At 34.7% G+C, this 576,716-nt stretch overlaps 1 protein-coding gene and 1 pseudogene across 1 annotated transcript; one reads left to right on the top strand and one right to left on the bottom strand.

Moving 5' to 3' along the window:
* The first annotated feature begins 124,233 nt into the window (after nt 1–124,233).
* Nucleotides 124,234–125,271, top strand: LOC137765963 (malate dehydrogenase, mitochondrial pseudogene; annotated as a pseudogene).
* Nucleotides 125,272–327,345: 202,074 nt separating this feature from the next.
* NCAM2 (neural cell adhesion molecule 2) lies at nt 327,346–559,842 on the bottom strand. Its single transcript, XM_068545688.1, is given in 19 exon segments — nt 327,346–327,457; nt 329,475–329,594; nt 337,202–337,406; nt 364,906–365,086; nt 375,336–375,457; nt 377,716–377,835; nt 413,469–413,642; nt 429,038–429,134; nt 433,541–433,728; nt 457,934–458,084; nt 490,156–490,301; nt 493,233–493,393; nt 498,637–498,754; nt 532,600–532,737; nt 539,146–539,289; nt 541,223–541,429; nt 545,179–545,253; nt 554,490–554,539; nt 559,760–559,842. Coding segments are annotated over 19 exon segments (2,592 nt in total).
* Nucleotides 559,843–576,716: the final 16,874 nt, after the last annotated feature.

Here is a 576,716-nt window from a genome sequence, read left to right as displayed (position 1 = left end):
AAATACTGTGTGATTAAACTTGTGAAATGTGATTTTTTGGAATTTTTCTCTTAATACAAAATTGAAATATAAGATCATAAATTCCCTTAGTAGGGAATTAATGATGAATACCCTTAGACCACAGATAAAAACTATTTTTAGTGCTCTGATCTCCTTGGCTGCAGGTCCATGAGACAAAACTTACCTTAAGTTGGGAACTGAGCTTGGAATTGATGCAAAATTGTATCCATTAATATTAATATTGCATCAATCAATATTAATACTAACATTAAATCTATAATAGCCTATTAAAAAGCCTGGTTATTTCAGTCAAAGCAATCTTGAGGGAAAAAAAATGAAGCTGGAGGAATCAGACTTCCTGACTTCAGACTACACTACAAAGCCACAGTAATCAAGACAGTATGGTACTGGCCGAAAAACAGAAATATAGATCAATGGAACAGGATAGAAACCCCAGAGATAAACCCACACACCTATGGTCAACCAATCTATGACAAAGGAGGCAAGGATATACAATGGAGAAAAGACAGTCTCTTCAATAAGTGGTGCTGGGAAAACTGGACAGCTACATGTAAAAGAATGAAGTTAGAACACTCCCTAACAACATACACAAAAATAAACTCAAAATGGATTAAAGGCCTAAATGTAAGACCAGACACTATAAAACTCTTAGAGGAAAACATAGGAAGAACACTCTTTGACATAAATCACAGCAAGATCTTTTTTGACCCACTTCCTAGAGTAATGGAAATAAAAACAAAAACAAACAAATGGGTCCTAATGAAACTTCAAAGCTTTTGCACAGCAAAGGAAACCATAAACAAGACGAAGAGACAACCCTCAGAATGGGAGAAAATATTTGCAAATGAATCAATGGACAAAGGATTAATCTCCAAAATATATAAACAGCTCACACAGCTCAATATTAAAAAAACAAACAACGCAATCCAAAAATGGGCAGAAGACCTAAATCGACATTTCTCCAAAGAAGACATACAGATGGCCAAGAGGCACATGAAAATATGCTCAACATCACTAATCATTAGAGAAATGCAAATCAATACTACAATGAGGTATCACCTCACACCAGTCAGAATGGCCATCATCAGAAAATCTAGAAATAACAGATGCTGGAGAGGGTGTGGAGAAAAGGTAACCCTCTTGCACTGTTGGTGGGAATGTAAATTGATACAGCCACTATGGAGAACAGTATGGAGGTTCCTTAAAATACTAAAAATACTGGCTTCCCTGGTGGCACAGTGGTTGAGAATCTGCCTGCCAATGCAGGGGACACGGGTTCGAGCCCTGGTCTGGGAAGATCCCACATGCCGCGGAGCAACTGGGCCCGTGAGCCACAACTACTGAGCCTGCGCGTCTGGAGCCTGTGCTCCTCAACAAGAGAGGCCACGACAGTGAGAGACCCGTGCGCCGCAATGAAGAGTGGCCCCTACTCGCCGCAACTAGAGAAAGCCCTCGCACAGAAATGAAGACCCAACACAGCCAAAAATAAATAAATAAATTAATAAATTAATTAATTTAAAAAAATACTAAAAATAGAATTACCATATGACCCAGCAATTCCACTACTGGGCATCTACCCAGAGAAAACCATAATTCAAAAAGACACATGTACCCCCAATGTTCATTGCAGCACTATTTACAATAGCCAGGTCATGGAAGCAACCTAAATGCGCATCGACAGATGAATGGATAAAGAAGATGTGGTACATATATACAATTGACTATTACTCAGCCATAAAGAGGCATGAAATTGGGTCATTTGTAGAGACGTGGATGGACCTGGATACTGTCATACAAAGTGAAGTAAGTCAGAAAGAGAAAAACAAATACCATATATTAACGTATACATGTGGAAACTAGAAAAATGGTACAGATGAACCAGTTTGCAAGGCAGAAATAGAGACACAGATGTAGGGAACAAACATATGGACACCAAGAGGGGAAAACGAGGCTGGGAGGGTGGTGCTGGGATGAATTGGGAGATTGGGATTGACATATATACACTAATATGTATAAAATAGATAACGAATAAGAACCTGCTGTATAAAGATAAATACATAAATTAAATTAAATTAAATTAAAAAAATAAAAGAAAGCCTGGTTATTTCATCAAGTGTATTTGCTATTGATACTTAAAATTTTTATATTTAAAAAAAATCGGTAACTTGGAAAGTGTTTTATTCAGTGAGGTTATAAAAACCTAAAAGTGTGGAAGATTCTATACTATAGGGAAAACTAGAGTGCTCCGTATTTTATAATGCAGTATAAAAGATTTTAATAGAATAATAAAGCTATAGTTTTACAAACCAACACTAATGGTTGTGGTAAAAAAGATATCTACATGACTCAGAAATACTGTAACTTTTACTTTATATTAAGTTAGTGAATATCAATGAGGAAATGTAATCCCTTACCATTTACTAAAATACATTACATTTATAATTTGAAATAAATGATACATTTCTGCTCTACTAGCGTTAAACAAGATGTTTAGCCAAAAAAAAAAGGAAATTGGAGGAAAAATGTGAATGTCATACCACCAGTATTTTTACACTGTATTATTTTTGATTTATAACATATTAAAAGAGCTATGAAATTTTTTTTATTGTGTACTTTCACAGCTATCTTGATTTTATCAGGAGATATGACAACATCTAATGATTTTGATCTCTTCTACCTGAGAGTAGAAATATACAAGAAACAGTTTCACAATAGCCATTTTAAACTACTGTATTTATAAAAGAGACAGTTATTTTATAATTTAGTGCTAATAAATTTTCACTACAATTTCTTTAATTTCTATTTGTACTTACTGAAAATTTAACTCTTAAAGAAAAAATAATGAACTAAACGATTTATTTAAACTTGCAGTCTACTTGTTTATTTGAGGTTGGTATGCTTTTTACTAATTTTTACATGCATAAGAAAACTCTCTTTTCTTTCCCTTGATAAAATTATTTTAGAATTTTCTCTGTTTTGTTATTTATTTATTTGTTTTTCTCCTGATGAGAGGTGACCCTATGTAGAGGAAAGGGCATGGGACTTGGGGACAGGAAACTTGAATTAATAAACTCAAAGTTTATCACTAAGTAGCTGCATGGCTTTATGTAAATCTTGTAAACAAATAGGAAAACCCAGGATCTTTCTGAATATTAAATGAGACAAGAGAGTAGTAGTTTATAAAATTCAAAGATGTTACAAAATTTTTTATTATTAAATTCAGGAAGAAATATGATTACTTGTTTTAGGGTTATGAAAAAAGCTAATTAAAATACCTTAATATTAACAATTAACTTAAATTCCCAACCATCTACACTAAGTACTGTCAGTGCTTTGACATATTAGCCAATTAGATTTTGGTCTTTTAGCACTACTCAACTAAGAACTCTGCTATATTTATGAAGGATGATTTTTGGTGATTATTTCTTATACTTGTAAAATTATTGCCATCCAGTGTCAGTGTTGAGACCAATAGACCCAAATCTTTATATTAATTTGCAGTCTAGTTGCAGAGGTTGGCAAACTTTCTGCTAAAGGCCAGAGTAAATATCTTAGGTTGAAAAGAATGCTCATCATATATGCAAAGATAGTAAATATCTTTGCTCTCATATAGTTTCTGTCACATAGTCTTCTTAATATTTATGTGTTTATTTGCTTAGTTATTTTTTACAACTGTTTAAAATGTAATGAAACAAAACAACTTTAGTGCAAGGGCAGTCAAAAGGCATGAGAGCTGGATTTGGTCCAGGGGTCATAGTTTACCAATCCCTGGTCTGGTAGAGTGAATGCCATCTGAAGCTTCAGTACCTTAAATTCACAGGAGAGAAGTTGCATTATACTTAAGTAAGGTTGACCTGCTTATCCGTGGGCAAACTATCATTTAAATGACCAGTCTAATCCACTTCTCTGGATGCACACTTATTTTAAAAAATTGTTCCTTACTTTTTTAACTTGAAAATTATGTTTGATATAAAACATTTCAAGAGCTAGTGAAGGTGAAGTCAAATTAATGTTTATTGTCGAAAGCACCTAATGATAGGTTTCATAAGGCAATGAGCTAAGATTTGTATAAGAATCAATTACCACCTTGGATATATACAAAAATGTTTTCTCATTTCAATTTCAAGTACTTTTATCAATATTGTCCTGACAGAAGGCATGTATCCTATTTCTGCATGCACATGGAAAAGAACTAAAATGATGCCATGCAGTGTCACCAAATAGAAAAATAGCAGAAGTTGGAGAACACATTGTGAAATCCAGATTATATTTGAATTTAACTGCCCATAGATGCTAATTTTCAACTACATCCCAGATGGTGGTAAGATTAATAAAATCTTTCATGTGTATTTTAGAACATCAAAGAAGCCATCTGGCTATCGACTGTCACCTTAATTTTTAGTGTCTCTATTGTGAATTTTACAGTCCAGTGTACCATTTTAATGCCAGGGAATGTTTTATCATCCATATTTAATTATTAAGTACTTAAAAGCATTGGCATTTTGAAACAAGATATGATAAGACTGATTAAGATCATGCCCATACATGCCAAATAGTGTGTTGGAAAATTCTTTGCAGTTCAAGCCAAAAGACTATTGACCTGAAATAGGCAGGTATCTTAGTTGGAAGTATTATGTAATTTGCATTATATCTGAGTGTGACAATTCCCCAATTCACTGTGTGCATATAGACTCAGTTATAATATACTGTTAAGTTGCTTTCATAAAAATACATGAGCAATAATTGTTGTGTGGAAAGTATAATAGATATACTCAGGGCCAACAACTGAGAAAATTTCCTGACTTGAATACATGTTTGTTATTGGAGGGTAAATTAGAGATAATGAAGAATTCATCTGATGCTATTACTATGCTCAAAAAATTAAGAATGCTATATGTTTTGGCTACTAATGAAAATGTAAAGTGTGTCTTCTGCTGTAGCTTAGGATTCCTATTTTTATTCTAGAAGTGAGGAAAATATTTAAAAAGAGCATCTGCCCCACATAAACACAAGGTAAAATGTATAATTCTTTAATCAATATCTAGAAAGAGAATCATCAGTTTGGAATTTTATGGGCCCATTTTTAATTTCCATTTTGTTTATATAAAAACACAGTTCTTCTTGTGGTTTTTAGTGTTTGCAAAAAAAACACTGATGAATTTACTGATTTTGTAGATGCAAAAGAGCAATGTCTGTTTTACCATTTAGAGCCTAATAAAATCTACTTTTAGTCAGAGAAGGGCATGCTGTCAGTGCTTTGTAGGATTTACAAGAGGGAAGCAGTACAAGATGAGACACTGATGATGAGCTGGAGAGCACAAAGCCAGGATCTATTTTTGCTAATGTACAAAAAATTCCTATAGTCTCTGTAAGGTCCACAATGGGTCTCTGTAGATTACCCAGTAGTAAAGGTGAGTGCTGGAGCAAGCTGGAATAGAAACAGTAGTGAAACCATCAGTACTATTAAGTAGCACTTACACTGATTTGCAATTTCCTTTTTTCAGCCCAGCCAAGTGAATAGTTCCTTAAGGTCTGGGGTGTTGTCTTATTTGTCCCTGTTTTCCCCACACTTAACACCATGCTGGGTACTCTTCTAAAAGCTTAAGAATATTTGGTGAACTGAATCGACCTAAGAAGCTATAACCCACATGCGGCAGGAGTTGTGTACTATCAGAGACTCGAGGCCTTATCAAGAGATAGAGCCAATGCAGAGGAAATAATCAGACCAGAGCTCCACCACAATTTATAGCAGAATAAGGAAAAAAAGACTCATAGTTGTGGTGTCAGATTTGGGGACAGAAGCAGCACTGTTGACATTAGGTGACCCAGAGATGTGGTAACAGCAAAGGGTGTGGAACTAGAACAAGATCCAGTGGAAATGGTGGCATTTACAGCTGCCCCAGGAAAAAAATAAGAGAATAAAAATGACTACCAGAAGTGGCCACATCACAGTGAAGAATTAGACTGCAGTAGATAATAGGAAGGTTGACTCTAAGAATCCATTACTCAAGATTGGGTTGGAAGCTTCCCTAAAAGTTATAAACAGGAGGAAATGGAGCAGAACTGGAATAAAACTGCATCAGGATAAAAAATGATTAGAACACTGTACAAAGACCCAAGATCACCTCACTTTAGCCCAATTAAATCAGTAGGCAAGGCGAAGAGAGAATATCACAGAACATTTTCCCTCCCAAGAGAGAAGGCTGAACCCCGGAAAAGAATAGACATTGCCCGTTATTAAGGCCAGGAACTGGGAAAACTTTCTGACTCAAATTCATTTTATTACTTTGATGCTGAAGTATAAATGTCAACATGAGACCTGGAAATGCAGAAATATAGTCAGAGATTAAACCAGAATATATAAAATTATTTTCTAGAAATATATATACCCCCAGAATATGAGAATAAATGAAGAAATGTCATTGTATTTCTTCCTACATATTACAGATATTCAGTTTTCTCAGCTACATGATGCCAATTAGGCTTTCATAAAAAATACAGGTAATTACAAATTCAGTATTTTACTTGTCCTATGAATGATACTCAAATACTTTGTTTATTCACGTGTGACTTGACTGTGGCAAAAGTTAAATCAGAGACTATCCTTTCCCACTCTCTCAATCCATGCCTCAGCCACTTACCTCTGCTACAAAGGTGGAGATTCAGGTAGTACAACGTAACTTAATAACATCCCAAGTAAAATATAATTAGGACCATACAGCTGCTGTAGGAAAACAAATTTGCACTATGCTTTTCAAATTAAAATAAAAATTATTTTTAAAAAATACTCATAAAACATCTAAAAGAACATTTATGTGACAGCACTGATTTAATTAAAAGTGATGGAAAATAACTTGATTCTATTTCTCTATATTTATGACTTTGCCCACATTATTTTTGTTTCCTTAACATTTTTAAGAGCTAAAAACTGTATGTAACAATAATGTCAAAGTCAGTATTAGCTTAAAGTTTTAATCAGTAAGCCGTAGTTTGTGTTGTGCATTTGTGTGCATACACACCATCTAAAAATCTAGCTGAAAAAGAGAATGATGCAAATGATTAGGAAGCAATGTTGTGAAGGAGTCATGTCAATCAGTTAATAATAGAGATTGAATAGGCATAGTATTTTGAGGCTAGAGTATGAATAAAATACAAGTAAGTTTTCCTGTTTTCAAAGATGAAGTCTATTGTCTTCCTCATTGGGAGTCTTGGTCCCCTCCTCCTGCCACGATTACTGCTACAACAGCTGCAGTTCATTAACATCAGTTGCGTTGGGTGCTTCCTATCGATATCGTCCTGATTCTGTTCCCACCATGTTACAGAGCAAATTCTATACACCAGAGAATGTTTGCTAGAAGCAGTTTGTGGTTTTCTGTCTCAACCTTTTTTTATAATCGCTGGCTCCCTTCGATACACCTTTTGTTGCTGGGGGAAGGAACTTTTAAAAATATCTGTACACAAATATACAACTAACAAATATTTTGAAAGCTGGAAGTAACATTTCCATGTTGTGGTGGTAGCTGTTACATACCACAATGAAGCATTTAAGAATGTGATGGAGTAGACAGCTGGCAGACCATTAAAGTTCTTAAGAGGTTAGTGCATATTACATGGGGCTTCACAGAGAAGGTATAGATATTTATTTATAAGGAGATATTTACTGTGAATTGACTTTTAAGTGGGGGAATAAACTGATTAACTTGTATAAAGAGATCAACAAGTATTTCCCTAGATAAAAGTTAATTTTCCCAATGCCTTCTCAGTTTGAGGACATCTCAAGTCCAGGAGTATAGTTTTTCCTCCTTTCATAGAGTTCAGCTGTCTATTTTATATATAAACTATAACTTAAGGCATATACAACTCAGTAAATAATTAAATTATATCCATTTACAACCTCTTTCTTATGTCCTGCTCCCCTAAAAAAGTGTTCTGTGTTGATGAAGCAAAATGTTTGGATGGCTATTTTTTTCTTCTCCAGTGTAGACATACCCTAAGTCCCCAATATATTAAGATCCTTTGCCTAGACCATTAGATGAAGCATTAGGAGGTAAGTTATAGGTCTACTATGGTCTGACAAATGTAAGCAAAGGAAGAAAGATGTGGAAATGTGGTCTTAAAGGTTGAATATGTGTCACATTTCATCACAGGGAAGAATATGCTGAGAGGTCAAAACTGTAATGAGTCAATGGCCTCATTCAGAGTATCCTTCAATATAATTGGAATGTCTATGTAATCTACATTTGTCCTTTTTGCTATTTTTATTTTTGCATATTAAAAGTATAGATCATATTGAAGATATTATTTACCAAATTCTCTGAAATTAAATATTTTTTAAATTAAATAAAATTAAATATTGAGTGAGGAATCAGAAGTCCTAAATACAATGCCTTCAGTCATTTAACACATACAAAATTTTACTGAATTACATTTCTGAAATTCACACACACACGTATCTGTATTTATTTATCTTCATTTCTATATATGCTTACTAAACCTTGAACATTCCCATTTTTCTCTGGAGAAAGGAAAGATCTACTAAGTAGAGTAGTAGAATAATTGCTATAGGGACAAGATGAGAGAGAGACAAATAATTGGCGTTCTTCATTTTCAATGTAGTATTAATCTTAGGATAGAGGAAAGTGTTCAGCCTTTTAAAATACTTCCATACTTGTATTGTTTGTGACCACTTCCTCCTCAAAATCATCTCCTCTTATCTCAAGCCACTCTTCCAGTCCGCAACTCCAGTAACTGCCACACCATCATACATGCAGCAGTTTAGTAATGTTTTTACATAATTTCAAGACTATTCATTGTGATCCTCATTGTCTCAACCTCAAGGTATTTTTCTAACAAAGGAAGCAGTCTTTAGGGCCAGCAGATACAGTAACTATATCTGTACCCAGCTATATAAGCATGAACGATTCTGAACCATTAACAAACATTGGGAGTTTTCTCTGCCAAGTAAATATGTCAAAAGGTCCCATGTTCATCAACCCATGCTGGGTTCAGTAATGTGCTGGTAGAATGGTGTTTGAAAAAAGAATCAAAAACTCCCATTTGTAATATTTGCCAATTTCCCTCATGTCAGTAATCCCACCATGGCTAACTTATCAATGGACATCAAAGGGCTTGCAAAGTTCTTGAACATTGAATAATTAGCTCTGGTGATCCAGTGCGAGCTAGAACCAGGACACCCATGGCTGGGTTAAGTTCAGAGAATACTGAGGGTCTGCTTATGAGGCAATTAATTTCAGGAGGAAAAACAAATAGATTCCAATATCTTTTGCTCAAAGAATTTACAGATGATCCTAATTTCTGCATAAAATTAAAGCAAGGACCTGAATTATTACTATTTCACATCTTTGATAGAAAAATTCTAAGTATCAAGACCATAAAATGGCAGAAAGAGGGATATCAAGATCATAAACATTTTTGTCATGCCATGAAGCTTAGGCAAACAGTGACAACAATAGCTGCTGATCATTTAGAATGCACCAAATAAAAATCAACATTCCTACAATGTCTCCTTGTTCAATCCATTGTGGGGCCCCAGAAACAATTATAAATATGAGAAAAAATGTGCCCTAGAATAGCTTATTCCACGCTCATTCTCTCTGGGTTGTTTTGTTTTGTTTGTTAACAAAGAAATCTACCATCCTGTGAAGCTCTCTGTTAGAAATTTTTTTTTTCCTTGTGATGAGTATACATTTGGGGAGGGAACCTAAGTATACTTATTTTATTTACTACCTAAGAATAAATGCTCATTCTTTGTTATTTTTAAGAAGAACAAAGTTGAAGGTGTCATGCTCCCTGATTTCAAACTATATTATAAATCTATAGTATTTAAAGCAATATGACATTGGCATAAAAACAAACACATAGATCAATGGAACATAATAGAGAGCCCAGAAATAAACCCATGCATATATATTCAATTAATTTATGGCAAACGTGCCAAGAATATACAATGGGGAAAGGACAGTCTCTGCAATAAACGGTGTTGGGAAAACTGAAGAGCCATATGCAAAAGAATGAAGCTCGACCACTATCTTACACTATACGCAAAAATAAACTCAAAATGTATTAAAGACTTGAATGTAGACCTGAAACAATAAAACTCTTGGAAGAAAACACAGGCAGTAACCTCCTTGACATAGGTTTCAGTAATGATTTTTTGAATCTGACACCAAAAGCAAAAGGAACAGAAGCAAAAATAAGTAAGTGGGACTACATCATACTAAAAAGCTTTTTCATAGCAAAGGAAGTCATCAACAAACAAAAAGGCAACCTAGTGAATGGGAGAAAATATTTGCACGTCATGTATCTGGTAAGGAGCTAATATCCAAAATATACAAAGAACTCATACAACTCAACAGCAAAAAAATCCAATTAAAAAACGGGCAGAGATCAGAACAATCATTTTTCCAAAGAAGACATATAAATGGCCAACAGATACATGAAAAGATGCTCAACTTCATTAATCATCAGGGAGATGCAAATCAAAACCATAAGATAACACCTTACACCTGTGAGAATAACTATTATCAAAAAGATAAGAAATACACAAGTTATGGTGAGCACACGGGGAAACCTTGCGCAGTGTTGGTGGGAATCTAAATTTGTGCAACTACTATAGAAAACAATATGGATTTTCCCAAGAAATTTAAAATAGAACTACCATATGATCCAGCAATTCTACATTTATTAAAAAAAAAAACAAAAAACCCAAAACACTAACTTGAAAATATGTATGCAGTCCCATGTTTACTACAGCATTATTTACAATAGTCGTGATATCAAAACAACCTAAGTGTCCATTGAAGGATGAATAGATAAAGAAATTGTGTATATATATGTGCGATGGAATATTATTCAGCCATAAAAGAAGAATAAAATCTTGCCATTTGTGACAAGGATGGACCTCTAGGGCACTGTGCTAAGAGAAATAACTCAGAGTAAAACAAATACCATACGATCTCTTTTATATGTGGAATCTAAAAAAAAAAAAAAAAAATCCGAGTTCATAGATACAGAGAACAGATTGCTGGTTACTGGGGCAGCAGGGGGAGAAATAGGTGAAAGCGTATAAGTTTATATTTTAAAAAAAGGAAGGCGTGCAAGATGGCATATGTTGTATGTTACATTTTGTAAGAAAGAAGCAAAAATCGACAATAAACATATGTTACACTATTGTGATATATAATAAGAAACATTTATATTTGGTTTTTGTCCCCTGTCCCCTACACAAGGCTCTTAAAACCCTTGTAAATTCCTAAGCGATAGAGCACTAGGGACATCTTCTGTTTCAATGAGGTGACTCTGGGTGGGCTCCTAGAAGACTTCTAGACGGGGGCTGGTCATAAGAAAGACCAAGCCATGATTAGAAGCATGGAATTTTCAACTCCCCTCCAACTTCTCTAGAGAGAAAAGAGGGGCTAGAAATGGAGTTAATAACTGGTCATAAAAAAAATAATAAATATATATGAGTGAATACATTTATGACTAACTGACTCATAAAATCATGCATGTGGATGAGGGACAGGTTCAGGGGAGCCAGGAAAGAATCTTACATGTCTGAGCCCAGGGATCCTCAAAGAAATAATGGTTGGATCCCCATTTATTACAGTTCTTTCTTTGCACTCTCAAAAATAATACTTAGGTTTCATTCACTAGAGATTAATTGATAATCTTCTCCATTAAAAATCATACCAATTTCTAGATACTATTGTCCAGAGGTGAAAGAGACTGGCACATGACCCTGAAGTGCATCCTCTTAGGGTATTTGGTAGAATTTTGAACTAAAACTAATTTCCAATGGTAGTTTATTAAGTCAGGAATCATTTGAAGACCAACATGTTTCCTAAGTCCTGGAATGTTAGAGGTAAAGAAGCTGTCATTCTTCATTTTTTGCATCGCTGAAAATCAGGGGTTCTTTATTTATTTATTGCAATTAAAAGATTAAAGAATGAATTCTCTTTGTTTTTAAAACTTAGAGTGAAAAAAGTTGCTTTCTTTGATTAGGCCCATGTAGTATATGGGGAAATCTAAACATCAATATGACATGGATTGCTGTAAGTTTTTGTCAGATATAACTTAAATCATCTTTTATATATGTCATATGTCAATTTATATATTCCAAAGTGATATTGAGGCTCTATAATAATCTCATGTGTAATTTAGTTTGGCCTTGTATGATTATTTACAATCATTACTATGTTATTTCTAAAATAATTTGCAATATTTTAGATAAGAATAAGAATATCTTAACAGAGCCTTCTAGGAAGTTGTTATTTACAAAATGGAAAAGGAGTAAGTAAACATGATTTTGAAGTCTATAATTGTTTTCATTTGTTATGCATTTCTAAGGTAAACTGAATTATCACTGATTTGTCAGATGTATTATGCAATTTAGGAAGACAAAATACATATCATCAGGGAAATGTATTTATCACAATTAAATTAGACTGTCTCTCATTGTCTTAATAAAGCATTAACTAGAATCAATGATTGAAAATATCTATGGAAAATATGTAACAATGTACACAGAATTGTCTTTCAGCCAAATTACTATATTATGTTGTATTACTTTTGTTTTAGCTAATTTTGTGGTTTTCTTATTGTTATAGCTTTCTAGACAGGGAAATCGCGTATTGTTAAGATTTATAAACACAGGGTAGAATTTCTGTGTTGTACAGTACAAGTACCATTTGTCATACCTTTTGGTGGTCCAAAAGGTTTAGACATGCTTCCTAGGTTGGTGAAACTAACCGTATTGAGAGTCTATCCCTCTGCAAGGTAGAAACTCATCTAACAAGGCTTTCTATCAGGATGTATTTTACTATGTGACATGAGTCCCAACAATCAGAAATCTAGCTTGAGCCTTATATTCATTAAATTAGAGACACCAAGAAATGGCAGCTCCCATCCGTTCCTCTTCAGGGTCAGTGGAAGCAGAGCTTCCAAAGGCAACATGCTATGTCCAGTGTCTGTGCCAAAAACCGAGCTCCTCTGCCCAGCAGCAGCAAAAGTGATGCATTCGAAAAACAGCTCTGCCATATGGTTTGAGCATAAACTCTGGTTGTATGAACTCCAAAAATTATTCTACAGCCCTTTCTGAGATATCAAATATTATTGAATACATTTCTGTCCTCTCTAAACCAGGTTTTGGTTGTTGTTTATTTTTTTTAATTAACCATAAGTGAAATAAGTGTTTAAATAGATTTACAACAGTGTTTTTCAAAACTGATGGCTCATGATATCAGTTTATTAGGTCATGGCTAAGATTTATTTTTAACGAACTTGAACAGAAATACCAGAGTCAAACATATGTAATAATATTACAGCTTCATGAAACATTTGTTTCATGCATGCCTGTATATGTATAATATACATACATGTATGTATATGGATGCATGGGAATACATACATATATTAATATATGCATGTATGTGTGTATATATATACACACACAGATCCATTATATATGTCCTGGATCTCAAGTAAAACATTTTTTACTGAACTTGAAGGGGAAAAATGGCCACAGGTTAAATGTATTTTGGATGAGTTCTTTGAATTGTATGGAAACTTTTTAAAGAAAATTTGAAATGAAGTAGTATAATAATTGGTATATACTAATTAATCACCACATGAAGCCTTCATACCTCCACTCCCCCACCCCCCAACCAATATCTTGCTACACCTAAATTGTAGAACAAAACAAAGCATTCTCAGCAAATTCTTTAAAAGAAAATAAAACACCAACCCCCATATCCAAATAATTCAGTTCTGCCTCTTGTTCTAATGACTTTTCCCCTTCCCAGTAGTACCTAAAAATATGTAGTTTTGCTCATTCTAGAAACACGGTTTCATACTCTGGCATGATCTTGGCTTTTATTTTATCTCAGAGATAGAAAGCTTTTAGAATTCTCTCTCACAATGATAAGAAACTATTGTGCACCCTTATATAAAAAATATCAAGAGATTCCTTCAGTGAAAAGGTCATATCCAGCTTGAGTTATTTCACTTTATGAAATTCAATAGTTTATTTCCTTTGTTGGGTTTGTGATTCTTTTCTGTTTGTTAAAAATCTCTTGACAACCATGAATACATGACAATATTTCTGGGCAGACAAAGTGCCAGGGATTTTCATATCTAGAAAAGATGTTGTCCGGTGGGATGTGAACACAAGTTAAGAGCACCAAAATAACAACAGCAACCACTGAAGAAAAAAACAAAAAACAAAAAACAGATTAAACCTCCAACTCATTCAGTCCGAACGGAACTTGTATGATTGAAAATAATTATTTTTTACACGTTAATTTGGGTTTTAGACCAAGAGGTAATTATGAGATGGAAGTGCATTTGCAATGAGGGAAATCCATATTGTCGATTTTGACTTCTTGGGGTGATTTTATTTACTGAAAGGAAGAAACAACTAGCTTAGAAAAATAAAATATTTGAAAATGAAATGTGTTTTATTTATTTCCTCCCCATTCCTGTCATGCTTCACTGGGGGAGTATTTTCTCTGCCCCATTGATTTTGGATTTGGTCAAATAACTTGATTTGCTCAATGGAATGTGGACATACATGACATAAGTCACATTCTAATTAGAGCTGTAAATTCACGTGAGTGGTTCAGGTCTGTTCCCCCTCCCCCGCCCCTTTCCCTTCAGGCTTCTGCCATCAATCAGAATAGTGTTCTCAGTGTAGAAGTACTCCTTCATCCTGGGTCCTAGAAAGAGAAGACACAAAAATCTTGGCCCAGCCCTACACAGTCCAGCTGCAGATTAAGCATTTCTCCCACTAAATATGAGTAAGAATATAATGAAATCTACTGAGTTTCCAAGGTTGTTTATTGTTTGATCAAAAGCTTATTAATATAGAATGTAGAGCAGTGCAGGTGTTCTTAGATGTTTGTCTTGTCTGCAAAAGAAAATTTTAAAAATGTAATTCACAAGAAAGAAATCAAAGAAAAAACACAAAAATTTTAAAACGTCTTAGACAATTGGGAGCAGCTGCTGAACTGGTGTTGTGGTGCATGTAAAATAAAATACCTCTACATTTCTAGAAATGTAGAGGCACTTGTGATCCAGATAAAGAAAAATGGTAAGGAGAGAATCTGGAACGTGAATTTTGCTTTTAAGGGTTTTTTTTTCACCCACAAAAATGGCATGATTGCCCTAACTAGCACCTTGATTTTAACCATTTATGCTGTCAATAAAGGACATAGGGTAAGCAGTTTAATCTGTTACCTGAAACAACTAAATAACTGTAAAAATTTAGAGTCTCCTCTTCCTAAACTGTTAAATTGGAGAAATACTATCTGTCTTTTAGAATTTCTTATAGTCTAGGATCAAATGAGAAAACGTACATGGAATAAGGTTGTATTAGAACATTTATGATCGCTGTTCTCTGATCCGGTTATAGCCCAGAAAAGTAATATTTGGTGGAGAGCATTTGAGGTGCTGAATTATTCCCAGACTTCTAGACGCATATATCTAACACCTTACTTGATACCTGTAGATATACACACAATCAGAATCTTAAACAGCACATGTTCTCCACAACTCCTACCCAGCTAGCCCACTACTGCAGTCTGTAACATATCAACTACTGTGAACTCCATTATTCCATTTGCTGAAGCCGCAGACCTTGGTGTCATCCTTGACCCCCCTCTTTCTCACACGTGTCTAGTTTTCGGTGAATCAGGTTGACTTTACCTTCAAAACATTTCCCAGTGTTAACAACTGCTCATCAATTCCATCATCACCATCCTGGTACAAGTCACATTACCTCTCACCAGGATTATGACAAGGGTCTGATAACTGGTCTCCCTATTCCAGCCCTTGCCCTCTTTAGAGTAGTCTCAACACAGCAATCATAGTCACCATATTAAAGCATAAACAGGGTCATTTCCATCCTTTGCTCAAAACACTCCAGGAGCCTCCTGTCTCATTCAGTGTTAAAATCCAAAAGTCTTTCTTACAGCCTACAAAGCCTACTACGGACATAGGTACATCTCCGCCCTCACCACTTTACTTCTCTCCACCTTCCTAACCCACCACATTCCACTCCGTTGACACTGGCTTCTACAAGATTCCCTGAACATCCAAGGATGTTCTCATTTCAGGGCACTTTGAACATGCTAATCATTCTGTCTGAAAGATCTTCTCCCACGTCACCCAGACTCATCCTCTCTCCTTGTTAGGTCAAAAGTAGTCACAAATAGTCAAAAATAATGCTCTCAGGGTGGAGGCCTGCCCTGGACACCCCTATATAAAATTTCAACTCCACCCACCTATGCAAATATACTTCATATCATCTTTCCTGCTTATTTCCCTTCCTCAGCACTTATCATCATGTAGCACACTATATATTTAATTTTTAGTTTTGTCCTTTCTAGGCTCAAAGAGGGCAGAATTTGATTTCTCTTTTGTTTCCTGATATATTCCCAGTGCCCATAGTTATCAGGCACACAATAAAATGAACCTATGTAGCACTTGCCAAGAAATGAGAAAAACTAGTGTTGTCACCCTTACCCTATCATGACAGTAAAAATAAATAAGGAACAAAAGACTTAAGGAGAGTGAGGATGGCTTTGGGGGAGAGGCTCTATCAGTGAGTTGTATCAGAAAGAATCTTGGTAGAAAGGACATTGTAAACACCCAGCCTTTGGAAAAAAAATAGTTCCTTATCCAGAGGTTATTAGCTGGAATTTCGGGGGATGAGAGATCTAAGAAAGCCACAAAATGGTCTACTAGAGAAAGAACCAGCAGTAATTACCCGCCAAGCCAACCCCAGATCCTACATGGCTTGCCATGTAAAAATTTATAATTTCTTCTAATGTTCATGAACTCAACACTCAGAGAGCTGGGAACACTGGTAAATGTGTGTGTGTGTGTGTGTTTTTGGGAGGGTGGGGGAGGGCTAGTATATCTAAGATGGAGGTCATTTCCCCATCCCTAAGCTAAAGCAATAGCTAGAGGTGGGAAATGATCTAAAATCTCTGACTCACAGCAGGTGCTTAGTTCTATTTCTGGGAGAGTTGTTAATACCAGTGAGAGCGTAGATTCTCTGCCAAAAGGAGAGGCACAAAAAATATGTACTACAGTTGAGAAAAAACATATCAGCATTAGCTACCTAGAGTATGAGAGAGGTTTAATGGAGAAAGAGAGAATATTGTCACTGATAAACTAGATAGGAAGAGAGGAGTCTGGGTTTCAGGGGAGAGGAATGTGGATTAAGTGTACTGGACTGGTTTTGTAAAGAGTACAGGCACAGAAGGAAGAAAAATGTGTTTGTGGTGGACTGAGAGCTCTGATGCATTTGCTCTGAATTTCTGGCAACTATGTTCAAATGCCTCATAAATTGGAAACCTAAGTGCCTGTAGTTGTCATATGTGAAATTAAAAAAAAAAGTAAATCAGTGTTAAATTCACAACTCCAACAATGTTAGTGGTGCTGGTAAAAATAGTCTAAGTTGATTTATAAGGTGATATGTGTGCTGAGGCTGGCTAGCTGTTATATGCAACTCGTGTCAGAATTTTGATATGTAAAAATTATGATTTAATCTCAATTTCATTATCAATAGCACTAAAATGTTTTTTTTTTCTTAAATGACAGGGTTTATCTTAAATTTTTTTGCTTATAAAACTAGCCTCTGAATTGAAGCAATAAAAGGAGTCTCTGAATATCATTAGCCCATACTTAGGAACCAAAGTTAATGGTCATTTGTGATCATTCACAAAATAATGTCACTGATCAAGAATATTTTCTTTTTATGCTCTTATGTAGCAATAGACGCCAAAGTGTAACTAATCTCTGTAAGTTTACCCAGGAAACATGTACCAGTTTTCTATAAAGAGAAAGAATAATCTCTAGCTTAGTATATGAGAAAAATAAGTATGCTAATTAGAAATAAATTAAATCTCCTAGTTTCATATTTCCATTAAAAATCCTACAATACTATCCCATTCTAAAATGTTAATAATTGGAAAACCCATCTTGCAGAACAACAGAAATAAGAGCTAGTTTCCTAACTTTATGAAGGTTGCCTTAAATAAATTATTAATGTACCTTGAAATAGTTTGGACACCTTTACATGTTTATAGTAAAATGCCCTTTTGTATTCTTACTTATCCCTATGGGTTGTTAAGCACATATTGTACACAAACAATCTTGATAAAAATTTTAATATAAACTTATATTGTGTGCTAGTCATTGAACAGAAAGGTGGCTACTTTAGTCATGTCCCATAATAATGATTTTATCTACATCAGGGAAGAAGCCTTGAAAGCCTAAGTTATTTTACCTGCAGAAAATTGCACTCATATCTATATATTAATAATAAAAAGTAGAAACTAAAATTTGAATGTGCAAATATAACTCCCAGAATTATAATAGAATTAAACATGAAGACATTATGTTCATGCATATTTAACATTAAGCTCTAGGTATGTCCTGTATCCTCAATTCTGCTGGCATATTTGCATACTAAATTCTTCTTAGAACTTGTTCACAAAGACATCACAGGATGTGCTACAGCAGTTGCTGTATCACAACAAATCATATTACCATAGAACACCTTGACAGAGTATTACTGACATTCTAAATTTCTTTTGATTTGCATCTTTGATTAGGACCTTGGTGGGTCTTATTCTTCAGCAACTAAACCAGGTTGGTCCTCAATACAGACCATAGCATGCCATGATGGGGATTGTTCAGATCCTCTCTGCAGTTGTATCTCTGAGGAATACACATAAATTGTCATGATTACACTGAGGGCATTGAGTTATTTTCTGTGCCCAACTCTTGTTGGTTTGCATGACAGCAGGCGACGAAGCTCAGCTGTGAGTCCTGACTCCCAAGCAGAAAGCACATTTCTTTGGTGATTGCCGAATCTGACAAGTATTTTCATTTAAAAGAAAAAACAACAACAACACAATGGATTTCCTTCTACAACTAGTTTTGGGAGCCAGTAGAGGCAACAACACAATTGCAATCTTTCTACATCCTCCACAAATTAACCATGCTTAAGTTGATCCATTCATGCTTATATAATGGAATTGTACATCCTTTGGGAATTGCATTATTGAACTCATTTCTAACAATCTAAATACTATCTTAAAATGTTGAATGCTGTTTATCTATTATAAAGATAGTGCACATGCAGTTTGTTGGAATTTTTGAAGAGAATATGCTGACTTGATTTAGTTGGTTAAAAGTAAGTTTAACAAATTCTCAGAAACTGCTGCTGCTGATACTAGTTATGTTTGAGTTTTAACGTATGAGACATATCTTTGGGACTGAAGAGAACTAAGTTTTGCAGAATTGCTTAGTTTCAAAATAAGATTTTGAAGTTTTTGAAATAGTCTTCATGTCAGTATTAAGCCATGGAATTTTATTGAATGAAGAAGGTGCAAACGTGCCCAGATTTTGAAATACTAAAAAGTTTATTATGTATCTATCATGGCTTCTCAAAAAACTAATGACACTTGGAAGTGATAGTCTTTCAATTTAAAAACCTTGGTCATCACCTTTAAATATGCTGATACAACATGTCTAGTGTACTGTCCAGTAATCTGAATTGATCACAGTTTAGAAACTCCAATGGGGATTATACTCTAGAACTTTCTATATCTCCCTTAATTTAATAGAAAATAGAAAACACATTTATTTTACATTAAAAATTTTAAAAAAATAAACAGGAAATTATAATCCTACTAGGCATGCCCAGGATAGGCATCAATTGGTATTTATTCTCTCACATGTTTTTATCAGAATACTTTTGGCTGCAAGCAACAGAAAACCCTACTTTTCTGGTTTAAAACGTAAGAAATAAATTATCCTCCTGTAAAAAAAGAGGCTGGAGACAGAAGGCTCCAGAATTATAAATTTAGCTGCTAAATTATTTCATTAAGGACCAACGGACCTTTAAAAGTCTGTGCTGCCACCCTTAGCATGTTGGCTTGTTTACAGTCTAGTTCTTCACAAGACCAAAGGAAACCTACAGCGGTTCCAGCCAATACACCCAGAAACGAAAAAGGCCAGCGAATGTGAAGGGAAGATTTTTTCTTTAAAGATGATAGAAACCAATCCTAGAGGTTCCTGGGAAACGGGCTTTTTAAAATCTAATTGGCTAGAATTGCTTCACAAGCCAATGCCTAAACCCATCGTTGGAAATAAGAATGGGGTCTGAATGTCTGGTTCAAACTGATCAAGTATGAAACCTGGAGCTGGAGAGGGGTGACTATTTTTGAGTTGGCAAGGGATGAACACAAAAATTTGATTCAGCCAGAAAAGAAGTAAATATCTATTGGTCAGGCAGCCACAAGTTTCCACTACTGGTTATTAAGCTTTTCTTCAAATATTTCTTAAAAATTGTATCGTTTTTCACCTGGATCCTTTGAAGCATTAATAAACCAACTGTCCGTTTTGTTTTGCTTGGGTTTTTGAATGTCTAAGGCAAATATGCTTACAGTGTGAGTAGAATTCCTGTATTCAGTTGGAATATTTTTGTAATATCATCATTTGCAAAGTCTAATTTGAGGGATTTTAGATGCTCCTTAAGAGGAAACCTTGAATTTGTCCTAAGAGTATGTAATGTAAGTCCAGCATGTACTTTTTTTTTTTGGCATCACTGTTCATTGTGCTGGGAGAGGGGAAGATAACTGATGAAAGCACGAATGATGAATTACATAAGATAAAGTAATAAGGCTTTCTACTTCTCATATAAGGTTTCTTCGTCCCACTAGATCCCCCATATGTCAGTATTTTCTTTATGCTGTCGATCTCAAAGGATATAAAACACTAGTTAATCACATTGCTTTTTATCACCCCCTAATGGATCAGCATGCATTTCACACTGTACTAGGCCAGCATGATAGGAATATGTAATCAAGGAACTTTCGGATGTTATGCTTTCTCAGCTGGTACCTATGATTGATGCTGCAGTTGCTAACACGGAATTCATGCTTGCGCCTATCAACATAAGGCAATTGGAACAGAAAGCTTAAGTAATATTATAGTGATAAATAAGCCTACCATCTAAGAGCCACACCTTTCTTTAAAATCCATTCTTAGTTTAACACACATTGTTAGGCCACATTTATTATGAGGCTTAGCATGGTACACTAAGATTCCTTTCCCTTAAAATGTACACATGGCCCAAGATGATATTAAGTCTGTGTATTCAGATTGACTAAGATTCAATCAAGAACACTTTGAATTAATTTTATCAGTTAGGAATAGCTTTTGGGCAAGAGATGCAATGAGCTCCAAAATTATGGTTTAAACAAATTAATTTTTTTTCCTTTATAAGAGCATTAAAAAAAAAAAACCTGGGACTGTTGCTGTGGTTCTAACGTGTTTTCAAAGCAAACCCGCCCCTTCTGACATCATTTGTTTCCATGCTTTTGGTATGCCCATTTTTATATTTGCAAGATGGCTGCCAGAGCTCCAGCCATTAAGCTGGTATTTCCTGAAGTAAGAAGGCAAAACACAAATGAGGTTCATGTTGAATTAACCCTTTAAAGGGTTCCCAGCAACTTTTCCTTTATCACATTTATAAAAACTGTTATTACCCGACAACAAGAGCTGCAAAGGACGTCGGAGAAAGTTTTGGGAGGAGGAGGGAGAAACTTATTAAAGCCACAACTGAAGTAAGTTCTACACTTAGAGGAGAGAATGGATATTGGGGAAAACCTATCTGTTTTGTCCCATTTATCAGAATGAGAGAAGGCTGCTCTTATCAAGTTGCTAAACTATTCAAAAAGGAAAGAATTACTTAGACAGATGATATAAAGGTCGCAATCAAGTAGATTTTTGCTGGGGTGCTGATAACATTATAGCCAGAAAAGGGCAAACGAGCATAAAACATATTCTAACCTCTCCACTTTAGGTTCACTAGAATCTCATATAGTTCCACAGTTTTAGCTATTTTTTTCAGTACTGATAACTCTCAAATATGCACATCAAATCTTTCTCTCCCTTCATCCGTTATTTTATGTACACAGACACTTAAATACCCCAATGTTGACTAATTCATATCAATATGTCCAAAACTGAATCTGATGCTTTTTCTGATTTCTTGATTTCTATTAATGGCTTCACCATTTTCTCTCAAGCAGAATTAAGACTCTATAGTTAACTTCTATTATGTATTCCCCTTCACTTATCTTATACAATTAGCTCCCAGTCCTATAGAGCACGTGTCCAAAATTTCTTTAAATAACCCTTTTATCTGTCTTTACTGCCATCAACCTCATTCATATCCTGAATTTTTCAAGGGCAAACTGTTTTCCTAGCTTTTTCTCTTTCTTTTCTTCAACATTTTCTGCAACAAATGGACAGACCTTTCAAAATTCTGACGCATTAGTCAGGGTTCTCCAGAAAAAACAGCTAATATTTTATTTATATATAATATCATGCCATCTGCAAGCTGGAGACCCAGGAAAGCCAGTAGTGTGATTCCCCCAGAGTCTGAAGGCCTGAGAACTAGGGGAACAGATGGTGTAAATTCCAGTCCAAGGGCAGGAGAAGATCAATGTTGCAGCCCAATCAGGCAGACATGAAGCAAAAGGGGCAAGTTCCCTTCTCCTCTGCCTTTTGTTCCATTGAGGACCTCAACAGACTGGACAATGCCCACCCACACTGGGGAGGGCGATCTACATTACTGAGTCCACCAGTTCAAATGCTAATCTCATCCTCCAGAAACACCCTTACAGACATACCCCAAAAATCTTTAATCTGGGCACCTTGGCCCAGTCAAGATGATACGTAAAATTAAAAGTAACACCTTGTTACAATCACACTGGTCCCTTAAAGAAAGTCATTCAAGAATCACAGTACCAAATAAAGTAAAAACACCTCGAGATAGGTTTCTAGCCTCTTAATAATATCACCCCAATTCACTTTGCCTGTCTTAATTTTTAACCTCGTGTCATATAATATATTTCAAGTAACAGAGACTGACTACTTATTCACCAAAAAATCCCTTTCTCCTATAGCTGGACTAATACACTCTAATCTTCTCTCTGGGAAACAAGTTTCTAGCTATATCTGTTGACATTTTATTCTTCTTCTATTCAAATTCAAATAAAACTTTCTCCATAATAATTTTTTATTTTTCAGGTGGTTGGAATTATTTTTTTTAGCTTTCTGGACCCTAGTAGCAGTTAATTTTTTACCCCTTTTGTGGCATTTAACTTAGTATCCCTATTATTCAAGAGATTAGATTTAGTTTTATACTCTCTTCTGAATTGTGTAGTTCAGAATACATAATTATTAATAATACTAATTAATAATATGTCTCCTGATATATTAATTGCAGTATAGAAATAGGACTCATTTATTTGCCTACAAAAAATATAGCCGTTTCTGGATTGTGAATCAGGTCTCTGGCATGGTTCATAGGAGCCAGCTTCAATATCAGAGACTAATATTTATCTTCAGACCATAAAAAGATTACCTCTGCTACAACGTGAAGGTAGTCTACATCAATACTATTCCAACTTTAATGTCCATAAGAGTCACTTGGGAATTTAATTTAAAACCCAGATAGATTTTAATTCAGTGAGTCTTTGATAGGGCCCAAGATTCTGCAGTTTTTACAAGCTTCCCATCAATGGTGATCCTGTGAACCCTCTAACCACCACTTTGAATAGCAAGGGCAATGAATAAAGAAACAGTTCAGAAGAAGGACATTTGAAAGATTGTGTGTGTGTGTGTGTGTGTGTGTGTGCGCGCACGTGCATGCATGTGTAGGTGACTAAGTCTACGTGGCTGAAAATGGTACATTAATAAAAATAGTATCTACTTTGTGCTGTTGGCGCAGGTATTGAGTTAGATTATGGTTGAGGAACTGTTTTAGAAACATCATTGTGTTATTCCTTTAACAAATATCAATGTGAAAGTAGCTATACATTTTTCTTTAGAGAATTGAAATTACATATGTTTAAAAATGTAAACTTGGAAGTTGTTGATAAACCATATATATCTTTAATTGTAATCACTTAAGAACAATATTCCACTGTTACTTTTTTTTTAACATCTTTATTGGAGTATATTTGCTTTACAATGGTGTGTTAGTTTCTGCTTTATAACAAAGTGAATCAGCTATACATATACATATATCCCCATATCTCCTCCCTCTTGCGTCTCCCTCCCACCCTCCCTATCCCACCCCTCTAGGTGGTCACAAAGCACTGAGCTGATCTCCCTGTGCTATGCGGCTGCTTCCCACTAGCTACCTATTTTACATTTGGTAGTGTATATATGTCCACTGTTACTTTTAAGACCTAAAGATCTTTCCACTTTGACATTTTGATTCAATATTTTGCATCTGAAGTCCCTACAAAGGTATGATTGAATCAGTTTAGAACTGTGGACTCTAGACACTAAGTTCCTAAAACTATTATAAATTACTCTGAAAGTTTCTATTCTGATGAAGCTTTGGAAAAACTTGGAAAACTCACACTCAATACAGAGTAAGATATTTGTAGCTAAAAAGAGGATTTCCTTATACATGGGAGCATTGTCAGTGTGTCAAACCAGCCAAGCCATTTAACAATTAGCTCCCATAGTTACAAAATGCCAACTAAATCCGGAACCAGGTTCCTATCATCAAACAGTCCAATTGTTTCTACTGATTCATGGCTTAGTCATAGACCAGGTGTTCTGAGCTTTAAATGTGAATTCATTTTCTAAAATTAAATCTGAAAACCTAATGAAAAAGCTGACTGTATTGCAAATGACACATTACATCATGACAACTGCCAGTTCTAACTGTTTCGAACAGAAACTGAGTATTCTCTAACTTGTTTGACATGGATAATGAGAATTTCCTTTAACTCAATTTACTTTTAGTATTTTACAGATGCGTTTCTCAGAAATATAGAGACCATTTCCATAACTAAAAGGCCAATAGCTTTCCTCTGTATAACACTCCATTGCACTGCTTAACCCCGGCATGGATAAGCATTTATCCTACTTAAAAATAAAAATTTCAAAAAACCTCTCCAACATGACAATGAAAACTGCAGTACTTGTTGGTAAAGATGATTTCTGTTTTGCTCTTTCACTAAATTAAATGTTTATTTGTAGCCCAGCATGGTGGCTTTTGTAAACTTTTCAAGGTAAAATGAGCAGTGTACTGTTTATTAGAGTGTTTCTTTTTTAAGATAAATGAATTCAATTGATTGAATTGTGGTAAGCAATTAATTCATCCAAATAAGTAAGAAGTTAATTTGTCCTGTTTTGCATCTCAAAGGAATTTTATGCTTTAAAAAACTATTCCTCTAAAATGTTTTATTTACATTGGTTTTAAATAAATGAAGTCAAATACAACATTGGCTTATTTAACTATGAAATGACGTATTTATTGGTAACTTGATGAATGAGAAAAAAATTATAACCTAGCCCTAAGTTTAAGTTGGTATGTTAATGTTGAGAAAAAGTCCAAAGTAAGGGTTTACAAAATGATTACATATCTCTTCAATAAATGGTGCTGGGAAAACTGGACAGCTACGTGTAGAAGAATGAAATTAGAACACTCACTAACACCATACGCAAAAATAAACTCAATGGATTAAAGACCTAAATGTAAGACCAGACACTGTCAAACTCTAAGAGGAAAACATAGGAAGAACACTCTTTGACATAAATCATAGCAAGATCTTTTTTGATCCACCTCCTATAGTAATGGAAATAAAAAAAATAAATAAACAAATGGGACCTAATGAAACTTCAAAACTTTTGCACAGCAAAGGAAACCATAAACAGGACAAAAAGACAACCCTCAGAATGGGAGAAAGTATTTGCAAATGTATCAACGGACAAAGAATTAATCTCCAAAATATATAAACAGCTCATGCAGCTCAATATTAAAAAAACAAACAACCCAATCCAAAAACGGGCAGAAGACCTAAATAGACATTTCTCCAAAGAAGACATACAGATGGCCAAGAAGCACATGAAAAGAGGCTCAACATGACTAATTATTAGAGAAATGCAAATCAAAACTACAGTGAGGTATCACCTCACACCAGTTAGAATGGGCATCATCAGAAAATCTACAAACAACAAATGCTGGAGAGGGTGTGGAGAAAAGGGAATCCTCTTGCACTCTTGGTGGGAATATAAGTTGATGCAACCACTATGGAAAACAGTATGGAGGTTCCTTAAAAAACTAAAAATAGAATTACCATATGACCCAGCAATCCCACTACTGGGCATATACCCAGAGAAAACCATAATTCAAGAAGACACATGCACCCTAATGTTCATTGAAGCACTATTTACAATAGCCAGGTCATGGAAGCAATCTAAATGCCCATCGACAGATGAATGGATAAAGAAGATGTGGTACATATATACAATGGAGTATTACTCAGCCCTAAAAAGCAACAAAATTGGGTCACTTGTAGAGACATGGATGGAGCTAGAGTCTGTCATACAGAGTGAAGTAAGTCAGAAAGAGAAAAGCAAGTATCGTATATTAACGCATATATGTGGAATCTAGAAAAATGGTACAGATGAACCAGTTTGCAAGGCAGAAATAGAGACACAGATGTAGAGAACAAAATATGGACACCAAGGGGGGAAAGTCGGTGGGGCATGGTGGTGGTGGGATGAATTAGGAGATTGGGATTTACATATATGCAATAATATGTATAAAATAGATAACTAATAAGAACCTGCTGTATAAAAAATAAATTAATTTAAAAAAAAATAAAAATAGAAAAAAATGATTACATATCATTCTTTTATCGTACTTTTGGCGTTCTTAAGAATAATTCACTTATCTAAATTTTTCACTCACACACACACACACACACACAGAGACACATATATATACATACTTGTTCAGTCATTCTCTTCTGAATTTACTAGATGTTTCAAGTAAAACTGTCAATTTACTTCTCCATGTAAATTCCAGAATGTATGTATTAGTAAAAAAAAAAAAGTGATTGATAAAATAAAATATTTTTGACCCTGAAAATTAAAAGTAAAGTATATATTTTAAAGCAACCACATTGATTATAATTTAGCACTCTACAATCAGCAGATATGGTCCTAAAATATTTAACGCTACATCTATAAGATTGGCATTTAATCCCAAATTCTGTTATTACACATACCAAAGGATAGTTTGGCAGCTAGGATAAAATAGTTTTGTTACCTACTTTTATCATCAATATTCTGTAAGTTATGCTGAAAAAATGATTAACTGTGATTTGTTGTGATTATAAGATCTTAACATCAAAGATTACACATTTTGTGTGTATTTGTTGTCATCTGAAACAGCAGGAGGGGTGCTTAAACCTTTCAGGAACTTGCCATTAACCTCATTGGCTCTATAATCTGAGGGCAACAGTGGCTGCTGGTTCAGTGAAGCAATGAATTTAGAAAGTACAATTCAACTCTCTAAACAAGCCTTATTATTTTTAAAATTTTTTATTAGATCTTAGTTTTGGGGTCTCAGCGCCAGTTCACAGTCAAGTACATTATGTTATGAACATACATGTGAAAAAATAGGAAGATTGGGAATCATACAAAATATTATTATAAAAAGTAGCACTCATCATTCTACTTGTCTTTATTCCGATTACTATAAAATTAGTTTAATAAAGAGTAGGTAATTTTTTGAACTCAGAAAAATAATACTTAGCATTTGTACACTTTGAGGTCAACTTACTCCAGGAATAACTGAAATTTTCTTAGGGAACCTGCAGGAAATGAGAACGATAATGGTGCAACAGTGACCCATGAGGACAGTAATTATATCAGCCTGCCTTGAGTAGAGCATTCAGCTCCCACACTATCAATTTGAAAGTTTCCTGACATTGAAATTCACGCTAATGAAAGAATGAGTTTCTATTAAAATTGTAATTCCCAGCAATGAAAACAGTAGCATGGAGAATGACAGGAAAATTAATTCAATTGGAGATAGAATATTTTGAGAATGAAATAATGAAAACACTTCCAAGTTGCCAGATAAAGAATCATATAAACAAATAGCAAAATTTACTAAACACCTATTACGTGCTAGGAATCTTTATGTGATAGAAATAAGGACAAATGAGAGGTTACTGTGCTGTGAGAAGATCTAGGGCAAGAGATTCATTGAAAACATAAGAAAATGAAGGAATTTTGAAGGATAAAGAAGATGAAATCTAATAGATCAAAAATTTTAATCAATTCCTGTCTAAGCTTGGGCTCTTACAGCAGAATACCATATACTGGGTGGCTTAAGTATCAGGTATTTATTTCTCACAGTTGAAGAGGCTGGGAAGTCCAAGATCAAGGTGCCAGAAGATTTGGTTCCTGGTGAGAGCCCTATTCCTGTCTTTCAAATGGCCACCTTCTTACTGTGTCCTCACGGAGAAAAAAACTGTAGTATCTTCCTGTTCCTATAAGGACACAAATCCCATCATGGGGGGCACACCCCTATGACTTCATCAGACCTAATTACCTCCCAAAGGGCCCTCTCCGCATACCATCATATTGGGGGTTAGGGCTTCAACATATGAATTTTGGCAGGGGGACAGGGGGCACAAATATTCAGTCTATAACAGTTTCCTTCATTGTGAAGAGAAAAAAAGTTTGTTGATTTCACACATATCCTAAATTATTGAACTTTGTTGTCTCTCTTAATCTCTATCACCTTTTGAGTAATGGGAACTTCTGTCCTGAACCTCAGAAGCTCAATCAGACTACATCTAAGGATAAAGAGCATGTGTTTTCAAGTCAGAAAAACCCAGTTTAGAATCCTGGTTCTACCTCCAACTAGTTGTATATATTTGGTAAGTTATTAACTGCTTTGAGACCAACTTTCTTCACTGGTAAAATACATACAATAATACTTACTTAGGAGAGGTTTTTTTTTTTTTTAATTTTTATTTATTTATTTATAAATTTATTTATAAATTTATTTATTTATTTATTTATTTATTTTTGGTTGTGGTGGGTCTTCGTTTCTGTGCGAGGGCTTTCTCTAGTTGTGGCAAGTGGGGGACACTTTTCATCGCGGTGCGCGGGCCTCTCACTGTCGTGGCCTCTCTTGTTTTGGAGCACAGGCTCCACACGTGCAGGCTCAGTAGTTGTGGCTCACGGGCCTAGTCGCTCCGCGGCATGTGGAATCTTCCCAGACCAGGGCTCGAAGCCATGTGCCCTGAATTGGCAGGCAGATTCTCAACCACTGCGCCACCAGGGAAGCCCAGGAGAGGTTTTTTGAGGATTAAATTGGAAGGTTCTTGGCCCAAGTTAAAGGCTCAAAAAATGTTGGTCAACAAACAAACAAAAAACAAAATTGACAAATCTTTTTTAAATTTAATGATAAGATGGAGAAGGATAGGTGTTTCTATGGAATGAAATGCTGATCCTACTATGATCAAACAGTATGTGTGTGTGTGTGTATATATATAAATATATATATAAATATATATATATATATATATATATACATATATATATATATATATATATATATATATATATGTATATATGGAAGCAGAAAACGAGTAATCCACTCCAGACCCCATTTCAGAGTGCTGGACCTTGAAGAATCTAGTGGAATTTGTTGAACGTCTTTGAAGAGTATCCATATTCAAGAATGAGTTATTGAATGATTACTTTGTGGCAGACATAATTCTAAGTGCTTTATATGGAGTTTAATTCCACTGTCTTCTTTCACCCTCAGAAAATCCCTTCGTATATTTTTCTTTTTTTTTCTTCATTTTAAAGATGAGGAGATTAAGTCACAGAAGGGTTAATTTACTTGACCAAATTCAAATATCCAGTAGGTAACAAAGTTAAACCTAAACCTTGACAATTTGACACTGGAGTTTGCATGCTAATACAGTTTTCAATACTTCTCAAAATTAAGAGTGAATATTTACAGTGGCATCTCCTATTTTGTTAGTTTGTGAATATTTCTAGAACATTTGGTTATCTTATACTATAAATGTTAAAATATTTCCATAAATGCAGTTTTATTTTTAAAGTTAATCATTTACTTCCTGTGTAGAGAAATTGGCATATTTTCAATTTTAAGCTTTAAAAATCACAATAACTCTCTAGTGACAAATGCAATTTAAAGTTGAAAAAATAATAAGTTCATTTGTCTTTCTGTGTCTGACTTACTTCACTCAGTCCATCCATGTTGCTGCAAATGCCATTATTTTGTTCTTTTTTATGGCTGAGTAATACTCCATTGTATATAGGTACCACATCTTCTTTATCCATTCATCTGTCGATGGGCATTTAGGTTGTTTCCATGTCCTGGCTATTGTAAATAGTGCTGCAATGAACATTGGTGTGCATGTGTCTTTTTGAGTTATGGTTTTCTCTAGGTTTATGCCCAAGAGTGGGATTGCTGGGTCATATTGTAGTTCTATTTTTAGTTTTTTATGGAACCTCCATACTGTTCTCCATAGTGGTTGTATCAATTTATACTCCCACCAACAGTGTAGGAGGGTTCCCTTTTCTCCACACCCTCTCCACCATTTATTGTTTGTACATTTTTTGATGGTGGCCATTCTGACTGGTGGGAGGTGATAGATACTTCATTATAGTTTAGATTTGCATTTCTCTATAATTAGTGATGTTGAGCATCTTTTCACCTGCTTTTTGACCATCTGTATGTCTTCTTTGGAGAGATGTCTATTTAGGTCTTCTGTCCATTTTTTGATTGGCTTTTTTTGATATTGAGCTGCACGAGCTGTTTGTATATTTTGGAGATTAATCCCTTGTGGGTTGCTTCATTTGCAAATATTTTCTCTCATTCTGAGGGTTGTCTTTTTGTTTTGTTTATGGTTTCCTTTGCTGTGCAAAAGCTTTTAAGTTTCATTAGGTCCCATTTGTTTATTTTTGTTTTTATTTTCATTACTCTAGGAGGTGAATCAAAAATGATCTTGCTGTGACTTATGTCAAAGAGTGTTCTGCCTATGTTTTCCTCTAAGAGTTTTATAGTGTCTGGCCTTACATTTAGGTCTTTAATCCATTTTGTGTTTATTTTTATGTATGGTGTTAGGGAGTGTTCTAATTTCGTTCTTTTACATGTAGCTGTCCAGTTTATTTATAACTCATTCACTTTGTGCTACACCTGAAACTGACACAACATTGTAAATCAACTATACTCCAATAAGAGTAAAAAATAAAGTTGAAAAAATAGCATCTCCTTCTATAACAAAACATACCTAATATTTATTGTTAAATTTTCAAATACTTGTAATAAAAATGTAACTTAAAAGTGAATTTTATGATGATGATATACTAATTAAATACTGTGATATAAATTCTATTTTCTGCAATAGTTATAATCCCAAGTAGGTATTCTATGTATATTCAGCTTTATATTCAGTATTAGAAAATAAATTCAGAAGAATTTTTTTTTGAAACCTTCACCTCACCCTCATGTTGAAGCTATCCCAAGACCTATAATACCACTAAAAATAGAAAAGTAAGAATAATGTCTGGGACACCGTCAGATTTTCTATAACCAAAAAGCTTTCAGTTCTCTATAGCTTCAAGATCTCTTTCTGCATTGCAATAAACTGTAAATATGGGGTATTTAAGACTGACATACTAGTTTTATCAGGATTCCTCACTCCATGTATGTTCCCTACCATGTTGGCATCCACTACAAAGTAAGTGTTAATATCTATATCAAGATAATATATAACAAGACCTTCTTCATAATCTTAATTAGAATTTAGGGCTAGTGTTTATATTGGCAATGTGGAAACTAAAATAATATAATTATTTTAAGTCTTTTGTTTGTAAAAGTAATTTTATAATCATAATAGGCCCTGGAAATGTGATAGTAACACAATATATATTGCTATTTTTTATTTTTATAAATTAAAAGTTTGTATTAAAAATATGAGTGTTGTTATAAACTAAATATATAGTAATAATTTTTTTCCTATTTGCATAACATCTTACTACTACCATGAATCTTAACATCCAAACTACTGATTTTTTCTTCATTAACATAGTTAATGCAATTGCTCTTTAAGAAAGATTTTTCTGAGACATGCTTTTTTTCTTTATGTTTAAGAACAGGTTTAATAAACTATCAGTCACTTCCACAATCATGTAATGCATGCGATTTAAAATAATTTTTTAAAATAATGGAATAATGGAAAAAGCACAGGGTTTTGAGAGATACATTATTTTCCTGTGTGTGTTCATCAACAGATTTTGTAACTTCTTTTAGTCTCAGTTCCATCATTTGTAAGACGAGAATTAAGACATACATAAAAAATTCAAATGGCTCTTTATCAAATAACTGCTCCAGGTAAAGTACTTAGTATAGGTTTGAACACTAGTAGGCATCCAATTTACAACTTAATGGATTTGTTCATTCATTCAAAATATATTTATTAAGCAATTACCATGTGCCAGGCACTTCTCTGGGTGGTAGTAACATGCAATAAGAACAAAACAGACAATGCCTGTATTTCACAGTTGTATTTCACGCATTATACATAATTGTATTTCACACATATACATATATGCACTGTAGATAGGAATATCATAAAAATAGAATATCATCTTAGAGGTTTATTTGGAGTATATCTCAATTTCCATTAGAATTTTGTGATGCAATAAATTAAAGTCATCCAAAAATACATGTCATGATATCCATATATTTGTTTGAATTGAATGGCGATGGTTTATCCACAGCCATCACAAGAATGGAACATTCTTTATTACTTAATTCACAGTATTTGTAAAACGAAAACACACCCATTCTGAGGAGAAAATGTGAAGGATTAAGTTAAATTTTCCAAAGGGTGCATATTAATTTTATAAGCAATGCTTTTTAATTATTCCAGCAATAACCACAACAATGAATTTCACATGTGAATTCTTACGCTGTCCCTGAATATAAAGTGCATTTGAGTAAAAATGATTCTAAAAAGGTATTAGAATGATGAGTGTGCAGTGCTCTGTGGTTAAAAATTGAGGACCTGTGGATCACAGTCTTCTTCAAACATGGTTTGACTCATGTAGAAAGTTTACAATTAACTTCCAAAACTTGAATCTCTAGGGACACTAACTCAATATCCAGATGTCAAACATTTTTTTTTAAAAAACTGGAAGATATGATAGCACCTAACATTCATTTCTACCTAGCAACTAGATACTCCTTCCTGGAGTATCTGCTCTCTCTTTAAATAAGTCATAAATTCTCCAGTTTGCATTGCATACCATAGCCTTACATTCTGCCTGCTTTCCTGTTGGAATCTTGTAAAAACTGACAGTAAAGTTTCCTTACTTTACCTATGGAAAAACTTTAGAATTGTAAGAGATAAGTTTGGCTTTATATTTTTCAAAATTGCTCTTGTAAAGTTTTTTTAACTTTTCGGTAACATGACGAAGCACAAATTTGGAGCTTATTCATTCAGTCAAAAAACTTATCCATATTATCAACTAATTCAGATGGATTAATGGTCAGATGATCTCCATTTTGGGTTGTTATTCTTTGAAATTGGAAGACAGGTGGCTTAAGACAGACTGATTCCACCTCATAAGGAAATATAATTGTGCTATGATCTGAATGTTTGTGTTACCCCAAAATTTATATATTAAAATCATAAAATCCAAAGATGATGGTAGTAAGAGGTGAAGCCTTTGGGAGGTGCTTAAGTCATGAGGGTGGAGCCCTTATAAATGGCATTAGTGCCTTATAGAAGAGGCTCCAGAGATGTTTCTAGCCACTTCCACCATATGAGGACACAGAGAGAAAAGAAAAGGTGCCAGTTATGCACTAAGAAGAGTGCTCTCACCAGAACACGACCTGGCTGGCATCTTGATCTTGGACTTCCCAGCCTCCAGAACTGTGAGAAATAAATGTTTGTTATTTATAAGCTACCTGGTCTTTAGTATTTTGTTGTAGCGGCCTGAACTGATTAAGAAACACCACATCAGGGCATTAGTGTAGATATAAAAGATCAAAGAGTTTATGTCTTCATGTAGTTTGCGTTTTGGTGGTAAGACCAAAAATAAATCAGTAAAAAAGATTTACTTCTAATTTAAGATACCAAATATTATTTTAAAAATTAAAGGTAAGAACAGAAAATGATGGGACATGGCGGATATGTATTGTAAAAGGACAAATATAGAAAGTCTGCTCCGATGAACTGTGACATAGAGGAAGGCGAGGGATAAAGCTTGTTGCAGGAGGAAGGGTATCCCAGGCAAAGTTCTCAGGGCAACTTAAGACTATGCAGGTAAACTCCCAATCATGCTACAAAAAATGTGTTATTGTCTTCAGAACCTTCTACACAATGTGACAGAGCATATAACAAAAATCAATGCTGGAAATAATAGCATGTCTAAATCCTGCCTACTTCTCATGCAGAATATGTAGAGTTATTGTAATTATTCAAGGAAAGAACTGGCATAATATTTTAGTTGGACTATTCAGTACCTTAATGCATAAGTTCATGATTTGGAAGATGTCACCCTTTAAAACTGGTTACATCACACTCTGGAATGGACAATAATTGATATTAACCAAACAGGATGGTGGATGGAAAACAGTAAACACTAAAGAGGATAACCCCAAATTATTTCACAATGATCAGATGGTCTCCGTTTTGGGTTGTTATTCTTTGAAATGGGAAGACAGGTGGCTTAAGACAGACTGATTCATCTCATAAGGAAATATGATGGTGCTATGATCTGAATGTTTGTGTTACCCCAAAATGTATATATTAAAATCCAAAGTCACAAATGGAAAGTCTAGATAGCAGGATCATATAGTATGAAATCAAGGCTCTATGTATTCATTGTTTCAATGGATATTAACTGAGTGAATTTCATGTGTAATGGCCCCAAATCTTGGAGGGGATGGAGGAAGAAATGACAGGGATAATGTCCAAGTTTCTGTCTTTGGTAACTTGGAAGTTCCAGTCAGGAAATTCAGGAGAAGGAACAACTTTGGCAAGGTAGGAGGAAACAAGGGGAAGGATGTGTAAACAAACCATTACCAGGCTTTGCTGGATACACTTTTCTTGCTATTAACCTGGTGGAGGGCAGAGACAGCATTCCAGTAAGAGTTTACATGGACTTGAAGATATTTCAGTTGGTGTTTTCTTAATGGTGGATTAAGAGAGGAGAATGTGAACTTCCAAAATATTTTGGGCAGCTATTTGATTTAATATATCAATCAGGCAAATAGGATTCATCCTAGGAGAGGGAGGCCAGATGTGGAGGATGCAACATAATGGCCAGATAACCTCTACAGTCCCTGATGTTGAAGCCTTGAAGTATTTCTTTAATCACCCAAGAGATTATGAGAATTAAAAATTGTATACTTTTTTCCACATTATTTCAAGTCCATTTCAAAGCTCAAAGAAAGTAACATTAAATTGTAATAATTTCTTTGGTGCATTCAGGATTCATGGCCTGAAACACAAATGTGCTATTAATAAATTATTATTTAATAATTTGTAGTGTATTTGTTATGTGATAAGAAAATGGAATACAAAACTACAAAACATGTAGTTTGCCTCCTTATTTTAAAATCAGCCCTCAGGAAATCTGCGGTCATTTATGGAGCATAATATTTCCATCTGCTTCAGCAAAGTAATATAGGATTAGCTATAGAATCTTTGTGTAAAACTGCGTAGTGGAGTGGCCAAATGCAAAATTAGTTAATATGTTAAAATAAAATAGCAGCTGATCTAATTATTCAAATTTTCTTTTGCTTTCCAAACTCAATGTTAAAACAGAGACAGAGAGAAAGAGAAAGAAACCAAAATATGATGTTTGGTCAACTGTAGTGTTATATGCTTGTGGAAGATGTCCACTTTTCTTCATAAAATTGTGTTGTACCTTTTATAAATAATGTGACATAGACAGATGTAATCCTTGATTGAATGCTAAGAAGAGAGACAAGAGTTAGCTGGGCATAACTTCTTAATATTTAATAACTCCACAATCATGAATTTTCAGTCACTGACAACTTCAGCAAACTAAAAAGTCAATTTTATAAATTTTTTATCGTAGTTCTGCCATTTTTTAGATGTAAAAGAATTTGTAATTTTATTTTGTTTCTATGCTCCATTATAATCAAACATATTATTTGTTGAATTTTATTTCAATATTCTGACTTCAAATTAAGTCCACTATTTATCTGAGAAAATAATCTAGCATATAATTATCTGTTTTTCATACATTTTCTGAGAGAACTATATGGCATAAAATTGAAAGCTGACTGTTTACATATATCAATCAATAACCTGTAAGTACCTGATTTACCAGGTTGTTTCTTTCTTCCAATTACTTCTGTAGAAACTTAAAAATAATTGGTATTATATTCTATAGTAATAAATAACAAGCACTACCTTAGTTCTAAATAGATTTAAATTATCCTGAATATTATAGCGTATTATATAATCCTTTTTATGAGTGTTTTATAGGGCTTCAATATTTTCTATGTAAAGTACAGTATAATAATTTTTTTCAAAATAGATTTTTCTCTCTGACACATTCTAAGCAGTCTATTGTTTTTGCAAAGACTGTTAAATTACAGTACTCTGCCTTATTCAGCTTTTCTGAATCTCCTATCTGGGATAAAACCTAGGGTTAATGTATCTGTAACAACATAAAATAAAGTAGAAAAAATTTGCATCTACATGAGTCTCGATATAATACAGTTTCAAATAACACTTGATTGCTAATTGGTAACAGTTCTCAGAACTTCCCCTTTTGAATAATTGATATCTATCCTCGTCTTCTAAAAGTACAGTATACAAGTCTCGTAAATAAAGAAAGAAACGGATATAAATTTATCTGATTTCAAAATGATCTGTCTAATCTTGGAAAGGTACCCGAGCTTAGAAGAATGTTATATTGCTATTGCAAATCTCTTTCCTAGGTTGTCTTCCTATTTTTTTCTGTTTTGAAACATTAACTGGTACCAAGTGAGATATGTTCTCCTTTCTATAAACGAAAATATACTACATCTACATCTTTTTTTTTAACTATGCATGAAATGTTTATTTATTTTTTAAGTTAATTTTTATTGGAGTATAGTTGATTTACAATGTTGTGTTAGTTTCTGTTAGTTAGTACAGCAAAGTGAATCACTCATACGTATACATATATCCACTCTTTTTTAGATTGTTTTCCCATACAGGCCATTACAGAGTACTGAGTAGAGTTCCCTGTGCTATACAGTCAGTCCTTATTACATATCTATTTTATATAAAGCAGTGTGTGTATGTCAGTCCCGATCTTCCAATTTATCCCTCCCACCGTACTCCCTGATAACCATAAGTTTGTTTTCTACATCTGTAATTCTATTTCTGTTTTGTAGATAAGTTCATTTGTATCCTTTTTTTCATCTTATACAAATAATACTTTTTCAATTCTTAGTAATGTTTCATTTTAGAATAGTATTATATTTACAGAAAAGCTTCAAAGAGAGTATAGAGTTCCCCTATATCCTGCACCCCATTTATCTCATTGTTAACATCTTACCTTAATAAGGTACATTAGTCACAACTGATAAACCAATATGAATACATTTTATTAACTAATGTTTATACTTTATTCTACTGTCTTATTTTTTATCTCATGTCCTTTTTCTGACTCTTGGTAGTTTTGAGGAGACCTATGTGGTATTTTGTGGACTGTCCATCGATTTTGTTTTGTCTGATATTTTTCTTACGTTAGACTGGAGTTATGCGTTTGGGGGAGGAAGACCATAAAGGTAAACTGCCATTTTCATCACATAATTTCAAGTATTTATGGTACTAACATGACTTACCACTGATAATGTTAACAGAATTTATTTTCATAATAATTTATAGTTACACGTTATAATAATTTGAAATGTATTTTTACCTGGCACATAATGATTTAAAGGGTAATCTCAGCACACTAAGAAGAGACGCACATCTCAAGGAAAACTAATTTTTCAAGTATCTAAGACTATAATAAAGCAACAAAGTCATTTTACTTACTTAAAATGAAGAGGAAAAGCTTTATAAGTACCAGTATATATGTATATGTGTCATTAACCGGTTCATTCTCTTTATACAGGCTGTGTGGGTAATCAGATCGCATTCAGTAGGTTGTTGGTGACCATAAAAGGAAGAGTAAACAAATTAAATGTTAAAGGGATTTGACACGGGAGAGTTGGATGTACCCTTCTCTGCATTAAGCAGACGCTTTCTAATGAAACTGGAATAACTGAAGTCTCTTGTTTCAAGTCTTCTGGGCAATGTTTGGATAGGTTTTAATCCAATTTTGCTGTATTAATGCAAGATTACAATCCACGTTTCTGTAGCTTACCATTGCCATCATTTATTTCTCACTCACATATCTGTAGGTTGGCTGTGGTGGTTTAGACGTGAGTTGAATTTGGCTCTGATCCTCTTGTTTTTTCATTTCAAAACTCAGGATGTTGGAGCAGTGACACTTGGACTGTGTTCTTCTTATGGTAGAGGGAAGAGGCTCAAGAGACCATGCCAAAGCATGCAAACGTTTTAAATAATTTACTTAGATGTGGGGTGTGTTGTTCTCGTTTACATACCATTGGTCAAAGCAACTTACATTGCCAAGCTCAACATCTATGAGGGGAAAAGTACACTCCTTCCCCACAGGGCATGGGGGTAGTGAATATTTGGTGAAAAGTTATACAATCTACTAGAAATGAATATTCACATTCTTCTATGTTTCTTTTGTCTCTGTCTTCAAAGGCTGCATAATCAAGCATATTATTTTTTTAGTTTTACTTTCTTTTACTCCATGTTAGTGTATCCAACCAGGTCATATCTAATTTTATGCAGGTTTGGGAACCATTTTATTTCTTTAAAAGCATGTTGTATTCATTATGCATCATATAATCTTATTTTCCTCAATTCAGGTTTTGGGGTTGAATGCCTAATTTTATCTCCCAAGAAATAAAAACCTATGGTCATGCCATTACACTTTTAAGATATATATTTATTTCCTCTGTCATATGAAAAGCAATTTCAAAGTAAAGAGTCATATTCAAAAATTATAATGTGAATAAATAAAATATGAAATTTAAGGACCAAAATTCACATTGCATCACACATCTTAAATTATCTATAAGAAAAATAGCTGATCTCATTACCCAGCCTAACTTGTACAACAAAATATCCTAAATTTATGATTATTATAAAGTTGTGCCTATTTTATTGAAATAAGCAGAAAGAGCAATTCAAGAATAATATATAATTCATTGTGAATAAATTAAGTCAGCTTAAAACTAGAAATTCTATGAAAATAGAAAATATATGTACATATATTTATGTATATGTATATACATATATTTATATATTCTATATTAAAAATTCAGTGGGTTGGTTAAAATGCTCATTAAATGAAGCTGAAATGAAAATTAATGACTTGGAAGACCAAGCTAAAATTACGCAAAATGCTGCATAGATACCTAAGGACATGGAAAATTAAAATAAAAATTAAGAAATGTATAATATTGAATGGGAATGTCTAAGATACATAAAGTTGGAGTTCCAGACGTATAACAGATTCAACCTGGTTGGATATGTGGCTGTATCTGCTTCTTTCGACCTCATTAAATGTCAATTTTATCCAAGTCATAACAGCAGCCAAAAAATCCATTGCTACTTTTTTCCCAATCTCTGTTCGGAGTAAGGAACCCATCTCAGACCTTGATTTAAAGGAGTCGTTAAGATCTCACATCACAGGTTCCCCTTTTCATTCCTATTACCCCGAAAAGAGTCTTCATTTTCTCCTTTCTCTGCTTTATTCCTGATTCTAAAGCTAGCAGTCCTGCACACTTAAACCCATAAGTCACTTTGTGTTTATAATCTGTTTGTTTTCAGAAAATATTTTAGAATAAATTGGGTGACAGATTTATTCCAAAATAAAATAATTTGTTTTAAAAAATAAGAAAAATAAAGTCTTTTTCTAGTACAGAAAAGCTGAAAAAAGTTATTATCAGTACATAGACTACAAGAAATGTTAAAGAAAATTTGTCAGACAGAAGGAAGTTGATACCAGATGGAAATATGGATTTACATCCAAGGAAGTTAGAACACTGATATGGTAACTACATGGATAAATATATGAGATTCTTTCTTTTTGTTTAAATCACTTTAAAAGCTAATTGGCTGCTTAAAATAATAATGTATTGTGGCATATGTAACATTCACACACATGCATATGCATATACATACATAAACACGTGTAATATAAAAATATTACATACACATCTAAAAATGGATGGCAGCATTTTTATAAAAACTAGGAAGGAAAAAATAAAGTATTCCATTATTTTATGGTTCTTATAAACTATGCAGAGTGGTATAATATCTCTTGAAACTAGACTGTGATAAGTTAAAGCAATTGCTAAAATAACAAAACAAAGAGATAAAACTAAATAAGCTATTGAGGGGATAAAATGCATATATAACAATACCCAATTAATCAAGAAAAATGCAGAGAAAGAGGAAAAAAGTGAATAAAGAAAAGAAGCAAACACAACATAAATAGTGTGATATAAGATATAAATCTTAATGTATCAATAGCATATTACATTTAATTGTCTAAATATTTCAATTAAAAGGCAGAGATTTTCAGATTGGATTAAAAACAAACTCTAATATATGCTGCTAATGAGAAAAAATACAACTATAAAATTATAAGTATATTAAAAGCAATAGGATTGAAAATGATAAACCACACAAACACTACTCAAAAGGAAGGTGCAGTTACTATATTAATATCAAACAACATTGAATTCAGATCAAAGAATATTACTAGGTATGAGGAAGGTAATCTCAAAATAATAAAAGGGTCAATTCTTCAAAAAGAGATAATAATCCTAAATATATATGCACCTAATAACAGACCTTTAAAGTACATGAAAGTAAAGCAAATGTAGTTCAAGGAGAAATAGAAGAATCCACAAATATAGTTAGAAATTTTAATTCCTCTCGTCCAACAACTGAGAACAAATGGACAAAATCAATGAGGATATAAAAGACCTGAACAACATTACCAACCAACTTGACCTAACTGACAATTATAGAAGATTCCAACCAACAACAGGAACCCACACATTGTTTTTAAGTACACATGAAACATTTATCAAGTTGCGCCATAAATGAAGTCTCAATAAATTGAACAGAATTGTAATCACATGAAGTATTATTTCTGACCACAGTGGCATTAAGTTAAAAGCAAATAATATAAAGATTTATGGAAAATACCCAAAATATATGGGAGAAAAAGAACTCTAAATAACCCATGTATCAAGGAAATCAAAAGTGTTATTGAAAAGTATTTTTGACAGGATGAAATAAAAGCACGTGTATCTGAATTAGTAGGATGCGGTTAAAGCAATTCTAAACAGAAAATTCATGGCAATGAAGAAAAATAATCTTTAATCAGTGCTTTCAGCTTTTGACTTCCAGATACTAGGATAAGAAGAATAAATGAAATCCCAAAAGAAAGCAATAAGAAGGAAATAATAATGATTATAAAAGCAATCAATAAAATAGAAAACACAAACAATGAAGAAATATCTATAAAACAAAACTGGTTCTATGAGAAAACAAATACAATCGATAAATCTCTGGTCAGACTGCTCAGGAAAAAAGAGAGAAGTCACAAATCATCATTATAAGGAATCAGAAAGGTAACCAAACTCTAGATGCTAACAGATGATTAAAGAATATTATGAATAACTTTTCTAATACAGTAAAATTCAGTTCAATATTTTAAATTCCTTGAATGACAAACAGAACCAAATTTCACTGAAGGAGAAATAGTTTTAAAAATAAAATAGACCTGAATAAAGTTGGTTTCATATATCCTGAATATTCTATATCATTTTATTTCCCAGAACATTGTAAAAGCAATAACAGCTGTTACTGATCTAAACTGATTTTGAGTAAGAAGGATGAATTGTCTGGTTAAATCAAATGAAAAGTTATCACATTATAACCTGAAATTAGTGATATCTGAGGAACAACATTTTTGAATGATTTGGATGTGTATCCCAAACTTTAACCAGCGGAAATACAGATATTAAGTCAATGTCTGAATTTTTAAAAATCATAAATGTATTTTAAATACCTATGAAAATTATACTACAAAAACCATAATTTTGAATGGGCCAAATGAGAATGAAAATGGAAATGATTTCATGATATTAACATATTTAACACAAAATTTCAAGATTAACATACCTAAAGGGTGAGAAAAACAGAAGGACAGTTCATAAACCAGAAAAAATACAAATGTCAGGAGTCCATAAATATAGCTGTGGGGGACCTCAAGTTTAAAATATAACTACTACTTGCAAAAAAGCAGAAGACAGGAACAGAATGTCTTGGCTATATTTGGAAGGAAAAAACAAGGAGAGAAGCCATAGGTCTGATGCTTAGAAAAAATGGTCCAGAAACAACTGAAACATAACAAGATAAAGTCCTCAAATGTTATTTTGAGTCCATTTTCTCTGTGATTTGGGTATGAAATTAAAACCAAATTGGTAATAAAAACATTGATTAAGAAAAGAAGTCAAAATATTGAGAAAAAATGTAAGAGAGACCCTAGCTAACTAAATGAGTTTAAGATTCCTGGCTCAAATTACATCTCCATGCACTGAAGGAATGAGTTTAATGAGTTCATTAAATGAATGACAAATACATGTGAGAATGATAGGACGACAAGGAGTTGGTGAAGACGTAAAAATGTAGACTGAATGTTTCAGAGAGGAAGAAGATTAAGTCTAGACTCCAGACTCGATAGCAGAACTCAGCATCAGCTGTTTAATTTGGGGGCACTTAGAAAAAGAAATGACAAAATTCTGGAATGCGATAAAATAAGAAATGTTTGGAAAGGTCATGGATTCAGTTTAATAAGTTACAGTGTATAGAGCGAGGGAGATAATACGTGTACTATTTTCAGTTTTGTTTATACTTCTTTGGAATATTGTGTTAAACTCTTCATGAAACACCTTTAAGAAAAATGCTGACACATTAGAGCAGTTCATCTTGAGAAGTATAAGAATGATGTAGACAATTAAAACCATGAAATTTATGAAGTTGTGGGGTAATGAAAATGTTTCATAAGAAGAGACACTTAAGAGTGACAATTACAGGCACATATTTGAAGGGATGGCATTAGGTCAAGGACTTGGAGGTGTTCTACATAGTTTCATGGAAAACAAAACAAAACTCAGAACCAGAGCAAGAAAACACATTCTAATAATCATCCCACATTCCCTGATCACTGTGGTATAATTTGATTAGAAAATGTGGACACGGAAGTTGGATGACAATTTATTGGACACCTTTTATGAGGGATGCTAGAAATATGGATGCAATAGAACTGCCGACCTTAAGACTTTCTTCCAAATCTGAAGTTATAAGTGCTGGATTGTATGCTCATAGCCACAGCTATTGTGCTAATCTGTGCAACTTTGAGAGACGAAAGTAAAATCTACATGTTTTTACGATTACTTGACATACCATTATAAATATTTTGAACGTTTTATTCTAGCTATGGAGCCATTTATGAACAACTATAGATTATGTCATTTAAAACTGGAAAAAAATCCTTAAAAAATATACTGTAGAGAATACCCTGCATGTCAAGGTGTTGATCCATATGACCCAACAGGTTTTATCTACCTATGATTTCTTCAGCGCTGTAGAAACATACTTGGCACATATAAATATGTAGTGCATCACCCTTAATATCTATTATAGTAATTACATTGCCAAATGCAATACATTCTCTCCCATTTAATCTGTAAATCTCCATAATTAACATCTTATTCATTACAGAAACTATGTCTCATATATCATCCTATCCGCAGGTTTAAGTAGCAAAGTTCCCAAGGGTAATTGCTTCATCTATCTATAAAAGAAAACAGAACATTGCACATCTTCACTTGTAAAACATTTTCTCTCAATAAGTAGAATAACATATTTAATTTCCTTATACATATGTATACATGAAGATGTATAAAATAATATTTTCACTTAGAAAATATTAGCCAATAAATAATTAAATCTAGGATTACAGTTTGATTTCTATAGCCCTTCTGGCCTACTTCAAAGCACGTAATGATATTAGAAAAACTATAAAAAAAGAGAATATTTAAAGGCATAATCTAAATTCAAAACAAATGTCTTTCAGAACCAAACAGAATGTAAGCATAAAGCAATGAGCGGGTTTAAATATGCAGGCCTGCTAGTTTCAGAGCCAGGAAACAAGCAGAGGAAGAAGGAAGCAAGGTCTCTTAGGGGGTAATAGGAATTAAAAGGGTTCCCTGCAATGCAAGACCTGGTAACGCTTTGAAATAAAAATATTAGATTGGTTTCCTACTCTGAATGGAGATGGAAAAAAAGTTATGACAAATCTTCTGTCTGGGATTATGACAGATAAAGTCGGCACTTAAGGAGGTAGAATGAATGAAGCAGGTGCAGCCATTCAGTCAACCGTATCTGATAACTTATGTATAGCTATCACGATGGGGCAGGAACTCTGGAGCAACTATATAAGCCTGTTCTGGTTCCGATTGGGAGAAATATAATTATGATACACAAAATTACATTACAAGAAAAGGTGAGTACACACACTAAAAAAGAGAAAAACAAAACCCAAAATAAATGTAACCCCCACTCAATATGAACTTGCAAACCAAAATTTGGAAATTCAAATTGATGCTAAGAAAGATAGTGAACTGAATCAACTGGAAGATAAGTTTACACTAGATAAAATGAAAATAACAGAGGAAACTGAAAATGACTTTAACATAAATATTTTAGATACCTTTAGGGATGAAAAATGGCAGAGCATCAATAAAAAGAGAAAATTATTAAAAAGGTAGAAACTAAATAAAAATATGTGTTTGGCAAATTAAGTTATTAGATATCCTGAAAATGAGAAAATAGGGTATTTAAATTAAAAAATGAGTGAGTAGAATAAACTATTAGCCACATATAATTAAAAAATAATGTATCAAAAAACAGTTCTGAAGCAAGCACAACACTATAAATCACCCATAGTTCAATGAAAGAAAAAAAAAAAAAAAAAAAAGACAGTTCTGAAGCATCTGCCCAGAGAGCAAAACAATGAAAGAACCTGACCAAAAAATAAATAAATAAAAATAGGTAAGCTGTAGAAACAACAACACATGTCGAATAGGCTTTCCAGAGGATAAAATTAGAAGAACTATCAAAGAAACAGTATGCAAAGACAAAAACAACCTAGAATTTCCTCTGATTTTAAATGTTGTGAAATCTCGGATTGAGAGTATATATTGAATACTGTGAATGATAAATACAAATAAAAATGTACCAAGATGCTTTGCAGTAAAATTGAAGACCATCAACAATAAAGAGAAAAGTCTTAAGAACTGACGGCAAAAAAAAATCTCATCAAAGAAGTGATAATTAGATTGACAGTAAGCTTTTCAATATCAATATATGCCAGAAGTCAGTGGAGAAAAATCTTTAAATTTATGACAAATAAATAACTGCCAACAAAACATTCTCCATCCAAGGGCACTATCATCCATAACTGAGGGCAAAATAAAGTCATTTTTCAAATGTATAACTATGAAGAATGCTCACATACACATAATATCACCTTAAAGTATACTAAAGGATAGATTGTGTCAGATGTGAACCTATATGAAAGGAGTGAGATGCCAAAAGAGGTGAACACACACACAAAAGAAACCCAAAACATATTAATAATTTAACTATTATGTGCAAAAACAATAATCTTGAGCAATGTTCATCATTAAAATATCAGAAATTAATTTCTAGATAGAAACAGTAAGGGCAGTGTGAAAAAAATGCATGTTTTTCTCTTTAAAATTTGCTAAGTTTTTCCCCTTTTATAGCCAAAGGCTAGAGGCACTGATGATAAAAATATTTACTTAAATATGTACGCTACAGGTAACCTCTAAGAGAGTGCAAATGCAACATTTAAATTCCAAACCGTAAGAGGAAAAAATGTTCTGAGTTTGGCATAATATGGTGTGGTGGTAGAGGAACATACAACAGGATAAGAAGATAATGAAGAATTGAAAAATTAAATTAAAAAATCAGCAAGATCGATCCCACCAAATCTGCACAATTAATATGGGCCATAATCAAGCCTTGCTATGCAATTGGTTCATATTTATATTTATCATTTCAAATACTTAGCAATCATCTCAACTCAACCAGTGCCTATATGTATTTTTATAATATATGTGGAATTCTGTGCTCTTGATCTAGGCTCCTTTTCATCTTGGAAAAGTCAACTTTTACCATTTTAAAACAAAATTCTGTATGTAGTTTATTGTCTTAGTATTTACATGTCAGAATACAAAACACTGCTGATAGCGGCTGCCTCTGGAGCAGTGAGCTAGAACAGCAGGCGTGGGGGCAGAGGATAGACGTCTTCCATTTGAATTTCTTACCATGTGGATGTTTCACCTGCTGTGTAGTGTATCTTACCTTTGTTACTTTCGATTCACAGGCCAGCCTTTTCTGCCTTGTCGCCTGCCCCATGGGGCTGACCTCGGTTATGGACATCAGCGGGCTCCCTTGTGCTCTGGGGTTCTAGTTGGGCTCAGTGAATGCAGTGCTCTGACAGGAAGTAGAGAGAGGTCAGGGTATTCATGCCCCTGCCTCCATCCTCTGAAGTTGCTTTGAACTGGCTGTGTATCTTAATTGAATGTCACTGCTTTTCTCAAAGGAGCCTCTGTTGTACAATTCTCTTCTATCCAGTTATTGCCAGGGCTTTTTCTCTTTCTCTACTTTAGGTTGTGACTTGGTGATTGTTCCATTGCTACCAAGCCCAGGTCACTGTACAGTCACTTATGCTTCATCTATATCTGGGTAAATAAACACAACTCTCCTGATTTGACTGGTTCTTACAGAAACCCTGATAGGTACACTGTTCAATAAATGATCATAGTCTTCGTACACTAAATGGAAATACTTTACCCTTTGCTTATAGGAAGATGGAAGCTTAAGGAAATTGTAGAAGATAAGGAGTCATTGTCCTCATTTAAAACCTCTCTCTCTGTAGCTCTTTCAACATCTTAACTATAAAGGACTACTTACAACATAGTATAGTAACATACAGTGGCAGATACCTGTCTTCCTAGCAGCAATTTTTCTCCCCATTCTTTCCTCTTACCAAAAAAAAAAAAAAAAATCTTCCACGAGAGGCTGAAGGTTGTCAAACTTTGTGTTCCCAAACTTCCTGCAGATAGTAGTGGTCAAGCAGCCCAGTTCTCACCAATGAGCTGTGAGAGATTACTATTTAGGGAGAGAAGGATTTGGAGAAAGATTTTCACTTCAATAAATGTGGGTGTCAAAAGAAGAAAAATTTGTCCTCCATTCCTCTCCTTCCTGCTTAGAATGCTGCCATGTTTTGATTTGATCCTTAGAGACACAACACTTGACTTTCAAGTATGAGGGAGGATACATGGGAGGCTGGAATACGAAAACTGAATTCTAAATCAGGTGAAGAATAAGGTAAGAATGTTATAGTCAGTAAGCAAAGAACTTGAAGTAAGGGACACCTTGCTACTGCTTTGTAACACATCATAATCTTTAGAAAAGTGGGAGAAAATTAAAAACAGCACCGGCAACAAAAACCCTCATAGATTTCTTAGGGAGCTGCTGTCAGTTATTTGCTTTAGGTTTCTCATTTGAAAACTGGAGATCATAACTGTATTGAATGTGTTAGTATGTGTAAAGCACTTTTGGCAATGCTTGCAAGTGAGCATTCTACGAGTATTTATTAAATATATACAAATGATGGATGGGAGGTAGAAGAAAGAAGAAGGGAAGAGAGGAAAAGGGGGACAAATGGAGGGAGGGAGGAAAGGGGAGCAAAGAGAGAGAAAGATAACCTTCTTATGCATTTGTTCAAGAGTTTCCAGTCTACGATAAATATCTAGAAACAGAATTAATGGTTCCTAGAATACGCACGTTTAACTCTGCAGATTATTGCCAAACTGCTTTCTAAAGGTTTTCTTTCATTATCTTCTTTATTTTTCTCAACATATACTTAAATAAGTAGTTATGAGGGTTTTCATTGCACTATATTCTTGACAACATTTGTTATTATAGTGCTCTTTATTTTGTTAGATATAAAATAATTTCTCATTGTGGTTTATATCTGCATTTTTCTGCTAAGTATATTTTCATTGTTTTTATTCTATGAAAGGTCTTTTGATGTCTATCTGTTTGAGGGGGTTATCTGTATGTGGGTCCCTCATATATTTTATGTTCTAGGATTTTTTTCAATTTTTAACAAATTTATAACAGTTTGTGACCTTATTTACAACCTTTTAATGTTGTCATTTAATTAACAGACATTTTAATTTTATTATATATTCCAAATTATCAATTTTCTCAATTCTGTTTGTGATTTTTCTTGGCCTTGTTTTAAAGTTACTTTCCTATGGGGAGGTCATGTCATTAATCACCTGTATTTTACTTATAGGTTTTGAGATATTGTTTTTCATGTTTATGTTACTTTCATCTGGAATGGATGTACATGAGACCCAATGAATTCTTTTTCATATTTATAATCAGTTCCATTGCCATTGACAGAAGTGTTTATTCCTCTCCCACTGAAATGACTCTCTCTCGTGTATGGTTTAAAATATACATGGGTCAGTTTCTGAGCTCTTTACTAATTTATTTATATTTCTGAAAAAAACCTATTCCATTACTTTAATTACTTAGGTATTATTTACTAACATCTAAATAAAGTTTAGGCTGAATAAATCCATCATGTACCCCTCAACCTCAAAAATAAAATAGCCATTTATTTTACCAGCAAAATGGGTTTATTCGGGAATAGCAGAGAATTGCAATTTGGAACAGACAAGCTACGGGTAATCATAGGCAAGTTCGAAGAGACAAGGCGAAGGTCAGCTTTTATTAGGTTTTAGGAGAAAACTGGGAGATTTGTTTTGAATAAAAGGTTATAGGAGAAGAACAAGAGGTCGAAGTTGTGGCAGTTTCTCAGTGGCTATAAGCGATGGTTAGTGCATTGGTGCTGGAGACAGGAAGAATCTTCTTTTTTGAAAAGCCGGAGATGAAATTCCCATGTGAAAAATGTTCTCTCTGGTTAACATAATTCTTATCTTTCTTCTTCCCTCTGGTTATGCAGGCACCAACAAGTGGTGCATGTGTGAGAGAACTCCCCTCAGGGCTTCCTGACTCCATTTTAAACGAGGTTTTCTATTTATTTTCACATACTCCTGTTCTAAAAAGTGTCTTGTTCTTTTTTGACTTTTGACCATCGATATAAACTTTTGAAACAATTTTCATTCATATAAATGAATATAAAATTTGGTTGTATGAGATAGTGTTCTAAAAATCTATACTAGCTTGTAAAAGATAAACGTTTATTTTTTTTTTTTCTCACTTAAAATCTCCACTCAGTGGTGGCCCTACTCTATAGTATAGTCAAGGGCTCTGAATTCTAGTTTTCTTTTTTTTGGTTCACCATGAAACAGATGGTACCCTCATCCACATACCCCCAAATGACTCAACAATAAATCCCTATTCCAGATAGAAAGAAGGTGGGGAAGTAAAGTTGAGGGGGTCAAATCCCATTGCTTTAATGAGATAACACTTAAATTGCACTATTTATTTATTTATTTATTTATTTATTTATTTATTTATTTATTTATTTATTTGGAACTTCCATCTTATTGGGATTATAAGAAATGTCATCTTTTTTAAATGGATAATAATATACCCAAAATAAAAAAATCAAGTTTTTTTTTCACTGTGAAAGAACAGAAAAGGGCAGTGGCTTTTTTTTTTTTTTTTTTTTTTTGCTAATTTATTTCTGTGGTTATCCAAATAGCCATGCACTCACTTCTTATTCATAATTCAAACTCTTCCCCTCTCCATCAAGAAAATCCTAAATTAAAATATTAACTAAGTATACATGAAAAATTGATAATGTTCAGCAAGTTCCATTTGTTAAGTAGATAATTTATCCATATTTACATTCATTGTAACTTTTGATATATTAGAGTTTATATTCACCATCTTGTTTGGGCCTTTTAATTTGCCCCATATTTATAATTTTCTTTATCATTTGAGGTACACACAGAGACAAGATACTTTATTTTGGAACTTACTTTTGTCTTTATTTAATTTCACCTGAGGGAAAGGAAAATCCAGAATAAGCTTGAAGTTAATTTCAGTAGAAAAATATAATTTTTAGCACAAAGAGGAAAAAGAATTCTATATATGTGAAACTAGAGCAAGCATTAAAAAAAAAAACTAATTCTAGAGTATGATTTCAAATTACCTGACCGAAAGGCATGGAAGTAATTGTAAATTGCTGAGAAATAGTTTATGCTTGGGCATGTGCCTTAATCATTTTAAAAAAGACAAACAGTTAGTGTATCAAAATATTATTTACTTTTCAATTTGAAGGCAGGAATAAATTATAAAAATTGAATAAGTGGAACCTAGCAAAACCCTGCTGCCCACCCCTCCCCCTCCCCTCCCCCCACCAAGTACAAAACCAAGCAGTTAATGATTAGGACAATAGAGTCACAGACTCAGTGTCTGATGCACATTCCTGAGTTCTTTTATAGATACTATAACTGTCACTATAAGGAAAAAGCTAACTGCATGATGACCAGGCTGTAGCCATGACATAAGTGACTCCAACTTGAGCAGTACTGAATCTATGTCTAGCACAATTCCAAGAACTGGCCTCAAGAGAATGGGATTAACATTATTGCTCATAATAATCTATATCTTTGTGAGCATCAAAATAATTGTATCTTGCTTCACCCATATATGTAAACGGGCAACAAAAATTGTCAGCAAAGAGATACTGCAGATCCATGTTGACATCTTCCACTCAGAATACGGCACCCTACGTCAACATGAAGAAGTTATAGAAGATAGATCTTCACCCCTAATCCCATAGAAATAGAATGATGTTTTGACAAGTGGGGATATGTAAGCCGCTCCTTGCAGGAAACTGCCCTCAGCAGGAAGCCCCTTTCCTTGTCGCTTTAGCAAAGCTATATTGTAACTTTTAAACGAGCCCCGCCCCCCCCCCCCCCCATGCTCTACTCATTTCCTGCCCAAGCACACCTTTCAGATCTTTTAATCACACAATACCTTGCCTAACTTGTCAGTTCTTTCCATAGATGGAAGAAGTAGAAATGAAGTTATTAACAGATGACCAGATCTCTTCCCTAGCTTCCCCTTCAGTAATCTCCCGAACAAACGGTGTGACCAAACTGTGTGAACGAGATAACGACTAGAGGAGATCATGAGGAGTCAACAAGCCTGCACACAGTGCGGGGTGGCGACGACTCTGACCCCCTATCGCAATGATTAACTGAGATTCCTCCTCTATTTTCCTTTAAAACTTTCATGGCCAAGCAATATCTTTGCACGTGGTTTTTGGGTGACGCTGAGTCCCCCATCTCCCCAGATTGCCGCCATTCTGATTAAAGGCAACTTTTCTTTCTATGGACATCTGTGAGTATTGACTGTGTAAGCTGTGAACAGCGGAACCTGATTCATTTGGTAACATAAGTATTACTATAATAGCAACTTCCATTTACGAAGTCCTTACTAGAACAAAAACATATGTCAGAACATTACGTCCATCCCCTTCTTTACTCTTCATCATGACCCTGGGGATATACACTGTTATCTCTATTTTATAGACGAGGACTCTGAAGTCTCCATACATTCAATAAGTTGACAGCATCACAGAAAGTACCCAAGTTATTCTGAAGCATATGGTTTAAATAGCAGAAAAATTGAAGCATATTGGAAAAGGATGAAGTTGAAACTATTTTCCTGGGGCAAAAAGATAAAATGTTTTCAAGTATTTAATACTGATCTGCAGCATAATGCTCTATATCATATAGTACTGAAATATACTATAATTTTAAAAAGCATCTCAACTTTTAAAATTATCTGTAAAATTTCAGAAGATATTAGCTTTATTGACTCATAAATACCCCCCCTCAATCTAGATTCTAGATGTATTCTCCATATCTATTTATCTACCTATTTGCCAAAATTTACTCGGCTTCATCATGGAATCTTCATGCTTTATAATAAGATGAATTGTACAGTTGCATTGGAATGGCATACAAGTTTCTAACACCCTAGTATGGTTTATTTGAACACCATTGCCTCTACCTAACTTGAAGTCAAAGTGCTGTAAAATATAAACAAATACTGACAAAAAAATGAAATAGGCATAATGCTTCAGAGCAAAGAGCAATGCATTTACTCAGAAAATTTTTGAGTTTTCCATTTATTTAGGACCCTTAAGCTTTTGATCTAGACTTTTAACATCTCAAGGCCTCATTTTTTTTTCTACCGTGAGCATGACACTGTCTCCACATTCTTCACAGAATTTTTGCAAAGGTCAAATGAAATCAGGGTAAAATGCTGTAGAAATTGTCAAGTGCTTTACAAAGAAAGGATTAAGGTATTATTGTTAATAAAGTTACCATTTACAGGAATTTCCCATTTATATTCTCCTCTACTGTCTCTCTGATGGAATGTTTTGTCTTAGCCACTTAAATTATGTGCACCGTAGCCTCTGTCATCTTGACTTTTTCTGATGCCGAAATGATAAAACATCCCAGTTCACCTGTTAAAATGCGAGGAAAAATAACCCAATCCACTGATCCTGACTTTATTTCCCAGCTGGTTTCTGTATGAAGATATATCACCTGCCACACTGTCTCCCCAACAGAATTCTTGCTAAAAGTTTTGGGGATTTAAGCATTAATATTAAATATCCTTTCAGTTCCTTGAACCCCAGATGTTCTTTAATTTCTTCACCTCCAATGATTTCACCCTTCAGCCACTGTTCTGTGGTAATGCCCTTGTCTTGTTATTTCCAGCAACTACACCCCTTCCTTAATATCCACTTAAACCATTCCATTCTCCAATCACTACGTCTTACCTTTTCAATCCCATTTTTTATTACTACAGTTCCCACAATATCTTTTTTCCACCTGAACCTCCTTCATTCCACTGACCTACTACTCTTTTTCACCCTCATCTTTATTTACCCTCACTACTTGCTTGGGTTGCTATGACCTATCATCATAATCACTCCTTTGCATGAATTTACAATTCACTTCTCCCTTTCACTTTTCTTTCAACACTTTACTAATTTGGAAAACATCCCAACCTTACTTAAGTCTAACTCTCTACCTGTTCTATGCCTACATCTGAGCAACTCAAAGTGGCTGGAGGAAAGCACACCCCCGTAATGACTGATGTCACTTTTTTTTTTTTAATACAGCAGGTTCTTATTAGTCATCAATTTTATACACATCAGTGTATACATGTCAATCCCAGTTGCCCAATTCATCACACCACCACCCCCAACCCCTGCCACTTTACCCCTTGGTGTCCATACATTTGTTCTCTACATCTGTGTCTCAATTTCTGCCCTGCAAACCGGTTCATCTGTACCATTTTTCTAGGTTCCACGTATATGCGTTAATATACGATATTTGTTTTTCTCTTTCTGACTTACTTCACTCTGTATGACAGTCTCTAGATCCATCCACGTCTCAACAAATGACCCAATTTCGTTCCTTTTTATGGCTGAGTAATATTCCATTGTATATATGTACAACATCTTCTTTATCCATTCGTCTGTCGATGGGCATTTAGGTTGCTTCCATGACCTGGCTATTGTAAATAGTGCTGCAATGAACATTGGGGTGCATGTGTCTTTTTGAATTATGGTTTTCTCTGGGTATATGCCCAGTAGTGGGATTGCTGGGTCATATGGTAATTCTATTTTTAGTTTTTTAAGGAACCTCCATACTGTTCTCCATAGTGGCTGTATCAATTTACATTCCCACCAACACTGCAAGAGGGTTCCCTTTTCTCCACACTCTCTCCAGCATTTGTTGTTTGTAGATTTTCTTATGATGCCCATTCTAACTGGTGTGAGGTGATACCTCATTGTAGTTTTGATTTGCATTTTTCTAATAATTAGTGATGTTGAGCAGCTTTTCATGTGTTTCTTGGCCATCTGTATGTCTTCTTTGGAGAAATGTCTATTTAGGTCTTCTGCCCATTTTTGGATTGGGTTGTTTGTTGTTTTAATATTGAGCTGCATGAGCTGTTTATATATTTTGGAGATTAATCCTTTGTCTGTTGATCGGTTTGCAAATATTTTCTCCCATTCTGAGGGTTGTCTTTTTGTCTTATTTATGGTTTCCTTTGCTGTGCAAAAGCTTTGAAGTTTCATTAGGTCCCATTTGTTTATTTTTGTTTTTATTTCCATTACTCTAGGAGGTGGATCAAAAAAGATCTTGCTGTGATTTATGTCAAAGAGTGTTCTTCCTATGTTTTCCTCTAACAGTTTTATAGTGTCCAGTATTACATTTATGTCTCTAATCCATTTTGAGTTTATTTTTGGGTATGGTGTTAAGAAGTGTTCTAATGTCATTCTTTTACATGTAGCTGTCCAGTTTTCCCAGCACCACTTATTGAAGAGACAGTCTTTTCTCCATTGTATATCCTTGCCTCCTTTGTCATAGATTACTTGACCATAGGTGCGTGGGTTTATCTCCGGGCTTTCTATCTTATTCCATTGATCTATGTTTCTGGTTTTTTGCCAGTACCATATTGTCTTGATTACTGTAGCTTTGTAGTATAGTCTGAAGTCAGGGAGTCTGATTCCTCCAGCTCTCTTTTTTTCCCCTCAAGACTGCTTTGGCTATTGGGGGTCTTTTGTGTCTCCATACAAATTTTAAGATTTTTTGTTCTAGTTCTGTAAAAAATGCCATTGGTAATTTGATAGGGATTGCATTGAATCTGTAGATTGCTTTGGGTAGTATAGTCGTTTTCACAATATTGATTCTTCCAATCCAAGAACACGGTATATCTCTCCATCTTTTGGTATCACCTTTAATTTCTTTCATCAATGTCTTATAGTTTTCTGCATACAGGTCTTTTGTCTCCCTAAGTAGGTTTATTCCTAGGTATTTTATTCGTTTTGTTGCAATGGTAAATGGGAGTGTTTCCTTAATTTCTCTTTCAGATTTTTCATCATTAGTGTATAGGAATGCAAGAGATTTCTGTGCATTAATTTTGTATACTGCAACTTTATCAAATTCATTGATTAACTCTAGTATTTTTCTGGTGGCATATTTAGGTTTCTCTATGTATAGTATCATGTCATCTGCAAACAGTGACAGTTTTACTTCTTCTTTTCCAATTTGTATTCCTTTTATTTCTTTTCTTCCCTGATTGCCATGGCTAAGACTTCCAATACTATGTTGAATAATAGTGGTGAGAGTGGACATCCTTGTCTTGTTCCTGATCTTAGAGGAAATGGTTTCAGTTTTTCACCATTGAGAATGATGTTTGCTGTGGGTTTGTCATATATGGCCTTTATTATGTTGAGGTAGGTTCCCTCAATGCCCACTTTCTGGAGAGTTTTTATCATAAATGGGTGTTGAATTTTGTCAAAAGCTTTTTCTGCATCTATTGAGATGATCATATGGTTTTTATTCTTCAATTTGTATATTGAAGAATCCTTGCATCCCTGGGATAAATCCCACTTGATCATGGTGTATGATCCTTTTAATGTGTTGTTGGATTCTGTTTGCTAGTATTTTGTTGAGGATTTTTGCATCTATATTCATCAGTGATATTGGTCTGTAATTTTCTTTTTTATACTATCTTTGTGTGGTTTTGGTATCAGGGTGATGGTGGCCTCATAGAATGAGTTTGGGAGTGTTCCTTCCTCCACAATTTTTTGGAAGAGTTTGAGAAGGATGGGTGTTAGCTCTTCTCTAAATGTTTGATAGAATTCACCTGTGAAGCCATCTGATCCTGGACTTTTGTCGTTGGAAGATTTTAAATCACAGTTTCAATTTCATTACTTGTGATTGGTCTGTTCATATTTTCTATTTCTTCCTGGTTCAGTCTTGGAAAGTTATACCTTTCTAAAAATTTGTGCATTTCTTCCAGGTTGTCCATTTTATTGGCATAGAGTTGCTTGTAGTAGTCTCTTAGGATGCTTTGTATTTCTGCAGTGTCTGTTGTAACTTCTCCTTTTTCATTTCTAATTTTATTGATTTGAGTCCTCTCCCTCTTTGTCTTGATGAGTCTGGCTAATGGCTTATCAATTTTGTTCATCTTCTCAAAGAACCAGCATTTAGTTTTATTGATCTTTGCTGTTGTTTTCTTTGTTTCTATTTCATTTATTTCTGCTCTGATCTTTATGATTTCTTTCCTTCTGCTAACTTTGGGTTTTGTTTGTTCTTCTTTCTCTAGTTTCTTTAGGTGTAAGGTTAGATTGTTTACTTGAGATTTTTCTTGTTTCTTTAGGTAGGCTTGTATAGCTATAAACTTCCCTCTTAGACCTGCTTTTGCTGCATCCCATAGGTTTTGGGTTGTCGTGTTTTCATTGTCATTTGTCTCTAGGTATTTTTTTGATTTCCTCTTTGATTTCTTCAGTGATCTCTTGGTTATTTAGTAACGTATTGTTTAGCCTCCATGGGTTTGTGTTTTCTACGTTGTTTTCCCTGTAATTCATTTCTAATCTCATAGCGTTGTGGTCGGAAAAGATGCTTGATATGATTTCAATTTTCTTAAATTTACTGAGGCTTGATTTGTGACCCAAGGTGTGATCTATCCTTGAGAATGTTCCGTGCGCACTTGAGAAGAACGTGTAATCTGCTGTTTTTGGATGGAATGTCCTATAAATATCAATTAAATCTATCTGGTCTATTGTGTCGTTTAAAGCTTCTGTTTCCTTATTTATTTTCATTTTGGATGATCTGTCCATTGGTGTAAGTGAGGTGTTAAAGTCCCCCACTATTATTGTGTTACTGTCAATTTCCTCTTTTATAGCTGTTAGCAGTTGCCTTATGTATTGAGGTGCTCCTGTGTTGGGTGCATATATATTTATAATTGTTATATCTTCTTCTTGGATTGATCCCTTGATCATTATGTAGTGTCCTTCTTTCTCTCTTGTAACATTCTTTATTTTAAAGTCTATTTTATCTGATATGAGTATAGCTACTCCAGCTTTCTTTTGATTTCCATTTGCATGGAATATCTTTTTCCATCCCCTCACTTTCAGTCTGTATGTGTCCCTAGGTCTAAAATGGGTCTCTTGTAGACAGCATATAGATGGGTCTTGTTTTTGTATCCATTCAGCAAGCCTGTGTCTCTTGGTTGGAGCATTTAATCCATTCATGTTTAAGGTAATTATCGATATGTATGTTCCTATGACCATTTTCTTAATTGTTTTGGGTTTGTTTTTGTAGGTCCTTTTCTTCTCTTGTGTTTCCCACTTCGAGAAGTTCCTTTAGCATTTGTTGTAGAGCTGGTTTGGTGGTGCTGAATTCTCTTAGCTTTTGCTTGTCTGTAAAGCTTTTGATTCCTCCATCGAATCTGAATGAGATCCTTGCTGGGTAGAGTAATCTTGGTTGTAGGTTCTTCCCTTGCATCACTTTAAGTATATCATGCCACTCCCTTCTGGCTTGTAGAGTTTCTGCTGAGAAATCAGCTGTTAACCTTATGGGAGTTCCCTTGTATGTTATTTGTCGTTTTTCCCTTGCTGGTTTCAGTAATTTTCCTTTGTCTTTAATTTTTGCCAATTTTATTACTATGTGTGTCGGAGTGTTTCTCCTTGGGTTTATCCTGTATGGGACTTACTGCACTTCCTGGACTTGGGTGGCTATTTCCTTTCCCATGTTAGGGAAGTTTTCGAATATAATCCCTTCAAATATTTTCTCTGGTCCTTTCTCTCTCTCTTCTCCTTCTGGGACTCCTATAGTGCGAATGTTGTTGCGTTTAATGTTGTCCCAGAGGTCTCTTAGGCTGTCTTCATTTTTTTTTTCATTCATTTTTATTTACTCTGTTCCACAGCATTGAATTCCACCATTCTGTCTTCCAGGTCACTTATCCGTTCTTCTACCTCAGTTATTCTGCTATTGATGCCTTCTAGTGTATTATTCATTCAGTTATTTTATTGTTCATCTCTGTTTGTTTGTTCTTTAATTCTTTGTTAAACATTTGTTGCATCTTCTCGATCTTTACCTCCATTCTTTTTCTGAGGTCCTGGATCATCTTCACTATCATTGTTCTGAATTCTTTTTCTGGAAGGTTGCCTATCTCCACTTCATTTAGTTGTTTTTCTGGGGTTTTATCTTGTTCCTTCATCTGGTACATAGCCCTCTGCCTTTTAATCTTGTCATCTTGTCTATCTTTCTTTGAATGTGGTTTTTGTTCCACAGGCTGCAGGATTGTAGCTCTTCTTGCTTCTGCTGTCTGCTCTCTGGTCAACACAGTACACATCTTAAACACATGCAATGTTCATGTCGATTATATCTCAATAAACCTACTAGTGTTGGAAGGTCTCTGGCAGAGATGGGGGTGGCTGTGGCTCACCGTGAGGACAAGGACACTGACAGCAGAATTTCTGGGAAGTACTCCTTGGCTTGAGCCTGACGTCACTTTTAACTCATGGCCAGTAACCTCGACTTCCTTCCTGCTCAGCAATCCTACTCAATGTTCCTTGTCTGTTTACTCTCCAGTTCTAATCTCAAGGATTATATCACACCTTCCTCTTTCTTCTCAAACATCATTTTTTTTTTTAAACTGGGAATGTATAATGTATCAAAGGTAAAATATAACACATTTTTATGATCTATCTACCCATCTACCTGCACTCATATTTACATTCTGATTTTCCTCCTGGTTCAAAGTTCTTATCTAACCAGTGCCAAAGGCCAAATCCTACATTTTTGCAATGAAATTATCCCCTTTCAAACTATTTTGTTGCATACTTTCTTTGTAACTTTTGTATTGTGTAAAGTTATTACTAGTTAAGAAAATTAAAGCCAGAATATATTTAAGAATGATTTGGCCACAACTTCCCTATACTATCAACAACCACTTTTTTCTCCCCTCTTTACAGAACTCTTCCAAGACTTTTCTATATTTTGTGTATCCAATTTATCTCCTCCTATTCTCTTTTAAACTCTGTCATGTCAGATAATTCAAGAATTACAGCTAAAGTCCCCAGTGAAATTTAGTTGTTAAAGTAACTGGACAATTATTTGCCTTCATCTTAATTATCAGAAGCAAATGGCACAGCTGATCATTCCTTTATAGACACAGATTCTTTACTTACTATCCAAGACCCAAGCCCTCCTAACTCTCCTCCCACCTCATCTTTCAGTCACTTTTGCTGATTCATTTTCTACATTTAGTAATGCACAGATCGGTCTTCTTTTCCCCAATTATATCACTCTCTCGGTCATTGCATCCAGTTTCATAGCTTTAAAACTCATGTAAATGTTGAAAACGTAATTTTTTTCCTTTGCCTGGATCTCTCATCTAAATATACCTACTCAAAACATTCACTTTTGTGCTTCTGAGTCATCACAACCATAGCATATCTAAATCTGAATTTTTATTTTCACTTTTCCCTGAACTTACTTCTCCTTTAGTCATTCCCATTTTAGTAAGTCACAATTCCATTTTTCCTGATGCTCATACCAAAACCTTGGACTCATCATGAACTCATTTTTTTCTCTTTCATCCCATATTAGTAATGAAAACTAATAATAATTACTATATGATTACACTCTCCTTGCTGGTAAACACATATACACACACATATTAATGATGAACGTTTACAATAACTAAGGTAGGTAATACATTCATTTATTTTTGTACAGATAAGGTTTCACAGTAAGTTTAAGTAGTACCTGGCTATATAACATAAAACTGGCAGTTCTGATTTAAACCAAAGTAGTCTGACTCCAGTGTACATGCTCTTATCTGATATGCTTTCAAAATATAGCCTGACTCCAATTCAATCAGTTTTCAGGGCCTTCACAGTCACTGATTTGCTCTAAAACACTGCTGTCTCTTAACTCTAGTATTGCAGCCTCCTGCTAACTAATTTCCAGACTTTTACTCTTACCCTTTATAGTTCAAATTCAAAATGCTTTGTTTTTTAACATCCACATACTGTCATATGTCTCTTCTTAAATCCTTTCAGTTCTTTCTTACATTTCTCTCTTTCTCAAAAAAAAAAAAAAATTCACAATCCTTAACCTACAGGCATTGCTAGATTTGTCTGCCAGGACCCATTCTTCCCTGTCTGACTTCACACTCTCTCCAGCCTCCAGGCCTCCTTGCCAAGTTCATTCCTGCCTTGGTGTATTTGCATTTGCTGTTCTTGCAGATTGGAATGCCCTTCCCCTAGATACCTGCTTGTCTTGCTCCCTCTCCTCTATCAGGTCTGTTCAGATGCCACCTTACTTGAGAAGCTGTCCCTGATCACCTTGTGGAAAATAATACCAACGTCTCTCCTCATTATTTGACCTTGTTTTCTTCATAGCCAAGTGCTCTCTTATGCCAGGGTGGGTTTTAATCTGGGTTGTGTTTTCTCTTTTTCCATGAGGAAAAAAAAAATTTTGTTTTTATTCCTAGAAGAGTACCAGATATAAGTAGACACTCAACAAATATTTACTGAATAAATTAATAGTCCATGCATGTAGTGAAAATTTTCTAATTTGTCCAGATACCTTTGTAGTTAAGCTAAAGTTTAAGCAAAATTCATGTTGTCCATATTCTTCTTTTAGATGAAAATTGACAACATTAACTTCTTATTTGAGTGATAAAATATTGTCATTCATTACTGAATACTTTGATGTGAAGTTTTCCAAAACTTGTTTGCCATATGCTATCCAAAGAGAAAGGCAGAACAGAATAACCAGTCCACATCCAAGTCTGGAATTAGACAACTTCCTAATTTTCAAAAGCTGATTTACTAGATTTACTGCTTAGACAGTTTGGAAGTCTCTGGACACCATTCCAAAAGCTTGAACTATACCCCTCCTTGGCTATGGTAAATTTGTTCTCTGCATTCCCCAAATTAGTTGTCTCCAAATCGAGGTATATGTATTACTACAGGAAGTGAGCCAGATAATCCTTTGGGATGCAAGACAAAAATATTATAATAAATAACATTTAAACATAAATAAATTAATTCTACTAATATTTAAGATATAGATGAATACTGATCTTCTCCCTCTATCCCAACACCAGTTGGAGGATTGCCACACAGTGATCTAAGATGTTCCTTCAGGGAAGGGTGGGAATTCAACTAGGAGAATGGATTTACAGTGACAAACTTTGTTTTCTCCCCTAACAGGATGCCATGGGTTGTGACGTACCTGTTTCAGGGCAGTAAATTTCTGGATAGCGTTATCTAGTTTTAACAAAACTGTCATAAAATGGACAAGCAGCTGAAAAATATCTCTGCAAGAAACTATGGATTGAAGATATTGATAGTAGTACAAGCACAAGCAAACTAAAAATAGCAGAGTATACATTTTCTTACTTAGCAAAGTACTTACATAAGCTCTTCGTCAACAACTAACAGAATAAAAATAATGCCAGTATAATAAAATTTAAAGGGAAGATGACAAAAGTTAAAAGTCAAAAAACAATTGGAAAAGTGCATTTAATTCTCATCTAAGTATGTGTTACCCCTGGAGATTATGATTGATGACAGTATTAAGCCACCATCATTAGCTAAGCTGTTAAGAACTAAGTGCTGAGAAAAGTATTGATTTTTACTGAGCCATAAATATCAATAATTATTTTGTTGAGAGTTTTCTGTGTCAATAATAAATGATATAAAATATCAAATCATGCAGAATTATTGCATATTTATCATTATTCTATCTTCTAAATATTTTTCTACTTTTTAGTTTATACTTTGTGGATATTTTATAACACATATATGAACATATCAGTATGGCAGTATAATTATATAAACTGTAAATAAATAATATTCATATATTGGGAGTAAATTCAAAAATTTTAATGAGTGGTACATGATTAAAATGGTTTGGTAATAACTGTCTTAGGATATGAATGGCCCATTGTCTACATATTGTATTCATACGAATCTAAAACCACTAATGGAATTTGTTTATACAAGCAATTGGTTAATTTGATAAATATTTAAAATCCATTAATCAGACTGGCACCATGCAGAAAAAGAAAATGTTGCATTAATGCTAAAAGGCCTGTATTCAAAAATGAGAATTTTGATAATATTTTAACTGGTTTTTCTTACAACATATAGTTAAATTAGGCTAATTCATCACACTACATGGACGTGAGCATAGGGTTCCAAATACAATGCGAAGAAGAGGCTTCCAAAAAATAAGAAAATAAAAACAAATAATAAGAATAAAAGAGTGTAGTAGCAGTTAAACAAATTTAAAAGAAAATAACAGTTCTGCATGTATAAATGAACTTATATGGACTTGCAACTCAAAAAGCTTGTTTTCTGTGTAATAAATTGGTATATTTAACATAACAGACTATATAATTGATACTATAATTATTAAATATTTTAAATAAAAATGCTTACATCAATGTGAGTTTTAATTGTTCCTGATTAATACAAAATACAAACATTTGTTATAGGAATGCAATTGTGTATCTAAATTATTAACAATATTGTTCTTTGAATGTACAATATATATTAAACTTGTAATAAATAATAGTGCATATTTTAAAATTTCTGCTCATGCTAATGCTTCATATTTAAGGCTTTCAAATATAAAATTAGTTTATAAACTCAAGAAAATCAGCTCAGTTTTGTATTCTACTTGAAGTTAAATATTTAAAAGTAATTTAAAATGGGTTTTTGAGAAATAATTTATTCTTATACGTTTATTATTTAAAAATCAATGATATGTTAAAAAGAACCAAAGAAATAGCCACAAGGATTCTAAATCATACTGTCACACATTTTAAATTGTATTTGCCCAAAAGACTCCTTAAATTCTCAATTAGAATTAATGTATTTATTGTTATTTTTGATATATTTTAAATGAAAAGAATAAAGTGGAGCTATTGTACTTTAGAAATATCAAACTTTTTAAAATGTCTTGGAAAAATTCTTATACCATGTTAAATATATAATGTTTAAATTACGATTTTAATTCTTTATTTGGAAAACATTGATTTATACTTTATTTGCAAACCGTGATTTTTATTTTGATGTTTGGGGAATGTTGGGAAACTTTAGGGGAAAAAGAATCTTCTGAGCACTTGTGAAATTTTATTAAATCCACTCTATTTTTCTTCTTTAATACAGAAACTAAAAGTAGACCAAAAAAAGAAAAAAGAAAAGAAAAGAAAGAAGGTAACTGCCAATCTCAAAGAAAAATGCTTCAAACAGAGAGACATACACAATAGTTCTATTTCCAACTCCCCAGCTCAATTGGTATTTCAATTAAATATGAGGCAGTCAAGTAGGGTAGTCAAATAAATGTAAGATAATGAAAAGATGAAGTGCTCTTAATATAATCATCTTCAATTTAGTGTGCAGATAATAAAGTGAGCTAACTGATGACAAACCCGAATGCAAAGCAGTCCAGGCATTAATATTTATCATGTTCAAGGGAAGTTCAACAATTGAAGTAACATATAAGTAGGGTGAAATTTTTTAATACCTTAGAGACACAAATTACATTTCTGTAAAAATGTTTGCATTATCTAATAATCAGGAGCAACTATAATTCACATGGTTGTAAGCATTTGACCCTCAGAGGAAACTTAGCAATAAGGAGATGCTGTGCTTTGGGTATTAAGACATAATACTTCCCACATCCAATGTGCCAACTAAATGAGTCAATTTTACCTCCGAAGCATCTGTCTCCATATCCCACCTTTCTTTCCCATCTACAGTATACTGTAGTTACATTTAGGTGAGATTAAGATATCTCAACTTCTTTATTAAAATATCCCCCTTATGCTTAATCTTGTGTTCACACCAGTCACCACTGACACAAACTAAGTTTTATTCCTTAAAAACAAAGATGCTACTGACATTCTCTACTTAAAATAAGAAAAATCACCAATAGCAAGCAAATCAGCATGCCCAAACAAACTTGTGTTAGCTACCTGTTGCCTATCAGATAGACTTATGATTCTGGCTACTTAACGTCTTTCAAAATGTACTACCCAATTTCCCCTGAACGAGCTGTTTAAAATTCATGACACTCGAAGCTGTCTCCTCCCAGAACACCCTATGATCCTGCTACTCTAAACTCTTTAATTGTCACTCCTGGACACATTTGACTTGTTCAATGCACTGAACTTTTACAGATTTAAAGGCTAAAGAAATCTCCAAGAAACAGTTTATTTTTTAATTTTTTTTTTTATACAATCTAAATGCATCTTCATCAAAATATATATTTCTCTTACTATGGGGGATTTAGCTGTGTCCTCATATTTGTTGATACTCCTCCTTCTAGGAGGTGGAGCTTAATTCTCTTCCCAATGACCTTTGATTATTGGACCTTTGCTCCAGTTTGTGCACAGACAACTTTAGAAGCTTATGGACATTTACAGGAAGTTTAGGTATATTTGTAAAAAGACAAATTTAATCAGATCTTGAACTTCCTATAGTGTTCTAAAAATGTCTAACTTGATTTGAGTAAATTCCGTTTTCCTATGTAATTTATAAAAAGCAAAATCATAAAGTGAGCTGTAAAATTACTAGAACATTTACTGAAAACTCTCTTAGTTAATAATATATTTTTAAGGACTGAATTTTGAATTTTTATTTGTAGCAAGATAAAAAAGTAAAGCAATTAACAATTTTTTTCTCCCAAATTTAAATCATACGTTGTAGAGAGGCTATTGACTTTAAAAAAGCATAGTGGAAGAAAGTTACATTATTTTACATTAATTTTCAGAACAAACCTATGAAATTAAGAAACTGTTACAAATTTGTTTAAATCACAGACCCATGAGCACACCTAGTTTCCCTCTCTAACCTCGTAAATAACCAGTCAGCACAGACAGATGTTCATCAATTCAAAAGACAGTCCTGTGGAAACCCACGCAAACTAGTATGCAATATATTAAGCTATATAATAGCTTATTTGTAGTAGATTTTAGAGTGTTTTTTCCCATTTATATATGAAAATAAAATAACAACTGTATTAAAGTCCATTTCCTATTGTTCAGTCATCTGGGGACATGGAAAACTGCATCTCCCTCCTAATTACTCTACGTATGACTCATTTCTATAATCAGATCAACTTTGTCCTTTTCTCTAAGCTAAACAAATCTAATTCATTTAATGTCTATTTGCCAAAGGTTAATTATATTTGCTTCTCTTCTCTGAACATCTCCTGTTCTTCTACTTTTTTTTTTTTTTTTTATATTTTAAAGTTCAGTATCCAAAACTAGATACAATTATAGAAACCTGATTGATGTAGAATAGTGAAAGATTACATCTACTTCTTCCATAATTATTTTATTTAATATTTCTTATTATCTTATTTGATTATTTTTATCATGGTATTTCACTGAAGATTTCACCAATGCCCTCTTAGATGCCCTCTTCAGTAACTCTTTTTTTCCCCTAAATCTTATAGCATTTCCTCCAGAGGTTCTCTTCTTAATTCATTCATATATCAATAATTTTGAGGCTCTGACAGTGCCATCTACTTCTGTATCTATCCTCTCCAATCCATCTATCTTAAACCATCAGATTGGCCATCCTAAAGTAGTATTGCTTCACTACATCTCATGGGAAACTACTTCCTGTTAACTGTCCTATTAACCCTTCTGTCTACTTTGAAGATATTCCTTATTACATCCCTGGACATGAAGTGAGCTGGATATTCCTGACAATTTATCTTATAATACTCTCTTCCTCCTCTGTCATAGTATTTATAATACTCTTTTGTAATTTTCTATTTAAATCTTTGTCTTCCCTGTCCTAATCCAAATTCATTGAGAACATTGACTATGTGATGCACTATTTATCTTGACAGCCTGGTATTTTATACTAGCATAGCACTAAGACTGTCCATACATACTTGTTATCAGAATATGTAATATTCTGATAACAATATTACATATTCTGTAATATGCAAATAATATTGTAAAATAATATATGCAAATAATATTGCAAAATATTGCAATATTGCAATAATATTGTAAATATTGCAATATTGCAATAATATTGTAAAATATTGTAAAATAATATATGCAAATAATATTGTAAAAATATGAAATCAATGTATTTAAATACTTTCATAAATAAAATTTCTCTGCAGCTCATTAGACATGTCTGAATCTAAACTTTTTGTCTATCCTACAAAAAGGACAAGGGTGCATGTTACCTTGGAGGGAGGAGAATAAGACAAAGCAGTAGCTCCTGGGTAAAGAAACTCTAGGTCTAGAAGGGAAGAAATAGGGAGATGAAAGCAGTCAGACCTGAGGTTCCTGAATACTCATCTGGGTTATAACTTCATAGATAAGGGACCATGAAACTACAAAATGCCCCTGAATAAAGGAAATGTTTGAGTCCAGCAGGGCTTTTGTTTATCTTCTCATTAGGGAATCTGGACCAGAGCCCTGTTACTTATACAATTTTAGGAGACGAGAAATAGTGCTTGATTTATTTAGAGCCAGAGAGGTGTTTAAGAGTATTCCTCCTACACCCAAGTCAATTCTTGGGCACTATGGAGGGGTAGTCGAGAGCTAGTAGGTCTGTTGTATTGAGAGAGGATGATGATCCCATGGCAAGGGCTACACTTAAAGAGCCTAGGACAAGTAGTAGGACATGCTGGAGGCCCCAGGGTTCAACAGTACCAGCAAAAGCAGTGGTGGGGATGGGTCCACAAGGAGGGTCCAGCAGGCTCTGACTGTGGCCAAGACACCGATGAGCTTTCACAGCCATAGTTTGCACCATAAATGGCAGAAGGACACCCAATGCTAACGAGTATCAATGTACAATCCAGTAAGGACCCAGAAGACAGGAGAAGGATCTCATACAAAGCTTGGGCTCAAGACCTCATCATGATGTGGACACATAAGCAGTCTTCCACACATCAGGCATACTGAAGAGCAGAAGAATCCCTGGAAGACAGGGCATTTCCCTAAAGGAGACTGTTTCAAAAGTGTTTTTTTTTTAAAAATAGCTTCTTTACTTTTAACTGTAATTTTTCAAAGCTCCCTTGTCCTCAGCAGAAATGGAAACTTTGGAGCCTAATGAAAAGGCTCATAGGAAATAATCCTAATGTATCTTCTAGAATACCTAAGGGATGCTATGAAAAAATTCTACCCAGCAACAGACACATTTCATTTTTATTTATAAACAGACCATTTGCCCCATTGTCACTGGGGTGGATTCATGGGAATTTCTTGCTCCTTCACAAACTCTGAGTAAACATTCTAAAGCTGCATGCGGGGTCAGAGTGCAAAACCTGCCCACAAACTTTATCTCTAATGTATTGGTGCAAGCCTATTATCCAGTTGGCCTTAATACCTATGCCTCCCATCATGGATTGAATTGTATCCTCCCAAAATTTATATATTGAGACCAGACTCCCAATGTGGCTGTATTTGGAGATTGGACTTTTAAGGAGGTAATTAAGGTTAAATAAGATCATAAGGGCAAGTCCCTAATCTGATAGGACTGATGCCCTTATAAAAAGAGCAAGAGACACCAAAACTCTCTTCCCCCTTCTGCACAGAGAAAAGGTCACGTGAGGACACAGGGAGAAGGTGGTGATCTATAAATCAGGAAGAGAGGTCTCACCAGGAACCAAATGTTCCAGCACCTTAATCTTGAACTTCTTGCCTCTAGAACTGTGAGAAAATTAGTTTCTGTTGTTTAAGCCACCCAGCCTGTGGTATTTTGTTACGGCAACCTGAACAGACTAATATATTACTCTAAATAAATTTTCTGTAGTCATATCTATTTCTTCACTGTATTGCATAGTTTCCCATTTTTGTGTATTTATTCGTGAATCACCTCCCTTTTTATTTTTTTCTTCTATTCCCGCTACTACTAATCTTTAATAACTAAGTCAGCTTCTACCTTCTAGGTCCTAGTACTCATTCTTCTCTCTCTATGCTAGGATCTCAGAGCTGCACAATTTAACTCTTAACTGAATCTATATTGCTCATGTTTATTTATTAGACTTTATTCAGCAATTTGACTTTGAATTTCTTGGGAAAGTTGACAACATTTATACTTCTTGAATAAATCCTACTGGAGAACTTTATTCTAAATGAGAAAATTCCAGGAATAAAAGAAAAAAATCCCATAGCAAGAATATCTTATTTTCCCTCATTTCTCAATTATCTCTTTTATCTTTTTCTCTAGAAATTAAAGATCTTTAAAATTCAAAAAAAAAAAAAAAAATCCTACTACCTCACACAGGATGTTTGATTATTGAGTACATTCTTTCAAGCTTATGGTCAATGTGGACCTTCCAGGTCTATTTTATTTCATTTGTAGTCTCATGAGGTTATTTTATTACCATACATTTTAATCCCGTACTAATAATTAATTTCCTTTTAATGAATGTGTTTTTCTTATTGATTTTGTACTACGTATAGTTGTTTAGACTAATCTATGTTTTGGGTTTAATTTTTTGCTTTTTCTTTTGTTTTTTGGCTTTAAGTTTTATTCTGTGACCACATATTCAAAATAGCCATATCTCTTATATCTGAATATTGTCATAACATGTCTAAAATATTGTAGAAAAAGCAAAAGTCATGGAGTCAGAAGACCATTAAATAATGATCCCTTTTTTTCCTCTGAGCTTCTTAGCATTCTCTTAAAAATATGGAAAATCTAGTCTCTACTTAATTATAAAGAAGAACTAAAAAAAAAAAAAATGCTACAATGAGATAACTAATGAGAACCTACTGTATAGCACAAGGAACTCTACTCAGTGCTCTGTGGTGACCTAAGTGGGAAGGAAATCCAAAAAAGAGGGCATATATGTATACGTATAGCAGATTCACTTTGCTGTACAGTAGAAACTAATACAACATTGGAATGCAACTCTACTCCAATTAAAAATTAATTTAAAAAATATGAAAGTGTTTTTAAACCATGAATAACAATAAAAATATGCTATTCTTTGGAAAGATCAGAAATTTTAAAATCATTTAAGTTCCAACTAATTGAGAATACTTTATAAATAATTTAAAACAAAATGCTACATCATATTTTGCATACTATTGCAAATGTCAAAGGTCTGTCAAATTCATTTATCATGTTATTATTTGGTTAAAATATAATTAAACTTTTAAACGCCTAAATTAGCATGGCAACAATATTGATAGTTTTGATACAATTATTCTCAAGTAAATTTGCTATATGGGCCATAACCAGCTTATGGTACTTACATAGGTCTAAATATTCATCATGGTCATCTCTTTGCTGCCACTAAATCTGTGAATTTAATTTTACTGCTTGTCTGTCTTCTTTTGAAATAAAAGGACTGCACTAGGTTTAAAAAAAAGTAAAAGATTTAGATGTTGGATAATGGCATTGAGAGCAAAATCAAGGGGGAAGGGTAAGCTGGGACGAAATGAGAGAGTAATATTGACATATATGCACTACCAAATGTAAAATAGATAGCTAGTGGGAAGCAACCACATAGCACAGGGAGATCAGCTCTGTGCTTTGTGACCACCTAGAGAGGTGGGATAGGGAGGGTGGGAAGGAGACACAAGAGGGAGGTGATATGGGGATATATGTATACATATAGCTGATTCACTTTGTTATAAAGCAGAAACTAACACATTGTAAAGCAAATATACTTCAATATAGATGTTAAAAAAAAAGAATTTACATAATAATATTGCTGTGTTCCAAGGGAAGTTACATTGAATGGTACAAAAAGAGGTAGTGAGGATCCAAGAAAACTACCACTGACTCTGGTTGGGGCATGAAAGAATGTGTATAAACAGATATGCACGAACATGCACAAGTACACACACACGTACATATTTAAGTTTCTTTTTTTCCCTATGAATGATATGTATTCTACTGTCCTCAAAGTGAGGTCTCTGGGAGATCACTTATTCTGCCACGACCCTATCCCAGCTTATAATTGCTATTGCTACCAAAACAATTCTTACCCTAAAATATCTGGTGTCTCAAGCTTGATTTACATATTTCCATTTCATAAGTATCCTCAGATAATCATATCTAAACAAGAGAAACTTTTATTATATAAGATTCATTATATTATGTTGCCTTTTCCTTTTTGTTTTTTATCATCTCTAGAAAGTCTACTTTTCATAACATATTTTTAATCAAAATAAGATATTGCTATGTTGTTCATAGAATACCCCCCAAAAAAACCCCTCATTATTAAAGGCAATTACAAAGTGTAAGTATCATTTCTATCTGGCTATTAAGTCTCTGATCAATATGAAAGTAGCCAGGAAGCATAGGAGGTAATCTATTCACTAATAAACTGTAAATGAAACTTTGTGATTTATTATATTTTTAGAATTTAATGTGCACATAAATATTTCAATTTGCTCATTTCAAACATATTCAGACACATACTAATAGATATTTGGATAACACCAAAGTCATGAAGTCTGAGGTTTTAAAATTGAATTATTATATTAAATAGAAATAACCAGTGATGAAAGGCTATTTTTCTTATAAAGTATCATACTCTCTAGTTTTAATCATCGTTTACTCATACAGATTTTCCCAACACTCTCCACTGTCCCAAATCCTACAAACCAGAATAAAGCATTATTTTGTACCTTTAATTTCTCATTGTACTTTACTTTTATCTCTTTTCTGGCACACCACTCTCTATCTGAATTATACTCATGTGCCCATATACCTATGTTCCGTATTAGATTCTATAAAAAAGGTATTTGAGGATATAATATGTTTATTACCATTTCTTTATTTTTTACAGAATCTGGTACAGTTTCTTACACAAAAGACATATTCAATAATATCTCCTGACCCTGTTACAGTAAATCTGTAACAGGTTGTTAAAGGAAAGTTTCCTAACTTACTTTTTTTTAAAAAATTTTTATTGGAATATAGTTGCTTTACAATGTTGTGTTAGTTTCTACTGTACAGCTAAGTGAATCAGCTATATGTATACATATATTCCCTCTCGATGTTACATTCCAAAGTGGCTTATAAGATATAACTCTAAGCAGACATTTTATGGTAGATGATTGAGAACTAGCTAGAGGATTCACCCATATCTAACATATAAAAGGGTCAGATTTGTCTGTAGAATTTTGTGAGGAAAGTATAATCCAAAAGACCTGCACTAACATTTCAATCTCCAGCAAGGTGGAGAATGCAGGCCACTATCCCAAGTCCTCGGGATGCAGTACCACTTGAAAGCTTACTATGTGTCTCCTGCCATTGAGATGGAGGGAGCTGATGTCTGACCCATGCCTGACAAAGATGAGGGTGAGGACCTGGCCGGAGCAGGGCTGTGTCTGGGAATGAACTGTACTTTTCTCTCAAGCCAGTCAAAGTGGTGTGAATTCCAGTGACCTCTTTAAAAGTTTTCCAGTTTCTGATGAATTCTGCCAGAGTGTGATGTCTTAGGAGTCTATCTTCAGATGCCAAAGTAGAAAGGGGTTTGGGAGTGTGCAGATGAAAGCTGAGCCTGGTCTACATTGAGAGAGTTGAAGCTGAAGGGGCCCTTTATGGGACATGTGATCACAGACCAGAAAAGCCCCAAAACACTCTAAGATGATACCTGTTTGGTAAAACCTTTTGATTTTTCTTTCCCTTCCTCTCTTCTCTCAGACCAGCTCTGAGAAGGACAAAAATCTTTTATTGAAAGGAAAATATCAGATAGAAGAGAGCAGAAAGACCCCTAATCTACTTCTAAAACCGTAGGTTCTCACCTGCAACAGGCCTCAGCAGGAGGTGATGGAGACAATCTAATTGTCTTGTTTTTAAGAGCTTTCTTGAGATATAATTGACATACAATAAACTACACAAATTGAAAGTGTAAAATTTAATAAGCTTGACAGATGCATGCCTCTGTAAGACCATAGCATAATCAAGATAGTGAATATATCATCACCACCCAAAATTTCCTCATGCTACTTTGTAATCCCTTCCTCCTTCTTATCTTCACCCCACCTTGCCATCCCTAAATAACCACTAACCTATTATACTAGAGATTAGTTTGCATTTTCTTGAATTTTATATGAATGAAATCATACAGCATCTATTCTTTTGTGGGGAGGAGAGGTCTGGTCTCTTTAATTCAACAGAATTATTTGGAGGTTCATCCATGGTATTCTTGTATCAATGGTTCGTATCAATGGTTCACTCATTTTTATTGCTAATATTTCATTTTTTAGGTATTCCACAATTTATTCACCTGGTAGTAGACATTTAGATTAATTTTGTCTAGTACAAATATTTCTGCTATGAATAAATGTACATTTTTTTGTAAGGATATATATTTCCTTTTTTTCTCTTGGGTAAATGCCTAGGAGCAGAATGGATGGGTCATACGGTTGGTATATGCTTGACTTTTAAAAAAGAGCAAACTGGCAAACATTTCCCAAAGTGGTTGTATCATTTTCTATTCACACCAGCAGTGATTGAAAGAGTTCAAATAGCTCCGCATCCTCTTCTGTGTTTGACACGATCAGCCTTTTTTAATATTAGCCATTTGAATGGGCATGTCATGGTATCTCATTGTGATTTTAATTTTCCTTTCATTAAAAACTAATGATGTTGAGCATATTTTAATGTGTATATTTGCAATTTACCTAAAACTGAACATTTCAAATTAGAGAAATTAGACAGCTTTTATGACTTTAAATGACTCCAGGTCTGTCTGTTCCTTGATTAAACAACATTCCAGTCATAATTAAATGAACTTTTGTTCAGCTTATTATTTCAATAAACACCTCCTGATTTAGTAACTCAGTAAATCTATAATATCTTGTTTAATCAGTTAAAAGTTGTATAGTTGTTAATGTGGCAGACTGTTAATCAAAGAAAGCTGCTTTTAGGAAACAATAGGATAATTTTTGATTGTTATAGTACTAAGCAAGGCATTCGTGAGAAGTTAAACATATTACCAAAAATAAATGGTGAAACTGCAAGATGATGTGAGGTTCACTGGATGTCTTTTAAATGTCCCAAAACAGGTTTCAGACAACTGCTTCAGACTGGAGGCACCACACTGAATATCACCCAACTAAGAAATGAAAATTAAACATTAAAATCAATAAAATATGACTACAAAGTTGATTTCAAACTCTTCAGTGTGTATTAAACACCAATGTTGTATCTAGTAAGCTATGATACAGTAGAGGCTTCAAACCCATCACATATGTGTTTGAAACAATCTTATAGATGTTCGAATTTTTAAATCTGGGACAAGAAGGAACTTGTGTTACATAATCTTATATTTATTATATTTCATTCTATTAACCAATTATCCATACATTTTCCCCAAACTCCTTGCTAACTTGACTCATAAAATCTCCTATAGTTACTCATTGATTCAATAAAAATTCTTTTCAGTAGTGTTTTTCAAAAATGGGTTGGGGGAGGCGACCCTGACAAGCAGCCACAAGATATTTCCAGTTTGATAAATGCAATTCCTTTGACATTACATTAGACCTTTTGCATTATTAATCTAACGAGGAAGAGGAATATAAGGATGGTGATTTAATATTAACCCTCAAAAGTAAGGCTTCAGCAGCATCTTTGCTGTCAGTCTGTAAGGATGGTTGTAATAAATTGGAAAGAAACATCACTCTAAGAGCTCTCCTCATAATAAACGACAAAAAGGCCACAGACTCAAAGTTTCTTTTTCCAATGTCCACATACTCTGAGAAAGCTTAATTCATTTTCTATATAATTTTTAATCAATTTTTACTTTGAGAAATGGAAATGCTAGAAAAGAAAAATGAATCCCAGTACTTAGAACATTCTCAGAATGTTTTTTTTTTTTGACCTAACATTGTTCAATAAATTTTATTAGCAAAATATTCAAAATTGAATATAAGATGAGTTACTCTTTTCGTGTGGAAATCTGAGAATCATTGTCCTGTAATTGGCTATAACAAGCTGGTACTTCCCCTTTCAATTCCACACTGGAAGATCTATTCTACTATCCCCCACCCCTTTCCATTACTGTTACTCCCTTTTTCAACAGTGAAATACCCTGCTGCAATTGTCCACAATGCATAATCTCATTTGTCAGTCCCAGAATACGTAGAAAGAGGTTTCAAATTTACTAATCCGTACCAATACAGAAATCTTGCTAACTAGATTTCAGAACCTTTTAAAAAATATTTTTGTCTTTATACTGAAGGCATTACAGGCAAAATACAATGGTAATATGTTTACAAGTTACTTGGGTTATTTCTTTGTCCCACCCTTCACTCTGGTTGTGCTATTCATTTGAAATACAGTTAGGTTAATTTGTTTTCCATTTTAACGTTTTTTTTTTCCAGCGTCATTTATTTTATTTTATTGACTATATAAAACCTTAATGTGTATCCAAATGTCAAAACTATACCAAAAGAAGGGAGATCTGAGATGTTTTAGAGCCATCATTCTTAGGTTTTGATTTTTAAAAGTAAATACATATATATTTCCTATTTCCCCTTCTTTCTTATGCAAATGGTAGCATACAATATACAATCTGTTGCTGTTTTTTTTTTCTGACCTAACATTATTAAGTGAAATTATTTCACATTAGTTAATATAGAGCTTCCTCAGTGTTTCTAATAACTGCATAGACTCCAGTGTGTAATTATACCATAGTTTTTTCAGCCAATATCCTATGCTTGTGACTATATTTTCCTCCAGTATCTTGCACTTATAAATAATGCAGCAATAAATAATTTGGTGCATGTGTATTTTCATATAGTTTGAGATATTTTTTCATTCTAAAAATTGAAATTCCTAAATCCATATATTGTTTTAACATATATTAAAACATTATCTTTCTTCAGAGTTATAAAAGCTTATGTTCCTAGCAGCAATGTTTGAATGCTTGTATTTCTGTGAGAGAAAGACAGAGACAGAGAGATTTGTTTCAGAGATTTGACCTTTGCAGTAATTTCAGCAGTTTGACCTTATCCAGAACTGGTTAAGCAGTATTTATAAATCTGTTTTCTTGTGTCCGATGCTGGATCTTGAGGTACACAGGGACAGACAGCAAGGAGGGGAGGATAGATGTCATGTCAGGGTGAGAGCAAGAACCCAAAGCACAAGCTATATAGCCCATGAGGAGAAGCTGAAACCTGTGTCACTTGCCGTTGTCTCTGCCCTCAGTGGCTTGGGTGTTCTACAGAAGCTGGGCTTTGTCACAGAGCTAACACATACCCAACTTAGGAGTTGGTGAAGCCAAAAAAGGAACAAAGGAAAGGTGAAGCCACTGCAGGCCCAGCTGCAGCCTTATATAAAAGAGAGGGGTCAGGCCATCAGCAACAAGGTTGTGAGGGCTACAAAATGGCTGCCGCTTCACAGCCATCCTCGATTCTCTCACAGGAGTCTCTCCTATAACCCACCGTAAACAGAAACATACAGGAAAGGAAATCATATGTATTTCAGCATAGCCATGTTGACACGTCACAAGACGACATAAGGATTCTATACCAGCGTTTTCTATTTTCAAACTGAGTTCTCAAGTTCTGTGCTATGTGATTATGATCAGGAGATGATTAGAGACTTCTTTCCATGACTTTTGGGTGTAAGTATAGTAGAAGCTGCCATGTCCAGGCAATTGAGGAAAATGCATTGCAAAGAAATTATATCTAACCAGAATTAGTAATATCTAGCATGGTACTTAGCACAGTGGCAAAAAGTAAGCACTCAGTTAGTACATGTTAAATGAATGACTAGATTGGGGAAAGTGGAGAAAGGAGAAGAAACAGTCATAATGGATTTGAAAGCAGGGCAAAAGGTGCCAGAAACTTGATGGTCCTGGGGAACCAGAAGAATAGCTGAAAACCAAATATCCTGAAGTCATAGCTAAAAGCCTAGTGAATCAAACTCTGGATATTCACATGGTACTTGTCATCTGATAAATAGATGGTCTTTTTGTTTGTTCATTTTAAACTTCCTTTTATATCTTTACATTTACAGGAATGTTTACAAAATATTCTGTGGATTTAGTGTTTTGGAAATACGCACTTGTCTTTGTTTTCTACATCACTCATTTGCACAGATTTGTAAAATACTTGCATTAGTCAAGAAATTAACTTTCTTCTATTCAGTAAACATTATGAAGCAAGCAACTGTCCTTTAGATCTATTGCTTGAATAGCAAAGAAAAAATATTTTCTGGAGAATTTTGAGTAAATTCTTAAATTTATAATTTTCTTGGCTTATATTTTTTTAGGAAGTTTTTTTTAGAAATGGCCCAAATACCATAGTTTGTCTAGGGAGACTTTCAGTACACATGAAAGCTAGTAATACTTAAAATTTTATTGTTAATATTAGATTACCACAATAGGATAGGAGATATGATCAGAGACCATGAATTGCTCTAACAGAAAATACTATGAAATATCATTTTGACCCGGATTCCTATTTTGATGAAGTGTGCAAACACTCTGTGTTGGAGCAAATTTATTTTAAAAGTCATTGGGATAAGTGATGGATGAAAAGTGCAAATCTATCTTTGTGAGCAATAGAGTTTTAATAGAACTAATCTATATGGTCAAGAGAATAGCAAGTGTCCCAGTAATGGCTCATGCAAGGTGAAAGATGGGAATTAGTTTTTCAAAAAGCATAAAGAAAAAAATGAAAAGTTAGTCATATTTTATCTTAAATACCGTAAAGTATTCTATGCATTAGCCTTTGAAGTTTCCTGTTTTTTCATTGATTATTCAGTGTAATTATAACCATGCATTAAATAAGGTCACCTAGGATATAACTGAATATAGTAAACTTGAATTTAGTTTTGGAGCTTCACTCCAAAATGGAAATGAGTGTGGTTACTTAGAAAAAAAGTTCTCAAACCAGTTAACATATTCCCATTGTTTCCTTTATGACGTCAATTGCCATTAAAGCACTGTGCAAAATTTTACTGCACATCACATAATGGAATAGAAAAGTTCTTGCCATCTAACTTTAAGATGTAGAAGGATTATCATTATAAGTATTTCCAGCATTCTGAATCGTACCATAAACATTTCTCACCAAACGAAACACATAAACCAGTTATCACTGCCAAGTGATATCTTTTATATCTTATATGTTGATTCCACGAGGTGAAATAGTAGCATGATTACTCAAAAACACCCAGAGAACACATCAGCTTTTTGATCCTGTATCTTCATTCGGTGAGAACTAGGACGCTTACTTGAAAGGCTTTCTCACTTCAATTGTCCTTATTCTGGAATACCAAACTCCATGTAGGCCGCCTGTCCAATATTGGGACTTTAATTTTATGTCAGTGATGAAAAGCCATTTCACTCCTTAACTCTTATTATCATGTGGAACGTTTCAGTCTTAAACATTTCAGTCCTGTGGGACTCATGAATGTGAAACTCATTGGCTTTCAGAGCTGGATGGTTTGGGCACCCATATCTCAGGTGAGAACCTTAAAAGTTTGGGCTCTATGTGTGCTGCCCAAACTCTTTATTCTCCAGGGAGAAACTGGGAGTTTGGGGTTCTCTCCTAACTGTAAGACTCTGTACAAGGAGTGGGGTTTATGGCCAGACTGTATCTCAGCCTTTCCTACCTGATTCCATGTGTGTGTGTTTTCTCAGTCATCTGACATGTAGGAGTCATTCAATTAGTTTCTGGATTTCTCTCAGAGAAGATTGATCAATGTGTAGTTGTATATTCAGCAGGTCTGTAGGAAGAGGGAAAATTAGGAGCCTCCTATCCTGCTACCTTGATCCATGCCCAAAACAAAACAAAACAGCACAAAACTTCCCCTCTCTTTTTACATTTTCTTTGGTAGCGCCTTCCCACTCTGATGCTAGATTTGGCTGTGGGACTTGCTAATGCGATAATAACAAATGTGATACAAGTAGAGCTTTCCAATTAATTGCACTTGGCAACTCTCTCTTTTGTGACAATTGGAATCATTTTGACTACTCTATCACATACACGTAAACAAAATCAGACTAGCTTATTGGATGATGCGAAGCATGTGACCAGTATCCCCTGTTACCTTGGGCAATAGCCCACAAATCTACAAACATGTGAGAAAGACCATTCAAGATAAGCCATCCCCCAGCCAACTCTCCAGCTGACTGCAAACACATGGGAAAGCGCAGACCAAAAAAAAACAGCAGACAGACATATCATAGATTTGAGGGAAAAAAAAATATGGTCGTGGTTTTAATCCACTAAATTTGGGGGTGGTTTATTATGAAGCAAAAGCTAACAATTATAGCAGAAAGTCTTTCCCTTACCATCCTAGAATAGTATATCTGATACTCTCTAAAATGTCATCTTGTTTTAAATTATCTTCATAGCTTTTGTAACCATCTGATTTTTTGTTTGTTTCTTTTTTCTCTGCATTTCCTCCACTATATTGTAAGCTCTCAGAGAGCATGATTTGACCTGGCTTTTTCACTCATATCTCCCAGAACCTATAGCAGTTTTTGACAAATACTAAGAATTCAATGAATATTTTTTGAAATAATGAAGAAAGAAAGAAATGAAAAGTGTATTTGTAATCATAACACATTGTCAATACCATTCTTTAATACATTTGCTCATTCTATATGAATTTTCCCAGAAAAAAATTTTGAATCTTTTCCAGATATAATTTAAGGTGTTTGATAAGTATTATTACCTTTATTCTTCTATAGATGAATTCATTTTTGTTTTGAAGCCCAACTTTACCAAGTAGTGATCACTACAGATCTTTTAATTTATGGCATCTTGAGCCTCTGCATTTTGAATAAGACTAAAGAAGACTAAATGAATTTGGGCAGTACAAAGTATTAAAAAGATATATTTACTACCACTCTTTATCTTTCATTGTCCAAGCATCATCTGAGAAGTTCCTTTTTATATCTGATCTTCGGATACAAATCAGTGTCAGTCTCAGAAGCATCCTTCAACTTCTACCATTAAATTCCCTCTCTCTTTTTCTCCCTTTCTCCTTTCTCTCAGAGTTGTGAGGCACTCTAGAACTGCAGAAAATTTGAAAATTCAGCAGGGTTGTCTTGGTCTTTTTACCCTCCCCAGTTTTTTGCGTTTTTTAAAAAAAAGAATTTATTTATTTATTATTTATTTATTTTTGGCTGTGTTGGGTCTTCGTTGCTGCTCATGGGCTTTCTCTAGTTGTGGTGTGTGGGGGTTACTCTTCGTTGTGGTGCGTGGGCTTCTCATTGCAGTGGGTTCTCTTGTTGTGGAGCATGGGCTCTAGGCGCACAGGTTTCAGTAGTTGTGGCACACTGGCTCAGTAGCTGTGGCTCGGGGGCTCTAGAGCACAGGTTCAGTAGTTGTGGCACACGTGCTTAGTTGCTCTGCCGCATGAGAGGTCTTCCCGGACCAGGGCTTGAACCTGTGTCCCCTGCATCGGCAGGCAGACTCTCAACCACTACACCACCAAGGAAGCCCATACCCTCCCCAGTTTTACTTTGCTTTACATAGAAAACTATTTTATACCCTATGTAGTCATGCTGCTAGGATGTGCAGAAAATCTATGAAGTTATCTAAGAACCCACTTTATGGAAACCCAGTAACAATGTCTATCCTCTTCACTTGAGCCATGTTTATGTAAGCAAAATCTCTAGGATCATGCCATTACTTTGGGCATAAGTCTGTCTTGAGATTCAGTTTCCTGTGAGTTTCCCAGTTGCAGTTATTCCCTTCCAGGCTCAGCCTAATGGATAAAGTTCTGCTTAGGGACAAGCTTCTTTGCCAACTCTTCCATTTTTCTTATAACTTTCCCCTTCCTCACTTAGTCCAGGGGTAAGGCAGATTCTCTCTTTTTATCATTCCAATCTTTGTGAATACACATTAATTAGACCCAAATCACCAAATATTCTTATTTTTAATGTATATGTATGCATCACAGATAAAAATCAAGATCAAGCTAAATAACTTTCCTCAACAGACTACTAAGTCTTCAATCAATTCAGCCACTCCAACTATCAGGATAGGCTTATCTTAACAAATTATCCAATCTAACTAAGTCACTCTCAATACCCATGCATCCCAGAAACTTATATTTACATTTATGTGTGTTGGAAATCACAGATACTATCAATGTTTCTCAGAGTACAATACCTGATTCACCTGTAATCATCTGGATGCTATTTAAGAATGCAAACTCCTGATTCACACCCCAGAAATACTTAGTGAGAATCACAAGGATGGAGGAAAAGGGATCTGATTCTTATACACTTTAAAAATGAATGCATTAAAAAATGTACAGTGTACATAAGAGTAAGTCTTTTAAAAATGTTTAAATGATGCAATTAGCCCACTAACAATTACACATGTACTTGAAGTTGTTTATATGTGGTATAAAGAATTCAATTCTATTCTCTCCTTCAAGGTAGACCAATGGCTTGCCCTAACAAAAATGCTATCCAAGTGTCAGGAATGCAATAACCACAGAGTACAGAGATGCAGTGAAGCCTTCCAGACACTTGAACATAATATCATATTGCTATTGTTCTATGGAATTTATAATTTCAGACACCACTAATTACATCTGAATAATTCAGTTCAGCTAATATGGGAGTTCTTATTATTAGCGTACTTGGTTAGTTTCAAGATCCTGACCTTGGCTTACTTCCCTGGACTTCATATTTTAGAAACAGATTTAATTTATAAACTTGTTCTAAACAAATCTGTGTTTGAAGTAACTCCTAAAATAGCTAAACAACTAATTCTTAAAGTAATTTGGTTAATTGATCTGTTGAGATTACCAAATGTTCAATATTTTCCAATGGATTTTTACATAAATTTTGGACAAGCATGGACTTTTTAAAGCATATTACACACTAAAGAATTTTTTTTCATTTTGGTTAATTCATCTGTAATATTTTATGCCTGACTAGTAAAAAAATGTGTTAGTCAAGACATCGTTGAAGAATGGTGATAATCAGAGTACACTACTAATACAATTATTTATGCTTTTTGTAATAATTAAAAACAATTACGTGCATGCAATCATTCAATTCCCTGAATGATTGACATTAAGTATCATTTTATTTCTGGAATTGTCTTAAACACATGTGAAATTCAGACAAAAGTTTTTGAATAAAGTAGACAGAGTAATTATGGAAATACTTGTTGAGCTTGCGATATTAATTATTTAGCCTCTATTACAGTTTATAGTCTAAAGCCAGTCAACACAAGCCATTAGGAAATGGGTTTTGGATTCACACTTCCTTGTTGCAGATTTCAGCCATGTCACAGTGTTAAACTTCTCTAATTGTCAATTCCTAGTACAGATGGTTTGAGGACAGAGTGAGTTATTAGTGAAATGCATAATTAATGCTCACTCAGTGATAGCTATTACTAGGCCCTGGAGGTGTTTTCCTAGTTATATTCTATATATATTCCAAAATAGCTAATATATTTTTTTTAATATGGACACTTCTAGCTCTCCCATTGTGTGTCACACACATATCTGAGCTTTCATTGACTATGTTCCCCTCATTTGATGTAATAAGAAACCAAAATGATGAAGCTGTAAAGATTTTTCGAAGGACAGAAGAGAATCTTACATAAGCCCGTGACACCGAGTTTTTTTAAGGACACAATGACTATTATTGGAAGTAGAAGTATCATTTATAATTATTCAGGTACTTTAAAACATCTCAAAAAAAAAAAAAAAACCCACCTCTGTTTGCATCAGTTTCCATTTTACAAATGAATGCCTTATCAAATAATCAGTATCTTTTATAAGCAGAGACTCTAATCATCACAGCTGTGGCCACAGAGCCAACAGGTACAGTGGGCTACTCTATTACCATATGATGTGCATATTCAGGTGTAAAAAATCCAAAAAGTGAAATTCATCTAGCTCCATTCTGAAGTGATGGTGTGTTATAATAAAGAAGAACATGATAAAGAACTACAGAATCTCAACCATCTTACTAACTACATTAAAGGGAGAGAATTGTAATGTCAGGTAACAAGAGGAAAAATATGATATTCGGCAGTGAATTTGTATAAAATGTAGTAGTATGTATTATCATGTGAATGAGATAGGGTTTTTTTTTTTTTTTTTTTTTTTTTTAAACGAAGAACAGGGCCTCCCTGGTGGCGCAGTGGTTAAAAATCCGCCTGCCAATGCAGGGGACACGGGTTCGAACCCTGGTCCGGGAAAATCCCACATGCCAGAGCAACTAAGCCCGTGTGCCACAACTACTGAAGCCTGCGTGCCTACAGCCCATGCTCCACAACAAGAGAAGCCAGCGCAATGAGAAGCCTGCGCACCGCAACAAAGAGCAGGCCCCGCTCACCGCAACTAGAAGAAAAGCCTGCACAGCGGCAAAGACCCAACACAGCCAAAAATAAGTAAATAAATTTCTAAAGAAAAACCAAACAAAAAAACAAAGAACAATGTAGACTTCTAATTTTGTAACCTGTGACTTAGAGTAAAAGAAATCACATTTTTCATTTTCCTCAGGCTATTCCAACTAACTTCTTCTTCTAATTTACCAGCCAAATTGGTTTCCCAAATTCGAATGTCTGCCTATGCTGACAGAATCTATAGAGTAATGTAATTACCTAATCCATTCATTATATGGGATAAAGATAGTACAGTTAAAATGTCAAATAGAATCAAGGCTATCTGAATGAGAAATACTTTCAATTGTAATTTTTCCTTTCCCAAAAGAGACGTGAAGGTATAATTTCCTGCATGCATGAAATGCTTTATATTAGCTTCTGAAAATAAAAGTCTCAGGAACCATTTCAAAGTACAAAGTACTTCATATTCGTGACTTTGGACAAGTTCTGTAATCTTTCAGGGCCTCTGTTTCCTCATCTCCAAAGTGAGAATTATAAGCCACTGTCCACTCACCATATTATTAATCAAAAGTTTTATGAGTCCAGAAAACAATCAGTTTTTTAAGTAAGGAAAGATGCAGTGGGATTTATCAATTTAATGGGATTGAAGCAATTACAATATTAAATAGATTGACATTGAAAGCTGAAATTTAATTAAAAAGTGTTTTATAGAAAAATGGTAAAAACCGCAACTCAGTAAACTTATATTTTGCCCACATATGCTTGGAGCAACTCTGATTTTGTCTCCTGCAGAAACCATGCATCTCTTGGAAAGCACGTGACCCAGCAGTAAGGAGGTGTCAAAAGGAAGACAACATGTCCAGAGCCCATTATAATTATTCTGTGAAAGTTTTCAATAGCAGTATATCCAGCCAGGATGGAGACTGGGAATGAGAAAGAAAAGTGAATCAACATTTTATCTGCAAAACACATACAAACATACACATACACACACAGAGTAGATGTGACTTTAGTAATCTCAATAGGTCAAAAGTAAAACAGTTTTCTGTAAAACCCATATAATATGGAGAATCTGAAGACGAGAACCTAAATTTTAAGCGACACATAGTATTGATTCTTTCAACAGATATCTTTGAGTGTTTAATATATTAGACACTTGACATATATCTGTGAACAAAACATCAAAGATCCCAGCTCTTGTAAGGATGTACATTCTAGGAAAGGAGGTAGCTAAGAAATAAATAGTAATCACAGTATACAAATTATATGTAATGTTGCAAGCAAATAAGTACTTGGAAAATAGAGAGAGAGAGGAGAGAGAGGAATGAGAGACAGGGAGAGAATGGGTAGATGAAGGGGATTGAAAATATACTTTCTGACCACAATCAGCTGCATGAAGTATAGGCATGGAATAGTCAGGGAGGTAAATTTAATTAGGTTTTTCAAAATGTGTGTGTGAAACCAGAAAGGGAAAGTGCTCTGGGGATGTAGGCAAAGGATGATTATCATGACTGACCATAGGATTAAACTTAGTAAGCAAGACAGAGAAATCATCAAAGCAGAGAATAACAGTTGAAAAAAAGTGTTGTGTAGAATCCTTGAAATATATGTTTTGTAGATCAAGGAATATCTTAAATGAAGGAATAATAGGGGATACATCTGTTCTAAACCTGGATCCTTACATAAAATGAAGCTTGCATATATTGGTAATGTATAACATAATAAAGATTCATGTCTAAAAAGTAAAATTGTTTGTATTTCTATAAAAATAATAAAACAATAGTAAAATAATATAGTACATTACTGAGTATTTTCATTAGGAAAAATAAAATTATTAAAATCATGCCAAATTGAACCCAACACATGAAGTAAACATTTTAGTATTTTATTTGTAATTTGACATTGGTCACTGAGATGACATTGGAAGTTTGCATTTGTTTTTCTTACTTATATTGGCTGGCATTTTGCAGATATGGAAACAAAGGCATGGATAAAGAAATGGCTTGCTGATAGACAGAGGTTCCAGGACTTAGACTCAGAGATTGACCCTTGCTAGTGCTTTCCAGAAAAAAAACCCACAAGTCCTCCCTGATAGATATGTTCAATCTCATCTCTTTGTACCACTGTGTGAGAAGAGCAACAGACATAAGAAAACTTAATTGTGGTGCCTAATGATAGGAGTTCTCCTATGCAGATGACTTAAACTATTATTCATGTTATTGTTTTATGTAACATTATAATTGTATGTAATATTTAAAGACATACCAAAAATAAATAATAGTTAAAAACTTAACAACTTGAGGGAATAAAATTCTGAATATGCTATTGTTTGTTACTTTGGATGAGGAAAGAGGAACTCTCAAATACCTTGAAATTGACTTTTGATTAATTGCATTTTTGCCATAACAAAAAGTGTGATTTTTCTTATAGCAAAGATGTCAATGATTGTTTTCCTAACAGATGCAGTGGTGTCCAGCTTCATGCAATCCTGACACCCTCTCTGAATACAACACAATATATCATTTTTCAATTTCACTATAACAAGAATCCTTCAATGTAATTTTTTCTCTTTGGAATGTGCTAAATAGAGGTGAAACTATTTTGTTTCCTAAACCATAGTGAGTTTGCATTTAAAAGAATAAAGATTAATATTAGACCTTCTGATTGAAATGCAGTTTAACCTTTGTGTATTTTGAAACATACTAAAATCTTCAGCTAAAACTGATATAACTACATATTTTTATTCAGCCAAGCGATTTTAAAAAGAAAAAAGTAGTCTTTTTTAGTGCATTTCAAAAAAATTCTAAAATCATCAATGACAAGGTTAACATCTCAGGGCATTCAATCTGTCTTCTGAATATGCATTGTCAGGCAAGCCCTAGATACCACCAAAATATGTTTCCCTAACAGTAAATCATCATCATGATTGCCATTATTGATCTGTAGAATCAGTAACTGAATCTATCCATGGGATTCAACACCATCTCTCTTCATTTTATATAGTCTCATCCTCCTACCTAAACCCATCAAACTGTCATCTGTGGGTTTACATCATTTTTATTTGAGGGGTCTAGTGAAACGTTGCACTTTTCTTGTTTTCTAAAATACTTCTAAGACCAAACTATCTCATCAGGAAAATTTCATTGTTTCCTGTTAATATCTGTTACCAAGATTGGAGGTTATAATAACTTTTAACGTAAGTATAACCATTAACACTGAACATAGCATGGTATACATAGTGTGCATGTTTATTTTCGTGTCTATACATGTACATATATGAGTGTGTAATGTGATGATAATTTAAATCTATTGGAACATGGGAAATATTATGTATATATCGAATCAATAAAGAATTGGAGAATACTATTTAAATACTGTTACCTATCTCTCCAAAACCATTAAATAGTAATAAAGGAAAGATATTGCATATAAATTATGTAGTTAATACATTTTCCTGGAGTTAAAATAAGATATCGTGGAGTATGAAATCAGGATTTTTCCCTTCCTTCATTTCCAAAGACTTTCAGGGATTCATTAATGGATTTCAATGTGTGCATGGATATCTTGACAATGCATGCAAAAGATTTTATCTATGTGCATCTCTGCTAATTGGTGAGGAAAAAATCAATAGTTTTCAATATCTCAGGAGATATCATGATCTATAAATTATTAAGAGATACAGGATAACTAGAAAACATTTTTAATTTAAAGGATAATTATAAAAATCAATTTGCTGAAAATTAAAACGTGGCATATTTTACTTAGTTTACACTCAAAACCTTGAAAGTAAGCAATGACAATTGGTTTAATATCAAAATGAAACATAAAACACTGCACATCTGTAGCCTAAAGCTCATTGCATGAAATGTGTTAGTAGTGTTCAGAGTAAAACATATAGATATTGCATGTAAAGAAAAAGAAATGTATCTATATCTCTATATCATCTATCTTTCCATCTATCTATCTACACATCTATGTAAAAGTTAGTATAATATATACCCTTTGGCTTATGAGTAACTTTTTATGGTTTTGCCTACATTTTCTCTATTCCATGATTATAAATTACTTTCTATCCTTATAAAAGTATAAATATTGCTGCTACAATACAGTGCATTTGTCAATTATATTTCATAGGTTATGAAACTTTGAATTTTTATTTTATTTATTTATTTATTTACTTTTTAAACATCTTTATTGGAGTATAATTGCTTTACAATAGTGTCTTATTTTCTGCTTTATAACAAAGTGAATAAGATATACATATATCCCCATATCCCATCCCTCTTGCGTCTCCCTCCCACACTCTCTACCCGACCGCTCTACGTGGTCACAAAGCACTGAGCTGATCTCCCTGTGCTATGCAGCTGCTTCCCAGCAGCTATCTATTTTACATTTGTTAGTATATACAAGTACATGCCACTCTCCCACATCATCCCAGCTTACCCTTCCCCCTCCCTGTGTCCTCAAGTCCATTCTCTATCTCAACATCTTTATTCCTGTCCTGCCCCTAGGTTCTTCAAAACCATTTTTTTTTTTTTTTTAGATTCCAAATACATGTGTTAGCATATGGTATTTGTTTTTCTCTTTCTGACTTACTTCACTCTGTATGACAGACTCCAAGTCCATCCACCTCCCTACAAATAACTCAATTTCGTTTCTTTTTATGGCTGAGTAATATTCCATTGTATATATGTGCCACATCTTCTTTATCCATTCATCTTTCAATGGACACTTACGTTGCTTCCATGTCCTGGCTAATGTAAATAGTGCTGCAAGGAATATTGTGGTACATGTCTCTTTTTGAATTATGGTTTTCTCAGGGTATATGCCCAGTAGTGGCATGGCTGGGTCATATGGTAGTTCTATTTTTAGTTTTTAAGGCACCTCCATACTGTTCTCTATAGTGGCTGTATCAGTGTATATTCCCACAACATTGCAATAGGTTTCCCTTGTCTCCACACCCTTTCCAGCATTTATTGTTTGTAGATTTTTTGATGATGGCCATTCTGACCAGTTTGAGGTGATACCTCATTGTAGTTTTGATTTGCATTTCTCTAATGATTAGTGATATTGAGCATCCTTTTGTGTGTTTGTTGGCAATCTGTATATCTTCTTTGGAGAAATGTCTATTTAGGTCTTCCGCCCATTTTTGGATTGGGTTGTTTGTTTATTGATATTGAGCTGCATGAGCTGCTTGTGTATTTTGGAAATTAATCCTTTGTCAGTTGCTTCGTTTGCAAATATTTTCCCTCTTTCTGAGGGTTTTGTTTTTGTCTTGTTTGTGGTTTCCTTTGCTGTGCAAAAGCTTTGAAGTTTCATTAGGTCCCATTTGTTTATTTGTGTTTTTATTTCCATTTCTCTAGGAGAGGGGTCAAAAAGGATATTCCTGTGATTTATGTCGTAGAGAGTTCTGCCTGTGTTTTCCTCTAAGAATTTTATAGTGTCTGGCCTTACATTTAGGTCTTTAATCCATTTTGAGTTTATTTTTATGTATAGTGTTAGGGAGTGTTCTAATTTCGTTCTTTTACATGTAGCTGTCCAGTTTTCCCAGGACCACTTACTGAAGAGGCTGTCTTTTCTCCACTATATATTCTCGCCTCCTTTATCAAAAATAAGGTGACCATATGTGGGTGGGTTTATCTTTGGGCTTTCTATCCTGTTTCATTGATCTATATTTCTGTTTTTGTGCCTGTACCATAGTGTCTTGATTACTGTAGCTTTGTAGTATAGCCTGAAGTCTGGGAGCCTGAATCCTCCAGCTCTGTTTTTCTCAAGATTGCTTTGGCTATTCGGGGTCTTTTGTGTTTCCATACTAACTGTGAAACTTTTTCTTCTAGTTCTGTGAAAAATGCCATTGGTAGTTTGATAGGGATTGCATTGAGTATGTAGAATGCTTTGGGTAGTATAGTCATTTTCAAAATGTTGATTCTTCCAATCCAAGAACAGGGTATATCTCTCCATTTGTTGGTATCATCTTTAATTTCTTTCATCAGTGTCTTATAATTTTCTGCATACAGGTCTTTGTCTCCTTAGGTAGTTTTATTCCTAGGTTTTTTATTCTTTTTGCTGCAATGGTAAATGGGATTGTTTCCTTAATTTCTCTTTCAGATTTTTCATCATCAGTGTATAGGCATGCAAGAGATTTCTGTGCATTAATTTTTTATCCTGCTACTTTACCAAATTCATTGATTAGCTCTAGTAGTTTTCTAGTAGCACCTTTAGGATTCTCTATGTATAGTATCATGTCATCTGCAAACAGTGAAAGCTTTACTTCTTCTTTTAGATTTGGATTCCTTTTATTTCTTTTTCTTCTCTGATTGCTGTGGCTAAAACTTCCAAAACTATGTCGAAAATAGTGGTGAGAGTGGACAACCTTGTCTTGTTCCTGATCTTAGAGGAAATGTTTTAAGTTTTTCACCATTGAGAATGATGTTGGCTGTGGGTTTGTCATATATGGCCTTTATTATGTTGAGGTATGTTCCCTCTATGCCTTCTTTCTGGAGGGTTTTTATCATAAATGGGTGTTGAATTTTGTCAGAAGGTTTTTCTGCATCTACTGAGATGATCATGTGGTTTTTCACCTTCAGTTTGTTAGTATGGTGTATCACATTGATTGATTTGCATATATTGAAGAATCCTTGCATTCTGGGGATAAACCCCACTTGATCATGGTGTATGATCCTTTTAATGTGCTGTTGGATTCTGTTTGTGAGTATTTTGTTGAGGATTTTTGCATCTATGTTCCTCAGTGATATTGGCCTGTAGTTTTCTTTCTTTGTGACATCTTTGTCTGGTTTTGGTATCAGGGTGATGATGGCCTCTTAGAATGAGTTTGGGAGTGTTCCTCCCTCTGCTATATTTTGGAAATGTTTGAGAAGGATAGGTGTTAGCTCTTCTCTAAATGTTTGATAGAATTCGCCTGTGAAGCCATCTGGTCCTGGGCTTTTGTTTGTTGATAGATTTTAATCACGGTTTCAATTTCAGTGCTTGTGATTGGTAGGTTATATTTTCTATTTCTTCCTGGTTCAGTCTCAGAAGGTTGTGCTTTTCTAAGGATTTTTCCATTTCTTCCAGGTTGTCCATTTTATTGTCATATAGTTGCTTGTAGTAATCTCTCATGATCCCATGTATTTCTGCAGTGTCAGTTGTTATTTCTCCTTTTTTATTTCTAATTCTACAGATTTGAGTCTCCTCCCTTTTTCTCTTGATGAGTCTGGCTAATGGTTTTTCAATTTTGTTTATTTTCTCAAAGAACCAGCATTTAGTTTTATTGATCTTTGTTATTGTTTCCTTCATTTCTTCTTCATTTATTTCTGGTCTGATCTTTATAATTTCTTTCCTTCTGCTCACTTTGAGGTTTTTTGTTCTTCTTTCTCTAATTGCTTTAGGTGTAAGGTTAGGTTGTTTATTTGAGATGTTTCTTGTTTCTTGAAGTAGGATTGTGTCGCTATAAACTTCCCTCTTAGAAATGCCTTTGCTGCATCCCATACGTTTTGGGTGGTTGTGTTTTCATTGTCATTTGTTTCTAGGTATTTTTTGATTTTCTCTTTGATTTCTTCAGTGGTCTCTTCTTTTTTAAGTAGTGTATTGTTTAGCCTCCATGTGGTTTTATTTTTTACAGATTTTTTCCTGTAATTGATATCTAGTCTCATAGCATTGTGGTTGGAAAAGATACTTGATACAATTTCAATTTTCTTAAATTTACCAAGGATGGATTTATGACCCAAGATACGATCTATGCTGGAGAATGTTCCATGAGCACTTGAGAAGAAAGTGTATTCTGTTGTTTTGGGATGGAATGTCCTATAAATATCAATTAAGTCCATCTTGTTTAATGTATCATTTAAAGCTTGTGTTTCCTTATTTATTTACATTTTGGATGATCTGTCCATTGGTGAAAGTGGGGTGTTTAAGTCCCCTACTATGATTGTATTACTGTCGAAATCCCCTTTTATGGCTGTTAGCATTTGCCTATGTATTGAGGTGATCCTATGTTGGGTGCATAAATATTTACAATTGTTATATCTTCTTCTTGGATTGATCCTTTCATCATTATGTAGTGTCCTTCTCTGTCTCTTGTAGTAGTATTTATATTAATGTCTATTTTACCTGATATGAGAATTGCTACTCCAGCTTTCTTTTTTTTTCCTTTTGCATGGAATATCTTTTTCCATCCCCTCATTTTCAGTCTGTATGTGTCCCTAGGTCTGAAGTGGGTCTCTTGTAGACAGCATATATATGCATCTTGTGTTTGTATCCATTCAGCCAGTCTGTGTCTTTTGGTTGGAACATTTAATCCATTTATATTTAAGGTAATTATCAATATGTATGTTCCTATTACCGTTTTCCTAATTGTTTTGGGTTTGTTATTGTAGGTCTTTTCCTTCTCTTGTGTTTCCTGCCTAGAGAAATTCCTTTAGCATTTGTTGTAAAGCTGGTTTGGTGGTGCTGAATTCTCTTAGCTTTTGTTTGTCTGTAAAGGTTTTAATTCCTCTGTCGAATCTGAATGAGATCCTTGCTGGGTAGAGTAATCTTGGTTGTAGGTTTTTCCCTTTCATCACTTTAAATATGTCCTGCCACTCCCTTCTGGCTTGCAGAGTTTCTGATGAAAGATCAGCTGTTAACCTTATGGGGATTCCCTTGTATGCTATTTGTTATTTTTCCCTTGTTGCTTTTAGTATTTTTTCTTTGTATTTAATTTTTGACAGTTTGATTAATATGTGTCTTGGCGTGTTTCTCCTTGGGCTTATCCTGTACGGGTATCTCTGCACTTTCTAGAGTTGATTAAATATTTCCTTTCTTGTATTATAGAAGTTTCCAACTATAATCTCTTCAAATATTTTCTCAGTCCCTTTTTTTTTTCTTCGTCTCCTGGGACCCCTATAATTCTAATGTTGGTGCGTTTAATATTGTCCCAGAGGTCTCTGAGACTGTCCTCAATTCTTTTCATTCTTTTTTCTTTATTCTGCTCTGTGGTAGTTATTTCCACTATTTTATCTTCCAGGTCACTTATCCTTTCTTCTGCCTCAGTTATTCTGCTATTGATTCCTTCTGGAGAATTTTTAATTTCATTTATTGTGTTGTTCATCATTGTTTGTTTGCTCTTTAGTTCTTCTAGGTCTTTGTTAAACATCTCTTGCATTTTCTCCATTCTATTTCCAACATTTTGGATCATCTTTACTATCATTACTATGAATTCTTTTTCAGGTAGACTGCCTATTTCCGGTTCATTTGTTTGTTCTGCTGGGTTTTTACCTTGCTCCTTCCTCTGCTGTTTATTTCTCCTTTTGCTTTACTTTCTGTGTTTGGAGTCTCCTTTTCTCAGGCTGTAGGTTCACAGTTCCCGTTGTTTTTGGTGTCTACCCTCAGTAGCTAAAGTCGGTTCAGTGGGTTGTGTAGGCTTCCTGGTGGAGGGAACTACTGCCTATGTTCTGGTGGATGAGGTTGGACCTTTTCTTTCTGGTGGGCAGGACCATGACCAGTGGTGAGTTTTGGGGTGTCTGTGACCTTATTATGACTTTAGGCAGCCTCCCTGCTGATGGGTGGAGTTGTGTTCCTGTCTTTCTAGTTGTTTGTCACAGGGTATTCAGCACTTCCTGGTCATTGAGTGGAGCTGGGTGTTAGTGGTTAGATGGAGATCTCTGGGAGAGCTTTCTCCACTTGATATTATGTGGAGCCAGGAGGTCTCTGGTGGACAAATGTCCTGAACTCAGCTCTCGCACCTCAGAGGCACAGGCCTGACACCCGGCCACAGCACCAAGACCCTGTCAGCCACACAGCTCAGAAGAAAAGGGAGAAAAAAAGTAAGAAAGAAAGAAAAAATAAAATAAAGTTATTAAAATAAAAAATAAAAAATAATTATTAAAAATAAAAACAATTTTAAAGTAATTAAAAAAAAAGAAAGAAGAAAGCAACCAATCCAAAAAACAAATCCACCAATGAAAACAAGCACTAAAAACTATACTAAAATAAATAAATAAATAAAAATAACAACAAAACAAAAGGACAGACAGAACCCTAGGACAAATGGTAAAAGCAAAAGTATGCATAGAGTATCACACGAAGAAGCGTACATGTAAACACTAACAAAAAGAGAAAAAGGAAAAAAATATATATATCTATATATAAAAAAAAAAAGGAGGAAGAGAACAACCAAATCAATAAACAAATCTACCAATGATAATAAACTCTAAATACTAAACTAAGGTAAACATAAAACCAGAAGCCAATTAGATGCAGAAAGCAAACCCCAAGTTTACAGTTGCTCCCAAAGTCCACGGCCTCAATTTGGGGATGATTTGTTGTCTATTCAGGTATTCCACAGATGCAGGGTGCATCAAATTGATTGTGGAGATTTAATCCACTGCTCCCGAAGCTGTTGGGAGAAATTTCCCTTTCTCTTCTTTGTTCGCACAGCCCCTGGGGTTCAGCTTTGGATTTGGCCCCGCCTCTGTGTGTAGGTCGCCTGAGGATGGGGTTAAAGTAGCTGCTGATTAGGGGGCTCTGGCTCACTCAGGCCAGGGGGAAGGAGGGGTATGGAATGCAGGGCGAGCCTAAGGTGGCAGAGGCTGGTGTGACATTGCAACAGCCTGAGATGCGCTGTGTGTTCTCCCAGGGAAATTGTCCCTGGATCACGGGACCCTGGCAGTGATGGGCTGCACAGCCTCCCAGGAGGGGAGGTGTGGATAGTGACCTGTGCTTGCGCCCAGGCTTCTTGGTGTCTACAGCAGCAGCCTTAACGCTTCATGCCCGTCTCTGGTGTCCACACTGATAGCTGCGGCTCATGCCCATCTCTAGAGCTCATTTACACGGTGCTCTGAATCCCCTCTCCTTGCACACCCTGAAACAATGGTCTCTTGCCTCTTAGGCAGGTCCAGACTTTTTCCCGGACTCCCTGCCAGCTAGCCATGGCGCACTAGCCCCTTCAGGCTGTGTTCACGCAGCCAACCCCAGTCCTCTCCCTGGGATCTGACCTCTGAAGCCACAGCCTCAGCTCCCAGCCCCCACCCGCCCTGGCGGGTGAGCAGGCAAGCCTCTCAGTCTGGTGAGTGCTGGTCAGCACCGATCCTCTGTACGGGAATCTCTCTGCTTTGCCCTCTGCACCCGCTTTGCGCTCTCCTCCGTGGCTCCGAAGCTTCCCGCCCCCCGCCACCCCCCCCCATCTCTGCCAGTGAAGGAGCTTCCTAATGTGTGGAAACTTTTCCTCCTTCACAGCTCGCTCCCAGAGGTGCAGGTCCCATCCCTATTCTTTTGTCTCTGTTTTTTCTTTTTTCTTTTGCCCTACCCAGGTATGTGGGGGAGTTTCTTGCCTTTTGGGAAGTCTGAGGTCTTCTGCCAGGGTTCAGTAGGTGTTCTGTAGGAGTTGTTCCACATGTAGATGTATTTCTGATGTATTTGTGGGGAGGAAGGTGATCTCCACGTCTTACTCCTCCGCCATCCTGAAGGTCTCCCCGAAACTTTGAATTTTTAAATCATAGAAGCTGTGTACAATTGAACATACTCTTTATAACAACTATTATAATTATAAGGTAAGAAAATAAACTACAGCTAACTGAAAATAATTATTCCCATTTTTGTTCCATATATTTTTCCCACATCAATGTCTCTGGAGAGACTGATAAACAATTTCTTTTAACTTAATAGAAATGGCAATGTTTGGTCAGAAGGAAAACAAAACCTTTTCTGCTCATGGTCATCTTCATCGCTGTTTCTCAAATCCCTGAGAACCAAAGAGTAAAGTTTTAACTAATCTTTTTTTTTTCAGTCTTTCTTTTGGCAAACACAATCCTTTACACTATGGTAAATTTTCCAGAATTTGTGAAAGCGCTAACAAAACAGTGCTTAAAGAAATTTAGTTATACACACACTGCACCTTCTCGAAGAAAATGCATGTGAAATAGGATATATATATTTATATAAATATAGTTATAAATGCATTCAACAATCATATAAGGAATATACAATGCACTGGATTCTAGGCATCAGAGAGGGAAAATGATAAGTCTATCTTTTATGTCTGTCTTCAAGGAACTCACACTCTGGTGAGTTATATAATGATACTATAACACAATGAGTGCACTGCAGTGATGGAGAGGTTCCCTAGGCAGTATGAGAGCACATCAAGTGATACTTTTCCATACAGGACTAGCAGGGTACTAGAAAACTTTTCCAGGAAAACTGATAGCAATACTACAATGTCAATAGTTGCATACTGACCTTCAACACCACCATCCTGTGAGCTCCTTGGTCACAGTTACATTGTCTTCCATAACTGAATTTAACACGTGATAAATATATAACATGGTGTATATCATATGGCATATAGTACTTAGCAATGTACATTGTATGCACTGGGTTCTTTATGAATACTTGACAGTGAATGTAGCTAAGGAATATACTAACCCACGTTTTATCATTTTTCACCCTAATTAGGCCTAATATGTTTTTTTTAAAAACTGGGCTACACACAAGCATGATTTGAAGGCAGAAATAGAACATCAATGAAAACGTATACATCTCAATATTTTCAGGATTTCTAAAATATTGGCCATTGAATCAGTTCCAGCCATGATGAATTCTGCAGTCATAGGCACAATTCTGTGCACAATAGGCTCTTGCTCTCTTTCTCCCTCCCTCTCTCTCCCCACCCCAATCTCTCTCATTATTCATTTATATACCTATAAATATAGACATACAGAAAGTGATGAGGAAACCAGTAAAAAATATGTATAAATAATACAGTAAGATATAGAAAGTTGAAAGGGATCTCAAGTTAGTTGCTATAATCAGAATATAGCAAATAAACTTTTCACAATAGGTGAGTTTTATGGATTTAAAACATCTCTGAAGATGTAATTAAACATAGTTACTTGTTTTCATGTTTAAACTATCTATTTGAAATCTTTTGTAACAAATATAAATGTGTTTTGCTCCAACAGAATCCCAGTTCATACTTTTTTTTTTAACCAAAAGCATTTACTGAACATATGGTGTTCACATTCTTCACACCAGAGATTTGAAGAGGAATAAGACTGGCCCTAAAGCTGTGGACCCAGAAAAATGCATTCTGTGTGATAGATGTCAGGAATATTCTCAGACGAATGGGTATTTTTTCTGGGCCTTAAATTTTAAATATTTTATCCTAACTTCCCCACTCAAAATTAGTTTCCTAATTAAAAAAAAAAAAAAAAAAAGAGCAACGTGTGCAAGGGCTCATAGGTGTAACAGAACCTGGGACACACGGCTGACAGAAGGAGAGATTGTGAGGGTGGGGGAATGGGGATTTGGGGTGGGGGTGAGGAAACAGACAGGAAAGATTTTTGCACCAGGAATTTAAGGCATTATTCTACAGGCAGGAGGAAACAATTGGAGGGTTTGTGCACAGATTTGTTTTACAAATCTGGGTTCAGTGTCAGTGGTTGACTCAGCACACAAGAGACTGGAAACAATAGGGAATTTTGCAAGGGCTAATGAGAGAGATGCTGGCTGCCCTGATTCAACCTTTCCAGTATCCCACAGTAAAAATGAGAGAAGGCTTGTGTGTCCTCATTCAGTTGTATGCCAAGAGTGGGGTAATGAGAACAGTCTACTTTGGGTAAAGGCAATGAGGGCAATGTGTGTACATTGTAGAGAAAATGAAAACACCAACTGAAAGTCTGTCAGCTTTGTTTTCTCACCGTGATTTAACAATGCTAAACAATATCGGAAACTATCTTTTGTTAGCCTAAGTTCTAAACAATTACTGAGGTTAACATTTAGTTTCAGTAATATATCTGTAAGCTTCATCTTATTACATTTGTATTATTTACCCTTTAATAAACATTAATACAAAGAATTTCTATGTGGAAGTTAATAAGGAGAATTTCTAGTTACACAGACATCCCCCAAAGTTCTGAGACTTAGCTACACAAGCTCATCTTGAGAGTAAGTTTGTAAGAATTCACAATTATTTTACCTTCTTTCAGTGCATTTTGTCTCCAACCTCAAAAGTGTTATGTAATTCTTTTTGCAAGAACTGTATGCAATTTTTCTTTTATCAGTTACCTTTTCCCCCTATGTGAAGCTTTAAATGAGGTTAATCAGAAGCAAAACATATTCACAAACAGCCAGAATCAGCCTTGAAAAATGTACAGTGAAACACTAAGCTTTGAAATCATTCTTTGAAAATCTGGGCATGGAAATAGCAGAGTTGGCCATTCATTATGTAACCACAAAAGTAAGGAAATGGAACCTTCCAAACAAAAGTAGATTCGAATTTCAAAGAAGAATGCCTGGAGAACTGACAAAAGATGCTCATCTTATACTGCCAAAGACTTCCAAAGAGAAATATTTTATTTCCTTGATTACTTTCATCAAGCACTGGATACTCATTATGAATTAATGAATCAGCAATGTCAATGTTTAGCCACTTTTATTAACTTTTTTAGAAGAAAAATAACTTTAGAAGTTTTTAATAAATATACTTGAAATTTATGATGTATTTTTGTATTTTAAGATATTTTAATGGAAAATTTGTTACAGCAGGAAAAGAAAACACTCTAACAGATTCCCAAGTAGGGTTTTTATGAATCTTTACATAACTTATATTTAAGACTTTTCTTAATGATTTGTATATGTTACTTCATATGAAAGAATAATTTGAAAATTAAAATGTTTTTCAAAATTAAAATTAATAAGAAACACACTGACCAATAAAGAGAGAAAATAGATTGACAAATCTGCCTATAATAGCTATTGGACATGAAGAAGATTAATTTTAAAGAAGCCACTGACAAATTTGTGTAAGTTAAGGGTCAAAAACAAAAAAATTGCAATGTTATTTATTAATGCAACAGAGTAATATAAAGGCATATGTTTTTCCTTCGTTACAAAAATTATACTTAATGTAATTAAAAAGTAAAAATCCATTATTTTCTCTTTATTTTATATATGATTTTATTTTTCTGCAATAATTTCATACATATGAAGTTTGATAAAATAAAACTATCTATCCTTTTTCTGGCCATTATTGACACTTGTTTCATTTTATTACTATTCCTGAAAATAGTTGTGTCATGTAGATAAGGTGGATGTTAAAAAATGATTCACTCTGGCTGTCAAATAATTCAGGCATGCCGATGCCTTCATTAGACCTCCAAAAATCTCATTTTAAGTCTAACCTTGTGCCAAACTCTGGGAAAATTTAAATAAAATCTATGAAGAATTCATTGTATAAATCAGATACTAATGATACTAAGGAATTTTGTTAGATATGATAATGGCATTGAGATTATTTAAGAAAATGGTCTTACTTTTTATAGTCACACGATGAGTGAAAAGCTATGAAGGATTGAGATTTGCTTAGAAATACTTCATCATAGAAAGAGAGAATAAAAAAGGAGGGAAGAAGGGAGAAATTGAAAAGAGATGAAACAAGTTTAGAAAAATGTTAATCATTTTTAACCTGAATGATATATATTTAGAGGTTTATTCTATTCTCTCTACCTGTAAAATTAACAGAATTTTTCATAATAAGAGACAGTCAAAGAAAGAGTTCATCTTGATATATGGACTTGGATTGACACATTGTGTCACTATATTTTCTGAGAGAAGCTGACACCCAGTATGACTGAGTAAAAAAAAAAAAAGTTTTACCTTCTTGTACTTGCTTCAAAGACCCGAGGTCTACACCAAAACTGTGTAGCTACCCTTCCAGAAAAGAGATACAGAGATATTTATTTTGTCAGGAGATACAATATTTTGCTCAGTCTCTCTCTCTCTTTCTCTCTCATCAGTGTATCTTATTCTGCCTCCATTCAGAAATTTCACCTTGAATAATAAGCAGATCTGAAAGTGGAAAAAGTACTGTAAGGGTGGTCACAAAAAGTAAAAGATGGAGAGAGCTCTTGTTGTAATGCATAAAGAAAATTATGAATTAGTTTATTCATCAGGTCAGAGATTCAGTGAAATATTCAATGGAAGTAAGCCTAGAATCCAACTCAATGTAGTAATATCCCACCAATGATATAACTAGCCTCAATTGATTACTTTTTATAGATCAAGCTCTCTTCCAGCTGATTTGTGCCTTCCATTTCTATTTCTAGTTCATAAAAAAAAAATTAAGAAATTCCTCACTAATGTAAAGAGAGTAGACTAAAAAAATAAAGTTAGGAAAATGTTTGCAACAAATAAGAAAACATTTGCAAAAGGTGAGGCTATGGATTTGGGAAAAGCAAGTGAAGCGCTTCGTCCATTACCGTGGAAGCATCGGGCACCACAACAAACCCAAAATAGATAATATGTGGAATTAAGGTTGATGAAGTAACTAGTTGTGTCATAAGGGCAAGGGCCATATGAAAGCATGAAAACAAGGTGGTGATGCCGAGCAGGGCCCTGTGGGGCTCCTGGGCATGGAGGTTTTTTTGTCCCCCATTTCTTGTAGGCAAGACTCCAACCTCCATGAAATTCCCTGAGTTCCAAAGGGCAGGTTTGAACTGTTGCTAATCAAGGGAGGAGAAGCCACAAAACCACCTGAGGCAAAATTAAAGGGACCAGAAAAGCTCATCAAGATTAGGAGACCACCTGAGACCCTTCACACACCCTAATCTTGTCAGCAATCCCACCCTTTTGAAACTTTGCAGGAGAAAGAAGAATGCAAGACAGTTACTGCCTTGATCCTTATCACATACCTCTGACCACTACCCCAACTATATAACCTCTCCCTGTTCCGCAGTGAGGGGGGCACAGGTCTTGAGGCACTAGCTTACTGTGTTCCCCCTTTGCCTGGCAAAGAAATAAAGCCACTCTTTCTTTCTCCTCCATAACTCTGTCTCCATATTTCTGTTCGGCATCAGTGCACAGAGAGCCAAGATTTTGGCAACAGTGGGAAAACTTATGTATATATGATAATTCAGGAACTGATCTGTGACTGGAAATGTAGAAGGAATAAGAATAGACCAGTTCAGCAGAGGAGCAGGAAGTCTGGATTCATGAAGAGGCAGATTTCATGGCTGGCTCAGTTATGACCTGGCATGAGATAGATGGAAATTTAGACAATACAAGACTGTTTGCAACACCACCAGCTTGGTCATACAAGATAGCCTTGTTGCACCATGAAGGTAGATTCAGCAAGATTAGTGGATGTAATCAGCTTTATTAGAATTGATCAAAAATAAAGAATAAGATTATATGAATAATTAAAACTAGCAAAAGCCTGAGAGCAAATAATTAAGGGTAGAACCAAGATTTGAGGCAAAAATCAGGTAAGTTCCCAGGCAGTGTCAAGCAAAAATTGAAACTATAAAAGTTATATGGATAGTGAAGACTATTAAAGACTATTGCAATAGGGAAGAGAAAACAAAGCAGTCTGAACTTACCTCCATTCAAAAAAAATTTTAAAAGATTCGTGAGTTTTTAAGATGTGGGGCAAAGGATAGTAGACTGTTCTGTTTGTTAATTGATGTAACCTATGGAAAAGTCAACTTTCTCCTATCTTCAAGGCAGGAAGGAATTTTACAACTTGGAATTAGACTGGAAGGCAGTAGCTCTTTCTTCCTTGATGATTACATTTCAAAAAGATGCCTCCCAGGTCCTTAAGAAAGACAGTCCTTGGTCGCAAAACTGGAAAGATGATTTTTAAAAGATTTACATTTCAAAAGGGTGGAGAAGGAGAAAGAATTTTCAATTACAGGTTTTCTAAAGTAAATGTTCTAAGCAAAGGGAGGTCAAGAGCCTAAAGGCAGGAAGAAGCCTTCTAAGGTTTAGTCAAGCTAAGGGAAATGGGAAGGGTATTTTGGTCTGGAGGCTGTTGTTACAATGGGGAACTGAGGAATGAAATTATCTCAAGTTATTTCTAGATACCTTGGAATATTTTGGAAGTAGACCCTTCTGTACTTTAAAAGAGTCTCAGCTGTTGAGCTCTAATTACCGGAAAAGTAAGGCTTTCTTCATTTGATAAGTTTTTTTTTAAATCAAGGCACATTTCTCTTTTAAGATTTTGGCAGAGGTATCAAATGATCCTTTATCAAGGCCTTCAATAAATCTAGAAACCCAACCATAACTGAAAAGGAATGAAATTGTGGTCAGTAACAGAGGACAGTATTTGAGGTAAAACTCTTTCAGCCTAGTTCCTAGTTCATATTTCCAGTTTGGAATTATCCAGTGAGACTAACTTGTATCATACAAATGAGAGAAGGTAAGGAAAGTATTTGTCCATAAGACAGAATAGATAAGGAAGGACAGTTACTGATAAGCAGCTCTTACCAGAGGCAGATACTAAAATAATGGAAAAAATATCCTAGATCTGAGTCAACCAATATGGGAAAGAAATGATTAATTAAGGAATGATGGGACAATGCTGTCTTAGAAGAAATTCCTAAGTGTCCATCAAATCATTCTTTTCTTCCTGGGTGCAAAGCTAAATTATCCTTGTCTCTCCCCCTATCTTGGAGGAAGGTAAGATGATGTGATCAGGTTATGGCCAGCGGAATGTAGACAAAGATGATGTACCTGTCTTCCAGATCTATTGTTTAAATTTTCTGTCTCTCGCCCTCCTTTTTAGGTCTGGGCAGATGAAGATGATCCAAATATTTTTGAAGGAAGTTTTTGTTTGTTTATATCAGCTACATGTCAGCCACTAAAGGAGTCAATGCCAGTCAAAGTAGACAGGGTTTCTGCTCTCTTGTTTCAAGGAAATTATTGCAGTTCTTTTGCTCTTCTTTATTACATAATCAATGGGAAGTTTTGCTTGTATTACTCTGATATAAAAGAGATATTAGCAAAATATGAATCTACACTCCAAATAGTGGTAACATATAAACAAAAGGGAGATTCTGGAGTTTTATGCAATTGTAGACTCTGAGTCTGAAATTATTTAGTTATTAGGAACGTCTAGAGAATATCCATGAGTAAACTGCAGGTTGTTATTGTATTCCTGAAAGTAAAAGTACAATTCTAAGTGCAAGTCATTTTTCCAGAGAGAGGAGATAGGACTTTCATCATAGTTTCAAAATGTTCATGACTCAAAAGATCAAAAGTCACCATTAGAGTCCAGCTGTATCTTTTTTCAAACAAGGTGTATGAAATTCAGACCAATGAAAGGTCTTAAACAGAGTCACAGAGGTAATTAGTTATAAAATTAAAACCAGAACAATGTTTCCTCATCTATAGCCCTTTATTCTCTTCCATATATTATTTTTAGCATTTTTACTATTCTCTGAAGAGTTCTAGAAACTGTAAAAAATTTCAACTCTAATGATTGAGTTATAGTTATAGGGAGAGGCAAGGGATGCTGCATACTGTTCTGTAAGTTCTTTAAGCTGTTATTTTCTGTTGCTTCCACTGTAAAGATGCTTGGAAACCATGCTAATAAGCATAACCTCTTATATGTTTGAGTATAGTTATTAAATCTGTCTAGGCCTTTCAGACAAGATATTCCCAATTCTTCTACTCTTTCTTTACATATCATATTTTCCATCATTCTTGTATTTGCTCTCTTATGAAAACTCTCCAAGTCTTTTCCATGCATTTTTATGTTGGATAATCACCAATAGAAGATATGGTAAAAACTCTAGTAAAATATTCAATTCATGAAGCATTTTCTATTATTTATTCTCTACCTCTGTAGATATTTCACTTTTGCAATTTCTTCGATCTAAGTTTGAAAAAACATACAAGTATTCATATAACTGAATGCAATACTCCAAAATGTTTTAACACAAGTTTTTGAGATTTTTATGAAATTTCATAGCAGTGCAGTGTAGTTTAAGAGAATAGGCTATGGAGTGTTTTTTAAACTGCTTTGAGAGCCTCTTTCCAACAATTAATTAAATGTGTAACATCGAGTATGTTGTTTTAGTTTTATGAGTCAACAAATTATTCTTACTCTTAAAATGAAGGTATTAATACAGAGATTGAAGATTTTTAAAAAACTAATGTATTAATGAATTAGATATACTGGATTTAAATGTCCTGGAACTCTCTTGAACACTGTACTTCCTCATTAAAACTTAGTGTATCATTTGAAATATATATTAGCATCTTTACTCAAGGTTATTCATTTATACTAAATGAAGGCAAAACACTGGTGTTTAGATTCATTTTATCATTTGTATATATCCTACATTTCCTTTTTCCCTGAATTTCTACAATGTTACTGCTGAATTGCAGAGATAACCTACTTCAGTGATTATCAGTCTTATTTAGCTGTGAAACTCCTGGTTCACAGGGAATACTTGATGACCAAAAGGTAAAATAAATAAAATCAAACCTGCTATCATTTAATCATAGGTTGATAGTTCAGTGTTTCATCCTCTCATTTTACCTTCTCACCCCACTGCTATAACCTTCCAGAGAAATTATTTTAAAAAAGAGTTGTTGGGGATATACCTATTTATAGGAGGACTATATTTGAACTCTCTATATTTTCCTAAGTATAGATTTTATTTTCTACAATATTGTAATATTTTAAAGATATAAAGTGTGTTTGTTCTTGTGTGTGTGTGTGTGGTCAGCAGTGGTGGTACTGTGTGTCCATCTTCAGCCCTAGCATACAGGAATGATAATATAGGTTCCTTCTAAAAAATTATTTTTAGTTCCCACAACTCCTTATTATCCCATTTCCTTTGCCTAATAATTTATCTCTAAGGGATAAGTTTTTTAAAAGTTTGGAAAAGAGAAAGCAAAATGGTTTTCCACACCTGTACTATTGTAAATCCCTTCCCCCACTAGCCTGAGGAACACAGATGAAAAAGAACTAGGACACTAATGTACAGTCAGTGCTTTGTTAAAATAATATATTCACATGTTCCAGGATCTCATTAGCTTGAAGCTCTTTGCTTATTTTATTTTACTTATGTATTTGCTTATTTTCACAAGTTAATTTAAAATATGTTTACTAGTATATTATGAAGAATCCCAATAAATAATTGAAACTACTACTATGGAAATAGATATATTTTGTAGTCTGAAATATGCATATTACATCTTTTTGCAGGAAATTAGAATACTATCCTTTTCTGGATAAAGAATAATAGTCACATAAGTTAATGTCTGAATTACAGTATAATATAGCACAAGGTATCATAATATGTCACAATAACAACACTGGGTACAATGTACCACTGTGCTATAAACTTTGAATTGTTTTATTGATAGCCTGGCACTGTAAGCATGAGTATCTGGTTATAATTTAACATGAACAATATTTCTGCAGGCATTTTAACAGTGGAAATTTTTATTGTTAGTCAAATCTGGGCTTATCCAAGGCAGGTAAATATAAAACAACAAAGACATGTTACTTCACAGTTTAGTGACCAATATATAAAAAACATTTTTTCCCAAATACAAATAGCTTCTGTATTTGTTATGCCCAAAGAGATATAAATATTTTTCAATATTGAATTTAATGAATGCTATGTATTTTACATGTGATTTTTTCACTATTCTGTAAGTACGTTGCTTTTAACAGATTTAACTCTTCATGCTTAAATATATATATATATATGATATATATGTAGAGAGAGAGAGGAAAAATATATATGTATTTTATTGAAATAATTCTGAATTAATAAAGAAAACATATCATGGCTCTTGGAGGCATATATGAGTTTAAACATATTGCTAGTACCTAGCAAGTGCCTGGTACTAAATAGAAACTTATTTAAAAAAGAAAAAACTTTCCTTTTTTATTAATTTTAAGTTTATAATTTACTTTCTACAATCTTCGAAAATAATACTTTTATTTACTGTCAACCCACAAATTGCCAGTGCAGGTCAAAATTCTCCCCCTTATCTTCAAAGTTAAAGCAACCCCTTGTTCTTGGCCAGTCTCTTTCACTTGTCATCTTTAAGCAAATATCTCACAAATTTTAAATTATATCTTATTTTTCTTTCACATCCCAATCTAGTCACAAACATGTATTGTATACATATATCACTCTAAGTACTATGGTGGATATGGAAAACACAGTGTCAACAAGAAGAATACATTTCCTGTCTTCATGGACCTGATACTCTAATGGGGGGAATACAGAATATAAACAAGTATATAAGTAATATAATTTCAGAGATTACTATGTGTTTTGAAAATTACTATGTGTTTCAGAGATTACCATGCGTTTTGAAAAACCACAGCAGAATTATTGGTCAGTGAACAACAAGAGGAAAAGCTACTTGGGTAGGATGTTGAAGGAAGGACTCAGAGGGGTGGCGGTCCCGAAATCTTATCGATAAGCCACATGAAAATCTGGGGCTAAAACCATCCAGGCAAAGAAACAGCAAGCATAATGCCTTGAGACTAGAAACAAGTTTGATTCAGTAAAGGAAAAGAAATTCAACCATCTTTGTTTACATTACAGGATTATTTCCTATTTCTATCCTTGCCATCCTGTATTCAGTTCTCCAAACATCAGTGTTTGTTTAAAAATTTCATCACATACTCCACTTGTCTAGTTAAAGCACTCCAGTAGCTTCTTCTCAAATGCAAAATAAATTCCATTCCAAATGACTTACCTAGCCTGCATAGCCATGTCAGTCTGAATTCTGATTGTCTGCCTGACATCTTCCATCAGTCTTCTCACTCAGCAATAAGCTCCAACCATATTGACTTGATGGCAAAGGTAGAACATTAACACATGCATCAAGGTACTGATTTGCAAGCAGATATTTTTAATCACTAACATGTATCAATAAAGGTGGCAAGAAATGGTAAGATTTGGGATCATTTTATCTGCTACTCTGTAGAGTTGCTATAATAGAGAAAGAAAGATCAAGGATGTGCCCAAGATTCTTGGTCTAAGAAACTAGATAAGAGGCTGAATGTAACGAAATGTACCTGGCAAAACTGAATCTATTATTGGCTCCCAATCTGAAACTTTTTGTCCATTACCAGGAAAGTAATTCATTTGGAGTCTTTGTAGACTCTGTTACCTACATACTTCATATTGGATCAATAATTATATTCAGTTGATTATAAGGTCTTAATATTTTTTGTGTCTGTTTTCCCTACCAGGGTAAGGCATTATCCAAGTTGACATTGCTACCTTATACACATTGACCTTCCAGCTTTTAATCTTCCTCTCCTTGAAATTATATTTCTAAAACATTCTAAAATGCAAGTGCAGGCATGCCTTGTCCTGCATTAAGTCTTTCATAACTTTTTTATCACCTTCAATATCAAATCTAAACTTCATAGTGGGATATATATGTGCCTCCATCTTAAGATTTCCACTCTTACCTCTGACCTATCTTTTACTAGATCCTTTCTAGGACTCCTGCTTCAGCTATTCTAAACTAGTTGTAGACCTTTAAATCTGAATGTTTCATATTTTTTTCTATGTTATTTTTTTCCTTTAATATCCTCTTCCATCATTGGACACTTATTCACATTTGAAGATTCATTTTGAGAGCATTATCATAATGAGATTCACCCACCCCTCATTTATATATCACAGTCTCCTTTGTGAACCCATTCGCCATAGGATACTCTTGTTTCTCTTTAGCTTTTTTGATTGCAAGAAATTGTGGTTAATGGTGACAGAAATGAGTATTACAAGAATACAGATGGTGCAATAAGGAAGAGGTAGTTTTCATGGGGATTTAAATACATGATTCACAGAGAGCCAGGCTTCATGGAGATTAGCTCTATAGCAAGTTCTGGCTTCAAGGTACTGTGGTAAACTTAACGATATGAATTGTTTCTTTTTATTCTCCCTTGCTCTGTATGACGCATTCACATTCTAAAACTCTCTTACTTTCTTTCAATTTGCTCAAAATTTCTCTTTCTCTTCTTGGTAAAGCCCCCATAAATTTAATATGCATAAAACTCAATATGTCCTGCTCCAGTTCCAATTGCTTTTTGTGCAACCAGAAAATCATATTTTTAGTTCAAATCTGGAAAGCTAATCTGAATAATCCAGCTAATTTTGGTATGAACCATGTCACAAAATCTATATGGGTCCCAAAGAAGTTTCTGGATTTCTCTTCATTATTTCTTCTGGGTCTATAAGTACATGGGATAAACCAAGCCTGCCTAGATAAAATGGGCTATAAATCAAACAATTTCCATGATAAGGAAGTATGGATGAAATGAGCACCAATCCAAAATGTGTCATTCTCTAATTATTATTCATGTTTCTATTTACTTGACACACATCAGTTATAAAGATGTTTGCTAAATGTGATCTAACCATCTTACATAACCACCGTAATCATCCTTATAACCACCTCACAAAAAGTCTGATCAGAAACATAACCTGTTACTAAATCCAGAGGTAAGAAAAGAAAGCTTATATAAAGGAACTTTTCAGTTTTAGAATCCAGGATTTCCAAGCTGTGTTCATTAATTTCCTAGTTCAGTCATAACCCCATCCTAATGTTATTTCCTGTGAATCAAATGGAATAAATAGTAAATACAACCACAACTGACCAAACTTAAGTACAGTATTGGGATAATAGCAGAAAAACTGCAATAGCAATTCACATTTATAACAGGAATAAAAAAAGATCAAGGATAACACAATGTGTTAGCTGCTAGTTATATCCATTGCTGCATAAAAACATCACAAAACTTTGTGGACTAAGAGAACAAAAATCATTTATTTTGTACATGTATCTGTAGTTTGGGCAGTGTTTGGGAAAGATTCAGCAGGAAGCTTGTCTTTAATTTAAGAGGTTCAGCTGAAGCAATTCAACTAGAGCTGGAGGATCTACTTTCAAAAGGTAAATTCACATAAGTGGCGATTTAGCACTAGCTATCAGCTGGGACCTCATCTATACTGTCAGCAAATACTCATACAAAGACCCTTTCCGTGGAGTCTCTCTGCTTTTTCAAGAGCGAGCATTGCAAATGACCATGGTAGATGGGCATGGCACGATTATGCAATATACTGAGACAGTCATAAAGAGCCATTCAGTTTCGAGGGGAGAGAATGAATTCTAAGTCGCACTATAGAAAGAACTTATGGAATGCAGATATTGTTGTGCTCATCATTAGAAAACTTAGTCCCCAGCAATGGTTTTGACTACATACCTCACACACCAAAATACATCACTGCAATTTCTGGCTCCCATTCTAAAGCAACCAACAATTTGTTAGTGATAGTGGATTTATAAACTACTTAATCACATGGTAAATAATATTTTCCTTCATTTGGTTCCCCATTTATAGATGGTATGTTTTTTTTTTTTTTAATTTTTTTTTTTAAATTTTATTTGTTTATTTATTTATCGCTGTGTTGGGTGTTCATTTCTGTGCGAGGGCTTTCTCTAATTGCGGCAAGTGGGGGCCACTCTTCATCGCGGTGCGCGGGCCTCTCGCCATCGCGGCCTCTGTTGTTGCGGAGCACAGGCTCCAGACGCGCAGGCTCAGTAATTGTGGCTCACGGGCCTATTTGCTCCGCGGCATGTGGGATCTTCCCAGACCAGGGCTCGAACCCGTGTCCCCTGCATTGGCAGGCAGATTCTCAACCACTGCGCCACCAGGGAAGCCCTAGATGGTATGTTTTATACTCATGCCTAGAAATGGCATGGTGGGAAGAGTCTCAGTTTACTCCTCGTATGAACCACACACAGAATAATGATCACCAAGCTTGGATTATTTTGGTATTCAACTTCTTCCCAAAGTGAGTCACCAAGATTATAGGGTATTCCCCAGTGGTCCTGTGGTTAGGACTCAGCACTGTCACTGCCAGGGCCTGGGTTCAATCCCTGGTCGTGGAACTAAGATCCTGCAAGCCGCGTGGCACGGTGAAACAAAATAAAATTAAATTAAATTAACAAATAAAAAAAAAAAAGACGATAAAGTCTTCCCAGCCCTGTTTACTTGAATAATGGCACCCCTGAGGATCCTCTTGCTTAACAGATTCCCAGGGCAACTAACCCCAGATCACCTGTCACAGTCCTCAAAGTATCCAACGTGCCTCAGGTACTAATAAGAAGTATTGTTCTCTTCCAGTGCAGGGAAACATGGCCCATAATACTTTGTCTAGCCTAATTCGATCTTACTACCTTTCAGAAACTTCACCACTCAAAGTCTTTACATAGTCTTAGTTCACATTTCTTTGCAAGAAATTGTCCTAAGGTAGTAAGTATCATCTTTATAAGCCCATTTTGCATAGACTGTAGGTGATGTAAATTGAATGCTTTCGTGATGCATCAACATCCTGATGGAATCACTATGACCCTAAAGTGGAAGGTCTGGGTCATTTAGCATGAAGCTTGACTAATGAGGCATATGGAGCTGAAAGGATGCAAGGTGGGGATGAGGCAGGAGTAGGCAGCTTCCATTGCAAAAGCATGTGGAGAGCAGTCATAAAGGTTAACATATCCAAAATGACATAATGGAACTTGCAATTGCAATATCAGGTTTCTTATTATATTGCATCTTTTTTGCATTCAGGGTACATGTCTGATTCATACTCTGTGCACTATGGCTGACACACAGTAATACTCTACTAATGTTACATACATTAGTAGAGTATTGTATGCTGTGCACTATGGCTGACACATAGTAATAATCTACTAATGTTATATACATTAATGATAGAATGAAGGAACCAATGGGTTATATTCTTTATTATGGCCACTATGACACTGGGATATTGTAAATAGAGTTCATGCCAACTCTTATTGACAATAATATGAAACCATACTGTATATGGTGAAAAGTCAGACAATTTTCAAGCACTGAGTCAGGCACTTTTCTACACAGTGGAAAAGAAATGATCTATGAAGCAATTTGCTCATTTGTTTAGTTAATCAGTTATTTAAATCTATCCTATTATATATGTTATCAGGAGATATGTGTGCTCTAACCTGCCTACTAAAGAAAATATTTCAAGCTTAATACCTAATCATGAGCCAGACACAATACTTTTAAGTGCTTGCTTATGAATGGATAACATGAATTCTCCTGTGTAAAACACTGAAAGACTAAGGTAGGAACTCAAAAAACTGGTGACAAGTTTTAGAAATATTCTGTTCAACTCAGATACTCTAAACATTTTAATGTGTATTACCTGGCTATCTTAGTTATATATGAAGATGGGGGCACAGAAGAGTGAGAAAGCCATGGTGGGAGAAGCTAATGGAGATAAAATGATATGGATAAGTTGGGAGCGTTTGTTTTGTGTTGTTAGGACCTGAAAGAGGAAATAAAGAAGATCAGAATACAAAGAAACAAATTTTTTTCTGACAACATGATGCACAAAATAGCACTGTTATTTTTCATTAAATAGGGTTCTCTTAGTGGAACAAAAAAAGGGCCACTGAATACAAATTATAACAGAGAAATAATTTGCATTAATGTTTCATATAAAGATTGGAATTATGTCCCAAATTAGGATTTACAGAACTGGATAGTGGACATGAGATGGAAATCCTGACCCACAGCATTATAACTGTAGAAACAACATAGAAGCTATGCCTCTAGGGGAAGGTATGAACAGCTTCAGATTTTCCGTTATAGTTTTGCAGATATTGACCCTCCAGTGAAAGTTCACTTTAGCAACACAATATTTCCTCTGATGCAAAACGCTCATAAGTCTCAGAATCATCTAATTCTGGTCTTAACTACTGTCCATCCCGAAGTCTTGAAAGGACGTTTATCATCTTCTGCGGTGCTTTTCTCATTGTGCAGTGATACATTTTGTTGTAGGTACCACAGCACATGAACTGTTTGCTGCCAGGTGTGCCTGTGAATGTGAACGTTCTACCAAATTTAAGTCATCCCTGGAAAGACTTGGAGAGACGGAAACGCCCTCCTACAGAGAATTTGAGAATAATCCATTAAACTTACTGTAGCAAAAATGCAATGTGTGGGATCATTATATACCTTGCTTTGAATTTTCACGTGTTTAATGCAAATCTGTGATAGTCAACAATTCAACATAGAAATACCTATTTACGTACAAATAAGGTTTCCATTTCAGTGCTTGCAAGCATTGAAAAGATACATATAAATATGCACACACATATATATACGTGTGTGTATATATTTTTGATACAGAAAATCCAGTTTCTCTGTAGCAGGATTTCTGATTTACAGAAACTGTGAGATACTAAATGTTGTTTTAAGACACTAAATTTGTGGTAATTTCTTACGCAGTTCAGAGATGAATACACTCATGCATTCATGTGCCTGCAGCTTCAGTAGAATTTAATAGTCTGCACCATATGAAATCAGCCATGATTTATTTTGTAAAACTTCCATATTTAATAATTATTTAACATTTTAAGGAGAAACATTTAACAAGGAAATTATTTCATTTCTATTTTGTGCCCTGTATCCATTAAAATGAGCAGAAAAGTAGACAGGAGAAAAAAAGCAATTCTCCCCCGACTTACAGTCCTTAAATGCTTTGGTTCTAAAGCAGTGTTGTAACTCAGAATCATCTGTGAAAGTTAGTAAAAAGCTACAAGAATAATTAAAACCAATTCTCAGCTGCTTAATATTTGGGCCGACTGAGTAAGTATCTTCATGTTCTCTATCTTTAGACACACTGGCGAGGGATCAAGTAAGAGTTGGTACCTTTCTTCAAAGGGAAGTCGCCTTTTTTAAGGACTGTGAAGTTAAATCTGATGTACACCCTTAAACAACAGCCACTACTTTAATGGGCTTTTGGTTCCTCAGAGACAGATATGGTCTGACAATCAAGGCTGTTCACAGTAGGAATCCAATTACCTTCCTAACAACGTCGTGCCCTGAATTCCAGATACACTAAAATGTTCAGTTCTCCAAACAGGTGGTGAAATCTAATGTTATTTGGTCTATGATCTGCAGTGCCCTTTCTGCTTTGTCCCTTAGCCAGTTTCTTCCATTCCTTCAAGCATGACTCCCTAGGCCTATGTCAGTGGACACTCCTTTCATGCTGCAATCGTGCTGCAGAATTCATACATCTTTTAGCACCAAGAATGTTACACTGTGATGATTTGCACACATATTTACCTTTTTCATTAGACAACAAGTTTTTGAGCTCAGGGTCAGTGTCTAATTCATCTTTATATGGCCAGTGCTGTAAATATATATGCATAAACACATATATGTGCATATATGTCTATATATATTTATATATATATGTTACATAGTAAATATCTATGTGGTAAGCACTCTATAATTATTGAATCAACAGATTTAAATTTAAAATGTCTTTAAAAAAATAATGAGTCCTTCAGATGAAGCTTTTATTCCATAATAATTTCCATAAATGGGATGGTTATCTTTATCTGTCAATTTGGGTAAGGCTATAGTAACCAGTTTTTTAATCATACTCTAGTCTAGATTTTCTTTTTTTATAAAAGTAGTTGCAGATGCTATTAACATTTACACTCAGCTGACTTAAAGTAAAGCAGATTACCCTCCATAATAGAGGAAGCAATTCTTCCTCAGTACTGCAACACACAAACCTTGTCTGAGTTTCCAGACCACTGGTGTAACCACAGATTTTGTATTTAAGACTGAAACATCAACTGTTACCTGAATTTCTAAGCTGCTAGCTAATACTGCAAATTTCAGATATACCAGCCTCCACAATTGCTTGAGCCAATTGCTTAAAATGAATCTTTCTTTAGATAGATATATAGACGAGAGATAAATAGATAGATAGATAGATATAGAGATAGAGATATATCTCTTAATGGTTCTGTTTCTCTGGAGAACTCTAACAGTAAATAAATTTTTATTGATGATGGCTTAATATTTACCCTGTCTTAAAAATGGTCAACTCAGCAGGAAATATAAAGGTGTCTTCCTAATCACTTATTTTGAATCTTAAATAAGATTTTGAATCATAAATAGGATTTGTCTTTTGAAATATTTAAAAAAAAATTCTCTTGTCAGTGAAAGTAAAGTAAAAATGTCAGATCTATAAAATTTGCCATGGTTAAAAGAGGAAAAGTATACAGTCCAAGGTAAATCTTACTTCTTAACTTTCCTTATGTGTCCATGTTAATGTGTAAATCTAAGCTTTGATTTAGATAGAGGATTAAATGACTTAAAGATGTCATAATGAGATAAACTGCTTTTAAAAAGGTTTTTGATTGATAGATGAGCAGGAATTTTTTAATGCTTTTAAAATGTGTTCTTTGGCAGAATATCTTTATGAAATGAAAAGACGAGAATTATTCCTTTTAGTAGACATACGTCCTGTGGAAATGCTCAGAGCAATAGAGGTTGTGGCATGCAGAGTACTGCACCCCTACCCCCGCCTCTCCAAAAAAGATGTTCACATTCTAATCACAAGAATTTGTTTGTTACTCTCTATGGGAAAACAGATGTTGCAAATGTGATTAAGGTCTTCAAGATGCTTACATTAGCCTGGGCCCAATTTAGTCACATGAATCCTTAAAAATGGAGAACTTTTCCCATCTGTGATCAAAGGGAGATATGACTAGGGGAGAAATGGTCAGAAAAATAAAAGGCACTGGCTTTGAGGATGAAGGAAGTTGGCTAGGAACCAGGGAATGTAGGTGGCCTCTAGAAGCTGGAAAAGATGCGGAAACAGATTCTCTCCAGAGTCTCCAGAACAAAATGAAGTAGGCGCTGACACCTTCATTTTAGGACAATGAGGCCCGTGTCAGACTTCTACAGAAATGCAGGATAATAAATATGTGTTGTTTTAAGCCACCAAGTTTGTGGTAATTTATCACAGCACCATTAGAAAACTATACAGAGGCTTTCAAAATAATTATGATATGGAGACATATCCATAAAGTTTAAATACGGAAGGAAGAAACACAAGGTTAATTTTGAAAGTATTTTTTCCATATTCTGCAACATTGATGGTCCAAATCGGGCAACTATTTGTTACACTGATAGTCTGTCTAGAACTTCCCTTTCTCTCCACAGTTCAAATAAGGCCATCTAGCACTTAAGAAAGTGTTTGGTAAACACCACTGATGGTTTACCACCAGCAGGCCATTGTGAGCGCACCTCAGATGGTTTAGCTCGTGACTGTGCACAGCTGCAACTTCCATATTATTTCCATGAAGTAGACCTCAGTTCAGCTGTAGCCAATTTATTTGCGCAATGGTGCATTATTTGAGGAAAGATAGAAATTTTCGACTTCATAATACTGCCTTCCTTCCTAGCCTACCACGGGCTGAAATTCTTGTCTTTCATGTTTCTAAGAAGTAGCTTTGCAATGGCATTATCTCCAGTGGGCCACAGATGTAATATCCAAGGTGAAATGCTAGCTTAAGGAGGCACAGTGAGTTCATCTAGATGGATAAGTAGCCTGTAGAACTCCAAGAATGATACTGAAGACAGCCAATTTTTCAGAAGTGTATTGGTTTTGTGAAAATAAGATAAAAAGATTTCTTGACTGTAAGTGTTGAATTAATAAACTATGAGTTATTCACTGAAGAACTGTTGTTCTAAGCTGCCCTGTTCCCTAAATAGAGGCAAATGAGTCAAGGAAAGGTAAAGATAAAATGGAGATAATGTCTGTCTTATCTCACAGGGTTATAACAAGGATAAAGTTAGATAAAGATAAAATGTTTAAAATAATATACATATGGAAAAATATGACTTTATTAAAAACAGCAAAGCTACTGAAGAGAAGCAGAGATGAAAGAAAAATCTTATGTCTTTCGTAATGCTAATTTATACAAATTTTGAAAGGATTCAATAATAAAAATAGCTTTAATGCATTTTCTTCTTTAAAAAAACTTTTGGTTCAATCTCAAAAAAATTGAGAGTTCAAAAACAATTCATCGCCACCATGCTCTATGCATTGTTATTCTCTGATGTTCTCTAATGTCCAAGTGTTTTGAACCCAGCACTGTCCATTAAAACAAAATGGGAGACACATATTCAATTTTTAATTTCTAGTATCTGCATTAAAATGCTAAAAAAGGCAAAATTAATATAAATAAGATATTTCAGTTAATCCAATATATCCAAAATATCATTTCAACATGGAATCAATACTAAAATTACTGTTAATGTATTTTCCCTTTTCTTTTTACTATGTCTATAAAATATGGTGTGCAGATCGTATTTTGAACTACCCACATTTCAAGTACCTAATAACCACATGTGGTTAGTGGTTACTATATTAGAAAGAATAGTTCTAAATGCAATGCTTTTACCATCCTTGATTAAAAAAAAAAAAAAAAAAAAAAGCTGGCCGTCCAGTGCAAAGGTTTATCCATTTGATTTCTAAGAAAACAACTTGATATACTCTCATCTAGGGACCATCAATATGTGATGGAGGTATTGGGCAGTTGTGGGCACTGACCCTCCTTCACAGCGGCACAGCTTCAACTAGAGTCAGTCCAGTTTATTCTAATTTGTTATTTTATGTTTCTATATCATTCTTTTTGAACAAACTTTCCTTGATAAAAAAAAAAAACAAAACTCAAATAACAATGCTTTTAGGCAGTGATCACAAAATAGAACCCATACTCAGAAAGAAACACATGGATATCATATACTTTGGGCCTGTACAATATTTTTATGATTATTGTTCACATCAACAGCTACATTTGTGGCTTTTTTTAAAAAAATGACACATTCTTTGCATGCCCACTCCTCAGTCATTCATACACTCCTCTGCATCTAGTACCTTATATTAGCCCTCAATACTTACTTGTGTCACCTATCAAGTTCCTGCAGAAAATGAAATTTTTAATTTGTGCTCTAATTAATTTAATTAGAGGTAGCTTCCAAGACCAGACAACCAGAATATCTGTTCATATAAAGGGAAAGTCTGCAATTAGTTTTTATCCAGGTACTTGAACAACAGTAAACAGTACATCTGGTCAGGAAATCTCAAATTTTATCACAACCAAATACAAATCCCCTTATTAAATAATTCTGATAGCTGTACCAAAGACAGTAATCCAGCTGTATGTATCAGATTTTAAATGAACACTAAATAAAACAACGTTATTTACTATCTAGTATTACTTGATAAACGGAATTGCTAAGATCCAAGAAAAATAATTGTTATACCAACATCATTTCAAGGTAAAAAGGCCGCTATGTAATTGAGACATTGATTAGTAAGGGGAACTATCACTTTTGACCAAGGGAGAGTAACAAAGAAAGGATTTCCTTTCATCTGAAAAAACTAAAAATCAGAATAAAGTAAAAGAAAATGTGTTTTTAAAACCACTGGCCATTGGACAATGAAGGATAACAAAGCATGAGATATGGAAACAACTAGAAGAGCACTGCTGTTGTCCTAAATCACTGCCTTGAGCAGGGCTGGCTTCACAACCATGAAACCGGTGCTGCTGCAGAGTCTGATACTCGGTGCAGTGCCTGCTGTCACTGTCTTGAAATTCTTCATAATATTTGAACAAGGGTTCTTGCACCTTCCTTTTGCAATGGACCTGCAGATTATGTAACGGGTTCAGTCTTAAGACTTTCTGTATCACAGCACAGAATGGGGGAATCCCAGGTGGGAGTTTAATGGATTTCCCATTTTGAGAAGATGGAGCCAAGAGTGCAGGGAAGCAGGGGCACTAGAACTGACAAAGCAGGACACCAGAGAGGAGAGGTACGCACAGATAGAGAACTCCAGAAAATCGCAGATCACCTCATTTGAGTATTCAGCAGACGTATGAAAAAACTGCAGGAAGCTCAGGAAGAAAAACCTGAAAGAATCAGAGGAAATAGTGATTTGATCTCACACCTGTCTGAGAATAATGACAATTCCCACCCCTCAGAGTTGAAACCAACATAATTCATGGGCACTGAATCGAAACCTCAGATAAATTCTGCTCTGGTCCAAGTTAACAAAGTTGAAAAGCAAACCCAAAAAGACCAGACTGTTTTCAAGTAACTTCAATGCATCTTAGAACAAAGCACAATATTAGTTAAAGGAGTATGAAATAAAAATTCAGCTTCCAGGAAAGTAAACTTCACAGTGTCTGGTATTCAATTAAAAATTACCAGGCATACAAAGAGGTAGGACAATTCTCTCCACAATGAAAAGAATGATCTATCAATCAAAACTTACACAGAATTGACACATATGCTATATTAGTAGACAAGGACATTAAAAACAGTTATTATAACTTTATTTCAGATATTCAAGAAACTAGAGGAAAGAATGAAAATTTTTAGAGAGACATGGAAGGTATTAGAAAAGGTACAAATAAAACTTTAAGCATGGAAAACCACAATGTTCAAGATGAAAAATATAGTGGATGGGGTTTTCATCAGGTAGACGCTGCAAAAGAAAATATTAATGAATTTAAAGACATAGCAAAAGAAACATTCTAAAACAAAGCTCTGAGACACAATATAAATAGTAATATATAATAAAGAGATGTTTTACAACTACAAAGAATCAGATATGTATGTAGGTAGAGTTACCAAAGGAAAGGAGAAATAGGAAAAAAAAAAGTTCAATTGTGTTTCACAATGCAAATTGAAGTTCTTACAGGGAAGTGATATAAGTCAATTCTGCTGATAACTGTTGGCCAGAACTGATCACTTAGTCCTACAAGGGGACAATTTAGAGTGTTGTTTCCTAAAGACTGTTAATATTTAGCAAACAAAACAATGACTACCACGCTGGAAACTCTTTGTTATGATGTAGTTAAGTCCAAATTTTCTTAGTGCATCATTTAGGCAGATAGAGAAACATTAGTCACTATAATAAATAAATTCTACAATTTCAGTAACTTAACATGATCAGGGCTATTTTTCTATCCTGTAAATATCTGTAGCAGCTGTTGGTTTCATTTAACTGTTTTCTTCCCCTTGAAAGTTCAGGGATTTAGGCTATTTTCTTTTTGTATTTCTGCATTTGCAAAGGGCTTCAGAGTATTCTTCATCCAAGTTTAAAGAAAAAGAGAGGGTAGAAAAGGCATCCATGCTCCCTAGTTCATTTGGCCTGGAAATAACCCACATCATTTCCAGTTATATTCTAGTGGACGTGGCCTCAACTTAACTGCAGGGGATTGGGAAGTGTAGTTTCCACATTACAGTTTTATAGGGTTTACGCATTTTTGATAGCTATCTTTTTGAAAATCCAAAATGAAAGGAATTATTTCCTGACATACACCAGGATACAACAGTATACTTCCAATTTAAGATTAGACAACCACAAAACAGGAAGTTCAGGAATGGAGCTGGAACATCTTAATAATTTTCCTCCCGATCTTGTCTTCTTTTTAGTGCTTTTCTTTTTTCGACATTTCTTCAGCTTTGACTTCAGACCATCCGTCCCACATGATGAAGAAAGCAGTCTCACAGAGTCCAAGTCTCACATTTGCTAGAACCCCACACCGTAGAAAAAAAATGACTCCTGGTTATTCTTATTTCAAATTACAAAAGCCTTGGGGAAGGGCTCTAACTGGTTTCAGTGGGGTCCGGTACTTAATTCTGGACATACAACTTCACCAAAAGAACAAGGCATATAAGAAGATGAGCGCACTATATTTTTTAATGTGATGCTTAAAAAAACAGGGGTGTTTCCAGAAGTAAGAAAATAATTCATGATTAGAGCAAATAACAGCAAACAGGGACTTTCCATTGGTGATCTCCTCTCCTTTTTAAATGATTTCTCTCACTTAGAAATTCCTAATTTCTACCAGCACCCCACTACCAATCATGCCCAGTTATGCAGTTCAACAGCTGAGAATGTTTTCCTCAAGTTCTCGACTCCAATTTCCTCTTTCTCCTCTGTCATTGCAGGCAGCACAACCACTCCTTAGCAGAGTGAATTGAGGCTATTGTGCATGAACATTCCAGCTCCCTGCTATTTCAGTGAGATTGTATTTATATCTAAATCGTTCATTACCTCCTTTCCTTTAGTTTCAAGAACTATATCTTTTTTAAATTTGAACTTTAGTATCTCCACCTGTATTCTTCATCCTAAAATCTCCAGGTCATTCATTCCACTGTTATTTTCTTATATTTTCAATTTCTTTTTCTCTCTACATTCTTTTTTGGCACAGTCTTATCCACATTACATATCTGTTTCCTACCTAGGAAATGGCACGATTATCTATAATAATGGTGAATACCTAACTGGGCTGGACCTTGGGCTCACCTGGGGATTACAGCTGCCACCAAAGATTCTGAATTAATTGTAAGGGGTGTGAACTGTGTACCGAAAGTCTTAATAGTTGTTCCCAGAAGATTCTAGTAAACAAAAGTTTGAGAACCACTGATTTGTATAATTTCTTAGCCAAAATCTGATTCATCCTGTATTTAGTCTCTAGCTACACTAGTCACATAGAATTAAAAAAAATAAAAACAAAAAAGTCCTGTTACTCTCACTTGTTGACAACCTGTCAAATTTATTCCCTCTGTATATGCACATTACCACCTCTTTACTTGAGGAACTCCTCATTTCTCAGGATTAGTTTATTAATAAAATTAATATTACTAACCTTGATCTGCTTCCTGGTCAGTAAACGCTGCAAACTGTCATCAGACTATTCCTTGTAAATCACAAAGCAGATATTTCACACCTGATCAAAAAACATTTGGAAATTCACAATTGTGATGAGCATGAAGTCCAAATGTTTTAGTTGGATACATAAAACTATGCTTAATCTGGTACTTGCCTAGCTATTCAGTCATCTACTATAACATGCTCCCTCCATCCCATGCTTTACCAACCTGGTCCCTATGCTCTATCTGATTAGTACAAATTCTTGGATTTCAACATTTAGCTGAAACATCAGCTCCTCTATCCAATTATTCTACTTTTCATTGTTTCAACTTTCCACTGCATACTCCAACTCAGGTAGAATTATTATCCTCTGCTTTGATGCCATATATACTTGTTGTCCCTTTGCATAGGATCTATAAGCTTTGTTGCATTATTTGCTTATAGATTTAGTTTCATTCTCTAGATTTTGAGACTCTTAAAGCCAAGGGTCATATATTATTCATCTTTGTATTACACTTTTGTCCACTGAAGTGATCATAACTGGATGAATAGATACGATATATCTTCCAAAATATTAATTCCACTTGAGAAAATATAATAGTGGAAAGTAATGATTTTCTAATGATGAAATTTCAGACAACAGGAAATATTTTGTCAATGATATCCTCAAATCAGATGACAGTCTGCACTTATCTATGTATAAGTAGCACCTACGTTTCATTCAACAAGGCCACGTTATGACTTCATGGGTTCCTTCACACATCTGATCCAGAACAGCTCTTCCCAAAAGTGTGATCCCGGCACCACCAGCATCATTGCCATCATAAAGTCCTTCAGATATTTCTGATGTCCCAAAGCTTGAGAACTACTGTAAAGGTCAGGGGAAGAGCTCATGTTTGTTGCCTGACTTGCTTTTTTCCCTTTATATCATGTATGGTGATTGGGAAAGCAAGCTCTAAATGTGAATTATAGCCAACATGCATCATTTGGGTAGTATAAGGAAGTGGCTTAATCTTTTGAACCTAAATTATCTAATTTATATGATGGGGTAAAACACTGCCTACCTGTAGAGTTGCTGTGAATATTAAATGAGTTAAACCATAGAAAATGTCTACCGTGGTTCATGGAGAAAATGCTTAGCACAATGCTTGCTCAGAAATTTTAGCTGTTTTTTTCCCCCCTTTTGATGCTATTGCTACTATTTCCACTATTACTATTATTGCTATAGTACTACTTTTAATACCATTACTACTATTATGATTAGTTTTACAGTTCTTAAAAAACAGTTGTGGGGAGGGAAGCGTGGGGGCTGGTGGTGCGATGAATTGGGAGATTGGGATTGACATATATACACTAATGTGTATAAAATAGATAACTAATAAGAACCTGCTGTATAAAAAAATAAATTAAATTAAATTAAAAAAATAGTTGTGAAGTGTTATATTTAGTCTCGTATCAGAGAGGTGGAAACAGGCTAGAAGAGATAGATTAATAAGATCACACAGCAATTACAAAGTGAAACCAGGATTAAACGAGTCAGTATGATGAAACCAGAGAACATAATTTTCATAGTAAATGTTATTACTTAAATAATTTGCATTTCAAGTGATGATGAAATACTTTAAGAAATGTTTAGTACATAAGTGAGAAGGAAGTTTGGTCATTTGATAAAAACTATAGATACTGTTAAATAATGCCAGGTTAGTGTCTTTTCAAAGAATAGTAACTCAACATGTCAAAGTGGAAGCACAGTTAAAATATGGCAAGAAATATACAAGCCTTAAAGGCCTATTGCTTGTTTTTTTCTTTTGACATTTGTAGGTATGAATGTCAACGCAAATTCAACTATATAAAAGAAATAACATATTTTTCCCGATGATTCAACTTGATTTCTATTTTGAATGCCCATAGCAATGAGGTTGAAAATTTTAACTCAATCTAGGGTTTTTACCCAGTGCTGAGATTTTGTTGGGTTCACTTAATCCTTGATGTAATATCTCAATAGGGGAATTTTGAGATTTTCTTCATCCCATCTAGTCTTGAGTCATTCATTCATTAGGTCATCACTGAAATATTCCTCTTTCTTATCTGCTGACTTTATTCAGATTCTGTTGTTCTTGCTGTTATTTTCACACCAATCCTAAAGCCACAGGTACATTCTGTGGCTTCTTTGCCACCCTGGGGATGGAAATCCTGGGAAGGTTATTTGTGGCCCTTATGTGATTAATGCTGAAAACTTCCATTCCCAGTTATGGTGGACACAGAATAGCCTAAATGCTTTGGAATGACAGAGAGTGAACTACAGAGAGAACAAGGACAACAACAAAATCAACATTTATCACATGCAAAAAAAATTCAGCCACATTTTTACACACTGCATATTTTCTGTACTATTGCAAGGCTTAAATCGTGTCCTTAAATTCACCTTCAGTCTGCGATCCCCTAAGCCTTTTAGCTTTCCTTCACAAAACAAATGAATAGGTAACCATTCAGCTGATAAGCTAATTCAATTCACTGGAACATGAACTACACACAATTCTAATATCTGTAATATGTTTGGCAACAATGGGAAAAATCTGTATGCACTAGAACAGACGTTAAAATTTTTACCCCGGAGAAAGAAGAGGAGAAACATATGGTATTCACAATGTTAGTGATTAGATTTCAAGAAGAAAAGAAAAGAAACATTAAACATTCCTGCAAATTGGAATCAAATAATATCAATAATGGTTCATACAGTCATGAGGAATTACATGGAAGAAACAGGTTTAAAAAGAAAATGTGAGTTAACATTGGCAAACATATCCCAAATGGCAGAAATAAGTTCAAAATGCCATTAAGTCCAAGTCTCAGCTGTTAGTTCTGAAGAATTGGCTGATGATACAATAATTGGCTTTGGGACCCTACACACACACCAAACATATCCACACATACACACAACCATGCATACATGCTTTATTTTTTGATAGATGATTGTAATAAACTTTAGGTCATAGTTTTAATTATGTAGGCTTATTTATTGCACCAAATAATTCATTCATTCATTTCAAATTTGTCTTAATAATGAAGTTGATATTTTCATCATCTATGTAAATGAAGTGGTAGTTTATCAGATTGAACAAGCTGACTTCATGATCTGAAGCTCAAATATCTAATTCCAGTGTTAAGCTAACTCATAAGACTGCTACTGACGCAGAAAGAAAACAGAGACTTTCACAGTATAGATGCTTAATGAATATTTATTTTTTAATGAATACATTTTTAAATAATGAGGAAAGGATAAAGGGAGAAAACAAGGAACAACAAAAATGAAGGTAGGGAGAGGAGGGAGGGGAAGGCAGGAAGGAAAGCTGGAAAGGAGGGAGGAAAGGAAATAGAGAAAGAAGTAATGAAAAAGAAGAATTTTTAGAAACTTCAGTGATAAATACATAAAACTACTCCTTGATACTGTTCTTACTATTACCATTAGTAAATTCTTCCTTCAACATAAACATAACTTTGTACTGTGGTATCAGTCAATTTTTCACAGTAGAGATGGAGAATCCTGTTTCTTTCCATATTACCATATTCTTCCATGTAGTTTAATCCCAGAAGCTATTTTTAGAAATTCACTTTCCTTTGACACAAATATCAATAGCTCCATATGAACTATTAATACATTTTTCTAAAGCATCCATGATTCTTTTAAGTTTCTGCTTCTACCACCCTATTTAGATTTTTATCTCACCACTTTAATGATTTCCAGGCATTAGACTCTCTCTGTAGACCAACCGAAAAGGCATTTAAAAGCTATCCTAGACTGGTTGCTAGAGAAACGTTCTGATATGCTACAAGTCTTGTGGAAAGATAGTAGGTTGACTTTCTGGGCTGGAAGTCATACTGTTGTTAATGATTTGACTTCCTGGGCCCGTTGCTGCAGATTGTGGGTGAAAGTTCTACTTTTATAGATGGTCTGTGAACTGAAAAAAAAAAAAGCACAATGTGAGAGCTGTGAATTCAGTTTTCTTTGTAGCTTACTGAGGACTGTAGCCCGGGACATAGCCTCTCAGATAGCTCTGAGGGACTGTTCTGAAGAGGTGGTGGGGAAGGAGGTCAGTATATATACGATTTTGGTGATGGGGGTGCTTGCAATCAATTACACATCTCAGTAGAAGGCTGATGCTAGTCATGAGGAGCAAATGTCTCCATTAGTGATTTTACTGCTTTCCTAGGTATAAGGAGATGCAAGAAATTGTGTTCCTAAAATTTTCTCCTGAAAATATCTAACTGAAAGCCTGTTCAGCCAGATTTTCCCAGAGCATCGAGTGCCTCATTCCTGATCTCTGCCCTGAACTCCTTTCAGGCTGTGTTAAAGGTCAGCGACTCTAGTGGCTAGTGACTTCATCCTTGTAGAAACAGAAGGCAAGTGGCATTCTTTAGTCTGCAGGTCTAACCATTGTCCACTTGTATAATCAGTCTCTAATATGGAATATAACACAATCTGGAAAAGTGTGATTTTTTTCCTCATAATTATAACTAGATGAAGCTTCATTGCAAAAAGCATTACAGAGGTGACATGTATTTTCATTGCTTCACATATGTAGGTATCAATACATAAAGTCATCGTGTCTCGTTATTTGTGTGCTAAGTTGAATCACTTGGATATGGTATTGTCCACCAGATTTCTTCATGGCAGAAAATCTTTCACTCTTTGTCATCAATAATTTGTAGAGTGATACTTTGAGATGCTGTAAATATCTTATAAATATCCTGTTCTCCAACAACATTTTACCCAGTCCTTTAGCTTCATTGATGATTATGGCACAAAGGGTGGCAAGATAGTGATCTTTCCGATTATCTCATTCTTTCACTGCATATTAGCTTTCATTGTTAAGTAAAGAAGAGCTTTTTCTTTACCCTCCTTCCTTCTTTGTTAAAACATCATTATGGATCCATGGAAAATTTAGTTATTCGAATTTTTATAATGCATTACCTTCAATCCTTTTCTTTCTTTCTTTCTGTGTTTTTTTTTTTTTTTAAATACACAATCTGTATCAAATTTGGCCCATGGGAACACCTTTTCACTAGGTTCTTGTCCTTTTCACACTTTCACATCAGAATTTGAACACACACTTGCTTCCTAGAACAACATATTACGTGCTTATCTTGTACTGTGTCCCAAATATAGAATCAGCCATTTCTCCAAAGAACATTGGTGCCTTTTACTGAGAACACATTATGACTTTACTTTTAATGCAGAAAAACTGGAATAATATTTTCTACCTTGCTGAAGATATTTGTTAAGAAAAAGTTATATTAAAAATATTAATAATCTTAACATTTAAAATTCTGTAATAACTAAATAATCATGAGCAATATAACATATGCCTCCAAATTACTTAATAATTTTCTAAGCCGCCACGGGTTTATTGAACCACCTTGATCTTTGTACTTACCTTTGCATCCGTAAATACACATGAGTATTATTGGACTACACTGGTAAAATAAAACAGGTAAGAATTACAAGGGACAAAGTTTGTTCGGTCACATGTTTCCTTACCAGGGACTTTCCTTTTGCAATATAGTAGTAAATGAAAATAGAAATATCAAATTTTCTTTCTTTTTTTGGCCCTCGCCGGCTCCTTCCCGCGCTGGTCCGCGCCCCGTGTGCCACCGCCCGGCCTGCGGGCGCCGCTCTCCGCCGCAGCTTCGGCACCTCGGCCCAGAACAGTGCTAAACAGCCGTGCTGGGGGCTTGGAGGAATCCCGCAGCCGCTTTCCCTTCTGCTGAAGAACGGCCCCTTGGTGAGCCGCCCGACCCTCCACGGTATTGCTCATACACCCGGAGTGGCCGCCGATCGGAGCCACATGGAGACCAGAGCGATGGTGAAAGGCCACCTCGGAGCTGAGCAGCTGCCAGACTGCCCGGAGGGCTGCGACGAGGTGGCTATTACCGCGGGAGTCCCAAGAAAAGCAGGCGTGACGCGGGATGACCTGCTCAACACCCACGCCACAATCCTGGCACAGCCCCGAGACCATGATCTGCGTCATTTCAAATCCAGTTAACTCCACCATCCCAATCACAGCGGAAGTTTTCAAGAAACATGGCGTTTACAACCCCAATAACGTCTTTGGGGTGACAACCCTGGACATTGTCCAAGCCAACACTTTTGTTGCAGAACTGAAGGGTGTGGACCGGCTCGAGTCAACGTTCTTGTCACTGGCGGCCATGCTGGGAGGATCATCCCCCTGATCTCAGTGGACTTTCCCCAGGACCTGCTGACTACCCTCACCGGGTGGATCCAGGAGGCCAGCACGGAGGTGGTGAAGGCTAAGGCCGAGCAGACCCTGCTACCCTGTCCACGGCGTGTGCCGGAGTCCGCCGATTTGTCTCCTCCCTCGTGGATGCGATGAACTGAAAGGAAGTTGTCGAATGTTCCTTCGTCAAGTCCCAAGAAACGGACCGTCCGTATTTCTCCACACCGTCGATGCTGGGGGGAAAGGGCATCGAGAAGAATCTAGGCATCGGCAAAATCTCCCCTGTTTGAAGAGAAGATGATTGCTGAGGCCATTTCTGAGCTGAAAGCCTCCATGAAGAAAGGAGAGGAGTTTGTAAAAAACATGAAATGAGAAGGTGGTTAGCGAGCAGTCCGTTTCCTTAACTAATTAAGGCATCATGTCACCGTAAAGCCATTTCAGACACCTTTGTCTTTTCAGTTTGCTTTGATGATGAGTATTGTATTAATAAAACACCCCTTCCAAATCTCGGGTCAGTCTATCAGTGCATCAATAAAAGAAGGCTTTGATTTTCTTTTTCAAGTTCTCCTCCAATTGAAAAAAATTTTTTTTCTTTCAAATTTTTGAGTGTGGGAGAAAAGAAATTCAAGGGAAGAGGAAAAAGTAAAAGTATATGTAAAATTTTTGAACCACTCCAGGCAGAGAAAATAATTGCTAGTAGTCATACTGGGAAGACTTTTGGATTTAATAAGATAAAAATTAGAAGTTTTATATGAAACAAAGATTAGAAAATAATTAGATTAATTTAATTCTCTCATTACTCTGTGTGAGAATGATGCAGGATGACCTAAACAATAGACTTTTTTGTGTTCTAACTGATACATGATAAATGAGATAAAATTTAAATAACACACAACATGTAACAGGCTTGTAAAATAAGAAAAAAGCAGCATGACTTAGAGGAAAGTTTAGAAATCACTTAAAAGTTGAATGATTTATTAAAATAATTTTGCAATTTAAATGTGACCTTTTTATATTTTAGGTCAAACCCATCATATATTTCTAACATACTGAACTATCAATAACTCATGTAATATTGCTCTTAAACACGTAAAAAATTCTGCTACAGCAGTAAATGACTGGGTTGCTATGAAATGATGTTATAATAGTTTCAGTTGGCTTGAAGGAGTTGATGTTATATTTATATTAAAAATAATTATTTATTATGAGAGTTTTCTACATTATTTCCAAGTTTCACATTCCCTTTTAAAAGAAGGACTTTAAAAACATTGAAAATGTTGAGGGCAGTCATCAAAATGGAATTGCCTTTAAAAATTAAATGCATGCATTTGCTTTATATTTTTTAAGTCAACCCTGATTTTACTGGAAAAGTCACTGAAAGTGTTGTATGTATTAAAATATAAAATCAAATGATACAGGTGATCTTCAACTGATGAATAAAGAAAAAATTTGAAGTAAAAATTTCATCTTGACCTGTTTTCATTTCTGTCAGGCACATTTATTGATTTAAGGAACCTCTATTTCTAGCATATACTGAAAATGGATTAGAAGAAGGAACATGGAAATGTGTTAATAATAAGAAGAATTGCATTGCACATTTACTGACACTGTTGTGTTTGACTAACTCATCAATCTTTCTGACAACCCTACAAGAGAGATACCACTACTGGCACCATTTTGTAGAAGGGAGAACTGAAGCACAGGTTAATAAAATAATTCACCTGCAGTCACTTAATCTTGAGTGATGGAGTTAAGGCCCCAAACTAGGCAGTATTACTACACAGTTTCTTGTTCTAAGTCATGAGGTAATAAGCCTTAAAAATAGATTCAGAACAATTTATTTTAAAAAGAGATAAATGCAAGTTATAATGTTGAAATGCCTACACATTATAACATAAAACATTTTGTTTGAAACATACAGAATAAAACTAACTTTCTTTAAATTTAAATGATTTGCCAGAAAATTGAGAAAGAGTTGGAATTGGGAATAGATTCAAATTTATGAATTTAAATCCAGTTTTATTTTTGTAAGAACATAAATCCTACTAATAAAATTATTAGAATTATGACTGATGAAATTAAGGGAGAAAAGGTATTATAATAACAATAAACTCATATATAATGCTTACTGTGTGCTATCCACTTTCCTAAGTATTTTGTATTTTAATACATTTAATCCACAGAGCAACCACATGAGATAAGTTACTATTCACACTTTTGAGATGAAGAAACTAAGGTACAAAAAGAATAAATACACTTCTCAAGGTCACAAAACTGATAACTAGCAAAGCCAGGATTCAAACTCATGAAGTTTAGATCCAGAGTTCTTGCTTTTAAGTCCAAAAAAATGTCCACATTTCAATTTTGTGTCTGGGAGGATTTCTATTAGTAGAAATGAGGAAGGCAGAAACAGCAAATGTTGTTTCATATTTTTCCCCCAAGAAATGGGGGAGATGAGTAAAAGTTTTACATATGCTACGTTTGAGTTGTCAAAAGGTATGCTATACAAATGGAAATACATCTGAAATAAAAAGTAATATGCGGGACTAAGTGCTAGCCCAGAAATCAGAATAGAAATTTGTAATTCAGCTACTGTAGGGTTATTTAAACCAAGAAAGTAGAAATAATAACATTATTAATAATAATAATTGTTATTACAATTATAATATGCACTATAATAATTCATTCTTATATTTAGGTTGTAGTTTGTAGCTGGAGTTATTGTCATATATATCATCTTATTTTTTTAAACATCTTTATTGGAGTATAATTGCTTTACATTGTTGTGTTATTTTCAGCTGTATAACAAAGTGAATCAGCTAATACGTATACATATATCCCCATATCCCCTCCCTCTTGCGTCTCCCTCCCACCCTCCCTATCCCACCCCTATATTATCTTATTTAAACTCATATATTATTTAATTTAATGTCAGAGATTAAGCTCTATATAGAACAGAGAAGAATTTCAAGACAACTCAGGAAGAAGAGTCAGTCAAGGAATAAGAAGTGGCTGTAGAGATGAGAACTGATCCAAATATAAACCAAATTTCAAGAATTTCAGTAGTGAGTGAATGATGAGCTAGCAAAAGTGACAAGATATTCTGTACTTTCAAGAGGTTTTCAGAGAAAGAAAAGAAAGAGAGTTTAAGAGTTGGTCAGGATTAAATGAAAAAATAACTTTTAGCATAGGACAAGCTAGAACATATTTAGAGATGGGGGAAGAGAACAGATGGAGAAAAAGAATTAAAGCACAGAATTGGGGAAAGGATGGTGAATGGATTGTGTTCTTTGTGACATGAACAAATGAGATCAGAAACCCCATCTTTTCATTAGAGATCATGGACAATCTAGTAGATAAGGAAGTTTCAATAGGAATTAAGGGATAAGGAGCTAAAACATTTTGAGCTGGATGGCTGCAGAAAGATAGTCAATAAATTAATATGCTGAGAATAAGGAATGGGAGCAGAGTAGAAGAAAAAAAAATGGCATAGACATGTAAGGAAGTGTATTAAGAGATCAGGAAGAGAAACATTTTCAATGAAGTCTATGGCATCTACTGGTCAGCTTTATGTCTCAAGCACTTTTAGTAAGAATATAGTTCTTAACCACTTCAATCTTTTAAAGTTAAAAAATAAGGCTCATATTTCACTATCATAATACAATTATTTGACATTCCTTTCATTGTTGTGCTAAGTAGGCAGACAATGGTAAAATCTAAGACTGAATGAATTCTCAAATGGGCCAATAAAGGATTTTTGTCATCATAAAATGTTAAACGGAAAAGGATTTTTAATCGTAATTACCATAATCTACATTGGAGCTGAGAGAAGGCAGTAAAGTCTATCACTAAATGATTTATCAGCAATTAATGTTTTAGTGTCCATAGGGATCTTATGGTTACTCTATCAAATACTGAAAGTTGTATGTGTAACAAATTAACTTTTAAAAATCTCATTTAATTTCTCTAACTATTTAAGTTCTATTTATTTTAATCTTTAATTTGTGAAGCTATTTTTTACCTGCTTGAGTGTCCAAAATATGCTACACAGCTCTTGAGGGAAAACAAAGTAAGAAAATCATGAAAAAATGAAAAAAACAACAACTCTGCTCCTTGTAACATATAATATCTTTATGAATTATGGATTCCATGAAAAGTACTAGAAAAATGTAAGCTTGTGATTTTTAAAAATTCTATGGAATGTAGACTTGTTGTGGTGCTTTAGAAAAACACATGTTTCTGGAATCCCCCATGGAGTTCTAGAAACATCTAGACACAAATCATGCACAAGAATCAAAGAGATGAGATGAAGAGGAATATCACCTAAATTTTTTGCGTCAGAATCACAGATGCATTGTCTGTGTGCAATAACATTTATTTCGGTTATTTCTTCAATGTAGGATTATTCTATATACAGGATAGTTATCTTGAGTATGTATGAGAATTCTTTATCAAAATTTTACCTGAGTATTGTCTGAAAAATTATGGTAGCAAACAAGAAAAACCCTTTAAAACCAAAATAAAAATTCATTCTCTAAATATAATATGGCCCTCAAGGACAAAGTTCACTGTAGTCAACTATTATACAGCATGCAGTTTTTATACAATTTCTTATGTCATGGTATAACAAATTACCACGAACTTCATGGCTTAATGCAATACAAATTTATTATCTTACAGTTCTGGAGGCCAGAAGTTTAAAGTCAGTTTCACTGGACTGAAACCAAGATGTCTACCTGGCCAACCTCCCTTTGGAGGAACTAAGGGAGAATTTGTTTCCTCTCCTTTTCCAGCTTGTGGAGTTATATTTCTTGACTCATGGACTCTTCCTCCATCATCAAAGTCAGTGGCATAGCTCCTTTTCTCTCTGACTCTGCTTCCCTCTACTTCCTTCACATGGCTTTCTTCTTCTGTAGTCTGTGTCAAATATCTCTTATATAAGGGTACATGTGATAGCATTTAGATCTTGACTTTATAATACCTGCAAAGTTGTTTTGCCATATGGTAACATTCACAGGTTCCATGGATTAGGGTATGGATATCTTTTGAAGATCCATTATTCAGCTTACCACAGCATATAAGGCATAAAATAATCTGTAACACAGTATCTAATGTGTTTTCCCTTTATCTAATGTATGAAAAGGAAACTGTCAGGAAAACCATTAATAATTAAGAACTTACATACTTAAAGGAGCATATGGTGTCAGAAAATCATGCTTCTACAAATCCTTGGTAAACAAGGCTGAGCTCAAACTCTAAAAGCAGTCACTTTCTTCACCCACAAATCTCCAAGAATGGATAACTGTGAGGACATATCCCAGCCACAGCACTTTTCTGTCAAAAACGCTACCTAGCAAGTGTTTGCCCATGGATGAAAGAGTAGGAATATAAGCAGAATATCATGAGATCAAATGAAAATCAAGAACCAGGTATATCCAAAATGCAGTGAGAATAATATATATTTCTCTCTACCAATTGTCTAGGATTCTTTATATTTTTGTATATATGTATATGTATATATACATAAATACATATATATGTATATGTATGTGTATATATATACAATTATATATATAAACTATAGATAGACAGATAAATAATTGATCATTTTATAAGTATGTGTGACGTGACAGACTGGATCCACTCTACAATTGGTAGAGACAACAATGGCAGAAAACATAAATACTGTTTAAAATATTTTGTTAAAATCACAGATTAGTAAGAGCAGGTGGCATATACTTATCTTTAATTTCAAATGAGAAAGGAAAATTGTGCCTTAGCAAACAGAGACCTAGACATATTTTGACATGGCTTATTGTGGCAAGACAAGTGTGCCAATTCAGATCTTCACAAGTTCTTAATCAAGACATGAGGCTCAGCGTCTATGTGTCACTAATTGGGCTACTACGTGCTGTCATCTTGGTTAGTTAACTCTTCATATATTTATATAATATCTCTTCAACTAGAATTTTCACCCCTGATGGGATAGAGCACAGTTTAGGCATTAGACACAGTCATGCATAGCAATCCATATTCTAAGGAAAATGTTGTTTCCTTTTTGACAGTGGTAAGCCCAGGAGTTCAAAATTCATTGTCGTCTAAAGTCACTCAAGCAAAACTTTTTCATCTATTCTAATGCTTAGTATAGCACCTCAGACATAGCATGTAATCAGGAAAAGTATACAGAATAGAACTCATTAATGTAATTTGTAAAAAAAAAAAAAAAATCTGTACCCAGCTAAATAATTTATTTTCAAGATGAGTACACACACAGAAAAAATAGTGCTTCAACATCAGGAAATGCTTAACCAAATAAGGTGTTGTCACCTTTTTCTGTGGAAAAATAATAAGACTCAGCCATGATTTGAAGAATGTACCCTCCTTATTTTTCATCTATCCTTTATACTCATGACTTGAATTCACAGACATTGCTGAGATGATTTGCCAAGGCTTAAGACAGCTTCTTATAATGAAGGAGGGAAGGTGGATGTTATAGAGACTGTTCTACCTGGGGACTGTTCTATCTGGGCACATGGCCAACCAAAATAAAAGTTATCTTTGTAAGTCTAGTTTTCAGAGAGGTATAGTTTTGAAACTAAATTCAGGGCACTAAGGTATAAGCATGCATAACCTTGGCAACTACTGAAATGAATAAGGAATGAGTCTAACCCAAATCCTTTTTTTTCCTTCCTTTTTGCTGGCTGGAATGAGTACATAATGGTTATAGCTGGAGACGTCATGCTGGACCATGAGAAATCCTTGTGAATGGAGACTCTCACAGGTTGAGTCCCTAAAGCAGACACTGAAATGAAGTGTAACATGCAAGATATATATATTTTTAAATTTATTTATTTATTTTTGGCTGTGTTGGGTCTTCATTTCTGTGCGAGGGCTTTCTCTAGTTGCGGCAAGCGGGGTCCACTCTTCATCGCGGTGCACGGGCCTCTCACTGTCGCGGCCTCTCTTGTTGCGGAGCACAGGCTCCAGACGCGCAGGCTCAGCAATTGTGGCTCACGGGCCTATTTGCTCCGCGGCATGTGGGATCTTCCCAGACCAGGGCTCGAACCCGTGTCCCCTGCATTGGCAGGCAGATTCTCAACCACAGCACCACCAGGGAAGCCCCAAGATATTTATTAATAGTGCCATTTGGGTCATCCACAGTAGAAGTTAGGAGAAGGAAACAGGATTAGACAGAGGGAAATGTTGAACTGAGATGGAGGTCCCACAATAGCCTCCAGAAATCTTATGAGATCTTTGGGCTAGACTTGCCCTTCTAAATAGTCCTATGGCGGGGTAAAGTGGCCAGACCTTTACATTCATGTATTGATCAATCACTGGCTGTGGGTAATGCTGGGAAGGCATAAGACCTTGGGTGAGGAACTTCTTTGCAGCTGAAGTAACCCCTCAGGGGTTGACAACTGTGTGTTCACAGCTCACCAACAGCTGGGAAAACAGATCCTTCAGTGGTGGGCATCTGAAAGTACATCGCGTTGTTCAACACAGTGGCCAAGTCCAGTGAGTAATAAGTAGGGAAATATTGTGAGTTCTGGAACCCTGAGAGAACTTTCCAGATTTGGACTGCCAACCTCTGGACTTTGACATGAGAGAAAACATTCAAACACACTCACCAAACCATCTCCTCCACTAGCATGGCTTTTATTACCATCTTTATGATCTTGTGTCCCAAAATTTACCTCTAATCTAGATCAAGTACCAGTATTATACAGTATATGAACTACTTGGCATTTCCATTTGAAACAATGACTGCATCTTTATTTCAACTTGAGCAAACTAAAATAAATCATCTCCCCACCGAACATATTTTCATTTTGTACTACCAATCTCAGTATATGACACAAAAATCCATGTAGATATTTTTATTTCAAGTCCAAATTTTTAGCTCAGGAAGCATTTTATGAGCTGAGCTTTTTTATATCATCTCACGATACCCCCGTCATTCATTCAAAATTCCCTTTATGAAAAAATTCCCTTCTACAAAGGGGCTATTTTGTCTTAATTCTCTAATCCTTTGTCCACACCATTTTCTCTTTCTATACTTTTATACTCATCTCCGCTCCAATTAACTTTTGGTAATTCAATTGCATTTGTAATTATTTATCTCCAAACAAAGCATCATAATCTGTTTATATTATTGTGTCTCCAGCACCTACAAAATGCCTGGCTCACAGTAGGTCTGTCTTCATACTGAGCAGATGAATGAATGCAAGCATGAATGAAAGAAACCCTTGGTTCCATCTATCCCAGTTTTCTCCCCTTTCCATAGAAGCATGCCGCAGTCCAGTCTTTGCAGGTTATAAATGTAGTGAAATATAAACCTGAAAAATATATTAGGATCAAATAACAAACAATGACAAATATTAGAAAAAGTAAATTGGACTTAATTTGTTAAACAGTGTGGAGTCACAGAAAATTTTTAAGAAGCATTCAGGCAAGAACATGAGTCTTTAAATTCCAGGCTCTAGTTAATTAAAGATAACCAGAATGATCATTTCATTAACTGAATTCTTACTAGAAGTGTATGATCAGTGTTAAACTGTGAATCACTTAATAGAAGGAACTCCGAAATCAAAATGATAGAATATTGACTGTGCTCATTAACTCTTCAGATAACATTAAAGCGCAAGAGGGGGAAAGAAAGTGGCTTAAAACTAAGAGGCTATGATAACGATTTAACGTGACCTCCAAGAGTGTAAAGACACAGAACAAAATGCATTAAAGATGAGATGAGGGAAATATAACTGGAAAGGAAAATAATTTTTAAAATGCAAAAATATAAGATGTGCAAGTGTGGCAGATACATAGCTAAGTGTCATAGTAGATAATAAACTAGCCATGATCAGTGAATCAGCTCCAGGGAAAGCAAATGTAGTGTTGAATTTTAAGTAGCAACAGTATACCCGGAGATGATGCAAATTCTCAAATTATATTCTCAGTGTTTTGTCTGTTTTTTTCTTTCTTTTTTTTTTTACACTTCAATCAAGGAGCTTTGTGGAAAATGTGGGGCAGATATGTAGAAAGGAAATATAAATTGTTAAATTGTCAATTAATAAGTTCAATAAAGGAAGAGTAAATAAGAAGTGACCATACTGAAAAGTGACTAAGAGTTATGTTCTGCAAAGGGTGGTGTCCAGGCCATTTCCACCAAGCTTTATAGTTTGGAAGGGATTAAGAGCTAAGAGTAACATGACAGACTACATATGAGGGATGATTTCCAAATACTTGAAAAAATACCAACATAAGTTGCTATAAAGACAAAAATAAAAATTGATTACAACTTTCTTTGAATGATTTAAGTAAAATTCTACTGAACAGGAAATGATGCATTAAATCTTTTTGAGTTACCCTTATCCATTATAAACATTTTGATATTATCATTCTTAATATTGGTCGGACAAACTGATTAAAAAATATATTGCTCAGTGTATGCATTTATAAATAGAGAAAATGACAGTGCTGTGGAGAAAGAGAGGAGCTAACACTGAGGCAAACATGACACAGTGGAATGAATGCCAGCCTCACAAGTGATCTTGCAAATGGTGATGATGGGTATTACCAGTGATTCACGGGTTCTCTGCTGGGAGCCATGCTGATCACATTCTGTGCTTAGTCACACTGAATTCTCTTAATGATTCCATGGATAGACACAATCATCAATCTCAGTTTTAAAAGGATGAACAGGCTTAACAAGATTAAGCACACTCACGCTCTGGAATATGTACCCTATCTCGTGTTTGCTGGACACTAAAATACATGTTCCTAACCATAAATAATACTGGAGTATCAGTCTCAAGAAAACAGGAGAGTCAGGTTGTTGTTTTTTTTCCTGCATCCCCAATCACATGGTATTTACTTAAATATTTGTTGAACTAATGTTAAAAATGGAAAATTTTGGAAAATAAGTTGAGATAAAATGAAGATGCTAAAGAATCTACTGAGTATAACACACTCCTTCATTGTAAATGGATGGTATATGGACTGAATTGTGCTTCCCTAAAATTCATATGTTGAATCCCTAACCCTCAAGGTGATCGTATTTGGTGACAGGCCCTTTAAGAGATAGCTAAGGTTAAATGAGGTCATAATGTTGAGGCCTGAATCCAATAGAACTAGTGCCCTTTAAAAGAGGCAGAGACATCAGAGATCTTTCTCCACAAGCACACAGGAGGACTCAGCAGGAAGGCGGTCATTTGTGAGCCAAGAAGAGAGTTTTCAGCAGAACCTGAACCTTGGCAGAACAATGATCTTGGACTTCCCAGCCTCTACAACTGAGAAAATTAATTTCTGTTAGTTAAATCACATGGTGGTATTTTGTTATGGCAATCTGAACAGACTAAGACAATAGCTTTACTTTAAAAGGACTGCGCTAAAAATCATATAGTTTATAATGTCAGGTTAATAGGCTGAGAGCTCAAGTACAGACCTTAGCACCATAAAGGATAAAGTCAGAGAACAAAGTGATGAGGATGCCAGCTGTTCCTAAGAAAGTATGACTTTAAAGACATTCACCACTTTGTTATGCACCTGTTAAGAGCCAGACAGGGAGATTTGTTGTTGTTGCCATTATTTTTGAAGATGTTTGCTTGCTTAAATCTGGGATAGGCACACTTCTGAATTACCTCTTTGTGTTTTTATTTTTGATACATTGGCTTCTGCTGATATTAAACAGATCAGATTTTTCAATATTCATGTAATATTTACAATAATTACACATTGGCAGGGAAAAAAGTAGCATAGAGTTAGGACCATGGAATACCTGTTGGGGTGGAAACACTAAGAAAATCTCGTTATAAAAATGTTTTCAGTGTCATGTTTTTAATATTCTCTTTTTTTTTTTTTCATTTCTAATATCACTCAGTCAAGGGCCTTAGGTGAGAGCTAAGCTCATAGTTTTAAGAGACTAACATGACATATTATTTCTCTTTAATTCAATGCTCAGATAGGAAGTTGATTAATACAGAAATTTTTAAAAAGATGAATTGGTTTGTCTTTACTTAAAATCATACAATGACCTAAAAATGGGAAAACACAAATGCACCATAATGTCACTTCCTTGATTAGCCTTTTGAGTTACTCACTTTCAGTTGCAAAAGGTTTAAATGAGAAAACTAAATAAACAAATTGCATTGAATTTCTTTTTTAAAAAGGCACTGAAAGGTTAGGAGTAATTACAGATTAAAAAAATGTGGTAGAGTATTACATAGAGAAAGATTTCTCCAAAATATAAATTTGTTGATATTTAGTTTTCTATTCTAAACTATGATTTGATCTTCTATGTCCCTCATGTATGATTTATTTTCTGAGGAGAAAGATTTTTTAGTAGGATGTGATATCTGATTCAATATTTTTTAAAAATGTTCTTCATCATTTCCTGTAAAAATAAGGTGAGAAAAGGCTGTTAAATCATCAAATTATCATTTGGAATATAGGCCTTAGAATTATATCTACAGCAAAAAGTATCTGATTATGACTTTTAAAAATGTAACTCTAGCTCCTCACAATATATCATTCTAGTTTAATTCTTAATTATTTAGCCATATGGGGAAATGTCACTGTTTTCTGCCTTTAAGTTTTAAGCTTCCCTGAACCTAATTTCCTTATCTATATTTTGAAAAGAAAATTTACAGTCATATGGCAGACAGAACTGACATGTGAAGTTCCCCTTCTGTTCAAACACATAAAAATCTTCATAACAAGAACATTTTAATTCATAACAAAGTTTTCAACACAAAGCAACACTCTAGTTATAATTTCACTCCAGAGTAATAAAACGTGTGCTGTTTAGTCTTCTATATAACATTAATTATTGTTTCAACTTACTTGGTTTAAAATACTTGTGTGTATTCAAAAAGTGAGTACTGGACATGTAAAGACTGAAACATAAATAAAAGTATATTCATTGAAAAACAAAATGCATATTATATTTTCAAAAATGGAGATAAAATTTAACAATTTCATTTTAGCAGGTATTACACAGAGATTCCACAGCTCATCACAAACATGTTAGGGATGTATAAAACCTGAAATTTTTTTTTTTTTAAACATCTTTATTGAAGTATAATTGCTTCACAGTGGTGTGTTAGTTTCTGCTTTATAACAAAGTGAATCAGCTACGCATATACACACGTTCCCATATCTCCTCCCTCCTGCATCTCCCTCCCTCCCACCCTCCCCATCCCACCCCCCCAGGCGGTCACAAAGCACTGAGCTGATCTCCCTGTGCTATGCGGCTGCTTCCCACTAGCTATCTATTTTACATTTGGTAGTGTATATATGTCCATGACACTCTCTCACCCTGTCACATCTCACCCATCCCCCTCCCCATATCCTCAAGTTCATTCTTTAGTAGGTCTGTGTCTTTATTCCCATCTTGCCACTAGGTTCTTCATGACCTTTTTTTTTTTTTTCCTTAGATTCCATATATATGTGTTAGCATACTGTATTTGTTTTTCTCTTTCTGACTTACTTCACTCTGTATGACAGACTCCATCCACCTCATTACAAATACCTCCATTTCATTTCTTTTTATGGCTGAGTAATATTCCATTGTATATATGTGCCACATCTTCTTTATCCATTCATCCGATGATGGACACTTAGGTTTCTTCCATGTCCTGGCTATTGTAAATAGAGCTGCAATGAACATTTTGGTACATGACTCTTTTTGAATTATGGAAAACCTGAAATATTTTTATAGCCCAAGTAAAGTATCTTAGTGTAAATAATTTTAAATAGCATGCTATGCTACACTCATGGGCTAAGCAAGACCATCTTAATTTTTTATTAGCTATGTAGCCTATGCATATTAAGGGCTATTTTGAAAATGTCATTTTCAAAGTGAAAATTTTTTCACTTGTTTAAAACCACAACAGCCAAATTGTTACTTAGAAACTAATCATATTTGTAGCAAATTCCATTTTTGAAATGTGCATCTGCTAGAACCCCTGCAGTTGAGTTTCACTGAAGTTTTTGAACTCTTATGTTGCATTATTCGGGTCTCTGAATCTCAATAAGCTTTTACAGACACATTTTTTTCTGTTTGAGTAGCACTCTCCATCAATGTTAATGAATATTTTTACAATGACAACTTGTAAAGAACTATTCTGTCCATTCAATTAGATGGGACTTTCAGCATCATCTTGAAAAAAAGATGCATCAGCTGTTTCCAACCACTTTAAAATACCAGATATATAACTTCTAGACTACAAAATGAAGTTGGCAGAACTCATATAAAAATGCTCTTGATATTCTCATGCAGGCTTTTCTAAAAGCGGTGTATCAATGGAGAGGGCCCAGATTAAATAAAAAAGGAAATGTTTAAACATTTGAGGAAAAATAAGAAGTAACACTTAGTAAACATGTTTACAGCGAGAATGTGTGGAAAGCACTATTGAGCACATCTGTTTAAAGGCTAAAGAAAGTTTTAGCATAATAACAATGACCTTGAGCAAATACAGGCAAAAATAGATTTAAAATATGTGCTAATACATAGCTTTGGTAAAGTTTTGTACTGCCTTTTCTTTCCAGGAATTTGAGGAATATGAAGAAGAGTTTTAAACATCACTAAATTTGAGAATTTTTCTTGCTAAATTGAGAGGGTTCTGGGAAATAAGTTTATGTAACTGGAAGAAAAAAAATCTGTTAATAGTTCCTGTTGTGTAAGAAAATGCCACTTCTTTGTATTTTTTATAAAAAGGAAAATTTTGTTGGACGTTTTCACTGCTATAATATTAATAAAAATACAGTATTTGAAAAGTAAAAATAATTGAAATGATTCAACATTTACCAAATTAAACTGATGGAAAAAATTAATAGCATAAATATTTTATCACGCTATGTTTCACAAGTCTACCTTCCAAATATTTAAATGTAGTAGCAATATAGCCCAGAAAGTAAAAAATTGAACACATGTAATAGGCAGCTTCTTTCCCTCGATAAATCTAATGACAAGTGAATTATGTTTTCGTGAAAGCAACTGAAGTTTCTCTGTTTCAGAAGATTTCCATCAGAAGAGTGATGGAAAACAAGTGTCTCCCATACCATAAAATTATGGCAACATAAAATACATTGTGAATTCATCCTCTGGACATCAATAAAAAATATATCAAAATGTCTGTGTGTGTTTTATGTTCCTAATTCTGCAAGAAACACATTCAACTATAAACCACCAAAATGTGAACAAGTTTCAATTAAGCATGTCTTATAATTTATGTACATTTCATTATTCAACTGGTGCTCAGATGCAAATTAGACATAGTCAATATATACTTCCCAACTGTCGATATTAAAAGTTAGATCAGACAAAAAGCTGAGAACTTAAGCTTTTGTATATGGTTAGTCCATTTTAGACTTGACGATTCAATCTCCAGTATTCTCAAAGTATTTTTATTCTAAAAACTAAATTGCTTTCTAATTCATCATAGCAGCCTGGTTTCACCAGATATCAAGACAGCACATAATATTGGGCATTAATTTAAGGGCTTACTCCACAAAGCACATTTTAATTATTTTATTAAGTTATTTTTAGATTAAGTGACTATATATTTGCAGTAACTGAAATAAATAGATGATAAAATATTCCTAATCTTTTATCTGTGATTATAAAATCCAAAAACCTCTGAAAGCTGAAAATATTTCCATAACTCAATGGGCAATAATATTTGACCTTCTTTGTATTCACTTAGTAAATTAATAGATTTGAGATTATTTATAGTTATCCCACTGGGTAGAGTATTGATATGTTTCTGTGAATATAACGTTATGCTTGATTACAGACCCTGCCAGGAGTGTTATATACACAGTATATGTGCATATAGCTCTCCAAAATATCTCCAAATTTTAAATTCTAAACATATCTGGTTTCATGATTTTCAGAAAGGAGGCTATAGACATGTATAAATATTTAAGGACATTGATTTCCATATGTTGAAATAGCCTTGCATCCCAGGGATAAATCTCCCTTGGTCATGGTGTATGATCCTTTTAATGAGCTGTTGAATTCAGTGTGCAAGTATCTTATTGAGGATTTTTACACCTATCTTCATCAAGGATATTGGTAGTCTGATCTAATTGTAGTGTCTTCAACTGATGCTGGTGTCAGGGTGAGTCCAACCTCATAAAATGAGTTTGAAGGTTTCCCACTTCTATTTTTGGAAGACTTTAAAAAAAAATGTTATTAATTCTTCCTTGAATGTTGAGTAGAATTCACCAATGAAGCCATAAGCTCATGGACTTTTCTTTGTTGTGGTGCTTCTAATTACTGACAACCTCTTTATTTGGTATTGGTCTCTTCAAGCTTTCCATTTCTTCTTGATTCGGAAAAATGATACACACACACACACCCCACCACCACCACATTGGAATATTATCAGCCTTACAGAAGAAGGAAATCCTACCGTTTGTAACAACATGAATCAACCTGGAAGACATTCTGCTAACTGAAATAAACCAGAGGCAGAAAGACAAACACTGCATGTCCTCACTTACATGTGGAATCTAAAATAGTCAAAGGTATAGAAGCAAAGAGTAGAACGGTAGTTTCTAGGAAACAGGGGGAGGGGAAAATGGGGAAATATTGGTCAAGGGGTACAAAAGTTCAGTTATGCAAATGAAAAAGTTCTAGAGATCAACAGTGTGAGTATAGCTAACAATACTGTGTTACATACTTGAAATTTGTTAAGAGAGTAGATCCTAAGTTTTCTTTCTACAAAAAAAAAAGAATAAATATAATATAATATGTGATGTGATATATTAATTAGCTTGATTGTGATGATTATTTCACAATGTGTATGCTTACCAAATCATCAAGGTGTACACTTTAAATATATACAGTTTTTAATTTTCAATTATACCTCAAAAAGAAACAAAAGTATAAGGATACTTTTCTAGAGTAAGTAAGTAAAGGAGCCTAAAATTTTCTTCATAGTCCTCCATTCTGAGCTCTTTGTACCAAGATCAGTGCTAAGAAGGACCTTCCTGACCTTGGACCTAGAACTCCTACTGTCCTTCCAGGAAGTCATATCTATTTGGATCTCATTGTACCCAGTACTTCACATTTTTGGCAGTCTTATTACCCATATTTGGAACCTGGGATGCCACCAGTGCCCTCTCATATGTAGTGGTAGAAATGTGCTCTTGTACTCTAATTTGTTGGAAGAATGTGTTGCTTTGCATCCATAGTCAGAACTCTCCATAAAATACAGCACCTAATCTGACCACCCTTTCCTGAGCTTGGGTGACTGCAGGAGCCACCAGACTGGTCAAACTTTGTCAACTGTTGTGCCCATACGTTCTCTTCTTAATAGAGCAATTGATAAAAGTCATACCATTCTTTTGCTTAGAATCTTGCAGTGGTTCTCATTTCCACCCAGAGTAAAAAACAAATTCCTTCTGATGACCCAGAGGTGCTTCCTGTCCTGACTCTCCCATTGCTTCTCAGACCTCTTGCCCTCCGACTCACTCTCTCATCCTGTCAGCTCCAGCAACATTGCCCTCTGAAGGGCTGTTTTTCTCACACAGCTTAAGGATTTTGCTGTGATTACCTCTTCTGCCTGAAGTACTGTTCTCCAGGATGTCCACTTGGTGAACTTCCTCACCTCCTTCAATTATTTGCTAAAATGTCACTTTTGTTTTTAAATTTTATTTATTTTTTAAAAATTTATTTATTTTTGGGTGTGTTGTATCTTCGTTGCTGCACGCGGGCTTTCTCTAGTTGCAGAAAGCGGGGGCTACTCTTCGTTGTGGTGCGCAGGCTTCTCATTGTGGTGACTTCTCTTGTTGTGGAGCACGGGCTCTAGGCACGTGGGCTTCAGTAGTTGTAGCACGCAGGCTCAGTAGTTGTGGCTCGCGGGCTCTAGAGCACAGGCCCAGTGGTTGTGGCACACGGGCTTAGTTGCTCCGCGGCATGTGGGATCTTCCCGGACCAGGGCTCGAATCTGTGTCCCCTGCGTTGGCAGGCGGATTCTTAACCACTGCACCACCAGAGAAGCCCAAATGTCACCTTTTAAGTTAAAGCTGTTGACTACCCTTCCCAAATTTCAGCAGTCCCCAAACTCATTCTCTGTACTCCAAATCCCCCTTAATCTTTTCCATTTCTTTTTCCATGGTATGTATAATCATTTGACACATTATATAATTTATTTATTTAATAGTCACATTGATAATAGAAAATTTTATCTGTATGCCAAGTTCATATAATAGTTTTTGTTATAAAATAGACATCGACTAAATATTTGTTTTATGAATAAATGAATGAATGAATGATTAAAATATGGTATGGTCATTATCTTAATTCAGCTGTAAGTTTAGAAAGTGTTGGATTATTGGAAAAAACATTGGATGAAGAATAAGAGATCTAGGGTTCTGTTTATTGTTCAGTTTGTAATTGACTAGCTTTGGACAAGTTACTTAATTTGGGCTTCAGTGATATAATCTGTTACAACAACAACATAAAAGAGGAGATAGGACTACTAAATTTCTTGTTTCCCTTCTCATTTTCCATCCTCTCACTCTATGAGTGTTCCATAATTTCCCATAAAAAAACCTAGAAAAAGGTACAGAACAATCAATTGTACACAACAGATACTTGCAATTCACGGCGTATAGCAGGGACAGAATAAATAGCTGTTGAATAAATGAATGTATGTGTGGATGAAGATTGTTATGTGTGTCATTTTAAATATTCAAATGTTAAGCTTATGAGTATGGAAAGTAATTCTGGGACTACATGGTGATTGGAGAGACACTGCCAACTCTCCCACTGTATCAGCATAGAAAAGAGAGCAACAACAATATAAAAGTCATTGATGAATCACATTCTAGTAAGTGCAGTGAGCAATGATCCTTGCGGGACTGCAGAAAGGACAATTATGGAAGTGTGCCATGCCTGAGAAATTCTTTTTTAGTCTTGCTAGTCTTAAAAATGCATCTATAGTTGGAAATGGATAATGACCTTCAAGAAATAAAAGATGACCTAAGCTTTCACAATCTTGCTCTGATGAGAGTAAGATACTAGTCCAAGTAGATATATTGCCAGCAATTAGCCCACGTGCTATATTTCTGAAAATTTTGCAATTTCTGTCTTTAAAATAGAATGTGACACAGTGGTACATTCAGTTTTACTTTCACTACCAAGCTAAAAAATAATTGAATTCCACATGCCAACAATTCATAACACCCTTGAAAAGTTAGGCAAATGTTATTTTAATCATATTGGTAAATACTTAAAAATTAATTGGCCTTATCTAAGTATTATTATCAGAAATATCTCAATTCGGAATTAGTGGTTTTTTGCTAATATTAATATCGTTGCTATAGGTAAAAACAATCACTAAAGGTAAATTCACTTAAATGTATTAAATCCATTCACAAAGGTGCAATATATTGCATTGAGAAAAATCAGAAAGAACTTTGAAAGCTTCTTTTGTCTCAAATGAGTAATAGATTATATCTGAGTATTGTCCAGAAGTTCAGGGTAAACCAGGAAGGACCATAATCCACAACACACAGCATGGACATAACCGGATTAAGATGGTTCTGTGAACTTTGTCAAAGCAGGAAGAAGGGGAAAAAATCCAAAGTAGCTTGAGGCAATAAAAATGCAGTGGAAATTTGAAACAAAATTTGAGGAAAGCCAAGTCCATAATTTATGATTCAACGTGCTTATTATAGCAGTGGGCTAGAGAATGGTAGGGGATAGAACAATGAAGTCAAAATATCGGAGTTCTAGAGACTCAGAAAGGGCAGCAAGGCAAGCAATTCAGAAATAGACATGGGCGACCTAAGGATAAAATATAAGTGAAGCAGGCAGCTCTTTAATAATTCTGTCATGTGCTGGCATACACGGCAGCCCACGAGACCCATGCAGGTTCACATCCTCCCACCACACAATGGGACAGAAAACCAGTCTAAGTAAAACATCTATCTTCCTTAAAATAATAATGGAAACGTATTCAAAGTTAGGAAACCTGTATTCTAGACTTAAATATGTCTCACATAAAAATATACCACCAAACAAGTAACTTAATAATTCAATCTCTTTTTCTAAACTAAAAAAAAACTGAAACTAGCCTCTTAGATTAAATGTTATTGTAGCCATCAACAGTGTTTTTTATGCGCAAACAGTGATGGATCTGGCTGCCACGTGTTCCAAAACACAATAGACACAAATAGAAATATTTGAATCTCCTCTGTTGAAGTAAGTGGTCAGTTAATGATAATTAACTTGCAGTGTTATTTTCCCAGCCCTCCATACTTTCCAGCACTCTGCTAAAAATCTGTTCTGTCCTGTTGTCCTTCTCAGGCTTTTGAAAAGCAGATTGATTCTTGCCTTTGTTCCTTCCACACCTAGAACATTGCCAGACACCTGGTAGAAACTCAATAAATGTGTGTGGGACTAAACTAAACTTTGACTACTACCCTCAGAATGTCCAACGTCAAAGTCAAAACTGCTTCTGCAAAATATCCCGGCACTCTCTTTATATTTTAAAAAGAGCAAGACTTTAACAAGTCTACATGAGTATTTTTAACTGTGTTTCTCAGTTTGGGTTCCCAAGAATAATGCTTTAAATAATGACTTGAGTGTAAGTAGGTGCTGGAGTAACAGTAGAGTAGCTGTGGAGGGCAGGCAGATTAAGATGGGAAAGGAGGGAAATGACAACAAAGGATGAATGATTAATATTGTTATTGCCATGAGCATCTGGGACTAGAACCCTCTAGAGACCCTCTGAAGAACTGTGTAGAATAGACTTTAGAATTGTCCTGCAAAATATAGGAAGTTGGGACATTTACCCATTGACTCCCATTCTTAATGGACAAAGTTGTTCCCAGTAGTCTTAAAGTCTTTGAACTTCTGTGAGGCATATTCAGAAGGGCTGAGTGACCCAGTTCAGCTTTAGAAAAAGGCATCAGGCAGAAAGACAGAGAAAGGTCACACAGCACTTTTCAGGTGGATCAGTCAACCTACAAGATGTTTCCACCAAGGCTGTGATGAAAATGGAGGTGTGCAGAGGTGACATGATATGGGGCATAAAAAGCGTATGCTGCCATAGGATAACTCATAATATTATATTTTTAAAATATTATAAACCATGTTAATGAAAACATAATCTTAGTAAATTAAATGATCAATAATATATTATAAAAGGCAAATAGACCATTTCTTTAAATGATGGACTTTCAAATGTGCTTCCTATGTTTTCTTTTTTACATAAAGTGTGTTTCATAAGGTATGTAGTACATTTGTTCATTAATTTATTCACTCATTCAACCTATATGTATTGAGGGATAACTACAGTCAGGCACTGTTCCAGGCAAAGAGGAAATATTTAGAAACAAGACAGATAAGGAACTGTCTTCCTTATCTAGGCTTTTATTTGATGGGAAAGGGTGTCCCCGGTCTTATATTGTGCAAAAGCTAAGGAAAGTTGTGTTCTAACCATTAATATAATCTAGTGAATATTTGCAGACTGGCAAGGCTATGTGAAATCCTGTTTTCCTAAATAAAAGTTGATATATGGGGGCTTCCCTGGTGGCGCAGTGGTTGAGAATCTGCCTGCCAATGCAGGGGACACGGGTTCGATCCCTGGTCTGGGAAGATCCCACATGCCACGGAGCAACTGGGCCCGTGAGCCACAATTACTGAACCTGCGCGTCTGGAGCCTGTGCTCCGCAACAAGTGAAGCCGCGGTGGTGAGAGGCCCGCTCACCGCGATGAAGAGTGGTCCCCACTTGCCACAACTAGAGGAAGCCCTCGCACAGAAACGAAGACTCAACACAGTCATAAATAAATAAATAAAAGAACGTGAATTTCTAAAAAAAAAAACAAAAAACAAAAGTTGATATATCTCATGTTAAATTTTTTTTATATTCACCTATAAATAAAGCACGATTGGCCAGATCATGAAATTATATTTCATAGGTTGCAACTCCATTTTATTTTTCACTCTCCTATACAGTACATCAAATTAAATACTTACATGTAACACATCTTATGCCAATGGTTTGAAGGCATTTGAATGAGGGCCCCTTGAATTCCATTTGAATATTAATTGTCCTGGCAATAATAGCATCACCAACTGACTGACACTTGTTCAAAGACAGCTAGGATTAGAGAATTTGTACATTGAGAACTTTGAAAGGGGTTAGATGGAATGAGAGCAGAAAACAGTTCAAGTAATAATGAGATTTGAAATATGATCTGTGAAGCATAACTCCTTAGTTGGATTGACATGTTATTTGTCACGCTTCCTATATAGAGCTAAGTATGCTGTTGCCAGGAAGTAATTTCATGTGCAAGGAACTTAGTATGGGAATTAGACATCATGGAATCTAGGGTGTAGAGGGTCTCTGTCCCTCCAGGTGTGGTAATTATGGGTGAGTCATTTGCTATGCTCCAGTTGCTTCATTAAGCAAGCAAAATTTATGCACTCAAAACAATCTCAAAAGTTTCACAATTAAAACGTTCTCCTGAAATTCCCTCTTTCTATGAATAATTCTTGAAAAAAAAAAAAAAAGACTGGTCAAATCATGGCTTATACTGGTGGGTTTTTGTTGGAGTGTGCAAAAGCTACAAAATCAGTTTTAGTTAGCAACAGATGATATACATTTCAATGCTAAATATATCACTTTATCCTTTGCACAATGCTTATGGATCAAGATTTATATAGAGGTGATATTAGAAATCCTCCTGATATGCACGTCAGAACTGGTCAATCAATGTGGCTTCTAGTAAAATATGTACATTTTTTTTTTCAGGATGAGCAACCATATATCATAACTTAAAAGAATTGGCAAATACAAAAATGATAAAAGCACACTTTTTAAATATTTCTAATGTCTTTTCTTTATAGTTGTGAAGGGAGAAAAACCATATCTAAGTTCATGCGCAGTTTATGTGACAAATAAAACATGTTTTGAAAAATGTCATGAACAGTTTCGTATCTTTTGAGGCTTTGATAATTCTTCACCTTGGAAGAAGTATTTTTACCTTTAATCTCAATAATGGAGTTTTATGGTTCAACGTTTGAGTCACCAAAAGACGGCGCCATTCTTTCACCTACTGTCTTTTAACTCCAAATGTGGAACATTCTTCTATCCTTTGTTTTGTGATATTGGAACTGCCTCTCAGCAAGTCCTTTCCTTTCTTTCTGACTTTCTAATAATTCTCTTAATAGAGGGAACCAGATGGGAAGACAGGAAGGTCAAAAAAGAACATAATCTGTTTTATCTGCAGGCTGTTTCGAACAGGTTCTCCCCACAAATTAATATTCTGCCTGGCAACAGCAGAGCCGCTGTTGGTCCCAGCTCCAGCTTCTTCCAATCTTCGCAGGGCTAACCTCACGTGCTCTCTCTCTCGGCAACGGCCAGGCAGCACCCTCTCTGGAGAGGTCTCAGCCCCATGGTCAAGGGGTCCCTCTCCACTTGTCTAGGTTTCCCTAACCCCAGTTTCCTCTAACCTGATATCCATGTTACCTGAGTCTTCCTGTTTTGCTTTTCCAACCATCTAGCAACCATATAACAAATTACCCTACATTAAATTAGCTCTGTTGAAATACCTACTGTGATATTTTTGTTTTCCTGACTGAGTCTTTACTGATACAAAATATTTTCAATAAAGTGATTTCCTAGAATATTTTGTCTACATCAGTGAGTTTGACAAACCTAAAGAATTTTCAAAAATTAAAAATTAAGATAAGAAGTCATGTCTATTGTTGTGTTGATCCTAAATATTTCTTTAGTTTTATACAACTTAATATAAAACATAACAGACTAAAAATATTATAAGAAATTATAACCAAAAAATTCCAAATATTTTGGTTGTTTTGTTGTATGGCATCTCTGTGGTTGTTGATTGTCAGGTTATTTAAGAAGTTTATTGGTTAGCAGATTACTTATGAACAAGTATACACACACATACACACATAGAGACATGCTTAAATATACTTATAAGAAGGTGATTTTTCTATTGGTTCAAAAAATGATTTGGTTTTAATAATCAAAAGTATGAGTTTATAAGGCTGTTTAATAAAAATAACTCATCCAGCGGCAAACATTTTATCAGTTAAATTTTAGTATTTTAATAGAAGAAAAATACTTATTACTTAGTTTTCAGAAGAGTATAGATTTCAAGCTTCAAAAATAACACAGAAAGTGCTATTATAACACAGGATTTATTTTTCTTTAACGCACACTTAAGTATCTTTTAAGTAAGGCCAAGTAATTTTGAATTCCCAGGTGAAATCTGCAGAATAGTTCATGTTTTTCAACAACCATTATAAGATATTCTATGGAGAAAATGAGGAATTTATGAATCTAGATTGTGCTTTTTACTTTTTAAAATAGGAGAGACTGTTAGCACTTCTGCTGATGGGTAGGGAAGGCAAAGAACTAAAAACAGAGGCCATATCATATATTAATACTGTAACAGGATAGAAAAATGAGCTATTCTAAAATTTTTTGTGAAAACCAAACCAAATCAAATAAACTACTACAATTTAATAGCATTGGACAATCTTTTATCAACCACTTCAGGCAAAGAATTGCAATAGAGATAATATGAATATTTTATAAGTAATTCTTACAGGAACTTCCCTTATGATATATGGAAATTGTGCTGTAATTATAAGGCATATTTGCAACCAAACAACTAGAAATAAATATTATGGGAACAGGTACACATGATTGAATAATCTTAAAACACTATCTTTTTCAAGTGTAATGTAAGGTATACGCTGCATGGAAGAACTCTCTCCAACATTTCTTAAGAAAGCTTTAGTTGAGCAGAATCTTATTGCAAATACATGTGTGTATGTACTGTAGGATGGGCAGTGGATACAGAATACTATAGTTTATGAGCAGGGAACTCATAGAATATGAGTATGAATAGAATGCAGTTGATACTATAAAAGTATATTAAGAGAGAATAAGATATTCAATTTAGCTTCCTCTTAAGTTTTCTGACCTCTGGTTTCAAAATGGAATTTGTTCCATAATGTTTTTTCCATACATATTTAACTTGGTTTTGGTTTTGGAGAAGAATCCATATGCATTAATAACTTAATTCAAAGAACTACAAATATGTTTTAAAAGCAACACATTGATAACTAATGTTTGATTTAGATCAACCATGCCCTTAAAAAAAATTATAGGTAGGATACTAACTGAGCACATTTCCTACCATGTGTCTACAAAATAGCTGGACATTTGGATTTTAAGAAGTGTAATTCACGAAAAAGTATCAACGACAACTTTTCACCGTATCTTGTTGATAACATTTTCAGTTCAATAATTAGGTAAATTTATTGTGTGTCATATTACAGGTGCTCAAAAATAAAAGATGTAAACTAAAAATCTGCCAGTGAATGCTCTTACAGTGTAAGAAAATGAAATAAATTAGAGATGTTGTCATTATTTTTCATTAAATATCAGAGGAGTTTTTTCCCCTAATCATAGAAAATAAGGAATGCTGGGAGATAGAGGAGACACCACACGACAAAAAGGAGGAAAACAAGAGGAAGAGGAGGAGGAGGGTGGGAGAAGAGGGAAGGGAAGGGAGGGAGGAAGTGGAGGAGGAAGGGGAGGAAGAAAAAGAGAAATCTGAATATCATTGCAACCTTTTGCTAACCAACTTTTCAAACTGTCTCTTCCTTTCTACACTTTATGTTTTAAAAGATGCAATATCACTTTATTTAACTTAATATTTGCATACTCTTTAAAAATCTTACATCAGATAGTATGAAAAGTATTTCAATTTTATTATAACACTTTGGTCATAAATCTGGACCTTTAGACTTCTACCCTTTGAGACAATCAGGTTGAAAGCAATGACTATTCCCAGTGTGAATCAAAGATGGAATTTGCATGTGCATTAGGAAAATTATAAAAATGAGAATGTTCATGATTTCAATATTCATAGCACATTTCTAAGGCAATTTATGAAGCAAGGATTGAGAATTTTGGGTTTCTTTTAATCCCCCATCTATGTTCATGGGTAAATCAGATCCACAGAATCTTCAGTAAAATTTATTCTTCTCAATCGAACTCATTCCACCAAATTTTTTCAACAGAATTATTTACATAGGGAATGAGGGCAACATTTAATTTTAAAATAATATTATATGCAATGTAAGAAAAATTTTGATTGCTTGAGGTATTATTTGAACACTGGATTTATGTATTCTTTTAATAAATATTTATTAAATACCTATAATATGCAAGGCATTTTAACAGGTGTTATGAGGGAAAAACTTTTGAAAATGTATGTATAATCCAATGCAAAACTATGTTGCAAAAGAAAGCCTTTTTATATTTACTGTTTTCCTTTTTCATAAAGCTTTCTCTCCCTCCCTTCCTTCCTTCCTTCCTTCCTTTCTTTTCTTTCTTTCTTCATGCCTGTGCTTCAACTGCTACATAATCCACATCAGCACCTGGAAAGTAAATGATTAGACTAGCAGATCTAGTATCTAGTCTCAATTCTGAAAAGGCATTAGCATCCTTAGGGAAGAGAAAGTCAGGTGAACTGATCTATGCCTCCTAGTAAACATGGTAACTGTAGGCTTCCTGCAAAGCACATTACTGTAATGGCATTTACCAAGCATGGTTCTCTGGGAAATGTCATGTAAGCTTGTGACCATCTGAGAACAATGGAGATGGTTTATGACTGAGATGGTTTTTTGTGGTATTATTTATGTGGCCACAGCCATTGCTTGGTAACTTCACATTTTAATTTGTGCCAAAACATACTCAATGTCATTAAAAAGCACTTGGTGAGCTGTGTTTCTGTCCCTGATATCTCCCTGCATTGTCTGTACCTTGTGATTGCTTGTATCCTTGTAATTATTAGAAAAAAATTAAATTTGAGTAAAATCTCTAATTTGTGTGAACCTGATTTCAAATCCGATGCTTTGGATTATTGCATCAACTTTGTATTAGGCAGGGTTCTCCAGAGAAACAGAACAAATAGGAGATATGTATTATTATAGGGAATTGGCTAATGCAGTCATGTACGGAAGCTGACAAGTTCCAAGATCTGCAGTCAGCAAGTTGGAGACCCAGGAGATCCAATGGTACCGTTCCAGTCAGAATGCCAGTGAGGCTCAAGACCCAGTTTGAATTATTGGTTCAGGAAAGAACCAATGTCCCAACTCAATGCAGTCAGGCAGGAGGAGTTCCCTCTTACTTGTTGGAAGGTCAGACTTTTTGTTCTATTAAGCCCTTCAACATATTGGATAAGGCCCACTCACATTGGGGAGGGCTACTTACTCTACCAATTCAAGTGTTAATCTCATCCAGAAACACTCTCACGGACACATCAGAGTAATGTTTGACCAAATATCTGGGCATCTCAGGCCTCAGTCAAGTTGACATATAAAATTAACCATCACACTGAATATTCATTTTTCCTTTTGCTTTTAATCTTGAAAAAATGTACAATTTTTTCTGCACTCTGCTTTTTTATCCAAAAATGACTTAAAGAACTCTCTCACTAAACTGAAACAATGCAGATTTCTTTTTTTCAATGGCTGTATAATTTTCCATGGCGTGTATTTATTTCCATGGTATACATATGCTATATTTTATCTATTTTCCTATTGATGACAAGAACTTTATTTTGTTTTATTTTGCTTTATATCTGTCTAGCTGATTTCTGTGTTGTTTATATTTTTTGTTCTGTGTTATAAGAAAAGTTACCAGATGGTTCAAACTCTCTGGGGGTTTGAAAATCTTATCCCACATATATTTGACTTGAGGACTAGCCAGAGAAGACATTCTTCTAACCAAATAGGAATATATAAATTTATATATATATATATTTATATATATAAAATATCTACATTTATATCTTAAGGAATTTATATTAGGAAGAAATCTTTAAGGTCTTCACACTTTTTAAAGACCTTGAAATTTTGGAAAACCTGAGGCATGTACTCATAGTATTTTAGGATATATTCTTAGTAAATGCCATTAATGCTATAAATATTATTATTATATTCCTAAAGGAGGTAGCTTTAAGCAAAGTAAAACACCATACATAAATTAGTATTTCTCTTTTTTTGCATCATTTTCTTCTTTGGTTTTCAAATTTCCTTTCCATGAAAACAATTCACAATTTTGTTTTCATTTATACTGTTCAAGTTTTTATTTTCTTTATGCCCTTTGTCCATACTCAACACATGGACTCTGAAAATATATGCGAACATTACATTTTAAACAGAATAGAAGATATGGCATGGTCCACGCAAATAATGATGTAGAATTGAATAAATTTTACCATAAACATTTTGTATTCATTACCTGATAAAAATTCATATGTGCAGCATCTTAGATATTTGGTGTTATAAGAAAGCACGTATTTTAGAAGGATATAATACTACCACTGATCCTTGAATATAAGTAAAAATGAACCAAGTGTTAGCATTCTGTGCAGTTGGGACCCTATATTATCCAGGGTTCCACAGAGGAACAGAACCAAAGGATATATGTATGTGTATATATATCCTTAGAGAGAGAGAGATCTACTATAAAAAATTGGTTCATATGATTATAGAGGCTAAGAAGCCCAGTAGTCTGCCTTCTGCAAGCTGGAGACCCAGGAATTCTGGTGGTCTAATTTTGAAAGCCTGAGAGCCAGAGAGCTGATGGTACAGATTCCAGTCAAGGTCTGAAGGCCTGAGAGCCAAGAGCAGGGAGGGCAGGAGACCAACATCCAAGCTCACTCAGGAAGAGAGCAAATTCAACCTTCCTCCGCCTTTTTATTTTGTCCAGGACCTCAATGGATTGGAAGACACCCACCCCCACTGGAGAGGGCAATCTGCTTTTTCAAATGCTAAACACTTGCACAGACACACCCAGAAATAATGTTTAACCAGATATGTGGGCATCCTGTGGCCCAGTCAACTTGACACACAAAATTGGCAGGATGAAAAATTAGAATTCTGTTAAGATAATGAGGAATATCCTGGACAAAATCATCTCAAGGGATAAAAAATCTAGGTAGAATGAAACAGCCCTAACTAAGCCATTGGAAGAAGCAGTCATAGCTTCTGTCCTCGGATTCTTCTCTAAGCCCTGGAGCAAATTTAACTAAATTCAGAAAGAACTGTTTCTCTAAAACTATTCTAAGATATTGAGGCTGAAACAGCAATACATCAGTATATTTTAAGCCAGAATAAATTGTCTAGTCTGTCAAAGGCAGCTGAGATTTCTAGTATGATAAAGACTAAAAAGTACTTTTTGGATTTAGAGACAAGAGTTTATTTTTGACCCTAGCACAAGCCCCTTTAGAATAGAGTGAGTATATAGTGGAAGTGAATGGTGACAGCACATTCCTAAAATTTTGTGGAAAATACAGGAGACATAAGTAGGATTGTATTCTCATGGACATTGAATGGGTACATTGAATACAGAGAAAGCTCTGCTTTGTTTTGTTGTATGTGTGCCTGCTTGTTTTAACAATGGGTGGAAAATGAGCCATGTTAAAGAACAGAGAATTCAATAATAGAAAGAAGGAGGTCAAAGATTTTGGAGAGAAGCAGTTAAGTGGTATGGGGAAGTGCCAAGAAGGAATGTAGGGAAAAAATCCATATCAGGTGTGGAAGGTTTAGCCTTTGTCAAGAACAGATCCTTCTCCATGTGACAGGAGAGAAAAAGAAATGGATGAGCGCAGATGCAGAATTTTTTATAGAATGGGTGGTCGAAATTTGAGGTTGCATCTACATTACGGCTTCAATGTTCTCCGTAAAGTAAGAAATGAGAGAACTTAGAAGAGTTATAGTGTACAGATGAGGAAGGAAGCATGGGTAAGGCTTATAAATTTGAAAAAATAAGGACTAGTTGGCAGATAGTACTTTAAACAAGGACACAACAGGATCTCCTGTGTCGCATGCTCTTCAACACTGTGGCCTTATCACTCATCAAGAATTGAAGTCCTTGTCTCAACCTTCCTGAATCTACTGACTGCTTTCACCAATAAAATGCAGCCCAAATGATTCTGTGCCAGTTCCAGATAGAGCCTTTAACTGGGCTTCAGCTTCCGATTCTTCTTGGAAGCCAGCTCCATAAAAGAATTGCAGCTATCTTGAATGCATTATGTTAGGAGAAGGTAGAGCCATGAGGAGGGGCCATAGGGGATACCATGGAGAGACATAGGGAAAGAAACACCAGAATACAAAATCTGAGTAAGGCACCCACTTTGAATGCCCAGCACACTTAAGCATTCAGACTGCTCCATCCTCAGACATTATCTGTCTACAACCAAAAGAGGCAACTACTTAGCTGAGAAGAGGCAATCCACAGAACTATGAGACATATTAATGATAAATTATTGATTTAAACCACTAAGTTTTGGGGTGGTTTGTTACATAGGAATAGACAATTGGAAAATAATGTAGACTATGTTGTTTCGGCAGGTGCTCAAGTGAACTAACCAGAGAAAAATGGTTGGATATATGAAGCAGTGTTGAATGCCTAAATAAGGCATAATAATAATATAATATAATATAATATAATAATAATACAGAGAAATAGTAATTTATTTTGGTAAACTCTATGTGCAATTGAGTAACTCCAACCAGCAATGGTCAGGAACTAAGTATGAGCACTGAACATGAAGAAAAATACTTGTGATTGATCTTAAGGTTAACATTTAGCCAGGACAGATACAAGAAAATGAAAATCAGTCAAGACAGTAGAAGATCATGAAAAGGAAAGATTTAAATTATTATTTCAACCTAAAATAAATATTTCATTGTCTTTGATTGTTTTTACCATTTTTCCTCAAACCGTTCTGGTGCGCTCAGAGTCTCATCAACATCGTCATAATCATCGTCCTCATCATCACCATCACCCCATCACACCCAAAGATGCTCATTCATTGAATCTGATCACCGTTTCTCTCCGTAAAAATAGTGGGTGGAAAACACTAGGTTTTTCCTTTGGGCTGCTGTGTATAGTTTCTAATCTTTCTCAAATGATTGACATTAATTATAGATCATTATTCTTGGGAGGATATGTCCTTTTCAACAGTTGGATTTGGCACTGGAGTTTCTCTTTATTCCTCCTCAAATTGATGCCTATAATTTAAAATCTATAAAATTATACTGAATCTTGAAATATCAGAAAGGCCCTCCTAAGCAATATTTTTCCCCTAAATAAATTTCTTTTTTTAATGTGTGTGTGTGCTTTTTTTTAAAGAAACACATCTTGTATTATGTTATTTAGAATTATACCTGAAGACTTTATCAGAGATTAGAGAAACAATCTAGAACAAGAAATGAAGTTCCTCTAAGTTTGCTTTTTTTTTTGAGCAGTCTTGAGTACATGAAATTATTGACAGTCTTAAGCAAGCAACTTTACAATGATATGTCACACGTATGTCACACCTACATTTTCACCACACTCCTGAACTGTAAATCACAGTTACAACTGCCAAGAAAAAAGAGCACTTTAAATTTCAATAACTGATTTTCCCTGTTTTCTGTTTTGCTGGCTGCCAGAGTCCTTTTTTATGCCAATGGAAACCAAAATAGAATGAGATTCCTTTACCGTGATTGTGCCAGAGGGAAAGGATGTGAGAAGTTGATATAAATGAAGTTGAAATGTTATTTCTAATTTTATTTACTCTTAGGAAAGAAATTTTCCTAAGAAAATACAAGAATCACACAACAGTAATCATTTTGCATTAACTTTTTAAAATGAATTAAAAATTGAATTGGCCATAAATTCATTCCCTGTGTTCTGCAGCAAAGCACAGGATAATTACCCGATGAAAAAAATTTAATACAGTCATTAAAAGAAGTATGTAGAACCATAGGCTACTACCCACTGGACAAAAAATTTGTGACCCCGCTTTTTCTATTCGGTCATGCAGCCTATGCATAATTTTGCAGTTCAGCCATTCTATTAAGTAGTACAGTCGTGTCCAAGAAAGAATAAAATGTAAGGGAGGCAATTTGTCTTCTGAGGTAGCTTAGTCACTAGAATTTATCCCCCTCCATTTTTTTTTTTTTTTTTAATAATTAATTTATTTATTTTTGGCTGTGTTGGGTCTTCGTTTCTGTGCGAGGGCTTTCTCCAGTTGCGGCAAGCGGGGGCCACTCCTCATCGCGGTGCGCGGGCCTCTCACTGTCGCGGCCTCTTGTTGCGGAGCACAGGCTCCAGACGCGCAGGCTCAGCAATCGTGGCTCACGGGCCCAGTTGCTCCGCGGCATGTGGGATCCTCCCAGACCAGGGCTTGAACCCGTGTCCCCTGCATTAGCAGGCAGATTCCCAACCACTGCGCCACCAGGGAAGCCCCTATCCCCCTCCATTTTATAACCTAGTCCCAACAGATATTCAGCTTTACTTTTATTTACATAAATCAGGATTAGGCAAGTCCACATTTATATTCTCTTTCCATTTACAAATACCTATTAGGTCATCTGTTATTGTGTAACATTTCTCCATAAAAAAAGGACCCCACACATCATTGCTTTGTGATTTCAGTACTACTGTCCATCCTATAAAGACTTTCATTCATAGATGGAAAACAAGAGGTCCACACTGTCTGTGTTGTAGTAAAACCAGAGATGCCTGATATGTCATTCATTTCTGTCTTAGTAAACTAGCTTTGAAAAATTTTAGACAAATAGATAGGCATACACACTGATATCGTTTACCTTTTTTTTTGTTTTTACTATTTTTTTAATAGATCTTTATTGGAGTGTAATTGCTTCACACTACCATGTTAGTTTCTGTTGCACAACAAAGCGAATCAGCCATATGCATACACATGTCCACATATCCCCTCTCTCTTCAGCCTCCCTCCCATCCTCCCTATCACACCCCTCTAGGTCATCGCGAAGCTCGGAGCCAAGCTCCCTGTGCTATGCTGCTGCTTCCCACTAGCCAACTATTATACATTCGGTAGTGTATCATTTTTAAGGTTAACATCTCCTTGGCCAGTGTTTATTCATTAAGACTCTGGTTGCTGTCCATTGAGTGTTATTGAGCTTCTATTTTAATAATAAACTCTGTCTCCTAGGTTTGTGGCATTGCTCAACTAGAGGTTCTCAGTCTCTAACAGTTGAGTACCAGTCTCACCTGCCACCTGTTCTCCATTCCATAATCCAGACACAGAGCAAGGCTGATGGAGACTGTCTCTGTGATTCCTAAAGAGTTTTCCTCTTGCTGCTTAAATGATTTCACCATCACCTAATACAAAACAGCTATTTGAGGATTCCGTTCCCTTCCATTCTTCACAGGAAAGCATCTCCACTCTGTTGGGTAAGCACAGTTCACAAACAGGCAGAATTTTGTTACATGTCAGACTTTTTGTCAGTGACCTGTGCCTCCCACTGAAGTGCCAGACCCAGGGGTAACACTTCTGACACTTTGGGAAAAGTCAAGGTCTTAAAGTCTGAAAGTTGGTTCCAGGGTAGTACTGTCAAAGATCTCAATTTTGTAAGGAATTTGATGTCACATTGGTAAAATAGTCTTTCAAATTCATATATTCCCACCAAACCACAAAAGATATATGAGCCCAGTGTTTTATAGCTACCCCGAGCCTGAGCCTAGAGGGTCAGGGGACTTGCATAGAAGAGATAAATACTAGAATTGGGTGGGATTCAGGCTCAGTCAAGACATTTCCATGCACCTACATGCACAGAGAAGTAGCAAGGGAGAAAAACAGTAACAAAAAATAAGAGAAAGGAGTTAAAATTAATTTTTTAATCTAGATAGACACATAATAAATGATACAGGATTAAATATAAGGTGCTCAGTTTTAGTAAATTCAAGGATTTGCTTTCATATACATTAATTATTTGTGGTAACAGCTTTTAAAAATTCCTTTCTTTGAACAATAAAAGAAATTGATATGACCAAGGCATTTTTCTTTCTAAAATATTAAATATTTAAGCATCATCTTCTAGCATTAGGATATTATAATTGTCACAGTGATTCTCTAAAATATAAGAAAACTTTGCCAGTAAAAGTTCTGATTATGCATAATAACCATCAATCATTCAACATTTAACAAAACTATTTTTTATTGTTCTGAACCTAACCAATTAAATGACAACATTCAGGAAATTATGCTCAGAGAGTATTCTACTTTGAACTTTTGAATTTATTTTTTTTTTTTTTTCATTTCTCTGTAGTACATACTGCTAGCTGAATAAGTAATTTGTTGCTTGTTATTGTTGACTTTCTTGATAGCTTAGATACCTTAACCAGTTATAATCACCTGCATGTTTAAAATCTACCATATTTTTACATTAAAGCTAATTTTTAAAGGGCCCCTGGTAGTATCACTTAGTTTGTCTTCCTATATTATCTCGAACAGCACCATACAGTAGAAACATAATGCAAGTGATATATGTAATTTTTAATTTTCTAGTCGCCATATTAGAAAAAATAAAAGAACAGGGAAAAATTATTCAGTTAGATATTTTACATAAACCAGTATATTCAAAATATTATCATCTCAACATGTAATCAATATAAAATTATAAATGAGATATTTTATATTTTATACTGTATACAAAATTCATTGTATATTTACATCTCAATTTGAATTAGCCACTTTTCAAGTGCTCAGTATTCACATATGACTAGTGGAATCCATACTGGACAGGAAACTCTAGAAAGCAAAGCAGTATCTTTAAATTGCTTCAAACAAATGGATAAAAAGTTCACTTAACAAAACTAAGCACTCAAGCATTCTCACTTCCTCTAAATGTTAACATTGTTTTTAATTTTTAGAGTGGAAAATCTTCCAACCAACTGAAAAGTAGATTTAATAGTATTATAGATCCCTTGTGCTCATCACTCAGCTTCCAGAGTTATCATCTTATGGTGGTATTTCATCTCAATTCATGTTTCATCTTTATCTCCACCCACTCTCACCCTCCATTTTTATTATAAAATGAATTAGAGACATCAAAACATTTCATTCATATCATTACGTATGTATCTCTAAAAGGTAAGTGTTTTAAAAACATAACCATAGTATAATCAATACACCTAAACTATGTGTTGATATAGTAATACTATCCAATATTGAGTGTCAGTGTTTAAATTCCAAACATAAGGGTCAAATTTTTAACAATGCTTTAAAATATTTAAATTGTTTTTATTTTTTTAAGTTTCTTTTCCTCTATGAGACTCTCATTCATTCTCTCTCTTTCTGTCTCTCCCCCTTTTCCCCTTTCTCTCCTTTTCATTCATTTGTGGAATAAACGTTTTTCATATTTTGTGTTGTTTCCATTTTATTTTATTTTTACAATCTTTCTTCCTGTAGCATTTCCCACATTCTGGAATTTGCTGATAGTACTGCTGTGGAGTAATGAAACAGCTTTCTCTGTTCACTGTTTTCCCTGTATATTGGTAGATAAATCTAGATTCAGGTTTGATTTTTTTTTTTGACAAGACTATTTTATAGCATATCTGTATGCTGTCTGGTCTTTTCAACAGGAGATGCATATTTTCCATCAGGCAATGCATATCATCTGCTTGTCTTCTTTTCATGATATCAGCAGCTATTTTTGATTAATGCATAGCTCCGTTGCATCATTGAGGACAGCAAAAAAATTCTAATCCAGATGTTCACTCTTCATGTATTACCTGGAAAATTTCTATAAAAAGAAATTGCCCATCATTTCCTGCTTGATTACCCAGTAGTACATACAATCCCTAAGGGAAAGACTTAAATACTTCTTTCTTCTGACTTTATCAGCTTTCAGCATAATTTTTCCTCAAGCTTAAAAAATGAATGTTTAAAAAATTTAATTAACTTATGGGTATAAATTGCTGGATTTACTTTGTGTGATTCAAAAATATGCCATCTTTGGCTAGTGAAAGCTCTTTCTAAGAGGCTCCTGTGTCTTTCTGACATGATCCTGTCACTGTTCAGAGCTTCCTTGCCATCTGATATTAGGATATTGCAGACTCATCTTGTGTATTATCTTGTCTATAGCTAGAATGAGACATTTTTCCTCTGCATCCAGGATCATTTTTGTGGAAGGCCTATATGGACTAGAGATGCTATTGCTAAGGGATAGCCCTTTGTTTTGAGGTCTTTTTAGTAGAAAGTGCTAGAAACATTTTGTTGTCTGCTTGCTGGTTTTCAAAATAAAGCACAAAATGAGCTCACAGCAATATTTTTAATTTAAAATGCAGATTATGGGATGTTTACTTAACCTGTTTTACCTTACGTTTGCATCTCCTTTACCCCTGCTGAGAGGCTCTTTTATCTAGAACATTGAGAATGAGAAAATTAAAACATTATACGATTACTCAGTTTTTATACCTTACAACAAATATAGCCATCTCCAAAATTAGAATATCACACCACTTCAAATGATATAATTTTTTTAAAAAATTGATTTTTTGTATTTTTTTTGTTCCACTATAAATTTATAGTCAAATTACTGTATTTTAAATTCATTTGGCATAATTTTACCTGCGTGGATATGAACAACTGTGTACATATTTATATTCACTCATTACATTTTACTTTTGATTGTATTATTTTGGATTTTTTAGTGTAATTTTGTTTAATAATTATATGAACTATTTGCATGGCTCTAAAGTAAAATTTACAAGTAAAACCTAAACTAAAATTGATAAAACAAGGACGATTTAAAGGAGCCTAGTTTTTAAGATAAGATAATCCCCTATATCTTATTTCTTCCATTATAAGTAACCTTTATTTTTATTTCATTGACTATTCTTTCATGATTTGTTTATTATAAACAGAGATTTTTGCGTTCTTTGTCCTTCTTAGATAAACTGAACCATACTGTAAATCACTTTATAATAATATATAGACATGAAATGTATGATTTTTTAAATTCAGAAATATTTTAAGAAAAAAACAAAGTTTTTGTCTAAAATGAAGGAATCAGAGACCATCTTTCATATTTTGCATTGCCTATTGTAAACTTTCTGAAATAAGGACCTCACAGATATCCAAAAAGATAAAAACTTTACTGTCTCCTTATGAAGGGTAGCCTACACATTTTTTTAAAATAAATTGTAGGCTTTTTATTGGGATATGCATTTGAACTCAGAGTAGTCTTTCAGAGAAGGGGACAAAGATATGTTACAGTTGGTTGTCACTTAGACGTGGGGAAAATGGCCATTGGGTCTGCTTCATTTTGGAAATTTGAGAATGGTTTCTCAAAACCTCTTATTTCCTTTGAGTTTGAGATACATTTCCCAGTAGGTGGTAAATACCATCTTCAGCAAGATGAAGCTATCTTCTCTAAGTATCTTGTATTCAATTAAGCTCTGCTTTTTAAAATAGTATTTATTAATATGTCTCATTGTAGGGATGATAGATGCAAGTGAGAACATTTTGCTTTAAGTAATGTAAACCAGTTCAGAAGCACTATTAAGTTGTGATTTTGAATTGCTCCAGTCATGGCTAATTACCAAAGAACTAGTTTTAAATTCCTTCCATTTGTCTTCTCTCTTAAATTTAGAAAAGAGAAAAGATTTGATCGCTGGGGTAGTGTGTGATTTGCTCCAATCAGAGAATTCTGTCAGGTGTTTATAACCCTCTGCAATGAAAGTCTACATGTCCAAAATGCCTGGAAACAATTTTCATATCGCCTTAAATACATATCTGGGCATTTTAAGTGTGTTTGCTTTAACCAAATTAATACTAAAAAAAACCCCCAAAAAACAAAAAAAAACCAAACACTGTTAGAATTCATGTAATAACTCATTTGACATCAGATAGATTGATCTTTTGCATATATGCAATATATATGTTTCAAAATCAAACACCCTGCCAACTAGACCACACATTTTTAAAGTAAACACCTAGAAAATCAATTCTCTCTCAATTTTCTACTCTTTTATTTATAGTTTAGTACTCAAAAATGTGAACAAGGACTTATCTTTTAAAGGAAAACCCTCATCAACAGCCTGGAGTATTGCATGCTTGTGATAAGCAAAGGGCACTATAATGTGGGAGTGGAAAATGTTCTGAGAGAGAAATTCAGGACATACAAAATGCAACTTTTCTTTAAATACAGATAATATTGATCTCTAGTGAGTCTTATATCCTCCAACTACAGAGATACACATTTCATTCAGTAAGCCATCTTCACAAAACATTAGCATGTTCAGACAGGGACCAAAAGATGGCGCAGATGATGATGATGATGAATCATGTTTCAGAAAATCCCATGAGCTTATAAGCTGCTTTTCCAACTACTTGATTTTTGGGAATCCAGTTAAAGGAGTGAGGTTAAAGGCAACTGGGAGTCAGGTACAAAAATCAAAGCAATGATTAGCTGAAAGTGCATGCATAGTATGGGCAATTGAACATTGGACAGAGTCTTTGTATTGGACTTCATTGCAAAAAAAAAATATTTACTGATTCTCTCCATATTATAATTTTTAAATTATATGTGACTATTTTCTACCATTTCTATAGATAATTCAGAGCTGAATCTAACTCTTTTTTATATGCACCAGCAAATGATTAATTAAAGAGTTTATGATATACAAGAAAAACATACCTCAGGGCTTAAAGATAATCATAACAAAGGAGATCCATTGAAATTGAGAACAAATGCATGCATCAAATAACTTATTCCTCCCCATTCCCTCTTGTACATTGCCCTTCTAGCAATTAAGCTCCTATCCATTCAGCTCTTGCAGACATTGAATTCTAAATATTGAAGAAACCACATTTCATTGACAAATGCAACGCTTTCATTTTGGCATAAAAGATTTAGTTTATCAGAGATGAAACTTTAATCTGAATTTCCCTTTTAAGGGTATTGCATTTCATTATCTGGAAGCCCTACATATAAATGGGAAAAATAGATTATTTTTTCCAAACTCAGGGTGTTTAGAGATCCCTTCAAAAATGTTAATTTACTTTTTAGATATGGAGATTTGGTTTTTGAATTGATGGACTGTTATTTTAGGGCTAAAAATTGTGTATCAGTCAACCTAATATTCCATTACACGTCTTCAGATGAGTTTCCTTTTTTCTCAGCCATTATTTCCAGATGTGTGGTAAGTGCCCAAATTTCTTTTTATAGGAATTTTACGATGCTTCATCCAAGGAACACAGGAACATTGACAATTGTCTTCACTGTTTCCGCTCCTAGCCTTGTCTATTAAAGCAACTAAGAAATGCACGGAGTTCATTAGTGACCCAACCTGCCTTATCTGCACTGTGTTAAAAGTTCCAAGATAAGTAGAAGATGTAATTTTTAGTTAAATCACTCCATAAAACCTGTGTCTGTATCCCTCTGAATTAAGTGCTCACATAAAATACAACCCTAATTTTTAATTTGCTGTTAGTAGGGAAGGACAGATATTATTATTTTCACTTTACAAATAAGGAAACTCAAGTCCAAGAAGAGTCGTTAAATAATGCTCAAAAAGAAATAATGCTTATCAGATAGAAAAAAGAATATAACTTACAATGTTTGGCTCCGTATCCTGGGTACTTTGAACCACAGTCTCCTTGTACAAGGTGTGAGAACCAGGCTTTGTCAAATGTGAATGCCTTGAAGGATACATGGACGCTTAATTTCTCTTTCCATTTTTACCTCCTAGTACTGAGTATCCTGGGATTAACCCTTAGCTCATTTTTCATGCCTATATACATTCATTCCCTCAGGCACCCACCCCCATAGCAGTGACATCAACAATGGACTTTAAACTTACGATAAACAAATCTGTCCCTCAGTCCTGCCTTCTTGTAAGTCTTTTTTTAATCTCATGTGTCCCACTCTATCAGATGTCTCCTTATAGATCTGCTAATGTCTCAAAAAGTGTTTTTAATTTTTGTTTTTCTTCCCAATTTCCCTACAATGCCCAGTAGTTCTGCTGTTGCCATGAAACCTTTATGATTGTCCTTTTCCCTGAACATCCCAGACATGCTAGTTTCTAGGGCTACAGGCATTGTTAATATCTTCCCACCATTGCCCTCCTATGCTAGCACTTGGGAAAGCATATGAAATATGAAATAGAGACATTTACCACAGTGATAAAATACACACATTAAACGTAACTTTGGAGTGAGCGAGCAGGGGAAACTGTTGTTTGTTCTCACTCCCCCCTGTTGCAGCAGGGGCCCCAATAAAGCCTTGCCTGAATTTCTTGTCTGGCCTCTAGTCAATTTCTATTGATTGGGGAAGGCCAAGAACCCTGGGTGGTAACATATTTTGTGGCGCCCAACATGGGGCACTTGTCCCCATCTGGGGAGAGGATCTGGGCCCCTCCGGGACCACTGAATGCAGCTTCCCTGTGGGTGACACGTGGCCACCTGAACCTCTTGTTTAAGCATCACTGAGTTTGGTAAGTCTGCCTTCCTGGCCCCTGGGAGCCTCAGTACCCTCATTCAGGCAACACTTTTCCCCTTGCCTTTGTCCTTTTTCCCTCACCATTTTCCCTTTTCCCTTTGTCCCTTTCCCTCTCCTGAAATCTCTCTACTTCTCTCTCTGTCCTCTCTTAATTCTGTCCTATTCTTCCAAGAGAGTAGACGTCGGCCAGCCTCAGCCTCACTCCTCTAAGCCTGTGAGACCATGCTCCCTCTGGCTGGTAATGGCTCACCTTGATGGGTGACAAGCAGAGGTGGAAGAGGCTCACCTCACACCGTGCAGACCTTGGTCCAGCAGGCTCTCCTGACTGGAGATTTATGAGAGCGATAGAGGTTCAAACCTCATATCGTGTAGTGGCTGGAAGTCTGATCGTCCCAATATTCTCACCTTTATTTTCCTGCTGCCAAGAGAAGTCTCGCTGGGAACGGGTTGAAGCGGCAGATTTCTTTTTTTATTGGCGGCAGATCTCTATACACTGGTGTACGCGTGGGTGAGAGTCCCACCAGCCTGTTGCAGTCCCACAGATGACGTACAACTGGCTGTTTTCTGGGCTTGATCACCCGGGTGGGCAGTGGACAGGGTGCTCCCCCCTTCATTGGCCCTTTCTGGAACCCCGCAGGTTGGTGCCTGAATAGACACCTGCAGGGGACGGGTTGCAAAAGGCAATCTCTCTCTTTCTCTTTCTCTTTTTCAGTCTTTTCTGTCCGTCCTCCCTTTACCTCTCCCTTGTTCCTCACCCCTACCCTCCCGTTCCCTATATCCTTCTTGAAAACTTCCTGTTTGTGTCTTTAAGTTTTGCGATTGGTTAACTGTTTGTGATGTAGTTTTGTCTGTCCAACTGCTCCAGCAAGTCTCTGCCGACATCGTGGGCCCGGCGGAGCACTAAAACCTTGAAATACTCACAGCCCACATTGCCTGAGACTCCAGCCATGGGTTACTTAATGGGATTTTAAAGAACAAAAAGAAAAGACAGGAGCTTGCATTTTTCCCTCCTCTGCTTTTACAATGTAACTCTTCTGCCTTGGCTCTCAGGAACTACCTGATTCATCTGTAGTCCCCCAGACTGAGGAAGAAAAGGGGGGCCATTTTAAATTCAAGTGGGAAAACTATGAGGTCTCTGGTTCTGTCTTTATGTAAAAATTAACTTGTAAATGAACGGTATTTAATTGGCTTAAAGGAAATTGAGCACTTATACATTCTCAGAAATACAAAGGAGGCTCAGCAGAATATATTTTGGGTTCATGTGATCTGGGAAATATTCACTATTTAATTAGTATCTGCTATTAGAGCTAGCTTAGGCTTGTGGGTTTAATTAATACAGACCTGTCTTCAGAGTTATCAACATTAAGTATAATACTTTTATTGTACCTAGGGTTACTGGAAGTCAGTAAGTACATATTGTTTCTGTTATAAATCCGTCAATAGGGAAGACAACCTGATATGATTAAATTTTTAAGTAAATGTAACTAGGATAAGAACCTTTTGGTAAACTCTAAAGGCATAATTATGTTTAGGAAACATCCATCTAAAACAGCCTCTCCAAATTTTGGTAAATTTGAAATAAAATTAAGTTCAATGATAGGAATTCACTGAATATCCAGGCCATTTCAAATAAGATAAAATATTGGGAACATTAATTGCTAAACAGGTCTAAATTTACCTACTTTTGTCTCCTTGTGAGAGAGAAACTAAAGATGTGTGGTGCCACCTTGAGATGTTCTCTACCAATCTATAGAATGCTAATGTAAAAGACAGTTCATGGTTGCTTAAGGAAAGTAGGATGAGTGTATTCAGAAAAGAAGGTATGAGGAATGGAAATATATTTTGTTGCAAGGAAAACAGTTGATTTTGTCCTAGAGCTGGTTATTTCTGAATGGAAAGGATAAGGGACAAAGTATGGCTACAGAAAGTTATGGAATGTTTGCAGAAGGGGAAAATTGAGAAAAGAATTTTGTATGTGGGCAGGGTCTTCTAAGGTTGGATTAAGTTTAATTAGGTAAATGGATTTTATTAAGAGTAGGCTGATGCAAGACTGGATTTGGTTTCTCTCTCTCACAAGAGAACAAAGTTTTCCTGAAATGCTGCTTTTGATAACAGATCATGTGAGTTTCTGTGCCTTTAAGAGATCTGTATTTACTTTTGAAATCTCTTTTTCACCTTAGCTCAAGGAGTAATTGCTTCACAGCGACCTATGATTCTATCTGACCAGGTGTTTTAAAATTTTTTGAAATTTTTGACAGACTTCCCAAATACATCATGGTTATTCTGGCCCACTGTTGCACCCCAGATAAAAAGGGACGTATACTGAGAAAGGCCAGGAAACATGCAGATGGCCTACTGGCCACCAATTACACCACCAAATTTATCAGGTGGGTGGGGATGCAATCCCAGAACATGCCCCACACTGGGACTATGAAGATCGTGTAGGCCAGGCTAGGATGAGACATTATAATACTTGTCTATCAGAAGGAATGAAAAGGTGTATGGTGAAGCCTGTAAATTATGATAAAGTCCGAGAGGTTACACAGGAAAAAGGTGAAAACCAGCAGTCTTCCCGAGCCGGGTGACAGAGGCATTCAGCAGGTACACCAATACAGACCCCGAGTCCGCAAAAGGGAGCACACTATTGGCCATGAATTTTATCACCCAGGCTACTCCTGATAGCCAGAGAAAATTACAAAAGCTTGAGGCTGGGCCCCAAACCCCATTGTCAACCTTGGTAGAGGAGGCCTTCAAGGTCTATAACAACCGAGACTTAACAGAGGAGGCCAATAAGGATAAGAGGCTAATATAGAAAACGCAGCTTTGGGCTGCTCTGATTCACCCACCACCTCGAGCGGACCCTGGAGGGCCGAGAAAGCTGGACAGACCACTGAGAAGCCGCCTGGGCTCGAACCAGTGTGCCTTTTGTCAGAAACGGGGGTGCTGGAAGGGGGAATGTCCTGAGCACGCTCCTGTGGGACGCCCAAGGGGCAACCCCAACTGGCCCCAGTTCCTCGCGAATCTCTCGGATGAGAGATACCCACACACTGACTGATGGACCTGAGCACCTGCCCGGCTCCAGATCCCACTCGATCCATCCTCATGACTCCAGCGGAGTCTCGGGTCACCCTCGATGTGGCAGGTAGGAGAACTGAATTTCTCGTAGACACTGGAGCCGCTTGCTCTGTTCTGACTTGGCCAACTGGCCCCCTCTCCAACCGTGATGGGAGATGAAGGACGGCCAAAGGTAAGGTGACTTACCTCTCCCCTTGCCTGTGGAATCGAGTCCATTATTATTACTCACTCCTTTTTGTATATGCCAGAATGCCCTGTCCCCCCTCCTCAGGAGAGATTTGCTAAATAAGTTAGGAGCTACTATATTCTTAGAACAGGGTGAAGTCCAAGGAGGTAAAGAATCCGAACAGAGAATGCATCTATTAGTAGCCCCAGATGACCCACCTGTTGGGCATTAAAATTTTCCCCAAGACATCCCCCAAGAAATTACAGAACAGGTAGATCCTGCAGTTTCAGATATGGTGCCAGGAAGGGCAAAATGTGTTCCCCCAATAAAAATAAGGTTAAGGCCTGGGGAGAAATACCCATGGAAGAGACAATATCTTTTAAAGCCTGAGGCCCTGGGGGCAATCCAACCGCTGCTCAGCAGATTCCTAAAACACGGACTCATTAGGCCCTGCCAATTCCCTTGCAATTCCCCGATCCTCCATGTTCAGAGGCCTAACGGGGAGTATCGGTTATTGCAAGACTTACAAGCAGCGAATGAGGCAGTCATCCCTGTTCACACATTGGTGCCAAACCCATACACCCTCCTCATCCAACTGCCAGGGAAATCTCAGTATTTCTTTGTTTTGGACCTCAAAGATGTATTTTTCTGTATTCCACTACATCCAGACTCTCAACACCTTTTTGCCTTTGAATGGAGGGACGCTGACACCCTGGAGGCTACCCTATACACATGGACAATGCTTCCAAAGGGCTTTCGGGACAGCCCCCATCTTTTTCAAAATGCTTTAGCAAGGGAACTGAGGGAACTGAGCCTGGAGAAGGGAACTCTGCTACAATATGTTAATGATTTATTGATAAGTAGTGAGACCAAACAAGATTCAGATCAAAATAGTGTTAGGGTCCTAAATTTTCTGGCAAAAAGGGGATATAAAGTCTCTCCAAACAAGGCTCAGATCTCACAGCAATGGGTTCAGTATTTAGGATTTGTTTTGAACCCAGGGACATGAGCCCTGGCCATAGATCGAAAAACAGCAATTAGTGCATTACCATCTCCAACCACAAAGAGACAACTCCTAGACTTTCTCGGGATGGCTGGGTTCTGTTGTATCTGCATTCCAAGTTATGGCCTTATAGCAAAACCCCTATATGAGGCTCTAAAGGGAGAAGAAAGGGAACCCCATTCAATGGAATAGGGACCACCAAGTGGGCCTTTGAGACTGTAAAGCCTGAATTGAGTAGAGCACCAGCACCGGGCCTTCCAAATTTGGCCAAGCCCTTTACCCTATACATTCACAAGAGTTCAGGGATAGCACTAGGAGTTCTGACCCAAAAGCTGGGACCAGATCAGAGACCAGTGGCTTACATCCCAAAACAACTGGACTCAGTGGCCCTGGGATGGCCAAGCTGCCTGCGGGCGGTAGCAGCCACAGCCTTGTTGGTTAATGAGGCTTCCAAGCTCTCCCTGGGACAACACTTAGATGTGTTAACCCCTCATCAGGTACAATCTGCGCTGGAAGTCAAAGCACAGCATTGGTTGATGGGAGGGGTTAACAAGATATCAGGCCCTTCTAGTGGACACCCCTAACATCACCTTAATGGTGTGCCAAAACCAGAGCCCAGCGACTCTGCTTCCAGCGGTCGAGAGTGGAGACTTAGTGCATCAGTATATAGCGACCATATAACAAACTTGCTCCAGCAGGTCTGATCTTCTAGATGAGCCTCTTAACAGCCCTGAGGTCGAATGGTTTACTGATGAGAACAATTTTGTAGAAATGGGAAACCTAAAGGCGGGTATGCCATAGTTAGTCTAGATGAAGTCACAGAAGCCAATGCTCTGTCACCACAGACATCAGCCCAGAAGGCTGAACTAATTGCAGTAATGAGAGCTTTGCAATTAGGGAAGGATAAGAAATTAAATATTTTTACTGACTCTAGATATGGGTTCCATGTACTGCACGCTCATGCTGCCATTTGGAAAGAAAGAGGAATGTTAACCGCTACAAAAATTTCTCCATAAAACATAAAGATTTGATTCTGGCTCTTTTAGAAGCAGTGCAGCTTCCAACCCAGGTAGCAGTGATCCACTGTAGGGGCCATCAGAGGGATGGATCTTCTGTGACCCAAGGGAACAGCAAAGCTGATCAAATTGCAAAACAGGCAGCTCGACTGCAGGAACCTGAACAAGTTATGGCTCTAGTAAGATGGCCCCCCTGAACTCCTTAGCCTTCCCCAGTATTCCCCACAGGAACAAGAAAATGCTGAGAAATGGGGCTATGAGAAGGGAAGCACAGGCTGGTATAAAAAGGAGGATAAGGTTCTAATACCTGAGGCCCAACAATGGAAACTCACTAAGAGCTTACGTGATGTCACCCACTATGCACTATGGGATGCACTATGGGACTTGATGCAAAAGGCTTTTTCAGGGAACAGGCTTAAAAGAACCGTAAAACAAGCAACACTTGCCTGTGATTTATGTGCCCATAATAACCCACAGACCCATCCAATCCCCCCTTCGTTACTCAGGCCAATTCAACGCCGAAGGACGTATCAGGGGAAGACTGGCAGTTAGATTTCACCCAAATGCCCCCATGGTCAGGATGTAAATATCTTCTGATATTTGTTGATACTTTCACAGGATGGGTTGAAGCCTTCCCCACCCAATCTGAAAAGGCTATGGATGTCTGTAAGTCCCTTTTAAAAGAAGTTAATTCCTTGGTTTGGACTCCCAAAGTCCCTCCAGAGTGATAACGGGCCCTCTTTTATAGCCAAAGTCACACAGGGGCTCACAACAGCCCTACGGATAGACTACAAGCTACACACCTCTTGGCACCCCCAGGCTTCAGGGACAGTAGAGAAAATGAACCATCTAAAGAGAACCTTAGTAAAGCTCTGCCAAGAAACGCATGAACCCTGGACCAGCCGGCTCCCTATTGCATTCCTCAGGGTCTGGGTAGCCCCCAGGGGTGGTCTGAGCCTTAGGCCATTTGAAATGACCTATGGGAGGCCTTTTCTCACTACTGACATTCTACTGGATGAAAAAGGGAACCAGGCCCAGAGATATACTATTAATCTAGGACAAGTTCAGAAGGTAATCCAGGGCTATGCCCACAAGGCACTGCTGGCTCCCACTAAAACTACAGAGGAAGGAACTATTCCTCCACAAATAAACCCTGGGGACCAAGTTCTTCCTAAAACCTGAAAAGAGGGATCCCCCCCAAGACCAACGATTGCCAAGATGGAAGGACCCCTATAAAGCAATTTTAACCACGCCTCCTGCTGTCAAACTACAAGGGATGTCTAGTTGGGTACAATTGTCCAGACTAAAGCTTTTACCTCCAGAAACCCCTCAGGTCGCAACAGAATAACAATACACCTGTGAGCCAGTGGACGATCTGAGATACCTATTCCAAAGACAGGCACCATCAACAGATAAGTAAAATGATGTAGTGGATTGGCTCCTATTTGAAGCCTTAACGGGACTTGGGACCTCCCTTTTTTCCTTGACTGATGTGGTTCTCGACAGTCATCTGGCCCTTGATTACCTTCCGGCAGATCAAGGCAGAGTGGCTTCATAATTTTGACAGGGGCGATATCGTCTCCCTTGTGTGGTCAACAGTTAAGGAAGCCCAGAGTTAACCCTGGTTCCTTCTCTTACTAGGCTCTTTAATGGCTATTGTTGTTCTTCTCCTTTTTAGCCCTTGTTTGTTTAAGATTTTGGTTAAGTTTGTGTCTTTTAGGCTCCAATAGTTTGAAGTAAGTCTCATTTCATCTCTCATTTTGTGGATTTTACTCTTTTAATTAGAATCATTTCTTATCACCATCATTAAATGGACATGTTAAAAAATGCCCAATTCTGATACTAAAGGGACTTTGCAGTCATTAGTCGATTTTGCTTTATTCCAAATTTTATATAACTTTTCTTAACATTATATTCTTTTGACAAATGATACTGTGTTACCATCTTCAATCAATGTTCTTTGTCTTGTGGACACATTTTATCATAACATTAGTCATGTAAGGAGAAAGGAAAAAAAGGAAGACAGGAAGAGAAGAAAGTTCATAAACTCTAGCCATGTAGTTGTTAAGATATGAGACTAGCAGTTCATCAGAGATCTCTCCCCACTCTTAAACAGGAAAATGGTACTTATTCAATTTCTATACAAGCATTACACCCAGTTTAAAGGAAGCTGTAAGAATGTAATAAATGGAACAAAGAGAATCACATGGTTGAGTTGATCTGAGTTTCATGCGGTGTGTCTACAAAATCTGTGAACTAGAATAAAAGAAAAATAAATACACCTCCAAGGACAATAGAGATGAAGAAAGTCCCTACTCAAAGTGATCTTCCCAAGGTCTATAACAGTAGTATCCGAATAACTGGGTTCATTACCACCCTTAGTCCCAGAAAACCTGGGGTGGAGAACAAATTACCTTGTACATCCTCTTTTGTACAATGGGTAAGACTTGCATTATTCATCATCATCAAGGAAGCATAGTAATACACACTGAGTCATTAGAAGCCAACACTCACAAGTGGCACAATGGGTGATGCAGCCCTTTGAGTAATGATGTAACCAGCATTAAATAAATGGTGTCAAGAAACTGTGAGGAAAGAAGATCTATACAGTTTTAATGCAAACACATACTGAAGAGCCATGGCTTTGTATTGTCCTTTTTCAATGGAGATGATATGAAATTAGCCAACAACTACATTTGACAATGAAACACACACACACCGACAGTCCCTATACCAGCATAGGAAAAGACAGTGCCTGGATACTGGAAAAATCTTCACAGGCACTGATTGAATAATAAATACATCAGTGCCTCTTCTCTGTTCATTATTTTAAATCTTCATTGATAAATCACTATAACTCGCATTGGTCATTCATTTTATAATAGATTTTATAGTCAAATTGTTTAGATAGATAGGGCACAGCAAATATTTCCTGGTCCTGTACATCCTGTAGATGATCTTGACCTAGTCATATGTCTGGTCTTCTACACTTATAGACAGTTGGCTCCATAAGGAAAAACATTAAGATAGCAGGTCCAAACTAAAACCATCTCCAGCCCAAAGCTCACTGTTTACATTAAGTTAAATTGACTAATTAAAAACCTATGTCAAATTAATTTTACTATTCCAGGAAATTTCTCACCCAGAGAGGTGAAATTGCAAATTACATTGTTTATTTTAGGAACTTCCACAATATCTTTCTATCCAAACACTAGCCTACTCAAGTTGTCAGGGTAATAGACCTCTTCTCAGAGCAATTGATTGTTGTACTGTTTAAAATTCATTGCAAAGCTCTCGACTCACTCTGAGCACTATAACTGAACTAGTTTTTCACGAATTCTGATTAGGATTCTAATTTGAAAAATCCATCTTAAACCAATCCCAAACTCTTATAAGTATTTCACCTTTGACCTCTCCTTCCCTTATACTATCAAAACTCTACAATAGCAGAATAATAGTATTTCTACTGCAGTAAGAAGTAAACTTGATTTTAGTGATGTCTTTAGAAAATTGGGTGTTGACATACACTCTTGGTTAAAATACTTGAATAAAAGTGTGAATGAATAGATCAGGAAATATTTATCCTCTTTGAAAAAAGACAATTTTAAAACATATAATAATATTTTAAACTATATTTTACAGTATTTTGAGAGACTACCATAAATGAGCTAATGAAGGGTATTTGCATTTTAAAGATAACATTTATAAGAGAGAGGTGTCCTATATGACTTCTGTCTCCATAACCTATATGTAAAATAATACTATTCCGAGGAAAGACGAACTCTAAAAATTTACTGCCAAACAACCATAGAAAAGTCAATCCCAGGCAAAGTATGTATATTAATTTAAAAAAAAAAACTTTTTTTTTTTGCACAATAAGAAAAAATAGATCCCTTTTAATGCATACCAAATAATTTCAAATACTGATTCCTTTTTTTTGAAGCTGTTTTAAGAATTGATCTTAAACTCTTAAGTTCATCTTTCCAGTTTAATATCATGTTAATTAGCATCTTAAAATGTAGAGCTTGCAAAATATCACTTCTTCAATATTAATTTTTCTTCCAGTAGACTTTCTAACTTAAAAAATATTCTAGTACTCCTGTCCCATAGATTTACATGATTTAGTCTGTCAAATGTATGCGAAATGTCTGGTCTCACTTTTGCCCACAGAAAACTGTGTAGTATCCATAATTTTTAGCTTCAGGTTTTGGCATTCAGTGTGGATGTAAGGGGGAATGAGACTTATTCTGTACCCTAAAGAAATTTGTACTCAAATAGTATTCCGGAAAAGTAAACAGGAAATTATAATTTGCTAAGTGTTACAATTAAAACTGATATTTGAAACTAAAAGAGCAACATCTATCCAAGCCTTGGAGATGCAGGGTAGAATCCTCCTGAAAAATGTCTAGAAAACTAGGTATGGCTTGACCATATTGTGTCATATGGGATTTTATGTGGTCGACGACTGCAATGTTTTCTGGCTGCTCAGTAATGAGGGAAAGGCCTCTCATCCAAAATCAACAGAACCTTATGGTATCTGTAACTAAATCATCAAAATATATCTTCAATATTTTTACTTCTTCATTGTCATATTTTGTTTTTTCTTCTTAAAAATTACTGTGACTCACTTTGTTTTCAAACATGTATTTAAATCTCCCAGCTATATACTTTACCTTTATTGACCTTCTCATTAAAAAAAATATATATATATTTTTTTTCAGATGTAGATTTACTTTGTTGCTTCCTTCCTCCTTTCTTTCCAAAATGTACAGTTAAATCACTTTCCAAGTATATGCTATTATGCATTGGAATTTCCTTTACTTTTGTGTGCAAGGACTTTTCCTACAACTTCAAACCTCAAAATAATAATTGGAAATCTGGGACAATTTTGAATTTTCCTCATAACTTCGACGTGTTGTAACTGGTATGATAATCTTCTGCTTCTGCCTGGTGGTCAATACCCCTTAATTCTTCCCTCAGTAGATTTTCATTAAATAACACACTACATACTTCATAACATGTGCTCTCATTTCTTTAAGTTTTATTTCTTTAAGCCCTGGCTATATTAGGGGAATTTTCAGCTTCCTAAATTCCATCAATTCAACATTGGTCTCAAAAAAACTAAAGATATCAGCCTCTGTCAAGATTTAGATGTACAGAATTGGTTTGCCAATCAGATGAACCCACAAGAGACTTCAACTTGGAAAAAAGAAGCACATGTTTAACTTTGAGAAGTGGTAGTGATTGTAAGATTGAGTCCTTTCCTGTATCAGCTTCTGTGACCATGGAAGCTTCCTCTAGAGCTTATGGAGGCAGCAGGAGCTGGAGTGGCTTCCTTAGCAGTCTGTTCGGTATTTAAGGAGGCTTTGTTTCATGCCTGGCTCTCCAGTCCTCTGAGCAGCTCCACAGACTATCAAAAGCAAAAACAAAAACCTCTCTTTCTGTTTAATCAGGGAGAGTTATATCTGTTACCAACAAATTTGATTATTATGACCTCTGAATGGTTAAACCATAAAACCTCTGTGACATAGCAAGCTTATCTCTTAAACCATCCTTGAGCTCAGAGGAGCGTAAGTTGAGAAGCACCAAGAAGTAACCACAAAAGAAAGAATTTCTACCTGATATATTATCAGAATATGTGTATTAGTTACCACTGGCTGAATAACACATTGCCCCAACATTCTGCAGTTAACACAACACATGCTTATCATATTACAGTTTCTGTGGGTCAGCAATCCAGGTATGGCACAGCTGGGCCCTCTGTTTCACAGTCTCCCAGTAGACTGTAATCATGGTACAAGTACAGGTTGTATGGCCTCACCAAAATTCTCAATTCAGGAAGAAACCGTTTACAAGCTCACTCAGTGAACATTCAGTTCCTTTCTTGATGTTGGACTGAGGGCCTCAATTCTTTGTTGGCTCTTGGCCTGAGGCTGCTTGAAGTCCTTGCCACGTAGGTCTGTCTCTCATGGCAGCTTGCTTTATCAATGCATACAAGGTGAGAAAGTAATTTGGAGACTGTACTAGCCATACCGAAGTCACAGTCTTTTGTAAATTAATTTGAAAAGGGACATCTCCTCAACTTTGCTGTGCTCTGTAGGTTAGATGCAATTGTCTCGAAAGGAGGCTATTCCTCAAGGCCCTGGGTATTAGGAACAGGGATCACTGGGACCCTCTGGAAATCTGCCTAACACAATTAGACTTTAATTAAACTACAGGTAATCTTTCTTACGCTCAGCCAAAAAATAGCTGAAAAAGAAAGTCCTTACGTTGACAGCCATGAAAGGTATTGACAGAAAGGTAAAGCAATTCCATTTGTTAAGGCAGTAACACAGCATTCATTTGGGAGAAAATTTAAATTTCAACTATTTGTGTGGATTGTACAATTAGAAATTAACAACCTAAGATGCATAACATGAAATTGTAAAAAAATTGAATCTATGTCATAGGAGAAGGAGAAACATAGTTTATGAAGTGAAAGTTGGAAACTTCAAAAGATATCCACAGACAAACTCTCTGTAATGACTAATAAAGATAAAAAGAATTACTATTTAATTGTGAGATACCATGAATAACATTTGGCTAAAAATAGTTGAGTTGTAAAAATGAGACCAAAAGAAGAAATCTTAGGAAATAAAAGGGAAACCACTATAACCTGGTGAAGGATTTGATCACAACCAGGGAAAAATTTAAGACTGTATGTTATTTAACTTGCAAAGTTTTTTGTAACATTTATAGTAAGCCTGTGATATAGAAAGTATAAATTTTTGACTTCCCAAAATACCATCAGAATAGCCTGTTGATCAACCAAAGCTGAGTTTATTACCTGCTGTATTAAGGGAAAGTGTCCTTCTGACAGAGTTATAGTACTGCTTGGGAAAAGGGAAAATAGGAACAAATACTAGTGTCATCAGTTAACAGGACATATTTCTACCAAGGAAAAAATGTGCAACTCTTACTAAATAATCAAAGGATTGCTAGCTAAAGTTTCTCATTCCTAGGAGAAAAAATAAACTCAGAATTTGAGAAATGGATGAGAGGAAATTAGAACTCAACTCAGTGAAAGTCTTAAATCACTGTTACATTTAGAGAGACTTCTGAGTGAAGTGTTAAGGGACCTCAGATGAGCAAACTATTTTTGAAACGGGAGTGTTGAACAGAAATAGAAAGGGATCTCAGTTCTATCTTGCTAGGATTTCTAGGACTGCTGGCTATAGATCTTCAAAACATCACCAGAGCTGATCATGCAAAATTGAGTTTACAATCCACTGCTGCAAGGCATCCATTTGATAAAGTCTTAGTGGTGTTATTTGTTTTGGGGCAAATAACAATAGATTTTCAGTGTCTGGGGTGGGAATTTAAGGTAGGCCTTTCAACGTGGGCATCTGATTGGAATGAGCAAATTTTACGAAATACTATTTTAAGGATTAGGATACATGAGAGTCTGAAAAATTAGTGAATAAATAAAACGTTGTTTCAAAATTGAATGGTTTTTTTTTTTGAATTTTATTTATTTTTTTATACAGCAGGTTCTTATTAGTCATCAATTTTATACATATCAGTGTATACATGTCAATCCCAATCACCCAATTCATCACACCACCCCCCTCACCTCCCCACGACTTTCCCCCCTTCGTGTCCATACGTTTGTTCTCTACATCTGTGTCTCAATTCCTGCCCCGTAAACTGGTTCATCTATACCATTTTTCTAGGTTCCACATATATGCGTTAATATACGATATTTGTTTTTCTCTTTCTGACTTACTTCACTCTGTATGACAGTCTCTAGATCCATCCACGTTTCAACAAATGACCCAATTTCTTTTCTTTTTATGGCTGAGTAATATTCCATTTATATATGTACCACATCTTCTTTATCCATTCGTTTGTCAATGGGCATTTAGGTTGCTTCCATGACCTAACTATTGTAAATAGTGTTGCAGTGAACAATGGGGTGCATATGCCTTTTTGAATTATGGTTTTCTCTGGGTATATGCCCAGTAGTGGGATTGCTGGATCATACGGTAATTCTACTTTTAGTTTTTAAAGGAACCTCCATACTGTTCTCCATAGTGGCTGTATCAATTTACATTCCCACCAACACTGCAAGAGGGTTCCCTTTTCTCCACACCCTCTCCAATATTTGTTGTCTGTAGCTTTTCTGATGCTGCCCATTCTAACTGGTGTGAGGTGATACTTCGTTGTAGTTTTGATTTGCATTTCTCTAAAAATTAGTGATGTTGAGCAGCTTTTCATGTGCTTCTTGGCCATCTGTATGTCTTCTTTGGAGAAATGTCTATTTAGGTCTTCTGCCCATTTTTGGATTGGGTTGTTTGTTGTTTTAATATTGAGCTGCATGAGCTGTTTATATATTTTGGAGATTAATCCTTTGTCCGATGATTTGTTTGCAAATATTTTCTCCCATTCTGAGGGTTGTCTTTTCGTCTTGTTTATGGTTTCCTTTGCTGTGCAAAATCTTTTAAGTTTCATTAGGTCCCATTTGTTTATTTTTGTTTTTATTTCCATTACTCTATGAGGTGGATCAATAAAGATCTTGCTGTGAATTATGTCAAAGAGTGTTCTTTCTATGTTTTCCTCTAAGAGTTTTATAGTGTCCGGTCTTATATTTAGTTCTCTAATCCATTTTGAGTTTATTTTTGTGTATGGTGTTAGGGAGTGTTCTAATTTCATTCTTTTACATGTAGCTGTCCAGTTTTCCCAGCACCACTTATTGAAGAGGCTCTCTTTTCTCCATTGGATATCCTTGCCTCCTTTGTCATAGATAAGTTGACCATAGGTGCGTTTGTTTATCTCTGAGCTTTCTATCCTGTTCCATTCATCTATATTTCTGTTTTTGTACCAGTACCATATTGTCTTGGTTACTGTAGCTTTATAGTATAGTCTGAAGTCAGGGAGTCTGATTCCTCCAGCTCCGTTTTTTTCCCTCAAGACTGCTTTGACTAGTCGTGGTCTTTTGTATCTCCATACAAACTTTAAGATTTTTTGTTCTAGTTCTATAAAAAATGCCATTGGTAATTTGATAGGGATTGCATTGAATCTGTAGATTGCTTTGGGTAGAACAGTCATTTTCACAGTGTTGATTCTTCCAATCCAAGAACATGGTATATCTCTCCATCTGTTGGTATCATCTTTAATTTCTTTCATCAGTGTCTTACAGTATTCTGCATACAGGTCTTTTGTCTCCCTAGGTAGGTTTATTCCTAGGTATTTTATTCTTTTTCTTGCAGTGGTAAATGGGAGTGTTTCATTAATTTCTCTTTCAGATTTTTCATCATTAGTGTATAAGAATGTAAGACATTTCTGTGCATTAATTTTGTCACCTGCAAGTTTACCAAATTCATTGATTAGCTCTAGTAGTTTTCTGGTGGCATATTTAGGATTCTCTATGTATAGTATTACATCATGTGCAAACAGCGACACTATTACTTCTTTTCCAATTTGTATTCCTTTTATTTCTTCTTCTTCTCTGTTTGCCATGGCTAAGACTTCCATAACTATGTTGAATAATAGTGGCGAGAGTGGACATCCTTGTCTTGTTCCTGATCTTAGAGGAAATGCTTTCACTTTTTCACCATTGAGAATGATGTTTGCTGTGGGTTTGTCATATATGGCCTTTATTATGTTGAGGTAGGTTCCTTCTATGCCCACTTTCTGGAGAGTTTTTATCATAAATCATTGTTGAATTTTGTCAAAAGCTTTTTCTGCATCTATTGAGATGGCCATATGGTTTTTATTCTTCAGTTTGTTAATATGGTGTATCACATTGATTGATTTGCGTATATTGAAGAATCCTTGCATCCCTGGGATAAATCCCACTTGATCATGGTGTATGATCCTTTTAATGTGCTGTTGGATTCTGTTTGCTAGTATTTTGTTGAGGATTTTTGCATCTATAATCATCAGTGATATTGGTCTGTAATTTTCTTTTTTTGTAGTGTCTTTGTCTGGTTTTGGTATCAGGGTGATGGTGGCCTCGTAGAATGAGTTGGGGAGTGTTCCTTCCTCTGCAAATTTTTGGAAGAGTTTGAGAAGGATGGGTGTTAGCTCTTCTCTAAATGTTTGACAGAATTCACCTGTGAAGCCATCTGGTCCTGGACTTTTGTTTGTTGGAAGATTTTTAACCACAGTTTCAATTTCATTACTTGTGATTGGTCTGCTCATATTTTCTATTTCTTCCTGGTTCAGTCTTGGAAGGTTATACATTTCTAAAGATTTGTCCATTTCTTCCAGGTTGTCCATTTTATTGGCATAGAGTTGCTTGTAGTAGTCTCTTAGGGTGCTTTGTATTTCTGCCGTGTATGTTGTTACTTCCCTTTTTTCATTTCTGATTTTATTGATTTGAGTCCTCTCCCTCTTTTTCTTGATGAGTCTGGCTAATGGTTTATCAATTTTGTTTATCTTCTCAAAGAACCAGCTTTTACTTTTATTGTTCTTTGCTATTGTTTTCTTCATTTCTATTTCATTTATTTCTGCTCTGATCTTTATGATTTCTTTCCTTCTACTAACTTTGGGTTTTGTTTGTTCTTCTTTCTCTAGTTCCTTTAGATGTAAGGTTAGATTGTTTATTTGGGATTTCTCCTGTTTCTTGAGGTAGGCTTGTATAGCTATAAACTTCCCTCTTAGAACTGCTTTTGCTGCATCCCATAGGTTTTGGAACATAGTGTTTTCATTGTCATTTGTCTCTAGGTATTTTTTGATTTCCTCTTTGATTTCTTCAGTGATTTCTTAATTAATTAGTAACGTATTGTTTAGCCTCCATGTGTTTGTATTTTTTGCGTTTTTTTCCCTGTAATTCATTTCTAATCTCATAGCGTTGTGGTCAGAAAAGATGCTTGATATGATTTCAGTTTTCTTAAATTTACTGATGCTTGATTTGTGACCCAAGATGTGATCTATCCTTGAGAATGTTCCGTGCGCACTTGAGAAGAAAGTGTAATCTGCTGTTTTTGGATGGAATGTCCTATAAATATCAATTAAATCTATCTGGTCTATTGTGTCATTTAAAGCTTCTTTTTCCTTATTTATTTTCATTTTGGATGATCTGTCCATTGGTGTAAGTGAGGTGTTAAAGTCCTACACTATTATTGTGTTACTGTCGATTTCCTCTTTTATAGCTGTTAGCAGTTGCCTTTTGTATTGAGGTGCTCCTATGTTGGGTTCATATATATTTATAATTGTTATATCTTCTTCTTGGATTGAACCCTTGATCACTGTGTAGTGTCCTTCCTTGTCTCTTGTAACATTCTTTTTTTAAAGTCTATTTTATCTGATATGAGTATTGCTACTCCAGCTTTCTTTTGATTTCCATTGGCATGGGATATCTTTTTCCATACCCTCACTTTCAGTCTGTATGGGTCCCTAGGTCTGAAGTGGGTCTCTTGTAGACAGCATATAGATGGGTCTTGTTTTTGTATCCATTCAGCAAGCCTGTGTCTTTTGGTTGGAGCATTTAATCCATTCACCTTTAAGGTAATTATCCACATGTATGTTCCTATTTTCTTAATTGTTTTGGGTTTGTTTTTGTAGGTCCTTTTTTTCTCTTGTGTTTCCCACTACGAGAAGTTCCTTTAGCATTTGTTTTAGAGCTGGTTTGGTGGTGCTGAATTCTCTTAGCTTTTGCTTGTCTGTAAAGCTTTTGATTTCTCCATCAAATCTGAATGAGAGCCTTGCCGGGTAGAGTAATCTTGGTTGTAGTTTCTTCCCTTTCATCACTTTAAGTATATCATGCCCCTCCCTTCTGGCTTGTAGAGTTTCTGCTGAGAAATCAGCTGTTAACCTTGTGGGAGTTCCCTTGTATGTTATTTGTCATTTTCCCCTTGTTGTTTTTAATAATTTTTCTTTGTCTTTAATTTTTGTCAGTTTGATTACTATGCATCTCAGCATGTTTCTCCTTGGGTTTATCCTGCCTGGAATTCTGCGCTTCCTGGACTTGGGTGGCTATTTCCTTTCCCATGTTAGAGAAGTTTTCCACTATAATCTCTTTAAGTATTTTCTCAGGTCCTTTCTCTTTCTCTTCTCCTTCTGGGACCCCTATACTGCGAATGTTGATGTGTTTAATGTTGCCCCAGAGGTCTCTTAGGCTGTCTTCATTTCTTTTCATTCTTTTTTCTTTATTCTGTTCTGTGACATTGAATTCCACCATTCTGTCTTCCAGGTCACTTATCTGTTCTTCTCCCTCAGTTTTTCTGCTGTTGATTCCTTCTAGTGTATTTTTCATTTCAGTTATTGTACTGTTCATCTCTGTTTGTTCTTTATTTCTTCAAGGTGTTTGTTCTTTAATTCTTCTAGGTCTTTGTCAAACATTTCTTTCGTCTTCTCGATCTTTGCCTCCATTCTTTTTCTGAGGTCCTGGATCATCTTCACTCTCATTATTCTGAATTCTTTTTCTGGAAGATTGCCTCTCTCCACCTCATTTAGTTGTTTATCTGGGGTTTTAGCTTGTTCCTTCATGTGGTACATAGTCCTCTGACTTTTCATTTTGTCTCTCTTTCTGTGAATGTGATTTTTGTTCCACAGGCTGCAGGATTGTAGTTCTTGCTTCTACTGTCTGCCCTCTGGCGGATGAGACTATCTAAGAGGCTTGTGGAATTTTCCTGATGGGAGGGACTGGTGGTGGAGAGAGCTGGGTGCTGCTCTGTTGGGCAGAGCTCAGTTAAATTTTAATCCCTTGTCTGCTGATGGGTGGTGCTGAGTTCCCTCCTGTTGGTTGTTTGACCTGAGGTGACCCAACACTGGAGCCTACAGACCCCTTGGTCAGGCTAGTTGCAGGCTCTGGGAGGGCTCACACTAAGGAGTACTTCCCATAACTTCTGCTACTAGTGTCCTTGTCCCCACAGTGAGCCACAGCCGCCCCCCCGCCTCTATAGGAGACCTTCCAACACTAGCAGGTAGGCCTGGTTCAGTCTCCTTGGGGTCACTGCTCCTTCCGCCTGGGTCCTGATGCACACACTACTTTGTGTGTGCCCTCCAAGAGTGGAGTCTTTGTTTCCCCCAGACCTGTTGAAGTCCTGCCATCAAATCCCACTAGCTTTCAAAATCTGATTCTCTGGGAATTCCTCCTCCTGTTGCCGGACCCCCAGGTTGGGAAGCCTGACGTGGGGCTCAGAACCTTCACGCCAGTGGGTGGACTTCTGTGGTATAAGTGTTCTCCATTTGTGAGTCACCCACCCAGCAGTTATGGGATTTGATTTTATTGTGATTGTGCCACTCCTACCATCTCACTGTGGCTTCTCCTTTGTCTTTGGATGTGGGATATCTTTTTTGGTGAGTTCTAGTGTCTTCTTGTCGATGATTGTTCAGCAGTTAGTTGTGATTCTGGTGCTCTCAAAAGAGAGAGTAAGCGCACATTCTTCTACTCTGCCATCTTGAACCAATCTCCAGACCTAGCTTTAATACTAGAACAAGTAATATATCTAACTAATTTTTTAATTAAATAGTCTTAAATAAGTCATTGCTTTTGAAATAAAAAGCATGTCTTTTCCAGAAAGTTTCTTCATGTGTAAAATGACGCATTTATCTACTTCATTATAAATGTTCCTTCCAGTTCTAATGTCCTCTGATTCTAAACAATAACCAATCAGAGACCAATGAGAGAAAAATACAAAGAGTAGGGAGATTACAAAATAAATTGATAGCATTATGGTCACTAAGTAAAGTTTACATGCAAAAGCAAGGATCCTCAGATTTAAATGTATGCTTTCATTTTTCTCTATAATTGTACAAGATGTATTGGCTATGTCTGCTGATTGCAAATCACACGACAGATAGGAAAAAGAGACAGTCTCTCAGGTGAGGAATCCAACTTAAATTCTCACATATTTTTCCTTAAACTGAGATCTTTGGAAAACTAGAAACAGAATAATTAGGGGTAGTTTATTAAACATGCATATCCCTGGGCTGCACCCAAGATCTATTGAGTTAGAAACTTGTGGCAGATCCCAATAATTGTCACTTTTTGACAGTTGTCAATTGCTCCAGTTATCCTTATAACTGATAACATCTGAGAACCACTTAGAATTAGAATTAGGAAAAATGGTAGCCAGTAATAAGTATGAAATTGAAGTAATGGGTTAATTGCAGAGTTAATTACATTGGTATTAATTTGTTTTTTCATGAACCTGCCATGAGTCCTCTATTCTGCATCTGGATGACCACTGCTTCCAAGTTATAGGAATCTGAATTGTTAACCTTAGAAAGAATGCAGCAGTAATATGATTGGAGTGAACTTAATGGGAGATTTCCATGGTAATAGAGAATTAGATTTTAGGCAATGTTAGCACATCAATGGTAGAGCAGTGTTTCAAGTAGTTCAAAGGGACCACAAATAACCTTCACAAGTTACAATAGCGACAGATTCAAAGCTCTCGAAGACGGTACAATTGTACTGATTTTCTGCCTACTGACTCTGAGGAAACCATGGCTGCTCCACCATATTTTGAGAGAAATATGAGGAAAGGAGGTATTTCCAAATGCTCTACAGTGCCCAATGAAGGTACGATTTACTATCCCCTTAAGTAGGAAGGACACAAGTATAAATGCAAAACGTAAAACTTATAACAGCTTTTGCTCAGCCACCATTAAAGCAAACTGTTCCAAAGGATTTCATGTCAATAAAAACAGTCAACAATTTGAAGAGATACAAGTGAATTAGATAATGGTATTGGGGGTAGGGTGGGATTGAGAAGAACATTCCTGTTACACTATTTCATTGGAGCCATTTACAATTTGTTTTTGGTAGGATCACTTATTTGTTTTGCAAATGCTTCAAATGTCATTCGAAATAGTGACTGTAACTTTAACAAAATCAAAAACTTGAAAATATGATGAAAATGTTGGACTTCTCACAAGCAAAGTGCATATATACAGAAAATTTCCATGACTTCCAGAATCTCTTGGAATCTCATTCATGGATACTGAATTTTTATTTTAGAGGACGTTTCTGAAAAATTGGGTAAAAAAATAACAAATATAAATTGATCTTATAAAGATTTAGCTTTCCAAATTTGGAAAATTAAAAGGTGCTTTATGATTTTTTTAAGTTGTCAATCACAGCACAGCATTGGGTAGGTTGTTCTATATATTAGTCATTTAATTTTATCTGTCAAAATGGAAAATATGTGGGTAGTCACTTGAAAGTTGAAGCAAATTTAAATGAATTAAAGGTTCAAATAAGTAATTTCTGTCATTGGATAAAAAGTTACTTAGGACTAAACCTAACCACTCCATCTATTTTATTGTCTCCAGTCAAAGTTAGCTGGCTATATATCATTGCCATTCTTTTAAAAAAGCTGGCACAGGCATTGGTATGCTGACATTGAAACTAATTTTACAAGATATTTTGAATGAAACTAAGCATGAGACCTGAGGTCTAAAGATATCCTGTTCCTCTTTAATTCTAAGGACAAATCTCTGACAGGTTAATGTTGTAAATCTCTTATAGATACTGTCATGAGTGCCTTCAAATGCCACTCAATGTCCCCAAAATGCTGTCAAGAGAGAAAGATCAATTATGGGTAAACATAAAGGGAAAGTAGCAAGAAAATCAAAATTTTCAAAGAATATGTAATAGTGATTTGAATTTTATAAAATATTAGTCAAAATCCTCAAAGCCAGAATTACTGATAGTTGAGAAGGTCAATTATAAGCTCTAAACCTTTGACAGCAAAATATTAAAAATTAAAATAATAATATAAATTTAAGGAAAATAAAAAATTTATATTAAGCCTACATAAAGACATTTAATGAATAAAAATAATAGTTTGTTGAGCATCTACTGTGTACTAAGCATCTACTGTGTACTAATATTTTATTCAACAAATTTAACCATCCCCAAAATTGGATGAAGATGTGTTCCCATTTTTTCTCATGGTCAAACTAAGGTGCAGCAAAGTTAAGTCAGACTGAGGGTCACATAAGCAGAACGTGTCATGGTCTAGATTCAAAGCCAGGTTTTGCTGGTTTCAAAACTTGTCTTTTCTAATTAAATGGAGATTTAGTAATTGTTCAGATTATGTTATCAATGTTGATAGTAAATTAACCTGGATGGCATTTATATCAGTTAAGCTTTGCTACATCACAGTGCTCACCTTCTCAAAAAATTAGTAACTCAAAACACTTTTCCCCCTTGATCTTGTTGTTTGGCCAGGTGGTTTGCTTGGTCCAGGCTGGGTGGTCTAGGATAGCTTAACTCTCATGTCTGAGGCATCAGCTGGGACTGGGTCACTCAGGCTCTGTCTACATGTGGCCTCTATGCTCTAAAATACTAGCCTGGGCTTGTTCACACAGTGACCAAAGGGTTCCCAAGGAGAAGAGTGGGCAAGTCCCAATGGGCAAACACCTTGCAAGCCTTGGGTTAATTTACCTTTGCTTCCACTAGCCAAAGCAAGTCACATAGTCAAGCCCAGGTCCAAATGGTGAAGAAATAGACTTCATCTCTTGATGAGAAGCGATGCAGATTATTATAGCCTTAAAAAAATTAATCCATATAAGAATTATCTAGTAACTTTTTTTTACCTGCTTTTATAACCAGTAATATGGGAAGATAATCACCAAATCTTCAGTTCTCCCTTGGTCTAGATTCAAAATTTGTTTGTTTGAAATAGAGGAAATCACATATTTAACATCATGAATATCATATTTGGCATATGTTTGGGTTTCATGGTATCTAGCATTTAAATGTTATTTGATACCATAATAATCATGTGGAAAGCAGGAATGATAGAACATTGAACAAAAGACCCATTGAACAAAAGAAAATCTAAGAAATATTGAGTTTTAATTAACTACTTAAAGTCACAGCAATTTTGTAGCCAGTGAGGGATTGGAATCAATGGTTGGTTTTCCTTCCGGTCTGTGCCCAATACAATACTCTGGAAGAAACTGAATTAATCTTATGTCTATTTTTAAAAATTCCTTTAAAAAGATCTGCTCAAAAGCAAAGCAAAACAAAACGAAAACAATTGTGCGTAACTACATATATAATTCTTCCTCATCAACACTAAACCTGTCTTATAATCAAAATGTTAAAAAAGAGTGTTACATTAAAATTCATTACATGCTCAAATTCAAATTTGTTATTAGAAAGGCTTTTTCATTTACCTGTGTTCTGTGATGGTTAATGTGAAAGAGTAACTAGAATTATGACAATATTTCTGTAAAACTGAGTCAGCAATGAAGTTAACAGTTATTTACAAGATAAAAGTAGGCAAAATCCAGAGAACTTTGTTCTTGTCATGTTTTTTGTTACCCACAAACATTTCAATTATTTTATTTCATTTACATATTCAGTGAGTACATATTCTCCCTCCTGAGCTTGTTAAAAGTTGTACCGGTAGGTAGGCTGGATTGAAAGATCACTTAAGTAATATTCCTCAGTGTTGCACTCAAAATCCACTATCAGCCTTTATAAGCAGCAACTACCCCAATTCACCCTGATGCTTTCTTCTGCGTTGGGAAGTGGGAGGAAGAGGGGGGAAATTCTTTCCAAATTCAATATACTGCCCAGGGTATTAAGAGAAGGTTCTTGTTGTCCTTGTCTTCCTGGGATTCTAGGCTTTAAGTGTTCAATGTCAGTCTCAACATGTGGAGTCATGTGTTTCCTATGAGTTTCATCAGCCTCTCAAACACATTGATAATTTTAATTGACAAGACCTCTGTAGAAATGGCTGAAATCACAGAAGTTCTGCAAATTGGGGTTCTTCTGGGGCTCTCACCATGTAAGTTATCCATAGAAAATGTACTTTGGGCTATTTACTTAAAGATTTTATTTAAAGACATATATAATTTACATTTATTTATATAGTACACATTATAAAAACAACTTAAAATAACTTTTAAAGACATGTGCTTCTGCTGAAGGCCAAAGGTGGGTGAGATGGCATTTGAATTTTGATATGCATCCAGATTTTGTATAACATTAGCAGAATAGCTAGTTAATTAAGTAAGTGACACCTTGGCACTACTGCACCTAAGTTCGTGAGTCCATTTCTCACGTGGGTCAATTAGCATCACTCTGTTCTGTCCTCTGATGGCAACACTAATGTCAACCAGACCTTTTATGAATATGTGTCCATTACTCCTCAGAGGCTGCGCCAGATAATACAAATTATTTCATACCCACCATCCATCCTGCAGGGGAAAAAACCTCAAAGCCTGTGATCCACCAACAGAGGGTATTCTACCATATTTTTATGTGTGACACTCATGCTAGATATATTAGCTTAAATATACTGTAGATACAAAGAAGCATAGTTGGTGTTCCACCAATTAATGGAAGTTGAAAGAAGGGAAATATTTATTATGACAAAAAGATTTTATCAAAATGTATCTTTTAATCTAAAATTTATATTAAATATTATATTGAACTTGGGTGAACACACACTGACACACAAAAATGAGGAGTTTATTAAACCTGATTGGGAGGAATTTAGTATTCTGTGAGGTAGATGGATGGCCAAAATTGATCTCTAGTTTAGCAGTGGAATTAAGTCACAGTCTAGATTACCTGATTTAGTCCTTATTTAATATGAGAATAGGAAGGAAAATAAGTTATCTTGAAAGGTATATGTCCTACAATTTGAAGAAACTGCCAACATAAATTAAACGAGATGAATGTATTAAAATCTGTATGTACGTCAATAACATTACAACGTCACCCGACCTTGGAAAATATGTTCACTATTCACATCACTGAGGAATGAACATCAGGTATTCATTGGGAAAATTAAAATGAATCTCACTCTGCTACATTTCCAAGGATGAAGTAGTTTTCTTTAACTATAGAAATGCCAAAAGTTAATCAAATTTGCAAAGCTGAAAATGGCAACACTATAGTAATATTATAGAGATGTTTTTTCCACAGCTAACAGTGGAAGCTTAATTTTCAAACATGTATAGTATGTATGAGTGTAAATCCTCACATTAGATTTGCAAGGAAACTAAAAACGCTGTTGAATGAGCAAGGATTGGGGAGAAGGAAACAATAAATGTGTGAAACACAATACTGGTTAATACCTCAAAATACTATCTTATAACACATGGTGTCTTTTGAGAAGTGATACACACTATGAATCATACTTTAAAATAGATTAACACATTCCACTAGTGATATAAACCAAAAGATAATATTTCACTTTTAAAGTGGTTGAAAATTAATACCTAGGATATGCATTAAATACAGTTTAAAATTTTTTAAGTCACATGTTTCTGTACAAGGGAGAAAAGAAGGGGAGAGAATGAGCATCACATCAGCACAGGTACTTGAATGATTGTGATTTAGGGTTTTTTACAGTGTGCTCACAAACATTCACATCCTTGAGCTAAAAGAATACGTGCCCCAGGATTGCGGACTATTTAAATGAATCATGTGACTTGGTAAAAACAGGCCAGTCATACTTAAAAGTCAGGTAAATAAACAAGATTCACGAGATTAAGATGAATTTATAATATTCTGGATGTACATGTTTGTTTGTGCATTTGCACATGATTCTGACACAAAAAGTCACACAGTATCAAATCTGAGGTCATCAGTGAAAAAAAAAATAGAGAGCCTCATCCAACAATAAACATTCACTTCTTTCACTACTCCTAAACCTTTATTAGTCAACTTTTTAATTCAAGAAAAATTGGTCATATTTGGTGGTCTGTTGAGAGGCAGGACAGATTTATATTAAGGAGAAAACAGAGATTCCAAAGAGAGAGATGAAATACACAGCTTTGAAAGAGTCTTCATTTATTCAACATATATCTATCAAGGTTCCTTTCTACGGCCAGCACTGATTCTGTTACCAAACCCAGGTCTGGCTGCTCGCTGCTCGAAAGCCAGTTCCCTAGAGACAATTGTTGGTAGGAAGGAAAGATTGCTTTATTTCGGAGGCTGGCAACCAGGGGAGAGGGTGGACTCCTGTCTGAGAACCAACTCCCGATGGCTGCTCAGGGGACAGGGGCTTTCAAAGGGGAGTTTCAGGGCTGTAGGCTGAGGGAGGGAAAAGAACAGAATAGTCGGTTCTGACAGTCATTTTGAAATCAGTAATGTGGTGGTCTGATCTGTGTCATCTTGGTTATTTTAAGTACAGTTAATCTTTAGTTCCAGGGTTTGTTCCCATTTCTTTGAGGTCAGTTCTTGGAATTCTGGCAGCTTATGTCATGGCTTCAATCGGTCATCATGTGGTTATCCTCTTCCATCTGGTGGGGCCTTCAGTATCTGCAAAATAGCTCACAGGATATGGCTCAGAATACTATCAATAGCCCTTAAGGAGGACCTAAAGGTCCTCGACTCTGCTTAATGATTAAACTATTATTATTTGTTCTCCTTTGACTGTCTTCACTTATTTCTGCATTTTCTCACTTCTCTGATTAAACTTACTCTTTGGCTAAATTTTTCCACAGACAAAAGGCAGGCTGATGACATGGTGGTGGGATGGGGGCAAGGACCATAGGGTTCTGCTCTGTTTCAATTCTACGTGCTGAATATTATCAGATAATCTCTGCTGTCCTAGAGCTGATTTTCAAGTGGGATGGGCAGACAATAAACACAATCTAAATCAATAAAATATTCGCTGGTGATAGTTTTGTAGAGAATAAAAATAAAATAGCATAGGAGGAAAGGGAATAAAGGAATGGAGAAAAAATGTGCAGTAACTATTTGATATGGGTGTGAGAGAAAGCCTTTTTAATAAGGTAAAACTTGAGCATGGAAAAGGCGTCAATATAGTGTGTGTGCAAGTTCATTCAAGGCAGAGTGGAAAGCAAATGTAAAGATCCTGGGGTAGGAACAAGTTTGGTCTGTTCGCAGAAAAGCAGAGGCCAGCAAGACAGATCAGAGTGGGTAATGGAAAGAGTCAGGGGAGATGAGGCAGGCTGGCATCTGATCTCATGGGACCAAAACAAAAACACAAATGCGGCTCAGGATTTCATGTCTAAATATGTATAAATCAGTCTAACCAATTCCTAAATAAAATACATGCTAACTTTCCATATTGACAAATATACTTTCCCAACAACCAAGAAGGCCATATGAATTTGGAATTCTTGGACTCCTTAGTGTTATCACAGAAATACAGTGACACAGAGAGAGCCTGCTAGGGAGACTAGTTAGGACCTACTGCAATAATCCTCTTGAGATAATGGTGTTACAGGCCTGGGTTTTACTGAAGAATAGTAAGATGTGATAAGATTCTGGATGTGTTTCAAAGGTAGATTAGATAGGATTTGCTGATGGACAAGATACGTGACATGAGATAAAAGAGGGGCCTTAAATGGATGCAAGATTTATAACACAAGGAATTGGAAGAGTAAAGTCCCATCTTTTTTTTTTTTTTTTTTTTTTCAGCAAGGTGGATAGAAGGCTTTTTTGGACACACTAATTTTTACATGCCTCTTAGACATCCAAGTAGATATTGCAAGTAGGCTTCCCGATAAATGAGTCTGCAGCTCAGGGGAGAGTTCAGGGCTAGGATTAAGCACTTGGGAGTGAACAGGTGGTATTTAAAGCTGGTGTACTTACCCTGTGGGCAGGTGGGTGACCTTGGTAGTCAGAGAATGTGGAAGTTCTCTTCCGATCACTCAATTCTCTCAGTGAAATAGAAAGCAAGATCATTTTTAGTGAGTAAGGATGATGAATACGTTTTGGGAAGTTTAAGAAGAGGGTACAAAATATGAAATCATCCAGCAGCATGAAACAGAGAATGGAACAGGGAAATGTAGAATTCCCACATAGCATTAGGCGCTCATTTCTACAAATGCCTGTATCTCCCTGAGAACATAGCCTATCTGTTAACTCCCTTTGTGTACCCACAACATTGGTAGAGTGTCTGGCACATCACATTTACTAAGATTTTATTGAGTAAAATCAAATGAAAATGAATGCTGCACCATTATGACTTATACCTGACCTAATACATAAGCTCTCAATCTCATGTATGCATTTATCACAGGGAAAAAAATCTTTACATTTGATTCCTTGATTCACCACTAATGTTGGGACTTAGATTAAGAGCCCTGGTGTTTGAGGGACTTCCCTGGTGGTCCAGGGGTTAAGACTCTGCACTTCCAATGCAAGGGGTGTGGGTTCAATCCCTGGTCAGGGAACTAAACATGCTGTGCAGTGCAAACAAACAAACAAAAAAGAGCCCTGGTGTTTGACAATGTTACACCCCTTGTCCATGATTTTTGTTATATTTGTTGCTACCCATTCTCAGAGAGGGATTTGCAGGCTTAGAGTAATGGAGGACTATCTTTGCTTTGGATCATCTCCATGGGGTTCAACTGAGGTGATTCTAGAAAAGAAAGCTCAGCAATGTGTCAAGTGTTTCCTTTCAAAAACTTCTTCCTGTGATTGCACGGCTGGTTTTAATCCCTCCAGTCCTTTCTATCACTCTACTTTCTCTTCCCTCTTTAAGATGTGCTTTCTTTCCAAATCTCCTTGAAAATTGAAATGCCCGTCTTCTGCAGACTGTTTCAGTTGAGAGACAGCAAAAAGAATAAAGAGAGGCTCCAACCTTTCTGTCTCCTTTTTTTCAGCTCTTCCCTCATTTCACCTCAAGGACTCATTTTATGGTACCAAGAACCTAACAGCAGCTTGCCTGGGGGTCAGGGTATAATAATTATCCTTTATTTGTACTCCTGTTTTTTTTTTTTTTTCTGAGCACCCCTGGTGATGTTAGCTCATGACCATTGAATCAAATTAAATGGTAATTTTAAATGTCACACTGAACCTTATTTAATGTAGTAATTAAAGTGACTTATAGCTCAATCATTTTTCACTGTTCAATTTAGATACCCTCCCACAGTCTCGCTTTTACTGAATGATTCACACATGGTGGTGTGCTTAGCAGAGAGGAGGACAATATTGAGAAGTATCGTATGAGGTTCTTTTCCTCAGGACATTTACAATGTTAATAGGGAGACAAGAAATGTATGCTTAAGATTTTTTAAACCACTGTCAAATTTCTGTATAATAATAAAGTCCAGACAATTACATTTTTGGTGTAGATGAGTTTAGTTGAAACGGTGTCAGTTAAATGATGTCAAATGATGGAAATGCATTCAAATGGAAAAGTCCTGCAGGCAGCTGAAAATGCAGGACTGATGCTCAGAGAATGGTGAAAATGAGAGATAAAGATGAATTCTTTTATTGCATAGAAGTGGGTGGATTTCAAAGAAGCTCACCTATATAGAGGGAAAAAAACTAGTAGAAGATTGAGATGACCGGACATATTTGAGAACTTTGAGTCAAACCATGAGTTAGAACCTGGCTCTACATTATTTGCCTGTGTGCTATAGTACAAATCACTTGCCTTCTCTGAGACTCCATTTCTTCATTAAGTGGTAAAATGAAACATATATACATTTGTAGTGTATAAAATAGGTGAAAGTTGTCAAGCTATAAAACAAGTATTGACTGCTGACACCATCAAAAGAGTGACAGAATATTCTGTTAATCAAGTAAAGTTTACTGTTCCTGTTATTATAAGAGAGTTTTAACAGAGTCTTTGCAGTGTCTCAGAAGGATATTCATAGGATTTTGGGATCTGAGATAAAGCGGATTATGTCAGGTCTTTCAAAGAGGGAAATTAATTCAGTTTGGGCAAAGATTGTGACATAATAATTTAAGACTAATAGACACAGTGAGATGAGGGTCCTGATAAGTAAAATGTTGTTTAACAAGCAAGATGTTTGGTCTGTTTAGCAATCTATTGTCTGACTGGTGACTTGTTTGTCCAAAGGAGGTAACTGTTTACTTGGGAAAAATAGCTTGTAAGAATTTCCCAAATAAAAGTAAAATTGTTTATTGCTTATATTCATGGATAAAACATTTCTGGACCAAACAGATGTCATGCACCTTGTCTTTAGCTCAGTGAAACTGAGTTTGGATTTCTGACTTCCAGAAATGCAAGATAATATATTTGTGTTGTTGGAAGCCACTACATTCCTGGAAACTTGTTAGAGTAGCCATAGGAATGTAAACAACTTCCAAGCTCTTCATGAGTCAGAGCTGAAGCCAGAAGTCCCAGAGAGAGTTTTATTTCTCTCCATGTTGGGTACACTTGGCTCTTGTAGAGGAAGGAAAGTGTTTGGGACCAGGTAGGAGGATAGGAGGGATGCATTTCTACAAGTGTTTTTCAACTCTGACTGCACATTAGAATTACTCAGAGAACCTAAAACAAATGCAGTAGGCAGACAGAATTTTCAAATTATGCACACAAAATTCTAATCCCTTCGTCAGTCAATCAAATAGTAATCTAGGTACTGCTGTAAAGGGAGGTTAATAGATGAAAGTGAGGTTACTAATTAGCTCACCTTAAAGTAAGGAGATGGTCTTGGATTATCCAAGTGGGTCTGATGTAATCACATGGGCCTTCTGATTCGAAGAGGGAAGTCAGATGTATGTGGAGGTAGAGGCGAGAGAGATGAGGCAGAGGGCAAGTCAGAGACGTTGAGTATGAGAAGGATTTAATTCAGTGTTGTGAACTTTGACAATGAAGTAAATGGGTCACGACCAGGGAATGTGGATGGACTTTAGGATCTGGGAACAGTCCATAGTTTACAGCCTGCAAGGACACAAGGACATCAGTCCTACATCTACAAGGAATTGAATTCTGCCACAACCTGAATGAGCAAGGAATTTGTCCCCAAAGCCTTGAGATAGGAACACTAACCTGCTGCCACCTTGCTTTTGGCCTTGTGAGATCTAACCAGAGGGACCAATCAAGTAACACTGTATCCACACTTCCAATGTATAGAACCCTGAGATAAGAGATTTTTATTGTTTTAAACAACTAAGTTTGTGAATTGTTCTTACATGATCTGAAAGAAAATCAACATTCAGTCTTAGTACATATGTATGGAATATTTGCACAGTATAATATGAATGTATCTTTTTTTATTTTTTGGTAAATGAACACATTGTAGTTTATGTTAAATATGGCTAGTTATTCATTTGTACTCAATTTGTCCTCAAAAAATCATTTTCTATTGAACAACAACATATCATGAAAGCAACTATTTCCAGCTATCCATACCATGTGTTCCCCTCAATAATATCATTCTTTACATTTTCTATTAAAATTTTCTTGCTAGCCTATATTCAAAGAGGCAAAGAATTCCCTTAGCTTCATTGCAGATTTCTCAGGGGAAAAAAATACACACACACACACACAAACACAGATTGTAATGCAGAATTACCTGATATTAATGTATCCTTAGAATGAAAATGACAAATATATTGATTTAAAAGTTTACATGTTTATGTACTGAAATAAAATTCAGAGAAAAAAATCACACATTGGAATAATTAATATGTCAAATTGCTAACGTTGACTGTATAATCTAAATAAAATAAATATTAAAAAGTAAGCACTATAAGAATGCACTGTTAGAATAATTTTTCCATTTAAAAGTGATAATAACTAAGAAAACATTAGAAAGTCAAGTTGTTTTTGCTAAAGCCACCACATAAAACTTTGATCAGAGGAATTATAGTCACCAAAGTTAATACACCAAAGCTTCCTTTTTCTCTGAGCATACATTAACCAATCCTTGCTTTATCATGTTTCAGCTAGATGTCAACAGTCAATAGTATTTTACACCAAAGTCCTTAAGACAGAATATACACGCCAAAAATTGTTATACCTCTTATTAAATAGTAACTTTTTCAAATTTATGTTCTATTGGTATATTTTGTGCTTACTCTTTGAAAAAGAGAAACATGAGGTTAGGACTTATATTTGTCTTTGTGTCATATCCTTCTCCATGTATAAATAAATGATCATTTTGACTAAATTGATTTTTAGCTCAGGGAAATATAAATATAGACTGGATATGAATATCCAGTATTATTTTTACCAAAATCTCCCTCTAGCCTCAATTTAGATTGATTAAATCTTGTCTTTTTAAAAACTACTTCCAAAAATACCTCAAATTTTCTTTTTCTTGAAAGACGTTTTTTATCATACACAAGTACTTTCTGAACAATTCAAGCATTTTTTTTTTTCCCCACCTTAGGGAGAATCATGTAAAGTTAATATCATCTGTTCAAGGTGGTTCACACATCTAACCACTCTCTAAATTTAGTATTTTATATTAAGTTGGATTTCCCATGCGTGTTTCTACAATGACATGTTCAAATGACCTGAAAATATTTGATGTGTTCATTGTGATCAGCTTGGTCAAATTGCAAGACTGAATCTAATATGGATAAACTGGACTTTGTTAACTCTATCCACCAATTTGGTTATTTTAAAAGCAGGGCTTGTGAGATTTGGAAACAAGGAATTATAGAGTCACTCACTGTGGTGTACATATACATAGGGACCCCTAGGTGTTATGCCCTTGAAAAATCCCCTCACCTTGAGTGTGGTGGAGCCTCTGACTTGATTCTGCAAATATAATGCCAATAGAAGGAAGGGATGGTCACTCCTATGACTGTGTAATGTTATATAAGACTCACCCCCTTAGCAGAGTAGAGCCAGACACCCCTAGTCTTGAAGAAGTAAACTGTCATGATGTCTGAGGTCTGTGAGAGGGCCACATGACAGGAAACCATATAGGTGGTCTCTGGGCATGAAAAGTAGCTCCCAGCTGACAGCCAGTGAGAAAAGCAGGATCATACTGGTATATAGTGAAGAGATGAACTCGACCAATAATTACATAAGCTTGGAAGAAGATCCCAAGCCCCACTTGGAAGAGGGATCCCTACCTCCAGAAAGGAATTTAGCCTTATTGAAACCTTGATTGTGGGAGCAATCCTCAGCAGAGGATTCAGCTATGTCCTGCTTGGACCACTGACAAGCAGACACTATGAAATAATATACCCTCACCAACTGTTTGTTATTTTTCACATCAGTTATGTATAATGTGGTGTCTCTATTTTAGTTTGCATTTCTCTATAAGTGAGATTGGACATCTTTTGTGTACTTATAAGGCATTTTAATTGAACTTTGTACTAAGATAACTGTAGATTCAAATGTACTTATTGGACACTTGATGTCCAATATTTATTGTTTCAAGCTAAACATAATAAATATATGTTGCTATTTTTGTTTTACATTTTATTAGTTAATATTAACAAAAGATATGCTTGTTTATTTGGAGAGCAAACACACTGAAAAGAAAAAAAATTAAAAACTGTAATCACATGATACTGAATATGTTATGTTGAGGTTTCTTTTCATAATCACCAGTATTTGGTGACTGTCTTTCCTTGGTAAGTATATATATATATATATATATATATATATATATATATATATATATAATATATACTCTCTCTCTCTATATATAAAATTATATCAAGTTCTCTGGTGGCAAGCAACAGTAACCAAAGTAGGGTACATTAAGCAAACAAACAATCTAAAGTATATGGACTGGCTCTTAGAAGTTACAGAGAAACTAAAGAACCATGTCATATTTAGAACAGAAACTGGGACTGTTCAGTTTTAGAACAGTCCAAGGACAGAGACCTAATGGAGACCAAAGGACAGTCGATTTTAGGTGTCCCTATTGGGATTAATCAGCTCTAACTTAAAAGTGTACATGTTGGGCTTCCTTGGTAGTGCAGTGGTTAAGAATCCGCCTGCCAATGTAGGGGACACGGGTTCGAGCCCTGGTCCGGGAAGATCCCACATGCCACGGAGCAACTAAGCCCGTGTGCCACAACTACTGAGCCTGCACTCTAGAGCCCGTATGCCACAACTACTGAAGCCCATGCACCTAGAGCCTGTGCTCCGCAACAAGAGAAGCCACAGCCTGCGTACTGCAATGAAGAGTAGCCCCCGCTCCCCGCAACTAGAGAAAGCTCAGTGCAGCAACAAAGACCCAACACAGCCAAAAATAAAATAAAAATAAAATTAATTAATTAAAAAAAAATGTGTCCATGTTGCTCCACTCAAGATCTAGAAGAGTGTAGGGTGCCTTGACACTTCCCTTGAGGACCTTGTTCATTTTGTGTGTGGTGACGAAGGGGGTGGTAGTTCACAAAAGCTAATTAGTATGACTACCCAGAAGGAAAAAGGTCAAACTGATGCGGTTCCAGCAGGTACAACAGATGTCCACTACATCTGTAATATTATTTTAATGGCTTGTTAGTATTCCACTTAATAAATTACTTATCATTCACTTTCTTCTGGACATTAAATGCTTTCTATTAATTTCTGTCATTGTATAAAACATTGTGATTATTATATAAGTAGCTAAGGTTTTCTGAGGCATCTCCAATGTGCTGGTTCAATAGAATGTAAATTTTGTTCAGCTAACTGTTTATCAGAAGGTTGATATCAATTTAAACTTCAACCACTAATTCAAAGGACTATCTATTTTCTAAACATTTGAGACATTTGTTTTGTTGTTTTACTTCATTGCTATTGTCTTTGCAGTTCTTGGATCACCAATTAGATTAAAAATTTGGATGTGATAATCATAATGAGTTTTTCTATTATGCATTATCTGGCCTAATCATAGCTCAATTTTTTCACGAGAAAGTTATCTTTTATTTATTGACTTATAAGAGGTCTTTAAATGTTTTGGCTGTTAACTCTTTGTATCTCGTATGCATTGCAATTATTTTTAAGAATTTGTTGTTTCCTGTTTACCATTTCTTACAGTTTATTTCATTATACAGAGGTTTTTATACATGGTGAAACTATTAAGCTTTGCTTTTGTAATTTCTGCCTTTTGTTGTTGCTGCTTAGTATGGTTTCTGGATGAAATAAAGTTGGTCTCTGTTTTGTTTTTAATGATTAATTGGTGTACCTGTGTGATTAATTCACTCTAACATTATTTAGTTGAGATATTATATTCATCAAGTTACATTTTAATGTATATACTTGGTGTTGGTAGTGAAAATTATCAGATAGCTGAAGAAATATAGGATCCAGAATATTCACCTTGGAATTCCCTCTTCTTCCTGAATTGTCAAAAAAAAGGCTTTCCCTTGGTATGTCTTTGTGTTCAGTTGCCCTCCACTGCCATGTTTGCCGCTCCTTTCTACCACCAGGTTGAGATGCAGGAGACACCTGATCATTTATCTCCTCCTTAGCTTCTTGCCTGAAATACGCAGACATTGTCACGTGGTGATGCAATAGGTATTTCAAACTCAAATGTCCCAAATAGAACTCTTGGTTCACTAACAACCCTCTCTCTGCAAAATCACTCCATTCATTCCAAAAATATTTATCAACGAACCATTTCCATAGTTCTCTGCCCAGTTCTCAGAGCCCTAAACTAAACCTGAAATGCTATTTTGAATCACCTCAAAGGCATTTTGATTTTCCTACAGTGATATTTTCATTTTCCAGACTTCCTATTCAAATGGGACCTCAACATTATATAACATGTAATAATAATAAATTAATAGTGTGCACTCCAAATTCAGTCTAACTTATGTAACACCAAACTCTCTGTGTAACATTATTTTAGTATAAAATCTACTTCTCTTAATATTTAAAAGTATACATAAAATTGAATTTTTGTAGGCTGAACACTAAGTGACCAAAATTTTCTTTTTTTCTCTTGTTTTTTATCATATATTTAAAGGCAAAGTAGATCATAAATTTTAAATGACCATAATAGGTATTATTTTGTAATGATTTAGTATGATAGAACTGACTGTATTTTGGCACTTTATTCCCCTAAACTCTTATCTGGATATAGATGTGCTACAAGGAAGTTCTGCAAAATAACATATCTGTTGCCTGCAGCTAAGATACTGAGTTCTTTTAGCAAGGCAAACTGCATTCTGGAACTGATTTATAAAGATTTAAAAGTACTTGAAGCACAACAGTCACAGTCAAACCAACATATGAACTCCTTTGAATGGTATTTACTTTAAAAAATATGGATGTAATAATTTTCATTGTTAAAATATAACAGAAATTCTGACATTTAAATGTTAATGGAGAGTTCGAATACAAAGTTCAGTCACATCAGGCAATCCCTGGTATCACAAAATAAATAATTCAATTTTTAATTTTTTCTTGATATTATAATGTAGTAATAATAGGCAGTATTTTTTTAAAATTTACTCCTGAAAGATAAAGTAGTAAAATTAGGAATTATTAACAAAATAATTTCAATATATTTTCACAGATAAGAAAAAGTATTAGGTTACCAAAATTAATACAAACTATAATTTTCATACATTTTTTTGTGTGAACACAAAGGTATAATGTTTAACTCATAAATCCACATTAATACCACATAACATTTTTTAAAGGTAAATATTGTCTTATTTCTTTCTCTGAACCAATCTGTTATCTACTTTGTCCTAAAGCTTGGGAAATTCATTATGTAGGTCAGGCTTTTCCTGTAGTTAATGGTTGGCTTTGCCTTTGTGATTTCCTATAGTTGTAACAGCAGTGATATTTTTTTCCGGCTACACTCCAGTCTTGATAACAAGAATGGACTTTTTTTTTTCAGTCCTTGAGCATTCTTTTCTTCTTTTACTCTCACATAACACAACAGCACTTGATTCAGAGTGAGAACTGTAACGCAGCAAGTGAACCAGTTTTAGAATCAGAAGGTCTTGATTTATGCCCCGGAACTTTTTACTAAAGAAGTGACCTCTGGTGAAAGGAGTATGGTACAGTGAATTGAGCACGGGCTTTAGAGGCAGCAAGAATGCATTCAAACCCCCGTTATCTCTTTATAGCTGCATAAACTTGGCAGGTTACTTAATCTCTTTGAACCTTGGTTATTTTTCTGCAAAACAGTGATTGATGTTTTATGTACATCATTGCTCTACATCTTAACAAGGAAAACTTTCTAAAAGATGGAGACTCCCAAAAAAAGTTCTCAAAATATGTTAGGTGCTTCTTGTCACTTCCCTCACTCCTGCACTTCAACTGCTCATTTATACATAAACTTTCTCTATGTTTATGTCACTATGCCCAATTGCCCCACTGGCATCCCCTCAAGATTATAACTCCAGTCTTGTCCCCTCTAGCGCAGGTGGTGCTTCTTGAATTCTCATTTCCTAAAAAGGAGACATTTGCATTTCTATCTCTTGTACCCTCTATCATCTTCCCCCAATTAGAGCGCTCATCCTCAGCTGGCTGTGCTCTCATTTCTGTCCCACCAAGTGTCATAAGGTTCATATTCCATACTAAAACCATAGTTATGTTTACTAGACTGTGTCCGTGACGTGAGTCTGAAAAACACATGCCAACAGAAAGTACTCGCTTCTCCTATGACTATGAATATTCCTCAGAGTTGATCAGATAGTGAACAACAATTTTGCTTGTTACATTTTGTATCCATATCCAATGTCATAGCTCCTGTGTCACTCATGGAGAATGTTTATGACACCAAGTTTAATTTATAGCTCAGCTTTTTATACCCCACACATTTCTGTAACCAGTCCTCAAGATCTGCAGAGTACTCAGTCATGTATCACCTACATGAATGCCGCATTTTTACCAAGAAACCTCAGTTTACACAAATTGAGGCATCCAAGGACTTTTCTGCTCTACTCTCCTGGATGTTTCCCTTTTTCTTGTATTCATTATTTCTATTTTCTTTATAAACTATTCAGTCCTCCCTTATGAACCTTTTCTATCCTCATACTGAATCAATTATTTGGTGGGATATAGAAATGTAGGTAAAGTTATTTTTCCAGGGATCTTAAGAGGCTTTGTTCTGCTCTCTTCTATCCTCTGGTGTTACTGATAAAGTACCCGACAGCACTATGATTATTGTCACGATTTACAGGTCTTTGGTTTACTCTCTGTCTTCTGTAAGTTGTTTATCGGTCATTAGGTAGTTGGAAATTTCACACTGTTATGTATTGACTAGGTGCTTTTGTTGTTGTTTCAGTAATTATTTTGAACAATCAATAGGCCATTTCCATCAGAGACATATATCCTTATTCGGCCGTGGGAAAAAAAATCTAATAATGCTTGATAATTTTCTCTCCTCTACTTTCTAATTCTCTGTTTTGGGAAATCTCTTAAGTCTGACATTTAATCTCCTTATTTGATCCCTTATGTCTCTGCTCTTTCATTGTCTATTTCTCATCACTCTCCCCGCCCCCCTTTTTTTTTCTGAATCTAGGAGTTTTTTCTTGGTTTTCTTTTCCATCCCATTTGTTTGTTGTTACTGTTAATTTTAGTGAATTGAAAATGGTTTTTGCTGCTATTGTTCTTTACTTCATGTTGAACAGTGATGTTTTGTTTCATGGATGAAATATCTTCTTCAGTCTTTCTAAGGATAGAATTAAGCTTTTTTTCCCCTAGTTATATTTTGTTCCTCAATTTCTTCTGGTAACACTGAAGTGAAATTTCCCTTCTTCATTCTTTCTAGTTTTTCTTTTTCATGTTCTAAAATATTTATACCTTTTGTTTAACACCTTATATGTTAAATAAGATTATAGAAGGTCTGTTGTTTGTGGCAGGTTAGGTAGGTGGATAGAGAGCTAGACATTCTTCTGAGGGAATTTTATTCTTCTGGAAGATTCAAGTTGGACATAAAGTAGATGGAGATAAATACTCCATTTACAATTTTTCCATTAATTCCTAAGATTTTGGCCTCACTTCTCACAACTGCCATACGTGGTATTTGTTTTCACTTCATACAGAACTTCCCCAGGATTTTATTGGCAGGATTGTCTTCCTCTTCTGAACAGACCTCCCATATCTGAACATATTCAAACTATGGCTTCCTTTTCTCTTTCGTCTTCATTTTCAGTCAACATTCTTCCACCTTCTCTTAATTTCATTTATTTTTTAAAAATCTCTCGTGTTATTCCCTGTGCCATACACTGATTTCATAGCTCTATTTTGCTTATTCCTTTGCTGTCATTTTCATAAATCTTAGGAAAAGAAGATACATGTAAGTGTTCAATGCAATATCCTGACTTAGCTTCTGAGGATTTAGAAATAAATGAAAAAATTGGCTGATGTTTTTCTTTGGGTGCAGAATTCAACAATTTGACACTCTGCAGTGATACTCCCTGAAAGGTGAGGTCCTATCACAACTGCCTGGAAAGCTTGTATAACAGATACATGTCCAACGCCTCCTTGCTTTTGCTATGCCCTCTGAGAGAAGGCAAACCACAATTTCCAGAGAGAGAATTCTAAGCAGCTATTGAATTAAAGCAAATTAAGACTTGTCTGGGAGACTCAAATAACAGTTAAACATGAAAATCACTGAAGACAAAGACTATTTTTATTTTATCTGCTCAACCAAATCTTATCTAAATACAGTTCATGTCCTCCACTGCTTTCTCCAATACTTAGCCTGCTGACACTTTTTCAGAGTTCTAACATCAAACCAAATGGAAGGAGTTACGTTGAAAACGGGGTGTTTAATATTTCTGCTGCCTCCCTTCCAGTGTGCCGCAATCAGAGACCTGTTGAAAGTAAGCCTACTTGCTACTTCCAGCTAAGAACCTTTATAGTTCATCTATCATATGCCCTGCTTCCCTTGCTTCCATTTTGAAATCTATAGCATTTCTTACTTGTGATCATCTTACTACAGGGAGACAGAACCACTTTCAGGATAAGCTTTAATTATTGATATAACCAAGTCATTTAAAATAGACTCTTCTTGTAGTTCAAGTTGGCTTTGCTATTAAGAAACAGATGTCTACAAACCACTTTTTTTATTCCAGAAATATTCCATGAAACCTCTGACTTAACTGTCTGATATCAAACTGGTTGTGAAAGACAGTCCCTCTTCATATGCGTGGAAATTCACAAAAGACCAAGTCAGAAAGGAGCAGCCACGTTAACACTTTAGAAACACTAGAGATTGTTTACACACTTGGAAACAACCAAAGCAGTGATTCTGAAAACCTGGACGGATGTTAAGTTGAAATGCTAAAACTGCATGAGAAGGAAACGGTGCTTCACACCCACCAAGCCATCAGCTGGGTCCCTGCTCCTTTGGCCAAGCCTGCAATGGCCTTGGGTGCTGTTAACCCACCCACTGCAGCCCCCTCCCCTGAGCGGGACCGGCCGAGCCTCCTGTCAAAAAATAAAATAAAAAAGAGGGAGAGGAGAGATCAGATGTATGGACAAGACAAGTATTTGACAAGTTTATCCTGAACTCTGACACTTTGTTTTGATGCTTTCTTTGCTCACCTTGATCATAAGCCCTTTTAAAAACACTACTTTTTAAGGCCCATTTAATTCTCTTTTCTCTGTAGAGCCTCCCTCAATGATTTCAATATGCAAATATCTGTCCTCTGAACTCCTATAATTCTTACTGAGCCGTGAGAGTAAGTTATGTATTTTTGTGTATGTGTCATATTTTTAGAATCATATATGCTTACTCTTCCAAATGGAATGATAGAATCACTAAGGAGAGGACTTTTTCAATGTGTTTTTTTGTAGTTAATATGTGTAATATGGAATGCTAAATACTGAAGACTCCTGGATTCATCAAATCCAAGGCCTGCTTCTCTTCATATCCACAATAATAGTAGTTGCTTGATAAGCTGTAGTTATTATAAACATTGAGAATTCAATCTTAAAACTTTTCTATTTGTTCTTCTGTAAATTTTTTCAATGTTCTAGTTATGTTTATATTCAATACTTCACAGAATGTCAAAAGCCCTGACTATATGGCCAATTAAGATCAATTTAGTGAAAAGTGAAAAAGAATGTGGGCTTTGGCAACTTGCACCGAATAAGGGAAATGCATGGTGAGGCCCAAGTTAAGGTTCGTCCTTGGCCTCCTGTTCATTTCTTTCCATGCCCAGTGCAGGAGAGAACGCAGACTTTTCCAGTCTTCACCTCCAGCTTCTTGACCATTTACACCCAATTCCATATTTGCATCACTATTTCCTCCAAAACAATTCTATTTTCCCAGCTATTTCAAGTTTTTGTATATATTATTTCAGCATCATATAAATGTAAAATAAAATTCACTATCTCACACATTAATTTCCTAGCTTTTGTCTTTTTTTGTTTATTTATTTGAAACAGGGCCATATAACTAAAACCAGAGACATAAAACTTGAATAATATTTTTTAATACTTTAGTTTGTTTTTTTCAAAGAAGATTCTCCACATACTCTTTTGTGAAATATTTAAGCATACACCTAAATGGAAAGAACAACTGTGATTAATAGTACAATAAACTCCCATTTTTGTCAGTTTTGGTTTTTCACTTCTTCTCTCCTCCTGGCCTGTGGACTGTGTATAGTTTTTGATTCTTAAATTCCAACTCTGGCTACCACTAATCCCAGGGTGAGCTGCCACATCCATCAACATTCATAATTTATGCTTGCCTAATTTCCCTACTAATAAAAGCCTAGAGAGATTATCATAGCAGGCTCAGCTTTCCACTTTCCATATCCCATGCTGACAAAAGCGTTTGGTAATTTGCATATTGCCAGTCAAAACAAGGGAGTAGACAGACATACCCTGAAGTAAACCAAGGAAAACTGAGCATGAAAGTAGAGCATACATTACTTGCCTTATACAGCCTGCTAATTTCCATCACTAGTCTCCCTGAACACTACTTTCATGATTATCCATTCTTGTCCATTCCACGTATTCACTGCCAACATGTTTCTACCAGAATATAAATGTTTTGGGATTTCAATCCCCACTTTATTATATTAACATTTTTGCTACCATCCAGTAAGCTTTAGTCAGGCTAGAACTTTCCCCAGACACATAAACACAGGAAATAGCAAGTAGATAGAGTGCTGGCTTTAAATGTATCCTAAGTTCCTTAGGAAGGTGTTGACATTATTTAAAAATTATGTGAAGAATCTTTATCTTTATATAAAATATTTTATAGGATTTCAACAATGGATAAGTAAAATTATCAACAAGATTTTAATTTCAGCTTTATTGGACACTGAAAGCAAGTATGCACTGTGGAAAGCAGATATTTTTACAACTATCCATAACTGTCTGAAAAAAGATTATCTTTTCACAAATTCCATATAATTTCCTTTTATTTTTATGATCTTCTGGACCAAAAAAACATTTATCAGAGTGTGCCAGCACCTTTGTTTCATCTCATTTCTTTTTCAATCCAGCTGCGCTGGCTATATCAGTAGCTACATCAATTGGACAAAACATGGTAATTTTATAAATATGGTGATATTACCAAAAACCTTATACTTTAATACATCATCACTAAATAGACACTTAAACTTCTTAGACAATTAGTAAATGCTTAATAATTCACATATGTTTACATTTTTTTCAGGGAAAAAAATCACACCATCATTAATCTTAATTATGTAAAGATTTAAGCACATCAATTTTAAAAAGTTCAAGTTAAGTCTTTTCAAATACAATTATAAACTCACAGCATTTCTCTCTTACTGGAATGATCTGTAATTTCATAGCAACCATGTTCTGCTCTGTAACTTTTCTCCTTTGAATCACTCAAAGCAAAGTTGGTACAGCAGAAAGGGTTTTGTTTATCTTTATGACATTGTTCTCTCCTGCTTTGGGTCATGTTTAATTTCTTCACACCACTGTTTGAAAAATCAACTTCTGACTTCAAGGGCAGAAGAACAACCCAGAAGGATTCTGTCTGTTTTACAGCTATGTAAGACATGTTTAATATTCAGATTCCTACAAGTTCAAGATGACAATAGAGTATAAAACCCAAGGATTTTTGGTCTTAATAAGAGTGTTGATTTCACAAAATCTTTGTTTTCCTTAATAACATGAAATAGTTGTTAAAATCAGATTTCAATTTTTGTATTAGCTGTGTGTTTCAACAAGATAGAGTTTCCAGACCAAGTTTATCTTTTCGTTTATTCTCTTTCCCCAGAGGCAGCTCCTGAAAAACTGCTCTGCCCTTAGAAGTCAGCCTGCATAATTGGAGACAAGTGGTGTAAGTAATTTGCCCTGCAAAAGTAAAACTAAAAGAGATCATGTTAAACCCTTTTAGTTCCAATTACTAGCTAACACTGCTATTAAATTACAGAGCTCAAGGTTTCTGAAATAAATTTAGAATTATACTTGGTATGCAATACCATTTTTGAAATGTGAAATCTAAATCATTATTCTGTGAAGATGTAGGTTTAGTGATTGAACACGTATATGATCAATTTCTTGCTCTGGGTGACCTTCAACCTTATGAGAACTATGGTATTGGCTCAGATTTCTCCTAGAAATATAGTGTGAGTATTTAGGCCAAAATTAATAATCACCCTAATTTTTAACTTCTCCACAGAGGCATCCGTCTCATCTATGCATGAAACACCTTTTAACTTCAATGGATATTCAAAGATCAGAAAAGATATATGGGTGCGCAAAAAAAAAAGATTACAGGGGATGTAATGGCATGCTGTGTTAATGCAGCGTTCTGCATTAAAAGAACTTTTCTTTTTTCCTTTTCAATAATACCCTGACAGCAGAAGAGAATGGGTTCTGAAGTCAAATGATTGTGATTACTTGATTCATCAACACTAGCCTTTTATATAACTTCCTAAGCATCTTTTTTTTTTTAACATCTTTATTGGAGTATAATTGCTTTACAGTGGTGTGTTAGTTTCTGCTTTAAAACAAAGTGAATCAGCTATACATATACATATATCCCCATATCTCCTTCCTCTTGTGTCTCCCTCCCACCCTCCCTATCCCACCCCTCTAGGTGGTCACAAAGCTCTGAGTTGAGGTGGATGGACCTAGAGTCTGTCATACAGAGTGAAGTAATTCAGAAAGAGAAAAACAAACACTGCATGCTAACACATACATATGGAATCTAAAAACAAAAATGGTTCTGAAGAACCTAGGGGCAGGACAGGAATAAAGACGCAGACGTAGAGAATGGACCTAAGCACCTTTGAACTAAACTGTCAAGGGTAGAGTTAAAACGTAACTCACGTACATCCTGGACAACAGGGTAAGTTTTCAGTATAATTTATGTTTCATTCCTGCTAAACCCTCATTTGATGAATAACAATTGTCGGTTACCAATAAAGCAGTTAATGATTCATTCAAAAATCAGTTGCAGAGTCCTACTGAGTATATGCTTTTGAAGGACATATAAGTACACTCTGATCCTGGACACCAGCAGTCCCTACTGTGTGCCTGGTCTTAAATTAAATATGAACATGACGATCTTTGGCACTGAAGCTCACAGCAAAACAATTGTAAATATTTTGTGATCTAACCATCTCTGGAACAGGATAACAAGTGAACAGCAAGGTGTTCAAGGAAAAACAAACAAAACAACACACTGGCTATCTTTTCACTAGAAACCCTTATCTCACTACTTGTATTAAATATTGTTATGCAGAAAATTTTGTCTTAAAGACTTTGAAGGACAATAAAGTAGCAGTGTATAAAAGATGTCTTCGTTAGTAAAGTAAGTAGATTATATGCTTCAGAGGGCAGAGGATTTGCTTATATATTGCCTGGTATGATACTCAGCAAATGTATGATTGACCATGCTGGTGCAAGAACTAAAATGGAGATGGATGCTTTTGATGAGAAAGGGGTTCTGGCATAGTTCTTTTCTGACTGTGTTTTTAGTATTAGTGAATTTCCACAGTGTCTGTCTCTGGTAGTCTTTTTCACTATCAGACACAATACCTGTATTAAAGGCTTGTAAACTCCTCTTTCCTGTGCGTAGAGCTTCTCACGCATGCGCATAAAGTCCCGAACTTGCAGCCATCATGATTCTACTGACCCACCAACTTTATGCCAACTTGGTAAGATTATGGCTTTTTGGGTATAAGAGAAGCACCCCAATCCTACCTCAACCAAGTGGATACATTTGACTAACCTTCAAGAAAAATATCTAAAGCAATTGTCATTGCTTCAAATAAACAGAGCATTGGGGAATGGGAGGGCGGTTCTCAAGGAATAGATATGGTCATCAATTAGTCTCTATTGTTAGTTTTCTTTTCAAAGAAAATGCATTTTCATCAGGGCTAATTTAAACCTTCAAAAATCTAACATCCTATTGAATCACCACAACATTAAATTCGTGATGAAGGACCTGCTCCCCAGATCTCTTACCCTCTGCTACAAAAACCCCTCTGTCCAATGCCAAGAAAAAGCACATGCCTCATGGAGTGTGTGATGATTAAATAGTGTAAATTAGGTAAAGTTCTTAGCCCAGAGCCCAGTGTATAATAAATGCTAGGTAAATCCTACTTATTGTTAATTATTAGTTCACAATATACTTGAAAATTGAAATTATTCAGATTGCCACTGACGTAGGTGTTTCCTTTAACATGTAATATCATGGCCTGGATTTTTCATGATAAATAGATCACAATTTTAAGATAAATATATGATCGCTAAAGTTGCTCCTTTTCTTTCCAATAACAATAATAAAAATCACAATCCCTTAGATATTTAAAGCACAATGTATACGCAAAGCATCAGAATCTAGTCCCCCAAATCAGTAAGGAAGGCTTCTCTTAACTTTAATTTTAAGAGAAGGTCTTGGACAATGATAATTCACTTACTACCTGCCTCTTTTGAAAGATACCCATTTAAATGGAGACTTAATCTGCCTACAAGTGCAGTACAGGTCATGGGACAGGGAATGTACCTCTTTATGTTAGGAATGGACCTTGGACCTTTGCTTTCATCAGCTCTTTGAAACTATCACTTGGTGCTAAAAAACACAGCTGATGTTTAAAAATTACTCTAGGTGAAAGGCTTTAGGGTGGGCAAGGTGAAAATCAAGAGCTTGTGAATACATTATAGGCTGAAAGAATTTTTGGAAACTATCTCCAAGTATGTATAATGCACAATTTCTAAAATGAATAAAAGTTTATAATAAGCTTTAGATAAGATGTTGAGAAGATGTAAGAAGTGTAGCTACTTTAATCTTAATCAATGCAACTTGTGATGAGGTAATGAAGAGCAGGCAATCAGTCAGATCCCAATCTACCCAAATGAAATCTCAAACAACAACAGATGATATTTTTTTACTTTAGTTTGTGTTAAGAGAAATGGGCAATGTAAGTGCTATGCAGATTTAATGTGCTAATGAAATCAATTCATCAAGTTTTAAATTATGTAGGCAATTAAAATAAGAAACTGTTCTGTACACAAAAGAGACTGTGTCCCCAAGAGAATAACCAGCCTTGATAAAGAACAGCCCTAGCAAATTTTAGATAAGCTTTTTAAAAAATGTTATATATTAGCTGCATTTAAAGACTTCTCTTTTTTTTTTTTAAAGTTCCCCAGTGAATCTGCAGAATTTCTATTTAAAAAGGACCCTAGGAATGGAAATCTGGAAGAAGCAGCCAAGAGATCCATTGAGAAGCTGTTTACTAGCTTACTGTTCCTCAGATCAGTCATCTGGCACCTGGCTTTTGGGTGCTACTGAGTTATGTGGAGACATTCAAGTGTCTATGAGTACCGATAGTTTAAGGGAATTAATCTCCAAAGGAAAGAGTTACATCTTTTATGTTGAATCTTTCCTGAGAGGCTTTGATGGAGCTTTGGGTCCTAATTTTCTACCACATATAATAAACTCCAACTTGTAAAAATAAAAAAACTCTCACCCAGCGCTAAACTTACAGTGCTGATTGTTCCAGAATATCACAAATCTACAAGGCGTCATTAGAGGGATCAATCAAAATATGTTATTGGTTTCGAGAAAATAAAAAATTCTGATGACAAGGTGAAAATAAATTTGAAAGACTAGTGGTTTTCAACTATCTGTTTTCAGCAAACTTGGACTACTTACTTGAATTTGCAAGCTGATAGGTCATTTAAAAAGGATACTTGTTCAAGGATCAGAACAAGACTTTTGCATACATCCTAACAAGAGTTCAAATAATTCAATGGCATTGCTAGAATAACATTCTTATTCCCATCTGCTTACTTGTGTGAGCAAGGTATTTCAATACCTATGTGTATAAAGATGAACTAAAAAATAATAAGAATAGAATTTATGATAAACTTTGTCTCATTATAACAATAAATTATTTAAAGATATTAGATTCAATATAGTAAATTTTGTACATTTTAGTATGTTTCATAAAGAGATTTGTTTTCTGTAAAAATCACTTGAAGTTGTTTATGAAAATATGTACTAAATTTATATTATCAATTAGGTACTAATATTCAATTAGGTACTAATATTTACTATAATAATTTGTAGGTACTAATAATAACTATAATAATATCTTACTCCTGAAAGAATTTTTCAACGTTTAGAGAGACTTATGGCCACAAAATAAATTAAATCAATAAAAATATTATCATAAAATATATCACATTATGAAAAAAGTTAAATTTAAGGAGTTGAATGGAGTTGGTTTGAGGAGAAAAAAGAAAAACATAAAATTTCTGACTCAAATATAAACAATGTTTATATGTATTTATTAATGGATACTAATGGATGTCAAATCATTATAGTATTTTGATCCCATTGAAAATGTTTAGGGAGTGATGTAACAGCTTTATCTTAAAAGGCCAACATCTACTTTATGCTGAAAATTAAACTCTTCATAAATATTAAAACTTATGACAAATAATATAGCTGTCCATCTAGAAGTGTATATGGTGTATATCATTTATATAAATTCTTATGTAAATTATAGTTAGATTAAATATTGATTAGGGGTGGCTTAAGCATGCCTATGGAAATTTGAGGGCTAGGAAGGGATCCAACACTGGAAATGCCCATCTCACCTTTATGAAGCAGATTTTCATTGGCTCAATATCCTTATTTACACTCTATCTTTCAGCAAGTATTTAAAGAAGTCAAAAATTTTATTCATTTTTATGTTACCTTTTAAAAAAATTAATGAGTACCAGGTATTTTTAATGGATTATCACATTTAAGCTCTCAATAGTCCAATGACAGCATTATACTCATTTCTGGTTTAGAGACTGAGAAACTAACATTTAGAATGGGGAAGGGATTTTTCCATGATCAAGTGGAGGAGTTGACATTCAAATCAAAGGACTGACTCTGTCACCATGAATTATGCTCTTATCCTTTAGTCTTTTATGTCTTGTAATTTCTCAATTTCTCAGACAGGGAAATAGAAAAAAATCTACCCTTCTTAATTGAACTGATTTTCTTCTACTTACTAATAATAAATAATAGAATGATCATATAATTAAAAGGCAGAGTTGGCAACCCTTTCATTATGCTACAATAATTTTCCTATAGGTTTAAGGAAAACTATGGTCTAGTTGAAAGTTATGCTCAATTATTTTGTACCTTGGTATATTGGAAAATACTTATTTTCTAAATACAAAGAACATAACTATGTTCTTTTATGATGACTGCAGATTACATATATCTCTAGCAAGTAGAAACAATATAGGAAAAAGACGTAGGGTTAAAAAAAACCAGTGAAACTATACATGTTGAATTTTAAAAAAAATCTATTCTCTTTTTCACTTAAATTTCTCTTAAGAAGAATATTTAAAATAATTATTGGAATTTAGAAATGTTATTAAATTCCTGTGAAATATTTATTACATTGCAAAGATCTTATTTTTCAGAAAATTGTTTTCTGAAGACAAATGCCAATACAATGTGATATGTAACTTCAGTTGCTTAATTTTATCACTTACCCTGTCGATGAATGATGAAAATTTGAATAGAGTTCACATAGACAAGTTTGGAATATTATGAATTGTAACTGCAAAAGACTGATATGTCCTCCCAAAATTCATCTGTTGAAATCCTGACCTCCACTGTGATTGTATTAGGAGTCAAGGTCTGGCAGAGGTAACTAGGTACAAATGGGAGTAATACCCTTATAAAAGGGACTCCAGAGAGCTCTCCCTCACCCTCTTTCCATCATTTGAGGATACAACTGGAAGGTAATAGTCTGCACCCTGCAAGAAGGAGGGCTCTCACCAGAACTTGACCATGCTGGCACCCTGATCTTGGACTTCCAGCCTCCAGAACTATAGGAAGTAAGTGTCTGTTATTTATAAATCCACTCAGTCTACAGTGCTATGTTATAACAACCAGCCAGAACTAACAAGACAGTAACAATATAAAAAGAAAGATTACAAAATGTTTGTGATTTTCAGTCTTTAGCTTAACAATTACCTTGTCATAGAACTGCAGTTTGTTCTCACTTTGTTTTATTAATATGAGATAGTCAAAAAAAAGTTTTTTACAAATGTGTATGTTCAGAGTGCTAATTTGAGCCAAATAACTTACTAAAGATGACTTGGCAATTTTTGAATCTAGAAATCAACTCGCAGTTTCTGACTTACCATTTGTAACTTCAGCTATCATCAGACAAAAAAAAAAAAAAGAGCAATTGATAAATTTTGGTTAGGTTTAACAGTTCATAGTCTGTTAAAGAGAATTATTTCTAGATAATGATCTGTTCAGAAATTGTTTCCAATTTGCCTAAAATCTGGGCTATGAAAACCTGTAAATGAGGCTTCTTAGGTCAATTTGTGAGAGGTTAATTCAAGGTGCCTTTGGAAAAAAACATGGGCATTTGAACATGTGAGTATGGATATTCAAAGAGAAGTCAGTGCTGGAAGTCAGGTGTAGAGGAAGAGAAGGAGACAGTCAATACGGGAAAATTGCTTTGAAATAGTACTTAATTACTAAATTAAGCCAAGCTTTAATAAGAACATAAATAGTTGATGTCCGCATAGAGATGAATGAGACTGGATAAGGGAAGGTGGAGAAGTGGCAGGGAAACCAGAAGAAAAGTGTTGTCATAAAAGCCAAGGGAAAAACGTGTTTCAAGGATTTCAGCAAGGATCAAAATGAGATCCTATCTCCAATGATTGCTAACAATGGTGCTATATGTATATATATGTGTGTATATATATACACACACACACACCCACACCCATATATATATAAATATATATATATATATATATATATATATATATATATATATATATATATACACACACACACACTCTCAAGTGTGTTTGACTTTTAAAAAATGAAAAGATAAAGAGGATGAGAAAGACCAGGGCATATATGAATATCAATTGTAAAGAGCTGGTTAGGACGAATAAGCTGCTGGAGACCTCATGATCACAACTGAAATAAAATAAGTAATTAACAAGCTTTTGGCAGTGTGTCAAATTTCACTTTCTCTATACTTTCTTTCCAGTCCACTTTTTTATTTTAGTTGAAGTTTATGGAATACTTCTGCATATCCTTAAAGTAGGTAGAGCACTCTCCGCCTCCTGTTGTAAGAAGAAAAGGCCATATAAATAGTATTGGTGTGTAAATGCAGATAACCCAAAGCAAATTCAGCAGAAACACAAAGATTGGAAACATTTCTGCTTCATTTTTGTAGAATTGTTGTCAAACGAGGACTGCTCCAAACTTAACTATAATTCAATTTACTTTGTTTTTTTTTTTTTTTAATTTTACAATGGTGCAAAAGCAATATGCATTCAGTAGACACTATACTTCAAATTTTGGATTTTGATCTTTTCCCAGATTAGGATGCTGGACAGCTGCAGGGGCCACAGCTCACACTCAGCCCCGTGATCACGAGGGTGCACAACCAATACACTTACAACCACCATTCCGTACCCAGACAACCATTCTGTTTTTCAATTTCAGTCCAGTATTCAATAAATTACATGAGATACTCAACACTTCATTACAAAATAAGCTTTGTGTTAGATGGTGTTGCCCAACTGTAGGTTAATGTAAGTGTTCTGAGCATGTTTAAGGTAGGCTAGGCTAAGCTATGATGTGGAGTAGGTTAGGTGTATTAATTGCATTTTCAACTAACTGATAATTTTAAATTAGGATGGGTTTGTCGGGACTTACAGATCTTGAGGAAGATCTGTAGTGTTAACACAGGTAAATAACTGAGGTAATTTAAATAAATTCAGTTATTTATGTTAACCACCAATTTTTATCCTTGGTCATTAATCACACACACACACAAACACACACACACACACACATACACACCTACCTGCTTTCCCAACAATAAAATAGTAGAACAATGAAAGTGATACATAAGCACATTATGAACAGGTTTCAGTAATGTCTGACATTTATATTCAAACTTTCATTCTAAATGACTGGTATGTTCTTTATACAATGTATGCATAGCAGGTGTTTCAACCTCTAAAAAAGAAGCTCCACTGAGGTGGAAGTAAGTAATTTTTCTGCTTCAACAACTAGGAATATTTTTCTTTAAGGGGAGAAGAGTAAGTTTTGCAACCAAAATAGAAATGGGGAGGCAAGATATGGTCAGTCTTATCTTAATTATTGACAATGGACCTGAGAGGTTAGCTTTCCAAGGCCTGGGTAGCTTGCAAGAGTCATTTAATCAGTATTTGTCTGTAAAGTTGTTTTTTGTTCGTTTTTTATAAAAAGAGGCTGACTTGAATATGTTGAGGTACATAAATATTTAAAGTTAAATATAAAAAATTCCAGGTGGTTATCTGAATCACTGGCTTATTATCTATATATTAGCCTGTAGTTCTTTTTGCTGCAGCTGTAATTCTTAGAAAAAATCAGAGGTTGGCAAAATAATGTGAAACTTTAAGTTATAACCTTTTAACTGAAATGATTTGGATATTGTAGATGAATTATGATAGATGCATTCAAGTTTGTGAAGGATTAGAGTCAATTAATAATGTATTTTGCATTCAATATGGTATTCTATACACTTAAAACTAAGATTTTTGAATCTTTCAAGAAAAAGACAGAAATGTTACAAGGGTTCAATTGGCTTTACCAGGCAGGTAACTCAGAATCTTTCATTGAAGTAGATAAACAACATGATATTTGGGGTTTATGAATTTAAATATTGCTATATTTACAAGAACCATGGAAACAAGAGAGAGTTTTAAAGCTAATTAATAAAGATTATTTTAAGATTATATATACATTAATGCCATGAATAAGAATAAAATACAGCTTTACTAACAAAAAATCTTGAGTCATTCTTTGTTTCTTTATGGTCCATAAATGTGAACAAATATAAAAGAAAATAGAACAATTAAATCAGTTATTTTGAATCTTAGGATAATAAAAAGTATTAGATGAAGTCAACCTATTTGTCCATCCTTGACTTGAAATGGTAAATCTATACAATAGCTTTTACCCCAAGAATTTCAAATTAGAGTAAGCATCCATGGGGTAATATGTAAATACAGACTATTCTCTTTATCCGTGGCAGTTATGTTTTATGAAATTACTATGAACACCAGTTTGGCAAATACTGCACCTTGTTCCTAGGGAAAATACAGAGTTCAGTTGCTGTGACACTCTGGTCACAACATTTTCATCAACCTTGTACACAACCTTATTTTATGCATGTTTCTGTTTAAAGACACTTTAATACATTATTCAATAATATATTAATATTAATATATTTATATTAATAATAATATTTTATATAGTCTTATTATTAATATATATTATTAATAATATTTAATATATTCATGATATATATTATATATAATATATATTTAATATACTATTTAATATATATGCATGATATATATATTATATATATATAATGAATATATTTTATGTATTCATTAACATTGGACTCAGGGCCAACAGCTGTATATCTCATACCTGAATAAAGCCTATCTAACACATGTATTTTCTCAAGAAGGCACATCACAGTTTTCTTGCACTTAGGAAAATTAGACAGCACTTTAACACTATGCTTGGGGCTGATTTGAAACAGAGAACTCAATGACACAAAAAACAAAAGATGCAGAAAATGTGGCACTAACTAGACCTCAAAAAGGACACTTGTTCACAGCATGAGAAGCCAGCATGTGCCCTTGTTCCATGTCAGCTGGGAAGGTGCATGCTGGACAACTCAGATTTTTTTTTACTGCCCTGGGCATGTCTGTGAATGACTCTGAAAGTGCTGGGAATATGGATTTGGAGGTTACATATGAATTTTAGCAAACAGGCAAATTTGCAAATACAAAATTTATGGATAATGAGGATTGACTGTATCTCTCCCTCTATGCTGTCTGTCCCTGATAATAGAGCTCTAAATGTCACCAAACTTGGGTCTGGTCACCCACTCAGCAGTAAAGCCAACCTACTGACATGAGGTTGTGGTGAAGGAAAGTGCAGTGTTTATTGCAAGGCCAAGCAAGGAGAATAGGCAGCTAGTGCTCAAAAGACCCAGAGTCCTAGATAGATTTCAGGGAAGGGTTTTTAAAGGCAAGGTGAAGGAGAAAGTCACAGGGTGTGTGATCAGCTTGAGCATGACTCTCTGCCTGGTTGTTGGTGAGGTAACAGGGTGATGTCATAGGGGTTAACGTCACCAATCCTCAGGCTCCAGCTGGTCTGGGGGTTATGTGTACGTGGTCAGCATTCGGTTGCTTCTCCCATCTGGTAGGGGTTTTAGTATCTGTAAAACAACTCTGGAATGTATTTCAGACACATGACTGTTATCTATGTCCTTCAGAAAGGATAAAAGAGTCTGTGATTCTACTATATGGCTGATCTATTGTTTAAATTTTTACCAGTTCTCCTGGCCCAAAGGCTATCTTTTGTTACTACCTGTTCACATTCTTCCAATCATTTGTGACTCAGGGGACGCCTGGGAGAGTAAAGCTTTTCTACAAACAAGAGGCAAGCAGAGGACATGGCAGGGGGCGAGGGGGGTGGTCTGTTCTGGGAAGGCCCCATGGAGTCCTGCTCAGTTACACAATGAACTTGGCCAACTAGAATTTATGTAATTGTCAAAAGCACTTGAAAGACTTCAAAATTTTAGAAAGTGAAAAACATACATGTTAAGAGGAAGTTACTGTGAGCTATATTATTAATAAAGACTAAAAACCATTAGCAACTAAAACTAAGCTACACATCTATAAATTTTTCTCCTATTTAAATTAGATATGAGGGTTTTGTTGTTGTTGTTGTTTCTTTCTTTTGTTTTTGTTTTTACTTTTATTAGGGGGCAACAAATGGAAGAATTATGGAAAGATTGACCTAAAACTTGCATTTCTGGCCCATAGCAGGTCTGTAGGTGAAATCAATTATTATTGTATTGAATTGGGGCTGCCATCTCTACCTGACTGATAGTAAACCTATTTGGTAGAGACCATCAGGGAGACTGCAAAAATGCTTTTGAAGCCATTATTGCTCAAGTTTTCCTATTTCAAACTGGCAACAGCTAAAGTCATAATGTGCTGCAGTCCTCTGGTGTGAATGTTTCCTAAGAGCAAGTGCCAATTAACTTACTAAGATACCTGTGTATATTTGTAGGCCACTGATTTTAAAGAGATTCTTAAAGTATAGGCATCATTCTATAATCAGTTTTCAAAGTGATTGATATACCCTTATATGTGACTATAAAGCAAGTCAGGGACATTACTAAAATCTGTTAGTAGAATCTTGGGGACTTGAAAATCATTTCTGAGTTATTTATAATCCTTAATAAAAATTTAGGAAATGCAGGACTCTGGGGATTGTAAGTGGTGAATTTAAGGGGCAAAAATGAGTCCATTTGGGGATAACACTAAATACTAAGAGATGACTGTGAAAGAAAAAAGAACTTTTTAAAAAAATGTTTCAAAGATTCTTTGAAAAAAATATCTTTTCATATTCCAAAGGGAATATGGAATATAAAATTCAGAGATACAGTGGCAGGAACAAAGGAGATGAAAGTGAAAGGGGGAATTTCCAGATAATCAAGGTAGTTTGACCACATGTGGTGATCTCCTCTCCCATTCAGTACTGAAATACAGAAAAGAAGTTTTCAAAAAGTGAAAGTCAATATGTACAAATCCTAATGGGATTTCAACATGTTTTTTGGATGTCAGCTGACTTAAAGAAAGGGAAGGGCCAACTTAAGAGTGAACTGATCCCATCAAAGCCCAAAAAGGTTCAACACTTGTGGGCATCAGGTAGCTTGAAGACAGGATGGAAGACAGGGAGCTTGAAGTTGAGATTGAAAAGAAAAGATGGAGGGCTCTAGAAGGATCAAGAAAGAAAATTGAAATTGAAAAGTTATCTGATATATTGAGCATTTGGAAAATAATATTCCTAAAAAGTGTTTGACAGATTTGATGGAACAGATAAGTGAAACCTATATGATTAGAAAAAATGAATCATAATTATAGGCCTATGTGACTCATTGGAGAATAACGTTGACATATTCTAACAATTTACATAGTCCAAGGATATACTCGCTCATAATTCGATACAAAATTGAAATTCTATCTGAATTTTGGATGAAGGTAAGCGTAAGGATCTATCCTCAAATAACTTGACAGGAGGACAACAGTTATCTGAAACTAATAATTTAAGATGAGACACCAGAAACATATTATTCAGAAATATGGACCTAATATCTGATAAAAGAGTTGAAATATTTGAAAGTATTTTTTACTACTATTAGAAGCCTGGGGTGGAGAGAAACAAAAGCAGAACATATAGAAAAAAACCCATTTTTACTGTAAGCCTATTAACATTTAATTTTTTTTTTTAATGCACTTGAATGTGTTACTTTGCTAAAATAAGTATGAAACAAAAACAATAATGTCAGGAAGGGGATTTGGGCAATTGCCTATAAGTGGTTAATGATATCACTGGTACAATTTTATAGGTCCAGTGTCAGGACAAAAACCCCGTCTTCATATATATAATATGTATATATATATATATCCTCCATTTTAGGCTTCTTTCATTAATTTCAGTTCTGTATTCCATTGTTTGACTGTGAGTGCCCCTAAAGCCATTTACCAACTGCTACCTCTGCTAAATCAAGTCCTTTCCCTTTTGTAAAACTACATCTATTTTTCCGATATGAAGCCTGTATACACCAACTTGGACTTAAAACTTCCCACTATGGATTTTTGCCTTTGCATTTGCCATCTTGAATGTCCTTTTTAATCTTTTTCTCTCAACTGTATCTTAAACAACACTTGGGATTCTGTTCAAATCATTCCAAGAAACCCTCTTGGACCATTTCAGTCCTCAAGTGACTATTCCTCCTGTGTGCATCAGTGCTCTTTGAGTGGCTTGTGTCATACATCCAATTCAAACCGCTTTAAGGATAAAAGGGATTTATCAGCGGACATCCCTGGAGAAGTCCAGTAGTGAAAGAGACTCTAGGCATAGCTGGATGCAGGAATACCTCTCTCAACATTTCAACCCTGCTTTCTTTAGTCTTAACTTTATTCTCATAAGGCTTTTCTTAACTGAGTGGCAACAATGGGCACAAAGACCTCCCTAATTTCCTCCTACCAGCCTATAACCCACACAAAAATAGTTCCATCTACATTGTTCCAGTAAATCAGGAAACAGATTTTCATTGGTGCTGCTTGAGGTAGTGTGGCTAAGGAGAAGGGTATGGTACTTAACCAGGCAGGAGCCACGTACACACCGCTGGACTTGGGGGCTCTTTGTGCTCTTATTTAATCACTGGGTCTGAGGGAGAAAGAGGTACATTCCCAAAGGAAAACTGAACTGAAAAAAACAGATTTCAACCATAGGTCCCTCCTCTAGCCTCCTGTATTTCTGGTCTATAGCATCTGACATTTAGCATTTACCTTATATCACTATAATTACTCTGTATCCACCCACGTATGTTTATGAATACATATGTGTTTTCTCGTCTAGAACAGTAGGCTATATTTTATAGTTATTTTTTATACCTAACAACCAGTCCAGTGATCTGTGCATAATTAGAGTTCAATAAACATTTGTGGGTAATGCAGAATTATAGGGAAGGATGTCTAGTAATTAATCAGTATATGTTATGCCAACTTGTGTGTGAAAGCGTATGATGGGGAGATGTTTAATACATATCACATCCCTCAGTATAAAGATCTGTTCTGAAGAAATGTTATGTACAGAAAGTCTAACCTATTAGGCTGTGGCTCTATTCTCCTAAAGACCAAAAATTGATTTAGTTTGTCAAACTGCATATAAACAGGCAGAAAATAACTCTGACCTTATGCAACCACAGTGCATGGTATTTGTGAAACCAAAAGTTTTAAAGAAACACATCATCTAATAAACTGGAAATGGTGGTGACATTTTATAGCTTAAATGTGAAATGAAAGGGCATTTTATCGACATTCATGATGTTCTAAAAACAAAGGAAATTACATTGTATAAACTACATTAAGTAGCCAACCCGTGTTTCTCCACATTGTTGATTATTCATGAAGCCTCTGGATGGGTCTCAGCTAGCTCATACACTGCCCTGTCCTGCTCATCTCTGCACCCTGCTCAGTGGCCTGCTCTCACTTGGTCACATGAAAGCAGCCAACCTCATCCTCCAGCTTGGCCTGAGCCACCACTGTGGCTTCTGAAGCCTGCTCACAGCTCAGGGTTCTCTGACTCTGGCTTTAGCTGAGACCCAAGTGGCTCCTCATCTCAGGCTTTGCTGTAAGTCAATTGAACTAGGAGTTTGGTGTGGGCTGAAAACTCTTAAATTCTATGGCCTGGTCTCTCCCATTTAAGTCCAAGGGAGGATAGGCCTGCAGGAAACATATCAAAGGACCTGGAGGAGACAGAGATGCAGAAGCTCTCTAGTGTGAGATTGATGATCAAGCTGAGAGATGACTGGGAGAAAGTGGGGAGGGGACTGCTAAAGAATAGGGAGACTGTGAGGCAGCAGAGTAGGACTGGGGCAACCATGCATGAAGTAACCTCATGGCACATGGTGCGCTGCAGATGTTCTCAGAGTGTGGTCTGAGGACCCCTGTTGTTCCAAGACCCTTGCGTTTGCATCTAAGAGGTCAAGTTTATGTATTTTCATAATAATACTAAGATATTATTTGCCTTTTCCATTCTCAATCTCTCAGGAACATGCAATGTATTTTTCTTGAGACTCATGGCATGATGATGTCATCCATTTGAAGGTTAATGGATTGTGAGCTTACATGTCTTGGGTTTTAAAATTTTCTCCATTCAAACATCCAATACAGCAAACATCCAGAGTATAAGCTATATAAACAAAAGCTCTCTGGGTTCCTCAATATGGGCATTTCTAGCTTGTACAGTTCTGATATTCATGAGTTTTCTATGCACACTGTACTGTTCAAAGTGAGAGTTGCTTGTAATTTTTTAAAAAAATTTTATTGGAGTATAGTTGATTTACAATGTTGTGTTAGTTTCAGGTGTACAGCAAAGTGAATCAGTTATACATATACATATATCCAGTCTTTTTAGATTCTTTTCCCATATAGGCCATTACAGAGTATTGAGTAGAGTTCCCTGTGCTATACAGTAAGTCCTTATTAGTCTTCTGTTTTATATACTATTGCAGTGTGTACATGTCAATCCCAATCTCCCAGTTTATCCCTCCCTCCCCTTTACCCCCTGGTAACCTTAAGTTTGTTTTCTACATCTGTAACTCTACTTCTGTTTTGTAGATAAGTTCAGTTGTAAACTTTTTTAGATTCCACATATAAGTGATATCATATGATTATTTGTAATTTTGAAAGTGTAAAGGTGTCCTTAGACAAAGTCTGTACAGAAAAATGGATTTTTGTTCTAGGAGACAGTTTTTACCCTATGACCCTACAGAATTTATTTACTGTCCCTTGTTTCCTGATGTAAAGAGGCCATAAGAATCTCTGTTCAGTCAACCTCATAGACTAATTGTGGATGTTTCTAACCATTAAGATCATAGAAATGAAAAAAAAAACTTAGTAACGGTAAATCTTAATGATACACTACTGCTAATAACAGCTAACATATGGGTACTCCTTATATGACAAGTACTGTTCTTAGCAAATGATGCCTACTAACTTATTTAGTCTTACTTTATGAAATAAATATGATTATTACCCACATTGCACATTTAATGAAAAGTTAAGTAACTTTTAAAACATTAATAAATTTTTTAGAGCAATTTTAGATTCACAGAAAAATTTGGCAGGGAATATAGACAGTTCCTATATACCCACAGTCGAGCCCCAACACAACCTCCCTAACTATCAGCATTTTCCATCCGAGTGGTATATTTTGTACAAAAAAAATAAACTTACACTGGCACATCATCACCCAGTGCCCATAGTTTACATTTGGGTTCACCTTTGGTGCTGTACATTCTAAGGGTTTTGACAGATGTATCAGGACATATACACACCACTGAAGTATCATATAGAATAGTTTCACTACACTAAAAATCCTCCGTTCTGCCTATCCATCCGTCCCTCTCCTCTAGTCCCTATCAAACATTCATCTTTTTGCCTCCTCCATAGCTTTGCCTTTTTAGAATGTCATATAATTGGAATCATACAGTATGTGGCCTTTCCAGACTGGTTCTTTCAGTTAGTAAAATTCATTTAAGTCTCCTCCAAGTCTTTTCATGGCTTGATAGCTCACTTCTTTCCATCACTGCACAAAATTCTGTTGTCTGAATGTACTACAGAGTATCTGTTCACCCACCTACTGAAGGACATCTTGGTTGCTTCCGAGTGTTGACAATTATGAATAAATCTGCTATAAATATCCATGTTTAGGTTTTTATGTGGACATAAGTTTTCCATTCATTTGGGTAGGTAAATACCAAGGAGCTTGATTGCTGGATAATATGGTAAGAGTATACTTAGCTTTGTCAGAAACTGCCAAACCATCTTCCAAAGTAGCCTTACCATTTTGCATTCCCACTAACATTGAATGAAAGTTCTTGTTGTTAAATAACTTTTTAACTTGTTCAATGGCAAAAGCTAATAAGTGGCTGATGCAGGATTTGAATCTAGTAGTAGGTTGACTGACCTCAGAGTTTAAAGAAAAAAAAAAAACAACAAGCAATTTACTATATACACTTTTAACTCCCACTCCCACCCCCACCCCAATACACACACACAAAGGCAAAACTGACTCAAGCTCCAAGCTCACTGATAATTTCAGAAACTACTGCTTTGTCCAGTTGGAATAGACCAGAAAACTCTGTAACTGTATTCCAAGAACAAGATAAGAGATATTGCCTACAAAATGCCACTGAACCAATCCCTGCAGTTTCACACTCAATATATTCACAAATACCTAGGAAATAATATTACAGCTCCAAAACTTCTGCTAATTACATAAAATAAGATTCTTTTTTATGATTTTATTAGTAATTAAGGGGGAACTTGACATAAAGTAACTTAATAAAAGAGCTTCAACAACCTAAAAGTCCTTCGACAGATGGACGGATAAAGAAAATGTGGTATGTATATACAATGGGATATTACTCAGCCATAAAAAAGAATGAAAAAATAGTGTCATTTGTAGTAACACAGATAGACCTAGAGATTATCATACTAAGTGAAGTCAGTCTGACAGAGAAAGACAAATATCATATGATATCACTTATATGTGGAATCTAAAAAAAATTATAGAAATGAACTTATTTTCAAAAGAGAAATAGACTCACAGACATAGAAAACAAACTTATGGTTACAAGAGGGGAAAGGGAAAGAGGAATAAATTAGGAATTTGGGATTAACAGATACACACTAGTACATATAAGGTAGATAAACAACAAAGACCTACTGTATAGCACAGGGAATTATATTCAATATATTGTAATAACCTATAATGGAAAAGAATCTGAAAAAGAATATATATACATGTATATATATTCACATGTATAACTGAATCACTTTGCTGTATACCTGAAACATTGTAAATCAACTCTATTTCAATAAAGAAAAAAGAAATAAATAGCTTCAAATACCTAACATTGATTCATGACTGAATGGAAACAGATTGGAAAGAATGAGAGTGAGTAGAAACACTCAGACTTCCTTTCTTTGGTCTATGAAGTAAGAATTATGCATTTTATGAAGATGCCACAAAGTATTTTTGAAGACATATACCATACAAAAGTATTTTATAAAGGCTTTTCATTCACTTTCATTTTTTTCATTTTGTATTTTTATGCTTTTGACCTGTCAGTAATATATTCCATGACGAGAAAGAACTAAAAAAACGGTTCCTGTCTTCCCTCCTTTCTTCTCTTTCCCAGCATGGAAATATAGATAAATCTTCAAGAGAAAAAGAAAATAAGTGTATGTCTGTTATGAGGTTTAGGGAAACAGTAAATTGCAAAGGTAGCCTCATTGGTGCCCACTTATCAATCACCCTCCACTCCAACACAGAAAAAACACTAAAATTTGAAGAACTCTTTGAAAGCTGACTTAATACAATATGGTTGTTGATGTCTAGTGGCCTTTTCTAGCTTGTGCTGGATGATTGAGCTCTATGCCAGCTGCTCACTCTCTGCAAGAATTGGGAAATAAAAGACAATGCCTCATTCCCAAGATTTCTTTCTCACCCTAGGAAGTTTGCCTGGGTCACGTCTAGTTCACACCTTTCCCCTCAGCATTTATCTTGAACTTTTCATCTTTTAATAAAGCAGTTTTATTATTGGTTGCAAGGAGGTGTTGGTAGAACTTCACGTGTATTCCAATTCCTGCCAAAGTCTCCTTTAGTGATATGCGAGGTGCATGTACAGTGAATGGACAAAGCTAACTAGTGGTTGAATCTCATCATGACCAGCAATAACTTATCACTCTTTTCCCAGAAGTTGTCAGTGGCAGGATAACTAAGACTTCCTTTTTAAGGTGGGGAGTTACAAAATTGCTTACAAACTGTCAAGAATAATTGCAGCAGACAGATTTAAACAAGGAAGGAAGACTTTATTCAAGACTATTGCAGTAGGGGAGAGAGGCTGAACTCAACTCCACTGAAACAAAAGGCAGGAACATTTCTAAGCACTGGCAAAATTAGTGGAAAAGTATTGGCGGGAATTAGGGAACAGGTGGCATCTGTGTTTGCTAACTGTCTCTTATTGGAAGTTAGGCTCCTACTCTCCCACAGAGGCTGAGAGTTAGGGCAACCAATCAGTGAGGTCAGTAAGAAACATGACAAATTATAGCTTAGCTAAATGGGAAATAAGTGTGGGAAATAGAGGCTGGGCAGTCCTGCCATAGAGCATATGGAGAGTAATTCATATACTCTTCATACAAATGTTAATGTTTGATGAAAGTTTGATTTCTGAATTTCCATGTCTCAAGTTCAAGGCAAATTTGTAACTTGCACCAAATATCTGTTAACATTTTCCATTCACCATAGGCAAGTAATGAAATCATGGACCATGAAACAACAACAATAACAAAACAAAAACAAAGACAAAAATTTGCTAGAGAATCACCATCTCTTCAAAAATGAATTAACTATTTAGAGAAGTTATAGCTGACGATGTTTATGTACTACTACTGACTGTGATTTACTTATCATTTTACGAAGCATGAAGTTTTATTTTAACCAAATGCCTATTCTTATAAAGTAAGTCCACTTATATTCAAGTTTTCTTAAACATGTATAAAGAATGAAAGTAGAGTATCCATTTTTAATTGGGTAAATTTATATTTTGTTCTGCAGTGTTATACATTTGAGATGTAGAAATTTATATCATCTAATTTAATTTTAAAATTAAAATAAATGTAAATAAGAAGTAGCATGTCAAATCCTGAGCTGCAAATACTTTATCAAAGAAAGGTACTATATTTGCAAGAATAAGACAATAACTTTGAAAACACGGGGACTGAAATATATACTCATTTTAATATCAGACACAAAAATTTCAGAATATCTCTTTTTAGAAGAATTTGCTCAGAACTTATCCATTACATCAGCAACTTCTGATACAGCTTTTCTTAATTGAAAACATAATGATCTGCAGACAATAGCCATATATCAGTTAGCTTTTTCTGCATAATAAAAAGCCACCTCCAGTGGTTTAAAACAACTATTTTTTTGTTTAGCTTGAGATGCTGCCTTGGGCTGATTTAGCTAATCTCTTTGAGACGTGCTAATACAGTTTCTGTCAGCTGATGAAGTGACTGAGGCTAGATGGTCTATGACAGCCTCACTCACATGTCTGTAGGTTGCCTGTGTCAGCTGGACCAATGAGGTTGATGTGGTCACCTGTCCCACAGCATCCAACAGACTAGCTTGGGCTCATTAAAATGGTCTCTAAAATAATTTTCTGTCTTAATCCATTCAGGCTGCTATAACAAAATATCACAGATAATATGTATTTGAAGAGGGCTTCAAGTATACTTTTTTTAAAAAATGGGAAAGGTAATAGAAAACAAAGTTAAGTACAAATTTGAACAAAGTTCAAATATGCATTTGAAAACAAGGAATGTTTGTAAATACAGGAAAGTTTACATGTGAAAGGGGACCATACATAGATAGATAGATAGATATTAGTATAACATTTATTTTATATTAATATGATGTATTAATTATAAAATATATACTAATAATACAGAATTAATATATATTGGAAAAGGTAGAGTAAATCTTTAGGGAAACAAAGAGGTCATAAGTTTTTCTAGGGAATAAAACAATATTTTAGTTGAGTTTTTTACTCATAATTTATGACATAAATTTCTGTTGATAACTGAATGAATTTTTTTTAATCACAGACACAAAATGCAGAGAAAAAGACAGGGTTAAATAGACTGAGCTAAAAGGGTCTAGATGAACAATGATCTAAAAAATTTTGTACATATGCTGAAAGAAAGATTAATTCACTTTGGGAATTCTCAGTCCAAATATATCTAGAAGATTTGTCATTGTAAATGAAGTAAATCCATTTATAAAATACATATTTCACTTACATATGTATTTAAATATAAAGACAAAATATATTTTTAGGTAATATAAACTATATAAATAAATATATTCATGTATGTATATATACACTGACTTCAGGGAGCAATATATTTTCTAATTCCAAAGAAATCTAACATTTATATCAATTCAGAAATTGATACTAATATTTAAAGCCATCAACATCAATATTTTAGCAAATTAATTTATCATTTTTGTAAATATTTTTAATACTGAGAGGTCTGCCAAAAATGTATGAAGTAGAGGTTTCAACATTAAATGTAGATGAATATCTCAAAGTAACACCAAAATATTTTATTGAAAAATACAGCTATTATTTACATAACACTTGCTATAGGCCGAGTACTATTATAAATTATTTAAAATTAAATTATTTAGTCCTCACAGCAATTCTAGAATTCATTCTCTAATATTACTCATTTACAAAGAAACCAAGACAGAAAGGGTAAGCAACTTACCCAAGGTTACATAGCGAGAAAGTGTCAGTCAAGATTTGAACACAGACAGACTAGGACCACAGTCCACGTTATTACTCACTATTCTAAAATGCTTATCACTGAAAAGAAAATAAATACAATTAAAGTGTTTCACCCCAGAATGAGAAAAAATGAGTTAATGACAACAAACAGGTTTTTGTAATAATGTATCTTATGTTAATTTTGACATATCAGGAATATTTTTCCTTGAAAAGCCAGTAACAATAACCAAAATATAGGAACAATTGCAAAGTACCAGTTTCTCTACCAGATGCTCTCACTACGTGATGTAATGTCATCTCCATCCCACCATCTAGGAAGATGTCATCACTCTCCTGTTTTGAATGAGTGAAATGAGGCTCAGCAGTAGGTAGTAACTTGTCTGTAAGCCATATGTAAATTGCAGGGTCAATATCCTGGGGTACAGGGTGGAAGGGATAATTTAATTAGTCAGTATTGCTCCCACTGGTACAAAGGCCTTCAAAGTCCCTGAAGTCGGCTTTTAGGGGGACTGATGCAATCCACATCATTTTCATCACTCAGAAAACCCAGCCAGTGAGCCCAGGTATGACTGAGGCATTAAGACCCATCGCCACTTTAAAAGGGCAATGGGTATTCCAGGGAAGAGATTTGAGGGATCATCAAAATGCCATACCCTTAGTTAGTAAATCATCAACTTTGATAGTAAACTCTCAACTTTGAAGTGTACCCTTGAATCCACTTTAGATTCTTTTGAATATTTTTCCACATAAAATGTATATTCAAACATTTAGATTCAAATATAAATTGAATGAATACAGGCAAAGTTGAAATACGATTTTGATAACCAAGCTGTTATATAAGCACATTGGAAAAGGACTGCTATGGGTTGTGTTTTTTTAAAAAAATGTGCATTTAGAATATTGATCAGTGACAGCTTGCGAAAATTTCTCCATATTTCTCTGTTCAAACTACGCACCTCTAGACTTCTGACTGAAAGCAATAATGAGAGTTTCCAAGATGTCTGTATTGTGCCTTCTCTATACCCTAGTCTGTTTAATAGTGCTTGACGTGGTTTCAGCACACAAAATTCACGCCTTGCACTTATGTAATGAGATAGTGAGTCTAAAGCTCAATTTGGATGCTGAAAGATGTTTACCAATATTCCAAGACAGTTCATGATGGAATAGTTTGTTGAGAACCTGTTAATGGCCTTGTGTCTGAGCCATTTCTAATTCCAAAATTAAACACCAAGCTCTAATCAAATATTTTTACTCAACTGTACATGAGGTCATAGCAATAGCCTGAAATTGATGTTAAGAAATGTGTCATATTTCTTCAATAAATTTAAAACTACCATAACAATATTTTAGAGTCTGTACATCCCCTAATTATACACTTTACAATCTGCTATATTCCATATTCAAATATAAAGATAAAGGTTATCTGAGATTTAAAATTCTAACACTGACTAGATTGTAAACCTCTTGAAAGCCTGTTGTGTTTTACTTATCTTTTTATATCAAGCACCCAAGAACAATACAGTTTTTAAGCCCCATTCAATTCAGCAGTGTTACTTCCCCATCTCTATGCCCAGAGACAAGTGGACTTTCCTTCTCCTTCAGCCCGCACTTGTACAAGATCAGCTCCACTTTTAATGGTTTCACAGAGGTTGGACTTCTGCATACCTCTTCATTAGGAAAAAAAAAGGATGTGAGTTTCTACCGCTAAAATAAAGGTTTGCAATACAATTTTCTCAAATATAGCATGTCAACTGCTAATTCAGGGAATTGGAAATACAGGAACTTCACCTAATTGGTTTATATCTGTCACCATCTTGAACCAAAACCTCTTGACTCATTCGAACTACAAAACCACAGTCATTACATAATGAAATGAAATGAAATTACAATGGACCTTTGTTCAAAAGTTACTAAGAATTTCAAGATAGTGACAGTCGAACATAAAGTCATGAGCAGAGCCCTCTAAATTTGCACAAGTTGCAAACGCATGAAGCCCACCCACCTTGACCAGAGGAAAAAACTTACGTATTGGTATTTTAAATTATAATTATTGGAAACTGTTTAAAATAGTCTTTTCCCACTTGCATGAATTATAAAAGAGTCTCCGGTAAACAAATAAAATCAGCCGTTCAAGCACAGTTCTTTATTGAGAGTTGTGCCCCTGAAAGTCATGCAGAAAGACATGAACCACATCATGCATCTTGGAGTGCCAGAACAGCACGGTGTTGACAATAAACTTGAAGGAGAATGAGGTCATTTATCAGCCAGCTTTGGCAAATTGCCTCTTTAAAATTCTTAGTTCCTTAACTGCAATAAATATCCATGTTTCCCATCTCTAGAACTGTAAAAAAGAGTTGTAGCCCACTGGAGGTGATTTCTTTGTTAAAAGTAAGGTGACTTGTAGACAGTCCTATCAGGAATAAAACCCCAGCTACTAAAATGAGTAGGATGGCCATTGCTTGTTCCAGAAGGATTACCCTATGTTTTGGAAGCAACTGTGTCAATAGGGACTTTAATTAAACTAAAGTCATTTCTATTCTAGTAGATGTCCAGCTAGAGAGATCATTGTCACAGGAAGATTCTGAATGTGCTTAATAACTGGGAAGGGTGTAAAAAAGCTTTACTTGTGTTTCTGGATAGGTGGTATTAAACACTTATTTTCTTTGTTTTCTTGTAACTAATATAGTAGCTGTAATAAATAAGAAATTATATATATGTACATATATATGGTCTTATAAAATGAATAGAAAATATGATAGACTTAAGTATAGTAGTCTTTCTTAACTGTTATTTTTAAATTAAATCAATGAATACCTGTATGGACTAATATTAAAGTGTAATTATAACTAAGCAGGGACTTCCCTGGCGGTCCAGTGGTTAAGACTCCATGCTTCCATTGCAGGGAGCACGGGTTCCATCCTTGGTCAGGGAACTAAGATCCCACACATGGTGCAGCCAAAAATAATAATAATAATAATAACTAAGCAGAGTTCAAATCATCAAAAATTTTGACTCCCAGATCAGTTTCTATGAGCAGTAAATTAATATTGTGGAACATTGTATTCAATTAACTCACCAATTTTATGCAATTATTATGTTTAAGGCATTTTGCTACTTCCAAGAAGATACAAAACTGCTAAAGTTATGATCTCTGACCTCGAGGAGCTAACACATTATTGGATGAGGAAGGGAATATTAGTGAATAAATGAGGTTTATATCAATGTATATAACTGTTGTAATGCACTTTAATACTGGTACAGGTAATAGCAACTATAGATACCATGTTATGGCAGAGAACATAGGGAAGTGATAAAGAATTCGTCATGAATAGAAGAATCCAGGTAAGTTTCACAACGAATTAGGTGTTGAAAGATGAGAGTTTAGACATAGAAAAAGGAAAGCAAATTCTAAACATAGAGAATAGCTGAGTAAAGGCACAGTTACAAAAGTGTTTGACACATATAGAAATTATATACACAGCTTCAAGGACCAAGGCAGTTTTGCTATAGGTATGTATGGGTTATTACAAGTTGTCTCCTGTTACTCCTTTCTTAATTTCTAACAACAATTGTATGATTCATTCTGTATGAAAAGACATAAAGAAATCTATGGAGAAGGGAAAAACGATAATCAGTTCATAAAATGGCTGGCTCTGGGATGAGCATGTGAATTTCTAATGGAACTTATATAGTTTAAAGTTGAATCTTTCTTTATCAGATGCCCAAGTGGTAAAGGTCATTTAACGTGGAGTAGTTAGCTACAATGATATTTTAAATTATTCATTAATCAAACCATTTAAGATGCTTTAAGATATGTTCTTTGGCCGTTATATGGTTTATAAAAGCTTTCACTCTTGTAAAATCTTATTGTTTCCATTTATTCATTCTCCAGTGCCATTTTAAAACAATATAATGGGACCTCAGGAAGAATTACTTAAGAATTGGTTCCAGAAGTTCAATGCCTCTGGGTAGATAGGGATTTGTTTAATTTGTTTGTCTGTACTTAGTGATCCTAACATGTTGTTTAAGAACTTATGGATAAAGGCTCTAAGATTTAAGATATTTGAAATGCCTAATAAAACTTTTGGACACTAACCAACTTCTAATTATTCAAGTGTGAATTTTGGACTCAAATTTTACACATCCTTAGTAATATCTTCATGATTCAGCTTGTTTGTGCCTTAGAGAGTCAAAATAATTTTAATGCTTATTTATGGTAAGTAAATCTTTTCTGTAAAGGGAATTATTACTTCTTTTTTCTTTTGACTAGTAAAGCCAGTTATGAATGAAGTTCCCTGAGATGGAGGCTTGAATTATAACAACATTGATTCAATGAGGGTGGGAAGAAAAGAGAAATTTAGGATTTTAAGTTGAGCAACTAATGAGAATGTCTTTAAAAGAGATAAGGAAAACTGAAAGGGAAGCAAATTGAAAGTACAGAGAATGAGGTCACAATGGGACACATTGAATTTAAGCTTCTTGGGGACATCAAATTGGAAATACTAAAGAGATACAGTTGAAAAAGATGGTTGATGAATAGTTTTTAAATAAGTATGTGATATGAACAAATGAGTAAATGAATAACTACGGTTTGAGATCTCAGGACAGATTTTACAAACCGCAGTATGAAGATCGTGGTTAAGACTGTGAGGTTAGGTCATCAGGCAGATCATGAAAAGAGAGATGAGAAGACTAACAAAATTGAACCTGAAGAATATCAGCAAATTCTGGTGTGTAAGAGGAATAAGATTCAGCAACTGATCCTGAGAATGAATAGCCAGAAAGGAAGAAGGAGAATCAAAGTAAAGGATGATTCAGAAACCAAGAGGCATCAAATAATACAAAATTACAAAAGCCACTGAGTTTAGCCCTTATAAGATGTATGCTTGATCTCAGCCTTAGAATACTGGAAATAAAAAAAAAAAAACATTTTATTTTGAGGGATATTTATTTATATTCATGTTGTGAAGTTAAAAAAGGATATATCTGCTATGTCATATTGTTTAATTGAAGTTTTTAATGTATTAGGTTTGTCTTAATCATTTCGTGCTCTATCCATGTCTATCTTTTCCCAGCCAAACCTACCCCACTATTCCAGCTGCCTGTGGTCCAAGTCCTGGTCCAAATTTGAGAGCTGACTTATAGCTAAATATGAGCAGAGACTTGGGGAAGTGCTTAAATTTGAGCACCTGTAGGCAACTAGAACTTAGTTTTAAACTCTCCACCACCAATATTTATGTTTCCATAACTTATTAAAGGCCCAGGAAGACTAAGAGAATTGTGTAATTAATGGTTATGGCCCTTAAATATATGCTATGGCTGCTGTCACGATAACTGCCAGGAAAGTTTTGACTAAACATTGAGTCTGTAAATTCAAACAGACAAATCCAATTAGAGGAGGCTCTGGAAAATGTGCTGACAAGGAGATATCTGTACACAATATGGGTTCGAGTCTTCAGTACACCACTTAGGAGTGATGTAGGTCAATTTTGTTGCCAAGCTTAAATTCCCTTATACGTGATAGCAAGGATAATAGTACCTTACCCATCAACTTACACAGTTGCTGAAAAGCAAAATGTATGATGTTGGTTCAGTATACTGGGAACTTCTCTGGTGTGAAAACAGTCTGTTAAATTTTTATCTGTGTACCATGATTATCATAAAAATTTAATATGTTTTTTAAGTGCAAGGTAAATTATTTTCTGTATCACAATGTAGCAAGTTTACCATTTCTAAGCAAAAAAAAAAAAAAAAAAAAAAGTTGAGACAACCCTGGTTAAAAGTTTCTCTTGTAGAGCAAAATGATGGAATATGAAGATCCAAGCCTTGATTCTCCCACAGAAATATCAAAAAAACAACCATAAACTAGCTGTACTAACCTTACAGGATCTCTGGAAAACAGTTAAAGGTCTACAGCAATTAAGCAAATGCTTAATCAAGAAAAAGTCTCCTTCAGAACAGTAGGAAATTTTATATCGTTTTTACTCACCTGGCTTCACAGATATTTGCACACCAATGTTCACAGGAACATTATTTGCAATAGCCAAAAAGTGGAAACAGCCTTAATGCCCATGAACAGATGAATACATAAACCAATGTGGTGTGTACATACAATCAAATATTTAGCCTTAAAAACCAATACAATTCTGATCTATGCTACAACATGGATGTACCTTGAAAATATTATGCTAAGTGAACTAAGTCAGACACAAAATGACAAATATTGTATGATTCTACATATATGAGATACCAAGAATAGTCAAATTCGTAGAGAACAAAAGTACAGTGAGGTTACCAGGGCTGGACGGAGGACGGAATGAGGAGTTCAATGGGAACAAAGTTTTAGTCTTGGATGTTGAAAAATTTCTGGAAGAGGAGAGTGGTGAGGTAAATGCCAAATGTAAACACACTTAATGATACTGAATTGTATACTTAAATTGTGTAAATGGTAAGATTTATGTTACGTATATTTTATCACACAAAAGTCTTTCTAGTCTGCTTTTTCTTTTAAAGTGTTAGTGCTCTCTCATAAAATAGTAGGGGTTAATCTTGTAGACCTATTAACAACCAGAGAGAAAGAAGCCATCAATCATTTTTAATCCACTGAGTAGGTATTAGTTATTTCTCCTGAAAGGAAGTTCAACATTTCTCAATCTATTCTGTTAGAGAAAATAAAAGTGTGGGAGTGTATCAATGTTTTATTTTGTTTTTAACAAAAACGGCCCATGAGTATAGTTTTGGACATAGAAAATATTATTTAGATGTTATTCTTTGGCTTTATAAATTAATATTCATGAAATATCCAAACACAAAAACTTAGTTTATTCTAAATATTTTTAAGTTAACTTAGAAATAATACTCTATTTAGAAATTTGGCATGTTTTAACCTTTAGTGTATTTCCAAATCCTGTATACATTTTCTTAACAATGGAAATTCAATTCTTATTATGACTGCAAATAATAATTGTTTCAAACCAAAGCAAATTATGCTAATTGAAAAGTGTTCAAATATTTTGATGTAATTTTCAAGAGTACAACCATGGCCAAATAGGAACCATGGACCTCATATGATTACATAAAATTAAAAATACATAATTAAGTAGTAACCTGGGAAGCTATTAATGTTTTAAATTTTTTTATTACCCGGGTTGCTCAAAATTCATTTAAACAGATTTTGATGATTAGAACATTCATTTCAACAAACTTGCTTTTGAAAAACTACTTAGAGTGGAAAGTAGTGTTTAAAATATCATGAAACTATTGCCATAAAAGACAGTAGGCAAAATTGACTGAAAATACATTTAGTTTTTAAATGTTAAATTTGTATATATTAGAAAATGGCTTAAACTTATGACAAATTAAAGTACACCAATTTCCTCTGTCAATTAAAAGGTACCATTAAATAAAAGCCCACAAATTGTGAGTATTCTATTTTGACCAATTCATCATTTCAATCAATTTGTTTTCAATCAAATTGTTTTCTACAAACTTAGTTTCCACCAATTCTCCTGGAGCTGGTAGGTGCAGAAGTGGCTAGACATTTTATCAACTAGTGGTGGTGGGATGGTTGGAGCTGAGCTATTTCATATCTCAGAGTTTTTCTTCTTAGTGAGGTAGTCTGTAAGATTATCTGCTATGAGGGGCTAGGAGTGAGGAAAGTGGTTTTAAGGACTTAAAGATTTGAACCCACCTTCATGAAGTTAGGACAGAACTAAAGGAAAGAAAAAAGATAGGATTTTTTCAGCTGGGGTTTGAAACCTTAAACTTATGAGCAGCAGTACACTTAGGTAATATTGTGAATATTTTCACGATTCTTCTATCCTAAATCCATGACCCAAAGTAGTTGGGTTACTTCCTCCTTTCCTCCCTCTTCAGATGATCTTAGGTATAAACAGGTATCTATTTTGTACCATATCGAAAGAACTATGTGGCTTTTCTGGTATTGAATTCCAGGTTGTGTTTCAAACTCAAGTTGGCTCTCTTCCCTCCCCTGCCCTCCCCTTCCCTGTCCCTTCTTCTTCTTCTTCCTTCTTCTTCTCCTTCTCCCTCCTCCTCCTCCTTCTTCTTTTTCCTCTTCTTCTTCTTCTCCTTCTTCTTCTTCTTCTTCTTCTTCTTCTTCTTCTTCTTCTTCTTCTTCTTCTTCTTCTTCTTCTTCTTCTTCTTCTTCTTCTTCTTCTTCTTCTTCTTCTTCTTCTTCTTCTTCTTCTTCTTCTTCTTCTTCTTCTTCTTCTTCTTCTTTTTCCTCTTCTTCTTCTTCTCCTTCTTTTTCTTCTTCTTCTTCTTCTTCTTCTTCTTCTTCTTCTTCTTCTTCTTCTTCTTCTTCTTCTTCTTCTTCTTCTTCTTCTTCTTCTTCCTTCTTCTTCTTCTTCTTCTTCTTCTTCTTCTTCTTCTTCTTCTTCTTCTTCTTCTTCTTCTTCTTCTTCTTCTTCTTCTTCTTCTTCCTCTTCTTCTTCTTCTTCTTCTTCCTCTCCTCCTTCTCCTTCCCCTTCCCCTTCCCCCTTCCCCTTCCCCTTCCCCCTTCCCCTTCCCCTTCTCCTTCCCCTTCCCCTTCTCCTTCTCCTTCCCCTTCCCCTTCCCCTTCTCCTTCCCCTTCCCCTTCTCCTTCTCCTTCTCCTTCTCCTTCCCCTTCCCCTTCCCCCTTCCCCTTCCCCTTCCCCTTCTCCTTCTCCTTCTCCTTCTCCTTCTTCTTCTTCTTCTTCTTCTTCTTCTTCTTCTTCTTCTCCTTCTCCTTCTTCTTCCCCTCCCTTTCCTCCTCCTCCTTCTCTCTCTCTGTCTCTCTCCCACCCTCTCTCTCTCTCACACACACACATATGTATACATTCCTCTACCTGACCCTCCACCATGTTTCCTGTCCAACCCAAGGATAAGTGAAAAGAAGGACCCAAACTATTGATCTCTCTATTTCACTCTAGAAGTAAAGGATTTTATTTCCAATCACTATAGCTAAGTAGACTATGGGTAAGACACAAATTTGGGAAAGTTAGAGTCCAGAATTCTCAGAAGTTATATAGGTTAGGGAAGGGCTCAAGCAGAGGCTGGTATAAACTACAGACTTTGTTCTGAGGTGGTAACTATTCTGTTGATTCTGGGCCATTCCCTGGAGAGTGATGTTTACTGTATTTTTTTTTTTCTTTTGCTTCTGTCCCCTCTATATTTAAACTGTCCCTTCTCTCTTCTGTCCATTCTCCACTTATACAGCTGAAATATTTGCCCCTCACATAAACCCCATTCATTCATCTTGCCATTTTTGATGGAACAACAGATACCTCTTTTTTTTTAATGGTACGTTTAGGCTTCCAATTCATGAGACTTAGGGCTGAAATAAACTCCTACCATTTCCAAAATACCTGTGAATTATGAGTGTCTGAGGAATTAAGGATATTCATTTCTACATCTTGTACCCTCCCAGAACACTCATATCTTTATTTCCCCAAATATTCAGGATACAACTTGTGTCAAGTAATATATGCAGTCAATAAATGCTTAGTTTTTAAATGCATGCTTTTATTTTCTATTAATTCTAGCTACTGTTTCCTGTTATGATGTGTCTGCTGTCCTTTTGAGTTATTCATCAATTCTGGTTCTACTTAAATGTTAAAAGTGCAGATTGCTAAAATTTGCATTTTTAATTCCAAGTCTATGTTTGAGAATGTTTGCCTCCATTTAGGAATATTCCTAAAATCCTTTTAACTTTTTTGGAAGTATGTCTTTCTTAAAATTAAATTTTCATTTAAATTTAAGGTATTCAGAGTATTTCGAGGTAAAAGCAAATTTGTGAACCAATATTTTGATTTTGTGCATTAAAATCTCTGTAGAGGGAAATTCTAGAATAATATCACAATTAGTTGGTTACTGAGTTTGGGGAATTAAGAAGCAAGAAGGTAACCACACTGGAATTATCAGATCAAGAAAACCTCAGACACAACCAGAGTCTCTTGGGAAAATCTTTCCAGGACATATAAACAGACAAATAAGATTACAAGATATCCTTTTACTGCAATTCCACACATTGTCTAGTAGATCTCTAAGGGTTATCTGATTTTATGTGTGTTTTCACTTTTGATTTCCTTTCTATTCATTAGGTTATTTCACAACTCTGTAAGGACAGAAGTTAAATGTGGAAAATGGATAGAAATGAAAATATTTCTTATCCATAGGAAGATGAATTTTTTTTTTTTTTTCTTTTTAGTAGAGATACAATTGACTTTTGCTCAATTATTGCATTTGTGTTTCATTTCCTTATAAGATATGAACCTATTTTACCTCTGTTAGCAAATTTGTTTTGGACTTCTATATATATATAGATGTAAAATATATAAACATATTTATATTATATATATGTTCTTCCTGCTTTGTTCTTTTGTCCAGCTACAGTCTTAACTTATTTTTTCCTTTTATTATAATCATTACCCTTTATTATTTTCTATTGAAAGGTTTATCTTTGAATTTTAAAATTAAAATTGTCATTATTCAGTATTTGATATATTGAATGACTCATTTTCCCATACAGTTGGTTTCCTACAAACATCAAATCTTTTCTTACCCTTTTACAATAGAGTAAAAAGTATCTTTTGTCAAGTTCCGTGTTCTTTTGAACTAGATTCGTTTTTAACAGATTCCTAGAATATATTCATCTCTTGGATATAATGACCTTCATAAAACAGTATTAGGATGGCTAACTGATTAAAGGTCTTCATATTTTGAAGGAAATTACCAGAGATATTCTCAAATATTTTACTAAAAAGAAACACTAGGGAAACTTTTTATTTATTAATAACTTTGGGGAAAATAGTAATATAGAAGATTAGCTAGCCTTACGAGAATCAACATGTAATATTCATATTTTAATATAAAATGTATTTTGAGTGCTTTAATAATGAGCATTGTACTTGATATCACATTTAGTTTGAATTCTAATATAGTCAAAACTCTGAATAGACATGATATTAAAAATAATGTACATAGATGAATAACTCCCAGAAATCCACTGTAGAGCATAATGCCTATAGTTAGCAATATTATATTCTATACCTATAAATTTGCTAAAAGTGTAGATCTTTTTTTTATCTTTTGGCAGTAATACGCGGCTTGTGGGATCTTAATTCCCTGACCAGGGATCAAACCCAGGCCTGGGCAGTGAGAGCACTGAGTCCTAACCACTCAACTGCCAGGGAATTCCCTAAGAGGGTAGATCTTATGTTAAGTGTTTTTTAATAACAACAACAACAAAAATACATAATAAAATAAAATAAGGAGGGCAGGAGGAAACTTTTGTAAGAATATGTTTACAGCATTGATTGTGGTGATAGTTTCACAGGTGTATACTTATCCCCAAACTCATCAAGTTGTATACATTAAATATATGCACCTTTTTGTTTGTCAATCATACCCCAATCAAGTATTTTTTAAAGAAAACTGTTGTACACATAAGTGAATTGTCAGAAAACATTATATTTAAGCCAAGCAAATATAGAAATGTAACAGAGTTTTAAGTGTTCATACTAGTTTGCTGAAAATGAGTGTAATAATAAACATGAACTAGGAACTGAAAAATTTTCCATGGAACTGGTTTCCATGGAAATTTTAGTAATCCATAAACATTTTAGTAATCCATAAACATTTTTCCAGTTTTATTGAGAAATAATCAACACACATCTCTGTATAAATATAAGGCATACAGCATTGATGATTTGATTTACAAATCTTGTGAAATGATTACCACAATAGTTTCTGCTAACATCCATCTTCTCATATAGTTGCAATAAACACAAAAGAAAAAAAAAATTCCTCCTTGTGATGAAAACTCTTAGTACAATCTTTACTCTCTTAACAAATTTCCTATGTATCATACAGTACTGTTCACTATGGTCATCAACCTGTATATTACTACTTTCTTAGTATTTATTAACCTTATAACTAGAAATTCGTACCTTTTGACCACCTTCTTCCAAATCCCCTTCCCCAACCCTCCATCCTTGCTAATCGCAAGTCTGATATTTTTCCTATGAGTTTGTCTGTTTGTTTTAACTTTCACATATAAATGATATCATACACTATGTGTCTTTTTCTCTCTGGCTCATTTCACATAGCATAATGCTTTCAAAGTCTACCTATGTTGTTGCAAATGATAGGATTTCCTCATTTCCTCATTTTTTGTGGCTAAATAATATTCCATTGTATATATACCACAACTTATTTACTCATCAATCCATCAGTGGACACTTAGGTTGTTTCCATGCCTTGGCTATTGTATATATTGCTGCTCTGAACATAGGGGTGCAGAAATCTTTTTGAGTTATTGTTATTGAGTTTTTTTTCCTTTTAATAAATTCCTAGAAGTGGAATTGCTGGATAACATGGTAGTTCTATTTTTAATTTTTTGAGGATCCTTCGTACTATTTTCATAGTGGCTGCAACAATTTACAATCCCATCAACAGTGCACAAGTGTTCCCTTTTCTCCACATCCATGCCAGTATTTATCATCTTTTCTCTTTTTGCTGATGGCCATTCTAGCAGGCATGAGGTGATATTTCATTGTGGTTTTAATTTGCCTTTCACTAGTGATATTGAACATCTTCTCATATACCTGTTGGCTTTACCTCTATTTTCTTTGGAGAAATGTCTATTCAGGTCCTTTGCTCACTTTCTAATTGGGTTATTTTGTTTTTTTGCTATTGAGTTGAATGAGTTCTTCATATATTTGGCTATTAATCCTGTGTCAGATATATTAATCACAAATATGTTTTCCCATTCTGTAAGTTGTCTTTTCACTTTGTTGATGGTTTCTTTGCTGTGCAGAAGCTTTTTAGTTTGATTTGGTCTCACTTGTTTACTTTTGGTTTTGTTGCTTGTGCTTTAGGGTTCATATCCAAAAAATCATTGCCAAGACCCATGTCAAGGAGCTTTATATCTATGTTTTCTTCTGGGAGTTTCATGGTTTCAGGTCTTACATGTAAATCTTTAATTCATTTTGAGTTAATTTTCTTGAGTGGTGTAAGGTGTGGGTCCAGTTTCATTCTTTTACATGTGAATAGCCAATTATCTCAGCACAATTTTTTGAAGAGACTGTCTTTTCTTCATTGAGTATTCTTGGCTCCTTTGTCAAATATTAGGTGAACATATATGCTTGGCTTTATTTCTTAGCTCTCAATTCTGTTCCATTGGTCTAGTTGTCTGTTTTTATGCTAGGGCCATACAGTTTTGATGACTATAGCTTTATAGCATAGCTTGAAAACAGGAAGTGTGTTGCCTCCTGTTCCATTCTTTCTTAGGATTTCCTTGTCTATTAGGGATCTTTTTCAGTTCCATATATATTTTATGTTTCTTTTTCTACTTCTGTAAAAAATGTAATTGGAATCTTGATAAAGATTGCATTGAATCTATAGATGACTTTTAGTAATATGGACATTTTGTCAACATTAATTATTTTAATCCATGAACACTGATACTTTTCCATTTATCTGTGTCTCCAATTTCTTTCATCAATGTCTAATAGTTCTTAGAGTAGATATCTTTCACCTCCTTAGTTAATTTTATTACTAAGTGTTTTATTCTTTTTGATGCTATTTATAAATGGGATCAGTTTTTTTACTTCTTTTCAGGAAATTCATTGTTAGTGTATAGAAACACAACAGATTTTTGTGTGTTAATTTTGTATCCTGTAACTCTACTGAATTCATTGATTAGATCTAACAGTTTTTTGGTTGGTATAAAACATGTCCTCTACAAATAGCGACAAGTTTACATTTCCCCTTCTAATTCTGATAATTTTATTTCTTTTTCTTACCTAATGGCTCCAGCTAGGGCTTCTAATACTTTGTTGAATAGGAGTGGTGAGAGTGGGCACCCTTGTCTTGTTCCTCAATTTTTTCACCACTGAGTTTGATGTTCGCTGTGGGCTTCTTATTTATGGCCTTTATTACGTTGAGAAAGATTCCTTCTATGCCTAATTTGTTATGAGTTTTTATCATGAAAGGATTTTGAATTTTGTGAAATACTTTTTCTACATCTATTGACATAATCATACGATTCTTTTCTCTCATTCTATTAATATAATGTATCACATTGATTGATTTGCAGACATGGAACCATCTTTGCACCCCAGGGATAAATCCCACTTGATTATGATGAATGATCCTTTTAATGTACTGCTGAATTTAGTTTGCCTGTATTTTATTGACAATTTTTTGCATCTATATTCATCAGGGATATTGGCCTGTAGTTTTCTTTTTAGTAGTTTCCTTTTCTGGTTTTAGTTTTAGGATAATGCTAGCCTCATACAATGCATTTGAGAATATTCCCTTCCCTTTGATTTTTTGATCAGTTATTAGAGTTTTATTAGTTTCCTTTGGTGGTGTCATATTTGCCTGATTTTTTGTGATCCTTGAATTCTTATACTGGTATCTGTATTTAAGTCTGCTCCACTTCCAGACTTTACAGGTTTGCTTTGGCAGAGATAGTTCTTTACCAGTCAGCTCAGTTTGGATTTCTGGGTGTGTCTGCAGGTAATGTCCTTGGGCAGGTGAGGTCTGCTATTATGTTCTATTTTAGGATGAGGCAAATATTTGAGCTCCGAATTTGAGGGTGGGGTTGTACCATTGGCTGAGAACAGTTGGACAGGACTGCTGGCTTTGTTCCTTACCCAGGTGAACCACAAAGATGGCTTCTGTGGTTGCCTGGATTCTCTGGTCAAGGTTATAGATAGTCAGGACTGGGTACTCTATTGAGTAGTAGATAGAGCTATGAATTAACTTCCCTGCCCTGGTAGGGTAGCAGGATGGGACCCAGGGTATACCTCATTGTTTGGGGACCCAAGTCAGGCAGGGAGTGCACTGAATTCCCTAGTCAGGTGAGATCAAAACTTTTGTCTACAGATGGGGAAAGCCACAGGTTGTGCTCTCTGTTCAAGTGCCCACTGTTCATGGGTGTTGACTGAGATATGCAGCTTTCTGTGTGCTCTGGTATGTTCCCTGGTTGGACAGGCTAAAGGCTGTATTCAGTGATGAGCTGGGCTATGAACTAGATTTCCTTCCTGGGCACAGAAGGAGAAGCAGCTCTGAAGCTGGTAAAGCTCTTTGTTCATTGTCTTAACTTAAGCTGACCTGCACTTCAAGTTCCTGGACTGAACAGGGTCACTGACTTTGCTCTGAAAATTATCAGTTCTGCCTGCCCAACTCACAGCTTTAGTGCTGGGAGCTGCAGAGCTTCCAGGAGTTGTCCCCAGCCCTTCTGGTCAGATAGGGCTGAAAGACACTCACCATAGCTGGTGGGACCATATCTCAGCTCCCTTGACTGGGTGGGAAGAGGAAAGACTTCTCTGGGATACACTTATTTTCCCAAATATGCTTTTCAGTTGGGAGAGGCCAGGTGATATCCTCAGTTCTTAATTAATCCTCCTCTCTGTGTGTAGCACAGGAACACTCTATGCCAGCACTGGCTTTGCTCCAGGGGGATCAGCCACACATGCCTACCTCTTGGTCTGAGTGGTATTGGGTTACACAGCTTGTAACACAGATGGGGTTAGAAGACACTCTCTACAGCAAGTGAAGCTGTGAAACAGCTCCTTGCCTGGGCATTAGGGCCAGCAAAAACTCGTTTGAGGATCTGAATCAGGCAGATCTGCACCCCACAAAATCCCTTGGTCAGAATGTGCCCTTAACTTGGTTCTGCAGATGAACAAAGCCACTGGATGGGATTTGGGCACTGCAGGTATGAATTTTGTCTGCCAAGATCCCTGTGCTGGGTTGTGGGGTTTTTTTTAACATCTTTATTGGAGTATAATTGCTTTACAGTGGTATGTTATTTTCTGCTTTATAACAAAGTGAATCAGTTATACATATACATATGTTCCCATATTTCTTCCCTCTTGCGTCTCCCTCCCTCCCACCCTCCCTATCCCAACCCTCTAGGTGGTCACAAAGCACCGGGCTGATCTCCCTGTGCTATGCGGCTGCTTCCCACTAGCTATCTATTTTACGTTTGGTAGTGTATATATGTCCATGCCACTCTCTCACTTTGTCCCAGCTTACGCTTTCCCCTCCCCGTATCTGCAAGTCCATTCTCCAGTAGGTCTGTGTTTTTATTCCTGTCTTGCCCCTAGGTTCTTCATGACCTTTTTTATTTTATTTTTTTTGGATTCCATATATATGTGTTAGCATACGGTATTTGTTTTACTCTTTCTGACTTACTTCACTCTGTATGACAGACCCTAGGTCCATCCACCTCACCACAGATAACTCAATTTCGCTTCTTTTTATGGCTGAGTAATATTCCATTGTATATATGGGCCACATCTTCTTGTTTATCCATTTATCTGTTGATGGACACTTAGGTTGCTTCCATGTCCTGGCTATTGTAAATAGAGCTGCAATGAACATTATGGTACATGACTCTTTTAGAATTATGGTCTTGTCAGGGTATATGCCCAGTAGTGGGATTGCTGGGTCGTATGGTAGTTCTATTTTTAGTTTTTTAAGAAACCTCCATAGTGGCTGTATCAATTTACATTCCCACCAACAGTGCAAGAGGGTTCCCTATTCTCGACACCCTCTCCAACATTTATTGTTTGTAGATTTTTTGATGATGGCCATTCTGACTGGTGTGAGGTGACACCTCATTGCAGTTTTGACTTGCATTTCTCTAATGATTAGTGATGTTGAGCATCTTTTCAGGTGTTTGTTGGCAATCTGTATATCTTCTTTGGAGAAAAGTTTATTTAGATCTTCTGTCCATTTTTGGATTGGGTTGTCTGTTTTTGATATTGAGCTGCATGAGCTGCCTGCATATTTTGGAGATAAATCCTTTGCCAGTTGCTTTGTTTACAAATATTTTCTCCCATTCTGAGGGTTGTCTTTTCATGGTGTTTATCATTTCCTTTGCTGTGTAAACGCTTTTAAGTTTCATTAGGTCCCATTTGTCTATTTTTGTTTTTATTTCCATTTCTCTAGGAGGTGGGTCAAAAACGATCTTGCTGTGATTTATGTCACAGAGTGTTCTGCCTATGTTTTTCTCTAAGAGTTTGATAGTGTCTGGCCTTAAATTTAGGTCTTCAATCCGTTTTGAGTTTATTTTTGTGTATGGTATTAAGGAGTGTTCAAATTTCATTCTTTTACATGTAGCTGTCCAGTTTTCCCAGCACCACTTATTGAAGAGGGTGTCTTTTCTCCATTGTATATTCTTGCCTCCTTTATCAAAGATAAGGTAACCATATGTGCGTGGGTTTATCTCTGGGCTTTCTATCCTGTTCCATTGATCTATATTTCTGTTTTTCTGACAGTACCATACTGTCTTGATTACTGTAGCTTTGTAGTATACTCTGAAGTCAGGGAGCCTGATTCCTCCAGCTCCGTTTTTCTTTCTCAAGATTGCTTTGGCTATTCGAGGTCTTTTGTGTTTCCATACAAATTGTGAAATTCTTTGTTCTAGTTCTGTGAAAAATGCCAGTGGTAGTTTGATAAGGATTGCATTGAATCTGTAGATTGCTTTGGGTAGGATAGTCATTTTCACAATGTTGATTCTTCCAATCCAAGAACATGGCACATCTCTCCATCTACTTGTATCATATTTAATTTCTTTCATCAGTGTCTTATAATTTTCTGCATACAGGTCTTATGGCTGAGTAATATTCCATTGTATATATGGGCCACATCTTCTTGTTTATCCATTCATCTGTTGATGGACACTTAGGTTGCTTCCATGTACTGGCTATTGTAAATATAGCTGCAATGAACATTATGGAACATGACTCTTTTTGAATTATGGTTTTCTCAGGGTATATACCCAGTAGTGGGATTTGTCTCCTTAGGTTGGTTTATTCCTAGATTTTTTTATTCTTTTTGTTGCAATGGTAAATGGGAGTGTTTTCTTAATTTCACTTTCAGATTTTTCATCATTAGTGTTTAGGAATGCAAGAGATTTCTGTGCATTACTTTTGTATCTTGCTACTTTACCAAATTCATTGATTAGCTCTAGTAGTTTTCTGGTAGCACCTTCAGGATTCTCTATGTATAATATCATGTCATCTGCAGAAAGTGACAGCTTTACTTCTTCTTTTCCGATTTGGATTCCTTTTATTTCTTTTTCTTCTCTGATTGCTGTGGCTAAAACTTCCAAAAGTATGTTGAATAATAGTGGTGAGAGTGGGCAACCTTGTCTTGTTCCTGATCTTAGTGGAAATGGTTTCAGTTTTTCACCATTGAGGACAATGTTGGCTGTGGGTTTGTCATATATGGCCTTTATTATGTTGAGGAAAGTTCCCTCTATGCCTACTTTCTGCAGGGCTTTTATCATAAATGGGTGTTGAATTTTGTCGAAAGCTTTCTCTGCATCTATTAAGATGATCATATGGTTTTTCTCCTTCAGTTTCTTAATATGGTGTATCACATTGATTGATTTGCATATACTGAAGAATCCTTGCATTCTTGGGATAAACCCCACTTGATCATGGTGTATGATCCTTTTAATGTTCTGCTGGGTTCTGTTTGCTAGTATTTTGTTGAGGATTTTTGCATCTATGTTCATCAGTGATATTGGCCTGTAGTTTTCTTTCCTTGTGACATCTTTGTCTCATTTTGGTATCAGGGTGATCGCCTCGTAGAATGAGTTTGGGAGTGTTCCTCCCTCTGCTATATTTTGGAAGAGTTTGAGAAGGATAGGTGTCAGTTCTTCTCTAAATGTTTGGTAGAATTCGCCTGTGAAGCCATCTGGTCCTGGGCTTTTGTTTGTTGGAAGATTTTTAATCACAGTTTCAATTTCAGTGCTTGTGATTGGTCTGTTCATATTTTCTATTTCTTCCTGTTTCAGTCTCAGAAGGTTGTGCATTTCTAAGAATTTGTCCATTTCTTCCAGGTTGTCCATTTTATTGGCATATAGTTGCTTGTAGTAATCTCTCATGATCCTTTGTATTTCTGCAGAGTCAGTTGTTACTTCTCCTTTTTCATTTCTAATTCTATCGATTTGAATCTTCTCCCTTTTTTTCTTGATGAGTGTGGCTAATGGTTTATCAATTTTGTTTATCTTCTCAAAGAACCAGCTTTTAGTTTTATTGATCTTTGCTATCGTTTCCTTCATTTCTTTTTCATTTATTTCTGATCTGATATTTATGATTTCTTTCCTTCTGATAACTTTGGAGTTTTTTTGTTCTTCTTTCTCTAATTGCTTTAGGTGTAAGGTTAGGTTGTTTATTTGAGATGTTTCTTGTTTCTTAAGGTAGGATTGTATTGCTATAAACTTCCCTCTTAGAACTGCTTTTGCTTCATCCCATAGGTTTTGGGTCATCCTGTTTACACTGTCATTTGTTTCTTGGTATTTTTTGATTTCCTCTTTGATTTCTTCAGTGACCTCTTGGTTATTAAGTAGTGTAATCTTTAGCCTCCATGTGTTTGTATTTTTTATACATTTTTTTCCTGTAATTGATATCTAGTCTCATAGTGTTTTGGTCGGTAAAGATACTTGATACCATTTCAATATTCTTAAATTTACCAAGGTTTGATTTGTGACCCAAGACCTGATCTATACTGGAGGATGTTCCATGAGCACTTGAGAAGAATGTGTATTCTGTTGTTTTTGGATGGAATGTCCTATAAATATCAATTAAGTCCATCTTGTTTATTGTATCATTTAAAGCTTGTGTTTCCTTATTTATTTTCATTTTGGATGATCTGTCCATTGGTGAAAGTGGGGTGTTAAAGTCCCCTAGTATGATTGTGTAACTGTCAATTTCCCCTTTTATGGCTGTTAGCATTTGTCTTATGTATTGAGGTGCTCCTATGTTGGGTGCATAAATATTTACAATTGTTATAACTTTTTCTTGCATTGATCCCTTGATCATTATGCAGTGTCCTTCTTTATCTCTTGTAATAGTCTTTGTTATAGAGTCTATTTTGTCTGATATGAGAATTGCTACTCCAGCTCTCTTTTGATTTCCATTTGCATGGAATATCTTTTTCCATCCCCTCAGTTTCAGTCTGTATGTGCCCCTAGGTCTGAAGTGGGTCTCTTGTAGATAGCATATATACAGGTCTTGTTTTTTATCCATTCAGCCAGTCTATGTGTTTTTGTTGGAGCATTTAATCCATTTACATTTAAGGTAATTATCGATATGTATGTTCCTATCACCATTTTTTAAAATTGTTTTGGGTTTATTATTGTAGGTGTTTTCCTTCTCTTGTGTTTTCTGCCTAGAGAAGTTTCTTTAGCATTTGTTGTAAAGCTGGTTTGGTGGTGCAGAATTCTCTTAGCTTTTGCTTGTCTGTAAAGGTTTTAATTTCTCTGTGAAATCTGAATGAGATCCTTGCTGGGTAGAGTAATCTTGGTTGCACATTTTTCTCCTTCATCACTTTAAATATGTCCTGCCACTCCCTTCTGGCTTGCAGATTTGCTGCTGAAAGATCAGCTGTTAACCTTATGGGGATTCCCTTGTGTGTTATATGTTGTTTTTCCCTTGCTGCCTTTAATATGTTTTCCTTATATTTAATTTTTGACAGTTTGATTAATATGTGTCTTGGCGTGTTTCTCCTTGGGTTTATCCTGTATGGGACTCTCTGTGCTTCCAGGACTTGATTAACTATTTCCTTTCCCATATTAGGGAAGTTTTCAAGTATAATCTCTTCAAATATTTTCTCAGTCCCTTTCTTTTTCTCTTCTTCTTCTGGGACCCCTATAATTCGAATGTTGGTGCGTTTAATGTTGTCCCAAAGGTCTCTGAGACTGTCCTCAATTCTTTTCATTCTTTTTTCTTTATTCTGCTCTGCAGTGGTTACTTCCACTATTTTATCTTCCAGATCACTTATCCGTTCTTCTGCCTCAGTTATTCTGCTATTGATCCCTTCTAGAGAATTTTTAATTTCATTTATTGTGTTGTTCATCATTGTTTGTTTGCTGTTTAGTTCTTCTACGTCCTTGTTAAACGTTTATTGTATTTTCTCCATTCTATTTCCAAGATTTTGGATCATCTTTACTATCATTATTCTGAATTATTTTTCAGGTAGACTGCCTATTTCCTCTTCATTTGTTAGGTCTGGTGGGTTTTTGCCTTGCTCCTTCATCTGCTGTGTGTTTCTCTGTTTTCTCATTTTGCTTAACTTACTGTGTTTGGGGTTTCCTTTTCACTGGCTGCAGGTTCGTAGATCCCATTTTTTTTGGTGTTTGTCCCCAGTGGCTAAGGTTGGTTCAGTGGGTTGTGTAGGCTTCCTGGTGGAGGGGACTAGTACCTGTGTTCTGGTGGATGAGTCTGGATCTTGTCTTTCTGGTGGGCAGATCCACGTCTGCTGGTGTGTTTTGAGATGTCTGTGGCTTTATTATGATTTTAGGCAGCCTCTCTGCTAATAGATGGGGTTGTGTTCCTGTCTTGCTAGTTGTTTGGCATAGGGTGTCCAGCATTATAGCTTGCTTGTTGTTGAGTGGAGCTGGGTCTTGTTGTTGAGATGGAGATCTCTGGGAGATTTTTGCCCTTTGATATTACGTGGCGCTGGGAGGCCTCTTGTGGACCAGTGTCTGGAACTTGGCCCTCCCACCTCAGAGGAACAGCCCTGATGCTTGGCTGGAGCACCAAGAGCTCCACATGGCTCTGAATAAAAGGGAGAAAAAAAAAGAAAGAAAGAAAGAAGAAGATAAAATAAAACAAAATAAAGTAAAATAAAATAAATTTATTAAAATAAAAATAATTATTTAAAAAAAATTTTTAACAATAATAAAAAAAAAGAAAGAAGATAGCAACCAAATCAAAAAACAAATCCACCAATGATAACAAGTGCTAAAAACCATACTAAAAAAAAAAAAAAACCAAAAAAAAAACAAAAAAAAACGGACAGAGAGAACCCTAGGACAAATGGTAAAAACAAAGCTATACAGACAAAATCACACACAGAAGCATACACATACACACTCACAGAAAGAGAAAAAGGGAAAAAAATATATATATATCATTGCTCCCAAAGTCCACCTCCTCAATTTGGGATGATTCGTTGTCTATTCAGGTATTCCACAGATGCAGGGTACATCAAGTTGATTGTGGAGATTTAATTCCCTGCTCCTGAAGCTGTTGGGAGAAATTTCCCTTTCTCTTCTTTGTTCGCACAGCTCCTGGGGTTCAGCTTTGGATTTGGCCCCACCTCTGCATGTAGGTCGCCTGAGGGTGTCTGTTCTTCGCTCAGACAGGATGGGGTTAAAGGAGCAGCTGATTCGGGAGCTCTGGCTCACTCAGGCCGGGGGGAGGGAGGGGTACAGAGGAGGCGGGGCGAGCCTGCGGCGGCAGAGGCCGGCGTGATGTTGCACCAGCCTGAGGCGCGCCGTGCGTTCTCCCGGGGAAGCTGTCCCTGGATCACGGGACGCTGGCAGTGGTGGGCTGCACAGGCTCCCGGGAGGGGCGGTGTGGAGAGTGACCTGTGCTCGCACACAGGCTTCTTGGTGGCGGCAGCAGCAGCCTTAGCATCTCATGCCCGTCTCTGGGGTCCATGCTGATAGCCGCAGCTCGCGCCCCTCTCTGGAGCTCCTTTAAGCGGCGATCTTAATCCCCTCTACTCGTGCACCAGGAAACAAAGAGGTAAGAAAAAGTCTCTTGCCTCTTAGGCAGGTCCAAACTTTTTCCCGGACTCCCTCCTGTCTAGCTGTGGTGCGCTAACCCCTTCCGGCTGTGTTCATGCCGTCAACCCCAGTCCTCTCCCTGGGATCTGACCTCCGAAGCCCGAGCCTCAGCTCCCAGCCCCCGCCCGCCCCGGCGGGTGAGCAGACAAGCCTCTCGGGCTGGTGAGTGCTGGTCGGCACCGATCCTCTGTGCGGGAATCTCTCCGCTTTGCCCTCTGCACCCCTGTTGCTGCGCTCTCCTCCGTGGCTCCGAAGCTTCCTCCCTCCGCCACCAGCAGTCTCCGCCTTCCTAGGAAGGGCCTTCCTAGTGTGTGGAAACCTTTCCTCCTCCACAGCTCCCTCCCACTGGTGCAGGTCCCGTCCCTATTCTTTTGTCTCTGTTTTTCTTTTTCTTTTTTTTGCCCTACCCAGGTACGTGGGGAGTTTCTTGCTTCTTGGGAAGTCTGAGATCTTCTGCCAGCGTTCAGTAGGTGTTCTGTAGGAGTTGTTCCACATGTAGATGTATTTCTGATGTATTTGTGGGGAGGAAGGTGATCTCCACGTCTTACTCTTCCGCCATCTTGAAGCTCCTCCAGCCCTGTGCTGGTTTTTGCAAAACCCTTCCTCTTTCTCCAGCACAGTCAGATTCCTAATGTTTGAGCCCCAAAGATTTCTCTGCAATTTCAGTGGTGTGAGATCAGAGTATGGACTCCGGCAAAGTGACCCACAATGCTGGTGAAGCTGGTTGTCCCCCCTGGGTTCTCTTTTCCCACAGGAGTTCAGGAGGTTTGGGGAGACCTCTCAATGTGGTGCTGTGCTGGTCTGGGGGAAGGACGATGTGGTCAATATGTAGTCACTCTTCTTACCTTCTAATGCAGTCTGTCTTGCTCCCTGAGGTGTAGGGAGTACTTCAGCCTCATCCCCGTGTCTTAGGATTCTCTCAGTGGTGTCTTGTTTTCGAAGAGTTTTTAGTTGTTCTCCTTGTGAGGAGGAACAAAGTCAGGAACAACTTATGTCATCATCTTGGTGATGTCACTAATCTATAAAAATTTGACAGCCTAGCCACAACAACAAAAATATTGAAGAACAAAATATTAAGAACAGAAAAACCTGGGCATTTATATACATGCAGCTTCTTTAAATAATAAAGAAAAGATTTTCAATTGCCCAATATAAGTAGGTGGTTAAAAATATATTGTTTATTCATTTATCTGGTCAACAAATCTCGTTATTAAACCAATAAATGAATAACAGTAAGGTAAGACATAATTTTCATGTCTGTTATTTACTGAAAAATAGTTACCACTTATAACACAAGAACATTACTAAGATTATATGTTATCCCATTGAATGCCATTTCAAAATAATTCTATAGAATTTGTAAGTTCCTAATGACATTAATAATAGAGTGTTCTATTAATAATAGAACATTAATAATTGAAATGATAATGCATTTTATAAGAAGATGAGAATTAAATGTATTTCAAATATGATTTTAGAGACCATGAAATATGGGCCCAGTAACTGGTTTTGAACCACTCTTTTTGACATACAAATCACCAATGAAGATGTGAATTAAGCCTGTAACATGCTGTTAAATTATCAGACCTATTTGAAGTGGGAGGAATAAGAGTCTTTATTTTGAGCCCCTGTTTTCTGCCAGTTCTAGTTATGTTTCTCTGGAGATAATGACAATTTTGTGTCTTTCATGAGCCAGAGACCACTTTAAAATGCGTTTTGAAAAGCCAGTCGGGGACTATGGCCATACAATTGAGTTTGGATTGGAATTACTCAAGTTGGCCTTTCACACTGCCCTTCCTATTCCAATTTACACTCTGCTTAGGCTCTATGGACCTATTGTGTTATGTGCAGAGAAAAGGTGGTAAATTATCTTTTTCACATAATTTTTAAAAATAATAATACCAGATGTATAAATTGGGGTGGAGGGTAAGTTCCTAGGACAATTACTTACAGGAGAGGGATGGTATTCTTTCTTAACTATTTCTTCAAAAGCTTGATGTTCTCCATAAACATAACTATTTCTGAGTTTTATTGTCTTAACTTTTGCTAGCCCAACAAGATTTCAGCCTTAACGTCCAATTCAATGATTCTTCTAATTTTTTATACTCTTGTGATTCTGCAGTGTTAACATTACAGGGCCTTAACCAGTATTTCTGAAATTCAGAAAATTTTAAAAACTAAAATATTTTTAAGAACTCATTAAGAAGTCAAATGACCCAAACTGACATGAATTTTATAGTCTTAATATATTGTGCTTAATGTGAATATTTATATGTTTTGTTTCAAAATAATATATTATCCTAGAACTTGCTAGATCTATAAAATATACCATTTATACATTCTAACAACTTCCTAAAGTCTGAAAAATTCTATATTCGACACACATCTGGTATGAAGAGTTTGGATAAAAGTTTATGGAATTCTAATGGTTATTCCCTTTATACCTCCGTAATTGCTTAAGCTAAAAATTTATCTCTTTCATCTCTTGTATCTTTTACTTCCTTTCTTATTACACTTTCTCTGTGTTTCTCAGTGAAATCCTCTCCTGCATTAACTTTGCTTGTGGTGTCTGCACCCCTTCCGCTATATATGTTAGCTATTGCTGCCTAACTAACACAGACCGCGGGGGAGTAAAGCAGCAATCATTTATCATCATTCACATATCTGCAAGTCAGTTGGGGGCTCAGTAGATTTTACCTGGTCTCTGCTTCTTACTGAGTAGAATGAGAAGGCCCAGATTCTGCCTGCAGTGCATGAGACAACTCAGTTCCCAGATCCTTTATCTTCCTCTGGGAACCAGCAGGTTAGTTTCCTCTGTTCTTTTTATGGTGATGCAGAGATGCAAAAGAGCAAAAATGTACAGATAAGCTAGGGGGATAGAGGAAATGGGTGTAGGAGGGAAACAAGTGTAGAAATGACAGGAGAAAATGACTGGGTCTGATAGATCTTTAAATACTAAATTTCTGCTCCTGTGTTCCTGCCCATGTATCCTTGTATCTCTGAGTGTAGAGGAGTTCTTAATGGCTTAGATGGCCACCTGTTATGGGAATAAGAGTACTGAAAATTAGCACATAAATAAAAACTGAAGAATAAACTACCCTACTTCATTATAACCAATCCCCACTGTTGGAAATAAGGACATAGTGAGATTTTCACCACCTAAATAAATTCTTCCTAATATGACCATTGTAAGGATTACTCGACTGAGTTCTGCCAACCAGAGCAACAGTCAGCTCTACCCACCACCAGTCCCTCCCATCAGGAAAATTCCACAAGCCTCTTAGATAGCCTCACCCCCCCAGAAGGCAGACAGCAGAAGCAAGAAGAACTACAATCCTGCAGCCTGTGGAACAAAAACCACATTCAAAGAAAGATAGACAAGATGAAAAGGCAGAGGGCTATGTACCAGGTGAAGGAACAAGATAACACCCCAGAAAAACAACCAAATGAAGTGGGGATAGGCAACCTTCCAGAAAAAGAATTCAGAATAATGATAGTGAAGATGATCCAGGACCTCAGGAAAACAATGGAGGCAAAGATCAAGAAGATGCAAGAAATGTTTAACAAAGACTTAGAAGAATTAAAGAACAAACAAACAGAGATGAACAATAGAATAACTGAAATGAAAACTACATTAGAAGGAATCAATAGCAGAATAACTGAGGCAGAAGAACGGATAAGTGACCTGGAAGACAGAATGGAAGAATTCAATGCTGCAGAACAGAATAAAGAAAAAAGAATGAAAAGAAATGAACACAGCCTAAGAGACCTCTAGGACAACATTAAACACAACAGCATTCGAATTATAGGGGTCCCAGAAGGAGAAGAGAGAGAGAAAGGACCAGAGAAAATATTTGAAGAGATTATAGTCAAAACTTCCCTAGCATGGGAAAAGAAATAGCCACCCAAATCCAGGAAGCGCAGAATTCCAGGCAGGATAAACCCAAGTAGAAACATGCCAAGACACATAGTAATCAAATTGGCAAAAATTAAAGACAAGTAAATATTATTGAAAGCAGCAAGGGAAAAATGACAAATAACATACAAGGGAACTCCCATAAGGTTAGCAGCAGATTTCTCAGCAGAAACTCTACAAGCCAGAAGTGAGTGGCATGATATACTAAAAGTGATGAAAGGGAAGACCCTACAACCAAGATTACTCTACCCGGCAAGGATCTCATTCAGATTCGATGGAGAAATCAAAAGTTTTATGGACAAGCAAAAGGTAAGGGAATTCAGCACCACCAAACCAGCTCTACAATAAATGCTGAAAGAAATTCTCTAAGTGGGAAACACAAGAGAAGAAAAAGACCTACAAAAACAAACCCAAAACAATTAAGAAAATGGTCATAGGAACATACATATTGATAATTACCTTAAAAGTGAATGGATTAAATGCTCCAACCAAAAGACACAAGCTTGTTGAATGGATACAAAAACAAGATTGATATATACTCTGTCTAAAAGAGACCCACTTTAGACCTAGGGACACATACAGACTGAAAGTGAGGGGATGGAAAAAGATACTCCATGAAAATGGATATCAAAAGAAAGCTGGAGTAGCAATACTCATATCAGATAAAATAGACTTTCAAATAAAGAATGTTACAAGAGACAAGGAAGGACACTACATAATGATCAAGGTATCAATCCAAGAAGAAGATATAACAATTATAAATATATATGCACCCAACATACGAGCACCTCAATACAAAAGGCAACTGCTAACAGCTATAAAAGAGGAAATCGATAGTAACACAATAATAGTGTAGGACTTTAACACCTCACTTACACCAATGGACAGATATTCCAGACAGAAAATTAATAAGGAAACACAAGATTTAAATGACACAATGGAGCAAATACATTTAATTGATATTTATAAGACATTCCATCCAAAAACAGCAGATTACACTTTCTTCTCAAGTGTGCATGGAACATTTTCTGGGATTGATCACATCTCAGGTCACAAATCAAGCCTCAGTAAATTTAAGAAAATTGAAATCATATCAACCATCTTTTCTGATCACAGCACTATGAGATTAGAAATGAATTACAGGGGAAAAAAACGTAAAAAACACAAACATGGAGGCTAAAAATATGCTACTAAATAACCAAGAGATCACTGAAGAAATCAACGAGGAAATCAAAAAATACCTAGAGACAAATGACAATGAAAACACGACGATCTAAAACCTATGGGATACAGCAAAAACAGTTCTAAGAGGGAAGTTAATAGCTATACAAGCCTACCTCAAGAAACAAGAAAAATCTCAAATAAACAATCTAACCTTTCACCTAAAGGAATTAGAGAAAGAACAAACAAAACCCAAAGTTAGCAGAAGGAAAGAAATCATAAAGATCACAGCAGAAATAAATGAAATAGAAAAAAAGCAAACAATCACAAGGATCAACAAAACTAAAAGTTGGTTCTTTGAGAAGATAAACAAAATTGATAAACCATTAGCCAGAGTCATCAAGAAAAAGAGGGAGAGGACTTAAATCAATAAAATTAGAAATGAAAAAGAAGTTACAACACAAAACGAAGAAATACAAAGCATCCTAAGAGACTACTACAAGCAACTCTATGCCAATAAAATGGACAACCTGGAAGAAATGGACAAATTCTCAGAAAGGTATAACCTTCCAATACTGAACAAGGAAGAAAGAGAAAATACGAACAGACCAAACACAAGTAATGAAATTGAAACTGTGATTAAAAATCTTCCAACAAAAGTTCAGGACCAGATGGCTTCACAGGTGAATTCTATCAAAAACTTAGAAAAGAGCTAACAGCCATCCTTCTCAAACTCTTCCAAAAAATTGCAGAAGAAGGAACACTCTCAAACTCATTCTATGAGGCCACCATCACCCTGATACCAAAACCACACAAAGATACTACAAAAAAAGAAAATTACAGACTGATATCACTGATGAATATAGATGCAAAAATCCTCAACAAAATACTAGCAAACAGAATCCAACAACACATTAAAAGGATCATACACCATGATCAAGTGGGATTTATCCCAGGGATGCAAGGATTCTTCAATATATGTAAATCAATCAGTGTGATAAACCATATTAACAAATTGAAGAATAAAACCCATATGATCATCTCAATAGATGCAGAAAAAGCTTTTGACAAAATTCAATACCCATTTATGATGAAAACTCTCAGAAAGTGGGCATAGAGGGAACCTACCTCAACATAATAAAGGCCATATATGACAAACCCACAGCAAACATCATTCTCAATGGTGAAAAACTGAAAGCATTTCCTCTAAGATCAGGAACGAGACAAGGATGTCCACTCTCACCACTATTATTCAACATAGTTCTGGAAGTCCTAGCCACGGCAATCAGAGAAGAAGAAGAAATAAAAGGAATACAAATTGGAAAAGAAGAAGTAAAACTGTCACTGTTTGCAGATGACATGATACTATACATAGAGAAACCTAAAGATGCCACCAGAAAACTACTAGAGCTAATCAATGAATTGAGTCAAGTTTCAGGATACAAAATCAATGTACAGAAATCTCTTGCATTCCTATACACTAATGATGAAAAATCTGAAAGAGAAATTAAGGAAACATTCACATTTACCATTGCAACAAAGCGAATAAAATAACTAGGAATAAACCTACCTAGGGAGACAAAAGACCTGTATACAGAAAATTGAAAGAAATTAAAAATGATACCAACAGATGGAGAGATATACCATGTTCTTGGATTGGAATAATCAATATAGTGAAAAAGACTATACTACCGAAAGCAATCTACAGATTCAATGCAATCCCTATCAAATTATCAATGGCATTTTTTACAGAACTAGAACAAAAAATCTTAAAATTTGTATGGAGATGCAAAAGATCCCGAGTAGCCAAAGCAGTCTTGAGGGAAAAAAACGGAGCTGGAGGATCAGACTCCCTGACTTCAGACTATATTACAAAGCTACAGTAATCAAGACAATATGGTACTGGCACAAAAACAGAAATACAGATCAATGGAACAGGATAGAAAGCCCAGAGACAAACCCACACACATATGGTCACCTTATTTTTGATAAAGCAGGCAAGAATTTACAATGGAGAAAAGACAGCCTCTTTAATAAGTGGTGCTGGGAAACCTAGACAGCTACATGTAAAAGAATGAAATTAGAACATTCCCTAACAGCATACACAAAAATAAACTTAAAATGTATAAAGACCTAAATGTAAAGCCTGAAGCTATAAACGTCTTAGAGGAAAACATAGGCAGAACCCTCTATGACATAAATCACAGCAAGATCCTTTTTGACCCACCTCCTAGAGAAATGGAAATAAAAATAAAAATAAACAAATGGGACCTAATGAAACTTAAAAGCTTTTGCACAGCAAAGGAAACCATAAACAAGACCAAAAGACAACCCTCAGAACAGGAGAAAATATTTGCAAATGAAGCAACTGACAAAGGATTAATCTCCAAAAATATACAAGCAGCTCATGCAGCTCAATATCAAAAAAACAAACAACCTAATACAAAAATGGGCAGAAGACCTAAATAGACATTTCTCCAAAGAAGACATACAGATGGCCAAGAAGCACATGAAAAGCTGCTCAACATCACTAATTTTTAGAGAAATGCAAATCAAAACTACAATGAGGTATCACCTCACACCAGTTAGAATGGGCATCATCAGAAAATCTACAAACAACAAATGCTGGAGAGGGTGTGGAGAAAAGGGAACCCTCTTGCACTGTTGGTGGGAATGGAAATTGATACAGCCCCTATGGAGAACAGTATGGAGGTTCCTTAAAGAACTAAAAATGGAATTACCATATGACCCAGCAATCCCACTACTGGGCATATACCTAGAGAAAACCATAATTCAAAAAGACACATGCACACCAATGTTCATTGCAGCAGTATTTACAATAGCCTTGTCATGGAAGCAACCTAAATGCCCATCAACAGACAAATGGATAAAGAAGATGTGGTACATGTATACAATGGAATATTACTCAGCCATAAAAAGGAACGAAATTGGGTCATTTGTAGAGACGTGGGTGGACCTAGAGTCTGTCATATAGAATGAAGTAAGTCAGAAAGAGAAAAACAAATATCATATATTAACGCATTTATGTAGAACCTAGAAAATGGTACAGATGAACTGGTTTGCAGTTGAGGTACAGAAGTAGATAAAAAACATATGGACACCAAGAGGGGAAAGCGGATGGGCGTGAGGGTGAGTGTGTGATGAATTGGGTGATTGGATTGACATGTATACACTGATGTGTATAAAATGGATAACTAATAAGAACCTGCTGTATAAAAAAATTAAGAAAAAAAAGAAAGAGACTCAGAGAACAGACTAGTGGTTGCCAAGGGAGTGGGGGGTGGGAGAGGGAAGGGTTGGGAAATTGGGATTAGCAGATGAAAGTTAGTATATATAGGATGGATAAATAAGGTCCTACTGTAGAGCACAGGGAACTATATTCAATATCCTGTGATAAACCAGATGGAAAAGAATATGTAAAAGAATATATATATGTATAACTGAGTCACTTTGTTGTACAGCAGAAATTAACACAACATTGTAAATCAACTATATTTCAATAAAATTAAAAAAAAAAAAGGATTACTCACAGGTTTACCCACTGGAGGTTTGATTTGCATTAAAATACTTCCATGTGGGAAACAAGTATTGATTGCATTCTGAGAGTCAACTTTATATATTATACACAATTTTGATGTAAGAACAGTCATTGAACATATAGAAAAGATTCCTTTATTTTAAATGTACCATTGTTTCCCTCTATTTTAAATGTATTTCAAAACTTTATTTACTTAAATGCCACTCAAAAATTTGCAATTTTTTCACCGTCTATGAAATTCAACCTGTGTATTTGGAAGTGCAAAGTAATAAACACTTTCAATTAGAATTATTCAGAAACTGTAGGTAACAAAGTTATTTGGCATGGAAAAATCTCCCTTTGGTTTCAAGTGATTGAAGAATTACTTTTTAGGTATTGAAAAATAAAGTCTCATTTCAATTCACTGGGTTTCAAAATCTGTATTTCTTTAAACAAAATTCCAAGAACTATCAACTTGGGGCATTTGTTAAAAGTGGAGATACCCAGTTTTTTCTCCAACCTACTGTAGAGGAAATTCTAATGATGGAAACTGGGATTCTTTACTTTCATGAGTACTAGTGACTCAACTGAATTAATGCTAGAGGGCTCTGGAAGCTCTATAATGCAGTGTTTTTGCTTAATGCTACATATTTGCTGGCTGAAATAAATGCATCATTGGTGCTTCAAATAAAACAAAGCCTGATTAAATCAAGGAAAGACTGCATAATGATTTTATCTTTATGAAAATTACCTTTCTCCAAATATATTTATAATTGTAATAGGAATAAATGAGAATTAAGTAATCAGTTCTACCATCATAATACACTACAGCTGTGTCTGTAAAAGTTGTCAGTCATTCAGAGAATTCAGAGGAGTTTTGCTTATTTGAGAGCAACTAGTCCAAGTTGGGTTCAAAACATAAAGATGTTAAGAAGTATGTAAGGAAAAAATACTCTTTTTATCTGAATGTTTTTTGCTTTTTATAGATAAAACATCTCTACAGCAAAAAAAGAAAAGAAAAGTGAAAACAATTCACTGATTTTCAGTACTTAAATTGGCACCTCTGATAATTTTTTGTGTAAAATTATAATATTAATTCGGAAAAGGCATCAGATGTTCAAGTCTCTGATTCAGAACTGTAGGTAAGATTTAAAATGTTAGTTAAGTAATTGTGCTTATACTTTTTCCATTTGGGACACATGGAATAGTCATTTCCACCATAATGGCAAAATGATTAAGAACAATTGTGTAAAGAAACTCTTAAGAAAATGGGTTTAACCTACAGTATAGCCTTAGGGACAACTATTTATAATGGTATCTGCTGTTCGGTTAATTACAGTGAAGCATGACCATCAATTTTTGTTTTCACCATCTTTTCCAAGGAAAATCAAAAGTAATCCCTCTCCATTTAATTGCCCTCCTCATTTTCTTTTCCACTTGAAACAGCAAAAACAAACAAAAAAATTGCTATCAGAAAATCTTTAATAATTGCCACATATGATGTTAAAGTTTTATTATGAATTTTTTTTAGGTTTGCCAATGTTATTGCACTGTGCATATTATGTTTTTGAATCGTTTTCTGTTAGAAACACCAACTAAAATACATCTAAGTTAAAGAAAAAGAATATCCATATTAATCATTGTCAAATAGTTTATACAAAATTAAAGGGGCTACTTTCTGGTATGAATTGTAACAGCCCAATGGATATGTGAATGAGTATTCACTTTTTTCTCTCCTCAGTAACTTCCTTTTTCCTTAACTGAAGTCCATCTCCCAAGACCAAGTCTACTGAAATTCTGGAACAAAATATGATTGCCAGGGAAATGTGGAAACAAAGGCAAAGGATCTCAGGGAATGTGTTTAAGTTTACAGCACAGCTCTGATCCTTCAGAAAGGACTCAGTGACCTGGAAATTTTGTTTCACTTCTATTTTGCTTGCTTTACAGAGGCTACAAGTGAGATAGTAAGTAAAGAGAATTTGAGATGTAACTAAAGAAGTTGATTAACTTCTCAAATATCTCTTTTCTTTTTTTCTATAATTTATTTTTTGAAAAGACACATTAGTCTTCACTGTAGTGTTTTCATATGGCTTGTAAGGTGTAAAACTGAACAAGGCACTGAAATTGAGCATTCTAGAGATTTTGCTACTATCTTGTATGCCAATGGGTATGTGCTAGGATGTGATAGAAGTGACTAATTTGAGATAAATGGCACCTAAAATACACATCTTCACAAACGCACAGTGATGAGAGAGGAGGAGATACACATTGTGAAGCATGTGGTGACTTCTGGTCTCGCTGGAGAAACTGGGCTGTGAGTGTCTTCGTTGTAAAGAACAGTTGGGCACAGAATCTTCAAGAGACTCCAACTTATTTCTTTAGGAAATCAGCAAGCCCAGACCAGAAAGATGGCTTTAACAACTCTGCAAAATCTCATCATGTTATTATTTATTTCATACTTTTACATAATGATTAACAGAAATATTCTCAACAAAATTAATCTGGAGACTTCCTTTAACAGCAGCTGGAAGTCTTGAGTCTAAAAGAAAACTAAGAATTAGGTAGCAGTCAAGGGGAAATTATAAACAACTGAGACTTGGGGGCCAGTGGCAAAGACAAAGCAAATGTACAAGCAGCAGGTTGAGCCCAAGACTGGCTCTAGCTGTGAGGAGAAGAAAGTGTCCTATGAACATTCTCTGCCTCTCATGGCAGATGAATTTCACATTCTAGGACTCCAACCCTTCCTTTCTCTATCGAATAAGCAAATGATTGAAAGAGTTTTATAGTATAGAAAACTCTGGAAGGAAGGAAGGAAGGGTGGAAGGAAAGAAGGGAGGGAGGGAAGGGGGAAGGAAGGAAAGAAGGAAGGCAGGAAGGAAAACATGAAGGATTGACCTTAAACAAATAGACTGCCAATTATTTCTCCAGCAAAAAAAAAAAATAGGTTTACTTGGGATCAGCAAAGAATTGCAATTCAGAGTGTGCAACAATGGCAAGCCACATGCAATTCCCCAGTAAGATAAAGAGAAGTATGCTTTTAAAGAGGGGAAAAGGAAGTTGGGAGGGTATAATAAACAAAGAGTGCATCAGACGAATCGAGAGTTCGAAGTATAGTGGCTCTTCATTGGCTGAGTTGGGATAGTCTCATCAGCTGAGCTCTTGCCAGGAAAGAAGAGTCCTTCCTGTTGGGCTCTACTATTGTCTTATGACATGAGAGCTCCCTCTTCTGGCCTCTCAACTCTATTTTAATTGACATTCTGTTTATTATTTTTTACAAAAGGAAGGGAGAAAGCACGAAAGAAGCGAAGGGAACACCGATGTCATAATTAGTCATAAATGTCTGGTGGCATAGTGTTGAGTTGGGACTCTGGAGTTGCAAACTCTTTGTCCTAAGGGTAAGCCACTTCATTTTTTGTAACTCAATTTTCTCTTTTTAAATGAGGCAGACTAATTATCTCTACATTTAAAACATTTGAATATTCTCTATCATCCTTCAGTTCTAGTGCCAACACTGCCCCTACCTAGCTATATGGACTCAGAGACAAGAGACTAACCCTCTTTTGTTGTTGGTTTCTTCTTCTATAGTAATAGGTTGAGTTACCAGTTATCAAGGCGGTTAGATCATCAGAATCACTTGAGGTACTGCTTAGAAATACTGATTCCTTGACCCAAGGCTACATTTGAAATAGTCTTTTGGAAGTGAGGAAAGCATGAGACTCAACTTTTTCTTTGGATACAAATTCTAGTCTCCCGTGGCAACATCAGAATCTCATCAGAAGAGATGCACATTTTAACCATGTATGTGTGATATTCATCTCAGATCTATTCAATCCTGATTTCCTAAAGTGATACCAAAGGTTTATCTTTAACAAGTAATTCCAAAGGGAATTAAGGAATAGGAATCACTGGGCTTGATGTCTTCCTAGTTATAATCATGGCAAAAAGATAGTTTCCAGAGTACTCAATGCTGTGATATTCTGAAGTGACATTTGTCTTTAGCAAATAAGGGTGAAGCTCTCAGAGATTTTAAATGGCTGAACTGAGCCAACACCAGATGCTCATAACTTGATCCTTTTTCCCTTCCCCGCAGTTTATAGAAGAGACAGTTAAGGTGGGGGAGAAAGGAAAAAAAGAATGCTCAGAGTTATGTGAGTCCAATTAGGTGGTCATTATTATGGTTTCAGATATTTCTGGTTATCCTTCTGGAACATAATAGGATTGCCTTTTTCTACATGAAATTAGGTAGGGCCACACGATTTGCTTTAGATAATGTAATTAAAAATGTGTGTGTGTGTGTGTGTGTGTGTGTGTTTTCTGTGCTGAGATTTGAGGAGTCAGTATTCTTCAGTATTCTTTTTTTGACCGCATCATGTGGCTTGCGGGATCTTATTTTCTTATTTCCCCGACCAGGGATCGAACCCGGGCCCCATGAGTGAAAGCACGGAGTCCTAATCACTGGACCACGAGGGAATTCCCAAGTATTCTTTTCAATTCTAATTGCAAACAAGGTGACAAGCCAAGGCTAATACTTCCTATTGTCTTTACAGCATATAGTAAGTGTGGGCTTCTCTAGAGAAAACACTTTTCTTACGCAAGTTCAAAATTCTTGGACCTCAGATCTCTGGTACCACGTCTGGCAATACCTTAGTGGATCTGAATCTCAAAAACATATTGACGTTTGGCAAAATTCACTGTATGAAGTCAGAAAAATACACAAACATACTCACAGAGAAAGTATTTACATAGTGCCACCAAATATGCCTGTTTTTGTCCTAGATGAGAAATTTCCCAGAGTGAGCATGAGATAGAAATATGGGGATTTCTTCTTCTCTCAGTTATTTATTTATTCATTAGTTCGAAAATATTTAAGAAGTGCTGCATATTCCAGTTTCTTGAAATTATTGCTGAACCAAATAAAGATTGACTGCCTCGGGGAGCTTATGTTCTAGGGAAGGAGACACATAATAAATGGTAACTCTAATAAATAAGTAAATTTTGCAGCATGTTGAAATTGACAAATGCTATTGAAAAGGGGAACAGTGGAGCAGAATGATGGGGAAAGAGTACCATTGTCCTGTAGTTGGAGAGCAAGTTGCAGCACTAAATTAGTGGTTTAGGTAGACTCCTTCGAGAAAGTGCGATCTGAGAAAAGACTGAAGGAGGTGACGGAATTAGGCAAGCACATGTCTTTGAAAATAGCGTTCCAAGCAGAAATGCCCTACGGTATTCTCCTGTTTTTCTGGTCAGTAGATTAGTAAGAGATAGGATCAGAGAATTAACAGGGGGTCTTATGGCCCTTGTATGAAGTGTATTCGCTGCTCTGATTGAAATGGGAATTGACTGCAAACTTTTGAACAGAAAAATGATATATCTGACAAATATTTGAAGAGCTAATGGCAATTTTCAAAATAAAATAGACTATATTAGGGAAGGGTAGGAACAGGGAGACAATTTGTCATGCAACTGAAGTAACACAGACAAGAGATTATGGTGGCTCAGGCTAGCAGCTCAGACTAGCAAGGTAACGGTGGAATGGAGTTAGGCATGGCTCACTTTCTTCTATGCCTTGGAAGAAAAAATGAAAGATCAGAAAATAAAATAGCAATCACTGATATGCAATCCATATTTTATTCAATCATAAATATGTTTTTGATCTGGAAAGCTTTAGAGAAAAATAAAACACCTGCAAGTCCACCTGTGAGATAAAGTATTCCAGAATTAAATGAAATCTTGTGTACCCCTACCCAATGACTCCTCCCAGAAGTTACCATTTTTGCTGTTTATGAATGCATCCATAGACCATACATGGCCTTGATACATCTATTTTTAGATTTTATATAAGTGATATACTTCTATATGGCGAGTAGGATATATAAATATAGATATCTTTTTACAAACATTTTAATTTTTAAGAATTGTCCATGTTGATAACGTAGCTCTAGTTCCTTTGTTTTAATTACACTGTTTTATTCCATTGTAAGAATTATCTGTTCTTATGATCATGGAATTTTAGGAAATGTCACTGTAATTCAGGGAAATGAACATTAAAACCAAACACCCACAATGAGTCCTCGGTATCACATTTTGTGAAATGTTTTCAAAATTAAAATGTCTAAAAATTTAGCAATAATTAAAATCTAGCAACACTAAACAGAGTTTTAAGCTATGGTAATTATCATTCCCATTGGGTGGAAATATAAATTGGTACAACTACTTAAGACCAAATTTGGTGTAATTTGTAAAATTGAAGACTTACATACTATAATTCTCTCTCTATATATACATAGGTTTGGTTTTATGTGGTACCAACATTTTTGAACTCAAATTATCCCACTGTCCTCAAACTGTGACAAATTATACAACCAAAACAATTAGTGACAGTGCAAGTCAAAGGGTACTGACCTGAGGCACATTCTCTAAAACCAGCTCCTGGACAGAGCTCAAAATGCTGTGGTGTCAAGATGTCCAGCGATCTTCTCTTAAAACCTAATGAGCTGGGGAAAAAGACTCTTGCTTGTGCAGGGCCCCCCCAACCCCAACCTTTCAATCCTGGCAAAAGTTCAACTCTAGAGCAAGGGACCTTGGCCAGGCCCAGTGCCAACTCCTGTCCCCAGGGAGGTTGTTCACATGGGTTTCCCTGAAAGAAGAGAGAGATTTGCAGGAGTTACTGCCCCAGTTCTTGCTGTCTCTCACCAGGACAAAACTCAGCCGGCAGTTCCCTGACACAAGAGCACATGCCCAGAGTGTAGATGTGTCTGCGGTAGATGGCATACTCCCACCAGTGTCAGGCGGTTCCGATGAGCACAAGCAGACAGCAGAGGGGTAAAGGGGACGACCACCTCCACCAACGGGTGCAGGGCAGACTTGCTGGGGGCCATCACATCTTCCAGCAAGGCCTCCAGGAAGCCAGACAGGGCTAGGCAGTAGGAGAGCAATATAGTATGCATATATATACATGTCTATCATATGTATATTCCCAATTAAACTCTTGCACATATGTGCCTGAAGACATATAAAAGATTGTCCACTGCAGTTTGTTTGTTACAGCAAACTTTTAGAACACTTCTCACCGTCCATTGACAAGAGGATTCAATTTACAATGGCTTTAAAGATGGAACATTAAGATGGAAATACAGGCAAAAGGTGTATATCACAGGGAGAAGAAACAGAGTCAGCAAACACGTAAAACTAGGAAAATAAAGGAATGTGTTGGAGACAATCTACATCAGCTAGAATGTGAGATTTGTAAAGGGTATAATGTGTGCTATATCTGTAAAAGACTGATTAACATCAAACCATGGAAGGCTTTGCATAGCCTGGCAAGAAATACTTGCTTTTGTCTATGGAGGGTGGATAATAAGAACAGTGAGTCCAAAAACAATCACAGACAAGAAGACATATCTATTCATGTCTTAAAGCAAGAAGAGCCATAACAAACACTAGTGAACAAATATTGATACATTTACAATGTAGTGTCACGTTAAGAGCACTAGTATAAAACCAAGAGGGAATTAGTATTAAGTAACAACTAAAATGATTTACAAGCTTTATGCAGTGATCTACAAGGTAAAAGAAATGAAAACAATTTTAAAGGAGCACATGGCCAGTGCGGTAGACGAGCAGATGAGATCTCAGAAATTAATGGCTAAAATCCTGGGGCTTCTGACCTTGTGATGAGCACATTGTTCCTGGTGTGATGGACTTGTGTCTGTAGCTTGATCATCCCCCACTTAGAAAGAAGTAAAGAAGACATCTGCTGAAATCATGACTACCTTGTTTACCAAACTCAGTAACAGGAAAATTCTACTGTAGCTCAGCTGCTGTAATTAGAAAATAATATCTGATTTCATGGGAAATCAAGAAAACAAGGGCAGCATGAAATACCAAAATGGAAAGCCTCAATAAAGAGTGATTTCAAGCACAATTGTTCTAGTCCTCTCTCTTTTAGTCAAGTAAGTAACAAAAGGGTCATAATCAGAGAGGTTGATACAGTTTTTATTTTCTTAGGAACAAAGTAATTTAGATCCGAATGGAAATATTATGCCAACACTAAAGCTTCATCAAAAATAGTATTATACATTGTAAAACATCTGGTAACATATTTCCAATATGTTTTAAAACATTTTCTTTGACATTTAGCCAAATATGTCTTTCCCTGATTTGTTATTTTTTGCAAGCTAGATCAGAGCCAATATTCATATAATCAACAAATATGTTCCCATATGCTTTTCAAAGTGCTCTGTTTCTTTAGATGAATGTAATGTAAATTTAATAATATTAAAAATCACTTAAGAAAGTATAAATCACTATCATGACTATTGTTAAAAGACGTTTTTTATGCTTCCATCCACATAGCTGCTCTCCTGTGCACTACGTGAATTAGCAGTACACTCCTTTACCTTTAATAATTGAAGACTAATAACCGTAAAACAAACAAACAGAAAAAAAGTGGCAACTCTTTTTGGCAAAAAAGGTATATAAATGTAATGATACTAAAGGTTAATAAATCAATAAAAGTTAATTGAAAGTCTGTGTCTTTCTACAACAATTAAATTTAATTTTCACCAACTTCTAATGTGTTTGGTATCACTCTCCTTTTGTCAAGGTAGACATACTAGCCAATGCAGTAGAGGATTCAAATCTAGATAACTTTGACTTAAAACCTTGGCATTTCACATCAGTGTCAAAATATATCAATCTAGAGATGTTTGAAGCTGTCTGCACCTTTGAGTCCTTTGGTCTTGGAGACTAATCATGCAACTGTTCCCTCTTACATTTGAGACTTTGAACAAGCATCTTCCCAAATCTATTCCCTTTACTTATCCAACTTATATTCTTGGAATGTTGGTTCCACATGCAGATTGCTAAATAGAAAGCCAAAATTTTTTATACAGTAGCTATAGAGTAGGACAAGCAATTTAACATGTTCTAGCGCCAGTAGGTGACTCTAATGCAGAGTGGCCTATGAATCAAATTTGGAAAACTGTTTTTTCTCAGAAGACTTCTTTGACCTCTCAAGCCTAGCAAAGTCATCCCTTTTGTGTTTTCACATACCACTCTTTCTGAGTATTTGTGTTATTATCCCCGTCACACGATTACTGTGACTATCCATTGACTCATCAGTCCCCTTGACTAGGTTTCAACATTCTTGAGGCAAAGATTTATGTTATTAGTCTTTGCTCACCCGGCTGTCAATTTAGTTCTTGGGATATAGTAGATGATGAATAAGTGTTTGCCAAATGAGTGAATGAATGAATGATAAATGCCATTTACAAATGCCAATGATAAATGGTTTGCTGACTGACAGAATGAATGTTTCTAGCAATTCCACCAGTAAGGTTCTTTGTTGTAAACTATGGAATCAACTCACTGGTTGAAGGAGAAATATAATTAATCAAAAGTATGTTAGATGGCATATAGAATCATTATGAGGCCTGGCAAAACAGGATTGAGGCTCTGCATCTAGGAAAAATATGTGAAAAAAAAAAGTTCTGTGAAAACACTGTTGATCTTTCTACTGCCACAACCTGTCACTTAAGGCAAGGAACTTGACTGCTCTGCGTCCACAACTGCCCCACAAGGATGCTACTTCTGGGTCAAGAACTTGACCTTTAATACTGCCATCCCCCAAACCTCTACACTGCTTGCTCCAGCCAAAGCATGGCTTGATACAGATCTGTATTCTGTTTCTCACACAGGTACATCTGATTGGGGAAACTTAGGCTGCTTACCCACGTCCTGGCTGTAAGGAAGGCTGGAACTTTGAATTATTTCTTTTCTATGTTGAATAACATAAGAGGTTAACCAAACATAAGAAGGCTAATCAAAAGATGATAGGCAGGTGGCATACATCAGCTGTATCAGTTAAGTATTTTTTCACACCTATTATGTATAAGACATTGCACCAGACTGGGAGTGGGTAAGAGGAATCATCTTTACATTCAAAAGCTCAGGATCTACTCAGTTCAGTAATTTCAACGGCTTTAATGCAATGTTTGTGGTGCTGAATTTTAGAAACCTATATATTAATGAACTGACACATTTAGATAATCATAAGATGAAATAAATCCTCCAAAACTTTTTGATTAACTTTAGGAAATAAATTTGAGTGGCAAGTTGGTATATAAAGGTAAAGCTCTTTCTTGTCTCCTGATAGTATTCATAAAAAGGTGAAAATAAAAACTTGGAAAGACTGACAATAAAATTTTATTGTTAGAATGAACTTATTGGTATGGAAATGAAAGTCACCCAAAAGTTATTTAAAATGAAGAAAAGTGGAATACCAGCTCTTCTCAAGGACAAGAAAATGCCTAAAACCTAACGCACAGAGTGTGTGTAACATTCTCAGAGCATTTCTGAATAAAATTCAAAATGCAACCACAACAATGATGCACAGTTCCTTACATTACATTTTAGTTGACACACATCAACATGTTATGCATTAAATTGATATGTAATGCATTCCTAAATATCTATGCCAATATTCATGAAGGTGAGAACACTCACTGTCTGTTGCTGAGTTCAATGTTTTTTTCTAATTTTTACTGTAGTAAAATACATATAACATAACATTTACCATTTTAACCATTTTTAAATACAAAGTTTAACAGCAAAGTTTAAGTGCATTCACATTGTCATGCAACTATCACACTATCCATCTCCAGAACTTTTTTATCCTCCACAATTGAAACTCTCCCCGTTAAACACTAACTCCCATTCCCTCCTCCCCCTAATCGTTGGCAACCACCATTCTACTTTCCTGTCTATGAATTTGACTACTCTAGAGAAACTCATATAAATCGAATCATACAATAGTTGTCATTTTGTGACTGGCTTATTTCACTTGGCGTAATGTCTTCAAGAGTCATCCCTGTTGTAGCATGTCTCCTGAGTTGAATTCTCCCTGAGAAAATCCATACCAGTTTTCCTAGGACCCATGGAAATATTCAAAATAAAAGGCAAGCTTCATTCTCAACAAAGCTGCAACTCATGCTTGACATATATGTTTTCTGTACTCCCATAGGCAATCAACCATCTTGCATCCTTCTACCCCTCAAATAATTACTAACTATGTATAATAATAATAAGGGCATATATTAAATTATTTCATTAGAAGATTTAAAACTCTATGTAATAATTTTAAACTACATGTAATTAATAATAATAATTTAAAACAATCTCATCTTCATTGGTCCCACATTAGTACTAATCAACAAAATCTCTTGCTTCTGCTAGTATTATTACATTTTTACCTCATTTCTCCATTTCCAGTCTCCTCAATCATCTCCATATAGCAGCCATAGTAACCTTTTAAAAATAAATTGGATCATATCACAGCCACTATGGAAAACAGTATAGAGAGTCCTCAAAAAATTAAAAATAGAACTACCATATGATACAGCAATTTCACTTCTGGGTATTTATCCCAAGGAAATAAAAACATGAATTCAAAAAGTTATGTGCACAAAAGTGTTTACTGCAGCACTATTTCCAATAGCCATGATATGGAAGCAACCTGTGTCCACTGATAGATGAATGGATAAAGAAGATGTGATATGTACATGGATATATATGTCCATAAAAATTAATGAAATCTTGCCATTTGCAACAACATGGATGGACCTAGAGGGTATTATGCTAAGTGAAATAAGTCAGAGAAAAGACAAATACCCTATGATCTCACCCATATGTGGACTCTAAAAAACTAAACAAACAAAACAAAACAATAACAGAGTCATAGATATAGAGAAGAAACTGGTGGTTGCCAGAGGGGAGGGCATGGGTGGTGGGGGGAATAGGTGAAGGGGATATAGAGGTACAAACTTCCAGTATAAAATAAAGAAGCTACAGAGATGTAATGTACACCATAAGGAACATGGTCTATAATATTGTAATAACTTTGTATGGGGACAGATTGTTACTAGACTTATAGTGGTGATCATTTTATAATGTATGCAAATGTATGTAGTACACCTGAAACTAACATAATATTGTATGTCAGCTATATTTCAATTAAAAAAAAAACTGAATCATTTTACTCCTCAACTTAAAATGTGAGTGCTTCTCTATCCTCTCGGGATAAAATTGAGCTTCTTACCTTGGTCTTCAAGGCTCTATATGCCCTATTTTCTTCGGCCCTCCCCAGATTTATGTCTTGGCACTCTTGGGTTCACTCGCTTCCCTCCAGCAGCCCCTCAGGGCTGCAAGCCCTCACCCATCTCTCAGACTCTGCAATTCTATTTCCCTGGCATGCTCATCCTTAGATTCTACCTAAATCCGTATCCCTCTGTGTTTCCTTACAGAGCACCTGGTTGTTCTTTTCCACTAGAACATTTATTGCAATTTCACATTTCATACTTGTCTGTTTATTTGTTAAAAATATGTGCCAGGCACCATGTTGGTTTTGTTTACTACCATGTAGCCAGGACTTAGCATGGCACCTGGAAGATAGCAGGCACTCCAGGAATATTGATTAAATGGATGAATGAGTGATGTCATTCTATGAAGTTGAAGAATAATTTTTCTTTAACACATGTATCTGACAATGAGTAAGTAAAATCTCATGCAGTTATTGAAAATTCTGGAGTCATCTCAGGCTACAAAACCCCTTCAACTTACTCATTTGAGAAGACAAGAGGTGTGCTTTCCTCATTATCCTTGCCTTAAAGTTGTTTACTGTCATGGGTAATGATAGCCTTACTGTGCACAAAGTTGCTACCATTGGAAATCAGGTTAGGAAGTTTCCATGACTCTCTTTTATGCCCTAAAGCAAAACTGTAACCGAAAGTGGGGTCCGGCTGCTCACCACTCAAAAGTCAGTACAGAGGCAAGATTGGTGGAAAGGAAAGTTTGCTTTATTTTGGATGCCGGCAACTCTGGGGAGGGTGGATTCCTGTCCAAAGGCCGACTCCCCCCCCACACCTCTGGCAATCAGGGGGCAAGAGTTTTTATAGATGAAGGGAGGGGGCTCCATGCAGAACCAGCACAGGCAGCTCTGACAGTCATCTTGAAATTGGTCGTGTGGTGGTCTGACCAGCGTCATCTTGACTGTTTTAGGTACAGTTAATCTTCAGTTCCAGGGTCGGTTTGTTCCCATTTCCTTGAAGCCAATTCTCAGAACTGTGGCAGCTTATGTCATGGCTACAGTCTGGTCATCATGTAGTTAACTTCTTCCACCTGGTGGAGGTTTCAGTATCTATAAGACAGCTCAAAGGATATGGCTTAGAATCTTATCTATCTATAGCCCTTGAGAAGGAACTAAATGTCCTTGAATTTCCTTACTGACTAAACTAGTATTGTTTCATCTGTTTGACAGTTTTTCTTTGCTTCTTCGTTTTTTCACTTCTCTGATTAAACTTATTCTTTGGCTAAAGCTTTTCCACAGACAAAAGGCAGGTGGAGGACATGGCAGGGAAGCACCACAGGATCTGGTTCCGTTTCAAAACCATGAGTCAAATAAGTAACCTGGTATTCAAAGGTAGAAGGAAGAAGAAAGGAGTGGATGATAAAAAAGATTTATATTAAAAAAAAAATCATATAAAGTCGAATGTGTTTTGGTCAAGAAACAACATTGATTTTGAAGTAAGAATTTGGTTCCAATTCTGATTCTTAACTGCTTTGTAAAAGTTAGCACATTCATTCTTTGTGATTTTGCTGCCTCTAATATTAAATGAAATTGTAATTCTTGCTGGAACTACCTCCCTGGATTGTTGATCATTAGAACAAAAACAGCATTTTACACACTTTAAAGTGCTTTACAAATATATTCTGATAATATACCTTGAGTGAATGTATTTAAGTGCTGAGTTCCTATGGGATGGCAACAATGTAATATACAGTATACTTAAATCATAATTGCTTAATGGCTAACATCTAGGAAATTTAAAGAAAAAATGCATACATTTGGATTTTTAAAAGAGTAACACTGTCAAATAATGGAATCCTTACAGGTTTGTTAAAGAGGTAAATAGGTCAATACATTGATTTTGCTGTTGAATTATTTCAGAGATAGTAGCTGAAAGCAATGGCCACATTGTGTTTTACATGCTCTATTTCACAATATAATTCCCAGTTTTCCACTTCTACTGAGAGTTATGAAGACTGTTTCTCATTAAAATCACGGCGTATTTTGATTTTCCACTTCAGTTTTCCAAGGAGAGCACAGCTCTGAGACCAGCCATTTGTGCTGCACTCCCCTTGAGAAGCACTACTATTAATTGGAACAAAAATGTTTGAATAGCAAATGTCACTGAATCTCTCAGGATGGTTTAAGTTTCTGCAGCTATGAGAAAACACAAAGCAAGTCATGGCTGCATTATCTGGAAGACCTAAAGAAATAAGAGGAATTTTAAATTTTGCCAATGTGTTACAAATAGCCTGAGAACTTTGAATTCACCAGTTAATAGCATTTACTACATATCTTTTATGTGTCAGGCGTTTAACCTAGTCAGAAGGATACAAAGACGAGCAAGAAATCCCTGTCCCTGTGGGAAATATGGTCCACAAAGAAGAAAGACAATACCAAGTTAAAGAATAATGGGATAAGTGGCAAATGAGGAAGTACAATGTGCTGTTTGCCCACCAGAGGGAATAAATCTGCATTAAGGAATTAGGACATGTGGACTCGTTAGCTATTGCTGTAAAATGAATCACTCCAAAATGTATTGGCTTAAATCAACAAGGATTTATTTAACTCTCAAGTTTGCAAAACAGCTAGCAAGTGGCCTTGCTCACGTGTCTGTGGTGGGATATTAGTGATCTTGGCTGGGCTATCACATACTTGAGGCCTCAGCTGAGAAAATGAGCTAGCTCAATTCTGTCTGGTCCATGTGGTGACTCACCCTTCAGATTGTTAGCCCAGGCTTGTTTACATGGCAGTCACACAGGGAGACAAAGAGAATCAGAAATATGAAGGGACTCTTGAAACCTAGACATGGAACTGGCATTGCGTCATGTCCACAACATCCTGCTGGTCCAAGCACCTTTCAGGTCCGGCTCAGACCTGAAGGGGTAGGAAAATGGACTCCATCTCTTGATGGGAAGAGCCGCAGAGATCTGTTACAAAGGAGCATGGATACAGGGAAGGCAATAATTGTTGCCATTTTTGCAAACAATCTGCTTAACAGATAATAAATAACGAGTGATTTTGACTTGTGTCTTGAATTTAGTCTATAAATTAGAGGAGGGAAAGACGTTCCTTGATATCACTAAGGAGAGGGATCATTCTAAGTTTAATATATTTTATACATTCTTTCATTTCTTCATCACACCAACACTATTAAGACTGTACAGATATAGAAACTGAAACTCAGAGAAAGAATAATTTACTTAAGAGAAACGGTACAGATAGGAAATGGTGAACAGTACATTGACCCAAATTTATCGACTCCAAAGGTGATACCATGTCAATTTTACTGCACCTTCTGTTTACAAACAATACAGGAAATCTCCCCAAATGTAATATGGTCCATATTGTTTGTTCTGAAACTTCTGAGCTTATTTATTAATTACCTTCTTATTATGTATTTTTAGTTATTTATCCATTTGTTCATCATGTATTATTAGTTCATTTTACATATTTGTTTATTATTTATACATGGCATATATATTTGTTGTACAAGAAAATGTTGATAGCCCACCTAGACATTTTTTTTCCTTCCTGAAGGAAACTAATTGTTCATTTACTGACCTTATGCCCCATATGACTCAGGGCCTCCCTCCTTAGCTGCAGAGTTGTATCTTGTTTATTCTAAGCCAATTAATGCATGATGTTCTAATAATGACTGTAGTCCAAGGGTGGTCACATGACCTAAATTGAACAAATCTGGCTGAAGGCATGAACTTTGGAATCTTGTCTGTTGAGTAGAGCCAATACAACAGGTAGTTATGATTGCAACAGCATTCATTTTGTGACAAGAAAGGAAATCAGATATAGATTACTGCTCCCTTGTAGGATGAATAGAGGAATGAAAGTAATCTGATCTTTTATGAGCAGATTAAGCAATTCCTTATGACTAAGCAATTGCTCTCACTTCCACTATACCTCTGAATTTCCAAAAATAAAATATAATTCTTTTATAAAAATTGTTTAGTCCATTTTTGTTGCTTTTGTTGTTACTATCTGTTTGTTATTCCTTGCAGACAAAGTAAAGATCTGCTGACCTGGGTCTTGCAGTGACTCTTGTATCATCTCCTATTTCCCACCCTACCACCACAAAACTCTTCTAAATTCAAGTTCTTAAGGTATTCCTGTGCAAAAAACTTGACTCCGCCTGTTTACTCAATTACTGACCCAAATGCATTCAGGGTCATTGCTTTTTATTTATATTATTCAAAGCTTTGATAACCCACCCAATATCTTCCTAGAAATTCAACTTCTTACATAGGCTAGAGTTGATTTCTCAAGACACAATACAGAACTCAGTACTGCTAGTAATAGCATTAGAGGGATGGTAAGAAAGTTAGGATGGAGCATTGAAAGAGATTAGTAAAGTAAATTCAAGATAACTTGTGAAGGGCCTTGTTTAACATTCTAAGACATTTTTACTACTTTCTGAAAGAGAGTTTAACATCATTACCATTAATGTGAATACAAAGAGAAACGTGATCTGACAATGGAATAAAATTTACAATCTCTGGAAAATCAGAAGGAAAAAAAAAAGGCAACATTATAGCATCACAGAGCTGTCAGTTTGTTTTAAAAGTATAACTAGAGATGTTGATGATATCCAACTCCGAGATAAGATGATCAGAAAGTAAAATATACCAGTGAAAATGAAAACAAGGGAAGAGATTGGATAAGTGTTTGTTATTAGTTTCTTATAACATGAAGGAACTTCATAAAACTGAAATAACACATATGTATGCCTTAGCTTAATTTACATATATCAAAAGCTGATATATCAAATCAAAACTTTCCAAATTACATTCCATTGGATATTTTTGGTCAAATGTAAGATGACAACAAAGCTTATATTCATGATTTACATCCTATACAAATTATTTATCATTACATAAATTGTCATTAAAATAAAATTTCTACCAGATATGGCAAAATGGCCTCATTTACTTCCTATGACTTTGTATTTCACATATTTGTCTTCTATAATTGAGGATCAAATTAAACATCTAATTTCATTATAATGTATCCACAGAGATACAATTTAACATTATGAACTCTAAAAAACTCCTGATTAATCTGCATACCACATGTTACAATGTTATAATTAGTCAATTTAAATTTGATGAAGGAATAAGAATAATTCTTATACTTTGAAACACAGCAGTCAATAAATGTTTTTAGATACAAAACTTCAGAGACTGTATATAGCTTATAAATCAGGAGAATTTTTAAACTAAAACAAGCATGCATAAAATTTATTTTAATATCACAAAAGCAATATTTTTTATAATAATTTATATTCATTAAATAGGTATAATGTTATTAGAATTATAATGGGTAATATGATAATCACAAATTTTAAATTATATGTTTAAGATATCCTGGAGATTTATGAGTGTTTTACTTTAATATTACTTCAAACTGGGTTTCAACGATAAATAAACTGACTAAAAAAAAAAAAGAATCCTTGGAACCAAGTATACCTGTGCAAAAATTTGTTTTTCAGTGGATTCAACTGTCACTGTGTTTTACAAATTTGTTTTGGAAAAAAAATGATCAGGAATTCTCTGCTTTAATTAAACTTGCATACATTGGTAGAGCATATTCAATCATAATACATCATTTTCAGAAATAAGACTTTCACTTTGGGGCAAAGAAAGTAATTAAAAACTAGAATAATTGATTACAAATAGCTTTAAGAAAGTGAAATATATTTCAGTGGGAAGGGGACAAATTAAACAAGAAGTATGATTAACATACATCAGTATTTGAATGTGTGAATATATGGAAAGAAAGTTAGTTAGGCTGTTAGAGAATGGAAAACTACCATCAGAATGCACAGTCAACCAAGACAATGATTTGTTAAATAAATGTTTTTTGAACATCTACTATGTTGCAGCTCGTGACCTATTTTCTAGTTGGAGAGGCAGATAGACTTTACTCTTCTAGATAATAAATGCTCTGAATAATAATTTTTAAAATGATGGAAAAGTATTGATGGTATTGAATAGGGTCACGTCAAGGTAGCTCACATGTATATGAAGTATTTAAACATAAATTAGGAGTTAACCGTAACTGAAACAAATGAAAACAATACAACAGCTTTGTTTTGCCAACATAAATAATAATAGAATCAACTTATTGATTAAGAAAATTAATATGATTCCCTTTCAAGGACTTCTCTAGCTCAGCTAATACATAAACCCAGAAACTATTTTTTGTATATAAATTTGGCATAATCTTTATACATATTTGTATTTGTTGAAAATATAAAATTTAAAGAAGGAATTTGGGGATTTGATTTAAAAGCACATTTTAATAGCTTAATTGGATCATCTTTAAGGTTAAACTAATTAGTTACTGAAATTATTCTCAATCCCCATTGCACTCATAGAAAGCTCAAGCTTAAATGTTGGCCCATCTGTCTTCTCTACTGGGTATCACTTCAAGAAGAAGCTTCCTTAACTGTAAGTTGGCAGAAGGATTGTTATTCACCAATTGCCAGTAAATGCTTTTGAATATATTCACAAATGAATGAATAAATAAATTATGACATCTGTCCTATAGGGCCAGGAGAAGGAAGGCATCTAACTTTTTCAAACGGCACAGCATCAATATACCTATGCTTCACTGCAATGACACTTCCCTAGCTTTTAAAAAGTAAATTACATAAACCACCCCCGGAAGACAAATGCTCAGAGTGCCATATATATATACATATAGTATATATATTTATATATGCTATACATATAGGCTTTTGCCAAAAACTACAAAAATACCCTGCATGCAGGAAGAAGCAAGATATCCATTAAATAGCAGAAGGTCAGAAGGCAGGAGGCTACTTCACACCTTTTCTTAACACACCACTGTTACAGGTCTTCATTTTACACATAGATAAAAGCCAAGCTACCTTCAATCACTTCCTACTTTGTTGAGTAATTTTGAGATCCACAGAGAAAGAAGGCGCTTTTACTCACAAATACACAAACTTAAAAGTGTTGGCTAATAATATACATTTAAAAAGTGATTGAAGTACATACAGTTTGAGGACATGAGAAGCACCAGGAAATGAAGTCAAATACATATGGATTTTTAAAAGAAATTTAATATATATATTTTGAAAACAAGGAAGACAGAATAAACAAGGTCAACTATGCATTTGAAAATGTACTGAAGGACATTCTTTGAAAACAAGTCAGTTAAATATTGTAAAACTTATATTTGTTAAAAAAAGAGATTCATATATATGTGAAAAAAGAGACCCACAGTATTTGTTCAAAGGAATAAACAAAAGTTTAACATTAAAGGAGAAAAACAGAGTATTTGTTAGCGGAAATTTATACTTTTAGAATCTGCAACATAAAATTTTACTGACTGTGGAAGGATGCAAATATTACTCATCATTCTTTATTTTGTGTATGTATAAATTCCACACATTTTATAGCACATTTTGATTAGGCTATAATAACATTCGATTTGAACTGAATTACACTGTCTTCCAACACTGCCTTTCAGGAGCTCCAGCTTGCAGACAGCAGGGCATGGGATTTCTCAGCCTCCATAATTGTGTGAGTCAATTCATTATAATAAATCTCTTCTGATATATGTATCCTATTGGTTCTGTTTCTCTAGACAACCCTGACTAATACAGGGAGTGATCATTATGCCACCTCCATTGGTTCTGGTTATTCTGTTTAGTTCTTCTAATAGAAGACCACAACTCCTCTTAATAATTTTTTTCTCTTAGCCCTAAATTTTTTTACATAAAGTGGTCATAAAAGTGTCTTTTTAAAACAGGTTTAATTAGATATATTTTACATAACATACAATTCACCCATTTAAAGTGTATGACTCAATGTTTTTTAGTATATTCACAGAGTTGTACAATCATCACAACAATCTAATTTTAGGATATATTTGTCACTCCAACATGAACCTCATACTTGTTAGCAATTGCCCTCTATCTTCCCTCCATCCCCTGCAAATTCCTAACCCTAAAAAAATCACCAATCTACTTTTTGTCTGCAGATTTGCCTATTCTGGACATTTCAGATAAATTGTATCATATAATAATTGGTCTTTTGTGACCGGATTCTTTCACTTAGCATAATATTTTCAGGCTTCATTCTTTTAGACTCGATCTGTACTTTATTTCTTTTTTAGATTTTTGTTTTAACGTGGACCATTTTTAACGTCTTTACTGAATTTGTTACAATATTGCTTATGTTTTATGTTTTGGTTTCTTGGCCGTGAGGCATGTGGGATTTTAACTCCCTGACCAGGGATCAAACCCGCACCCCCTGCATTGGAAGGTGAAGTCTTAACCACCACAGGACTGCCAGGAAAGTCCCTGTACTTTGTTTCTTTTTATTGGTAAATGATACCCTTATATGGCTGGACCACATCTTATTAACCCATTTAGAAACTGATGAACATTTGGGTTATTTCTATTTTTTGGCCATTGTGAATAATGTTACTATAAACATTCATGTGCAAGTTTTTGTGTGGACATATTTTCATGTGTCTTGGGTTTACCTAGGAGTGGAATTCCTGGGTCAAATGGTAACTCTATGTTTAACCATTTGAGGAACTATCAAAATGTTTTCTAAAACCCTTTGATTTCCAAACCTTTTTTTTACATTCTCACAAGGACTGAAGGAGGATAACAATTTCTCCACATATTCACCAACACTTATTATATGTCTTTGATCATAAACATCTTAGAAAACATAAAATGCCATCTCAAAGAGGTTTTGATTTACATGTCCCTGTTTGCTAATAATGTTGAGTGAGTTTTGTGTGCTTATTGGCTATTTGTATTCCTTCTTTGGAGAAATTTCCATTCAGATCTTTTGTCCAGTTTTAATTGGATGATTTCTACTTCTATTGTTGAGTTATAAGTGTTCTTTATATTCTGGATATAAATCCCTTATCAGATATATGAATTTCAAATATTTACTCCTGTTTTGTGGGTTGCCTTGATAGTATCATTTGTAGCGCAAAAGTTTATAACTATGATGAAGTTCAATATTGCCTTTTTTTCTTCTTTTGTCACTTTGTGCTTTTGGTGTCACATCTAAGAAACCATTGGTTAAGCCAAGGCCATGAACATTCACTCCTAAGATTTTTCTAAGATCTGTAATTTTAAGTTCTTACATTTAAGTCTAAAATACATTTTAGTTAATTTTGGAGACTGGTATAAAAAAGAACTTCAATATCATTATTTGCCGTGTGTATATCCGGTTGTCTCAACACCATTTCCTTATTGAAATATAAGTTTTGATACCTTTGTCAAGCATCAATTGACCGTAAATATTAGGGCTTATTTCTGTACTCTCAATTCTATTTCATTGATCTACATGTTTATTCTTTACTAGTATCACACTATCTTGATTACTGTAGCTTTGTAGTAAGTTCTGAAATCTGGAAGAGTGTGTCCTCCAAATTTTTTCTTAAGGTAGTTTTGATTGTTCTATGTCCTTTGCTGTGTTAGTTTGCTAGGGTTGCTATAACAAAGTACCATGGATTGGGATGACTTAAACAACAGAAATTTATTTTCTCATGATCCTGGATCCTAGAATCTGAGATCAAGATGTTAGCAGATTTAGTTTCTTCTGAGATCTTTCTCATCCACTTGTAGATGGCCATCTTCACCCTGTGTCTTCACATGGTCTTGTCTCGATGTCTGTTTGTATCCAAATTTTCTCGAATCAAAAACTGCCATTCATATTGCTTTAGGGTCCACCTTAATGACTTCATTTTAACTTAATTACCTCTTTAAAGACCCTACCTCTAAATACAGTCACATTCTTAGGTACTGAGGCTAAGACTTCATCAAAGTAATTTAAGGGAAATACAATTCATTCCATGACACTTACATAAACATATGAATTTTAGAATCAATTTGTCATAAAACAAAAAACACCTGGGATTTTGATGTGGATTGTGTTGCATCTGTACATAAATTTGGAGAATATTACCATCTCAATATTGTTTTCTGATCCAAAGCACAGGATGTGTTTCCATTTATTTCGATCATCCTATAATTTCTTTTAATAATGATTTGTAGTTTTCAGCATACAAGTCTTGAGCTTGTCTTTTTAAATATTTTTCTAAGTAATTTATTCCTCTTCATGTTACTGTAAATGATGCTGTTTTCTTAATTTTATTTTTAAATTTCTTATTACAGTCTATAGAAATACAATTGATTTTGTATATTGATCTTGTATTCTGTAACTTTACTGAGATTATTTATTAGTTCTAATTTATGTGCATGTATGTATATATGTGCATGTGTGTATACAATATCATGTCACATAGAAGTAGAAACAAGTTTTAATTCTTTCTTTCCAATTTGAATACCTTTTATTTCATTATTGCCTAATTTCCTTGAAGAGAAGCAACGGTACAATGTTTAATAAAAGTGCTGAGAGCAGACATCCTTGTATTTTTTTTAAATCTTAGGAGGAAACTAGTCAGTCTCGAAACCTTCATCTTAAGTGTGAGCTGTGTCAGGGTGATTAAAGACCAACACTGTTGGCCTGCCCTATTGTGTGGGCATTTTGGAGAGAGTGAGCCCTGGCTTTCTTAATTGCATTCGATAGAATAGAGCTTCTGCAACGGAGGTAGGTAGCATAAGAGTTTCTGGTTTACTGTCCCTCCCAGGGTGACACTGCAGCCTTAAGACTGAGAGCTATGTGGAGAAGGAACACCATCTTCCCAGCTACACAAGCATGGTGTAGAACTTCCATTGCACTAAGCTTTGGATGGAGGGGACAGGTTGTGATCAAATGTTACAGACACTGTCTGTTTTTACTATGACATAGTAGAGTTTCTTGAATAATTGTTTCTCCATTTGATGTATGCCTTTAGCGTCATTTCCAGAGACTTCAAATTGTTGTTTATGATTTTCACCTGTTAAATGATTGTTTAGCTAAGAGTGTTGACTGAGCTCCTGGCAAGGCCATTCTGCCAGATGACAAGGCCATCTGGAAGTTCTGGCCCCTAAAAAAAATACAAATTTAAATGCCTTTGATAAAATTTCACTATTCTTCTATAATCTTAGGATCATAACATTCCTAAAGATTCTTAAAATTATATCCATTTGATTTCAGGATACCGTGTATGTCTTTTTAATTGACCAAGATGATAGTCAAGAGGGTCATTTCAAATCAGTAGAGTTAGACAATGTTTTCTATTATATTTACTTTTACTTTTAATTTTGTGTTCTTTCTTGGTACAATACATTAGTCAGTGATAACAAAATAATTGATTAGGAAGACTCAGCAGAAAGCATTCTATTATCTGCATTTTCATGAACATGTTAGCTATTAGTTTTGTAAGTGTGTTTCCTCATGGACTTATAATTTTTTCATAGTTACTGTAAGTTAGACAACTTCAGTCAATATTCTTTTCATCTAAAATAGTCTCCACTTGACCAATATGATCATCTGTTAACTTAATCTCTGGGTCTTCAATATGAACCAGTTAAACTTGAGAGCTGTCTTGCTTTCTGACATAGAAATGCATTTTAAGCTTACTTTGTACCTTTAAACTCCAAACATGATGAATTCATTTCTCCAAAGGACCATGATTCCATTTAGTGTAAAGATAGTATTGAAGAACAAGAATCTGGATGTTGGGATAAATCACGGGGCTAAAATTGCTCCTGGAACTTTTCAATGGACATAGTTAGAAAAAGATATTAATTTTAATTTTATTTCATTTTGTAATATAAAATTGACATTTACAATACAAATAAAATACCATGATTCTACTTAAATTCTTGATTATTTAATTGTACTTCTCCTCAAAGTCGATCTTAAAATAGATGAACTAAAGCAAGAGGCAGCTTTTGGTCTGGATCTACTTATTAAACAAAATTATTTTTTCATGTTATAGAGGTTCACTATCCAATATTATTCCAGTGAAAATCACAGAAATAAAAGGCTGAAAAAATGAAAAAGGAGCTTAACCAGTTGCAGATTTACAAACGTGCCTAGCACATATTTTTTAATAAATCCAATATAGTCCTTAAAGAATTCTTCCTAACAATGAGAATTATTAGACCACAGTATTTTTCTTCATGATGAGTGTACAGTCTTTGTCCAATCTTTGTCTGAATTATTGAAACCTTTCCTGAGAAAATATGACAAAAGACATTTACAAATATTAAAAAAGAAAAACTTGTTCAAAAGCAAAAGCATAGATAAAGTATTTGATAGAGTGTTTATCAATTGTAAATATCTATTACTAGTATTTCACAGTTTAAATCAAGATAATTTATTTGGGAAAAGAACACTTTAAAAATCAAATTAAATTGTGGCTATTTACCTTTAATATTCATATAAAACAAATATCACTAAAATGATGATTTGTAGTAGCACAGGAAATAATTATTAAGGTGATTGCTTTTTCTTCTACACGTACTTTGTAATAAAAATTTGCTTCAGTTGTTGTCTGATGGTGGCTGCACCAGATGTGCTCCTGAAGGTTCTTAAAACATATGAGGCTCCTGGGGGTTAATTTCTGCTTCCATGGGAACTACCCTGGTGTGACCCAGTTTTAAATGACTTCCTGCAGGCTGACACCTGGAGGCACCTGCTCAAAGAAACATCTTTCTTAGGGCTGGAGCAACACACAAAATGAGAAAAAAGTTTCACGTTTACCTTCCTCTGCATTAAATATACCAGTTAACATTTTCAATTTTTAGGAAATAATTTCTTTGGAATATACTTAGTTATGATTTTTTAAAGTTCATTTAGGTGCTTTATAGACCTGGTAGTTTATGAACATCTCTTCTGACATGTAAGAAGTATATATGCCCACTGATAAAATAATCACCAATGTGTCATTTGTTCACTAATTAATTTGTTTGGCAAGTGTTGATTTGATGTGCTTACAGGATAAGAAGTAATTAAGACATAGATGCTGACCCCAAGAATCTAGCAATCCACTTGGAAAACAGACCTACAGAAAAGAACCTTCTAAGACAATCTGGAAAGTTCAATGAGTACTAAGTATACAGGGTAATTTGTGGATATGCGTGTTTAGAAAGTATACCTTTGTAAGCATAGAGAAAAACCAGTCATGGAGACCTCTTTAGAGCAGGTTAGGAGCCAAAGGAACAGTGAGAGAGCAAACAAGGGACGGGAAAGAGAAACATTCTGGTATCTGGATATATGTAGGATATGGCAAGTTATCTGAGATGGAAGAAATAGAAACTATAATGGAAGGAGTTTAAAAGGTGCCTGAAGATACTGATAAAGTGGATGGTCACCTAGTCTTTATATTATGTCTTTTAGCCCATATTTTCTAGGTGAAGGGGAGCCACTGAAAGCTTTACAGCAGAAAAGAAACATAAATTTGATTTTTAGATAGGTCTCTCTGGTGGCCATGTTGCAAATGGCTCTGAGACAGGGAAGTCTAAACATAGGGGATAGAGGAGGGGTGCTACTGTAGGGTTCTAGATCCGTAAACATGAAAGCCTGAAGTAACACAATGAATAGAGGAACATAGAGGAGAAAAGACTAAATATCTACCTGAAAAACAAAAAAATCAAAAGGACTTGGTAAAGAATTTGTATTATGGAAGAAGTATCACCTAACACCATGTGTTCTACTAGGTCACTGGTGATTCCAACGACTGAGAGACCAGTACTGTACTGGATATGATGAGTTTGAGATGCCTGTGGGTTACCCAGGTAGAGATGACCAGTAGGAAGTTCTGTATCTGAGTCTGACATGTAGAGATACTACAGAGCTAGACAAAGAGACTTGGGGCTTTCCCACCGATAGGCGGTTACTAAATTAAAGCAATGAGTACGGTCACCCAACATAAATGAGTAGACAAGAACAACAATGAGTAAGTATAGGATCCAGAGAATGTTTAAATAGCCATTCTGCTCCTCCTTATAGATGAAGTCAGTACAAACAGGAGAGCCAGGTCTTAAACTTTTGGTGAAAAATATGGAATAATTGAGAGTTCAGTGGCAACAAGAAGGTTTGGGATTATCATAGTTTATAAATAATACATAGCATATATATGAAAATTGTCTTTCTTCCTCCATTCTATCTTTAATCTCAATTCACAGAAGTAATTTATGTTAATGGTATTGGTTTTTATTAACTCTGGTGGATAGTTTTATGACTATTCTTCCATTTCTTAAAGGTTAATATATAACCTTTAGTCAGGATGCACTAATATCCCCCAATAAAAGATGATTAAATTAGCACCTGAGTCTCTTTTTCTGTTTTTATACTTCCAATTTTTATACTTTATGTTCTCAAAGAGTTAAGTATTTATATCTTGTTCTAAAACTATAATTAAATTTGTTCTTATCAATAGATTGTTTCTAACAGTAAACTTATCACTGGCATTACAATACTGATATTATGTAAATATTTATTACTTTAAAATCAAACTATAGGATTAGACCCATAGGAATGGAAATGCAAACTTTGAACCTATATCTATGTCACTTAGAGGAAAATACTCCAGATGTATTTAAACTAGATCTAGCTTCATTTTATGAGTTAGGGAAGGGTGACACAAATCAGAAGTGTCAATTCAATTTTTAATTCATTGCTTTTATTATTTTCCCACATCACACTCCTGCTTTTTAATATTTACTCTGATTTGACATGTTTTTTAGTCCTGCCTAGAAAAGAATTATTCTTTCTTTCAGTGTTCTATGCAACAGTTGATCTAACAATCTGGTCTCTTTTAATTCCCATTTTACTCAAAATTTCCAAATATCTGGGCCAGCATCCTGTGACAGACATGTAAGACTGGCTCACTGAAGCAGAGAAGACTACACTCTTCTACTGTGTCTTACTGGGCTGCAGAGGCTGGAAAGTTAAAAACAGAACAAAACCAACAAGAACCTAAATTTCCTAAATTCCCTTGCAATTTGGGTTCTACAAATCATATTTATATGTGAGTTGATTGGGCAAGATAGGCTGGGTTCTCAAGCCTTCATTTTGCTGTTGAGAGTTATAGTTATGCTTGCTCTGAAGCCCTCGGTTCTGGGGGTGGTCTCGGAATCTTTGGATCATAGCAAGGGAGTGTGTGCCTGAGGTCAATAGGCAACAGTTATTAAGCTGAATTCCTTTGTAGTCTTGGAGTCCACTAGAGGCCCAACCTAAAGCCTGCTTTTCTAGACCTTCCAGCATTTTTCTGGTTACCAAATTACCTGTATTCAATACTTTCTGCCTAAGGTACATAATATAATTTTTGTCACCTGCAAATAACATTTGCCTGGCACACATTCTGTATTTTTTCAGTAAAGTAAAAATGCATAAATATATTATATTTATATAAATATATTTAAAATGTATTTAGTATAAAAATTTTTTTGTCATCTCCATGAAACTTTAGAAATTCTGACATTTAATGAGACCTTGAGAAGGAAAGTAGAAGATATTTGTACTCAGTCGGATATCTCATCTATAAATATTCATGTTTTTATGAATAATTATAAAACTTGTAGAGCTAAAATTATACATATTACTATGAACAGTTATTCCTTACTTTTATGCATCATTTGTATAATATGAATTTGATATTTCTTTTTAAAAATATATGTCCCATGTATTTCTCACTATGAAATAAATGTTGAAGCTGTGATGGAATTTGACAGGGAAATAGTAACCTTATATACACACAGTCTAACACTAATGGTTTATACTCTATTCTAAATTTGACACTTCAGACTATGAAGAACCTATGTTCCCATTGTCACTTTATTCATCATTTAAATACAGTATCTTGACCAATGCGGGAGGCATATGCAAGGTCCAGAACTGTCTTGATTAAATGATAGTGAGTAATTTGGTCTAGAAACTTATGTCAGAATAGACTGGTTTGAAAGGGACAACCTGCTAAAATGTTTCATTGGATACTATCAATACCATTCTTACAAAAGCACCACCTACTCTGTGGTATATTTGTTTATTTTTTCCTTGCTTTCATCAACATGAAATTTGGGTTTAGAGAGTATAGTTCAATATTAAACATCTTACCACCTTGAAAATAAACACATGAAAGATTCCTTAGGTTGTACATAATTTCACACTTAATATTAATTTTGAGGTAGACACAAAAACATATCCTAATAAGTTTCAGAAATCATAGCAAGAGAATTAGAGACAAAAGATTTTATAAGAACTTAGAACAGAAGCTAATTCTTGTTAATGATTGTCTCTGGTGTGCAGTGCTTCAGTTTCAAGGTTTAGCATAACAAGGTGTTTAAATAGGGCAGATACATTAATAAAACACATGTACACACACGCAAACACACAAAATAAAGAGGCATCTAGGAAGTTCAATTTTCTATCTAAATAAAAATTAAGTCCTTTATGTTAAAATTGTATTTACTAAGTTTAATGAATTCCCATTTCTAATTATATGCTGGGAAAATATTGCTTCAAAAAAGAATACTTGTACTCAAGGGGATGTAAAACTTAGTAGATGAAGACATTGTAAAAGCTGTGTCAGATAAGCAGAGTCACATTTGACATTGTTAATGTTTATTTCTTTCTCCAGTTTGGGTGTGGTAAAAACTATTAAATGTGGAGTAGGAGACCAGGAGGTAGATAGCAGTTTATCGGGAAGGGGATTATTAAAGATGGAATACTTCAATTAAAATCTGTCTGCATTAGACTTGCTTATTCTTTGCACTGTTTCAACCTTAAACTGTTCATGAACAAAAGAACGGTGGCTGAAATCATGTGATAATAATGTAGGCCCTTTTGGAACACATCCATGTCCAAACCAGGATTGCAACTGCCGAGGTATCACATCAGAGGAATACATTAAATATATTCATACAGAAAGGAGTAGGAGCAGGTGTGTGTTTGTGTTTGTGTGTGTGTGGGTAGGTGTGTGCAGACAATGGGTGTGAGGCGAATTGGGAGGCCAGATGGGAAGGAAGGAATGTCCGGGTGACTCCACAATATGCTACTGCACTCAAACATTCATCAGAAGGCACACCTTCCTCACCAAAATGGACTAAAAAACTCTTCTCAGCTCCCAGGATGCCTTAATGACACATAAGATTGGTGAAGGAGTCGTGGTCTTAAGAACTAAGATGAGCTTCTCTTTCTAATGCAACCAGCTTGCAGTTGAACCATCATTAAAATGAAGGGCACTAATCAAGCAGCCTTATTATATATTGAATACTACTTTCAACCTGATTATACACAATTAAATAAAACCACACATAGCATTTTCCTACCAAAATCATGATGAGAAGCCATTTCCAGAATAATGCACATTTAAAGGTCACATATCCTCTGAAAGAAGAATACATAATTTAAATCTGCCTGGGAGCAGCTGGAACTTGCCCTCTAGCTATATAAACATATTTTCTTTTTAATATTTACGCAAGAATTCATTATACATAGTTAATCCCCCATTTAATCTTCCTTCCTTAAAATTACCCACACCATGCCTGAGTGATTCTATTTTGAAGAGCGTTGGAGATTTATGAAATTTTTACTATTGAAAGAGAGTAGAGAGAAAAATTTATTTTACTAGGTGATTGAACTTTTGTAGTTTTCAATTTTGGTATGTGTGTCTATATTAATTCAGTTAGCAAGTATGTACCATAAATAAGTAATAAATGCTTTCAGTCAAAAGATATTCTAAGAGACTTATTATATTTCACTTTCTAAATTTTTTTTTCAGTGAATAATCTTCCCATCCTTGTGGAAAAATTTGCAAACATAGAGCCAAGTGAAACTGAAAGCGGATAATATTATTGTGCTGGCATTTAAACTGACAGTCAAAGGAGAAGGAGAAAAACTCAGCACCAAAAGTTAACAGTGACCTGAAAAAGCTATGGAACTAACCTTTATTGAGCATTTACTATGAAGCAGATCCTGTGCTATGCAGTTTCCTTAAGATTATCCTATTTAATCCTGGCAGTACTTTTATCAGACCAGCTCTAATACCCCTGTTTTAAGGGGCTAAAGAAACTGGAACTTGGAGGGTCTAACTGATGTGTCTGTGATCATGTTATTGAAAGTAGTGGGGGTAACATTTTGGATGCCGGCAGCAGGGTGGGGGGACTGCTCTCCAAAGGCCGACCCCCGCTCCACTAATAATCAGTAGGCAAGAGTTTTCATAGACAGAGGGAGGAGGATACATGTAGAAACTGCACAGTCAGCTCTGACAGTCATCTTGAAATTAGTCATGCGGTGGTCTGATCAACTTCATCTTGATTGTTTTAAATACAGTTTATCTTCAATTCCAGGGTCAGTTTGTTCCCATTTCATTGAGGTTAATTCTCGGAATTGTGGCAGCTTATGTCATGGCTACAGTCTGGCCATCATGCAGTTAAGCTCTTCCACCTGTTGGAGGTTTCAGTATCTGTAAGACAGCTCAAAGGATATGGCTCAGAATATTATTGATAGCCCTTGAGAAACAACTAAAGGTCCTTGACTTTGCTTAATGACTAAACTATCATTATTTGGTCTTGTTTGACTGTTTTCCTTTGTTTCTGCATTTTTTCCACTTCTCTGATTAAATTTACTCATTGGCTAAAGTTTTTCTACAGACAAAAGGCAGGCTGAGGACATGGCAGGCAAGGACCATAGCGTCCTGCCCTGTTTCAATCACACAGCTAAAGTACAGAGCAATAAGAACTACTTCTCCTCACCAAATCTGCCCTCTCTGCCTTTGGGTCCCGGGAAGACTCCCAAGCTTTTCCAGAAATTCTTGGTACAATGTTACTATTTTGACTAATGGGAGGTGAGCCAAAGCAGCATGTGTCACTTCTAGTGGCAGTTAGGAAACCTTGTGAATCATCCCCATTTTCTCTCACCAGTGCTGTAGCCGTTGAGGCCATAAGATGACACACCAGGGCTGTAAGACCGACATGGGTCCAACCCTGAGGCATAACAGTCTGCTGTGAACATCTACCCAGCAGCACCAGACTTAGAATGAGAGAGTGAACATTTGCTTTGTTAAGCCACTGGAACTTCAGAGTATACTGGTTAATCGAACAGCCTAGTTTGTCTGTCTTGACTAAAATATAAAAAAGAAATTTGTACCTTTCCTGGTATTATTAAATAACAAAGAGAAAGGTCACCTTACAGAGTGAGTATATTTTATTTTATTTTATTTATTTATTTTTAAAACATCTTTATTGAAGTATAATTGCCTTACAATGGTGTGTTAGCTTCTGCTTTATAACAAAGTGAATCAGTTATACATATACAATATGTTCCCATTTCTCTTCCCTCTTGCATCTCCCTCCCTCCCACCCTCCCCATCCCACCCCTCTAGGTGGTCACAAAGCACCGAGCTGATCTCCCTGTGCTATGCGGCTGCTTCCCACTAGTTATCTATTTTACATTTGGTAGTGTATATATGTCCATGACACTCTCTTACCCTGTCACATCTCACCCCACCCCCTCCCCATATCCTCAAGTCCATTCTCTAGTAGGTCTGTGTCTTTATTCCCGTCTTGCCACTAGGTTCTTCATGGCCTTTTCTTTTTTTTCCCTTAGATTCCGTATATATGTGTTAGCATACTGTATTTGTTTTTCTCTTTCTGACTTACTTCACTCTGTATGACAGACTCTAACTCCATCCACCTCATTACAAATACCTCCATTTCATTTCTTTTTATGGCTGAGTAATATTCCACTGTATATATGTGCCACATCTTCTTTATCCATTCATCTGTCGATGGACATTTAGGTTGCTTCCATGTCCTGGCTATTGTAAATAGAGCTGCAATGAACATTTTGGTACATGACTCTTTTTGACCTATGGTTTTCTCAGGGTATATGCCCGGTATTGGGATTGCTGGGTCGTATGGTAGTTCTATTTGTACTTTTTTCAGGAACCTCCATACTGTTCTCCATAGTGGCTGTATCAATTTACATTCCCACCAACAGTGCAAGAGTGTTCCCTTTCCTCCACACCCTCTCCAGCATTTATTGTTTCTAGATTTTTTGATGATGGCCATTCTGACCGGTGTGAGATGATATCTCATTGTAGTTTTGATTTGCATTTCTCTAATGATTAATGATGTTGAGCATTCTTTCATGTGTCTGTAGGCCATCTGTATATCTTCTTTGGAGAAATGTCTATTTAGGTCTTCTGCCCATTTTTGGATTGGGTTGTTGGTTTTTTTGTTATTGAGCTGCATGAGCTGCTTGTAAATCTTGGAGATTAATCCTTTGTCAGTTGCTTCATTTGCAAATATTTTCTCCCATTCTGATGGTTGTCTTTTGGTCTTGTTTATGGTTTCCTTTGCTGTGCAAAAGCTTTTAAGTTTCATTAGGTCCCATTTGTTTATTTGTGTTCTTATTTCCATTTCTCTGGGAGCTGGGTCAAAAAGAATCTTGCTGTGATGTATGTCATAGAGTGTTCTGCCTATGTTTTCCTCTAAGAGTTTGATAGTGTCTGCCCTTACACTTAGGTCTTTAATCCATTTTGAGTTTATTTTTGTGCATGGTGTCAGGGAGTGTTCTAATTTCATACTTTTACATGTACCTGTCCAATTTTCCCAGCACCACTTATTGAAGAGGCTGTCTTTTCTCCACTGTATATGCTTGCCTCCTTTATCAAAGATAAGGTGACCATATGTGTGTGGGTTTATCTCTGGGCTTTCTATCCTGTTCCATTGATCTATATTTCTGTTTTTGTGCCAGTACCAAACTGTCTTGATTACTGAAGCTTTGTAATATAGTCTGAAGTCAGGGAGCCTGATTCCCCCAGCTCCGTTTTTCGTTCTCAAGATTGCTTCGGCTATTCGGGGTCTTTTGTGTTTCCATACAAATTGTGAAATTTTTTGTTCTAGTTCTGTGAAAAATGCCAGTGGTAGTTTGATAGGGATTGCATTGAATCTGTAGATTGCTTTGGGTAGTAGAGTCATTTTCACAATGTTGATTCTTCCAATCCAGGAACATGGTATATCTCTCCATCTATTTGTCTCATCTTTAATTTCTTTCATCAGTGTCTTATAATTTTCTGCATACAGGTCTTTTGTCTCCTTAGGCAGGTTTATTCCTAGATATTTTATTCTTTTTGTTGCAATGGTAAATGGGAGTGTTTTCTTAATTTCACTTTCAGATTTTTCGTCATTAGTGTATAGAAATGCAGAGATTTCTGTGCATTTATTTTGTATCCTGCTACTTTACCAAATTCATTGATTAGCTCTAGGAGTTTTCTGGTAGCATCTTTAGGATTCTCTATGTATAGCATCATGTCATCTGCAAATAGTGACAGCTTTACTTCTTCTTTTCCGATTTGGATTCCTTTTATTTCTTTGTCTTCTCTGATTGCTGTGGCTAACACTTCCAAAACTATGTTGAATAATAGTGGTGAGAGTGGGCAACCTTGTCTTGTTCCTGATCTTAGTGGAAATGGTTTCAGTTTTTCACCATTGAGGACAATGTTGGCTGTGGGTTTGTCATATATGGCCTTTATTATGTTGAGGAAAGTTCCCTCTATGCCTACTTTCTGCAGGGCTTTTATCATAAATGGGTGTTGAATTTTGTCGAAAGCTTTCTCTGCATCTATTGAGGTGATCATATGGTTTTTCTCCTTCAGTTTGTTAATATGGTGTATCACATTGATTGATTTGCGTATGTTGAAGAATCCTTGCATTCCTGGGATAAACCCCACTTGATCATGGTGTATGATCCTTTTAATGTGCTGTTGGATTCTGTTTGCTAGTATTTTGTTGAGGATTTTTGCATCTATGTTCATCAGTGATATTGGCCTGTAGTTTTCTTTCTTTGTGGCATCTTTGTCTGGTTTTGGTATCAGGGTGATGGTGGCCTCGTAGAATGAGTTTGGGAGTGTTCCTCCCTCTGCAATATTTTGGAAGAGTTTGAGAAGGACAGGTGTTAGCTCGTCTCTAAATATTTGATAGAATTCACCTGTGAAGCCATCTGGTCCTGGGCTTTTGTTTGTTGGAAGGTTTTTAATCACAGTTTCAATTTCAGTGCTTGTGATTGGTCTGTTCGTATTTTCTATTTCTTCCTGGTTCAGTCTCGGCAGTTTGTGCATTTCTAAGAATCTGTCCATTTCTTCCAGGTTGTCCATTTTATTGGCATAGAGTTGCTTACAGTAATCTCTCATGATCCTTTGTATTTCTGCAGTGTCAGTGGTTACTTCTCCTCTTTCATTTCTAATTCTATTGATCTGAGTCTTCTCCCTTTTTCTCTTGATGAGTCTGGCTAATGGTTTATCAATTTTGTTTATCTTCTCAAAGAACCAGCTTTTAGTTTCATTGATTTTTGCTATTGTTTCCTTCATTTCTTTTTCATTTATTTCTGACCTGATCCTTATAATTTCTTTCCTTCTGCTGGCTTTGGGGTTTTTTTGTTCTTCTTTCTCTAATTGCTTCAGGTGCAAGGTTAGGTTGTTTATTCGAGATGTTTCCTGTTTCTTGAGGTAGGCTTGTATTGCTATAAACTTCCCTCTTAGCACTGCTTTTGCTGCGTCTCATAGGTTTTGGGTCGTCGTATCTCCATTGTCATTTGTTTCTAGGTATTTTTTGATTTCCCCTTTGATTTCTTCAGTAATCACTTCGTTATTAAGTAATGTATTGTGTAGCCTCCATGTGTTTGTATTTTTTACAGGTCTTTTCCTGTAATTGATATCTAGTCTCATCGCGTTGTGGTCGGAAATGATACTTGATACGATTTCATTTTTCTTAAATTTACCAAGGCTTGATTTGTGACCCAAGATATGATCTATCCTGGAGAATGTTCCATGAGCACTTGAGAAAAATGTGTATTCTGTTGTTTTTGGGTGGAATGTCCTATAAATATCAATTAAGTCCATCTTGTTTAATGTATCATTTAAAGCTTGTGTTTCCTTATTTATTTTCATTGTGGATGATCTGTCCATTGGTGAAAGTGCGGTGTTAAAGTCCCCTACTATGATTGTGTTGCTGTCGATTTCCCCTTTTATGGCTGTTAGTATTTGCCTTATGCATTGAGGTGCTCCTATGTTGGGTGCATAAATATTTACAATTGTTATAGCTTCCTCTTGGATCGATCCCTTGATCATTATATAGTGTCCTTCTTTGTCTCTTGTAATAGTCTTTATTTTAAAGTCTATTTTGTCTGATATGAGAATTGCTACTCCAGCTTTCTTTTGATTTCCATTTGCATGGAATATCTTTTTCCATCCCCTCACTTTCAGTCTGTATGTGTCTCTAGGTCTGAAGTGGGTCTCTTGTAGACAGCATATATATGGGTCTTGTTTTTGTATCCATTCAGCCAGCCTGTGTCTTTTGGTGGGAGCATTTAATCCATTTACATTCAAGGTAATTATCGATATGTATGTTCCTATTCCCATTTTCTTAAATGTTTTGGGTTTGTTATTGTAGGTGTTTTCCTTCTCTTGTGTTTCTTGCCTAGAGAAGTTCCTTTAGCATTTGTTGTAAAGCTGGTTTGGTGGTGCTGAACTCTCTCAGCTTTTGCTTGTCTGTAAAGGTTTTAATTTCTCCATCGAATCTGAATGAGATCCTTGCTGGGTAGAGTAATCTTGGTTGTAGGTTTTTCTCCTTCATCACTTTAAGTATATCCTGCCACTCCCTTCTGGCTTGCAGAGTTTCTGCTGAAAGATCAGATGTTAACCTTATGGGGATTCCCTTGTGTGTTATTTGTTTTTTTTCCCTTGCTGCCTTTAATATGTTTTCCTTATATTTAATTTTTGACAGTTTGATTAATATGTGTCTTGGCGTGTTTCTCCTTGGGTTTATCCTGTATGGGACTCTCTGTGCTTCCAGGACTTGATTAACTATTTCCTTTCCCATATTAGGGAAGTTTTCAACTATAATCTCTTCAAATATTTTCTCAGTCCCTTTCTTTTTCTCTTCTTCTTCTGGGGCCCCTATAATTTGAATGTTGGTGCGTTTAATGTTGTCCCAGAGGTCTCTGAGACTGTCCTCAGTTCTTTTCATTCTTTTTTCTTTATCCTGCTCTGTAGTAGTTATTTCCACCATTTTATCTTCCAGGTCACTTATCCTTTCTTCTGCCTCAGTTATTCTGCTATTGATCCCATCTAGAGTATTTTTAATTTCATTTATTGTGTTTTTCATCATTGCTTGGTTCCTCTTTAGTTCTTCTACGTTCTTGTTAAATGTTTCTTGCATTTTGTCTATTCTATTTCCAAGATTTTGGATCATCCTTACTATCATTATTATGAATTCTTTTTCAGGTAGGCTACCTATTTCCTCTTCATTTGTTAAGTCTGGTGTGCTTTGACCCTGCTCCTTCATCTGCTGTGTGTTTTTCTGTCATCTCATTTTGCTTATCTTACTGTGTTTGGGGTCTCCTTTTCACAGACTGCAGGTTTGTAGTTCCCGTTGTTTTTGGTATCTGTCCCCAGTGGCTAAGGTTGGTTCAGTGGGTTGTGTGGGCTTCCTGGTGTAGGGAACTAGTGCCTGAGCTCTGGTGGATGAGGCTGGATCTTGTCTTTCTGGTGGGCACATCCATGTCTGGTGGTGTATTTTGGGGTGTCTGTGGCCTTATTATGATTTTAGGCAGCCTCTCTGCTAATGGATGGGGCTGTGTTCCTGTCTTGCTAGTTGTTTGGCATAGGGTGTTCAGCACTGTAGCTTGCTGGTCATTGAGTGATGCTGGGTCTTGATGTTGAGATGGAGATCTCTGAGAGATTTTTGCCGTTTGGTATTACGTGGAGCTGGGAGGTCTCTTGTGGACCAGTGTCCTGAAGTTGGCTCTCCCACCTCAGAGGCACGGCCTTGATGCCTGGCTGGAGCACCAAGAGCCTTTCGTCCACACGGCTCAGAGTAAAAGGGAGAAAAAATAGAAAGAAAGGAAGAAAGAGGCTATAATATAGTGAAGTAAAATAAAGCTATTGTAAAGCAAAGCTATACAGACAAAATCTCACCTAGAAGCATATACATATACACTCACAAAAAAAAAAGGAAAAGGGGAAAAATTAATATATCCTGCTCCCAAAGTCCACCTCCTGAATTTGGGATGATTCGTTGTCTATTCAGGTATTCAACAGATGCAGGCACATCAAGTTGTTTGTGGAGTTTTAATCCGCTGCTTCTGAGGCTGCTGGGAGAGATTTCCCCTTCTCTTCCCTGTTCGCACAGCTCCTGGGGTTCAGCTTTGGATTTGGACCCGCCTCTGCGTGTAGGTCGCCTGAGGGCGTCTATTCCCCGCCCAGACAGAACGGGGTTAAAGGAGCAGCTGCTTCGGGGGCACTGGCTCACTCAGGCCGCGGGGAGGGAGGGGTACAGAGGAGGCGGGGCGAGCCTGCGGCAGCAGAGGCCAGCGTGACGTTGCACCAGCCTGAGGCGCGCAGTGCGTTCAGAGTGAGTATATTTTAAATGCAACATCACATGCTGCACTAATAGAGTAGCAACTAGCTTCCTGTAGCAATTTAAGCTTGAATTAATTAAAATTACAAAATTTAAATTTTACTTAGCCCTATGAGTCACATTACAAGCGTTCAACTAGTCATGCATGGCTACTGGTTCCTGTATTGGACAGAAATAGAACATTCCCAATATCACTGACAATGTAAAATAGTATAAGGGGCTGATTCCCTATTTACTCTATCATTGTAGATACAGGCAGTGAGTCCAATGATAAGTGAACATTGAAACAGATGGCTTCTGAAATTCTTTTGAGCTATGAATCCTTTGAAAAAGGACTATGTACAGTCACTAAAAATAAAGTGGTTTGGGGAGAAAATTAAAAAGAGAGCCATGGGTTCTCCTTCCAAACATTTCCTTGCCTTTTCAAAAATATCAATATACACTTAAAAAAACTGAATATCCCTATATGATATCTAATAGATATCATATAGGAAATATTAAAATTTATAGATCCTCCCAAGAAATACAAAACTACTGAATAACTAGTTGTTGGTACACCTGCACTCAGATACACTCATTCTACTTCTCTGTCCACTGGCAACTCTGGTAAAAGAATTTCAGTGCAGGTAGAAAGAAAAGATGGCAAGCAGACATAGTTGTTTTTAATTAAAGTGAAATCTCAAAAGATTTGTTTCTTATTACTGCTCCTAAATCTAAGTGTGTGACTTTTTTTTCTCATGTGAAAGAAAAGGGGAAAACACTTGAACATGAGAAAGGAATTAACATAAATGGAGAATGAGAAACTTTTTGAGCCAAAGCAAAACCAACTAAGGCATAAATACTTCTGTAACTTTGAGGCACTTTGAGAAGCTATCTCACCAATGATTCAAGCAGGGTTTTTTTGTCCTTTTCTTTTTTACCCAACTCTCCATCTCACTAACAAACTAAGAAATAAACTCAAGGAAATTACCATATTAAGAAATCACCTGGAAAAAATTTCTCAGTATTCCAGCTTCAAGTTTTACAAGTATCCATCTTTATCAAGAAAAATTGGACTATCATGAAATCCATTTAAGTAATACTTAAGGAAATACCAGCAGCTCTTTCCTTCTCAACCTATGAGAGTGTAAAGGAGAAAAAAATGAGCACCGGACCCACTAGATCCCACTTTTATTCTATGATCAAATGCACTCTTGTACCACACATGAGATGTTCCATGCTTGACCCCTGATCTGATATGACAAGAGAGAGAGACCATCGGAGCAATATCTATCCTGTCTCCAGAATATTTTATCACTGACATTGTTTGGAATTGTCAGTATATAATGATGATAAAAAGTAGAACGCACTTTAGTTGGCTTTCTTATTTTTTTTTTTAGTCTCCATGGAAAACTTTTCCCCTAATTGCCTGCACAATGGTCATATCATTCTCACTGACCCACCTACACCTTGGTAGCTTCTCCAACTTGTCACATGGACATACCAGTGACATACGTATGGGACTATATCTGTGGAGGAGGCCAAATATTTACTTTTCTTGTAGCAAACTCACGATCCTATGAAAACGAAGCAGTATTCTTCTATTATAATGACTCCTTTTTTTCAACTTATAATTTGTGAAATAACTTCTTTCCATTTTTAAATTAACTTTCAATTTAGTATCAAATATCCTATGAAATATTTTCATATTTTTGTCTAATTGATACTTATTCATTTTTTCACTTTGGATTATCCTAATATTCTTTCCAGTATAGTTGGTATAAACTATGCCAGCCAAAGTAAGGATACATTATTTTATGTCAGTGCCAATAAATTTTGAGGAATGAATTTTCTAGCTTAAAAAAACTGGCTCACATTATTGGGGCCCCTGCTGCAGCAGGGGGGAGCAAAAGCAAGTACCAGATTTCCTTGCTTGCTCCCCAAGGAGGGGTGAGCTGGTTCCTCATATGGGGTGAGGCTAGGGGCGGGTGCAGGGGTGGGGCTGGAGGGGTGACGTGGGCCCGCCCCTTTGGCAGTGTTGTGTGCAGGGGGCATGCGCAGTACCCTGCTTTTGATCCCAGCTCTTCAGAAATGGCAGTTGGGTTTTGTTGGTCTTTTTGTATCTTGTCCATAATTTGCCCCAACTGCACATGCACGCAGGTTCTTTTTTTTTTAGTCCCTTAGAGTTTCTTTGTATTCTGTTGCTAGAGGAGACGTTTGTCCAGGTGCAAGCACTGCAGCAAAGGCGCCCAGGGCCCAGGTTCCTGCCTGTCTCACCAGGGCCCTTCCCAGTTTGCTCAAGGCCTTTGCCAACAACCCTGGGAGCTGGTGTGGTTATTTCATCCTTGAGAAATGAAGTCGATCAGACCAGACCTCATAAGATTGTCCAAGATCACACAGCCAGTGGGTGGCAGGGCTGGGGCGTGAACTTGCGTTTCCTGATTTCAAATTCAGTGCTTGTGATGGGTTGAATTTTTGTCTCCGCACAGTTTGTACCTTGAAGTTCTAACCCCCAGTACCTCAGAATGTGACCTTATTTGGAAATAGGGTCTTTGCAGTTAGTTAAAATGGGGTCATACTGGAGTAGGGTGAACCCCTATTTCAATATGACTGAGGCCCTTATGAAAAAAATCCATGTGGAGAGAGAGACACACATACAGAGGGAAGATGATGTCAAGACATAAGAACATCATCCACAAGCCAAGGGATGCTTGAGGCTATCAGAAGCTGGGAGAGAGGCATAGAACAGATTTTCCCTTGCAGCTCTCAGAAGGAACCAATCTTGTGAGATCTTGCTCTCAGACTTCCAACCTCCTGAACTGAGACAATAAATTTCTATTGTTTAAGCCCCCCCCAAAAAAAAAAAAAAACAAAAAACAAAAAACTGGCTCACAGCAGACTGAGGGGGAAATAAAAATAAAACTAAACCAAAACCTTTGAAACACTAACATTTACCCTGAGGCTATTTAAAAACTCCATGTTGGATAATATAGGTAAAAAATAGTTAATAATACTCCAACAGAATATATACTGAAATTCAGAAAAGATGGAATTTTATTCAAGTCAATTACTTATTTTTAATGAGAAAAATAGATTAGAGGAAAAACTAATGAAGGAAAATATATAACAGTAATTCACTTTAAACTGAAAAAGTCAGAGGTAGGAATGTTCAAATACTTTCCATTAAATACAAGATATCATATTGACTGCCACTGAGATCATGTAATATCTCATCATTTTTTTCATGCTTTACTACAGCTTTCTCATGGCATCCACACCATTTCAGATTCACCATTATAGTTCCCATTCTAATAGTTCTAAGCACAGAGCAAAGTGCAATCAAAATAAAGACACAGATGGAAGTATAGATTGACTGACTGGCAAACTCATTGGATGAAAGAAAATAACTCATAGAATATCATGTTGTATTCTTTGAAAAGGGAAAAAATGTGTGCAATGATTAGCCACAGGGTGCAATGATTATTTAACAGGTGAATAATCAAAAGTTTGTGATGAGCAATCACCTTCTTCCCAATTTCATGCTTTCCTTCCCCTCTCTTTCTACTCTGCAGGAATTCACAGTCCTATTAATCGTAGCACATCTATAAAGCATAGAGATTTCAATGAACTTTATTATTTATCTCAAGTTTTTGTTTTTTTTTTTTTTTGAGATGTTACAGCAGACATAATCAGTGGCAGCTGGAAAGATTTTGATCATTTTTATCTTAGGAATTTAATATAATATTTGCAAATGTTTGATACCTGGTGCATAATGCGGAGCTGCATTTATTAAGTACTGAAATAAGCATTCCTGAGTATATATCAAAGTAGATAATTGGAGAAACTGATCAACAAACATAGTGATCCAGAGAAAAAAGGCCATGGTATCAGAAAGAACTGACTTTGAATCCTAGCTTTGCAGATTATTACTGTGTGATGCTGTAATATATTTAATTCTTCCAAATCTTTATTTCAGAATCTGTAATGTGATGATATCATCATGTCTCATAGGATTTTACTGAGCATTTAACTTATTAATGTACACAAAGTGCTCCTTACATGTTTCTAAAAAGTTTTGGGAAGCTATACATTTCTAGCATATGTCAGTTATGATTTTTGAATTGTGTAGTAATCTTAAAAAAAAAAAGGGTGTCAAAAGATTCTTCATCAGAGAGATATAAACTTCATATGCAAACATGACCTTGTGATTTTTGTATTTATTTGCCGCTGTGTAGCAAGTAAAAGTAAAATCATACTGTTTCACAGTTTAAGTAGATTTCACTGTGGTTTAAGTTCAGAAAAAAAAAAAAAAAGTGGAAAAGGTAAGAGATTTAAATCATCTGAAAGTGCAAACAAGTATAGGCATAATAACCTAAAACAAAACAAAACAAAAAAACTGAACAAACAAAAGCAATCTGCAAAACATTTACATTTCAAGTAGACCGTTACCTGACTGTGGTTCTTTTACTCACTAACTTGTAACTGTTCTTTAGAAGTAGTAAATAATGGACTTCTCTGGCTGTCCAGTTGTTAAGACTCCACGCTTCCACTGCAGGGGGTGTGGGTTCAATCCCTAATCAGGGAACAAAGTACAGCCAAAAAAAAAAAAAAAATTGAAGTAGTAAATAATGTATAATCATTGCATTTGGTGAATGCATTGTCAAATTTATTGGTCCCTTAAAATATTGGGAACTGATTAAAAAAAATCTAGTTAGTTGTTTTAAAGTATATATAATCATAACAATAATAGAGGTATCTCAAGTGGAAATATGTATTGAACAGCAAGGATCAAGGAAGAAAGTGAAATGCAAAACCTGCACTTCACTGCCAAACTCGTAACAGTACAGTTTCAATATATCAATAGCATCCATTATATTAGTATAATGTTACTGAGTCAAATTTTATTGAGGTTGCAATTTTGTTTGCAATTAGTGCATTTGTTTGGTCGTGTATGTGGCTAAGAAACTTAAACCTTCAAGTTTTTATTCATTGTATTTTGTGGCTATGCAAATAACATTGTATAAAAATATTAACAGTAATCTTCAAGATGTTTGGTATACAGACAAATTACTTTCTAATAATCAATAATTGAAGCAACTACACAATATCATATTTTATTTTTAGCACGTTGGAAAACTATGTAATGCAAGAATTTTAGTTGTTTATATTTGTTAGTTTTTGTTTCAGTTGGCAAGATTCATCTCTCTGTCAGTAATGTTTCTCTCACCCTGCATTTCTGGCATAAATTTCATTTTTGTGTCAAGGATTTCCAAACCCACAGGATAAAAAAATCTAGAGTCAAGTAAAATAAAAAAGGAAAAGGAAGGACATGTTCCCTTTTTAGGAATAAAAAATAATATTTATAGCATTTATCTTACCTTTTGAATAATTTGGTAGAGGGACAAAGTGATATTGTATAACAATAAGATGTTTATTACATATTCTGGTTGTAAAAAAAGAGGAAGGACAGTGGCCTCCTTTACAATTGTAGTGTGAAATATACATACAATTTAGGAAAAGTGCACCCTGACCGGAAGAAAAGAAGATTCTGAGGGAGATAAAAAAAGATGTTGGAAACAGAGAGGACAGAGAGCAGAGGACGGGTCAAGACTTGTTGGGTAAGAAGAAATTAGAGGAGAGAGAGAGAAATATGGGAAGAAGGAAGCCAGGAGGGAAAAAAGGGAGGGAAAAGAATCCTCCATTTATTTATTTTTTCACTGATTCACTCAGTCATGTAACATATGATACACTAGTTTACCAAGAACATATCGAGCTCTGGTTATGTGCCGGCTCTGAGGTAGATGCTGGGTATGTACTAGGGAAAAAATTGAGCACTTTGCTTAGTCTAGTAGAAGAGATAAACAAATGAACAAAAAATTTAAATATATCATTAATTTTAATCGCTATCAAAGAAAACAAGGGCACCTACTCTTGTACCTGCTGCTCACTAAATGTAAGTTTGAACCACCAGGTAAGAAAAGAAGGTATAGAAAACTAAGCCTTAGAATTTGTCTAACTTTATTCTGTAATCACTCAAGTAGAGCAGTTTATTATTTTCTACACTTACATCCTGAGTTTTTTGTTTTTGTTTTTTTTTAGTTCATTTTCAGTTTGGGTCAGAAAGAGATGGATTAATGATTTAACTGGAGATAAAATGTATTTCACATGCTGATATTCCTTTGCATTTTCCTCTGAATCATTCAAATTTCAGTACTGGGCATTATACAAAGGGCATAGGATGGCTGCTTTTATTTTAAATGTTAAAGTTTATAGTTGAACTACAATTTTAGTTTTTTCTTTAAGAGTGCTAATTCATGCTAACATTTCTGAAAATCATATTTGGGATTAGTAATAATATAATTTTTATGGTCATTTTATTATCAAATTAAAATATTACAATATAGTTTGATCTTTGTGGAAATGTTATCCAGTAAAAAACTTGAGATGCACAGTGATGTGAGTGTATTTAATGCCACAGAACCATTCATTTCAATGGTTAAAATGGTAAATTTAACCTTATGTATATTCTACCACAATATAAAAAAGAAAATAAAGACATCCTAAGCAATATATGAAAATATAACAGAGAGGATTGCCCTGCAGTTCCTTGATCTTCAGCTTTCCTTCCTAATCTCTTAGTGCTGTGGTCCTCAGCCTCTATTATTTTTTAAGACACATTTAAGAATCTCTCTGATCAAACGATGTTTTCTTTGTGTACGTGAGCAAACATACACAATATTTTGAATAATTTCGTAGGTTTCATAGACATCCTTTAGTGTATCTTTGAGCCTCAGAAAGGGTTTTCCCCTTAGAATAATCTCGGAACCATTTTCAATTCATTGAATCATTAAAGAAAGATATCTCATGGAAAACAAAACAAAACAAATCATCAAACAAACAAAAAACTATGCCATTCAAAATGAACAACTCCTCTTCTTACCCAGATCAGTTTTGTTGAGGAATCAGAACCAAGTAAATAAAAGGCATGGATGGATTACTGCGGAAGTAGTGAGGAGGGATTGAGTCAAGACAGGAAGTGACAGGATCTAAAATATGAGCCAGACCATCCAGAACGGAGAGGAGCTTTACAGATAGAAAAGAGATGAAGAAGATTTTGACCACAGGCAAGGCTGTGAGAGGGTCTATGCGGTAGGCGATGAGAACAGGTATTCCCTCTTGAACGGAACACATAGAGATTTAGAGATTAGGAGAATGGACACAGAAGAGACTGGGAGGGGATTAAACAGCTTTGTATGTATCAGCCTGTGGTATGTGGAGCCAGTCATGGAGGCCACCACAAAAAGGGACGGAAATGGACAGGCTGAACAATGAAGGTTATTGTTCTCAGCGTGGAGTTGAATCTCTTACAAATGAGCTCACTGCTGGCAATAGAAATAATGTACTTGGTTTGCTACTGAGCACATGTGCAGGATCACCACTATGGGAAATGTGAATGTGATCATTCAGTTCCTCTATGGAGTAAAAGCTTGTCACTGGGCTTGTTGCTCTGGCTGTATGACATTATGGAGACATAAAATGTGAGAACACATCAGGTATTTGGTTTTATTGGTGACCTATCTAATAATCTACAAGCAATATCCATTTGAAAGCATATAACTAGAGCCAGAAAGCAGCTATATGATAGTTTTTAAAACATCTTCTAGTTATTTTAGAATTGCAAATTTGGAAACGCTAAGAATTTAAACAGCATAATTAACTTCTAAATGCTCCAATTTTGATATAATGTATGTGGAGGCATAAAATTTTATGGTTCATAATACAAGCATATTCTTCCTCAACCTCAATTCCATCTTAGGATGTCCTTTATTTAGAGTAAAAATTTTAATAGCAAAACCTTAATGACTCATTCCCGTTCATGATCATTTATGGCCATTACAACATAGGTCACTCACAACTTCTGTTATTATCAGAACGTTAAAGACCCTGTCGGGGCTTCTCATTGTTATTTGCTTGACATCCATTTATTATTTACCACTGGGAACACCACAGATGGCCTAATATCCTTCTGATCCTCTTAAAGAAGAATGATCGTTATTTTTATAGGTTCTCTAGGGGTACCCTATCTGTAAGTAAAGAGCTAGTGGAAAGAGAAATTATATTTGGAGAGTGATTAGCAATTGACCACACCTCACAAAGAAACCAGTGCAGTTAAACAGACTGTACCCAGACTCTTTAAACTTTAATCTACCAGGGAAGATGTGGATACAGATAATGAGTTAAATAAATGTGAAAGCACATCATAATTGTTCATTATTTAGGAATTTTAGGATACAGATGACAAAAAAGACCTTACTCAAACTGGTTTATGCCCAGGAATGTGTTAACTTCTATAACTGAAAATTCCAGAAAAAGTGATGGCTTTTGGAGGTTCAAATAATGTCATTAAATTTGTTTTTTCTCCATCACTTGACTCTGTTTCACTGGGTTACTTCCTTTTCAGACAGAAAACTCCATGTGGTTGCAAGATTGCTGCCAAACTCTTGGGATTACATCCACATTTAATAGGAAAGAACACCTACCCTGACATTCCCTGCCAAAGTCCAAGTACATCTCTTTGAGTAGGATAGTATCTCAGTCCCAGCCCTGAAGATAGAGCAGTTTCCTCAGTAGTGTGAAAACTGATTTTTCTACTTCTGGCTCACACATTGCATATGTGCTAAAAGAATAGAAAAAGGAAAAGAAGCCAGAGTTAGCTAAAGCAACAAATTACCACAACAATAATAAAATACAGTTAAAAAATAACCCTGATGTGATTGACATCAGTAGTGGATAAGGTCATCAAAGTCAATTAAAGCTAATGCCTTTACAAATCATAAAATCATATATTTTTAAAAAAAGTAAACCTTACATGCAAATCAAAACTACAATGAGGTATCACCTCACACCAGTCAGATTGGCCATGATTAAAAAGTCTACAAATAAGAAATACTGGCGAGGGTGTGGAGAAAAAGGAAACCTTCTACACTGTTGGTGGGAATGTAACTTGGTGCAGCCAATATGGAGAACAGTATGGAGGTTCCTTAAAAAACTAAAAGTAGAGTTACCATATGATCCTGCAATCCCACTCTGGGCATATATTCAGAGAAAGTTTAATCCCAAAAGATACATGCACCTCAAGGTTCACTGCAGCACTACTTACAATAGCCAAGACATGGAAGCAACTAAATGTCCATCAACAGATGAATGGATAAAAAATGGACTGTTACTCAGTCATAAAAAAGAATGAAATAATGCCTTTTGCAGCAACATAGATGGACCTAGAGATGATCATATTAAGTGAAGTAAGTCAGAGAAAGACAAATATCATATGATATTACTTATATGTGGAATCTAAGAAAAATGATACAAATGAACTTATTTACAAAACAAAAATAAACTCACATAGAAAACACAAACTTATGGTTACCGAAGGGGACAGTGGGGTGGGGGAAGATAAATTAGGAGTTTGGGATTAACATATATACACTACTATATATAAAATAGATAATCAACAAGGACCTATTGTATAGCAAAGAGAATTATATGCAATATCTTATAATAACTTATAATGGAAAAGAATCTGAAAAAGTATATATGTGTGTATATACATACATACATATGTATAACTGAGTCACTTTGCTGTACACCTGAAACTAACACAACATTTTAAATTAAGTACACTTTAATAAAAAAAGATTAAATTAAAAAAAGTAAACCTTATAAAGGTATATATTTTTCACTATTATTTTGATCTAGTTCCAAGAGAGCTCTTAAATCATGGTGTTCTCAAGACTATCTTTCTTTCCTAAAGCACACACACAATACATATTCTAATTTCCATTTCTCCTTTTTTAAAGTAAATTTTTAAAGAAACTTGCAAAATAATCTGATGGCACAATTATTGTTTTTAGACAATCTTCCCTTTAATTTTACAGTTGTCTCCCATACTTGTGTCAACACTGATTTATTTTTAGACACTCATAGAGCGTGGTCGTCTTCTTTTTCTAAAGCACACCCAAAGTACATATTCTTAGATTTCCATGTTTGCTTTCTTTAAAGTACAGTGAAGGACTTCCAGCCCAGACAGATGGTGTACACCTGTTTCTCCCTTTTCTTTCCCGTTCCTCTCCACTAAGTACAACTGTAAACTCTGGAAACAACCCAAGACTCAACCCAAAAAGAGCTTGGACAGGTTGTCAATAGGTAAATGGGTTAGAGACCTGAGAAATATCCCAGAGACATATGGCTGCATCCCCCACCCAACACACAAAAAAGGCCACCAAGATTCGTTGTCTTCCAACCACCAGCTTAGCAACAGAAGGTGACATGGGTGTGTTCATTCTCCCCCAGATCAAAAGAGAAGCTCTCTGACAACATCATGAGTAGGGGTGATCAGTCAGGATCTCCACAGACAATAAGGGCCAGCAGGGGAATCATTCCTCTTTTCCATCAAATTTGAGACAACCCTCCTGGGAGTCTCTTTGTCTACATGGAACCTGATTCCTCCTTTTTCCAGAGACTTTGGCCATCTTGTGGTAGGAGGGAATGGGAGTTACCAGTGAGATCCTGTCACGCCTCTCCCCAACCCCTCCCAATCTGGGGAGCCCCCTTCTGCCCCTTTAGGCAGTATTACTGGGGAAAAGGAGAAGACCAGCTGCAACAGATAAACCAAATAGACAAAAACAGAACTGCAAAAGCTCTGAAAGTCCACTGACAGTCTACTAAAGTAGGCCAAGACCAGCGAGCTAAACCTAAAGAAGGTGACTGCTAAAATAATAAATAAAAATAAAAATCATTTTAAAAGACCAGAATCTTTTAACTGTGAGGAAACAAAACTTCCCTGGATTTTTCAGTATTCCTATAAATAGATCATAGTTCCTAAGATTTTACACACCTTGAAAATTAGACCTGGAGCCATTTGTCTACTTGATTGTTCTGATCTGAAAGATAGTAGAAGTTCTCCTCTCTCTCTGGGGTCCAAATAGTTACACTCTTGCTATATTCCTAGATTAAGCCACCAGAGAGCCTGGAAGACTGAGGGTATCTTCTGCCATATCTACATTTTAAGAAAGAATGAGGACATGGACATTGGAAAGAGCTCTTGTCTGTTGTATCTGAGACATTGGGCTATCTGGTGCCCATCAAAAATTTTATTTATGTACAAAACTTTTAGGAAGGTGGAGGTGTCAGCCTCTTTCCCCTTTTTATAAGTAGAGAAAAAAAATTTCCTTTCTCACCTATGACATATCTAGGTGCTCATGTAGGAAAAATTCCCAACGCTTTCATCTTGTCACCCTAGAAGTAAGGTAAAGTTCCTTAGGGGGTCTGATCCTTTATTATGTATTATGATGTGTTTAATGAAAAAATCTGTCACTGATTCAGAACACCTTATGTATGAATTATTAGAATTATTTAAATGGATATTAAAGACACTCTACTAATATAATAGGTAAAATGTTCAGGATTCAATTGAAAATCCCCCCACCATTTAAGAAATAAGAAAATTATAGCTTAAATAATAAAAGACAATTAACTGATCCTAATACTGAACTGAGTCAGATGTTGGAGTAATCTTACGAGGATCTTAAAGCAGCTATCATAAAAATGCTTCAATGATCAATTGCATATTCTCTTGAAACAATTTTTTTTAAAAGAAAAATCTCAGAAAAGAATTAAAAGTTATAAAAAACAATCAAATGGATACTATAGAACTAAAAATTATAGTCAAATTGATATTATACAACTAAAAAATAGAGTAAAACAAATTTTTATAAACTTACTAGATGTACTCAATAGTAGAGACCGTAGGGAACTGTACAACAAGAATAAAAGATGCCACATGTGTTTCTTCAGAGTCCCAGAAGATGAGAAAGAGAATGGAGCTAAAAGAGTGTGTGAATAAATAATGGTTGAACATTTTCCCAAACTGGAAAAATATACAAACCAACAGATCCAAGAAGCTGAGTGGATCTCTATCAGAATAAACCCCCGCAAAATCTATAACACAGATATCATAATTAAATTTTGGAAAACTAAAGGTAAAGGAACCTAAATGAAAATGAGGTTTCCATAATTCACACCAAGTGGAAAAATGTTGATACCAGTAGATTGTTATACATCACGTATGCATTTTGTAATACCCAGAGCAACCACTAGAAAACTATATGAAGAGATATATCCAAAAGCACTGTAAATAAAGTGAGAACTTAAAGGTACTTTCAAAGCAATCTGAGTAAAGTAATTTTTCTTAATTTTGGTACTCCCTCCCCCCATTTTTACCCTTGTCTCTTCCACACATGTATTGACATCAATTTTTTAAACCCCAAGTTCCCATTAAGGGAGCCTTAAAATCATTGCTGAAAACATACCTATCTCAGGGATAAGGTATTTGAGGCTCTAACGGTTTCTTTTCCTTTTCCTACCACACACTGCAGCTCCCAGTCAATGGTCTCCAAATCTTGTTATCAGCATGACTTAAAGAGCTTTTAATGGGACGAACTAAGCCAGAATTTCTGGGGGTGATATTCAGGTGAGACTCAGGTATTACTACAGTTAAATTTTCCCAAGAGATTCTAATGTGTAGCCAAGTTTGAGAACCAGTGATCTAAGTGGTTACTTACAACATTCAGTAACCTTTTGTTGAAGAAATTCTATGTGTTGATTTAGCATATGGACACTTGGAACTGGAGGAAGATATCTACATAAACATGTAAGAAAAAAATGACAGAAATGATCAATAAGGCAAGTCATCACTTATTTTAAGAATGGGCATTTCTAAATTTGGGGGATTTAAACTTTGTTGTAATCATTTCCCAAACAACTGTTACCTCTCAGTCATCAGTGGTTTAATCTTGAATGTTAAGAGTCACGTTAATCTGTAGCATTAAAATAAACCTTAAAAATAAAATTACCTAGAAATTCATAATGAATCAGAAACATATGTAATACTTTTGGACCATGACTGCCTGCTTTCCTTCAGTTTCTGCTTCGTGCTATCATTTCTACTTATGTTTAACGATAATTGAATATTTGATGAGAATCTGTTAAATTCTGCTTTTGATAACATTTTTCTTTGGTTAAGATCTTTCATTCTTTTATTTTCATTCAAAATTCTATATATTTTTTTCCCTTTTATTGGGGTAAAATTTTTATACAGAGCAAGAAATACATAGCTTGTCACTGTTAAACTGGGTGAGTATTGACAAGTGTAATATTATCCAAATAAAACTTTTTGCATCATATAGAAAGTTTTCTTACTCCTCTGTTCAGTCAATTCAATAAGCAACCTCTGTATTCATTTCTATCAGCACGTATTTGTTTTGCCTGTTCTTGAACTTTACATACATAAAATCATACATTATGGACTCATTTGTGTCTATCTTTTTGGCTCAGCATAATATTATAGCTGTGAGATTCATCCATTTTGCTGTGTATCTTAGAAGTTCATTCTTATGTATTACTGAGTAGTATTCCATTATTTGAATGTAACCTAATTATTTTGTCCATTTTCATGCTCACATAGGTGTTATTTTTAGGTTTTGGCTGTTATCAGTAAAGCTGCTTTAAAGACTCTTGTACAAGTGTTTGTAAGGACATATGTTTTCATTTCTCTTGGGCGAGTTTTTTCCCAGGAGGGCAACTGTTATGTCACACCTTAAATGTTTAACTTTAAAAATGACTTTTTAAGAAGTTAACTGTACTGTTTTTAAATTCCAAGAAGCAATGCCTGAGGGTTCTAGTAGCTCTACTTCCTTATCAACATTTGGTTTGGTCAGTTTTTCATTGAACCATTCTCATGGGTGTGAAGTAGTAAAGTTTACTATTTTGCAGAATTTTTTCAAGTATGACGACATGAAATTGTTTATCTTTGAGACAAGTAATTTAATTTTGAGGTTTATATTTAATTTTTTTAGGAAGAAATTTAGTTTTCTCAATTACAGGTATCTCATTGTAAAGAAAATCTGTTTTCTGAGTTTTTGAAAAGGTAATAAACCCAATATAATCATGTTTTTCTTTCTCTGTAACTTATCTTTGGCCTAGTTGAAATTTTACTTTTAAATTTTATTATTTTTTTTTTAATAAATGATGTCACAGAGCTTGGTCTATTTTGTTTTTGTTTTTTTTACTTAGCAAAATAATTTTGAGAATCATCTATATTGTTTGTGTCAAAACTTCACTCTTTTTTTAAATTCAGATATAATTGATATATAATATCATGTAAGTATAAAGTGTACAGAGTGTTTATTTGACACATTTATATATTGCAATGTGATTACCACTATAGCATTAGCTAACACCTCCTTCAGGTTATATAATTATTATTTCATTTTGTGGTGAGAACATATAAGATCTATTTTCTTATTAACTTTGTGGTGTATAATATAGTACTGTTGACCATACCACAATGCTCGTCATTAGATCTCCAGAACTTATTTATCTTCTAATTGCAAGTTTGTATGCTTTGACTAACATATTCCCACTTTCCCCACCCCCGAGCCCCTGATAACATCATTCTACTCTCTTGTTTCTAAAAGTTCAGCTTTTGTAGATTCTATATATAAGTGATGTCATACAGTATTTGTCTTTCTCTGTCTGACTGATTTCATTTAGCATAACGCCCTCAAGTTTTATCCATGTTGTTGCAAATGGCAGAATACCCTTCTTTCTTATAGCTGAATAATATTTCATTGTGTGCACACACATCTGTGTGTACACACATCTTTGTTATCCAATCACCCATTGACAGACACTTACGTTGTTTCCATATCTTGTTTATACAACTCAATGACAAAAGACAAAAATCTGATTAAAGCACAGCACTAGAACTGAACAGACATTTCTCCAATGAAGACATAATCAAATGGTCAACAGGTACATGAAAAGATGCTCAACATCACTAACAATCAGGGAAATGCAAATCAAAACCAAAATGAGATATCATCTCAAACCTGTTAGAATGGCTATCATCAAGAAGAGGAGAGATAACAAGTATTGGCAAGAACGTGGATAACAAGGAAGCCTTGTGCACTCGCTATTAGTGGGAATGTAAATTGATACAACCACTGTGGAAAATAGTGTAGAGGTTCTTCAAAAAACTAAAAATAAAACTACCTTATGATCCAGAAATTTCACTTCTGGTTATATAGCCAAAGGAAATGAGAACGGTATTGAAAAGATATCTGCACTCCCATGTTTATTGCAGCGTTATTCACAATTGTTCATTTCTTTTACCAGTAGCTAAACTAATGGTTGTCTTAATACCAGACAAAGCAGATTTCAGAGCAGAGTTTTGTCAGGGTTTATCAGAGTTTCAACACTCCACAAAACTGCAGCAGCAAACACATTCTTTTAAAATTTAAATGGAACATTTGCCAAGATAGATGATATTCTGAGTCGTAAAGCAAGTTTCAATAAATTGAAAATTATTTAAATTATACAAAATGCGCTTTTTAAACATAATTTATTCATTCATTCACCTGTTGACATACAATTAAAAAATCACAAATATTTCTCAATTTATAAGGTATATGATATTTAAAAATCTGGATAATTGATAAAATAGCTAATGTGAAATCCCCAAGAAACATGGACTATTATAAATATGTGTCTTTAGATCAGTGACTTATGAATAACCTCTTTTAAATAGGAGGAGATAGAATAGAGATAATAAAAAAGTAGACAATTCTCTCCTTTTAAAAGTTACTGATTTTCTATTTAAAAGTAATCAGTTTTTCATACATTCCTAGAATGAAGAATTAGACTTTGAACGTTCCTTACCACTTTGGAGTGAAAACAAGGTAGGTGATTATCCAAATCAATTTTACTTGAGACTGATAAATTTTTCTCCAGTTTTAAAATAACAATTCTTTAATGTATGTTCTATAATGTTGTCCCTTATATTTATTATATATACATATTTTATTTCTTATGCTTAAATATATCATAATCAAGTATCTTTTTAAACTATGTAGTGATTCTAATAATATTGTTTTATCACCAAGTCCAGTGTCTATATGGAGAGTATATTAAACCAGTTATATTCTGAGATTAACTTTAAACTTTATTAATCTATATTGTTTGTTTATAGGTGATGCTTAATGAAAAAAAATGAATAAAAGTTGACTGATCTAAATTACAATCTTGTGTCTGCCACTTTCCAGATTTACAAACCAAGAAAAATCATTTCATCCTTCTGCTTATCAGAATTTTAGTTCTAAATATAATGGGAATGAATGATAAAGTATATATGTATATTACTATTTTTATTTATTTTTTTCTATTACATGATTTCCTAATTGTAGAACCTCTATCTATTGCAGTTTTAATATTTTGAGTCATTTCACTGCTTGGGTAGAATCTCTTCTATTTGTTGCTGCTAATAAATCATATCTTTTGGTGAATTCTCTCTCACAGTGACAGGTGGTCACAAAATTTGGAAGTTGTTTTCATATTAACAAAATTTATGCGAGCAAAGGCTTGATAAATAATTGCACATTGGAACTTGTGCTCCTGAAAAACTTCCTTTTGAAAGCCATTCACCATACTCTAAAGACCTTTGTATTTTACTACAGAATGACTTGAGGTCATGTGATGAAAAACCCAGAGGATAAGAGGCCATTCATTGTTCACATTCCAGTTTCTCCCGAGCTTCCAGCTGACTGCAACTGTCTAATTGATCTCCAGACATCAACAAGGCAAAACAAAACAAAACAAAAAACCAAAAACGTCAAATTGAGCAAAGTCAACACACAAAATCATGATATCATAAAGTGTGGCATTATATTTTGCAATAGTTAGTTACATAGACTGGTGGGCAGAATAATGGTCCCTAAAGTATGTCCAGGTCCTAATCTCTAACACCTACAAATATATTGACTTACATTGACAAAAAGACTTCGCAGACTTAATTAAAAAACATGAGAAGGGGAGATTATGTTAATTTATTCACATGGACCCAATGAGGCAGGGAGTGTGAATCAGAGAAGGAAGTATGTTGACAGAAGCAGAGGTCCGAGTGTTGCAATTGCTGGCTTTGCAGATGGAAAGGGACAATGAGTCAGGGAATGTGGGCAGCCTTTGTGCTATGGACTGAACTTTTGTATCCCCTCAAAATTCATGTGTTAAAACCTAATCCCCAGTGTGATGGTATTTGGAGGTGAGGTCTTTGGGAGATAATTAGAGTTAGATTAGATCATGAGGGTGGGACCATCATAATGAGATTAATGTCCTCTTAAAAAGAGGATGAGAAATAAAAACTCTCTCTCTCTCTCTGATTTTTCACCAAGGAAAGATCATGTGAAGACATTACTAGGAAGAAGGTCCTCACCAACCATGCTGACACCTTGTTCTCAGACTTCTGTTAGGGAACTGTTGACCGAAACCAGCCACCTTGGCCAGGACCACTTGCCTGAGTTGTCTCACAACAGGAGGTGCCAAAAAGGAACATGGTGCTGCCCCAAAAATTAACCAGGAGAATTCGGGAGGGGCCAAAAGAAGGAGGAGATGGCCAACCTCCTAGAGTCCTTCTCGCTGGAATCCATCTTGGCAGAGAGATGTGTATACCACTAGGAAGGACACTGAGTCAGACTGGGTCAAGCAAGGTGATTGGCCAGAGATAAGCCGGACACTAACCCCATTACCATAAAACCTGACACTGAGAGCCATGTGGCAGAGAAGTTCTCCTGGGTTCCCTAACCCTGCTGCTCTCCGCCCGGGCATCCCTTTCCAATAACGTCTCTTGCTTTGTCAGCACTTGTGTCTCCTTAGGCAATTCATTTCCAAGTGTCAGACAAGAGCTCACTCTAAGGCCCTGGAAGGCGTCCCCCTTCCTGCAGCACTTCCAGAGTCCAAAACTGTGAGAAATCAATGTTCGTTGTTTAAGCCATCCATACTATGGTAACTTCTTATAGCAGCCCAAACTGACTAAGACACTCTAGAAGACTTCAAACTAATACAGTCTTGCTGACATCTTGATTTTAGCACAGTGAAGCCCATATCCGAGTCTGACTTCAAGAACTGTAAAATAATAAATTTGTGTTTTTGAAGTCACTAACCTCTTGTACTTTCTTACAGCAGCAATAGGAAACTAATACTACTAAAACACAGAAAAGTGCAACAGAAACCAATACACTACAAGTGAAATACCATTGTAACAAAATCCTAAAACATCTGGTACTGGCTTTCTGTCTGTGTAGGAGAAGGTGGCCTGAATGTAGGTAAGGAGACTGCTGGTGAAGTCTGCTAGAACAGTGAGGAAATTGCTACTAGAGACCAGAGACAAAGAAAACCATGTTTTGCATAGGCAAAACAATTAGGAAATGTGTTGCCTGTGATAAATCGGAAAGCAGAAAATGTAACAAATGAGTTTGTGAATCAGTCAGATTCACAGGCAGCATAATGAAAGTAGTACTTCTCTTTTTTTCTTCTCTAGTATAATAAGGTTTTGCAAGACAGAGCTGTGCTAAAGAAATTTTCAAGGAGACTTTAGAGGGATATTATTTTTCACAAGATTTGTTCTCTCATTCTCACACTTTGCAGCTGTCAAAGTTTCTCAAAGCAATACATAACATAAAGACAACTTAGCAGAAGGAAAGAAATCATAAAGATCAGATCAGAAATAAATGAAAAAAAAATGAAGGAAACAATAGCAAATAGCAATAAAACTAAAAGCTGGTTCTTTGAGAAGATAAACAAAATTGATAAACCATTAGCCACACTTATCAAGAAAAAAAGGGAGAAGACTCAAATCAATAGAATTAGAAATGAAAAAGGAGAAGTAACAACTGACACTGCAGAAATACAAAGGATCATGAGAGATTACTACAAGCAACTATATGTCAATAAAGTGGACAAGCTGGAAGAAATGGGCAAATTCTTAGAAAGCACAACTTTCCAAGACTGAACCAGGAAGAAAGAGAAAATATAAGCAGACCAATAACGAGCACTGAAACTGAAACTGTGATTAAAAATCTTCCAACAAACAAAAGCCCAGGACCAGAAGGATTCACAGGTCAATTCTATCAAACATGTAGAGAAGAGCTAACACCCATCCTTCTCAAACTCTTCCAAAATATAGCAGAGGGAGGAACACTCCCAAACTCATTCTACGAGGCCACCATCACCCTGATACCAAAACCAGACAAAGATGTCACACAAAAAAAGAGAACTACAGGCCAATATCACTGATGAACATAGATGCAAAAATCCTCAACAAAATACTAGCAAACAGAATCCAACAGCACATTAAAAGGATCATACACCATGATCAAGTGGGGTTTATCCCAGTAATGCAAGGATTCTTCAGTATATGCAAATCAATCAATGTGATAAACCATATTAACAAATTGAAGGAGAAAAACATATGAGCATCTCAATAGATGCAGAAAAAGCTTTTGACAAAATTCAACACATATTTATGATAAAAACCCTCCAGAAAGTAGGCATAGATGTAACTAACCTCAACATAATAAAGGCTATAATTGACAAACCCACAACCAGCATTGTTCTCATTGGTGAAAAAGTGAAACCATTTCCACAAAGATCAGGAACAAGACAAGGTTGTCCACTCTCACCACTGTTATTCAACATAGTTTTGGAAGTTTTAGCCACAGCAATCAGAGAAGAAAAAGAAATAAAAGGAATCCAAAAAGGAAAAGAAGAAGTAAAACTGTCACTGTTTGCAGACGACATGATACTATACACAGGGAATCCTAAAGATGCTACCAGAAAACCACTAGAGCTAATCAATGAATTTGGTAAGGTAGCAAGATACAAAATTGATGCACAGAAATCTCTTGCATTCCTATACACTAATGATGAAAAATCTGAAAGAGAAATTAAGGAAGCACTCCCATTTACCACTGCAACAAAAAGAATAAAATACCTAGGAATAAACCTATCTAAGGAGACAAAAGACCTGTATGCAGAAAACTGTAAGACACTGATGAAAGAAATCAAAGATGATACAAACAGATGGAGAGATATACTATGTTCTTGGATTGGAAGAATCAACATTGTGAAAATGACTCTACTACCCAAAGCAATCTACAGATTCAATGCCATCCCTATCAAACTACCAAAAGCATTTTTCACAGAACTAGGACAAAACATTTCACAATTTGTATGGAAACACAAAAGACCCTGAACAGCCAAAGCAATCTTGAGAAAGAAAAAGGGAGCTGGAGGAATCAGGCTCCCTGACTTCAGACTATACTACAAAGCTACAGTAGTCAAGGCAGTATGGTACTGGCACACAAACAGAAATATAGATCAATGGAAAGGGATAGAAAACCCAGAGGTAAACCCACACACATGTCGTCACCTTATTTTTGATAAAGGAGGGAAGAATATACAATTCAGAAAAGACAGCCTCTTCAATAAGTGGTGCTGGGAAAACTGGACAGCTACATGTTAAAGAATGAAATTAGAACACTCCCTAACACCATACACAAAAATAAATTTAAAATGGATTAAAGACCTAAATATAAGTCCAGACACTATAAACGTCTTAGAGGAAAACATAGGCAGACTCTCTATGACATAAATCACAGCAAGATCCTTTTTGGCACGCCTCCTAGAGAAATGGAAATAAATACAAAAATAAGCAAATAGGATCTAATGAAACTTAAAAGGTTTTGCACAGCAAAGGAAACCATAAACAAGACAAAAAGACAACCCTCAGAATGGGAGAAAATATTTGCAAATGAAGCAACTGACAAAGGATTAATCTCCAAAAATATACAAGCAGCTCATGCAGCTCAATATCAAAAAAACAAACAACCCAATCCAAATATGGGCAGAAGACCTAAATAGACATTTCTCCAAAGAAGATATACAGATTGCGAACAAACACATGAAAGGATGCTCAACATCACTAATTATTAGAGAAATGCAAATCAAAACTTTAATGAGGTATCCCCTCACACTGGTCAGAATGGCCATCATCAAAAAATCTACAAATAATAAATGCTAGAGAGGGTGTGGAGAAAAGGGAACCCTCTTGCACTGTTGGTGAGAATGTAAATTGATACAGCCACTATGGAGAACAGTATGGAGGTTCTTTAAAAAATTAAAAATAGAACTACCATATATGACCTGGCTATCCCACTCCTGGGCATATACCCTGAGAAAACCATAATTCAAAAAGAGTTATGTACCACATTGTTCATTGCAGCACTATTTACAATAGCCAGGACATGGAATCAACCTAAGTGTCCATCGACAGATGAATGGATAAGAAGATGTGACACATATATATAATGGAATATTACTCAGCCATAAAAAGAAACGAAATTGAGTTATTTGTAGTGAGGTGGATGGACCTAGAGACTGTCATGCAGAGTGAAGTAAGTCAGAAGGAGAAAAACAAATACCGGATGCTAACACATATATATGGAATCTAAAAAAAAAAAAAAAAAAAAAAAAAATGTTCTGAGGGACCTAGGGGCAGGACAGGAATAAAGATGCAGACGCAGATAATGGACTTGAGGTCACGGGGAGGGGTAAGGGTAAGCTGGGACGAAGTGAGAGAGTGGCATGGACATATATACACTACCAAATGTAAAATAGCTAGTGGGAGGCAGCCGCATAGCACAGGGAGATCAGCTCAATGCTTTGTATCCACCTAAAGGGGTGGGATAGGGAAGGCGGGAGGGGAGACACAAGAGGGAGGGGATATGGGAATATATGTATACGTATAGCTTATTCATTTTGTTATACAGCAGTAAGTAACACAACATTGTAAAGCAATTATACTCCAATAAAGATGTTAAAAAATAATACATAACATAAAGACAAACATCAAAGTCAGGGTATTACTAGTAAAACATAGTCTTGAGATGCAAAATCAAATCAAATGTGTCCTTTGTTCAGGTATCAGTAATTTAATGAAGTGCCTTGTAAAGTTTCTTAACTGGACAAATGAGCTTTTAAGACTCTTAAGGGAATTTACAATTCATCCCATTTTGTATCCTTATATAGAGAGGGAAATGTCTCAAAGAGATTTGAAAGTGTGAATTTTGTCTAATGTGGTGGATTACAATTTAACACATACAAAACTCACACTCTTTTTAAAGGACTTGTATCAGCTTGAACTCAATGGGCTTAGTTTAAATGAAAATAGATTTCTACGTACTAAATACATCTGGTCAGGAAGCAGGCCAAAAAATTTACTCATAACCACACATCATTTTCTACATAAAAGCAAAGATATTAAAAGTCACCCTGAGTCACTGAGAAGAATAATTTTAGTAACCACTTCCAGGGAGTAGAACAAGATCTAAATTGCAGAAAGTCCCCTATAGTGAAGGAAGGGGGAATTACATTTCTTCCTGGACTTACCATGAGGTTAGATCCTAATAAACCCATCGTTAAGTATCATAAATTGAAAATGCATTTAATACACCTAACCTACAAAATATCATAGCTTAGCCTAGCCTACCTTAAATACGCTCAGAATATTTACATGAGCCTACACTTGGGTAAAGTCATCGAATACAAAGCCTATTTTATAATAAAGTGTTGAGTATTTTATGTAATTTATTGAATACTGTACTGAAAGTGAAAAACAGAACAGTTGTATGGGTACAGAATGATTGTAAGTGTATTCGTCGTGCACCCTCATGATCCTGTGGCCGAGTGTGAGCTGTGGCCCCTGCAGCTGTCCAGCGTCACCTGAGAGGATTGTATTGCATATGGCTAGCCGGGGCAAAGATAAAATTTGCAATTGGAAGTACAGTAGATACTGAATGCCTATCGCTTTTGCACCATCATAAGGTCAAAAAATCCTAAGTCAAACAGTAGAAAGTTGGAGACTGTCAGTAGTAACTCTTGATTGGCTGGACTTCAGAGATTCTACAGAGAAGAAATTGTCAAATGCCCTCATTTCCTCCCTCCTTAATTTTTGAATGGCAGCGTCTATTGGTCTATTGTTATTTTCCTGCCCCTGTCTCACAACTCTCTGTAGGGTTTTCTGGGAGCAGTTGTGTTTTTTGTGTCCAGGCTTCAGCACTAAAAAGGTGCTCTTAATGTATACAGCTTGAGGAACCTTATCAGAACGTGGAATTCATTTAGTTGAATAAATTCTGAAATTTAAACCTGATCCTGATAACATGATGAGATAAGGTTTTGGAAGTCTTGGGAAGGGGTGAGTGAATTTTGCATGTGGAAAAGACGTGAAGCATTAGGAAACAAAAGGAGGATAGTTCCATACTATAACACAGGTGGTATTCAACAAATCATACTCTTGTTTACAACTCCTATGCTCACACTTTGATGATGTGTTTGTTCACATGACTTTATTTAACCAGTTGGACATCGCAAGTGTGATGAAAAAAGGCTTGGTAAGTATGTACACATTGGAGCTTCCATTTTTAAGATTCCCTCTTAGAAGCCAGTAGTCACATAAATGAGCTCCACTACACCGCATGGAACAAAATAATTGCCAAGCTAAGTCAAGGTAGCACACATAGTCATGGCAAATATTACACTGTTGATGTTTTAAACTATTACATTTGGGTTTGATTTGTTATTCAGCAATAGATAACTGAAACAAAAATAGAAGTAATAAAATGGAAAGCCATTCTTTCTACTTTTTCAGGCTCAAATTTAGCCTATTAAATAATTTATGAAGTTATATATTATGAAACCATTGACTTTATTTATGGTTTGTCTCTAAAGGATATGAAATAGCTGCCTAACACAGTGTTGAAATATGGCAGGTATAGAGATAATCATAACTACCATTTATTTGGCATTTTGTGTGGTAGACACTGCTTAAAGAACTTCATAAACATTATCTCAATAAATCCTTACATCGACTCATGGAGATAAATATTACTCACTTTAGAATCGTTATTTTATTGATGAGAAAGTCAAGTTCTAAATTTGTGTATAAATTGCTCAAGTTCAGAGCTAGCAATAGGTAGTAGGAATTGGTATGTGAGCCTGGGTGTATTCTAATTCCAATACCTAGGTTCTTATCTATTTCCTATTATTACTTCAATGATCCCAGTTCTATTCCCACTGCAATTTTGTGGGCAATTCTTCCTTCATCTTTTTTTTTTTTTTTTTTTTTTCCTTTCCTGGTGAGTATAAATGTGAATTTCTTGGTTTCTGAGTTAGTGAAAGTTGCATTTATGCTTTTCAGAGGGTGTTTTGGTTAGAATTGGAAGAGGAGCTTCACATAATCAAGCTTGATAATAAAGCTTCTGCAACCCCCCTTGAGTGATCTTGAGTATGTATTTTACAAAGTTTGGGTCCTTGCTTACAAATAAGATGACTATTTTCTTCTCCTAGTCAATGCCTCCAAGTATAAAGAAAATTGCAACTTCCATCTAAAACTCTCCATTTATAAACGACCCTTCCATGAGAATTTGTAATGACTTGATCTCCAGATGTGATAGGATACAAATGTTTTGGATTGATTTTGGTAATCATTTTTTCTTCTATATATTCTTTCTTCAATCTTGCTGGTCAGTTTTAGACATTGATCATGCTTATGATAGGCAAAAGGAAGATTAAACTGATCCAGTAGGGAATGTGAAAATTGGAGATGGAAGAGCAGACGTTGATATGAACTGAATCATCAAGTTAATCTTTTTCCAAACACTAACATGCCTTAGTACTAGAAACATCTGCCTTTATAGCCTTCTGGATTAATAAAAAGTCACAGTAAATTAAATTTTGATTAAATTTTATATTATTCTAGTACAGTAGTACAGCTGTCTCTCCCATCTTAAGTTATCCAGGTAAGTTGTAATACTCAAATGTATACATTTTGTTTTGGAGAACAAAGCTATGCCAAGAATAAGTACATATACAAGACACTGCACATAGAGAATATTATTTTTATTTTGAGAACATTCTAAGTTGTGTATTGAAAAAAATCTTTCAGAAAAGAAAGAAATTTAAAAAGAAATTTAACATGCTAACTCCATGTATGACATGAATCTTAGGAGACATACATTCATTACTTGCACCACAAGTAAAGAGGATTTATGGAGGCAGTGGCTTGGGTTAGAAAGAAATAGAAGAAACTCTAAAATATTAACAGGATTAACTAGTCAATTCTCTTCATATATCAGCGACTTGGTTTTGGTCTATTTCTCATGACATATTTTGCATTTTATTATAACTATTCTTTCATTAAATATAAGATACTAAGAGAACAAACACAAAATATATCTGTCCCCATTTTTTCACCCTTCAAAGCTTATTTAATGTTATTTTTATTCTATATGTATATGTACTTTGGGCAATTTGTAAAGCTTATATTGAAAATTGCCCCCTTGTGAAAATTCAGCTTTTTTTTTTTTTCATTTTAAGAATGAGTTAAATTTCCACTGGTTATAAAAATAAAAAGAAAGAAAACACTTTGTAAAAGCTTGTGAGATGTCATTAGCTTCTCTTCGCTTTTAACTCACAAAATCCTAAAAGAAGATAATCTATATGAGAAATAAAATTCCAACATGAACTAGAAGTGAATACTGGCTCATCATTAAAAGTGTGTCTTTTAACCCAGTGCGTATCAAATTTTTGTGTACGTCAGAATTATCAGAAAGGCTTATTAAAAGACAGACCCTGGGCCCTTCTCCCAGACTATTCTGATTTACTAGGTCCGTGGTTGGGTCCAGAAGCTTCCATTTCTAACAAGTTCCCAGGTGGTGTTGATGCTGTTCATCTGGGGACCACGTTCTGAGAACCACTGCTCTTACCAACTGTTTATTCATTAAATTCTCTGACTGGGCTCAGTGTAGAAGCCAAAAGACTGACTCAGGGTGAGGCAAGATGACATAAAGCATTCTCTTCTTTTGAATATATAGAGATAGGTTTGGCAATTTTTTTTTTTTAAATACAAAATATTTGTCAAGTCATAAGCTCTCTCACTGCAGAGATATTATTCAAAATAAACATAAATGCAACACTTTATTAAAGTAAAAGTATTTTTACTATTAATATACAAATGGCAAAGAGTGACAATTTTGATATACTGTTAAGCCATACTTTCAATGTCTCTCATAAATACAAAACTTCAACATTTGCAGTATAATTTTTACAGTTTAGACATATATATACAGCATTTCATAGGAACATACTCTATTGAAACAATAAGAAAACTTTGTGGTAGCTAACTTAAGAATATAGAATTTGAATGGCATATATAAGTTAAAGAAAATAAAAGGCAGCGTGTTTTAATGCATACTGAACACAGCATAGAATTCACATACCAAAAAAATAAGATTTTTTTTTTAACCTTTATTTCTAAGTTCACAGATACCTAACAGAGTTTAGAGGCAAATGCTAAACCATGAACATTCCTTTAAGAATTGGAACAGATATGTTTCCTCTTAACAGTACCATTTATTTTACACAATGCTTGTTGTTCAGTAAAAAAAAAAATCCTACTTGCAAAATTGAATCATAGGTTCTATCTATGTTAACCCTCTCCTCTGGATTTCTCCTTTGGGTCAGTATAATTGGCCTTAATTTTTATCTACACAATTTTCCTTATCCCTGCTCCAACACTTCTCATACTAAGATCCTATTTACCTACTCCAAATATCAGAGGTCTGTTTGCCTTTCTGGATTCTTTCAGTTCTTTGCTCCTCTATTCTCCTATGCCTGGTTGTGATTTGAAATGCTCCAACAGTCACGGCTTTGCTTATTCTTTTCCAAGGAAGGCTAAAACCAGATGCTAAAAGGTATACATTTTAATTTTGGAAAACAATTAAAATAAGTGGTAATATTAAATTTGTATGGGCAATCTTTATATTAATTATGAACATCATGTGATCAAAATTCTGAAAATATTATTAAAAAATTAAAGTGGTGGTACCAATTAATGTAGTTAAGGTATTGATAAAATCCTATAGTGAATAATAAACTATTTTTCCAAGAATATTAAATATGTTATCAAATAAATATTAAGCATTGCATATAATATGAGTCTATGAGAAGAAAGTATTAGCACTCTGTATAATGTTGTTAAATAGCTGCATCGACATGGGAAAATGCAATTTTTAAAAAAGGAGAAGAGGGACTTGGAAAGAAATTATATTTGTTCAGCAACTACTACATCTAGACTCAGTTACACATGTAATCATTTCATCTCAGAACATTATTAAGCCTGTGAGTAGAAGACTTTTTTGAGAGATTTTCATTTTAGGATTGAAGCACTTCATTTCCGTGACCTTCCACAGTTGAATTTTGGCATATGCTAAGACATCCATATGTGATTTCAGTGTGAAAGATAATGCAATAATACTTCAAAGGGCTAATAAGAAGATGCAAATCTTTTCTCTCTAAAGATAAGTAATGCAAACCATCTCATTTAAAAAATGTATTTTCATCTACTCATAAAGTCTGTTGAATAAGCACTTGGAGGGATTGAAGTTGAGCATTTACATTATTCTCTGTGATAAAGAATATTGCAAATTTAATAAGTAATTGTAATATGCTATTCCAATATTTCCTAAAATTAAGAAATGGAGATTATTCTTCCTATCGCTTCAGCTGTAGATATTTTCATCAGTGTGTCTTATCATCAACAGTGAAGGATGATTTATGATCCCCAATCAGATATATAACAGGAATAATGTAGACTCAAGTGACACCACAATAATTTACCCTATTTTAAAAAGTGTCTGTTGTCTTTGTCTTAAAACTAGTAAAATTCAATTTCAACAGTATCTAGAATGTATTTATTGTCTAGAACAACAAGAACAAATTAAGTATATTTTGTGTGTGCATTAAAATAATTGCTTTGCCATGAGTGGAAATAAGTTACACAGTATAATTTGTTTCATTGAGATCTTGTATTGAAGGTGAAGTAGTCTGAACTGAGCTTATTCACTAAATGTAAATAAGAGAGTAACATACAAGTGTCATAGATATAAGAGAAATATATCAAGAAAGATTGCAGTTTTTTTTCTTTTAATAAAGCAGAATGTCATGCTAATCCAAAGGCACAAATACATCTTAAATATTTAAAATAAGAAGCATAAACTTAAGGTGTGAGTATAAAGTTCCAATTAATTGTTGGCACTCAAATAACTTGATTAATAAAAACTTTCTGTTTATATAAATGTTTAATTCAAAGACCAAGTTTCATGTAAACTTTGCTGGATCAAATAGTCTTTGAAAAAATGTTTTCATAGGTATTAATAGTAAAAAATGAAGTAAAACTCGAGAAACATTACATTAATGTTAGACATTAGTATCAATAGAATGGCCATAAATCAACCCATTAAATAATAAATCAAAATTCTTACATTTCTTTGCAGATCATTGTAAAATATGTTGATACATTAATTTGTGCCAGTTTTAAAAACAAAATACTGCTAAAATGCTGATATTATTGTTCCCTCTTATATGTTATTGAATATAGATTGTCATTGCCTAATTGCACATAACCTATCAAGAAATACCAATATTTTCAGTGATATCTTTGCTTCTTTGTTTAAAGTAGCATAGGGTTCTGATTATTTAACACTACTTATATTCAGTTCAATATTTTGACATTTTATACTAATGTTTAAGTGTACTCTTAGACAGTAAAAATAACATTTATACAGTTGTATGGATATGTTTAGTCTAGAATAAGAATGAAAAATACGAAACAGATCATTTCAGTTCTACTCATATTTTACAATTTACTACAAGCCAGCTCTTATTTGGAAACTTTTATAAGGAGAGTCATTTGGAGCATTCCATTGAAATGTAAAAAGAAAAAAAAAAAAAGTTTATCACAGTATTGCCTTGCTCTTGCAGGGCATAGAGTTCAAGGACAAGAGGTAAGGACCACTCAGACAATTGAAACAGTGCACTTGAAACAGTCTGTTTACAGTTAGTTCCAGATTATCTGTTAACTTCAGATCATTACTCCACATTAGTGGCAAGAAATTTAACAGCATACGTATGTATATATATGTGTATATATATATATATATATATATATATATATATATATATATATATATAAGAAATATTTAATTAAACTGCTTTACATAGAAAGCCCAAAGAAATGCGAGAAACAGGACTTTCAAACTGAGGGAAAAACAATCTTTGTTTTTTATTATGATTTCTCTGCTCTTGAAGTATAGCGTGGATATAACAATAGTAAACATGCTAAATTGCTTTCTCAGTTTTCCTAATTCTTTCACCATAATTACTTTAAAACCTCGTAGCCCTATCCAGGAAAAATTAGTATCCATGCCTACTGCTTCATGGACACTTTGCTAAGCTTGGTTACTCTGCACAAACCAATTCAAGTATTTTGATTAGTTTTAGCGCATTCATGCAAAAGGGATAAAACAGTAAAATAAAGCAAACAGATGATCGGACAAACATAACTTAAACAGCAACAGTCAAATCCATCAAAAGACCAGTTGGATAATTACTACTCAAATTCCTAAGTAGGCACAGGAATTTTTTTCTTCAGAATATTCCTGAAAATATAGCAAGGAGAGATTCCTACATCATATAACCCTGTAAATTATGGCAAGGACACTGTAGAGATTTAGTGTCTGAACATGCAGATGGGCAGGTTCTGTCCTCTGATAACCATAGTTTTGGAGAATTAGTTGTCTCTCCTTGGTTGACAGTTTCAAGCACTTTGTAAATAAAAGTGTTCATGAGTGACATTAATATTACATTTAATATTTGTCAAATAATCTCCATAGAGAGATACCCTAAAGCAGGTCACTCTGCACTAAGACTTTCCTCCAGTGTTCTACTGGTCTGCGTTCCATAACCAGTGCAAGTTTGAGCTATGATACCACCTGAAACAAGAAGTTATGAATGAGATGGGGCCTAAAGAAACCTTTGGCTCTCTAGGGTAAGAAATAATCTAAAACCTGCTCCCAATTGGTATGTATATTTATAATCATAAATACATTTTTTTTTACCTTACATATAAGTGAAAATCATGTTTCAGCCTTTTACTTCTGGGAGCTTGCATAGCTTGGAAGTTAATAAATATTTTATTCTGGTATATATTATTAATAAGTGACATTAGAAAGTTTGTGTTGAATAGTTAAGGAATTTCTTCAACCCAAGTTGTTTATCAAAATCTTAAAATGACTTCTAGCTACAACATCCAGAATAAAAACAGATAGTGGCAATTCAATTGTTCATCATTGACACTTTTATGGCAATGTCTAAATGTCAATTTCCCCATAATTTAACCACTAAGGATTTTAATTCCCATTAGCCAGTTACATATAAGGATTGACCTATAACACTGGGAAAATGAAGTTTTAAACAAAGATTATCTAAAACAATGGGCAAAAATGTATCTGAGGATATGATTCGAAGTATTTGAACACTAAAGACTCATTTTTGATAAAATTATTTTAAAAAGTAAAAGGTAATCACATATTTATAAGTATATCAAGACAACATTGATATTGTTCCCATTTCAATTTACTTTATTTGAAGCTGAGGGCAGAAATCAATATTATTTTCACTTGCAATACATTTCCTTTGTGTGTAATCCATTGTGAGTGAATATGGCATGTATAAGAGATAGAGATTTATGGACTCTTTCTAATCTAATTTTACACACAACTAATATTCATTTAAATGGGTAATGATTTTGATCTGGCACTTCAGTCTATTAAAAATTCAACTTTGAAGTAGCATTGTAATTATAACTTAAAAAGAGTTTTCCAAAGTTTCTCTCATATTTAACATCTGCTAAAGATAACTGGCTCCTTCAAGCCTAAGTTCCCTGAAATTCTCTGGATGAAAAGTGTAACCTTTATTAAGTATTTTCATCTTAAACTGAAATCCACTTTAATAATCTATTTGCCCAAGATTGGATTAAAAAACATGCAGGGCTTTCTTATACATTTAACTCACAAAGATTTTGTTTTGTTTGTTTTTCCTTAAACCCCTACTTGTGGAGAGGTTGTGTTATGAAATATAGTTCTTAAGAAACACAGCATTTTATCCATATAATAAATTGCAGTACTTCAATCATAGAGTCAAATGGATACCCAAGAGTTGGTGCCGGTCAGGTCTCTATATTGAAATTCATAACAAAAGAAACAACAACAGCAACAACACAACAACAAAAGGAAATGGACCATGGGCAGGAGTATTTGATCATATGTATATGTGTACAAGCTATTCCAAGCTAGAAGTTTCCCAAGAAATTAAGGTCAATGGAATAGTTTTGGTCATAGGGTCACTGCAATCTAAATGCTCTTTGTAGCATTCATTGTTAAAGACTCTGTGATCTTGGTGTTATGCTTTGCTGTCGTCTTCTTTTGATTGAATGATGTCATTAGAAACCTTAATTTCTATAGTTTCTGGATTTAGGACTTCTTTCCCATTTTCTTCTTTTAAAGGCAATTTTCTGGAAGAGAATAGAAAAATAATAAACAATTGGCTAAGGCACTTTAAGTGGTATCTCAACATTTAAGTTATTGTTTTGTAGAAGGAAATAGAGTACAATTATTAGAATGAAAAAAATCAGATTTGCTAAATATCAAATTGACAGAAATATAATCTAAAAGGTAATAATACAATATTGTCTACTGTAAAAATGTGATGTAATGAATAATAATGAATGAAACAATGCATTTGCAGATTTGGATGCACCAAATTGTTCATTATACGGTGGCTTTGGCTTAATAACCCTCTGATGTATTAAAAATATAATGAAGTGTTTTGGATTATGAAAAAGCCAAAATAATTTTATATGTTAACTAGCTGATTTACTAGTACTCCAGTTTTTCAAGTAAAAACAATCAACAGATGCTGCCATATCTGTTACATAAAATTCAAAAGCTGGGTGAATTAGTAATATTCTTTGGAACTTAATGCCAACAGATATATTTCAGGACTTTTCCACTTTTTTATATTTATTATATATGTTTCTTTAATTGATCTCTTTTCACTATTATTTTTTCTTGATACTTTTGTAATTTTATAGCACTTTTTTGAGAGTTTCCAATTGTAACCTATGAAGCAATAACAACCTTTGTTTCTTAATATTAAGACAGCTTTACAAATCATACTATGATGACAATAAATCAAGATTTAGAGTTTTTTCTACCAGCCTAAACTCAATGCTTTATTATTACATCTTGTGCATATGGTTTTGAACGCAGTATTTCCTCCTTTGACAAAGTAATTTTTTCACATCAAAAAAATTAAGTTACAAATAGAATTCTAATTCACCTCCGTGACTTCAGCCTCACCGTTTTATGGAGTAGTGAATGCTACTATGCTAGTTCCTCTGGGATTTATTTGTAATTTCTTTTATGTTTCTGAATGAGAAGAGAAAGCCATGTCTTTTGAAAGTCAAAGCTATTATGCGAAAACTAACCAATCGAAAGTAAGTTATTTCATTGCTGGAGTGAAGTAACATCTACTTTGTACCTACTAGGGCAGGCTCTCTTTTACGTTTATTATAAATAGTGCATTCAGAGTTCTTTTCTCCCATTCCTAGATACTGAAAACATTGATAATAAAGGATTATAAAAACAATGGGTTATTTCTAGCAGCAAAATATACAGAAATTTAGAGCTTGAATGGGAGGTTAGCATAATGCTTAATATATCTCTTACTCACAAAACTATGTGTTAAATTTGTAATTAACCAGTGTTGTCAACTAATTCTTGGATGGTGTACTTTTGCATATATATTTATTCACTATTTATATTTATGTTAAATTGTATTTTTAAAGATTACTGTTAATGCTATTATTTTTACGTTGAGTATTTCTTTTCTTTAATTGAGAACCAGAGTAGTTATTAAATCATCTTGTTTTGGTTTGGTTTGGTTTCAAAATATGGCCCGTTCTATGTAAGGGCATTTTCTTAACTAATCTTCATACACACCATTATATCATAGTCAGTGTTAATTAATAGATAGGAATTTGTTTTGTTGTGTAATATTTTGCTTCATTGAAAAGACTTCTGATTTCCGAAGGGAAGTATATAGATGTGTTTATTTCACACTATTTCTATTTTAGACTGTCATATTCATATTCAAAGCAATAGCTAATTTTCTGACACATTTTTATTTCAGTAAAAATCAATCACATTTTGCAAGTATCACTTTTTTAAACAATAAGATTAGTGTAGGAAAATCCAACTTTTTGACATGCTTGCATCATTTTGATATTTTTGCATAAACTTCTGAATATATTTGTGAACAGGAGATTTTTCTCTGATGGTACAAAATCTTCATGTGAAATATCTCAATAGAAAATGGATTTTAGATATTCACATGTACTTTCATTGAAGAAGAAACACCATTGTTTTTAAAATGATGTTATTTGTCAATATGTGCTAGAAATAATTATAATGTGTTCATCACTTTACAAATACTTATCCAAGAATAATTAAGCATTTCAAGCTACATACTCAGGTTCTGTTAGTGGTGTGGTTTCATTTGGCTCATTTACTGGGCTCCCATCTTCATGATTAGTAATTCTTTCATCCTCTGTTCTCATCTCCACTATTGGTTCTTTTGATCCATCTTTCCTAGAAAAATAAAGAAAAAAAAAATCTTACCTATGAAATGTAAAAAAGGATGCATTATGGAACATGGTTAAAATCTCCACAAAATCCCGCCACCCCTGGATTCTGATCCAGCTTGGTCAGAATAAGAATACCACTAAGAATTGTTTTCCATTTAAATTCATCTAGCCATATATTGTTCAGAAAAAATAGAAAGAAGAAATTCCATTTTGTCTAGAATTCTTTTCCTCATCAAAATATTTCACAAAAGTAGTTCAAATTTTCAATTTGATTATGCAGTTTCTTTTGGAAAATAAATGAAAATTATTTCATTAAATAAAAGTTATGACATGAAGTAGCTTCTTCCCCCTAATTAGCCATACACATTAAAATATATATTTTTATTTTAAAAATAACATTAAATAAAAACATGTTGTATTTGAAAAATAACATTGCTTCTATATCAAAATCTGGAAGATAAAATTTATATATAAGATACGTTTAGTTTCAAATGTCTCTGAATTTATATGATTTTAACTATAAAGTAACCATTGACTTATATTTCATATATTTATGTTTTCAAGAAAATAGTTTAAAAAGAACAATATTGTAACATATATGCATGATTATTTTCACTTATAATTTCTTATCCATGTCATTTTGTTAGATGTCTAAAATCTGAAATTAAGTGTAATTTATCATAATTGTGAGTAGAAATTTTACTGCAAGGTTTTGTAGCACAAAAAATAAACAAAAGAAAGAAAAACAAGGAAGCCATTTGCTGATGATAAAGAATGAAGTGAAATATAAGGGTTGAGAATAATGTACTCATCATACAGATTACAAATATGGCACACGAAAAAAAATTAGGAAGGAATGGGTGTTTTCAACTACCCAGGAATATAGTCTTACCATACAATCCCACAATTGTGCCCTATGTGTTTACCCAAATGAGCTGAAAACTTATGTCCACAAAAAAATCTGTGCATGAATATGTACAGATGTTCTATTCATAATTGCCAAAAATTGGAACAAACTGAGATGTCTTTCGACAGGTAAATGGATAAACAAACTGTGGTACATCCATACAGTTGAATATTACCCAGCAATAAAGAGAAGTGAACTCTCAAGCCAAAGAAAGACATAGAAGAACTTTAAATGCATATTGCTAGGTAAATAAGCCAGTCTGAAAAGGTTACATACTGTGTAATTCCAACTAAATGACATTCTGGAAAAAAACAAAACAAAACAAAACTATAGAGACAGTAAAAAGATCAGTGGTTGTCAGGGGTTCAGGATGAGGGAGTGAGGGCAGGACGTAATGGTGAAGCACTGGTCATATTAGGGCAGTGAGTGTATTCTATTTGATACTGTAGTGGTTTCGTAATCATATGACGATGAAATTTGTTCTTTAAAATCAAGTAAACTAGGATTACATTTAAAAGAATGCAAACAACAAAAACCCAACAATGGCTCAAATATTTAACAGACCTCACAAATGTTGAGACCTGAAAAGAAAAATATTAAGGCTAATAAAACACTTTAATCAGGTGGCAGGTGTGATGTTGTTGCTTTTGTTTGAGTATGTAGGTACCTCACATAAACACACAAAATTTTGAAGAAAATCTAGAAGTCAACAGTGAAGAACTCTTTTTACATCTTTAAAAATCAAATGTCTGTTGGAGCTGTTGGTTCAAACATGTTTAACAGCATCCTCTGTTTTGGGGCTCCAAGGAAGCAAGAGCTATATAATAGTAGAGATGATGAAGAAGCACTTCATCATTAGATTTTAGTTTTTTGTTTTTGTTTTGTTTTTTTTCTTGGTTGTTTGCTGTTGTTGTTATTCTTCAATTGATTCTTTTAAAAAATTCTTCATGATACCAATGCTCTTGATGACATAGAGGATGATACTGTTTGAAAAGCATGGCTATTGATGATTCTGAGCAGAAAAGTGATTCAAAAAACAGATTTTATTTTTAATTATTTTAATAACAGGTACAGATCTGTGAAGAAATGAAACAGAATGCAAAGAAAAGATAGAAAAGATAGTGAATTTGGATTTTAATTGTATACTTTCTTACCAAAAATAAACGGATAAGCAAATAACTTTAAACTAGAAAGGATAAATAAACATTATCGAAAAGAAATGAAGGAGTAACATGAGAAAATGGTGAGTTGTCCTAAAATCTTTATTTTTGGTTTTAATAATCTTTTTGATTTTTAGCTTGTTAGCATACAGTACAGACTAATACAAAAAGGTAGAGAGGGAAAAGTGACTCTCCCTTCCACTGTCTGTAGGATATTTAGTTATCTATCAGAGAGACAATTACTGCTGCATATTTTTGCCTTGTTTCCAAGAGATACTGTAGGCATATGCCAGCATGTATGTGTGAAAGTGAATTATTTTTAAACAAAGGATAGCATACTAACTGTGTGTAATTTTACCTTTTCAATTTACACTAGGTATTAGCTGGAAGCCATAAAAGAGCATTTAGAGCTGCCTCAATCTTTTTCATGGTGCATACTTTCCCATTGTATATATTCACCACGAAGTATTTGAACAGTCTCTAACTGACAAACATTTAGGTTGTTTCCAACCTTTCTTATTACAATAAATACTATCTGAAGCACACATATAACCTACATGAGTCTAATTCCTATTCTGTATAAATTACATTTAATTATTCTTCTAGTGATATCAGAATAATTACCAATATGGAATTATAAAGAGTGACAAAGCAATATTTTGTTTAAATTGGCATAAAATATATGCCAAAATTTATAGCAAATTTTACAATTTATAAACTGGTAAGCATAGAAATTCTGGCCAGATTTCTAGAACTGATTATTAAGCAGAAAATGATGACAAGTGTAGCAGAGCAGTTAAGAGGATGTGTCCTAGAACCAACCTGGCTGGTTCTCGCAACTCACTGCATAAACATTTCTGGCTTGGTTAGTAAAACAGAGAAGATAAAGATACCAAACTAATTTCTGCCGTGTCCTTAGAATAGTGCCTGACATACATGCAGTACTCAATCATTGTTAACTGTCATCACCATCCTAGGAGGGCAAGGAGCATTTATGTTAGGAAATATACTACTAAAACTTGCAACTTGAACAAATTAAAGAGCAAAATGAAAATATCTTGATGCAAACTGAGAAAGAATATTTTATACAGTTGATCAATTCTTAAATGAAAATGTAAAGTTCATATAAATAATGGCATCACTAGCATAATCCAAACTTTGGGATAGATTGGGGAAAATATTTGCAACAAATGCAACATCAAATGATTAAGGGTCACATTATATAATCAACAAGTGAAAGAAAAGTCAAACAACTCTATGAAAATGTGTAAAGAATATGAACAGGAAATTCCAAGAAGAATAGAGTGACCAAAAGAAAAGCATAAAACAAATAAGCTCAGACTCAACCCCGATTAAAAAATGCAAATTTTAAATGATATTTTTCACTTATTAGATTGAAAAATAAATTGATAATAGTCAGTGTTTGAGAAGCACTGTAGGAAATATATGTTCTGTGATTATTTGGGATGTGAATTGGGAAATATATATTCTATGATTATTTGCAAGGTGAATTGGTACTGGCTTTTGTGGGCAATTTGCCAGTATTTTTCAGTTTTGATCTTCCATTCCATACGTAGGAGCTTCATGTACATTTACAACAGGATTGATGTAAAAACGAAGTTCAAAACAGCATAATATACTTTAATATTATAAAGATATTGAAAGTCTTATCTAAATTTTAACAATAGAGAAGTGGATAAACACACTATGATAATATAATACTATGGAATACTACTTATTTATTTTAAAAAAGAGTCAGAAATTCATGTACTGAAATGGGACATTTTGAAGCTGCATTGTTATGTGAGAAAAATTGCACACACACACATACGTATATACATATGTACATATAAAAATCAGTGTGTGTATGTGTGAGGGGAGGTGTATGCTTGTGTGGTGTGTGAAGGCAGATGTAATTCTTACCTTTGCTTCTCTAGCTTTTTTCATGATTTTTTCTTTATTTTTGAATTTCTGTAGTTTGAAAATTATATGCTTAGGTGTAGTTTTTTGTGTTTTATTTTGATTTTTATCCTTCTTGGTGTCTTCTTTCTTTCTTCTTCTGGTATTCCTTTTGTGCATATGTTTAGCTTTTTGTAGTTGTCCTACAGGATTAGATATTCTGTTTTCTTTTTTTTTCAGTCTTTTTTTTTTGTTTGCTTTTTAGTTTTGACATTTGCTGTTAAGATCTTCTCAAGATTCTTTCCACAGCCATGTCTAGTCTTGCTAATAAGCTGATCAAAGCGATTTTTCATTTCTGTTATGGTGTTTTTGATCTCTAGCATTTCTTTTAGATCCTTTCTTAGAATTTCCACCTCTGCTTACATTTCCCATCCCTTATTCCATCTACTTTATCCATCAGAGTCCTTACCATAAAAAAAAATTCTTCGTCTGATGATTCCAACATCCCTGCCTTATCGAATCTGGTTCTGATGCTTGCTCCGCATCTTCAAACTGATTTTTGCCTTCAGTGTGCCTTGTAATTTTTTCTTGATAGTGGGACATGATGTACTGGCTAGAAGGAACTGCTAAATATAGACCTTTAGTAATGTGGTGGTAAATTTTGGTGTAAAGAGGATGCATTCCATAGTCCCATGATTCGGTCTCTGTCTTTTAGTGAGTCTGTGCCCCCGGACTGTGAACTTCATAATTTTTTCTCATTTTTTTTCCCCTTTAAGTGGAACAGGATGGTTAGAGCGGACTCGAGTTCAGTATTTCCCTTCTCCCATGTGGCAGTAAAGGGGGCCAGAGCTATGTATCCCTCTTTCTGCATGCTGAAAAGCCATTTACACACACACACACACACACACACACACACACTTGACTAGTTACTTCCTATTCTTTTTTATATTTTAGTTCTTTCACAACTTGCTCAGCTAAGTCTGATTAAGTCAATTCACTCTTTTTTGAAAAGTAGTATTTACAACAGAAATTTCTTATTTATTTATCCATTTGATTGTTTTTTAATCGAAATGTGTTTCCCATCACAGTAACTAGATGATGGCAGGGACTAGTTTGCTTCCTCACAGTTGTAGCTCTGGAGCTTAGATAGTGCCTGGTTATCTAGGTGTTCAATAAATATTTGCTATTGCAAATTAATGCTTGGGTAAATAAGGGTATACATAAAGTTTGGTAAAATAGTAATCTTTAACCATTTTATAACATAAACTATGAGAATTCAAGATAAATGTTAATTTACATTGAAAGCCAAATAATGGAATATTCTAGGACTTTACAAAATGCCATCCTGTATGCCATTGACTTTAATTTCTCTTTTTTCCTGTAATATAACGTTCTTTAAATAAGAATGCTCTAAGTGTTTAATTAATGTGTTTTGTAAGAAATCTACACAGTCTTATAACTTGTGATAACATGAAAGGACTAGTCTTAGAATGCTTGGGGTCATATTTAGAAGCTAGTATATATCCAATTAATCAAATCAATTATGTCCTATTTCTCATTGAGGTTTTATATATATATTTTCCAATTTGAATAATGAATTTTTGAAGAAGAGTTGAAAACTGTTTTCCTAAGGCAGAGGAAATTGTGATTTAAAAACCTATGATAGACAACAAGCATGGAATGAACCATGTGTTTTCATCTTTCCAAGTCTTTAAGGTTAATTAAACTTGGCAGGAATTACAAACAAAAGTGTTGGTGGATAAATTACCAATTAATAAAGTCAAATAAAAACAAACAGCAGAATTTAGATGTACCTCATTTTTTTGCACGTGATCATCAACATCCCTGTAATTAATTAAGACAAAAAAGTGAAGGTCCTTTTTGATTTCTCTCTTTCTTTCACCCCAAAGTTGAATCCATCAGCAGTACTTGACTCTACCTCATCTATATTTGGGTGCTATACACTTTTATATGCCTATAGTACTACTGGCTTGGTACAGAAGACCATCATTTTCTACCTGGAATATTTCAAGATTCTCCTACCCAGTCTCCCTGATTCCAAATCTTTCCTTTTCACCTACCAACCCTCCAGTAATCCTTCTTCACAAGTAGCTAAATAAACAGTAAAAAAAAAAAACTTTTAGTCACTTTCTATTTTAAAAATATTTCCTTACTTTGACCAAGAAGATTTAATACTTTTGTACTCAGGTAATTCTCCCACCTGATTGGTACCACTCTCTTTCCCTGCTTCATTCCACTCAGATCCATTTGGCCTTTAAGTAACAAGCTCATTCCTGACTTAATGGCCTTTGTATTTATTGTTACATTGCTTAGAACGTTCCTCCCCTTGATCATTATATTTCTGGCTCTTTATCACTCACTCTTCAGCCTAAGTTTCACCTCCCTGGAGAGGTCTTTAATGACCCAACCTCTAGTAACAATTGTCATTCTGTTTTTCATTTTTCTTAGTGCTTATCACTACCAGACATTTTCAATTTTAGTGTTGATTATCTGTCTTCCTACATTGAAACATGAATTCCATGTGAACAAAGTTCTTGTTTGTTTTGTTCACCACTTTATCCCTAGATTGTATAGAAGTGCTTGTTACCTAGTATTTATTCCATTTAGTTAATAGCAAAGCAAGAATGAAGATATATAAAATTCAGTTTTGAGTCAATGTGTGCATATATATATCATATGTATATATGTATAATTATGTTACATAGTACATTGTTTTCTTGATATGTGAAAAAGTAACTAAAACTAAATTTGGTGATATGTTTATTTAGTTAACAAGACAATCTAAAAGTACAGCGAGTTATTAGGAAGTACAATATGTTTTTACGAGGAAAGCAAGAGATACTGAATAGTGAATTGTTTCCACTATATTTACTATGTCATACATTAATATCTCTTTCAAGCATGAAGTAGAGCCTAATTTCTGTTTGTTCTTTGCTATGTGCTGTGTCCAACAAGTAAGCAGGTGACATTTTGACTGTAATATTTAATGTAATTTTTTAATTGAAAATGTATACTAAGTTATTATCCCATGAAGTGAAAATATTCCTTACAGAATATCCATGAAAAATGGTCATAGACAAATTGCCTAGAAAGACTGAAATGGGCTTTGGAGAAACAAAACCAAAAATAACAATATAAAAACAAAACAAAACAATGTGGCAATGCAAAATGGATTCTCCTATATCCTTAAGCCTAGAAAATAATGTATGAGACCATACACGCTCAAATGTATGTATCAAAAATGAATAGAAATGACTCAACAATAAAATGAAATGAATTGTTGACACACAGAACATCATGAATGAATTCTAAAACATTATGCTGAGTGAAAGAAGGCAGACAAAAAAATACACATTGTAGGAAACTATATCAAGCTTTATAAGAGCTAAAAATTATCTATGATAAAAAAAAATCAGATTATTAGTTGCCTGGGGCAGGGGGAGTTGCCTGGAATAGTGTGGGTTATCTGATAGGAACATGAGAGAACTTTTGAAGATGATGTTAATATGGAAAGCTTTTTGCATTTCACTCTAATTTTTGCATGAAGAAAACATAAATTTTGAGCTCTTTGTAGTGATATACAAAGAGTCTATCATTACTTTGATGCAGATGTCTGATACTCACAGGTATGCAGCTTTTCCTTCTTCAAGTTCTTTACTTTTACCACTGGAGCCACTTTTCTTCCCACACATTCTCCTGGTGATGCACATCAATAACCCACATTGTCGAATAAAGAAGCAGCTGACGTCTGTTACCACAAGAATTAACAAGAGTGCAGCGACTCCCAGACCAATGACCGCTCCAAGCCCAAGACCATTAAAAAGTGTGTCTTAAAAATAAAAGAAAATAATTTTATTAAACCCCAGATTAGAAAAGATTATACAGTTATTTAAAAAAAGAAATCATCTTATCCAAGAAATATTCAACTTAAGAGACAGGAAATAATATCTTCATTAGCATACTTCAATTTCATGATTGCTGCGAGCTATTGTCTGGTTTTCAAACAATGTTTTAAGCAACTGACATGATAAGGATTTGAAATATGTCTTACAAACTTTCTTTAGAAAAAACACCCTAAGTAACTCTTCTTTCCAATATACTTCTTGATTACCTTTGGGGAAGATAATGAATATTTTATCATAACCCTAACTGTACTCTATCAGAAATTCAGAGCCATTAATAGATCATCACTTTGTTAAAAGAAAAATTATAGTCAAAACTCCTGTAAGAGAAGTGTTAAATAAATGCTCTATATGGAATCATTTTAGTTTTAAGACTTGGGCTTGCAAATGATGCTGGAGCACTTTGCTTTGACAGAGAATGCTCTTTAAAATATCTGCCTAGAAATATTTTAAAAATCATCATTTCAGAATAAATGGTTTACTTGTATTTTTCCAGTTAATATTTCAACAAATCATATTAGACTAGAAGCAAACTTTAACAGAGTTGTGGTAATTATGACCTTTCTGAAGTCATATCATGAAAAGGTAGGGGAAGATGGGAGCCACTTTTCTGAGACATATGGTTGCAGGAAATTCCAAAAGTCATGGAATTCATGAAAGAGGTGATGGAGACTAGGGTGGAATAGGCTGACTGACAGAGTAAAAATGGCAAGAGTGGCTAGGACAGCAAAAATGAATCAAACGTTATATGCCTGTAGTCAAATATGAGGGTAAATTACACAACTATAACAATGTAGATAGGAAAGTGAGCACAATGGAAAAACACAGGATTAAACTGGTGATACTGTGTTACCTAGAGGGAAAAAAGAGAATTACATGACAATTTTATAGAATTGTTCAAAATGATCAACATGATCATGTTAAAATTTGCTTATGCAACATTATAAAATTGTAATTATCATTTTTAATCATAAAATATAATTTTCACTCAGCATCATAATCACATGCTCAGCCTGTGAGTGGGGTGCAATGCAAGTGACAGATACAGGGAGAGATGCAACTTTGAGTTTTGAGAAAACCACTTCCGAAAAAAATGTATATGTAAAACAAAGATTTTGTAAGTCATATTTTTAAAGTTAGGTCCAATATATTTTAATCATGACTGAAGAAATTGTGATCCAAAGGAACTGATATAACTGTCCTTATGTTGAATCTTCCACTAACAGGCCAGTCTTGAATATGTCACACCTGTCTGAATCCTAGTTTATTTTTCTGAGTCTAATGTCTAAACTTATTTTATTTTTTTCCAGGAAATACATGTTATTTATATTTCTTAACACTCTCAGAGCTTGCAGATAGATTAATAAAAATCATTCTATTTGTTACACGGTGCCTGGCACTTACCCAGGCAACTTTGTTCTTCACCTGTGCTAGAACACAGATATTCTACAGTGTCCCCATGATGTTGCACATAAGAACTCTTTAAGCACTGAATCAAAAAACTTGGAACTCACATGCCCAAGAAAAGTGTGATTTTGGTTGTAATTATTTTATTTCCGATAATGAGAAACAGGTGATAAACACATGACAGTTGTGGAGGAAAAAAAATTTTCATGCCATTTTGAGAATCTCCTTCCCCTATCAAAGTCTAACATGCTATTTAGATGGTTTTAGTGTAGAAAAATTGCCTAGCACATATCCAGAGAAATTATTAGCTTCCACAGAACTGTTATCACATGAACCCATTTTAAAGAAAGACTAGAGAAACAAAAATATTTTTCAGCCATGGAAATTTAGTATCATTTTTTATGCGAAGTTCCAATATACAAACGGACAATGAGATTCTAAATATTATTTAATAATTTTCAAAGATGTATCTATATGCACAATTTTAAAAAATCTAGTGCCTCCTGCTGTAAAAATAATGTATCAAGCACACCAGGATTTCTTTTAGTGATTTAAAAAATCATTTTATGCATTTTCTTCCATTATCCTTTTTCAAATATAAATGATTCTCATTTGAATATACTATTACAATATAATGAAGACAACTCAGCTATGAAATATCTTTGATTATATGTAAAGCAAAAATATGTTTTACAGTGTTCATAAGTAATTCTTTTGGATGTACTTCATATGATTCAACAACCAAAGCTCAGACAAGAATAGTAGAAAAATACATCTCCAGTTGAGCTTTAGCCCATCTGGATACATTGAGTCAAATGACATTTGAACTTTAATCACTTCTTTCTTACTTCATTTAGGTTCCTCTCACATGCAAACATAGTTCTAGACAATAAATCCCACAACTCAGTTATGATATATCTGTCCCAATATATAAATCCCCATTTACCTTTTTAAAATGTGAAGACTCTTGCTTTGTATTTAAATGTACTGGATCTGGTGTCAGAAAATCCTGGTTCCATCATTTACTCCTATATATCCTTCATTGAGTCATTTAACTTTTCTCTAAGACTGAGATGCCTCTTTATTGAAATGGGCACAATTAGGAAAACAACCACCACAAACTAAGTCATGAGGTTGTTGGAAAGATTTTTGTGAATATAATAATGTATTTAACACCTCGAACACTTTTGCCCAACACTAAGTAAAAATTTAACGAGTATTATTATTATTACTATACTATTATTATTATTACAAAATTCTAGCGAAATGAGATTTTGGTTAAAAAAATAGACCATTTAAAGTTAAATTAGTCCAGTAAATATATTTCTTCATCAGCGACCTTCAGAATCTCTTGTTAAGCATTGATTATTCTCCTGAGAAAAAGATCCCTGTTTTAAAAAATGACTTAGTTTTAGCTAGTTAGCTTTTAAATGATAAATATTTTATTCGTGACCTTTTTAGCATTAAATCAGTATATTGATCTGCTCCATTCCCAAGTTAGAAAAAGCTCTTAGAAACACTATATGTGTAAAGCACCTTATAGTAAGGGAATATTGACGCTAAAATAGCTATTACTTTTTTCTAGAGAAACAATATTATATCTTCTTAACAATCTTAACAAACAAGATTACAATCTTGGAAGATTACTAGAAGTTATTTTTTATGAAAAACCAAACATATTTTTGTCATTGCATAGAATAGGCATGGACGTTGAATAGGTTTATGTTATAAATATTTAATTACGTTTTCTTTTGAAAGATTTTTTAAAAATATTTCAGCTTAAGAATGTATTTAAATGCTCACACATTCTCATATCCCATGAAGTTAGGCTATAATAACTATAAAAGCTAAATTTTCTGTTCTTTTTTTCTTTTGACACCAATTTAATCTACTGTGAAAGTTCATTTATTTGTCTTTGGACTATTCACAAAGTCATAATCACGTGTAACATTACATCACTAGGATTTGGGGACTAGCAATGATTTATTTCCTCAATAACATACAAAAAATCTTTCTTTATAAGTAAATTATGGTTTTAATTACTTAACAAATTGAAACTGAGCATAGCAATCATTTAAAGGATTTTATTTATTTAATTAATTTATTTTTTAAAGGATTTTAAATTAATCTTTTCAGTTTCCCAGAATACTTACACATGTGTTTTATGATATAATTTTTACTAAACTCCATTACCTAAACAAAAATATTTTCAGGTCTATCTTCTAGATAAGAAAAATGAGGTCCAGAGAGTACAGTGACCTAAGTCACAAGACAACCCTTAATACCCTTAATATTAGATCTGTACAAATGAAGACTATTTAGCTTCCGGTTCTATATAAATATATTGGCCTCACCACATGGCTTCTGGGATCTTAGTTCCCTAACCAGGAGTTGAACCTGGACCACAGGAGTGAAAGCGCCAAGTCCTAACCACTATGGGACTTTAAGACCACCAGGGAATTCCCTGGTTTTATACCTGTGTTCAAGTCAACATTTTGTACTGGATACTCAGCTTCAAATAATCAAAAGATAGAAATAAAATTTATTGACTAAATTAAAATGTATAATTTGCTTGCATAAAAATGTCAATATCCATTTTTTCCTATACAACTAGTGGAAAAACAACTATTTAAATGAGGTATAATTATGCAACTAATTATTTCTTGCTTTTATGTATTTTTCTTGAATTCTTATTTTCAGCTTCTATTTTAGTGATCTTTTGTATTGCTCTTTTGAAAAGGGATTTCATATTAGAATTGAATAAGAATAAATAATTTAGGAATCAAAAATTTAAACATCTATTTTTAGGTACATATTTTATTATTGAAAGCAAATATGAGAATCAGTCTAAGTGAGTTTTTACAATCTCCCTCCAATCTGTACCTCCCACACTGTGAAATTTAAAAATTGGCTAACTAAACCAGTATGTATCCCCAGAGCTTTATGTACTTGCAATTTAACAGTCATCAAAATATAAAATCAAAACAAGAAAATAAGAAAAATATCTTCATTTCAAATCCGTCGTATGCATGTGTTTTCATGTTTCTGTTGTAGAAATTAACTCATTGCTAAAACACTGCATTAATTTTCCATGAAGTATACTATGTTTATACTAGTTTTTCAAAAACCACTACAATTTATAAAAGTAGCATTGCTTTCTGACTCCTTAAGTAGTTCAGTTTTTTAGTTAACTCTTTTTCTATAGTTTGAGAATTACTTTTAGATGTGGAAAGTTGTGATAAAGATATGGAGAAAAAACTTTTCTTTTAATTTAAAGCGTCCTAAAATGGAGATTTGGTTGTTGCTCCCAAAATAGTGGTAGTTATTTTCATGAGCGATATTGCTAAATACAGTGAGTTTAAGTGTATAAAAGATAACAAGAAAAGCCCTTTTTGGTGTTCCTCATGACATTAACTAGATACTATACCCTTCCACAATAGAGGTAGGTCTATTTGTCTCCTGTTTATACATTCTTCCTTCATTCTGCCTAGTGTAACACATTTTCAAATATCAAATGATTTCTGGAAAATCTAGGTATAAATCTATACACACGTATGGTTCATCCTATGTGGAAAGATGAAGTAGACAGTTTCTGCATTTGAGCTCCATCTAAGCAGCGATGGTCAGCCACTCAACTACTTTAAAATCAAACATCTGGGTTATCTAAAGACTTTTGTGTCTACACAGTTTCATTACTTTTTTAAAGGACTATTTATTCACTTAGGCTTCACAAACATTTATTGAGTGCTACAAAATTAGTGAAGTATTAGAGGGGTTTCCTGATACATACTAAAATAAGTTAAAAATTAACATACGTCTTTGGGTTTATCATACAGCTATTTAAGTCCCATTTTACTTATGAAGCATAAGTTCCCCAAAATTTAATTTCATTCATTGGATTCCCCAAAGCACAACAAAGGAATAAAAGGGTAAGATTTTTAGATTAAGAAGGGCCTAGATTTAATAGTAAGAGCTTCTAAAATTATGGTAATCTCCATGCACTATAAAAGGTACGCTCTAGAGTAATACATACTTTTAAAAGGAAATGTATTGCACTAATTTAAAAATCAACTACAGATTTCACAGTTTCTTGTTGTGTTATGTTAGACAGCTGTTTTCCAAAATCACTTGCCACTTACATACTTGGAAATTATCTTAAATTGATAAATTAATGTTCTGTGATATTTTTCCTAGGAACCCCCAAATCAACAAAGAATAGGAAAATATAATAAAAAGAGCCAAAGTGTAGAAATGAGACTAGGGTCTAGACTATGTCAACAGAAAAAAAATATTTTTAAAAGCTTTAAAATTTTGATAAACTTCACAGCTTTAAAAACAGTGGGGATAATGAAAATGAAGTATAATCACAATATTCCCCCAGCATAGATGAAGCTGCAGGCTTTACAATACTTGACATAATCCACTTGTCAAGAAAGAAAATAATATTTTCCAACCCTGAGGAGCTGTGTAGGGAAAAGTCACATTTATGAGACTTTCTATTTCCTATGGGGAATACTTGACCTGCTAAACAGAACCTAAATTAGGTATGATTTGTCTTTAGGATTGATAGCCTTCTCTCAGTTATACTAAATGAGGAATCAGGCAAGTAGAAAAAACAAAGAAAACTTTGATTCAAGCATGTTATAAAATTCACTATTAAAGAGGGAAATGTTGAAAACTGCTGATATAACAAACTGAGTGCAATGCCCCACTCTTTCCATTTCTCCACATACCACATTTTTCTTCTATGTCATGACCATGGGTCTCCAGCATTTATAGTGACTGCTGTTAATCCCTGAATTGATGGATCCATTCCATTTTTTTTTAACATCTTTATTAGAGTATAATTGCTTTACATTGTTGTGTTAGTTTCTGCTGTATAACAAAGTGAATCAGCTATACGTATACTTATATCCCCATATCCCCTCCCTCTTGCGTCTCCCTCCCACCCTCCCTATCCCATCCCTCTAGGTGGTCACAAAGCACCGAGCTGATCTCCCTGTGCTAAGATCCATTCGATTTTCATTCATATTTAACATGCTTGTTTGAAACAAATGTTTGAACTTCTGAGGTTTCCAATGTCTGGTCAATGCCCCTTTAATTGTATTAAATAGAAAGAAGGAGAAAATCATGGCAAACTGTATCAGCAAGGATGATTAGATCATTTTCCATTAATCCAAGATGTTTAAAAAATTCAAACAACAAACTCAAGAGTAACTATGATTGGAGTTTATATTCTTCCTCCAATCCGAGCCCCTTTTTTTTTTATTGCTTCCCCATATACATCCAGAGAAAAATTGAGTCTCTCCTCCTATGATATGTGTTTTTCTTTTAAAAGTATTTTACAATGTATCGATCCTTTGAAAAAAATGCAACGTACAATTACAAAACATACAAAAATAAATTAAAATGATATAAAATAAATATTGATGGAAATTCTAATATTTTTTATCTCTACCGTGGTATTGTTCACTCATTTTGTGGCCTACACACTACAATCGGATATATCGAAATCATAATTATAATTTTATTCCATTTCATTACTGATGAAATGTGGATAACAATTCCCATGTATCCTAGCTAAAATATTCTTTGAGAATCATATATGAAGGGTACTTTGGGAATTCCAAGACACTGTACATATATTACTTTATGCTCACTTTGTTTATAGCTACCTCTCATTACTCATCATTTGTTTATAGTATCTTCTTTTAAAAAATTAGAACTTCTTTTACCCAAAACCTTCTTAGATTTTAGCAAGTATAAATATTTGAATATTGCTAGCATACATGAACTAGGATGCATAAAATAACTGTAAATACATGTTTATATTTTCCAAGTGTTTTTTATTGTTTTTGATAAACACACTTCATTAAGGCCTAAGGTTTAAGTATATTTTCATTCTTCTAGTTTTAGATGTGCGTTCCACTGTGACCAGAACTCAAGAAGATTTTAGTTTAATATCATTCTTCTTTAATTTTTTAATTATTCATATCATAAATTATTTTTTGGTCCCTCCCTTACTTCTACATGTCAAATTAAAATCTTTTTTTTTGAACTTTGAAAGACTGATGTCAAAATGAATGACAGAAAGATAATTATTCGTAATGCTCTTATTGTCTCTGACAGGTGACATTGACTTTTGCTCAGTTTGGGGACAAGAATATCCATATTTATACTTTGGTATTCTTTTCTTCTGTAATTCACTTTGTCCTCTTTAGCTCACCATTAATTTTTAGGTTTTTGGTTATCTTTATTGTTACTTTTATTGTGGTGGTTATTTTGCACAATATTTTAGGCACATTCACCTTCATTTAAGTAAAAAATGAGATTAAAACTCTCAAAAGATTATTACAGAGTGGATCAAAGTCTCCTTCCTAAATTAAGACTGTACTTTCTTTGTGTTCAAATCTTTTACTCTGAAATATCGGTTTCCTTTTGGACAACTCATAGTATTTATGAGATAAAGCATTTACATCATTCAGCTTTCTGACAAAATGCACTTACTAGCAAATTTTTAAGTGCATTTATGTTCATTTTATTCAGATATTTAATTGCTTACTGAACTAACTGTATGAAAACTGTGTGGGTACAATGTGTAATCTCACATGTTTTTCAGTGAACAATTTAAAGAAAAAAGTACATAATGCTAGTAAATCTGTGATGGCTGTGAAGAGTATTGTCATCAGTGAAGAGAAAACTGCAGGGTCTTTTATAAAGGATTGCATTTTGGGAAAAGAATATTGGAATTTTAAAATGAAAAATCTTTTATTTTAATTTAATTTTTTTTTTTTTTTTTTTTTTTTTTTGGCTCTGTTGGGTCTTCGTTGCTGCGAGTGGGTTTCTCATTGCGGTGGCTTCTCTTGTTGTGGAGCACAGGCTCTAGGCGCGCGGGCTTCAGTAATTGTGGCTCGCAGGCTCTAGAGCGCAGGCTCAGTAGTTGTGGCGCACGGGCTTAGTTGCTCCGCGGCATGTGGGATCTTCCCTGACACAGGGCTCGAACCTGTGTCTTCTGCATTGGCAGGCAGGATTCTTAACCACTGTGCCACCAGGGAAGCCCTAAAATGAAAAATCTTAAAAAATATATTAAAAATCAAAACTGTTAGAATCTTGAGAAAAGTACATACTTATATGTAATTACATCAATTTATATGTGCTTTGTGACCTGTCTGAGGGATTTTTAGTTTTTAGGATCACGCAGAGGTAATTAGCTGTGTTTTAAATGAACATGTATTGAGTTCATTGGAGATCTTTAGATATCTAGAAACAAATTATAAAAGTCATGCTGGAGATTAATACTTATGTGGAAGTTCATTGTATGTGATTTTCTAGCTTTCTGGTTCTTTGATAAAACTCTTTGTAGTATCCACACATTCATTTAGGAATTTAAAATTTTCAGATTTCAAAAGATATAAGTAAAATTCACCAATAATTTTTCAACATTATTCAGATATATCAATAAAGCCTTGTGCTATTGTTTATATATGTTTAAAATCTTCAGGCTATTTTTGGTACATCTTAAAAAGGAGGTCATGTCTTTTCTGTGTGTACTCAGTTAAACAATATTGATGTAGACAGTTTATTGCTTACTTCCGAATTTCTTTTCATACAACCCTGTTATTTGGGGATGGGGTGAAGATTGCATTTTACTTCACCTATTCCTTACTACTGTGTCTCTAGTCTCTAGTCATTTTGATTTTTTTGTCAAAATGATTTTACATGTATACCTAATTTTTTAATATAAAAACAATGTTAATACAAAATTTCCCTTCAAGTCACTTCTCCCTACTAAGAGGTATTCTTTGGAACAAGATGGGGTCAGGAGGTAGCACTGATAAACCAGACTTTTTTTTTAAACTAAATATCTGATTTGGGGGAAGAAAAAGTAGCTAAGTGAGGATAATTGGTTTAGTAATGGAAAGGGAATTATAAACATGTATATTATATAAATGACATTAATAATTGTAAAACCCTATACTTTTTTTCTAAAAGTGTCTTTTTCTATATATGTTTGTTTACAAAGGTGGGGTTATAAGTTAAATATCTTTTCAAAATATCATCTAGTCCTTTATATTACAAAAGTGATCTTTTTGCCCAGGGATAAATTGGTCAAAGACATATAATCACCCTTCAATTTATCACAATGTAATTAAACAACTTTGTCAAGCAGTTGTGAGAATAAAATAACAAAAAGGAAAAGGACTCTCTTCTCAGGGAGTTCTTAATATATTGAGAAGGGTGAGTAAGACATGTACATTCGAATGCTTTCCTAGTGGTGAAAAATAATGTGACCTGAGCAAATAGGTGAAAGAAGCATGTAAGTTGATGGTTAGTGGTTAAGGAAGGCATGATAGAGAAGATAAATTCTAAGATGATGTTGAAGAATGAGAAGCTTTCTATCTGATGACAACTCCCTTTCAGCCAGAACATGATGTGTGCAAAGATGGAGATGTATGAGATAATACAGTATATTTTGAAATTAACAGATATTTATGGATATTAGAGATATGATATTGGGGGTAACTGGTGGAGGATGTTGATTAAGTGATAAATGATGAGGTTAAAAAGAATGGACCCTGCAATTGAATAAACAAATAAATAAATCAACAAAAACAAAATAAATAAACGCCACTAACAACAAAACCTAACTGTGATCTTTTCCTAAAAGACGGTAGGGTGTTGCTAGAGATACATAGGGAAATAGATCCTGTTGCAATGGTTAGGAGTGAGCTGGTAGAGGCCTGGGCTATGGCTGTAAAATATCTGTCCAGTCTTCCCTGTCTCTGATTCCATACCCATTTCCATAATACATGTAGACATGTCAATCCCAGCTTGATGTTTAGATTTAAGAAGCTAGAAAATAGACTCAGTCTCTTATATGTGATTAGTGATTAAATTAACATTAGACAATTTATGTCTATTAATATATTTCAAAAATACACTGTATAAAACTATAAATTTATATAAAATATATTTATAATTAGTATAATGATTCTATATACTTCTAAATGGAATGACATTTCAAGTGGTTCATAATTTTCACCTTTATTTTATTTTTTTTAATATCCACCCAATCCCCCTTAAGGTTTTAGTATCTGTCTTTTTAAAACAATTCCTTGTAAAAAGTGAATAATCCAGAATATAAAATTGTTATTCTTCTATGGGAATGTTGATAGAACCTTGTCAAATTTCAGTATGAGGTAAAGTAACAGTTTAATGTAAGAAAGGAAATTAAATAAAATAAACTGTGTTATTTAAAAAAAAAGTTGGCTAAAAAGAAATAGTATTGTAGATAACAGCACTTTTTTGATAAATGTTTCAAATAACTGAAAACTTAGAAATGAACGTTTTTAATAATTGTTGTTACAAATCTGGTGCCACTATAAATTGTGGGAAATTGTGAAATATCTAAAGTCCTTGCACAGCAGAATATCTAGGCTCTTATCTACACTGACATTTCAAATTGCTAAGTATGTTGGAATGGAGAACACTTGTCACAAAACCCTGTCAAAAAAATGGGATAACGAGATATAAAATATTTTTATATGTGATAATTATTCAAACTGATACATTTGAAGTTTATTCTCACCTCACTAACTGTATACTTTCTCCATATGCAGTTTAAATCTTATGGTATATGTTCAGTTCGCTATGGTGGAATTGATTTAGTTATTTCCCATAAGATAATGAAATTTTTATTGGTTAATAGGAAAGGGAGCTTCTTAGATTGAAGTGAATATGATCAAAACAGATATTGGCCAGTGTTAAAAACTGAATAGTTTAAATTTTATGTCCTTGTTTCAACCATTAACTGGCCAATTTCATTTTTTTCTGTTAATATTAAAAGGCTATTCCATATATTAAAAAAAAAGGACATTAAATTTTCTCTGCACAAACAGAAAATACTTTTTTCTTAAAGACTATATTACAAAATTGAATTACACTCATATAAGATTAAACTACAACTGATATTTTACAAACTGCTTGTTGAAATTCCAAACTGTTTAATCTATTTATTATAAAATTCTTAAATATACATACCTTTGAATTTTATAAATGTATAAGACAATAAATGGAAAATGTGAACAAATATATGGATGGTATTATTTTCTAAGGAATTTATAACATGAGGTTTACAAAATTTCTGTTTTTACACACTCACTTTATTGTGTCTTAGAAACTTCAATTTCTGCATTGGGGTTAAATAAAAAATTATGTTACATTATTAAAACTAAACATTCTAAACATGTAGGGCCACTTATATATTATTACCCACTGCATCTGAATGAATATATTGTATACCATCAACCATAAAGTAGAAATGTAGATTTTCACTTAAGAAAAATAGAGGCAAGATATTATTCATTTGGTGAATGGATAAAACATGAGACATCCGGGAAATGGAATATCATTCAATGCTAAAAAGAAATGAGCCATAACATCATGAGAAGACATGGAGGAACTTTAAAGGCATATTACTAAGTGAAACAAGCCAATCTGAAAAGACTACTTACTGTATGATTCCAACTATATGACACTGTGGAAAAAGCAAAATTATGAAGACAGTTATAAAGATCAGAGGTTGCCAGGGATTAGGAGAGAGGGAGAGATAAAGAGGCAGGCAGAGCACAGAGGATTTTTAGGGCAGTGGAACTATTTTGTATGATACTATAATGGTGGATGCATGTCATTATACATTCATCAAAACCCACAGAATGTGCAACACCAAGAGTGAACCTTAATGCAAATTATGAACTCTGGGTAAAAATGGTGTGTCAATGTAGATTCATTGATGGTAACAAATGTACCATTCTGCATGTTAATAATGTGGGAGGTTATGCATACATCGGGATTGGAAGTATGTAAGAACTCTGTACATTCCTCTCAATTTTGGTGCACACTTGGAACTGCTCGAAAAAATAGAGCATATTTAAGAGCAAAAAAAAACCACCAAAGTTAGTATCTTTAAAATCTTCACGGGACTGGCTAACGTGCCTGAATCAACTGAGAGTGTCCATAAGTACAATATTCATAAGTATTAAAAAAAGATGACATATTAAGTTATGAGTAACACACAGGCAAGTCAATTATTTTCAGCTACCTGCTTCTGTATGAAGAAATCCACCAATGAACCATACTGGACCCTGCTGTAGAGAAATATTTCTATTTCCTTAAGTAAACTTTCCTTCATGTCTGAGCCATTTGATGGAACAATAAGTCTCAGGATAGCATATGAAAATCCAGTAAATTGTTTTCTGTTTTCCACCAATAAGCACCAAGAAGTAGAATATTTTTCCTGTCATTTTTCAAGAGCGTCAGCGAGTTTTGCATTTAATCTTCCATGTAACATACATATCCAGTTTAGCCGTGGTGAAATTATATAGAAACAACAGCAAATTGAAGTTTGTCATTCAGAGATTCTTCAAAACAGAAATGCTAATTTGAAGAGATAATTTTTAGTTTTGTTTTAACCACATTTAAACAGAAAAAAAAGGCTACATTTTAATAGGACTTTTAAAGTAATTTAATATTTCTCTTTGTAATAATAAATGAGAAATCAGTAGAGAAGCAAGCATATAGCCACTATGCAAATTATGTATTGAACTGTTTAGTATGATTTCTTAAAATGAAAAAGATAGATGCTGAAATGGAAATATTTATTTTGGTTTTTATTAGATAGTAACTAAAAATATTATTTTATATTAATTAAATATCATTTATTTCTACAAAAATATAAATAAAGTCATTTTATAAAGGGTTTTCAGGCAATGTGCAAAAATCAGAAAATAATAAAATTTAACTTGATATTCTTTGAAGGCTATAAACTCACTGTGAGTTTATTACACTGATCTTGGGAATGCAGCTATATGTACAAGTTGACCTGAGAACCATAACAGCTGCTTAAGAGAAGTATCATGACTACTCAGAGGAATGGTAGTTGGTGAATACACAGCCCTTCCTTTGCCACAAAGTTTTTTCTATGGTTCAATCAAGAAGAAATCAAAGAAACTAGGTTAAAGATATAAGATCATATAAGTGATAGACAAGAGATTTAGGTATGCCTTCTTTGATTCAGTGTAATTTGATAAAGCAAACATATGAGGAAAACTGAGGGTGTAAGTTACTTGACTATGTCAATGACTAGTCATTCTTCTTCTCTGATCCTCAGATTGTTGATATAATAAAATCATGGTGTTTGATTAGAATATTAGAATAAATTTTCTCAAATCTCTTTAGTTTCCTCACAGTGGCCCCAAACAACAAAGTAATATAAAGCTAACAAAGTAATATAATACTGTGACAGTCACCATGAAAATTTCCAACCATCCCCAGATAGTTCCCATTTGATACCATATCATTGTTAAGGAGCTTCAGGAAGAATAAAAACAAGAACAACAGAAAAAATCAGCTTACCTTTCTCTCTCTCCCAATATATAAAACTTCTGTAACTAATGTATCAATTGAAAGAAGTTCAATATTATAACAACATACAGATATTATATGAAAATTTTCACTTTGAAATGTATGCAAACATTTTTAATGGGTGGTATATATATTAAGACATACATTTGGGAGAGGGCTGTTCTGGAGTAAGGAAGATTAAGTGTGCCTTAAAATAATGCAAATCTTGAAAACGAATATTTTCCCTTTTGTAATTTCTACACTATTTAATTTTTAACTGGCAATGCAACACTTGACTGTGTTTGTAAAAGAGAAATATATATTCATGTCTAAACCACCAGTTTTTTTCACTTTATAAAAAATAACTGAATAATTTACTTATTAAAGAATTATCATCGGAGGGACGTCCCTGGCAGTCCAGTGGTTAAGACTTTGCCTTCCACTGCAGGGGGTCCGGGTTCAATCCCTTGTCAGGGAGCTAAGATCCCCCATGCCTCAGGGAGAAAAAAAAACAAAACATAAAACAGAAGTTATATTGTAACAAATTAAATAAAGGCTTTAAAAATGGTCCACATCAAAAAAATCTTAAGATAAAAAAGAATTATCATTTGAACCCAGGTTCAGCGCTAAAACAAACAAACACAAAGTAATATGATGTTTTAGAAAGGGCACTGGAACTCCGTTCTGTGACTCTTCACTACGTAAATTCCTCAACCTCTTTAGGTCTCACTTTTCTCATCTAAAATATGGGAGAAATGCTACTTCATAGTAAATGAAATATTGCACTTAAGGCATTCCATGCAATGTGTATCACAGTACATGTTAAAAAGTAGAAGCTGCTCTGTTTTCATATTATTGTAATTATTTGTAAACTTCCGAAGCCATTTTTGTTTCATACTTTGGCTGTGGATGAACTGAGAACCTTAATGATTTTCTACAACTTTATTCTCATGGCGCTCGAACTGAATTATAGTAATATGTTAACCAAAGGAATTGGAGAAAATCACTTTAAGGATTTATGTCTGCTTTCATAAATTTTTGCTGGCAAAGGAGACTACTCTCCAATTATTACATTATTTAAATGATTAACTATATTAATGTGTTTTATTAAGATATCATCTGATTATTATGGTCTCCACTAGTAATAAAAGTTTCTAAGAAGACCTTAGAACTAGTTGACTACAAAAGTAACAGTATTTGGTATTGTTCCTAAATTATTTTTCCAATATGAGCCTGCTGATGATATATTATTTAAACCGAAAGAGAAATCACTCAATGATCATATGTTTATTACACTGAGATATTGAATCTGATCAAGTTAGAAATGAAAACACACAAGACAGAAAACGTTTGTACCAGTAATAAAGAAAACACATATAACAAAGGTTTTCCTCAGTTTTCTTTATTACAACAATGGAGACACAGAAATACAGAAAATAAAATGACATTTAATATACTATGAAACTCATGCATAGGATTACACATAGTGCTGGATATTATGTCAGGGATTTTAAATAAGAGATGATACTGAGGACAATACATATATAACGTACATTTTATTTCAAGAAAATAAGCTATGATGAAAACAAATGCAATTAAAATGATCAGCAATAGTCACTTTAAAACAGAAGTGTTACACATAAAATCAGTGTAAGATGTGAGATAAAAATATTCTTGAAAGAAATTCATGAATTATGGATGTTCTTTAAAACAGTAATTTTTAATTGCTTGCTTTTAGGGAAAAAAAGGATTTGCTGGAGATTTATTTTGTAGTCCCAGTTAGTACATAGATAAAATAAAATAAATACGGTATAATTTAAAATTATGCTACCTATGAATATTATGCAATATTTGCAATGTGTAACTATATTTCTATTACTTAAAATGGAGTGATAAAGAATAACTGAATTTAATTTGAACATACACAAATTAAGAAATTTTGCAATATATCTAGGCTTAATACAACCAACATTAGATTGGTTCACACTTAAAATTTAATTACACTTGAATGAGCATATCTTTAAAAAGTAGGTCAAATAATAGTCTACTAACAAAGGCATGAGGACATCTTCTGCAGTTCAAATCACCTCAGATATACTAAAAGAACTTTTGAACATATGTGCTTTCCTTGGATATTTTGTTTTTCAATTTTGCTAAATAGTAGCTAAAAATTGATGTTATAGAATAATCTACTCTTTCTGTAATATTTAGGGACAAGTATTTTAGGCTTCCAATTAGTTAATAGCCATGAAGGAGGGGAGGATGACTACAAGAGATGTTTATCTGGTTCATAATCTCAGGTAAGATAAAGAAACTAAAGGTATTTGGAAAACAAAGAATTGATATTAAGCTCCCGTCTCTGCTTTATTTCAGAACAATTAAATTAGATTTATACTTACTGAATCCACTCCCTTACATAAATATTGAGATGCTGCTTACTTTTATAATCTTTATGTATTACAACAAGTTTTTAACCACCATGTAGTAAAGAGAGATACTACCACTTTTAAACATTAAAAATGTTAACTCTAGAAAAATACTCTAGTTTAGATGGTGATTTGGAAAAGAATATGTTAATTAGATATTAGATACTTTTTCTTTAGTTAAGACCTAAAATTTACTCTGTTAATATTTTCTGAATTCTAAGATTAACCATCGAGTGTTGATAGTGATTAAATAATACTCCTTTTTAAAAATGACATAATCAGCCAATTTAGATATAGAGTTTTTACCAATTTCAATTTATATTGAAATTATTTCAGCACTATTTGTAGGATATTCATATCGCTAATCATTTGAAATATATAAATTTAAGCTACCCATTCAACGCGTTAGCCTTGTTGAAGGTTTTGTGACATATATACATATCACAAATTCTGAAATTTTACAATTTAACAGAGATTAACAGAAAAGGAATAGAAGAAATGCATTGTATTTATTCATGACCAGAAATTGAGAGGAAGGAAGAGAGAGAGGGATGATAGGGGGAAGGAGAGTGGGAGGGAGAGAATATTAGGAAGAAACGATTGGAAGGAAGAATGAAAGGGTATAAAACCAAGAGAAAGCCTACTTAATTTGTACTTATTCAAAAGCGATTTAAAGGATATTACATTGTGCCTCACAGATTTGAACCATAATAAAATACATAAAATGACACATTTAGGTATGAACTTCGTGATCCTGTATCTTTATTCATTGAGCGAAATCCTAATGCATAAGGGCTAAAAAATATATAAATGATAATATTTAATTTAGGTAGTGTCCTAACAGCTTATTTATTTAAAGCTCTTAATGCCGCTAATATCATAAGCAAAAACAAATGGGTGGAGATTTTCAGATAATTTTACATGACTAGAGATATTTCTTAGTTAACTACTATAAACTGAAAATATTATATATAACATTAGCTATTTTTGAAAGCTAGGTCCAAACACATTTAACTATTGTATTGGTGATGTAAATATCCACCTTGAATTACTAAAATGATTTGTAATCTAAAATGATTTGTAATCTAAAAATTTTATTCCTTCATTCTTAGTGTAGGTATGCCATATGAACAAATAAAATACTTTTCATGTATCTGAAAGTACTCATCCAGATCCAAAAGTACCTGGCCTAATTCTCCCTTGCATATTCTATTTTGTTCAATATAAATGAATAACCATAAATCCAACTGTCCAGACTTGAAAACATTGTGGAACTTTCCTTATTTAAGTTTTAATTTAAATTAAATATAATTAATGGGAATTCTTAAATAGAAAATGTTTGTTGTATAATGATTTTCAAATTAACCCAAATTGTATAACCTATGAACTACTATGCATAGTTGTAATTTTAATTATTAATTTTAAAAGAAATGCTGAATACTTAAAAAGTCAAAATTATCTGCAATAAAATTATTTGTGCAATTATTTGTTTATGTAATTGACATATATAATGTTAATCAAATGTCTAGAATTTATTTATTTATTTAAAATTGTTAAACACTTGAGATATTTTAGGCTAAGAAAAAAAAAGGAAAAAATTTTTTTAAGAAAAATGAAGCAAGTCTTTAAGTGTTTCAATCTTGTTCTTGTCTACCAGTAATTGATTCACATATGTACACTTGCATGATGGTTTGGGAAAGAATATGGGTATAGAGTTTACAAAATCTACTTATTCCCAATGAATAATAGTATTAGGACAGAAAAATAAAAATGACAATTTACTTAAGGTTCTTCCATGTAAGAAAAAATTTCATAGGAAAGAAGATTTTACTACTACCTCCTAGGCTTAATCTGTTAGCATATCTAAAATGTGGTTTGATGGGCCTTAGAGCTATATGATAAATAATTAGAGTTTGAATTGGGATAGAGAGACATGTAAGGCTGAAGGATAAATGGAGAAAAGAAGATAGACTTTGAAAAATTGGGAGAAGAAAAAAGGAGATTTCAGATTTACATAAAAAATTAATCATGATACTTCACATGCAGATAATGGCGATTATGCATAAGCAAATCAACCTAACTTTACAACTGGTATAATATGGTCAAAACAAACTTTTAAAATGATTTTAACATTGGATGATAAGATATACACAGCAATAAACATAGGTACATATTTCTGATTATACACAATGGATAACAAAACTCACCTTACACACAAGTTCATATTTACACATTTCAGACACAGAATTTTATTTAAAAATCCACTGGATGAAAAAGAATTATTGGATGATACTAGGGAGAATTTTTATGTCCTGCTTACCAGTCACATTTACTTAGCCCTACAGCAGACATTAATTAGACAAAAATGTGCTGTCAGATAGACTTTATGGTTGCATATAACAAGAGTAAAGTTCAAGTAATAAAAAAGATAATTCAGCAACACTTACATATTATTAAGATATAAAAAAAAAAATCCAAGAAGGTAATTTACAATCTCTAAGGTTTCATTTTTTGAAATGCAATAGCTGAATTGTTTATAGTTTTGTGCTTTCCTATTTCTTATAGACGTAAGACAAAGCACAGAGTCGATTATTTTAAGATGTCTGAGAATTTTTTAAAATTTTTGCATATCTTAGAACTGTAAAATAACTGTTAATCTGAGAATAAACATTTAGCCAAAGGATAAATAGCTCATTAATTTTAGGATTAATATCTTGATCTGTACTTAGATGTTTAAAAAATCTAAATGAACCACTCATTAAGGGTAAATAATTCTGCTAAGATATTAGAATGTCAATTTTAGGCTCTTTTCTGAACTGTCCAAATGTCAGTCTAGGTATCATGCAAACCAGACTGAGTGTTCTTCTTATCACTGTTGGTGACTTTGAGTCATAGAATATAAAATTTCAAATAAAAATCAACTCTGTTATCTTACTAAAGACATATTACATGTTCTTCACAAAAGTATTTTGTAATCATGAACTAAATCAAGATAATTTCTATGACTTTCTCATGGAAATATTTACAATTTATTGGAGAGATCCAGTCAGGTTATAATGAATGGGAAAAATTGTTCATGGAAGTGTTATTGGAACTCCTTTCTTTCCCAGCACTTGTTACATGTTAGTAATCAACATATCTACAAGTCTTATCCAAACTCATGGGATGTGATATGCAATCATGGAGTGTAGTATGCAATTATAATTAGTTCTTCAATAAACAGAACATTGGCTCTTTTAATTTTAAAAATCAAACATTCCCAATAAATAGGTTAAATCTCCACACTGCAAAAATTGGAATTGGGAAATCCCTTTGTCTCAGCAGGGGAGAAAGAAGTGTGTTTAATCTGTGGATGGGTCACTTCTGCATTCTACAGGTCTGTTGTTAGCTCAGAAGAAAAAAGTACAGCAGTGGACAGCAAAGAGTATGGAAAAGATAAATTACAGAAAACAGGCTACCAAAGGCAGGTCTATCTTTAGACCTTACATGATAGAATCCTGCAGGTATTTCTTTAAAGACAGAGAATACTTTCATGCAACCAAACAAATTGATTTTGATGAATGAATCTCAAAGCCCAGAAACCAATCATTTGATTTACCATGTAAGTTACAGTCACCTTGTTAATATATATAAATCTGATTGCCTGCTAATTGTCCTAAATGAGTAGTAAGAATCACTTGCTAGCATGTGATTGGGAGTAAAAAGCACAAAACACTCTTTTCTCATTTTGTGATGAATGAAAACGTGAAAACAAAAATCATTTACTTATGTTACTCCCTCAAATCCAGAGGAATCTCCTCTGAGAGCTGGAATCTAGTAATACCCACTTCTCATCTCAACTTCCTCTTCTTGAAAGTAGTAGCTAAAATATTTACTTCTCTCTCTGATCCTTGCAAAGAAATTGACTCAGGTGTCCAGGAAAAAGTAATAAATACGTATACATATTGTTAGAACATGAATACTTGATGCCACCTCAAAACACAATTCCAATCTAGTGCACAGGGTGCAACTGTTTAAACATATTCAAACTTAATTTTTATTTATTTTGGGGCAACTGCAGAAGATATTTTCACTTAATGAAAAAAAAAATTTGGATTTTTAAAAATTGGTTTTCAAATTGAAGAAAAAAAACTCCGTTTCACTTTTATTCCTTATGACATTTTAAGTCAATAAAAAGAAAATAAGGCAGCACAATAGGATACACACCTAATATAATAAAAGTTATCAGGTTTATATTTTATATAAATGGTAAACACAATGAAATATTATAAATGTTTTATAAAGTTGGAAACTTACATTTAAAAGTATAACAATCCAAACCAATATAAAATATCCACAATTCTACATAACAAAATTTCTACTTATACAATGTATGGCCATGGATATTGAGTTATATTTGTAAAATAATCAAATGAAAGATTAGATAGAGCAAACGCTTAAGTTCCAAATAAAAGTGACATGATATTTAATAAGCTCAACTTTAGAAATTAAAGAAAAATTTAGAATGTAACAAGTTACGCTGTGAACTAGTACTTGGAAGAAACAATCCTGGTTCAGTTTCCTTCTGTGATTTTCTGACAAATTATCTACTTTAAAGGTCAACAATTTGGGGAAGGGAAAAAAGGCTAACTATTCATGGGTAAGGATACGTGCATAATTAGTTGGACCTTAGAAAATATTTTATTATAATTTTAGATTAGCCTTGTAAATTTGCAGGGAATAAAAGGAAATATATGATGTAACAACATTAAAACATGCAAGACAAACTTATGGCTATAATGAAAGAAAACCCAGCAGCATTCAGCTGCCATGACTGGCTTCCATTTTCACCTTTATTCGCTTCACAGCATTTATCTGCATGATGAAAATTATTTTTGAAAGTAGACCAAGAATAAAATAATTAAGGAATAAAGAATAGAGTTACAAACATGAAAATAAAGGAAAAGAAAAAAGTGACAGTAGGAAAGAAAAAAAGAGAAAATAATTAATACAAGATGTACACAAAGCCATTACTAATTACCTACAAAAAATTATTTTGATACAAGACAAAGAATTTAAAAAATCTAGTATAAAATGCTTCTAAATAGTTGTCACATATTAAAAACATAACTCAGTTCTATCATTGATTACTTAAATGTGAACATCTTAAATATTTTTTAATGAAGATACAACTTATTAGAGAAAGGTCACCAGTCATTCCACTGTGCTACTGGTAAATTCACACTGTTACTTAAATGAGCTCATCATATTCTGCAATGTTTGCTGCTAGTTTTTTTTTTTTTTTCTGCTATCATATTTTCCTATAAAACATATTTAATAAAACTAGTTATATTTTTAATAATGAATGAAGTACCAAGAAATATAATTGAAAATGGTAAGTTCACACAGTGAAAATTTTCAAAAGAATAAAAGCAAGGAACATTAACTCAACTGGCCATAGGCATACTCTAGACATACGTTATTGTTGCTCATTTAAAATAATTTTGAGAAACAAAGATCATGAAAATAATTTACAGAAATTTACTTTCGCATTATGTACTAAACCAAATAAATATTGTTTTGCATGTATCATTAGTATTTAGATTTGACTGAGATTTTCAGATAGTTAAAATGAAGTTCTTCCCAATTAACTGAACTTCAATTTCACCATTGTTTTAGAATTTCTTTAATTTAAATTCTAAAACAATCATAACCTTAAGAAAGCATTTTAGTATTTGCCATGCACTTGAATGTTTTGTTTTCCGTTCATGTTGAGTTATTTGGAGATGAAAGGGTATACTAGTCTTCCTGGAACTAGAGTTGAATGCTATCAAAATAATTTTACTCTACTGTTCATTATAAGTGTAATCAAAAAAGTCTATTAAAATAAAAAGTAACTGAAAAATTTTAGCAATATATTTATTGGTGGTGATCTATGTCACTTCTTGGTATGGATGCAATTATTTTCCATCAAATTATAATGAGAGTCTATGTTAAACTTAGACATGTTTTCAATTCTTAGTAACAAGAGAAGAAAAAGGAAGCAATTTACTAACGGTTTTGTTTTGTTTTTGGTTAAAACAAACAATATTACACATGTCCTAAAGCCAAAAGAAATGATGAAAATTTTTTTCAGAGTCATTTTATCTCCAAGAGTTTTTTTAAAGCATTAGATTATACACATTCTGCTAAGTTAGGAATATTTTTAGTCATTAAAATTACAGAACAAATCAATAAATATCATTTTAACAGCTTCTAGTTCCATAGATGGTTTTGTAATCAGTTTTACAAGAATTAATTTGTCATCACTACCCAATATCTTCATTGTTTGTAAAATAAAATGAGATGGAATTATGCTGTATGAATATTCCAAAAAAGAACATAGTTGTGATTTTGCACACTCTGTTTCTATGTGAATCAAGGAACACAGCTTTCAAAATAAACACATTTAATAAGTGAAGAAAGGAAAATATTATTAATCATAAAATAGTTCTCAAATCAGAATCATGAACTATGGAGAAATGTGGTGTCCACTAAGATACGTACATAGAAAAGCCACTATTATCAATAGAATATATTACATATGAATGTAAGGTAAGCCTACTGTTAAAAAATAGTCCTTCAGTCCAAGAAATAAATGTACTCTAGATTTAGCTTGCTGCTTTACTCAAAGAGTTAAATATATCTGAATGCACATAAGTAATGGGTTTTTAAATTCAAAGTCCGTAAACTTTATTTGGACAGTTTACAATGCATACTATTTAAAACATAAATTAAAACTAAATTAACTTTTAAACTCCATATATTCTCCAAATTAAATAAGGCTTAAGATTTGCTAGTTTATTATACATAACTAATTTAAAATATGTTTGAATTTCTAATGTGTATTTTTAAATGGAATAAGAAATTATATAACTATAAGAGTAATTATGAGGAAGGCATATGAAGATCATTTTTTCTTATTTTGCTGATACATAATTTTAACTCTATAGTATTTTGTGGGTTTAAAGGCTCCCAAATTCACCATCAACTATCACAGCTTCTAAAATTGTCCCAAGAATCCTCCCAGAGCTAAATCAAACAATTCTTGAACTATAAGGGCACTTCTTTGATCTGGCTTTCCATGAGACCTTAGCAGTCTCTGGATTCAGTCACAGTAAATTATATATTATTTTGTGACATTTTTATAGATAAAATAAATCTTTTATCTTTCCCTTTTCCAGTAAGATGATCTGGTTTTGTATCATCTGTACAGTTTAGAGGGGATGAATTCTATCTCCTACCTTCTCAGGTAGCTTTGTCTGTACATCTGTATGTCTGACTTTTCCTTGACTGCTTGATCTGTTTAATCAGCTGTGAAACACGTGCTAGTCTTTTTCATCATAAAAGTCCTTCTAACGCTGACTATTTTTTCCCCCTCTGCTCACCTTCATACAGAGCTTCTTGAAAGCATAAATTAACACGGACTCTAAACCTGCTAACCTCCCATACAATCCTCAGCTCATTCCTACCTAATTTCTCTCCCAAGCACTTCAGCAGAGCTGTATGTAATAAGCACATTTCACATCTCTTTCAGTTGAGTTGTTGACCTCTCAGCAGCATCTGAAGGGGCAAATGTGATTGATAAATTTCTTCTGGAAATATGACTGTCTTTTAACTTCCAAGATACTACAGTCTTCTGTTTTTCCAGGAACTCTACATCTTAGTCTCATTGGGGGAGGGAGAGGTTTCCTCGTCCTGTATAACATGGTTATACAGGACATGGTTCTTTACACTCTATTCTTCAGTAACTCAAGAAGCACCCCTTGAACATTAATGCTGTGCCAGTCACCCTTCTAAGTACTGGTATTGGGTACTGGGAAACATCTATGAGTATCACAGACATCAACTATTTCTCATAGAGCTTAGACATTACTCACTGTGTGGTTTTATCCCCACCCAGGCTTTAAATACCAATTATCTGTTAAGGCTGAAAACATCATAATGTATATTTCCAGGCCATGGCTGTCTTCTCATCTCCATACACACATATCTAACATCTATTTGACATTTCAAACCTAATGAATACCAAACCGATTTATGTTTGACCCTTACTCTCCAAATCCTGCTCTGTTTATAAGATTCTTCATCCTGAGAAACGATGTTAACAATGTTCCAGTTGCCCAAGCAAGAAACTTGAAAGTCATCAATATCTACTGAATCCATTCTGTTACACAGGCAGGTTAATCTACATCTACAACGTGTCTGGAATTTATTCATTGCTTTCTTTTTCTACTGTTATCACATTTTTTCAAGCATTCATGTCCATCCATCTCTTGCTTCTATCCTGATGAGCAAGATTAATCTGTCTGTAATGTCTATCTATTCATATAATTTCCCTGCTTCAAATGATTTCTTATGACTTTCAGGATCTGTTTTAAAATTATTTACATGGTTTTTAGAAGACCTTGGATTGGTTGGGTCACAGATCTCTCGGTATCCTTATTTTTGTTCACACACCTCCAGGTTCTCTCCCAGCCATCCTTTTTCTAGTTCTTAAAGCAAATCAAATTCCTTCTTCTTTCAGAGACTTCTTCCACATAAGACACTTTCCGTGGAAGGCTCATTCCTTACAAGTTTCTTTCAGAAAGTCACTTTCCAAGGGAGTCCTTTCTCAAGCCTCACCTACCCCTATAAGTTAGGTATACTTGCCAAAGGCTCTCATGGCAGCACACTGCACCAGCATATCTCTTAGTTGTAATTACTTGGTGGTTATTCTAACTCTTGATTAATGTCTATCTTCCCTACTAGATTGTATAGTCTTTGAGTGCAGGAACCAGTTCTGTACTTTTCACAGATAATTCCTCTGCACTCATCACAGTACTTTCCACAAAGCAAGACCCCAGTGAATTACTGGAATGAATGAATGAATAAATCTTAATATTGCAGAACCAGAAGAAACTAGCTTAGGGATTAGGAAATACATATCAAGAGAAGTTAAATGACAAGAGCGAAGTTGAAACTATAAACCATTTTCCTTCTAAGCACTGTCCACAAACTAACTTTCTAAAACTGAAACAAAATGTTTTTATAGAAAATGCATCATAACATACTTTTTTTTTGTGCCTCCATATATATATATACATATATATATTCTTCATATATATGTTCTTCATATATATTCTATCTTTATTTATTTATCTTTTGGTTTATACTTACTATTGTTTTATTAACAACAGTTTCTTATAAAAACAGCATAACAGGGACTCTGGGAGTATAACGTAAAGTAACCTGCCTGAAATCTATTTTTTTTACAGTTTGCGTTTTATCTATAAAACTAAAATATTGCCTTCCATTTCAAAAAATATTCATTTTTTTCTTGATTAAAGATGTAGGAGGATGTTGTAAATAGTGCTGCAATGAACACTGTGGTACGTGTCTCTTCAGCATAGCACAGGGAGATCAGCGCGGTGCTCTGCGATGACCTACAGGGGTGGGCTAGGGAGCGTGGGAGGGAGGCTCAAGAGAGAGGGGATATGGGGATATATGTATGCATATGGCTGATTCACTTTGGTGTACAACAGAAACTAACACAACATTGTGAAGCAATTATACTCCAATAAAGATCTATTTAAAAAAAAAAGATGTATGAGGATGAAGTTTGCTCTTGAAATCCTCCTTTGAAGATTCTGACTCAGATTAAAAATCATATTTATATTATGTTCCTGATATCTGCAGAGAGGATAATTACTACAGACATAATGCATTATAATTGTAGAAGCATTTATTGATGTTTAAAACTCACAGAAACAATGAACTTAATAGTTCATTCAACCATTCTTTTTATTAGGTGTATCATCTTGTAAGGACATGGGATTTGTCATATGATTTAAAGTAGCTCTGACCTTGAGCAAATACTTTAGCTTCTCAAAACTGTATCTGTAAAATGAGGATAACTCTTTGTTGCTCAACTCAGATTCAAGAATAAGATGAGATAATAAGTGCAGAAGTACTTTGTAAATTATAAAAAGTGCCAGCACAATATGATACCCAGCTATCCATATTATTTCTAGATACTTCCAACTTCCTAATTTCAAATTATAATTGGAAGCACTTATTAATTAATACTAGCAATGCAAAGCCATGATATAAATTACTTTTAAACCATAAAACCAATAGTAATTACTTTTTTATAGAAAGATTAATTGTATAAAGCTGCTTTCAATTGAAAAATGATGTATAACAAAGTCATACTAATGAAATTAATATTAATTTGAAATTACAAGAGGATTAAATAGCATGACTGAACTGACAAATTTTTTTCCAGTCTCAAAAATAGTATGTGATACTGATACTCTATTATAATATGACTTAAATAAATCATGTTTATGAATATGCAGCTCTGATGTCTCTATCTATATATAAAGAGTATGTGTGTATATATACATGTATGTATAAATTTTAAATTTTAAAATTTTAAATATGTAAAGGAACGATGAATGTTAAAATATGACCAATATGACAACTCATTAACAGAGTTAACTGACTATGAATCAGGACAAATTCTTGCATCTTCACCTCTATAGCATGTATCTGAAAAAAAATTTAATATCCCTCCTGTAGACTTTGACAATATCACTAGCATAAAATAATGTAAGCACTATTCCCTAATAAAGGTAGCCACCAGTGTGCTGTGACCACCAATAATGAGTGTCCTGCGACTTTTTGAGCTTCTCTGAAACTCTATTCATAGTTCTTTCTGCGGGTGTATCTGTGGTTGTTTCTGCCTCATTGTGTGATAGATTTTATCTTTCCAAACTCAGCTTGCTTAGTCAGGCATGAATGGGCTCATTTTCCCAGAAGTGGAGGACCAGGCCTCATGTGTTTGGCAGAGAAGTTTTCTCCTTTGCAAAAGTTTTTTCTGGTCTCAACGAATATTTTTCATGTTGATTTTCAACAGTTTCTCTTATCCTCCATCCTCCCCCTCTGCTCATTCTCTCTCTACCACTTCAACCACTAAAGTTGTCAAAGCGCATTTACAAATGAACCAATCTTTTATGGCAAGAGCAACTGAGAAATCTTGATTAAGACATGTAAATGATCATGATTAGAACCTAGAATTTATACTTCCTTCTATAAAATTATGTTTTCAATAGTAAGAAAAAATCCAGAGGGGTTATAAAAGATACTATCATATTTATTTTCAGCCTAAGAAAGCATATAGCTTGCTTACCTTTAATAATGTTGGGTTTTGGTGGCATGCTGAACTCATAGACTGTTGGTTCTGAGTATCCCAATCTATTGGCAGCTGTAATTTGAACTTCATACCCCATTGTCCACTGTAGATGCTCTAAAATAATGTGGTCCTTATTTCCCTGCACTTTTTTCTCTAGCCACTGGTCTTCTTTATCTTTCTGTAAAGGCAATACAAATATATTTTGTAAATACCCATGCACTAAAGTTGTGATCTTTAAAAAAAATAATTTATCTTGAAATGGAGCAAGTGGGTTTATTAAATCAAAAAAAAAGGATATTTTCTCATCCACTGGGATAAATGAAGTTGTATATAGACGAAGTCATTTCTAAGATTGTTCCACAAAAAACGTAACTGTTTTTAAATTAGCTGAAGAGTGGTAATTCATAATTAATCCTTGATGATTCAAATGATAATTCACTTACATTAAGATTTTTAAAAATTTCACATATATCAGTTTGCTGTTTAGCCACTTTGTTGATTATTAATAATCATGTGAACAGGGAAAACAAAATATTATATATAGAAAAAGCTTAACATACCCATTAAAACAATTTCCAGAGACTATTGTTCAATGTTTGGGGCAGGGCAGGCAGTGGGTAGTAAAGTGTCTTACAAATAATGTCTGGATTTTTAAAATAGATTTAAATTTCCATTATCATTTTTTATTACTATGATGTTTTGGACTCATAATGAAACAACATACAAGAAAATTTATTACCTGTTAAACAAGTTATTAACATAAGAAACTAAAATATGTTATCCTATCCTGAACATTCTACACTTAAATCCAGATTCTTTTTCTAAAATAAATGTTTTGGACAACATGCTATTTGAATAACCCCTTTAAAAAAAATACTATGACTACAGTTACAAATAATTGAAATAATTTTATGGATTAAAGTATCCTAAGCATTGTGAACATTCAGCTGAGCCATATGTTAACCATTTAAAGTTTAAATGGTAATCTCTGCCTGTGTCCCTCATCTCTATTACAGAAATGAGGGTAGCAGCTGGCTCTGCTAGCTTTCATGAGGAAGCAAAGAGGAAAACTGAGTAAATTGTATATTCCAGGGCATTAAGAATCATAACCACTTAACAAATGACAGCTATTATTAAAAAGAAACTATTTCCATAATAACTATATAGAAATGAAATATTTTCTCTGAAATCACATATCTAATAATCCAATAATCCATCACTGCCACTGAAAATCTCAATTTCCCAGAGGTGTAATTATAAATAAATTGTAACCTGGACATAGTGATAGATAGACACATAGATATATAGACAGATCAACAGATCGATTAGTCAATCTTTTTTTAACCTCAGAGCTCAGCCCAGTATTACCTTATGTTGAGCCAATATTTTACAATGTTTATTTGACTAGAAAGAATAACAATGTTTTCTACATTTATGGTGAAAAATGAGGATTTATTATCTAAAATCAAATTGTGGAAGTTAAATTCATGATTGCATTAAACTGATGGTACTACAAATACGAAGTATCCTTCAAAAGGAGATAAGACCACATTACAGTTTTGGTACCATACTGTGATTCTCTTTTCTGACTTAATTATTTTTGGTTCCATAGAACTTTTATTACAAAGGAAGTCGGTTAGCCTCTTTTGTTGCTTCATCTAAAACTGGAGATACTACCCCTCTCCAGGTGTTTCGGACAAGCACTTAAAATTATCATATAAACAAGAGGTAAATCCCCTTGCTTTTTGAAACTTATAAACTCACTAATTTATTAGACTAGGCTGGTGTCCAGTGTTATGAAGTGTACTGAAAAGCCATTGGAAAACAACAGCTTGGACCAGAAACCTTGTAACTTGTCTAAGTCATTAAATGACTAGTAAAGTTAAGAAAGGAATCTAGGTGTGTTTTTGAATTGCTTAGAATAGCTGTGTCATTAGCCATGATTCTCCCAACATCCGCTTTCTTCATCAGTTCATTCATCAATTATTCAGTCTTTAGTGGATAGTGAGACTCTTCTAGAACTATGAACACAACAGTGAATAAAACATGTACAAATCCTTATTTTGGAGTTTACAAACCAACACAGAAGGAAGACATGAGTTCTTTGAAAAACAAGAGGGTGTTTTGGGAGCATATAACAGGGAGAACTAATAGAGTCCAGGAATCAGGAAGGTTTTCTCTGGGGAAGTAATGTCAACTTTGCTGGAAATAAGAAACTCCAGTACCATTTTCCTTTTCATTCATCCTCACCTAGTTAATGAAGATGTGATTCCTTCACAGAAGTTTTGATCCAAAAAAATAGGCAAAATGATTGAAAACCTCAGAAAGATGCACAACCACTGGGAGATGTAAAAACAGACACTGTATGTGTATTGTTTTAAGTACATGTAAAAGCACTTCATAGGCATTGACCAAAAGAAACATAAAGCTTACAAAAATCTCCACTGAAAAGTAATTTTAGATCATATATGATATATGACATATATACACAAACATACATATAAACAGTAAAATACATATATAAATCTTTGGTATATAATAAATTGCATATAGACACATATACAGAAAGGAGGAGATGAGGAGTAGGAAGACTGAATGATTAGATAAGGACAAAGTTACACAAAGCAGTAGAGAGTTGCCCCTGTGGATGTCCCCTTACCTCAATAATTAAGTATAAGTTCTAATTTATTATCAAATGCTTGGTGAAAGTGAATATTTGTGTGGAAATCCAGAGTTGAGTTTTGCTTTGGATCTGAGTGGAGATGTGGGTAAAAGAGCCAGAAATAAGCCAACAGCTGATATCTGGATTACCCTAGGATACAATTTATTATTCAGAGGGACGAAGAGACTTCACGTCCTTTAGGTTATTCTCCAAAAATACTATTTCTGAGAATTGAGCATTTGAAGTGGAACTTCCTGACAAGCCCAAGGCATGCAGATAGTCTCTTGTGAATTTCCAATCACTTAACTTTCAATTGTTGAAGCTCTTAGCATGATAAATTAAAAGCCCCTCCATCATTTTAGATAGTTGGACTGATGGCATAAGGAACCGAAAGGAGTTATAATAATTTCCCAAATTTGAGTCAATTTCATCTTCCATTCACCATTAGACAAGGACGCTTTTTAATCCCTTAATTGCTATTCCTAGGGAATAGGGGAAAAAAATAAAGTGGGTGTTACCAAATACTTTCCTAAGCATCAAAATCTCATTTATGCATTTGTAGAGTGCCTAATTTACAGAACTGAAATGCCGAGGGAACAATTTAAGATAATCTAGTTGCAAAAAGTTCCCCTAGGTAATTTAATGAGATGATTTGCTGAATACAGCTATTATTAATAAGCCAGTTAAATGTTGAAGGGCAGCTCCTGAAAAAAATATGGTCATTTTGCTTTGATATAGTTTCTTTTAAGCAATCCTTTTTGTCAAAACATAGATAGCAGGGCCATATGACCATTAAGGGGACTCCTTAAAAGTTATTCTAAAATCATAATATCAGCATATAGGGAAATATTTGCTATCAGCTGTATAGAGAGGAGAGTGGAGGAGAGGTGGAGAGGGTTTTGGTTTGCTTATCTGTAGATGATTCCTTGACTGCTTTTATTCATAATAAGAAGAAATCTACTAACTTTCTTTTCAAAGTCTCAGGATATATATGGTCAACATCATCTTAAGTAAAAACTGAATAATTATAAAAAGAGAGGACAATAGAGAAGGTGAGCTTGTATTAACCTGATTAATTTTAAGGTTCCTGTGATTCCACTGTGTTACGATTTAAGATTGTATGTTCCCATGCAAGGCAGTTCCTTGTTTCTGGACTTCCCAGTAGCCTGGTTCAGCTATTCACTACTTGTATGACCTTACAGAAGGCCGCAGAATTCTCTAAGGCTCTGTTTGCTACTCTGAATATGAGAGGTGATTTAGCAATCTGGGTAATTTACACACACACACACACACACACACACAAACACACACACACACACACACACTCTGCTGTGGTTGGGAAAAATGCAAGGTTTGGAAGTTTTTAGGAGAGTTTCAAATTCTAATCTCTTTTTTAACATTATTATAGTTGATTCAAACTGCCTTTGTTCCAGGTCTTGAAGCTTGGTAAAATTTTGTAAATTGGACCCTACTTTATCGATTCCAACTCTCCATCACCGAGGTACTTCTTTAGGGAAAAATAAGATCTAATTTTTCCTGTTCATCACCTTCTGTGTTCTCACATCCCATGAAAATTCACACAGTGCAAGTGTTTTCCCTTGCATTTATTATTTCTTGTATTTATTAATCTAGATACAGGATCATTTATAATTGAACAATGTAGACTAACTTATTTATTGTCATTGATGCATTTATTCATTCAGGCAACAATTAGTCTATTTGATGCTAACAATACAAGGATGAATAAAAATCATCATTTTCACTAACAGCAAAGAAAAAAATACCAAAAAGTTTAGTACTCTTTAATGTCCATAGCTATTCAATGTTGGAAAATATTTCAAAACTTAAACTGATGGCTTTAAAGAAATGTCAATATACACACCTAGACATAATTAAATTAGACAATAAGTTATTAATAAACTATTAATAATTTATTAGAAAATAAGTTTCCTCAGCAACAAAACCTCAATTCTACTTATTTATTAGTTTAATACCCTTTTCAAAATTAACTTTTCTTTTTCTATGGCCATTGAGATACAACTTTCCAGACTTTGAGTCAGGCTTAAGAAGGTCAGTTATGACCTAGAAACACATGCTAGAGCAGTGTTTCTAGGCCCTGTAGTATATTCCTCAGAACTGATGTTAGGTCACTAATTTTATTTAACCCTTCTTAGCTCAGGAAATTTATTTAATGTAACCAACACTAAGTGATAGTTATGATCCGATACCTATCATCAAATTAGAGAGAAAACAGTGAAAAACTAATGGAAGCATGTACAAAAGCATTTATTAAATTATATAGAGTTCTTTTGACATTACAATATGAAGTAGGTAAAAATATTCTGTACATAGAATAACTGCTTTAATTTTTTCTATACATGTTATGAGATTAATGTTTGTCTTTATTCTCCAAATACATTGTTTAATCTCACTGACTTATTAGAGATGTTAATTTTCACAATGGGTCCATGGAGGCATCTAATTCTGCTTTTATTACTCTAGTTCTGTTCTAATAGCTTCTGTCTTCTTAATAGGTCACTGAACAAAGTTGTGTGCTCTATCTACTACAAGATAACATAGAATAATGTGTTTCCTGATTCATAATCTATAGGAAGTTAAACATTCTGTATATTACAATATGATTAGTCTTCCTTTTCCAGTGAAATGCAGGTTTAAATATTCAGATTCAATGTCTGCTATAAATCAACACTCACATAAGGAACACATTATCTCAATTTTGTTTCCTAGCTTATAAAACATATAGTCCTGTGCACAGGGGAGTTGAAAGGTAGGGTCAAAGAAGCAATCAAGTAAAACTCGTAAGAGTGTTCCTTACTTTCCAAATTTACCTATTTTATTTCCATAGAGGTTATCCAAATAAAAAATGCATTGCATATAGCTAAATAAAATTTTAAGTTGTTCAGCTGAGCTTTACTCCACTGTGGAATTCATGCAGTTTGAGGAACTAATAGATGAAGTAGCTCGGAATCATACAAAGAACAGTACTAAGTTATTTTTGAAATAGTTATTATTTCAATTACAAGTGAAAATATCAAGGTAAATGCAGCTATAAACATTTAGTGACTGAATCTTGAACATGAAAGTTTTTAATGTGAAGAAGTAACCTGTTGAGAAAGAAAATGTGGAGAAAATTATTCCTCCCCAAGATGGGCTATTGTTTGACCACATAAATATAACTTTATACTGAATCTTGGAATTTGCAATTGGGCCTGCAGAGCATGATATTTGCAGGATGGAGGAGATGGTAAAGGGAGAGAAAGAAAAACATAGGAATATGGAGATGATTTTAGTGTATTGGAGTACAAGGCATACCACTAAATGATATGGTAAAGATGAAGTGGATCAGAATGGTTGTATTTGGAGGCACAGGTCCTAGGTGATTGAGTTAAGATGGGACAGTGGATGAGGAGTCAATACAATCTCCACAGGCAAATTTCAATTCAGCCCTTACTGCTGCAAAAGCGTTTCTGCTATAAAGTCTCATGTTTTGTTCCCCAGCCCCACAGGTGACCAAGTCACCCAAATTCTGTAAGGTTCAGTTTGTCCATTACAAAATGTGAAAAAAAAATCACTTTATGTATGATTATGTATTTTTTTTCTTCCAAGAGTTAGCAATACCTTCCTTGAAATACAAAGGATATGAGGAATTACTTTTATAAATCTTACCGTAGAAGCCCAAAGTTCTACTAATAAAACAGTGTTCCCTGCTAAAATGCTAATAAGCTTTAGAGCAGTAACCCAGTAATTGATTATCCATCAATTATAGCTATGTTTGAATTATGCAACCAATCATTTTCATTACGATATTTAAAATGAGATCCACTAGTAATTTTTGTAGTTAGAAAAAGCTGGCTCTTGGAAATTAAGAGGAGAGGGTTGGCAAGACAGAAATAAGATGGAATTGGGGAGAAACTAAAACTTTCTTTTATTGGTAGAGTAAACATGGATATTGAGTAAATAGGCAAAAGCAAGGCATTGCTAACATTAGGCTGGTTGGGGCAGGGTGGGGGGAAGAAAGGTGAAATAATGGAAGCTAGAGCTTTACTGAAAACAAAACTTTTTCTTTTTCAAGTTTTAATCTGAGGCTGAGCCACATTAGCTACATGTAAAGGTAAAATATATTGATGATCTATCTAAATTTGAATCACTCAAAATTTTCTAATCTTATTACACTTAACACTTTACTTATCTGTGTCTTTGTATGTTTCACACACAACTTCTCATAGAAGACTAATTCTAATACACATTAAGGAAACCAAAGTAAACTTGGTCAGCATTTTAAATGGCAATTTATGTTTTCAAATATATACATATATTTCCCCTTGAATATCTATTTCCATTTTGTGAATCTAATTGGCTCTAAACAGATGTAGTGATACTCCAGTGAACATTTTCGTTTCAACAATGACTGGGACCACTATTTGCAATAGTGAGTAGGGGTGGGAGACGCTAAACATACTGTAATGGGTGGTTGAGCTCTGGATGGGCCACTGTTATGCCACCCAAAGTGCCAATAATGTGCCTTTTTAGATACATAGGATTCATGACAGGAGCACTGTTATGGACTAAATTGCGTACATCCCCACAAATTCATATGTTAAAGTTCTAATCCCCAATGTGATTCTATTAGGAGATGTAGCCTTTAAAGAGGTAATTATGGTTACATGAGGTCCTTAGGATGGAGCCCTAATCCAAGAGGACTTATATTTTCATAAGAAGAGGAAGAAATACCAGAGATGTGTGTGCACAGACAAAAGGCCATGTGAGGACACAGCAAGAAGGTAGCCATCCACAAGCCAAGGAGAGAGGCCTTGGGAAAAACCAAACCTGCTGAAACTTTGATCTTGGCCTTCCAGACTCCAGAACTGTGAGAAAACACATTTGTGTTGTTAAAGCCACTTGGTCTGTGGCATTTTGTTACGGCAGCCCTAGCAGACTAAGACAGCCAGTATAATGATAAAGGTAATTACTTTAACAGTATGTTGAAGACTCCATTGTTTAGCTGACCCAACTCCCAACTATAACACCTTTCTTTTAGTGGTGGTCATGAGACATATTCTATCTAAGGAGACATAATTCTAATTCTGCTTGGTGGAGTTTTTGAAAAATGTGTATGGTATTGCTGGAAAAACAGACAAATTAAGCTTAAACAACCTATTGCTCCTTTTGTTCTTTTTGCTCTCTTCACGTTCTAAAGGTAGATGGGAGGGCAACATCTTAGGAACACACAATAATCTATATGAAGACAAAAGCCAACATGCTAAGGATGAAAGAACATTAGGAAAAACAATTTGGACACCTGACTGTATAGCTGAACAAAGTCACAGCATTCCTACATATGCATGCTGTATTAATAAAACTCACTAATAGATGAAGAAAAGATACAATCCGAAAGAAAAAATATTTGCCATCATCAATTGAAATTAATGATTCTGGTTAAACTCAATATAACATTTGTGTTATTTCCAATATCAACTCTTCAAAAGGCCAAGACAAGCACAGCTTTTAGTTTTAGGTAGAAATTATACATATAGAGAGTATATTAAGCATATTTTTACAACTTGTCATTGAATTTCAGGGTTCACCATGGGATTTTATTGAGTTTATCTACAAATTCTTACCATTCATCTGGATTTTGTACCATAAATTCTTCTGGGTGCAACTGTAGGCCACAATCTGCATTCAAGTTCTTTTCTCCCAGTTTAATTCCCACTAATTTGATTTAAGCGTATGACCCTTACAGAGAGACCGTTTCCCTTCCAAAGAGTTTCCAGATGGTCAAATAAGAATGGCCAAGAAACCTGGCTTGACTACTGAAACACCATCAGATTCATAGGGAGACAAGTGAGCCTTTCAGAGTTGTTTTGGAAGGGAGGCATGAAGCCTCCATAGCAGATTAGCCATAAGACACACACAGCTGTTCATCGTCCCCAGCTTGAAACCTGCAACAAAGAGGGGTCCTGGGAAAGGGATATCAGTTGGAAATGTAAAATACTGAACTGGTGTCTAAAATTAATTGTTGACGTATGCTACTCAAAATTAGACTCCTTTTTACTATCCTTCAGAATTGAGATGTTTAGATACTACATATAAAATAGACAACTGATGGAAACATACTGTACAGCACAGGGATCTCTACCTAATGCACTGTGGTAACCTAAATGGAAGGGAAGTCCAAAAGGGAGGGGATATCTATATGTGTATGGCTGATTCATTTTGTTGTGCAGTGGAAGCTAACACAACATTGTAAAGCAACCATACGCCAATAAAAATTAATTAAAAAAAATGAAAATATTTAGATGTTTGAATTTAAAAGCAACAACATTATAATTTAGAAAATTGTGGATTTGTGGGAAAATAGTTAAAATTCATCTATGTACTATTAAGGAGCAATTACACTATTTTCTAAAATATAACAAACTTGGAAAGTATGAATAAGTGTTCAGTAAACATAAACATGAAATTGAGACAATATGGGCCTAATCATAAACATTAGTAAAACAGAAGGTAAACAAAATAAATTAAAAATAAAATGATCACCTAAAATTCCAAGGTTTGCCTGATGTGGAGAAAAAAAATAGGGAATATTTTTCAATCTGTTTTGTGAGGCCACCATTACATAGACACTATAAAACAAACAAACACAAAAAAGTAATCATGCCAACTGGAAGCCAGAGAAATTTTTAAATTTGGTGTTACATTTCAAAAATTGCAAGAAATGAGTAGGTGTTGGAATACAAAAAGATGTATGTGAATTAAAAATGATAGCTGCACATAATTTTGTCATGGAAACAAATTTAATGGAATTTATTAAACGTATTAAAGTGAATTTTGAAAGGATGGAAAGGAAAAAAATTAAATAGAATTGACACAGTATTATGGAGATAATCATAATCATTAGTAAATAAACTTTACAAAGTTTAATTAAAATTGTCTTTCACTTTTAACATATTCCAGAGTAGACACAAATACTCAATGGTTCTTATGGCAAAGTTGTTAACAGAAATCACTTCTAGTGGACTTTAAAGTCATTTTCAGATGAAGGCAAAGTCTACCAGGTGACTTTCTTCACCACTCTGCAACTAGAGGACATCCTTCATCCCCTGCATAGAAGACAAGTCCCAAGGCAGCTTTGAGCTGTCCAAAATCCCATATTAGTGCTAATTAAACTTGAAGAAATCTATTCCTTCTTTCTCAAGTTAAATGTGGCCATTCTTTTTAAAATGTTGATTAAAGTGATTTATTTTGTAAAATCCATATTAAATAATAAATGTATTTTGAGTTAATAATTTAATAATTCATGAAAATGAATAATAAAGTAAATTTGAGATGTGATTTGTTTATCCTACCTACATTAACTAAAGTTGAGAAGATAGCTTAGCTTGAAATTACTAAAATCAAGCAGAGTGGAAGGTGAAATATCCTGTTAACCTTGTCAGGAAAACAGGGAAAATGATATCTCATTGCTGAAATGTTGCTAAGTTTAGAAATCACAAGATGAAAACCATAGCATTATTTTGATTATCTACGCTTAGATTTTACAAAAAGCAAACAAACAAGCAAACATTCTACAACATATAATGATGAATTTCAGCAATGGAAAATTAGCATTTGAATTCCTATGAAAACACTTTATCATTGTTGTTACCTAATACGCATTCACTTCTGATATATCTATTAATTCAATGCAAATTTAATGCAACTTGAAAACACTGTGCAAAATGATAATAAACAGGGTACTTACACTTCTGTATTTCACGATGTATTCCAAAATAGGGGCCCCTCCATCATCCTGTTTGGTGATACTGAGTTTAAAGCTCTTCCCACTGCTTGGCTGTCCATGTATCGATGGAGGACTTGGTTCACCTATATATGCAATAAATACAACATTCTTGATATTTGCACAGACCTCATATATGTAGAGAAACTGAATTTTAATTTAAAAAACACTGTCATGTAATCAAAATGTATGATGTTATCCTGGGTTTATCACTTTCTATTTGCCCTTTGCTGCGATATAAACTCTGATCCTCTTTTTACCCATCCAAGAAATAGAAACATTCTTAAATCTGGAAGTATCATGCCAAAATTGTGAAACCTCAGAACCAAATATAACGTTTATATTGCAAATGCTCTGAGAATAGAACTCATTACATTACACAAGTGTACAACTTTATTTCTTGTATTAATAGTCTACTATCATTTTTTTCTACTGTAAATAGTTTGTAAACATTTTGTAAATATTTATGAATATAAACATATTGTCATCAAACTATATAAAATATATACCTACCAGGAAATACAATAGCTTAGCAACTAGTTATCTGCTTTAATAAACAGTTTTTAGCTAGATGCAGATTTGAATGAAGAAATTTTGTAGTATCCAGTCCATAGACGGGTTTCAAATTTGTCTTTTTTGTTTTTTTTAATTCTAGCTTCATGAAAATACTTCCTTTTAGTGTTATTATTCATATGGAGATGGTCTTATAATAAAGATATTTGTAACATTTTTAATATGAACAGGGATCTACTGAAGTGGGAGAATTTTCTATATGAAGGATGCCGTCACTGCTTGGCAATTTGGAATGGGAATTCTCTGTCCCGTGTCACTTATGTGATGTCCTTGGGAATGCACTGGCATTCTTTGCCTCTGTTTCCTCCAATTCCCTATGCATATGGATATGATAAGGTAATACTAAGAAACTTTAAGTGGACATGCTTTAATTTGCAAGGTTCCAGAAAACTGTAGTACCTGGTCTACTCAGAGGAATGCCAAGACAGACAAACTAAGCAGAATATAGTGGAGAGGAAGGCATGCCTCGCAAACTAGAGAATCTGGGGTTTTTCTCAGCAGATTACCTTTATTTCCAATACAGTGTTTATAAACTTAAGCAAATGAGTATTTTATTTGAGAAAAGGCAAATCATTAAAGAAATACGACAATTGAGAGTGTTGGCATGTAAGTAAATAGTAAAATAGCCTTGTATGTATAGTACAACCATATAGAAATAAGGTAAATGGAGAAATTATACAGTGATTGTTCATCAAAGTTAATTAAATTAGTGTGAAGGTATTATGACATGATTTACATGCAATATAATGTATTTTCAATAAATGAATTAAAACTTCTCCACAAAACAGTACAATAATGTCTTAAAATAATGCAGTAAGAGAATATGAGAAAAACTATGAAGGGTGATACTGCTGAGAATTATAAGCAGAGAAGGGATAGATCTCCATTTAAATAATGCAAAGTCGTTCTGGAATCATTTTAGTCTGAAAGTAGGATTATGAGTCAAGATGTACTTGCAGTCGTCCTGGTGATCATAATAAAGAGGAACTGAAAAAGACACTGGCCTCAGGAATGGAGACAAGAGAACACACCTGACATTTTATGATAACCAACAGAAAAGAACTGGTCACAAATTAGGATAAGATAATTATTGCGGTCAGTTTGCCTGCCCTAATATAAGTATATAATAGACAGGGTATGTATAGATTATATAACGGTGTTTGTTTAGTCACACTCAAGTTTTCTCACATTTTTAAACAATTTATTCAACATAAAGGAAATCTATACTGTTTTAAGTCTATCTAACTTCATGTAAATGCAGTTGACTTCAATCCAAAACAGGGTAGTAACAAGAAGGCGACTGCAATAGTTATTCTTCTTCTGCAGTCACCATTGCAATGCATTAATTTATTAGTACCTTTTCTCACACTTAGGGTCTATGTAATTCATGGAATAAAGGCAATGGTCATGCTTCAGCAAAAGACTAGAACATTAAACATGTTACATAGATACTTTCCTACTCTCTCACAGAATATAGTCTGGGCACTACAATCTAATTAATCAGACTGAATAAGTAGGACACCTTCCTGATTGGACAATTTCCTGAGAGCAATTTTACTGTATATATTGCAGTGCACTTTTCTTTTTCCCTTGCTCCAGAACAATGTTATTTTTTATAAATCTGAGATGTCACCATCTTCAGAAACCACTTCAACAAGGACATAATTCACTTCCTCCAAGTGTTGAAATGTCTCCTTGAATTTTAAAATTCCACTTAAATTTGCAAGTGAAGAGCATAGCAACAAAGAGAAAAACAGAGAAGATTACTTACGAACTGGTAATGTTTGGAAAATTTCTATTTTACTGTAGTCCCCTTGTCCTTTTCCATTTACAGCTGCAACTCTGATTTCATAAGTTGTATTTGGTTCCAGGTTGCTCAAAACAACAATTGCTAAAAGAAAAAAAATATGCCTATGATTAATGCATTTTAATAAGTAAAACAAATCAAACTATTACAAAGCTGAGTGAACAATATCACTGTAAATCTTTCCATGAAATACCTGAAAAATTAAGAAATACACATAAGAAGAGAATGATTTCTGAACAATCCTCCTCTTCATCTCTATTTTAGCTTTCTACCCACATGCAGTAACTTTCAAAGAAGAAAATTAGTAGCTCCTTTTGTGATACTTACAACTCACAAAGTAGAAAGTAAAATATTTTCTTTCGTCTTTTTAATATTCAATTTTAAAAAAAGGATTTAAATAAAACATCTTTACAGCATGCATTCTCAAATACTTTGTCTACTCAAAATAGATGATTTCTACAGAAGTTAATGGAGATATAGAATTCAATATCTAGAAGTCTGGCCTCCAGTATAAGGTGTTTGAGTCACATCAAAGAAGTGTCACTAAGTTGACTACTGTAATAGAGGATCATTTGTTCAATAATCTCAAATCAAATCAAATTATTTTTAACACTAGCTTGGAGCTTGTCATCTCTTGTATTTTCTCTCTGAATTTCTTCTCAATTATATACCATACCAAGCCTGGATTCAACATGACACAAAGGAGAAGAAAGAATCTGAAAAAGTACAGGGATATAAAAGTTTATTAGAAACATCCCTGGGGAGTGTCAGCCCCTTTAATTGGCCAGAAAGTTTTAAATACAATTGCAGATTTCAAAATTTTGCATCTTTACAAATTCCTTCGGTGGAGCTAACAAAATTCCATAGTTGTTTCTATCCTTACTGTTTTTGCTAAAAAGGGCAAAAATTAACCAGTGGAAATGGCAATGCCTTGATGAACAATCAAAAGGAAGTTATGTCTGGCTTACATAATAACTTAAAGTCAGATGATCAATTCATAATAGAAGATATAATCAATCATAAAATAAAAGATTAAACCATAAGTAATCAGGATCACATTTGTAGGACTATTGATTAACATGAACAATGACTGAAGACGATACACAGTCAATAAAATTCCAAAATAATTTATTAACATGTTTCTGATAATTAATATATATTCACTAAATAACATTTTTCATTTCATGTTGAATGAATATACTTAATGAATTTGTTTTGATACCTCCTTGTGCTCCCTTCTTTTCCCTAATGTTATCATATATACCAGATAAATATTAATGGCAAAAATATGGTTCAGATATCAACCAGACCTTATTTAATCCAGTAAAGATGTTTCAAAATCATTAGAAAGGATACATTTCCAATTAGTGAAATTTATGTTTGTATTTCTCAGTTTCTCTACCCTGTAAGAAAACTGAACTTGCTTTTGAGAGTGCATGGCCTTGTCAAGCCTCAGATGAAAACACATGGTGTCAAAGCTAAGGAGGCCAACTGGGGAAAAATGGATTGGCAGGGAAATACAACTGATTAGAAGCTGCAAGGTAAATCAGAAAATTAAGACTTGAATTCAGTTAGTTCTGACAAGCTAACAACCTGTGAGCTTTTTCAGGAAACCCAAACCCAGTTGTCCTGGAGTCAGTGAAATACATAGTATCAGACCAAGAAAAAGAAGACGACTACAATGGAGAGACCGTCAGTGGACAGATGAAGCTGGTCATGAAGATTATGGAAAGGGAGAGGGAATCAAGCTAAGAGTTAGGCAGCTAAAATGCTAAGAAGTTGGAATCCTATTGACCTTATGAGAGAAAGCTTCCACTCAAGGTCAGCATATGAAGGAATTCAAGAGTTAAAAATTCATCATATTTTATCATTTAATCAGTTAATAAATATAGCAAATTTAAAGCCAAAGTAAGCTAGATCTGCAGAGATTAATGCCTTATAAAAGTGTGTTTATTCTTCAGGGCTTGTAACAAAAATGCTTGGGCCATTGGACAATCAATACTGTCATGGAGTAGTTTGTATCTGATTATCCTCTTCTTTATCCTAATGAAGAATGACTTGATGTTGCATGGGGACATATGAGAGACTCCGGCAGGAAGTAACCAGGCTGCAATAACCTTTGTAATAAGACACTTAGTGATGCAGACTTTAGACTCATGAAAGAAGTCATGTGGCTCTGGGCCAGATTCCACCACTGACTGAGATTCAACAAGTCTTAGGACTGAGGTGGTCTCTCAACTTCTAAAAAGACACTTTTATTAAATGTCATAGAAACAAAGTATAAAAATAAGTTGAAAGAAGGTGTAGATAAAAAATTGTGATTCATGAAATAATCACCCCTGTATATCAATTATTTATGCAAGTGGGGATATTATCTACAGACTGTGAAATAATACAAAATAATGGATCACCTAAAATTTATTCATCTTTAACTTTCTGTTTAATGGAAAAATATTTTATGTTTACAGGCAAAATAGTCTTAGTGATACTTCTAAATCTTAACATGTACACAGATAATCTATACAGAGAGTAGGCTACACAAGAATATATGAGAGTTTGCCATAGATGCTTTTACTGCTACAGATAACTTTGGTATGTGACATGCCTCTCCATATTCTATGATGTAAAGATGCAGCTGCTACCATCGTTTTAATATCATGAGATAGACTGTAACTCAGCTGTGTGGAACTGGTAATGCTTAGATTAAATTGTTTGTCTTTATGTAATCAAACAAGAAAAGCAACAGAATTTAAAGCACACAATTTTAATTGTAAATAAAATTCTTCATTTCATCAGAAGTGTGGAGATCAGACTGTTCATCTTTTCAGGTTAAAAAATGCATAACAATTGAGCTAGCAAAGTATCAGAGCAGATCAAATCAGGGAAAATTGAGGAAATTACTTGGAGTAAACAATTAAAACAACACACACACACACACACACAAACACAAAGCAAAGCAACTCCATATTTTACTTGAATTATCTGAGTGATTCTAGTAAAACCTCTTTCTGGCTTGGATTGCCAGCATTCCTCTTTCTCTAACATTTCATAGGGATTGTGAGGAGTTTTGGGTGTCCCTCTACCTCTGCCAAGGGGAAACCTATTTCTTTAATTGCGTCCTGATCAAGTCAGAACTGATTTTCCCCATTTCCTCTTATTTTTCTGTTCTGTGTCAAGACTCTCCTCTTTACTGACTGAGTTTCACAGCAGAGCAGTTTGCCGAGGAGAGGAGAAAAGAGGGCAAAATGATGACGGAGCTGTTATTACAACATTGGGCTAAAACACTTAAATGTATAATGGATGAGGGAGGTTTTATAGAGGACCTTCCAAATTATAGGGGAGAGGTGTGGAAATAAGCCTATTAATGCCAGTTTTACAAAGTGATATACAAGAAATCAGTCTGTTTTTGAGTTCTGACTTTAAAGGTTTTGGTACAATAACCCTTATTGTGAGGCTTATTAACATTGTGTGAACATAAAGATTACTGTGGGAAATAGAAAGAACTCCATATATTGGGACTAATTTAAAGAGAGGGAAAGGAAAAGGTTCAGGGGAGGCAAAGCCTACGTCTGTAATTTGACTTGCCTTTCTTTAATGAGAGGATGTATACATGAAATCATCCATAATTTACTGGCATATTACCAAACATAGGGTTTCTGAATACACAAGGTAGGGCTTGAAAGCAAACCCCCACTTGAAATACAAATGCTGTGTACTCTATAATAGAGCACCTCAAATTATGAAGTTAGTTAATGAAAGACGTTCTTTCCCCAAATGTGTCCATACAATAGAACAACAGAACCACAAACTAAGGTGTGGGAATGGTTTCTTTCTCTACAATTTATTAGAAATTCAAACTCAAAAATTAGGTGAAAGTAGGTCTAGATTACAAACCATTAAAAGTTCTCTAAGGACAAATGGCATACATTGAGGTCTTTCATAGTTATATTCAGTCAGCATGATTTGGAAACCATACTGCAATTCTTCTGAAAATTATAAACAATCATGAATTTTTCTTTGACATGGCAACAGGGACAGGTTCTATAAAAAAGCTAATTTCCCTCACTAATGTAATGTTTCTGCTTGATTTAAATATAATTGAGTTTCATAAATGGCCATTTTGTCACCTGGCTATAAATGTAAAAAGTACAGCAAAATACTGAAATGCATAAAAACAATGACATTTTAACTGGCAAATGAAAGGGAAATAGGAACTTTTTAAACATTATTTTTACAAGTATGGAAATGATATTACTAGAGAGAAAAATCTGAAGTTGTATTCTCTCTTTAAGAAGGGAATAAACTTTATTAAAAGAAGTTGAACAAAATAAGTTTAGTTTGTTCAGATAATGAATTGTAAATTCCTCCCTTTGGCTGTCAAGAGAAGCAGAGGCTACAGAATATTTACAACCCACGGAGCAAAATAAATTACATATTTACAAACTAATTATGCTGAGCAAAGGTCTAAAGTGAGATTAAATTTAGCCATGTTCTCTTAGCTCTCTTAAACCCCAGATGTCTCCATGCATTTTTCCTGTCATTCAATGTAGGGAGATAAGGACTCCCTCCATGTAGAACTGCTGTATCATCCACCTAAAATGGAACTGTTCAGGTTGTCAAGAACTGTGAAACATGTCAGATAGCTATGCGAAATCACAAAGCTTGGCTAGGATAGAACTGATCGTTCGAAATTACACTTGTTGTTAATCTCCTTAGATAAATCTGAAAACATAATGAAATCCCCGAAGTTTCTCACCTGAGATTCAGCTTTTGTTCTCTAAACAATTAAAACAAGACAAAGAAAGCTTTCTTTTTGAGGGAGAGAATTCTGACTCCTTTCTGCAGAAGTTTGCAATAGGCTTGAAAAAAAATAAAAGTAATTTTTTACCTTTTTTATCCCTAATGTAGAATTTTTTAATACTTTGAGTCCAGTTATTCTTTACATACATAAGAATGACTTCAGGGATAGTTTCATTATTAATGAAAAGTGTCTTTAAGTTTTCTTAAGCAGTTTATGTAAATAATCATCTCAGTTCAATTATATTTTCATTTATTTTTGAAAATATAAATTTGTATTTTTGTACAAATTACACTGTGTTTCAAGATTCCATTAGTTGCAAAAGGATATGATCTCACCTTTTTAAAAGTACCTTAGAGACTTTTATGGATGATAATATATAACTTGTATAAATATATATTATAATATAAATAACATTTGTGGATATAGTTTTTTGTAATAAATAATTCATATGAATATATATTTTGATGAACAGTAGAAAGAAAAATTAACCAGATGATTATGTGCTGTTTGTGTGGGGTTTTTATTCAATGCATTGATGACACTATTTTAAAATCACAGATCATCATTTCTGAATCTTCATAATTATTTCTTTACTATACTTTTTTTTATGTTCTTTTTCATCATGAGTATAAACTATGCATAAAAACAATATGTTCATTTAATAATTGAGTTTTAACTGATGCAAGATTTTTCACAAGAAGTACTTGTTGTCCCTTGAAATTAAATGGCTTCTTCTTGAAATATACTCTTTGTAAAAACCTTGATTTGAAAACAGAAAAGTTCCATCAAAATTATTTTCATAAGCTAATCATACTTTTTAAATTTAAAATATAATTATTTCTTATCACATAGAAATTATTCATCTAAGGGGAGTTCAATTGATTTTTTTAAGATCCACTTAGTACATAAAATATGAGAGATATATAATTACCAAACATTTTCTTCTATAGTCTAAAATAATAGGTTTTTATAAAATACCCATGAAATCTCTTGATGATTAAAAGTAATCAGAATATTATTTTTCACACACAAATATGCTAATTTCTCAAAATGTCTATACAAACAACATTCTTTTTTATGTTATAAGCTTTTTTGTTTTTTTTTGGCAGGGAGCGTAAGTTAAGCTTTTGTAATTAAATACTCCTCTCTGTACCATGGCTATAAAAACTCTAAGCCTCATTTTAGTTATTTAACCTCTTAATAATATTTATAAATATTTTTTCTGTTATGGATTATGTCCCCTATTTTTGTATTTGAATGCTTCACTGTTAGAAGATTTTATTGTAAGAATCTTATGAGCAGAACACACATCATACATATCATATATATTATCTCCAATCCTCACAAAGCCTAGATATTTCAAATGCAGAATGAGAAGTCAATAAAGAGTTTTTGAATTGACAATTTAAAAAAATATGCTAAACAAAAGATCATTTAAAAAACTGATCGGGGGGGACCTTCAGGATGGTGGAGGAGTAAGACGTGGAGATCACCTTCCTCCCCACAAATACATCTACATGTGGAACAACTCCTGCAGAACACCTACTGAACGCTGGCAGAAGACCTCAGACCTCCCAAAAGGCAAGAAAATCCCCACATACCTGGGTAGGGCAAAAGAAAAAAGAAAAAACAGAGACAAAAGAATAGGGACAGGACCTGCACCTCTGAGAGGGAGCTGTGAAGGAGGAAACGTTTCCACACACTAGGAAGCCCCTTAACTGGTGGAGACGGCGGGTGGCGGTGGGGAAGCTTTGGAGCCACGGAGGAGAACGTAGCAACAGGGGTGCAGAGGGCAAAGCAGAGAGATTCTCACACAGAGGATCAGTGCTGACCAGCACTCACCAGCCTGAGAGGCTTGTCTGCTCAGCCGCCGGGGTGGGTGGGTGCTGGGAGCTGAGGCTCAGGCTTCAGAGGTCAGATCTCAGGGAGAGGACAGGGGTTGCCTACGTGAAGACAGCCTGAGGGGGTTAGTGCGCCACAGCTAGCCTGGAGGGAGTCCAGGAAAAAGTCTGGACCTGCCTAAGAGTCAAGAGACCATGGTTTCGGGGTGCGCGAGGAGAGGGGATTCCTTCCCTGTCTGCCCACAGAAGGCAGAGAACCATCTGAAGGAGCTCCAGAGATGGGCGCGAGCTGCGGCTATCAGCTCTGACCCCAGAGATGGGCATGAAACGCTAAGGCTGCTGCCACTGCCACCAAGAATCCTGTGTGCAAGCACTGGTCACTATCCACACCCCCCCACCCCTGGGAGCCTGTGCAGCTCACCCCTGCCAGGGTCCCGTGATCCAGGGACAACTTCCCCAGAGAACACACAGCGTGCCTCAGGCTGCTGCAATGTCACGCCGGCCTCTGCCGTGTAGGCTCACGTCACATTCCATACCCCTCCCTATCCCTGGCCTAAGTGAGCCAGAGCCCCTTAATCAGCCACTGCTTTACCCCCTCCTGTCTGGGCAGAGAACAGATGCCTGAGGGCAGCCTACATGCAGAGGCAGGACCAAAGCCAAAGCTGAACACCAGTAGCTGTGCAAACAAAGAAGAGAAATGGAAATTTCTCCTTGCAGCCTCAGGAGCAGTGGATTAAATCCCACAATCAACTTGCTGTACCTGCATCTGTGGAATACCTGAATAGACAATGAATCATCCCAAAATTGAGGCGGTGGACTTTGGGAGCAACTGTAGACTTGGGGTTTGCTGTCTGTGACTGATTTGTTTCTGATTTTTATGTTTATCTTAGTTTATTTTTTAGAGCTTGTTATTACTGGTGGATTTGTTTATTGGTTTGGTTGCTCTCTTCTTTTTTATTTTATTTTAATAGGAACATACATATCGATAATTACCTTAAATGTAAATGGATTAAACGCTCCAACCAAAAGACACAGACGGGCTGAATGGATACAAAACAAGACCTGTATATATGTTGTCTACAAGAGACCCACTTCAGACCGAGGGACACATACAGACTGAAAGTGAAGGGACGGAAAAAGATATTCCATGCAAATGGAAATCAAAAGAAAGCTGGAGTAGCATTTCTCATATCAGACAAAATAGACTCTAAAATAAAGACTATTACAAGAGACAAAGAAGGACACTACATAATGATCAAGGGATCAATCCAAGAAGAAGATTTAACAATTGTAAATATTTATGCACCCAACATAGGAGCACTTCAATACATAAGGCAAATGCTAACAGCCATAAAAGGGGAAATCGACAGTAACACAATCATACTAGGGGACTTTAACACCCCACTTTCACCAAGCACAGATCATCCAAAATGAAAATAAACAAGGAAACACAAGCTTTAAATGACACATTAGACAAATGGACTTAATTGATATTGATAGGACATTCCATCCAAAAACAACAATACACTTTCTTCTCAAGTGCTCATGGAACATTCTCCAGGATAGATTATATCTTGGGTCACAAATCAAGCCGTGCTAAACTTAAGAAAATTGAAATCACATCAAGTATCTTCTCCAACAATAATGCTATAAGATTAGATATCAATTACAGGAAAAAAACTGTAAATAATACAAACACATAGAGGCTAAACAATACACTACTAAATGACCAAGAGCTCACTGACGAAATCAAAGAGGAAATAGAAAAATATCTAGAAACAAATGACAATGAAAACACGACAACCCAAAACCTATGGGATGCAGCAAAAGCAGTTCTAAGAGGGAAGTTTAGAGCAATACAATCCTACCTCAAGAAACAGGAAACATCTCAAATAAACAACCTAAGCTTACACCTAAAGCAATTAGAGAAAGAAGAACAAAAAAACCCAAAGTTAGCAGAAGGAAAGAAAACATAAAATTCAGATCAGAAATAAATGAAAAAGAAATGAAGGAAACAATAGCAAATATCAACAAAACTGAAAGCTGGTTCTTGGAGAAGATAAACAAAATTGATAAACCATTAGCTGGACTCATCAAGAAAAAAAGGGAGAAGACTCAAATCAACAGAATTAGAAATGAAAAAGGAGAAGGAACAACTGACACTGCAGAAATACAAAGGATCATGAGAGATTACTACAAGCAACTATATGCCAATAAAATGGACAACCTAGAAAAAATGGACAAATTCTTAGAAAAGCACAACCTTCCGAGACTGGACCAGGAAGAAATAGAAAATATAAACAGACCAATCACAAGCACTGAAATTCAAACTGTGATGAAAAATCTTCCAACAAACAGAAATCCAGGAACAGAAGGCTTCACAAGCGAATTCTATCAAACTTCTAGAGGAGAGCTAACACCTATCCTTCTCAAACTCTTCCAAAATATAGAAGAGTTTGAAGAGTTTGTTATCACCCTGATACCAAAACCAGATAAAGATGGCACAAAAAAAGAAAACAACAGGCCAATATCACTGATGAACATAGATGTAAAAATCCTCAACAAAATACTAGCAAACAGAATCCAACAGCACATTAAAAGGATCATACACTATGATCAAGTGGGGTTTATCCTAGGAGCACAGGGATTCTTCAATTTACACAAATCAATCAATGTGAAACACCATATTAGGAAACTGAAGGATAAAAACAATATGATAATCTCAACAGATGCAGAAAAAGCTTTCGACAAAATTCAACACCCATTTTTGATAAAATCTCTCCAGAAAGTAGGCATAGAGGGAATCTACTTCAACATAATTAAGGCCATGTATGACAAACCCACAGCTAACATCATTCTCAGTGGTGAAAAACTGAAACCATTTCCTCTACGATCAGGAACAAGGCAAGGTTGCCCACTCTCACTACTATTATTCAACATAGTTTTGGAAGTTTTAGCCACAGCAATCAGAGAAGAAAAAGAAATAAAGGGAATCCAAATTGGAAAAGAAGAAGTATAACTGTCACTGTTTGCATATAACATGGCACTATACACATAGAATCCTAAAGATGCTACCAGAAAACCACTAGAGCTAATCAATGAATTTGGTAAAGTAGCAAGATACAAAATTAATGCACAGAAATCTCCTGCATTCCTATACACTAATGACGAAAAACCTGAAAGAGAAATTAAGGAAACACTCCCATTTACCATTGCAACAAAAACAATAAAATTCCCAGGAATAAAACTACCTAAGGAGACAAAGGACCTGTATGCAGAAAACTATACAACACTGATAAAAGAAATTAAAGATGATACAAACAGATGGAGAGATATACCATGTTCCTGGATTGGAAGAACCAACATTTTGAAAATGACTATACTACCCAAAGCAATCTACAGATTGAATGAAATCCCTATCAAACTACCAATGTCATTTTTCACAGAACTAGAACAAAGAATTTCACAATTTGTATGGAAACACAAAAGACCTCGAATAGCCAAAGCAATCTTGAGAAAGAAAAGAGGAGCTTGAGGAATCAGGCTCCCTGACTTCAGACTATAGTACAAAGCTACAGTAAACAAGATTGTATGGTACTGGCAAAAAACTAGAAATATAGATCAATGGAACAGGATAGAAAGCCCAGAGATAAACCGACACACATATGGTCACCTTATCTCTAATAAAGGAGGCAAGAATATACAATGGAGAAAAGACAGGCTCTTCAATAAATGGTGCTGGGAAAACTGGACAGCTACATGTAAAAGAATGAAATTAGAACACTTCCTAACACGATACACAAAAAATAAACTCAAAATGGATTAAAGACCTAAATGTAAGGCCAGACACTATAAATCTCTTAGAGGAAAACATAGGCAGCACACTCTATGATGTAAATCACAGCAAGATCCTTTTTGACCCACCTCCTAGAGAAATGGAAATAAAAACAAAAATAAACAAATGGGACCTAATGAAACTTAAAAGCCTTTGCACAGCAAAGGAAACCATAAATAAGGCAAAAGACAACCCTCAGAGTGGGAGAAAATATTTGTAAATGAAGCAACTGACAAAGGATAAATCTCCAAAAATATACAAGCATCTCATGTAGCTCAATGTCAAAAAAACAAACAACCCAATCCAAAAACGGGCAGAAGACCTAAATAGACATTTCTCCAAAGAAGATATACAGATTGCCAACAAACATGAAAGGATGCTCAACATCACTAATCATTAGAGAGATGCAAATCAAAACTACAAGGAGATATCATCTCACACAGGTCAGAATGGCCATCATCAAAAAATCTACCAAGAATAAATGCTGGAGAGGGTGTGGAGAAAAAGGAACTCTCTTGCACTGTTGGTGGGAATGTAAATTGATAGAGCCACGATGGAGAACAGTATGGAGGTTCCTTAAAAAAGTAAAAATAGAACTACCCTATGACCCCATAATACCAGTACTGGGCATATACCCTGAGAAAACCACAATTCAAAAAGAGTCATGTACCACATTGTTCATTGCAGCACTATTTACAATAGCCAGGACATGGAATCAACCTAAGTGTCCATCGACAGATGAATGGATAAAGAAGATGTGACACGTATATACAGTGGAATATTACTCAGCCATAAAAAAAGAAACGAAACTGAGTTATTTGTAGAGAGGTGGATGGACCTAGAATCTGTCACACTGAGTGAAGTAAGTCAGAAAGAGAAAAACAAATACCATATGCTAACACATATGTATGGAATCTAAAAAAAAAATATATGGTTCTGAAGAACCTGGGGCAGGACAGGAATAAAGATGCTGATGTAGAGTATGGACTTGAGGACCCAGGGAGGGGAAGGGTAAGCTGGGACGAAGTGAGAGAGTAGCATTGACATATATACATTACCAAATGTAAAATAGATAGCTAGTTGGATGCAGCTGCATAGCACAGGGAGATCAGCTCAGTCCTTTGTGCCCACCTAGAGGGGTGGGATAGGGAGGGTGGGAGGGAGACACAAGAAGGAAGGGATATGGGGATATATGTATACATATAGCTGATTCACTTTGTTATACAGCAGAAACTAACTCAACATTGTAAAGCAATTATACTCCAATAAAGATGTTAAAAAAGCAAAAAAGAAAATAATGATCCAATAAAAGACACTTGCTAAATCTACATTTGTTATCCTTTATCACTAATTTATTGACTCTATTCTTGTGTTGCTGAATAATTAAAGCACATTTTACTTCTCCAAGTAAAACTTTTTGCCTGTGCAAAAAATCCACCATTCAATTCCCATTTGATGTTGTGTCCTTGAATACTTAGACTTGACCAGTTTGATTGTACTCTCCATTTCATAGATTAATAAATGGAGGCTCCGAAGATTAACGAGCCAAGAAATGCAAAGCTTGGATTCTATCTTAAAGTTAAAGCTTTGTATTGTCCCACACTTGTATCCCAGCCTGTAAAACCAGAGTACAGAAAATCACTTGTAAGCAAGGAATCTAAAAAGTCCTCATAAACCTGAACATCAGGAAAATGTATTCTCTCTTCTCAAAGACATTAATTACATATAAAAATAAAAACTATAAACTAATAAAAATGATAATTCTGTATATACTTTTCAAGATTTAGCCTAAGCTTTTAGAGGGCACAACCTCTTTCTTAGAATATTTTACTTATTCCTGTATTCCTGGATTCTCATCAGAATGAACAATATAAATCCATGCTGATGATCTTCATAAATTCCCGTCACTATAAGCTGGATACAACTCAGTAATTTTTCCTATAGTTCACAGGAGCACATTATATTTACAGCAAGAAGCAATAATGAGAAATTCAGAGCAAATCAGATTAAACAATCTGATTATTAAGAGTTCTGATTCTTAAGCCTTTCACTTTAGAAAAGAGACATTTACCAGTCACTTCTGCCTATTGTGCATTTTGACCAATTTATTCTTTCATTTTTATGTATTTTTAAATACTAAATTAAAAAGTTTATTTTATGTATCCCATTAAAGGTTCCTAGCCACATTTCCAAATAAAGAGGAATGAACTGGTCTTGCTGTATCATTTATGTTCTCTGTTACGCAATACACCAAACCATACAGACAGTCCAGAAATTCCCTTACAGTGCAAGTAAGATTCTGAACTAATGCAGCAAGTGCAACTCGGGCAGTTTTTTTCCCCAGAGTTTTTAGTTTTTCTAAATTTCTTTCTCCATTTTCAAGGAAGTTACATACTATTTAACTCATATTAATACTCAAAATTTCTCCTAGAGAGGCCATATTTTTCTCTGTAGTGAACCCAGATGTCTCCTTTAGTTCTAATCAATTGCTTGCTATTTTTCAATGAATTTCAGGATGTGGAAACATTCTACTTTCTCTAGGTATTTGGGAGCGTGTATGTTCCTTTCTATATCTTGTTGTTTAAGTGTTTCAAATAAATTAATATAAATGCTTGCCATTTATATTTTAGGGATTTTCAGATCCCTAAAAAACTAGTGACAAAAATTTTATTTGTAAATAATATTTTCAGCATTCAACACAAATATTACATTATATTTCTATATAGCTATTTTGAAAGGTATTAAGCTCTTTTGACTTGGAGTATTTTAAAATATTTTTTTTGGAGAATTTAAATTATGAAGCAGATAATTCCATGGTTAAACATCCATGTGCATAATTCACTTTCTTATGAATACTTCCTACAAAGTGAAAACGCTCATCTGAACAATTCCACTGGAATCCATCATAAAAATTGTTTTAAAAAATAATCCGAATCTTAACTTTTAAAGCACAAAGAAAGAGTGTCGATATGTTAAAGTTTCAATGAATATTAAGAAATGCAAATGTTTTTCTCTTTCTGACTTACTTCACTCTGTATGACAGACTCTAGGTCCAGCCACCTCACTAAGGGAGGACTCTAGGAAAGAGGTGGAGTCAGAAGCACCAGGAATCTGTCTCCCCACCTAGACAACAATTGTACTGGAAGAATCTGTTTGATGAAGATAGTCTGGAATTCTGGAGACTATTAAAGTCTTGAAACTTCTAGAAGAAGACATGGACAGTAAATTATGGTATATTTTGGTCATTTCAGGTGTCAGCAGCTACCATCCCCACCTCAGCCAAGTAGTAGTTGTACATATGTTCCCGGAGCAACTTGTACACAGCTTGTGGGAGCCAGGGTGGGTAAAAAAAGCCCTGTCTTGCAAATATCAGGATCTTGCTCTGATCTTTGGTTGCTGCCTTTGATCACAGAGGTGGGGAGCCTTTGATCATAGAGGTGAGCAGCCATTGTTGTTGCAATTCCCCGCATTTGTTGCTGCCCCTTCTCCTCTGGCTGAAACGACTCCCTGGTGATTTAGAAGACTGGCACACTGAGAAGACCTGAGGTTTACATCTTGGCACAGACCCAACCTACAACAATAATTTTTTTTTAAAATCAAAATAAGCAACAACAATAACAATAAGAGTTAACCAGGGGGAAGAAGGAGGATCTGATTTCCAGAGTTACCACACTAGTACATTCAAATGTCTGGTTTTCAACATAAAATCACAAGGCTTTCAAAGAAACAGGGAAACATGGTCCATTCAAAGGAAAAATGAAATCAGCAGAAATTGTCCCTGAAAAAGACCTCATGGCAGATACACTAGACAAAGACTTTGAAACAACTGTGTTAGAGATGCTTAAATAACTACAGGAAGATGTGGACAAAGTCAAGAAAACAATGTATGACCAAAATGGAAATACCAATAAAGAGAGAAAACCTAAAAAGAAACCAAAACATAATTCTGAAGCTTAAAACTGCAGTAACTGAAATGATTCATCAGATGGATTCATCAGATGGATTCACAGGCAGATATGAAAGAGCAGAAGAAAGAATCAATGAATTTAAAGATAAGACAATGGAAATCCTTGAATTAGAGGAAGAGAAACGAAAGACTGAAGAAAAGTAAACAGAGCCCAAGGGACCACTGGACATGGACACAACCAAGTGGACAAATAGCACACTGTAAGAGTTCCAGAAAGAAAACTGAGAGAAAGAGACAGAGAATACTGGAGAAATAACTGCTGAAAATTTCAGTCATGAATATTAACATTCAAGAAGCTCAATGAATTTCATGGCAGAGGAACTCAAAGAAGGCCACACCAAGACACATTATAATCACATTTTCAAAAGACAAAGAAAAAGAGAGAATCTTCAAAGCAGCAAGAAACAAGTGACTCATCACATATAGGGGATCCTCAATAACATCATCAGCATATTTCTCATCAGAAACTTTAGAGAACAAAAGGCAGTGGAATAATGTATTTAAAGCACTGAAAGGAAAAAACTGTCCTGTATCTGGCAAGCCTGTCTATCAAAAATGAGGGAGAAATTAAGACATTCCAGATAAACAAAAGCTGAGGAAGTTTGTTACCACTAGACTTACCCTGAAAAAAATACTCAAGGGAGTCCTGCAAGATGAAATGAAAGGACACTAGACAGTAACTAAAGCCATATGAACAAATACAGTTCTCAATGAAGATAAATACATGGACAATTATAAAATAGTACTACTGTAGCAATGGTTTGTAACTGCACTGATTGTTTTTGACATTAAGAGACTATTACATTCAGAAATATTATTCTAATAGCTATTATTATTGTGACTTTTTTCTGTAACTCCAAATTTTGTTTTCTACATAATTTAACAGACTAATGTGTTTAAAAGAATTATCCCAGTTCATGTTTGGGCACACAATGTATAAAGATGTAAAGTTGTGATATCAACAACCAAAAGAATGGGGATGGAGCTGTAAAGGAACTGAGTGTTTGTACATTATTGAAGTTAAGCTGGTATGAATTCAAATTACAGTGTTACAATTTTAGAATAAGTGAAATCCCATGGTAACCAAAAACTAAAATAGCTATAGGATAAACATAAAAGGAAATGCAAAAGGAATTTAAATATCTCAGTACAAAGAGAAATTGACTAAACATGAAGACAACAATGCAGTAAATGAGGACCAAAAAAAGCTATAAGGCATATAGAAAACAAATAGCAAAATGATAGGAGTCCCTCCTTATTGGTAATTACTTTAAATGTAAATGGATCAAACTCTCCAATGAAATGACAGAGTAGGCAGAATGACTAAAATCATATTATCCAACTTTAAGCTGTCTCTAGGGAATCACTTTAGATTCAAAGACTAAAGAGAGACTAGGTTGAAAGTGAAGGGAAGGAAAAAGATTATCAATGCAAATAATAACCAAAAGAGAGCAGGGATGACTATACTAATATCAGACAAAATAGACCTTAAATCCAAAAATGTTACAAGAGAAAAAGAATGACATTATGCACTAATAAAATTTACAATACAGCAAGAAGATATAACTATTATAAACATTTACATACTACTGAAATATCATCATATGTGAAACAAAAACTGACAGAAATGAAGGGAGCAATAGTTTTAAAATAAGAGTTGGAGACTTCAGTACACTACTCAGTAATGGAATAATCAAACAGATGATAAGTAAGGAAATAGAGGACTTAAACAACAAAATAAACCAACTAGATCTAACAGACATATACAGAACATTACCTCAAAACAACAGCAAAACATTTTCAAGTGCAATGGGGCATGTTTCAAGACAGACCATATGTCAGGCCACAAATTAAGACTTAAGAAATTTTAAAAGACAAACATCATGCAAAGTACCTTCTATGACCATAACAAGATGACGTTAGAAATTGGTAACAGAGAAAATCTCAAAAATTCACAAAATGGTGGAAATTAAACATCACACTCTGAAAACCAAGGAGTTAAAAAAGAAATCATAAGGGCAGTTAGAAAATACTTAGAAATGAAAGTAAATGAAAACAACATATACCAAAAACATAGGGAAAGCAGAGCTAAGGGGGAAATTTATAGCTCTAAATGCTTATATTAAAAAAACAGGAAAGATGTCAAATCAGCAACCTAGCTTTACAACTAAAGGAGTAAGAAAAAGAACTGACTAAACTCAAAGCTAGCAGAATTAAGGAAATAATAAAGATTAGAAGAGAGATAAATGAAACAGGGAATAGAAAAACAACAGAGAAAATTAATGATACCAAAAAATTAAATTTCCAACTTTATTGAGATATAATTGACAAATAAAATTGTATAAATTTAAAATATACAGTGTGATGATTGGATATATATTGTGAAATTGTTACCCCTTGAATATGTTTTTTAACTTAGATTCACAAAAGTTTAGCTTTAATGAGATTACTATCTTTTGAGTATAATAAAAGGAAACAAATTTAACCTTTGTAACATGAGAATTTTGTTTCATGTAATAAAGGAGAAGTTGAGAAAGGTTCTTCCCTAGTCAAAAGGACCCCTTTTAGTAATGCCATTATTTGAAAATAACCTCACCTATAGTGCTTTAAAAAGATGACTCATGAGACTTTCAGTGACTTCCCATACCATTAAGAATAAAATGCATAATCCTCTCCAAGGTCTACAGGGCCCACTGGATTTGGGCCTTGGCTTTTTTTTTTTTTTTTTTTTTATCATTGCTTCATTTAACTCCACCCTTTGATAATACATTCCAGCCAAAATGGCCTTTTCATTGACCTCTGCCCTGGCCAGACTTCCCCCATCTTTAAAAAATCACTCCCTTGCTTCATTTAGGGCTCTGCTCAAAGGGCTCTTCACTTCATTCAGGCCTCTTCAGAGTCCTGGCCTGACCACTCCTTCTAAAACCACCCTGGACTGCCACCTCTAGTCACCCTCCAACTTCTTGATCTGTTTCATGTTTCTTCATACTTCATATCACTACCAGGTTTTTTATATCTAATATATATAGAAAGAGAGAGAGAGAGAGAGATTAAATGTTATATAACATAATATACCATACTGAGGTAGGAGATAGATGTTCCCCTGAGCTTGACAACAGGTGTTTGTCAAGTGGAGCAAAACTGAAGCTCTGTTCTCACCCAGACACTCCAAGGACAAAGCTAATGGCAGAAGCTAAGCTCTGTTGAAGTAAAGCGATAAGGTGCCCACTCCTGAGGTCAAGGAAAACTTCCCTGTTTGCACATGTGCAGGAAGTCTCCTTGGGGGTCAAAAAGGGAGGGGCTGCCACTCCATAATATGTGTGGACATGCATCCGCAGGCCTCTGCGGTGGGATCCATCTCAGCAAAAAGTTGCGCATGCATGTTGGGGGAGGGTCCTGGGACCAGCCAGGTGTGAAAAAAGAAATGAGATAATTGGCCAAATGTAAACAAAGACCAGAAGGACTGTCCTGGATAAGCGATTTAAATCATCTCTTTACTGTGCTCCTTGTTCAGGATTCCCGCACTCCTCTCTGGGTGTGTATTTCTGCCTAGCTTCTGACTTACTGCACTCCTCTTCATTAGAGTGGACACCCACACCCTTTCTCTCTGGGTATGTATTTCTGCCTTGCTTCTGTCTGAAATAAACAAACTGTTTCTCTGTGTGCTCTCCCATACGTTGTGCTGTGCGTTTTTTCTTCAGCACCTAAAATCTACCTGGATATAGTCATTACATCCAAATTTTTTGTCAAACTAAATGAATGAGCGCGTATTATTTCAATTAAGATGATGAAGTAGGGAGTCATTTATGTTAACTGGAAACTGTATGCATACATACATATCAGAGGGGATAAATATCCTGCCGCAAATAACAGTCATAAGGGATTAAGTCACTTCTAAACTACTACTTCATAAAATGAAGGAAGAGGCATGTTCACTAAAAAACTATTTATAATTTGAGCATCAAGAAATAAGGACTACAGAACGAATAGGATTAAGTGAGAATCATTGATTGAGGCAAGCAGTCAAAGAAACAGAATGTAGGCTGAGTGACCCTACCAATAGATGGGGGATAAGACAATGCTACCCTGGACACCAAATCCAAAGGTCTTTCCACAGTAGCCGCACCAATTTACATTCCCACCAACAGGATACAAAGTTTCCCTTTTAACCACATCCTCACCAACACTTGTTATTTGTGTTTTTTTGATGATACCCATTCTGACAGGTGAGAGGTGATGTCTCATTTTAATTTTGATTTGCATTTCTCTGATGATTAGAAATGTTGAGCATCTTTTCATGTGCCTGTTGGCCATCTGCATTTCCTCTTTGGAAAAATGTTTATTTAGTTAATCTGACCATTATTTAATCAATTTGTTTTTTTGATGGTGAGTTGTATGAGCTGGTTATATCTTTTTGTTTTGTCCATGGCTTCTTTTGCTGTGCAAAAGATTTTAAGTTTAATTAGGTTCCTTTTTATTTTTTAATTTATTCTTATTTATTTATTTATTTATTTTAACATCTTTATTGGAGTATAATTGCTTTACAATGGTGTGTCAGTTTCTGCTTTATAACAAAGTGAATCAGCTATACATATACATATATCCCCATATCTCCTCCCTCTTGAGTCTCCCTCCCACCCTCCCTATCCCACCCCTCTAGGTGGTCACAAAGCACTGAGCTGATCTCCCTGTGCTATACAGCTGCTTTTGTTTATTTATCACTTTTAGTTCCTTTGCTCTAGGAGACAGATTCAAAAAAATTTTGCTATGACCTATGTCAAAGAGTGTTCTCCTATGTTTTCCTCTAAGAGTTTTATGATTTCTGGTCTTACATTTAGGTCTTTAATCCATTTTGAATTTATTTTTGTATATGGTGTTAGAGAATGTTCTAATTTTATTCTTTTACATGTAGCTGTCCAGTTTTCCCTGCACAACTTATGAAGATACTGTCTTTTCTCCATTGTATATTTTTGCCTCCTTTGTCATAGATTAATTGACCATAAGTGTGTGGGTTTATTTCTGGGCTCTCTCTTCTGTTCCATTGATCTATATATCTGTCTTTGTGCCAGTACCATACTGTTTTGATTACTCGTGGTTTTTCAAAAAACTAAAAATAGAAGTACCATATGACCCAGCAATTCCACTCCTGAGTACATAGCTAAAAAAACCCCCAAAAGCCTAATTAGAAAAGATACATGCACCTCAATATTCATAGCACCATTATTTACAATTGTCAAGATACGGAAGCAACCTAAGTGTCCATCAACAGATGAATGGATAAAGATGTGGAATCTAAAAAGTACAACATACTAGTGAGTATAACAAAAAAGGAGCAGACTCACAGATAATAGAGAACAAACTAGTGGTTACCAGTGGGGAGTGAGAAGGGGGGAGGGGCAATAAAAGGGTAGGGGATTAAGAAGTATAAACTATTACATATAAAATAAGCTACAAGGATATATTGTACAACACAGAGAATATAGCTAATATTTTATAATAAGTATTAATGGGGTATAACCTTTGAAAATTGTGAATCACTACATTGTACACCTGTAACATACAATGTTGTACATCAACCATACATCAATTAAAAAAAAGTTCTTTCTATGTGTTCCTGTGTCACAACAGGAACCAGCTGTGGAAATTAAGATCTCTGGCAAAATATTCCAGATTGAAGCAGCTTTATGGAATACATTCATTTTTCTGTCATGTGAAAAATACGCTGTCCATTGACATGTCCAATTGCAAAAGCATGATCTTTTACCTAAGGAGATCTCCTTTCTTCTTTAATGTTAGGTGAGCCAGTTGCAGCAGCACATGTCATACAGTGTTTGGAGAATGCCTTTTGGTATGAAGAGTGGGTAGAAAATTAGGAATAATTAAGACTACTTTTTAGAGGAAGATAACTAACTCTATTTTCTCAATAGTCTACTTAAGTCTAAACTTAAAAATGCTCCAATATGTATTTTAAAAATTTTAGTAGGTGGCATGAAGGTTTATTAATATAAACAGAATTAGGTTTTATAAGACAGATAATTAGGTTATAATTATATAACCTTAGTTCCCAGAAAAGCTTGTGGAATCTCTGGAGACTCCGAAGAAAGAAGAAAACAACCAACTTGCTTAGGTGGTTTTATTTAATTTAGCTTGGTTATGGTGATAATTCACAGATGTTTGGAAATAGTTAATAACATAATTTTATTTTAGTATAAGCAAAGTTTGTAATTAAGTGGTGCAGTAATTCATCTCAGGTGATACAGAATATTCAAAGGTCTATACAATATGGTACACAGGTTCTCAGATGTGCAGTCAAGATGGAGAGATATGACTCATATCTTAATACTGACATTATGAGGTGATCACTGGCAAAGACTGATATAAGCAATATTTACTAAAGAGTTGCAAAAGAATGTAAAATATTTCTACTAAAAGATAATCAAATAAATTGTTACAAAGAAGCTCAAATTTATATTGGGCCTTGAAGGATGGATAAAAAAGAGTAGAAGGAGTAACATAAACTCAAGCATGGCCATAAGAAAGTAGAATGCATGTTTGGCACAATGAGTGGACTGGTTTTGATGTCCCAAGTGTTTTTTCAAGGGAACGTTTTGAGATAAAGAAGTAAAGACACACGAAGCACACACATACACACAAACACATAATACATATTTGCATATACATACATGTATACTTAGTATTACCACTCATTTATTAAATGCGATTATTTGAATCATAATTTATATCATTCAGTTGGAGAAATGGAATTATTTTTCAGCTTACCTTTATGCATCCTAATGGCTGATCTTTTATATTTCTTGGAATATGAGAATCCTATTTTACATATCACTGCTGTATACAATAGTGATTTTTAAAAAAGGACAGGGGCAAAAATCAAAGCAGTACATTAGTAGTTTAAAATGTTTACCAGACCTTAATATGTAGAAAAAGAAGGAGCACATGAGATGGCAACAGTAGGAAAAAGTAAGAGCATTGTCTCCATGGTCCACACATGATACTAAAGAGCTGAGAACCAGAGTGGTACCCGTCTCTGAAACCACTTCTGGTCACGCCAATCCATGGTGTTCATCCTCCCCTTGGAAGATGGCACTACTGAAGAAGGCATTAGAACCTGTCCAATGAAAGAATCTTGAGCCATTTAGTCTATAAAGGAAAAGTTCTACACTCTCTTTAAACTCTGAGTATATTTATATACAATAATAGAGAAAATAGTGTTCATAATAATAAATGTGAATAATATAAAATAAAATAATTTTTAACATAGTGAAATATTGTTGGGCATGATTTCAAAAATTTTAGGGGAACAAAATTTAAATATGTCTTCTAAAGATCCCTTTCATTTAAATTCCCTATACAAATAATCATGATGGTTAGCGCATAGGGATTCCTCACTGAAATTAAGAAGAATTTGTAAGCTATAGTCTAGCAAAGATCTTATTTACACTGAACACTAAAGTGTCCAGAAGAGTGCCTTTTTCAGCAGTGAAATGGGTTCTAATTTTTTAAAGTTTCTAGGATCTATGAATACTTTCATCCACCTGTGGATTAAATTCCTATAAGGCACTCATGAAATATTCATGTTTCTTTTCTCACTCCTCACAAACATCTTTCCTATATAAATTAATTTCATTTCTTCATAACCTTTATATCTGTGATTCATAAAATTATAACCACACAGAAAAGCTCATTCATTTTACTGAAAAAAAATTTAAAAAATTATTTTTACAAAAGCTCTATCATTACAGCTGTGTACAGAATTTTGCATGAATTTGTGTCTTCATCTTGACATATGGGAGGAAGTTTCCAGCAGACAAGTAATTTTACTTAATACTGCTATTTCACACAATTTTCTCCTTAGTTCAGTTCCCTCTATACTTTTTTCTACATAATTTAAATTCATTAAGATTTCAATTATATATGTTTGTAATTTAGTTCGGGTTCTTTTTATGGGCGCACTGGAAACAGTCTAAGATATTCTTGTTTTGAATTTTAACATACAGACATCTTTCCCCTACATGCAAATTCTAACAGATTTCCTTTAACTTAAAATGTGAAATGACTGTGGATTACATTTTTCTTCCTTTTTTTGCAATTCATAAGAGTTTATTGCACTTGTATTTAACATAGACAGATGATTTTTGCAGTCAATTTCTCTTTTGCCTTTCACCATGTGAAATATAGCCATTTAGAAATGATAGCCACTTTTATTTAGGCATATTTATGTTGGAAATAGTATAATCATAAAAAAATATTTATTGTAAAGAATCTTAAAAAAGCATTGGAGCTTATTAAGTTTTAAAAATCTGTAGCAGCTTAGAGCTAACACTAAATAATGATTATTTTAAATTATTTCTAAAATTGTGAAACTGAATAGTATCATGTGTGGAGGGAAATCCAGTTTCACTCAGGCAACAATAAGTAACATGGATTCAAAGAAACATTGGAATAAAAATCTTAAAGTGTAATTTGAAATTATGTTAAAATATCTTTTAGCTATTAGGAAACTACAAGATTATTTTTAAAAACCCACAAAAAACAGAAAACAAGCAAACAAACCAGAACATCCTTTTAGACCCATTTCATCACAAGTGGTAGGCAAAGAAGTTTGTTGAGAAATGATACACTACAGCATTTCAAACATGAAGTAGCTATCACAGATTCATGTCATTGGATCACATGAATTCTTTAATCATTGTTTATGAAAGATACCTGCTAATAAATCACGAAACAAAAGAAAATGTATAGCAATATGTGTTTCGAGAACACACATAAAAGAAAAAAACACAGAGATAAGAGAAAAAGAAAAGAAGAAAACTCATTTTTATAGTTAAAATAAACCACTCTGCCTGTGTGGTTTGAAAGGAGGGGAGACAGAAAAGACCTAAAAGTATGATCATGTTATACGCAGTGATATCTTCTGAGGTGCATTTACAAAAAAAATTAAAAAGGAAGTTTTTAAGTAACATAAAGACATATCGATTATTTCTTTATTTTTAGTGGCACCATAACATAACATAGAAAATTCCCCATAAATTTAGGAAAGTCACAGCTTAGATAACATCATAATATGGCAAAATGCATGTGAAGAAATATTTGTATGGGCTTACTCAAGTTAAAGTTTGATGCTCATCCTCATTATTTTTACTCTATATTTTAAATAATCACTGGCCTTCTTTTTAAATACTAACAAAAGCAAAATGTTTCATACTCAACTATGATCAAGGAAGAAATTTTATAGGCAATAACTTTAACAAAATGTTTCCATTAACAATTACTTTCTTTTTGAGTTTTATAATTCAGATTAAAAGAAGCCCAATCCTGTACATTTTCATTGAAAAATTAATTGACAATTAATAGAAATATGACCTCTTACATTATTATGTACCCCGTTTAGAGACGTAGCACTGTACATATACAACATGTTCCTCAATTACCAATGAAGAATCCAGGAGCTATTGAATAACCTGAAATCTATTGCATAACTAGTGGGGTTTTAAACAATAAAATTTTAGGTGGATATCAAATAGCATGCTTCCCATTATAGAACTGGTTGGATCAAATTACTTTATGGATTCTAATAGGTTCTTTTATGCAATGCAGAAATATCTACCAATAGGCAGAGCTGCCATATTGAATAATACTGACCTCATAATAAATGTAAATAGCTCTTCTTGTAGTTGTATATGATACAATATATGCAACCTTACACTGTGTCCATAGCGAATGGCCTTTGTTATTCTGGTTCTTGTTGACAAAAACTGTCAAGTTTTGAAGTTTAAGCTTATATTCAAAATTTCCTCTGAGTATGCATATGGCACTAGCCAGTTTCCAAGATAATTGTGATTTTTTTTCCTCACTAGCCACGCAATAAAGCAGGAAATTTAGCTTATTATAGGTACTAATCATTACTCAGTAAGAAACATTGATATGCTCATTTTTCTAAAGGGGAATTGTCAATATTATAGCCATCAATATATTAATGAATTAATTTTAATATAATATTGTCTGTGCTTTAAAACTTGAAAAAGCCCAAATGTAAAAAATATTACACAAAAATAATAAATATCTGTATATAAAGATGAGATGGCAAGAGGAGGTAAACTGATTAGACCTACAGAACTCAGGAAAGTCTCAGAAATTTTAAGTCCAAAACATGGGAACAAAGAAATGGATGATCACCAAACATTTGAACAATTGTACTTTCAAGTTCTTGTCTCAGATTTAAGGGAAGATGAATTCCTCTCTCTCAACAGAAGATGAAAGGTTTATTATCTGGATAAAATGGACCAAGGAAGCTTAGACTATGGGGTTATAAATATGAGGGAGTTTGGAGCTGATGAGCTGGCAAAAATTTGTGGGATACCATCTGACATAAACTGCTTTTCTGCAAAGCTCCAGTAGTCAAATATGTAGATAATAACTAAAAATCCTCAAAAAAGATATCTACAAACAGCTGACATTTCACAGACCTTCGTTGATGGGGAATCATAAACCCATCTGATCACAAAGCTTGAGAAGCCCTACCCTTGCAAACAGAGCCTAGTGGTGGTTTTTTCTCACTTTGAGATATACACATCCAGACAAGGATCACCAAATATTTGAGAAAAGTTTCCAGTATGAGTGACAGAGAATAAAATCAATAACAATAATAACAGCAAAATAAGTCTAGGAAAAAAATTAGGGAACAGAAACAACTTTGAAAACAGACTATAATTACAATTATCAGAGAGAGAATATATAGTACTCATGAAATACGAAATGATCAGAGAATGAAAGATTTAGAAATTTTGAAATCGGCAGACAAATTGAAAAATATATATGTTAAAATGAAAAAAAATTATAGTAGAGTAGCGTTAATCTTCAATCTATTTCAATTTAAACTTCTATTCAAAATCAGTTTGCTGGGGGCTTCCCTGGTGGCGCAGTGGTTGAGAATCTGCCTGCCAATGCAGGGGACGCGGGTTCGAGCCCTGGTCTGGGAAGATCCCACATGCCGCGGAGCAGCTGGGCCCGTGAGCCACAACTACTGAGCCTGCGCGTCTGGAGCCTGTGCTCCACAACACGAGAGGCCGCAATAGCGAGAGGCCCGCGCACCGCAATGAAGAGTGGCCCCCGCTCGCCGCAACTGGAGAGAGCCCTCGCACAGAAACGAAGACCCAGCACAGCCAAGAATAAATAAATAATAATAATTAAAAAAAAAAAAATCAGTTTGCTGATCTATCAGACACAGGCATGTATTGTGTAAATCCAAACACACAATTCAAAACAATCTTGGAAAAGATGCTTATTGAATACTACTTTTCAAAAAAAAAGAAAATGGCTTTCTCTACCATATAAATTGATTTTTTTCTTTCAAATTTTAATTAAACAAATCTTTTGCTAAAATTAAAGCCTGGATAAAAAGTTTGGAATTATATGTAATAATGAAGCATGCTCATAATCTTAACTATAGTGTTTACAAACTAAATACTATAATGTTAAAATTACATCTAAAATTTAAATATACACACTGAAATTGCATCCTGCAAAGCCACATTGAAGGTTCAGTGGAACAATGCAATGACAGGACTAAAAAATCCAACTGTGTATTTATTTCCAAATTGTAATCAATAAGTACATCCCTTGATTAGTGAAAATGGGAAGAATTTGGAAAAATAAAAGTTTCAATGGAATTTTATTTAGGTAATGCTCTTATTTTCAAATAAAAGTTATCTCCCTTATTTTCAGGAACAAAGGGAAATTCTACTATAAGCTTAGACCCAAATAAAGCAGAGCATATAATAATTTTGGTAGCCATGGAAGGACTTCTATGTGTGATTCTAGCTGGCTAAACATTTCACAAATCAAAAGAAAGAGATTACGCTATTTGAGAGAACTGTTTTATGTTCTGTTAAAAAGAACTTGATATTTTAAAATATTAATTTTTCATTTTGAGTTTGAAGACTGAAAAATGAGTAGCAAGATTATTATTTTCTCTTCATTTGTGCACAATGAGGTATATAGAACACACTTACAAAATGTTAAATGATATGGTAATGAATATGTCATGTAGCCCTCCCAGCCAAACAGTGCTACACCTGTAATACATGATTTTCACTCAAAATTAAATGTCAGAATGACTCACATTCTATATTTGAATAGTTTAAGTTTTTGATATCTGATTTATTCACAATTCTCTATGTTTTGAAAATTAGTTTTGTGTCACATCAGTGATTGGGATGATCAGTAAGGCTTCAGCTAAATCTTGGAGAAGAATATAATAATAGGTCTAGGCTTCAACTGACCCCTAAGCCTAGGACCAGGTACAGAGTGAGCAAGTGTAATTCATAGGAACTTAATTAGTGAGTCATTTAGAATCAGAATCTACTAACAGGAAAATTATGATGCTAAAATTTTCCTGCTGAATGACATTACAATCAAGTGAGAACTGATATTTATTTCTATGTCACAATATCAGCAATTAGAAGCAGATACATGAATAGTATATAATGAATTACAGAGATTTATGAACAAGGAAAAGTAACTAAACATGCACTAAACTAACGTAAATTAGAAAAACATAAAGCCACTTTGAGGGCAAAAAAAAAAGTAGTAGCTGAAACGTTCACGACCATATGCACGTGTCTTTTCATAGATAAACCTAAATCTATCTTTTAACAAATGCCTCAAAGGCAATGAGTATAATTATGTTTTAAAAAGCTCTTAAAGTTTAAGATGAATGATTAGCACAAACCATAAAACAAATACACAAAATTAGCATTTTTTTCACTATTTAAAAATATATGAGTGCCTTAAAATATATCTTCAGAGTTTCAGCATAGGATTACTTACACAGCCAGAGAAACAAGTTTTCTAAGTACAATTACGGATTATACATACCATTTTCAAAAATCTGTTTAAATGTACATATTATCTCACAGAAAAGAAAGGCAAACTCTAAACTATCAAAAATGAAGTGGACGGGGAGATATGAAACTAGAGGAGTAGCCATGGAACTGCATTTCTATCAATTCTGCAGTCCTGTTGAAAACATCACTGGTACTCAGATAACTGAGAGCTTTCACACAGATTGGTTTTGAATATCATCACTGGGGAAAGAAGATACGAGAGAGATTTGAGGATGGGACTCCTGCATGGAGCCAGGAACGTCTGAGTTCTTGGATGAAACTAAAAGCGTCAGCTAGAAAACACACACATACACACACAGAAGACTACTGGCTTGGCCTTGAATCAAATCCTAGTTTGATTGGGTGGGGTGAGGTGGGTAGATAAATATTTGTTTGACAATCAGTAACTATAAACCTGCTCTCATAGTACTCTCATAGAATACCTCAAATCAAGAAATTAATTTAGGGTGCTCTGGTGCTTCCAGCTTTGTAATGCTCCAGGGTAACTTCCAGAGGCAAACGGATATCCTCTTTGGAAGAATACACCCAAACCTAAGGCCTTGCAGGATTCCCAGTAAAGAAGATAAGCAAAATAAGAGATCACAACCTAAAGTCATAAAATATACTAGTAAATAAGCCACTCTGAGTGAGAGTCTGCTGAAACAAGCCAATGAACTAATAGAAATTATGTAAATTAAAATGTGATCATTGAATTAAAAACTTAATAAGAGGTTGAATGGCAGATTAAACATAAGTGAACAAAGAATTAGTGAGCTAGTAGACAGAGCTGAATAGCATAATAAAAGAAGGAAACATAATAAAATATATGTAAGGAGATATGGTATTCTAGGCTTTCAAATAACAAGTTTAGCATGTTATTTAGATTTTCAGAATAAAGGAATAGAGAGAATGAGAAAAGAGACAATATTCAAGAAGGTAATGATATAATATTTTCCACAGCTGATGAAAGATAGGGATTTTCAGATTCAGAAATGAAACTGAACCCCAAGCAGAACAAATACTGAAATCCACATTAAGACATGTACTATTTGTTAAAAAAATGACAACTAACAGCAGACTTCAAAACAGTAACAACGGAAGCTGGAAGAGAATAAAATATTCTCCTTAGATTACAAAAGGAAAGTAACTATCAAGTTTGATTGTAGACTCAGCTGAACTGTAATTTGAAAACAAAGTTGAAATAAGAACATTTTTAATATAAATCTTTTGAGAATGAATGAAAGCTATGGATCTCCTCTCCAGAATATGTATATATGGACAATTACGAAGTTGAATACAATTTTTGAGATTCTCACTCTCTCTGAAGCCTGTTCTCTGCTTCAGTTCATGTAACTTTCACCCTTAAATCAAGCTACACCAGAGAGGGTGTACTTGGGCCACATTCTCTAGCTCCCTTATAATAATTTTAGTAAATTACCCTGATTCTTATGTCTGTAATGCATTGAAGCACAAAGGAAAGAAGCTACTATGTAATTATTTTTGTCTCAATTGATATCCTTTTGAAATCATCAATTACTACATCATATAGTCTCACAACTCACGCACACATAATATTTATCATATATTTTCTGGACTTTACTGTCATGCTGTAGTCTAGTCAACCATCCATATATGGGGTGGAATGAACAAACATGCTTAAAATGTCTGCCTTGTTCTTCCTCCCTTCCCTTCCCTTCAGCTTTATTCTTTTCTAATAAGAAACTTTCAAATAACAGTGATATTTCACCTTTCTAATTCATATTTAACTCTGTCAGGCAAATTACCCCTTAAATTATCTATAAAACTACCTCCCATTAGCTACTGAAAACAGATCGCAACAGTCACACACACACACACACACACACACACACACACATATATATGTGTATGTGTATATATATATATATATATATATATATATATATATATATATACCTAACTCATATTCTACAAGGCAGTAATCTGTGTTCCACTTTCTCAACTCTTAACTGAATAAAAGATACAAAGTCTATAATAGTTAATAGTATAGGCTTTGGAATCAGATTTCCTATCTGGGTTTGAATTTTAGTTTCATTATTATTCATCCATATGACCTTAGGGATAAGACACTACACGTTATAGTCTCAGTTTTCTCCTTTATCTGGATTGCCCTCAGCTTTATTCTCCGTAAAACAGAATATATTGATACTACCAAATTCTTCAGTTTGTTGACTATTGACTTTATTTTCAGTTCTCACCACAATGACTGCAAAAGAGTGAATATTTGGGACTGAATTGTATTCCTTCCCCCCCAAATTTATATGTTGAAACCCTAACGTGATCCTTTTGGAGGTGGGGCCTCTGGGAGGTAATTAGGTTTAGATGAGGTCATGAGGGTGGAGAGATTAGTGTTCTTATAACAAGAGAACTAGAAACCTGAGCATTCTGCACACTTTCTCGCTCTTTCTCTGTCTCCCTCTCTCTTCCCTGTTTGGACATGGTGAGAAGGCGGCCACCTGCAGGCCAGAAAGAGGGTCCTCCTAGGAATCAAATCATATGGCACCTTGATCTTGGACGTCCCAGTCTCCAGAACTGTGGGAAATAAATATCTGTTGTTTAATCCACCTGATCTAAGACATTTTGTTACAGCAGCCTAAACTAAGACAGAAATGTTAGATATCTTTAATGTTACATTAATTGCCTGATCACTGATATTTTGCCTCAGCAAGGAGGAAGAACATGATCATTTTAGAAGACTATCTATATACAGTGTGAGGTGGAATGAATATATTTTCAGAGTAATTTCACTCAAAACATCATCGACAAATCTTTCTGTAGTAAATGAGAATTTGCTCACTTATTAATATAAACCAATTTTGTTTCTCAAGTCAGCTAATAGATGACTTGGAAATATCCTAGAAAACATTTTGAGGGCAAAGGAACCATATTTAAATGTTCTGATGATTTATTTGACAGAAATATTTTGCAATAGAAAAAATTGAGAAATAGTGCTAAATAAATGAAGATCATAAATTCTTAGGTTTGTGTATACACATATTCATAACTATACATAGATACATGCATTACAGAATTTATTATACCTCACAATTCAAACTTCAACAAGATTTTGATCTATGAAATTAGATCAGCTTTTGGGATTTTATTTAAAATAGATACATATTAAAGAGGATATTATAGTAAATATGGAGATGTCAGCTAAGATTCCCATTTGCTGCCTAGCTGGGGATAATTCAGGCTGCAGACGGTTAGGGTCTGCCTCAGGTGCAAAAAGCTGTCTCTAACACAGTTGTACTGTTCCCGGAGAAGCTTGCATCTGAGTAAAGAAGGAAGCAAGGGTATAAAGGACTGGTCATTTTAGCCTAAGGTGGACATTCTACAGAATGTAATACTCCTCATTCCAGACTACCTTGATGGGTGGGCTGAGGCATTATCATGCCTCCAGTACAGTCCAACTTCCCTCCTGCCTGATCAAAGCCCTAATTCCTTTTACAAGATACCTTGTAGTCCAAACTACATCTCTGTGTCTGCTACTGGATAATAAAATATGGAACAGTTGATACCAAAAGTAGGGGTCTCCGATGAGGCAGGAGATTCGATAGGGTATTCATCAGTGAGTGAGATGCATTAGGCTTTTGAGATGTACAGAGGAAAATGGAGCCTAGGCACTAAATGGTGCACAAGGCTGCCATGCCAGCACTGAACTGGGACCGCAGCAGAAAAGGGCGCTGCAACAGGTCCAAGCAGTGGTTTAAGCTGCCCTGCCACTTGGGCCGTATGACTGATGCAGTGAGCCTAATGCTGTTTGATGTATTAGGGATGGGAAGAAATATTCTGTGGAATTTGTGGTCATTCCCAGGGGAGAATCACAATGAAGTCTCCAGGTTTCATGAGCAAGGTAATACTATATTCTGTGCAGAATTACATACCTTAAAAAATTCCTGGCATGTAACTGAGCAAGAAGAAATGACCGGCTAAGGGATCACAATCGGACCACATGGCCATGTAACTGGAGCTGCCCATCAAGACCTGCCTACTGACCCACTACATCTTAAGGTCACGTTGCTCAATAACCATCTATTATAAGTGAAGTGGTCCATCCAAGATGGACAATGTTGCCTTGAGAGATCCTCATCCAGTTGATTGAGGTTTTGTGGAGCCTGAATTGCAGTTCAATTACTCCATTTTCCCAGCTTTGTTTCTCCCCTCTTCTTTCGAAGATGTCTATCTCTAATAAACACCTTGCTGCTTCTGTAGACACAAATGTATTGAAACGGGGATATATAACAGATTCACCTTATAGAGACTCAATAATAAGGTGCAATAAAATAATCCTTTCCCTTCTCCCACCTCTACCAAATTTCATCATTCCCTCTACCCTCTACTCTCATATGTTTTGGCACTTGAAATACTGAAATGAATGGGCATACTAGTTCCACTCATGAATTTATAAGCTAGGAGAAAAGATAAATCAGAGGTTTGTAGTATAAGATGTAGAACATGATATAATGTAATATATTACAATATAAATACAATATAATGTAAGAAATAAGTTGTTGCTTGCTGGCAACTCATTCTGGGGGAAGAGAGAGTTTTAGTGTGAAAGCACTTCCAAGAAGGTGTGATTGTGAGAGCACATTGTAGGTTGGCCAGGGTAAAAGGGTAATTCTAGGCACTGTTAAAAGGACGTAAGCCTGTCTGGTTGGAAAAATATGAGCAAGGTTGAAGTATCACTTTTAAAGGAAACCGTAGTGACTCAATGAAAATATGTGTGCTTAAGGTAGAAAGTTTAAATCTAAACTATGTTATATATTCTAACATTCAAATTATTGATGTAAATTTTACAGAAAACATGACTATGATTATGCATTCCATATTTCATATTTCTATCAGCATAAAGCATTTGTTATTCTGATCTCTACTATATCTCTTTATGTTATTCTATATCTTTACTATATCTTTACAAAAATGGTACATCTCTTTGCTAAAGGAAGAGCAAATGCCAGACACATTTTCTAGATTGTGAGGATTGGTTCCAGTGGGATTGTCCAGCTTGACCCTGGCTACCCTTTGCATTTATGTTTTTCTCTTAGTTACATATTTACATTCCTGCCCATTAACCAAATACTAGGGCTACAAGATGAAACACTTAAAGATTTGAGTTTTTATACATGAAATGAGATCACCTTGTCATTTGAGATATACAGTGTAAATTCAACATTAAATAAATCAGATTACTAAAGTGCACTTAATCTCAAGGAGAAAAAATGACACCAGTCCAGCAACAGGAAGTTGTGTGGAAATGCGTGGGCCTGCTTCTGCCGTCTTGGAATTTTCAACTGCGATAATTCATAAAGAGAAGAAAGTGATGGAAAATACTAAGCAATTGAGAAAATGTTAGGCATCCCCTGCAGAGTTGAATAAGAAGAGGCTGAACTGGCTCTGGAACCTCAGTCCCAACATTCCAACCCCCAAGCTCACTGCATCACACTCTGTATAAGCAGAAGACTACAAGGAGAAGAATATCATTCCATTGGAGTAGTGCACCTTCCTCCTAGGAGAAATCTCTCTTCCCTTCTGGCAGGTGAGGATAACGCAAATGGATGAACAGATCCATTGGATTTGTCAGCAAAAAGTGGAGGTGGAGGGACTTTGGCATTTCCATCCTCATTTGGAATTCTTGTTTTTACAGAACATTAATCTGTCTTCTGAAAGAGGAAACCTGTGAGGCAGTCTAGGTTCTTATATTTCAGCTTAATAAGGGTGTGGAACTTTTCCCCAGGTCAAGTGGATACTCCATAAAGTTGGTGGACTATAGTTACACTCAGAGCGAAACCTACTGAGACAAGGGCGAGGTGGTCAAGCTGAGCAGTGTTCCATCTGAGGCCACTCTCTCTCCAAAAAGTCTTCTGGTGTGCTTGCACCCCACACATGCATCCCCAGGAGACAGGTACTTAGATGTGGTCTCACAGAGAGCACAGATGGCAGGGACAGCCCGAGGAGAATTACAGCACCAGAAAAATAAGAGGTATTTGACTCCTTTTTTCTCCCCGAGAGAAGATGTAGTTCATGCCACCTCCCCACTCTCAGCTCCCCAGGATAAGATCCAGCTGTATGGGGGCCAGAGAAAATATGAGTGCTAAATTGGACTTTGTAAGTTTTAAGTTGTGCAGGACTTAACTGAATGTATTTGTACTTGAAGAGGACCACAAATCTATAGTGTCTGCTAAAGATGTTAAATAACAGAAAATGAGATTTCCCCAAAAATGATGAAATGAGTAATTGGATTAAAAAATCGTGTTTGTACTACACTGAGTTGAGATCATGCAGTAGTTTAGTTACATGATTGTAACCTGATTCAAGGAACTTATTAACATATCTTTGAAAGAAGAGTAAGCCGCTAAAAAGAAAAAAAATGTATCAGTGCAGATATTTCCCTCATGTAAAGGGGAGAAAGCTCCAGCCATGGGACTTAAAGTATTTTGGTCTTATTGGCAAGCTTTAAGCTGTCCCAGTCTGAAGCCATTAAATGCCATATTCATGTAACTTCGCTTTCTGACATTAGAGACTCACCAAACACACTTCTGATTCACATTTTCTTTCCTACGTAATATACACACGCACTCATTGCATAGACTCTGAATATCTCATTTCTGGGATAGTGATTTCTCACAGTAAATCACCAAATGTTCTTTGCTATTATATACCACTGTTATAAGCATGGAAATTTGCTTCTGAGCGACGTATACATGGGGTACAAAATCAGGTTTTTGAACTTGAAAAACTTGGCCAGTCCAAAGCCATTATAAATTCTCCATGGTGTTGCAACTTTGTAAGAAGTCTTGGGAAAATCTATTCACCTCCTCCCTCTAACCCAGGGTGGAGGGGCAGGGTGTGGCAGTACTATTCTGCCGAGTGTAATTTCTATCGTGTTCAGACCTCACATTCCGTTTCTTCATATCTGTGATGGGGTACCCACTATCAATGTTCTCTACTGTCAGAAATATCTTCTCTTTCTGTCTCTCGCCTTTCACCCTCTCTTGTTTTCTCTTTCTTAAAAAAATATGACTCCTACATCTAGGATAATGATTTCTTTTACTAGCGTCCCTGAACTCACTCATTCATTCTTTTTGTGCATGACCTTTCTGCATCTTCTCTCCTGAACCACATAGCATGTGCACAAAGAGCATTAACTGTCCAGAATCTCTCATCATTAAAAGCAGTGATAAGAGTTGACCTGCTTGGGGGCATTATTTGAAGAATGTGTAAATGATTGATGATTGATTGACAAAATTCCCAACACTTCTATCAAAAACCTATAGTTACTCTTAGTCAAAACTGAACAAGCAGGTGCCAACACAGGTGAGCCTAAAATGATTTTATCTGTTCTGTCTCCACTGTCCACTAGGACAATTCTTCCCAGGAGGGCTCATGCCTTTTATAGAACCTTCACACCATACATGTTAGGGTCAAGGCAGAGCCAGCAGAGGAGGACCACTCTGCAGCAGTACTTTCCTCACTATTTTATATTATTGTTTTGGGCCACGAGATGTAGTTCTATGTCGCAATTAACAGAGTCCAACTCTGGTAATTTAGTATTATTCCCTAATTTAGTTTCTTCTCCTAATAATGGAGAAAAAAATCACATATTCACATGATGAAATTCTACATAAGTGAAACGAACTGTTGCAAACTGTTCTAACTTCTCATAGCTAGCTAATTCTATTATTCAAAATCTTATGACACGCAGTAAAAATTTGAGTTTTCAAAGCATAATTTTGAAGTAAATTTTGGTACGCAAGGTCAATTTTTATAGATGGCTTCATGAGTATATATACAAGACATACATTTTACAGTATGACGTTCACACCTACTTATGAAAGAAATATTATTAATAAATGGAAAACACGCACTTGATAATATTCAGCCATCAAATGTAACATGTCAGCAATTTGTTTTCCAACACCCAAATTTTAAATACTAACTTTTTCCCCTGGAATTAAACTTTGGTGATTTTGCTAAACTTTTTTTTTTTTTTTAATTTTATTTTTGGCCGAGCCAAAAGGCTTACAGGATCTTAGTTCCCTGACCAGGGAGTGAACCCAGGCCCATGGGAGTGAAAGTGCCAAGTCCAAACCACTGGACTGCCAGGGAATTCCCAAAACTCTTTAATCTTTACTAAAGATGGAAACTTTTCTACTCTTTATTAAAGTATTCTTAAGAAGAATAAGACAGTGGGAACGTCTTTCCAATCCTATCTCATTAAAAGAAAGAAAAATAGCATGTTGAAGGAAAATAAAAAGCTAATCACACAGGTATGTTGAAGATCAGCTTGAATTAACCAACACACACTTTGAAATCATTGACTCACTTTGAACTCCATGGGAGCGTACTATTTTCCAGGTTTCTGATGCCACTTCTTTAACATCCACTTGATAGTGATTAATAGGCACACCTCCATGGGAGTCCGGCTTGCTGAAAGAAACCTTGGCTGTGGTCTGTGACAGCTCTATAATCTTCACTCCATAGGGATTGGATGGCACATCTACAAAGGAATAAAAACAAAGGAAATATAACCCAGGTAATGTGGATGGCCATTATTAAGACTTATGGTGCTCTGAGAACTAGGAATAAAAGAAAATTGCTGCCTATATCACTTAATACATTTGAATTACAAAGCTTGCATAAACCGCTGAATGATCTCTTCAAATTGCAAGAAGGTATACATTAGTCAATCTTTATTACTATAGAAAATAAACAGTAAAATATTCAATAACAAATTTCATTTATTGAGAGAATAATTTTACTTCTGCCTTTACTATACAATATAAGCATTTTATTTCCATTCAAGGAAACAAGCTCATGAGTGTGTGTGTGTGAGTGTGTGTGTGTGTGAGAGTGTGTGTGTGTGTGTGTGTGTGTGTGTGTGTGTGAGAGAGAAAATGCAGGCACAATTAAAATATAAGAATAGATTTTACTGAATCATTAGCATAAAGAATTATCTTTTGTGAAAATGTGAGATTTATTTCCTTTTTGTTTATTAAAATTATATTAATAACTTTGTGGCAAGTGTTAAGTTCAGAAAAATTGTCATTATGAACTAAATAAAACTGTAAACTATCTTTTAAAATTTTATTTAAGTATCAGTTAATTAAAATAAAGTTAGGTATTTAAGTTTTAATCCCTGTATTTAAAGGAGACAGCTACAAAATTCTTCTTCTATGTGTTTCTGTATTAATCCATTACTCACATTATTTCAAACTCAAGAAGATATCCTGGGTGAATTTTCATTTTATTTTCTAGTACACAAAGCTTTATAAAGAATTATCTGAAAGGTCGAACAGGCAACAGGAGAAAATAAGAGGGAAAAAAGTCTTGATGAGGAAATCGATGAAACCTTTGCTCTGGAAACATGAGTAATTAGAGGCATGTTAAACATTAAAGGAATTTCTCTCGGTCCCTTCTGTCTCTCAGTCTCTCTCTCTTTCTTTTCAATATCACATTTGAAAAAAATCATAAAGATTGGAAATGTACACTTAATTTATGTAAATTATATGCATGTGTTATATAAATATGTAAATAAAATACATAGTTCCATCTCTGGAATTAACTCTACAAAAACAAAAAGAAAAAAGCACTTGATTGAAAATAATGCAGTAAACGTAAATTTTTGTTCTGATATAATCAAACACATATGAAAATCTCTAATGGCTCTCAAAAGTCAAATGTGCCTTATTTGCTAAAGTTAAAAGAGAGCACTGTAGGTCAAATAAAAATATGTCTTATAAATGATACTGGGCAAGAGCCAAGAAGGCAGGTTTATGGCCTTTTAGATATTAATATTGTAAAGAAATGCAACAGTGTACGTTTCAGCTCTAATTAGTAACTGTAAATTATTTGGAGATCCTATGAAGTGCATTATGCTGTAACTCTAAGGTTCAGAAATAAATGTGCAGAATACTGATGCATCCCAAAGTCATACTGCTATTAAAATCTTATCTGGAAGTAAACATTTTAAATTATCTTAATAATTTATTTAAGTTGTCATATATAAACATGATCATAGTTTTACAAGTTTCTTTAATCCCTGGGTTATAACTATAGGTTCTTTTCATCTGTAGGTTTGATCTAAAGTTTGAAGAGGAGGAAAAAACACACACACATTGATTGTTCTGAATAAGACTGCCAATTCCTCACCTCATGCTGAGTGACTCTCTAATGTCAGCTAGGTCTAGGTTGGACATCACAGCAATGATAACCTTTAGTTTGAGGAAACACTTCAAAAGGAAAGGTTTTAAGTACTAGGGAAGGAGAAAGAAATGTAATTCTTCTGGGCTCTTACTTTTGACCATATGGCATGTGTACGGTTCTGGGTTCTTACCCTCAGTGCAGAAGTATACACCATTTGCTAAGCTGTACACCCTGACACGGTACACCAACCAGATTTTTATTCATAGCACAAAAGTACCGTCACCAAAATATAAGCCAGTGGGCATCTTTTTCCAGCCATATAGTCTATTTTCAGACCTGTTGACTCTTACCTTGGTTTTTCATTTACATTTATTTTTTATTGGCCTCTTCTTTCTGTTACCTAACTAAAAAGCAAAGTGTGCTTATGATTTGCAACTCTAAAATCTTCCTAAATATTTGTTTCCATTCTGATTTTACATGTCCAACCACCCACTGACTACTAAATTATGAATTTCTTGTAGAAAGGGACAAAATATTTGATATACACAATTTATACATGCATGCATACATACATACACACATATATACATACATGTATCATTGAAAATACTGATAGACTATACTCAGTCCTCAGGAAATACATGATGTATTAAATATTTCAGTAATTAAAAACAGTACACAAAGGTACAGAGTATGTCCAAGTGAATAGTGCCTGATGTAGAACCAACATCTTTAATTCTTCTCTCCACTTTCTCAACTGTTTTGTAATCACATTCATCCTTGATTCTACCTCTGATATACATCAAAATTAGTCACAAAGTTATTTTCATCTTTCCTGCACTATAATTCTTATATCCATCTTTTCCTTCCTGTTTCCACTGTTAACTCCCAAGCCCAGGCCCTATCTGCTTCTACCTGCAATGCCATTAGTGGCTCTCAGCTTCCTTTTTTATGGACAGCCCACCAAATTTCAACCCATATGGCATGTAAATGCAAAATCAATTTTTCTAAAAATACCATTCTGGTCACGTCACTTTCCTGAGGAAGATATTCAGGAACTTCCTCCTCTTTACAACAACAAACTTAGACTTTTCAGTCTGGCTTTCAAGAACCTGAAATATCTAACCTCACTGGGTGTATGCAAGCATACTGTAAAAGATAATCAAACACAATCCAGTGTTTTAAATAGGGCCTGTGGATGTGAATTCCACACGTAATGCTCCCACCATTGTTAGCATATTTTTCTAAATTACTTCGTAGCACCTTCCATCTTAATAATTAATGAATGCCACCTATCACTGAATGAATAAATAATACAATGATGCAAACACGTATTTATTTACTCTTCCTTTTCACCTCGACTGGTACCAATATAGGGTTCGATGAAGAGCCTGGATATATATCATCAGAATCTATGGATCCAAAGTCTGGTCTCGCTACTTTTGTCAACTTCAGCCTTGGACAAGTCTCTTAATCTTTTCAACCATCAGTATTTTTCTCCCTAAAATGGAGATTAGAATAATATCCACTGCTAGGATGCTATGAGTATTAAATAATGAAGAACACATAAAACAGAACTTGAAATATACTAGCACTTAGTAAATATTAGTCACCATAGTTTTTGCTATCCTTCTCTGGTAACCATCCTCTTACTATCACTTTATTTTGTATTCATTGACATCTATCAATATTTTAGTCAAATGGTAGGTAAAAGATACAATACTGAGGTTCAGCTTAGAAATGTTTGCTGTGTATAATAGCAAAGACTTGGTGTCACGGTCTAGGAGTCAGATAGGAACAGTCTCTGGAGTTGCTGTATGATTCTAGGCAAATTAAACTTATTGGGTATCAGTTTTCTTATAAGCAAAACATTAATAATAATAACAACATTAAAGTTGCTGTTGTAAGGGTGAGTTGATGGAAATACATCACAGGACATTTACAAATATTATTCTCAGTTACCCTTTCTTTAAAATGACTCTCAGAGTCTAAATAACATTGGTAAACATTTTGATATTTAAACATATGCCTAAAGTCATAGCTTGATCAAAGTATAAATGAGAAAACTTATAAAAAGTCTGCCTTGGTAATTACTTTATCTTGCAACATGTAAAGGAACAATAAGAGGAGTTGCTCCTCTGACTTTAATTCTGATAAAATAAAAGAATACAATTAAATAAAAAAGAACTAATATGTAAAGTAAAAGTGCAAGAAACTTTATGAAAAAGGAAGAGGGCAATAAGCAGATATATGCATAGATGTTTGGAAATAAAGTGAAAATAATACATCAGATATTATGTTCTCCTGTCTAACAAAAAAAAGCATCCCAAAGTGAAGATGCCCCCTATAAGGCAAAATTCTGAAAGCATATGCCCGAAGATATTCATGTAGAAGAAAAGAAAGAGAGTTGAAGAATATAATGCACCTGCAAAGGATATCCTGGATGAGTAAATATTTTAAATTGAAAAATTTCAAATTGAAGATGAATCATGGGATTACAAAACAGTATTTCCTCAGGATTCAGGATAAGGTGAGAGTCAAAAATGTTGAATACAATAGCAATATAAAAGATGATTTGTGGATGTGTGTGCATGTGTGTGTATTTTAGATCTTCAAACTCGCTTCCTCAACTGTGTCCTCAATTATCAGGAAATAAATAGACCTTGCTATCAAAAGTGAAAAACAGAAATCATCAAGTGAGTTCACTCAAATTGTATTCTATCACTTTTGAATTAATGGAAGTCCACCCTCCTCTTTTCCAAGGCCAAATCCTCCATCTCTGAATGGTGTTTCTTTTACTTTTTTCTTCTGCAGAACACTGCATCACCAGGTAGCTCTTCTCTTCCCTTTTTCTTCTCTTTTGGAGTTTCAGTCTCTCTTTCTTCTCTGCCTTATTACCGTGAACTATAAAAATCTCCCAAATGACAAACTTTCTTCTGTTCTACTCTATTCTCAGGCAACAAACTCTTCTTTTGTTTCCCTGTCACACTGCTTGAATAGATTGTTCCTAATTTCTGTCCCAACATCTTTACTTCTGGAACTTTGGTTTCCTAGAATGCTGGGAAGCTGGCAACTAAGGTAGGGTTCAGAGTCACTGACTCAGCTCTTTCCCAACAGGTGAGGATGTGGTATTGCTAAACTTAGATCAATAGGAACAGTTTGATGTTTGTCAGCCTTTGTAAGTGAAAGTACTGAAGTGAATATTTTTCTAGAATGGTGTTTGAAACCTTACCTTAAATGTTTTCCAGTGATACTCCACATCCATTTCTATCATCTATGCTACTCCCCTTTATCATAAGAAATGGAAGGCTAAAATCTTTATTTCCCAGGTTCATTTGTTGCTACGGTTGTTAGAACCATGAAGGCACCTAGGATGAGCTGCACACCTTAGTGGTTTAACATGCTAAAGGAGTGTGTGTGACATCCCTACTCTTCCAAGGAGGTGCACGTGGACAAGGAGACCTACAGATGTGGATGATGGAAGCAGCTGGACTCCCCATTCCACAGTCTAATCACACAGTTCCTGGTGCTGGTGGCTGTGATATCAGCAGCAGGGTAGCTTGGCTGCAGGGATTTCTGACCTCTGATTAGAAGTTGCAGACTTGACCTTGTACCTCACTTGAGGTATATTATGACTTTGAAGCCAGAAGATTGGTGGCTATCTCATGCCTTCCCTTTTCCCTGCCTCTCACATGATTTTATAACCACCCAATTCTCTATATTAAATTCTTTTCTCCTAGGTTTGTTCATCAGTCTCCACCCGATAAAAAGTCCCAAGTATTAAGGGAATTATCGTATAAAGAATTGAACTTCCTAGATTTAGCAAGACCCTAACATGCAGAGTGTAGCTATCAACTGCATGCACCTCAGGGATGATGCTGAGATGGGTTCCACCTGCTTCTGCTCTGAGCAGCCACCTTATTTCCAATAAATTTTATATATTTTTTCCTATTTCAACTGTGAGCTTAATCTAATGTTATAGCCAACCTGTAGCACATCTGAGACCCTGCAAATTCCTCACTTCATTACCAAATGCCAAATCTAATCATTATCCTACTGATCTTTTAACAGCATTTGATCACATATGTTTAAAATTTTCTCCCCGCAGGTAGTTACACTAACTCTCTAAATAATTGTTTTCAATTTTATTTGTTCATATACTTTAAAATCCATCAATTAAACTGAGGTACTCCAGGGATCTGTCCTTGATTACATCATTTACCTCTTATATTCTCCATTTAATCCGAGGTATTAATTATTAATTATTTCCTCAATTATACCCAAGTCTTGACCCTTGTCACAACTCATGGAGTCCCATGTCCCATTATTAATTGTGCATTTCAACTATGATTCATAGGCAAATCAAATGAAACACACTGAATCCTTTATACATTCAATAATTCATGTAAATCTACTATAAGCCAGGCAATTTTCTATGTTCTGGGATAAAAATTGAGACAGCCATCACTTCTCTTATAGAGATTACATGCTAACTACATAAAAATAATTGTAATATATAAATTATTTTGTACAAACACTGTGGTCAAAATTAAGCAGACAAATGAGATAGTTTAGGTGGGGATGGCAGCAGAGTTGGAGAGTTGTAATTTTGAATTTTGTGGATGGAAATATCTTTGTTAAAAAAGTAATATTTGATCAAGGACTTAAAGGATAAGAAAACAACTCATATGAAACTGCTATGAAGAGAACATTGTAAGTACAAAGATGAAATGTGCCTTGAGGGTTTAAAGAAGGGGGACAGTCTGTGGAGAGCAGGATGACCAAGGTGTGGGGAAAGGAGATGGAGTTCAGAGAAGGCCACTGGGGGTGGGGTGAAGAGAAACCTTGTGAAGCGTGATAGGTCTTTATAATCACTATGGCTTCATCTCTGAACAAAATAGGAAGCCACTGGAATGCTTTCAGCAGAAGAGAATTATGACTTAATTACTTAACTATTTGTTTAATAATAAGAAGCCCTCGTGATCTTTTATTTAGGCTATACTCCAGGGGGGGCATAAGCCAAATGGGAAAGCCAGTTTAGGACTTTATGCAAAAATATACATTAAAAGCAAAACCAAACCAAACCAACAAAAACAACTAGAGTATAGAATATAGAATATAGAAATTTCATGAGAATAGTAAGACCCTGTAAACACCTTGTTGGTAAAAGAGTCAATAAGACTTGCTAAAGTGTTGGGTGTATGGTCTGAGTAAACAAGTTGATCAACGACGACTGTGAGTCTCTTGACCTGAACAGCTGGAGACAGTTGCCACTTACTGAGATAGGAAAGAATGCCAAAGGAAGATATGTAGAGGTGAATACAGATTCGCTTTTGATATCTGGACATTTGGAGATTTGCATTGGCTCTAGAACATGTTTGTGGAGAGGGAATTAAGCTTGATATAAAAGTGTAGAATTCAGGAAAAATATCCAAGCTGATGACATATTTTGGAGTTTTAGAGTGTAGGTGGTATTTAAATCATAAAAATTAGAATAACAAAGGTGTGAGTATAGATAAAATAAAAAGAGACTCCCAAACTGAAGTACAGTGACTTTTAAAGTTCAGAGAAATATGGAACTACTAGGAAAGAAGACCAAAAAGAGCCCGATGAGGAAGAAGAAAAACCAGGAAAGCATGGTGACATGACTGCTATGTTGTGGGTTAGGGAGATGACTCAAGGAGAAAGACACACTCGATTGTGTAATCTGCTGCTAGATGAAGTAGTATGAGGACTGAGAATTGACCGCTGGATCGAGCATGAGGTCAATGGATACCTTGATAATAGTAGGTTTTACAGAGCAGTGGAGGTGAAAACGAGACTGAAAGTGTTTGTGACAGAATGAGAGGAAATAATTAGGTGCAGCAAATATAGTCAACTATTTTGTGAACTTTATTAACAGAAATGATGCAGAAGTGGAGAAATGATACAGTAGCCAGAAGGATTCATAAGGTCACAATAATTTTATGTAAGACAGAAGGAATTATTTTCCACTCTAGAATAAGAAAGTAAGAAAGAAAGAAAGAAAGAAAGAAAGAAAGAAAGAAAGAAAGAAAGAAAGAAAGAAAGAAAGGAGGGAAGGAAGGAAGGAAGGAAGAAAAGGACTTTCCTGGTGGTGCAGTGGTTAAGAATCTGCCTGCAAATGCAGGGGACATGGGTTTGAGTCCTGATCCGGGAAGATCCCACATGCTGCGGAGCAACTAAGCCTGTGCGCCACAACTACTGAGAGTGCGCTCTAGAGCCCGTGAGCCACAACTACTGAGCCCATGCGTCACAACTACTGAGCCCGTGTGCCTAGAGCCCGTGCTCTGCAACAAGAGAAACCACTGCAATGGGAAGCCTTTGCACTGCCACAAAGAGTAGCCCCCACTCGCCGTAACTAGAGAAATCCCGCATGCAGCTACGAAGACCCAACACAGCCAAAGATAGACAGATAGATAGATAGATAGATAAATAAATAAATTTATTTTAAAAAAAAAGAAAGAAAGAAAGGGAGGGAGGGAGAAAAAAGAAAGAAAAAAAAACAGAAAAGAAAAAAAAAAGAAAGAAAAAAAGGCTTGTTTTTTTTATATTGACATTCACCAGACCAAAAGAAAAGCAATCCATTTCCCTAATTTTATATATATATTTTATATATACCCTCTCTCTCTATATATATATATATATGTATATATATATACATATACATTTATATATTAGGCTATTTAGAGAAAGATAGAAATAGAAACATAGAAATCAAGATAGTTGTTTCATGATAAGTGGATCATGTTGCTTTATGACTAAAATCTCCAAACTTCCCTTGCTGTATATATGATGTAACAGAATGTAAACATGATGCATGTTTTTAAGGAGATCCATAATTTGCTTTCTTACTGACTTTCTATTCATATCACCACCACTGACCCGTCCACAAGATATGCCATCCAGTCCTCCATTAAACGCTCATGCCTTTTCCCATCTTGATTCTTTCCATCTTTCTACTACTTCTTCATTGGATCTGTTTCTACTCCTTCAGATTCAGTTCAAAAGTTGATACCTGTTTGAAGCTTTCCCCAAGAATTACAATCATAATTTCATTTTGTGTTCCCAGGCATTTGATTCACACTTCTATTGCAACTCATATCTTTTATACTATAGCTTACTTGTGAAAATCAGTTGCTAAGTATTATTCATCTTCGGATTCCCAAGATCTAAACCAGTGCTTAGCACCTACCAGAATCACACTTTATGTATGCTGAGTGAGTAGATTAACAAGTGATTCAGAATTGATACAAGCATGGATCCATAAAAATAATATCTAGTTATATTAGTATAATTTTTTCAGAGGCGTATGGGAATGAGGAAATTACAAGGATGTCATAAATAGTTTTTGAAGACAAATAAAAACTTGCCTTATAATATAGGAAAAAAAGAGAAAGAGAAAGATGTAGATTTTCCAGGCTAGATCATAAAACTGATCATGTAAGAGAAATCTAGTTTTATATTCAGTTGAAGAAAGTGTGTTTTCAAGTGAACTAATTTTAACCTGCTTTCAAGTTTTACAGAACAAGGGTCTGGATAAAATGCTGTCCAGGTACAAGGGCAAGTAGATTGACTATAATTCCATATCTACAGAATTCTGTTCAATTGATCCAGTTTAACCTGTAAGATGGTCTCTATTCACATAAATGACTTGTATAGGCTTACCCACGACCTAGGTGAAAATACAGACGACTGCTTCATGATATTTGTGAATTAAATCAATCTGAGAAAGAGAGCAAAAATATTGGATTTGACAGGGTCTCAGTAGGATAAAATGATGAGCTCAAATGGGCATGATGAAATTTAATAGGGGTAAGTACAGAGTCCTGAACTAAGGTTAAAAAAAGAAATCAATTGTGAAACATAGCACAGGGGACCTCACTTAATAGCAGTTTGTGTGAAAAAAGATGTAGGAAAAAACACTGGAAGGAAAAATGTGGCAAAATCAAATGAAATTTTGTATTATTTAATAAAATACAGTGTTCAGAATAAACAAGGTCATTATCCCATTTTCAGATTTTACTGTGCATTCATCTGTGATGTCCAGATCTGGGTATTATATCTAAAGAGACATCAACAATATGGATTATTGTTTACAGTTTATTTCTTATACCCATAAGAAAAGTGACAAATATAAACTATAATTTGGCTATAATAGTAAGTCACTAACACTTGTCGAGCACACACCGTGTGCTAGTGCTTTGGCTGCATTTCCTCACTTAGTCCTCGCAATGGTCTTCTCAGGTAGATCTTGGAGAGGCTGCTGTGGCATGCTGAAACCCCCTTCAGGTCCAAGGCTCCCTTTCCCCAGTGCTGGAAGTGCTTACAGCAGAGTCCCTCCCCTGAAACTGCCCAGGAGAAGGTAACTTGATCAGAAAAGGGTGTCTATTAATGAAGCAAAGGTGAGATCTCCATATTAAGGTTTAATATGAAAAGTTTACAGTTAAAAACTAAGTATAGCAATGATGAAATGAATTAACAAAGTTAAGAAAATTATGCATAAAATCATTTGATGGGGCTGAAAAGATAAAGTCTTTCAGGAAAAGCTCTTTAAAATACACATGTACATATACAGAATGGCTTGTCAGATTATGATCTATTGGAAGTAGAAAACTATAAAGAAGAAATGATAATTGTTAACTATATGGTTGCAATTTCATTTATCCTTATGTGTTCTACATTTTTAATTTGCTCCAAGATAGGCATTTAAATAAAAAAAAAAGTATGCTTCCTAGCTAGAAAGTCACCAGGAGGTACATTTTAAAAAATTTCATGATGAAATCCTTAAAAAAAATCTCCTTCTGTCTCAGTCTCTAATTTTATTTTTATTTGGCATGTTGATAAACATTAATCTAACAAAATTAGTTATCAATCACATGTGAAAAATGTTGTGTTTCCCATAAAATTATAGAAAAAAAGTATTTCACTTTTCTGAAGATGAGAACTAGACCAAAGAGGACTGGACCAATCTTTGCCCATGAATATGAAGCCAGAGTTTAATAGAAGGGTTTCTGTGATTTAATCAAAGCACAGTGAAATATCTCTTATTTTAAAAAAATCATTCTAGAAATGAACAATCGTAGGTTCCTTGGTATTACTTTTGTGAAAATGTAAAAACAAAGATGGGGTTAAAGAATAGGACTTGACCCATTAAGGCCATACGTAGGAAACGGTACCATAAAAAGGAATGCTGCCCTCTGGAGCACTTTGATCTAGCCAATATTTTCGTCTACTCATTATTTAAATTGTTATAATGATAGATATAACAACAGATGTGTTTACATATTTTTTCCTAATTTGTGAATGCAACTTTCTTCTATAAAATAGGTATAAATATCTCGTGTAATTCATTGAACTACTATGACAATTATGAAGATGAGTACTCATGATTCAATTTAGCTAATCATTTCTATCTCTTCTTACTATAACTTTATATAGCTGTTCTTTCCCAACAGAGATAATGGCAAAATAAATGGGAGGCATGGAGGTGAAATATCCAGCTCGTGAGTATGAGTGGCATCCATATGCCTATTTCTATACCCTGTTATATTTTCACTGTTACTGAAGACTGTATCTCCATTGTTAAGAACAATGCTAACATCATACTTATTAAGAGATTTAAAAGAAATGTCTAAATAAATTGCTATATTTTAGAGTGAAAATTATACCTGAATATTTTAAGACATTAGTAGTATGTGAATAAATGATTATTTAATATGAAAAATGCTCTTCTTAATATTTTAAAGCAACTTACAGGATCATATATCAAAGTATGTATGCACACATGCAAAAGATGTGGCTATTTATTAAGATAGTCACCTGTGTTCACAAGTTATGTTGCTTTTCTAAAGCGGCTCTATCTTATGCATATTTGTTTATTGGCCTTAGTTCCTTTCCTTTTTATTCTTTTTCCTTTTAAAATAAATGTATATTAATAGAAAATTTGTAAGAATAGTGCATGGAACTTTTCTTTTTAATCTGAACTATTTAAAGTAAGTTGACATGATGTTAGCTTTAGCATTTATTTTCTGCAACACAACATCCTCCTACATAAGGTCTATGAAATAATTAAATGCCATCTAATCCAAAGACTACAACCAAATTTTACCCTTATTCCAATAATGTCCTTTATAACAAAAGGATGTATGCATGGAATTTATTTGTTATGTGTCTTTTCTCAATCATTCCTTGCTTTTCATGGCTTTGACACTTTGAAGGCTAGTTATTTTGTAGATGGTATCTCAATTTGGATTTGTCTTATATTTCCTCACACTAGATTCTGATTATTCATTTTTGGCAAGAACATCACAGCTGTTATTCTGTGTTCTTCCCATTGCCTCTTTTTGATAGTATGCAAGTTTAATTTTCTCATTGCTAATGATATTAACTTTGATCACTTAAACGAAATGGGATCTGCAGTTTTATCAACTGTAAAGTTACTATTTTTCCCTTTGTAATTAACTAATAATTTGGGAGTAGGTACTTTAAGACTATATTGATTTTTTTCTCATCTAACTCTCACAACCTCTTTAGCAACCATTGATGTTCCTCAGCTGAATTAATGTATATTCTGATGTTTGTTAAAGTTGGATAATGGATGTTTTTAACATACAGCCATCCTTTTAAAAAAAAAATCCTTTCTTTATGGCTCAACACATTATTCCAGGCTTATCTTGTACTTCTCTGTCCCACTCCTAGAATCAGCCAATTTTACAAACAGCCCTGGTTAACTCCCAGTGAAGAAGGGTACTTAGAAACCAAGATCTGTCTGCCAAGTGTGCTCTTTTGTTATTGGGATGTTGTAGCTCCCAAATCATCTCAGTCTGTAGAATTTGCTCAGAAATTGTTTTCTAAATCACATTCCTGGCAAAGGAAGCTCCTTGTAGAAGTGGCTGAACACACACACACACACACACACACACACACACAACACCTTCACTTCTTTTCTCTATCCATCTATGTACATAAGACCAGAGTACCCCCAATAAACAATCATCAGCCCAGGATCATTATAATTTTTGCCTTTTCCCTATCTTTTCTCCAAAGGTGAAATAACTATATTAGCTATATTAGCCATGCTATATTAGCCATGCTAACCCTACCAACTTTGCAGAAATGAATCATCCATCACTGCCCCCACTCCTTCATTTAAAACCCTCCTTTCTCTGATCAGGTTCTAATCCTCCTCTCTGGGCTGCTGTTTCTGTTTTAAAACAGGCACATCCTTTTCACACAGCCTGGGCTCCAACACTGAACCACTGAAGACCCCTTAACTCCATTCACTCCCTTCAGGGTCTAGCACCCTATGCCAGGCTGATGTGCCCTACCCCATCCATATACAAATGCCTACCTTGCTCAGAGGTAGGATTTAATTATCCAGGAAGGAAAAAAGGAAGGAAAGAAGGAAGAAAGGAGGGAAGAAAAAAATATTTTTGATGTAAAATAATTTAAAATGTAGCTTTTCCTTTTTTCACTGAATATGTAGTACAAAATTTCATGCTAAATTTTGCCTGTTTTAATTTATTGCTCTTTGGGAACAAAGTAATATGTTACAGTGTAAAATAACATAAGTCAAATGAGCTTGACCTTTTACTAGGTCAAATAGGCCAATGACATATTGAATGGTGGTATTAACATATATTTTGAAATATTTAAATTTCTATATAATGTTTCTCATAATATTTCATTTAAAATCACATTATACTTTTAGTGTTTGAATTCTGTAGGAAAGACTAAATTTTATAAGCATTAAATAAAGGAGTCTCCTCAAAGGAATCATATCCATAAATATTGATATTTAAAGGTATGTTTCCCACCTAAGATACAGTGTCTAATTCATTTTTATATCTTCATAACAATTTCAGTTGAATATATCTTTTCTGAACCAAAGTTTTAGCCTGTATTAGTCACAAAATTTTGGAATATGAGGACAATTGCAGTATTTGAGAAATATTTCCAATAACATAATAACTCTTATCTTGAATGAACATTTTCTGTTTTTTATTATAGTGGGAAAGAGGGAAACTCACTAATTTCATGTCTTCATTAGAAGGATATGTATAAAATATATTTTTTAATGAAAAATTTACTGTAAGTAATGTGAGATATGAAGGTACACAGACATTAGTATTTCCTTGAATTTAATAAGATTGTTTAAATCTCAACAGTATAATGTTCTATTTTTCATATTTTCTTAGAATTATGAACTCTCAAAAACTGAAAAAAAAGTTTGGTCATTTATCAAGTTTTACCTTATAGAAAACTGGGTCATATATATTGCCTCGTAAAAAAAGGCAATATATAACAGTACATCAGTATTAATATAATTATACATAAATATATATAGCAATATAATAATCATATGTTTAGTTATTATTTATAAAAAGTTCATACTAATTACAAGAACACTGCCTAATTTACTAAGGCTTGGAATTAATATGAGTAGTGAATTCTTCTCACCATTACAGTTGATACTTCAATTTATTGTCAATGAATTTGATGTGATTTAACATGTTTCATTTTCCTAGAATTTAATTTGCTTGTATTATGGTTTATTCAGATGCCTAAATGTGTAGAGTCTACTTCCAATGACTTTCACTGAGATTAGTTTTCTAATGACTTCCTGGCAGACAGTGCACAGTGGTTTATTTCCTTCCTTATTTCATCCCTCCGGCCTCCTTTCCCTTCTATCTTTACCTCTCATCTTAACTTTTTCCTTCTTGTTTCCTTCCCTAAAACCCTTTCACACAATCCTTCTCTCCCTTTTCCCTCACTGTAGTAAAATAAAACTTGAATTGGAGTATAGCAGGTTTTCCAGTTGCATAATAATTTGATTATTATTAGCTTTGTAAACTTTTAAATTTCCCTTTTGATCTTTACAACTAATGATTTATTTTGAGATATATTTACAAATCAAAAGAAATAAATATCATTCATAACAATATAAAAGAATAGTTACATATTTGAACTCTGAAAAAGTTTTAAAATATTTTCATGGAAGTTATTTATTCTATCAAAACATAAGATTACAGTAATTTTCTGATATTTCTTGACCTGGACTTAGAAGACAATAGATCACATTTTTGCACCATCTGAACTTTGCAAAGCATAAAAATGGATATTTCCAGATTCCTAATCAGTCTTGTAAAACATAATGGCAAATTCTATAACTATTTGTGCTTGTATATACTCACATAAATATAAATAAAAACATATCAGGGTTTCTACTTAAAGTAAATTTTAATCTACATGATATTATTTTTATATCTTTAAGCTTTAAGGGAAGAACTGGAATGCTTTTATATATACAAAATGAAACATTCAGCAAGTTACATAACTCTAAATTTTCCATTTAGCTTAAAAATAAGGTTACTATTTGTTCTTTCAAATTTAGAATTTTAAAATAGATTAATTTCATTTCCTCTAAAGATATCTTTTGTTTTTATTTTTTGACAAGATTCTTACTTTACGTGAAATGTAATCTGATGTCTTAAGACATACGTTTCCTACTTCTTTCATAGATGTGTCATATATAAGGTTGGGGGAATTAGAATCAGGGTTAAAATTAATCTTGAAGTCCTCACTATATATCAGATACAACTGTTCTAAATTTTTAAGCACCAGTTCTTTGTTTCTCATAATAACCTGTATCAAGATTATCAAAATGTAAACGCTATTTGCTTCCAGAAATATTTTATGAATTCTCAGAAATTACTGTGCTATACTTACCAGCCAAAGCAAGAATATATTCTTGAAATCTTGTTCCTATACGGTTAGTGGCTGTGCAATTATATCGTCCAAAGTCATTGTCAGATGTAGGTGCAATCTAAAATAATTATAATAATAAAAATTTCACAATTTAAAAATAATATCAGAGAAATTTTAAAATAGCCTCTAGCATGCCTTACCATCTTTACACATATTCAGTTATTCACAACTCCCTGCCGTAACTCTTTTTTCTGCCCTTTTAAGATGTAATCCATGGATCTGTATTACCCATAGGCCCAGGTAAATTATAGTTAGTCTACCAATTTATTAAGTAAATGCCACTATTTTGTTACATACACATATACTGAATAGAAAAATCATTAGATATTTACATATGAAAGTTCAGAAAGTAGTACACAGTTTGAAAAATACGTATTCTGTAATTGCTGCAGACCTGACTTTGAAAATAGGAATCTTGTACTAAAAGCGTTGTTAACTCTTTGTTTTCTAGGTTGTAGCCTAAGATCAGGCAGATTTAAAGTTAAGAAAGGCTCGAAATATGTCAGCTTTCTCTTCCTCTTATGATTTTATTGAACATAAAATACTAACAAAAGATGAGGACCCATTTAAAAGGAAACTCTTTCCAGGAAGGCATTTTGCAAGGAAATATTGCCCTTGTGTAGCAATTCCTGTAGATAGGCACATTATCTTGATATCTAATAACAGTATCTTGCCTCCATTTCTGTTCAATTCCTATAATTCTCTTTCAGTTTAGGTGGAAAATAGCTGACCTCAGTCCTTACACATTTGAAATCCATAATTAAGTTAACATTCTGGGATTCTATTGCTGAATGGTGGGACCAACCCTGTAATTATAATGTACCGAAATTCTGAAGTATCAATTCAGAAAAGAGATTTGATGATAGTAAAGATATAATTTTCAATCCCAGTTACTATTATTAAGAGAGAATATGCTTACAACAAGAGTTGCTGTTAATTTCAAGTCTGTCCCCAAAGAGGGAAATGGTTTTGTGATAATGGGAGGCTATTAACTAAAAGTGTAATTTTGAGGTCCATTGAAGATGATAATTCTGAAAGAGGACAAAAAAGCTGTGTCATTCATCTTCTAGTCAGCTGTCCATCTAGGAATAGATCATACGTTTAAGGACTAGGGGCTTTAACAGCTCTTATATAAGTACCCCTAAGTGACTAAAATATTCATTTTTCATACATTCAGGTTTTAATAAATCAGGTTAATTTAACTCTAAAATAATTTTACTACTGAGAAAGGAATTTGACCAAAAAAATGTCTTTAGTCTATAGGCATATGAGAAAGTCATTTGTATACCCCACAGGGAAGAAGGTGTACTGAATCAGTGCAACGCAAAGACAGGATGGCCGTGACAAAGATTCCTGACTATTGCACAGCTCCTCAAGATTAATGAAGTAACTTAAAGATACCTATTTTAACTGGAATAAAACTTTAAAAAGCTCAATTCAGTTGTTTTTCTGTTCCTGGGAGTTTGCCTATCAAAAGATAAAAGCTTTATAATTCTATCTGAAATAATTTCTTTATCGTGTTTTATGATTAAAAAATACAGAAAATACCCCTAGTAGCACAGACTATTAAGAGCACACAGATCTAGACAACTGGGCCAAATCATGTGCCCTACAGTATATTTGGTGTATTCTAGGAAAACAGTAAAGTCCAGTAGGGGTTGTACACCCAATCCCAGCACGGTGAAATAATAGATAATTTTATCAAAATAATATACAACAAAGATACATAATATATATTTATTTTAAATATTTAAATGTTTAAAATATGCAATTTATTATTGATATTTATCTAATAAGTGCTAGAAACATCTACTTATGATACCACTTCTTCATATTTTAATATGCAGTCAAAATAATTCAAGTTTACTTCAGATGTTGGGCTTTGATAGAATGTAACAGAATAACAAATGTGGTTTTGAACACCAAAATATAAACTGAGAGTACAATGTTAATAAAGGAGTTTGCAAGTCTTTTTCCTAAACCTCCAAAAACTTGATTTCCTCTTTCTGTATATTCCATGGTGAGAAAATCATTTATTTAACAGTTTGCATCTTTACTCAGGGCAAGGAACAATACAGATGATCCAGAGCAGAATATTATTCCAATCAACCTATTAGAAACCTCCTGCATCAAATTTTGTTCATATATTGAAAAGTTGTCCTCTTACCACAGGGGAGTGCCTAGGCAAAACAAATGAACAAATTTGGATGTCCTTTAGAAATGAATTTATTGGCAATAACCCAAAGGATTTATAGAATGTTTTGTTACTTTCAAAAAAAATCATAAATTAAAAAATGAATATATGTATTTAATCAAAGAAAAAGGAAGAAGTTTAAAAATTAATTCAAGAAATCTATTATTGACCAATTTGTTATTAATTGTAAAATTGATTTTTTTATAGTTTTTATATGTTCTTAAGAATTAGCAATTATGTCACTACTATAATAATTACTAAATAAAAATAATTATAATGTACTATCCTGAGGAAATATGTATGGTACTAATTCAAAATTAGTAATGATTATTATTGCTTTTTATTGTTGTTATTGTTATTTTGCTTTATTTTGTCTTTAAGTTATGTTAGTTACTCATCTGTATTATTTATTCAGGATTTAAATTTAATTTATGAAAATAGTATACACATAACAAGTTTACGCTCAAGGTCAACGCTTTAACAAACATTACTTGGCTATGTATAAACAAAAATTGCTTAGTTTTTACTTTGGGGTGGGGAGAAATGCCATTTAGGCAGAAGATTAAATGACATGAAAGCTTTATATGAGTAAGATATTTAAATGTCGATTTATAAATGTTGCTGACACTGATTACAGAGAATTATGAGCTATTTCAGAAACTGAAAAGTGGCAAGATGAAGCAAAGCTGAAATTACAGATCAGTCTGTCATTTAAACATGAACTTAAATCTACCTGTTATGGACTGAATCATGTCGCTCCACAAAATTCAAATGTTGAAACTCTAATCTCTAAAGTGACTGTATTTGGAGATAGGGTCTTTAAGAAGGTAATTAAGGTTAAACGAGATCACAGGAGTGGGGCCTGGTGTCCTTATAAGAAGAAAAGTCACCAGAGCTCGCTCTCTCTTTCTCTGCATCCCCAGAGGAAAGGTCATGTGAGTACACAGTGAGAGGGCACCATCTGCAAACCAAGGAGATACGTTTCAACAGAAACCAACCCTTCTGGCACCTTGATATTGGACTTCTAGCTTCCAGAAATGTGTGGAAAAATTGTTTCTGTTTTTTAAGCCACCCAGTCTGTGATATTTTGTTATGGCAGCCCTAGTACACTAATACAGTGACCCAAACTGAAGTTAAACCTAACATCAGTTTTCTGCTATGGTTAAATATCTAAAATTTCAATTGAATCTGGCCAAAGTCTTTGTGACATTGAGCTCCCTGTCAATTTGCCAATAGTTCTTCTGATACAGATGCCAAAAAACAAACAAACCAAAAAAAAAAAAAAAAACAGTTTAAATTGAAATAGATTTAGACAAAGTGGCTTAATTACCAAACAGTCAGTCAGCTATCCAAACATTTGGGGGAAGTGATAGCTAAATCATTGTATCAACTAAATGTTTCACTAAGTCCATTTATTGGGTGGAAGTGTTAATATGGCACCAATGTGGATACCTTTAAGTTAATGCGGTATGGATCTCAAATGTTACTCTAAAACATTCATCTTTAAAATTTATGTATATTGAATTAGTAGAGAAAATGTAGCATCTTTTTAGCTAAAAAGGTTGTTTGAGGAAGATTCCTAATTGTTATGAAAGCATCATAAATTGGGAGGCTTGACGATCACTGTCACAGACTTATATAAACTTTGGAAATTGATATACACACACATAATCTGCAATTATTAAATTAAAGGTATTGTATTCAAACAGAACTTAGAGGCCAGACACTTGGCAGTATACAAACAATTATCTACAATCTTAATGTAAAATAATAAAATAAAATGAGGCAATGAACAAGTAAATCTGGTTTATTTAGGAACGTGTAAATATGTAGTCAGTAGATAGCATTTATATATACCAGTCTAAGGAGCAGGAAGGTGTAACCACACACTCAATGTCCAGTAGCAACACTGAAATTAAACATTTGGCCCTCAATAACTAACAAATTACTCATTCTTTCTCCCTATTTTTTTCCTGATATAATTGTGGTTTTTTTCCAAAAATAAATTCATGAAAAATAATGGCTTTTGCTACATACCCATATTACTATATAAGTAGTGAGACATTAACCATTAATGAGCCATGATCCAAATGCATAAAATTTCCCTTAAGTAAGTAAACATGAAATATATACAATAGGGTATATGTATATTATAGGATAGAAATATATCTTATATAATATATTAAGATACTAAGATATTTAAACATGTTCTAAAATAGTAGGTAACTGCTAAAATAATACAATTTGTTGATATGTACATGAAGACTTACCTCTAATATTATTTTTCTCCCTGCAGTGTATGTCTTTAAATTAGTGGTGTTTTTAGCTGGCAAGACTAATTTCTCTCTTCTCCAATGGACTGATGCTGGTGGATTAGATTTCACATCACAGCTTATATTGATTGGATTTCCTTCCCAAGAGTAATAAATTGTTTGGTTTGATATGAACTTGGGAGCATCTGTAAAGCAATATAATATAACATTACAGACCTTTTATTTAAGAGAGTCATTTAATTAGTATAAACAATAGTAATCATTACTGACTACAAAAAGATGCCACAGCAATTCTGATTTCATATATTTAATATGTGATGTCAGAAATAATGAAAATATATCATTTGACTGTTTCATCAAATCATTTTAATATTAACATAAAAATATTCAAAGTCAGCCAATTATTAAAATATGAAATATTAACACTCAGAGTTGTTTGCTTTTAATAATCTGACAAAAATTTCCAAGAAGTAAATTAATGGCTCTCTACATATGTGAAATGTATTTCTGAAACAACTCATAAAGTGAGAGTTTAGGATAAAACAAAATCTGTGGTCTTGTGTCATTTTTTTAACTTTGTCCTAGTCATATAATTTCTTCTATAAATATTTTAAGTTAGATATAAAATCTAAATTGAAATGGCAATATCACAACTAAACAACAAATATTTTCCTGAAATGTCATTTCCAGTTTTTAATAACCAGGTATGTTTAATTTAATCAAAAAAAGTTAATTTGAATATTAATCAGTTTCTATAATGCTGTGTCAATTGTCAGGCCCCTACACCAGACCTCTGTAATGATAGGTAAGAGAAAATAGAAAATACATTATAAATGCATTATATCATTTTATTGAAGAAACCTAATTTTGAGACACAGACACGGTTTTTAGTCTTGTTCCATTCAAGAACTATGACATAGCCCAAATGCCAAGCAACCATAACTTCTTCGAGTCTCAATATTTTGACTGTATAATTGAGAGGATTCATTTTACAAATTTCTACATAAAAACATACTCTTAAATTAAGTGGTAGCTAAAACGTGGCTGGTATTTATACTGATTATTGTTGCTACTAATATTAACTATTTAGAACTTAATATCCCTCATAAGTTATCAATTTCAAACTGCCTAAATTAAACCTTTTGTTTCACTACCCAATTACTTAAAGATGATCTTCTCCCTAATTTGTTATATCAACAGATTATATATCAGATATGTAATATAAGAATTATACTCTCCAGTACAAACGCACAAATAATTATTTAAATATTCTTGTCCAATACATGTTTTATTGTATGTTTTCAATGCCAATCTCACATAGAAGTATGAAATGTTTATTGAATGCTTTCTATGTGACAGTAGGCTTATACATTTTATTTCATTTAATCTTTTTCATGACTTTGTGAAGAAGGTGTTACTTTGTCATAAGCATGAGGGATCCGGAGTAAGAGCTATCAAGCTTATTCTAGTACAAAGTTGTAGGCGTGGTATGTGAATCTGGGGCAATATTAACTAGGGTCCATTGAATTTCCATTCAACCCAGGAATATTATAATATTCACTACTAGCAATGTGTTGGTGATGCGGACTTTATCATACATTATTGAGGAGACTATATTTGGGACAATTCCTCTGGAACATAAAAGCCTTATAAAAAACTTTGTAATCTTGATTCTGCAAACTAGTCTTAGATATCTCTCCAGAGAAATAAGTAGAAATATTATAAAATGTTAATATAAAGGACTTTTAGCACACTGTTATTTTAATAACAAAATCTCAAAACAACTTAATGTCCCACAAAAGAGGATCAGATAAATAGTGACACGTATTGGCACTTAAGTGTGCTAATATTACACAGATGTATCTGCTTATGGTTTTCCCTTAGCTGCAATGTGTCTGTCCTTCCCTTTACCTGGCTGCCTTCAAAACTAAGCTCCACGCTAACTTAACACAGCCTTTCCACAACCTTCAATTGTGGGTTAGTTCCCTTACTTTGTGTTCCCACAGATCCTATGCTCTCCCTCAGCGCGGTCATAGAAATTGGAATGATCTATTGATATATGACTGTTCCTCCACCAAATGATCTGAATCTTATGGGTTTAACAGATAAAGAAGATATGGTATATTGGGGTGGGGACCCTGCCAGCTCCAACACCACCCTTGCCTCGAGTCATTTAACCCGGCTTTTAGCATTTTAAAGAGGTCCCCTCAGGAGTTCTGGCCGCTGACTGATGGCCCCGTCCCCACCCGGAACCTCCTGGTGAGACTGTAACTAGTGATGTTTGTACAACCAAAGACTCTATTTTGTGCTTTAAGGAGAATAAAATTGACTATGTTTAAAAAAAAAAAAAGAAGATATGTTATTGAGATATATATGTACATATATATATATGTATATATATATAATGAAATATAACTCAGCCATAAAAAAATGAAATCTTGCCATTTGTGACAACATGTATGAACCTAGAGGGTATTATGCTAAGTGAAATAAGTCAGACAGAAAAAGACAAGTACCATATGACTTCACTTACATGTGAAATCTGAGAAACAAAACAAATAAACAAACATAACAAAACAGAAACAGACTCATAGATACAGAGAACAAATTTTCAGCTGCCATGGGGAAGGAGATTAAGAGGAACAGACTTCAAGTTATAAAATGAGTAAGTCTCAAGAATGTAATGTGTGTATGGATGGCCTGAGGAATATAGACAGTAGTAATAATCTAGTAGTAATTTTTATGGTGATAATTAGACTTATCCTGGTGATCATCTCCTGATGTATAAAAATATCAAATCACCATGTTGTACAGCTGAAACTAATGACATATTGTAAGTCAATTATACTTTAATAAAATAAGATTTGTCTTGGTCACAATTATATACCTGATGGCTTACAAAATGTAAGATGCTTACTTGGTTCTCTAAAACTGTACATCAAATTTATTGGATATTAAACTGTCAGTTAATTTTTAATTCAGTGGTTCAGTTAAATTGAACAGAAGGTATTTTCAAGGAGAAACGGAAAGAAAAAACTTTTTCAAGACCAGGGAAGATTAAGTGAAAAATCTAAGAATGTGTAACTAATTAGGGTGCAACCGTAAGAGAAGCCAAACTCCCCAATATTCAAAGTCAAAAGTTAAGCTATATCTATATCCATTTCTAGCTCTAGCTCTATCTATAAAATATTTTATTACTGCTTAATCTATATGAACTATAACCGCTTTAGCATTATAATATTCTAGAGAGAGGTTTATAAATAATGTATTTGCATGTAATATATATAGCTCAATATGAAAATCACACACATTAATGTAACTATTAATACCTGACTCATAGTCTACTCTGTCCTCAATATAGCATCTGTGTGTATGTGTATTATATTATTATAATTTAACCATAAACTTAGGGCATGATTTGGCTTTTCTGTAAAAGCAAGCAATTGCCACTAATTGCTTGCTTGATGATCTCAGTGGGGATTTAATTTGGAATTACTGACGCTGCATGCAAACGTGCTACAGGCAAAACATGCTATACTGAAAGCCACATTTAAAAATGTATTTGAGGTGTGAGGCAGGAAAATACTGATAACGCCTCTCTACAATAAAACAGAAACTAAATTCCTGTACATTGTATGCTTTGTAAATATCAACCAGTAGCAAGGCAGCCATAGTCACTGGCACAAGGTTGGCATGTTAATGAAATCGAACAATTGATATTGGGCCACTTTTTGGAAAAGGATGTGCCTCTGGCAGAGGCAACACGTGAAGACTTCAGGCTAAACAAATGTAGCCGGATCTCGTGTTGGTAAACCCAAAATTGTAATTTTCAGAAAATTAGGCCTTTTCAGAAGAGTAAGGCTTTCACCTCATGAGAGGCTTGAAATGTTGTACGGAGGAAATACATTTTGGCAGTTAAAAAGAAAAACAAAAAGCCTAGAGGAAGGAAGAGGAATATGCCATGAGTAGAACTGTGGAAAGACCAGAATTGATGAGATATATATATGCAGATAGGAAGATAGGCATAGACAAAGTTTCACCTTGAAGTTGCATTCTTTGCATTCTTTGTCTAGGTTTTGTGCCCTATATTCTATGCATCAGGAAAATTAATTCCTGACTACATGAACTATAAAGATATGGAAACATCTCTTAAGGTACTATATGTCCCCTCAATCATATTAACTTCCAATTTAAAATATTTTACAAATTATAATGAATATAAATGACTTTATTGGAAGAACAAATTTTTTATCTGAGCAGAGTTGAGAAGAAAAATAAGAGAAACTTGAAAAGTGACAAAATCCAAATATGCCATTCCAGCTCCTTAATGTCTAGGTCCATGGTCTGCTTTTAGCAAGAATCCTATTAGGCCAGTTTAGTAAGAATAATATTATCCTTGAAATTTAATCAAGTTCCTGTTAGTAATTTTCCATCCATTGACTCTTGTCATTCTGCTCATTGGCTATAAATCCCTACTTGTCCTTGTACTGAGTTGTGTTTAATCTTTTTGCTCCATTGCAGCAGTCTTGACCCTTACTGCAACAGTTTTGAATAAAGTTTTCCTTACTATTTTTAGCAAGTGTCAGAATAATTTCTCTTTGACAAAAGAAAGGGCACTCCCAAGAAAGGTAATTAAAAACAAACAAAAATACTTGCTTCCCTCTCTTTAAGAGGAAATGACAAAGACAGATCTGAAGCAAATGTGACCGTGGTAAGAACCATTGAGTTGTTTTCCGTATTTTTGTACATGTGAAGTGTTAGAGTTAGAATTATTTTTTAAATGTATCACACACACAATAAAAAGTATACCCCAACCAGACTTTCAGACAGGAAAGATGGGAGATTTATACCCAACTGAGTGAATTCACCAAGTTCTCATTGCAAGAAGAAGAGATCTTTGTATTTATAGTATCTAAATGTGAACCCAGCTAAACTTGCAACACTTGTGCACGCGGTCATTATAAGTTCTGCAGAACTGGACAGACCTCATAAGATCTAATATCTGGAAAGGAACAAGGGAATCTTTATTCTACATACGAGAAACTTTGTTCTGGGATACTTGGGAAGGCTGTGGCAGAGCCAAGATCACAATCTTTGGCTCTTTATATTCATTTCATGAAATCACACTGCTATGCCAGTTATTATATTACTAAGTATAAATATATTCTCAGGGACTAGTTTCTATAGATGATTAACAATGTTACTCAACATTGGAGTTATTGTTTGAAGTGATTATAGCACGTAACCAAGGTATCATTTTATTATGTCCTGTATACTATATTTAAGCAATAAAGTAAAAATGTAATGCAGATTAGAATGATTTTAGTGAAAACACTGCACATTAGTACACCCACTTATGTCCAGGTGATGCCAAGAATGTGAGATAATTAAAATCATCAGTTTTCCAATTTCCATCCTGATGTACAAGAAGCTAAGATGTAAAAAGAAATATATTCTGGGGAATGCCAGTCATTTTCCCCACCCTGGATTTTATGGCTAGAACCATGTTTTGGCAACCTATTCTTGAATAAACAGTGCTTAGATAAAAACTCAGGAAAAGGGCTTCCCTGGTGGCGCAGTGGCTGAGAATCTGCCTGCCAGTGCAGGGCACCCAGGTTCGAGCCCTGGTCTGGGAAGATCCAACATGCCGCGGAGCAGCTAGGCCCATGAGCCACAACTACTGAGCCTGCGCGTCTGGAGCCTGTGCTCCTCAACAAGAGAGGCCGCGATAGTGAGAGGCCCGCGCACCGCGATGAAGAGTGGCCCCCACTTGCCGCAACTAGAGAAAGCCCTCGCACAGAAACGAAGACCCAACACAACCATAAATAAATAAATAAATAAAAATTTTAAAAAAATAAAAAAACTCAGGAAAATTAAGCTTACATATGAAAAAATATAATATAAATCTAGAGTAGGAGAAAGAGAGAGGGAGAGGGAGGGAGGATCGGAAGAAAGGAGGAGGAAAAGAAGAACCAGGACAAGAAGACAATAAAATATATTTCCCCTAGTTGTATAATTTACATTTTACAAATATTTCCTGATTGCATCCTATGTTCTCTTCTGGGTATTGGGAATCAAACATTGAACATGAAAGAGAAGCTTCCCTCGCCATCTTGGAGTTTTATTCTATTATATATGTTCTCTCAAGATTACTTATTTTATAACTGAAGGTAACTTGAGATAATTCACAGGTATGTTTACATCAATTTCAGCAATAAGACACAAAAAAACTGAAATAATAAACTATAAGTTGAAGACTGTGAACAGAGAGATAACACATTGTTTCCATATCAGAAAGTCAAAGACAATCCCCTACATTCCAGTTTGGTAACTTTAATATACCATCATTTTGAATTAATAAGAAATATAATGTAGTGTATGAAGTTAATTTGGTTACTGCTTATATACAAGATTTGTATTTCAAAGGTAATTTTAAAGTAGTGCTGTCTACCTTTCTTATGATTAAGAAATTATGAATATGCTAACTCATAGTACTTTTGCTCTTGATCATGACAAGTAAATTCTTGCACTAAAAAAAAAAAAAAATTGCCTAAAGTAAATGGAAGCTATCATCTGACATCTCAATAAAGAATAAATGTCATCCCCAAGTGGGCGTATTTACTAATATCTTAAAATATAATTGCCTTTTAAAACACTTCTTAATTATATTTCTTATTTAAAAATGAATTTACTCTATAATTTTTACATCAAGAAAATTCACAGGAATTTCCCAAGTAGAGCTCAATATTCAACTTCTTATTAGGATATTGATTAATAAATTAGGTTATTATCTGTTTCCAAATCACTGTTGAAACATTAAGATGTGAAAATATATTACATTGCTTCCATCATTGTTAATTCCAACATGTGCTGGGCAATCGCCAGTTTGAGTATGGTGTCTTCATATCTGAACCTGATAGTTACAGTTTATAGATATTTTGTTAAATTATATTTCACATATATTTTGCTTGAGTATATACTGCCCCTATTAAAAGAATGCTCTAGACTATAATGAAGACTAAGGGGATTTTGTTAATAAAAATACCATACATAGGATACAACAAAAAAATGTTAGACATAACTGCAAAAATATCTTCCATATTCTAAAAATGTCAAACATAAATACTAGCATGTTTCTCACTCTGCACCTTTCTCAGCAGTGAAACTCTGATTCTTTCATATGTAAATGAATATATATGTATACTCATATATTCATATATATATATATGAATTCATTCTACAGTGAACACAAATATACATTATTTCAGGGGAATTTTGAGTTACCTGTTTTATTTTTTGGGAGACATTAATTATTCAGAATTAAATTGTAAATGCCTTAATTTTCATGTTTTAAAAATTTAAGTCACTGCACATGAAGTAATATTCTTGAGAGTTAAAAAAAAACAGTATTATATTTTTTCTTATGTTTTCAAGAAAGCAAAACTCATCTTTAATTCTGACAGTATAGTGGTATCATATATTGTATTCGATCCCTTAAACAATGGCCTTATTTTTATTTGAATTTCTAAATTAGATCCATGTTACCATGAAAAGGGTGATGCAATTCTGTTTTTTCTACATACCTTACTCCTACAATAACTGGTTTAAAATATAAGTATACTCTATAGAATATTGAGAGTAATTTGCATTTTGTTTATGTTTTGGTTGTATTTGGTTTGATATTTTAACTGTTTATTTTTCCATTTATTCCATCATCCATTTCAAACACAGCTCTCGTAAGGTGCCTTGCAAAACAAAATATTAGAAATTTTCTAAATATTAATGATTGAACTGATTACACATTTCTAGTCAAAATAATATCAAAGTTTGTGTCTACTGACACTAAGCCCTTAGCAAATGCTGGATATAATTGTTTAGCTATAAAGGTTTTGTCACCCTGGCTTTTCCTCAACATCGTATTTTGAGTTTATAGGGGAAAAGAACCAGATGCCTAAGGCTTCCTCTTAAAGATTCTGAATGTGCACCTCTGGGAAGGGCAGCCACTGCACTAATTATCCAAAATTATTATTGTGTGTCTATTTTATACTAAGCACTGTTTAAATGTGGGGAATTCAGGCCAACAGGGAATCCTTTCTAGTGGATCAGGCAGATGCAAAAATAAATAACTATACCACAAGGCAATGCATAGCACAATTGAAGTGGAATGCATAAGGTTCCTGTCTCAAAAGGCATTAGCATTGGCCCTAATTAGGATGTGCAGAGGAGGCACAGGGAAATCTTCCCAAAAGAGGATGAACTTTAACCTCTAACATTTGTGAGCACATGAAATGTGTTCAACACAGTGCTAAGTGCTTCCCATGGATTGTCACAAGTCTTACAATCAGAATCTGGACACACACACACACAACAGTGGATGAACTACACTGGAAAAGAGAATTTTGCAGTTGCTGTTTATAAGTAAAATACTGTATTAGAAATAGCGTCAGGCCTGCCATTGAATTTAAGTTCCACCTCTGCCAGATAGCAACGAAGTTACCTTTGTTTTCTGTTTATTAATTTGGACTTCAGGTTTTCTTTTCTTTCTTTTTTTTTTATTATAGAATTATTGAGTTGAACTGGTTTTCTTAATCTCTAAGAATCCACTAACATAGAAAACATGAGTCTGGCACAAATTTTAAAAATGTAGAGAGAGTTATAACATTTACCAATATTATATTTACCACATATTGGTAAATATTATCTTTGGCAGTGAACCGTATAAAAGGTGACATTTGCTTTTGGCTAGAATTATATAAATCTCTTGGGTAATGTTAATTGTTTCATGTTTTTTAGTCTCTGGTACATGTACTCATATGAATAGATATGTAGGTATTGAATATATTGAATATATATATGTATTCATGAATATATAATGAAAATGAAGAATAATCCCACTTTACTAAATATCATTTTAATAAGTTAATATCTTTAAAACTAGAGAATTCACAAGAGAAAATAATACAAGAGGTCCTAGGTGGTGAAAATATTGGAAAGTAGATTATTTTTAGGCTTCCATATCTTCTACTTAATGGTTATATGATTAATAAAAATGTACATACTGCTGCATAGATTGTAAGAAGGAGATTTTGTAAAATTGGATGTAAAGTGAATAGACTTTAAAAATCAAGGAACTATGTTCTCTTAACTATTATCACAATGGAAAGATCTAAGGAGACATTATTTAGATTTAATTAAATGGTAGCTGTATAGACTAGAGCATTTCAACATACTTCTATCCATGACCTTGACTAAATCTCTGATTTAAAGCGGCCAGCCTAAGAAGAAACAGCAAAGCTTGTCAGGATCTGAATTTGTCAATTCCTCAAAGTTGGAACCAGGAAACTCATATTCCAGGCATATCACGAGACATTAAAGAAACTTGTAAGACTGCCTTCAGACTTGATGCCGAGTTACTCCTGTTTTGATAAATGCCCTATCTTATTCCTTTCCTTTCCTTTCCTTTCCTTTCCTTTCCTTTCCTTTCCTTTCCTTTCCTTTCCTTTCCTTTCCTTTCCTTTCCCCCCTCTCTCTCTCTCTCTCTCTCTCACTCTCTCTCTCTCTCTCTCTCTCTCTCTCTCTGTTTCTCTTTCTCTCCTTATTACTGAGACTTAGAGCTGACAGCAGTCATCACTGCATTCCTGTCACCGTACAGGATTTGCTGACTTGATTACTTGCTTAATACAAGCTTTTCACTTTCTCTTGGCATTTCCTCTGAGACTCTGAAGTCTTTTTTTCTTTTCTTTTTTTCCCTGAAAACACAGTGTGGTTGGTACCTGTGACCTGTCTTAGCTCTTGCTGAGTGCTAGCTGGATTCCTGAATTCTGCCGGCGCATGAGAAGGCTGGAGCTGATCACAAAACACAACACAAGCTGTGGGAACTAAAATATAAAAACCTTTTACTTGAATTTTTACAGGTTCATGGTTAATTAAATCAGGCAGCTCACTTTACAACCTCACTATCTACAGTACTATCCATTTTGTGAATAAAACTGAAAAGCATTATTAGGGTAAGCTTTACAATCAATGAAAAAGTCTTTTAAAATCATATTGTTAACATAAATATGTATGGCCCTTGTAAAACAGTATTGGGATTATAGCAAATCTGTCTTGCATGCTCTCCAGAAAATGTACAGACTTCAGTGAAAACACTGCCCTCTCTTGTAGTCATCATACTTCATGGTATAAAATTTCCAAATTTTTCTTTAATATTAAAGTTTAAGAACTACAAATACTAGCAACAATAATTTTATTTTGTAATAGAATATTCTATTTGAAAAGCTTTGACATTCATTCCTCACCATAAATCACAGTATATAAAGATACCATTTGCTTCTCTCAATGCTATTATATATCTGGTCAAAGCCATATTCATTACCTGGTCAATTTAAGAAACCCCATCCTTACTGGCTTACTGGCCTACTAGTTTCTATTTTAAGATAATGCTTAAACCTTTCCGAAAGATTCTTTTCACACCTCTTAAATCAAAAACATTTATGATGGCTTATAAAGTTCGACACTAGCTGGCCTATGCCTACTCCTGTGACCTTGTCTCCATCCAGATACAGATTCTTTGTTCCTTAAACCCTAACCATCCCTGACTCTTTCCTGCTTTCAGCCCGTTGTACTAGCTGTGACCCCGTCTAATCGCTTTTTTGTATATTTCACCTTAATGTGGTTGTGTGTGTTCCATCCTCTTAATTAAAACATGTTCCATGAGAGTAAGGATGATCTTGCTTTTCTCAGTCTGTACAGCACCTGAATTTATATTTGACACTCAGTAGATACTCAGTAAATAATAGTTAACTCAATGAATGAAAACCCAGGACAAGTATGTATTCTAGATACTATCACTCCATTTAACAGAGGAAGAAAAGTGTGCCAATGTTTGCTTGACTCTCCTAACATCACAGAACTTAGTACTTCAATCCTGTGTTAATCTATAGTAATACCTTGCTTTTCACAGAGTCTTATTGCCTATTTTGTGAAGAAGCCAGCCCTTTAAATTAGCTAAGAATTAACTGCACATGTTTTTTTCTTTTAAATATCTAAAATACCTTGACACTTTTTTCAGTCATTGAATTTTCTCATCTGATTTATGCCGAAGGAAACTACCAAGGGAATAAAAACTAATATATCCTCTGGCACATTTAGAGGATAATTCAATTAATAATTTCATAGATTCAGTTCTACTGTATGTTCACTCATATGCAGAATCAGCTATGACAATTAATTGGGTTCAGTCCATGTGTCATGGGAATTCTAATGCCTACGCGGAATACTAATTTAGATGTGTGCTTACTGCCAGCTAACCATAGCACTAGGTGTGCATTTTCTGTACTAAATTTGAATAGCCAAGGTATGCATAAATCTCAGCATATTTTATAACTCTGGAGTCATAAGAGTCATTTATATTAAGATATACCTATATGTGACTTCTGAGCATATGCTGGGTTTCTCTTTAATTTGTTGGTAGTGATTTAAGTATTAAATCACTGTTTAACTTTTCTTTAATGATCATAAGAAAAGTTTGATCACAAGTAAGGTGAATTAGTCCTCCTTTTACTATTACTGTTTTCTCTTGTCCTAATCTCTTTCCTCCTTAAAGCATACATGCAAATACTAATAAAAGTATTGTACTACTTATGGCTATTCTGTTCCCCATTGTTGCTTTATATAATTGAAAACTCCAGAAAAGCCTACAGTATTTTAAAGACTATATTATTATTATTATGATGCACAATTTCATGTGTAAATTTAGGATACAAAGCTTAAGTGAATCTCTTTCATAAAAATTTCTGAGTAATCAAAAGAAGGATGATTGGTCATACAGATATACAGTGTTAAAGTAATTTTACAAATAACAATAATATTAGTTTCTTCAGAATCTGATTTAGCAGTAGCACATTCTGTAACTTATGTAATTTGTGCTTATTAATGTCAAACGAATTTAAAGTTGGTCACTATCGTTAAAATTGAAAGAAAACGATCAAGTAAAATGTAAATTGTTTATCTAGTGATTTAATTTGATGTCTAGGTTGTTAATTTTATATGAGGTAAAAATAGCTCCATAAATTTAATTCATTTCTTAAACTCCCCAAGTCTCTCAAACCCTGATGACTTAAAAAAAATCAAAGCAAATAAAAACACTTCCACTATTGTATCTTAAAGGCTTTGGTTGTGCATTCTAGAATGTTGCTTATTTTATGCATAATGGAATGACTAGGTCACAACAATAGAAAACAAGCAAGAAAAACTCAGTATCATTGTCTTCATCATCATCATCATCATCTTAATAAAAACAAGACTGGAAATAATGATGATGATAATAGCTAACATGGTGCTTATGACTTCGTTATTATTTTAAGCATGTTATATAATTAGCAAATTTAATCCCAATGAGATCACATTATTATTATTATTATCACCATTTAACCTTTAAATTTATCCCCTTTTAACTGAAAGACTGAAAAGTAAGGAATTATATAAACCTTTACTACATCCCTTTAAGTCTCTTAATTGAAAATTGGTAACAAATTGGCACATATTTTTAACTTTCAAACAACCACAGTATTATTTAATGGGACTTAGATCACAACCTCTTTCTGCTTGACTATGGTTTATGTTGACAAACATTTTATATCTTTAATGCATACTTAATTAGAACACTATTTTACTTAAAGAGGTGATAAACTATCATCAAAATTTAATTTTTTACATAATCGAGCAAAATAATTTGAGCCAGATGGAATAAATAAAGCAATTCAAGTTATGATTAGAAATGAATCATATGTGATACATTTTCAGAGCATTGAATCATAGTAAATAAAACCAAAAAATGTACAGCCTCTCCTAAAATAGCAGTTTATTGATATGAGTTTCTCCTTTTAACAGTATTTTTTTTTTTTTGAGTTAAGAAATGTGTACTCTTTTCTTTTATTTTGGTTTCCCCACGATGAATATACTGTCAATAAATATAAAGCAGCTGGTACTATACTATTATGTACAACATTTATATTACAAATAATTGATAGTTTTAAAAATCAGTTAAATTAAATTAGATTTAGAAGTCAGTTAAATTAAATTAAAAGTATATAGAAGCAAGAACCCATTGTAAACCATAGTCTGAATGAAAAACATCATAGATAACAAAAGTTAATCAAGGAAGAATTTTCTTAAACTTTTATGTTTATTTAAAAAAATTTATTGTCAGTTTAATTAAATAGGTAACCACATAGTCTCTCAGTCCCCTACAATTTTAATTCACCAAGTGAACAAATCTGTGAAAGTGATTTCGATTTTGCTTTCCCAAAGTAGAACTCTAAATTTAGAAAAAAACCAAGGTAAACATTTTAGAATATCTATTACATGCAAAAACATCTTTGGGATTTCCCCAAGAGGTTCCGAAAAATCACAAATATGTGTTTCTTTTTTCTTCAGAAAAAAGAGAGATGTTAGAAATAATTAGGTTTGTCTCTGTGGACATTACATTATAGTGGAAAAGTTTTTTACCTGTTCTGGGAAAGAACATCTAGTTGTGTGAAATCAAAACATTTTAAATAAAATTTCAAAATAAATTGTGCATATATTCAAATGAAATTTTTATCTTGGTTTATTAGGATATGAGCTGGAATTTTTACACATCTAATTCTTATTTTTGAGTAAAGATCTTTTTTAAATGAATAAAATAAGCAATCATATTGAGGAATATTGCTCAGGGCAAGAAAAATGTTTAAATCAATTGTTTTAGCACTGATGACTCAAAAGTACTGGAAACAAAAATTAGTCATATTATGAAGTCTGAGAAAATCACAGAAAAATATAAAAGTATCAGAAATAGGCTATCTTTTATGGTATTGAACTGACTGCATTGGTAATTGCTCTTATTACCTTAAAAGACTTTTTTAGGAGGCCCAAGAAAAATCAAAATTTCCTAAACAAACAGGATTGTCATTTAATTATTTGTATCTAACAAGAACTATTTGAAATTCTACTGCTTGTGAAGCATTCTGAGATACTAATAGTGATAAAAATAATTGTTTAAAGAGGTTAATTGCTCTTATCAAGGCTTCATCTTCATCACCGGGACAGAAACAGTTTATCTGGTCATCAATACCAAAGGAGAGAGGACATTTTACTCCAGATGACCATATAAATATGAAATAAAGGGATATATCTAAGTAAACAGAGTAAGTCAAATGAGCCATATAGGTTTTAAAATTGCATAGATACTGAATCATTATTATCTGATTCTCAGGTTCCGCTTCTTTAAGATACTGTGGAAAATTTTACATTTCTAAGAGGATTTTTTTTCTTTATTACTGCTCAGTTGTATAATCTCTATGACACATTTAATTATATGTGCATTAAATTATATGTTATACTTTCTAAGCTGTTCCATATAAGTAGATTCCAGCTTCCTAGATAAATTGCAATATTTTATAGCTTTCAAATATTTTGAGTCTTTGAAAGGCACTATTAATACACTATTTCTAGTGTTATACAGTAAATATTATGAAATCAAGTAATTATTATGAAGCTTCTTAAATGAAGATACAAAAGTCTCATTTACATCTTTAATGTCTTGAAAAGTATGTTGGTTTTTCTTATTCCGTATGTGATGACTATAGAAGCAAGTCTAAAGCAATTTAGAGAAATGTGTAAATATACCTATTTTTACAACCAAAATATTATTTTAAAATTAACTATCTGAAATTTCACTCATAGGCATGAACTTCAGATATGGCTTATTTTATTTAGTGAATATTCTCTCCAAAAGCCCTCCCAGTAGAACAGGAGTGCATTTCCCTGCTGGATTGATGTTAGGCTTAACCATGCGACTTTTTGAACGTGACATGAGCAAACGCTTGAAATTTTCTTTCATTATTGAGTTGTCCTCTTGTGCTTCTGCCATCACCATGGTGTAGCTTCTTCCATATAGTTGCTGCCTCTTCAGTCTGGTTTCAAGTATTACTGGATCCATAACATGGAGTTAAGCATTGCTGCTTGAAGCAGAGCTCCCTATTCAAGGGCCGCCTGGGTCAGCCAGTTCCAGTTGAGTATGAGATTACTACTGTATGTCACTGAGTTTTGGAATGTTTATTATGTATATTTATTGTGACATTAGCTCATGATGTATCTCACTGCACTGCTTTATTCTTTTTCTCCTTAGCCATTTTCACTGATTCTTATATATGTTGCTATTTTGTCTGTTTTTATTAATATAAATTTATTTTATTTATTTTTGGCTGCGTTGGGTCTTTGTTGCTGCATGTGGGCTTTTTCTAGTTGCAGAGAGCGGGGGCTACTCTTCATTATGGTGCCCGTGCTTCTCATTGCAGTGGCTTCTCTTGTTGCGGAGCACGGGCTGTAGGCACGTGGACTTCAGTAGTTGTGGCGCCTGGGCTTCAGTAGTTGTGGCTCGAGGGCTCTAGAGCGCAGGCTCAGTAGTTGTGGCACACAGGCTTAGTTGCTCCGCGGCATGTGGGATCTTCCCGGACCAGGGCTCGAACCCGTGTCCTCTTCATTGGCAGGTGGATTCTTAACCACTGCATCACCAGGGAAGTCCCTATTTTGTCTTTTTTATCATTGATTTTCCTTGCTAGAATGTAAGGTTCATAAAGTCAAGTGTTTTTGTTTGCTTTATTATAATTCTACTTACTCAACACCTGAAAAAGTGCTTGGTGTGTAGTACATACCTGATAAATACTGTTGAATGAAAAAACTATAATTAAGATCCTAACTTTAGTATGCTTAAATTCATAAAATAATAAGTTTAGATCCATCTTTTCCTCTTTACACATCAGGACACTAAAGCTTGGGTAATTTAAATGAGTTGACCAATGTCCTAGGATTAGACCCAGCAGATTCATTAAAATCTAAGAATAGCTCATAATACTATGACATTTAAACATTATTTTAGTAAAGCCCAATATATGAAAAACTAGTTTACATCATCGCAAACTGTGAGCTGGCTTAAGTCCATGGATAGGTATCAACAATCCATGGACAGTATGAAGAAAAGTTGTCCTTGCCTTTGCTCCACTGAAATTAGATAATGAAATTTAGAGGATTTAAGGATTTATGGCCACAGAGTTCTGGCTGATTGGATTCAAGTTGTTGGACTGGTCTTTTTCAAGAATTAAGTACCTTAACTTTGAATGGTCATGCTATTCTGGACTATGGTGTCAGGTAATAAATCCAGCAAGGTAAACCTACTGGCACCACATCCTAAGGAGGGGGAGGAAGGTGGGAGAGCCCTGTTATGGACTGAATGTTTGTGCCTCCACAAAATTCGTATGTTGCAATGTGATGGTATTAGGAGGTGTGGCTTTGTAGAGGTAATTAGGATTAGATGAGGTCACAGGGAGGAGCTACCATGAATGGGATCAGTGCCCTTAGGACTCAGGAGAGAGCTTTTTCCTCTGCTCTACTCTCCATCGTATGAGGATAGAAGTAGAAGACAGCAGTCTGTAACTGGGAAAGGTCCTCACCAGAACCCAAACATGCTGGTTCCCTGATCTCAGACTTCCAGTCTCCAGAACTGTGAGAAATTAATTTCTGTTTTTTTATAAGTCACCCAGTCTATGGTATTTTATTACAGCAGCCCAAGCAGACTAAGACAGGCTGTAAGCAGTCTGTCACAAGGTCTTAGCAGAGTTTTCAGGATCTTCAAGAAGACACAACTCAGTGATGTCAGTGAAGGCTTGATAAGATGTGATCGCAATGTGCAGCCTCACCCTGTGAAGTTCTGCATTAGTTCCATCTGTGAGGTGGTCTTCTCTGTCCAATACAGAAAGCTCATTCCTATGAATGAATTTTTGTATCTCCTCCAAATTGATATGTTGATCCCTAATTCTCAATGTGATGGTATTTGGAGGTGGGGCCTTTGGAAGTAATTAATTTTAGATGAAGTCATGAGAGTAGAATCCCCATCATGGGATTAATGACCTTAATGAAAGAGGAAGAGAGAGGAGGTGTATCTCCTGCGAGCATGCACCAAGGAAAGGCCATGTGAAGACATACCAGCGAAAGAGCGCTCACCAGGGACCTGACAATTCTGGCATCCTGATCTTGGCCTTCCAGCCTCCAGAACCATGAGAAATAAATGGTTCTGTGAAAGCCTCCCAGTCTCAGATATTTAGTTACAGCTGCCCAAGCTAGGACATTCACTGTACTAGTGACAACTGGGATCACTGTGAAAGGTCTTCATTCCAGAGGAAGGGCAGAAAGCTGTGGCAAATTGGATGTAGAGATTGATATTTCTGGACAATTAGGTTAAGCTGGTGCCAAGAGGTAGTGATAAATCCAGTAGTTACACACAATGACTATTTCATTTGTTTGTTTGATATTGGTTCATTTCTAAGATTTATCCTCTCAAGGGTTAGATATTTCCTAAAATTCCTTAACAACTTTTCATCATCATAATCTCGGAAGTACATATTCACAAAATTTAATCTGAATCAGATTATATCTGTCAGAGACAGACAAAAATGTGATAAAACTAGAGTAAGTTATAGTATCTGTATGCATGAAGAATGTGATATTTCAAATTTTCCCAGGAGGTCCATGTAAAGTCTGGGTTAAAAAAATACAGGTGAGCAGTAAAAGATTTTTTCACCTTTCTCTTTTAATGATCTATTCTCCTTATCTTCTGGATGTAGACATAGACTTTATATTTCTTTCAGATGTTCCTTGAAATTATCATGAAGGGTATAAAATCTAAATAATTGCTGACATTAGAACCAATTTACTTCTGCAAATAAGCCATCTTCTTTAAAGTCTGAACAATTTAAATGTATTATGGTGAGTGTATAGGGTAGGTTCATAAGACAAGATTTTAATCACAGATATAAAATGTTTGTCTGCTATGAACAAGGAGTTTTCCTAAGTGTTACTGAGATACTCTCTTTAAATGTTAAAATCATGGTCACATCTTACCTACCTCATCCTGTACATGTAGCAGAGCATGCTACTGGAATTAGTTATTTTGAAAGACTGCAAAACTTGAGGAAATAATTGTGCAATAAAACAAAGTTTTATTAATTATACGGAATACATGTTAAGTATAGCAAGTAACATGAATATGTGTTATAAGGTTAATTAATATCTCTATATCCTTAAGAGGTTTCTGATATTGCTAACAACTTTTATACAGGAGAAAATTCATTTGAATATTGCTATTATCTCTAACAAGAAATAAAAGCAGGTGCAGAGAGCTCGATGAATAAAAAATGTAAATGAAAAATCCAATATTTCTTAACAGACATTTTTACCATGTAACTGTTAAATTAATCACATAAAATAATTAAGTCTAATTAATAGGTAATAAGTAACGAGTACCTACTCACAAAACTTGATTCTAATTGCAAGCAAACGTACTATGTAATCGGTGCTTATTGCATTAAACTACATATCACATGCTTGTTATCTCCTTTGTTTTACAAATTGGAACTTTATTTCAACTCATGCTTCTTAGAAAGGGTAAGGCCTTTGGAATGTTGAAAACGAACTGGCAGGATGCCAAGGAGTCTGCTTAAACTGAAACACAAAAGAGGTTTTGAACAAAAAACAAAAGGGATAATCTCCTAAGCACCTTAAGTTTAGTGGTACTATAATAAATGTGGTTGGTATCAAATTATAAATGGCTCAGTTTTTTGCCACTCATTCTTAACAATATTACACTGTAGTTTCTTGAATCACATAGTAAAGAATGGTAAATGTTTTGTGACATTGTATAATTTCTTTGTAATGCTCATAATTTCTGTACTGTTTTGAATCAAAGATGGAGAATAAAAAACATTCTCACCATTTCTAACATACAGATATTTATTTATACCAATAACTTTTCATGGTATTACATGCCATTGCATTAAATTGTTATTACTACTATAAATTTGTCACTAAATAAAATATCCTATTTTATAACAACACAGGCTTTAATTATCAAGAAATAAGCTTATTTGATAAGCTAAGTATTTATCATGGTTGTTATGCTGCCCTATCCAACCAAAATTTCTACTAATCTTCATATGAGAAGATAATAAGATATTGTACAAATAGTAGTATTGCAGGCATGAAAAAGTTTTCCAACCTTCATAATACAATGACACTAACAAGGAAGTTACTTACAAGTGAAAGAGAAGAACAGGCTAAATTTTAAATTACAACCATGGTCACATGTTCCAAATGATTATTTAATTCCATACTCAAAAATAATAATTATAGACAAATGATAACATAATGGCATTTACTCTGCTCCTAACACATGAATAAAATCTGAATTTTAGCTATTAATGATATTAAGATGAAAAATTATTTTATTTTCTACTTAAGTATAAATTTATCTTTTACTAGAATATTTATATAACATAAATAAACTTTCATCATAATATTCATCCACTTTAAGCATTTTTTACATGATTCAGTTTTAATAAATTATAGTAAGTACCTAGAAGGTACTAATCTCATTACCTACAATAGAGTAGAGGTTGGGCACATATATGGGCAAATTTGTATCTTGCTAAATGTAGCATAAAGTTTGAAAAGTGAGCTGGGCTCCCAGCGCTCTGGAATTCATCAGTGAATTTGATTGTGAAAAATAGAGCATCTTGAGTAAGGCATATGAAGCAATACTGTAAGAGTCTGGGTTAATCAAAGAGGAAGCTAGACTGCCAGAGATTTTCAAGTAATTTGTAACAGATATGTAAAAGAGATTCATCATGGGGAGAAAACAAGAGGCCATAGCTTAAATATAGGATTCATGTATAGGTTAAATCCACAAGAGAAACTCCTTTCATTTAAAGATTGAAAAAAAAAAAAAGGAAACATGTCAATAGAATGCACGAATAAAGTTTGATAGTGTGTTTATTAATCTTAAAATATAAAACATTATCCTTTGCTTTACATGAAATTCAGCCTTTATCAGGAGAATTATTCCCTTTATAGGTAAAGGATACTATTAAAATTCTGAACCTCTAAACTCTAAAACTCAGATAAAGCCATCCTATCTCTCTCTTTATTTATTTTTAATTCATTATTTATTTATTTATTTTTTGGCCATGCTGCGGGGCTTGCAGGATCTCAGTTCCCTGACCAGGATTGAACCCAGGCCACGGGGAATCCTAACCATTAGACCTCTAGGGAAATCCCCTATCTCTCAATTTAAAATTTGAAATGATTCACATATGTAGAACTTACTATACTTTCTAGGTAGATTAAGTGTGGGTATAGATAAAAATGTCAAATTAAATAAAATTGACTACACAGAAGATTGATACACAGAAGGAGAAAAAAGAAGCTCAACTACTTTTTAGGACTTTGCAATTGAACAATCTTTTGATCAGGGTAATGGTTTCTTTAAGGATGTATGATTATGAAAAATAAAATTTGAAAAAAAAATGAAGGGAGGAAATAAATTAAAAATTGCTGAAAACTGAAACTAAGACATTCATACTCTTGTTTCCAGGAACTAGGGAAACCAAAAATTCTTACAACAAAGTTCTCTTAAAAACAGAATATATATACCTTTCTGTTTCCATAATGGCAGGGCAAGCCTGAGATAGCCCAACTCCCCTACTGGTAATAATTAAAAGGACTAGAAATAGCACAAATCAAGCAAAACAACAACAACAACAACAACACTACCCTAAGGCTTCTGGAGAGTAAACAAAATCAGGGATTGTGGAGGGGAATGAAAACTAGTTTCTTTGGGTTTTTTTTTTCCACTCTCATTGCTTTGTCTAGAGGGCAGGTACTAGATAAGGAGCATCGAAGTGATTCTGGACCTAAAACACATCCAGAAATATAGAGGGTATGCTGGAAAGAAGGCAATACAGGTTGAATACTGTGGGGGTAATCCCAGACAGGAGTCAGAGAAGGAGATGCCATAATTCTGTATATAAAACCACAGAAATCTCAGCCTAAACTCTGAGCTTGGCATGCCTAGAGCAGATACAAAAATGTATAGCAAAGGCATTGAAAAATCAACTGTGAGATGTGAATCCCTGATTACAGGAGGCAACACAGAACTTAGAGGTGATTATCTACTTAAAAATACTTTTTTTCCATATGGTTGTCAAGACCCAGAGTCTGCACAACATAGTATTTACAGTATCCAGGACACGATGCAATATTTCTCAGCATTCAACAAACCAGGAGAATATGACCAATTCTAAAGGGGAAAGACAATTAACATATGCACATCCCAAGATGATTCAGATGTTGAATCTACCAGATAGAGATTTTAGAGCAGCTAATTTAACTATATTCCATGAGGTAAAGAAAAAAACACATATAGAATTAATGAATATATAAGAAATCTCAGCAGAGAAACAAAAAATATAAAACAGAACAAAATTAGAAATTTAGAGCTAAAAAATTAATATCTTAAATAAAACAAAAACCTCACTGGATGGACTCAGTAGCAGAAAAGAGATGATGCAGTAAAGAATCAGTCAACTTGAAAAGCAAACAACAGAAATTATCTAATCTGAAGAACAATGAGAAATAAGATATATAAAACTGAACAGTGTCTCAGAGATCTTTGAGCCAAAAAGCTTAATGTGTGTAAGTAAAGTCCTAGAGATGAAAAAGAGATTAGGACAGGACAGATGTTTGAAGACATATGATAAAAAGCTGCCAAATATATTGACAAATATAAATTTACAGACTCAAGAAATTCAGTATACCTCAAACAAGATAAACCCAAAGAAAACCATACCTGGCAATACCCTAGTCAAAGCTATGAATAACAAAGATGAATCAAATAACTTGATAGCAGCTTTAGAAAAATGACACATGGGCTTCCCTGGAAGCACAGTGGTTAGGAATCCACCTGCCAGTGCAGGGGACATGGGTTCGAACCCTGGTCCGGGAAGATCCCACATGCCACGGAGCAGCTAAGCCCATGCACCACAACAACTGAGCCTGTGCTCTAGAGCCCGCGAGCCACCACTACTGAAGCCCGTGTGCCTAGAGCCCATGCTCCCCAACAAGAGAAGCCACAACAATGAGAAGTCCGCACACCGCAACGAAGAGTAGCCCCGCTCGCCACAACTAGAGAAAGCCCGCGCGCAGCAACGAAGACCCAACGCAGCCAAGAATAAATAAATTAAAAAAGTAAATTAAAAAAAAATTAAAAATTAAAAAAAAAGACACATGGCATACAAGGGATAAACAATTCAAATTACCATGGATTTATCATCAGAAACCAAGGGGGCTAGAAGACAGTGGAGCCACATCTTTAAAGAAATGACAACCCAGAATTCTTTCCAGGGGAAAAAAAAAAATCATCAGGAATGACAGAGAGAACATTTTCAGATGAAAATTTAAAAAAAATAATAGACTCCATCCCCAACAAATATGCTCTACAATAAATGGGGAAGAAATTTCTTCAGACTGGAGGATAATAATATCAGAGGAAAATCTGAATCTTTAAGGATGGAGGAAGAGTAAAAGGAAATGGTAAAGAAATGAGTAAAAAACATTTTTTTCCTCTTCAGTTCCTTAATATATCTATAACTCTTAAAACAAAAATCATCATAATTTCTGGTGAGATTCTCAATTAATATGAATGCAGATATAATACATATGATATTAATAATAAAAAAAGATCAGTGTGGAGCACTTGTAAAGGCACCTATATGCTTGTCAGGTTTCTACATTTAATGTAAAGTGTCAGATAATTAACTCTGAGAGAACCTGAACAGCTATTGAACATTAAAGAACATCGAGTCAGAGATTAGTGGAGAAAATGAATAATTCATGAGTAAGACATATATGGGAGAGAGAATAATGATCCCCCAGTGATATTCACATCATAATCTTCAGAACTTTTGAGCATGTTACTTCACATGGGAAAAAGAACTTTGCATCTGTGATTAAGTTAAGGATGTTGAGCTGAGAAAATTATCCTGGATTACCCAATGTGGGTCCAATGTAATTGCAGGGAAGTCAAATATAGAGAAGATGTGAGGAAGGAAGCAGAGTCAAAGTGATATGATGTGAGAAAGACTCAATCTGCCATAGCTGGCTTTGAAGTTGGAAGGAGACTGCAAGCCAAGGAAGGTGGGCAGATTCTAGAAATGGAAAAGACAAGAAAAGGGAATCTCCTGTAGGGCTTCCATAAAGGAACACAACCCTACGGACACTTGATTTTATCCCAGTGAGAATCATTTCCAACCTCTGACCTCAAGAACTTAAAATAATATATTGTGTTGTTTACAGGAATAAAATTCTTGGTCATTAGTTATAGTGACAATAGGAAACTAAGAGAAGATAACTATAAATGTGTACTGTGTCACTGAGCCTCAAAATATATGATGCAAAAATCAACAGGATTAAAGAGAGAGAAAAAAGTTCACAATCATGGTGGAGGATTTTAACAACCATCACTCTAATAGAACAAAACAAATTCAGTAAAGACATAGAAGATTAAAGAACACTAACACCCACCTTGATCTAATGTATGTTTATAGAGCACAATATCTGCAGAATACATATTTTTTCAAGTACACATTATGTATTCACTAGGTAGATCATATGCTGGGACATAAAATAAACCTCAATAAATATGAAAACAATCAAAATCATATAGAGTGTGTTTTCTAAGCACAACTGTATTAAATTAGAAATAAGTAACAGCAAAATATCTATGAAAACAATAAATATCTGGAAACTAAACATATCTTCATAAATAACTATTGACCAGTGATGAAATCACAAATAAATGTAGAAAATATTTTCAACTGAAAGCCAAGAGAAAGACAACATATCACTATTTGTGGCATGCAGTTAAAATGCTACTTAGAGAGAAATTCCAGAAAAAGCTGAATAAACCAATATGCAAGACTTTAACAGCAAAGGAGGAGTGCATCTGTGATCAAAAAACAACTTATAGTTTGTTAGCAATCAGCCCTTGAAAAATAGAGTATCCTAAGTACTGTATTTTAAATACTATACAATAACTTATGAGGATGTAAAATAATTCAGCAAAACAACTTGAAATGAGAAATGAAATTCTCACTACATATGTGAAACACAGGACCATTAATATTAGGAATAAACAGATAAAAATCTAAGGTGATGTTGATCAATTACTGATAACTAATATAATTCAGTTTACATTGTGTTTTGGGTTAAATGCTGCATAATAAAAGGCCACAATTTTCAGGATAAGCAGCATTAAGACCATTAAATATATAGCACTGTGAAATCTCCCATAACTGCCACTAGATGTCTCTAATAACTGACTTTGGCTGCATTCCTTCTAAAGTTATGCATTAAATACTACAACATGAACTACCGTATTTTGATTTTCCTACGAAAATACATGTTTTTCAAAGCAGAAAAGAAAAGTTGTTTTAATAAACATACAAAATGAGCATAACTTACATTCAATATCAAGGTACATGCTTTTTTGGTGCCCTCCAATTCTACTTGCAGCTTCACAGTCATATCTCCCTGAATCTGACAACTTCACATCCTTAATATGCAGTGATGAGCTTCTGTGCTGCCCTCTGACTTCGATACGTCCGTCTGGGCTCTGTTTACATTGATTCAGGAAAAAGAAAGATTTTATGCTTATTTTGTGTAAAATGATGAAACATATTGCATTTATCACGGACACAATAAATGAAAATAAACTCTTACCTGTATTCATTTTTTATTTCAAAAAAGTAGTGTTTATTTATACTTTACTGTTTTTAGCTTATCCATTTTACCAGCCCACTTGCTTATAGGGACACTGACTTGTAAGTAGTAAAAACTTAAACATAAGTTTTATCAACCTCTTTTATTTACTATGCTTTTTGCTTTTTATAAAGCTAGTATGTTCTTCGGAAGGATTTTGTTGTCTTTCAATTGTGTTCTTTACAAACATAGCAAAATGACAATAATGCCTATTCAATTCTGGCTAAAACCTACCAGTGAAAATGATATTCCTGCTGTATTTTAGTTTTCTATTTCACTACATAAGGAGGATGTATCAAGATGTATGACAATTGAAGACTTTAAGAGGAATTTATAGTTTTCATTTTTGAATGAACACAACAGCATTGCTCATAAGCATAATTGGTACCATATGCATCATAGATACACTATTAAAAACACAGCATTCTTAGGAAGTCATTGGAAACAATATGGAAATTATTAATCACTTAACTCCACAAATATGACTCAAATCAAGGAATTGCTTATAATCCAATAACATATAGATTATATTTCAAATAAGAATTATTGTGTGCAACACAATTATAGAATTTTCTTAAATCTCTTAAGTACCTTTATAGCACACATATTTAAAACAAGAGGTAGTTTATTCACTGAATTTTACTCTGTACTATCAAGAAATATAGTGAACTTTTAACACTTTATAACTCATTGGAAACATCTGCTGTACCATTATTGAATTGATTCTTTTTAATATTCGAGGTTTTAGTGTTCAACAAAATATTGTATATCATACATTCAATTGAAATATGTATGTTATTATAAACAGTATAATGGTTGTTTAATTTTCTATATGACAGATTTGAACAAATTTCAATACATGTGTGTACTTTGCATTATTAAAATGATGTTTCACTATTTTCCTTTATTAATATTAAAAGACTATCTTAAAGCTCTTTTTCAAACATGTTGATTGGGGCACAATATGGTTACTTTTTTTGCTTTTTAATTTTATATAGGAATGCAATCATTATACAATCCTATCACTCACTCATAATTCACTATCTGGAAAATGGTCTTCAAAAACCAAGAAATAAACAAAAGCATATTAGGGATGCATTATGCAACTCAGATCAAGATTTCTATGTCAAAAATATGTTCCCCACCTCCCAAGTATTGCTAAAGAAATAGTAAGGTGAAGTTTTCAAGCAGAAGGGCATTCTCTTCTGCCAAGTTTTAAGATGTTCAGCTGCCAAACCCATTTACTTAATTGAAAGAAAAGGAAAAAAAATGTAAGAATCCGCAGAAGTTAAAAATCAGAATGAATAAACCCAAAAGCAAAATGGCCAACTGTTATACAAGGTAACTAACTGCTGTTCCATAACTAAATAGGTATTCTTTGGTCCTTATCTCACTGCAACTCTGTTCATCATTAAACCCTATTGAACTATATCCTCCTTCCTTTCTTGTGTGCCGACTTCCCTTGGCTTTCAAGACACCCACATGATCCTGATTTTTCTCCCAGTTCTGGCTGTAGTTTCCTTGGGTTTGGTTTTGGTTACAGCCTCCTCTCTTCCTCGGGGCTTCTGTATTCTGTCCTGGACTCTAGTGTCTTTTCAGTCAATACAATCCACTTAGGCACTCTTATCCCTGCCCACATCGACACTGATGATCTCTAGTCACTCTTTCTCCACCCAGGATCCTTCTTTCCCTGGAGCTACATAACTAGATATATCACATGCAGGGCAAGTCCATTTGATATATATCTCAAAGTAGCATGTGCAGATGAATACATCACGTCTTACCCAGCATCACCTGCCCTCTCCCAGTTGTCTTTCCATGAATGATACTAATTCGTTCCCATGCCCCAGGCTATACCATGTCCTCAGTCTTGGATCAGTTGCTGAACATTTATTCATCTATTTACATTCTAAATAATGATAAATCTCAGTTTATCATCTTGCTCGACATTATGATTTCCAATTTTCAGCAACTGTGTTTCCATAGACCTATCTGCTCTCTGCCTCTCCATTTACAGTTTTAGCTGTGCTGCTAAGTCGGAAGGATATTGACAGGCGTCTCTGGATTTCAGAGAGAACAATCACATTCAGGCTGAATGTGACCAAAAAAGACTCCCTGACTCTGCAAAAGCCTTCAACATTATGTTATTTCCTATGTTTCTCTTAGCAAAAAATCATTCCAGCTGCAGAAATTGTTTCTTGTGTAGCTAAGAATAAGTATTTTTTTTTAAAGCAAACTTTTATTTCTCATAACAACTTTATGAAGGTTTCACATCCCTGGACCTCACACTCTATAATTACAAATAACATTGTATTGCCTCCCAAATAAAACCCCAATCCATTAGCCTGATGTTTACGGACTTCCATATGGTATTACCTTTCTGTTTAAGCACAGTTTACAATTTGGATACTGTTAATTTGGATTCCATTTAATGTGAATTATTTGTATTGTCATGAATGTCCTGTGCTTTCTAAGCAGGCTTCACACATCTTTCTCAAATCTTTCCCCCTTTATCTCTTCCATATTTACACGGCAGTATTCTACCATCATTCTTTCAATTTCTTGGCCAGGTATCAATTTATATTCAAAATAATCCCTGGTTGACTACTATATATACATATATAATGTCCCTGTGCATTTCTTGGGACACATTGCTTTTTCTAGTCTTACTGGAACTTCAGATTTTATCCTGCAGTTTGATATTATAGTTGTACAAATGCGAGAACATTTTTATGGTACTTTGTGTGAAAGTCACCTGGACTAGTGCCTAGGACAGAATCATTACATTCTAAAATTTTTATAAAGCAAATTAAGATATAGTGAAATGTACATATCATTGAATAAAGGAAATGTAATCCTTCAGCTATACTTTACTATGGATTAAAAACGTGACATTTAATATCTTAATTAGGATGTGACAAGATACATTAATAATGATGCGAAGCAAATTGTTCCTTCTTTCATTAGGGAAAATATTGTTCTTTTGCACATTAAAAAGTAAATTTACCCACCTTAAAAATCAACAGGACCTTTTGTTATTATGATATGGTTTTTGACTTGTGGAAAACTATCCGTGTGTGTAAAGTTAGCATGCTATTAGTAAAAATGGTTGTATTTTAAAGTTTTTAATAATATATCTAAAATTAATAGAAATCCCGGAAGAATAGAATTTCTTCTGGAATGTATGTGATTCATTGAGAAATTGTAAGTCATTTTCAGAGTTGGCATTGGCTTTGTAATAATGCACAATATGCATTGACTAGAAGACCAAAGTCATTTCTTCTCATTTCTGACATTCCAAAGGACATCTTTCTCTTTGTGCTACAAAAAGGCATTACACATATCTGAAAGAAAATTCATTTATATCTTGGCTTTGATTCACCACCTACTGAAGATTCATTTAAGACATCTGATATTTGACTGAGACAGGTTAATGGGTGTATTAGTTCTCCATCTAGTATTTTCAGTTTCTATCACTGCATTAACATGATTAGAAAGTGTCTGAGTGTACATTATTATTCCAATCCTTTACAGAAGGACACTCTCTGAAATTTAACTCGATATTATATCTTTTGCCTTTTCTGGAAGGTCAGCTTAAGTACTGCTTGAATAGTATTTCAATATTTTTATAAAATGATTATTTATAGAGTTTATTGTCCTTTCAATAATCCCTTAATCAAATATCTATGTGATAACTACCATCTTCAGTTTAGTTCAAACATAAATATTTTGTTGTACATTTTAATTGTTGGGCATTTGAATTTATATAATGTGTCATGTTTATTTTTGTGGCTTTACCTGACTAGACATTTACTGGCAAATTTGGGATCCAATTGTAGTGCACAACACATCTGAGTTGGACAGTATTCCCTTCTTTCTTCTTCCTCACACTTTTGTCTTTGAACTTTTTAGAGTCATTGACCCTTTGGCCTTTTGAGAAAATTGTGGATCATGTCACTTAGTTACTCAATATTTTTTCTGTATATGTGCAATTGTTTCAAAATAAGCATCCATGTGCTGGGGATATAAGCTGAGCAAAATAGAATAATTTCCGCTCTTCCTGGAATTTAAGTTTAACCGAGAAGACAGATATTACTTCTAATATATAATACAAATAAACTCAAAAATACCATGTAGGAACACCACAGTTTCATTTTGGGGGTGTTAATGGAGGGGTGGGTTAGAGTCAGAGGTATGTTCCTTGTTAAACCGAAGTGTGGATTGGGATCTGGAAATGGTGAAAGAGGGGCAGTGTTGTAGAGAGAATTCTGGGCATATGCCACCAGAAGGCTTATGAGAGAACTGAGAGAACCCAATAGGTGCAGAGAAGAGACTGTGAGCACGTGGGATCTCCTGACATTGAGCAGGATGATAGAGAACACATGCAGAACCCAAGACACATGCAGACACACAACAAATTTGTACCCTTTGACTATATGTTATTTTTTTCTCATTGTATGCTATGCAGTTTTGGGGGAGCGATTTTTTTAAATTATATATTATGTTTACATTATTTGCAATGGCATTAAATCTCTATTGAATGTAAATTAAACAGCTTCAAATACATAGAGGTAGCAGCAAGGCATAACTGCTAAATGTATAAAAAAAGAAAACAGACTCTTTCCAAACGTTCCTGGCATTAATTTACCCAAACTGGCTTCTCAAAATCATAATAAAGTTTCATTACATTCACTAATTTCTGCAAAGAAATTTAAGCAGAAATGTTGTCTTGCTCTTATAAGATTTCTATATTTATTCTTAGTTTTAATGTCTTTTTCCTCTGGGCTTGATCACACCTTCCTAAGTGTATTCCTATTTTGATGTCATGAAATAAACTTTTGTACAATTACCATTCCTCCTAGCAGAGTAAATTGATGAAACAAAGAGTAATATGTCCAATAAAATTTCTTAACTTATGTAGTTTCTTCACTGGTTCTAGGGCCCTTTTCTTCTCTTTGCACATAAAGTCAGTAATTTATTCAACAAATAGGAAACGAATATAGTAATGAATAACTGCTAACACATACAATAGGTGATAGGTACATACTAAATATTTTACATTTATTAGTTCATAATACTGCTATGATCCTCATAATAGTGCTATGAGATTGGGACTAATATCATCCCCATTTTAAAGATGAGCAAAATGAGTCACAGAAACATTAGATAACTTGCCCAGGTCCCACACAGCTTATAAGTGATAACAGTGGGATGCCCAGGCTGTCTGGCCCTGGAGTTCATATTCTGAATTACTTTTGCCATATGGCTCACTACCTGGGCCATAACTATGTGGCTGAGTTACATACTGTAGCTATGTGACCGGCACTATGCTGGGTTCTGAGGACAGAAAGATGGATAAGAAAGGCAAAGCCTTTAGTCTCAAACGTTAAAAGGCTTAGAGGAAAATCATAAATTTCATCTGACATAGATGAAATTAAGGAAGAACACCTAGTACAGTCTACAGAGGTGAGGAACAATTACTTGCAGATATTTCTGCCTAAACAGGGTCCTGAAGGATAAGTAAGGCACCAGACTGGCGGCGTAATTTGCAGGGCCCACGAAAACTGAAATGTGAGGTCTTCTGTTCAAAAGTTACTATGAATTTTAAGACAACCACAGCAGCACTTTAAACCCAATGCAGGGCCCTTCTGAGGGTTGGGCTCTGTGCAACTGTACATGTCACATATCCATGAAGTCAGCCCTGGCCAAGCAAATAGGAGGAAAGTTAGGAAGGAAATGGGAACTACATAGGTCTGGACTAGAGGGGAAAATAACATGTTCAAAGAGTTGAAAGAAGCTCCCTAGAGCTGGCATATCCAATATAAGGTGGAGAGGGGTGAGAGGTGAAGTGGCTGGAGAGACAGACAAGAATGCCAAAAAGAGCCTCAAAAGTCGAGGGAACATTGACAAAAACATGAAAGGATGCCCAACATCATTAGTCATCATGAAAATGCATACCAAAACTCCATACTACTTCATGCCCTCAGGGATGGCTATAAACAAAAAGACAGGTAATAACAAGCATTGGATAGGACCTGGAGAAAATGGAACTCTAGTGCACATGTGGTAGGAATGTAGAACGGTGCAGGTGCTTTTGATAAAATGTCTGACAGGTACTCAAAATGTTAAACACAGAGTTACTGTATGAGTCAGCCATTACACTCCCAAGAGAATTAAAGATCTATGTCCACACAAAAACATGTACTACATAAATGTCCATAAGAGCATTATTAATAAATCCAAAAAGTGAAAGCAACACAAATGTCCATCTATTAATGCATGGATAAATAAAATGTACTATTCCTATATAATATATATGTTTCTATATTATTTGTCAATAAAAAATATGAGGTACTTACACAAGCCACAACATAGATGAACCTTGAAAACACTATGCTAAGTGAATAGAAGTTAGTAACAAAGTCCACATTTTGAATGCTTCCATTTATACAGAATTTCCAGAACAGACAAATCTATAGATACAAAAGTGATTGCCTAAGGCTGGCAGGTAGTGGTAAGGTGACTGGGGAGTGACAGTCAAGTGGAGTGGGACTTGTTTTTTGAGGTGATGAAAATGTTCCCAAATTTATTGCGTTGATGATTGCACAACTCTGTGAATATACTATAAGGCAATTTATTTAATTTTACCCTTTGATGGGTAAATTGCGTGCTATGTGAATTATATGTTAGAAAATATTAAAAATTAAAGCCAAAAGAAAGAATATGAGTGTTCCATAAAGAACTGGAAAGGATAGGCAAGGTTTTGGGCCGAGGAGTAGGGAGAATGCATTTGTTATTTGAGAGCATCATTCATGCCTCAGGGTAAAGAATAAATTTGAAAAGGGGAAGAGAAAACACCAAGAAACATACTGCAATGATAGTGTTCTGGGAAAAGGTAGAGGTAGATGAGATGGAGAGAAGTGAGTGGATTCTAGAAACATACTGCAATGATAGTGTTCTGGGAAAAGGTAGAGGTAGATGAGATGGAGAGAAGTGAGTGGATTCTAGAAACATACTGAGGGAGAATCCACAGCATTCAGTGAATGTTTAGATGGGAGCTGGTGATGAAAGAAAGGAGGAAAAGGATGTGTTCAAGTTTCTGTCACAGATCCCTATATGGGAAATCTGATCTATTATTAGTAGATCGTTGTACATATATAAAATTATACATATATATGCATATATTCACATTTGACCATAACAAATCATATTTTAATAACCAGCATACATTATATTCCATATTATATACCCAGTACTTTACTATTTGAAATTGAAATGCTACAATAATCAGGCCAAAAGCAGAATAAACTTTTCAGAGATTTTAACTTAAAAAAATTAGAGAAGGTGAATTCCAACTGATAATTGTCAAAATGCTGGTTATCAGAATGTGACGTAAATATTTTGTATTGGTGCCTGTGCGTGCTGCCTTCTTTACCTTAATAGTAGGTAAGACCAGAGACTACAGAACCAAATGGGAAACTTTACACCCTGTTTGTGCCACCTATTAGCTTTGTAACCTGGAGTCAACTACTTAATTTAGCTGTACCTCAGTTTCTCTCTCTGTATAATGGGTTTAAAACTACAGCCTTTATAGTATTATGAGGGAGATTAATGATTTGAATATTTGAAAAGAGCTCAGCACCTGTTAAGTGGTTGGCAAATAAATTGGCACAAAACATCTGATATCCAGATCTAAATGATAAATATGTGAGTTTACACAATATCCATTTCATTGTGAGGTCCAAAGGCATTCTATCTCAAAGGGAAATGGCACCTCTCCTATCTTCTTACTTAACAGTGCATTACTGTTGCTAGACTTTTCTCATGATTCCTTGAACCACATGCCAGTTATTTATTTATAATATTATAAATATTTATAATATTTTATCAATGAAAATATGTTAAGATATTCAGTAAAAAACAAAATTAAGATTAGGATGAAAAGCTACTATAGGACAGCAAAATTACTAAATAAATAATAAATGATAAAACATTTCACATATAAATGATTAAATTGCCAAATAATGAGATTTATATTTTATTTCATCCATAATACTAATACAAAATCCCTAGATATTGAATTTATCTGTAATTGCCACTACGTTTGTGGATGGTTTGGCTGTATGCTTGACCCTGCCCTTCATCAGAAGGACCTTCCCTGCTCAAATGCCATGACTTTGGTGTCAAAAGCCTTGTCTTGTAGGCTTTATACAGACAGAGGCTCTGTGTCACTATTCAATGGTTTTAAATTTGTGGATTCTAATGACTATGTATCATTTCCAAAATATATATATTAGTTAAAGCTGTATTAAGTATCCGACCCCATGTCTATATCACTATTACTTATGGTCATTCATTGTGATTGGAGTTCTAAGCAAATAAATTAGGAGAGGAATGTGCTTGTAGTATGGCTGATCATTTTAATTTTGGCAACACCATTGTTGACTCTGAATGACAAGATACTTATTTTTTGTTGTTGTTTCTTGAGTGTATGTGCAATTTTAATCAAATATGAAGATATAACAAAATATTTGATATCAGTGTTGTTCAGAAAATTCAGCACATAGGAATTCAAGCCATAAGTATGGGGCTAGTGTAGAAAGCCAGTAGGCTTTCGATCCATTTAAAATGTCATTGCTTTCCCCAAGGTTAAGAAACCATGAAAAAGAGGATGATCACTATTGTTTTTGAATTTCCAATTTTTCTGTATATCCTTCATAATGGAAAATAAGCAAAGAACGAAAACTCCTTATCAAAAAATCAATAAGGGATAAAGAAGCCAAGAAGAAACTTAAATCTAAAAGTTACATCCTATCTTGAGCTAAAATTTAGTTTCATGGCACACAGCAATGAGAAGATAGACAGGAGGTCTGAAAGAATGAGGCACATTATACACTGAAATTCTTCCTATTCAACATTTATCATAAGATGCTCAGGTGTATTGTGATGATGTATGCACATAATTGAACTTACCTTGTGAATACTGATATCACATTATTACACCATACTGCTCTGGAAGTAACATAATGACGAAAATATAGACTCCATTGTTTCAAAGCTTTGAATAAGCCATAGGTTTGGTTCAATGTTTTTTTTAATTCAGATTTTAAAACGTTTTTCTTTATAACATAAACATAACCAATTGGAAAACAGATGAAACGCAATACTAAAAATATTAGAATTGGAATGGCATAACGTTGATAATGACTGAGGCTGTGATAGAGCGTGGGGTTTCATGATACCATTCTCCAGTCTTTGTTTTAAATATACATCACACATTTTATCATGGGAATTTTAAAACAGCATAACCAAGATGGGATGTGTTCCTTTATCCGATTTTCTCAATTGTTAGAACATATAGAGCAGAGCGGAACCCAAATTAAAGTCTAGAGCATGCTGCTGCAGCCTACTTACAAACCCATAGATTTTTGTATTGAAAGCCCTGAGGTTTTGCTGTCGTTATTTTGCAGTTATCACAGTGCAAGTTGGCTAATAGACAGTACATAAGTTTTGTTGCTTTTCCCTAGGTCTGGTTAGAATTACTTAAGATTGTGTAGCCTCAGTGCTAGATACATGATAAATGTTATTATAATCAGTGATGTAGTTAGTAACCAGTGTCTCAGCGGTATGGCAATCTTGTCCAAATTAGAGACAAATGAAAGATTTTTGTAAAGCAAAAAGCACAATATGCAACAGCAATTAGTACAATAATGTTAAATGAAATGTTTAAAAATTGCCTGACACATAGTATATATTCAATGTTAACAATAGTTATTATCCTTTTCCTATAGTATATCTTTATACAAATTCCTACAACATGTTCTGTAAGGGAAAAATTACAGTGTGAAGAAATACAAAATATTTTGGGAACATTCTTTCTTTGCTCTATCTAGTGACACAAATAAGGGCCCTGTTCTGAGACTTCTTTGGCCACCACTCACTCAAAGCATGAAAAAGACACAGGACTGCTCTAAGTATATGTACATTTTCTTCCTGTCTATGTTTCATTTGGATAAATTGTATTTTTCTGTCTTTGATTTTACTAGACTTTTCTTCTGCAGCATCTAATCTTCTTTTAATCCAATCCAATGTCTTTTTTACTTGACATTTTTTTGATCTGTAGAATTTTGATTTAGTCTTTTACTTTGTCATGTTTCTCTGTATTATGCTCCTGCCTTCCTTTTACCTTGTAGTACATATGCAGTATATGTAAAAAAAAAAAAAAAAACAAAAAAAAAAAGGCGTTCCTATCTACTAATACTGTTATTTGTGTCAATGGGTCTGTTTCTATTGATTGATTTGGTTTTTTCCCTATTATGGGTTATATTTTCATGGACCTTGTATACCTCATAATTCTTTATTGGATGCCAAACATTGAGAATTATATACTTTGAGATATATATATATATATATATATATATATATATACACACATACATATATATATGTACGTATATATATATATATATATACGTATATGGTCTCTTTTCTGAGATATTGTTAAGTTACTTGAAAACAGTTTTATTCTTTTGAGGCTTTTAAACTTTGTTAGGCGAGCTGGGAGCAATCTTTAGTTTAGGACTAATTCGACTACACTACTGAAGCAACATACTTCAGTATTCCAGTGGTTCTTTCTGTGGCCTTGGACTCACACACACATACACTTATCAATACTCAGCTGAAGACTCTTGGGGAAAGTGCTGAAGATCTCTGGAGCGCTCTCTGTGTGAATTTCTTCTCCACAGAGCTCTCTCCTCTCTGGTACCCCATCCTGTGATTTCTAGCACCCTAAGTCATTCAAACTCAGAACACTGGCTCCTCAAATAAAAGGGTCAGACTCTTCATCCCTGTGCTACAGCCTGGAAACGCTCTACACGGTATGCTCGACCAATCGTAGGGGTCACATCATTTGTTTCTCTCCTCTCATGGATCAATATGCTATCCATCATGACATAAATTTTGTCTGTTGTCATTGTTTAAAGTCAGAGTATAAATCAAGCCCTTCTTTATCTAATATGCCTGGAAATACACGCTCTAACAAGTATTTTAAATTGTCACTAGTCCCACACTTAACATCAGAAAATGCAATGCATTTACCATCTAGTGATCAACTTTTGTCACATATATGAGAATTCTTATGGTATACAACACATCGCTATTAACAGCATCACTTTTATCAGACTAATACCACAAAGTAGAATAGTACTTGGCAATGTATGTGTATATTTTTCCTTCTTTTAAAAAATCACATCATTTCAAATACATATTAAAGTATATACAACATAGGTTATATAAGAAATGTTATGAAAATAATGTGTATAATTACTATCATATGTACTGGCAGTGTTATAGCAAATATATGCTCCGCTTTTAACACACAGCTATGCTGAGTGACTCATATACTTTACTTCAGTGCCTCATTTTAGGCGGGAAGCTCAAGAAGATAAAAAATATTTCTTATCTCTTCGTTTTGAACTCTTCTCAGGCTGTCTTACTGTCTGACAATTATGCAATTAACCTAATTATTTTAAATAAAAAGCACTTTATTTATTGGAAACGTTTTATCTTATACATGCACATAAACACCAAAAACTAACAATACATAAAAACAGTTTAATCAAATCATTTTGCTACATAGACAAAGAAACAAGCTACCTCTACATGATGGCTAAAAATTAAAACTGTGTATAACATACACGAACTCCAGTGAGCTGCTTTAGTTTGGTTTTGGTTTTGCATTTTGTTTGTTTTGTGGTAAAGTATCTACTCATAAAGAAAAGACAAATTAAAACAAATACTGCATATACAAACTAAACTTTCTATAGTTTAGAAGTCTTCAATTAAAAGAGAAGGTACTCTCCAGAAAGGATCTAAGTTATCAAGGTAATAAAATAATGCATAGGAGAAAGAAAGGTGGAAATGTTAACAAAATTTATTTATTTTTTACCAAAAGCCAAATGGTGTATTAAGACAGTTTCAAAGTGTGGAATAAATGAATCAGTGCTACAACTCTAAACCGTAGAAAGGAAAAGATACAGTGTGGACTTTGTCAAAACATTAAAAGAGAAGGTAAAGCCTATATTTCTATATTACATTATTTTATAATAAAAAGAAAATTATGGCTCAGACAGGTCTGTGATGAATCTTTACATTGATATATATCAATCATCAGACAATAAAAATTTACAGACATTATCATTAAAGGGGGGCTTGGTGTAAACAGAGAGCCAAGAAGCAGAGATGGTCTGGGAAGTTATATTACCTTTGCTACGACAATCAAAAATGATAAGAAACAGCCCTCAACAAGTTTCTAATTGTGTGCTGGGATATGCAGGTATGGGATGTGTAGTAAATAATTATACTACAGGGCAGATCGTTGTAAATTACATGAGAAGGTGTTAGAATAGTATACTTCATAGCACAATGTGCTATCTCAACATGCGGATCAAAACAGCCAGCCAGGCATGTTTTCTGTGATGTAGGAAGAGGAGATCCAACATCTCGCTATGGTACACACAGGAAATGTGTGCAGTTCTATTGCTTGCTAACTTCCTGCTTCTATAAAATTTGTCTATGGAAACTCCTTAATTATCACCATTTCTATCATTTGGTCTCAGAGGATATTTAATTTATGAATAAGCAAATTATTAATTCACTAAGCAATCAGAGGATTATATATATTTATTCAAATTGTTTATCACTGAGTATGCTATTACTTTAGCATTATGTTTTTTCTTTTTAATTTTTGTCCCAGTAGCTTCACACCCCCTATGACTCAGATAGATGCAGTGTACTTCAAAACTGAATGCACATATCCATATAGTAAGTCAACTCTAGTGTTCTGTACACAGTTTAAGTTCTTATCTGGTTTCAGATTTTGTAATTAAAAGAATAGCGGTCTGCAATTTATACTTAGTTTACCTAAAGAATTCAACAATTAACCTAAACACACACATAGTTAAAAAACAATAGTCTTACTATATTGACTTCAGGTTGGCAATCAAGGACTCCCTCAGCAAACTCAAAAGTGCTGGAAACTGTGACTAGTACATCAAAGATTTGTGATAGTTTTCACTACACTTATGACTCACAGTGTACATTCAAAGTTGTAGATGGATAAAGTACACACACTATTGAAAATCTTCCAGCACCAAGGATTGATGGAGGAAATGTGAAATCTTATTTGGTTGAAATTAATTGATCTTAATAGTAGGATTTGAGGAAAAAATGAAGGCAATAGAGATTTGAAGAATGGCCTATCATGTAGAGCAGTGTAGGTAATAAAAGGGATTTCCAAATGATATGAGAAGCTATTGGAGGCTTCTGAACAAAAGAGTGATATTATCTGGCTTATTTCAAATGGATCAATTTAGCTCTTTTAATGAGAATAACAGGAGGCAAAGGTGAATGCATTAAAACCTCTTAAAAGTTATTGCAATAGTCTAGGCAAGTCACTATGCTGGCTTGGACTTAGAGCAGCAACAGCTGCGTTTTGAGAAATGATCAAATTTTTAATATATTTAAAATAAGGCTAAGAGGATTTAAAAAATTTGAATATGTGTATAACAATCAATAAGTCAAAGATTACACAAAGAATTTTAGACTTTATTACTGGAGGGAAGGAATCACCATTTAATGAAATTTGGATAACTGAGGGAGAAGCAGAAGTAGAGATAATGTATAGAGTGGACTGGATATTTTCAGTTTAAGATACTTATTTAATATCCAAATGGAGCTACCTGGTAGACCACTGGATACAGACAACTAGGATTTAGTGGAGAGGTTCATGTTGAAAATTTGGAGTTTACTGAATCCAGCTGGTAATTAAAGCCATGAGACTAGATGAATAAGTCAAGGGAATAAACATAGTTAGAGAAAGGAATCCAAGAATAGACCCCAAACTAGGGCCCTTGATAATTTAGAGGTCAATTAGAAGACAAAGACTGATAAGAGAAAAAACAGGAAAGTATACCATAAGCCAAAGACCATGCAACAAGCAGAAAAGATCATTTAATTGGATCAATGCTTCTCTTAGGCAGAAAAGTAAAATCAGGACTGCTAATTTGGGATAAAATTTAGAAAAGTGAATGTTATTAGTAAAAAGCTCTCCAAAGAGTTTCAGTGGAGTCATGTGGACAAAGCATGACTGGAGTATATTCAAGAGATAATTCTAGGAAGAATTTAGAGAGAACAAGATTAAACAACATTTTCAGGGGACTTTGCTATGAATAGAGGATAGAAATCAGATGGGATTTGGAAGCCAAATGTAGTAGCTATCTATCTTTCTAATATTTGCACAGACAAAAATATATACTCATATATGAAGGATATGTGGGTATAACTATAATTAACTACACTGTGCATTTCATATCCATGACTCATTTATTTTGGACTGGAAGCTTGTACCTCTTAATCTCCCTCACCTATTTATTTCCTCCCCCCACCCAGTTCCCCTCTGGCAACCACTTGTTTGTTCTCTGCATCTATAAGTCTGTCTCTGCTTTGTTATGTTTGTTCATTTGTTTTGATTTTTAGATTCCACACACAAGTGAAATAGGATTTTTGTCTTTCTCTGTCTGAATTATTTCTCTTAGCATAATTCCCTCTAGGGCCATCCATGTTGGCAAGAGTTCATTCTTTTTTTATGACTAAGAAATATTGATATGTCATGTCTCCTTTATCCATTTATATATTGATGGGCACTTAGGTGACTTCCATATCTTGGCTCTTGTAAATAAAGGTGTAATGAACATAGGGATGCATATATCTTTTCAAATTAGTGTTTACATTTTCTGTGGAAAAATACCCAGGAGTGGAATTTACATTCCCACCAACAGGGCACAAGTGCTCCCTTTTCTACACATCTTCTCCAACACTTGGTATTTGCTGCCGTTTTGATAATAGCCATTCCAATGGGTGTGAGGTGATATCTCATTGTGGTTTTGACTTGCATTTCCCTGATGATTAGTGATGTTGAGCATGTTTTCATGTGCCTGTTGGCAATCTGTATGTCTTCTTTGGAAGAATGTCTATTCTGGTACTCTGTCCATTTTTTAAATTGGGTTGTTTGGTTGTTTTTGATGTTGAGATGTATGAGTTATTTGTATTAGATATTAACTTCTTAAAGGATATATGGTTTGCAAATATCTTCTCCCATTAAGTAGGTGACATTTTTGGTTTTTGATAGTTTCCATCTCTGTGCAAAAGTTTTTGAGTTTGATATAGTCCCATTTGTTTAGGTTTGCTTTTGTTTCCCTTGCCTGAAGAGACATATCCAAAGAAATATTACCAAGATCAATGTCAAAGAGTTTACTGCCTACATTTTCTTCTAGAAGTTTTGTGACTTCAGGTCTTACATTTAGTCTTTAATCCATTTTAAATTTATTTTTGTGCATGGTGTGAGAGAGTAGTCCAGTTTGATTCTTTTGGATGTAGCTGTTCAGTTTTCCCAACACCATTTAGGCTATCTTTTCTGTATTGTATATTCTTGCCTACTGTGTCATTGATTAATTGACCATATAAGTGTGTGTTCCTTTTTAGGCTCTCTATTCTGTTCCATTGATCTATGTATCTGTTTATATGCTAATACCATATGGTTTTGATTACTGAAGCTTTGTAGGATTGAAATCAGGGAGCATTAAAACTCCAGTGTTGTTATTCTTTCTCAAGATCATTTTGGCTTTTGTGTTTCCATACAAATTTTAGAATTATTTGTTCTAGTTCTGTGAAAAATGCCATTGATATTTTGATAGGAATAGAATTGAATCTGTAAATTGCCTTGGATAGTATGGTCATTTTAACAATATTAATTCTTCCAATCCATGAACCCAGTATATCTTTCCATCCGTTTGCATCATCTTCAATTTATTTCATCAGTGTTTTATAGTTTTCTGAGTACAGATCTTTTATCTCCTTAGTTACATTATTCCTATGTATTTTATTATTTTTGATGCAATGGTGAATGAGATTGTTTTCTTAATTTCACTTTCTGATACTTCATCGTTAGTGTACAGAAATGCAACAGATTTCTGTATTTAATCATGTGTCCTGTAATTTTACTGAATTCATTGATGAGTTCTGGTAGTTTTTAAGAGGCATCTTTAGGATTTTCTATGCATCGTATCATGTCATCTGCAAACAGTGACAGCTTAACTTCTTCCTTTCCAATTAGGGTTGACCTTATTTCTTCTTGTCTGGTTACTGTGTCTAGGACTTCCAATACTATGTTGAATAAAAGTGATGAGACGAAGCATCCTTGTTTTGTTTCTAATCTTAGAGAAAATGCTTTCAGCTATTCTACTAGCTGTGGGCTTGCCATATATGGCCTTTATTATGTTGAGGTATGTTCCCATGAAACCCACTATATTAAGAGTTTTTATCAAAAATCGATGTTGAGTTTTTTAAAAAACCTTTTCCAAATCTATTGAGAGAATATGATTTTTATTTTTCAGTTTGTTAATGTGGTGTATCACACTGATTTGCAGATATGGAACCATCCTTGCATCCCTGGGATAAATCCCACTTGATCATGGTGTATGATCCTTTTAATGTATTGTTAAATTCAGTTTGCTAATAGCTTGTCGAGTATTTTTGCATTTATGTTCATCAGTGATATTGGCCTGTAATTTTCTTTTTTGTGATATCTTTGTCTGGTGTTTGTATCAGGCTGATTCTGCCCTTGCAGAATGAGTTCAAAAGCAATCTTTTCTCTGCAAATTTTTGGAATAGTTTGAGAAGGATAAAAGTTACCTCTTCTCTAAATGTTTAGTAGAATTCACCTGTAAAACCATCTGGTCCTGGACTTCTGTTTGTTGGGAGCTATTTTATTACTCACTCAATCTCATTGCTGATAACTGGTCTGTTCATATTTTCTATTTCTTCTTGGTTCAGTCCTGGAAGATTGTACATTTATATGAACTTGTCCAATTCATGTTGTATATTTTATTGGCATATATAATTGTTCTTTATAATTTATTATGGTCCCTTGTATTTTGATGGTATTGGTTGTAAATTCTTTTTCATTTCCAATTTTATTTATTTGGGCCCTCGCTCTGTTTTTCTTGATGAGTCTGACTAAAGGTTTATCAACTTTATTTATCTTTTCAAAAAACCAGCTCTTAACTTCATTGATCTTTTCATTTTTTTTATTCTCTATTTATTTATTTCTATTCTGATTTTTTGACTTCTTTTCTTCTGCTAACTTTGGTTGTGTTTGTTCTTATTTTTCTACTTTCATTACAAGTAAGGTTAGGTTGTTTATTTGAGACTTTTCTTGTTTCCTGAGGTAGGCTTCTATTGCTATAAACTTCCCTCTTACACTACTTTTGCTCCATCCCATGGATTTTGGATTGTTATGTTTTTGTTTTCATTTTTCTCCAGGTATCTTTTGATTTCTTCTTTGATTTCTTCAGTGATCCATTAGTTGTTTAACAGTGTATTGTTTAACCTCCACGTTTGTGTTTTTTGCAATTTTTTTTGTAACTGATTTCTAGTTGTGGATTGTGGTTGGAAAAGATGCTTGATATGATTTTAATTTTCTTTAATTTACTGAGACATTTTTTTGTGACCTAGTATGTGACCTATCCTAGAGAATGTTCCTTATGCCCTTAAAAAAAAGTATATTCTGCTGCTTTTGAATGGGTTGTATATATTCTAATGTGATGTTTTAGGCCAGCGTTTCCTTATTAATTTTTTCTGTCTGGATGATCTGTCCATTGAGCTAGGTGAGGTGTTAAAGTCCCCTACTATTATTGTGTTACTGCCAATTTCTCCCTTTATGGTTGTTAATATTTGCTTTATGTGTTTAAGTGCTCCTATGTTGGGTGCATATATATTTACAATTGTTATCTCTTCTTGTTTATTTATCCTTTGATGATCATTTAATGTCCTTCTTTGTCTCTTGTTTTAACCTCTGTTTTTAAGTCTATTTGTCTGATAAAAGTATTGCTACCCCAGATTTCATTTCAATTTGCATGAAATAACTTTTTCATCCTGTCACTTTCAGTATGCATGTGTCTTTAGATCTGAAGTGAGTCTCTTGTAGGCAGCATATATATGGGTCTTGTTTTTGTAACCATTCAGCCACTCTATGTCTTTTGATTAGAGCATTACTGCATTTACATTTAAAATAATCATTGATACATACATACTTCTTGCCATCTTGTTAATTGTTTGGGGGTTATTTTTATACTTATTTTTTATTCCTTTCTTCTTCTTTATTCTTTTCTCCTGGGATTTGATAACTATTTTCAGTGTTATGTTTGGATTCCTGTTGCTTTTTGTGTATCTATTATAGAATTTTTGGTTTGTGGTTACCATGAGTTTTATATATAGCAATATATAAATATACTTTATTTTAAGTTGATGATCTCTTAAATTCAAATGCATCTTAACAACCTTGCACTTTTACACCCCGCCCCACATGCTTACTGTTTTTAACATCATATTTTACATCTTTTTGTTTTGTGTATCCCTTAGCTACTTATTGTGGATTTAGATGGTTTTATTACTTTTGTCTTTTAACCTTCTTAGTAGATTTATACATGGTTGGTTTACTTACTTTACTGTATATATGTCTTTACCAATGAGATTTTTTTTCCTTTTAGAATTATCATATTTCTAGTTGTGGACTTTTCTTTTTTGCTTAGAGAAGTCCCTTTAACATTTATTTTAAAACTGGTTTGATGGTGCTGAACCTTTTTAGCTTTGGCTTGTCTGAAAAACTTTTGATCTCTCCATCAAATCTGAAAGAAAGCCTTGCTAGGTAGAGCATTCCTGGTTGTAGGTGTTTCCTTTTCATCACTTTAAATATTATGTCACTCTTTTATGGGCTATCAAATTTCTGCTGAAACTCATGTCAGCTGATAGACTACATGAGTTCCCTTGCATGTAACTTGTTACTTTTCCCGTGCTGCTTTTAATATTCTCTCTTCATCTTTAATTTGTGCCACTTTTATTGCAATGTGTCTTGATGTGATCCTTTTTGGGTTTATCCTGTTTGAGACTCTTTGTGCTTCCTGGACCTGGATGTTTGTTTCCTTTCCCAAGATAGGGAACTTTTCAGCTATTATATCTTCAAATATATCCTATGCCCATTTCCCTCTCTCTTCTCCTCTGGAACCCCTACAATGCAAATGTTAGTACACTTGATGCTATCCTAGAGGTCTCTTAAACTGTCGTCATTTCTTTTTATTCTTTATTCTTTGTTCTGTTCTGCTTCAGTGATTTCCACTATTCTGTCTTCCAGCTCGCTGTTCTGTTCCTCTGTATCATCTTATCTACTGTTGATTCCTCTATTGTACTTTTCATTTCATTTATCATATTCTTCATCACTGTTTGGTTCTTCTTTATATTTTTTAACTCTTTGTTAAAAACTTCTAACTTCCCATTCTGTTCATCCAATCTTCCCCCAAGTTCTTTGAACACCTTTATAATCATTAATTTGAACTCTTTATAGGGTAGATTGCCTATCTCCACTTCATTTAATTTTTCTTCTGGGGTGTTATCTTGTTCATCTGTTTGGAACATATTACTGTCACCTCATTTTGTCTAATTTTCTATTTTTATTTCTATGTATTTGGTAGGTGGTAGGTTGGTTACATTTCCTGACCTTGGAGAAGTGGCCTTTTGCAGGAGACGTATTATGTGTCCCAGCAGCACACTTCCCTCTATTCACCAGACCTATATGCTCTAGGGGTGCCCCCATGTGAGATGCCTGGGTCCTTCTCTTACGGTGGGATGACTACTGTGAATGGTCTGGTAGGTGTGTCTGGCTTGGGTCTGGTTGGTTGCCAGGCTCTGCCTTGTGCCGAGAATGCTGGCCTCTGGGGCAGGATGGGTCACAAGGTGGCTGGCTGCAGAGACCCAGTGGTTCCTGAGGGTAGTTCTGACCTACTGATTGGCAGACCTGGGTTCTAGGGTGAGTGGTTGTCAAGCCAGGGTCATGGATCTCTATGTCAACTTGCTGATGTGTGGGGCCAGGGCCCAGGGTGTCCTGGGGCTACTGCTGACCCAGAAGTGGGTGGAGCCATGTCCTGGGATCTCTGGCTACAGGACCCTGGGGGCCCCAGCACTGGTTTCAGTCCCCTGGTGCACTGGGTTGGTTCCTACCATGGCTGGCTGCAGGGCCCAGGGTGTCCTAAAGTTGGTGTTGGCATGCTGGTGGGTGGGGTCAGATCCAGGGGTGGCTGTATAACCATGTAATATCTAAGTATGGGTACAGACCATAACTAGACTTATTGTGGAGATAATTGTGAAATGTATAGAACTGCTGAGTCACTATAACAGAACCTAACATAGTATTGAAGGTCAATTATATTTCAAAAACAAACAAATTCATAGAAAAAGAGTTCATATTTAGATTTGTGGTTACCAGAGGCAGGGGTGGATGAAGGCAGTCAAAAGGCACAAATGTCCAGTTATAAGGTAAGTACTAAGGATGTAAGATACAACATGATAAATATAATTAACACTGCTGTATGTTATATATGAACATTAAGAGAGCAAATCCTGTGAGTTCTCATCACAAGGAAAATATTTTTTTCTATTTCTTTAATTTTGTATCTATATGAGATGTTGGGTGTTCACTAAACTTATTGCGATAATCACTTCATGATGTATATAGGTCAACTAATTATGCTGTATACCTTAAACTTATACAGTGCTGTATGGCAATTATATCTCAATAAAACTGGAAGAAAAAATAAAATTAGAAATACAGGAAAAGGGGTTTCCCTGGTGGCTCAGTGGTTAAGAAGCCACCTGCCAATGCAGGGGACACGGGTTCGAGCCCTGGTCCGGGAAGATCACACATGCTGTGGAGCAACTAAGCCCGCGTGCCGCAACTACTGAGCCTGTGCTCTAGAGCCCGTGAGCCACAACTACTGAGCCTGTGTGCCACAACTACTGAAGCCTGCACGCCTAGAGCCCATGCTCCGCAACAAGAGAGGCCACTGCAATGAGAAGCCTGCGCATGGCCAAGAAAAGTAGCCCCCCTCACCACAACCAGAGAAAAGCCCGCGTGCAGCAACGAAGACCCAATGCAGCCAAAAATAAAATAAATAAACTAAAATAAACAAATTTTAAAAAAAGAAATAGGGCTTCCCTGGTGGATCAGTGGTTGAGAATCTGCCTGCCAATGCAGGGGACACGGGTTCGAGCCCTGGTCTGGGAAGATCCCACATGCCGCGGAGCAACTGGGCCCGTGAGCCACAATTACTGAGCCTGCGCGTCTGGAGCCTGTGCCCGACAACGAGAGGCCGCGATAGTGAGAGGCCTGCGCACCGCGATGAAGAGTGGCCCCCGCTTGCCACAACTAGAGAAAGCCCTCACTCAGAAACGAAGACCCAACACAGCCATACATACATACATATATGCATAAATAAAAAGAATGTAAGCAGACAAGAATATCATTAAAAAAAAAAAATTAAAAAAAAAAGAAATAGAGGAAAAAAGGATATGTAGGTATGTACGTACTCATTTTATATATAATATATACATAAATGTATGTTATGTATAAGTTACATATTATGTTAATTATATTTTATATGCTATAATATATGTAAAAGAAAAAAATTTTGAATGTTGATGGGAATAATAAATAAGGTGGAGAGTAAAAAAATGTTGGAAATAGAGAGATAAATTATTGGATTAATGTCTATAATATGTTAGGATTGGAAGTAGCATCCACATAAAAACTTGAATATTACCTTCATGGTAGTATATAGGTTCAGCTATGTTTGATGTAGATGTAGTAATAGGAATTTGTTACAGTTTTCTTTTGATTGTTTTTATTTTCTTAGTAAAGAGGAACCAGTTCACCAGCTGAGCTTTTTTAGAACAGAGGAGGTTTATGAACTTGAGGATGGAGGAAATGTATGAGGTAGTTATCTAAAACTGGTGAAGAAAATGAGCCAGGAAAATGTGGCATGAGTACTGCAAAACACAAAGAGCATGCATTAAGCTATGGGTCACAATTTTAAAGGGAGATCATTCAGAATGATTGTAGTTTTCCTCCAGCTAACTTCAGCTGTCTTGCAACATGTGTGGAATAGGCATTGAGGTTAATTAAACCATGACTGGCATTTTGCTAGGAACAGTTCACAAAGCAAAAAAAGATCCAGGAGTGTATATGTGATAGTGATTATAATAGATCATGAAATTTAAGCTGGGGAATAAAAGAAGTGAACAAGGTGGGTGACTTGGGCAAGGGAAAGAGATGGTAGGATCCACAGATATTAAAATTACATCATTTTTATATATTTGATAGAGTATAAATGTTTTTCTTATAAGTAGATACACTATTAAATATGCATCCAAAATAATCTGGCTTCCAAGAATGAAGAACTTAGAGAGTTGAATAAGAAATTTTGTGGATTACAAAACAACAGTGAAGATGCTGCTTCAAGATATAGATCATGACAATACCTAGTAGCCAAGGAAGAGCCACGCTAAGAAGGTCTTTTCCCCTCAGTAAACACAACTACTCAGCAGATGGCTGAACAGAGTTATTACTGAAGATCTTTGTTTAATATATTTTATTTAAATTTATTATCTGTTAATCCATGAGTCAAGAGCAATGAGGGCATTATAATGACTGTGTTAAAGTACTTTCCATGAAAATGTATTCAATTTTACAAATTAATTATTGTGTAACTAATATTTTTTTATGCACTTGTTTTTGCTTCATGCTTAAACTTGGCAATGGAATTCATCAAATGTATTAATTTTTTGCAAGTTGTCTATTAGAATGTTTATTGAAATATTTTCAGATATATACTGTGTCTACTTGTACAGCAATTCGTTCAAATTTATTTCCTTTTGTTTTTTGAATTTAGTTACTGTTTTCCACTAAAATTTCACATAAATAAATCAAAATTACGTTTACCAGAAAATCTGTTATTTTTGTTAAGTCGATTAATAGTCACTGAACTCTACATTTTTTTTGTAGCTACATTATTTTATATTTTCCTCAGTGGTAAATTTCTTCATAAGATAAAGTAAATACCACATGAAGTCTGTAACAGAATATGGCATTTACAATAAAAAATAATATATTTTCTGCTACAAAGCCAAAGAAAAATCACTTTCAGTATGTAAATAATGTTTTTTTTCCCCAGAACAATTATGGTAGAATTGTGAACTAATATCATATCATCCTACAAACAAGATGATAGTTTCTTTCAAGTGGATATACTTATATACATTTTAAAATAATAGTTCATTAATAAATGATGTTTTTTTAAAAGAACAATGAAATTTTTATTTTTTAACTATTTCCCAGAATTTTCTCAAAAATGTTTTTTAAAATTACATGTTGAACTTATGACTAGACTTCTTTGATAATTTTTATTTGAGGTGTGGGCTGGAAAAGAAATTTCAGAGAGTTGTAAATGATTGAAAACCCACCTCTCAGCAAGCTCAGAAGCATCCAGGAAGATTTCCAACATGCCTAATTATAATCTACACCCTACATCAGATGAGGAATAGAAGTATCCATTTTGCCTATTGCCCAGCAGGGACCTATAATACTGCTCTCAGAACACTAGTAGGAAAAAATGCATTAGAAAGACCTTAAAAATGTCATTCAAATACAAAATCCTTCAGAAAAGCCCATTATCTCTGAAAAGAAAAAAAAATACAGGCATTAAAATCTACAGGTGCCAGGAGTATGCTCTTTAGCATTCCTCTCTACAACCAGAAACTGACATTTTTTTTCCAATGTAAAGACATTACCAAAGTAATCTTAGCTTTTCTTATAATTGTTATATGGAAAAGCTATATAGAAGAAGGAAATTGCAAACACACTGCCTCACTATATTAAGTTATTAGAAAATCATGAATTGAAAAATTAGTAAATACCTGAATTTAAAAAGGGCTTAGCATGGAAATAAAAACTGTATCTTAAAATATGTGATTATCTACTGAATCAATAGAAAGATTTATAGAATAGGGAAATAGAGTTTGAAGGGGATATATTTTATCACTGATGGAACTGAAAAATATATCAACTTATCTGAAGTCACAGAGAAGGTAAATGGCAAATCCAGAAATTGAGACAAAGAATCAGTTTTGCAACTACCACATCATTTCAATTCATTAAGCTCTGTTTTATATGAACTGGGAATTCCAATGCTAACATGACTAGAAATCCATGAGTTAGACAAACGAATTCCTTTTATATATCTTATATATGTATTGGATATCAAGATCACATTAAGTTGACTGTGTGTATTTTTATGTGTGTTGGGGGGTGGGTTTGTGATGGAAGACACATAGTAATTTTAAAGGTAGTGGTTCTCTACAGGGTACAAACACAGGAGCAATTTCTGGGGCTTTTCAAAATATAGCTCTCTAATCCCTGTCAAAGATACTGGATAAGAATATCTAGGAGCCAGGTGCAGTTAGAACTCTGGGAGAGAGGCTCAGACATTTTCCAGGGAGTAAGGCTCAGTCAGGTACATGTGTATACAGCTCCTTATGTGATTCTGATGTACAGCCTTGGTTCAGTACCACTCACCCCCTTCCCCGAATATTAACTTAAAGATTTAATTTCACAGCAAGGCAGAATATCAGGGTAACAAAGATTATTTAAGATTTTCTAATACAATGTCACATCAAATGAAAGGATTTTTTTTTGTTTTAGACATTGATGATCTTACAAATTGTGACAGAGAAATTCATGGGACTGGACATTCTGTCATTTGGAATTTAATACATTCTATTATCTATAATCCCTGAGTCTTCGAAAGTCTTCGAAAACTTTTTTTACATTGATGTATTCTTTGTGCATAGGATAGCACATGTAAACACAAAAGCCCTCAATAAAACTTGTTGATCGTTGTTAAATGAACTTGGGCAAATGATAAAGGAAACATTAGTGACATAAATTCCTGTCACTGTAAAGATAATTTTACTGTTACATTTTATTAAATTTAATTTTCAAGAACTTGTATTTGCTTTAGAATGAAAAAAGGGGGAAATACAGAAAGGCTAATGTAATTTTCACAGTTTATATATAAAAATATCTAAGAACTTTTAGTAGAGATTTTCATATAATGTGAAAAGTTTACTCCATTATCCTCTGCCCTCCATTAAAAGTGGTTTAAATAAATCATTTAAAAGCATGAACTTTCCTTAGGTCCAAAGCTGTACCTATGCAATAAAAAATAATATCCTAGAGCATAAAACAACAAAATAATAATGAGTGCAGTAATGTAATTATAAATATTTTTACACTAGGAATTTAATTTGTTATAAAATTTAAAACATATTTTATTCAGGTGCTTGTATCAAAGAACTGCCCATCTTTATTTTTACTAGAAATTCTTTTTGTCTTGGTAGTTTATTGTGCAAGAACATTTGAAGTAAGTATTGTCCAGATCATAGTGCCTCAATTCATGGAGAAAAATGTTTACCACTTATATACAATTAAAATAGAAACACTCTGGTACAACTAAGACTTCTGTATGTAAATGCAAAGCTAAATGTTAAAGTAGACCCTTTATAATTTGTATTTTTTTTAATCTTAAATTTCAGTTTAAATACATCTATTTATTCGATGGGACAGAAAGCAAAATGGACTTAAAGTACTAAAGTTAATGTTGAATCAGTAGGCTTGTTTTCTTTGACACAGAAAAACACATTTTTCAAATTAATCTAAAAGAACAGAAAGTCTTATTATTTTAATCACAAAGTTTGAGTTGATCTAAGCTTAGACCATTACCAGCACTTCATATTTTACTTCAGCAAAATAGAAAAAAATTGTTTTTGAAGTTAAATCACTATGCTTTATTTATTGAGTTTATTGGCATCATTTTGAAAAGATCATTTGGTGTTAAGGATTGCAATTAAATGGGTTTTTGTTACTATGATTTGTGAACTTTCTACCCATTAACTAAAAATGTAGCATATTTATTTACTGGAGGGAAGTGCTTGACCCCCCAAATAAAAGAAAGCATAACAGGGTCTGTCCTCAAAATTCTGTAGCTAAACTTTGTATCATGTTAATTCAAAGTATGTTTGAAATAAAAGCAGTGTTTTAAAAGTATGGTGTGTGTACCAGTAAAGGTGCACATGCTAAGTTTAGGTATTATTTTTAAAACAAATTTTATTTTATAGTTTTATATTTACTTTGATGTGCACTTTAAAGTGTAACTGATATTTTTGGTTAGGATTAGAATAAAGAAAACACTAATTTAATTTAAAGAAAAAAAATTAAGTGTATAACAGTCCAGGCAGCACATGAATATGGAAAAGAAATGAAACTGATGGTCAAATGACTGAAGTTTGAGAAATTCTGCTTTAAAACAGTTACAAATTATTGCTATACCTTTCAAATACTTCTTAGTCAGTGTAGAGTGGGATTAATTTCTAGTGGAGGTAGGACTAAAATTTACTCTGTAGGACAAATATACCAGAAGTAAAGTAATTATAGATTCTGTATCTTAAGAGTAGATAGCATGACTCATGTGAGATGTCATCCACCAAACAATATTATAAGCACTTTAGAATTATTACATAAAACATTCTATTCATGTAGATGAGATTGGTTACTGTTACGTTTACATTTTTGTAAGAATTTTAGAGATAAAAATCACTTCCTGTAGCTCTTTTACTTCCATTTACTCCCAAAATGACAAGCAACAAAATTTCTAAAAAATGTTCAAAACAAAACAATTTTATCATATGAATATGAAATCATATTTTGAAAATTGATGAAGAACTGGCATTCTTAAGCAACCTGGCTTTGTGGGGCATACAATTTATTTTTCTTCCTATCTTAATGACTTGTTTAGGTACTTCTTAGAATGTAGAAGAGTCTCTTCCAAATCAATACTTATTGCTACATAATATCGGAGGTGAAAAAGGGCCCAAAAGGAAGCAAAAAAATGACCTACTTCCTACAAAGGAAAATTCTGGGGAGAGTGGGAGAAGATAGACCTGGGAGAGAGGGAAAAAGAAGATGATGATGTAATAAATCTGTGGTATTTCTAGTCTGATATTGTTTCTCACCGAGTAAAGACCAGGCTTTATCTCTCAGAGTAGTCTGAAAGTCTATCCTTATTCAGGATAGGAAGTTACAGCCCTCATCTGTAGTATTTCCCTGCAATGATAGAGATTGGCACATACAGTGATTAAGATGACACTCAAATGCAGATTCCCAACATCGTCAACTTCCAAGAGGAATGCAATATATAGTTACAAGATTTGGAATTTAGTATGGTAAGACAAGTTCATATATGAGTCATTGAAATGACACTGCTAGAGATTATTTCATAGTAAACTTCTACATATAGCTATTCAAAGATGCACAACCTACAACAACTGTAACAACATTCTATCGTTTTGTGGATGGTATTATTCATACAATACCTATGACTATGCTCATACTAGTTTTTATCTGGTTTCTTTGGGGCAGCGGTTGTTGTCACAGAATTAATATGACCATTGTCTCATTTCTAAAGTATCTAAAGACTAAATACCTCCAAGGAAAAGAGAAGATAACACTTTTAAGTTCAATTTGGGTCGGAGATATTGATCCGCATGCTCTCATTTCGTCTTTAGAAACTTTTCCAGGTAGGTTTTATTATTACCCTAATATAGACGTGCAGAAACTGAAATCAGGCAGGAGAAGTAACATGGTAAATGACACGCCAAAGTGACAAATTTGGGATTAAATTTTGACTTGCATGACACTTCGTGACTTCCCATACTAATTTAACAATACCTATAATCGTACATCTACTAATATTTATTGATCAATAAGAATGATAATAAGGGATCATTTAAGGAAAATGATTCAAAATAGATGACAGAGGTTTATACCAGGGACTTCAAAACACTCTAGTCATACAACCTCACATAATCCTCAAATCAACCCTGTGAAAAAGCATGGTTTTATTTAGAAAATAAAGATTTTTAATGTAAAAAAATTAGATTGCTTAGTGTTTAAATTGCAAAACAATTTACAACTTTTGAGTCATAGCTGAATTAAACACATTCCATGATAATAGCTTTTGTTCTGTCTTAAACTTTATTGTGTGCATTTAACTATTATTACAGTTAAGTATATAGCATCTATTAAATGAAGAGGCCAGGGCTTTCTAATTTTTATACACAAATGTATCTTAGGATGACTCCAAAAAAATAATGTGCTAAAATTAAGCTATCAATTTAATAAAATTTTTGATAACCCAAGTAAATTGATATTTTAATGAAAAATTATCAAGTTATCACTAAAATAAATTGCCCAAATTTTTTCAATAAATGTGTAATTAAAAGTTAGTGAGGTAAAACTGTGAATTTTTTAAAAAAAATAAAGAACAAAATATCTTAAAATAACAATGGATATTAAGAAAATATTTCTAAAGCAAGTGCATACTGTATTTTTCTTACATATTACATGTATTTTTTAAATTTTTCAGGAGAGTTTTTAAAATTACATATATTATTTTAAATGTAGGGAAGATGAATTAAAGTAGATTATAGAGAAAATAGTTATGAGTTTAAAAGAGTTCTGTGTTTAAGCACTATACTTTCTGTTGTTGTTTCTGAAGGATATATTATGCAAAGATATTTTACAGTACATCATTAACATGCATAGTCCAATAGTGCTACAGAACTACAGCTGCAGAAAATATCTACATGTGAGTACATTAATTGAGACCCTTTTCTTTGAAAATCTACAATGATGAACATATTTGCTAAATATATTTTCCTATTTTTGGATGGAGTTATTAGTTTGAAGTATATTACTGATGATATTTCACTGTCTATGACCTACACAATTATCATTTTCATTGATAGTAATGAAAGGTTTTGATTGTTTTATTCTGTGATTTCCAAGCCCCTATCAAGGTGCCAAGTAATTTGTCAAGAACATTTTTCTGTTGAAAGGATTAGTTGTACAATTTCATTTGACTTAGAGCTCGAGAACTGCTTTCCAATGTATGGATGACTTGGATAGCATCCATATAACACCAACGGATGATTTTCTTAAAGTACTCCTAGGTCCTGTGCTTGACATACTAAATCAACCTCAGAAAGTGGGATTCTAGAATCTGCATTTTAACAGGCTCTCCAAGTGATTCTTAAGGCAAATACAATCTCATGCTACTTTTCATGACAAGAGAGATATAATCACAATATACTCTATGGTAATGTTTAAACAGACTTTAGTTATCAGACTTTATGGAGTCTATTAACAATTTGAGTTTACTCAAAATAATAGAAACAAGATAAACTATGCTTCAATATTTATGCAATATGATAAAGAAACAATAAAGTTTATTGAATATTTACAATATCCTAAAGACTTTGATATGCATTTTACAATGTACTCTTCATCTACTACCAATAAGTGAAATAAATATTGTTATCCACATTTTAAAGATGAAGAAACTCATATTAAAAAGACTTCACATAGTATTGCCAAAGCTGAAGCGTCATAAATGGCTGAGCTGAGATTCAAAACTAGATGTGACTTACTGCAAGGCTCAGTTCAACTCTTCATTTTTTGTATTTCGGCTGTTGAAGAAACTAGGAATGTTAGGAGAAAGGAGGCTTACCATCCAGGAAATAAGGCAGTGTTCTTAAAATAATTTTGGAGAAAAGTCAGGATAGGAAGTGAGTAGTCTTAACTTGTATATCTACTGGATAAAAGTTGTGTTTGGAAAAACAAAAGTGTATTAGGGTTTCTATAATGGTTTTGTGACAAAGCAAAAGAAAAACAAAAGTTGTGTGCTTTAATAGACATGGTCCTTAGCAAACAAAAACTAGGTGATCATTTTTCACAACTGTTATCAAAGAAATTTCTGTATGTAGTTTTGGTGGCTTGGGGCATAGAACAAAATATCATGGTCTTCTAGTTACTTGATAACTTTTTATTGATAAGATAACTGAATATAATGTACCTCTCATTATTGGTATGAACATAAGGAAACATCTGTTAAATGAAGAGTAAAAGCTATGTTTGAGAAGAGAACTTTCAGGAAATATATATTACAAAAAAAATAATGAAAGTATGAGTTAGGAATATGAACATATAATTAATAATGGTGTCTAAACATGAAAATTATTATTCTTGAGTGATTTTGTCCAAAGAAAAGTACTAAACTGACAATGAAAACAGTTATCTACAGTTTTATATATCTAATTTTTTTGGACAATTTTAAAGAATTTTATGGAGATATAACTCCTTTCCAGATTTGGCAATGCGCCGTAGTAGTTAAAAAAATATGAAAGCAAACTCTACATCATTTTTCTGGGTTGCCAGAAGAATGCCAATGTCATTCACATTTTATAAATTTGATTTTCAACTTTCATATATAAAGTAAGTATATCAAAATAGTATAACTATTGCCAAAAGAAATATGCCCTTTGGGCTTCCTTGGTGGCGCAGTGGTTGAGAATCTGCCTGCCAATGCAGGGGGCACGGGTTCGAGCCCTGGTCTGGGAAGATCCCACATGCCGCGGAGCAACTAGGCCCGTGAGCCACAACTACTGAGCCTGCGCGTCTGGAGCCTGTGCTCCGCAACAAGAGAGGCCGCGACAGTGAGAGGCCCGCGCACCGCGATGAAGAGTGGCCCCCGCTTGCCACAACTAGAGAAAGCCCTCGCACAGAAACGGAGACCCAACACAGCCAAAAATAAATAAATAAATAAATAAATAATTTTAAAAAAAATTGCACAGGGCTACACACACACACACACACACACACACACACACAAATGGGTGCATGAATTGGTGAGAGCTGAATAAGGCCTGTAGGACAGTTAAAAAAAAGAAATATGCCCTTAAAAATGCCATCATGAGGAGGAAATGGGGCTAAGAAGGGTGATATACAGGAATACATTATTTCAAAAGATAAATAGTAAATGGCCAGGGAGAAGCCTCTTTTGTCAATTTATGGAGTTAGCATGTTGTTAAAATTACATGATGAGTTGGAGGGATAGAAAGCATATTTTGAACAAACTGATTTCAAATTTTGCTGCTATCAATGTTGGTAAGTCAAAGGTACTTATATTTTAGAAATCATTTTCTTCAACAGAAATTGATTTGAACAAATGAAAGAGATTTTAAGAAGGTTGCTCTTTAACACTGAGAAAGAAAAGAGATCTATGTGTTTAATCTGATAATTTTTACATGTGTGAAAATGCCAATTCTATCATATTATTAATCCACTGCCTTTTTCTTTCCGTTTCAGTTTGGTTTATACTTGGGGCCTTATACAACTAGTTACAAAAAATAACAATAATGAAAATCTGTGGAGTCTGGTGAAATATATGACAATGTTTACTTGATTTCTTAGGAACTTGAATGCAGTCTGATGAAAAGTCACCAATTTACATGGGAGTGACATTTACCAAAATGCTGTATTTTGTTGTGTTTGTACTTATTGGTCTTTATTAGGTTATAGATTATATAAAGGCAGAAACCTACTGTCCTACTGCATAAAGATAATTCTAAAGAGTTAAGAGTTAAATGACAGCCAGAATTTTGTGAATTTAAATTATTTTCATTTTCACAGCACAAGGTGTAGGAATTGAAATTGCAATAAGATATTTTATAGATACAGTATATACCAAAAGTTTGCGTGTAGGCAAACTTAAGAAACAATATTAACAACCTAAGATTTTTGGCTCAATGAAAAACAACTTTAAATATTACAATTTGACTTTTTTCTCCTCTGAATTTATTTTTAGGCTAACTGTGGTAGAGTCACCTTTTTAAGAATTAAACCATTTATTGTATTCGTACAAGTTACTTGATAAATTGGAGTCCAATGTGATATTTAATTATATGCAAAACACTGAAAATTGGTTCGCCCAAAAGTTCCATAAGATGGTACGGAAAAACCCGAACAAACTTTTTGGCCAACCCAATACGATAGTTTTGAAAAACACTATATATTAAATAGCTGTTACCTTATCACCTTCGGAAAAAGTGATGCCATCCACTGCTCTTTTCCAAGTGATTTCTGGAATAGGCTCCCCTTCTGCTTCACATATTAATGTGACTTGACCATTCTCATATGTAGTCTCATTTTTAAGCTGTATTATGTGAGGCTGTACTGTAAAAAATATATACATTACTCAATCTGTATTGGAGGAAAATATTATTATTCATGGTGACCACTTAAGTACCCTTTAGCATAGTATGGAATTATTAACTTTGAGCAGATATAGTGTCATGCTTTGCTTTATAAGAGTGCCAGGAGAGTTGCAAATTATAGGAGAAAAAACTAGAAAATAATGCTATTGATTATGATTACAAAAATAATTTTAAGTGGTTTAGAAACCAACATAAAAAGTATAATTCCTTCCAAGATTTTGTCAATTAAAAGCCACTTTATTATTTTTTCCTCTTCAAGCTAAAAAATAAAATTTTCCTCTTTTAAAGTCACATGAGTACTTCTGTGTGTATGTCTGTGTATGACATCTGCTTACGTAGTGATTATCTCTTAAACTTTAAAAACAATTTCACCAAAGAGGAAAAATAATGACTGTATTCTGAATATGTAGTAAGTGTAATTATGTGCAATGTTTAAAATATTTATCAAGTAAATATATATACATTCTATTTACCTTTATTATTCTAGCTGATTTATTTTGACCTCAGACTACCTTAATATTATTCCATATTGTAGGTAATTGTTTCTTTACAGTTATGACTTCTATAAAAACCAAAACATCATGTCTTGTAATTTAAATTATATTAATATTAAAAATTACGTCCCTCCACAAATTTACATATACCAAAGAGCTTTAAGTGTTTAAATTCTGTATTACCGGCATTTCTTAAGTTTTTATTTGTTTGAACCTAGAAGTGATAAAAGCCAGCACTTATTATTTCAGAACAAGTAACAGGTTTCTTTTTAATCACCAAATGCAATCAATTATGAAATATAAATAAATTGTTCTTAATCCTAGAAAATTAGATTCCTAATATCAGAAACATGGCATATATATTTTTACAATTCAGTGTTTACTCCATTGACTTTAATGGATTTAGTTTTATTTCCACTTTATATACACGCTTTTGTGTCAAACACAATACAAATCCGTTCAGTGTTACTATACAAAGTGATTACAACAGTGATATGGCATAATTCATTCATTATTTTCTATTTGAAAGGACAAAAATATTAGAAACTTTCTTTGTGTTCTTACTCACTGTCCGGTTAATTTTAGAAAGTAACTAAATATTTCATATGAGCTCATTGAGATAGATTGAGATTATTTACCCTTTGGAATTATCTCAAACACTATCATTTCTAATTGTTAATTTATTTGTATACTGAGTCATATTTAGCATTGTACGTTTTAAAGAGAACATTTTCTTAAGTGGGAAATACTGATGGAACAAATTAGATGCTTTCTATAATTTCTAATAATTTTAAGTTTGTTTACTCTTCCCTCTATGTGAACAATTTTCTCCTGGCTCATAGGTTTGTCGATTTCTCATTGTTAAAGATTTTTATGTAAACACATCTAAACATTACCCTTATGAGTAACTTTCCAACACCATGATCTCCAAAATAACAGCTCTTTTTACCCAACACTACCTGATTAATCTAGTTTCACTTTCTTCTTAGAACATTTTATTATTCCAATTTTATTTTTTAATATACTTTGGTATATTCTTTATTGTCTGTCTTATTTTGTTAGAAGATAAGCTTTATGAAAATCTCCCTAGTATAGAAAACATTTCTGTTACAGCTACTACAGGACCAGCTGGCAGAGGGTGTGTCCACACATGTATTACCATTCATCTTTTGGTCTAAGTAATATGGTTGCTTCTGCCAACTGCAACCACTGGTCCTTCTTACTCTTTTTGTTGTTGTTGTTATAACACATAACACAACTTTATTAGTAATCAATTACTCAGTGTTCAAATTTCCCTGGTTGTCTCATAAAACCTTGTACAGTTGATTTGTTTGAATCAAGATCCAAATGAGGTCTATATACTGTGATTGGTTGAGGTTCCTCTTATGTCTATTTTGATCCATATTTAATTACTGTCCCCACCTAATTAATTTGTTAAAGAAGTCCTGTAGTTGTTTGTTTGTTCTGTAATTTCTTTTTTTTTTAAAGTTCAATACCAGATTCATGTATTATTTTATTCTTTTTTTTTAATTGGAATATAGTTGCTTTACAATACTGTGTTAGTTTCTACTGTACAGCAAAGTGAATCAGCTATACGTATACATATATCCCCTCTTTTTTTTTGTATCTCCTTCTCATTTAGGTCACCAAAGAGCATATACTCTTATAGAGTACTCCCTCCTTCCTTCCCCTTTCTTTGTTGTGAAAGCTTTTTGATAACAATGTTTTTAAAAATGGAGAAAGCATACTAAATATTAGTAGTGCCTCTAATTTTTAGTGTTTGCTTTTTAAAAGAGAACAATCATATTCTAAATATTCACCAGCAAAATTTTTTCCTCTTGCAAATATAATAGGGGCTAAATCAATAATTATAAATTAATTTACTGGTTTTCTACTCTCTGTAAGCTCCCCAAAGAAGGCAATATGGCTCTTGGTAAATATGGAAGATATTTATGTGCATTTCCTTTTAGTAAAATGAAAAGGGAGTATTTAATTATGGTTACAAGCCAATGTTTCCAAATTATAGCCTTATAGGTGAACTCTTTTGAAGTATTAATATATTAAAAGTAAAACTTATCCCAACATATGTCATTTAAAGATTTATGAAGATCAACCCATATATAATATAATAGATCCCAATATGTGTAATTTAAATGAATTTTCTTCCAGCCTCTGTTATTAGTCAGCAAATATTTTACAAAAATTTACATGTATAATCTCATATAAGTCTTAAAATAATTCTATCTGGTTGCTGCAATTTTAAAATGTATTTTAGAGATGAGAAAACTGAGACTCAGGTTTGGAAATTTAAATAGCTCATATAAGTGACAGAGTAAAATTTGACTCAGACCCCCCTCTAGACATTACAGTTTTAACTACTATGCTATAATACTTACCAAAGACTTGGAGAAGTACCTGTTTTTCATCTTCTCCTGCCTTGTTTGTGGCCCTGCAGACATACGGGCCCCCATCACTATTGATTATGTTCCTGACAGTGAGTTCTTTATTGCTTCCTTTCAGTATGTACTTTTCATTTTCTTCAATAAACTTGCCATTCCTAAAGAAGAAAACAGAGGTTCATCTTCATAAATCTGACTTCATAACTCAAGAGCAGATCATACTCAAATTTTTTACCTGTAATTGTCAATATTTCATGGCTACTGTCATTGACAGATAAAGCTATATTCCAGTCAAACATATACTTTTACTAGCTCAATAGAATTTAATACACAAATATTAAAATTATACTTTAAAGTTGTTTTGACTTTAGAGACAAGAATAACATTTGAGCCGTGTTGAAATGTTGACACTCATCTTAGGCAAAAAACACTTTTATTCAATTTTCACTTTGATTATTAGCAAAAAAAAAAAAGTTTTATTTGCTGATTTTAATTCCAAACACACATTTCATGTTGGTGAGGCAACACATATTTATGAAATGTAATTCTTTACTAGGTTCCAGGGACACGTTTAAAATAATTTCTATGGAAACACCCTTCAAAGACAAAGTAAATGCAATTTAAATAAATAATGAATTTATATTGCACATAGGTACTGCCAATAAAAGGGTAAGAGGAAAGAATTACATGAAAACAGTTATAGAAATTATGCTGCGTATAACAATTTAATTCATTAGTGAGGAGAAGAAATTTTTCTCAGATATAAGTATTTTTAAGTAGTTTCCAAGGTCTTTCTGGACTGAAATAGTGTTCATTTTTTTTCAATTCTAGTTTTGTTGTTCATTAAAACAACATCTTTCAAACTTGTTTTACAACAACTTACAGTAAAAATAAATATTTTACATGCATTTAAATCTGAAATCTTAATATGTGTGAAGTCTTATATTGTACATTCTTTTCCATGCAAATTTATTTTTCTCATCTCCACTTCCTCCTTCTCCTTTTCTTTCTCCTTTTTTACTTGCCAACATGGTATTTTGGACAATTAATTGATTTTAAGACCCACTAATGTAAAAATTTAACATCTACCTTTAGGTGTGGGGGGATTTACTTGTCCATACAAGTGTAAATTAAAAAAGAAGAATATCTAAAAGGATTATTAAAAATCTTACCTAGAATGAAACAGAATATTTTTCTGATACTCTAAATGATCTTTGCAGCGAATTCTAGTTCTGCTTTCTAGAAAGTACTGCCACATATCTTAACACAGTCCTTGTCTTTCTATGACTCAATAACATCTATTTTTCCAGTTTTTATTGACATGTGTTAACACAACATGAAATGTGCAAAAATTCATGAGTGGTGAAAAATTAGGCCTTACTAAATACTAGTGACAAAAGTATATAGTGCTCTGTACTTTTCTGGGGTTTTTTTTTTTCATATTTTTACTAATCAAATATTTAGACGTATAAATAATGACAAGATTTCAGAATTTTTGCCTAGAATTTTATGTATGGATAAGGCTTTCACCACAGTTAGTGATATAATATATTTCTTAATCTAGTAAATAAAAAAGTATTCATTTGTCTCATTATCATCATCATCGTCATCATCGACTAGAAGTTTCAGCAATTTGTGGCTTAGGAAACAGTTTCCCTATATTATTAACCTGGTTAAATACAATTAGCTCACAGATGTGCATTTTCCCTCTCCACCCTCATTCACAGATCAGAGAACTAAATTTTAAGTATGATTTCCCCACCTGTCAATTCACAGATGAAGAGACTTAGGTTTAGTTTGTAATATAAGCAGCAGGTTAACTAAGTTCTAGTGTTCTTTATGATAAAGAGATTATTTCTGTACTTCATGTGAAATACTGTGCTAAAGGTTTGAAGTATAGCAAATGAGTGAGACAGGGCCACCTATCATGAAGAATTCATAGTCTGATTGATAGTAATAGAGGGTAATATAGATCCCATTAATACATTTATTCATAACTTTGTGTGTGTGTTGGGAGGGGTGGGGTAGGGGATCTATTATAATAAAAGAGAATGGAAAAGATGATGGCTGGAATACTCTGGGAATTTTTGTGGGAAAAAAAATCCATGATCTGAGCTTTGAAGTGGATAGATAGGTCTTGAAGAATTTAAAGGAAGTCAGGTTGTAAAGATTATGTTCCCTTAAAGAGTTCAATTTAAAAACATCATTAAGGAATAATAACTCAGGTAATAGGTCTTAATACTTCTCTCTCAACAAACCCATTATATAGAAAGTACTCATTGTTATTCATAGTACATTTCTGTGGAATGTCAATGTCTGAAAAAGACTCCCAAAGGATTCTGATGAAATTCTACGGGGGCCATCCTTTGAAATTCTAACCACTTCTCTAAATGCCACTTTTCCAGGCAAAAGAAAGTAAGGGTTAGGATTAGAGGATTGATGGAAATGATAAAAAAGGGAGAACAATTCCACTCTTGACCATAGTGGAGTAACAAAACCATATTTACTCTCTCATTTTAAACAACACAAACACTGGACACAGAGATTAAATAACAGTTTTCAACTACTGGTCAACAGGTAGCACATGACAGTGACCTCTGAGGACCACCATAGCTTACTACCTGAAGGCAGTTTCCAGACTGCCCCTTAGAGAGGAAGAACCCATACAGAGTCAGGCAGCGTATCTGAATTGGAAGACAGAATTCTCAGTTGATACAAGTTAAAGTGGCTAGAATTTGCAGGTAAGAAAATGTGAGAAGGCACAAGAAAGAGAACTACAGAGATCTGCAGAGGTTTCCAACCAATCTTTAACTGAGTACTAATCAGTGAGTGTACTCCAGTAAGGTTTTCCAAGAGTAAGGAAAGGACCATTGGAAAAGATAAAGCACAACAATCCCAGGAGCTCACAAAAGACCAGGAATAATTTGCATCCCTATCATCCAGAGTAGAAAGACCTCCTAAAACACAAATTTAAACACATTAAATTGCCTCCTTGCAAGAATACTGCTTCAGTAATGAATCCAAGTTAATCTTAGACTGCAGCTTGTTCTGTATCCACCTAAAACAGCCTAAAAGCAACCTCAGGAAGATCAAACTTTCCCCACGTAACTTAACTCCATTCAAAGCTAAAGTAAAAGAACATGAAAATATCCAACACCTCAAAACATAAAACTCTCCATGTCTGAAACCCAGTAAAAAATTGACAGGATAGTAAATAGGTAGGAAAATATGACCTATATAAAGGGGAAAAAAATTAATCAATAAAAAAGATCCAGAAACGATACAGATGATAGAATTAGTAGACAAGACCATTAAAGTAGCTATTAAAATATATTCTGTATGTTAAAGGAATTAAAATATGAGCATGGTAAGAGAGAAATGGAAGACAAAAAAAGGCCTCCATCAAACTTATAGACGTAAAAAATAGAATGAAGAAAAATACTCTGCTGGGATTAAAATCAGATTAGACATTACAAGTGAGTTCGTTCCAAGGAACACAAGGTTGTTTTAGCATTTGAAAATCAATGGAATTCACCAATTTAAAGGGCTAACAATAAAAATCCATATGGTATTCTCAATAGAAGTAGAAGAAACATTTGAATGGAAACGAAGAAAGTGATATTAAGAGTTTCTGCTTTTACTCCCACTTTGGTTTTCATGTCACCAAGTGTTCCTGGTTGCTTTGTGAAAATTTCTTATTTTTCCTCAATGTTTGGTCTTCAACTACCTTCTTTACCGGTTTCACTCATACCTCTTGGAGATATTATCTCTATGCAACAGGTAGTGTCTGGATTTTTCTCTCTGCATTGCTGCCTTAATACTTTTTGGAATTTTTTTCACAAAGATAACATGTCTATATCTATAGATAAATACGTCACAATGAAAACTTCTCTCTGATACCAATTTTACCTCTGTTAAGAACACTGTCACATACTCCCATTCTCGCATTATATATTATACATCCAGCAACTAGAATAATTATTATTTTATTCCATCCAAACAATGAGGCTAATGCCATATGAAAAAATGGAGGTGCAAAATCATGAATTTAAATTATTCAATTATATTAGCCTCTGTATCTGATTTATTCTAGGCTGTATGATAATTATATTTCCACTTACATATGAGAATTTTAAACAAATGCTAAACTTTAAGAAAATAGTCTAAACTGAAAGTCAGTCTCTCCGGAAAGATAAAATGATGAGGGTAAGACTCTAGACCAATATTTGTTCATTGTAATGAATGATCCAGGAGCTTTTCCTCACTGTGATTAGATCTAACATTGACTGTTAAGGATACACACTAGAAACCAGAAGTCTCTGAGATACACGATAATTATCTGGGGTGAATGTGTTAATGCTTGATGTGTAATCCCTTTAAAAATACCAGCAGTGTGTCAGAAAGGAATTATTGTCTGCAAAGAACTTCTAAAAACACCTGTCTGAAGAAATATCTTGTTTATTGCTACCTGCTATGTTAAAGGGATAAAGGTTTGAAACTTGAAGATAGTATCAGTAAATGTTCAGAAAGTAATAAAAAATAGTTTTGAATTTCAATTATTCTCCTTAAAATATTTTTTTAAAACCTAATCCTCATTATGGACACTTTTGCCAATTTGAATGTAAATTTCTAATTGTTTTCTTGTGACTATTCTTATAGTATACGATTTATGAAGTATAGAAGTGATTCTATAAATACTTACAGATTTGCTTGAGTAGTAACCTCAATTAATAACTAATACATATTTAAAAGACTGTCCATTTTTAAACTTTAATTGTCTCCCTTTTAACAGTGTGAGCCACAACCTAAAAGAGTGGCATATTTTGATATCTGTTTGATGTTAATAGAAATCAAATAGCATTTAAAAATTCAAAAAAAATATAAAAGTGAACTGTAAAACAATAGATTTAGAATAGAGAATTTATTCATTTGAACTTTTTGTTACATAGCATTAAATTTATTGAAATTTAATTCTACACAACTAGCTTTTTCTGTAATAATATGGTACACAAATAAAATATACAATTATATTTAACAAAATATAATTTTGTACACATACAACAGTGGTGCCATCCATACTAGAATTTCCACTTGTGGGTACTCTCTAGTAGGAACAATAAAATGGCTGAATTTGTCACAGGGCTCCTGGGCCCATTTTGGCCAGAAACATGCTTTTTAGATAGAATGACCAGGGCTATGAGCGCAGCCTTTGACTTGTGTTAAATCATTCTGTTGCTCTCTTTAACAAGTTAATTTAACCAACTTAACTGAAAACGAAAATCATTTTCAACTGAAATTCAAAAACAATGTTTCCATTCTGGACAAAATGATAAGACTGTAAATATTTTTCCAGAAGCCCGACTATGGACACAAGCCAAAGGGATGTGGGTACATAACCTACCTGTACCAGGAAATGGTGGGCTCAGGAGAGCCAGAGGCTCTGCAGGAAAATGTCATCTCCTCTCCTCTCTCTGCTGTGGCATTAAAGGATTTCTGAGGCATTGTGATTGCTGGCGGCACTGAAAAACAGATGAATGTAGATTAAATAGAGATGAAAGACATTTTACCAACACCACTGGGACTTTTTTACTGTTGTTTTTTTTCTTTTAAAGCTAAGCTTTACAACTTGATAGTTCACTTCTGTACTTATATCAAGAGGACTGACTTGGTTGCATAGTAAAATGACTAAAATCACTGATCTGCCTTCTAATGTACAAAAATTAGATAATTCACTGTAATGCTGTTTTACTATTTTTAATCTATTAAACTAGACTAAAAATAAACTAGACATTTTAGCAAATATATATATATATATTTACATATACACACACTTTTATGAACTATTTCTTACAGAAAGTCAGACAATACCACCCTGACTTACATCAATACTGAGATCTACTTGGAGCATAAATGGATTTCCTATTTGGGTTCTCATCGGTGTATGTACTTCTATAAGCAAGCATTCACTGCTTCAAGACAGGGCTTTCAAATTAAGTGTCAAACCATAATGTTCTTTCTGATTAACTACACTTCATTTCTTCAAACAACTATAGAACATTTTATGAAGAGAAACTGCTTAATCCATAGAGAGTATGAAATAGATTTTCATGAACAATTCAATTTTAAAATTAAGCTTCCCCACAATTTCTAACTAATTACATTGCAAAAACTGTGTATGTTGCACATTTTGAACACGTTGAAACTGTTACTGAAATGCACTGTTTGCAATAAACAAATCAATGACATCCATAACAGAAGCTAAAATTTCAAAGTAAAGCATAAATTTTTATTTAATTTACACTTTTATGATTTTTCAATTGAATATGATGAAATTATATTCCTAAAATTAATTATTTAATATATTTGATTTTACATATCCTAAACAACATGACCAGACAGGCATTTAGAAATGTGATTTTAATTAAATATCTCTACAATAGCACTCAGGTCAACACTGATGTTGCATTATCACAATTGATGGTGAGGATAGGAACTAATATGTATCTTAGTAATTAAGCACAATTAATCAAGTTTCTGCCTTTATGAATTTAGATACAAGGTGCGTGACATGACATGCTGGCTGTAAAGTAACATAATAATTACTAGTATTACAATAGGATGGACTTTTCTTTTTTCAGATGTTAACTCTGCATTTTAAGTCATTGAAATTTGACTATAGTATTCTATAGTATTCATGTAGATAGAAACATTTTCAAATGGAGAGCCATATGTTCCAGTTCTTGTCCTGTTACTAACCTAAACAAGTTATTTATTCTTTATCATAATTTTCTTATCTATAAAGTGAACCGTATATGCTGGATGATCTCTAAGAATTAACAAATCTTCATCTCTGTGTTTTATGGTATGTTAACTCTGCTGATGACATATGTGTTCTTACTCGTAGTGTAGATTAGTAGAAAAATATTAATATTACATGTTTAGATACTTTGAGGTACTTTGAAGAGTAATTCTAGAACTATTCTGAAGAAAAATAGCATCAAAATCTGCAGAGGTTTTCACTAGTTCAGATGTCAAGGTGTTCGGGCAGTTTGTTAGCTACTGTTTAGACTGTACAGCATTTTTACATATATTACCTTATTGCTTCTGAACTCACTGTTGAGTTGGATTAAATAATTTTAAAAGAGGTAACAATTATACTTCATCTGATTATTTTTTTCCCACAAGACCAGCATCTACTCTATTTTAACTTTTTAAAAATAGTTTTGGCATTTGACCATATCTGAAATGTCCAGTTTTAATAACTTTACCAAGATTTATGTTCTGTACCCGTTAAGTAGTCAATCCTTTGTCAGCTTCTGTTTTCGTATTTTAGCTTCAAGAAACATGGGGATGTGTAGAGAAGTAGCTCCATAACTTACATGGAAGCTTTGGTTCACCTTCAAGTTATAATTCCCCTCACTGGCTGCTTATGCACCAAAGACATCACTAATTTGACATCTTAATCCCCCTTCATCAACAGTGGAATCCAGCTAGTCTACGTGTCTTCTGTGTCTCGCAGTCTTTTTCCCCACCCGCTTTCCTTCAAATGTTTTTTGGAAGATAAATAATACGGTATTAACCACGAAACACTTGTATGGTTCTGATTAACAAATACCAATAATTCCTACAAATTTATTCAGGATAAGGATAACAAACTCCACTCTACCATTGTCGGGAAAGCAACTATTTTCTAATTTATTGATTATTCAGATCTGTCCTAAATGTATATCATCACATATATTCACATGTAGATCCTTTAACTGGCAGAGGACTGCTAATCTTAAGACTCAGCCTTTTCATAATGACACTTTCTTGTTTTTACTTTTAAGGCTCCATGACACTTAGACATTCACATAAGAGAAGACTTGGGGAAGACAGCAGAGTAGGAAGTACCAGGCATCTGCCTCCACAACTACACAACAACTGCACTGTCAGAATCTGTCTAATGTAACTATCTTGAAACTGTGGAGTCTATTGAATGCTTGCAACTTCCAGGCAAAGACATGGAAGATAAACTGTGGTTAATACTGGTCAGTTTCAGCTGTTAGTACAGTGGCAGCTACCTATCCCCCTCCCCAACTGAGGCAGGTAGCTGTGCACATGTTCCTAGAGTAGGCTGCACAAAGAAAGCCAGGATAGGCAAAAAGGACTTTGTCATTCAGATATCAAGGATCTGTGCACTGATCACTGACTGATGCTTTTGATCACAGAGGTGCAGATGAAGAGGTAGTGGCCATTGTTGTTATACCTCCCACAGTCGTTGTGAGATCCAGGGGATTTAATGAACTCTCATTCTTTTAGCCCCCACTTTATTCTTCTCTTTTCACCATTTTGGGAGCCAGACATTAAACACTAGGACATTCAAAAACAACTGCATATAATGTACATATTAGAAAGTGACTATGCATGTCCAGGGAAAGGTGTAGGCTTAGAAAATACCTGAGGATACCTTAAATTTACATCTCAGGCTGATCTTTGACATAGAGACAGCCTTCAATAATAATAATAATAACAATAATAATAATAATAATAACCAGTAACAGTAAACCCTGGGATTGAGAAAGAATCTGATTTCCATAGGAAGCACTTATTATGTTCAAATATCCAGTTTTCAGAAAGAAAAAATCACAAGGCATACAAAGAAATAGGAAAGTATGGCCCATTCGAAAGAAAAATTAAATCAATAGAAACTGTCCCTGGAAAAGACCTGAGGGCAGATATGCTTGATAAAGACTTTCAAACAACTGTCTAAAAGACGCTCAAAGAACTCAAGAAAGAAGTGGAAAAACTCAAGGAAACAATATATGAAGAAAATGGAAATACCTATAAAGATATAGAAAACCTACAAAAAAGCCAAAGAGAAATTCTGAATCTTAAAATTACAATCACTGAAATGAAAAATTCATTAGAGGGATTCACAAGCAAATCTGAGTAAGCAGAAGAAAGAATCAGTGAATATGAAATAAGGCAATGAAAATTCTTGAATCTGAGAAACAGAAAACCAAAAGATTGAAGAAAAGTGAATACAGCCTAAAAGACCAGTGGGACATAATCACGTAGACCAACAATCACACAGTGGGAGTCCCAGAAAGAAAGTGAGAGAGAAAGGGACAGAGTGAATATTTGAAGAAATAATGGCTGAAAAGTTTAGCTATGAATATACACATCCAAGAAGCTCAACAAAATACAACTAAGATGAATTCAAAGAGGACCAGGCCAAGACACATTATAATGAAATTTTCAAAAGGCAAAGGCAAAGAGAAAACCTTGGAAAGCAGCAAGAGAAGAGTGACTCATCACATACAAGGGATCCTCAGTAATTATCGGCAGATTTTGCATCAAAAACTTTGGAGGACAGATGGCAGTGGGTGGATATATTCAAAGTGTTACAGGAAAAAAAACCCAAAACTGTCAACCAAGAAACCTATATCCCTGAAAACTGTCTTTCAACAGTGAGGGAGAAATTAACGCATTTCAGATAAGTAAAAGCTGGAGGAGTTTGTTACCACTAGACCTGCCCCGCAAGAAATGCTCAAGGGAGTCCTACAAGATGAAATAAAAGGACACGAGAGAGTAATTCAAAGCCATATAAAGAAATAAAGAGCTCAATAAAGGTAAATACATGGGCAATAAAAAAGCTAGTACTACTGTAACAACAGTTTGTAACTGAACTTTTTTTCTACATGATTTGAGACTAATATATATTAAAAAAAAAATTAGTATGATTTTAACTATGTCTTATAATTCCAGATTTTGTTTTCTACATAATTTAAGAGACTAATGCAATTTAAAGAATTGTCAGTTCATGTTTTGAGACATAAAATGAAAAAAGATATAATTTTGTGATATCAACAACTAAAAGGAATGGAGTTAAGCTTTAAAGGAGCAGAGTTTTTTATATTTATTTAAGTTAAGTTAGTATAAATTTAAATTAGAGTGTTATAACTTTAGGACATTAAATGCAATACCGCCAATAACCACAAAGAAAATAAGTATAGAATATATACAAAAAGAGATGAGAAAAGAATTTTAAAGTTTCACTACAAAAAATTGACTAAACAAAAAGAAGACAGTAACGTAGGAAATGAGAGACAAAGAAATCTATAAGACATTTAGAAAACAAACAGCCAAATGACAGAAGTAAGTCCTTCCTTATCAATAATTACTTTACATGGAAATAGATTAAACTTTTCAATAAACAGAGATTGGCACAATGGCTAAAAACACATCATAAAATTACGTCCTATCTATAAAAGATTCACTGTCAATAACGAAGACACAAATAGATTGAAAGTGAAAAGATAAAGATATAATAACCAAAAAAGAGAAGGGGTGACTATATGAATAGACAAAATAGACTTTAAATCAAAAAGTTTACAAGAGGAGAAAAACATTGTATATTAACAAATGTTCCAATATAGCAAGAAAATATAACAATTGTAAATATTTATGCTCCTAATAGTAGACCGTCAAAATACATGAAGCAAAAACTGACATAATTGAAGGAAGAAATAGTCCTACAATAATAGTTGGAGACTTCAACAATAGTCTCGATAATGCATTGAATGACCAGACAGAAGATAAGTAAGAAAATAGAGGACTTATACAACACAATACACAACTAGTTCTCACATATATACAGAATACTCTATCCAAAAAAGAGAGTAAACACATTTTCTCAAGGGCATCTAGGACATTTCCCAGGATAGCCCATATGTTATGTCAAAAATTAATCTTAACGTAAAGAACTAGAATAAAAGAATAAACACAACCCAAGCTAGCAGAAGAAAATTAATAATAAATATTAGAAGAAAAATTTTTTTAATTGAGAATAGAAAACAATAGACAAAATTAATGAAACCGTAAGTTGGTTTATTAAAAAGATCAACCGAATTGACAAAACTTTAGCTAGATGGACTAAGATTTAAAAAGATAAAACTCAAATTATTAAAATCAGAAACGAAACAACATTAACAATTCCAAAGGAATAAAAAAGGATTATAAGAGGACACTATACAAAAATTAACTCAAAAAGAATCAGACCTACAAACTATAAAACCCTTAGGAAAAAATATAAGGCAAGAGCTTCATGACACCGGATTTGGCAATGTTTTCTTCAATATGATAACAAAGGTGTAGGCAACAACAAAAAAATAGAGTAAAAAGGCAACATGCAGAATGGGGGAAATATTTAAAAATTGTATATCTGATAAGGGATTAACATCCAGAATAGATAATGAACTCCTAAAACTCAGCAACAAAAAAAAATACATAACCCAATTCAAAAATGAGCAAGAGGACTTAAATAGACATTTATCCAAAGCAGATGCACAAATGGCAGATAAGCACATGAAAAGATCCTCAACAGCACCCTTAGGGAACTGCAAGTCAAAGCTACAGTGAAATACCACCTCATATCTAATAGGAAGGCTACTATTTAAAAAATAAAGTACAATAGCAAGCGTTAGTGAGGATGTGGAGAAATTGGAACTTTTTGCATTATTGGTAAAATGGAAAATGGAAAACAGTATGGTGGTTCCTCAAAAAATTAAAAATACAACTGCCATGTGATCCAGCCATTTCACTTATGGGTATATACTCAAAAGGATTTTGAGCAAGGCCTCAAAGAGATATTTGCTCATCCATGTTCATGGCAGCATTATTCATAATATTTAAAAAGTGGAAGCAATACAAATGTCCATAGATTAATAAATGGATAAGCATTATCTTGTATATGCATAAAATGGAATATTATCCATCCTTGAAAAAGAAAAGAAAATTCTAGCTACTTGTTGTAGTATATCTACAACATGAATGAACCTTGAGGACATTATGCTAAGTGAAATAAATTGGTCACATAAAGACAAATACTCTATGATTCCACTTATTGTGCACTTAGAGTAGTCAAAAACACAGATACAGGAAGTGGAATGGTGGTTGCTAGAGGCTGGATGGAGAGGTGAATGGGAGTTACTGTTAAATGAGTATACAGTTTCAGTTTTGCAAGATGAAAAGAGTTATGAGGATGGATGGTAGTGACTGGTGCACAACCTTACGAGGGTATATAATACCACCTAACTGTACATTTAAAAAATGGTTAAACTGGTTGAATTTATGTTATGTGTATTTTACCACAAAATTGAAGAAGCAATGTAAAAGGAAAGTAACATAAGATATCTCAGGCCCTGGTCAAGAGACTAGATGGACCAGGTTAACACCAAAGTACCTTGTACCTTTAACATTCGATAGCGTTATTCTCAGTGTATATGGAAAATAATTTAGTTTCTTTCCTCAGGTCTTTCCATGCCTTCATCAGCAAATGGTTCTTTCCATTGCGTATAAACACTAAAGAGAGGTAAAAGTGAAACAACTAGGAAACCACATTTGCAAAGCTGATTCATATTACTCAAGGATGCTAGAAAATTGCAATTTTTTCAGTTTAATTCTAAGACTCCTCCTTTGATAAGAAAGCAAGTACCTTCATTTTGCAACTTACCTCTTCAGCAATTTTTCATATACCAATTGCTTATAATACCACGTAGTAAAAAAGAATGGTGTTTTAATATGACATAGGCACTCCTTATGCAGTAAGATTTACATTACGTAAAATGCATTTCCATGATGATTTTGATGTTTCCAATGGTCATACCAGGCATCAATGATGTCAAATATTCATGTTTTTTAACTTTATTTGTTTTATTTTTGTTTGTTTTGCTCTTCACTACTGCCTCATAGACTATTATATCACCTATCCTTCCTTAATTTTCGTTAATATTGGTTCTGGTTACTTGCATTAATCTTCCATTTCATATTTATGAAGTTGGTCAAATTAAAGTGCTATTTAATAGAACTAAGTTTTTTTTGGAACTCAAAACACATACAAAATATCAAGTGATTAACATAAAAAAGCTAACTAATTATAAAATTTCATTGTGAAAGAAAATCTAGCTCATTGATCAAATGCATATAGTTCTTTTCATATAAATGTAGTCAGTGGTTTCCAATCTTGAGTGTCAGCATACTTAGTATTACTGCCTTGCTACAGAATCAAGCAATATTTTTAATGTACTTGATTTAGAATTAATAACTAATTGGCAGGTGTTTTCCACATATTTGTTCCTAATTTGTAAATACAGTAAATCAGTAACATAATTAAAATTATCTGATGAGCACTGAGTTTTAAAATCAAACCTATCTGAGGAAAGCAGTAAGAGTTCTGTTTGATACCATCATATTAAGAGATAGTGAGGATCAAATTGGCCTATTATATTGCTTTAAGAACATTTCAAGGGAAAAGTTTCCATTGCCATCTTAAATTCCATTCTTAGTGAACCGTAATATGAAAGGCTGAGAAACGGTGGCAAATAAATATTACCTTCAGTGAACAAGTACAAAAGACTGAGAAAATGTTAACTGAAGATTTGGTACATTATCATCATTGTGCTTTTCTGTATTTTCAAGTTTTTGCCAAATAAATCTGATATTTATATTCTTTTAATTTGGCTTTTAAAATAGATATATTCATGGGTTCAAAAATACAATAAAATAAGAAGATGCACGCAGAATTCTTGACCTAAACCCTTTCCTCATTAACCACTTTATTACTTATATTTCTTTGTGCAAATATTAACACACATTTTTGTTTCCTTTTTCCTTTTACAAACTATACCCTTTTCTGTACCATGTTTTTATTCTCAAGTTGATGATACATGTAAGGGATATATTCATGTCACTACATAAAGAATTTCTTCACACTTGTTCAAATTGCACAGTCTTCTACCCTGTGGATGGACTATTGGTCACCTGTATGTATGACCAAAGAGCTACCTATTATAATCTTTATCTTCTGCAATCAATGCTGCAACTAATTATCCCAAAGTAAAATTGATTTGTCAAAAGGTAAGTGAGGGGGTTGGGGAGAAGATGGGGGAAGAGTAAGACGCGGAGATCACCTTCCTTCCCACAGATACAGTAGAAATACATCTACACGTGGAACTGCTCCTACAGAACACCCACTGAACGCTGGCAGAAAACGTCCGACCTCCAAAAAGGCAAGAAACTCCCCCCGTACGTGGGTAGGGCAAAAGAAAAAAGAAATAACAGAGACAAAAGAATAGGGACGGCACCTGCACCAGTGGGAGGGAGCTGTGAAGGAGGAAAGATTTCCACGCACTAGGAAGGACCTTCGCGGGCAGAGACTGCGGGTGGCAGAGGGGGGAAGCTTCAGAGCCACGGAGGACAGCGCAGCCACAGGGGTGCGGAGGGCAAAGCGGAGAGATTCCCGCACAGAGGCTCGGCGCCGAGCAGCGCTCACCAGCCCAAGAGGCTTGTCTGCTCCCCCGCCGGGGCGGGCGGGGCTGGGAGCTGAGGCTCGGGCTTCGGAGGTCAGATCCCAGGGAGAGGACTGGGGTTGGCGGCGTGAACACAGCCTGAAGGGGTTAGCGCACCACAGCTGGCTGGGAGGGAGACCGGGAAAAAGTCTGCAGCTGCCGAAGAGGCAAGAGACTTTTTCTTGCTTCTTTGTTTCGCGGCGCGCAAGGAGAGGGGATTCAGAGCGCCGCCTAAACGAACTCCAGAGACTGGCGCGAGCCGCGGTTATCAGCGCGGACCCCAGAGACGGGCGTGAGACGCTGGGGCTGCTGCTGCCGCCTCCAAAAATCCTGTGTGCGAGCACAGGTCACTCTCCACACCGCCCCTCCCGGGAGCCTGTGCAGCCCGCCACTGCCAGGGTCACGTGATGCAGGGACAACTTCCCCGGGAGAACGCACTGTGCGCCTCAGGCTGCTGCAACGTCACGCCGGCCTCTGCCGCCGCAGGCTCGCCCCGCCTCCTCTGTACCCCTCCCTCCCCGCGGCCTGGGTGAGCCAGAGCCCCCGAAGCAGCTGCTCCTTTAACCCCGTCCTGTCTGGGCGGGGAACAGACACCCTCAGGCGACCTACATGCAGAGGCGGGTCCAAATCCAAAGCTGAACCCCGGGAGCTGTGCGAACAGAGAAGAGAAGGGGAAATCTCTCCCAGTAGCATCAGAAGCAGTGGATTAAAACTCCACAAACAACTTGATGTGATGCATCTGTTGAATACCTGAATAGACAACGAATCATCCCAAATTCAGGAGGTGGACTTTGGGAGCAGGATATATTAATTTTTCCCCTTTTCCTTTTTTTGTGAGTGTATATGTATATGCTTCTGGGTGAGATTTTGTCTGTATAGCTTTGCTTTATAATAGCTTTATTTTACTTCACTATATTATAGCCTCTTTCTTTCTTTCTTTCTTTCTATTTTTTCTCCCTTTTACTCTGAGCCGTGTGGACGAAAGGCTCTTGGTGCTCCAGCCAGGCATCAGGGCCGTACCTCTGAGGTGGGAGAGCCAACTTCAGGACACTGGTCCACAAGAGACCTCCCAGCTCCACGTAATACCAAACGGCAAAAATCTCTCAGAGATCTCCATCTCAACATCAAGACCCAGCATCACTCAATGACCAGCAAGCTACAGTGCTGAACACCCTATGCCAAACAACTAGCAAGACAGGAACACAGCCACATCCATTAGCAGAGAGGCTGCCTAAAATCATAATAAGGCCACAGACACCCCAAAATACACCACCAGACGTGGACGTGCCCACCAGAAAGACAAGATCCAGCCTCATCCACCAGAGCTCAGGCACTAGTTCCCTCCACCAGGAAGCCTTCACAACCCACTGAACCAACCTTAGCCACTGGGGACAGATACCAAAAACAACGGGAACTACGAACCTGCAGCCTGTGAAAAGGAGACCCCAAACACAGTAAGATAAGCAAAATGAGATGACAGAAAAACACACAGCAGATGAAGGAACAGGGTCAAAACACACCAGACTTAACAAATGAAGAGGAAATAGGTAGTCTACCTGAAAAAGAATTCAGAATAATGATAGTAAGGATGATCCAAAATCTGGAAAATAGAATAGACAAAATGCAAGAAACATTTAACAAGGACGTAGAAGAACTAAAGAGGAACCAAGCAACGATGAAAAACACAATAAATGAAATTAAAAATACTCTAGATGGGATCAATAGCAGAATAACTGAGGCAGAAGAAAGGATAAGTGACCTGGAAGATAAAATGGTGGACATAACTACTGCAGAGCAGGATAAAGAAAAAAGAATGAAAAGAACTGAGGACACTCTCAGAGACCTCTGGGACAACATTAAACACACCAACATTCGAATTATAGGGGTCCCAGAAGAAGAAGAGAAAAAGAAAGGGACTGAGAAAATATTTGAAGAGATTATAGTTGAAAACTTCCCTAATATGGGAAAGGAAATAGTTAACCAAGTCCTGGAAGCACAGAGAGTCCCATACAGGATAAACCCAAGGAGAAACACGCCAAGACACATATTAATCAAACTGTCAAAAATTAAATATAAGGAAAACATATTAAAGGCAGCAAGGGAAAAACAGCAAATAACACACAAGGGAATCCCCATAAGGTTAACATCTGATCTTTCAGCAGAAACTCTGCAAGCCAGAAGGGAGTGGCAGGATATACTTAAAGTGATGAAGGAGAAAAACCTACAACCAAGATTACTCTACCCAGCAAGGATCTCATTCAGATTTGATGGAGAAATTAAAACCTTTACAGACAAGCAAAAGCTGAGAGAGTTCAGCACCACCAAACCAGCTTTACAACAAATGCTAAAGGAACTTCTCTAGGCAAGAAACACAAGAGAAGGAAAACACCTACAATAACAAACCCAAAACATTTAAGAAAATGGGAATAGGAACATACATATCGATAATTACCTTGAATGTAAATGGATTAAATGCTCCCACCAAAAGACACAGGCTGGCTGAATGGATACAAAAACAAGACCCATATATATGCTGTCTACAAGAGACCCACTTCAGACCTAGAGACACATACAGACTGAAAGTGAGGGGATGGAAAAAGATATTCCATGCAAATGGAAATCAAAAGAAAGCTGGAGTAGCAATTCTCATATCAGACAAAATAGACTTTAAAATAAAGACTATTACAAGAGACAAAGAAGGACACTATATAATGATCAAGGGATCGATCCAAGAGGAAGGTATTACAATTGTAAATATTTATGCACCCAACACAGGAGCACCTCAATACATAAGGCAAATACTAACAGCCATAAAAGGGGAAATCGACAGCAACACAATCATAGTAGGGGACTTTAACACCCCACTTTCACCAATGGACAGATCATCCAAAATAAAAATAAATAAGGAAACACAAGCTTTAAATGATACATTAAACAAGATGGACTTAATTGTTATTTATAGGACATTCCACCCAAAAACAACAGAATACACATTTTCCTCAAGTGCTCATGGAACATTCTCCAGGATAGATCATATCTTGGGTCACAAATCAAGCCTTGGTAAATTTAAGAAAATTGAAATCGTATCAAGTATCTTTTCCGACCACAACGCTATGAGACAAGATATCAATTACAGGAAAAGATCTGTAGAAAATACAAACACATGGAGGCTACACAATACACTACTTAATAACGAAGTGATCACTGAAGAAATCAAAGGGGAAATCAAAAAATACCTAGAAACAAATGACAATGGAGATACGACGACCCAAAACCTATGGGACGCAGCAAAAGCAGTGCTAAGAGGGAAGTTTATAGCAATACAAGCCTACCTCAAGAAACAGGAAACATCTCGAATAAACAACCTAACCTTGCACCTAAAGCAATTAGAGAAAGAAGAACAAAAAACCCCCAAAGCCAGCAGAAGGAAAGAAATCATAAAGATTAGGTCAGAAATAAATGAAAAAGAAATGAAGGAAACAATAGCAAAAATCAATGAAACTAAAAGCTGGTTCTTTGAGAAGATAAACAAAATTGATAAACCATTAGCCAGACTCACCAAGAGAAAAAGGGAGAAGACTCAAATCAATAGAATTAGAAATGAAAACGGAGAAGTAACCACTGACACTGCAGAAATACAAAAGATCATGAGAGATTACTACAAGCAACTCTATGCCAATAAAATGGACAACCTGGAAGAAATGGACAGATTCTTAGAAATGCACAAACTGCCGAGACTGAACCAGGAAGAAATAGAAAATACGAACAGACCAATCACAAGCACTGAAATTGAAACTGTGATTAAAAACCTTCCAACAAACAAAAGCCCAGGACCAGATGGCTTCACAGGTGAATTCTATCAAATATTTAGAGACGAGCTAACACCTGTCCTTCTCAAACTCTTCCAAAATATTGCAGAGGGAGGAACACTCCCAAACTCATTCTACGAGGCCACCATCACCCTGATACCAAAACCAGACAAAGATGTCACAAAGGTAGAAAACTACAGGCAAATAACTCTGATGAACATAGATGCAAAAATCCTCAACAAAATACTAGCAAACAGATCCAACAGCACATTAAAAGGATCATACACCATGATCAAGTGGGGTTTATCCCAGGAATGCAAGGATTCTTCAATATACGCAAATCAATCAATGTGATACACCATATTAACAAATTGAAGGAGAAAAACCATATGATCATCTCAATAGATGCAGAGAAAGCTTTCGACAAAATTCAACACCCATTTATGATAAAAGCCCTGCAGAAAGTAGGCATAGAGGGAACTTTCCTCAACATAATAAAGGCCATATATGACAAACCCACAGCCAACATTGTCCTCAATGGTGAAAAACTGAAACCATTTCCACTAAGATCAGGAACAAGACAAGGTTGCCCACTCTCACCACTATTATTCAACATAGTTTTGGAAGTGTTAGCCACAGCAATCAGAGAAGACAAAGAAATAAAAGGAATCCAAATCGGAAAAGAAGAAGTAAAGCTGTCACTATTTGCAGATGACATGATACTATACATAGAGAATCCTAAAGATGCTACCAGAAAACTCCTAGAGCTAATCAATGAATTTGGTAAAGTAGCAGGATACAAAATTAATGCACAGAAATCTCTTGCATTTCTATACACTAATGACGAAAAATCTGAAAGTGAAATTAAGAAAACACTCCCGTTTACCATTGCAACAAAAAGAATAAAATATCTAGGAATAAACCTACCTAAGGAGACAAAAGACCTGTATGCAGAAAATTATAAGACACTGATGAAAGAAATTAAAGATGATACAAATAGATGGAGAGATATCCCATGTTCCTGGATTGGAAGAATCAACATTGTGAAGATGACTCTACTACCCAAAGCAATCTACAGATTCAATGCAATCCCTATCAAACTACCACTGGCATTTTTCACAGAACTAGAACAAAAAATTTCACAATTTGTATGGAAACACAAAAGACCCCGAATAGCCAAAGCAATCTTGAGAACGAAAAATGGAGCTGGGGGAATCAGGCTCCCTGACTTCAGACTATATTACAAAGCTTCAGTAATCAAGACAGTTTGGTACTGGCACAAAGACAGAAATAGAGATCAATGGAACAGGATAGAAAGCCCAGAGATAAACCCACACACATATGGTCACCTTATCTTTGATAAAGGAGGCGAGCATATACAGTGGAGAAAAGACAGCCTCTTCAATAAGTGGTGCTGGGAAAATTGGACAGCTACATGTAAAAGTATGAAATTAGAACACTCCCTGACACCATGCACAAAAATAAACTCAAAATGGATTAAAGACCTAAGTGTAAGGGCAGACACTATCAAACTCTTAGAGGAAAACATAGGCAGAACACTCTATGACATACATCACAGCAAGATTCTTTTTGACCCAGCTCCCAGAGAAATGGAAATAAGAACACAAATAAACAAATGGGACCTAATGAAACTTAAAAGCTTTTGCACAGCAAAGGAAACCATAAACAAGACCAAAAGACAACCATCAGAATGGGAGAAAATATTTGCAAATGAAGCAACTGACAAAGGATTAATCTCCAAGATTTACAAGCAGCTCATGCAGCTCAATAACAAAAAAACCAACAACCCAATCCAAAAATGGGCAGAAGACCTAAATAGACATTTCTCCAAAGAAGATATACAGATGGCCTACAGACACATGAAAGAATGCTCAACATCATTAATCATTAGAGAAATGCAAATCAAAACTACAATGAGATATCATCTCACACCGGTCAGAATGGCCATCATCAAAAAATCTAGAAACAATAAATGCTGGAGAGGGTGTGGAGGAAAGGGAACACTCTTGCACTGTTGGTGGGAATGTAAATTGATACAGCCACTATGGAGAACAGTATGGAGGTTCCTGAAAAAACTACAAATAGAACTACCATACGACCCAGCAATCCCACTACTGGGCATATACCCTGAGAAAACCATTGGTCAAAAAGTGTCATGTACCAAAATGTTCATTGCAGCTCTATTTACAATAGCCAGGACATGGAAGCAACCTAAATGTCCATCGACAGATGAATGGATAAAGAAGATGTGGCACATATATACAATGGAATATTACTCAGCCATAAAAAGAAATGAAATGGAGGTATTTGTAATGAGGTGGATGGAGTTAGAGTCTGTCATACAGAGTGAAGTAAGTCAGAAAGAGAAAAACAAATACAGTATGCTAACACATATATACGGAATCTAAGGAAAAAAAAAAAAAAAAAAAGGCCATGAAGAACCTAGTGGCAAGACGGGAATAAAGACACAGACCTACCAGAGAATGGACCTGAGGATATGGGGAGGGGGTGGGGTGAGATGTGACAGGGTAAGAGAGTGTCATGGACATATATACACTACCAAATGTAAACTAGATAGCTAGTGGGAAGCAGCCGCATAGCACAGGGAGATCAGCTCGGTGCTTTGTGACCACCTAGAGGGGTGGGATGGGGAGGGTGGGAGGGAGGGAGATGCAAGAGGGAAGAGAAATGGGAACATATTGTATATGTATAACTGATTCACTTTGTTATAAAGCAGAAGCTAACACACCATTGTAAGGCAATTATACTTCAATAAAGATGTTTAAAAAAAAAAAAAAAGGTAAGTGTATATATAATTTTGACTAAAGACTACATTAGATGTTCCAAATTACTCTTGGTGGTAATTATGCAATATTCTATTTCAACAATGGATTATTTTTATAACCAAAAAATATAAATGAGGAAATAAGAAAATAAAACAATAAAAACTGAAATTAATAATTTTCATATAATTTAAGAAAGCAAATTTATAGCTGAATGTCTACAAACCATAACCCCCAAATAAAATCTTATTAGGGAAAAGTCACATGAAAAATTACAGTTGAAAGCATGGAAAACATTACTTTCATTTTCTTTTGTTTCCACCGTTAAGAGGTAATAATTAAATAAAAGGCCAACATTAATATGGAAAATCCATCAGTTCAAAACAAATCCAAAGATTTTAGACATCTTGATGAAAAATTTCACCATTAAATTTGGCCATTTTTGTCCTTTTTCTGTGTACATTTTATGATTAACAATATTTTATAGGAGAGGTCCTCAAAGGATGTTTCAAGGACACCTGAGGTCCCCAACACCCAGTCAGAGAATCTACGAGGCCCTCTCTTCTTCCAACCATGTGTCTATGTGATGATAGATTTTCTCCTGCAAATGTAAGTTATTTGATTATGCTAATGGAGGAAAAGTTCAATAATCTCTTTATCTAAAAGATTCCTTTGCTCACATTCAAAAATATGTCACAAAAGTTTGCAGCTGGAAGTATGAGAATCCACCTGTCATCTGTTCAGGCACACATTAGAGAAACTCACAAAAATGTAAAAAAACAAGAAGCCACTCTTTCACTATTTTTCAAAATGTAGTTATTTTTCGTAAATACATTATTTAGATTAGCATGATTATTATTTTGACAAATAATAAATTAACTTTTTAAAATTTAAATGAATTAAATATTTTAAAAAGTCTCAGTTTCCATGTACAATATAATATGATATATATCTATATATGTAAAAATAGAAATGATCCACATAAACAAAACTTTTGGGGATTGTCAATAATTTTACAAGTGTAAAAGAATTCTTAAGACAAAAATTTTTGTGATCATCTGGGGAACAAAATGAGGTGGAACACAATTTAGTAATTTAAATTAGCATTTAAAGAGAAGTCATATAAAACTGCCAAGAAAAAATAAATTTAAAATAAAAGCCATAGTATATGTTTAAGATTAATCTAAATGGATAAAGTTTCAGAACATATTCCTAGAGAATTAATAATGATCATGTTTGAGAAATTCTGGAGAAAAGTATCTGTTGGGAAGTGTGAGTTCAAGGATTTCAGGACTGATCAAGAAAAAAGACACAACAAGGTGGCAGCAGTACACAATGGGCTTTACTTGGGTGGCACTTGGACAGGTTGCATGAGAGGATAAGTTATTCATAGCAGGAGACCTTCCAGAGACTTTGTGTGTGTGTGTGTGTGTGTGTGTGTGTGTGTGTGTGTGTGTGTGTGTGTTCAGAGACACCACCCATAAGGGGAGGAGAGCAAGGAAATGCCTCAGAGAAAGGGGAACTTGAGTAGTGAGCTTATGTGTCTATGTGATGTCACTCATCAGCATAGCATGGTGTCTTTCAGTTGGAGAGCTCCAGAGGGCAGCAGTAACTTGGGATCCTGCATAGGTCCAGAGTTAGTCTTATCTACGGCTAGCAGAGGTGGGTGCAGTTTTGAAGGGTGTGCAAAGCAAACTGATTCTAAATGGTTAAAATACGCTTATTTGGGGCTATATTTAAAACCACTGGATTTTAAATATAAAATACACAAAATTTTGAATTTGGTGCTAGTGAGGTTTTTGAGCTAATGGCCCCAGCCTGCTCTGAAGAAGAAAACAACATTAGCACCAATATACAGGACCCTTCTTTGGCTCATTTACGTAACAGGAATGAAAGTAATGTTGAATGAGGGTGGAGATGTTGGAGAGAAAGGGTTATCTTTCTATTGAAAACTTGTCAGTTTACTATAATATCTGAGCAGATACCAGAAGAAATCATCAAATGATTATTTAGCTCATAATTTTGGGAAGTTACTATTACATTTTTTAAAAGACCTACATAATTATGTTTTGTAAGCTCAACATAATTTTCATCTGTGATAGCAGAAAGGAAGAAGAGTTGAAGCCTCTTTTATTTTTTCCCCTATAAGTCTTTTAATTTTGCCTCAACTAATTTAGAAATATTTGATCTTAAATATACTACTGTCAAAAGTCAATAAGTAGCCTGAGCTTATTCCTAAAATGTGAGCTAGATATTCTGAGTAACACTGGAGTGATATAGAGTAGCAATCAAAACTGAGCTGCTGTACACCATTCCAGTTAATGTCTTTAATAATTCTTTAGAGTTAAGAAATGAGGAAAACCCCCCGATCTCATACATGTCAATAAGATTAAAAATAATATTACAGAGTTCCAATTCTGGGTAAATTGGAGAAACTCTTCTACATTTGTCTCTATCACTCAATTTGTCTGTAACACTTAGACAAAATGCGTGGATAATCTGTTTGAGGATTCTGAAATATAAATGGTAGCAGGCATATTGCTAATAGAAAAATATCAGAATTTCAAATACTAGGAGACAATCTATCAGAGAACCATTTTTTTTTCTTCAGAATCCCTGGACTGAACTGAAGGCAGTCCAAAACCCAGAAGTGGGAATCAGCATGGCCTGAGAGAGGTCCAAGAGAAGCCTTCTAGTTCAGGTTCAACGAGCAGGAAAGAAGTCTCCTGGTAGTGACAATGGCAGCAGGGAGGGAGCTTGTAAGTGTCTGTCTGAGACAGGGCAATCTTCCTCTTTAATCAGAAGAGTTATGGTCCCAAGATGGCAAAGCAAACATACCTACTGCTTTTATCTTTCTCTTTCCTCTGGCTAACTGACCCTGAATGAGGGCACATTGGTGGTAGAGAGGGGATAAATAAACCCCAGTTTTCTGATTACAGGACTGAAAAATGAAGACTCAAAGAATAGGTAAGTAGGTGAGAGATAAAAGAGTAGGAAGAGCTTGGAAAAGGAACCACATCAAGTTATTTATGAAATCTTGAGCTCAGCCCTGAGCTATGAATGTGTGGATGTAATCTTAAACAGCACAAAGACGTTGAGAACTGAACTAAGAGACATCCTACCCCACAGGTCCTGGAATGGCCATTGGTTCATATGTGAGACAGATCTGAAAATTAGTGCAAAAGTTTTGAAAATGAAACTGATTTTGAATCCACAAACCACAGAAGGCTGGTCACAGTAAGTGGTTTGAATTTAAATAAATTGATTGCCTGCGAAAATAAAAATATCAACATTCTCCAAAGAACTGAAATAAAACCCAGAATCTCATAATATTCAAAATCCAGGATATAATCTAAAAAATGTTGGCCTATGAAGAACTAGGAAGATCTTATGTTAGTGTTAAATGCCAGTGGCATACTGAAACGTGCTTTATTATCTAAAAACTACTTTAAAGCAACTATTTTAAACATTTTCCAAAGAGTTAGGGTGAACCACCTCAGAATAAATGGAAAGACAGTTCCTGTAAAGACATACAGTATATTAAAAATAAATGAATAAATATTAGAACTAAATTTATAGTAACAAAGATATTCATGGGTGTGCTAAATGGATATGACAGAGGAAAGAGTTTCTGAACTTAACGAATTACCAATAAAAATTGTCCAATCTTCAAAACAGAAGGAGAAAATATTAAAGAAGAAGAAAAAAAAAAAGACACAGAGCCTCAGGAACCTGTGAGACAACACCAAAATGTCATCAAATCTAAGAAGGAAAGGAGAAATAAACATCATAGAAAATGTATGCATCTACATTTGTATATGTATACCTATGTATATGTATCTATAGAACTAATGTCTGAAAACTTCCCAAATTGGCAAATGATTTTGAAAACACAGATTCAAAACCAGCTGTAGTCTTGAAACCCAAACAGATAAGCCCAAAGACGTTCATGCTGCAGGCATGTCACAATCAAACTGCTAAAAACTAAAGATACACAAACACAAAAGTGTGTTATTTATAGTACAACAATAATTCAAATAACTGTGGATTTCTTATCAGAAACAAATGGAGGTCAAAAGAAGGTGAAACGATATTTTTAAAGTGTCAAAAAAGACAGATCTGTCAAAATAAAGTTCTGTGTTCAGCAAAGATATCTTTCACAAATGAAGGTAAAGACATTATTGTTCTCAGATAAAGGATGAGTAATACAATGTCTGCCAGTAAACCTGATCCGAAACAATTGCTAAAGGGACCTCTTCAGACAAAAGAGAAATTCATACAAAGAGAAATTCTATCAGAGGAAACATCAGACTTCAGGGATGAAGAAAGAGCAGGAGAAATGTTAAATATCTAGGTAAATATAATAGACTATTCTCCCCTTGAGTTCTTTAAAATACAGTTAATGATTGAAATAAAAATGCTTAACATTGCCTATAAGGTTTTCACTAAATTCGGATGTAATATAGAAGACTACTAAGACATAAAGAAGAGAGGAGAAAAAGGATCTATATGGTGCTACAATTTTTACAATCCAATTATAGTGGTAAAATATTGGCTCTAAGTTAAAGAGGCACATCATATTCACAATAGCAGGCACAATCACAAAAAAACAGAAAAATGTATAGACAGAAACATAATAGATAAAATAGTACACTAAAAATATTCACAAAACCCAGGAGAAGGCAGAGAAGGGGAAATAGAAGGACAGAAAGCAGAAAGAATAAACTGAAAACAAATCAAAACAAAAATTGCAGATCTAAGAGAAATGTAAATGGTCTAATCTCATGAATTAAAAAATATATACTATCAGAATGAATAAAGTAATTAAATCAACTGTATGTTCTCTATAATGAAACTACTTAAAATATAATAATATAGGTAGATTAAAAGTAAAAGAATGGACAAATATATATTGTTCAAACACCAATCCAAAGAAAGTTGGAGTAGCTATGTTAGTATCAAACAAAGTAGATTTCAGAGCAAATAAAATTACATGATATAAAGGGGAATACTTCATAATGATAAAAGAGCCAATTTTCCAAAGGAAGAAAAATGACAATCTTTACATGTGCATTCATCTCACAAAAAAGCTGCAAAGTATATGAAGCAAAAACTGACAGAATGGAAACAAGAATTAGATGAATTCACAATCACTCTTTGTGACTTCCAATCTAAGAAACTAGAAAAAGAAGAGCACAATAAACCCATATCAAACAGAAGGAAAAAAGAATACTACAAGTAAGAACAGATATCAGTAAAATAAAAAACAGAAAACAAACAAGGGAGAATTCAAAGAAACCAATGAAGATTCTTTCAAAGATCAATACAATTAATAAACCTCTAGCAAGACTCACCAGGATAAAAGGAGAGATAACACAGATTGCTAATATCAGGAATTGAAGGTATTTCACTACAGATGCAACAACATACAGTAAAAGAATTTTTAAAAAGGAATAATACAGACAAGCCTATGTACACAAATTCAACAATGCTGAAGAAATGGAATGTTTCCTTGAAAATCACAAACTAGTGAAACTAACTCAAGATGAAATAGGTAACTCAAATAGTTCTGTAACTACTGAAAGAATGTAATATGTGGTTAAAATCCTTCCGAAAAAAAATCCATAGAAGCAGATTGTTTATCCTCTGAACTTTACCAAAAAGTTAAAGAAATAATACAATTTCTACACAATCTCTTTAAAAAAACATGAGGGGGGAATATTTCTTGACTCATTTTATGAGGTCAGCATTATAAGGATAACTTAACCAAAGATAGTACAGGAAAAGAAAACTATACAAACCAATATCACTCATTTAGGTAAGCACAAATGTATTCAATGAAATTTTAGAAAATAAAATTCTGCAATACACATACAAAAAAATACATCACCATCAAGTGGGGTTTATTCTGTGAATTGTAAAACTGGCACGATACTGAAAAATCAATTAATATAATTCAATTTATTAACAGTTTAAAGAAGAAAAATTATTCAGTAATGTGAATTGATGCTGAAAAAGAATTTGACAAAATTCAACATCCATTCAAGATAAAAACCCTTCACAAGCCATGAACGGAAAAGACTTCTTTATCCTGATAAAAGATATCTTGCCAAAAATTTCCAGCTAACAGGCAACATTCAGGTAAAAGAATGAATACTTTTTTTCTAAAATTGGGAACAAGTAAGGAAGTCCTCACTCAACCCTCCTATTTAACATCATACTGGAAGGCAAATGCAGTCCTAAGTAAGAAATAAAAATAAAAAGCATACAATTGGAAAAGAATAAATAACTTTAATACAATTTGCAGATGCACTATTGTTTTCATTGAAAGTCCAAGAATCTACAAAAATATTCCTAGAACTAAAAAATGTATGCAATACAGTCACAGAATATAAGAAAAATACACAAAAAAATCATATTTCAATATACATACTTGCAAGAAACAACTGAAACCAATTTTTTTTAAAAAACATATCCATAGTTCCAAAAATATAATGCTTAGATACTAATCAAACAAAACTCATGTATGGGATCTGAATGCTGAAAACTACAAAAAGTCAAATGAAGCAAAAAAACAAAATACATTAATAAATGGAGAGACATACCTTGTTCATGCATTTGTAGAATCAACAAAAAAAGTATAAAATTTTCCAAAACTGATATCGACTCTATAGAATTCTAATTAAAATCTCAGCAGTATATTGTTTCATAGACAGACATGTTCTAAAGTTTAAATGGAAGGCAAAGAAACTAGATTTTGCAAAACGTTTTTGTAGAAGAAGAGCAAAGTCATACAAATCATACTACTTGATTTTAAGGTATATGTAAACTTATGGTAATTAGGGCAGTACGAAAATGGTACAGGGATAGGCACATAGATTAGTGGAATGGAATAGTCCAGAAATAGATGCCTATAATCCAACTATGTTTTAAAAGTTTTATTTTACAAAGTGCAAAGGCAATTCAATGGAGAAAGGATAGTCTTCTAACAATGGCTTTTAAACAATTGGATATCCATATGCAAATAGGTGAACTGAAGCACAAAACTCACTTCTTATATAAAAATGAGCCCCAATCATATATTAACACATATATGAGGAATCTAGAAAAATAGTACAGATGAACCAATTTGCAGGGCAGGAATAGAGACACAGACACAGAGAACGGACATGTGGACACAGGGAGGGGGGAACGGGGGGACAAAGTGGGAGATTGGGATTGACATATATACACTGCCATGTGTACAACAGATAGCTAGTGGGAACCTGTTACATAGCACAGGGAGCTCAGTTCAGTGCTCTGTGGTGACCTAGATGGGTGGGATGGGGGGCGGGGAGAAGTGCCAGAGGGAGGGGATATATGTATACATATAGCTGATTCAGTTTGTTGTACAGAAGAAACTAACACAACATTGTAAAGCAACTATACCCTCCCCCCCAAAAAAAATGATAATGCATGAGACAAGAGTCCTGCTAAGTTTTCTACAAGGTGGCCCATTATATGCATGTGAGGAAGATAAGAAACTACCACTCTGGAAGACAAAAAAAGCCAAAAGGCTAATCTTAATTATTGAACTGCCCCGTATTGGTCTGAAGTTTTTTTAGAGTGGATCGTGGAGGCAACATTTGAGGGGATTCTCAGTCTCACTGGCTGACTGTGCTTTATTAAAATCACTGAAGCATAAAAGAATGAACCCCAAATGGATCAAAGACCTAAATTTAAAACATAAAAGTATAAAAAGTTTAGAGGAAACTTGAGAAAAAAGTCTTTGTAGCCTGGGGTTAGGTGTAGATGTCTTAGACATGATACCAAAAGAATGGTTCATAAAAGAAGATTAATAATTGGATTTCAAAATTAAATTTTTTCTTGCTTTCTGAATGACACTAAGAGAAAGGAAAGATAAGCCACAGTGTAGGGAAAAAGAACCTACAAATCACAAATCTGAGCAAGGAATTGTATTCAAATATATAAAACAATCTAAATTCAACAGTAAGAAAATGTGCAAAAGATGAACAGAGACATCACTAAAGAGGCTGTTTGGAAGGCAAAAATGCATTTATAGAATTTATAAAGGACTCTTGAACTGTAATAGTGAAAAAATCCAATTAGAACATGGGCAGGATATGAAGAGACATTTCACTCAAGAGGATATACAAATGAGAAATAAGCACATGAAAAGATGCAGGAAACATGCAAAGAAGCAGGAAACATGCAAAGAAGCAGGAAACGTGAGACATGATGAGGGAGGAAAAAATAGTCAACCAGAACTGACCCAGAAATGACATAGATGATAGAATTAGAACAAAACATCAAATTATTATAACTGCATTCCATCTGTTCAAGAATCTACAGAAAAATTGATCATGTCAAGAGACTTAGAAGATAATTAAAAAATAAATTTGTACATATTAAAACTAGTGTCTGAAATCAAACATACATGAGATAGGACTAACAGTAGATTAAACATTGCAGAAGAAAAGATTAATGAACTTGAACATATAGCAATAGAAACTATCCCAAAAGTAATACAGAAAGAAAAAAAAAACTAAAAAAAAACCCCAAAACACCAAAAACAAAAAACAGAACATCTGGGAACCGTGGAATAAGTTCAAGTGGCCTCAAATATGTGAAATTGGAGTCTCACAGGAGTGTGGGACAAAAAACAATATATGAAGAACTAATGACCAAAACATTTCCAAATTTGGTAAAAAGTATAACTCAAGTTTGTCAAGAAAACCCAAGTACAAGAATGAAGAAAATTACACCAAGGTATATTGTATCCAAATTGCTTAAAACAAGTTATAAAGAACATTCAAGAATCTGCAAGGACCAAATGGGTGGTACACTTTATGTACAGAGCATAAAATAAGAATGAGAACAAACTTTTCATATGAAATCACTCAGGTCAAAAATAATGGCTCAGAATTTTTAATTTACTGAAATTTAAAATATTGTTAATTTAGAATTCTATAGCCAGCAAACATTCATTTCAAATATGAAGGTGAAATAAACATTTTCTTAGACATTAAGTAGGTGAAGTTAATCATCCTCAGCAGACCTTCACTGTAAAACTGCTAAAGGAAGTCATTCAGGCATTTGGGAACAGACACCAGTTGGAAATCTTGATACACATAAAGAAATAAAGCGCTGTGGAAATGGTAACTATGTAGATAGATGTAAAAGCCTTGTTTTATTTATTAATTAAGTCATGTTAAGAGCTAATTGACGATTTAAAGCAGAAAACAACAACAACAACAAGAAACATATAGTATGAAGATATGGTAGGCAGAATAAGGTCCCCTCCTCTGCAAAGATGTCAGAGCCCTAAGCTTAGCCATCTATGAATACATTAAGTTACAGGGCAAAGGAACTTTGCAGATATAGTTAAGATCCTAGACGTTGAAATGGAAGAGTATCCTGTATTATTCAATCAATAAGCCCTAAAAAAAAGAGAACTCCAGCTGGAAGAAGTCCGGAGATACAGCAGAAGGGAAGTCAGAAACATTCCAGGTCTGAGAAGGATTTAAGGCACTGTTTTTGGCACTGGAGGAAGCACCCAGGGGGAGGCCTCTGAAAGCTAAGCACAGCCCCTCCAGGTGATAGACAGCAAGGAAAGAGAACCTCCATCCCACAGTGGAAAGAGGGTGAATTCTGCCAACAACCTAAATGATATTTAGAAGAGCTTCTTCCCCAGAGCCTGCAGCAAGGAACACAATCCTTCCACCACCTTGATTTTATAAAAATTGTAAAACTAATTATAGTATTATTATATTTTTTAATACCCTGAGCAGATCCCAGCTGAGCCTACTTGGATTTCTGACTTACAGAAACTGGAAAATAATAAAGTTGCATTGCTTCAAGCAACTGAATTTGTAGTAATTTGTTACCACAGAAATAGAAAACTAATACATGATTTGATATAAAAAAATCTGATGACAACAGTACAAGGGCTAGAAGAGGGTATTATTATTCAATATGTGAAATAGTATCATATCACTTGAAAAATGACTGTGAAAATCAACTGCTAAAATAACAGAAAAATAAACTATAATTAATGAGCCAAAATAGAAAATTAATGATGGATTAAAAATACTCTGAAATCTAAATAAGGCAGAAATAGAAGAAAAAAGGGAACAAAAAACAGATAAGAAAAATAGAAGAAAAATAGCAAGACTTAAATCCAACTAAATCAATAAGATATTTAACATAAATTGTGTAAACATTCCAATACAAAGGCAGGGACTGTTAGAATTAATACAGAAAAAGAAATAGACCCAACTATATACTGTCCTTGAGAAACAATTAGGTTAAGATTAAAAGGAAGGAAAAATATATGCCATGGAAATGCTAATTAAAAGAAAGGTGGTTAGTTTTACTGATATCAAAGTAGGTTTCAGAGCAAAGAATATTACCAAGGATAAACAGGATCACTTCTTGTTAAAAAAGAAGTCAATTCGTCAAGAGGATATAATTCTAAACTTCTATGCATATAATAACAGAGCTTCCAAACTCATGAAGCAGAAACTGCTATAATTACAAGGAAAAAAAGACAAATCTATATACTTTCGTTAGAGAGTAAACAGCCCCCTCTTAATAACTTATTGAGCAAGTAGACAAGAAGTTAAAAAAGGATAGAAAAGACTAGATCAACATTATCAATTGACCCTAACTACTGATGTTTACCAAAACCCCAACCAAACCAGCAGATTACACTTTCTGTTCTACTGTACAGTAAATACATTTGAAAAGATCTAAATCAAAAAAGTGTCTTTTCCATAACATTAGAACCAAATTAGAAATTATGACAGAATAGTATTTGAAAAATCCCCATGTATAATATTTGGAAACTAAGTAACACAATTCTAAATAACCTATAGGACAAATAATAAAAGGGAAATTACAAATGTTTTGAACTGAATGGCAAAGTGTACACAACATGTTGAAAGTTGTGGAAGGAAATTAAAGCAGTACATACAGCGGATTCTTGAGCATCAAATGTATTCATTAGAAGAGAAGAAAGGATTCAAATCAGTGCCTTGAGGTTTAAATTTAAATAAACATAAAAAGAAGATCAAGTTAAACCACAGATAAGACAAAACAATAAAGATCAGACTGGAAATTGATAAAATATAAACAAGTAAAATTAAAAAAAAATAATCAATGAAACTAAATCTGTTTCTTTGAGAGACCGATATAACTGACGAAACTCTGGCCACACTGATCAGAAAATAGGGAACAAAGGACAGTGAGAGTGTGGCCGACCAAAAGAGCAAGAGAACCATTCATGACTTTTGTTTTTCAAAATGGGCTGCACGAAAGGGTAACTCAGGAAGCAATATCAGTATTTTATTCACACCGCAAGTTACTTATGACCCGTATCTCTTGCCTTTATTATTTATTTGCATCATATCCTATGACTTTTGTAGAAGTATAAGTATCCAGAGCATGTCTCTCCAAAGCAATTTAGACATTAATTGTACTGAATGTCCATCAGTTCCACAATGTCAGGTGGTAGGTTGGTAGTAACTTTTAGTTACTGTTTGATTCCGTGGAATGTTAAAAATTTTCCTTATTGCAGTATCTCCGGGCCCTCTACAGATTTCTTGAAGTTTTGTTGTTGTTGTTGTTATTGTTGTTCAGATAGTGTTGTTATTATTTTACAAATGATAGGATTCACTTCTGTATTTATTGACCAAATGTTAGAGGAAAAAAAAAAAAAAAAAGAACAATTCTTACATGACCAAGAGGTGCCATTCAGAAAATAGGTGAGTTCAGAGTAGGGTTCTGATTCAAACAATGAGAAAATTCTGCCTTCTCTTTTAATTGGGGATTAAAAGTAATATGTAGAAAAATAAAAACATACTTCTCTATAGACTTTCAAATATGACATTGTTCCACTTTAAGTGTACTCAGGAAATTCTGGGCAGAAGAGAAATAAAGATAGAAGAAAAGGTAAGAAGCTATATTTACTATTCACACCAATTAATTATTGGTGCTGAGGAGAAGAAAAAGACGTGCCTAGATCTTTGTAGGTTGTCTATCGATGTACCTAATTTTCTATTATCTGAAAATTCTAAAATAATGATTGGATAAGTATTAAGGAGAAAAAAATATATTTTTTCTTTCCTTGTATTCCCAGATTGCTAATCTTTGAAATTAAGTGGGATCATTAGGAAGAAAAATGTTTTGGGATCATTAGGAAGAAAAATGTTTTATCAAATTAGAAAATATTCTGGTTTTGATAAATGCTTACTTTTTGACCTTTCAGTGAATTATATATTATATAATATTGTTATAAATTACCAATCCTCTCACAACTTGCAGTCATTAAACTGACTTAAAATATCTCTCTGCATGTTTGAGTCAATTATATTACTGATATACAAGAGGCTGGTTTACTGTCTTTTATGTTTGTATATATGTTTTACATTATATAACATTGCATAAAAGTTAAAGAGAAAAATTCTGACTTTTCATTTTTAATAAAAAGAAAAGTATTTTCTCCTAATTTTCTTAACTTTAAGAACTGGCTAGAAATAGGTAGGAATATAAAATACACTGCCTGAGGGTCACTGCAGGAATAGAGGTATACATTCAGATACCTACTTGCACAAATATCTCTGGCCATTGTCATCAACTGTTGATTTTAATGTTCGAAGGAAAACTAAAGACACAATTGCTTTAAAATTATACTACTAGGTGTTTTTCATCTATTCTCAATTGTCCCTGCTTCCATTATCCCGAGTCTGAACCAGTTGTTAGTGGATCATTCTTCACAAATTTACAAAAGATTCAGAAAATAATGAATCATTATACTTTAAAAGAACATTTTACAAAAATAACACTCTACTGGCTGTATTTTTAAATTTAAAAGTTATTTCCAGGTCTTTTCATCATTTTTTGAGTAGTGTGGGAGAGCATTTTATTTAACTAAGGGCCAGGAATCTGATGGAGGATGGGCATGGGTTAAAGCAAGGCAAGTAATTTTGATCCTCTTTTTAAAAATTTACCCATGATTTGTGTATAAGTGTGTGTGTGTGCGTTTGTGTGTGTGTGTGTGTGTAGTATAATTATCTAGTAAAAAGAGTTCAGAAACGTATAGAAAAGATGGCCAGCAAATTCACCAAGTTAATAAAAATGTAATAAGGTATAATAATAAAATCAAGGTAGCCACTGGGAAGTTAATGAAAAGAAAGGTTTTAGGCATTTGGAAAACCTACCTAAGATCAAGTAAAAAGCAGGTATGAACATAAATATGTTGAAAAATATTGGAAAAATACCACTAGTGCATCAATGTTTGGTAGATGAGTGAAGTCAGTGATTAGAAATAGAATATTGAAGTCATGGGGCAAGATTTCTCTGAAATTATCAACCAGACCTACCTGTAAATTAACCCACATTCTCACCCATTTTTGATTCATTTCCTCCAGGCTCAGCATAAAATATATCGTCTTTATGTTCAAGGTAAATCTTCCTTACAAACGTCCTAACACTCCAGTCACTTCCTCTGGTCCTCATTCAACTTTGTAATGTTTCCCATTTAATAGCTGGTTCCAACAAGCTGAGGTAATAGGTGCTGTACCTTCAATACTTTTCTTATTCAGTGAATGTACATGTACATTTATTCTTTAAGTCATTGCAGTCTGAATGTTACCCAGGCCATGCAAATGATATTGTTCACCATAAGGTCTCTTGTAAACTCATAATTGCCAAATTCACCAGATATATTTCAGTTCCCTACTTATTGATCACTTCTGCTTGCATTTACTACTTTGGAAGCCTAGAACCCACATTAGAAGTCTTGAAATTAAGCCTTTATTGCTCTTGCCTCTGTGACACACTTGTAAACACAACGGCTTTGTTTCAAACACTATCTGATCATACACCTTCCTCTTCATTTCTTTGTCTTTTAGCACAGACCCTACTTATCTCTGACTTGAACTCATTTCTTCTCCCTGCCTCCATCCTTCTCCCTCTCAGGTACCCTGCTCCTAAATGGCAGCTCATCTTTGTCTCTTAGAAGAAAGCCCATAGTCCCCCATGATCTGGTCCCTCCTGCTTTGCAGCTACATCTCTACCTAATCCCCAAACCAACTGACTAACATCACCATCACTCCCTCCCTAAAACTTTCATATTCCAGTAACAGTTACGGTATTAGATCTTTTTTCACATCCTACACTCTTTTTGCTTTTGCAGATGCTATTTTATCTGTCTACAATACATTTCCCCATTTTGTTCTACAAAATAATACTTTTTCATCAATAGATTTATCCCAAATACCAAGTCTCTTCTTGTGCTACATTAGGTTCCCCTTCTTATTATAAAAGAGTCTGTAAATATCTATAAAAAATGCATTTACTATATGCTTTTGTATTCAGCAGCTCCATAAACAATCAGGGACTTTAGGAAAGTTGATTATTTTAAGTTTTTGAGATAAAACTGTAAGTGCCTTGAGGGATATAATGCTCTATTAGACCTGTTAGTATTCTGAGCCTAACAAAGTATGAAAAATATAGCCCGCACTTCTCATTTACCTGCTGAATAAATATATAAGTGCAATACAAAATAACATCAAAACTATAGTCAAAAATATTCAGTTGAATTCCCAATATATTGATAAGGTAATTAAAAAACTCATAAGAAATGACCACCATCAGGGGAAAGTGGGATTATAAGATGTCTGAGACACACTCAGGGAAGTAATTTCAGATGTATTCCTCGGTCAGACAGCATTTAAATTCCTTAAGTAAGAAAAAGCCAGTGGCATTGAATTTGTCTGCTTTTCTGTGATAACAAATAACTCTAAAATCTCAGGGCTTAAAAATGTGTTTTACTTCTTATTTATGTTCTGTGTTTGCACCTGCAGATCAGCTGTGACTATACTCCACGTGTCTTCTCCATGATGCCCAAGGTAAAGGAGAAGTCTCTGTTAGGGCCATGCTAGTTTCATGGCAGGAGGAAAGTACAAGAGAAGGAACATGTGATTCTTCTCGAAGCTTAATTTCAGCCATAGTGTATATCATGTTTGCTTATATGCCAATGGCCAGAGCAAGTCATATCATCAATTGGGTGGAGATGCATAAGCCTTCCACTGGAAGCACCACACTTCACATGGCAATGAGCAGTGATGTATAACCTCTTAAAGGGAGGGGAGATAAAGATTTGTGAAAAACTATACACAGGCATTGAGAAATATTGTAAGAAATTCATAGAGGGAGTTAAGGGAAAAAAAAAAAGATGCTTAACATTTGGTATGGCTGGTACTATAAACTAGCAAGGATACCTTTTAACTAATTGTTGAAAAAATAGACTATGCATTGGAAGAAAGGAAATGTGAGGGAAAAGTTGCAAAGAGCAAACAATGGAAAAAAGAAGAGCTTCTTCCAGAGCCAGGACTTGGCAAGAAAGCAGTGAATGTGAAGAAACATTTGACAGGAGTATTTGGTTGGGACTTCAATATACTTAGAGATGAAAGGAGTTGAAAATGGTCCATGATGAAGTCCAAATTAGCAAGAATAAAAATTAGTAGCAAATAAGAGAGAGGTATGCATTATAAATTGGAGAGAAAAGCATGTAATAAGTCAAATATTGTAACTGAAGAAAAATAAGATAATGTGGATAAAGTTGGTGCTTTTATTTTATTATTAATTTTTGCAACCTCAAAGTTTTCATTGAACATCTGCAAGAGGTTTTGTAGGAGGTAAATAATAAAAGATACTTTTAGAGAGGGCTCAAGATTTAAAAGGAGTAGGTAAGCAGGGCAAGAGTCAATAAGACTGGAGAGCATGGTTTTTCTGACTGAAGTAAAGGCAAAATGTGAGAGAAAAGCACAGCTGTCTGGTGGCATTAGTCAATGCATTCCTTTGACAGGGTCCAACTGCATCATCCAGAAAGGGGAATAAATCAATGGTTGATTTTGTGAACACTGTTATTTTGAAGAAATTGGTTCCAGGGATTCTAAGATATGGGAGTTTGTGACCATAACAGGGAAATGTGACTAATAAGAAGAAGTGGAGATAAAGCAGTGTTCTAGTAAAGAAGGTCAGATTAGGACATATAATTGATTCTGTTAGAGGAAAAGTGGGAGTGGAAGGAGGATGATTTGCTTTGGAGGTCAGTGTGATGCAGTCACAACAGGATATTACATACATGATTGATGTGAGTTGCACAGAAGAACACATTCCAGTGTTTATCTCCTTATGAACCCCAAAATAGTAAGTATAGACATAGAAATAAATATTCCAGATTGAATGCAGATCATGATAGACTTGAAGATTCAAACTTTGTTAATTGAACCCACTCATACCCAAATAATCCTTCCTTTAAGAAAAATGTAATCACATTTAAACACTCACAGATAATCTAGTGTGGAGATAGAACATGTTATAACTATATTAAAGTAGAAATTACAATAGCAGAATGGATAATAAAGGCTTAATATGCTACATCTGCCAGATGACGTTTCCTTTTTCACATCAGACTCAAATTAATGTTTTAGTGTAAAAATATATGCATAATTTTACATATACATACATATATAACATACAGCATAGTACATATTGATATACTGCTTCCTATAAACTTAGTCCTTTTTAAAAAACTTTATATTATTAACTAATATTATAACCCGCATTTTCACAAGAGCATACTGAGCACAAGGTCTTGCCTGTGACAAAATACATGTAGATTTCCTACCTTAAATTCTTTCGGAAACAAAGGACAGTAGATGGTTAAGTCAATACTTAAGAAACTAAATAGCCACTGTAAGTTACCTTTGTTTATTGTACATAATAAAGAGGGAAAGATATTAGAAATACTTATAGATATTAAAAATAGATATAGATATATAGACAGAGTTACAAACATAGTACTCATCTCCATATTTAAACCTATTCTTCATGCACTGAAATCTTCCTCTTGGGCTGAAGGCCAAAACTTCCATCGATGATAGCACTCGATAACTACCAGATTCTGCACACCAAAAAAAGGCTCTGAAAGTCTTTTCTGAGAAGGCCTGGCACTTTGGACTCACCCATGAGCATGTGCAGTTTCTATCAACCTGCCTAATAACCATCTGGTCTATTCCATTATGTTATCCACAAATCCCAATTAATTATAGACTTAGAGAAGGAGAGAAAAAAATTCTCAGTGATTTAATATTCTCTTTACATTTCAGCATGAATTTTGTGGTTAAAATACCTTCACTCCAGGAAAGGAAAAACCAAATAACTCTTTTAGATCTATGTGCTATTCCTGGTGTTGTTCTCCAGTCTCTTCAAGAAATTGGAGAGATAGCTCATGGTGGGAGGTGCATAGGATATGGAAGAAGACACTGATTTATGTTTCCCCTTCCCAGCCCTTACTGATAGAAAACTCATGGCTAACTCTTTAAATTCATACTTTGTCTATTCCAGAAAGAACAAATTACATTCTGCTTCTAGAATCCTGTGATTATGGTTATCTCTAATTTATTTTAAAACAGAAGAAAAAAGTCAAAGTGCATTTGTGTAGTGTTACTACTAGTATTTCCATATGGCTGAAGCATGGGCTACCTATGAGCGGATGGTTAGAGAAGGTAGCTGATGATCATAAAAGACTTCCTATACCATGAAGAGTGGTTTCTATTTTGTCTTGAAGGTAATGGGAAACACTGACAATTTTAAGTGTTGAAAGGTTGATAGGACAGAAAGTTGGAATTGTGAAATTGAGAGTAGAGGAAACAAACAACTTGCAGCCACACAAGAAAAATACAAAAAAGAATTGGAAAGGGCAGCACTCATGGAAAGCATGGTAGAGAAAATAGAGTATATTTGATAGATGTTAAAGAAATACAGTGTACATCTTGGTGACACATTAGATTACCAAAGTGGAGATAACTAGGATAACATTAATCTATCTTCCGCCTCACAGAATGTCATGTTAACCCAGGCATGCAATAGAGTAAAGAAGCCAAATTTGGAGGAAGAGATGTCATCTTGATGTCATAAACTTAGTTATTAACATCCATTAATATTTCAAAGGGTAACTATGTATTCAATTATTTAATTTGGTAAAACCTGCAAATACTGTTAATTAGAGTAGTTGAAGCAGGTAATTAATGTAATTTAAAAGTAAAATCTAGTATCATACTTTACTGTATTTCATTTGACATTCTTTCAACAACTACAAAGCCAGAAAAAGGCAACTACTCCCTTATAGACTCTTTGTAAAAGAGGATGAGAGTGTTAAATAAGTCACAGGTCCTGCCCTTGAGGCTGTAATACAATGTAGCAGATGCTACCCTAAAGCTGAGGAGATTTCCTCTAGGTATAGAAGAGGTTTATTAGGGAAGTCTTGAGTGCTGAGTTTACATGGTTGCCCTTTTAATAAACATATTGCTAAATGCAACAAAAAAATACATACTAATTATTATCTGCTTACCATTAACAATAACGATGATATCACGGAAGTCAATTTCTCCCCTAGCCTCCACTCTTCCTTCACACCTGTATATACCTTCATCACTTTTATTGATGTTGAAAATCTGCAGATTATTGTTGGCTAAGATAGCAAACCGATCTGTAAGGTAAGCAAAGGGGAGGAAATGATATCAGTAATTGAAGGCAGAGTCCAGCATGCTTTAAATTGCTAAGCGTTAAAATATGGCACTTGTCTGACACTATCAAACTTTTCATCAACACATTCAAATTTGAAAGTAAAATATAATTTCATGACTTCAATTTTTCCATTCTACACTGCCTGGTTACACATCTTTTTCAAAAATACATTCAAGATTTTATTTCCACATAAAACGGTTAGGGTATTATTTTGCCCTTGGTACTTTGAACGCAGAAATGATACACAAAAGAACAAAGCCGAGACATCAGATATAGCAGACACAAAGACGTTTTGACTGCAAATATGTAGCAACTTGAGTAAGGAAAAGGGTTAGAAAATTGATTGAATATCCTTCCTCACACAATAATTAAACTAATAATTGCACATACCCTGAGGAGGCAGCTAAAATATATAATAATATTCAAGTCATGTAGAGGGCATATAAAATGGTCATATCTCAGATTTATTTGAAAGATTTTTTTTCTAAATGCAAGATAATCCATTTTAGGAAGGAACAGATTAGACTTCATTAATTTTATCTCGATTCCATTTTATGTGTGAGTATATGCACATGCATAAATACAAAAATAAGCTGTTATAGGGCATGCATTAGCTGATTGCTGAAAATAACCTGGCTAGCCTAAGTAGCATCTCAGCCTGACAGTATTTTCCATAATGCCTGGCCTTAGTTTTTAATCATCACAATATCGTTGCAGTCTTAACACCTTGCCCCTTCCTATCACGTAAAGAATGTTCTCATATCCAGTTCTATTTTGAAACATGTTATAAATGTAATATCTTAAATTTCATTAATCAATTCATCCATAGATATCATCGAACATCATCTGTTTGCTAGGTACTGTATTTGCATACATTGATGAATAAGAGAAAACATCCTTGACCCCTTTGGGACTTTTGGTAAGGTAGAAATGTCATTAATTTAAGGTACCCACCTCTGGATATCTACTGTTAAAGCTACTTTTTGGAACTGTTCCAGTATTTATTACTCTTCCCCTATCTGCTGGCTTAATAGAGGTATTAGGGCAAACACAGAAGCCACATGAGGAAATGGTCCAGCCCCCCTCAACCTGCCTCTCCCCCTGCTGTCAATTGGACTTTGCATGAGTGAGAAATAAATTGCTATGACATTAAGTCATTCGCATTTGGGGTTCATTTTTTACAGCAATTCCTTAAGTCAAAGTAGAAGTTTGGGCTTTAAATACAAATAAGGAAGTTATCAGACTATAGAAGGTCATTAAAATAGGTAAGCATGTGGTCATTGATTGTCTAAGAGATAGTTAATAAGGAATGGAAATGTGTAGACTCTGAGGCTACCTCCGAAAGAAAATACCAGTTACAAGGTCACAGATACATAATTTTCAGCCCAGGAAGTATAAACTTTCCCAAAATATTTATTTCACCTTTTGGGTGATTCTAAGAAGAGATACAAAAATGTTTATGCAGATGCTTTCCCCTGGTAAATTTTCTCATCAAAGAAGAGACTGGAGAGAAAGAAAGGCAATCTGCAAGAAATGTAACTTATAGTAAGTCCTGGAGTAACTCAGAACTCTTAAAAATGCATGACATTTCAAAGTAAATGTAAAAAAACTCTATTCAAGTGTGTTGCTGGAAATTAGAATGAGCAGCAATTACAATTGACCCTTGAACAACACGGGTTTGAACTGTGCAGGTCCACTTATATGGGAATCTTTTTCAATAGTAAATACAGTACTACACAATGCGAAGTTGACTGAATCTGAGGATGCAGAACTGAACCACAGATATGGAGGAACCTCGGATAAGGAGGACCAACTATAAATTATACTTGAATTTTTGACTGCATGTCGAGTCGGCACCCTAACCCCTGTGTTGTTCATGGGTCAACTGTATGAATTAAAAAGTTCAAATTTAGAGAGGGATGCAAGGAGTCATAACTAAATCATTGTAATATTATATTTTCTAACTCACTAAAATATGTATCATGCTTAACTAAAAATTCTAAGTATATGTGTAAAGTCCATGGAATGATGTTAGCAAACTCTCAAACCAAAGAGCATTATTAATATGTATTTACAAAAAGCATTTGAAGAAAGCACTGTTTCAATCAATCACACATAACTATGGATATTGGAACTATTTAACTATTAGAGATGATCTATTTATCTCAGTTTTACAGACATCCACATTTTCATTATTGCAGTAAGAAAATAAATGAAATCAAATAATACACAACAAGGTATCTGCTTTATGTTTCTTTAAGCAGGTTATTTTCTAAGTCCCCTTTTCTTCTCATTCCACGGCCATTGAATGGTTTGCCTCATCTACTCCTATGCCTTCAACCTATATTTTGATGATTCACAATTTTTCTACAGACCAGATGATTCCTGTGATTCCAGAATTGTGCAAGAGTCAACCAGACGTACGAACTTAGAAGGGTTGTAAATACTTCAATCTCAGTATGTTTAAAATTTGGCTCACTAGCTCCACCTGAAATTTCTCATATGGCACTCTCCAGTTCTGTCTTCACAGGCCTTTACATTGAGCTAGTTGCCCAAGGTAAATTCCTTGAGTCATCTTTGACTTCTCCATCTCTCTCAGTGTGCATATCCAATCAAACCCATATCCTATCGCTTCTCCCTTTATCATTTCTTAGTCTAGAATCTACTTTTCCCTCAGCAAATATTTCATTTGGATTTGAACTGTTCTCATTGCCTGGAGCTTGGCCTTGACCCTCATCCAATTCATTCTCCTCACTGAAGCACTGATATCCTTCTAAATACAAATTAGGTCATGTCACTGCCTTAATTAAAACCCTTTAGTGATGTCACCTTTGGATAGATACTAAACTTCTCAATAGAGATGTCAAGGCCATATTGGCTTGGCTCAACCTTCTTTTTCAGTATCCTTTCTTATTAGTCTTTATTTACAAATCCTAGTTATTGTAAGTATTCTAGTTGTACTTATTCATAAATTTTAGTTATAATGAACTTAATTCAGTTTATGAACCGTGCCACTCATGCTTTCACCTCTGGGCCAATTCATACGGTGTCCTCTCCTCTTGAAAAGTCCCCACCATTCTCTAGCTGGCTAATCCCTTTTCATCTTTAAAGGTTGCTTTTCTCTCTCAGCAGGCACCTTGAACCCTCTCCTCTGCCCTAACTAGTTCAGGTGCTCTTTCTTTATCATCTTCTATCACTGCATTTTCCTTGTCATATACCTCAACATACCTTGTTTTCATTGATTGATTTTTTCCACTAGATTATTAATATGTTGAGGGTAGTGGACTTGTTCATCGTTTTAACCATGAATCACCACCTTCTAGTACACTAGATGAAATATACTAAGTGTTCAATAACTGTTGAATGACTTTTTATACTGGAAGTAGGTTTCACACAAATTTTATTGAACAAGATGATTTTATCCATAGTTTTTGATGCCAAAAGGGTACTTCATTAGAAAATGCTCAAAACATTTAGGACGTTTCAGAGATAACTTTCAAAATGGCTGAGGTAGAATGGGCAACTGCAATAGCATATCCTTCCATCAGGGTTGAGACTAAAAGTCAGGATATTCAACTTTTATAACAAAATGTCACCTTTACTCCCTAAATACTTGGATTCTTTAGCATATGGATTTCCTTTCAACAAACAGCATGGTAAACCTCCACTTTGAGTAGTCTGTGGGAACCTTAATTCTGCATATTTGTCACACAGCTGCTACCAAAAGCATGGTTAATAAGATGGACATTTCCAAACCTTCATTGTTTCATATGGAGACTTTAAACTTTATTCCTGTGCCACACTAAGGCTTCAGAAAGTTATCTGTACACACTGCATTATTCTAAATCCCCATATATGTTCCTTTCATGGTTGTAAACCTAATCTTATTTCATTAGTTTTAATGAAAGGATCACATAAGGTATAAAAATCTGAAGAATATTACCTCTTATAAATCTGTTATGAATGTAAAGAGTGTTTGATAATGAAGTATGTGGCAAGTTTCTCAAATATTAAAAGGTTAGAAAAGTTTGTTCATCTTCACAATTCCCCTACATCCTTCACATCCCAAAGTCAGAACAAATTTTACGTCCTTTTTAAAAAATTCTATTTTGCCTTCCCTGCAACTCAGTGTTAAGTTTCTATGTTTAACTGATTCCCACGAATTAAAAACTCAATGAGAAGGAACAAGAAAAATTAATGTTATTTATTGAGAATCCGATATATAGTCAAATATTTTATTCATTCACTTAACAAATATTTATGAGCCTATCTTACTTAAAACTCAAACCATTGTTCAAAATGCATATAGTAATTTACTGTTTATAGATGAAGAATCCGAATTAGGTACAGAGCAGTTAGAAAAGTTGTTTGAAGCTTTAGGGACAAGGAAAGAGTAGAGCCATAATGGAATTCCAGCTTCCCAGCATTTCATCCTGGGATGCTGGGAAAATGTGTAAGCTGTAGCACAGAAGCATCACTCCTCCATCAGCTCTGTACTTGACCATGAGTGTTTGCTTTGAGGATTTAACTGTCTTTTTTTTTTTTTTTATCAGACAATTAATCATTAGATTTTTATCCCCAAATAAATTACAAAAAGTAGATATTACAGGGCAACCTCCAGTGTCCATGGATGCCAATGAATGAACTGTCTTTAGGCTTGAATTCCATCTGGCTACTTAACTGGAGGGATCACCTGCTCTGGGAAGATGGAGATGCTGATTGGTGCCCTGGGCCGGTTCAGTCAAGACCTTGCCAGTCCCTGCTGCTCACACTCTCTGCCCAGAGGCCTACAGTCAGCATCGATTTAACTGTCTTTTAAAAAATGAAACTCGGGCTTCCCTGGTGGCACAGTGGTTGAGAATCTGCCTGCCAATGCAGGGGACACGGATTCGAGCCCTGGTCTGGGAGGATCCCACATGCCGCGGAGCAACTAGGCCCGTGAGCCACAACTGCTGAGCCTGCGCGTCTGTAGCCTGTGCTCCGCAACAAGAGAGGCCGCGATAGTGAGAGGCCCGCGCACCGCGATGAAGAGTGGCCCCCGCTTGACGCAACTAGAGAAAGCCCGCGCACAGAAACGAAGACCCAACACAGCCATAAATAAATAAATAAATAAATAAAACCCATTTCAGAACCATCTTGTAATTATGGTTTACAGTAAACCAGATGTACACTTGAAGCCTAAGATTAGGTAATCTGAAAATGTTTAGACATTGTCATTTAACTGCTATGAAAGAATTGCTTTTTCTTTATTATTGAGGGGAAGAAAGCAGAAAATATACTGCACAACTTACTCATGAAATTTATTAGTAAAATCTAAAGCAGTTATCTGGAAATAAAGTATTATATCTCATTAACTTACTATAATAGAAAACAGAGTTTTAGTCAATAACTGACAAGCAGTGAAAATGCCAAGTCCAGAAAAATTCTCTCAAAGTTAAAAAAAAATTTACTATCATGATCATGATACGTTCTCTGTACATATTCAAAAACAGAAACTCTCTGCCTTCTCTCCTTTATGTTGTAGAAGTTTCATCTCTTAGAAACACAAAACAAAATCATCCAAGATAGAAAGTATTTTAAAAGATTCAGTTATTTTGTACCTCTCTGCAATGCAAGTGCAAAGAAAAATATTCTAAATCGAAAATGCTCCCAATTCACAATGAGAAAGTAGCATAATGTAAGCAAATCATGCATCAATTTCAGATGTCATTTTATTCTGGAATTTTAGCTCAGTCTGAATCAAAATCATGAAGACAATTGAAATGAATGTACTCTTCTTTCTATTATCCATATTCATCTTATCATAATATTTAGAATATGTAGGTATCTTTGAAAGAACAGTGACAGAAAAATAAATAGGATTCATATAGATATTATTATAAGTTTACACATAATAAGCCCATGGGATTACGTTTGAATTATAATATGCAGAATTTCAATAGACCAGGATTGATTCCTTTATTTGTTTAGTATCCTTGAACTGTTTGTATATAATTTTTTCTTGATCTAGAGCAGGAGTCAGCAAACTTTTTTCTGTAAGCTCCAAAAAATAACTATTGTAGGCTTTGTAGGACAAACCATCTGTGTCACAGCTGTTCAGCTTTGTTCCCAAAGTAGCCATAGACAATATGTAACAATTGGGTTTGGCTGAATTTTCATAACACCTTAAAAAAGCAGCAGAGGAGCTGAATTTAGCCTGAGGGCCATAGTTTGCCAACCTCTAGTTTAGAGCTTTGGGGTTCTCAAAACAAGTCGTTTGAGGCTTAGGGTCAAACAATCTAATTGCTATATTTACTCAGGTAGATTCAGTCTTATAAAAAATTGCAATATTGTTAGAACATATAACTTAGAGAGTTACCAAAATACTAACTGTCGGAAATAGCGGTGACTTCCTCATTATGATACAACCAGCTGACAACAGGTGCAGGAGAACTGCTGACTCGGCAAACCACTTCTGCATTCTCTCCTTGTTTGAACTCTTGAGGAGACACCACTTCTCTGAAAGTGAGTTTTTCTGCATCAAGAAAGTAAAACAAACCATACAAGTATTCTTGCTTATTTCTCCCAATAGCATATTTCAGAATCTGTGTTTATTGATGCTGTAATAAAATAATTAGGTAAATCTAGATCCTTTAAAACCTTAAACCAGATCATCTAATTCTCCTACCCAATTAATTCCATCTCACTGAGAATAAAATCCAAGGTCCTTACAATGCCACACTAGGTCCTGTATGAACTTGAGTCTGCCCCACAATTCTGATCCCAGTTTTTCTTCTCTCCTCCTAGTTGCTGCTTCGGGCTGTTCCTTGAACACTCCAGATTTGTTCTCATTCTGGGGCATTTGCACTCTCTTAAATTCCTTCAAATTTCTGCCCAACCTCCACATACAAAATAGCCATCTCCCTACGTCTCTAAACTTAATTTCTTTCCTATAGAATTCTATAGCGTATATATCTAGCATTTAAGCATTAGTTTTAGCTTATTTTTTGTCTGTCTCTACCCACTAAAATGTTAGCACCAAGTGGCCAGTGATATTTTCTGTTTTAGTCACTAATGTCTTTAGGAATTAGAATATTGTCTGCCATGCAGTAGACATACAATAAGTGTATTGAATGAATGCATGAATATGGATATTTATGCTTCATGAGAAATTTTCACAAAAGTAATTCATTGCTCTTGCTAAGAAGAAATAAATTTTTTTTACCTTCACAAATAAAGCACTAGGGATCTTCCTTTGTATCATTTCAAAGGACACTTCTTTCCAGATACTAGTCTATGAAATGATTATTTCAACTTAATTCTTTGTTATTTATGAAATTGGTACAGTAAATGGTCATATAAATAAGTAACACATCTTTCCTTGAGGAGCTTAGAAACTAACAGGAGGGGAAAAAAAAAGGTCAAATCAGGAAAAATGAGGGCAACAGTACTCCAACAGATTGCCCCACTCATCTAAGAGGAAGTCTTGCTCTGGTACTGCTTCCTTTTTTCCCCATATGCTATTTCTAGAATAACAAAAACAAAGCTATAAGGAAGAGATGTCTTATGAGCTAGTATTCTAAAACTTTTTATAATTTTTCACTGGTAGAAATGCTAACTACCACAAATTAATTGTAAGGCAAAGTTCTAAGCACTTTATGCATGAGTTAATGTAGTCCTCAAAGCAACTCTATGTATGATGTAGGTACTACAATTATATCTATTTTATAGACGAGGAAATTGAAACAGAGAGGTTATGCGATTGCTCAAGGCCACAGGTGTAAGTGATAGAGCCTGGTTTCAAACCCTGGGAGTCAATGAGCTTCAGTGTTCCTAAACAGGTTAACAATTCCTAAAAGTGAGAAGTTGGAAAGGAATGTAGGAAGCAATCAATCACAAGTCATAAAATGAAGTGTAAGTGTAGAAAACCTTGCTACTAAAAATGCCTGGAGTTGAAGAATCTGGTTAGATACTATTCTTCATTAGATGAGTTTTCAGTTTTTACTCTGTCTAAAGCCTGTCAGCTGACCCTTCCCCAGCTCTCATTCTAGATTGGTCACTGTTATCACATAGGTAATTTTATTTGTTCTAGTCATGATCTTTTTTCGAAAATGAAAAAAAGCACTCCCAATAAATTTTGTATCACTAAATAAAGTACTGATTTCTACTTACCCAACAGATTCTTAATGGTGTCAGAAAACGAAAACATTTTCATCTATATTATTTAACCAACAGAATTGGCTCCATCTATGTATTTATAATCCACTATAACCTATTACCGATTTTATTTTAGAGATGTACTGTGGTAAAATAGAAATAAGCTGATATCTGTAAAGGTCTTAGCACATTGTCCATCACATAGTTAGTTCTTAATGAGTGTTAGTTTCTATTGTTAAGTACACTTTAATTTGAATTTTTTATAAGAACGTATAATTTCAATCAATAAAACTTATAAATACATGACTTACGGTAAATTTCCAAAACAACTGTGGCTTCTTGGGTCTGTCCTTTGGCATCTGTTGCTTGACAACGATATATCCCTGCATCTTCTATATTTGCGTTGTAGATGGTTAATCGTGATCTAATACCTTCCTTTTGCACTGATACCCTCTGTGTTGAAATTATCTTCTCTCCTTGAGGATTATACCAATCTATACTCTCAGGTTCACCAATTGCTGCAAAGAGCCATGGAAAAGAAAATTTGAAAATATGTTTCAAGTGTTTGTTTTGACACTGGCATTTACTATCGTGTAACAACTTTAACAATTTAGAAAAAAATGTAAATGGAAGACTGGAAGTCTGAAAATCTTACAAAATCGAAAGTAAACACAAATGCTAGCACACATGTTATCCTTATTTATCCAACATTGAGGTTTCAATCTCGTTTGAGTAACAAAACCCAGAGGAAACTTCCAGTATGGTACTTAAGCTATGATAGTGTAAACTTTACCACGGAAATCTATGGATTATTACTACACAAGTACTGAAACTGCCTTGGCAACTGAGTCCAACATTAATTCCACTTAATAGGCATAATCTAAACAGAAACACGATTACTAATGTAATTTCACCTGCTCAATTCTTTTTGCTAGGGTCAAGAAATAGCACTTTTTTCCCTGATACAGCAGAGCTCATGAAAACGTAAATCATTTATGAAATAAACTTTGGCTTTTGTTAATACAGAATTTTGAATTAGTTTCCCAAGTTGTTAAACTTGTATAGATAAGGCCAATGACTATTTTTTAAATGGAGCCCTAATCTTCTCTTTTCCCAACTGAAATGAGTAGTTTCACCATTTTAATCTAAAACTGTTAACTCTTTAATCATATGATAATTAGAATGCATTGAAATGATACTTATAGTGCTAGGCAATTACAACCAAATCATTACAGGGTAAACATTTATTTAAGTTTTCCAATTCAGAATCTAGGTTATTATCCTCTTCATAAAAGCTGAAGCTTCCCATGTTTGCTTTTAGTCACCAAAAGGATGTATTTCACCTAATTACTTGAGAGATAATTTGTGGAAGCAGCATACACTATTAACTCAAAAGTATCAGGAGAAAATGCATAAAGTTAAATAACATCTTCAGGACCTTTTTGAAGAAGATTACTCCTTCTCATTTTTTTTTTTCCCCAAGATATGGCTTTAGAAACAAATTGTCCTCCTTCCTATATCAAATTAGACATGATGGAGAAAAAGGTATGAAAGAAGTTTAGTTAAATCTTAAATGAATCTTAGTTATGTTATCTTCAGTTTTTCTGAGCAGAACCATAAAACCATAGTAGTTACAGGATAACTCATTTGGGGGAGGTATTTGTTTTAATTCCCTCCTCTATCGAGAAGTTACAAAAGAATAATTGAAATGTGCATTACTTTAAGTTTCAGCAATAGAAAGCCTCACTTTATACAGTAAATTATACAGGATATTCTGTGAAATATTTTGGACATTTTCACTCTTAATGATATGGAATAAAATTTCATGGAGAGTTTATTCTGTATTTTCATAGAGCAGTCATAATTCTCTTTTTTCTGGCAACTCAAATAATAATTTCCAATAAAGCTTTGCATATTGTTTTACTGATAAGACTGGGCTATTGGATTAATTAATAAGTAGCATTAAACTTATTTTCTTGAAAATGTAATATAAAAATTCATTTGCTATACATGACACATTCTTATTTAGTTCTGTGAGGGTATGACTGAACTAGGCTGGATCCTGGGACCTGGGACACTTTGCTGCAGAGCTTGCACCTGAACAAACCTCTCCTGGAGCAACAATATACAAAGAAACTATAAGGGACTAAAAATAACTGCAAGCATGTCCAGCTGGGACAAATTATGAATAAGATACAAAAAGGCCAAAACCCAACTGCTACATCTGAGGTGCTGGGAGCCAAAGCATGGTACTACGCGTGATTCCTGCACAAAGCACCACCAAGGGGGTGGACAGACTACCTAAGCCAGCCGGCCAGCCGGACCCACTGATCCACCATTACCCTCATCCCATTTAAGGGACCAGCTCACTCCACCTCAGGGAGCGAGCAAGGGAACTTGTTACTTGTTTTCACTCCCTTGTGCTGCATCAAGAGTCCCTACAAAACCCTGCCTGAATTCCCCCTCTGGCCTCTTACCAATTTCTATTGATTAAAGAGTCCAAGAACCCAGGTCAGTAACATGACTAACTTCTAGTTGAATTTTAAGACATATTTATTTTATTGAGTTTTAGATGTCTATGTTCAGGAAACTTTGGAATCATATCAACACAGTCACCATTGTGATAGAAAAGTACATGCAAGCGTTTTGATCTGCATTGGTTTCCCACATCTTTATTTTTAGATTTTTGTTTTACTACTGTATTTAAGATAAATAAGGCCACTTCCATGACAACAGTACAGCTCTTGATTATACGTCTTTATATAAAAGGAAAAAAATGTTTAATTGTTTTGCCTTATTATTAAGAGCAAAACTCAGTACCACTGAATGACGTTAATTCGTACATTTAAATTATGTCTTAATTTGACCTTATGAATTACATACATCATATAATTTATATCACAAAGATAATGCAAATCCAAGAAAATAATACAATTTTATTTTATTTTTCAATTCATTTTTGAACTATTTCATTATTCTGTGATCTTGTGATTTAATTGAGCTGCGTGTGTGCATGTGTGCATTTGTGCATATAAAATATGGATAAGGTTTAGAAACAATGAACTATATTCTTATGTCAAAGCTGTGCTGACATAGTAAATGATGTTGAACCAGTCTCGCCCCTACTCTCTGCTTTTACATTTGCCAATATATAAAAACATGTGTCAACAAGACCTATCAATTCAGACCTTTATTAAGAAGGCAAATATGTGAAGAATCATGGCCTCAATTAGTTGTTCATATTATCTGATATTATTTTTAGATATGTTATTATAACTGCTTCTATTTTTTTTAATTGTCATAATAATTTAAATAAGCCATGCCATTCTGAAGACAACTTTTATAATGCATTTTATGTCAGAAATGCCTATTTAATCCAGTTTTGAATTGCTAAAGTATAATCAGGAATGGAAACAATTTTAAAATATACTAAAAAGCAATTTTGACACTAAATGAATACTTTTAAAACTTTATATATGAAGGCTTATAGGCATGAAAATGAATATGATGAATTTAAATTTTGGCACTAAATGAATATTTGAAAAACTTTATATATGAAGACGTATGCATGAAAATGAATACGATCAATCTAAATAGCAGTAGAATGTGCTCATTTGTGAGTTTTACAACATGTTGAATAGGAATTTGTTGCTTAAGTAGTTAATATCTTCTAGAAGAATTCTACATGTGCATGATTAAACTAGATGAGGTCCATAATAATTTCCCATAGGCATTATGATATATAATACTTCTAATAGTCACAAAAATCTTGCAAAACCTTTGCTGATTAAATATCTACTTTTAAAGGTCACTTTTCATAAGGAAGGATATGATATGCTTTGTCCTAAACTTTTCAGTGAAGTGAAACTATAATGCAGGGTGCCATATCTAACTTATTCAGAGCATATTTATGAAAATGGTTCAATTATAACATTTACATTCATCCTAAGGTTACTATTTAGATAGAAATAATATTTAAATTGATGTAAACGTTATCATGCATACATTATATTTGATAAGTTATTTTCAAAATAAATAATCTAGTTTATTTAGCAGTCAAAATTAGTAACTTGAAAGCAACAAATAAAATTCATACTGTTTAATATGTAAAATATGTTCATCAACACTTTTCTAATCATTATAAGCCCAATGATAATATACAATTTTATTTCTAGAGAATTGACATTTAACCACTTAAATTTAGTCAATATATTATATTAATAAAGAATGAAACAAGTTATCTGAAAATATTTGTAGAAATACATACCTGTACATGTGAAGAATTTAGATTCGCCCACACTAAGCTCTACTTTGCTAAGTGAAATTGTCACTTGAAGAAGAGCTGAAAAAAATATTTGAGTAAAATTAATTATGGTTTTAAACATGGATGCTAAGATTTTAATACATGGTGTCTATACCACATGATTGAAATAGCAATTATTTACCCTCTTATGCTTTTATTACCTGTAAAGAGAAATGAAAGTTTTGTAAAATACAATTTAACAAATTATATACATTATATTATTATGCACCTTACAAATAGACCAAATACAGGACTTATTCAAGCTATGTTGAAATTTTTAGTTAAGAAAATGAGAAAATTCCAACTCAGACAGCTGTTCCACATTCACAGGCTAGGCATTCTGTGTACTACCGGATTGGACAATAGCTACATAAAATTTTTGCTCAAATTTTGTAAACTTGCTTAAAAAGAGTAAATCCTACACTGTTATTATAACAACTAAAAATTTAAGTCAAATACTTTTTGACTACCTACTAAAATAGTTCCATGAAAGGAGACAAACACAGGGAAGAGAGGGAGTACTACATAAGGAAAGGGGAATAAGCATTTTTTTTTCCACAAGATAAATAAGTTAAGTGAAGTAACCAGGGCAATGGCCATAAAATAGAGGAGATGTTCAAAATGTTTGCTGTCAAATTTGAAATAAAACAGTCGAATATCCTAAAACTTTAGAAGATAATTAAAGTTATGTTTTAACATAAATTAAAAGACTTATGTTTCTAATAATATGGTGGACAAGATAGTGTTACCACTCCCCAAAACCCTGTTCCACCATCCTTTTCCCCACAAAATACATAGCTAACCTTTCAGGAAAGTAATGGTGCCTCAAGGGAAAAAAAAATGAAGAAAAATCTAAAAACTAGAGTACAAGCCTACACTGGGAATTTGTGGATCATAGTAACTGAAAGCCTCACAGATTGCAGAGAATGGATCCAAGCTTGGCTAGAAGAGGAGATGCTACAGAATACCACCAAACACTAGACCAGGATAAGATTCACTCTTAGTATAAGAAGGGTATAGAATAAATTAGCCTACTGACAAAAGGGAATGACAAGGAGAGTTGTCTTTTCTGGCCTGTGTAAAGGACAAATGTTTCTTCTTAAATAGGTTAATCATGGTTCTGCCATACCCCAGGTTTGGGATTTTAAAATTGTAGATACATGTTCCTTGGGAAACCCCAAGCTGAAAATTAAATTAAAAAGCACTCTCACATGTAGGGCTCACAGCTAAGTGGCAGAAGCAAACATAAAATCCCTTCAGAAGAGCTATGTAATAGGTCCAGACTCCCCAAGATTTTCATAAATGAACCTCTCTTTAACCTAAACTCCCATTTTGACATTATAAAATACATGGTGAAATGAGGCACTGTGAGCAAGAATTAGTTGAAATAACCTAGAGGAGAAATAGACCCATGACATTTCAAAACAGGGAATTAGACTAAGAATGTAACATAGCTATGTTGACAATGTTTAAAGAAATAAAATGTGAAATCAAAAAATATGAGAACAGAAGAAAATATTTCTCAAGAAAAACTTGTCAAACATGCTATTTAAGCTCTTTAAAATATTTCCTTGAATGGGAGGGAGGGAGACGCAAGAGGGAAGAGATATGGGAACATATGTATATGTATAACTGATTCACTTTGTTATAAAGCAGAAACTAACACACCATTGTAAAGCAATTATACTCCAATAAAGATGTTAAAAAAAAAAAAAATTTCCTTGAAAGTCCCATACTTGATTGATGAATTCCTTCTTTTTCTGGAAACCTCCCTGAGAAACAGGATGGGCTACATGGCTATCTTCTTTCATGTCGGTCTTGGTCCTATTTTTATTGATAATTTCATCAACACTCAGAGGGTACTTGGCACATTACAGGGGCTTAAAAAATGTTCCAGTAAGTCTAATATTTCAGAGAGAAACATGTAAAAAAGAGCAAAGAATTTAGAAAGAATAAGGAGAAAACTAGAAGAAACAAGAGAGTGTCTACTATAAACAATGTCAATTCTAGTGAGAATTGACAGAAGAGGACTTTTTGAGAAGTAACTAATCCCCTTGATGAACTTAGTTTAAGTGTAATGAGGACAATAGAGGCAAATTGCAGAAAAAGTCAAGGAATTTGAGATTGTCCTCTTAAGAAACTTGAATCTGTAAAGATGTACAGGGTTTTGGGGATCCACAATTCTGGGCATGTGGTCAGGGATTTTATAAATTGGGGGAAGTTTACTCATACTTATGGATAGAAGGGAAAGAGGCAGAAAAGAGGTTATATGGTTGAAAGAAAAAAGGGAATTGTGATTCAGTTTCTCATTCTCTTTTCACTCCTCTTACTTTCTCCTTTAAGACATCATTTATTTCATGGCATCAACTTCCTTTTCTCTTTGGATCTTCAGTCTGTGCTTTCCCAAAGTCTAATCCTGCAACTTCTCATCCTCAACTAGCATTCAGTTGGATAGCATATTTTAATTTCAAACCCTCCATGTGCAAACTAAACCCTTCCCCTTCCACCAAAAATTGCTCACTGTTCACTATTCCATTTTTGTTCATCACCAATCAATTGCAAAGTCTTGGATATAACCTCTGAAACATTACTTGTATGCATTCTTGTTTATTTCCAACACTGTTTCCCTAATACATGCACTCATTAATTTTAACCTGAGATATTTCTTTTAATCTGAGATAGTGATGTATCAAATTCTATATTTCTTTTTCTGACGTTTATCTCTTCAACATTTCTTCCCATGGGAGCATTTTTCAGGCTGCTGCAAGCATACATTTCTAAAACTGTTTAATTTTACCTGCCTACTCAAAAATCTTCAAAGTGCATTTGCTTTGTCCAATTAATTATCAATATTATACACATTTTCATAGAAAGAAAACTAACTATTCCAAGTTTATTTCCAATTACTCCTTAACGCTTTTGTGGCTATAGACAGCAACAATTAATCATCCCCCGCTTCCCCACTGACTCACATTTCCTCACCAATGTGCATTTGCTCAAAATATTTCCTTTCCCTTCATCTCCCTTTCTCTCATCTCCCCAACGCTGGCTACATTCTATCTTCAAAATAAAACTAAAATATCAATAAATTTACAAAACATTCTTGGATAGTTCCATCTATAATATCAACAAATAAATATCTTTGATCCAGAGACATGCTCACTAAACAAATGAAACGTACATTGTTGTTAATGATATTCACTTCTCTACTATATTTAAATGTAAATTTGTAGAAGTGAAAGCTCATCACCCTCACTTCTGTTTCTCCTAAACTGATAATATATAAATGCATGGCAGAATAGTGAACAAACACTTACCAAGAGCTTATTGTACACTAGGTACAGAACACTGACAGTATTGACAATATAAAATTTTGGAATTACTTCATTGACTTAAATTGAATTTAAAGATAGCAGAGGTTTTGAGAAATGTCCACCAATTATTACTTAAGTAATTCTCACCTTTGACCTTTGGAGTTTACAGAAAATACAAAACTTGAAAGATGTAGGCATTTTAAAAGTCAAATACAGTTCTGAACAATTTTACACAGATTTGCTGATGGGTATAATAAATAACTTACATTCATTGCAATAAAATGAAATTAAGCTTGAAATTAATTAGTTAATTTATATTAAAATACTTGGCAAATTTTTTATTCAGTACAAACTATCAATTCACCCATTAATCAAGACCATATTTTTATGGGCATTTTGGTGTCAGGGCACATGGCTATAAATCAGGGATTAAAAGTACATAATAAAAAGAAAACATAATTCTCTAGCTTAATACATTTCCCAAAGGCTAGATTTGCTCTAAGTGACCTCTACAGATACATTAAAACATGTGCATATTAGGAAAAACTTGAAGAACTAAAATCTAAGGTCATGCCTTAATCATTGCTCTAGTGATTTAACATCATTTCTTGTGATCATTCCTGACCTGTGGCCACCTCCAACAGACTCATTTTGGACCCAAATGTCAGAAGAAAATGAAATAATTTTCTATGGCCAAAGTTGTATTCAGAGAAAGCTGGGCAGGACTGATATATTTATATCTATCCAGTTAATCTCTCATTCATTTCTGATGTTTCAACTTAGGCACAACAAATGAAAGTGGAGAGTGATGTGGGGCCTTTACGTCATTTAGAAAAAAAGATATTAAATAGTTCTAATCAAAACTTCTATATAGGATTGGGTGGAATTCGAAAAATAGAATGGCATTCACTAATGCTGAAAAATCTAATTTTGATATTTTACTCTTCTTAGGTATTTGGAATAGATATAATAACTTTGAGGAAAATTGAGAAGGATATAATGTTATATAGATTGAGTCACTTGATATTAGCAACATTATTGATTAAATGATGGCATTACTTAAAACCAATCAATAAATCATATTTTTGTATTAGAATTGGGATTGGTCAGTATCTTTGCAAGAGATTCTCATTAAAGTAAGAAATCATTTTAAACCCATAGACTGAAAAGTTGGAGGCATGATAAATCTATCCTTTTTGAACTATCCTCAAAGAAATATATGTAATAATAACCTTAAATGTAGAGTTGTGTAAATTAAAAATTGTTTACCAAAATCAATAAGTATTTATTGAATATATGAATTTTTTAAATCACTCTTTTTAGATACTATGGTATACAAAAATAATAAGTTACAATTCCTAATGTCAAAGTATTTCTAATTTATTTGGTAAGGCAACAACATGACATAAAAAGAAGAATGATAAAACAAGATGATGTTTATCAATTATGACCATTATGAGATTTATGATCAAGAATGCTGCATAGAGGGCAATAAAACTTGAAGAAAAAAGTTGGAATAGATGTTGTAATAAAAGGACAGAAAGAGGGTCGACATTCCAGGTAAGGAATGCATGTTGGTGGACATCCCAGGTAAGGCAAAAATGTTCAAGGAGTATTCAGGGAATAATTAGTAGATCAATATAGATGAAGTTGATCTCATGTAGAATATTGGTAATATAATTGGAGAAATAGTTTTGAAAATACATTGGAGGATCTCAAATGCCATGGTAAAATTTCTGGACTTAAATTTTTGTCCATTAGTTATTTATAAATAGAAACCAACATGACAAAATTGGCATTTAGTAAAGATTAGTCAGAAGATAGGATGGCTGACAAACTGAATTTAGGGGAAAATTTAGGGTATGTTATGATGAGTATCTCAGTTGGCTGGTGGCAAAGAACATGGAAAGGTAGGAATGGATGTAACAAAAAAAGTAAAAATAGGAGTTATCTCTGGATCAATTAGAACATTACTGAAAAAGGGAAAAAAGTCAAAGATGTTAAGGTTTTCTGCTTCAGTGAAACAAGCGTCACCAACGTAAAGAATTTCAGGAATAGAGGAAAAAATATGGAGCCATAATTTATATCATAAATGAAAATTACTTCTCAAAATAGAACATAGACAACATTTTAACGAAGATAACTTCTATCATAACAAAGCTTAAATCAATATTTGTAATTTAAGTAAGCATGCAGATTAAATAGCAGATATTCAAAGGGGGCTTTCTTAATTTATAGGAATATAAATAGAATGAAGTGATTGGCATTTCTAAGTCCCATCAAGGGACCTAGAGAGCCCACTGTAACTTGATACAACATTTAACAGTGGCATTTAAAATGGCCAGTTTATCACTTGCAGAAATTTTAAAACTGACAACTTAATTAGTCTACTACATGCCTGACACAAAGCAGACTTGAATTCACTTAAAATTCTAACAGACATGCACAGATAACTTAAGGCACTGATTTATTTTTGTAGGATGATTCGTAACATTTATTAAGCAAGAAAATTTTTCCCTTGGCTTCCACATCAAGGGAGTTAAGAGAACTAAGATATCTAATAATTATAAAAACTCTCAAAGAGTCTTACTCATAAAAGGTTCTTATAAATTACTGATCATATCAAATGAATATGATTTCCTCATTTTTCCATTGAAAACTGTACCCATTTTTAAACTGTACCCACTTCAAGAAAATTATGTATATAATTTATTAATTACTCACTTTTTTATTATTAAATTTTCATGACCATATATTAAAACAGTCTATGTGTGATCTAATTGATTTTTTTTAAATTGCTACAATGTTCAAGAAAATTCAGAACTTTTGGAACATTTAAGAGAGAAATACTCTGTCATCAAACCTTTTAGGAACTCTGATGACTGTGAAGATTTGATCAAAACTATTTTTTAGGGACTTCCCTGGTGGTGCAGTGGTTAAGAATCTGCCTGCCAATGCAGGGACATGGGTTCAAGCCCTGGTCCGGGAAGATCCCAAATGCCCTGGAGCAACTAAGCCCGTGCGCCACAACTACTAAGCCTGCGCTCTAGAGCCTGCGAGCCACAACTACTGAGCCCGCGTGCCTAGAGCCAATGCTCCTCCACAAGAGAAGCCACCGCAATGAGAAGCCCACACACTGCAAAGAAGAGTAGCCCCTGCTCTCCGCAACTAGCGAAAGCCCGCGCTCAACAACGAAGACCCAACGCAGCCAAAAAAATAAATAAATAACTTTTTTAAAAAAACTATTTTTTAAATAAATTGCTTCACCTAAGTTTACCAAGGCAAAGTTAAACATTTTAGCATAATTCCTTTTCATCATTGTACTTTTTCCGTATTTGAACTCAATTGTCTTCAATCTTCCTGTACGAAGTTAGGAAAATAAATGTCTCAGTTGCTAGATCACGTGGGTCCTTTTAAGAGCAACTGGTCTACCTCCTTAATGCTTCTCTTTCTATTGACTCCTTCCTGTTAAGCTATAGACACTACAGCTTCCCATCCTAAAAAAATATAGTAATAATAAATGAGACAAACAAAAAAGAAAACAGAACAGACAGATAATATAAAGAGAAAAAACATCTTTCTGTTTCTTGTCTCTCAAATTACTATGGTATATTCTACTTTGCTTCATTACATTATTTCCCCCCCAAAAAAAGGAAAAAAAAAAAAAGAAAGAAAAAATAGAAAAAAAGAACTCCAGGTCCCCATTTTTTATTCTATCACAAGTTACTCTTTATTCTCCATTCAACTAACAAGCTTGCTATTCCTAAGGTCAACCACAAACTTCTAGTTTTCAAATCCAATAACAATTTTCAGATTTCTTTTTTTATTTGATTTAATAAAGGATGAGATACTGCTGATTATTTTGTTCTTTATTGGTCCCATTCCTTGATCCCTTACATATTTATTCTAGACTCACTTTTCTGATTATGGTATTTCTATTTCAGTCTTTTTGGTTACATCTCTTTTTCCACATATACCTTAAATATTTGTGTTTCTTAGTAATCTTTTACTTATTTTATTTTCTTGGAATTCTGTATACCTTCTTCCACTGTGAGCACATATGTAATACTATTTTCTACGTGCAGAGCACTGGTTTAAGCAGTGTACCTAAAATGTCTCATTTAATGCTTAAACAGTCCTACTAAGTATATATTTTCATTCCTATTACAAAGATAAGAAAATTGAGGCAAATGATGGTGTCAGGACTTACTAAAGGTCACTCGTCCAATGTATATGGTGAAGTCAGATTTGAATCCAGCCATTTGTGCCCAGTGTCTGTGATCTTAACTACTTCCTATACCCTTCATTAAAAAAAATAACGATGCCCAGTATAATCTGGGCTATTATAAGCCCTCAAACATAAGTCAGCTTCTACTTGCCCACCGTTCCATCTTCTATATATTAATTATAGACAGAATGTGTATGTATGTGTATTATCTCCTTATCATCATTTTTGAGGTCTAGAAACATATTTGCTAATAACTATTATGCCTCTTTACTTAAAAAAAAAACAAACTTTTCTATTTATCAAAGTCAGCATATTAAAACTCATGATATGCTGTCTTATCCCATGCTTAATCTTTACTGTAAATTATCCTATTATTATCTATTGAATCTATTTTGCCAGAAAAAACCAGAAATATCCAAAGTTCTCTCACACTCGCCTCTCATTAATAGAAAACTCATAAAGTTCAACTCATTCTTCCTTTAAATATCTCTCAAATCTGCTTTTGTTTTGCATCCGCATTGCTTTAGTTTCATTTCTCACCACTACTAGCCTGGTATAGTGAGTAGTCTGTAAAATTGAACAAGGTCAGGTATTGGGTTTATCAGAAAATTCTGAGGGTGTGTGTGTTTGTGTGTGTGTGTGTGTGTGTGTGTGTGTGTTTATTTATGCATGTGTTTTGTTTTTATTTGCTTCTGGCCCCATTCCTGAAAATCCCGATTCAATATATCTGATGTAGGGCCTAAGATTTTCTATTTTAAGTAGCTTCCAGGTGCTAAGCATTGCTATGTAGAATGCAGTCGCCAGTCCAAAACCATTGACCTCAATTAGGAATTTGTTTATAATATAGGATCTCAGGTTTTATTTCATACTGACTGAATCATAATCCATAACTTAATAAGACCCCCAACAGTTCCATGTGCACATTAAAATGTGGTTAACACTGGGTTGTGACAATCCAACATGTTTATCATTCGTAGTACAATATATTTCCCGTTGTGTAGGATAAAATCCAAACTTTCACACTTGACATGAAAGATATTTAACAAGCTGGACATGACTTTATTCAACTTTATTTACTGTCACATTCCAAGTACGGGAGAAAAATCAAATCAGAACAAAACACACACAATAGTTAAATATCAAGAAACTTTGCAAATAGGTTCTATTTTCCTATTTCTTTTTGAATTGTTTTTTCTTATTCAATAGAGCCCTTCTCCTTTTTCTCCTCTAAGGGCACGCTTATTACTTTCTATTAAAGACTTATATTAGTCCTCCTCCAGGCAGTAACCCACACACTTCAATGTCTTCTAAAATCCTGCAGTATTTTCTATTAGAGCACTTAAAATATTACAATGATATATGTTAATACGTATTTTATAATTTTTAATAAGCAGAAATTCTTCACATGCAATTATATAAATATAAATATATGCAATTTATAAAATCTTTATATTCCCTTGTTCAAGTCAACTTATTGCTATTTTACTTAAAATGAATGTAAAACTGAAGAAGGTTGTTTGTTTTGAGTTTCTGTACTATTTCCCAGTAGCAATTAACATATACTCAATTTTGTTCACACATCTGTTTCTCCACCGGACTATATATCACCGGCAAAGCCCACAACAATTCCTGGGAAATAAAAATAGAATCTGTGTAATGAAGTCTAACCTTTTTTTCCTTTGTGCTTAGTCTAATTTCACCTGTTCATAGGGTACCCTGTGCAGAAGGCTTGCACCTGGCACTTCAGACCAGAATTCCCAGTGTGAAATTGCTGCACCTGACGCTTCAGTTGGCAGACCCTGTGCAGAAATGCTGCACCCAGCACTTTGATCTGGAGTGCCCTGCGCAACACAGCTGTGCCCAACAGGCAAGAATGCCACCCCCTCCCCTGCTGACAAGACTCCTATAAAGCATCCCCACCAACGGCCTTTTGCAAAGAGTGTGTACTCTAGAGCATGAGCTCATGCCTCTACATTCTTTGATCAAAGAATAAAGCTTTCCTTTGCTTCTGAACCAAACTTGATCTCTTCTATTTGCACAAGCAACATCAAGAAGAAGGACTCTTATTGGGGATCAACTCATTGGAGGTTTCGGGGAGGGGATTGGTAATAAATTTTTGACAACCAAGATGGGACTGACTGTGGCCCTTCTGCCTGCACTCATCCACTAGACTACAGACATGCTCAAGCTTCAGCAGGACGATGGCTAATGTTTGGGCACTTGGATGCCTCCTTTTTTGGTCGCATCAATTAACAGTTTAATGCTGGCTCCAAATTTCCCAAACCAAAAATCTATTTGGATCAAATTTTGTAGTGTTTGCATGCCAACAAATCACTCCAACTGTCCCTTCAGTAGTTGGATCTCTAAATTATATCATCATTTTGCAATTGGACCTGCTATGCCAGAGACAAAAGTAATGGGATGAAATTCCCTATGTCTAGTTTTTTTATGGTCTTATATCAGAGCACGGGCCTTTAAAAGGGATGTGGGCTCTCCTCCACTGAGATAAGAGCAACGGAGACTAAGCCTTCCACCAGTCCTTGACCTGCCCCCTGATGACCTTCTTGATCTCCTCCCTAACACTCCTCCTCCTGTTCCCTCCCTACCCATTTCCTTCATATAGCCCGAGTTGGGTCACAGGCCCAAGGGGTCCCTTCCATACCAGTCTCCTCTCCCAGAACCCTGTCCAGTAAGTATATGAAATGGGACTCATTACCAGCCAGTGTCCAACAACCTGCCAGGAAAATACTCCTTGTGAGGCAGGTTCCCGATGAAGAAGAAGGGCTCACACAGATACCTGTCCCATTTACCACTTCTTATCTGTATAACTAGAAAAGTCATAATAAAGCATTGAGGGAAGATCCAAAGGGTTCCTGAATCTGATTAGGGGAATCTTTCAGCCCCATGGCCCCACCTGGGCTGAGATCCAGAGCCTCCTCAATGTACTCCTAACAGGGGAAGAAAAGGCCATAATCCTTTTACAAGCCCAAGAGGAAGCAGACAAAGAGAACAAAAACAATGCAGGTCATGCTATTTTCAGACCAGAGAATCAAGCAGTCCCAGATAACAACTGAGACAATGGAGAAAGGGGTGGAAAATAGAGGCTGGCCAATTATAAAAATATGATCCTAAAGGGAATCCGGGCAGCAGGAAAGAAACCTGTCAGTTGGAATAAGAAAAAGGCAATCAATCACAACCAATGGAAAACCCTTTGGCATTCCTAGAGAGCCTCAAGGAATGCCTCCGATTCTATACTAATGAGCCTTAGTCATTGGAAGGGAATGCAATCCTGAGGTGGTATTTCATTTCCCAAACGGCCCTCAACATTAGGTGTAAACTTCAGAAACTGAAAATACAGCCAGATACCCCTATCTCCTGCCTGGTGGAGGTTGCCTACCACGTGTTTAGTAAGTGAGACGTAGAAGAGGAAAAGTCAGAGGATAAAAAGGCCCAGAGGCAAGCCCGCCTAGTGGCTGTTGCCCACCAATATCAACTGGTTGACACGGGAATCTGAACTAAACACCCACGGAGACTCTCGACTCCAGTGAGTGACCCCTGGCTCGCCGGGATAGCAAGCCAAGGAAATCAGGACCCAATCAATGTGCCATATGTAAACAAGAGGGACACTGCAAGGAAGAATGCCCTCACTCCCTCCAAGGGGGATGGAAATGGCAGATCCTGGTTACTATCCGCAAGGGCAGATGGTCCAAATAGATGAAGAATGATGGGGCCAGGGGGCTCCTAAACTGGCACTCCAATTGACCCCCAAGGAGCCCAGACTGACATTGGACGTAGGAAAAAAGCCCGTCAAATTCTTAGTCAACACTGTTGCCACTTAACTGGTTCTGAACACCAGATCAGGCAAACTCAGTCACAAGAGTTGTAAAATTATGGGGGTATCAGGGAAGGCCTAAGAACAGGCATTCATAGAGCCATTAGGATGTAAATTGGATGAACACATTCTCACCCATTCCTTCCCACACGTTCCCCATGTCCTATACCCCTGCTAGGAAGGGATATCTTATATAATTGGGAGCTACTATCCATCTAACGGGAGACAGACTGAAGACTGTTGTTCCCCTAGAAGGGGAGCACAAGATGACAATGTTAATGGCTGAGGACAAACCTCCCAGGACAGAGCAGGTTGATCTCCCAGGAGTAAATCTCAAAGTCGGGGCCTAGGGATGGGTGGAACAAGCTATGGGAGCCAGTCCTGTGACAGTCCATCTAAAACCTGGACATCCATGGTCCGACAGAAAACAGTACACTTTCCATTGAGAGGCCTTATTGGGCATTGCCCCTGTTATACAGGGCCTAACTGACCACCCTTACTGGACCATGCCAATCATCCTGTAATGCCCCCGTTCTCCCCATAAAGAAACCCGATGGGGAATACTGGATGGTACAAGACCTCAGGGCAGTCAATGAAGCCACCAAAAATATACATTCAGTAGTTACCAATTCCTATACCCTGCTGGGACTCTACTGTCCATCAGGACCCGGTAATGTGTATTAAATTGAAAAGATGCCTTCTTCTGTATTCCATTAACAATACCACTGGAGAGTCCTGCCCCGAGGGTTCAAAAACACCCCCATTGTCTTTGTGGAAACTTTAGCTAAAGACGATCTAAAAAAATCTACATCCTGGAGGAGGCTTCCCTCCTCCAGGATGTAGATGACATTCTGACTGCTAGTTCACTAAGGAGGCCTCTGACGAAAGTACCGCAACCACTCCGAACCACCTAGCTGATAAAGGATAGAAGGTGGCCAAGAAAAGGCCCAAATATCACAAACTAGGGTGACCCACCTAGGCTTCATTCTCACAGCAGGTCACAGAAGCCTACCACAGGAAAGGAAGGAAGCCTTTTGCAGCCTTGCCTCTCCTAAAACTAGCAGACAGCTTATGGGTTTCCTGGGGATGGCCAGGTTTTGCTATATCCGGTTTTGCTATATCTGCTATATATTTGCTATATCCCTAACTAGCTAGGCCTCTATATGAAAAGTTGAAAGGAAAGATGATGATGATTTTGAATGGAATTCAGAATGTGAAAGGACCTTTCAAGAATTAAAAATGCCATTACTTCATGCCCCTTTCCTAACCCTCCCAGATCTAGCTAAATCCTTAGACCTTTATATTCATGAGAGAAGGGTAATCGTCCTTGGGGTATTAGCTCAAAAACGGGGACCCTTACTTGGGCGGTTGCTTATTTCTCTAAACAATTAGATCAAAATGCTAAGGGATGGCCTCCTTGCCTACAGGCAGTAGCAGCTACTACAACCCTGCTAAAAGAGGCTGAAAAGTTAACGTTTGGTCAGCCAGTCACTGCAAGGACTCCACACCAGGGGGCTTTACTTACGAGGAAGTAAGTTCTGAGGGAACAGAATGGCTCTCCCCCAGATGGCTGATTCAAGTTCCTGCTCTGCTTTTAGACAGCCCAGTTGTTACCATAAAAAACTGTCACAGGCTAAATCTTGCCACCCTGCTACCCACAGAAACGGGACCCTTGGAGCATCACTGTGTAGAAACCATAGACATGATCTATTCCAATTGCCCCAACCTAGCAAGTGAGCCTCTCCAAAATGCTGAGGAGGAATTGTTCACAGACAGGAGCAGCTTTATGAGAGAGAGAAAAGGCTGGCAGACTACATAGCAATCGCCTAAACCAAACTCATAGAGGCACAAAGCTTACCCCCAGGGACTTCTGCCCAAAAGGTGGAGCTTATAGCCCTCACCTGGCCTTAAAGCTCTGGACGGGGAAAATCTTAAATGTTTACACAGATTCCTGGTATGTGTAGGCCATCCTACATGCACACAGGGGTAGTTGGAAGGAAAGGGCTATGGTTACTGTAGAGAATAAGCAGGTGAAACACGGCATAAACATACTAAAACTCCTAGAAGCAGTGCAGCTTCCAAAAAAAAAGTGTCAGTGATTCACTGTAGGGGTCATCAAAAAGGGAATGCAGACGTAATAAAGGAAAACAACAAAGGGAACGTGACTGCCAAAAGGGTAGCCCAAAGTAACTTGGCAATTACCCCTCATACTAAGAGGCCAGATCCATCCAATTACTCCCTAGTCTATACAAAGGAAGAATTAGACAAAGTCCAGAAATGGGGCTTCAGTAGAGACCTAGGAAGCCATGGGTGACTAATTAATGAACATGTGTAATACTTCTTTCTCCAAACTGCAGCTTGTCAAGCCATTAGGGAGGCTCATCAAGGAACTCACTATGGGAAGGAAGCCCAATATAGCTGGTTAGTTGAAGTCACAGTAACTCCTGGGATGAAAAGCATAATCAGTCGGATAGTTGAAACATGCCCCATCTGCACAGAATCCCCCCGCCACCAGGGGCTCCTAGATAAGGCCCATTCAGATCTGAGAGGCATATCCTGGGGAAGACGGGCAGGTTGATTTCACTGTCATGCCAAGAACATCAGGCAGTTTTAGGTATCTCTTGGTGCTGGGGGACACGGTTAGAAGCGTTTTCCACTAGAACTGAAATGGCAGCTGAAGTGTCTAAAATATTACTCAAAGAAATAATCCCCAGATTTGGGCTCCCAGGATCCCTACAAAGTGATAACGGCCTAGCATTCCAGTCTCAAGTGACAAAAGGGATGGCAAGTTCCCCGGGCAAAAAATAGACCTTGCACTCATCCTGGAGATGCCAATCATCAGAGAAAGTAGAGAGATCCAACCAGACTTTAAAATGAACCTTAGGCAAGTTATGCCAGGAGACTCAAGAAAAGTGGGTTAACTTACACCTTATTCCTCTGCTCTGCATGCAGTTAGCTCCAAGAGATAAGTTAAAGTTCAGTGCATTTGAACTCATGTATGGTAGACCCATTACCCAAGCCCAAGAGAAGGGACACCTGAACCCCCTTGAAATGGAACAACTCAAGTGTGCCTTCCAGGTAGGAGAAACTCTCACGGAATACAGTAACCAGGTGCTGCCCACACCCACCAACCTGGCCCTCCATCCCTTGCGGCCAGAAGACTGAGCTCACCTAAAAACCTGGGAAACCGGCAGCTGCAGGGTCAATTCACTCCTACGTGGAACAGACCCCAGCAGGTGATCCTCACCGCCCATTCTCCCCTGAGGTTGCAGGGATCACTCTGTGGGCACGTCACACTCGAGGGAAGAGGCCTCCAAGCCCCAAACTCCAGAGAGACAACCTGGGACAATGGACCCCCTTGACTGCTTGTGTGAACCTCTCTCTGACCTGAAGCTTTCCTTCCAAAAAAACAAGAGAAGTGTGACCAGGGAGATTCAGCCCCGGCAGTGAGCCTCGACATCAGGGAACACTTCCCTGCAGGCAAAGGACCTAGATACCTTTATTTTTAGGAAAAATTTGACATGTGACCATTATTCTTGCTAATATTTGGGCCGCAATTCCTAAATCGTCTGGTGTCCTTTGTCTCCAAAAGGTTAGACAAGTGGTGGTCGCTCAGGGAGATGAAGAGTTAGGGCTGAGGTGTGCAGACAACCAAACGTTTCGAGAGGCAGCTGGGGAGAAGTTCTGCTGCTCTACCTGGGGTTAGGACCAGGCCTAAAATCAGCAGCGAACAGTTACAGAAGACAGACCTTTGCCCCTCAAGAATGAAGAACAGGATAAAAGACAGAGGGGAGATTTGTCACTGGCAAAGCCCATTAATAATTCCCAGGGAATAATAATAGAATCTAGGTAATAAAGTCTAACCTTGTTTTTTTTTTTCCTTGGTGCTTAGTCTTGTCTCACTCGCTCATAGGGTGCTGCGTGCACAGACCTCCCACCCCGCCCTTCAGACCGGAGTTCCTCATGTGAACCGGCTACACCAATACCTCAGCTTGGAGACCACGTGCAGAGGCTGCGCACAACACTCAATCCAAGCTGATCTGGAGCCGGAGCCGCGCAGCCGCAGTGGCCCTGAGAGAACTCCGCCCCTTCCTCTCCCTGCCCAGGAGATCCTTATAAAGCAGCCCTGCCCCCGGCCTGTGCAGGAGAGCGTGGGGTCTAGTGCCAGCTTGCTGCTCTCCGTTCTCCGATCAGAGAATAAAGCTTTCCTTTGCTTCTGAGCCAAACTCCTCCTTCTATTGGCACTGGCGCGAGCAACACCAAGCAGAAAGACCCTTGATGGGCCCATAACATATCTAGACTTGGAAAAAGGAGCATAGCTTATCCATCTTAGGCTGTCCGCCCAAAAGAGTGTCTGAAAGAGAGTCCGTGCTAAAGCATGTGTGCATAAATGAAGTGATACTATGGTAAACTGAAACAAAAACAAACGAAAAATTTCTTATTCGTGTCACTCCATGAATGTTTCTGTTGGTTGAATCCAATGAAAAGCAGCTTTAAATCAGTTTTATTCTCTGTAGACTATTCTATTTTTGAGAAGGTATATTTTGCTAAATTTATAAAAGTTTGCATAAATTAAATTAGTGACATATTAAGGGACTTTTGAGTAAAAAGTTTTGCTGCCATGGATTGTTCAGTAATTCTGTGTGTGGGTGTGTGTTTTTCAAACTCAAACATGCATTTCACATGTGAACATAAAATATATAAAAATGTCATCCAAATGACCAGTGCTCAAAAACTAACTGATGTCCAAAAGAGGCCATGTGAATGAAAATAAAGGGCAAATAAGGACAAAAAGAAAGAAGGAACTAAAAGTGAAGGTGAAATTTTTTGTAAGAAATGTCAAGAAACGATGAGCTTGGGTAGATCATAATGGTGGGGCAATATATTTTATGATCATTACACTTTCATCTGTCACTGAGCCACAGCGTTGGGCAAAAATCAATCACTTACATATTGAGAATTTCCCACACGTCAAGCACTTAAAAATCTGAGCTTATTAAGAAGTTAAAGTGAGTACACCGTAACGGAGAGGAAATATTTGTGAAGTGAATTTCATGCTGATTTAAATATAATTTTGTTTTGAAAACAGACAAAATAATATTTTTTCTTAAAATACATTGTTTAAAATAACATGCAATGAACTTAAGAAGGAAATATAGAACTTGAAACTCCAAACCTAATGTAAATAATTTTATTGCATAGAAATGCTCAGCAGTTTATTAATAAAAAGAGATAATTATATATGATACCTTAATATTTATAAAACAAGAAGGAATAAGACCATCTGCCGCGTATTGTAAAGTCAACCCTTTTTCTTAATTCACTTAAAGTAAATAAAAGTAGAAAATATTCCTTTATGTCAATCAGGTTGGATGTCCTTTGAGTGATGAGTGAAGCAGCTTGTGTTTACATGGCAGTGGGGCCTGCAGTCCATTATAAGACCACGAAGAGCCCACTCATCACTTATTTTCAGTGTGACACAATTAAAACTAAAATATTGTGACTCGGCAGCTAAGTTCTACACCCAATCCAAGTTTATTTCAACAGATACCACTTAGACATGTAAGTTATTAGCTGCCTGACGAAACAGCATAACACATCATGTGAATTTTGGATCACTGCTAACACAATGCATTAATAAATTAAATTAAGGGACAGTGTTTGCATTGGAATTAGTTCCTAAGTCTCTGGATGCCTATATACGGGCTTTGTCTACACCAAATGTGCGGAGTTTCTCTCCAGATTAAGGCCAGCCTAAACCTTATTTATAAACCTGACAAATCAGAACTCAAACATCTGTTATACAACAGTTCAGCCAGAATGTTCTGCCTTCCTTCCTTTCCTGCGTGGTACTATAGCACTAGCTATGCAACCCTTACACTGCTTACCAGCATACCTTGATATACATGATCAGAAAACGTGAACCCCATCAGCCTATTGCAAATGTTACTATGAAATAGTGCAGAAAGAAGAAGAAACACATCTTCCACAGCTTTAGGAACAAAAATGTTTTAAAGTAGAAGCACTAAAGAACCAAAGAAAGATGTCACCCTTAATGTGAGAGTATACAATTTCCTCTGCTCGGCGCAAATCATAAAACTCCTGTAACATGAGCACATTATGTAATACAGTCCAAAATATTTCTATAGGAATACGCTCCTTTAAAATAAACAATTTTGAAAGAATAGTACAAGGCATGAGCCATAATGTTTTTTTTAAGATTTGCAGTAGCACTTGGTAACCATGATTACAAGAATAAAATTGACATTTGTAACACAAAGATATATGCAATGATTTATTCATTAATTGAGTTGTTCACTCAATAACCATGTATGGGATCACTGAGTAGATTTGCTTGAGCACATATACAAAGTTTGCTGTTATGTAACTACAGGAAAAATATTTCACTAGGCTGAAAAATGCCCGCTTTCTTGAAATAAGAGATTGACATGTTTTAAAAAGCCAACAGCAGTTCTGTTTCTGAGGCCTTCAGATCAATTGTAGAATAACTTTATATTATGGCCAGGGGCATTTATGCTTAATACTAAGTATGACAAAAAAAAAGCATATTTTACAAATGATTTTCTCAAATGTGTTCATAAAGATATGGAGAAATTTTAAAAGGGCAAATTAGTTTTGATGTTTAAATACACAGAACCTTTTTTTTTCCCCCAGTAAAAGCATTTTAGGCATCTCAAATCTTATATTATTATATCCTGAAGGTGTCTATAGGATTTCTAGTCAGGCAATCTGAGGTTACAGGTGAGAAGAGGGGCCAGAGGGTTTATCTGTTTCTGAAGGCCTCAGGATAATCGAGAGGTGGATCTCTGCTTAGAATACTAATCCTAAGTCTGAACTAACTTTATTTTTTTAATTAATTTCTTTGTAGTATAGTTGATTTACAAGGTTGTGTTGGTTTCTGGTGTACAGCAAAGTAAATCAGTTCTACATATACATACATCCACTCTTTTTTAGATTCTTTTCCCATATAGGTCATTACAGAGTACTGAGTAGAGTTCCCACATTACAAACTGAAGAATAAAAACCATATGATCATCTCAATAGATGCAGAAAAAGCTTTTGACAAAATTCAGCACCCATTTATGATAAAAACTCTCCAGAAAGTGGGCATAGAGGGAACATACCTCACCAAAATAAAGGCCATATATGACAAGCCAACAGCTGACATCATTCTCAATGGTGGAAAAACTGAAAGCATTTCCTCTAAGATAAGGAACAAGACAAGGATCTCCACCCTTGCCACTTTTATTCAGCATAGCTTTGGAAGTTCTAGCCACGTCAATCAGAGAAGAAAAAGAAATAAAAAGAACCCAAATTGAACTAACTTTAGATCTCTAAAATTCTCGGTGATATTTTGCTGAAGAATTTGAGTGAAGGAGCAGATTAGGTACCTCTTCAGAATGGAGGAAAAGTTGACATGGGGAATCACAGAGAGGAAGAGAGTCGATAACCTACCCGTTCTCCCATGGAGCTGAGTGAATCAGAAGAGAGATGAGAATTATGGAGTTGCCAGGATGCATAGTTATACAGCACGACTTCCTAGTTTGGGCTAAAATAATAGAGTGAGAGGTTCTCCAGGGTTGAGAGGAAGGCTGAAATCAGAGTAATTAGACCTCACAATTGTGTGTGCGCTGTGTGTGAACGGGGTAAGGGACTCTATAGATAGAAGTTAGGCATCAACCTAAGACAGCAAGGAAAAAATCAGTGTGGCACAGTTAGTACAAAAGAGAACCGGAGTTAGTATTACTAACTGTCCCTGCTGTCTCTGACTCCTGTGTGGGGTGGGAAGGTGTAATGCCCCAGAAATCCACACATGTCTCATGAAGCAGAAAGCAGCTTTGGCCATTAGGCTTGCTGTAGAGGCTCCCTTGATGAGAGGTCAATCCAGGAGCAGGACAGAAAATGTAGGTTAACTCTGAGACGTCATCAGCAGCAGTCATTGAGATGGAGCTAAGGCAACATGAGAGTCCCTTGTCCCTGATCAAGTCATGAGTACAAACCACATATATTCACCAGCAGTTTATCTAAAGATACCAGCTCAAGAGGTCAGGAACCCAAAACAAAACAAAACAAGAAAACAACCAAAAAACAAAACCCCAAAACAAAAAATCTGTAGCTGAAGCAAGGACCCGAGGATCAGCATGTATCTCAGAGCTCCGGCCCGCCCCCCACCCCCCTCAAGTAGCGACAAGGTTACATAAGTAGGTTTCCTCCCCAGGAGACACACAGATGTTATCTGGGGAAGGTGATATTAAAGACCAAGAGTTTACCTGAAAGATTACTGAATTAACTGTATGTACTGGAAGAAACTAAGATTCGGTCTTTGGTACTTTCTTATATATAATGTGGGTATAATAATAGCAGTTCCATTATATTTGTGAGGATTAAATGTAAAGCATTTCTGTTACTTGAATGTCTGATACAAAGTAAATACACAGTAAATGTTAACCATTGTCATTGTAACCCCTCCTCTTAACTGGCTCTACAGGTGCTCATAACGACAAATTTGGCATCTCCTTTTATTTGCTTGTTTTATATAAGAGAACTGCTCTATGTTGTGTACACAGCTGAGTTAAGATTGCCATTCAAAACTGCATCTATAGTTTTTTTCTTACCAAATAAACTGAAAAATTCTTTGCTCAATCCAAATTTAATTTGAATTTATTTAAGAAAAAATTTGTTCACCTCTACCTTAGCCCATTTGGGCTGCTATAACAAAATACCATAAACTGGGTAGCTTATAAACTACAAGCATTTATTTCTTAATTCTGGAGGCTGGAAGTCCAAGGTCATGATGCCAGCATGGTCGTGATGCCAGCATGATCACGTTTCGGTGAAGGCCCTCTACCAGGTTGCAAACTGCCAACTTCATGTTGTATCTTCATATGGTGGAAAAAGAGCGAGGGAGCTCTTTGGCGTCCTTCTTATAAGAGCACTAGTCCCATAATGAGGAACTCCATCTTCATAACCTAATCACTTCCCAAAGGCTCTACTTTCTAATACCATCGTATTGGACATTAGGACACCAACATGTGAATTTTGAGGGGACAGAAACATTCAGACCATAGCAGTCCCCACTCAATAATGTTGACTGACATGCTAAACTTTCCAGCCCTACCTGGGAAGGCTGTACAATAAACTTTAGACTTTGTTGACATATTCAAAAATAATACAATAATTTCTGGTTCTTATTTCCATAATAATCTATTTCCCTTGTGAGGGGTAGGAAACTTAGTGAAAATTTGAAGTTTTATTTTTATGAAAAAAGGTTATTGCCTCAGTCACTGTTTGCAGAAAATTGTGGACTAGATAAAGCTTATTATAATGTAATAAATATACACTTGAAGTAACCAAATTTCTAAATCAATGCCAAGAAAAATTATAATAGGATCAAAGTGATTCATTTCTGTCAAACTAGTATGGTGATAAACAAAAATTAAATTATGTCATGTGCTTCAAATTCTGTCACATGTAAATATGACTCCTTCCCCAACTGGTGGCCCTGAAGAGTTGCTACTTATACACTAGAAATCTCAGACCTTGTTTCACACAGCCCCTCTTCTCCAACATGGCAAGCTGACAAGCCTCCTATTCCTTACCTTCTCTTTGATCTTCCATAATTAGGTTGTTTTCCTTTCTTTCCCTTTCTTTGCATCTATGGCTCTCTCTTTTTTTTTTTTAACATCTTTATTGGAGTATAATTGCTTTACAATGGTGTGCCAGTTTCTGCTTTATAACAAAGTGAATCAGCTATACATATACATATATCCCCATGTCTCCTCCCTCTTGTGTCTCCCTCCCACCCTCCCTATCCCACCCCTCTAGGTGGTCACAAACCACTGAGCAGATCTCCCTGTGCTATGCGGCTGCTTCCCACTAGCTATCTATTTTACGTTTGGTAGTGTATATATGTCCATGCCACTCTCTCACTTTGTCACAGCTTACCCTTTCCCCTCCCCATATCCTCAAGTCCATTCTCTAGTAGGTCTGTGTCTTTATTCCCATCTTACCCCTAGGTTCTTCATGACCTTTTTTTTTTTTTTTTTTTTTTTTTTTTGAGCATACCACTCTATCTAACTTACCACATAGGCAGGGTAATTACTTGTTTACATGGTCATATCTCTAATTAGAATACAATTCGTGCTGAGAAAGAACAACTTTTACTCAATTTATTACCCCCGTGGAATACTGCAGGCATCTATTACACTTCTTAAAGAATAAATGAATACATGAATTGAATGATTTTTTTAATCACCATATTTAAATCTAAATTTTCCAAATAAAAAAGATGCAAATCCATTCTTTACACCTGTCCCCAGACAGGAGAGGGTTACTTATTTTACTTACATTTTTTAAAGATTTCCTAGAATCAGACAATTTTATTTAAATATCAAGTAAATAATGAAAGAAACAAAACAAAACTGAATGTATGCTATTTAATTGACTGATTGATTGCAAAGAAAGACGATCACTACCGTATCAGTGAGTTCTATGGTAGATCTCAAAACTAAAATAACACCCTCACCTATCTATTAATGCTTTTCATTCAAACCTACTACATCTCAAGCAACTGAGCTAGTTGTGTGGATGATAAAAATCTTTCACTCTGATATTCAGTGATATTCTGTTTAGGTACTAGCTTAGTACCTTAACAGAAGTAAAGATTATTAGTAGTACACATTGAAAATATATATATATATATATATATATATATATATATATATATATATACACTTTAAAATAGAATGTTAACAGTAAGAAATACATATTCTATAACTCAAATAATGTTCAAGTTGATTTTCAATATAATTAAATTATGTTAATATACATTATAATTGTGCTTTAAAACTTCATCAATTTGTCCCTTTAGACATCAGTCCAAGGGGTAGGAAACTGACCAGAGCCCAAAACGATCAGCCAAACCAAGAGCAAGAGGATGATACATGCATCTATGGTTCCCCTCAATATCTGAAAGCTTACGTGGGTGAGTTCCTTCTCCCCACCACACATGTGTGAGTGTAGCTGGCTCATAAAAGTCAAGAGTTACAGGTTCTTTCTGTTACGTCTCTCATTCTTGGATTCTTGATCTTATCTTCTGTACCATACCATTTGGTCTGGTAAAGATTTATAAGACATTGTTAGATTTCGCGGGCCCTTACAATCTCAAATGGCTAACAGCCTGCTACAATTAGAGCACAAAGACTCCATAGCATATTCCCTGGTGTCAAAGCTTCCTGACGTTTCTGTCTTCCACACAGAATGGGGGATAAAATCATGTAAACCGTTTACCTCACTCTCCACTTCACTGGCAGAAGGGAATGCTTGGCTGTCAGTTCTGTGATTCCTCCAGTGGCCAGCTTTTGTTGCTAACTTCCAGTGAAATTTGGTTGTATTCCAACTCAATCCATCACTTAATTTGACAAGCCAAAGTGTTTACAGTTTAATTGTAATCCCAAGCAAGTGGTTTCTTTTTTTCATGACTTGTTTATCTGAAAGACTGGAACAGTGCAAAGTTATCTTCTTACATACAGAAAGCTCATAATAATTACTCATAGGACTGGCCATCCTAAATCACTGCAGAGTTCCATTCTACTTTAGTAGCTTGATTAAAAAGATGAATGGTTGCAGGTTCAATTCAGAAAAGCCAAAGAAGGGAACGCACAATGACCTCTTCAACGTTGGCCTTGGCAAAGAACAGAGGACCCTTCTAGTGTTAATGAGTACATACCACTCAAGATCACTACCCTTTCTGTAATGTTTCATGAAATTGGATTTCCAGGGTACTAGAACCTCCTCTGGATGGTGATCTCGGGTATTTCTAACACATAGAAATGAGTTATTCTAAATGTTCTTTTACAGGTTAGTATTTAAATCTCTAAGCTGAGGATATATACTTGAAATATACTGTAAACTTTGCTCTAGATTGGACTTGTATGAGCCTCTGGTCTCTGCATTTGGATCCATGGCACACCTTAAGAAATGCACCTGATTGTACAGAGGTGGAACTTTATGTCATCAGCAAGTGAAGAAAGGATTCTATCTCAGTATCCTAATGTGGGAGACTTCCCAATAATCAAGGGTATCCAACAGTTCATTGTGTTTGCAGGAAGATCTCAGCAGTCCATGACCAACTTTATGCCACCCAGGTAAAATAATTTACCTCTATATGCAAGGAGAGGGACTAGTGTGTTCCCCAGTAACATCTATGCTATTCTAGTAGTTGAAAATATTATTTCTGCCCTCATACTGGTCTACCCTGCAGTGGACTGAATGTATGTGTCCCCCCCTCCCCAAAATGTATATGTTGAACTCCTGATTCCCAATATGATGGCAGTAGGTAGTGGGGCCTTTGGTAATCAGGTCATGAGAGTGGAGCCGTCATGATGGGATTAGTGATCTTATAAAAGGGAGCCCAAACAGCTCTCTTACTTTCTTTCCACCATATGAAGATACAACATGAAGTAGGCAGCATGCAATCTGGAAGGGGGCGCTCACCAGACCTGACCATACTGGCAGCCTCATTTTAGACTGTCAGCCTCCAAAAACGTGAGGAGTAAACATTTGTTGTTTCAGCCACCCACTGTATGGTAATTTGTTGCAGGAGCCCAAATTAAGACATACCCTAACCCAGAGTACCCTACACTATTAAAAATTTGTTTTCAAACATGGCCTAGGTAGGGCTACATACTTATATTAAGGAAGCAGTTACCTCAGTGCTTCCTTAGCTACAGTGTCAGTCGTTACCAGGGCCCACGTTTAAGGGCAAACTTTTCAATGAAATGGTATTCTTGGGGAAAGGCAATTGCTGAAGGAGTATGACATCCTGGAACATTTAGGCTTCATTGCCACAGCCGGGAGTAGGGAGGGCATAGCTCAGCCTATGCCAAATATAATGGGCACCACAAATATGTATGGGAACCAGCTACATGCCAAGTACTATTCTAGTTAGTAAGGTTGCCTCTTTGAAGAAACTAAAGAGAGATCACTGCCTTTGTGAAGTTTACAGTCTAGAAAGTGTGAAAGGCAGTCAAACTTGGAAAATAGGTAAATTATGTATTAGAAAGTGATCAGTGCTATGGGAAAAAAAGAGAGAAAGTATAAAACACTCTTCAAAATACTTGGACAGGGTGTTAGAGTCAAATGCTTCCAAAGGCATCCTATCACATAAGCTGAAACACCATGGGCTGAAGGATACAATGTAAGGTTAGCAGCAGATTACTCTCTCCCAGCCATAGTGCTGAAGAGGCAGAAGTAAACGGAGACAGCTTAGAAGGTTCATATCATAGTGAAGCTCTGCTTGATTAAAACAGCCAGCTTTAGATCCTGGGAGGGAAAGTCTTTAACAAAGGGCAACACCAGAAGCACTCTTCAGTGTCTTCAATAATTAGGGCACACTTCACAGGGAGGTCTGGGAGCTACTGATAAGCTGTGGCATGTTGCAATATAGAAATGCATCTGATACCAGTGCTAAGACTAACACCATTCCCAAAAGGCATAAGGAGATATTACAATCTCAACCTTAAAATGACTGTAGGATACCAGCACTTCTGCTGTGTCCCAGCCATGTTATCAATATCGTTCTGATAGCTTGGAGTTTATTCTATCCAATATTTCACCAAACTTTTGATGCAAAAACATTCTTGAAACTCCTAATATAATATATATGCTAACTACTACCAAGGGATAGATTGAGGGAACACATGTTGGGAATACCATTGTGTCTTTTCATAGCAGATATACAAAACCAAGCTTGTCACAGGTGGAGACTCTATCACCCTGAATCAGGTGAAATCAAGGAAGTGGTCCTCTCATTCTAACGCCCTGCACACACTTCATGCATGTTTATCCTGCCTTAGAGGTATCTTGCTCTTAACTCCAAACTTAGACTGGACAACTGAACAGGTGAAGCTTATTGCATAGTAAAATAGGGCCAACTTCAGCAAACGGCACGGTAAGAAGGTTATGGTCCAGATGACTGGTTATGGTATAGTCTTTAAAACCAACCTCTTTCCAAAAGATCCTCCACAGAAAGGAACATGAGGAAAGGGTATTGCAATTGGTCACCATGCCATTTTCTGATCATCAACCTCCGTGACCTAGCTGACAAATAAAAATCCAAGCGACAAATGACAGCTTCAATTACAATAGTCAATCGACCTAGATTCTTGAGGCAGAGTTATGAGTGATTGGGAGCTTAGTTAGGTTTTGGCATCAGACTTAAGCAAGATATCCTGGCTAACCATAAAAATAAAACACAAGTAAAGAAAAAAGAAAAGAAAATTTTGGACTACTTTGGTTTTCAGACTCCCCCAGTTGAACCCTTGTCTTGATTCTTGCTTCTGATCAATGCTTTTGGTGTGGCTAAACTCTGTATTCTTATTTTTGATTCTTGGACTTGGGCATCCTGCAAAGGTCTTGGATTTTATAATCCCTATGTGCTTTGAAATTTCTTATATCCTCAGATGTGAGCCAACGTATCTCTTTGAAGTCTGATGTCAAAACTTGAGTTCATAATCACTAATAGCTATCTCAGAAATCTCAGCCAATGGCCTAGAACCACAGTATCTAAGCTGGTTCCCAAATATCTACAAGTTAAAAATGTGGTCATTTGGAGACGGAGCTTGAGGAGACCTTCAAGATGATGGAGGGGTAAGACGTGGAGATCAACTTCCTCCCAACAAATACATCAGAAATACATCTACATGTGGAACAACTCCTACAGAGCACCTACTAAATGCTGGCAGAAGACCTCAGACCTCCCAAAAGGCAAGAAACTCCCCACGTACCTTGGTAGGGCAAAAGAAAAAAGAAAGAACAGAGACAAAAGAATAGGAACGGGACCTGCACCTCTGGGAGGGAGCTGTGAAGGAGGAAAGGTTTCCACACACTAGGAAGGCCCTTCGCGGGCAGAGACTGCGGGTGGCAGAGGGGGGAAGCTTCGGAGCCACGGAGGAGAGCGCAGCAACAGGGGTGCAGAGGGCAAAGCGGAGAGATTCCCGCACGGAGGATCGGTGCCGACCAGCACTCACCAGCCCGAGAGGCTTGTCTGCTCACCCGCCGGGGCGGGCGGGGCTGGGAGCTGAGGCTCGGGCTTCGGAGGTCAGATCCCAGGGAGAGGACTGGGGTTGGCGGCGTGAACACAGCCTGAAGGGGCTAGTGCGCCACAACCAGCCGGGAGGGAGCCCGGGAAAAGGTCTGCAGCTGCCGAAGAGGCAAGAGACCATTGTTTCGCGGCGCGCAAGGAGAGGGGATTAAGAGCGCCGCCTAAACAAGCTCCAGAGACGGGCACGAGCCGCGGCTATCAGCGCGGACCCCAGAGACGGGCAGGAGACGCTAAGGCTGCGGCTGCCGCCACCAAGAAGCCCAAGTGCAAGCACAGGTCACTGTCCACACCGCCCCTCCCGGGAGCCTGTGCAGCCCGCCACTGCCAGGGTCCCGTGATCCAGGGACAACTTCCCCGGGAGAACTCACGGCACACCTCAGGCTGGTGCAACGTCACATCGGCCTCTGCCATGCAGGCTTGCCCCGCATCCGTACCCCTCCCTCCCCTGGCCTGAGTGAGCCAGAGCCCCCGAAGCAGCTGCTCCTTTAACCCCGTCCTGTCTGGGCGGGAACAGACACCCTCAGGCGACCTACACACAGAGGTGGGTCCAAATCCAAAGCTGAACCCCGGGAGCTGTGCTCAACATCACTAATCATTAGAGAAATGCAAATCAAAACTACAGTGAGGTATCACCTCACACCAGTCAGAATGGCCATCATTAAAAATCTACAAACAATAAATGCTGGAGAGGGTGTGGAGAAAAGGGAACCTTTCCTACACTGTCGGTAGGAATGCAAATTGGTGCAGCCACTATGGAGAACAGTATGGAGGTTCCTTAAAAAACTAAAAATAGAACTACCATACGACCCAGCAATCCACTACTGGGCATATAGCCTGAGAAAACCATTAACTCAAAAAGAGTCATGTACCACAATGTTCATTGCAGCACTATTTACAATAGCCAGGACATGGAAGCAACCTAAGTGTCCATCAACAGATGAATGGATAAAGAAGATGTGGCACATATATACAATGGAATATTACTCAGCCATAAAAAGAAACGAAATTGAGTTATTTGTAGTGAGGTGGATGGACCTAGAGACTGTCATGCAGAGTGAAGTAAGTCAGAAAGAGAAAAACAAATACTGGATGCTAACACATATATATGGAATCTAAAAAAAAAAAAGAAAAAAAAAAGAAAAAATGGTTCTGAAGAACCTAGGGGCAGGACAGGAATAAAGACGCAGATGTAGAGAATGGACTTGAGGACACGGGGAGGGGGAAGGGTAAGCTGGGATGAAGTGAGAGTGTGGCATGGACTTATATATACACTACCAAATATAAAATAGATAGCTAGTGGGAAGCAGCCACAGAGCACAGGGAGATCAGCTGGGTGTTTTGTGACCACCTAGGGGGTGGGATAGGGAGGGTGGGAGGGAGACACAAGAGGGAGGAGACATGGGGATATATGTATATGTATAGCTGATTCACTTTGTTATAAAGCAGAAACTGACACACCATTGTAAAGCAATTATACTCCAATAAAGATGTTAAAAAAATAAGTAGTCATTTTAAGTTTTAGTAATTTTCTGGTATTAAGACACAGCAGTTTTCTAAAGATTGGTTGATTTTAGGATGATGCTCTTAAATAGTGTTTATTGAGGACTTACCATGTAAAGAATAAATTGTTCTAGGCACTGCTAGATTACAAAACTTAAGCAGCTTGAGTTTGAATTAAGTAATTGGCATTAGTTCATCGACCTCACCATTAATAAGTGAAGGATACATCATAAAATGAAATATTCACACTCCAATAGGAACCTTTGTAAGACAATGCCATGAACAGATTCTTTACTACTCAGTGTTTCTGGACATTTTCTTTGATAACAAATATAAGTTTTAAAAAGAGGGGAAAAAAATGATGAGATAATGCTTAATCTAATTTAGCTGAGAACATGAGACATACCTACCCATACTGATATTCAGTAAAGAATGTAAGAAAGGGAAGGGGCAACAACAACAAAGAAGAATGTAAGAAAAGTGCAGAATCAAGTGTGATAGTAGTAAAAAGAGGTTCACATTAATACTGACAGTATTGTGGAATGACTTTGAAAGAAGCAATGTAATAATCTAGTTATTCAGCAATCAGAATTGGAGAGAAAACAAAAACACCCCTAAATCATGGAAAGAATACAGTCAACAATACAAGGAAGAGTGGGGGGAAATGCAGGTTTTCCAGTGGTTTTTGGCAATGGGAGATTTGACAATTTAGAACCAGGCTGTGACAAGGCTTCTAATGCCATAAATAGGTTGAAGATCAATATACATGAGAGTGTTTATGTGGAAGTTTCGGAGCAGGCCTAGCGGCAGGAAAATGACATCTCTGCAGGGATAGGGGAAGGTAAAGAGTGAGGAGAGGAGTGGGAAGAAAGAAAAAGAAAAGTTTTGGAAGTTTGACAGAAGATGACTTCATTTTCACTTTAATTTTGGCTACTAGTTTTCCAGTATAATTTCACAAGTGTTTATGAACACAATTAGAGTGTATGGAAATGGGAATTTGTATTTGTTTAATTGCTTGATATAAAATGCATGATACTTAAGCCTTTAAGCAATTCTATTCCTGTCACTCTTCTTTTGCTTTATTTCAATCTCTTTTTTGAAAGATTTTCCTGTGTAGCTCTTTTGTGTTTGTTTTGGCATCTTCTATAATCTAAGTGTTTTGTTCTGTTTTGTTTTGTTTTTTCTTTAAAGAACATAGTTGGAGAGCTGGTAAAGCAAAGATAGAGTCAGCAGTATATAAAATTATCTTGTTAAGAATATTTCTAGTTAATGTATGTTAGAGAGAGATAGCACTTAGCTTTTTTTTAATGACATATAATAAAAAGAAAAAATCACACTGCAGTAATTATTTTTTTCCCATGAGACAGCATAGTTGGGTCAGGTGTTAAAAAGAATCATGCACTTAGTTTACTCTAGTTCTGCACCTGTGGAGAACATATTATCTCGCAAACAATAAGCAATTATAATCATGTAATATTAAGATAACTGTAGAGAAGAATCTATGATCAATTTTTATGTGAATGAAATATAACCATACCAGAAAGGGAATTTATTCGTTACTCTTATATCATCTAAAATAATCCTTACAATTATACTGGATGAAATTGAATATACTTAATAACATATTTAGAAATTAAGTGAAAATTTGGAGTTGAAATTTTCTATCAGAGATTACAAACAGGTACTCTGTGGATATAGCATGGCTATTAGAAATGTTCAGTTTGGTCCACAACATTGCTTTAAAAAATGAATTTGAATGTCTTCTGAGAAGTCATTCACACTCAGGTTTGCAGGAGTCTCTATCTTTCTTCACTAATGTTGCCTACCAGGGTCTGTATAGACATTAGACTTGCTGACACATGTATTTTATATCTTGATAATATGTTTGCTTACTTCTTTTTCTTTGTTGGAAAAAAAATGTGAGAAAGAAAAAGACTGATCACTACTTTTATATATTTTTAAATCATTCTTTCCATCAAATGAAAATTTTAAAAATATGTGGCATATGCCGTCACATTACATACAAAGTTAAGTGGATTTTTTTTTTCCAGTTTGCTAATGAGCAATGGCAATAAAACTCCAAGAAAAAGTAAGCAACTCCCTAGGCAACAAGCGATGATCAGGATCAAAGTACTTGTAACAAATTTGCTGAAAATAGAATTTTTCGTAGCATCCATTTAGATTTTTGGCAACTCCAAGTCTACCTTCTTCCTTATAAGCTTTGTCTTGCCCAATTAGCTTTCAATGGTGCTTGAAATTCCCACTGGAAATGCCTTATGTTGACCTGTCCATTTTAATCAAGTTAAATATTACCTGGGACGAAGATATATTAGCTATCACTTAGGCACAAATTAGTCTATATCTGAACCTATTATTGCACATTATCAACCAGGATAAAAGAGGGTCTTCGGGATCTTGAAATCATTCAAATGCCAGACCATGGAGAGGCATGGTACACTTGGTGGAAAACCATACAATGTAAATCCATCACTCTTATAACCAGTAGGTGTATATGGTTGTGTTAAATCCTATGTCATTTTATTCTGTAGTCCGATGCAAGTAGCAGAAATCACAGATTTAAAGAATTTAATAGAAGAAAAAATTCAATTATGAACACTTCATCGAATTTAAATTTTAACAGTTGTTATATTTTACCTCCAGAAAAAATTACTGTTTCCTGCAAAGGCACTATATTATAGTCCTTAAGAATGGGGGGAAAAAGTAAATCTGTAAGGGGGTATTGATGGGGTGCTAAAGTACTCAATTTTATTGTCCCTACTAAAATATTTTTTTGTAGGACAGATCATCATCTTAGCAAAAATTAATCAGGAAACAAAGAAAATACTACTTTACTGAATGTACACATTGGCTATAAGACATATCTGAAATTCAGAAGTGTGAAAAAGTGTTTATAATATAACTGAAGATGGAGTTCTTAATGAGGAGTTCCAATTACTTGCCTTGGTTGGCCAAATAAGAAGGGAGGTGGGGTGGGCAGGTACTTTTTTAGTATCTTGGGAGTACAGCAGCTCTTCTGAACCACAGTTCTATGGGAGAATTGAGCTCCAGTGCCCTAAGGCATTATATGCATTGTATTAACTTCTCTCTTATGCATCAAGAATGTGTTAGCTACATACCATGCTTGAAAGAATTACTCAAATAATTTTCTATAAAACTTAATTCTCTTGTGGAATATCAGTTGAAAAGGTTGGAGTATTGGGTTATTGAAGGAAGGACTGGTTCCAGGTGCAGAAAAAAAATCTACATTTAACAAAATGTAACTCCTGGGTAAAATTACTTTATCAGTTTGATTTATTATTATTATTATTATTACTATTATTTACCACATAATTGGGAAAGATAAGATAAAGGGACTTAGAAGATCATGGGGAAATAAAGGTTTTCTCAGAAATGACTATTATCCGAACTTGTAGATACTCTTCTATTCAGAGACTCAACCAACCCAGTAGATATCTAGACATTTATTTTAGTATCTGAAAAGAT

The sequence above is a fragment of the Eschrichtius robustus genome, chromosome 6 (assembly GCF_028021215.1).
Source record: "Eschrichtius robustus isolate mEscRob2 chromosome 6, mEscRob2.pri, whole genome shotgun sequence".
NCBI lineage: Eukaryota > Metazoa > Chordata > Mammalia > Artiodactyla > Eschrichtiidae > Eschrichtius > Eschrichtius robustus.
Note: the sequence above shows the minus strand (reverse complement) of the source record. Positions and strands in the feature narration are given on the sequence as shown.